This window comes from Ranitomeya variabilis, chromosome 3 (genome assembly GCF_051348905.1).
Source record: "Ranitomeya variabilis isolate aRanVar5 chromosome 3, aRanVar5.hap1, whole genome shotgun sequence".
NCBI classification, from domain to species: Eukaryota; Metazoa; Chordata; class Amphibia; order Anura; family Dendrobatidae; genus Ranitomeya; species Ranitomeya variabilis.
In genome coordinates this window covers 120,024,056-120,525,331 of record NC_135234.1, presented here as the reverse complement: position 1 = coordinate 120,525,331, position 501,276 = coordinate 120,024,056, and the positions used below count along the sequence as shown (strand labels likewise).

The 501,276-nt window shown below is 43.6% G+C and overlaps 3 protein-coding genes and 1 long non-coding RNA gene across 4 annotated transcripts; 2 read left to right on the top strand and 2 right to left on the bottom strand.

The window, feature by feature from the left end:
* Nucleotides 1-80,049: 80,049 nt before the first annotated feature.
* On the top strand, nt 80,050-190,855 carry MBTPS2 (membrane bound transcription factor peptidase, site 2). The gene is made up of 11 exons (XM_077294608.1): nt 80,050-80,214; nt 86,722-86,870; nt 93,531-93,669; nt 110,514-110,617; nt 114,750-114,877; nt 118,897-119,015; nt 157,705-157,885; nt 167,367-167,461; nt 182,274-182,469; nt 187,756-187,831; nt 189,597-190,855. The coding sequence occupies exons 1-11, from the start codon at nt 80,140-80,142 to the stop codon at nt 189,817-189,819; spliced, it is 1,485 nt and encodes a 494-aa protein (XP_077150723.1). The 5' UTR covers nt 80,050-80,139; the 3' UTR covers nt 189,820-190,855.
* Nucleotides 99,826-102,454, bottom strand: LOC143815439 (uncharacterized). The gene is made up of 5 exons (XM_077294607.1): nt 102,420-102,454; nt 102,226-102,312; nt 101,912-102,125; nt 101,659-101,818; nt 99,826-101,547 (listed from the first exon to the last, which is right to left on the bottom strand). The coding sequence occupies exons 1-5, from the start codon at nt 102,441-102,443 to the stop codon at nt 100,530-100,532; spliced, it is 1,503 nt and encodes a 500-aa protein (XP_077150722.1). The 5' UTR covers nt 102,444-102,454; the 3' UTR covers nt 99,826-100,529.
* A 10,338-nt stretch (nt 190,856-201,193) lies between the features above and the next one.
* Nucleotides 201,194-220,410, bottom strand: LOC143815438 (uncharacterized). The gene is made up of 2 exons (XR_013223751.1): nt 220,214-220,410; nt 201,194-201,483 (listed from the first exon to the last, which is right to left on the bottom strand). It is a non-coding gene; the product is annotated as an uncharacterized LOC143815438 (long non-coding RNA).
* SMS (spermine synthase) lies at nt 216,656-432,498 on the top strand. Its single transcript, XM_077294606.1, has 11 exons — nt 216,656-216,812; nt 254,835-254,955; nt 306,748-306,838; nt 320,691-320,755; nt 322,143-322,318; nt 325,797-325,954; nt 332,161-332,247; nt 333,152-333,266; nt 344,520-344,599; nt 416,617-416,732; nt 428,162-432,498. Exons 1-11 carry the CDS (start codon nt 216,764-216,766, stop codon nt 428,199-428,201), a joined length of 1,098 nt encoding a protein of 365 aa, XP_077150721.1. The 5' UTR covers nt 216,656-216,763; the 3' UTR covers nt 428,202-432,498.
* Nucleotides 432,499-501,276: the final 68,778 nt, after the last annotated feature.

Below are 501,276 nucleotides of genomic sequence, written 5' to 3'. Positions count from 1 at the left end.
GAGATTGTCTTGACCATGTCTACATGCCTAAATGCACTGAGTTGCCGCCATGTGATTGGCTGATTAGAAATTAAGTGTTAACAAGAAGTTGGACAGGTGTACCTAATAAAGTGGCCGGTGAGTGTATATACTCACCCCTCCGAGAAGCCTGGCTGTCACTGCTGCAAGCGTCTGCCTCCGTTCCTAAGAATTGCAGAGCATGAAGGACCCTCGATGACGTCGCAGTCCTGTGATTAGTCCGTGACCGCTCATGTGACCGGTCACCTGACCGTGACGTCATCGAAGGTCCTTCACGCTCTGCAATTCTTAGGAACGGAGGCAGACGCTTGCAGCGGTGACAGCCAGGCTTCTCGAAGGGGTGAGTATATACATATTTTTTATTTTTATTCTTTATTTTTTACATGAATATGGATCCCAGGGCCTGAAGGAGAGTTTCCTCTCCTTCAGACCCTGGGAACATCCAGGATCGCTCCCTGCACATGCCGTACCTGGCGTATAAGACGACCCCCGACTTTTGGGACAATTTTTAGGGGTTAAAAAGTCGTCTTATACGCCGGAAAATACGGTAATCAGGGCACTCCAATTATTTTCCCATCTGATAACAATCTAATAGAGTCTATTTGCAAAAATTAAGGAATAGGAGCTTTGTAGCCTTGTGACACTGAGCCACTTCTCATGGACAAGCTGTGAGTCAGGATAGTCAAGGGATCAAGGTCAAGCCAGGAGGGTATGTCATAAATGTAACGCCCCAGGTAACCGGTTGTTATAGTAATGTTGCCTTACTTTCAGGGAGGGTGATGTCATGCTTGGAGGCAAGGGGGATTTCTTTTACCAGGTAAGCACCTACATGCAACACATTCTGAATCCAGGCCAGAAGGGGGAGCACTTAACCCAGATTCAGGGGAGCTTCCCCCAGATATATATATTCTGGTCTGGAGGAGGAGTTAGACAGTTATTCAGAGAAGTGGAAGAGAGAGAGGAGAGAGCAGAGAGTGGGGCTGTGCAGCCACGTGTGAGCTGCAGCTCCAGCAGGAAGATAACCTGAAGGGTTGGAATGTTAGTGAGCATCTGAGGAAAGGAGAAAAGGAGAAGGAAAGGGCTTAGAGGGGAACTGTGACCGGGCACCCTCTGAGCCGAATCACAGAAACCGGGAGCCAGAGGTTGTGTTGAACTCTAGGTCGCACAGCAGAACCGGAGGGCAAATGACTTTATGTAATTTGCCTGCACCCACAGCTGAAGGTGCAGCAGTACAAGAAGAGCCTGGGTCGTGATAGAGACCCTATAAAAAGGCTCACACTGCCCACCATATGGGTAACTGTCCCAGGACAGGAGAGAGGGGATGTTGTCAAGGAGCCACAGGCAGCAAGGACCTCGCATATGAGCGTGAGCAGGAAGGCTTACGGATCTCACCTGGGAGAGGGATCCACCATTGCCTCCATGCCGGCCGGACCACATCACCACCTGTTGCTGGTACCTTGGACTCTGGCCTGATTCAACCAGGAAACCAGGTACAACCCTGTGTCCTCCATTTATTTGCCGGCATCCACCACACCATCTCTGCCCAACACACCGGGAGCCCTGGGGACCCCACTTCACCTGTGGGAAGCGACACCATCTTTGCTGCAGCACCGCCGCCCCCAGATGACCCCTTTCAGCAGCATCTGTCACCACTGGCTGAGATGCACAGGTAGTGTCACAAACTTTTATTGCTTTCAACTCCTTTTAAAAACTATCCCTTTTACTTGGGAGCCCAGGGCCACGGACCGGGTCGCCGCTACCATGACCTCCCCTTTAACAATGACTGGACTCGGTACCGAGTACCCCAGGCCCTGACGGGTGACTCATAAACAAAGGAAAGAAATGAATGCGTAGTCAGGTAAAAGTCTGAGGTCAAAATTCGAGGAAGATAGCAGATTAGAGCAAAAGGGTTAAACAGAAGTAGGGTCAGAACAAGGTCCAAGGCCAAAACACTAGGCACAGAGAAAACCAACCACACTTAGCTGAATTCATGACTGGCAGATGTCTGGGACGACAGCCTAGCTAAGTAGCTGGGCAATCACCTGGGAAAAGGAACACCTGAAGACAGCCCCGCACCTCCCAGTCTCAGATTAGAAGGCTGAGCTGTCAAACAAAACACTGACAGCTCAGCGTGCCCCTACACCAGACTGGATGACTGAGCTGTCAATCAAAGTACTAACAGCTTCAGCATGCCTCTGCACCAGGTTGGATGACTAATCTGTCAGTAACTGCACCCCAGACACACTGAGGGGTGGAATCATGACAGTACTCCCTCTTCTAGGGGGGGCCACTGTACCAACAGATTTCCCAGGAGATTTCAGATGGAAGGCCATGACTAATCATTCGACCTTCACAACTGAAGCTGGGGCCCAGTACCTCTCCTTTGATCCATATCCCTTCAAGTGGATGAGGTATTGGAGGGAATTTTGGATCCTATGTGAATTCACAACCATGTGAACCTCATACTGCAAGCCACCATCGGCTGAAATCGTAGGAGGTGGGGATGAGGGAAACACTGCCAAAGGGATGAACCCCTTTAACAGAGACTTATGGAAAACATAAGGGATGCGAAGGAATGTATGAAGTTTTAATCTGAATGCCACTGGATTGACCACTTCCAAGCTTTCATGTGGACCAATAAACTTTGAACCCAACTTTGCTGATGGCATTTTAAATTTAATATTCCTAAATGACAACCAATCCTTATCTCCAATCTTAAAAACAGGACCCACTGAACATTTTCTATCTGTCTTCCATTTTTTGTCGAATCTGAGCTGGCCCAATATTCTTTTGAACATCCCTCCAAACATCCCCATGTCTCTGAACAGTGATCTCCACCCCAGGACATTCAGAACTAATCCTAGGAAACTCACCAAAATGGGAATTAAAACCATAATTACAGAAAAATGGTGAGGATCCAGTGGACTGAGTTACTTGACTGGTAAAGGGAAACTCAGCAAAAGGTAAAAAGAAAGACCGGTACTCCTGCCCAGCTGCCACAAAGCACCTTAAAATCTGTTTCAAAGATTGATTTCTTATCTCAGTCTGATATTTCGTTTCAGGGTGGTAAACAGATGAAAATGACAAGTCAATCCCCAGTTTACTACAAAACACTTTCCAGAATTTAGAGACAAATTGCACTCCACTATCAGACACAATGTAAAGAGGGATCCCATGTAACCTTACAATATGAAAAACAACAACCTGGAGAGTGTCTCTGCATTAATTTATCCTGATAAAGACACAAAATGAGCTTGTTTGCTGAATCGGTCAACTACCACCCAAATAGTAGTTTTCCCCTAAAATAGAGGCAAATCTATGATTAAATCCATGGACAGATGAGTCATTGGTCTTTCTGGAATTGGAAATGGAGCCAATTTCCCAGACAGACAGTAATGACAGACTTTAACACACGCGCAGACTTCACAGGCGCATACAAAATCTTTAATACCATTATGCACGGATGGCCACCAAAAAGGTCTTGTGTGAAGAAACCAGATTGTGTCTTAATTTCCCAGACAACCATGTGTTTGCAAACCAAAAGAACTGGCTTTTTTTATCTGTATATTGGCTTGTGAATTTAAGTGTTTATGTCTAGTGGGTCAAGAAGACAGACTTGCCAACTGATATACTATCTAACATACTGTGTAAGGGTACCGTCACACAGTGAAATTTCCATCGCTACGACGGTACGATTCGTGACGTTCTAGCGATATCGTTACGATATTGCAGTGTCTGACACGCAGCAGCGATCAGGGACCCTGCTGAGAATCGTACGTCGTAGCACATCGTTTGGAACTTTCTTTCGTCGCTTGATCACCCGCTGACATCGCTGGATCGTTGTGTGTGACAGCGATCCAGCGATGTGTTCGCTTGTAACCAGGGTAAACATCGGGTAACTAAGCGCAGGGCCGCGCTTAGTAACCCGATGTTTACCCTGGTTACAAGCGTAAACGTTAAAAAAACAAACAGTACATACTTACATTCCGGTGTCAGTCCTCTGGCGTCTCAGCTTCTCTGCACTGTGTGAGCGCCTGCCGGCCGGAAAGCGAGCACAGCGGTGACGCGGTGACGTCACCGCTCTGCTTTCCGGCTATGGCGCTTACACAGTGGAGAGAAGCAGAACGCCGGGGACAGACACCGGAATGTGAGTATGTACTGTGTTTTTTTACGTTAACGCTGGTAACCAGGGTAAACATCGGGTTACTAAGCGCGGCCCTGCGCTTAGTAACCCGATGTTTACCCTGGTTACCCAGGGACTTCGGCATCGCTCCAGCGCCGTGATTGCAAAGTGTGACCGCAGTCTACGACGCTGGAGCGATATTCATACGACGCTGCGACGTCACGAATCGTGCCGTCGCAGCGATGGAAATTTCACTGTGTGACGGTACCCTAAGTCTGTAATAGTGACTGTACATAGGGTGTGTTAAGCTTTGTTTATTGATGTGTGCTGATATGCTAATAGTGCTACTTGATCCCATCACCATTGTTTACCTTATCTTGATGTTGGACTGAAGGACCCTGGGTAATTCTAAAAATAGCTTACATGCCTTGGGTATAAAAAGACTCAGAGATCACATCATGGGAGACTGAAGTAGCACAGAGCTACCAGCCGGACATTCTGCAAATCACCCAACAGACAAGAGAAAGGACTGCAGCTAATTCATCATGGCACCATCACGACACTGATCTATGATTCTATAGGAAACAACCTAGGGATTTTCAGCTCCAGTTGGAAGGACACAGATCTGATCCAGTGACCATCTCTGAACCATGGATATGTTTGGAGAAAGCCAGGTTTGGGACCCGCTGGTCGCCTGGTTCCATGGAGATGGTCAGATAAGCCAAGTGGTGACTCTCGTGTCAACTGGCTTTGGACCTTGTATGGACTCTATGGACAGTTCTTGGTCATCTCCCTATGCTTGTCGTTATCTCTTCTCTGTGTGTGTATCACAGGTGGAATAGCGACCCTGGGAGCTCTGACATCATGTCAACTGGCTTTTGACCTTGTATGGACTCTATGGACTGTTCTGTCATTTTCCTATGCTTGTCGATATCTCTTCTCTGTGTGTATATCACAGGTGGAATAGCGACCCTGGGAACTCTAATATAACATCTACCACTATCCTGGCGAGACAACGGAAGAGTAAGACCCTGTCATGTGCACTATATTGGGGTAATTGCTGAGATTGTGATTGACTGTTTGCTATTGTGTGTTGTGGTTCAATAAAGTATTGCCACACTGTTTTACCTTAACCCTGTGTTGTCTGTGTAGTGTATTGCCCACCGGGAGATAGAGCGGGCGTTCAGTGGTATGAGCCCTGGTCCATGCAGTCTTGCTAAAGACAGCCGGGCCAGCGGACGAGAGCACCCACTGACCCCGTTTCTCCACATCTTGCAATGGCTTTCTGTGCAGCAGTAACCTCAGGAGGAGGACTCAAGACGGAATCATGAAACTCCTGTAACAAATCCAATCTTAGGTACACAGGCACAAATAATTTAAATCCTGGCGCAGTGGAAGGAACCAGTGACTGGACCTTACAGATCCCCTCTTGCAACTCCAAGGTTACAATATAAACCACAATACCCTGAGGAAGAATGGAGGATGGAGGTTCTGGCGGAGAAACTGAATCAAGACTGCGCGATAATCTGTCAGCTTTCACATTCTTAGACCCGGCCTGAATGTGATTGAGAAATTAAACCTAGAGAAAAACAAGGACCGTCTGGCCTGTCTGGGGCTAAATAGTTTAGCTGATTCAATATAAGCTAGATTTTTGTGAACAGTGACCACAGTATGCCTCCATTCCTCAAAGGCCAATTTAACAGCAAATAATTCACGATTCCCAACATCATAATTTATTTCCACAGATGAGAACTTTTTAGAAAAAAAGCACATGGATGCAGGTTAGTCAGAATTTTGGGCCCCTGCAATAAAAAGGCTCCTACTCCAACCTCTGAATCATCCACCTCCACAATGAACGGTTCTTGGAGATCAGATTGCATTAGAACAGGAGCAGACATGAAATACCCTTTCAATTTTTCAAAAGCCCTGATAGCATCTGGCGACCAAACCTTGAGATTTGCTCGCTTATGTGTAAAGTCGGTAAGCAGTTTATCAATCTGGGAAAAACCCTTGACAAATTTCCTTTAATAGTTGGACAATCCAAGAAAAGTTGCAAAGCTTTAAGATCATGAGTTTGAACAAAAAGAATTATGGCTGGCACCTTCACAGGGTCCATCTTAGACCCTCCTGCTGACAAAATAAACTGCAAGAATGAAATTTCCTGAACAGAAAAAACACGTCTCTAATTTATCAGTCATAGAGTTCTTTCTTAACCTTTGTAATCCATGTTCTTAGTGAGAGTCTAAATCAGGTGAGAAAATTACAATATCATCCAGGTAAATCACAACAAATCTTCCAACGCAATAAGAGAAAAAATTCATAAAATGTTGAAAAAAAGCAGGTGCATTGGATACCCAAATGGCATGACAAAATTTTCAACACAAGAATTTCAAGTAGACCTTCAAATGTTAAGAACGCCATTTTCCACTCATCACCCAACCGAATGCGTATAAAATTGTAAGTCCCTCTAAAATCAAGTTTTGAAAACCACCTGGCCCCCCGAAGCTAATTATATAAGTCGAAAATGAGTGGAAATGGGTAAGTATTTTTAACCATGATTTTGTTTAGTTCTCAGAAATCGTGGCAAGGACGTAGACCACCATCTGTCTTTTTTACAAAGAAAAATCCACCAGCTACAGGGAAGGAGAAATGACGGATATGACCCTTCCGTAAACTTTCGTTAACATATTCTTTTGTGGCAGTCTGTTCATGCCCAGACAAATTGTAAAGGTGAGCTTTAGGAAATTTGGCATCAAGAACAAGATTTAAAGCACAATCGTGAGGACCATGAGAAGGTACTATGAACACCTCTTTTTTCAAGAACACATCTCTGAAGTCTTTCAGGTACCCTAGTAGACCCTTCAGACTAGCTGAGCATATTTGTACAGGCTTTAGATATTTCTTGTGACAATTAGGGCTCCATTTAACAATTTCCTTCTGATACCAATCAATAACAGGATTGTGAGAAGCAGCCATGGATGCCCAAGTACCAACCAAACAGGTAAATTATCCAACACAAAACAGGAGATGGATTCAGAGTTGAGTGTTGCCTCTTGGAGAGTGAAATCCACCGTTATGCTTTTGACCAAATTCCGGGCTAACAATGTCTTGTCAATGGCAAAAATTTGAATGGATTTTTCCAAACTAACTGTCCCTAAACCTAACTTTAAAACCAGTCCAAAATCAATAAAGTTAGCAGCAGACCTGCAGTCAAAGAACGCCAATGCTGATAACACTTGTTTCTTGAAGGATAACACTGTACTTTATCAGAGGAAGAAAAAGGTACCTGGGAGTCTGGGTGACTTCCTTAGCCGTCACCCAGACTCAGACATTTTCCCACCCGTTTGCTTGCCTGAGGATGAGTTGGGTAATTCTTGAGAAAATGTCCAGAGAGACCACAGTACAGAGTCCAAGATCTTGTCTACATTTTTTCTGCTCTACACGAAGACTCACAACCCTCACCTCAGGTAAATAGACCTGCTATGGGGAATTATAACAGGCAGCCTGCTGTTCACCAGGTCTATCACAGATACTGCTTTTCATTTGTACGGCCTGGGTTATGACCTCCGCCAGAGAACAAGGGGTATCATGAAGAACGAGAGCTTCCTTAAGAGACTCGGAAAGACCTTTGTGGAACTGGCACCTGAGAGCGGCACTGTTCCACAGAACGTCAGAGGACCCTTGCCAAAACTCAGTGCAGTAGCCCTCAGCTGTGCAGCCCCCCTGTGCCAGGTTCAAGATTTTTGCCTCGGCGACCTGGATCCTGTCGGGTTCATCGTAGATCAGACCTAAAGAGTCGAAAAAGGCGTCCACAGAAGAACCTACAGAGCAGCATGGGATTACAGCTGATTCTTTTTGTGAGGCAAAACATTTCCCTGTCTGTTTTTAGCAATGTTTTACCTCAAAGAAAGAATCTTTTGCTTCCTCACTGTCCAGGAGCTGTGGTTGATTAAAATGAACTGTGCTGGTGCGAACATTCTTTATTGATTGATGAAAACAATTGGAGACAGAACTCGGATGCCATCCATGTGCTGTCCATTTTTCACAGATTGTTTTATAGGAGAAGCTTGAGAAACCTCTATGAGTTTTTTTCATTTGTGAAAAGCTCGTGAAACTCTGATTGTAAAAACTGACACTGACCAAACTCTGATGACTTGTTTCGATGTATTTCTAAGATTATATACATTTGCAGGCATACTTTAATAGTCAGCTATTATAAAATGTTATTCTGGTGACAAGGTTTGCACTTCCTATTATAATTTGATTTCGCAAGGTAAATGGCCTTATTATGGCATGTTGAGGCAATGTGCCAGCAGTAGTAAATATCTCCTTGTGGATGTACCTGGGTACCATGTGTTTAGGGAGGTTCATCATATGGTGCAGAAAACACAAAACAAATGAGCGCATATTAAGTCATGTCCCTTGATACTAGTTAACTGTCAGCCAAAGACATATCCAACGCTGATAATGTGGTAGACAATCATACTCCAAGATACAAAGGAAAAATTAATAAGCAGGAATAAGCTCTAAAGTGACACATTTCTTACAGATCCTCACTGTGGGTTTCTCACGAAAAAATCAACAACTGACTACAGCGCATGTCAACATGAGGTTTTCAAATCTCCATAGAAGTCTCATTTAGATATCCATTTTTTCCTCATATATGAGAAAAGACAAATTTTCATTAATGTGCTGGTGTATCAGTGTGTCAATTTTTCCATCAGGGATTTAGAAAAAACTAAAAAAGATTTTTTGCAATGCTTCTCCTATCCATTACAATGGTAAAAATAGACAGGACACAGATTGTATCTGAGTGCTGTCTGTGATTTTCAAGGACCTATAAACTTGCATAAGGTGACTGTGATCTGTGACTTGGAACCAAAAAGGACATGTCTCTGAGTTTTCCAGCTCTGAAAAAACCATAGATATTTTATTTTTTGCAGAAATTTCTGCACCATTTCTGCATCCTTTGGCAGTAAAAATATGCATTTTTGATACTTTTTGGAGCAGATATTTCCCCATTCATTAGTATGAGTGAAATCTGCGGAAAAAATGCTGAAAGAATTGACATATGGCAGATTTAAATTTGCTCCAAATCTGCAAGAAAAAAATAAGCAACGCATGCATGAGACTTCAGGATTCTCATTCACTTTGCTGCAATGAGGAAACCTTTCAGGTATTGTGACAAATCTGCTTAGAGAAAAAAGCGACAAATCTGCAAAGTGTGCACAGTCCCTAATACTCCGAGGACAACATCTGTATGTTCTCCCCGTGTTTCCATGGGTTTCCTCCAGGTACTCCTGTTTCCGCCCACACTCCAAAGACATACTGATAGGGAATCTAGATTGTGGGCCCCAATGGGGACAGAGATTATGATGTCTGTAACACGCTGTGGAATAAATGACACTATATGAGTAAAATAAATAAAATGCATCCTTGTATTTTATTTTATATAGAACTGTGACAATAGCACTGAATCAAAAACCTGAACTCAGCGATTAAAATTTATGTCCCGACTCCCAATACTTGTCCACATAATGTACAGCGTTGGACTGGCCTGCCGGGACACCGAGGAATCCCCAGTGGGCCCTGGGTCCTTGGTGTGCCGAGAGCCCGAGGAGGTCGTGTTGTTCTCCAGGACGCGCAACAGAAGCGGAGGGCATAGGACTGTATGTCAATTGCCTGCATCAAGTCTGAGGTGAAGCAGTAACCTTAGAGCAAGGGTCATGATAGAGACCCTATAAACAGGCTTGAACTGCCTATCGTAAAGACATCTGTCTTAGGACAGGAGAGAGGAGACTTGCACTGAACATCAAGCGGCAGGGACCTAAATAACTAAACAGCGCTAGTAGGAAAGGCTTACGGACCTCACCTGGGAGAGGGATCTCCTATTGCCTCCAAGCCGGCTGGACCACAGCTACCCCGCACTTGGTACCCTGGACTGAGGACTACTACTACCATCAGTAAACCAGGTAAAGACTGCAAACCTGTGTCCTTGTTCTTTGCCATACAATCCACCACACCATCGGTGCCCTACACTTGGGAAGCCCTGGGGACCCCACTTCACCTGTGGGAAGAGTCACCATCTTGCTGCATACCATCATCCCAGAGGACCCCTTTAAGCAGCGTCGGTCCCCACTGACCGAAAACCACAGGTGGCGTCACGAACAATAGACTTTATTCACTAATCCCCTTAAGGACCTTTCCCTTTAATTGGGCGCCCAGGGCCACGGACAGGGTTGCAGCCACCGTGACATCCCCTTTAAGTACAGGACCTGGTACCGAGTACCCCACTGCCCTGGTAGGGCGCTCCAATATGATTCACCAAGTCAGTACAATAATGCAGATATCAAACATATATGGTTTATTTTTTATTTAAATGATGAGAAAAAAATCAGAAATTTGTATGAAAAAGTTTATGCGTTTGACGCAATTTTCCAAGACCCGTAGCATTTTCATTTTTGGGGATCTAGGGCTGGGTGAGGGCTTATGTTTTGCGCCTTGAGCTGACATTTTTATTGATACCACTTTGGGGTAGTTAGGATGTTTTCATTGCCTCTTATTGCATTTTACTGCAATTTTGTTGAGGCCAGAAAAACTTAATTCTGGCATTTTTATTTTTTTCTCGTTATGCTGTTTAACCCCTTCCCGACATGCGCTGTACTAGTACTGCTCTGCGGGAACTGAGTTCACGCAAACCGCAGTACTAGTACGGCAGCACGATCGCGCAGTCTCACAGTGAGCACCGCGGGCCATCGCGTGCGGGTGTCAGCTGTATGTAATTAGTAGAGACAGCGACATAGAGGGGCATTGCGGAGGGACGGGGGCTCCCTGCACTCTCCCACCGGAACAACAAGATGCGATTGCGTTTTTCTGTTGTCCTGGAAGGAGTCCCCGGATCCAAAATGGCCACGGGGCTCTTCCGGGTCCTTCACTGAGGTGGCTTGCTGGCGCCTGCTGAGAGCAGATGCCGGAAAGCCTCCTGCACCGCCTGTCAGATCGCTGATCTGACACAGTGCTATGCAAAGTGTCAGGTCAGCGATCTGATGAAATATAGTTGTAAGTAAAAAAAAAAATAGAATGTATAAAAAAAAAAAATAATCCCCAAATAAAGAAAAAAAAAAAAATAAATATTTTCCAATAAATCCATTTATGTAAATAAAAAAAAACTATAAAAGTACACATATTTGGTATCGCCGCGTCCGTAACAACCCGCTCTATAAAACTATCCCACTAGTTAACCCCTTCAGTGAACACAGCAAAAAAAATAAATAAAAAACGAGGCAAAAAACAATGCTTTATCATCATACTGCCGAACAAAAAGTGCAATAAAATGTGATCAAAAAGACGGATATAAATAACCATGGTACCGCTGAAAACATCATCTTGCCCCACAAAAAAAGCCACCATACAGCATCATCAGCAGAAAAATAAAAAAGTTATAGCTCTCAGAATAAAGCGATGCAAAAACAATAATTTTTTATATAAAATAGTTTTTATTGCGTAAAAGCGCCAAAACATAAAAAAAAGATATAAATGAGGTATCGCTGTAATCGTACTGACCTGAAGAATGAAGCTGCTTTATCAATTTAACCACACGTGGAACGGTATAAACGCCTCCCTAAAAGAAATTCAGGAATTGCTGGTTTTTTTCATTCTGCCTCACAAAAATCGGAATAAAAAGTGATCAAAAAATGTCATGTGCCCAAAAATGCGACCAATAAAAACGTCAACTTGTCCCGCAAAAAACAAGACCTTACATGATCAGTGGGCAAAAATATGGATAAATTATAGCTCTCAAACTGTAGTGATGCAAAAAACTATAAAGCGTCTCTTAGTGTGTGACAGCTGCTAATCATAAAAATCCGCTAAAAAACCCGCTAAAAAAAGTAAATCAAACCCCCCTTAATCATCCCCTTAGTTAGGGAAAAATAATAAAATTAAATTAAACAAATGTATTTATTTCCATTTTCCCATTAGGGTTAGGGTTAGGGTTGGAGCTAACGTTAGGGTTAGGGTTGGGGCTAAAGTTAGGGTTAGGGTTGGGGCTAAAGTTAGGGTTAGGGCTAAAGTTAGGGTTAGGGTTGGGGCTAAAGTTAGGGTTAGGGTTGGGGCTAAAGTTAGGGTTTGGATTATGTTTACAGTTGGGGTTAGGGTTGGAATTAGGGTTAGGGGTGTGTCAGGGTTAGAGGTGTGGTTAGGGTTAAGATTAGGGCTGGTATTAGGGTTAGGGGTGTGTTGGGGTTAGGGGTGTGGTCAGGGTTATGGTTATGGTTGGGATTAGGCTTAGGGGTGCGTTGGGGTTAGGGTTGGAGTTAGAATTGGGAGGGTTTCCACTGTTTAGGCACATCAGGGGCTCTCCAAATGCGACATGGCATCCGATCTCAATTCCAGCAAATTTTGCATTGAAAAGTCAAATGGCGCTCCTTCCCTTCTGAGCGCTGCCATGTGCCCAAACAGTGGTTTACCCCCACATATGGGGTATCGGCGTACTGAGGACAAATTGTACAACGACTTTTGTGGTCCAATTTCTCCCGTTACCCTTGGTAAAATAAAAAAAATTGGATCTGAATTAAAAATGTTGTGAAAAAAAAGTTAAATATTTAATTTTTTTTAAACATTCCAAAAATTCCTGTGAAGCACCTGAAGGGTTAATGAACTTTTTGAATGTGGTTTTGAGTACCTTGAGGGGTGCAGTTTTTAGAATGGCGTCACTTTTGTGCAATTTCTGTCATATAGGCCCCTCAAAGTCACTTCAAGTGTGAAGTGGTCCCTAAAAAAAATGGTTTTGCAAATTTTGTTGTACAAATGAGAAATCGCTATTCAAATTTTGACCCTTATAACTTCCTAACAAAAAAAATTATGTTTCCAAAATTGTGCTAATGTAAAGCAGACATGTGGGTAATGTGATTTATGAGCTATTTTGTATGATATGATTCTCTAATTTAAGGGCATAAAAACAAAAAATTAAAAAATTGCAAAATTTTCAAAATTTTCACCAAATTTCTGCTTTTTTCACGAATAAACGCAAGTCAAATCGAAGAAATTTTACCACTGTCATAAAGTACAATATGTCACGAGAAAACATTCTCAGAATCACCAGGATCCGTTGAAGCGTTTCAGAGTTATGACCTCATAAAGTGACAGTGGTCAGAATTGAAAAAAATTGCCTGGTCAGGAAGTTGAAAACAGGCTTCGGGGTGAAGGGGTTAAAGAACTGATTAATTTACTTAATATTTTGATAGATTGGACATTTCTGAACACAGCAATACCAAATATATTTTCTGTATTTTTTTTTAATTGTTTTATTTTCAGTGAGGCGGAAGATTTTTTTTTTCACTTATTACCTTATTAAACAGTCTCCTTAGGAGACTTGAAGCTTCCAATCGTCTGTGCTATACCTAGCAGGTCATCAGCACAAGGGCATCAATGGGTGGGATTTATGATGCTATTCTGTCTGACACATGTTAAATCCAAGATTGACAGCGAGATTTAACTGGTTAACAGCTGTGTGTGGAGCTCCAATCCACCCGCGGCTGTTAAATGCATATGACAGCTGATCAGGGACACGACATATGATGTTAAAGGGATTACAAATATAAAACTATTTGGGAAACAATTGTACGACAATGAGGCTAGGTGCACACAACCGATTTCACCACATCTAAAAAAAACAGTCAGATTATTCTCATCAAGAGTGTCATCAGTTTTTCTTGGATGTGGAGAAAGTGAGGAAAGGGGTAAAAGTCCAACATGGAATAGAAAAATAGTCCCCCATAGAGAAAATGATAGAGGACAAAATCCCAGATTAAAAATTAAACAAAAAGACAATTTACAATAAACAATCATAATTAATGGGGGAAATTGAAAACAAAGTTGCTCATATTGTTAAGTACATTCTAAAACTGCTGATGGCAAAGAGGCAGAAAGCCAGGAACACAACCTTCCAGATTAAATGAATTGAACATTGGAAAATAACCTTTGAAAACAATACAGCAAAACACTGTGTCTTTGTACTGATTACAAAACACGAGGTATATTAATCCAGATGTATTGTATTTGTGATCATTATAAATGAAAAAATATATATTTTTTCTTGTAGCTTTAAATTGTGCACTGAACATAAGTCATAACTACTTGCAGAGAACATACCATTACCCTGCACAGCTGCAAGCTAAAAATCTTGTAATTGGGTTGTGTGTCCTATGTTGCCTGCTTTCAGTCAAGTGGGCAGCACTAGTTCCAGAATCAATCAAGCTTCCGAGCCTCTAATTACGGGGAATGACTTGATGCCATGCTGCTCTCTGTGCAAATCTCACACAAGCGCATTGACTGTCAGCTCCGTATACTTAGTGGGGGCTCAGGAGGTGCTGGTGGTATAGAGGGTCGCACGCTGCGCCCTCTATTGAGCTGCCAGATGAGGTAAAGTCTGAGGATCACTTCCGCTACCTGAGCATGTACAAGATGGAGAAATAGACGCAGGCCCTGATTCATCATCTACTTTTTTTAAGATACTTTTTTTTTTTGTCTTGTTGCAGCTTTTAGTGCCATATTCATCAAATGGAACATGCAATTTATGTATTTAGTGCGACGTTAAAAAAGGGCTTCCCATCTTGAGCTGCTTTTGGAACTTTTGACACCATAGGTTGTAAAAATTGAACTAAATTTGGGCATACACGGAAATATACCAAGGTGAACTGGAGTGAAGTTGTGCCAAATTTTGTGACTTTAAACTCTTCACGACCTTTGACATAACTTTAGTTTACGATATCTGATGTAAACGTACATTATGGGAACATCGGAAAGACATGGTGATCGAGGCAAGGTGCTTGCTGACTCTGACAGCAGGGCACCTACACCCGTCACCACGTGGGGTTTTGTCGCCCCCCCCCCAAACCATAATTGCTGTGATTGGCTGTGATTCAGCCAATCACAGCTATTTCAATGTTTCACCAAACAAAATTATCTGAAACATTGATGACCAGCTATGATCGATGCTATAACAGCACTCATCACAGTCTGGTGTTAGGAGATCGCAGCATCAGCAAACCCAGCATCCGATCACACCAATCAGTGAGCAGGAGGTCAATTTGACCTCTTGATGACTGCTCTCTACCACCTCATTCCTTGGAGATGAGTTCAGAGTGGTCATTGTAATTGTTCTGCTGCTGATTTGCTGGGATTTGTGGTGCTACAGACTATGTTAACCTGTGCCGCCACTTCTGCTGCTACTTATTGAAGCCTAGAAGGACAGAAGATAGAAGACATTCCTGACCTGTCTATTGCTCCACCCCAGTCCCTCTCTCACCCTCTTGCCACCTCTCTGTAACGAATTGTGCACCTCCCTTTTGTCATTGTGCGCTGATCAGTACTTGATTGCTAAGTGTAATAATTATAGGGGATAACTCAGGAGACTCTTTGCGTGGAACAAGACAACTACAGGACACAGTTTTATAAGTGGTAAAGTCTATATTATCACATGGTGATTCAAACAGGTGCAGAGAGAAACTCAAGTCCACAACACTTGGTGTAAATATAAACGCAGCTTAGCAGTCTATAGGAAACTTCAGAGGAAAATGCAATCAAGCAGAAAGTCTAGGAAGCACAATTATTCTTGAGGATCCTTGACACGAATAAATCCTTGTCTTAGTCCAAACACAGATAGATAAGTTTATAAGGCAGTTCAAATCATATCTTAGCTCAACCAGGGAGGCCTGGTTAATAGTCTCAGGTTTTTGCAGAGCAGAAACAGCTTACATGTCCAGCAAATGCAGATGGAAGTAAACACGAGCAGCAGATGAAGGAGGAATACTGGAAACTGGTGTATGCAGCAGGAAATCAGAGCAGAGTAGCAGGATCACCACACAGGTTCACAGGAGCAGGTATATAGCCAGGGAGTAATCAGAGGTCAGAAAAAAAAAAAAGAATCATTTAAAATAATAACTTAGGTTAATTATTAGGGCTAGATTAGGGACATCGTAATCCATAGCAAAAAAATATACTGTAGTAATTAGCTTATTCTACAGTATTTTTACTAAAATATAATCACAATTACTCATGTCTGTTTAGTAATTGTAGTAAATGTACCGTAGTTTCCGAATTTTAGTAGAAAATTATTGTTTTTTTTCTACTGCATAGAATTATGATTAGAGGAATTTAGTTGCAGGTGCTCAGTAATTGTTTTTACTGTCTCCCTTAGTTAGTTTTTTTATTGTACCAAATTTCCATATTCTATTTTTATTGTATTTTTATCTATTTACGTCTAGATTATTTTCTTCTTTTTTCTTCTGTTTCTTCTATTCCAAATGTAATTAATTAATTAATTACTAGAAGAAAGTTTACACCAAACACACAACTAAATAAAATTTAGTTATCAAAGACAAACACATGTGAAAAGCACAACAGACACACAAACCACCCACGTGAAAAATAAAATGTCCCTCTCTTCCCAAAGACGATATTCAGCTGAGGAGGCATATTGCTTTCTTTGCCTCTGACACTGTTAGTCAGACAGGATTCCACCTTCCTCTACTTTTCCTCCTTCCTCCTACTACTCTTCTTGCTTCAGTGATAATGATCCCTCACTCAGACACCCCAGGACAGCAAATGAGACAACATCCACCATGTGTGAACCCCTGTGGACCTCACCCCTCGAAGATTATGAGCCTCAGATTCCTGATTTTGTGGCCCAATCAGGAATTCAATTTGACACCACTGGTCTCATAGAAATTGACTTTTTCAAAGTTAATTTCTCTGAGCATTTTGTAAAACTCATGGGACCAGATAAATGTATACACCCAATAATTTTTAGCCCAAAACCAAGTAATCATTAGCTAACTTAAACCCCATAGATGCAGTCGAAATTATGAAGTTTTGGGGCCTTGTTCTTCATGTGGGCATAGTGAAGAAGCCATAAAATATTGCAGTGTTGATGTTTTATATAACACGCCAATGTTCCGCATGGTTATGATACAGAAACGCCATTAGCATATTTTTGCATTACAATGATCATGTACAATGTCCTCCCCGAGATGACCCCAACTTTGACTGACTTTTTAAAGTTCGGCAGGTCATTGATCACTTTAGCAACAAGTTTGCTGAGGTGTATATTCCCACAAACGAACATTTCCATAGATGAGTCCCTAATACACTTCAAGGGGAGGCTAAATTCCAGCAATGCCTGCCCGGTAAGAGGACAAGGTACAGAATAAAACTGTACAAACTTTGCGAGAGTTCCTCCGGGTACACCCACAGATTTAGGGTTTATGAAGGGAGTTACACCCGGATTCAACCCTCTGAATGCCATGCTGTCCTGGGAGCAAGTGGGAAAATTGTGTGGGATTTAATGCACCCACTGCTTGGTCGCGGTTATCACCAATACGTAGATGACTGTTATACCAGCATCCCACTCTTCAAATCCCACTCTGTCAGAGCTACCACAGCATGCGGTACTGTGTGCATAAACCAGAGAGGGCTCCCTAGGTTACAAATTGGGCAGCTTCTCAAAAAGGGTGAGAGCAGAGCTCAATGCAGTGACAACATGCTGATGGTCAAGTATAAGAACAAGTGAGATATCATATCCTTTTCGGGGCCACAATACTTGGCAATGCCAGCACTCCCACCGCTGTCACAGGCAGATTCCTTCACTTTCAGTAGGTCGTGATCAAGGCACTAATATTTGGAATTTAGGAAGGAGAAGGCCTCAGTACTTCTAAAGATGCCCGTATTGTACAAGAGCAACATTTCCCAGGTGAGATCCCTCAAACTGCAAGGAAAGGAAGGTCACAAGAAAAAAGTAAAGTGTGTTACAGAAGGGGGATAGGAAAGGACACAATTTTTCAACGCGACATCTGCCCTGACAAACCATGTTTATGCAAAAAAAAGCTGTTTCAAAGTGTACCACGTGTTCATAGATTACTAAATTTATTTCTGATTTACTCTCATTTTTTGTTCGGCTTGATGTACTCTACAAAGCTTACATATGGCAACCTGATGTACTCTACATAGCTTACAGATGCTAGCCTGATGCACTCTTCACAACTCACATATGCTAACTTGATGTCCCGTACACAACTCACATATTTCATAGATCGCTGATTAAGCCGACGCTACTTGCATCACTTGTATGATATTGTCTCAATACATAATGCACGATGCACTTTATTATTATATTGTAGACAGTATATATAGCCGTGCATAACTTCACAAGGTCCATCTTTAAAATAGGGTCTGTTACTTTTTTGGCCACTTTATTACTGTCACTGGCCTTTGTTTTCATTCTCAGCCCTTTTACCTTTTTGAGAAATTTCCATTTGTTACAGATTTTATATAATTTTAATATTTTTTTAATGAAAGATTGAGTTTTAATTGTTTTGCCTATGCCTCTTTGTCCCTGATATTATTATGGGACGTTGTTTATCATAGTTGGATTGAGGTTGGTAGGATACCACAGGTGGACATATGATAATTATACAACTCACATACAGTATGCCAACCTGATGTACTGTACAAAACTCACATATGTCAACCTGATGTACACTGCACAACTCACATATGCCAACCTGATGCACTCTAAACAACTCGTATATGTCAACCTGATTTACTGTACACAAGGGCTCTGCAAATGTGTCATGGTGCCCACAAACAATTCCATATTGGGTCATTTGTGAGGGTTCTCCACTTTTTAGGCACATCAAGGACACTGCAAACACGACATGGCATTTTCTATTGATTCCAGCTAATTTTACGTTTCGAAAGTCCAATGGTTCTCCTTTCCTTCTGAGCCCTGCCGTGTGCCCAAACAGTAGCTTTCTACCACAAATGGGGTATCGATGTACTCAGGAGAAATTGTACAACAAATTTCAGGTTTCATTTTCTCCTGCTACCCTTGTGAAGATGCAAAATTTGGGGCTAAAGCAACATTTTTGTGGAAAAAGTAAAATGTTCACTTTTTCCTTCGTTATTGGTAGTAACTCTAGAATGCTTCAACTAATCCCTCTGCTTTTTTAATGACACATTGTGCTTTATGTTAGTGGTAAATTTAGGTCTATATTTGCTTTTATATGTGAAAATATTGGAATTTAGGAGACAAATTTTGAAAAATTAGCAATTTTCAAACCTTTGATTTTACTATCCTTAAACCAGTTATGCTGTACACAATATTTAATAAATAACATTCCCCGCATGTCTACTTTACATCAGCACAATTATTGAAACATAATTTTTTTGTTAGGAAGTTATAAGGGTTAAAAGCTGACCAGCGATTTCTCATTTTTCCAACAAAATTTTCAAAATCAATGTTTTTAGGGACCACATCACATTTGAAGTGACTTTGAGGGGTCTATATGACAGAAAATACACAAAAGTTACACCATTTTAAAAACTGCACACCTCATGGTGCTCAAAACTACATTCAAGAAGTTTATTAACCCTTCAGGTGCTACATAGACATTTTTGGAATGTGGAAGGAAAAAAGAAACATTTACTTTTCTTTCAGAAAAAAATTCCTTTAGTCCTATTGTTTTTTACTTTTGCAAGGGTAACAGGAGAAAATGGACCATACAATTTGTTGTGCAATTTATCCTGAGCATGCCGATACCCACTATGTGGGGGAAATCCACTGTTTGGGCACACTTTTTGAATGTAAAATTTATTTGCATAATTAGCGGACACCATGTCATGTTTGGAGAGCCTCTGATGTGCCTAAACAGTGGAAACCCCTAACAAGTGACATCATTTTGGAAACTAAACCCCTTAGGGAACTTATCTAGATATGTATCGAGCACCTTGAACCCACAGGTGCTTCACAGAAGTTTCCAACGTTAAGCCGTGAAAATAAAAAAAAAATCACATTCTTCCCCCAAAAATATTTTTTAGCTCCAAATTTTGTATTTTCACAAGGGTAAAAATGACCCCAAAATTAGTTGTGCAATTGCTCATGAGTTCACCGATAGCCCATATGTCCTCGAAAACCACTTTTGAGGCACAGTGCAAAGCTCAGAAGGGAAGAAACGCCATATTACAGTGCAGATTTTGCTGCACATGTTTGAGGGTGCCATGCAACATTGGCAGTGCCCCCGAGGTGCCAGAATAGCAGAAACCCCCATAAACGACCCCTATTTACAAACTAACCCTCTCAATGAATTCAACTTTCTTCCTCTCTATAGCGTTCCGGTTTAAGTTACGGGGCGGCACCAGTCACTGCTCCGTTAATAGAGAGCGGTGGCTGTAACTGCACTCCAGGCACTGACTGACAGCGGCTTAGCATTAGGGCTGACTATAAGCCAATGCTAGGGGCACAGTTACAGCCGCCGCTCGCTATACACAGGGCAGTGACTGAAACCATGCCGGCATAGCCCCCATGACTGAAACCCGAATGCTGACAGGGGGAATAAAGTTAATTTCCTCCTGGCAATGGGGATCTAAGTGCCAACGCTGGTCATGTCCAGAATGCTATTACCCTACAGATTAACCCTATATCTCCAGGTTAGTAGCATTTTTTTTACGTGCCAGGCTCCTTTGAAAGGTCAGGACTGCTCTCTATATTTCTGAAGCCATGGCTCCTTTTTCAGAAAGACTTCTCATCCGATGCTGTTGATGGATAGGCATATAAGTAGGTACATCACACAGCCTTCTTCTTTTAAACAGTCTGACACTGTGCTAGATTCCACATGTCCACGATCAGTGCAAATGTGCTTAGCTGTGGTTCCCATAGTAGTGAATAGAAAGAATTATGGGCATGAGCTGCCACCTCTCCGTTAATTCTTTGCTTCAGCCAGCAGGAAGAAAGCACAGTTCCTCTCAAACACTTTTAGGATCTTCAATTGTAAATTTGAACTTGTCAATATAATGTTGCCCCAAACAGCTATAAATTGCATTATACATGTAAACCTTGTATATTACTCACCTGCCTTATGTATGTGTAATACTAAAAGCTGAATATCGAGAGCACCTGATGGAAACCTCTCCACACACTGCTGTTTGCTTTGTGACATGATTCCGGTTGTCAAGTGCAATGTTTTGTAAGCTGAATATAACTGTGACATGTTAAACGTGCTGTATACTGAGTGTGCTGCAACGCTATATTCAACAAACTATAGCAGCTACACGTCTGGTTACATTGGGCAGTACAGCAGGTTCCTGCAAGTGCCAACACTGTTAGCTACACAAGTCAATCCAAGAGCAAAAAGAAGAGATCTCCTGGCGAACAAAAAATGTCTAAATCAAAAAGAAAAATACAAAAATTTAAGAGTCCTTAGTGGATGATACCTTTTAGTGGCAACAAATAGCAAACTTTCGAGACTACTCAGGTCTCTTCGAATCACATCAGATAGAATGATTTGCTGAAATGGATGTTACTACCTGTTGATTACATGATGCCAACCTATGGACAAAGTTTCCATTTACATAAAATGTTCTCATCTTTTTAAGTTGTAGACCTTTTTTTGTCATCAGCTTTTTATCAACTTAAGGGTACACACTGGCATAGTCTCTCATGTGAGGGAATCGGCTCCATTTTGCTAATGACCCTAAGCTCAAACTCTGGAAGGGACAATTTTCAGATATCCTGTAGCCACAGTGGAAGTGTCTATTCCAGGTGCAACATCTCCTTCAAGGGCTTAACATGGACACAACATCCCATAGAGGTAAAAAACAATCTTCAACAACAGGACTGGCAAGTACTGTCTGAAAACAATCAATGTGAACCACTACCTGGGCCTCACGAGCAAAGAACACTGACTCAAAGATAGCAAAAACATGGAAAAGGCTGTAAATTATTATTGCTGAGACAAGGGGGCTCAGCAGGTGCTCTAGTCCGCTAGTCGAAACCGCATGAACCAGGGCACATCACACCGAACACCCACTCTCCTTTCACCGTGGGCATAACATTACTTAGACAACACAGGGTGAGGGTAAAACAGTATTAACAGTAAAACAGTTTTAATCTGAGACCCTTTCTCTGCCTATAAAGATGGCACCCCGGGTTGCCATCATGTGATAATTAGAATCAAGAGCTTTTTTTAAAATAATGTCAGCAGTTTAGGGGCAAATCTCTTTTTTTAATCCTTCACCCAGGGCCAGCCTTTGGTGGCAGGCAGACTGGGCAGCTGCCTAGGGCCCCCGCTCCCCCAGGGGCTCCCAGCTAGCGGCACATCACGCAGCCGCTATGGGGCCCCTGTGAGGCAGGGGGGCCACCCTGCCGCCAGCGCCGACTCCTCGGCCGCCGCATTGAACTATACAGGCGTCTGCCGGTACAGTTCAAAGCAATGATGGAGGAGAGAGCGTCAGCTGACGCTCCATCTCCCATCATTCCCCACTATGCCTCTGACACTGCAGGTGCGTGATGTTATCGCACACTCACTGTGTGCCAGGCAGTGCAGCCGCTGAGACAGGAGCAGCGTGGGCACAAGGAGAGGTGAGGAGTGTGGTTTTTTTTTTAGCTATAACTGTGAGTACTGGACTGTGGGGCCTTTCTCGGGGGGAGGGGAGATGTGGGCTGTGCTATATACTGTACTATGTGGGCTGTGCTATATACTATGCGAGCTGTGCTATATACTCTGCGGGCTGTGCTATATACTATGTGGGCTGTGCTATATACTATGTGGGCTGTGCTATATACTGTGCGGGCTGTGCTATATACTATGTGGGTTGTGCTATATACTATGCGGGCTGTGCTATATACTATGCGGGCTGTGCTATATACTATGCGGGCTGTGCTATATACTATGTGGGCTGTGCTATATACTATGCGGGCTGTGCTATATACTATGTGGGCTGTGTTATATACTATGTGGGCTGTGCTATATACTATGCGGGCTGTGCTATATATTATGCGGGCTGTGCTATATACTATGCGGGTTGTGCTATATACTATGTGGGCTGTGCTATATACTATGAGGCTGTGCTATATATTATGCGGGCTGTGTTATATACTATGGGGGGTATATTATATTCTATGGGGAGGCTGTGTTATATACTATGTGGCTGTGTTATATACTATTGAGGGGTATATTATATTTTATGGGGGAGGCTGTGTTATATACTATGGGGGTATATTATAGTCTATGGTGGAGGCTGTGTTAGATACTATGTGGCTGTGTTATATACTATGGGGTACATTACACATTATATTCTATGGGGAGGCTGTGTTATATACTATGGGGGTACATTATATTCTATGGTGAAGGCTGTGTTATATACTATGGGGGGCTGCATTATATTCTATGGGGGCTACATGATATACTATGGGGAGGTGGGTTGTATTATATTCTATGGGGGGGCTGTATTAGATTTTATGAGGGAGGATTGCATCATACTCTTTGATGGAGCTACATTATATTCTATGGGGGCTACATGATATACTATGGGGAGGTGGGTTGTATTATATTCTATGGGGGGGCTGTATTAGATTTTATGAGGGAGGATTGCATCATACTCTTTGATGGAGCTACATTATATTCTATGGGGAGGTGAGCTGTATTAGATTTTATTCGGGGCTACATTATATTCTATGGGGGGCTGTATTATATTTATATTCTATGAGGGGTGATTGCATCATACTCTGTGAGGGGGCTACATTATACTATATGAAGGGGGCTGCATTATATTCTATGGGGGGTTAAATTATACTCTGTGGGGTGGCTACATTATACTCTGTGGGGTGGCAGCATTGTACTATATGTGGGCTGCATTATACTGTATCGAGGACTATGGGAAATACATTATACTATATGAAGAACTATGGGGTGCATTATACTATGGGAAGTGAATTGTACTACATGGATGACTATGGAGGTACATTATACTATATGTAGCACTATGAGGAGTGTATTATACTATGTGAAGGACTGAGAAGTGTATTTTAATATATGGAGGACTATGAGGAGTGTATTATACTAAATGGAGGACTATGGGAAGTGTATAATAATATATGGAGGACTGAGGAGTGTATTATACTATATAGTGGACTATGGGGCATATTATGTTATAAGGAGGACTATGGGGTGTGCATTTTACAATATGGAGGACTGTGGTGCACATAATACTATGTGGAGGACTATGCGGTGTATTATACTAAATAAGCAAAATGCTGCATATTCATCAAGTGATTGGATTGTTTATGCCGGAACAAAAATAATTGTTCTCAGCAGCACACTGCCGGTGTAAACTGTAGATATGCTGCTGATAGCATGATACTGTATGGTGATCTGTTAGTGATCTATTAGTGATCATTCTGTCCCCATCATTCTTTCTCAGATGGGGTAAAGAGGCCGGGAAACAAGCGTTGAACGATTTCAATATTGTCGATCACACTCATTTAGTGGCCTGAACTCAGCACAAGTAAATACAACCGAAATGCTTCTGTGTGATGTGCAATATGTTAGCATTTGGGGCCCCATTTTAAACTTTGCCTAGGGCCCCACTTTGCCTAAAACCGGCCCTGCCTCAACCTTTATAACCCTTTATAACTTGTAACTTCATATTTTTATTGCTGAATAAAAGTTAAGTTTTATGACCTGTTAGTGAGACTTACGCAATGGGGTTCTCCCCTTCTGTTTTCAATTAGTAATATATCACTCCCAGGTCATTTGCACCCCCACTAGTTTTTCTCTTTTGAATTCATAACTCATCAATCCCAACAAAGTAAAGAAATTTGGTTAATAGTGAAAAGGGAATTAGAAACGTGGACAGACAAAAGAGAAAACCTTATGAGGTCTCAGCAAGAGGTACTGTATATACTCGTGTATAAGCCGAGATTTTCAGCACATTTTTTTGTGCTGAAAACACCCCTCTTGGCTTATACACGAGTCACTGCCCAGAAAGCCAGTGGGGGAGGGGGAGCGGCAGAGCAGCGGCAGGAGCCGGTGGCTGAGACATCATATTTACCCTCCTCGCTTGGTCGCTGCACGTCCTTGCATCCCTGTTGTCCCAGTGCGGCCGCTCTTCCTGTGCTCAGTGGTCATGTGGTACCGCTCAATAAGGTCATGAATATGCACGTGTCTCCACTCCCATAGGCGTGGAGCGCATATTCTTTACCTTATTGAGTGGTACCACATGACCGCTGAGCACAGGAAGAGTTGGGACAACGAAGATGCAGGGATGTGCGGCGACTGTGCGAGGAGGGTGAGTGTGACGGGGAGGACGCTGAGCCATGCATACAAGGGAGAGGACGGGGGAGGATGCCGAGCCATGCACACAAGGGGGAGGAAGCCAAGCCATGCATACAAGGGGGAGGACACCAAGCCATGCATACAAGGGGGAGGACACCAAGCCATGCATACAAGGGGGAGGACGGGGGAGGACACCGAGCCATGCATACAAGGGGGAGGACGCCAAGCCATGCATACAAGGGGGAGGATGCCGAGCCATGCATACAAGGGGGAGGACGCCGAGCCATGCATACAACTGGGAGACCGGGGGAGCCACACATAGCAGGACAGGGATGAGGGGACAATGCATAACTGGCTTATACTCTAGTCAAAAAACTTACCCAGTTTTCCGTGGCAAAATTAGGTGCCTCGGCTTATACTCGGGTTGGCTTATACATGAGTATATACGGTAATAGAGACCGCATAGATTTGGTAATAAAGTGGGTAAATTGCTGGCTAATCTAGCTAAAGAACGGAGAACTCCCATGCTCATTGCTAACATGGTAGGGGCAAATGGCAACAAAGCAACAGACCCAAAAGAAATTAACAGTATGTTAGGAGAATACTATGAGGATTTATATAACAAAACAGGGGTAGTTTCGAATGATAGGAAGGAATGGTTGCAACAGGTGAAACTACCTTAGAATCATAGAATGTTAGAGTTGGAAGGCACCTCCAGGGTCATCGTGTCCAACCCCCTGCTCAATGCAGGATTCACTAAACCATGTCAGACAGATGTCTGTCCAGACTTTGATTGAAGACTTCCATTGACGGAGAACTCACCACCTCTCATGGTAGCCTGGTCCACTCATTGATCACCCTCACTGTCAAAAAGTTTTTTCTAACATCTAATCTGTATCTTCTCCCTTTCAGTTTAATCCCAATTGCTCAAATTTTCATAAAATCACAGTTTTATCAGTAGAAGATTATCACTAGAGGACTAGTAAACCTGCTGCCACATAGTCCTCCACATTAATAAGCTCTGATTGATCCCGCCCCCCTGATTGGCAACTTTCTGTTTACGCACAGTGGGCACAGAAAGCAGTCAATCAGGGATGTGGGTAGGTTACACAGAGCTCAGAATTCAGATAATTAATAGATCTGCAACAGACAAAATGATTTTATCAAAACTTGTGTAAGCAGCCCAGCAAGGGATATATCACTGGAATCATGGTCTCTGCCCCTATATTATGCTGCTATCAGATGGAATAGCAAAACCTTGGTGACAAATTCCCTTTATATTTGTAGAAGGCATGGTGCCGTCTAACAGCCCAGTATGAACTGAACTAAAGAAGGCTCTATGAGAGAGGAAGAAATAAAAGCAGAGCTGAACTCAGGTCAGACATGTAGGAGCAGCTGCTGGAGACATAAGAGTGACGCTGTACCCACTGTTGTCTGCGCAAGAGCAGAATCTGTGTCTAAAGTTAGAGTAAAAATATGAAAACCATACTGCATAAGAAATAAAGGCTATTCTCACTGGCGTATGTCGGATACGAACAAAGGTAAAGACAAACCGAAATGTGTGGATATCGACTATTTGATATACTGTTAATCATTGCAGAAATAGAATTGTGTATAGTCTGACTACTCGCCTGGTTCCTGTGATTCGTAAATGTGGCATAACGTGATTTTTGCTTTTCAGTTACATCTGACTGTCACTCCCTATTAATCTGAGCAACGCCAAACAAGGGATCAACTGTTTATTAAAACTGTTCTGTTATACAAAGTCCTGGGCGTACTGTACACATTCACATGATTGCAGACTATTTTGTTATGGAAGAACAATAAATTACATTAGTGTATTAGGTAATCTATTAACCGTTTCAGAGAACATTACAGAACATATTTTTTTTTATTTTAGACAGATCTAAATGCAGCACTTTTTTGGATTCCTCAAAAAGATTTTAGGAATGTGTCCAAATAGAAACATGTTTTTTGCCTGAATTTCTGTGAAAATAAACAATGTTTTGGAAGAAACAATAAGAAAAAAATATTTTTAATGCAAAAATCTTTTACATCTAAAAAAAAAAGAACAAGGAAAATATTTTTATATTGCTGTGTCTATAACATACCAAACCAGAAAATTATTGTGGTATTTATCCAATAAGATGAACACTATGAAAAAATGCCAGGATTACAGTTTTTTATTGTTTATCCTAGCTCCCAAAAAATGGAATGAAAAAGTACGGTAATCAAAAATTACAAAAAATAAAAAAAATTAAAAATGTTGTGGATTTCAGAATATAATGACAAACTAACCACCAATTTTTTGCACCTTTTTTTGTGCAAAGGTATTAAAACATAAACTCTATATAAAATTAAATCATACTGACCAACAGGGTAGAGTTAAAGGGAACCTGTCAGATAATGACCGGGCCAATTTTTACAATTCTGACCACTGTCCCTTTATGAGGTTATAACTTTGGAACACTTCCACGGATCCCGGATGTGTGGTGAGCACTTTGACCCACCAAGTGCTTCAAAGAAGTATATAATATAGAGCCGTAAAAATAAAAAATAATATTTTTTCACAAAAATGAAATTTTCGCCCCCAATTTTTTATTTTCCCAAGGGTACCAGAAGAAATTGTACCCCAAAAGTTGTTGTGCAATTTGTCCTGAGTACGCTGATACCCCATATATGGGGGTAAACCACTGTTTGGGCGCATGGGAGAGCTCGGAAGGGAAGGAGCGTCGTTTGACTTTTCAATGCAAAATTGACTGGAATTGAGATGGGACACCATGTTGCGTTTGGAGAGACCCTGATGTGCCTAAACATTGAAACCCCCCACCAATGACCCCATTTTGGACAGTAGACCCCCTAAGGAACTTATCTAGATGAGATGTGAGAGTTTTGAACCCCCAAGTGTTTCACTACAGTTTATAACACAGAGCCGTGAAAATAAAAATTCTTTTTTTTTTCCACAAAAATTACGTTTTAGCTCCCAGTTTTGTAATTTCCCAAGGGTAACAGGAGAAATTGGACACCAAAAGTTGTTGTCCAATTTGTCCTGAGTATGCTGATACCCTATATGTGGGGGGAACCACTGTTTGGGTGCATGGCAGAGCTCGGAAGGGAAAGAGCGCCATTTGGAATGCAGACTTCGATGGATTGCTCTGCAGGCGTCACGTTGCATTTGCAGAGCCCCTGATGTACCTAAACAGTAGAAACCCCCCACAAGTGACCCCATATTGGAAACTAGACCCCCCAAGGAACTTATCTAGATGTGTTGTGAGAACTTTGAACCCCCATGTGTTTCACTACAGTTTATAACGCAGGGCCGTGAAAATAAAAAATCATTTTTTTCCACAAAAATTATTTTTTTAGCCCCAGTTCGTATTTTCCCAAGGGTAACAGGAGAAATTGGACCAAAAAGTTGTTGTACAATTTATCCTGAGTACGCCGATACACCATATGTGGGGGGAACCACCGTTTGGGCACATGGCAGAGCTCGAAACGGAAGGAACAATGTTTTACTCATTCAATGCAGAATTGGCTGGAATTGAGATCGGACGCCATGTCATGCCATGAGCCCTGATGTACCTAAACAGTGGAAACCCCCAATTGTAACTGAAACCCTAACCCAAACACACCCCTAACCCTAACCACACCCCTAACCCCAACCACACCCCTAACCCCAACACACCCCTAACCCTAATACCAACCCTAACCACATCCCTAACTCCAACACACCCCTAACCCTAATCCCAACCATAACCCTAACCACACCTCTAACCCTGACACACCACTAACCCTAATGCCAACCGTAAATGTAATCCAAACCCTAACCCTAACTTTAACCCTAACTGTAGCCATAACCCTAGCCCTAACCCTAGCCCTAACCCTAGCCCTAACCCTAACCCTAGCCCTAACCCTAATGGGAAAATGGAAATAAATACATTTTTTAAATTTTATTATTTTTCCCTAACTAAGGGGGTCATGAGGGGGGTTTGATTTACTTTTAAAGCGGGTTTTTAGCAGATTTTTATGATTGGCAGCTGTCACACACTAACAGACGCTTTTTATTGCAAAAAATAGTTTTTGCGTCTCCACATTTTGAGAGCTATAATTTTTCTATATTTTGGTCCACAGAGTCATGTGAGGTCTTGTTTTTTGCGGGACGAGTTGACGTTTTTATTGGTAACATTTTTGGGCACGTGACATTTTTTGATTTTTTTATTCCGATTTTTGTAAGGCAGAATGACCAAAAAACAGCTATTCATGAATTTCTTTTGTGGGGGGCGTTTATATCGTTCCATGTTTGGTAAAATTGATAAAGCAGTTTTATTCTTCGGGTCAGTACGATTACAGCGATAACTCATTTATATCATTTTTTTATGTTTTGGCGCTTTTATACGATAAAAACTATTTTATAGAAAAAATATTTATTATTTTTGCCTCGCTTTATTCTGAAGACTATAACTTTTTTATTTTCTTGCTGATGATGCTGTATGGCAGCTCGTTTTTTGCGGGACAAGATGGCATTTTCAGCGGTACCATGGTTATTTATATCCGTCTTTTTGATCGCGTGTTATTTCACTTTTTGTTCGGTGGTATGATAATAAAGCGCTGTTTTTTGCCTCGGTTTTTTTTTTCACGGTGTTCACTGAAGGGGTTAACTAGTGGGACAGTTTTATAGGTCGGATCGTTACGGACGCAGCAATACTAAATATGTGTACTTTTATTGTTTTTTTTTAAATTCAGATAAAAATGTATTTATGGGAACAATATATTTTTTTTCTCTATTTAGGAATTTTTTACACATCTAAATATTTTTTTTTTTACATTATCACATTGTCCCAGGGGGGACATCAATATATAGTGACTGTTCGCTGATCTGACACTTTGCAGAGCACTGTGTCAGATCAGCGATCTGACGTGCACTGCTCCAGGCTTACAGGCGCCTGCTCTGAGCAGGCGCTTGTAAGACACCTCCCTGCTGGACCCGGAAGTAGCCCCGCAGCCATTTTGGATCCGGGGCCTGCAGGGAGGAGACGCTCGGTACAAGGTGAGCACATCACCTTGTACCGATCGTCTCAGGGAAGCCCGTAGGGAGCCCCCTCCCTGTGCGATGCTTCCTTATGCCCCGGAACGCTGCGATCATGTTTGATCGCAGTGTTCCAGGGGTTAATGTGCGAGGAGCGATCCATGACACCCGGCCGCGATCGGCCACGCTCCCCCCGTGAGCGCGGCCGACTGCATATGACGTACTATCCTGTCACTGGGAATTAAGTCCCAGGTCACCTCGACGGGATAGTACGTCATATGGGATTAAGGGGTTAACCTGCAGATATAGTTTGACTCTGCAGCTTAACAGCGTTAGGCCACATTCACACGTTCAGTATTTGGTCAGTAATATTTTACATCACTATTTGTAAGCAAAAATCAGCAGTGAAACAATCAGAGGAAAAGTATAATAGAAACACATCACCACTTCTGCATTTATCACCCACTCCTGGTTTTGGTTACAAATACTGATATAAAATACTGACCAAATACTGAGCATGTAAACCTGGCCTTATAATGATGCCCAGCCACTGTACAGTGCAGCACCCAGGAAAAAATTAACTTTATTTCTCCAGAAAGTCACCGGATTTCAGTCATGAAGGCGTGACCAGAGCAATTACAGTCACCGCTCACAAGACTGAGAGCAGCAGTTGTAATCATGCCCTGGTACTGACTGACACAGCTCAGCAGTGCATCAGTGTAACCAGCTGTCATTCAGTGGCAGGGCATGATTACAGCTGTAGCTCTCAGTACTGTGAGCGGTAACTGTAATTGCCCAGTTTACGCAGGCATGACTGAAAGCCGGCCGCTCCTTGGAGGAATAAAGTTAATTTTCTCCCGGGGGCTGCACTTTCAGTACAGCAATTGGGCACGTTCATAATGCTTTTAACATACAGATTACCACTATAACTGTAGGTTAATAGCGCTATTGGAAATTATAGGTTCCCTTTGAGATGTTTTACTGCCTAGTGAATGCCATAAAAATAGAACCTTAACAATAACAGTGGAGAAACATATTCAAAATATTAAAGTTTATTATATGTACCCCAAAATGGCACTGATGCAAAATACAACTCCAACAAAACACAAGCTTTTATACAGCTATGTTGGCAAAAAGTTATTGGTCTTAGAAAGCAACAATGAAATAAAATTGCTGCATGAGGCTAGGATTATACAAATCTTGGCCAAGTCAAACCATTACTTACCTACTGAATCCGCACCTCTGCTCTAGTGGTCCCAGCCAGTCCTATAGTGATGATCTCCTCCAGTACGTCACTTGGGGTAAAAATTATTTGCCATCACTGCAGACCCTTTGCGCACAACTAGGGTGGTGGAGAAGTGGGGGCTTCAAGTGGTAAGTAGAGGTTGTTCACAATCCAGGAAAACCCCATTAACGAGTTCTTATCCTTTATAAGGTCCTGCAAATTAGATGTTTTAAAATACACATTATGCAAATGTATATGAACATGTTTTTGCATATACAACCTTATATGTTTACTAGCTCATTCATGCAGCTTTACATGAACACCCGAGCCTTACACTATGGCTGGTCCAAATAACTAAAGCAATTGTTACCATCCACCTCTCGTGTCTCCCCTTTTCCTCATAGTTTGTAAGCTTGCGAGCAGTGCCCTCATTCCTCCTGGTATCTGTTTTGAACTGTGATTTCTGTTATGCTGTTATGTCTATTGTCTGTACAAGTCCCCTCTATAAGTTGTAAAGCGCTGCGGAATATGTTGGCGCTATATAAATAAAATTATTATTATTAGCTATTATATTAATAGCCCAAAGCAGATGTTATTAAAGAGATATTTCTGTAACTTATGATGTACTGTATACTTTAGCCAAATTGGCTAAAAATATGGATTACTATATTTTGGCCTAGAATTGTGATCATCATTAGAGATGAGCGAATTTGTTAGGAAAACGTTCACCAACTTCAAATTTGGCACAAACGTTGTACATTGGGATTTGTGTTTGGTTTCCAGAGCATTTTTACTCAGTCGGCAAAATTCAGTCACATTTTGGTAAATCAACGCGTTTCTACTAATGCTTTTGCTATTTCTTTGGCCAGGATAATGGTTGTGTATGATTCGCAAGGGGTATGGTGGGACGTGTTTGATGAGAGGAGTGGGTGGGACGTGTTTGATGAGAGGAGTGGGTGTGAAGAGGTTAGAGCAGCGAGCAGGGCCGGCTCCAGGTTTTTGAGGGCCCCGGGCGAAAGAGTCTCAGTGGGCCCCCCCTTTAACACATACCACGATTCATGATCGCATATAACACAGCCATGTAGTATATAACACAGCCCATGTAGTATATAACACAGCCACGTAGCATATAACACAGCCATGTAGTATATAACACAGCCACGTAGCATATAACACAGCCATGTAGTATATAACAGCCCACGTAGCATATAACACAGCCACGTAGTATATAGCACAGCCCACGTAGCATATAACAGCTCATATAGTATATAGCACAGCGACATATTATATAACACACCCACGTAGTATATAGAACAGCCCACGTAGCATATGATATAACAGCCCACGTAGTATATAACACGGCCCACGTAGTATATAGAACAGCCATGTAGTATATAGCACAGACATGTAGTATACAGCACAGCCCCCCTCCCCCAAAAAATGGCCCCATAGTCCAGTACTCACTGTTATAGTTAAAAAAAAAAATACTCCTCACCTCTCAACGTGCCCGCGCTGCTCCCTGCTCCGGTCTCGGCGGCTGCCGCTGCACTGCCTGGCACACAGAGAGTGTGCGATGACGTCATCGCGCACCCGCAGTGTCAGAGGCAGAGCGGGGAATGATGGGAGAGGGAGCGTCAGGTGACGCTCTCTTCTCCATCATTTGCTTAGAACTTTACCGGCAGACGCCGGTATAGTTCAATGCAGCGGGGGAGTCGGCGCTGGCGGCAGGTGGGCCCCCCTGCCTCACACGGGCCCCATAGCAGCTGCGTGATGTGCCACTAGCTGAGGGCCCCTGGGGGAGCGGGGGAACTGGCAGCTGCCTACCCCTAACGCCGGACCTGAATGGGCCCCCCTGTCTCGCTAGGGCCCTGGCAGTTGCCCGGGTACGCCGGGTGCTGACGCCGGCCCTGGCGGCGAGCTCTTAATTTTTTTCCCCTTGTCTTTGTATGTGCTGATTCCGGCTGCCAATCAAACTTTATGACACAAGGTCTTCTGTGATTGGCTACCAAAGTCTCATGTTCCTGGCCATATAAAAAGCAGACATCTTGTTTTGCTGGCAATATTTTCTCAGTGTCACAGTGCAGTGTAGCCGCTCCTGCTAGTGCTGCAAGTGAACTTGTCAGTTAGCTAGATAGGATCCTGCCCTGTGTGAAAACAATCTTTCAGCATCTAACTAGATTGTGAAAAAACTGTGGCAGTCTCAGGAGGCCTCATTTGCTAATCCAAATTGTTTGTGTTAAAACTGTGTTTCAGTGACTAATCATAAGGCAAGATTTCCACTTAAAACTTGTTAGGCCTAATATTGGAGTGCAGCCAGGAGGCCCAATTAGCTATTCCAAATCGTTTATGATAAAACTGTTTCACAGGCAATTCAGAAGGTTAGATTTCCACTTAAAACTTGTTAGGCCTAACATTGGGGTGCAGCAGGGATCCCCAATTAGCTAATCCAAATCGTTTGTGAGTAAACTGGGTTTCAGAGACCAATCAGAAAGCCAGATTTCCACTTAAAAATCATTAGCCCTAATATTGGGGTGCAGCCATGAGGCCTAATTAGCTAATCCAAATCGTTTGTGATAAAACTGTGTTTCAAAGACAAATCAGAAGGCCAGATTTCCACTTATAAATCGTTAGGCCTATATTGGGGTGCAGCCACAAGGCCCAATTAGCTGATCAAAATCATTTGTGATAAAACTGTGTTTCCGTGCCAAATCAGAAGGCCAGATCTCCACTTAAAAATCATTAGGTATAACAGTGTTGTTCAGTCACACTATTTAAGAAAATAAATAGTGATTGTTCATTTATTGACAGGTGACTGACAGCTGTGGACCTAAGCAGGTTACAATAGGGGCATGATACATACAACATGAGTGGGAAAAAGCGAGGTCATGTGAAATGGGGAATAGGCTTAATGTTAGACATGTACATGGGCTAGGTGTTAATATTATCGAAAGTTCAACCGAACAAACACCGTCTTGTCCAAAGACCACTGACAACATCTGTTACTGGACGGGCTACTCGACTGCCTTTCTTTGGCAGCCGCACAGCAGTACGCCTTGTAGAGGAGGCTCAGAATGAGCATGTGCTCCAGTTGATTGCAAGCGCTGCATCAAGTGGCTGCTCCTCCTCTTTCACTGCCTTAACATCACACAGTACAATCCTCAGAGGTGGCACCCCAGTCACTTGTTTACCCCAGTGTCAAAACTTTCCAAACGCTAAACTGACTGTGGGAAACCACCGATGGGCCATTCTACAGAGCTGCAGAACTGTCTGCTCAGAAGAATCACAGAATCCAGAGGAGGAAAGCATCTGCACCGATGCCTGACATTTTTTCATGTTGGATCCAGGGCCGAACAAAGTAGGGTCCGAGCAGAATCCAGACCCTCGTCACCAAATGTTAACCAGTGATGAGCGAATTTGTTCGGAAAATGATCGCCAAACATAAATTTGGCACGAATATGGCACATTCAGAATCGTGATCGGAAATACAGTAAAAGCAAAATTTTATAAAATCTAAAAAAATCAGTAACATTCGGTAAAAAGTGCGGGAAAATATTTGCGTTGTTACAAAAGTATTTTCAGCACTTTAGCAACAATAATGGTGGTGTACCATGAGCATTTGGCACGTGTTTGATGAGGGGAGAGGGTTTGCAGAGCACAGAGGCACGGAGCTCTTGTAAACTTTATGTGTGCACATTGCGGCTAGCCAAACAGGGCGCAGGATACATCCACAATGTCCTGACTCAACGGCTTGTGCTCATGCTGGCACTGTTAACAGCAAGATTTTAGCTGTTGTACATCAGTCAGATAGTGCAGCTAGCTAGTGTCCAGTGTGGCTGTTAAATTTACCTTCCAGCATTTTTTTTTTGCTATTACTGAGGTCCTCAGACAAAGCCAGCAGGGCACATGTCCTACAAGTGTGTTGTGCACTGCTTCTATTGTGCTTCATGCACAAGTATTGCATTCTAAATCTTATTTTTTTCACTAGCTAAATGTGAAACCGCCTGCTGCATCGCACCTTGTCATATAGTGCTGTGGTGATATGAACCTGTCTGCAGACCTAATGCGTATTAAAAAATATATATAATTTTTTCTGTTGCTGAATCTGATACAGACCACAGTATCCCACATTGTCATTTTGTGGCGGTGATATGAACCTGTCTGCAGACCTGATGCGCATTAAAAAAAAATTATAATTTTTTTCTGTTGCTGAATGTGATACAGCCTGCCGTATGCAACATTGTCATTTTGTGTCAGTGATATAAGCCTGTCGGCAGACCTAATGCGCATTAAAAAAATATATATATTGTTTTCTGTTGCTCAATGTGATACAGCCCCCAGTTTCCCACGTTGTCATTTTGTGGCGATGATATAAGCCTGTCTGCAGACCTAATGTGCATTAAAAAAAATTATAATTTTTTTCTGTTGCTGAATGTGATACAGCCCGCTGTATCCCAAGTCGTAATTTTATGGTAGTGATATGAAGCTGTCTGCAGACCTCACGCACATTAAAATATTTATATTTTTCTGTTGATAAATGTGATACAGCCCCCTATGTCCAATATTTTCATTTAGTGGCATTGAAATAGCTCTATGTGCAGAGCTGTTGCACGCAATTAATTAATTTTTTTTTTTTTACAAACATGATATAGCACCCGAGATCTGAGTTTGAAATTATTTTGAGCCTATCTTCTAGATTATGTGCATCTTTGGCATCCAATTTCTCACAGCCATCTTTTATGCCTAGCTTGAGAAGAGTATCTGTTCCACCTATCTTCTGACAGTCAACAAATGCTCTCTGATAATTGGTGTTGGGTAAATGAGTAATTGTTGTAGGCTGGATCCTGGATCTCGTACCTCCCATAGCCACCCTGTTATTGATCCTGTTGTCCGATCCCATGCCCACCATCGTCACGGTGCCTTTCCTGATAAGTTCATGTAAAGAACCCTTGAGAAAGCAGCCTACTATCTAAGCGATACGCGCGTTGGGGGTCCCTATATTCCGGTTCCAGCCTGGTGTCCTGGTCTGCCCACCTCACCTTGCGGTAAGCATGCCTTGCAGTGCCTACTAGTAGTGACTGGAGGTCACTTTACTGCACACACTAGCCATATGGTGTCTTGCTCCTGTATATAGCACTAGTCCGCGGTGCTGTGCAGACTGACTGATTATTTGGGCTCCGTTCACCTAGGGGAAATTCTGCTCTCATCCTTTATGCACCTTGTATGTAGCTTTTATATATGCTCTATATCTTTGTAATTTATGCGTGTATTTATATATTGTATCTAATATATAAAGCTGAATGTGTGTATGTATGTATGTATGTCCGGGATTGGCATCTGAACCGTCGCAGCTACAGTCACAAAATTTTGCACAGTCACACGTCTGGACCCCGAGAGCGTCATAGGCTATATTGTGAGGTGAAATTTTAACCCCGCGCTTTCCAATTCACCAAACAATTTTGCCCCTATCTACATAATGGGGAAAAAGTGAAAGGAAAAGTGTTGGAGGCGTCGCAGCTACAGGCACAAAATTTTGCACAGTCACACGTCTGGACCCTGAGAGCGTCAAAGCTATGTTGTGAGGTGAAATTTTAACCCCGCGCTTTCCAATTCACCAAACAATTTTGCCCCTATCTACATAATGGGGAAAAAATGAAAGGAAAAGTGTTGGAGGCAAATTAACAGCTGCCAGATGTGAACAAGGGGGACTTAAAGAATGAGAGCGATGGCGCCAAAGAGTATATACTGTACAGTTGCTAAGGTGGGGCCCCGACATGGGATAATCACCCCACCACCACGGGGATATGAACACACACACAAAATGCGCCACACACTACCACGTGCTCGAACACATATACCACCCTCAGCGCACATTTCACCACACATACACCAACCTCGCCACATAAAAGTTGAAACACAAAAATCGCCGCTCAAAACTCGCCACGCGCAAAACTCTCCACATGCAAAACTCGCCACACGTGCAAAACTCACCTCATGGAAAACTCGCCACACGCAAAACTTGCACACGTGGAAAAATTGCCACTTGCACAAAAGTTGCAACACATGCAGAAGTTGCCTCACACAAAACTTGCACATACTCAAAAGGCACCACACATAAAACTCGCCACGTGCAAAACTCGCCATGCGCAAAACTTGCTGCACACAACTTGCTACACTAACCTGTCACATGCAACTCGACACACAAAAAGTTGCTACACGCATGTCGCCACACAAAACTCATCTCACAAAAGTCGCTACATGCATGTCGCCACACGCAACTCAACACACACAACTTGACACACGAAACTCGCCCTAAAACACACACAAGTCGGATATTATCCTTCAAAAATAAAAATCTGATTAATAAGCTGACAAACTACAAGAGCAACAAATGTACCATATAGGAATCCGGCAGCTGTCAGTCACATGACCAGTCTATTATGTGTATGTGTGAGCTAATATATACTGCCAGGGGGTGGGCTTACTGTTGGCTGGGGATTTATCAGGCTGCCAATTTAGCTTACAAATACTGAGGTAAAAATACTGACCAAATAACGTGTGAACGAGGTCTAATACAGGAGGAGATGACATACAGATATATACTATATACAGGAGGAGATGACACACAGGTATATACTATTTACAGGGGAGATGACACAGGTATATACTATATGCAGGAGGAGATGACACACAGATATATACTATATACAGGAGAGATGACACACAGGTATATACTATATAGAGGAGGAGATGACATACAGGTACATACTACATACAGCAGGAGATGACATACAGGTATATACTATATACAGAAGGAGATGACACACAGGTATATACTATATACAGGAGCAGATTACCTACAGGTATATAGTATATATAGGAGGAGATGACATACAGGTATATGCTATGTATAGGAGGAGATGACATACAGGTATATACTATATACAGGAGGAGATGACACACAGATATATGCTATATATAGGTGAGATGACACACAGGTATATACTATATACAGGAGCAGATTACCTACAGGTATATAGTATATATAGGAGATGACATACAGGTATATGCTATGTATAGGAGGAGATGACATACAGGTATATACTATATACAGGAGGAGATGACACACAGATATATACTATATATAGGTGAGATGACACACAGGTATATACTATATACAGGAGGAGATTACATACAGGTATATACTATATATAGGAGGAGATGACATACAGGTATATACTATATACAGGGGAGATGACACACAGCAGGTATATACTATATACAGGGGAGATGACATACAGGTATATACTATATACAGGAGATGACATACAGGTGTATACTATATATAAGGGAGATGACAAACATGTATATACTGAGGTGAAAATGAAAAGGTGTGAGTGCAAAATGAGAGGAGTGAGGGAAAATAGTGGAGTGATCGGAAAATGACAGATGTGAGGTCGAAATGACAAGTGTTAGGGGGGAATGAGAGGAGTGAGGGGGAAAATAAGAGGAGTGAGGGGGAAAATGAGAGGTGTGAGGGAGAAAATGAGAGATGTGAGGGGGAAAATGAAAGATGTGATGGGGAAAATGAGAGGCGTGATGGGAAAATAAGAGAAGTGAGGTGCTATTACTAACCACAGATATTTACTATGCCCAGGCAACGCCGGGCTCTTCAGCTAGCTTAGATTTACAATCTCCATGCTTTTCTCATGGTCAACTTTATGTGGCCTGTTCAAGAGTTGGAACAGCCAAAAATCTGTTTGCACCTGAAGGAAAAACTAAGAATGTCGTTTATCAAAAGGCTCTCGAATAAGTAGTAGAAGATTACTTCACATTACTTGGCCAATTTAGTTAAATATGTGTGGAATATCTCTGGTGTTGAAATATATGTTGTAAAATGCTTCTATTATCTTAGTTTTTGCCTTTTAATAATTACATTTCTTTCTATTTGTTTTGTGTTTTTTTTGTGCAGAATAAATTTTTGTTAACACATTCTATTTTGCTAACAGCAGTTATTACCCCGCGGGCGAAGTCAATACCCAGTATACTCCTTTATTCTCTTTGTTCCTATCATGAAAAGACTTGTTGGCAAACCTGCACCTTACCAGCAGCAACTGTAGGAAAGAGGGGGTTCCAAGGCCAAGGATTAGATTTTTTTGATTTTTGCCAGTCTGAAAAAAAGACCCAAGATAGGCAACTGCAAAACCACGACTGCTGCTGTCCACTGCCACAGTTGGGGCTCAGGATGCATTGGTTGTCGTGGTAGCATAACTCTGTGTCTACGTAACCTCTTCGTCTTCCTCCTCTGCTGAGCTACTCAGCTGCATGCCTCTGGGTTTACACCAAGTGTGATCTACTGCCTCATCGTCATTCTCTCTATTCTCACACTCCTCACCCTGAGAGTCACCCTCCACCTCTTCCTACCTTGGCAGCACAGTACAGTCTGCATCCGCCTCAAGTATCTGAGTCTTGTCACGAATGGATCACCTTCACCCAACGGGGTTAACATCTGTTAAAGAGGGTTTGGTTTGTTCTCGGACCCAACTTAATCTGGCCATGGGTCAAACTGAGAAAAAATTTGGCCATCGGTGCAGATGATTCCTCCTCTTTACTCTGTGAATCTTTATAGAGTACACTTCCTATGCCCATGGCATGAAATGTGTGAAGAGATCTGCAGAATCAGCCATATGTGGTTTCCAACAGTCAACTGGGCGCTTAGAGAGTTATGATGTGGGGAAAAAAAGAGTAATAGAAGTTAAGGTGGAGGAAGAGGAGTAGAGGCCACTTGATGCAGTGCTTGCCATTTACTGGAGGTCATGTTCTTTCTGGCCCTCATCTACAAAGTGTACCGCTGTGTGGCTGCCAAAGAAAGGGAACAGAGTTGCCTGTCCAATAACAGAAGTTGTAAAAATGCTGCACAATTGCTCACTGTAGCAAACCAAACCAAATTCTCATCCCTCATATCATACCTGTCTCACAACCCTAAACAGCTTTTCAGTACTTTTAATTCTCTCCTGCATCCACCAGCTCCCCCTCCCTCTCCTCTCGGCTGAAGACTTTGCCTCACTACCTGTGAACTTGACACAATAACATCCTACTTCATTCCAAACTTTACCACAGTCTTCATCACAAGCCTAAACCACCTCTCCAACCTGTCACTAGCAACTGGTGTCTTCCATCCTGATTGAAACATACTTTGATCACACCCATCCTCAAAAAGCCCAACCTTGATCCATCCACTGTGTCTAGCTATCACCCCATATCATTTCTCCACTATGCCTCCAAACTACTGGACCAACACATCCTTTTTGAATTGTCCTCCCACCTCTCTTTTTCCTTCTTTGATCGCTTACAATCTGGCTACATACCACACCATTCCACTGACACTGCCCTGACTAAAGTCATCAGCAACCGCCAAATGAAAGCGACGTGAGTTTGTCCTCCTCCTTCTCCTGGACCTGGCATATGCCTTTGACACAGTGGACCATTCCCTCTTTCTACAGACTTTCTGATCTGTTGACATTACAGACTTGGCCCTTTGTTGGATCTCCTTGTACCTATCAGACAGGACATTCAGTGTCTCCCACTCACACACCACCTCCTCATCTCGCCCACTATGTGTCGGTGTCCACCAAGGTTCAGTTGTAGGACTGGGAACAGTATGCTTAGAGGGCGCATGAGCGCGCTCCCTCCCTCTTAAGGGGACCACCAGCATCAACCTAAAGTATTCCCAGCCTATAGCTGGGTGACACCTTCTATTTAAGGCTTCTCCTCCAATATGGAGGCGCCTAAGCTACGTTGTTAGTTTGCCTTGCATGCTTGCTAGTTGTCAGGTTCTCGAGGTCCACCTGTCTGCTTGTCTACCCTGTACCTGTTTGCTCTTACCTGTTTGTGCCCGTCTGCTTGTACCTGTCTGTGCTCTTCTGTCCATCAGCTGGTCCAGATCACACTTGCCAGTGCCCATCTGTCTAACACTAAGTCCAGCCCGCACCTGCCAGTGCTTTTCTGTTCCTCAACCGGTCCATCTGCCCCTGTGGTTCCAGAGTCCCTAAGGTGCCTTCCTGCATTTTTCATCCCTCCTTCATGCTGTAGCAGCTTACCCGCTGTAGGAGGTCAGCTGCCACCTTCTGTAGGATAGCCATGGAGTAGCACCTAGTGCCAACTCTTTGTCGCTCCTTGGGTCACAGTTTTTGGCTGCTGCCACTTTTCCGAGTAGGGATTTGGTAGGCCATCTAGCTACGCCCCTTCCAGGCTTTTACAGAGATACGTAATAGTGATTCCACCACCTTGCCCCATATAGTCTCCATCTGCTGGGTTGGCTGTAGTGGAAGAGGTGTCGGTCCCCGCTATACTAGTTCTACTCTATTGCAATTGATGCCACTTTGTTGGTGTCTGTCACTAATTTTTGTAAATGTGTAGACTCCTCGTTGGGTCACCTTCATGCATAATGCCTGTAGCAGTAAGCCTCCAGGGCCATCAGGTCTCCACTTCCTTGGAGTCAACTACCCATGTTTCTATCCTTTGATTATTCTGACAATAGTAGTCTACAAAATTTATATAATATTTGTGCCAGCTGAGTGGCTGAATATGAAAGCAGATTAAGCTGTTGCATGTGGTATTAGGGCTCCCTGCACAGGAGGCCTACACCAATCACTCACCCACCTCGTCTTACTATGATGTTCAATTGAAAGCTGTAAATGCTGTGCCAGACCCTGATACCTCATGCCTGGCTGATTGCTGCAGTGCCATGCTACAATTTGTACTGTGGGTGAATTGAGGCCACTTTCCTGGTGTCTGTCCCTCATTTCATGTGTTTTGGCAGCATTTTGGGCCATTATAAGGTTTTGTGCCTCCCATTGACATGACTGGCGTTCGGTTATGTTCGGCGAATGTTCGACAAATTAATTGGCGAATATTGCAAATTCGGTGATCGTAATCCAAATCAAACATTGAAATATTCACTCATCTCTACTCATCATCTCTCGTCTCACCTACTACAACCTCCTGCTCTGTGGCCTTTCTTCTAACACTCTCCCCTCTGTCAATCTCTGCACTGGCTCCCTATTGCCCAGAGAGTCCAGTTCAAAACCATAATTTTGGCATACAAAGCCATCTACAACCTGTCTTCTCCATACATCTGTGACCTATTCTCCCGGTAATTACCTGCAAATCTCACAAGATCTTTCTCTACTCCCCTTTTATCTCCTCTTTCCACAATCACATACTAGATTTCTCCCTCTACGCTGGAACTGTGTACCACAAGATAACATACCCTCGCCTGCCATGGGAACTGTCAAAAGACACCTGTAAAACCACCTCTGACAAGCCTGTAAACTACACTAACCGTACCTCCACCATTCCGCTGCACAAGCAGCTCTAACGTCACCTATTGTATCCTCACCTATCCCTTGTAGATTGTGAGCCCTCATGGACAGGTTCCTCTCTCCTCCAGTACCAGTCTGGGACTTGTATTGTTTAACCCCTTTACCCCCAAGGGTGGTTTGCACGTTAATGACCGGGCCAATTTTTACAATTCTGACCATTGTCCCTTTATGAGGTTATAACTCTGGAACGCTTCAACAGATCTTGGCGATTCTGACATTGTTTTCTCGTGACATATTGTACTTCATGATAGTGGTAAAATTTCTTCGATATATCTTGCGTTTATTTGTGAAAAAAATGGAAATTTGGCGAAAATTTTGAAAATTTTGCAATTTTCCAACTTTGAATTTTTATGCCCTTAAATCACAGAGATATGTCACACAAAATACTTAATAGGTAACATCTCCCACATGTCTACTTTACATCAGCACAATTTAGGAACCAAAATTTTTTTTTGTTCTCATTTTTACAACACCATTTTTTTTAGGGACCATATCTCATTTGAAGTCATTTTGAGGGGGTCTATATGATAGAAAATACCCAAGTGTGACACCATGCTCAAAACCACATTCAAGAAGTTTATTAACCCTTCAGGTGTTTCACAGGAATTTTTGGAATGTTTAAATAAAAATTAACATTTAACTTTTTTTTACACAAAATTTATTTCAGCTCCAATTTGTTTTATTTTACCAAGGGTAACAGGAGAAAATGGACCCCAAAAGTTATTGTACAATTTGTGCTGAGTACGCTGATACCCCATATGTGGGGGTAAACCACTGTTTGGGCGCATGGCAGAGCTCGGAAGGGAAGGAGCGCCATTTGACTTTTCAATGCAAAATTGACTGGAATTGAGATGGGACGCCATGTTGCGTTTGGAGAGCCCCTGATGTGCCTAAACATTGAAACCCCCCACAATTGACACCATTTTGGAAAGTAGACCCCCTAACGAACTTATCTAGATGTGTGGTGAGCACTTTGTCCCACCAAGTGCTTCACAGAAGTTTATAATGCAGAGCCGTAAAAATAAAAAATCATATTTTTTCACAAAAATGATCTTTTCGCCCCCAATATTTTTCATTTTTCCAAGGGTAAGAGAAGAAATTTTTTTTTATAACGCAGAGCTGTGAAAATAAAAATTCTTTTTTTTTTTCACAAAAATGATTTTTTTAGCCCACAGTTTTGTATTTTCACAAGGGTAACAGGATAAATTGGACCCCAAAAGTTGTCCAATTTGTCCTGAGTACGCTGATACCCCATATGTGGGGGTAAACCACTGTTTGGGCGCATGGCAGAGCTCGGGAGGGAAGGAGCGCCATTTGGAATGCAGACTTAGATAGATTGGTCTGCAGGCGTCACGTTGCATTTGCAGAGCCCCTGATGTACCCAAACAGTAGAAACCCCCCACAAGTGACCCCATATTGGAAACTAGACCTCCCAAGGAACTTATCTAGATGTGTTGTGAGAACTTTGAACCCCCAAGTGTTTCACTACAGTTTATAACGCAGAACCGTTAAAATAAAAAATATTTATTTCCACAAAAATGATTTTTTAGCCCCCAGTTTTGTATTTTCCCAAGGGTAACAGGAGAAATTGGACCCCAAAAGTTGTTGTCCAATTTGTTCTGAGTATCCTGATACCTCATATTTGGGAGGGAACCACTGTTTGGGCCCATGGCAGAGCTCGGAAGGGAAGGAGCACCATTTGGAATGCAGACGTAGATGTATTGGTCTGCATGCATCATGTTGCATTTGCAGAGCCCCTGATGTACCCAGACAGTAGAAACCCCCCACAAGTGACACCATATTGGAAACTGGACCTCTCAAGGAACTTATCTAGATGTGTTGTGAGAACTTTGAACCCCCAAGTGTTTCACTACAGTTTATAACGCAGAGCCGTGAAAATAAAAAATTTTTTTTTCCAAAAAAATTAGTTTTTAGCCCCCAGTTTTGTTTTTTTCCCAAGGGTAACAGGAGAAATTGGACCCCAAAAGTTGTTGTCCAATTTGTTCTGAGTATGCTGATACCCCATATGTGGGGGGAACCACTGTTTGGGCACATGGCAGAGCTCGGAAGGGAAGGAGCGCCATTTGCAATTCAGACTTAGATGGATTGGTCTGCAGGTGTCACGTTGAATTTGCAGAGCCCCTGATGTACCCAAACAGTGGAAACCCCCAAAAGTGACCCCATATTGGAAACTAGACCTCCCAAGGAACTTATCTAGATGTGTTGTGAGAACTTTGAACCCCCAAGTGTTTCACTACAGTTTACAACGCAGAGCCGTGAAAATAAAAAATCTTTTTTTCCCACAAAAATGATTTTTAGCCCCCCAAATTTATATTTTCCCAAGGGTAACAAGAGAACTTGGACCCCAAAAGTTGTTGTCCAATTTGTCCCGAGTACGCTGATGCCCCATATGTTGGGGTAAACCCCTGTTTGGGCGCACGGGAAAGCTCGGAAGGTAAGGAGCACTGTTTTACTTTTTCAATGCAGAATTGGCTGGAATTGAGATCGGACGCCATGTCGCATTTGGAGAGCCCCTGATGTGCCTAAACAGTGGAAACTCCCCAATTCTACCTGAAACCCTAATCCAAACACACCCCTAACCCTAATCCCAAGGGTAACCCTAACCACACCCCTAACCCTGACACACCCCTAACTCTAATCCCAACCCTAATCCCAACCGTAAATGTAATCCAAACCCTAACCCTAACTTTAGCCCCAACCCTAACCCTAACTTTAGCCCCAACCCTAACCCTACCTTTAGCTCCAACCCTAGCCCCAACCCTAACCCTAACCCTAACCCCAACCCTAGCCCTAACCCTAGCCCTAACCCTAACCCTAGCCCTAACCATAGCTCTAAGCCTAACCCTAGCCCTAACCCTAGCCCTAACCCTAGCCCTAACCCTAATGGGAAAATGGAAATAAATACATTTTTTTAATATTATTATTTTTCCCTAACTAAGGGGGTGATGAAGGGGGGTTTGATTTACTTTTATAGCATTTTTTATAGCGAATTTTTATGATTGACAGCTGTCACACACTAAAAGACGCTTTTTATAGCAAAAAAGTTTTTGAGTCTCCACATTTTGAGACTTATAATTTTTCCATATTTTGGTCCACAGAGTCATATGAGGTCTTGTTTTTTGTGGGACGAGTTGACGTTTTTATTGGTATCATTTTCAGACACGTGACAGTTTTTGATCGCTTTTTATTCCGATTTTTGTGAGACAGAATGACAAAAAAACAGCTATTCATGAATTTCTTTTGGGGGGGGCGTTTATACCGTTCCACGTTTGGTAAAATTGATAAAGCATTTTTATTCTTCGGTCAGTACGATTACAGCGATACCTCATTTATATCATTTTTTTATGTTTTGGCGCTTTTATACGATAAAAACTATTTTATAGAATAAATAATTATTTTGGCATCGCTTTATTCTGAGGACTATAACTTTTTCATTTTTTCTTTGATGATGCTGTATGGCAGCTCGTTTTTTGCGGGACAAGATGACATTTTCAGCGGTACCATGCATATTTATATCCGTCTTTTTTGATCGTGCGTTATTCCACTTTTTGTTCAGCGGTATGATAATAAAGCGTTGTTTTTTGCCTCGTTTTTTTTTTTTTCCTACGGTGTTCACTGAAGGGGTTAACTAGTGGGACAGTTTTATAGGTTGGGTCGTTACGGACGCGGCGATACTAAATATGTGTACTTTTTTTTTATTATTTAGATAAAGAAATGTATTTATGGGAATAATATATATATATTTTTTCTTTATTTAGGAATTTTTTTTTTTTTTTTTTACACATGTGGAAATTTTTTTTTTTACATTTTTACTTTGTCCCAGGGGGGGACATCACAGATCGCTGATCTGACAGTTTGCACAGCACCCTGTCAGATCGGCGATCTGACTTACAGTGCTGCAGGCTTACCAAGTGTCTGCTCTGAGCAGGCACTTGGTAAGCCACTCCCTGCAGGACCCGGATGCAGCCCCACGGCCATTTTGGATCCAGGGACTGCAGGGAGAGGAGGTAAGAGACCCTCAGAGCAACGCGATCACATCTCTGGGGGTCTCAGGGAAGCGCGCAGGGAGGGGATGCTTCCCTGTACCGCCGGCATACCGCGATCATGTTTGATTGCGGTGTGCTGGGGATTAATGTGCCGGGGGCGGTCCGTGACCGCTCCTGGCACATAGTGCGGATGTCAGCTGCGATGGTCAGCTGACACCCGGCCGCGATCAGCCGCTCTCCCCCCGTGAGCGCGGCCGATCGCGCTGGATGTACTATACCATCGGTGGTCATACGGGCCCACCCCACCTCGACGGGATAGTACGTCCAATGTCAGAAAGAGGTTAAGATTATTTCCTTGTTAATGGAATGAATGGCACTATAAAAATAAATAGTAATAATACCGCTGTGCAGTTGCCAAAGAAAGGGAGTCGAGTAGACTGTACAGTAACAGAATTTTTTTTAAAAAAATGCACAATTATACAATTTCTACTCTGGAGAAATTGAGGACACTTTAGTGGTGTTTGGCTATAATTTGGGGAAATGTTTGTACTCCAAGTTGGGTCTATTTCATGTATGTTGCCTGAATTTGACAGGGTTCCCAGCACAGCAGGCCTACACCAGTCCCTCAATCACTTGTTAATTTCAACCAAATTTCAAAGCTTCTTCCCATTGAATTCAATGGGGTTCATATATATTCTTAGAACCGTTCGGCGAACATAGGGACGTTCGCCGAATCCGAACTGAAGCTTGAAAGGTTCACTTATCTCTACCCATCATACACCTTAACTAAAAGCACTGAGGACTCAATGATGTACAGAACTGTGAAAAAGTTTTAGGCAAGTGTGGAAAAAATGCTGCTTAGCAGAAATGCTTCAAAAATTGAAGTATTAAAACAAACTGAAATCTAAATCAATTGATTATTCGGTGTGGCCACCCTTTGCCTGCAAAACAACATCAAAGCATCAATTTTTCCAGGCACACTTTTACATAGTTTATGAAGAAACTCGTCGTTTGTTCCAAACATCTTGGAGAACTGACCTCAGATCTCATGTATCTTATGTGGATGTAGGCTTGTGCAAATCCTGTTTATACATGTAACGCTAGACAGACTCAATGATATTGGTGTCAGGGCTCTGTGGAGACAATATCATCACTTCCAGGACCACTTGTTCTTCTTTACACTGAAGGTAGTTTTTACATTTTTTTTGGGGGGGGAGTGACTTTATTGTTGCATTCAGATGCCAGAACAGGAAAGATATAGTGATGGCTCAGCACCTGAGCTCACAATAACTACCCGAACCCAAAATGTGCCATACATGTATGGTGGATTTTGGGAAGGGATTAAATTGCTTGTGCCCTGTAAACTGCGGCAGTTTTGTACATTTTGAATTCTATCTTGGTGTATTTTTTTTTATTATTTCTTTGTGCTTTGACCCAGCTGTCTTTTGACCATTCTCACTGATTTCACCTTTGGACTATCTTTTTTATTCCTCTCTCCCTTTTGATTGTAATTAGCTTTTCTTAACTTAGATTCATATTCTACTGATCATATATTTACATCCAGTCTTGTTAATGTTCCTATCTCTCTGGTTCCAACCTAGTTTGACAAGTTTAATCCCTTAGTTTGCTCAGTTGGTCACCAGCTACTCTGCAGACGCAACTCAGAAGCCTGCAATGAAGTCCATATCCATGAGTAGGGTTTAGAGGGTGAAAATGAGGGTTCACTGGACCTAGCTATGCAGAGTGACTGGTGTTAAGTCTTACTTGGAACCCAACTTTGAGATGACAGATTATTATAGGCTATTTTCCAAAATAATGCTACCGTGTGTTATCCTGTATTAAAGGGGTTATTATTATTTATTATTATAGCGCCATTTATTCCATGGCGCTTTACATGTGAGGAGGGGTGTACATAATAAAAACAGGTACAATAATCTTGAACTCTGAGTAGTTGGTAACTACCTGCCTGTTCTGCTCAGCCCGGATCTCTACAGTTATAGACCACTCCTGACAACAATTTTGTGTTTTCTGGAGATGCCAAGTCGACAGAGCAGCTGCTTTTCTTCTCCTTTGCTCTGTAGACAGGGAATGATTGCTGATGCCATGCTCACTGAAAACTGCGGAAAGCCAGCTGTCCATCTGCTTGATGTCGGCAGTCACGGCCTGATGGCATAGAAAGCTGCTCTGTTGATGTGATGTCAAAGTAAGCAGGAGAGTTATCAGTAGGAGCGGTCTGTGAACACTCTGAGCTGGTGCTGGGCACAAAAGGTGGGTAGTTACAGGAGCTTCTCACAAAATTAGGATATCATCAAAAGTTAATTTATTTCAGTTCTTCAATACAAAGAATGAAACTCATATATTATATAGAGTCATTACAAACAGAGTGATCCATTTCAAGTATTTCAGTTAATTTTGATGATTATGGCTTACAGACAATGAAAACCCAAAAGTCATTATCTCAGTAAATTAGAATAACAAAAACACCTGCAAAGGCTTGCTAAGCATTTAAAAAGATCCCTTAGTCTGTTTTAGTAGGCTCCACAATCATGGGGAAGACTACTGACTTGACAGATGTCCAGAAGGCAATCATTGACACACTCCACAAGGAGGGTAAGCCACAAAACATCATTGCTAAAGAAGCTGGCTGTTCACAGAGTGCTGTATCCAAGCATATTAATGGAAGGTTGAGTGGAAGGAAAAATTTGGTAGAAAAAAGTGCACAAGCAACTGGGATAACCGCAGCCTTAAAGGATTGTTAAGAAAAGGCCATTCAAAAATTTGGGGGAGTTTCACAAGCAGTGGACTGCTGCTGGAGTCATTGCTTCAAGAGCCACCACACAGAGACGTATCCAGGACATGGGCTACAAGTGTCGCATTCCTTATGTCAAGCCACTCATGACCAATAGACAACGCCAGAAGCGTCTTACCTGGGCCAAGGAGAAAAATAACTGGACTGTTGCTCAGTGGTCCAAGGTGTTGTTTTCAGGTGAAAGTAAATTTTGCATTTCATTTAGAAATCAAGTTCCCAGAGTCTGGAGGAAGAGAGGAGAGTCCACAATCCAAGCTGCTTGAGGTCTAGTGTAAAGTTTCTACAATCAGTGATGGTTTGGGGAGCCATGTCATCTGCTGGTGTAGGTCCACTGTGTTTTATCAAGACCAAAGTCAGTGCAGCCGTCTACCAGGAAATTTTAGAGCCCTTTATGCGTTCCTCGGCCAACAAGATTTTGGGAGATAGAAATTTCATTCTCCAGCAGGACTTGGCACCTGTCCACACTGCCAAAAATACCAATACCTGGTTGAAAAACAACAGTATCACTGTGCTAGATTGGCCAGCAAACTCGCCTGACCTTAACCCCATAGAGAATCTATTGGGTATTGTCAAGAAGAAGATGACACCTCAGCAGTGCCACAGGCTGATCGCCTCCATGCCACGCCGCATTGATGCAGTAATTGATGCAAAAGGAGCCCCGACCAAGTATTGAATGTATTTACTGAACATACATTTCAGTAGGCCAATATTTAGGATTTTAAATTCATTTTTCAAGCTAGTGTTAAAAAGTATTCTAATTTACTGAGATAATGACTTTTGGGTTTTCATTGGCTGTAAGCCATAATCATCAACATTAACAGAAGTAAACACTTGAAATAGATCACTCTGTAATGACTCTATATAATATACAGTGGATACGGAAAGTATTCAGACCCCTTTAAATTTTTTACTCTATGTTTCATTGCAGCCATTTGGTAAATTCAATAAAGTTTATTTTTTTCACATTAATGTACACTCTGCACCCCATCTTGCTTAAAAAAACAGAAATTTAGAAATGTTTGCAAATTTATTAAAAAAGAAAAACTGAAATATCATATGGTCATAAGTATTCAGACCCTTTGCTCAGACACTCATATTCAAGTCACATGCTGTCCATTTCCTTGCGATCCTCCTTGAGATGGTTCTACTCCTTCATTGGAGTTCAGCTGTCTATATAAGACCTCACAGCTCACAGTGCATGTCAGATCAAATGAAAATCATGAGGTCAAAGGAACTGACCAAGGAGCTCAGAGACAGAATTGTGGCAAGGCACAGATCTGGCCAAGGTTACAACAGCATTTCGGCAGTACTCAAGGAACCTAAGAGCACAGTGGCCTCCATATTCCTTAAATGGAAGAAGTTTGGGACTACCAGCAGTCTTCGTAGACCTGGCCGTCCAGCCAAACTGAGCAATGAGAAGAGCCTTGGTGAGAGAGGTAAAGAAGAACCCCATGATCGCTGTGGCTGAGCTCCAGAGATGCAGTAGGGAGATGGGAGAAAATTCCACAAAGTCAACTATCACTGCAGCCCTCCACCAGTCGGGCCTTTATGGCAGAGTGGCCCGACGGAAGCCTCTCAAGACATATGAAAGCCATCATACAGTTTGATAAAAAACACATGAAGGACTCTCAGACTATGAGAAACAAGATTCTCTGGTCTGATGAGACGAAGAAAGACCTTTTTGGTGCTAATTTTAAGCGGTTTGTGTGGAGAAAACCAGGCACTGCTCATCACCTGCCCAATAAAATCCCAACAGTGAAATGTGGTGGCAGCATCATGCTATGGGGGTGTTTTTCAGCTGCAGGTACAGGACGACTGGTTGTCATTGAAGGAAACATGAATGCAGCCAAGTACAGAGATATCCTGGATGAAAACCTCTTCCAGAGTGCTCTGGACCTCAGACTTGGCTGAAGGTTCACGTTCCAATAAGACAATAACCCTAAGCACACAGCTAAAATAACAAAGTAGTTATCAAGCGCACTGCTGCAGACTTACAGCAGGAGTTGGTGCATGTGTTACAGAAGGACAGAGAGAGAGAGTAAGGAGAGCTGCTGTGAGCTTACCTGCCGGAGCGCAGGGCCTGAAACACATGACCTCCGGTGGAGTGGACGGAGGCGAGGCCAGATGCCGAGTGGCCGCGGTGACCGGCGGACCCGGAGAGTAGTCTGAATGTGCCGAAGTTAAACAGGGAGGTCGATGTAGTGCCAAAAGGGTGAGACGAAAGCCTGGTCGGGACATAGTAAAAGGTCGGGGAGCCGAAGATAGCGGTGCAGTACAAATGGGGCAGACAGGAGGGAAGTTACAGTACCAAGCCAAAGGTCATATCCAGAAAACAGACAATTAACACAGAGTCACAAGGCAAAGCACAGAATGAGAAAACAGACCGAGTCATACACAAGAAAGCAACTGGACAACAGTATGCAAGCACATCAGGGGGTCAGACACACAGCCAAGATGGATGTATCACTGACAAGGATCCCCAGATGAAGGCAGGTAAATATAGCCCTCCCCAAACCAGAAGGAGGCTATACAAATAAACTCAGAGAGGATAGGGAAGGAACCCTGTCCACAACCATGACAGTAGTGGCTTCAGAACAACTCTGTGACTATTCTTGACTGGTTCATCCAGAGCCCTGACCTAAACCCAATTGAGCATCTCTGGAGAGACCTGAAAATGGCTGTCCACCAACGTCCACCATCCAACCTGACGGAACTGGAGAGGATCTGCAAGGAAGACTCGCAGAGGATCCCCAAATCCAGGTGTGTAAAACTTGTTGCATCATTCCCAAAAAGACTCATGGCTGTACTAGCTCAAAAGGGTGCGTCTACTTAATACTGAGCAAATGGACTGAATACTTATGACCATGTCATATTTCAGTTTTTCTTTTTTAATACATTTTAAAAAAAATCTACATCTCTGTTTTTTTTTCAGTTAAGATGGGGTGCATAGTGTATATTAATGAGAAAAAAAAGAACTTTTTTGAATTTACCAAATGGCTGCAATGAAACAAAGTGAAACATTTAAAGGGGTCTGAATACTTTCCATACCCACTATATGAGTTTCACTTTCTGTATTGAAGAACTGAAATAAATTAACTTGTTGTTGATATTCTAATTTTGTGAGAATCACCTGTATTTACCCCCTCTCTGTCACTTCTTAGCAACATGAGAAAAATAAAATACTCCTGGATAACCCCTTTAAGAGGGGTCTGACTGATATATAGTGTTTGATGAATGTTCAGAAATAAGAACTATTTTGTAGCACTATATACACACTACAAAATGTTAGCTAAAAATATTGTTCTGATTTTGTGAGGACTCGAATGATGGCTTCTAAAGTTCATGTGGTTAATAAAGATGTTGTTACACCAAAGAAACCCCTTTTCTTACAATTTAGGCCGTGTTTTATGGTCCGCGGCATGGACCGAGATGCATGGGCTGGTGGTGGGCTTCCGATCCGAATTTGACAGCCTCATAGGCATATATGAGTGTGAACATGTTTGTGTAAAATCGGTCTTAAATGGAGTCAGTCATCAGTTTTTCCACTGAAAATTGTTGAGTGCTGGATAGTTGAGGTGTAGTAATTCAGTACAGGTTTCGGTACACTGACCAAGAAAAAACGCTTTAATCCAGATTGGTGATGAACACTTGCCAAAACAACCCCTTTAATATCTTTCTTATGTTCTATATTTTATGGAGGCTACTGGTCAGTGTTTATCAACTGGTGATTCATTTAACCCCTTAACGACAGCCGATACAAGTTTTAACGGCGGCAGCTAAGGGTACTTAAACCACTGCGGAAAAAGTGTATAGCGCCCCCCCAGAGTCAGATTTTCTCTGGCGTCTCGGTTGCTGTGGGTAGCTGAGACCCCAGAGAACATGATTCGGGTCAGTTTTTACCGACCCCCGAGTTGCGATCGCTGGTAATTAACCGTTTACCGGCGGTCGCAAAAAAAAAAAAAAAGAGATTTGCAATTTAATTTCTCTGTCCTCTGATGTGATCGAACATCAGAGGACAGAGAAATGGGGTCCCCGATCGCCCCCCGATACTCACCCGTCTCCCCCGGTGCTCCTCGTGGTTCTCCATGGGTGCCGCCATCTTCTTCCGGCAAAAAACAATGGCGGGTGCATGCGCAGTGCGCCTGTCGGCCGACACCCGGAAAATCTTTGGGGCTCCTTGTTTTGTGATCGCCGGTAAATAACCGTTTACCGGCAACCGCAAAAAAAAAAATGCGGTGTTTTATTCTCTGTCCTCTGATGTGATCGCCCATCAGGGGACAGAGAAATAGGGGGATCGGGGACCCTGTTATACTTACCGGTGTCCCTGGGTCCTCCTGCTTCCTCTCCTGGCTGCTGGCCTCTTGCTTCGGTAAGAAAATGGTGGGCGCATGCGCAGTGCGCCCGCCATGATCCGGCGGCCAGCAGAGGAAGATTTCTTCCTCTTTTTTATTTTGGTCACTGTGAGATCCTATCACAGTGATCAAAATAAAAAAGATAGCAAAGAACTCCCCCTTTATCACCCCCTTAGTTAGGAAAAAAAATAAAATAAACAAAATGTTTGTATTTCTATTTTCCAGTTAGGGTTAGGGCTAGGGTTAGGGTTGGGGCTAAAGTTAGGGTTAGGGTTGGGGCTAAAGTTAGGGTTGGGGCTAAAGTTAGGGTTAGGGCTAAAGTTAGGGTTAGAGTTGGGATTAGGGTTAGGGATGGGATTAGGGTTTGGATTAGGGTTGGCATTAGGGTTACGTTTAGGATTTGGGTTGGGATTAGGGGTGTATTGGGATTAGAGTTAGGTTTGAGGTTAGGGTTGAGATTAGGATTAGGGGTGTGTTGGGCTTAGGGTTTTGATTAGGGTTATGGTTAGGGTTGGGATTAGGGTTAGGGGTGTTTTGGGGTTAGGGTTGTGATTAGGCTTATGTTTTGGGTTGTGATTAGGATTATGGATCGGGTTGGGATTAGGGTTAGGTGTGTGTTGGGGTTAGGGTTGGAGTTAGAATTAGGGGGTTTCAACTGTTTAGGTACATCAGGGGGTCTCCAAATGAGACAGCCAATGTTGCGCTCAAAAAGTCAAATAGTGCTCCCTCCCTTCTGAGCTCTCCCGTACACCCAGTGGTTTTCCCCCACATATGGGGCATCAGCATACTAAGTACTAGTTGGACAACAACTTTTGGGGTTCAGTTTCTCCTGTTACCCTTGCGGAAATAGAAAAAAAATTGGGGCTAAAAAATCATTTAAAAAAAAATAATGATTTTTTATTTTCACGGCTCTGCGTCAAACTTTTGTGAAGCACTTGGGCGTTCAAAATGCTCACCACACATCTATATAAATTCCTTGGGGGTCTAGTTTCCAAAATGGGGTCACTTGTGGGGGGCTTCTACTGTTTAGGTACATCAGGAGCTCTGCAAATGCTACATGAAGCCCGCAGACCTGTTATGATCCTTAGTGGCTGAGGATCACGAATAGACCAGCAAGTGAACAAACTAAGGACAAGCTCTAGGGAGATGGTAACTGGACTGATCGCAAATCTGAACCTATCAAACACAACTAGAGGTAGCCGGTGAACGTGCCTAAAAAATTCCTAGACGTCTCGAGCCAGCCTGAGGAACTAGCTACCCCTAAAGAGAAAGAAAGACCTCGCTTGCCTCCAGAGAAATAATCCCCAAAGATATAGAAGCCCCCAACAAATATTAACGGTGAAGTAAGAAGAAGGCACATACGTAGGGATGAAATCAGATTCAGCAAAAGAGGCCCACTAGTACTAGAAAGCAGAAAATAGAGCAGGGGTCTATGCGATCAATAAAAAACCCTTACAAAATATCCATCCTGAGATTTCAAGAACCCACGCACCAAGTAATGGTGTGTGGGGAGAAACTCAGTCCACTAGAGCATCCAGCAAGCGAGGGAATCACATTTTAGCAAGCTAGACAAGAAAACATGATAAACACTGCTGATCAAAAAAAATGAGCAAACAAAACTTAGCTTGTCCTGGATGGACTGGGAGCAAGGTAGTCAGAAGGAATCTGAGTAGCACTGATTACATCGACAGCCGGCAACAAGTGAAAGCAAAACAGAGCTATATAGGAACCTCCCAGAGGATAACGAACCAGCTGATAGCCAGAGACCAGCAGGATAACAAACAAAGCCACCAGGGGGAGCCCAAAGCAAAAGTCACACCATACCACCAGTGACCACAAGAGGGAGCCTGAAAACAGAGTTCACAACAGTACCCCCCCTTAAGGAGGGGTCACCGAACCCTCATGAAAACCCCCAGGGCGATCAGGATGAGCCACATGGAAGGCACGAACCAAAAAGGCCGCATGAACATCAGAGGCGACAACCCAAGAATTATCCTCCTGACCATAGCCCTTCCACTTGACCAAATACTGGAGCCTCCGTCTAGAAACATGAGAATCCAAGATCTTCTCCACCACGTATTCCAATTCTCCCTCAACCAGCACCGGGGCAGGAAGCTCAACCGGAGGAACCACAGGTACCACATACCTCCGCAACAACGAGCGATGGAACACATTATGAATAGCAAATGATGCCGGGAGGTCCAGACAGAATGACACAGGGCCAAGGACTTCCAGAATCTTATAAGGACCGATAAACCGAGGCTTGAACTTAGGAGAGGAGACCTTCATAGGAACGAAGCGAGAAGACAACCACACCAAGTCCCCAACGCGAAGTCGGGGACCCACACAGCGACGGTGGTTGGCAAAGAGCTGAGCCTTCTCTTGTGACAACTTCAAATTGTCCACCACATGATTCCAAATCTGATGCAACCTATCCACCACAACATCCACTCCAGGACAGTCAGAAGGCTCCACCTGACCCGAGGAAAAACGAGGATGAAACCCCGAATTGCAAAAAAAAGGAGAAACCAAAGTAGCAGAACTAGCCCGATTATTAAGGGCAAACTCGGCCAACGGCAAAAAAGTAACCCAGTCGTCCTGGTCAGCAGAAACAAAACATCTTAAATAAGTCTCCAAGGTCTGATTAGTTCGCTCGGTTTGGCCATTCGTCTGAGGATGGAAGGCCGACGAAAAAGACAATTCAATGCCCAACTTAGCACAAAAGGTCCGCCAAAACCTAGACACAAACTGGGATCCTCTGTCAGAAACAATGTTCTCAGGAATCCCGTGCAAACGAACCACATTTTGAAAAAACAGTGGAACCAACTCGGAGGAGGAAGGCAACTTAGGCAAGGGCACCAAATGGACCATCTTAGAAAAACGATCACACACCACCCAGATGACAGACATTCTCTGCGAGACAGGGAGATCTGAAATAAAATCCATGGAAATGTGCGTCCAAGGCCTCTTCGGGACAGGCAAAGGCAACAGCAAACCACTGGCACGAGAACAGCAAGGCTTCACCCGAGCACAAATTCCACAAGACTGAACAAAGGAACGCACATCCCGCGACAAGGAAGGCCACCAAAAAGACCTGGCCACCAAGTCTCTGGTACCAAATATTCCAGGATGGCCCGCCAACACCGAAGAATGAACCTTGGAGATGACTCTGCTGGTCCATCTATCCGGGACAAACAGTCTCTCCGGTGGACAGCGGTCAGGTCTATCCGCCTGAAACTCTTGCAGCACACGTCGCAAATCTGGGGAGATGGCAGACAAAATCACCCCTTCTCTAAGGATACCAGCCGGCTCAGAATCTCCAGGAGAGTCAGGCACAAAACTCCTAGAAAGAGCATCAGCCTTCACATTCTTCGAACCCGGCAGGTACGAGACCATGAAATCAAAACGAGAGAAAAACAACGACCAACGAGCCTGTCTGGGATTCAGCCGCTTGGCCGACTCGAGATAAATTAAATTCTTGTGATCAGTCAAGACCACCACACGATGTTTAGCTCCCTCGAGCCAATGTCGCCACTCCTCAAATGCCCACTTCATAGCCAACAGCTCCCGATTACCGACATCATAATTCCGCTCGGCAGGCGAAAACTTTCTTGAAAAGAAAGCACATGGCTTCATCACAGAGCCATCGGGGCTTCTCTGCGACAAAACAGCTCCCGCTCCAATCTCGGAAGCATCAACCTCCACCTGGAAGGGAAGTGAGACATCTGGCTGACACAAGACCGGAGCCGAAGAAAACCGACGCTTCAGCTCCCGAAAGGCCTCCACAGCCGCAGAAGACCAATTAGTCACATCAGAACCCTTCTTGGTCAAATCCGTCAAAGGCTTAACAACGCCAGAAAAATTAGCTATGAAGCGACGGTAAAAATTAGCAAAACCCAAGAACTTCTGAAGACTCTTAACAGATGTAGGCTGCGTCCAGTCATGAATAGCCTGAACCTTGACTGGGTCCATCTCAATAGTAGAAGGAGAAAAAATGAAACCCAAAAAAGAAATCTTCTGGACTCCAAAAAGACATTTTGAGCCCTTCACAAATAAAGCATTGTCACGCAGGACCTGAAAGACCATCCTGACCTGCTTAACATGAGACTCCCAATCATCCGAAAAAACCAAAATATCATCCAGATACACAATCATAAACTTATCCAGATATTCACAGAAGATGTCATGCATAAAGGACTGAAAGACTGAAGGAGCATTAGAAAGTCCAAAAGGCATCACCAAGTACTCAAAATGGCCTTCAGGCGTATTAAATGCAGTTTTCCATTCATCACCCTGTTTTATACGCACAAGGTTATACGCACCACGATAATCTATCTTGGTGAACCAACTAGACCCCCTAATGCGAGCAAACAAATCAGTTAACAATGGCAAAGGATACTGAAATTTGACCGTGATTTTATTCAAAAGGCGATAATCAATACAGGGTCTCAGGGAACCATCCTTTTTAGCCACAAAAAAGAATCCTGCACCAAGAGGGGATGAGGACGGGCGAATATGTCCCTTCTCTAAAGACTCCTTTATATAACTCCGCATGGCAGCATGCTCCGGCACAGATAAATTGAAAAGTCGTCCCTTAGGAAACTTACTACCAGGAATCAAATTTATAGCACAATCACAGTCCCTATGAGGAGGTAGAGAATTGAGTTTGGGCTCCTCAAATACATCCTGGTAGTCTGACAAAAACGTAGGGACATCAGAAGGAGTGGACGAAGCAATTGACACCACAGGAGCGTCACCATGAATTCCCTGACAACCCCAACTTGACACCGACATAGCTTTCCAATCCAGAACTGGATTATGAGTCTGCAATCATGGTAGACCCAACACGATGACATCATGCAAATTATGCAGTACAAGAAAGCGAATCACCTCCTGATGAACAGGAGTCATGCACATGGTCACTTGTGTCCAGTACTGAGGTCTATTCGTAGCCAATGGTGTAGAATCAATTCCCCTTAGTGGAATAGGGAATTTTAAAGGCTCCAAATCAAAACCACAGCGCCTGGCAAATGACCAATCCATCAGACTCAGGGCGGCACCTGAATCTACAAAAGCATTAACCGGGTAAGATGACAGGGAACAAATCAGGGTAACAGACAAAATGAACTTAGGCTGTAAAGTACCAATGGTGACAGATTTATCAACCTTTTTTTTGCGCTTAGAGCATGCTGAGATAACATGAGCTGAGTCACCACAGTAAAAGCACAACCCATTCTGCCGTCTATAATTTTGCCGTTCACTTCTGGTCAGAATTCTGTCACATTGCATAGATTCAGGTGTCTGTTCAGAAGACACCGCCAAATGGTGCACAGGTTTGCGCTCCCGCAAACGCCGATCAATCTGAATGGCCAGAGTCATTGACTCATTCAGACCTGCAGGCGTAGGGAACCCCACCATGACATTCTTAATGGCTTCAGAAAGACCTTCTCTGAAATTTGCAGCCAGGGCACACTCATTCCACTGAGTAAGCACCGACCATTTCCGAAATTTCTGGCAGTACACCTCTGCTTCATCTTGCCCCTGCGAGAGGGCCAATAACGTTTTTTCAGCCTGGTTCTCAAGATTAGGTTCCTCATAGAGCAATCCAAGGGCTAGAAAAAACGCATCTACACTAAGCAATGCAGGATCCCCTGGCGCCAATGCGAAGGCCCAATCTTGAGGGTCACCGCGCAAAAAGGAAATGATAATCTTAACTTGCTGAACGGCATCACCGGAGGAACGAGGTTTCAAAGAAAGAAACAACTTACAATTGTTCCTAAAATTCAGGAACCTAGATCTATCTCCAGAAAACAACTCCGGAATAGGTATTCTAGGCTCTGACATAGGACTGTGAACAACAAAATCCTGAATACTTTGAACCCTAGCAGCAAGATGATCCAGACTGGAAGCCAAGCTCTGGACATCCATGTCAGCAGCTGAACTCAGAGCCACACCAAGATTAAGAGGAGGAGAGAAGCTAGCCACAGCAGCTAGACACACGGCAACACCAAAGAAAAAAAAAAAAATTTCTTAAGGCTTCTTTTCTCCTGCTTCTGCAATGCAATTAACACTTTATGGGCCGGCTGTACTGTTATGATCCTTAGTGGCTGAGGATCACGAATAGACCAGCAAGTGAATAAACTAAGGACAAGCTCTAGGGAGATGGTAACTGGACTGATCGCAAATCTGAACCTATCAAACACAACTAGAGGTAGCCGGTGAACGTGCCTAAAAAATTCCTAGACATCTCGAGCCAGCCTGAGGAACTAGCTACCCCTAAAGAGAAAGAAAGACCTCGCTTGCCTCCAGAGAAATAATCCCCAAAGATATAGAAGCCCCCAACAAATATTAACGGTGAAGTAAGAAGAAGGCACATACGTAGGGATGAAATCAGATTCAGCAAAAGAGGCCCACTAGTACTAGAAAGCAGAAAATAGAGCAGGGGTCTATGCGATCAATAAAAAACCCTTACAAAATATCCATCTTGAGATTTCAAGAACCCACGCACCAACTAATGGTGTGTGGGGAGAAACTCAGTCCACTAGAGCATCCAGCAAGCGAGGGAATCACATTTTAGCAAGCTGGACAAGAAAACATGATAAACACTGCTGATCAAAAAAAATGAGCAAACAAAACTTAGCTTGTCCTGGATGGACTGGGAGCAAGGTAGTCAGAAGGAATCTGAGTAGCACTGATTACATCGACAGCCGGCAACAAGTGAAAGCAAAACAGAGCTATATAGGAACCTCCCAGAGGATAACGAACCAGCTGATAGCCAGAGACCAGCAGGATAACAAACAAAGCCACCAGGGGGAGCCCAAAGCAAAAGTCACACCATACCACCAGTGACCACAAGAGGGAGCCTGAAAATAGAGTTCACAACACAGACCATTCCATCAAAGTCTGCATTTTAAAACGTCACTACTTCCCTTCTGAGCCCGGATGTGTGCACAAACAGTGGTCCCCCTCACACATGAGGTATCAGCGTACTCAGGACAATTGGACAACAACTTTTGGGCTCCAATTTCTCCTGTTACCTTTGGGAAAATAAAAAATTGGGGGCTAAAAAAATAATTTTTGTGGAAAAAAAATATATATTCACGACTCTGCATTATAAACTTCCCTGAAGCACTTGGGCATTCAAAGTGCTCACCAAACATCTAGATAAGTTCCTTGGGGGATCTAGATTCCAAAATGGCATCACTTGTGTGGGGTTTCTACTCTTTAGGTACATCAGGGGCTCTGCAAACGCAACATAACGCCCGCAGACCATTCTATCAAAGTCTGCATTCCAAAACGGCGCTCCTTCCCTTCCGAGCTCTGCCATGCGCCCAAACAGTGGTGCCCCCCCACATATGGGGTATCAGCGTACTCAGGATAAATTGCCCAATACATTTTGTGGTCCAATTTCTCATGTTACAAATGGGAAAATAAATAATTGCGAGCTATAACATCATTTTTGAGGAAAAAAAAAGGATTGTTTATTTTCACGGCTCTACGTTATAAATTTCTGTGAAGCACTTGGGGGTTCAAAGTGCTCACCACACATCTACATAAGTTCCTTAATGGGTCTAGTTTCCAAAATAGGGTCACTTGTGGGGGGTTTCCACTGTTTAGGCACATCAGGGGCTCTCCAAACGCGACATGGCGTCCGATCTCAATTCCAGCCAATTCTGCATTGAAAAAGTCAAACGGAACTCCTTCTCTTCCCAGCTCTGCCATGCGCCCAAACTGTGGTTTACCCTCACATATGGGGTATCGGCGTATTCAGGAGAAATTGCACAACAACTTTCATGGTCTAATTTCTCCTGTTACCCTTGTGAAAATAAAAATTTGGGGGCGAAAATATCATTTTAGTAGAATAAATTTGATTTTTTATTTTCACGGCTCTACGTTATAAACTTCTGTGAAGCACCTGGGGGTTTAAAGTGCTCACCACACATCTAGAACGGTTCCTTAATGGGTCTAGTTTCCAAAATGGGGTCACTTGTGGGGGGTTTCCACTGTTTAAACACATCAGGGGCTCTCCAAACGCGACATGGCGTCCGATCTCAATTCCAGCCAATTCTGCATTGAAAAAGTCAAAAGGCGCTCCTTCTCTTCCAAGCTCTGCCGTGCGCCCAAACAGTGGTTTACACCCACATATAGAGTATCGGCGTATTCAGGAGAAATTGAACAACACATTTTGTGGTTCATTTTCTCTTTTTACACTTGTGAAAATAAAAAAAAGTGGTTCTGAAGTAAAATGTTTGCCAAAAAAAGTTAACTGTCCATTTTTTCCTTCCACATTGTTTCAGTTCCTTTGAAGCACGTAAAGGGTTAATAAACTTCTTGAATGTGGTTTTGAGCACCTTGAGGGGTGTAGTTTTTAGAATGGTGTCAAGTTTGGGTATTTTCTGTCATGTACACGCCTCAAAGTGACTTTAAGGCCGGCGTCACACTAGCGAGTTTTACGGACGTATGAGCGCAGAAAAAACGTCTAGAAAATACGCATTGCACACGGCCCAATGATTCTCTATGGGGCAACTCCTATCTGCCGTATATTACGCATCCGTAATATACGATATGTTATGGGCGTAGAAAATCGCAGCATGCTGCGTTTGTCAGCGTATTGCACAAAAAATACACCAATGAAAGTCTATGGGGGCGAGAAAATTATAGATTACACACGGACCATGTGTGTGGCTTGCGAGAAATACGCAGCGGTGTTCTCTAGAAAAGTCGGTAATTCAGCGCAGTGTACAGTAAAATCACACTGACAGGTTAGAATAGAATAGATAGAATAAATGTCTACACATAGAATAGATATTGTGACAAAACACTTCGGGATCGCCTTTGCTGGGGTCAAAGGTCATGTGGTTTGTGCATTGAATCTGAGGCGTACAGCAAGTTTCTTAGCAGACTGACTTCAGGTCAGATTTATTAAGGTGAAAGCAACATAGATAAAACAAAGCATAAAAATAAATCCTAGCCTGTCCGGCACTAACTAAACAAATACGCTGCTATCTAACAACTGGGGGGGGGCTTCTCCCACCCAGCTAACAACACACAGTGCTTGAGCACAGCTCTCACTCACGTTGGTCTCACACAGACAGGCAATCTGTGTGCCCCAGGCTGACGCCGGAAACCCTCAGCTGGTCATCCTTTATTCCCGCACTCATTAACCCATCATTATCCTGAAGATACTGAGCGGCCTAATTCACATAGGACAAATACCTGGGCGAGATATACCTGCCCCCGACTACCAGACCGACATGATTCTGATTCTTACAATATATATATATATAAATATATATATATATATATATATATATATATATATATATATACACTCACTGGCCACTTTATTAGGTACACCTGTCCAACTTCTTGTTAACACTTAATTTCTAATCAGCCAATCACATGGCGGCAACTCAGTGCATTTAGGCATGTAGACATGGTCAAGACAATCTCCTGCAGTTCAAACCGAGCATCAGTATGGGGAAGAAAGGTGATTTGAGTGCCTTTGAACGTGGCATGGTTGTTGGTGCCAGAAGGGCTGGTCTGAGTATTTCAGAAACTGCTGATCTACTGGGATTTTCACGCACAACCATCTCTAGCGTTTACAGAGAATGGTCCGAAAAAGAAAAAAAATCCAGTGAGCGGCAGTTCTGTGGGCGGAAATGCCTTGTTGATGCCAGAGGTCAGAGGAGAATGGGCAGACTGGTTTGAGCTGATAGAAAGGCAACAGTGACTCAAATCGCCACCCGTTACAACCAAGGTAGGCCTAAGAGCATCTCTGAACGCACAGTGCGTCGAACTTTGAGGCAGATGGGCTACAGCAGCAGAAGACCACACCGGGTACCACTCCTTTCAGCTAAGAACAGGAAACTGAGGCTACAATTTGCACAAGCTCATCGAAATTGGACAGTAGAAGATTGGAAAAACGTTGCTTGGTCTGATGAGTCTCGATTTCTGCTGCGACATTCGGATGGTAGGGTCAGAATTTGGCGTAAACAACATGAAAGCATGGATCCATCCTGCCTTGTATCAACGGTTCAGGCTGGTGGTGGGACAAATCTGCGGCAACTGTGTGATGCCATCATGTCAATATGGACCAAAATCTCTGAGGAATGCTTCCAGCACCTTGTTGAATCTATGCCACGAAGAATTGAGGCAGTTCTGAAGGCAAAAGGGGGTCCAACCCGTTACTAGCATGGTGTACCTAATAAAGTGGCCAGTGAGTGTATATATATATATATATATATATATATATATGTCAGTGAGACACATATATATGTATTTATATTTAATTCAGCGCTAGATAGCAGAAAACCCGGTAATTCAATTGCCGGCTTTTGCTCTCTCCTTCACAATCCCGACAGAATATGAGACATGTTGGATAACAAAAGAATCTGAGTCATAGCTAGTTTATCAAAAATACACGATAATTTTATTTCAACCAAGTAAGACACACCATACAAAAATCCTATAAAAAAGCAACGTATAGAGCAGTCCTAAAAGACTAATAAATATACACTGGGTCAGTGACCACAAACTGCCAAGATGATGGGTGCCAGCTCAAGCGTAATGCACCTAGGGTATGTAAAGTTTATAGAGCCGCCACAGAGATTGTATAGTGACATAAGTAAAATGCAGCAGAAAAAGAGGGAGAGGGAAACAGCAAAGTTAGTAATGGTGCTCTCGTAAGTGCTAGGAGCTACCTCTTAATATACCGGATCCCCCTCATTAGCCTCAAATATTCTGCTTATCCATATCTAAATACCCACAAAATGCTGACGGCACAGAAACACAAGATAAAAGACTGAAATCAGATATCATTACCCGTCATGGCGCAGAGCTAGAGAGCTGGGACCCACTCCCCAACGTACGTTTCAGTACAGATGACCTTCTTCAGGGAGACCTTCTTCTCGCCCCCTGAAGAAGGTCATCTGTACTGAAACGTATGTTAGGGAGTGGGTCCCAGCTCTCTAGCTCTGCGCCATGACGGGTAATGATATCTGATTTCAGTCTTTTTCCTTGTGTTTCTGTGCCGTCAGCATTTTGTGGGTATTTAGATATGGATAAGCAGAATATTTGAGGCTAATGAGGGGGATCCGGTATATTAAGAGGTAGCTCCTAGCACTTACGAGAGCAACATTACTAACTTTGCTGTTTCCCTCTCCCTCTTTTTCTGCTGCATTTTACTTATGTCACTATACAATCTCTGTGGCGGCACTATAAACTTTACATACCCTAGGTGCATTACGCTTGAGCTGGCACCCATCATCTTGGGAGTTTGTGGTCACTGACCCAGTGTATATTTATTAGTCTTTTAGGACTGCTCTATACGTTGCTTTTTTAAAGGATTTTTGTATGGTGTGTCGTTGAAATAAAATTATTGTGTATTTTTGATAAACTACCTATGACTCAGGTTTCTTTTGTTATCCAACATGTATTGTTAGAGTCGCTAATTCCATGATATGCAATCAGCATATAGATGTAACTTTATGCATCACAATATATATGGTAAATAATGACTTGGAGAGGTTATATATTAGAATATGAGACATGGTTTACATACAGTAAACCATCTCATATCCCTTCTTTTATTACTTATTCCTCTTTACTAATGTAACAAGTGTCTGTGTGTAAAATTTTGAAGCTCTAGCTATTAAAGGGTTAAATCCCGGAAAAAATTGGCCTGGGCTCCCGTGCAATTTTCTCCACCAGTGTGGGAAAGCCAGTGACTGAGGGCAGATATTAATAGCCTAGGGAGGTACCATGGTTATAGGACCCCCCCTGGCTAAAAACATCTGCCCCCAGCCACCCCAGAAAAGGCACATCTGTAAGATGCGCCTATTCTGGCACTTAGCCTCTCTCTTCCCACTCCCGTGACATTCAGCAAGGTTAATAATGGAGAGGTGTCAATTATGACACCTATCCATTATTAATCCAATAGTATGAAATGGTTAATAAAACACACACACACATTATTAAAAAGTATTTTAATGAAATAAAGACACAGGGTGTTTTAATATTTTATTATACTCTCAATCCACCTGAAGACCCTTGTCATCTGAAATATAGTTAAACACAACAAACAACAATAATATTCCATACTTTCCGTCGATCAGTCATGTCCCACGCTGTAAATCCATCTGAAGGGGTTAAATCATTTTACACCCAGGAGCTCTGCTAATGCAGCTGTGCTCCTGTCTGTAAAATTTGGTGAATGAATGAAATGCAGGGGAATGTCCTGTAGTTACCTCGAGTCGCGGTGATGTGCCCTCTGCTGGATGAACTCATATGAACTCGAGCCTGGGAACTTTTTAATAATGTGTGTGTGTGTTTTATTAACCATTTCATACTATTGGATTAACAATGGATAGGTGTCATAATTGACGCCTCTCCATTATTAACCTGGCTTAATGTCACCTTACAATAGCAAGGTGACATTAACCCTTCATTACCCCATATCCCACCACTACACGGGAGTGCTAAGAGAGAGGCTAAGTGCCAGAATAGGCGCATGTTACAGATGTGCCTTTTCTGGGGTGGCTGGGGGCAGATGTTTTTAGCCAGGGGGGGTCCTATAACCATGGTTAAATTAAAGGGTTAAATCCTGGAAAAAATTGGCGTGGGCTCCCGCGCAATTTTCTCCGGGATTTAACCCTTTAATTTAAGAGCTAGAGCTTCAAAATTTTACACACAGACACTTGTTACATTTGTAAAGAGGAATATGTAATATAAGAAGGGATATGAGATGGTTTACTGTATGTAAACCATGTCTAATATCCTGTCGGTTTTGTGAAGGAGATAGCAAAAGCCGACAATTGAATTACCGGCTTTTCTGCTATCTTGCGCTGAATTAAATATATATATATATATATATATATATATATATATATATATATATATATATATATATATATATATATATATATATATATATGTCTCTCTCATATATATATATATATATATATATATATATATATATATATATATATATATATATACAGTATATATGTTTTTAGGAATATTTTAGCCGATGGATCCATGATTTGTCCATCTTGCAGGCCTGAGCAAAAAAATCGCCTTACGGAAGCCATACGGATGACAAACAGATACATTTGTCCGTAAAAATCACATCCTCGCACTTAATACGGAACAGTGTTTTGGGACAATTACTGCGTATTACGGCCGTAAAAACGGACCGTATTGTCTTACGCCTAGTGTGACGCCGGGCTAACATGAAGTACAATATGTCACGAAAAAATCTCAGAATCAGCGGGATCCGTTAAAGCGTTCCAGAGTTATAACTTCATAAAGGGACAGTGGTCAGAATTGTAAAAATTGGCTCGGTCATTAACCCCTTAATCCCATATGACGTACTATCCCGTCAAGGTGACCTGGGACTTAATTCCCAGTGACGGGATAGTACGTCATATGCGATCGGCCGCGCTCACGGGGGGAGCGCTGCCGATCGCGGCCGGGTGTCAGCTGACTATCGCAGCTGACATCCGGCACTATGTGCCAGGAGCGGTCACGGACCGCCCCCGGCACATTAACCCCCGGCACACTGCGATCAAACATGATCGCAGTGTACCGGCGGTACAGGGAAGCATCGGAGGGGGCTCCCTGCGTGCTTCCCTGAGACGATCGGTACAAGGCGATGTACTCACCTTGTACCGAGCGTCTCCTCCCTGCAGTCCCCGGATCCAAAATGGCCGCGGGGCTGCATCCGGGTACTGCAGGGAGTACTTCCGGGTCCACAGCAGGCGCTGGTAAGCCTGCAGCGCTGTCAGTCAGATCGCTAATCTGACAGAGTGCTGTGCAAACTGTCAGATCAGTGATCTGTGATGTCCCCCCCTGGGACAAAGTAAAAAAGTAAAAAAAAATTCCACATGTGTAAAAAAAAAATACAAATTCCTAAATAAAGAAAAAAAAATATTCCCATAAATACATTTCTTTGTCTAAAATAAAAAAAAAAACAATAAAAGTACACATATTTAGTATTGCCGCGTCCGTAACGACCCAACCTATAAAACTGTCCCACTAGTTAACCCCTTCAGTGAACACCGTAAGAAAAAAAAAAAAAAACGAGCCAAAAAACAACGCTTTATTATCATACCGCTGAACAAAAAGTGGAATAACACGCGATCAAAAAGATGGATATAAATAATCATGGTACCGCTGAAAACGTCATCTTGTCCCGCAAAGAACAAGCCGCCATACAGCATCATAAGCAAAAAAATATAAAAGTTATAGTCCTCAGAATAAACCGATGCCAAAATAATTATTTTTTCTATAAAATAGCTTTTATCGTATAAAAGCGCCAAAACATAAAAAAATGATATAAATGAGATATCGCTGTAATCGTACTGACCCAACGAATAAAACTGCTTTATCAATTTTACCAAACGTGGAACGGTATAAACGCCTCCCCCAAAAGAAATTCATGAATAGCTGGTTTTTGGTCATTCTGCCTCACAAAAATCGGAATAAATAGCGATCAAAAAATGTCATGTGCCCGAAAATGTTACCAATAAAAACGTCAACTCGTCCCGCAAAAAACAAGACCTCACATGACTCTGTGGACCAAAATATGGAAAAATTATAGGTCTCAAAATGTGGAGACACAAAAACTTTTTTGCTATAAAAAGCGTCTTTTAGTGTGTGACAGCTGCCAAACATAAAAATCAGATATAAACAAACGCTATAAAAGTAAATCAAACCCCCCTTCATCACCCCCTTAGTTAGAGAAAAATAATTAAAATGTATTCATTTCCATTTTCCAATTAGGATTAGGGCTAGGGTTAGGGTTAGGGCTAAGGTTAGGGCTAGGGTTAGGGCTAGCGTTAGGGCTAGGGTTAGGGCTAGGGTTGGAGCTAAAGTTAGGCTTAGGGTTGGGGCTAAAGTTAGGGTTAGGGTTGGGGCTAAAGTTAGGGTTAAGGTTGGGGCTAAAGTTAGGGTTAGAGTTTGGATTACATTTATGGTTGGGATTAGGGTTAGGGGTGTGTCAGGGATAGGGCTGTGGTTAGGGTTACCGTTGGGATTAGGGTTAGGGGTGTGTTTGGATTAGGGTTTCAGGTAGAATTGAGGAGTTTCCACTTTTCAGGCACATCAGGGGGTCTCCAAACGCGACATGGCGTCCGATCTCAATTCCAGCCAATTCTGCGTTGAAAAAGTAAAACAGTGCTCCTTCCTTTCCAAGCTCTCCCGTGCGCCCAAACAGGGGTTTACCCCAACATATGGGGTATCAGCGTACTCGGGACAAATTGGACAACAATTTTGGGGTCCAAGTTCTCTTGTTATCCTTGGGTAAATAAAAATTTGGGGGGCTAAAAATCATTTCTGTGGGAAAAAAAGGATTTTTTATTTTCACGGCTCTGCGTTGTAAACTGTAGTGAAACACTTGGGGGTTCAAAGTTCTCACAACACATCTAGATAAGTTCCTTGGGAGGTCTAGTTTCCAATATGGGGTCACTTGTGGGGGGTTTGTACTGTTTGGGTACATCAGGGGGCTCTGCAAATGCAACATGACACCTGCAGACCAATCCATCTAAGTCTGCATTCCAAATGGCGCTCCTTCCCTTCCGAGCTCTGCCATGCGCCCAAACAGTGGTTCCCCCCCACATATGGGGTATCAGCGTACTCAGGACAAATTGGACAACAACTTTTGGGGTCCAAATTATCCTGTTACCCTTGTGAAAATACAAAACTGGGGGCTAATAAATCATTTTTGTGGAAAAAAAAAGTATTTTTTATTTTCACGGCTCTGCGTTATAAACTGTAGTGAAACACTTGGGGGTTTAAAGTTCTCACAACACATCTAGATAACTTCCTTGGGAGGTCTAGTTTCCAATATGGGGTCACTTCATGGGGTTTCTACTGTTTGGGTACATCAGGGGCTCTGCAAATGCAATGTGACGCCTGCAGACCAACCCATCTAAGTCTAGATTCCAAATGGCGCTCCTTCCCTTCCGAGCTCTGCCATGCGCCCAAACAGTGGTTCCCCCCCACATACGGGGTATCAGCGTACTCAGGACAAATTGGACAACAACTTTTGGGGTCCAATTTCTCCTGTTACCCTTGGGAAAATACAAAACTGGGGGCTAATAAATCATTTTTGTGAAAAGAAAAGGAATTTTTATTTTCACGGCTCTGCGTTATAAACTGTAGTGAAACACTTGGGGGTTCAAATCTCTCAAAACACATCTAGATAAGTTCCTTAGGGGGTCTACTTTCCAAAATGGTGTTACTTGTGCGGGGTTTTAGGGTATGTGCACACGTTGCGGATTTTGCTGCGGATTTTTCCACAGCGGATTTGGAAAATCCGCAGAGCAAAACCACTGCGGTTTTCACTGCGGATTTTCACGCGGTTTCTTCTGCGGATTCCTCTGTGGGTTCTCAACTGCACTTTCCTATTGGTGCAGGTTGAAAACCGCTGCGGAATCCGCAGAAAGAAGTGACATGCTTCTTTTTTCCGCAGCGAATCCGCGCGGAATTTTCCGCAGCATGTGCACTGCGGTTTTTGTTTTCCATAGGTTAACATTGTACTGTACACCGCATGGAAAACTGCTGCGGATCCGCAGCGTCAAATCCGCTGCGGATCCGCAGCAAAAACCGCAACGTGTGCACATAGCCTTAATGTTTAGGCACATCAGGGGCTCTCCAAACGTGACATAGTATCCCATCTCAATTCCAGTCAATTTTGCATTGAAAAGTCAAACGGCGCTCCTTCACTTCCGAGCTCTGCCATGCGCCCAAACAGTCGTTTACCCCACATATGGGGTATCCGCATACTCAGGACAAATTGCACAACAACTTTTGGGGTCCAATTTCTTCTCTTACCTTTGGGAAAATAAAAAATTGGGGGCGAAAAATCATTTTTGTGAAAAAATATGATTTTTTATTTTTACGGCTCTGCATTATAAACTTCTGTGAATCACTTGCTGGGTTAAAGTGCTCACCACACATCTAGATAAGTTCCTTAAGGGGTCTACTTTCCAAAATGGTGTCACTTGTGGGGGGTTTCAATGTTTAGGCACATCAGGGGCTCTCCAAACGCAACATGGCGTCCCATCTCAATTCCAGTCAATTTTGCATTGAAAAGTAAAATGGCGCTCCTTTCCTTCCGAGCTCTGCCATGCGCCAAAACAGTGGTTTACCCCCACATATGGGGTATCAGCGTACTCAGGACAAATTGGACAACAACTTTTGGGGTCCAATTTCTCCTGTTACCCTTGGGAAAATACAAAACTGGGGGCTAATAAATCATTTTTGTGAAAAAAAAGGAATTTTTATTTTCATGGCTCTGCGTTATAAACTGTAGTGAAACACTTGGGGGTTCAAATCTCTCAAAACACATCTAGATAAGTTTCTTAGGGGGTCTACTTTCCAAAATGGTGTTACTTGTGGGGGGTTTTAGGGTATGTGCACACGTTGCGGATTTTGCTGCGGATTTTTCCACAGCGGATTTGGAAAATCCGCAGAGCAAAACCACTGCGGTTTTCACTGTGGATTTTCACGCGGTTTCTTCTGCGGATTCCTCTGTGGGTTCTCAACTGCACTTTCCTATTGGTGCAGGTTGAAAACCGCTGCGGAATCCGCAGAAAGAAGTGACATGCTTCTTTTTTCCGCAGCGAATCCGCGCGGAATTTTCCGCAGCATGTGCACTGCGGTTTTTGTTTTCCATAGGTTAACATTGTACTGTACACCGCATGGAAAACTGCTGCGGATCCGCAGTGTCAAATCCGCTGCGGATCCGCAGCAAAAACCGCAACGTGTGCACATAGCCTTAATGTTTAGGCACATCAGGGGCTCTCCAAATGTGACATGGTGTCCCATCTCAATTCCAGTCAATTTTGCATTGAAAAGTCAAACGGCGCTCCTTCACTTCCGAGCTCTGCCATGCGCCCAAACAGTCGTTTACCCCACATATGGGGTATCCGCATACTCAGGACAAATTGCACAACAACTTTTGGGGTCCAATTTCTTCTCTTACCCTTGGGAAAATAAAAAATTGGGGGCGAAAAATCATTTTTGTGAAAAAATATGATTTTTTATTTTTACGGCTCTGCATTATAAACTTCTGTGAATCACTTGCTGGGTCAAAGTGCTCACCACACATCTAGATAAGTTCCTTAAGGGGTCTACTTTCCAAAATGGTGTCACTTGTGGGGGGTTTCAATGTTTAGGCACATCAGGGGCTCTCCAAACGCAACATGGCGTCCCATCTCAATTCCAGTCAATTTTGCATTGAAAAGTAAAATGGTGCTCCTTTCCTTCCGAGCTCTGCCATGCGCCCAAACAGTGGTTTACCCCCACATATGGGGTATCAGCGTACTCAGGACCCTTGGTAAAATAAGACAAATTGGAGCTGAAATAAATTTTGTGTGAAAAAAAGTTAAATGTTCATTTTTATTTAAACATTCCAAAAATTCCTGTGAAACACCTGAAGGGTTAATAAACTTCTTGAATGTGGTTTTGAGCACCTTGAGGGGTGCAGTTTTTAGAATGGTGTCACACTTGGTTATTTTCTATCATATAGACCCCTCAAAATGACTTTAAATGAGATGTGGTCCCTAAAAAAAAATGGTGTTGTAAAAATGAGAAATTGCTGGTCAACTTTTAACCCTTATAACTCCCTAACAAAAAAAAATTTTGGTTCCAAAATTGTGCTGATGTAAAGTAGACATGTGGGAAATGTTACTTATTAAGTATTTTGTGTGACATATCTCTGGGATTTAAGGGCATAAATATTCAAAGTTGGAAAATTGCAAAATTTTCAAAATTTTCGCCAAATTTCCATTTTTTTTCACAAATTAATGCAAGTTATATCAAATAAATGTTACCACTATCATGAAGTACAATATGTCATGAGAAAACAATGTCAGAATCGCCACGATCCGTTGAAGCGTTCCAGAGTTATAACCTCATAAAAGGACAGTGGTCAGAATTGTAAAAATTGGCCCGGTCATTAACGTGCAAACCACCCTCGGGGCTTAAGGGGTTAAGTACCAAATTGGCTCTGTCACTAAGGGGTTAAATCCCTCTGTAATAAGTCAATCTCATTTGCTGAAATAAATTTATAATCCTTTCAATACATTTTTTCATAACTGCTAAGTAGAACTCTGTAAAGGCTGATAATGGTCGAGAAGTGATTTAATTGCTCTTTTGATAACAAGACAAAGCCTCTGAGAATTAATGAGGGCTAATTAGTTTTCTATTTGGATACACTGTTCATTATAGTGAACCATATCTGTTATATCTCATAGCTATTAAGAGTTTTATTGACACATAATCGAAATATAAATGTCTCAGTGCATGACAGGTTACAAAAGTTTCTTTTCTCTCTTACTTTACATGAATCAATGCTAATAAACTTAAAGACCTTTGTGCCAGACACACACACATGTATATATGTGATACCTTATTGTTATCGAGCCAGACATGTCTGAAAATTCCGGGCTTCATACTCAGATGTGTGGAGTCATCGACTTCATTGTCGGGGAAGGGAACTATCTGCCACTAAAACATGCACTGTCTTACCTGTAAAACGGAAGTACAGCGGCTAGAAAAAGTAAACACACCCCTGTTAAAATGCCAGGTTTTTAACAAAAAAAAAAAAAAATACCAAGAAGAAGGTCAGAACTTTTTCCTAGAATTTATACAATTCAATTGAAAAATAAACTGAAATCTTTTTGGGTAGAAAAATAAAGAACTAAAATAATGTAGTTACATAAATATGGGCGCCCCTAGGCCACGTTCACACTAGCAGGATTTGGTCAGTATTTTACATCAGTATTTGTAAGTCAAAACCAGGAGTGGAACAAATAGAGGAAAAGTATAACAGAAACACATGCACCACTTCTGTATTTATCACCCACTCCTGGTTTTGGTTTACAAATACTGATGTAAAATACTGACCAAATACTGACCAAATACTGATTGCATGAACATGTCCTACAACTAATACTTTGTTGAAGTCTACTTAAAATTTATTACCGCATTCAGTCTTTTTGCCTTGGAGTATATGGCACATCTAAAATTAGCAATCTTTCCACTCTTTCTTAATCTGTCAGACTATGAGGGCATTTCCTGTGCACAGCGCCCTCTTCAGGTCACCCACAGATTTTCTATTGGATTCACATCTGGGCTCTGCCTGGTCCATTTCAAACTGTTGATCTTTTTCTGACAAAGCCATTCTTTTATTCCTTTGGAGGTGTGCTTAGGGTTGTGGTCATGCTGAAAGTAATAATAACAGTAATCATCAAATAAAGAATTCTCTCTTCGAAATCCAATACAGCAAAGTGTGTGAGAGTTGCATTAAAATATAACTTTCAATAAATATATCTGAAATAGAGACAAATAACAGCACAATAAGTAACAAATAGTGTAGGTGAAATACGAGGGGCGATCCAAAAGTAATGATAATCGGTTATTTCTATTGCACACAGAAATTAAAATAAAATGTTTTCTTCTCTCTTAGGTACCCACTAGTCCAGGAAAAAAAAAATCACTTAAATAGACCACGATTCCCGGGAGCTACATTCATTTGAATATGAACTGCCAAGGAGTGAACATCAAAATGGAAAAAAACGAGCTCAGAGCTGTCATCAAATACCTCTGCTTGAAAAAAATGACTACCAAAGACATACACAGCGACTTGGTGGAAACATTGGGGGACTCTTCTCTTCCATATTCCACAGTTGCATGCTGGGCCAAGGAATTTAAGCTGGAAAGAACATCGACGGAACATGAACATCGTGAAGGACGCCCATCCACGTCCCTCAATGAAGGAAACGTGAAAAAAGTTGAAGAAGTTGTATTGGCAGATCGAAGAGTGACTATCAGGCATGTAGCTGAGGTCACAGGGATCTCATATGGCAATATTCAAAGAATCCTTGCAAAAGAATTGCATATGAGAAAGGTCTCCGCGCATTGGGTGCCAAAAATGTTAACCGACGAGCAAAAGAAGAAACGAGTTGACATTTCAATAGCAAATCTCGAAAAGTTCCAAGCAGACAAGGAAAATTTTTTGTCACTTTTTTTGACCATGGATGAGACCTGGATCCACCACTTTGATCCCGAAACTAAACAACAATCGATGACATGGAAACGATCCGACGAACCGACGCCGAAGAAATTCAAAGTGTCAAGCTCAGCAGGGAAGGTTATGGCGTCCGTTTTTTGGGACGCTGAAGGAATTATTATGGTGGACTATTTGGAGAAGGGAGCCACTATTACGGGCTCCTACTATGCAGAACAAATAAGAAGATTGCGGGAGGCTATCAAGGAGAAAAGGCGTGGCAAACTGCAGGCTGGAGTGCTGTTTCACCAAGATAACGCGCCGTCTCACAAAGCTGCAGTTGCCATGGCTACCATTCAAGAAGCGGGCTTTGAACTGGTGGAACACCCCCCCTATTCGCCAGATCTAGCCCCCAGTGACTTCTTTCTCTTTCCTCGGCTCAAGGAACACCTCCGGGGCAAGAAATTTGACGACAATAGCGACGTGATAACCGCTGTTGGGGATTTTTTTGAGGGTCAAGATCAAGAATTTTTTTCAAAGGGAATTCTAAGTTTAGAAAAGAGATGGACTAAATATATTGACTTGTTAGGAGACTATGTAGAAAAATAAAAAAAAATTTGGACTATATTCATTGTGTTTAGCATTGATTATCATTACTTTTGGATCGCCCCTCGTAGATATAGGTGTCACCTACTGCAACACCTATTTTCCTGAAAAGCGATATCAGTAATCAGACAAAAGAGTAGTTCCTATGTCTAAAACAGAATTGTGATAACCTAAGAATCAAAATGTGGGGAAATGACAGTAGAATCCCATACGCAAAAACACTTCTCCTCAATGTGTGTCATCCTACACTAAAACAACACAGAAATGTACTTTACAAAATTCTGTCAGTAGTCAGATATCCAAGTATGAATAACAATCACAATTCTAAGAAAAATTGCTGAACATGGTGTCTGACACGGTACACAAAGGGTTGGACAATAATCCTATAGAATAGTCATCAGCACTAAAAATAATCTGGACTCCCTGATGAAGCCGCAGCGAAACGCACATTGGAGCAAGTTGAAGGGGCTGCGATGTGTGTTTGATGGATAGTATACAGTAATATACATTCTTTTAGCTTTATCAAATTCTAATCTTCTCCTATGAGAGTTATACATTCTCTTACTGTGCAATATTGACAGTTATTTATTATTATTTATAGTTGTGTGAAAGTGTCGGCCTAATTCCTGATTTCCTATTCTTTTCCATGTTTGTCACACTTAAATGTTTCAGATCACCAAACAAATTTAAATATTAGGCAAAGATAACACAAGTAACACAAAATGACATTTTTAAATGAATGTCTTTATTATTAAAGGGAACCTGTCACCCCCCCCCCCCCAGGCGTTTTTAACTAATGCTAGGTTCACATTGCGTTAGTGGGTGATCGCTAACGGACAGCGTTGCACGGCGAAAATGTCGCAATTAACGCCGTGCAACGGGTCCGTTAGCGCACCCATTGACAGCAATGTAAATTTCGCCTGCAGCGCATCACTAGCGCGTGCCTTTTTCGGCTCGCGCTAGTGATGTGCCGTTCTTCTGTGACGCGCCTCGGACGCTGCTTGCAGCGTCCGCGGCGCGCCCGAGGTCCGTTCCCCGCTCTCGCAGATCGGGGATCTGCGAGAGCGGGGACGTTAACGCGACCCCTGAACGCGGCCCCTAAATAAACATTGCGTTGGCGCAATCCGCTAGCGCTAAACGGATTGCCCTAACGCAATGTGAACCTAGCCTAAAAGAGCCACCTTGTGCTGCAGTAATGTTGCATTCTGACAAGGTGGCTCTTTTAGTTCTGGGTGCTGTAACTGCCGAAATAATCAGTTTTGTAATTTGTCCTAAATACCTTTTCTTCAGCCAAGGAGGCAGGCCTTTCCCCCCTGCTTTAGACGCCACACAGCCGTCACTCAAATCTTATTGGCGCTGGACGCCGCCTCCTCACCGCTGTTTTGAAATGAGCTGGCGCCTGTGCTCTTTTCTCCTGCCTTGGGCAGGCGCAGTGAGCGCTGCCCGTCTTTCCTCATATGCAGCCCAGCTGACTGCGCCTGTACGGCCGCCCTGCCTGTGAATCCCAGCCCCGCAGTGACTTCTGATTTATTCACATTGCGGGGCTGGGATTCACAGGCAGGGCGTCCGCACAGGCGCAGTCAGCTAGACTGCATATGAGGACAGACGGGCAGCGCTCACTGCGCCTGCCTAAGGCAGGAGAAAAGAGCGCAGTCGCCGGCTCATTTCAAAACAGCGGTGAGGAGGCGGCGCCCGACGCCAAGAGGATTTGAGTGACGGCTGTGTGTGTGTGTGTGTGTGTGGGGGGGGGGTGACAGGCTCCCTTTAAGGGAAAAAGAAATCCAACTCTGCAGGGCCCTGTGTGAAAAAGTTATTGCCCCACTCCCTTAAAACATAAATTAACTGTGGTTTATTACATCTTTGGGAAACTGAGTTCAAATTCCCTAGCCACACCCAGGCCTGATTACTGTCGCACCTGTTCTCAATCAAAAAATTACTTACCGTAACTAGGACCTGCCTGCAAAGTGAAGTAGACCAAAAGATCCTCAAAAGCTAGTCACAATGTCGTGATCCAAAGAAATTCTGGCACAAATGAGAAACAACGTAATTGAGATCTATCAGTCTGGAAAAGGTTATAAAGCAATTTCTAAAGTTTTGAGACTCCAGCAAACCACAGTGAAAGCCATTTTCCACAAATGAAAACATGGAACAGTGGTGAACCTTCCCAGGAGTGGTAGGCTGACCATAATTACCTCAAGAACACAGCAAAAACTCATTCAAGTGGTCACAAAAGACCCCACAACAACATCCAAAGAACTGCAGGCCTCACTTGCCTCAGTAAAGGTCAGTGTTCATGACTCCACCATAAGAAAGAGTCTGGGCAAAAATGGTCTGCATGGCAGAGTTCCAAGCTGAAAACCACTGCTGAGCAATAAGAACATAAAGGTTCATCTCAGTTTTGCCAGAAAATATCTTGAACATCTTGATGATCCCCAAGACTTTTGGGAGAATACTCGGTGGACCGACAAGACAAAAGTTGAACTTTCCCATTACATCTGACGTAGAAGGAATAGAACATTTCAGAAAAGGAACATCATACCAACAGTAATATATGGTGGTGGTAGTGTGATGGTTTGGGGCTGTTTTGCTGCTTCAGAACCTGGAAGATTTGCTGTGGTAAATGGAACCATGAATTCTGCTGTCTGCCAAAAAATCCTGAAAGAGAATGTCCGGCCATCTGTTCGTGACCTCAAGCTTAAACGCATTTGGGTTACGCAGCAGGACAAGGATCCAAAACACACGAGTGAGTCCACCTCTGAATGGCTTAAGAATAACAAAATTAATACTTTGGAGTGGCCTAGTCAAAGTCCTGATTGAGATGAGGTGGCATGAGCTTAAAAGGCGGTTCATGCTTGGAAACCCTCCAACGTGGCTGAATTATAACAATTCTGTGAAGATGAGTGGGTCAAAATTCCTCCAGAGCGTTGTAAAAGACTCATTGCCAGTTATCACAAACGCTTGATTGCAGTTGTTGCTTCTAAGGGTGGCCCAAAGAGTTATTAGGTTAAGGGACAATCACTTTTTCACACAGGTCCCTGTAGGTCTGGATTTCTTTTTCCCTTAATAATAAAAACATTCATTTAAAAACTGCATTTTGTGATTACTTGTGTTATCTTTGTCGATTAAAGTTGTTTGGTGATCTGAAACATTTAAGTGTGACCAACATGCAAAAGAATGGGAAATCAGGAAGGGGGCAAATACTTTTTCACACCACTGTATTGACTCTAATTATATATTGTCGCACAGTGTGTTTTTTCTTATTGCGTTATATGGTTACATGAAACTATAAATTATATATTTAAATTAATAGTGATTTCCTATATGGTGCTATTTTGTGTTAAGATTTTCGCCTTTTTACTGTCACTTTATTGTATGTGCCATCTATATATCACATGCACACCTTGCACATCCATCCCCCTCCTCCCCTTTGTTATTCTTTGCCACTCATTTTTCCCATTTTATCTTGGTGTGTTCTATGTCTTTAATATGATTAAATGAGTGTAATCTGCACAATTCTCTATCAATAAAGTTTCATCGAAGTCAAATATAGCAGTATTGTAGATTGTAAGCTCTCACGAACAGGGTCGTCTTATTTTGCTTTATTGCTGTATTGTTAACATTGTTACCTATGACTGTTGTTTGAAACTGTTAAACTGTAAAGCGCTGCGGAATATGTTGGCGCTATATAAATAAAGATTATTATTATTATTATCCAAAACAAAGAAGCTTTATTTAAAAGATGACGTAGTAAAAGATTTCGAAAGAGTGCAGCATAAAAAAAAAAACGGGATAAAAACGGATGTAAAAGAAGGCACTAAAAACACAATAAAAAAAAGGAACCTACTTTAGCTGCTTGGTGCAGAAATGTGTAACATAAAAAACTCACCAAATATTGAGATGTAGCCCAACGTAAAATTACTGCCGCACTTACTGCGCTTTTCCTATGAAAAAATGCCATAAAACACTACGTTTGACATAGCCGGCAGTTTTACATGATTTTTTTCTTAAATGTTTACTTTTTTTATAGATTATTTTTTACTTTATGAGTGAAAAGTAAAATATAAATAGGAGTCGCAGACAGAGCTGCTTTTCATTAGTTTGTGTATTGCTTGGCCCCTTGTTTTCCCACAGGCAGCTGCTCTGAGTGCTGTGTGTTCCATGCATTGTCCTGTAGTGAGCACACACGTGTATACACGCAGCAGAGTGAAGCCTCTGAGGCAGTGGTGTGCTGCTGGTCCAGCTCACTATACACACACAGTAAAATTCCGCCTCCACATTACTTCCGCCAGTAGTAAAGATGTCCGCACACCACGCCTACTGTCACCTAGAGGCAGCCAATCACATAAGCGCCTCCAACTGGTCCTTGGACCGGAAGTGTCCGACTGGAAACGTGAATCGCTGCAGCCGTTCCTGTGTTGGTAAGGTTCCGCCGTAACTGATCGCCGGATGGCCGGAGACCTGTCGCTATGATCCCGGTACCGTTGGTCGTGGTGGTGCTTGGCGGATGGTGTGCTATTTATTTGGCTGACACGTTACTGACGGTGAGAGAACAAAGGGATGAGCGTCCGTTACTCTGCATGAAGGGTTTGCTGTCACGTGGTGTATAGTTGCAGGAGCTGCAGTTTTGCTCCAATGTGGACTGCTATCCCCGGGCAGTGGACTCCCCAGTCTGTACTGGTCGGAGGAGCACTGCGTGTGCTGGGAGCAGTGTGCACTGACTGGTGTGCTGCAGTGTGATGTGTCCGGCTGTCACTGCTCCTGACAGCTCCATTATTCCAGACCCCAGAATCAAATAGTAGTGAGGAAACTTTAGTTAGAACTCGACATTTTCACTGCCCCCATAGAAGTGAACAGAGTGGTGTCACACATTACACCACTGCCCCCATAGAAGTAGAGAGCGGGGTCACACATTACACCACTGCCCCCATAGAAGTAGAGAGCGGGGTCACACATTACACCACTGCTCCCATAGAAGTAGAGAGCGGGGTCACACATTACACCACTGCCCCCATAGAAGTAGAGAGAGCGGGGTCACACATTACACCACTGCCCCCATAGAAGTAGAGAGCGGGGTCACACATTACACCACTGCCCCCATAGAAGTAGAGAGCGGGGTCACACATTACACAACTGCTCCCATAGAAGTAGAGAGCGGGGTCACACATTACACCACTGCCCCCATAGAAGTAGAGAGCGGGGTCACACATTACACCACTGCTCCCATAGAAGTAGAGAGCGGGGTCACACATTACACCACTGCCCCCATAGAAGTAGAGAGAGCGGGGTCACACATTACACCACTGCCCCCATAAAAGGAGAGAGCGGGGTCACACATTACACCACTGCCCCCATAGAAGTAGAGAGCGGGGTCACACATTACACAACTGCTCCCATAGAAGTAGAGAGCGGGGTCACACATTACACCACTGCCCCCATAGAAGTAGAGAGCGGGGTCACACATTACACCACTGCTCCCATAGAAGTAGAGAGCGGGGTCACACATTACACCACTGCCCCCATAGAAGTAGAGAGCGGGGTCACACATTACACCACTGCTCCCATAGAAGTAGAGAGCGGGGTCACACATTACACCACTGCCCCCATAGAAGTAGAGAGCGGGGTCACACATTACACCACTGCTCCCATAGAAGTAGAGAGCGGGGTCACACATTACACCACTGCCCCCATAGAAGTAGAGAGCGGGGTCACACATTACACCACTGCTCCCATAGAAGTAGAGAGCGGGGTCACACATTACACCACTGCCCCCATAGAAGTAGAGAGCGGGGTCACACATTACACCACTGCTCCCATAGAAGTAGAGAGCGGGGTCACACATTACACCACTGCCCCCATAGAAGTAGAGAGCGGGGTCACACATTACACCACTGCTCCCATAGAAGTAGAGAGCGGGGTCACACATTACACCACTGCCCCCATAGAAGTAGAGAGCGGGGTCACACATTACACCACTGCTCCCATAGAAGTAGAGAGCGGGGTCACACATTACACCACTGCCCCCATAGAAGTAGAGAGCGGGGTCACACATTACACCACTGCTCCCATAGAAGTAGAGAGCGGGGTCACACATTACACCACTGCCCCCATAGAAGTAGAGAGCGGGGTCACACATTACACCACTGCTCCCATAGAAGTAGAGAGCGGGGTCACACATTACACCACTGCCCCCATAGAAGTAGAGAGAGCGGGGTCACACATTACACCACTGCCCCCATAAAAGGAGAGAGCGGGGTCACACATTACACCACTGCCCCCATAGAAGTAGAGAGCGGGGTCACACATTACACAACTGCTCCCATAGAAGTAGAGAGCGGGGTCACACATTACACCACTGCCCCCATAGAAGTAGAGAGCGGGGTCACACATTACACCACTGCTCCCATAGAAGTAGAGAGCGGGGTCACACATTACACCACTGCCCCCATAGAAGTAGAGAGCGGGGTCACACATTACACCACTGCTCCCATAGAAGTAGAGAGCGGGGTCACACATTACACCACTGCCCCCATAGAAGTAGAGAGCGGGGTCACACATTACACCACTGCTCCCATAGAAGTAGAGAGCGGGGTCACACATTACACCACTGCCCCCATAGAAGTAGAGAGCGGGGTCACACATTACACCACTGCTCCCATAGAAGTAGAGAGCGGGGTCACACATTACACCACTGCCCCCATAGAAGTAGAGAGCGGGGTCACACATTACACCACTGCTCCCATAGAAGTAGAGAGCGGGGTCACACATTACACCACTGCCCCCATAGAAGTAGAGAGCGGGGTCACACATTACACCACTGCTCCCATAGAAGTAGAGAGCGGGGTCACACATTACACCACTGCCCCCATAGAAGTAGAGAGAGCGGGGTCACACATTACACCACTGCCCCCATAAAAGGAGAGAGCGGGGTCACACATTACACCACTGCCCCCATAGAAGTAGAGAGCGGGGTCACACATTACACAACTGCTCCCATAGAAGTAGAGAGCGGGGTCACACATTACACCACTGCCCCCATAGAAGTAGAGAGAGCGGGGTCACACATTACACCACTGCCCCCATAGAAGTAGAGAGCGGGGTTACACATTACACCACTGCCCCCATAGAAGTAGAGAGAGCGGGGTCACACATTACACCACTGCTCCCATAGAAGTAGAGAGCGGGGTCACACATTACACCACTGCCCCCATAGAAGTAGAGAGAGCGGGGTCACACATTACACCACTGCCCCCATAAAAGGAGAGAGCGGGGTCACACATTACACCACTGCCCCCATAGAAGTAGAGAGCGGGGTCACACATTACACCACTGCTCCCATAGAAGTAGAGAGCGGGGTCACACATTACACCACTGCCCCCATAGAAGTAGAGAGAGCGGGGTCACACATTACACCACTGCCCCCATAAAAGGAGAGAGCGGGGTCACACATTACACCACTGCCCCCATAGAAGTAGAGAGCGGGGTCACACATTACACAACTGCTCCCATAGAAGTAGAGAGCGGGGTCACACATTACACCACTGCCCCCATAGAAGTAGAGAGAGCGGGGTCACACATTACACCACTGCCCCCATAGAAGTAGAGAGCGGGGTTACACATTACACCACTGCCCCCATAGAAGTAGAGAGAGCGGGGTCACACATTACACCACTGCCCCCATAGAAGTAGAGAGCGGGGTCACACATTACACCACTGCCCCCATAGAAGTAGAGAGCGGGGTCACACATTACACCACTGCTAACATAGAAGTAGAGAGAGCGGGGTCACACATTACACCACTGCTCCCATAGAAGTAAAGAGAGCGGGGTCACACATTACACCACTGCTCCCATAGAAGTAGAGAGCGGGGTCGCACATTACACCACTGCTCCCATAGAAGTAGAGAGCGGGGTCGCACATTACACCACTGCCCCCATAGAAGTAGAGAGCGGGGTCACACATTACACCACTGCTCCCATAGAAGTAGAGAGAGCGGGGTCACACATTACACCACTGCCCCCATAGAAGTAGAGAGGGGGGTCACACATTACACCACTGCTCCCATAGAAGTAGAGAGCGTGGTCACACATTACACCACTGCTCCTATAGAAGTAGAGAGCGGGGTCACACATTACACCACTGCCCCCATAGAAGTAGAGAGCGTGGTCACACATTACACCACTGCTCCTATAGAAGTAGAGAGCGGGGTCACACATTACACCACTGCTCCCATGGGGTCAAGAGCATATTGCAGTCAAGCTCTCCCCAATGAAGTATAGAAACAATAATATATTGGAGTACTCCAAATACAATTGTCACAACCACAAGCAAAAAAGGAGTAGCGACAAGAAAACATTATGGATAAAAAGTACAAAAGATTTTTATTGTACAATTATATAAAAACAGATCACACAACATCCTTAGAAACAAAATAATTTAGATAAAGGAGCACAAAGAGGTAATTTGAAGTGTGTAAGTGTCGTGCTCAGGCAGGTACCCACCCCCCAAATGCAAATGGAAGCCCCCAATGGCTGATGTAAAAATAAATAAAAAATGATTAAAGTTGTCAATTTAATTTTGTATTAAAAATAATTGATTATATAATAAATAATTATTAATATAAAATTGGAAATGCTGCACCTTCCTTTAATAACTAAACTGACAACTGGGTTTATCCCTATATCCAATAGGATCGGGCTGTGTAGGGACCTACCCCTATGAAAAGAAAATATGGCAGCTCCCAGTTGTTAATGTCTTTATTCATCTGTGGGACTAATAACTGCGGCACAGCGCAGCTCTGTCCTTCTTCACCACACAGCGCAGCTCTGTCCTTCTACACCACACAGCGCAGCTCTGTCCTCCTACACCACACAGCGCAGCTCTGTCCTTCTACACCACACAGCGCAGCTCTGTCCTCCTACACCACACAGCGCAGCTCTGTCCTTCTACACCACACAGCGCAGCTCTGTCCTTCTACACCACACAGCGCAGCTCTGTCCTTCTACACCACACAGCGCAGCTCTGTCCTTCTCCTACACCACACAGCACAGCTCTGTCCTTTTACACCACACAGCGCAGCTCTGTCCTTCTACACCACACAGCACAACTCTGTCCTTCTACACCACACAGCGCAGCTCTGTCCTTCTACACCACACAGCGCAGCTCTGTCCTTCTACACCACACAGCGCAGCTCTGTCCTTCTCCTACACCACACAGCACAGCTCTGTCCTTTTACACCACACAGCGCAGCTCTGTCCTTCTACACCACACAGCACAACTCTGTCCTTCTACACCACACAGCGCAGCTCTGTCCTTCTACACCGCACAGCGCAGCTCTGTCCTTCTACACCACACAGCGCAGCTCTGTCCTTCTCCTACACCACACAGCACAGCTCTGTCCTTTTACACCACACAGCGCAGCTCTGTCCTTCTACACCACACAGCACAACTCTGTCCTTCTACACCACACAGCGCAGCTCTGTCCTTCTACACCACACAGCGCAGCTCTGTCCTTCTACACCACACAGCGCAGCTTCGTCCTTCTCCTACACCACACAGCGCAGCGCTGTTCTTCTACACCACACAGCGCAGCGCTGTTCTTCTACACCACACAGCGCAGCGCTTGCCTTCTACACCACACAGCGCAGCTCCGTCCTTCTCCTACACCACACAACACAGCGCTGTCCTTCTACACCACACAGCACAGCGCTGTCCTTCTACACCACACAGCGCAGTGTCAGGCTATGTTCACACAAGCGTATAAAGCATCATCCACTTTTCTTCTTGAAATACCGCTTGCTTTTTTATCTGTGTTGTTGTCCATGTGGCTTCTGTGTTATACGTCAGTAACAAAGATCAAAAACAGGTTCCCGTGCTAATAACGGCAATGCGTCCGTAATAACCAGATGCTGCACAGATGACCACACGGGTCCTGATTTTTATTTATTGTACCCATAGACCTGAATGGGTGAGTCTCATCCGAAATACAGAAAAGACGAGTACATGCTGCCTGGTGTTTCACAAGGACACTTGGTCCGTATGTAAAAATGGCCATCTGAACAGCCCTATTAAATGCGGACTAAGTGTGGTCTGCGTGAAGTCAGCTTTATCCACAGACCAAAAATAAGGTTGTGTGATCATAGCCGCAAAGTGATGCTTCAGACATTCTCAGTCCTCCCCTAGTGAAAATCCACACGCTCTAGTGCAGTGTTTCTCAACTCCAGTCCTCAAGACCCACCAACAGGCCAAGTTTTCAGGATTTCCTTAGGTGCTGGAGTTAATGCTGAAGCAGGTGATGAAATTATCACCTGTGCAATACTAAGAGATCCTGAAAACTTGACCTGTTGGTGGGTCTTGAGGACCGGAGTTGAGAAACACTGCTCTAGTGTCTGCTCGTCGGGAGTCTTCTCTGGTCCCTTGAAATCCCGTTATAGGGCAGTGGGTTGTCTTCGCCAGAGAACCTTCTTATTGATCCATAGAAATGACAATCTGCACCAGTATAATGTATTGTCAGCTGTCTGGATAATATAAACGTCACTCTCTGCACTCCAAGCCAGCCACTTACACAGGGTAGTGTCGCCATTTACGGGCAGATTAACCCTATAGCTGCTGGTAAGTAGTGTTTTTGGAGATATCAGGCTCCCTCTAATAGGCACGAGCACAGCTGTGCTGTTCTCTACACCGTTTCCATCCATCCAGCAAACAGCTGATTGATGGGGGTGTGGGATCCCCTCTAATCTGATATTGATGACTGATCCTAGGATACTCCATCAGTTTCAAAGACTTCTAAAAACGCTTTAAGGCCGGGATCGCACATACGCGAGATACGTCCGTGTCTCGCAGGTGATAACCGAGCTCTGGCGCCGGCACTCCGGAGTGGAGTGTGCAGCTACACAGCAATACATGGAGCCGCACGCTCCACTCCGGAGTGCTGGCGCCAGAGCTGGGTTTTCACCTGCGAGACTTTGCCGTATCTCGCGTATGTGTGATCCCGGCCTTATACGTGATTCTCTCAGAACAAATCATCTCTGTTGTTTTTTCTCTCCCCATAGTCCTCAAAAACGTACAGGAGCTCATATGAGGAATGGCTTTCTACTCACGGCCTCAGCATTGCACCCTTCCACATCCGCTGGCAAACCACAATTTTTAACCGTCTATTTTATAAGTGGGGAAGATGGAAGCCGTACTTCTTGTATATATGGTAAGTTATAAATATATTGCCATTACTTTACTATTTCCAAGCAAAATCTTCATTTTCCTTTTGAGATCAAGATTACAGGTAACTGACTAAAGGCTTTAGTGTTTTCATTAACCCCATTTTAGTCTGAAGCTAGCCCTGTAACTCAACTTTAGAGATCCCCAGAGGTCATCTGCAGACTGTCACTTATGAGGATGCTGGAGCCGCTCTGGCCAGAGGACAAACACCCTCCTGGGATGTGCGTGCACTCTCATAGGGCAGATGGGAAGGAGTTGTCATACTGAGAATACCACCTTTTAACCTTTAAAGGAGTTTCCCCCAAATCACTTGCTATTCCGTATCCTTGGGATAGAGAATCATTTGCTTATTGCTGGAGGTCTGACTGTTAAGACCTTAAAAACTGGTATCCGCTACTCCATTTGTTTGTAGGACTGTATGAGAAAGCTGAGTACAGCATTCTACTATTTCAGCTAGTCCCATAAACAATGACTGGGGTGCAGGTCAAGCATATGATCCTCTGCTCCATGAAAGTCGGAGCTGCAGAGTCCTGATCGCAGGATCACTGGAAGGCCCCAGTGGTCCAACACCCAGCGATCAGCTAATCGTGATAGTTGTGAAAACTTCTGCCACAAACAGGAATATGTTTTTCCTTTTGTACGAGTGCAAAAATCGCAGCCCATGTTCTACAGTGGCTCTATCCATCAGGATTATGAAGGGATCGAGGGCTACTTTGAAAGCTGTCACCCTTTCATGTAATCCAAAAGGGCTGCCAGGGTGCCACTGCATCAGTAAAAATCCAAGCGTTTATTAGGTAAAATTAGAAATATCTTAATCTCTGTGCACACGCAATAAAAAAATAAATAAAAATATATATCTAATATATAAAGCTGAATGTGTGTGTGTATATGTGTGTATGTATGTGTGTGTGTATGTCCAGGATTGGCATCTGCACCGTTGCAGCTATAGCCACAAAATTTTGCACAGTCACACGTCTGGACCCCGAGAGCATCATAGGCTATGTTGTGAGGCGAAATTTTAACCCCGCGCTTTCCAATTCACCAAACAATTTTGCCCCTATCTACATAATGGGGAAAAAGTGAAAGGAAAAATGTTGGAGGCAAATTAACAGCTGCCAGATGTGAACAAGGGGGACTTAAAGAATGAGAGCGATGGCGCCAAACAGTATATACTGTACATTTGCTAAGGTGGGGCCCCGACATGGCATACTCACCACACACGGGGATATAAACACACACACAAAATGCGCCACACACTACCACGTGCTTGAACACATATACCACCCTCAGCGCACATTTCACTACACATACACCAACCTCGCCACATAAAAGTCGAAACACAAAAGTCGCTGCTCAAAACTGGCACACGCGCAAAACTCGCCACATGCAAAACTCGCCACACGTGCAAAACTCACCTCATGGAAAACTCGCCACACGCAGAACTTGCACACGCGGAAAAATTGCCACATGCACAAAAGTTGCAACACATGCAAAAGTTGCCTCACACAAAACTTGCACATACTCAAAATGCACCACACATAAAACTCGCCATGCGCAAAACTTGCTGCACACAACTTGCTGCACTAACCCTTCACATGCAACTCGACACACAAAAAGTTGCTACACGCATGTCACCACACAAAACTCATCTCACAAAAGTCGCTACATGCATGTCGCCACACGCAACTCAACACACACAACTTGACACATGAAACTCGCCCTAAAACACACACAAGTCTGGTATTATCCTTCAAAAATAAAAATCTGATTAATAAGCAGACAAACTACAAGAGCAACAACTGTACCATATAGGAAATACGGCAGCTGTCAGTCACATGACCGGTCTATTATGTGTATGTGTGAGCTAATATATACTGCCAGGGGGGAGGGCTTCCTGTTGGCTGGGGATTTATCAGGCTGCCGATTTAGCTTACAAATACTGAGGTAAAAATACTGACCAAATAACATGTGAACGAGGTCTAATACAGGAGGAGATGACACACACGTATATACTATATACAGGAGGAGATGACACACAGATATATACTATATACAGGAGCAGATGACACACAGGTATATACTATATACAGGGGAGATGACACACAGGTATATACTATATACAGGAGGAGATGACACACACATACATACTTGATACATGAGGAGATGACATACAGGTACATACAATATACAGGGGAGATGACACACAGATATATACTATATACGGGAGGAGATGACACACAGGTATATACTATATACAGGGGAGATGACACACAGGTATATACTACAGTGCCTACAAGTGGTATTCAACCCCCTGCAGATTTAGCAGGTTTAATAAGATGCAAATAAGTTAGAGCCTTCAAACTTCAAACAATACCAGGATTTATTAACAGATGCATAAATCTTACAAACCAAAAAGTTTTGTTGCTCGGTTAAATTTTTATAAATTTTAAACATAAAAGTGTGGGTCAATTATTATTCAACCCCTAGGTTTAATATTTTGTGGAATAACCTTTGTTTGCAATTACAGCTAATAATCGTCTTTTATAAGACCTGATCAGGCCGGCACAGGTCTCTGGAGTTATCTTGGCCCACTCCTCCATGCAGATCTTCTCCAAGTTATCTAGGTTCTTTGGGTGTCTCATGTGGACTTTAATCTTGAGCTCCTTCCACAAGTTTTCAATTGTGTTAAGGTCAGGAGACTGACCAGGCCACTGCAACACCTTGATTTTTTGCCTCTTGAACCAGGCCTTGGTTTTCTTGGCTGTGTGCTTTGGGTCGTTGTCTTGTTGGAAGATGAAATGACGACCCATCTTAAGATCCTTGATGGAGGAGCGGAGGTTCTTGGCCAAAATCTCCAGGTAGGCCGTGCTATCCATCTTCCCATGGATGCGGACCAGATGGCCAGGCCCCTTGGCTGAGAAACAGCCCCACAGCATGATGCTGCCACCACCATGCTTGACTGTAGGGATGGTATTCTTGGGGTCATATGCAGTGCCATCCAGTCTCCAAACGTCACGTGTGTGGTTGGCACCAAAGATCTCGATCTTGGTCTCATCAGACCAGAGAACCTTGAACCAGTCAGTCTCAGAGTCCTCCAAGTGATCATGAGCAAACTGTAGACGAGCATTGACATGACGCTTTGAAAGTAAAGGTACCTTACGGGCTCGTCTGGAACGGAGACCATTGCGGTGGAGTACGTTACTTATGGTATTGACTGAAACCAATGTCCCCACTGCCATGAGATCTTCCCGGAGCTCCTTCCTTGTTGTCCTTGGGTTAGCCTTGACTCTTCGGACAAGCCTGGCCTCGGCACGGGAGGAAACTTTCAAAGGCTGTCCAGGCCGTGGAAGGCTAACAGTAGTTCCATAAGCCTTCCACTTCCGGATGATGCTCCCAACAGTGGAGACAGGTAGGCCCAACTCCTTGTTAAGGGTTTTGTACCCCTTGCCAGCCTTGTGACCCTCCACGATCTTGTCTCTGATGGCCTTGGAATGCTCCTTTGTCTTTCCCTTGTTGACCATGTTTGAGTGCTGTTCACAAGTTTGGGGAGGGTCTTAAATAGTCAGAAAAGGCTGGAAAAAGAGATAATTAATCCAAACATGTGAAGCTCATTGTTCTTTGTGCCTGAACTACTTCTTAATACTTTAGGGGAACCAAACAGAATTCTGGTGGGTTGAGGGGTTGAATAATAAATGACCCTCTGAAAAAACTTTTCCCAATTTAAAAAAAAAAAATAAACAAAGAAATAACATTCTTTTTTGCTGCAGTGCATTTCACACTTCCAGGCTGATCTACAGTCCAAATGTCACAATGCCAAGTTAATTCCAAATGTGTAAACCTGCTAAATCTGCAGGGGGTTGAATACTACTTGTAGGCACTGTATATATAGGGGAGATTACACACAGGTATATACTATATACAGGAGGAGATGGCATACAGGTATATACTAAATACAGGAGGAGATGACACACACATATATACTATATACAGGGGAGATGACACACAGGTATATACTATATTCAGGAGGAGATGACACACTGGTATATACTATATACAGGGGAGATGACATACAGGTACATACTATATACAGGGGAGATGACACACAGGTATATACTATATACAGGAGGAGATGACAGGTATATACTATATACAGGGGAGATGACACACAGGTATATACTATATACAGGAGGAGATGACACACAGGTATATACTATATACAGGAGGAGATGACATACAGGTACATACTATATACAGGAGTAGATGACATACAGGTACATACTATATACAGGGGAGATGACACAGATATATACTATATACAGGAGGAGATGACACACAGGTATATACTATATACAGCAGGAGATGACACACAGGTATATACTATATACAGGGGAGATGACACACGTATATACTATATACAGGAGGAGATGACACACATATATACTATATACAGGAGCAGATGACACACAGGTATATACTATATACAGGAGGAGATGACATACAAGTATATACTATATACAGGAGGAGATGACATACAGGTACATACTATATACAGGGGAGATGACACACAGATATATACTATATACAGGAGGAGGTGACACAGGTATATACTATATACAGGAGGAGATGACATACAGGTGCATACTATATACAGGAGGAGATGACACACAGGTATATACTATATACAGGAGCAGATGACAAACGTATATACTGAGGGGAAAATGAGAGGTGTGAGGTGAAAATAAGGGGTGTGAGGTGAAAATGAAAAGATGTGAGTGCAAAATGAGAGGAGTGAGGGAAAATAGTGAAATGATCGGAAAATGACAAGTGTTAGGGGGAAATGAGAGGAGTGAGGGGGAAAATGAGAGGTGTAAGGGAGAAAATGAGAGATGTGAGGGGGAAAATAAGAGAAGTGAGGTTCTATAACTAACCATAGATATTTATTATGCCCAGGCAGCGCCGGGCTCTTCAGCTAGTGTGTATATATATATATATATATATATATATATATATATATATATATATATATATATATATATAATCTAAATCTCTCACAATCACACCAAGGCAACACATTTCTAACCGCTGCAGTTTTTAGTTTAAGCCTGATAACTCCTCTAGGGCAGAGATATACATACCTGGTCACCAAATGGACCCGAATGGACTGTAGCATTTCTTTAGTTATATGTTTCATAGTGTAACCAAACAGAAGCATTCTATGGAAACAGGGATCACCATGAATAGAAAATATTTGTATTGAAACATATAGCAAACAATTTTTTAAAAACAATTAAAGTGAAGCATCACATGAAAAAACACTAATAACCCGAAATCAGACTAACTATCCCATGCCTCTCAATCAACCAACCATCTAAAGTCTAATAGATTTAATATCAAATAGAAGACGAAGAGGAAATTTGCATATGTTGTCAGCAAACAATAACTGAAGAAAAAATATCTTGAATGGAGAGAAAATATATGGTAGATATTGTCATAAACTGTCAGTATATATTGATACCAAAATATTTTGATAAAAAGGTCACAAGCACCAACAGTAACCATAGCCTGCCGAAACTTGTGAAATACAAAGTGGTAAACACTCTAGAATGCATGAAAATTTACATATCAAATAAAGTACTAATAGCAATATAACATGTACTGTAGACACCAAATACGTGCACAAAAAGACTGTACAAGCTAATGAAAAGCTGTGAGCTGCATAATGGTGTCAAGAGACAGAAATCAAATAACTTCTGAATTCCATGGTGCAGCAAAATCCTCAATTAGCACACGGATGGCAGAGAGCAACAGGGCATGAGTGCCCAACACAAGCCGCCTAAAAGACTATGGCTTCTTCAGAGGTCTAAGGCTGCCGTCACACTAGCAGTATTTGGTCAGTATTTTCCATCAGTATTTGTAAGCCAAAACCAGGAGTGGGTGATAAATGCAGAAGTGGTGCATAGGTTTCTGTTATACTGTTCCTCTAATTGTTCCACTCCTGGTTTTGGCTTACAAATACTGATGTAAAATACTGACCAAATACTGATAGTGTGACGGCAGCCTAAGGGATGTTTTAAAGTATATGCACAGAGCCATGAAGTTGTATCTAATTGTACCTAACAAAAGCTTGGAGTTTTACTGATGCTGTGGCCTGTTGGTGGTCTCTATGGATTACCCTTGTGCTTTGGAGCGGAGTTATCCTGCACCTGGCAGGTGAGCTGATTGGATTCCTTCTTCACTTGTCTTGCGCAGCTGTCAGTAGAAAAGTAGCTGCACATGCTCTTTTTACTCACAATTACTTATATGGGGGTTCTGAAAATAGGTGAGCAGCAGGCTGAATCCTATCTGGTTCCTGAGATCGATGGCTTTATCCATATGCCATCAGACATTTATGGTATATTCTGTGAGTACACCATTAATGTTTGTTATGGGAATTATTTTTTTTTATTGGCTAGAATTGGAGAATTAAATTTTTAATCTGGGCTTATTTTTTTTCCGTATAAAGTTGGGTGAGAAAGTGTTTGCCCCCTTCCTGATTTCCTATTATTTTGCATATTTTCACACGACTGTAAGAACAGTTTGTTTTAACCAAAAACAATTATACAACTAAGATAGGTGGGCTAATTGCATACATTTCCCCCCACCGCAGGTTCAGCTTGGGTATGGTGTTTGGTATCCTCGCTATGTTCGGATCCATGATTCTCTTGGGGAGAACACTGCTACAGACTTTAAATCAGATGATGACAGATACTCCCGGACCTCAAAATGATCGCATGCTCCAAGTTGTGGTCAGTACTACTTAAATACAGCTAAAGCAGTCATAGCATACTCTGAATGGAACCAGTCATTAAAATGTACTGTCCATAGAGTGGGCAGCATGTTATAGACCAGGAGAAGCTGAGCAGATTGATGTACATGTCTGTAGGAAAAGAGACGCTATCACTCAAAATGTTTTCATTTAAACCTCTGCGCAATTTGGGTTTAGGGACTGACAACTAACTCTGTGCATTGTCATATGGAGAAGGATGTCAGTCATGGAGTAAGACCGCCCACTGGACTCTTAAACCTACACTCTACAGAATAAGCTATTAGTTCTTTTCCATCTATTACCACAAATCAATAACTGCAGAGATGAGTTGTTAGAAATTAAAATATTATTAAAATTGTCTTTTATCTGTGATATTTCTGTAATGTTATTGACATTTCACAAGTTTACTTTTACCATTAGTGTAAAGAAGCTTTCACACTGCAAGATAATGATGAACGAGTGTTGTTAATAATGGTCGTTTCACGATTATCTTATGTAAACAGGCTGCCGATCACCCGAGGAACAAACGAACCGCGATTGTACTTGGTTGGTGCTGACAACGCTATTTAAGTCATTGTCCTCAGAAGGTTATCATCTTAAAATGTGATTTAGAAAGTATTATCGTCTTCTGATTTGAAGTCATGTTATGAATGATGTAAATCAAAGACTCAGGCCATTTGAGCACTGGCAGCGCCCCCGATGTGAGCCATGATTGAAACTACGGTAGCTAATCCCAGGTAGATCCAACCTGTGTGTATAGAGGATCCATCAGCTAGTTGTCCATAACCAGAACGTGGAGCAGATGTTCCTCGCATGCTTCCTTGCTAGCACCTAGGTGCCAAACCAAAGGTGAGAGAAGGTGAATAGCCCCAGCCACTATGGCTCTGAAGAAAACAGTATTTTAATGTTACGTTGATAATAATGAGTTTGTCCCTATCTATGCATATATCCATGATCTGTGGGTAAAAGTGTTGTTAGCTGGTAACCCACAGCAGTGCAACATCTCCACAAATTCTGGATATATATTATATTCATGATTTATGTTGATAGAATTCCTGAAGTATGTTCGATAAGATGACGGCCGTATTCTTTCTCTAGGAGGTTCCTTGGGAAAATTAAGACCCAGAGTAGAAATTAGGGACAAAGCTGAGGTTTAATCGCTCCCAATCAGCCGTCCTCCTCTGACCTCAGCAGAGTGAGGGGTCTAGTAAGACCCTTTATAACAGATCATCTACAGAATATAATTTTCAGACCCCAGGAGAAGCCACATGTATTTCAGATCTGTCCATATTTCATCCGACATTCTCCTCCTACAGAAGCTGACATAAATTCAATTTGTAAGTTCTATCTGTATTTTATACCTTTTGTTTTATACTGTTTTTGCCTCTATGTATTTCCTTTTCTTATTCCATCTGTTGTAATCTTTTTAACAACTGTACTCTTTTTGTATATTAAATCTAAAATGTAATATGTTTGTTCTTTGCTGCTCTAAGCGTACCTACCAGTTCTGAAGGGGGTGAGAATAGCTATGATTTGTTACCCTGTGTATGCCAGAATGCAGGAAAAGTACCTATCAGGTGCACGGGAAAGCTGGGTGGAGTGTGATCCAGGGCAGGCATCTCACTGGTCTGTCAAAACGGCGAGAGGTGGCAGTGAAAAGTGCATGGATGTGAGAACTGGCGATGGGGTACGCTTACCTCATTGGTAGCCTATTTTTGGAAAGCGTAGTCCCCTTTACAGTAGCATCAGAGGCATGTGGGCTGCGAGTGAGAGGTGTTTATGACTTGTCACATAAGGCGTCTATCGGAACAGCTGAAATGGCTAATCCATGGAAGTGCCCCAGACCGTACCCCATGTTCTTCAAGCATGCATGGGTATGCCCTAACAATTAGTACCCAGTCTAATGTACTGGCACATACATACATGGCAGGACATTATCATTCAATAACTAATCTCAATGAAAGATCCCCCTGTGATTAAAAATATAGAACTAAAAAAGTTATGTGTAAAATAAATAAATAAAATAAAAAGCTAAAAAAAAAATCAGAACAACAGAATTTCTTCATTTTACCAAGAGTAAGATTTATCATATAACAGAATTACCCGCCTTTGCACAGGTCTATTTGGTGTGAGTGTTTGTTTTTTTTGAGTGTTGGTAAACACTTCATGTGCCACCATATTGGAGTTATGTGCAGAGGTTTGATGTCCCTCTAGTCACTTTCTTAAGAGACTTGAATAAAAATTTGCTTTTGTATTTATTTATTTTTTTGTAAATATGTTGAGAACGATAGGTCCTAAAGACCTGAAACCGACTATCAAACCTTCGGAAGCACGTTATTTACCCCTGTGCCAGATTTGGTGCAGTCACTTAGCCGTGCATAAAGAACAGACAATAGAAAATCCTTTTTCTATACTGTGTATAACTCAAAGAAACAACATAATAGCCTTATATTTTCTATCGTCTCAATGTAAATACACTTCAAACATCATTTATGATGATCTGTCTATAGCATAAGAAAAAATGTAAAAAAAAATTGAGGAGTTGTGTTTTTTTAGCACATTTTTTTTTTTTTATGAAAATGAATATAAATCCTATACATCATTGGTTAGTCTGCCGTAAGGGGGTAAAATACCCCCAAATCCCACCCAGTGATCATCTACTATATAATTGTCTAAGGGGTACTTGTCCTTCTGTCTGTCACGGATATTCATTGGTCGCGGCCTCTGTCTGTCATGGAATCCAAGTCGCTGATTGGTCTCGCCAGCTGCCTGTCATGGCTGCCGCGACCAATCAGCGACGGCCACAGTCCGATTAGTCCCTCCCTACTCCCCTGCAGTCAGTGCCCGGCGCCCGCTCCATACTCCCCGCAGTCACCGCTCACACAGGATTAATGCCAGCGGTAACGGACCGCGTTATGCCGCGGATAACTCACTCCGTTACCGCCACTATTAACCCTGTGTCACCAAGTTTTTACTATTGAGGCTGCCTATGCAGCGTCAATAGTAAAAACATCTAATGTTAAAAATAATAAAAAAAAAAAAATCATTATATACTCGCGACGCTCCGGTGACCGGTCCATGCAAGCGGCACGTTCCGGTGGCAAGGATGGTCTGCGAGAAAGACCTGCCATGACGTCACGGTCATGTGACCGCGACATGGTCATGTGACCGCGACGTCATCACAGGTCCTGCGCGCGAGAAGGAGGCGACAGAACTACAAGGGGCCTTCGCGGAAGGTGAGTATATGTTTATTTTTAATTTTTTAACCTGTGACATACGTGGCTGGGCAATATACTACGTGGCTCTGCTGTATACTACGTCGCTGTGCAATATACTACGTGGCTCTGTGCTGTATACTACGTCACTGGGCAATATACTACATCACTGGGCAATATACTATGTGACTGGGCAATATACTACGTGGACATGCATATTCTAGAATACCCGATGCGTTAGAATCGGGCCACCATCTAGTAGAGATATAAATACATATACGATTTGACAGCAGAAAAAAGAGGCCCCACACTGATCACATACTAATCCAAGACACTGAAGACATCGGTACCATTTTGTCACGTACGTGTTTAAACGTGGATGTGTGAATGAGGCCTAAGTGTAAATCCAGTCATTAAAGGGGGTCTGTCCACTTCACCAATAAATCAGCACTAGTGTGGGGTAAAGGCTGAGTCACACATAACGATATCGTTAACGATATCGTTGCAATGTCACGCTTTTGGTGACGTAGCAACGATCCCGCTAACGATCTCGTTATGTGTGACAGCGACCAACGATCAGGCCCCTGCTGGGAGATCGTTGGTCGATGGGAATGATCAGGACCTTTTTTTGGTTGCTGATCACCCATTGTCATCGCTGGATCGGCGTGTGTGACTCCGATCCAGCGATGTGTTCACTTGTAACCAGGGTAAATATCGGGTTACTAAGCGCAGGGCCACGCTTAGTAACCCGATATTTACCCTGGTTACCATTGTAAAAGTTTAAAAAAAAAACAGTACATACTCACATTCTGATGTCTGTCACGTCCCCCGGCGTCCATAGGGTTAAAACTGCTTTCGGCAGGAGTGCTGCTAATATGCATGCGCTGCTGCCGAGAGCTTCCCTGCACTGAATGTCTCAGCGCCGGCAGTAAGGCTAGTTTCACACTAGCGTTTACTGCATTACGTCGCAAATCCGTTTTTTTGCCGAAAAAACGGATGCGTCAAAAAATTGAAAAACGGTGACAAACGTATGCCACGCATCCAGCATTTCGACGGATCCGTCGCAAATCCGCTAAACGTTTCCGTCGAAAATACTGGATGCGTTGCATACGTTGTATCCGTTTTACCATCCGTTGTATCCGTTTTTCCGACGGATCCGTTTTTAAAAGGGGAGGCTCCCAAAATTTGATTGGCTACTGGAAAATTTGAAAAACTATATAGTACTGTATTTACAGCCCATCTTTGTGGGTTTTAGTTTTGTGGCAGCGATGGAAGGTGTTCTTGGGAGGATTGCTAGTTTGGTTACCGACGTTATCTTTGAGACAAATCGCCTGGATATCATAGTGCGGGAGAAGGAGGCGGCAGCGGAAAGGCGTAGGATGCTTCTGCAGCAACGGAGACGAAGACGAATGTGGATTCATCCGATTAATCAACTACGGATGACCCGGGGTGTCCAGTCCACTCTGTACCTGGAGTTGCGGCACAATCCACACAAATTCCACAACTACGTGCGGATGAGGATTGAACATTTTGATTTTTTGCTTGCAAAACTGGAGGATGTCATCCGAAGACAGGATACAAGGATGAGGCTTGCCATCACACCGGCGGAGCGGCTGATGGTGACCCTGCGGTAAGCCTCTTTTTTTTATTTCATTGCTGATATTGAATGTTATATTACATGCTGCAGAAAATACTGCGCTGGCATATTGCGCACTATTTTCTGCAGCATGTAGTTTTGGTTTTCTTGGCGGACATTCAACTGCTTTATTTAAATGTCATTGCTGATATTGAATGTTAACAGACTGCAGAAAATACTGTGCTGAAATATTGCGTTGCATTTTCTGCAGTTTTTTTTTTTTTTGGTTTTTTTGGGTTTGATGACATGCAACTGCTTTTTTCCTGTCATTGGTCATTTTGAATGTTATATTACATGCTGCAGACAATACTGCGCTGACATATTGCGCACTATTTTCTGCAGCATGTAGTTTGTGTTTTCTTGGCGGACATTCAACTGCTTTATTTAAATGTCATTGCTCATATTGAATGTTAGATAACAGACTGCAGAAAATACTGCGCTGAAATATTGCGTTGCATTTTCTGCAGTTTTTTTTTGGGGGGGTTTTTTGGGTTTGATGACATGCAACTGCTTTTTTCCTGTCATTGGTCATTTTGAATGTTATATTACATGCTGCAGACAATACTGCGCTGACATATTGCGCACTATTTTCTGCAGCATGTAATTTGGGTTTTCTTGGCGGACATTCCACTGTTTTTTTACACCGGATTCATGCTGGTTTTATTGGGTCTCCTGTCATTTTAAAAAAAATTAACAGTGCCATATTATAAAAAATTGCACAGACAAACAATTTTTAACATTTTTTTTTTTTTTTTTTTTTATAAAGTTTCCTAGCTACGGGTGAATCTATGACTTCGCTCCATTATCAGTTCAGGCTGGGCATTTCAACTATCTCTGGAATAGTGAAGGACACATGTCGGGCTGTTTGGACCACTTTGCAACCAGAGTATATCCCCCAACCATCCACGGAAATCTGGTTGCGAAGTGCTGAAGAGTTTCAGCAAATTTGCAATTTCCCTAATTGTGTGGGTGCAGTTGACGGGAAACACATAAGGATTGCGAAACCGGCAGGAACAGGATCGGAGTATTATAATTATAAGAAGTATTTCTCCATCGTCCTTATGGCTATTGCAGACGCCAACTGCAGGTTCCTTGCCGTGGACATTGGAGCGTATGGACGGTCCAACGATTCGCAAGTGTTTAAAAACTCTCCGATGGGTCGTTGCCTTTATGGAGAGAGCTACGATTTCCCGCCAGCCAGACCACTGCCAGGAACAAATGACCCAGCCCTGGAATATGTCTTTGTAGGTGATGAAGCCTTTCAACTGTCGCTGCACCTACTGAAACCGTACAGTAGCCGGAACTTAAACCATACCAAGCGGGTCTTTAATTACCGGCTTACTAGAGCACGAAGAGTAGTGGAGTGTTCCTTTGGCATATTGACGGCGAAGTGGCGAGTTCTGCTGACGGCTATCAAGCTGAAAACAACAACTATAGACGAGGTAGTTAAAGCCTGTGTGGTGCTCCACAACTTTGTCCTGTCAAAGGAGCCCGTTTCTTTGGATGATGAAGAGTTGGAGACCACCTTGTGGGACTACCGCAGCAGCTCGGTTCGCTCTACAAGTTCAGTTACAAGGATGAGGGACCAGTTTGCCGATTATTTTGTCTCACCTGTCGGGCGGATCCCGTGGCAAGACATGATTGTGTAACCTGTTTCCCATGTGTAACCTGTTTCCCATGTGTTTTGGTTATGTAAAAAAAGTGTTTCTGCCCCCCCCCCAAAAAAAAAGGCCCAAAAGCGTGGTTTTCTTGCTAGTAAAACCATTATGTTATACCCTTTACATGTCTGGTGTTTGTTTTTATTAAACCTTTTTTTATTATATTACCTTAATAAATCCACACACACACAAAGAGTAGAATTGTAATCCGAATTTTATTTTAACTCTTTTTTTTTTTTTTTTTTTTTTGTTTTGCAAAAAAAATATATATATATTTTCCAACATTTTTATAGAAAAATTAGAACATTTTTTAGAATCTTATTTACACACTTTACAAATTTTCAAAGTGTTGGGTGGAGATATGAGAGGAGGATGTGCCGGAAGGTTGGACCACGTCGATAGGTGGGGAAACCCTACTTGTTTGGGGTGCAGTGGAAGTGGGGGTTAAACCAAGAGGCTGACCAGAGGGGGGTGGTGTTGGGGTAGGTGGAAGAGAAAAGTTCAGTAAGGAAAACATTGGGGAAGTAATTTGGTCTAGGGGCCGGGATTGTTGTGGGGACTGGGTCGGGTATTGTGACTGGGTAGGGTAGTGGGAGTGGCGTGGGGTTTGGTAATGGTGCTGGTGTGGGGATTGGAGCTGGGTTTGGTAATGCTGCTGGTGTGGGTATTGGGGCTGGGTTTGGTAATGGGGGGTATGGTGTGGAAATGGGGCCTGGTGTGGAATTGGAGTGGAGGTGCGGTGAGGTGTGTGGGTCGATTCATTAATGGCCTGCAGTGCAGCATTATGGCAGGTATTCATTACCCGCATCTGTTGCTCAAAAGAAAGCTTCTCCATGCTCATGAGCATGGATTGGAAAAAAAGGTTGGCCGGATCGGGACTTACAGCTGAATGCAGCCTATCCAAGCGACTGCTGGTTTCCTGGCTTGTTTCACTGATGCGTGATTGCACCATGTTGAAACCAGCAGTCACTTGCTCTCCCAAAATTTTGAAAGAGCCTTGGAAGGATGCATTCAGGTGTAAGAACTCAGGAGCATAGCTCCTTTCCTGACCCCTCTGGCGCTGCCGCCACGAACCTAATGGTGGTGTCGAGGTGGCAGGATCAGAGGGGTGGGGTAAAGGGAACGCTAACTGTTCAGCATCAGATGCGAGCAATGAAGCCTGCAATAATGCTCCACTGCTTGGGGCGGATGAAGTGGAGGGGACAGAGGGGTCAGAGGAGAGGACAGAGGGGTCAGAGGAGGGGACAGAGGTGTGGGGCCTACCGACGTGGCCCTCAGTGGCGGACTCAGGAGGGATCGCTCCAGAGGGCGCAGAGGAAGATGCAGGCGCCCGGTGGCTGGAGAAGGTGCTGTGAAAGAAAAAACAAATGAAATTAATACATTGGAATGAAAAAGCCCTGACTGAAAGCAAACTAAGTAGACAGGTTAACATGGTTATTAGTGGGCTGTAGAATACTTACACTCTGCTTAGCATTGTTCGCCTCAGGAAGGAGAGGGCCTGGCCATATTTATATTTGCTCCTCTTCCTTCCTGCAGAGCCACTCGGGGCCTTCATCTCATCATTGAATTCCCTCTTAAAGCGATCCCTCAGTGACCGCCACCGCTTCCTAATCTTTCCAACTGTGAAGACAAGAATCAAAAGAAAAAACCAAAAATTGGTAAATGCAATACATTACAGTCAGCTCAAAACATCACTGGAAAGTGAATACTTACCTAGTTTGCTCTGCTGCTGAGGATGAAGGCTCTCCCGCCTTGGAAACAGGTTGCGACACACTTCGTCCCAGAGCCGACGGGTGACACCGGTATCAGCATGCCTGCGGTCAGCCATGTTCCACAGCGGCTCCCGCTCGCGAACCTCCTCGATGAGACAATCGATGTCAATGTCATCATCATCATCCTCCTCTTCTGCGGGAGCACGCTGTGAAGCCTGTGTCAAAAAAAAAAAAAAAAAGGAAAACAAACAAATTAGTACACTGAAATACTAAAGTACCAATAGAATCCCCCTCCCCCCCAAAAAAAAAACTCACTGATGGCCGACCGTGGCGACGAGTCCGCCGACTCTGGGACTGTCTGGGAGAGCCTTCAGCGGCAGCAGCAGGAGCAGCAGCAGCAGCCTGAAATGAAGGAAACAAATTCTCAGTTAAGGTAGGCAGGTGTTTAGTAATCTGTTTTGTGTATGGTGCAGTGTGATGTGCGAAGCAACTGTTTCACCACTACTTACACTTGGTTCCTCCTCCACTTGCATCTCTCCACCCGTCTCGCCCCCTTCTGACAGCTCCTCATCTGATTCAGCTTCCTGTTGAAACATAATGTATGCATGTAGTTATCCATAAAAATTTAATTTAAAGAAATTTAAAAAAAAAAAAAAAATTTGTGTTAACTTACCGATACACGCTGTTGCTGTGGAGGAGGGCTGTCAGAAGAGGACATCGTTTTGTGGTCCTGGTGGGCAGTGGCTGTGTCCTGGTGGGCAGCGGCTGTGTCCTGGTGGGCAGTGGCTGTGTCCTGGTGGGCAGCGGCTGTGTCCTGGTGGGCAGCGGCTGTGTCCTGGTGGGCAGCGGCTGTGTCCTGGTGGTTCTGTAAGTTAAAGACACACTTGCAATCTGCTCGACACATTGAAGTAGCAGATTGGGGTCTTCAAAACTTACTTCTAGCTCTTTAGCTGTGGTCCTGGTGGGCAGCGGCTGTGTCCTGGTGGGCAGTGGCTGTGTCCTGGTGGGCAGCGGCTGTGTCCTGGTGGGCAGCGGCTGTGTCCTGGTGGTTCTGTAAGTTAAAGACACACTTGCAATCTGCTCGACACATTGAAGTAGCAGATTGGGGTCTTCAAAACTTACTTCTAGCTCTTTAGCTGTGGTCCTGGTGGGCAGCGGCTGTGTCCTGGTGGGCAGTGGCTGTGTCCTGGTGGGCAGCGGCTGTGTCCTGGTGGGCAGCGGCTGTGTCCTGGTGGTTCTGTAAGTTAAAGACACACTTGCAATCTGCTCGACACATTGAAGTAGCAGATTGGGGTCTTCAAAACTTACTTCTAGCTCTTTAGCTGTGGTCCTGGTGGGCAGCGGCTGTGTCCTGGTGGGCAGTGGCTGTGTCCTGGTGGGCAGCGGCTGTGTCCTGGTGGGCAGCGGCTGTGTCCTGGTGGTTCTGTAAGTTAAAGACACACTTGCAATCTGCTCGACACATTGAAGTAGCAGATTGGGGTCTTCAAAACTTACTTCTAGCTCTTTAGCTGTGGTCCTGGTGGGCAGCGGCTGTGTCCTGGTGGGCAGTGGCTGTGTCCTGGTGGGCAGCGGCTGTGTCCTGGTGGGCAGCGGCTGTGTCCTGGTGGTTCTGTAAGTTAAAGACACACTTGCAATCTGCTCGACACATTGAAGTAGCAGATTGGGGTCTTCAAAACTTACTTCTAGCTCTTTAGCTGTGGTCCTGGTGGGCAGCGGCTGTGTCCTGGTGGGCAGTGGCTGTGTCCTGGTGGGCAGCGGCTGTGTCCTGGTGGGCAGCGGCTGTGTCCTGGTGGTTCTGTAAGTTAAAGACACACTTGCAATCTGCTCGACACATTGAAGTAGCAGATTGGGGTCTTCAAAACTTACTTCTAGCTCTTTAGCTGTGGTCCTGGTGGGCAGCGGCTGTGTCCTGGTGGGCAGCGGCTGCGGTCCTGGTTTATCTGTTATATGTATAATGGATCTATAGTTAGACCACCCCCTGAACTAGGTAATGTTCAATGATAAACACCCTACTAAAATGATGTCAGAAATGTTCATACAGGTGAACACCAAAACCCCCCCAAAAAGTTGCACGTTATACCATTCATTTCCATGTCCCAAAAAACAAAATTTTTTAATGTTAACACCATGAAAAAATATATTTGACACATTTTATTTAAAATAAATAACCTCTCCCCCCCCCAAAAAAAAAAAAAAAATACTTTACAGGTTAACCTTTATTAAAAAAAATGAGCCCTCAACCAACCCTGTATTGCATGTGTAACCATTGGTACATACACCAGTTTTAAATTTACCTTTATGAAATAATACTACGGACATTTTTTTAATAAACATTTTATTATAATTTTTTTTTTGCACTTTTTTTTTTAAAAATCACAAGGAGCTGACATGCTCTTTATTTTAAATACAAGTACTTCAACTGCAAATGGTTATAACTGTAATAAAAAAAAATTCAACACTTTTATTAAATAGAAAAACCCCACACTCACACATTCAAACCACAAGCTGCACACCGCTAGACTTTTTTAAAAAACACATCAGATTTAAAAAAAAAAAAAAAAAAAAAAAAAAAAATTTAAACCACATGCTGCACAGACCACTATACAGTCAATACATCAGAAAAAGGCAAATAACCTATTACAGCATGGACAAATGCACATGCAATCAACAAGACGTACCCAAAAAACATGCATGGTATGTGTCCACATTCAGGATCGCATCAGAATTTGGGCAGGATTTCCCATCAGTATTTGTAAGCCAAAACCAGGAGTGTAAAAATTAGGTAAAGTATAATACGAAAACAGGCACACTTTTGCTTTTATCACCCACTCCTGGTTTTGGCGTACAAATACTGATGGAAAATCCTGACCACATCCTGATGCAATCCTGCACATGGACACATACCCTCCCACATGAACAGGCATAAAATTGGCAAAGGCATAATATGGTGCAGGCACATGGTACAAAAGCACACAGCCGTCCAAAAATGCACACATACACATGCACGCACATAGCTTTATGCAAATACACATATGTACAACAAAGGCAGAAAGGTGAAACCAATCAGAAGACGCATACACACACACACATACAAAAGGCTGACAATCCTTTGGCTGAAGCAGCAGGTCTTCACAGTGGCTGGCATCATGGTGGATCTGGACTCTAGCATGGCACTGGCTGGTGCAGGACGATGGCAGGCCTCAGGTTCTCTTCAGGTTTTAAGCTCTTGCTGTAGTCAGTAGTACCTCATACACACAGAAATGCACAGGCACACAGATGCACACTAAAATTGCAATACTCACACTGGCTATGGTGGCTGGAGTCTTGTAGCAGGATGTCTGGAGTCTTGTGGCAGGATGGCTGGAGTCTTGTGGCAGGATGGCTGGAGTCTTGTGGCAGGCTGGCTGCAGTCTTGTGACAGGCTGGCTGGGGTCTTGTGCTTGGCTGGGGTCTTGTGGCAGGCTGGCTCTTGCTGGCAGGCTTCTTTGCTTCTCTGTGTCTTGCTGGCATATGTGGGGTTCAAGGCCCAGGCCAGGTTTATATAGATTTGGGGGTGTCTGACCAATTGGCAACAAAATACTTCTTCTGAGCATGCTCAGTGTAAAAAAAACGTATTGCAGCGCTGCATTGCGTCGTACGACGTGTCCCGACGCATCCGTCGCTCATAGGCTTCCATTGCAGCCAACGACGTATGCCGCAGGATGCGTCGCGACACGTTTTTTAGGCGGAGACAAAAAACGTTACAATCTACGTTTTTTTGAGACGACGTGTCGCCAAATTTCGACGCATCCGTCGTAAAACGTACACGACGTATGCCAATCCGTCGCCATACGTCGCCAATACAAGTCTATGGGAAAAAAACGCATCCAGCAAAAAGTTTTGCTGGATGCGTTTTTTCTGAAAAAAGACGTTTTGAAACGTAATGCAGTTAACGCTAGTGTGAAAGTAGCCTAACAGCGGTGACGTCACCGCTGTGCTCTGCTTTACGGCCGGCGCTGAGCAGCATGCATAATAAGATCTATGGGCTCTAAGCTTCACTGTACAGAGCAGCATGCATAATGAGGTCTATATCCTCTAAGCTTCACTGTACAGAGCAGCATGCATAATGAGGTCTACAGACTTTAAGCTTCACTGTACAGAGTAGCGTGCATAATGAGATCTATGGTCTCTAAGCTTTACTGTACAGAGCAGCATGCATAATGAGGTCTACAGCCTCTAAGCTTCACTGTACAGAGCAGCATGCATAATAAGGTCTACAGCGTCTAAGCACCACTATACAGAGCAGCATGCATAATGAGGTCTACGGCCTCTAAGCACCACTGTACAGAGCATCATGCATAATGAGGTCTATGGCCTCTAAGGACCACTGTACAGAGCAGCATGCATGAGGTCTACGGCCTCTAAGCACCACTGTACAGAGCAGCATGCATAACGAGATCTACGGCCTCTAAGCTTCACTGTACAGAGCAGCAGGCATAATGAGGTCTACAGCCTCTAATCTTCACTGTATAGAGCAGCATGCATAATGAGATCTACGGCCTCTAAGCTTCACTGTACAGACCAGCATGCATAATGAGGTCTATGGCCTCTAAGGACCACTGTACAGAGCAGCATGCATAATGAGGTCTACAGCGTCTAAGCTTCACTGTACAGAACAGCATGCATAATGAGGTCTATGGCCTCTAAGCTTCACTGTACAGAGCAGCATGCATAATGAGGTCTACGGCCTCTAAGTTTCACTGTACAGAGCAGCATGCATAATGAGAGCTACGCCTCTAAGCTTCACTGTACAGAGCAGCATGTATAAAGAGATGTACGGCCTCTAAGCTTCACTGTACAGAGCAGCATGCATAACGAGATCTACGGCCTCTAAGCTTCACTGTACAGAGCAGCATGCATAATGAGGTCTACGGCCTCTAAGCTTCACTGTACAGAGCAGCATGCATGAGGTCTACGGCCTCTAAGCACCACTGTACAGAGCAGCATGCATAATGAGGTTTATGGCCTCTAAGCTTCACTGTACAGAGCAGCATGCATAATGAGGTCTACGGCCTCTAAGCTTCACTGTACAGAGCAGCATGTATATGAGGTCTAAGGCCTCTAAGCTCCATTGTATAGAGCAGCATGCATAATGAGGTCTACAGCTCTAAGCACCACTGTACAGAGCAGCATGCATAATAAGATCTATGGGCTCTAAGCTTCACTGTACAGAGCAGCATGCATAATGAGGTCTACAGCTCTAAGCACCACTGTACAGAGCAGCATGCATAATAAGATCTATGGGCTCTAAGCTTCACTGTACAGAGCAGCATGCATAATGAGGTCTACGGCCTCTAAGCTTCACTGTACCGAGCAGCATGTGTATGAGGTCTAAGGCCTCTAAGCTTCACTGTACAGAGCAGCATGCATAATGAGGTCTACAGCTCTAAGCACCACTGTACAGAGTATTATGCATAATGAGGTCTAAGGCCTCTAAGCTTCACTGTACAGAGCAGCATGCATAATGAGGTCTACAGACTCTAAGCTTCACTGTACAGAGCAGCATGCATAATGAGGTCTACGGCCTCTAAGCTTCACTGTACCGAGCAGCATGTGTATGAGGTCTAAGGCCTCTAAGCTTCACTGTACAGAGCAGCATGCATAATGAGGTCTACGGCCTCTAAGCTTCACTGTACAGATCAGCATGCATAATGAGGTCTACAGCGTCTAAGCTTCACTGTACAGAACAGCATGCATAATGAGATCTACGGCCTCTAAGCTTTACTGTACAGAGCAGCATGCATAATGAAGTCTACGGCCTCTAAGCTTCACTGTACAGAGCAGCATGTATATGAGGTCTAAGGCCTCTAAGGACCACTGTACAGAGCAGCATGCATGAGGTTTATGGCCTCTAAGCTTCACTGTACAGAGCAGCATGCATAATGAGGTCTATGGCCTCTAAGCTTCACTGTACAGACTAGCATGCATAATGAGGTCTATGGCCTCTAAGGACCACTGTACAGAGCAGCATGCATAATGAGGTCTACGGCCTCTAAGCACCACTGTACAGAGCAGCATGCATAATGAGGTCTGCAGCCTCTAAGCTTCACTGTACAGAGCAGCATGCATAATGAGGTCTACAGCTCTAAGCACCACTGTACAGAGCAGCATGCATAATGAGATCTACGGCCTCTAAGCTTTACTGTACAGAACAGCATGCATAATGAGGTCTACAGACTCTAAGCTTCACTGTACAGAACAGCATGCATAATGAGGTCTACGGCCTCTAAGCTTCACTGTACAGACCAGCATGCATAATGAGGTCTACAGCCTCTAAGCACCACTATACAGAGCAGCATGCATAATGAGGTCTACGGCCTCTAAGCTTCACTGTACAGAGCAGCATGCATAATGAGGTCTACGGCCTCTAAGCACCACTGTACAGAGCAGCATGCATAATGAGATCTACGGCCTCTAAGCACCACTGTACAGAGCAGCATGCATAATGAGGTCTACGGCCTCTAAGCTTCACTGTACAGAGCAGCATGCATAATGAGGTCTACGGCCTCTAAGCTTCACTGTACAGAGCAGCATGCATAATGAGGTCTACGGCCTCTAAGCTTCACTGTACAGAGCAGCATGCATAATGAGGTCAACGGCCTCTAAGCACCACTGTACAGAGCAGCATGCATAATGAGGTCTACGGCCTCTAAGCACCACTGTACAGAGCAGCCATGCATAATGAGATCTATGGCCTCTAAGCTTCACTGTACAGAGCAGCATGCAGAATGAGATCTAACTTAATGCCTCTTTTAATAAAGAACAATTCACTAAAGAAAAGGACAAAAATCAATTAAAGACATGACAGAAGAAATAGCAGGCATACTTGCAATACCATGTCCAGACACAAATGCACAACAGGATGCAGCAGGACCCCCATAATAAATGTGGAGGCAGCACAAGTGCAAAATAGTAGCAAAACAACCACTTACCAACCCTCCAAACATCAAAATGCACATAGCATTGTATAGCCCCCACTATTACATCAGGTGGGCTGCTAGTACCATATGTGCACCCCCAGGACAGACACCACACGTTACCCAGCCACCACTGAAGGGTGGAAACCTGGACTTCCTCTGCCACAGCTCTCCGGATTTCCATTCGCCTTTAATTTTGTGAGAGGAGTGATAGGCTCCTGTTGCGACAGTTGTCCTCAATGTAAAAACGTGTCTCCTACAAAAAACAAAAAAAAACAAACCTCCATGTGCTATGATTAATCTTACATTTTCGCACTCTAGGATTAATGTTAGTGTGATGAAATACAAGAGGTAATAAACAAATGTACTGTATGTTATGTAGTAATGCAATGTAGATGTTTTAATTTTTTAACATTTTATTTTAGACTTCAGCAAAAAAAAAAAAATCAGAAAAACAATAACCACATGCATGTGCATTAGGGTGTGTAGTTATTTAAAAAAGTTTATTCTGAATTTATGCTATGGCCAACAATATCTTATTGGGCCGTAGCTAAGTTTTGAAAGTAGAATTTCCATCTTCAAGTGGTTATCCAGGAATTCTCTGGCTTCATTTGACAACAAGTTAACAGAGCAGCCCCCTGACTTCTGCTCTGTCGAAGGGGTGACATTGCCGACATCGTGCTCATGGACAGCCGACTCCCCACAGTATGACAGCGGCAGTTATGCCTTGTCGCCAGAGCAGAGTGGAGGCAAAGGAGCTGCTCTACCGACGTGAGGTGACCGGAAGAAGATGAATTGCCTGCAGGAGCGGTCGATTTGGCCATGTGCACACGTTCAGTATTTTACCTCAGTATTTTACCTCAGTATTTGGTCAGTGTTTTGCCTCAGTATGTGTAAGCCAAAAGGAGTGGAACTATCAGAGGAAAAGTATAATAGAAACACGTCACCACTTCTGCATTTATCACCCTCTTCTGGTTTTGGCTGCCAAATACTGAGGTAAAATGCTGACCAAATACTGAACGTGTGAATGTGGCATTACTGCTCTGAGCCGCAGAGATTCGCGCTGGGCAGTACAGCCAGTTAGTTAGCCGCTACTTGCCTGTAAGTTCTTAGCTGAATAAGTAAAAAAAAGAAACAAATCCTGGATAACGCCGTTAAATATAAAATACCGCCATGTGTTTTAGATCACATAATAGCCTAAAAGATTTCACACACCGACATATTTGATATAATTATAATCAGAAAAATACAGGAATACATTTCCAGACATACATAAGGCACATGGAAATTGTACTTATTTATTGATTGTTATGCATGAAATTTAAGAACTTTGTTTGTATGATGTATGGAAAAAAACTCAGAAAAGAATAATTCTATCATACTATATATATTACCAAAAGAAAGCCAAAACAATATCCTAATCATGGGGCTCCGTACAATGGGTGGCAGGGGTTAATGTGGACAGCTGGCCACTGTATTTTTTGTCCAGGCCATGTGTGTATTACTATAGACTGATGCATGTAACATAATCGGCCTCCTACATGAGGGCTGTCTGTGGCCGTCCATTTGTCCATGCAGCTGCCGCGTACTGTATGTTGTGTGTCTATGGAGCTCATGTTTTGTATTTTGTCTCCATGACTTGAACAGGTGCCTGGTGTAAACCTCCCCATCAGCCAGCTGACATACTTCTTCTCCGCGATCCTCATCAGTGGTGTCATACATGAGATTGGGCACGGAGTGGCAGCCGTCAGGTAAGCTGATCATCCTAATTTTATGTCTGGCACTGCCAAAGCTGTATTTTGTATTCACATTAATATTTAAAGGCTATAACTGCCAGCAATATACGAGGTAGAAATATTTATACCTGGCCGTGCCTGGTAAAAGATGTCTCCGATCATCCTCTATTACAGTATTCTAATTGGCTTTTATGTTTAGACATTTTCTGAGAAATGATGAATTAGACTAAGTACACATTAGCGTATTTGTGCGCAGCGTATCATCCTCATGCCAAAACACATGCAAACGCATGGTTACGCTGCGTTTTTTTATCCGCATCAGCTTACACATGACACCAAAAAAAAGCTGCGTGTGCATGCATTTGTATGCGTTTTTGCCTGCGTTTGCGTTGTTTATGCGCATGCGTTCTATATTTCCAGGAGGTGTGTCTCAATGGGTGTGTCTCAGTCAGTTCCTGGACATGCACAGTCCGAAGTGTGCAAGCGCATCGAACGCATGCGTACACATGTCCTTGCGAACCAATGCGTTCCCATAGACAGTAATGCCTTGTTTATACACAATCATCCTCATGCGTATGCCTTCACATATTTGATGCCTCAAAAAATGCAACATGTTGCGTTCACCGGACACCGCAAAAGGACACATGCAGACGCATCCGCATTCTAACTGATGCAAATGCATGTCCCTGCGTACACAATGTTAAAGGGAACCTATCACCCCGTTTTTTTCGGTATGAGATAAAAATACTGTTAAATAGGGCCTGAGCTGTGCATTACAATAGTGTAGTTTGTGGACCCCGATTCCCCACCTATGCTGCCGAAATACATTACCAAAGTAGTCGTTTTCGCTTGTCAATCAGGCTGGTCAGGTCGGATGGGCGTGGTTTCTTCCCCCAGATATTGCGTAGTTTTCCGTTGGTGGCGTAGTGGTGTGCGCATGTCCAAGGTCCCGAATCCTGCACAGGGGTGTGAAAATAGCAGCGATGTCCGTTATTCCATTGGTGATCGGTGGGCGCGGCCATCTTGCTTTGGCCGCGTGTGCGCAGAAGCGGCGCTCTGCTGGCCGCGGCTTCAGGAAAATGGCCGCCGCGATATCCATCTGCGCACGCGCGGCATCCCGCGGCCATTTTCCTGAAGCCGCGGCCAGCAGAGCGCCGCTTCTGCGCACGCGCGGCCAAAGCAAGATGGCCGCGCCCACCGATCACCAATGGAATAACGGACATCGCTGCTATTTTCACACCCCTGTGCAGGATTCGGGACCTTGGACATGCGCACACCACTACGCCTCCAACGGAAAACTACGCAATATCTGGGGGAAGAAACCACGCCCATCCGACCTGACCAGCCTGATTGACAGGCGAAAACGACTACTTTGGTAACGTATTTCGGCAGCATAGGTGGGGAATCGGGGTCCACAAACTACACTATTGTAATGCACAGCTCAGGCCCTATTTAACAGTATTTTTATCTCATACCGAAAAAAACGGGGTGATAGGTTCCCTTTAAAGATAGGTACACAAGACGCATGCAGATCCATACGCAGGCCTACGCTGCGCACAGATACGCTAATGTGAACTCGGCCTAAGAAATATTAATTGAGATTCTAGTTAAAGAGTAACTAAACTTTTATTTATTTTTTAATAATTTTGTTGAGCGTAGAAAGTTTGAAAACTTATCAAATAACTTTATCAGAAGATTTGTCTACATTCCTGTAAAAAATTGCTTGTAAGTTTCTTCCAAACCCCCGCTTTTCCCCTATTTTCCTTGCTTCAGCTGCATTGAAACCAGAATGTACTCATTTGTAGTACAGATGATGACAGTGAAAAGCTCAGCACTGGTCTCCTGCTCTGAGAGTTCTGCTTATTAAAGCAATCTTCTGCAGCAGCTTATCTCCAGAGTTTGTCAGACACAAGTGCTATCCCCTTCACTGCCATCACCTATACTCCTAATGAGCACATTCTGATTTTATTGCAACTCTGAGATTTAAAAGGTGGGGAAACGCAAAAAATGCGGTAAAAGGAACAACATTCACCTGCAGCACCAGTGCCAACACTCAAGTGGTCCATGCCTGTCTTTACTCTCCGGCAGTGATGATGCACAATACATACATGTGACTGCTGCAGCCAAATACTGGCCTAGTGATTCACAAAACCATAGAGGCCAATGATTGGCTGCAGCAGTCACATGTATGTATAGCATAGCATCGCCGCAGGTAAGGAGATGGACTGGCAGAGAGCAGCAGGACATCAATAATCAATCAATCAGTTGGGGATTAATCAAGCAAATATTGGTTATTTTATCACATTTCCTAAGTTACTAAAATCCTGGCTAACCTTTTTAAAGAATAATGAAGCATTTCCCATAGATTTCAGTTCCCATATTTAATCAGAAGGGCAGCCATCTTGCCTAAATTACTACTCTAAGCTGTGAACATCAGTAAACAGATTTGCTTTACAGCATCATTTCAGAAAACACCAAAACAACCCATTAATTTGTATTATTGTTGGTGTGAATTGATTCACAGGATTCAGACCATCAACCACATCAGTAATCTATTGGAAGAAGAGCCACGGATACTGTAAGGTTAGAGGCGGTCCTCAAGGCTCCCAGCCAGTGGCCATAGGTTACTGATGTGGTTGATGGAGCGCGTCCTCAGAATTGATTCATACTATAATTTCTATGTTAGAGTGCCGAGAGCAAGTTCTGTAACCTGTGCGGAAGTCATAATGGAGAGAGGAGTGGTGGTGCCAGTGGTGGTGTGAGAGGCGTCGGTGGTGGTGTGAGGAGTCGGTGGTGGTGTGAGAGGAGTCAGTGGTGGTGTGAGAGGCATCAGTGGTGGTGTGAGAGGCATCAGTGGTGGTGTGAGAGGTGTCTGGTGGTGTGAGAGGCGTCGGTGGTGGTGTGAGAGGAGTCCGTGGTGTGAGAGAAGTCAGTGGTGGTCTGAGAGGAGTCAGTGGTGGTGTGAGAGGTGTCAGTGGTGGTGTGAGAGGAGTCAGTAGTGGTGTGAGAGGTCAGTTGTGGTGTTAGAGGTGTCTGGTGGTGAGAGAGGCGTCGGTGGTGGTGTGAGAGGAGTCGGTGGTGTGAGAGGTGTCAGTGGTGGTGTGAGAGGAGTCAGTGGTGGTGTGAGAGGTGTCTGGTGGTGTGAGAGGCGTCGGTGGTGGTGTGAGAGGAGCCGGTGGTGTGAGAGGCGTCAGTGGTGGTGTGAGAGGAGTCAGTGGTGGTGTGAGAGGAGTCAGTGGTGGTGTGAGAGGTGTCAGCGGTGGTGTGAGAGGTGTCAGTGGTGGTGTGAGAGGAGTCGGTGGTGTGAGAGGCGTCGGTGGTGGTGTGAGAGGCGTCGGTGGTGGTGTGAGAGGCGTCGGTGGTGGTGTGAGAGGCGTCGGTGGTGGTGTGAGAGGAGTCGGTGGTGGTGTGAGAGGAGTCAGTGGTGGTGTGAGAGGAGTCAGTGGTGGTGTGAGAGGAGTCAGTGGTAGTGTGAGAGGTGTCAGTGATCTTCTCAAATCTGCCTCCATCCCTATAATAAAGGTGTTACCTTGTCTAGAATTTGTCTCTTTAGCCAGTTCTGTTCTTTGCCAGCCATCTATAGATGTAGCACTTGTAAAGGTGAATTGTGTGGTTCACTGAAGTTTGTGTAGTGCGGCCTCTCATTTACATCATAGTGTGACGAGCGCACTGCACAGATTATATGTGAGATTTGTGCTTTGCGTTTATTTAAAGAGAATCAGTCTGGAGGTTTTGCTGTGGAATCTGAGAATAGCATGATGTAGGGGCTGAGACCCTGATTCCAGTGATGTGATTACTAGGCTGTGTGTTGCTGTTTCAATAAATCAGTGATTTATCAGCTAGAGATTAACACTGTAGGACTAGGTGTCTGGCGCCTCCTAGTCCTCTCCTCTGTGTAGCCCTTCCCCTACCACCCGCCACTGATCAACAGCTTTCTGTGATTGTACAGTGTAACAATCAGGGATTATTCCAAAATGACAGCATGTAAATCAGTAAGTGATACATCGCGGGAATTCGGATATTAACAATGCTATACGTGTGTACGGCTTATCCACTCTGGCTCCTGGAGGTTTTCAGCTGTACCCCAGTTATCTATGACGTATTACTGTCATTGATCACTGGATTGATGTTACTTTTGTATCCACAGGGAGACCGTGCGCTTTAATGGGTTTGGCATGTTCATATTTGTGGTGTATCCCGGGGCGTTTGTTGATCTTTTTACCACGCACCTCCAGCTGATTTCACCCGTTCAGCAGTTGCGGATATTTTGTGCAGGTAAGTGACCTTCATTCGTCTCTATACGTTATTAATGTCATTGGGGGGATGTCGCATGCTGCTCCTGAGCGTGAGGGGGGGATTTCTGGTTATAATTGGAGGGCACATATTTCAGATTCATGCCGTCCCTCAGAGCCATAACATCTCACAACATAGCAAGTTTCCTAGATGAAAAGAAATTCTTCAGCCCAGCCGCTTCACTTTTTTAAAATAAATTTGGTATGTGGAGTATTTGCCTTTGACTCCGCCATTTGCTTTCCTGTATGCCCAGTATGCATGAAGAACATGTACAAGGACTGTAGGGCACGGCCATCCTACGCTGAGTGCCATGGATGCTGTTAGTGGAGCTTCTGAGAATTTATGAGCCCATATTGTTATGAGGAAGCCATTTTTTCATCTAAAGTAGGCCATACACTCTGGCCATGTACTTGTTCTGCCAACAGCTGCTTGTTCCCACTCCTCCATACACATACAATTGTTCCTAATGGAGAGGAGGAAGAATGTTATGGGAACAAAAGCTTCGCCAATGTCTGACCCTTATTTCCCTCCCAGCGTCTAATATCGGGAAGAGTTAGGACACCCCATATACATTAGACAGTTGGCATGTCCTGAAATTGGCACCTTCTGGATATGGGACCCTAATGTGAAGGTTAACCATTTTGTGACTATGTCCTTCCATCCCTGAAAGCCTAGAGTAAAATGCCGCAGATATATCTGTGTAATCACTATGTATTTTACTCAATTTCCCACACATTATAGTAATCTCATGCATATAAGCCATTCCTTAGAGGTTTTCCAGGAACGTACACAATATCATAGTCATGTCATTAAGGAGAGTGGGAAAGGCTGTTTATAGACACCTGTTTATTTTCTAGGAAAACAGTTAATCGGGCATATTAACATTCTGCAGGGGCCAGCGTTCAGCAGTGGAACTTTTCTTTTAATCAGACAACTTTTTATTGAACATTTTCTAAAGAACAATGCAATTAAACCCCAAACATTACCCACCCTACCTGCCCATCCCACCTCAAAGTCCATATACTGCTGTTTATAGAATATGTAATTGCAAATGTATATTATATATATATAAAGTCAACATTCACTGCTCAAAAAATAAAGGGAACACTTAAACAACACAAGGTAACTCCAAGTCCATGTGAAATCAACCTGTCCAGTTATGAAGTAACACCGGTTGTGAATCAATTTCTCCTGGTGTTGTGCAAATTGAACAGACATTGCTGTCATCCCTAGAGGTACTATACAATAACATGAAGCAGTGTCTACAAACCACAGAAGTTGCTCAGGTAGTGCAGCTCATCCAGGATGGCACATCAATGTGAGCTGTGGCAAGAAGGGTAACTGTCTATCAGCGTAGTGTCCAGAGCATGGAACAGATAATAAGAGACAGGCCAGCACACCAGGAGACGTGGAGGGGGCCGCTACCTCACCTTTATTCAAGGAGGAACAAGGGAGCACTGCTAGAGCCCTGCAAAACGACCTCCAGCAGGCCACTAACATCCATGTGTCTGCTCAAACTGTCAGAAACGGACTCAACGAGGGTGGTATGAGGGCCTGACATCCACAAGTGAGTGTTGTGCTTATAGCCTGACACCGTGCAGGGAGATTGGCATTTGCCAGAGAACACCAACATGGGCAGTTTCAACATCGGTGCCCTGTGCTCTTCAAATTTCTGAAATGTCCCCCTTTTTTGATTCACATATTTCTCAAGGCGTATAGTGTTGTTTAACCCTGTTATTACCTCTCCAACAACTGAAGTGTTAGGATTCTTCCAGTATGAAGCTATACTTCTCCGGACCTGATATAGTACATACACATTTATAGGGAGACAGTGACTTTCCCTCACAGGGATTTGAGCTGTGTAACCAAGAACACAAGGGAAAGGTTCCGGAGGAATCTGACTATCGTACACTGAGTCTATAAGCTCTATCGCGTCCCTCCAGTGCCTCCAAAGACATGGACAGTTCCACATTAGATGTATTAAATCTGCAATTGGGATTTTAATATTTCCAGCATCGTGAATCCGATTTCACACCTATTTTAACTAAAAGAGGTGTCCTATATACCCTATGGACTAAAAACAAGTGGGAGACTCCATGTGACTTGGTAACAGACTCCCTAGGGACATCCTGCTCTATATTCTCCCATATCCCGTCATTTAAGGGGCCAACATCCTTCTGTCACTTCTCTTTTAGGGGACAAGATCTCTTTCTCAGTCTAGATTCCAATAGACATTTATAATATAAAGACATTGCAGCTTTTGTGCCCCCTTAGTCTCCACCATATGTATTGTTGGGGTCAGTGCATTGGATTTGGCTTGCACTGCACAGGCGTGTCTGAGTTGTAAATATTGGAAAAACTTACCGTTTGGTAAATCAGATTCCCGCCTGAGCATCTCAAAGATTTTTAAATACCCCTCACTATATAATTGGGTTATAGTGTATATACCTTTTCTTTTCCAAAGATCAAAGCAGTGGAGCTTTTCAGTGTTGGCATAGCCCAAGAAAAAACCCAAAATGAGCATATATACCCTATAGCAAGTAAATAGGCAAATAGTAATAGTACATGTAAATAACATAGGTACTTAGTTAACACTACTTTAATTAAAAAAAAACAAAAACATAAAAGCCATCCCACCATGACAAGGTGTACTTATTGGGAAGGTCCTAGCCGGTCTCTAATATTAACTCCTTACCATGTGTCAATGTAAATCAGGGTGAAGTCAGTCATAAAATATAGCCGCCATGGCCACAGTGTGAACGTGCTCTTACGCTTTGCACATAAGCGTCTATAATAACTGTGATGGGGTTCTGGCATTTAATTTTGGGTGTCTGGGGGAGTTTCACCCCTTTAGATGGACACACTGATGCCACTACAATAAGCTGATCTCAGACCTGGGAATTATGCTACTTTTCCCTAATTAAGGTCATTACTTTACTATATACAATTAGAAGGAGAAATACCGGCACACTGTGGTCCAGACTTATAGAGGTAGGACCCTCCACACCACAAAAGAAAATGGGACTGGAGGTCTTGCTGCAATGTTCATTTATTTTGATCTGGCAAGGAGTCAAAACCAGATGTGGTCCAACATTTCAACCAGGTGCCATATTTGTCAAGGACATTTGTTGCAGGTGCAGGTAGGGAAAATCTAGTAGAGCAATAATGTAATTCGTAAGATCTTTCATGTCAAGGAGGCCCTGTGTGGAGCAAGAGCCGGCAATCGGGAAATGCGGCAAATATTGCCCCACGGCTTACAGCCTTACAAAGTTTTACATTTGCACTTTTCACACTCTTTGTACAATCTGTTCCACGATGTATTGATAGTGATCACGTTGGCGTATTATATTTTGCCAAACTCTTGTAGGTAATACAATCTTAATAATTTTTAGCGTTGCACTTGGTGGCCACTAGATGGCACACTAAGTTCATGTTGTAAGTGTCATTAGGACTTGGAGACAATTTTGTGGCATTTTAGTAACAATAAAAGTTTTCCTCTGATGCCGGGATAGAAAAACATTTTAGAAAATAATTTGGGATAGTTTCTTTACTTATTTTATTGCACACATGCTGTAACCTACAATTGACCATAGAATTGTTAAGTGGGAAAATCTGCAGCCACTGGTACCTTCATTAAGAAATCTATACCTCGCCCAAATCTATCCCAATAAAAATGACGTATATTGCAAAGTTTCTCAGAGGCACTTATATGGCTAATTTAATACATAGCTATACCTACAGATACGTAGTGTGGTGGATATTATTATCATTATTATTATTTTCCTCAACAATATACGGTAATATTAGATGCACTTTTTTTTAAGCACTTACAGTGGTTGGATGTAACTGTTGTACAGACCCAGAATTTCATGGCTCAATGTGGCCATTCCGGGGTACTATATATGCATAGATGGAGACATATAATACTTGCAGATGAATCCCCTTTTATATAAACCTTTTGTCATCGTTTCTTCATTGTGTACTGTTGTATCTGTCTGTAGGAGTCTGGCACAATTTTATTCTCGGCCTTCTGGGCATCTTGATATTGTTTCCACTCCCTGCCATCCTGTACCCATTTTATTCCACCGGTGTTGGTGCCCTTGTGACTGAAGTCTTTGAGGTAAGTCAGTATTTTCTCTACCAGTAGTGCACACTAGATTCTGAGGCTGCCGATCGGAGCCACGAGTCTCCAGAGCCTTTGGATAGTAGCATCCTGTCACTATGGATGTATTTCTCTGGACATTTTCATTTTCACCATAATTCCTATTCAGATTGCTCCTCTCCCAGCCCCCGTCCCAGCCTTCTGCTTTGCTGGGGGAGGGACACATCTGAAGATTGACAGTTTGCACAGCAGCATGGTCACACCTGTGGTATGAACTGTGCCCTCGCAGGGTATTACATAGCTTTGGCTGCTTTAGTAATCCGATTTTACTAAATATAAGGATTATATTGGATATTAGTGATGAGCGAACGTGCTGGGATAAGGTGTTACCAGATAATGATCGGGTGCTATCTGAGTGTCTTCATCGTGGTCGAATAATATGTTTGAATCCCCTTGACTGCTTGTCTCGTGGATGTTCAACAGCCACAACATATGCAGAGATTGTCTAATGAACAGGCGATCCCTCAGGTGTTGCGACTGTCGAACAACAGCGAGACATGCGATCCCTCAGGTGTTGCGACTGTCGAACAACAGCGAGACATGCAGCCGTGGGGACTCGAACATATTATTCGAGCACGCCAAAGACACTCGGTTAGCACCCGAGCATGCTCTGATAACACCTTATCCTAGCACATTCGCTCATCGCTATTAGATACACTTTGACCTAGAACTCAAGCTTTGTAATGATGTGATTAAGTTTTTCTTGTTGAAATGTTTAATTATCTGATTGATAGTTCCATGGTTTGTACTTCGGTTCTAAAGTTTCTTGAACGTGTCTAGGTGCGACCCTCTTTCCTCCTTACAGATGTACATGTATAGTGATGTAGGGAAACAAAAGAGTCACAAAAGAACAAAATCACACATGCTAATACAAGTGAAATAAGGCACTTAAAGAGTAACTACATTTTTTTTTTCAACAGTCATTTGAAGAAACAGAGCAGCACTCACCCCCATGGGTCCAGGTGTGTCAAGACACCTTAACACACCTGGAACCGTAGAAGCGCCAGACGGGCACAAAACGCCTTAGTCCACAATATCTCCTGCACCCTGCATTCTCCTGTGTACCCTATGGATGTCCCGATGCATTGAAAAATAAAGGACTTTCCTTTGTAAAAAGGAGTGTTGAGTGCTGCTCTTTCTGTTTCTTCAAATGACTGTCGCTTTATACTTGTGAGCTAGCACCACGATCTTTCTTACTTGCTGCAAAAGCTCTAACAAAAGCAAACCGTTATACATGTGTGGCAAGTTGTTGGCTGGTGTCCCAGCTCTCTTGTTTTTATTATATAAACTTTTTTTTTTATCAGTCTCAGCTCATTTTGCTGCTTCTCCAGAATGCCATGATGAAAGTGCTGCTTTAGCTGCCATGTTTACGCACTTTGCTGATTTGAACTGCATCTGCACCGAAAAGCCGCACTCCAGTGTGAGCTTGCCTGCTCCCCTCCTCCATGCTCAAACACCGTTGCAAACCCTCTTCATGTTTGGGGATGGGTGAGAGAAGCATAAATGCTCATACTGGAGTGTGGACTTTTGGCATTCTAAAGGTTCATTTACATGAATCGAACATAGGCTCTAAATGACTTCCGTTCACTTACTTGTTTGCTACTCAGCGGTTTTTTAATAGCCTGATTATATAGGCAGACAAACGGTAAGCAATGTGCACTGCATGATCTGTAACAGATCGTTCAGTGTGTGGAAGCCGGCATTGTTCTTGACAGCGTATGTCCTATTTACACAGGACGTTGTACTGCCTAGAATGCAAGATACTGCAAGATTATCATGAAACAAGTATTCCCAGCAACGCTTATTCATTATCTCACAGTGTAAATACATCTTAGGTGCATGTACAAGGCAGGTAAAACATAGGTGCATGTAGAAGGCAGGTAAAACATAGGTGCATATAGAAGGCAGGTAAAACATAGGTGCATGTAGAAGGCAGGTAAAACATAGGTGCATGTAGAAGGCAGGTAAAACATAGGTGCATATAGAAGGCAGGTAAAACATAGGTGCATGTAGAAGGCAGGTAAAACATGGGTGCATGTACAAGGCAGGTAAAACATAGGTGCATGTACGAGGCAGGTAAAACATGGGTGCATGTACGAGGCAGGTAAAACATAGGTGCATGTAGAAGGCAGGTAAAACATAGGTGCATGTAGAAGGCAGGTAAAACATAGGTGCATGTACAAGGCAGGTAAAACAGGTGCATGTAGAAGGCAGGTAAAACATAGGTGCATGTAGAAGGCAGGTAAAACATAGGTGCATGTACGAGGCAGGTAAAACATAGGTGCATGTACGAGGTAGGTAAAACATGGGTGCATTTACAAGGCAGGTAAAACAGGTGCATGCACGAGGCAGGTAAAACAGGTGCATGTACGAGGCAGGTAAAACAGGTGCATGTACGAGGCAGGTAAAACATAGGTGCATGTACGAGGCAGGTAAAACATGGGTGCATGTACAAGGCAGGTAAAACAGGTGCATGTACGAGGCAGGTAAAACATGGGTGCATGTACGAGGCAGGAAAAAAATATGGGTGCATGTACGAGGCAGGTAAAACATGGGTGCATGTACGAGGCAGGTAAAACATGGGTGCATGTACGAGGCAGGTAAAACATGGGTGCATGTACGAGGCAGGTAAAACATGGGTGCATGTACGAGGCAGGTAAAACATGGGTGCATGTACGAGGCAGGTAAAACATGGGTGCATGTACGAGGCAGGTAAAACATGGGTGCATGTACGAGGCAGGTAACACAGGTGCATGTACGAGGCAGGTAAAACATGGGTGCATGTACGAGGCAGGTAAAACATGGGTGCATGTACGAGGCAGGTAAAACATGGGTGCATGTACGAGGCAGGTAAAACATGGGTGCTTGTACGAGGCAGGTAAAACATGGGTGCATGTACGAGGCAGGTAAAACATAGGTGCATGCACGAGGCAGGTAAAACATGGGTGTATGTACGAGGCAGGTAAAACATAGGTGCATGTACGAGGCAGGTAAAACAGGTGCATGTAGAAGGCAGGTAAAACATAGGTGCATGTATGAGGCAGGTAAAACATAGGTGCATGTACGAGGCAGGTAAAACATGGGTGCATGTACGAGGCAGGAAACAAATATGGGTGCATGTACGAGGCAGGTAAAACATGGGTGCATGTACGAGGCAGGTAAAACATGGGTGCATGTACGAGGCAGGTAAAACATGGGTGCATGTACGAGGCAGGTAAAACGGCACTTTCATTATGGAGTTTGGGCGAAAAGGAAGCAACATATTATAATGGAGTATATTACAAAGATTCATAACTTTGCGCAGACCAATCAATAATTAAATTAAACATATATTAGTTACTGTTTAATCCTGGATGCTATGACTATATATCTAGGCAGCAAAAAAAAAAACTAGATGGTAAAAAGGGTAAATGAAAGTGAAACATAACTGAAGAGTGATGAAATTTTAAAACCAAGACCTGAAATATGAAGTGGTTTTGCTGCATTCAACTGCTCAGAACTATATGTATGTTGGTCTACAGATATATAAACCGTTAGATAATTATGCTTTTTTTTTTTTTTTTTGAGCATATTGGATTGTGTAGCTCTTATCAGCGCTATTATAGTTTCCTTGATGAGTACAGTACAATCATTCATCAGCTGTAACATTAAAATTACCAAAGTAATATTATGTAGGTCCCGATGAGCTACAAAAACTGCTTTGATGACTAGTCGGACAGGCACGGGACTCTGGCAACTTTTCCTTGCTCACTGCTAACTACTGACAGGTCTCTCCCTGTATACGGATGCAGGGAGAGACCTGTCACTCAAGGGGAGCGGTGCAGTGAGACCGTGACCCGCCTTTCCTACTAGTTTCCTGTGCAGGACCATGAACACTGCAGCCGATCGGCAGCATCTAATAGACTGCAGTGCTTAAACCTCCCCCAGATGTCCCAGTTTCATCCATGGGAAGTGGAAGTGCTCACATGGCATAGCAGCAATGACCTATTTGTGCTGGGAAAGCTGGTGCTGCAATCATCCGTATGGCACCAGTGCGAGAGGCGAGTGTGTTACTTTATTTTAAAAAGAGAATACAGTAGTGGAGAGACCATCTAAGTGATGAAACACATAGACATGGACATAGAAACATTTAGATAATATCACTAGGGGTCAGGCTGGGACTTTGACAGCTGGGGCCCCCACCTGTGGCTCTAAAATGCTGCTTTCGATCCCCATAATCTTTGGTCCACACTACCTAAGGAGTGATTCTATGATAATAAGATTCTGAAGGATAACAACTGGCCTCGAAATGCCCTTGCTCAACACAAAAACTTCCTCTAGCAACAACACATTAGACGGACACTTTGTCAATTTAGACAACAATACCCATCTAAATCTAGCTGGTCCTGGTTGGATATGCTGACTAAATTGCCATCTCCGAGACTAAAGATTATCTCCCGTCTATATTCCCGTCTTATCACCCCTTCTTACACACTTAAACCTTCCTTCATTTACTCAAGGGAGTCGGAACTCAATATCATTTTCTCTGAGGAACAAATTTCCAAAATCTTACTTAACGCACAAGGTTTCTCTAGGTGTATCCTCCTCCAGGAAAACTCTTATAAAATCCTAACTAGATGGCATAAGACACCAGCCAAACTTTATCATATGGGCCTATCAGAAACTAGCTCTTGCTGGAGATGTCATACACACATGGGTCACCACACCCACATCTTTTGGGACTGCTCGGTGCTTGGTGGCTTTTGGTCGGATATTGATCGAGACCTTAAAAAATTACAGCTCCTTACTTCTGACCTACAGGCTGTAGAAGCTCTTTTGTTGTGCCCATCCAAAAGTTTTAAACCAGCCTCCTTATTGTCGCATTCGCACTATCATTAATTCTGCTCACCATAATTGACCATATGTCTCTGGCCCTCATATACGTACCTCCTGGTGAATTTGTTAGCTTGGCTCTATGCTACAGTATTCAATTATATGTACCTCCCCTTTTGTTGTTTATAGTTGGTAATTCCCCCCATAAGATACCTTGTTTGATAGAGATAACCCAACCTAACCAATGTTTGTGTACTCCCCCCACCCCTTCCCTATTTTCTTCTTTTCCCCATGATCCCCCCTCCCTTTGCTTAACAACCCACCCGCCAGTTTTCCCTTATCGTCGGTTCGTAATAGGTAACTATTTTCTAACTGTTTGTACTATTTTCCCACATATACCATACTTAAATAAAAGAAAAAAAAAGAGAGAGAAGCCAGCACTGCTAATGGTCAGAACGCAATACAAATGGTGCACATGCACCTACTGAATTCTAACTGTAGTTCAAATATGAGACATTTAGCAAATAATTGATCAATTTTTTGAGCTACCCCGCCACTTCACGGCAATCTCATAATGGGGCAGTCCTACGCTACGTTTTTTATTAACGTTGTGCCATTACGGCCTCCTAGATGTATAAAAAGAGCATAAAAAGAAAGACACCATTACTATACTATGACATGCAAGCTGTACCTGGAAACATTTTCAGAATCACCCCCTTGGTGCCAGGAAGGACAAGCGTAGGTGAAGGCCGATCAAGTCCAGTGCGGACATGTCAGATCTGGCCTCCACGCCTCCAAGCCAGCACCAAGGTTAAAGAGTGAGACAGGTTCAGACACAGCTGCAAAATTAACTAGAGCCTGAGGCAGGGCAGGGCTGCTGTGTGTGTGAACAGCAGCCTATCAATCACAGAGAACACAGAAAGAATGGCGTACGTAACCCAGCGTGCGCGGCAACAGTGGTGGTCAGCCACTTACCAATGTAAAAGACATTTTGAGATTGCCGTGAAGTGGCGGGGTAGCTCAAAGAATTGATCAATTATTTGCTAAATATCTCATATTTGAAATACAGTCAGAATTTATTATGTGCATGTGCACTTTAGATATTGCGTTTTGGCCTTCAGCAGTGCTGGCTTCTCTCTTTTTTTGCTTCTATACTTAAATAAAGAATTAAAAAAAAAAAAAAAAGTAAAATGCTGCTTTCGTTGTCTTAGGATTGGCCAGCGCTCTGAGTAATGCCATTATTGACACAATTATGCTAACTGTTTGGCTTGGTGTTGAGGACTCCACGTATATGTGTCACGAGAGGAATGTGTGCGCATCATCTTATATTGGACATAAGGCCAGGCTGGTGTGGAGTGCTACTACATCTCCTACAAAGTGCCTCTCAGACACCTGCAGTGATATGAAGTTGATCTCACCATGTTGGTGTGTCAGAAATGACATGCCGTACACCGGGCTGACTATGCACAGAGCAAAGCATGAGGGAGGATGGGGCAATTTCAGGGCACGTCGCTGCACTAATACTGTAGAGGGACGGATGGAGGCTTTGCTACGCTCGGCTAGAAAGTGACTGCGACTCAGTAAATTGAGATAGTGTTGGGTTCGTCTCTGAGACTACAGAAAGTAAAGAACAACAAGCCGTGTACAGAACTGGGGACACTGCTGAAATATCAGAGAATGAAACGATATTTGCTGTACTTACTGTAGAGATTGTGGCCCTGATTACTAAAAATTTCCATTTTAGAAACCAGTCCTGATGAATACTGTGTTGGAGTAAGATGCACCAAGTTTGGCACACTATTCAACTCTTGTACCCCACCACGAGAATTGTACTTCAGTAGGGATTGGAGTACAGTTCTGTCGCAATTTACACCACTTTTGAGGCACAAATTAAGTTGATTTATCTGGCTGCGTTTGCCCCCAACCCCTCTCTGCAAAGCTTCAACCCCTTTTCAATTAAATTATAAAAGCTGGCCAATACTTGTGTAAAAATGGCAACTATGTGTTGTGTAAGGCTAGGTTCACATTTCGTTTTTGGGTGATCGCTAACGGACAGCGTTGCACGGCGAAAATGTCGCAATTAACGCCGTGCAACGGGTCCGTTAGCGCACCCATTGACAGCAATGTTCTTTTTGCCTGAAGCGCATCGCTAGCGCGTGCCTTTTTCGGCTCGCGCTAGCGATGTGCCGTTCTTTTGTAGCGCGCCTCGGACGCTGCTTGCAGCGTCCGCGGCGCGCCCGAGGTCCGTTCCCCGCTCTCGCAGATCGGGGATCTGCGAGAGCGGGGACGTTAACGCGAACCCCAAACGCGACCCCTAAAAATACATTGCGTTAGCGCAATCCGCTAGCGCTAAACGGATTGCCCTAACGCAATGTGAACCTAGCCTAACAATGTTGTAATTTATAGAGCTGTTCTAAGCCAGAATTCTGATTAAAACTGTTTAACCCCTTTTTACCATTTGACGTACTATTCCGTCCATGTGACCCGAGCCATACTTCCCATGGACGGAATAGTACGTTATGCCGTTTAATGTGACACTAGGTGATCGCATTAAAATTCCGACGCCATCTTACCTGGAGGAAGATGGTGTCGGCATCCCAGGCTGTGTCCTCCCCCATCCGGCCTCCCGATCACTGTGATTGGCTGTTCAATTCTGAACAGCCAATCGCAGCCTTTCTCATTGTTTCAGTCAATCAGATTGGCTGAAACATTGAGGTCCCAGGCTAGGATCGAGTACCGCCCTTGGATTGGAGCGAACGACGATCACATCGATCGCGCCAATCGTAGATACCGGCCTAGGATCGGTGCTGTAAGAGCACTGATCCTAGGCCGGTGCCTAGGACAGGCCAGGTATGGCCTGCAGCTTCTGATTGGCGAGATAGATGTGATCGTCGATCGCGCCAATCACAGGGTACAGCAGCGGTTCCCTGCTGGTGACCTGCCGGTCACCTGCTAGTGACCTGTGTAGGATCGGAGCTGTGAGCTCCGTTCATAGGCAGGTGCCTAGCAACACCGGTGTCATCAGGGCCACCCCGATCCCACCAATGACAGGTCACAGCAGCGGTATGACCGCTCTGTGACCTGTCTCTAACCTGTCTGTGACCACTCTGCAGGAATCCTCACACTAGCTGAGGATTTCTGCAGAGCGGTCACACTGCTGGATCTCCTACTGTGCTGTGACTTGCGGTGCCACAGTAGCCTGTGACACCACGATTCCTGCTAAAGAAAAAAAAGACAGAAGATAGAAGAGAGACTACAACCGTAAGTGTTTATCCCCGATCCCTGCCCGATCTCTCTTCATTCACCCCAGACCCCCATCCCCCCTTCCCCCTCTTTTTACCCCCCTCCACCCCCCATTTGCGCCACCTCCGTATGCATTTAGCAGCCACCGAGCGTTGATTGGTGATGCAGTTCACTGATCAACACTCGTGCTCGGTTTTCTTTCTCACCCCCCTTGCTCCAACTCTGTATGCACATCCCGCAGCCGCTGAACTTTGATAAGTGACGCAGTTCACTTATTAGAGCTCGTGCCTGTTGTTTTCCATTTTTTTTTCCACCCCCCTTGCGCCACCCCCCGTGCGCACATCCAGCAGCCGCCAATCTTTGATAAGCGACGCAGTTCACTTATCAGAGCTAGGGCCTGCTGTTTTCCGTTTTTTTTTCACCCCTATTGCACCACATGACCCGTGCGCACATCCAGAAGCCGCTGATCTTTGATAAGTGATGCAGTTCACTTATCAGAGCTGGGCCTGCTGTTTTCTGGGGGTTTTTTTTCACACCCCCGTGCGCACATCCAGCAGCCGACGAATTTTGCTAAGTGACGCAGTTCACTTATCAGAGCTAGGGCCTGCTGTTTTAGACTTTTCTTTTCGCAGGCATTTTTTTCTCCCTATTAGCTTTTTTATTTTCGCTTTTTCTTTTCAGACAAGTTTGCACCAATCACTATCCCCCCCCCCACACATACATATACAGTTATAAATAAAGTACACACAAAGCACCATATTCACACAAAAAATGTCCTGCCCGTCACGTTCGTCCCAACAGCACTATTCAGTGGAGGAGGCATATTCTTTCCTTGCCTCCGATATTGATAGCGAGGGAGAGGATCCCACATTTCTTTGCTTTTTGGATTCTTCATTCTCTTCCTCCTCCTCCTCATCTTCCTCCTCGGGTCCTGCAGAACCGCCATGCAGATGTCCCAGGACAGAAGATGAGGCAGCTCCCACTCCTGAAGATGAACCAGCGCACCCTTCTTCGGACCCCGTATGGACCTCGCCCCCCCCCCCCCCGAAAATTAGGAGCCTCTGATTCCTGATTTTGTGGCAGAATCAGGAATCAAGTTTGACACCACCGTCCTCACAGAAATAGACTTTTCAAAGTCTTTTTCTCTGAGGATTTTATTAACTTCATGGTGGAGCAAACTATATGCTCGTCAATTTATGGCACAAAACCCCGGTTCGTCATATTCTAACTGGTCTCCTGTAGACGCAGTTGAAATGATGCAGTTTTGGGGCCTGTTCCTTCATATGGGGCTCCTGAAGAAGCCAGAAATTCGACAATATTGGAGTGTTGATATTTTATACAATACTCCAGTGTTCTGAATGGTTATGGCACGGACGCCTTTTGAGGCCATCCACAAATTCCTGCATTATAACGATAATGCACAGTGTCCCGCACGAGATGACCTGAACTTTGACCATCTGTTCAAAGTTCAGCCGGTCATCGAACACTTAATCAAAAAGTTTGGTGAAGTGTACGTGCTCAAAAGGAACATCTGCGTGGATGAGTGTTAGGTTGAACAATTAATAAATGTTCACTCTCTAGTTGCCTACTCCTGGCCTAATGGATATTGATCAGTTGCGCACCAAAGAAATAAACATATGACAACACACAGTCAGATGTAAACTCTCCTTGATCAATTTATGGCTCAGCTCCAAAGGGTTTTATTCAGTCAGAACACAAGTTTATATATCTCCTGTAAGGGGGCTCGATTAGCTCTAAAATGGGAGTGATCGGATGTATTCCATTGGTTAGTGGGTTGGGCAATGAGCAAGTCCATGGGCGGATCCATGAGGTCATCAGGGTGGGTTGGTCCATGAGGTCATCAGGGTGGGCGTCACTGTGGGTGGATCCATGAGGTCATCATGGTGGGCGTCATCTTGGATATCAGCACATGGTATGCTGATACAGGAAATGGCAGTCATCTTTAGTGTCTCACTTTGATCTGAGAAAACTTTTATGTAAGGTTAAACAATACACGTTATGGGTTGCTTCTCTCAATCTCTTATATCTTGAGGTTAATTAAGTATTTGATCTTATGGCTCTCCTCAACATGATTCCTTGGTTCATTTTAAGGGAAGGCTCAAATTCCGTCAGTACCTGCCCAGCTAGAGGGCCAGGTACGGAATCAAACTCTACAAGCTGTGTGAGAGTACCTCAGGGTACACCTACGGCTTTAGAGTATACGAAGGGAAGGACACCAGGATTGAACCCCCTGAGTGTCCCGCTGTCCTGGGAGCGAGTGAGAAAATTGTGTGGGATTTGGTGCACCCACTGCTGGATAAAGGTTATCACCTCTACACCGATAACTTTTATTCCATCATCCCACTCTTCAAATCCGTCTCTGCGTGAGGTATTGCAGCCTGCGGTACTGTCCGCAAAAATCAGAGAGGCCTCCCCAAGACGCTACTTGGGCAGATGCTCAGAAGGGGTGACAGCAGAGCCCAATGTAGCGACCATCTGCTGTGGTCAAGTACAAGGACAAGAGGGATGTCCTTCTTTTGACCACCATACACGGTGATGGCAGCACCCTCAGCACTGTACAAGGTACCTCTACACAGGTCTGCAACCAGACTGTGTACTGGGGTACAACAAAAACATGGGGGGCGTTGATCTCTCAACTGTACAGTGCTTTGAGAAAGGCCAAGGTGTGGTACAAAAAGCTGGCCGTGCACGTCGTACCGATGGCAATGCTCAGCGCTTTCCTGCTGTCACGATGTGCACGCCACACCGATACGTTGTACTTTCAGTTTCAGGAGGTAGTGGTTAAGGCCCTGATATTTGGCACTCAGGAAGGAGCGGGCTCCAGTACTTCTGGAACTGAAGGTGCTTGTATCGTACCAGGTCAGCATTTCCCGGGGAAGGTCTCGCAAACTGGAAAAAGAGGTAAGTAGGAAAAAAGGTGCCGAGTGTGTTACAAAAGGGGAATACGCAAGGACACCATGTATCAATGCGACACCTGCCCCTAAAAACCTGGCATGTGTATGAAGGATTGCTTCAAATTGTACCACACCTCCATGCACTACTAATTTACTTTACAGGAAACACTAGATTAGTTCCAAAAAGGGGGCACGGGGTTCTAGTTTAAAAAAAAAAAAAATGTCACTTGTGGGTTTTTTTTTTACTGTTTAGGCAAATCAGGGGCTCTGCAAACGGAACATGACGCCCGCAGACCATTCCATCAAAGTCTGCTTTCCAAAACGTCACTACTTCTAATAACCATGTATAAGTATATAAGGGGACAATACAAATATCTCGCTGAGGATCTGTTTATACCAAGGAAGGTGACGGGCACAAGGGGGCATTCTTTGCGTCTGGAGGAGAGAAGGTTTTTCCACCAAAATAGAAGAGAATTCTTTACTGTTAGGGCAGTGAGAAACTGGAATTGCTTGCCTGAGGAGGTGGTGATGGCGAACTCAGTTGAGGGGTTCAAGAGAGGCCTGGATGTCTTCCTGGAGCAGAACAATATTGTATCATACAATTTTTAGGTTCTGTAGAAGGACGTAGATCTGGGGATTTATTATGATGGAATATAGGCTGAACTGGATGGACAAATGTCTTTTTTCGGCCTTACTAACTATGTAACTATGTAACTATATACTTCCCTTCTGAGCCCTGACGTGTGCCCAAACAGTATTTTTTCCCACATATGGGGTACCAGTGTACTCAGGACAAATTGGCCAACAACTTTTGGGGTCCAATTTCTCCTGTTACTCTTGGGAAAATTAAAAATTTTTGTGGTTAAAAAATAGGATTTTTTATTTTCACGCCCGGGCATTATAAACTTTAGTGAAACACTTGGGGCTTCAAAATTCTCACCATACACCTAGATAAGTTCCTTAGGGGGTCTAGTTTCCAAAATGGGGTCACTTGTGGGGGGTTTCTACTGTTTAGGCACATCAGAGGCTCTGCAAACAGAACATGATGCCAACAGACCATTCCAACAAAGTCTGAATTCCAAAATGTCACTACTTCCCTTCCGAGTTCTGCCGTGCACCCAAACAGTAGTTTTCTCCCACATATGGGGTATCAGCATACTCAGGACAAATTGGACAACAACTTTTGGGGTCCAATTTCTAAAGTTACCCTTGGGAAAATTAAAAATTGGGGACTAAAAGATCATTTTTGTGGTTAAAAAATAGGATTTTTTATTTTCACGCCAGGGCGTTATAAACTTTAGTGAAACACTTGGGGGTTCAAAGTGCTCACCAGACATCTAGATACATTCCTTAGGGGGTCTAGTTTCCAAAATGGGGTCACTTGTGGGGGATTTCCACTGTTTAGGCACATCAGGGGCTCGCCAAACGCGACATGGTTTCCGATCTCAATTCCAACCAATTTTGGTTTAAAAAAGTCAAACGTAGCTCCTTCCCTTCCGAGCCCTGCCGTGCACTCAAACAGTGGTCCCCCCACATATGGGGTATCAGCGTACTCAGGACAAATTGGACAACAACTTTTGGGGTCCAATTTCTTCTGTTACCCTTGGGAAAATAAAAAATTGTGGACTAAACCATCATGTTTGTGGAAAATATGATTTTTTTTATCTTCATGCCCGGGCGTTATAAACTTTAGTGAAGCACTTGGGGGTTCAAAGTGCTCACCATACACCTAAAATAAGTTCATTAGGGGGTCTAGTTTCCAAAATAGGGTCACTTGTGGGGGGTTTCCACCGTTTAGGCACATCAGAGGCTTTCCAAACGCAACATGGCGTCTGATCTAAATACCAGCCAATTTTGGTTTGGCAAAGTCAAACGGCACGCCTTCCCTTCCGAGCCCTGCCGTGCGCCAAACAGTGGTTCCCCCCCCACATATGGGGTATCAGCGTACTCAGGACAAATTGGACAACAACTTTTGGGGCCCAATTTCTCCTGTTACCCTTGGGAAGATGAAAAATTGAGGACTAAACGATCATGTTTGTGGAAAAAATATTATTTTTTATTTTTACACCCGGGCGTTATAAACTTCTATGAAGCACTTGGAGATTCAAAGTGCTCACAACACATCTAAATAAGTTCCTTAAGGGTCTAGTTTCCAAAATGGGGTCACTTGTGGGGGGCTTCCACTGTTTAGGCACATCAGGGGCTCGCCAAACGTGACATGGCATCCAATCTCAATTCCAGCCAATTTTACGTTCAAAAAGTCAAACGGCGCTCCTTCCCTTCCAAGCCCTGCCGCGCGCCCAAACAGTGGTTCCCCCCACATATGGGGTATCAGCGTACTCAGGACAAATTGGACAATTTTTACCCTTGGGAAAATAAAAAAAAATTGTTGCTGTAAGATCATTTTTGTGACTAAAAAGATAAAAGTTCATTTTTTCCTTCCACGTTGCTTCTGCTCCTGTGAAACACCTGAAGGGTTAATAAACTTCTTGAATGTGGGTTTGAGTACCTTGAGGGGTGCAGTTTTTAGAATGGTGTCACTTTTGGGTATTTTCTATCATATAGACCCCTCAAAGTGACTTCAAATGTGAGGTGGTCCCTAAAAAAAATGGTTTTGTAAATTTTGTTGTAAAAATGAGAAATCACTGGTTAACTTTTAACCCTTATAACTCCCTAACGAAAAAAAATGTTGGTCCCAAAATTGTGCTGTTGTAAAGTAGACATGCGGGAAATGTTATTTATTAACTGTTTTGTGTGACCTATTTCTCTATTTTAAGGGCATAAAAATTAAAAGTTTGAAAATTGCAAAATTTTCACCAAATTTCCATTTTTTACACAAATGCAAGTAATATCGAAGAAATTTTACCACTAACGTGAAGTACAATATGTCACGAGAAAACAGTCTCAGAATTGCCAAGATCCGTTGATGCGTTCTGGCATCTTTTATTTTTCTCATAGGTCGGACAACCTTTTGAATTAAATTGTAAAAGCTGGCCAATACTTGTGTAAAAATGGCAACTATGCATTGTGCAGCACTGTTGTAATTTATTGAGCCTTTTTAATTCAGAATTCTGGTTAAAACTGTTTAAGGATTAGGGGCCTATATCTACTAGTTGTGGCATCTATTAAGTTCTCATAGCCCGGACAACGCCTTCAATTAAGTACATACCATAGTTCTGTTCATTGAATTTCAGATCGAACTCTGACAGGTCGTTCAATAATCTGGAAGGATGGAGATACTGAGATTAAGAGTCATTTTCCTGGCTACAAACATGTTGCCTCCATCCAGTTTCTTTCAATGAATGTGAGTTATACTCTGCGGTTGGCTTGCAGTGACTTATATTCCACCAGATCTGTATTGATTAAGCTTCCAAAATGCCATCAGTTCTTGACAAATATGTTCTTAATTTCTGCATTTCATCCATCCTATGGCATGGGATTTGCTAGGCACATACAATATAGATAGTTATTGAAAAGGAATGAAGTGACAGATCGTGAGCCCATGAGAAGTTATTTTTCATTTATGCTGATAAGTTGCTGAAACTTTGCCTCAAGTCTGTGCAGAGTTAGGCAGATGTTACCTGAGATGTGAGGGGAAACTGAGCAATCTGAATATATACTAATGACAGGACATTTTCAGACCAAGGGTAAGAAAATACTGTGTCACCTCTCATATAAAAAAAATACTGTATCTCCAGACTTGTGCACCATAAGAACATGGGTAGTGATCTCGATGCAACCACTTGTCCTGAGTATCCTGGTCCCTGGTGCTAATCACTGTGTAGAGAACAACTCCTCCATCTCACATTTTCAGATGTTGGAGAATTTTATTGATAATAGTCCTATAAAAAGGTGAAGTCAAATGAGTTGGCCAAGCAGGAAACCGTCTTCAAAATCTCAGGATATACAGTGACTTGCAAAAGTATTCACACACTCCATCCCATCTTGGCTTTTTACCTATTTTGATATATTGCATCCTGTGTTTAAATATTTTTGTAATCTGATTTGTTTGTGATGCATCAGCACTAAATAGTGAAGTGAAATGAGAAACATATAGGCATAAATTAAATTTATGGGATCAAATAACTAAAAATTGGCATGTGCATATGTATTCACCCCTATTCTCAATAAAGCCACTAAAAATTCTGGTGCAAGCAATTACCTTTAAAAGGCACATGCTCACTGACAAGAAGTCGAACTGTGTGCAATCTCAGTGTCACATTGTCAGTATATACACACCTTTTCTGAAAGACCACAGAGGCTGCAACACCATTAAACAAGAGGCTCCACTAACCAAACACCAGGAGATCTCCAAACAAGTCAGGGCCAAAGTTGTTGAAAAGTACAAGTCATGGTTGGGATGTAAAAAAAAAAAAAAAAAAAAATCCCAATCTCCGATGATCCCCTGGAGCACCATCAAATTCATTGTCATCAAACAGAAAGAACATGGTACCACAAGAAACCTGCCAAGAAAGGGCTGCCCACCAAAACTCCTAGCCCGGGCAAAGAGGGCATTAATCAGCGAGGCAGCACAGAGACCAAAGGTAACCCCGAATGACCTGCAGAGTTCCCAAAAACAGACTGGAGTATCTGTCCATATAACCACAATAAGCCGTACACTCCATAGAGGTGGCCTTTATGGAAGAATGGGCAGAAAAATGCCTTTACTTACCCACAAAAATTGTAATGCTCGTTTTCAGTTTGCCAAAAGACGTGGGAGACTCAACAAATGTATGGAGGATGGTGCTGTGGTCAAATGAGACCAAAATTGAACATTTTGGCCATCAAGGTAAACGCTATGTTTGGCGCCAAACCAATACAGCTCATCACCCTAAGAACACCATCCCCACAGTCAAACATGGTGGCAGCATCATGCTGAGGGGATGTTTTTTGACAGCAGGGACAGGGGAAATGGTCTGAGACAAGGGGAAGAAGAATGGTGTGAAATACAAGGATATTCTTGAGCAAAACTGGTTTCAGTGTGCCAGTGATTTGAGACTGGGACGGAAGTTCACCTTTCAACAAGACAATGACTCAAAGCATACTGCTAAAGCAACACTCAAGTGGGTTAAGAGGAAACGTGTAAATGTTTTAGAGTGGCCTAGCCAAGCCCAGACCTTAATCCAATTGAGAATCTGGGTTCAGACTTGCAGATTACTGTTTACCAGTGGAAACCATCTAACTTGAAGGAACTTTGGGCAGTTTTTCCTTGAGGAATGGGCAAAAATCCCAGTGACAAGATGTGGAAAGCTCATAGAGACTTATCCAAAGTGACTTGCAGCTGTAATTGCCGCAAAAGGAGACTCTACAAAGTACTGACTTTAGGGGGGTGAATAGTTATGCACACTGACGTTTTAAGTTATTTTGTCTTATTTGTTGTTTGCTTCACAATAAAGAGAAAACCATGAGTCAGAGCGTGGTGACGTGATTGCAGCCAAGTATATTTTACCCCGAAGCACAGTTGTGATTCAGAGGAAACATAGTTTGAAAGGTTGCCAGGGGCTATAGGGAGACACCTGACTAGTCTGATGCGTCACCCAGCGAGCTTTTCCCTGCACTGCTGTAGTTAATTGCTACCTCTCTCCCATGTGTGTTTACAAGACATATTTGACTGCAATCACACAGGCAGGATCTGGCTTATGCCCCCCATGGTTCAGGCAACCTGAATCTAATGACAAGTTCCCTTTAAGTGCAGAGATGTCAGTATAATCAATTAGGGGGCATGTTAAAGTGAGTTTATGAAGTCCTTGAAACGTCAGAAAACACCCTCGCTTCCACTTATAACGTGTTTCCAACTTCCCAATAATGTCTTTGATCCCAGAGTAGCTGAGTAAGTACTTGTTATTACTGGAAAAATAAACTTTGTCTTAAGCCAGAACCTGGTTTGGGATGAAAGTCTGCAGTCACTCTATGTAGCTGCAAACTTGTGAATCCTCACAGTGTGTGCTCTCAGGATGCAATATTCATGCTTCTGGACATATTCCGACTAGACGTGTGCAGCCTCGCGTGATTAACTTGTATCGGGCGATGCTGTGCACGACTAGTCCAAATGTGGCCCGGAATATTCATGTTATATACAGTATTTGTGGTCACATTACTGCCCGCTCCTGGCACCGGAGAATCCTGACAGTGCGGATGTGAGGATTCACAAATCTGCAGTCACATAATTACTGGACAACACCTTTAAAAAGCACCTGTGGTTTCATCCAAAACCTGTAGAAAAGCTTGATCATGCTGCCGCCATCCTCACAAGTTATACCTGATTTTGGTGCACATACAGTCTAATATATCTAGGAACTTTCCCAATTCTCATAGTTTGTAACTTGCCGTACATTCTTTGAGTTTTTGAGCACTAAACGTGCTGCAACTTTCTTTCCCTCACTTTTCATCATGCATTGAATCTGTCATTGTCCAATGGCTTGCCTGCCTCAAAAGCCTCTTCTGCATGAAATTGGACAGGAGAAGAGTGGAAAGCCAAATACTTCTCGTCCTCACTTCTGTAATCCTACTTGGTGTTACTGCTTTTTTAGATAACACTTTATAACAGACAGTGGACAACAAGTTAGATGAGGGACGCCTAGTTGCTGGCACTTTAGATTGATTTTTCAGATGCAAGACACCAAAATTGTAATTTGCAGATTGCCTAGAATATAATGATGTAGGAGCAGTCTGAGCAGAGACCCTGATTCCAGCAATGTATCACTTTGCTGCTTAGTGTAGTTTTGATTAAAATCACTGTTTTAGCTGCAGGAGATTATTAGTAGAGGACAACTTGGCCTACTACCAGGGTAGTCCAACCACGCCCCCACCACTGATTGGTAGCTTTCTGTGTACACTGTGCATATGCAGAAAGCTGCCAATCAATGTTGGGGACAGGGTTATACAGAGCCCAGTAGTAAGAGTACTGCTAGATCTTCAGCAGATAAAACAGTTTTTAATCAAACTGCAGTAAAGTCAGTGACACATCACTGGAACCAGGGTTTTGCCCCTTCATCACACTGCTCTCAGATGGGGTAGTAAAAACCTGGTGACAGATTCCCTTTAAATGAGACAGTGAACATTTCAAGTCAGGGTGCTACATCAAGTTGTTGTTCCACAATTAGGCTGCAGTCACACTAGCAGTATTTGGTCAGTATTTTACATCAGTATTTGTAAGCCAAAACCAGGAGTGGGTGATAAATACAGAAGTGGTGCATATGTTTCTATTATACTTTTCCTCTAATTGTTCCACTCCTGGTTTTGGCTTACAAATACTGATGTAAAATACTGACCAAATACTGATAGTGTGACGGCAGCCTTAGATTTAAGGAGATCAACTGTCCGCGTACTGTTCCCACCATAAAAGGAAGGAATAGAGCGACTTTCTGCCATTATTGCTGCCATATTAGAAGTGTAACTCCCACCCCCTATTATATCGAGTTAGTGACTGACTAAAGCAGCCGTTAGAGCCATCCTGGGTTATTAGACTCATCGGGAACCCACCATTGGGTATTGGTGTAAATGTCTCCAGAAAGCCTTTTCTAAATAAAGCTCTTGACGCATATCTCACAATTTTAGCAACTAATTACACATTTATGTCATGGTAAATACATTTGCCATAAAGATTACTCATCAGGATACCCCTTTAACCTTGGATGTGTTACCAGAGGTGTACATTATGTTCTTGTGCTTATTTTTTAATACTGGTATGAAGCCCATCCTTATCGTGACTCTGACTGTAGGCTGCTGACTACATTGGCACATGGTCTGCCCACTTCCAAATTAAAATCTAGTCTGGTAATGATTGATAGAATAAAAAAGTGCTTGACTCCATTACCATACTACAGGAAAGTAGTGAATTCTCCATTATACAGCTCATTATATTTTCATCATGTAAAAAACCTCATGAATGATTTATGCAGTATGTTGAATGGATCGTGGGATTGACCTGCAAATGTTGTATAAGGGATATTATCACATTTCATGTTGTTTGAGTCTCTGACATTATAATTCAGGGCTGAATAAAGACTTGTTTTCCTCCAATGGTCCTTTTGACTAATAAAACTGCTTATCCATCATCCGTTCCTGAGCCAGGAACACTGCCGTTTTGCCTACTGCTACTGGTGCTTAATATCAGTATCTCCAGCATAGCCTACATTATCCCTTTATGGCATCTTGATAGTGTGTGCTCTGTCTCTACGGATGATGTCATAATGCACTGTGTTAGAGCGGCTCACTCAGCTGGACACAGAGGTATAACTGGAACACTGCTTGGTTTATTGAAGACCGCATAAACCAAGCTTGGGAAAGTAAACACGGCCCTCTGGGCAAAACAAATAAAATAAATACCACCTTTTTCAGCGGGGATCAGCCCGTTCACAGCCAGCAATGTCCACAGTTCAGATTTAGCACACACTTTCCTGGAGTGCTCCCTCTACAGGCCCACACTGAAAGCTCTGGCAGTTTAAGCCCAGACCATGTGACTCCTCCATCATGTGATTGATCACTTGATCTTGACATCACACAGGTCCTATCAGGACACTGGAGGTGGAGATACGTAGACATTCTTACTCCTGCTGTATGAATTTCCACTAAAACCAGCCCATAATATAACTTTCAATAAACCATCCCAACACGTAGTGTGCTGGATGAAACTATTCTGGTTGTACCTCACTGACGCCATCATGCACAGTGACACGTATCTCCCCTCCATCACTTCACCAGTGACTGTCACAACACGTACTGCTTGTGGTTTGGACATTGAAATGCCATTTTGCTAATTTTTGAAAGAAAAACTGGAATGACAATAAAGTGCAAATAGGACCTTATCTGAGGTACAGTGGGGAGACCAAAGGCAATGGTATTCACCTGGTGAGGTTGTGCATCATCAACCACTGAAAACCTCAAGGTTGCTGCAGGCCCACTGATTTGAAAAAGGTAAATGGAATGTAAGGGTTAATTTGTCCTGATGAAGAAGTTTGGAACTTTGAAATGCATTGACTAATAAACCGCATTTCTGGATATTGTTCTCCTCTTCCATTCTTCTATGCCGGCAGTGTAGACTAACCATTACATTCCATTTACATTTTGCTAATGTGACTTTAGTTGCTCATGTGATGGTTTCACTTCATAACTATTATTATTGAGGTTTTTGTGCCTTATACATTTACGGTGTATTCTTAGGACAGGATCTCGGTAACTTCAACATGGTTAGCCTATCAGTCCAACCTTGTCTCCTATGTGTGTGGAAGTGATTAGAGGAGGTCCCAGCAGATGGACCTTCTACTGATCAGCATATTCTATAGCTATACTATGAATGGATATGTTGGGGAAACCATTTTTTTTTATTATAAAGGATGAGCTTCACAGTAGCACTTACAAGCTCTATATCAAAGAGCTTGTAAGCCTTGCACTCTTTTGCTGAGACTGGCACTTACTATTATACCACAGAGGTGGTCTGTAACCTAGATAGTGAGCAGTAAGCAAACTTTAAATCAATGTTGTTTGGACATAAAACAACAAAATGCACCCTGGGTTGAATGCTTTTTTTATGTATTGTCTATAAGTTAGCAACAAATATGGAAATCTAAAGAAGACGGTACAGGGGCATAGACATATCTCATTAAAGTGAATCAGTCACCAGGTATTTGCCACCTAATTTGAGAGCAGCATCATGTAGAGGTAGAGACCCTGACTGCAGTGATGTGCTACTTACTGGGCTGCTTTCTGTGTCACGAATCACCGGGAGGATATCTTTATCATCGCCACCTCCCACGCCAATATGTCATGAACCGGGGTTGTTTGGTTGCCCCAGTTCTTTTCTGAAGGGGATTTATCCATATCCCACTTCCCAGTTCCGGTTTGGAACTTGCAGCTCTCTGGGCCCCCCCTTACCTTCAGGTCAGACAGGGTACTGCACCTAGGATAATTAGTCGCCAGACAGGCTGCCTTACTTTGTACTGGTTAATGGACACACTGCAGCGAGGGCGATATAACTACTCCCACTCAGGCGGGAACGATAATTATCAACGCCGTCCTTTGCTACCAGGTTTCCCAAACGCGCATGACAAATCAGCTGCCACCAGCTCCGATTTCTTAATTAATAACGAGTCCGGAGCCAACCCAAATTAGTAGCGTAATTCACTTCAGAGGACGTGACAGTACGTTATAGAGCAAGGAGAAACGAAACTAGTAATTTTATATATTTTACTCCAAAAAGGTAGGCCGTGTCTACAAATGTATAAAAAGATATTAAAAAAGTAGACAAGTATCTACCTCAATACTGCAGTGACTATATATATATATATATATATATATATATATATATATATATATATATACCGGTCTGTTATTGTAAATTTGTTTACTGTTAACGATATCTATAACCCTGTATGTAACCCCTTTTCTTATGTACAGCACCATGGAATTAATGGTGTATATAAATAAGTAATTATATATATATAAGTATATATGGATATATAGTGGCCATATTGGACAAACAACCAGAATGACATACTATTATTACTATCGGAAATGACTTTGGATATATTTCTACCTAATCACTATATAGGAATATATATACACTGCTCAAAAAAATAAAGGGAACACTAAAATCCCACATCCTAGATATCACTGAATGAAATATTAAAGTTGTAAATCTTTATTCATTACATAGTGCAGTGTTTCTCAACTCCGGTCCTCAAGACCCACCAACAGGTCAAGTTTTCAGGATCTCTTAGTATTTCACAGGTGATAATTTCATCACCTGCTTCAGCATTAACTCCGTTACCTATGGAAATCCTGAAAACATGGCCTGTTGTTGGGTCTTGAGGACTGGAGTTGAGAAACACTGACATAGTGGAATGTGTTGAGAACAATAAAACCTAAAAATGATCAACGTAAATCACAATTAATATCCCACGGAGGTCTGGAGATGGAATGATGCTCAAAATCAAAGTTGAAAATGAAGTTACATGCTGATCCAACTTCAGTGGAAATGCCTCAAGACAAGGAAATAATCCTCAGTAGTGTGTGTGGCCTCCACGTGCCTGTATCACCTCCCTACTGTACAATGCCTGGGCATGCTCCTGATGAGGCGGTGGACGGTCTTCTGAGGGATCTCATCCCAGACCTGGACTAAAGCATCCGCCAACTCCTGGACAGTCTGTGGTGCAACATGACGTTGGTGGATGGTGCAAGAAATGATGTCCCAGATGTGTTCAATCGGATTCAGGTCTGGAGAACGGGCGGGCCAGTCCATAGCTTCAATGCTTTCATCTTGCAGGAACTGCTGACACACTCTAGCCACATGAGGTCTGGCATTGTCCTGCATTAGGATGAACCCAGGGACAACCGCACCAGCATATGGTCTCACAAGGGGTCTGAGGATCTCATCTCGGTACCTAATGGCAGTCAGGCTACCTCTGGCGAGCACATGGAGGGCTGTGCGGCCCTCCAAAGAAATGCCACCCCGCACCATTACTGTCCCACTGCCAAAACGGTCATGCTGAAGGATGTTGCAGGCAGCAGATCGCTCTCCACGGCGCCTCCAGACTCTGTCACGTCTGTCATGTGCTCAGTGTTAACCTGCTTTCATCTGTGAAGAGCACAGGGCGCCAGTGGCGACTTTGCCAATCCTGGTGTTCTGTGGCAAATGCCAAGCGTCCTGCACGGTGTTGGGATGTGAGCACAACCTCCATCTGTGGACGTTGGGCACTCAGACCATCCTCATGGAGTTGGTTTCTAACTGTTTGTGCAGACACATGCACATTTGTGGCCTGCTGGAGGACATTTTACAGGGCTCTGGCAGTGCTCCTTCTGTTCCTCCTTGCATAAAGGCTGAGGTAGCGGTCCTGCTGCTCGGTTGTTGCCCTCCATGTCTCCTGGTATACGGGCCTGTCTCCAGGCAGCGCCTCCAGCCTCTGGACACTACGCTGACAGACACAGCAAACCTTGCCACAGCTCGCATTGATGTGCCATCCTGGATGAGCTGCACTACCTGAGCCACTTGTGTGGGTTCTAGAGTCCGTTTCATGCTACCACGAGTGTGAAAGCACAACCAACATTCAAAAGTGACCAAAACATCAGCCAGAAAGCTTTGGTACTGAGATGTGGTCTGTGGTCCCCTCCTGCAGAACCACTCCTTTATTGAGTGTGTCTTGATCATTGCCAATAATTTCCATCTGTTGTCTATTCCATTTGCACAACAGCATGTGAAATTGATTGTCAATCAGTGTTGCTTCCTAAGTGGACAGTTTGATTTCACAGAAGTTTGATTTACTTGGAGTTATATTCTGTTGTTTAAGTGTTCCCTTTATTTTTTTGAGCAGTGTGTGTTAGGTTTTTGGTTGAATACATAGCGTTGAATTTTTTTTCTTCAAAAAAAAAAAAAAAAAGGTCAAAAATATGTATATTGTAGGCCATGTGACAATCACAGCTGATTTTAATGGAAATCTGTCTCCACATATTTGCTAACTAATCTGAAAGCAAAATGTAGGGGCAGAATTCCTGATTCCAGTGATGTCACTTACAGGGCTGTTGGCTGCAGTTTTGGTAAAATCGCTGTTTTATTAGCAGATTAATACTGGAGGACTAGTAAACCTGCTGCCATGTAGTCCTCCATAATCATAAGCTCTGTGTAACCCCAGCACCACCATTGATTGGCTGCTTTCTTTGGCCTCTTTCTGCCTATGCACAGAGGACAATCAGTAGTGTGGGCGAGGTTATACAGAGCTCAGCCTTTAAGTGAATTGGTACATCTGCAGAAGATGTTTTTAATCAAAACTGCATCAATTAGCCCAGTAAGTGACACATAGCTGTGAATCAGGTTCTCTGCACCTACATCATGCTGCTCACAGATGGGGTAACATAAATCTGGTGACAGATTCCCTTATAGAGGTGGGTTTCCAAGTGTTAAACAAGCTGAAAATGAGTTTTTGTATAAAAAAGCGTAAGCCATTGGAGGCTTATGTTCCACCTGCAGAACTTCTTTGATCTAATTTTTGTACATTTTTTTGTGGGATGTAGCCTTTCCACTAGACATTGTTCTTGTGATACTGTGGACCCAAACTACAGATTCTGTCCGTATGTCGGCATCGGCTTAGGCCAGTGAGGAGCAGGGACATCATGTTTTCTTCAGAGTGGACAATAAACAGTTCCCATCTCACAGCTGTGGCTCCTGAGAACTAATCTCAAGGACTACTCATTTTCTCATAGCTTTTGTTCTTTTAAACAACAAATTTAAAGAGAACCTGTCCCATTGAAAGTGCAGTTTAGTCATCATAGCTGAAAACAAAATGAGCTGAGCAGATTAGTACATAACTGTGTAAAGGGATTTATTATAACCAGTAATTCATCTACGTAAACTGCTGTCTGATAACGTAGGAGTCTAGTGGGCGGTCCTACTCACTGATAGTGTTCTTTGCCTGAGTATAGATCTGTCAGTCACTGGTTAGGACCTCCCACTGGACTCCTTAGTACTCTGTGCAAAAGTTTATATAAATGGATAAATTACACGTTCAACAGTATTTTTTTCCACAAATAATATAGCAATCTGTACTGCTCATTTTGCTCTCCAACATTGTGCCTCAGTTTCCACTGTATTTTCAATGTGATGGGTTTCCTATAAGGAATTTCTCCAAGAATTAGATAAAATGACATCCCTAATATAACTCAGACTGCATCCTGTTCTAGTCACCTGTCAGGACAGGCTGCAGACTGAAGACATACAGCTCCCGAGACTTGGGTGTCAGCTGACGAGCTGTATCACAAATACCCCGTGGGCGGCTGGGAGCATGGCTGTGATATGTGAAGAAATATGTTTTAACCCAGGTTTGTTCAGCAAGGAGATCTCCAGCTTCATCCTCCTCCTCCGTCATCAGTTTGATAGCTTTATATCAGTGCACTGATACTGATTGTGGCCAACTGGAAAATGCGTACAGTGGGGCAAAAAAGTATTTAGTCATTCAGCAATAGTGCAAGTTCCACCACTTAAAAAGATGAGAGGCGTCTGTAATTTACATCATAGGTAGACCTCAACTATGGGAGACAAACTGAGAAAAAAAAATCCAGAAAATCACATTGTCTGTTTTTTTATCATTTTATTTGCATATTATGGTGGAAAATAAGTATTTGGTCAGAAACAAAATTTCATCTCAATACTTTGTAATATATCCTTTGTTGGCAATGACAGAGGTCAAACGTTTTCTGTAAGTCTTCACAAGGTTGCCACACACTGTTGTTGGTATGTTGGCCCATTCCTCCATGCAGATCTCCTCTAGAGCAGTGATGTTTTTGGCTTTTCGCTTGGCAACATGGACTTTCAACTCCCTCCAAAGGTTTTCTATAGGGTTGAGATCTGGAGACTGGCTAGGCCACTCCAGGACCTTGAAATGCTTCTTACGAAGCCACTCCTTCGTTGCCCTAGCGGTGTGCTTTGGATCATTGTTATGTTGAAAGACCCAGCCACGTTTCATCTTCAATGCCCTTGCTGATGGAAGGAGGTTTGCACTCAAAATCTCATGATACATGGCCCCATTCATTCTTTCATGTACCCGGATCAGTCGTCCTGGCCCCTTTGCAGAGAAACAGCCCCAAAGCATGATGTTTCCACCACCATGCTTTACAGTAGGTATGGTGTTTGATGGATGCAACTCAGTATTCTTTTTCCTCCAAACACGACAAGTTGTGTTTCTACCAAACAGTTCCAGTTTGGTTTCATCAGACCATAGGACATTCTCCCAAAACTCCTCTGGATCATCCAAATGCTCTCTAGCAAACTTCAGACGGGCCCGGACATGTACTGGCTTAAGCAGTGGGACACATCTGGCACTGCAGGATCTGAGTCCATGGTGGCGTAGTGTGTTACTTATGGTAGGCCTTGTTACATTGGTCCCAGCTCTCTGCAGTTCATTCACTAGGTCCCCCCGCGTGGTTCTGGGATTTTTGCTCACCGTTCTTGTGATTATTCTGACCCCACGGGGTGGGATTTTGCGTGGAGCCCCAGATCGAGGGAGATTATCAGTGGTCTTGAATGTCTTCCATTTTCTAATTATTGCTCCCACTGTTGATTTCTTCACTCCAAGCTGGTTGGCTATTGCAGATTCAGTCTTCCCAGCCTGGTGCAGGGCTACAATTTTGTTTCTGGTGTCCTTTGACAGCTCTTTGGTCTTCACCATAGTGGAGTTTGGAGTCAGACTGTTTGAGGGTGTGCACAGGTGTCTTTTTATACTGATAAGTTTAAACAGGTGCCATTACTACAGGTAATGAGTGGAGGAAAGAGGAGACTCTTAAAGAAGAAGTTACAGGTCTGTGAGAGCCAGAAATCTTGATTGTTTGTTTCTGACCAAATACTTATTTTCCACCATAATATGCAAATAAAATGATAAAAAAACAGACAATGTGATTTTCTGGATTTTTTTTTCTCAGTTTGTCTCCCATAGTTGAGGTCTAACTATGATGTAAATTACAGACGCCTCTCATCTTTTTAAGTGGTGGAACTTGCACTATTGCTGACTGACTAAATACTTTTTTGCCCCACTGTACATTTTGAGAAGGAAGAAGCTGGAGAATAACCCCTTTTGTGCTCAGCGAGGAAAATATATCTTTCTTCACAGGTGGCAGCCATGCTCCTGGCCGCTGACAGGTGTGAGTGATGCAGCTGTTGTCACTTGACATATAGGTCTGGGCATGTGTATGCAAAAACAGCAAGTCTGAATATATCTATTTGGAAAATATCCCAAAAAATCCCACCAATATTAGAGGAACAAAGCTATAGTAGGAATTAAAACATAACCTTTATTATTATATAAGGTAAAAAATACACACCAAAAAACAAAACAAATAGTGTCACCCCAAGAGAGGTACTCAATGATATAACCTGTATGGTAAAGTACCATTAATGAATAGTACCGATAGATTATAGTAGGAACAGTCGTTATACACACCAGGTGTGCTGTCCCAAACTGTCAAGATACCTCTAGTTTGTAACAAAAGCACACATAAGTGCGAAATTGCTATACCAGGTAATCTTGTTTATATAGGTATCAGCAGGTATCAAAGGCAGAAAATATACAGGCGGGATGAAGTAAAGCAAAATAAGGTAGACATCATATAAAATGTTTAAAACAGGAATGATCTCACCAATTGCCGTAGACCAGGTAAGTGAAGCCCACAATTCGCTGGAGCGGAGAAATCCATAGATCAGCGATGTCGGGAGACAATACCCTGTCAATCCCTAAGGGGCTATCAGTAAACCTAGGTCCCAAGCTCCCGCCCTTACAAGGGCAGTCCACAGCTACCCCTGGTATGCTGTCAGCATAACAAGGAGGGCGGCAGGTCCTTATGTCCTTTTGTTTAGCACTCGTGCACTTTATCTCCCAGGCAGGCAAGTCCCCTGATGATTAGGCCTGCAAAGAAACGCGTCGGGACACTTCAATAGGGAGAGTGCAGGGCATGATATTGCTCAGGGGTAGCTGTGGACTGCCCTTGTAAGGGCGGGAGCTTGGGACCTAGGTTTACTGATAGCCCCTTAGGGATTGACAGGGTATTGTCTCCCGACATCGCTGATCTATGGATTTCTCCGCTCCAGCGAATTGTGGGCTTCACTTACCTGGTCTACGGCAATTGGTGAGATCATTCCTGTTTTAAACATTTTATATGATGTCTACCTTATTTTGCTTTACTTCATCCCGCCTGTATATTATCTGCCTTTGATACCTGCTGATTAGTGTTGAGCGATACCGTCCGATACTTGAAAGTATCGGTATCGGAAAGTATCGGCCGATACCGGCAAAGTATCGGATCTAATCCGATACCGATACCCGATACCAATACAAGTCAATGGGACTCAAGTATCGGATGGTATCCCTGATGGTTCCCAGGGTCTGAAGGAGAGGAAACTCTCCTTCAGGCCCTGGGATCCATATTACTGTGTAAAATAAAGAATTAAAATAAAAAATATTGCTATACTCACCTCTCCGACGCAGCCTGGACCTTACCGAGGGAACCGGGAGCCTTCTTTGCTTAAAATGCGTGCGTTTACTGCCTTCCGTGACGTCACGGCTTCTGATTGGTCGCGTGCCGCCCATGTGACGGCGACGCGACCAATCACAACAAGCCGTGACGTAATTTCAGGTCCTGAATGCCTAATTCTAGGCATTCAGGATTTGAAAATTACGTCACGGCTTGTGATTGGTCGCGTCGCGGTCACATGGGCGGCACACGACCAATCACAAGCCGTGACGTAATTTTCAAATCCTGAATGCCTAGAATTAGGCATTCAGGACCTGAAATTACGTCACGGCTTGTTGTGATTGGTCGCGTCGCCGTCACATGGGCGGCACGCGACCATTCACAAGCCATGATGTAATTTTCAAATCCTGAATGCCTAGAATTAGGCATTCAGGACCTGAAATTACGTCACGGCTTGTTGTGATTGGTCGCGTCGCCGTCACATGGGCGGCACGCGACCAATCAGAAGCCGTGACGTCACGGAAGGCAGTAAACGCGCGCATTTTAAGCAAAGAAGGCTCCCGGTTCCCTCGGTAAGGTGCAGGCTGCGTCGGAGAGGTGAGTATAGCAATATTTTTTATTTTAATTCTTTATTTTACACATTGATATTAATCCCGATACCGATTCCCGATATCACAAAAGTATCGGATCTCGGTATCGGAATTCCGATACCCGCAAGTATCGGCCGATACCCGATACTTGCGGTATCGGAATGCTCAACACTACTGCTGATACCTATATAAACAAGATTACCTGGTATAGCAATTTCGCACTTATGTGTGCTTTTGTTACAAACTAGAGGTATCTTGACAGTTTGGGACAGCACACCTGGTGTGTATAACGACTGTTCCTACTATAATCTATCGGTACTATTCATTAATGGTACTTTACCATACAGGTTATATAATTGAGTACCTCTCTTGGGGTGACACTATTTGTTGTGTTTTTTGGTGTGTATTTTTTATCTGGGCATGTGTATGCCTTCAGTCTGCAACCTGTACTGACACATGACGAGGATGGGTCGCTGTTTGAATTATGTCAGTGACACAATTTTATCTTATTCTCCGATAAACCCTGTTAATTCAATCAATAAGAGGTAAAGAAACCATTTTTAGCCCAGAGCCTCTATTCTCCATGTTGTATTTGGGATTCTTCAGTCCTTGACTGTATAATGATGGCTCAGTGCTCATCACTTAAAGGGAACCTGTCACATCATTTTTAGCAGCTAAACTTTCCCCAGTGTGTATCACTAACACGTTCTTTTGAACCAAAACGGCGCCGTAATCATCTCCAAAAATAACTGTGTATATAGTTACATAGTGCCTTCTCTTTCTTTCAGTCATAGGGGTGGCACTTCATTTTCTTTCAGTCACAGGCTCGTCATATTGTCGATGCCCACACACTCTGAATGATGTGCCGGAGTGTGCTGACATCACGGGAATCTGCTCTAAAAGCCCGCGCTTGCACAGTGATGAGCGGCACCCTGCACATGTGCAAAGATGAGCGGCACCCTACACATGCGCAGTGATGAGTGGCACCCTGCACATGTGCAATGATGAGCGGCACCCTGCACATGTGCAATGATGAGCGGCACCCTGCACATGTGCAATGATGAGCGGCACCCTGCACATGTGCAATGATGAGCGGCACCCTGCACATGCGCAGTGATGATTAGCTCCCCGTGCTTGCGCAGTGACGAGGGGCACCCTGCACATGCGCAGTGATGAGTGGCACCCTGCACATGCGCAATAATGAGCGGCACCCTGCACATGCGCAGTGATGATTAGCTCCCCGTGCTTGCGCAGTGATGAGCTTCACCCTGCACATGCGCAATAATGAGTGGCACCCTGCACATGCGCAGTGATAATTAGCTCCCTGTGCTTGCGCAGTGATGAGTGGCACCCTGCACATGCGCAATAATGAGTGGCACCCTGCACATGCGCAGTGATAATTAGCTCCCTGTGCTTGCGCAGTGACGAGCGGCACCCTACTCATGCGCAGTGAGGGTTAGCTTCCCGTGCTTGCGCAGTGACGAGCGGCACCCTGCACATGCGCAATGTTCAGCAGATCCCCGCGCTTGCGCAGTGCAAGCAGATTAAAAATGTAAGTGAAAATAGTGTAAAGAAAAAATAATTTATTTTTATTTACTTGAATGAGCTGACTGTTTATACTCACAACTTGTAAGCTGTACTTTATCATTGTGGTTTGTCCTGATGAAGAAGTAGGTTTACTTTGAAACGTGTTGACGAATAAAAAAGCATTTAAACCTTTTTGGTCTCCTACTACGTTCTGGACTATTGGCAGCACGGATTTATATCCACTTCCAGTCCTACAAGTAAAAACTAGGCACAAAACTAACCAAAAAAGGTATAAAAGCAATCATGAATCGTCCCCTTAAGATACTATTTCTAAATTGGCTATATGAGCTGAAGTTGCATTTTTTCCTTTAGAGCAGGGAGGGGATTGCATCTCTAGAGTTGGATTGCTGCATTTACCTTCTCCATTGGAGATTTTGTAGAAGAATACATAATATGTAATGTCATAGTCCTTGCTTTGCACAAATACAACCTGATTTTCAGAAATCCTTAAGCCGCTGGCCTACAGTTATGTCAATGTAATTATCACGACTGACATTTTTCAAGTATTAATCAATAAGAGACCAATTCTGCTGATTCAGCTCCCATTCATTTAATTCACTTTCTTGCCCTCAGGAATTACTGCTGACAGTTTCCCTTTGGGAATACATTCAGAAATGACCGATGTTAATAGGAAAGGAAGGAATTTCTTTTCATTATTTTTATTGTAAAGTTATTTACAACGTATCACTGCAGTTTGGCATCTTGCTCCTGGAGAATGGGCTTTATAGCAAGCAACCTATTTCAGCAATTTGCATATTATATTTCCCAGAGGAGCATTGCACGGCGAATAAGCCTCCTTACCTTGACAAGCCAGAGCTGGCATGTCACTCTCCACAAGGAGAAACGTTACCCCTTAGACCCCAGTCCAGAGCCTCTCACCTAGCCAAATCAGTTCCCATGCATTGCACTGACGAGGGCCAACAGCCCGAAACACCGTGTCTGCGAACTGAGATACTGATTTGGCTTTTATTTTAAGTCATATTGCACGACTCGCTAAAGGGTTGATTGTGACTTGTAGGATTGCTACTTCCAACAGGTGGCGCTATAGAGTTAAGTCCTCTTTTTCTCAGAAGAGGCAATTTGCATATAGTATTAGACTAGAACATTATAAATAGTTGTCTAATGTGTTTCTAATATCACCAGAAGGAATGACTTGGATCCATAGCTTGCTTTATTAAGAACTTATCAGTAACGTTACCCCTGCACAAGCAGAGGTAGTGCAGGATTGGGCTGTTTAAAACATTATGAAATATACATATTCTGGCATTATCCTTGGTTCACTTGCTTAAATATTCAGCTTTTATTGAAATGCACTGTTAAAGGGAACCTGTCACCCCCAAAATCAAAGATGAGCTAAGCCCACCAGCATCAGGGGCTTATCTACAGCATTCTGTAATGCATTCTATAATGCTGTAGATAAGCCCCCGATGTATCCTGAAAGGTGAGAAAAAGAGGTTAGATTATACTAACGCGGGCGGTCCGATCCGATGGGCGTCGCGGTCCGGGGCCTCCCATCTTCATAGGATGACATCCTCTTCTTGTATTCACGCTGCGGCTCCGGCGCAGGCGTACCTTGTCTGCCCTGTTGAGGACAGATCAAAGTACTGCAGTGCGCAGGCACTGGGCCTCTCTGACCTTTCCCGGCGCCTCCACACTGCAGTACTTTGCTCTGTCCTCAACAGGGCAGACAAAGTACGCCTGCGCCGGAGCCGCAGCGTGAAGACAAGAAGAGGACGTCATCGTAACAAGATGGGAAGCCCCGGACTGCGACGCCCACCGGAGCAGGACCTCCCCTGGGTGAGTATAATCTAACCTCTTTTTCTCATCTTTCAGGATACATCGGGGGCTTATCTATAGCATTACAGAATGCTGTAGATAAGCCCCTGATGCCGGTGGGCTTAGCTCATCTTCGATTTTGGGGGTGACAGGTTCCCTTTAAAGACTAGGTAAATAAAAAGCTATATAAATGCACACTTGTAAACCTCATTGTCATCAGGGAGATAATTACGTTATCAAGGAGCTGACGTCCACAGAAAGACGAAATGTTCTCTGCGTATTTTCTCATTATCAAAGCGATCCTGACAAAAAGTTAAAGAGAATTGCTACTAATGTAGGCTGGCCGTCTCCAACCCAGACAAGAGACTGCAGACTGGCACAATAAAAATGTAACATTTCAGTGGCATTTCTACAGTAATCTGATTTCAACACAATCCATTTTATACCGTCAGGTCCAGAAATATTTGGACGTTCACCCAAGTTTTAGTTTTTGGCTCGAGAGTGAAACATAGTACATCCGGTTCTCGTTAAGCTATTTAGTCGGAGTCCTGTGGTGTGGGTGTGGTTCACCTATTCTGCCCAAGGAAGCCAGATAAGTTGAAGTGCTGTCTGTATTTAACATTGCAACATACAGTACAGACCAAAAGTTTGGACACACCTTCTCATTTAAAGATTTTTCTGTATTTTCATGACTATGAAAATTGTACATTCACACTGAAGGCATCAAAACTATGAATTAACACATGTGGAATTATATACTTAACAAAAAAGTGTGAAACAACTGAAATTATGTCTTATATTCTAGGTTCTTCAACTTAGCCACCTTTTGCTTTAATGACTGCTTTGCACACTCTTGGCATTCTCTTGATGAGCTTCAAGAGATAGTCACCAGGAATGATCTTCCAACAATCTTGAAGGAGTTCCCAGAGATGCTTAGCACTTGTTGGCCCTTTTGCCTTCACTCTGCAGTCCAGCTCACCCCAAACCATCTCGATTGGGTTCAGGTCTGGTGACTGTGGAGGCAGGTCATCTGGCGTAGCACCCCATCACTCTCCTTCTTGGTCAGATAGTCCTTACACAACCTGGCGGTGTGTTTGGGGTAATTTTCCTGTTGAAAAATAAATGATGGTCCAACTAAACGCAAACCGGATGGAATAGCATGCCCCTGCAAGATGCTGTGGTAGCCATGCTGGTTCAGTATGCCTTCAATTTTGAATAAATCCCCAACAGTGTCACCAGCAAAGCACCCCCACACCATCACACCTCCTCCATGCTTCATTGTGGGAACCAGGAGTCCATCCGTTCACCTTTTTTGCATCGCACAAAGACACCGTGGTTGGAACCAAAGATCTCAAATTTAGACTCATCAGACCAAAGCACAGATTTCCACTGGCCTAATGTCCATTCCTTGTGTTCTTTAGCCCAAACAAGTCTCTTCTGCTTGTTGCCTGTCCTTAGCAGTGGTTTCCTAGCAGCTATTTTACCATGAAGGCCTGCTGCACAAAGTCTCCTCTTAACAGTTGTTGTAGAGATGTGTCTGCTGCTAGAACTCTGTGTGACATTGACCTGGTCTCTAATCTGATTTGCTGTTAACCAGCGATTTCTGAGGCTGGTGACTCGGATAAACTTATCCTCAGAAGCAGAGGTGACTCTTGGTCTTCTTTCCTGGGGCGGTCCTCATGTGAGCCAGTTTCTTTGTAGTGCTTGATGGTTTTTGCAACTGCACTTGGGGACACTTTCAAAGTTTTCCCAATTTTTCGGACTGACTGACCTTCATTTCTTAAAGTAATGATGGCCACTCGTTTTTCTTTACTTAGCTGCTTTTTTCTTGCCATAATACAAATTTTAACAGTCTATTCAGTAGGACTATCAGCTGTGTATCCACCAGACTTCTGCACAACACAACTGATGGTCCCAACCCCATTTATAAGGCAAGAAATCCCACTTATTAAACCTGACAGGGCACACCTGTGAAGTGAAAACCATTCCCGGTGACTACCTCTTGAAACTCATCAAGAGAATGCCAAGAGTGTGCAAAGCAGTCATCAAAGCAAAAGGTGGCTACTTTGTAGAACCTAGAATATAAGACATAATTTCAGTTGTTTCACACTTTTTTGTTAAATATATAATTCCACATGTGTTAATTCATAGTTTTGATGCCTTCAGTGTAAATGTACAATTTTCATAGTCATTAAAATACAGAAAAATCTTTAAATGAGAAGGTGTGTCCAAACTTTTGGTCTGTACTGTATAGTAGAAGCTTTGTGATTTATTTATTTATCCATCCTTGAAAAACCCTGATGACACACTTTTGGCAAACTGGCAAATGGACCAAACAATATGACAAACGGATCTAAAACACTGATGAAACCGACACCATTTTTGGGCTAGTTGAAAAACAGACACCTGAGAGAGGCCTTAAATCAGGGGTAGGGAACTTCAGGCCCGCGGACCACCTTGATTACCTTTTGTCCAGCCCAAGGACAGATTCCCGGGCATCACAGTGCTTGGGCCAGCAGCTGTATCTTAAGGCCTGGTGGACCATTAACTACTTCTTACTCTGTTAGCACATGTACAAAGTGTTCACTACTGAATGCTGAGGCACAATGAAAGATTACGTCCTGACCCCAGTGCCAGGGTCAGGACGTACTTTTTGTGTGGAGTTAGCGTGCAATTTGTATAGCCCTTGAAGGATGGAATAAATATCCAAACGGGACCTAGCAGAAAAAAAATTCCCCACCCTTGCCTTAAACGGATGCTAACAAAAGATGCCATGTAAGTAGCATCCATTTTTCACCATAGGATTCCAGTGTAAGCGGATACCTTTAACACTTTCCAAAATGGTGTGTGAACGTAGCCTAATTAGTTCTGCATCTGTGTGTCCATCACAAAATTGGAACAGATCATTCTCGTCACGGGTTTACAATGACAGAGGGTAGCCAGAACACCGCAGCATCTGATTTCTCCTACCCCTGCACTGATTAGAAGCACTTCACGTCATATTAAGCAGTATAAATTTATTTTGGCAGTGCAGGGGTTAATCTTTGTAGAGAGCTCTTGGAGCATTAAGGCTCTCAGCTGTGTACTGGTAGCCACTCCCATCTCCTATATAATCTGGGCCCTGGCTAGCATTCATTGTCAGAGTAGCTTGTGCTGCATGGCTGGAGGTTGTTGGTTATTGTAGGAGAAGGAGTTTGGTGGGTTTATCTGTGACAATTCCCTTTCTTCTCCTACATTGATTTAACCCCATCCTCCACTCCCTGGTGCATTCCTGGTGTGTATATTTTTATATTGGTATTTTCCTTTCCCTGTTTGTCTTACCTTGTTAGTCTGATTGGTGTATTATGGTACACTACTACTCCCCACTTCCCTGGGTGAGAGAAGGGTACAGACTGAGGGAGGATTCAGGAGTTAAGGCAAGGTATGTGGCCCCGGCATCTTCACCATCAGAAGTAATTCCGGGGAGAAGGGCGAGCTAGGGTGCCCCCTAGCCTTAGGGACAGGGAAGGAGCCACTGGTACCGGGACACCTGAAAACAGTCCTGACAATTCTTCTCTGGAAAAACAATGCTGAGTGACTGCAAGCAGATATCTTGAAAACCTTGAAAAAAAGTTTTCTGTCATATAGGCTCCTCACAAAGTTACTTCAAATGTGATGTGGTCACTAAAAAAATGGTTTTTGTAAATTTTGTTGGAAAATGCAGAATTGCTGGTGAGCTTTTAACCCTTATAATTTTCTAACAAAAAAAAAATATGAATCAAAAATTGTGCTGATGTAAAGTATGACATGTGGGAAATGTTATTTATTAACTGTTTTGTCTGACATAACTCTGATTTAAGGGCATAAAAATTAAAAGTTTGAAAATTGCTAAATTTTCAAAATTTTCACCAAATTTCAGTTTTTTTCACAAACAAACGCAAGTTATATTGAACAATTGTTACCATTATCATGAAGTACAATATGTCACACACAAAAAAGCAATCCAGAATCAGTGGGATTCGTTGAAGCGTTCCAGAGTTATTACCTCATAAAGTGACACTGGTCAGAATTGTAAAAATTGGCACGGTCAGGAAGGTGAAAACAGGCTTGGAGTTAAAACCGCACCAGTCAACAAATTAAAATCTGCTGCCGGGTAGTTTATTAACCCTTCAGGTGCTTTTCAGGAATGAATGCAAAGTGGTATGACAAGATTGAACAATTGTATTTTTACCACCTAAATGTTGCTACCTTTTGAACAGGTCACTATAGCCTCCAGACTCTTAAGGCCGGTATTTGGCCATGAATTGTCATGGAAATTATCAGTCCCACACAATCATGATCTCAGGGTGCCAATGGGGTTAAAGAGGCCATCTAGTTAACTTTTCTCTTTTGTTTAAATTGAAAATGTTAACTAATTAATAGAAGTGCAAACCAACCACTGTACCCACATATGGATGGTCCTGATCGCTTGTATTTGGGCACCAGTACATTCATTTAATACTAAATTTTGTTGGGGGCTGTGGACCCCTCCAGGGCTCAGCATCATTGTCTACCTGTCTTTCCAAGCTTTCTGGGCTTAGCCCAGAGAGGTAAGTGCTAGGGACCATCCATTTAATAGGTACACCTTGATTTGATAGTGTGGCGTTTGCACATTTCATCAAAAAACGTTAGCTATGTACCTCATGTTTAACACTTACAGTGTGGTGATAGACACTGTGTGTTTGTGTATTGGCCACATAGTGCGTTTTGTACACCGGTACTTATTACTATGTGTGTTTACTTTCTGTTTTCCTTTTTTTGTGTACAGTTCTTCATTATACAGTGGACAGACTAGTATATCTTCATACCTGTTCCCTTTCCTTGAGAGACAAGGTCTACTTTGACACGCTGTAATATTAAGTCCTGTTTGGCATGTGGACAGATCCTCCTCGTTCCTGCACACAGAATAATTAGGCAGTACTTGACTGTAGATCGCTCATTCGTCAATATTCGAGCCAGCCACCACCTTTAAAGGGAACCTGTCTCCAGTTTTGTCATATAACAACTAGAACGATCACCTTATTCAGCGCCTGTGCTGTATTCCATGAATGCTTATTTAACGCCTTGACTCCCCCCGTATACATCTCAAAAAAGCTTTTTAAGTACTCCAACTCTGTATGGTAATCCTGTCGGTCCGGGCCGCTGGGTGTGGATTTGGGCCTCTCCATCCCTGCCCTCGGCTGTCGCTCGCCATCATCCTTCTATAATTGACATGGATGATGCCTCACGTTATCCACATTGCTGGGTGAAATCATTCGCCTGCGCACAGAAATCGAAGCGCGTTCCTGCACACTATGGTTTGCCCTACTGCAGAAAAACACCATTGGAGGAAAACCTCCACTAAACTCAAAAAAAACACCAGAACACAGGCATGCTTACCTGTTCAAGGCCTCCAACAATTGCACTACCCAGGGTGCACCAGGCCCAAGTAAAGATAGCAAACAACACAGGTGCAAATAATACCGATGCAGCCAACCTACAATCAGGAATTGGCTGCTTGGAGCACCCATGCAAAAAAATAGTCTGTATGTGGCATGTTCACACAGGACTGCAAAGTATATGGTGAAAAGCCTATTAATGACGCCATAAATATAGCGGGCTAACCATGATGCATCCTGTGTGAACAGAGGCCACAGTGTACAGAGCCATCTAGGGCCCAGGCGCACCCTGGAAAAATGTACAGTGCACCAAAAACATAACAATGTATGCAAGGTATTGGTTGATATTATGGCCACAATATTGAAGCTGCCAACCCACGTCAAGGGTCCTTGTATCTTGGCAGTCCTAATCTAAAAAAACACCATTGGAGGAAAACCTCCACTAAACTCAAAAAAAACACCAGAACACAGGCATGCTTACCTGTTCAAGGCCTCCAACAATGGGCCCTAGATGGCTCTGTACACTGTGGCCTCTGTTCACACAGGATGCATCATGGTTAGCCCGCTATATTTATGGCGTCATTAATAGGCTTTTCACCATATACTTTGCAGTCCTGTGTGAACATGCCACATACAGACTATTTTTTTGCATGGGTGCTCCAAGCAGCCAATTCCTGATTGTAGGTTGTCTGCATCAGTATTATTTGCACCTGTGTTGTTTGCTATCTTTACTTGGGCCTGGTGCACCCTGGGTAGTGCAATTGTTGGAGGCCTTGAACAGGTAAGCATGCCTGTGTTCTGGTGTTTTTTTTGCCCTACTGCAGGCAGAGCGGAAAACATAAGTGCGCATGCGCCTGTGGTAGGTCAAAGCATAGTGTGCAGACGCTAACCGCGAATTCTGTGCGCAGGTGCAAGATTTCGCCCAGCAATTTGGATGATGTGAGGGGTCATCCTCATCAATTTAAGAAGAAGGATGGCGAGCAGCAGCCTGGGGAAAGGATGGAGAGGCCCAAAACCACACACCGACTGACATAGCGGGAGAACTTAAAAAGGTTTTTGGGTGGTATAGAGGGGAAGTCAGGGTTATATAGGCATTTATGGAATGAGCTGAATAAAGTGCTAGTTTTAGTTGATATATGATAAAACTGATGACAGTTGCCCTTTAATGTGGCTCCTGATCCTTCAAAGCTTCAGCGTCCTATACCACGTAGGGCTACTGTAAATTCATGTCTGCTTTAGAGTTCACTAAAAGGATGATAGTTTTGTCTTTTAGTTCTTTGATCCGTAACAAAAGAAAAATGTTGTAGGCCATACAGACATGTATTCATAACTGTCTTCATTGAATGATTTTTTTTCAATGCCATTTTTTCCTTTAAAGGAATCTCCAGCAAGTGGACCAAGAGGTTTGTTTGTCCGAGACATCATAACTCACATTCAAGACTGTCCAGTGAGAAGTGTGGATGATTGGCATAAATGTCTATCTGACGTCTCCTTAAAGCCCCAATCCGGCTTCTGCGTCACCACTGCAAGTCTCCAGCAGCTGCATTTCCCTAGCAGAGGTAGAATAACAAGTGCCAAAGCATCAGTCATTAAGAAAAACACTGTGTTAAAATTGTCCGAGGGACAAAACCTTTGTGAGTGTTCCTGATAGATTTTGTCATGCTGATTTCAGAAATGACTTCTGATTTCTCCTATCACGTAAGTTTTTGAGAAATGATACGAAACATTATAACTCTGACAGCAGCATTTAAATGCACTTCCGGACTCCGGTCCAGAAATACGCACACTGCTGACCCCCGTCACGTGATCGGGGGTCATCGCTGCATTACCATCACACCCAGAGGTCTCCTCGAGACCTCTATGGTTGTTGATGGCAGATTGCTATGAGCGCCACCCTGTGATCAGCGCTCATAGCAAACCTGTAATTCAGCTGCATAGAGGTGATCTGAGCATCGTCTCTATGTAGCAGAGGCGATCGGGCTATGGCAGCTTCTAGCATCCTATGGAGGCTATTGAAGCATGCCAAAAGTAAAATAGAAAAAAAAAGTGTTTAAAAATACAAAAACATAAAAGTTCAAATCACCCCCCTTTCACCCCAATCAAAATAAAAGAAAAAATCAAACCTACACATATTTGGTATCTCCGTGTTCAGAATCGCCCAATCTATCAATAAAAAAAAAATTAACCTGATCGCTAAACGGCATAGCAATAAAAAGAAAAAAAACAAAACACCAGGATTACATTTGTTTGGTTGCCTCGACATTGCATTAAAATGCAATAACGGGCAATTAAAAGAACATATCTGCACAAAAGTGGTATCATTAAAAACGTCAGCTCGGCGTGCAAAAAATAAGCCCTCACCCGACCCCAGATCACGAAAAATGGAGTCGCTACGAGTCTCGGAAAATTGTGCTTTTTTTTTTTTTTTTTTTTTTTTTTTTTTTAGCAAAGTTTGGAATTTTTTTCACCAGTTAGACAAAAGAGAACCTAGACATGTTTGGTGTCTATGAACTAGTAATGACCTGAAGAATCATAATGGCAGGTCAATTTTGGCATTTACTGAACTTAGCAAAAAAGCCAAACAAAAAAAACATGTGTGATTGCACTTTTTTTGCAATTTGACCGCATTTGGAATTTTTTTCCCATTTTCAAGTACACTACATGGTAAAACCAATGGAGTCGTTCAAAAGTACAACTTGTCCCTCAGAATATAAGCTCTCAAATGGCCAAATTAACCAAAAAATAAAAACGTTATGGCTCTGGAAAGAAGAAGAGCGGAAAATGAAAAATCGAAAAAAGCTTCTGTCATGAAGGTGTTAAAAACCTTACGTGATACAGACTTTTGGAGCACATATTCGTGTTCAGCATATCAAAATCTTTAAGATACAATAAAATTTTCTCAGGGGACAAGAACTTCCCTGAAATTTGTTTCACAGTGTTATTTGTTTTTTCGCATTTCTATTTTGAGGTGTACTTGTCACATCTTTGTTTTCTCCTTCGCCTCATTGGGGGACACAGGACTCTGGGTGTATGCTACTGCCGCCAGGAGGCTGACACTAAGTAAACATAAAAAAAGGTTTAGCTCCTCCTCCGTCGTATACACCCTGACACTGGCCGAAGGCGATCCCAGTTTATGCTTAGCTTCTGAAGGAGGCACAAGTCTGGTTTCCAGACTCTCCATATTTTTCCTCTTTACATTGGAAATGAGATAGGGGTCCGATCTCCCTAAACCAATAACGGGCGAGCACGTGGAGGCGACAACGTGGGACCTCTTGCCGGACTCAACCCTGACCACCCTAAGGTAACGAAACCCTAGGCTGTACAGGTGCATATGGACTGTCCGTGCGGCCTCCACTGCATCACCAATGCTCAGACAGCGGTGATGGATGGAGGTGGACGGTCCCTCTCCTCATCCCCTGAAGGGAAGATGGAGTTAGGGTGCCTGCACCGTCCATTGAAATAGCCCCCCTCTGACCTTACGCTCCATCGCGTGGGGGGGGGGGGGCTGGGAGGGTTCCTGCAGCAGCAAACATCCCTGGAACAGCGGGAGCTGCGTTTTTGTTCTGCCGTTGTCAGCGTCATTCCGCGGGGATCCCGGCGCCTGGTCCGCCCCCTTCATCCTTGTGCAGGTCCCGGGTAATTTTTTGCTCCCGGTGTCTGCCGTGCCAGGCCGTGGGCGTAAGTCCCGCCCCTTCCGGTCACGTCATTGGCCGACGGGTCCCACCTCCCTCTCCCTGGGCGAACGCTGGAGGGGAGAAAAATCTAGGCCCCGGCTTCTCCCGTGTTAGGCCGCTGGCGGAAGCCCCGCCCCTTCCAGCCGTGTCATCGGCTGCAGGCCCCACCTTCCGCATCCCGGGAGTGAACGTGGGGAAAAATTTAGGCCTCGGCTTCTGCTCCCCATAGGCCGTGGACTGGAAACTCCGCCATTTCCGGCGGGACCACCCACCAAGGAAGCGCTCCTTTTTAAAGGAACAGCACGGTTGCGTCGCCCTGTGATAGGTTCCACAGGACGGACGGGGACACAAGACTGGGGTAAGTGCTACTCCCTTCAGCCTGACATCTGCCAATCTAAAACGCTGTTTATAGCATCAGCAGGATCACCATGTCTAGAGGGATCAAGTCTCACACGGTTTTATATACCGCATGTGTAGCCTGTCGGTCCGCTTTTCCCAGAGTAATCATCTCTGTGAGGCCTGCGATTTCGGACGCGCTCAGGAACCCTCCCCTGCGACTCAGGTAGAAACTGTAGTTTCTCCCCCGGAATGGGTCATGTCCTTGTCGCAATCTATGGCATCCCTAACCAAGGCAATCGAGTCCCTTCAAACCCTGGCTGGGGCCAGGGACAGTGGTTCCTCTACATTGGAGAGGTCTTCCGACTTGCTGGAGCCTCCGGCCTGCAGGGGCCGCGCTCTCACTAGGCAAACGCGGGGGAAGCAAACCCACACAGCGTCTTCCGGTCCATCAGGTGCATCTACATCCTTGAGTTCCGCCTCTCGTTCACCCTCACCAGCGGAGATTAGTGAACATGGTTCAGACTACAATTCTGAAGGGTCCCTCAATTTTGAGGCACCTGATTATCTGGAGTCAGTAGACAGCCTAATTGAGGCCATCAACCAAACCCTGGGTATAGAGGACGAATCTACCTTGGCCTCGGGTCATAAGGTATCGTTCAAGAGGATCAAGCAGCCTCATAGGGTGTATTCCACTCACCCTGAGTTTGAGGACTTAGTCCAACATCACAGCGAGCATTCGGATAGGCGTTTCTTGGGACAAAAGCTCTAAATACAAGATCCCCTTTTCGCCCCTGAGCTGCGTAAGAAGTGGGCAGAATCCCCGTCAGTAGATCCACCGGTTTCTCGTTTGGCCTCTAACACGCTGTTATCTCTTCCCAACGGCTCCTCTATTAGGGATCCAACTGATCGGCTCATAGAAAGTTTGGCCCGTTCAGTTTTCGAGGCTTCAGGTTCAGCCCTCTCGCCCTCTTTTGCGGTGACTTGGGTAGCTAAGGCCATGATATCTTGGTCAGAATCTTTAACTAAGGCTCTATAGGAGAGGGACCTACTAGCGGTATTGACGGAGATGTCAAATCAGATAGCTCTAGCTGCCGCAAACGCAATTGCCATTCGATGGGCTCTTTGATTGAGAACATGGCAGGCGGATTCTACCTTGAAAAAATCCCTTACAACTCTCCCATATAAGGGTGGTCGATTATTTGGGGAAAAACTGGATCAGCTCATTTCTGATACCACAGGGGGAAAAGCAATTTTCTCCCACAGCAAAAGATTAAACAACCCTTTTGTTGCCAGTTTCAGGCTCGTGTCAAATCCTTTCGTAACTCCAGGTGGACTCCAGCGTCAAACCCTGCTGGCCCAGGTCGACCTAATCAGGACAGAGATCATCAGATCTCCTACAGGGCCATCCTGTTGGGAAGAATGCGGTCCCAGCTGCCAAGGTCAAGGGGATCTAGGTCCCATAGGTTTTCGGCCAAATGACTGGAGGCGTTCTCCGATCGCCACCGACAGAGTAGGCGGCCGTCTACTCTTGTTTCATCAGTCCTGCTCACGGTGGTTCACGACAGGTGGGTAAGAGAACTAGTGTCCTCATGGTACAAGATAGTTTGTCAGTCATCCCCCATGCCGGTTCTGTCCCTCCCATCTGCAGTTCAGAATCCCGGGTACAAGCCCTGTTCAAAACTGTAGAATCCCTTCGGCTCCGCGGGGTCATCACTCCAGTCCCGAAGGAAGAGAGATTTCAGGGGTTCTATTCCAACCTGTTTATAGTTCCCAAAAAAAACGGAACTGTAAGGCCCATTCTGGACCTGAAATGTTTAAACAGGTTCGTCAACATTCGTCACTTTCGAATGGAATCTCTCCGGTCGGTCATTGCGGCAATGGAAAAGGGAAAATTCTTAGCTTCAATAGATATTCAAGATGCTTATCTTCACATTCCCATATTTCCTTCGCATCAAAAATTTCTATGTTTTGCCGTAGGCAGCCTACATTTCCAGTTCACAGCCTTACCTTTCGGGCTGGCCACCACACCCAGGGTATTCACAAAGGTCATGGCAGCAGTGGTGTCCATCCTGTATTCCCGGGGCATACTCTTTTGCCATATCTAGACAAACTCCTTATCAAGGGGCCGTCTTTTCGGGCCTGCAAGGAAATTGTCAGCATTACTTTGGATACTCTGTCTCGCCTAGGGTGGCAGGTGAATCTAAAGAAATCGTCCCTTGTACCATCTCGGAAAATCGCTTTTTTAGGGATGATCTTCAACACCTCACAAGGGTTGACAATCCTACCCTGGTACAAGGTCCTGATCCTCCGGCAAGAGGTGAAGGTCCTTTGCCGGCCGATCTACCATACAATCCGGTTCTGCATGGGGGTCTTAGGAAGGATGGTGGCGGCAATAGAGGCAGTGCCATTTGCACAATTCCATCTCCTTCCTCTCCAACATGCACTTTTGGCAGCATGGGATAAGAATCCGTGCTCTCTCAACCTCAGGTGCCGTCTGTCTCTCCAAGTCAGACAGTCTCTCGCATGGTGGTCAACGAGTCCTTCTCTACGACAGGGGAAGCCCTTTCCCCCAGCCCATTGGCTGGTAGTCATGACAGACGCCAGTCTTCTCGGTTGGGGAGCAGTGTTTTGCCACCACACAGCCCAGGGACGCTGGTCCTTGCGGGAGTCAACCCTCTCGATCAATCTGTTGGAGATTTGGGCAATTCGGCTGGCGCTGCAGCATTTTCATCATCTTCTAGCAGGCCGCCCTGTCCGGATTCAATCGGACAATGCCACAACGGTGGCCTACATAAATCATCAAGGGGGTGCCCGCAGCAGGGCGGCCATGCACGAGGTAACACAGGTCCTCTACTGGGCCGAGAAGAACCACTCTGTGATTTCGGCAGTCCACATCCCGGTTGAGGAAAACTGGGCTGCGGATTTTCTCAGTCGTCAGGGCCTTGCATCCGGGGAGTGGTCTCTCCATCCCGAAGTTTTTCGGCAAATATGTCATCGCTGGGGACCGGATGGCTTCCGGAATGAATGCCAAAGTACCAAGGTTTGTCGCCCGGTATCGAGATCCACAGGCAATCGCCGTTAGTTAGTACTACCTTGGAACTAGTTTCGTCTCCCATATCTGTTTCCCCCTCTGGCACTGCTCCCGAAGGTAGTCAGGAAGATCAAGACAGAGGGAGTCCCAGCAATCCTGGTTGCCCCAGATTGGCCTCGTCGGTCATGGTACGCAGACCTAGTGCAGCTGCTCGCTGAGGTTCCTTGGCGGCTTCCAGAAAGCCCAGATCTACTGTCTCAGGGCCCGATCTACCACCAGAACTTAGGGGCCCTGGGTTTAACGGCCTGGCCATTGAATCTTGGATTCTGACGCAGGCCGGGTTCTCCCAAAAGGTTGCCGCTACCATGATTAGCGCCCGTAAATCCGTTTCAGCACGTATTTATCATCACACCTGGAAGGTTTTCCTTTCATGGTGCTGAAAGCGTGGGCTTTCCCCTCTACGCTTCTCCATCCCTAACATTGTTGCTTTTCTCCAAGCCGGCATGGATTCGGGGCTTGCACCAAGTACTCTCAGAAGACAGATATCATCCTTGTTGGTTCTTTTTCAGCGCAGGATCGCTGTCAATTTACAGGTGAAAACTTTTCTACAGGGAGTCGCTCACATGGTACCACCTTATGCTACTTTCACACTAGCGTCGTGCACTGCACGTCGCTATGCGTCGTTTTGTAGAAAAAACGCATCCTGCAAAAGTGCTTGCAGGATACGTTTTTTCTCCATTGACTTGCATTGCGTCGTGTTGCGTCGGACCGTCGCCACCCAAAAACGTAACGTTTTTTGGTGCGTCGTTCCCATCTTTTCCGACCGCGCATGCGTGGCCGGAACTCCGCCCCCTCCTCCCCGCACCTCACAATGGGGCAGCGGATGCGTTGGAAAAACAGCATCCGCTGCCCCCCGTTGTGCGGCGCATTAACTGCTAGCGTCGGTTTGTCGCAACGACGCAATTCGTCGTGCGTCGTCCGACGCTAGTGTGAAAGTAGCCTTACAGGGCCCCCCTGGATGCTTGGGACCATAAACTGCTCTTAAGTGCCTTGCAGGAAGCTCCTTTTGAGCCTCTTCAGGACGTCTCTTTGACCTACCTTTCCTGGAAAGTCGTGTTCTTGGTGGCCATAACTTCCATTAGGCGGGTATCAGAGCTGGCGGCTCTATTCTGCCGGGCTCCGTTTCTACGGTTCCATCAGGATAAGGTTGTGCTCAGGCCAGCACCCTCTTTTTTGCCAAAGGTGGTTTCCTCGTTTCACATTAATGAGGACATTGTCTTACCTTCTTTTTGCCCGGTGCCAACGCACCGTGTGGAAAAAGCTCTCCATACTCTAGACCTAGTGAGAGTACTTAGGAGGTACATTTCACGGACGGTACCTTGTCGGCAGACGGATGCGCTGTTTGTCCTCCCTGAGGGTCGCAGGAAGGGACTCGCTGCTTCAAGATCCACCATGGCCAGGTGGATACGATCGGCTATTCATTAGGCCTACCGCGTCAAGGGCATGGTCGTTCCGGCCGGAATCAGAGCACACTCCACTCGGGCAGTGGGGGCTTCCTGGGCGCTTCGGCACCAGGCTTCGGCAGAACAGATTTGCAAGGCAGCAACCTGGTCCAGTTTGCATACCTTTTCCAAACACTATAATGTCCATACGCAGACTTCTGCAGATGCAAGTCAGGGTAGAAGGATTCTTCAGGCAGCGGTAGCGCACCTATAGGCGGCAGATGCCTGGATATTACTCCAGTGAGTCAATTTCCCACCCAGGGACTGCTTTAGGACATCCCACAGTCCTGTGTCCCCCAGTGAGGCGAAAGAGAAATAGGGATTTTTGTGTTACTCACGGTAAAATCCTTTTCTCCGAGATGCTCATTGGGGAACACAGCTCCCTCCCTGTTAGCCAGTGGCTCTTTTTGATATATGACTTTACCAGTCGGTGGGGTCGTTGCTAGACATGTTGTCTCTGTGTTAATGCTGACTTTTTTGTTTGTTCTCCTACTGCTTTTTACCCCAAACTGGGTTTGCCTTCGGCCAGTGTCAGGGTGTATACGACGGAGGAGGAGCTAAACCTTTTTTTATGTTTACTTAGTGTCAGCCTCCTGGCGACACAAAAATCCCTATTTTATCAGCATAATGTCTCATTCACACTGGAGTTTTCTAGAAAACTAGTGAAATACTTATGTGTAGATCATAATACTAGGATGTTAATAGGGAAAGTGTTTGCAGAAAAACAAATCACATACTGTGTATGTATAGTCGTTGTGACACAGAATTGGATACACACACACTTTACACGTTGTGACAGTATGTGTGTAATATATACACATACAAAACACACACATGTACATTCTCATGCAGAAAAATAATGGTTACCAGCTCCAATTGAAGAAAAATTGATCCCTTATTGAAAAATTTGGATAAAAATACCAACTTCATGATGGTGGTAAAACAAAACATGGTTAAATGTGAACAGGCATGTGGCAGGTACGCGTTTCAGATGCACTCCAGCGTCCTTTGTCAAAGCTAATGAAGCCAAAATGAAAGAGAGGGTATGTGCACACGTTGTGGATTCTACTGTGGATTTTTCTGCAGAATTTCCTGCGTTTTACCTGCGGATTCCCTGCAGGTTCTCTGCGGATTTTGTGCGGATTTTGTGTGGATTTCGCTTGCGGTTTTACACCTGCGGATTCCTATAATGGAATAGGTGTAAAACGCTGCGGAATATGCACAAAGAATTGACATGCTGCGGAAAATAAACCTCAGCGTTTCTGCGCAGAATTTTCCGCAGCATGGGTCAGCGGATTTGGTTTTCCATAGGTTTACATGGTACTGTACACTGCATGGAAAACTGCTGTGGATCCGCAGAGCCAAATCCGCTGCGGATCCACAGCCAAATCCACAAAATGTGCACATACCCTAAGCTCTCACCAAACTGGAAACAGATGAACATAAAAAAAAAACACACCGCACATTCAGCCGAGGAAATCTGCATAATGGGTGTGAAATGCATATAGAGAATAAAGTGCAGTATAAAAACAATTAACTAGAAAATTATTAAAAACAATTAAATTATACATATAGCAGCCTGTCTTGAATTAATAGTGGAACATAATTTCCTTACACATGTTAAGACCATCTGGGACCCTAGTACCTAGGTTGTAAATCCAAAAGGCTTTTCTGGTCAGTAAATCTCCTGTGATCACCTCCCCTGCTAGATCTTTTAACTCTCTATATACCAGAAACCTGAAGGGATGATGTTTGTCTATGGTGGTGAGTAATGAAATGATTAGAAGCATGTGAAACCACACAGTTGGTAGTAGTGCTAGAAATGATATCAGTGATATTCTCAGAGATATACATACTTTTAAGAGCCCTGGACAAATTTACTGTCTCGCATCGGCAAGTCAAGCTGATATAAATGGCAAATAAATATTCATCCTTTTCTCGCACATAATCTCAAACACCCTCTGCACTGATTCAGTAAGACTGCAATATTTTCGAGGATCATATCCAAATCTTTGGACTGGCGTCTGCTCTCCTAACCTGAGAGTGACAGCTTCATAGAAATACATGCCGTCATTCTAAGGTCAGTAGAGCTGATGGCAAGTCAGAGGATTACGATGAGATCCTCGAGCAAGTAACTCAAACTCAGCAGTCTGACTGTATCAACGACGCAGGCTCGGAGGGATGGGCGGGATTATGGGCAAGGGAAGAAGTGAATATTCGTTTGCAATTTACATATTCTTGACTTGTTGTCACAAGACAATAAATTTGTTCGGAGCTTACAGTAACCCACAGGAATACATGGAGAAATAAAAGTTACATATCCCGAAAGGGCTGCCCAAGTCCTATTTCAGGATACTATTATTATACTACACAAAAATCACCTGACAGATTCCCTTTAAGACAGAGGAGCTGGGAAGATGTAAGGAAGGTATGGCTTACCAGCATACGTGTTCTGGGAAATAGTAGTCATTAACAATGATTACCTGCATTTCAGTGTACAGACGGCTGGATGGATCCGTGGAGTGCTGCAGTAACAATAGTCTTTCTGACATATGCTTCTCCTACAGTAGTAGTGGTTACAGTCAGCAGGTAAGCCTTTACTACACCGGTCAATAAGGTATGGTCTAAATATATTGTTTAAAGGGGGTTTCCAGAACTTGGTTAGTTTCAGAATCAGATCACTCGGGGTCCCACACACCTGCTGTTCTTGCTGCTTAAAAAAAAAAACAGTGTACAAAACTGGAGCCCCACCAGCTCTATAGACTGTCTAGTGGTCATTTTAAAGTACTGCAGTACACAACCAGTACTTGACAGAATTTCCTGCAGCTTCTTTAATGTTGTAGGTCTCTTGGCAGCCGCCCAAACCAGTTTGCTTCTTGTCTTTTTATCAAATTTTGAGGAACAGCTACTTCTAGGTATTATCACTGTTGTGCCAAATTAAGCTATTTCTTGATTCACAGTTTTCCATGGCATATCTAATGTAAATGTTTTTGTAATCGTCTCCTGACAGAAAACTTTTAACAGTGAGATCCCTTTGCTATGTTGTAAGCTGTTTTTGGACCATTACTTTTTCTGTACAATGCAACTAAGAAAATGTCAGGAACATCCAACTAGAACAGGTGAACTCTATATGGGATAAATTGGAATCCTTTTAAATGGCGACAGCTGTGTACTGATACTATGTAACATGAGTGTAAATGTGATTGGCTAATTCTAAACACAACCCCTTCCCCAATTATAAGAGGGTGTTCACACTTATGCAGGCACATTAGTATAGTTTTCTTATTCTTATATACCCCTTCAAAATGATTTCAGTATACCGTATTTTTCGGACTATAAGACACACTTTTTTTCCCCAAAAAATTTTTTGGGAAAATGGGGGTACATCTTACAAATACTGTGGCGGCAGCAGGAGTCATCCGATTCGGCGGCGGTCCCTGTCCAACGATCACACTCCCTTCCCAGGCTGGTTCGGCATTGGTGCTCTGTGGTACGGGGGGGCTGCGCCGGCATTTTGTGAAATCCCTGAGGCCCCCGCACATTCATTCTTGCGATGCGGTGACCCCCAGTAAACTGGCTGCCGGGGGGCGGTGCATGCTCAGATTGAGATCTCGGCAACGAGATCTCGTTGCTGAGATCTCAATCTGCTGCGATGCGGTGGCCCCCAGGAAAATGGCCGCCGGGGGCGGCACATTCTCAGATTGAGATTTCGTCCCTAGATCTCGGGAGACAATATCTCGAAATGAGATCTTGTTGCCGAGATCTCAATCTGAGCATGCTCCGCCCCCCACCGCCATTTTCCCGGAGGCCACCGCATTGCAGCAATGGATTTGTGGGGGCCTCCGGGCTTTCACAAAATGCCGGTGGAGCCCCCCACACCACCACCGCCGAACCAGATGCACCAGCCCGGGATGGGATTTCCCGGAGGCCATCGCACCTGCTGTACCAGCCTGGGACCACCGAACACCCCCTGTGACAACGCTCCACCAGCGCTGCCGATTCCACCCGGTAAGCTGAATTCGGACATTAAGCTGGACCCCCATTTGACACATAATTTTTTTCCCTATTTTCCTTCTGAAAATTTGGGGTGCGTCTTATTGTCCGGTGCGTCTTATAGTCCGAAAAATACAGTACTTCTCAATGGATTTGTACATATTATGGATGACATTAAGGGTGGAAAAAGTTTTCAAATTCTTGTTCTTGGTAGGATTATTTTTTACTTTACAAAGAAATGGCACTGCTCATAAACATAGAGGGAATTCTTAAACATAATGTAACTCCCAATCAATCACACTTCTGTGAAATCAACCTGTCCAGTTATGAAGTAACACTGATTGTGAATCAATTTCTCCTGCTGTTGTGCAAATGAAACAGACAACAGGTACAAATGATAGGCAACTAGCAAGACCACCCCTTCAGAGAAGTGGATCTGCAGGTGGTAACCACAGATCATTTCTCTGTTCTCATCCTTTTTGGTGGTTGTTTTGATCACTTTTGCATTTTGTCATTGCTGTCACCCCTAGAAGTACTGTACAGTAGTATAACATGATGTCTACAACCCACAGAAGCTGTTCAGGTAGTGCAGCTCATCCAGGATGGCACATCAATGCGAGCTGTGGCAAGAATGGTAGCTGTGTCTGTCAGCACAGTGTCCAGAGCATTGAGCAGATACCAGGAAACAGTCCAGTACACCAGGATATGTTGAGAGGGCCTTTTGAGAGCAACAACCCACCAGCAGGACCGCTACCTCCTCCTTTGTGCAAGGAGGATCAAGAGGAACAGTGCCAGAACCCTACAAAATGACCTCCAGCAGGCCACTAACATCCATGTGTCTTCTCAAACTGACAGAAACAGACTCTTATGAGGGTGGTATGAGGGCCCAACATTCACAATTGGGTGCTGTGCTTACAGCCCAACACCATGCAGGCCGATTGGCATTTGCCAGAGAACACCAAGATTGGCAGATTCGACATTGGCGCCCTGTGCTGTTCATGTATAACAGCAGGTTCACACTGAGCACATGTGACAGACGTGACAGAGTCTGGAGACGCCGTGGAAAACATTATGCTGCCTGTAACATCCTCCAGCATGATCTTTTTGGCAGTGGGTCAGTAATGGTGTGAGGAGGCATTTCTTTTGAGAGCTGCACAGCCCTCCATGTGCTCGCCAGTGGTACCCTGAGTGCCATTAGGTACAGGAATGAGATCCTCAGACCCCTTGTGAGACCATATGAAGGTGCACTGTGCCCTGGGTATCTTATGATGCATGACAATGCCAGGCCTCATGTGGCTGAAGTGTGTCAGCATTTCCTGCATAATAAAGGCATTGATGCTATGGACTGGCCCGCCCATTCCACACACCTGAGTCCAATCGAACACATCTGGGACATCATGTCTCGCACCATCCACCAACGTCACGTTGCACCACAGACTGTCCAGGAGTTGGCGGTTGCTTTAGTCCAGGTCAAGGAGGAGATCCCTCAGGAGACCATCCGCCGCCTCATCAGGAGCATGCCCAGGCATTGCAGGGAGGTCATACAGGCACGTGGATGTCACACACACTACTGAGCATCATTTCCTTGTCTTCAGGCATTTCCACTGAAGTTGGATCAGCCTGTAATTTGATTTTCCATTTTGACTTTGAGTATCATGCCAAATCCAGACCTCCGTGGGATATTAATTTTGATTTACATTGATCATTTTTATGTTTTTATTGTTATCAACGCAGTCCGCTATGTAATGAATAAAGATTTGCAAGCTCAATATTTAATTTGATGGTATCTAGTATGTGGTATTTTAATGTTCCTTTTATTTTTTTGCTTGTGTGTATACATATACATATATACACATATATATATATATATATATATATATATATATATATATATATATATATATACACATATATATATGTATGTATATATATATATATATATATATATATATATATATATATATATATATATACACACATATATATATATATATATATATATATATATATATATATATATATATATATATATATATATACACACACTCACCGGCCACTTTATTAGGTACACCTGTCCAACTTCTTGTTAACACTTAATTTCTAATCAGCCAATCACATGGCGGCAACTCAGTGCATTTAGGCATGTAGACATGGTCAAGACAATCTCCTGCAGTTCAAACCGAGCATCAGTATGGGGAAGAAAGGTGATTTGAGTGCCTTTGAACGTGGCATGGTTGTTGGTGCCAGAAGGGCTGGTCTGAGTATTTCAGAAACTGCTGATCTACTGGGATTTTCACGCACAACCATCTCTAGGGTTTACAGAGAATGGTCCGAAAAAGAAAAAAAATCCAGTGAGCGGCAGTTCTGTGGGCGGAAATGCCTTGTTGATGCCAGAGGTCAGAGGAGAATGGGCAGACTGGTTCGAGCTGATAGAAAGGCAACAGTGACTCAAATCGCCACCCGTTACAACCAAGGTAGGCCTAAGAGCATCTCTGAACGCACAGTGCGTCGAACTTTGAGGCAGATGGGCTACAGCAGCAGAAGACCACACCGGGTACCACTCCTTTCAGCTAAGAACAGGAAACTGAGGCTACAATTTGTACAAGCTCATCGAAATTGGACAGTAGAAGATTGGAAAAACATTGCTTGGTCTGATGAGTCTCGATTTCTGCTGCGACATTCGGATGGTAGGGTCAGAATTTGGCGTAAACAACATGAAAGCATGGATCCATCCTGCCTTGTATGGAGCATCTTTGGGATGTGCAGCCGACAAATCTGCGGCAACTGTGTGATGCCATCATGTCAATATGGACCAAAATCTCTGAGGAATGCTTCCAGCACCTTGTTGAATCTATGCCACGAAGAATTGAGGCAGTTCTGAAGGCAAAAGGGGGTCCAACCCGTTACTAGCATGGTGTACCTAATAAAGTGGCCGGTGAGTGTATATATATATATATATATATATATATATATACTAGCTGTTTCCAGCCAGCTAACACTCGGCACGCTCATTGCTATCTAATTAACGCTGCTAGTGATTAAACTAAAGTAAATAATGACAACATTCAATAGCGCTTACGCAGGTGGTAAATTAACTTAAAATGAAGTTAATAACAATAATAATCATTAAAAATCTGAATAATACTAATAATACATTTTATTCACAGTGTAAAATCAAAAACAAAGTGGATTCAGTAAGATGTGCAATTTTTATTCATACCAGCATCTAAACAAATTCATAACGAAACATAAATTAAGTTAAAATTTCTCTGTAGACACAATTAAATGTATAGTCATTTTCGTCATTTTCAAAGATCTTTCCTTGACTTCTAACAGGTACAATTTGAACTGAAAGACCTTTGGCGGGAATATGTGTGGTAATGTGGTGGGGGGGCGGAATTATGTGTGGTAATGTGGAGGGGGCGGGATTATCTGTGGTAATGTGGTGGGGGGCGGGATTATGTGTGGTAATGTGGTGGGGGCGGGATTATCTGTGGTAATGTGGTGGGGGGGCGGGATTATCTGTGGTAATGTGGTGGGGGGGCGGGATTATGTGTGGTAATGTGGAGGGGGCGGAATTATCTGTGGTAATGTGGTGGGGGGCAGGATTATGTGTGGTAATGGGGTGGGGGGCGGGATTATGTGTGGTAATGGGGTGGGGGGCGGGATTATGTGTGGTAATGGGTTGGGGGCGGGATTATGTGTGGTGATGTGAGGGGCGGGATTATGTGTGGTGATGTGGTGGGCGTGCGGGCTTTATGTGTGGAAGTGGGGTGGGGGCGGGATTGTGTGTGGTAATGTGGGGGGCGGGATTGTGTGTGGTAATGTGGTGGTAATGTGGTGAGGGGTGGGATTATGTGTGGTAATGTGGTGGGGGGCGGGATTGTGTGTGGTAATGTGGTGGGGGCGGGATTGTGTGTGGTAATGTGGGGGGGGGCGGGATTGTGTGTGGTAATGTGGTGGGGGGCGGGATTGTGTGTGGTAATGTGGTAATGTGGTGGGGGGCGGGATTGTGTGTGGTAATGTGGTGGTAATGTGGTGGGGGGTGGGATTATGTGTGGTAATGTGGTGGGGGGCGGGATTGTGTGTGGTAATGTGGGGGGCGGGATTGTGTGTGGTAATGTGGTAATGTGGTGGGATTGTGTGTGGTAATGTGATGGGGGGCGGGATTGTGTGTGGTAATGTGGGGGGCGGGATTGTGTGTGGTAATGTGGGGGGGTGGGGTTGTGTGTGGTAATGTGGTGGGGGGCGGGATTGTGTGTGGTAATGTGGTGCTAATGTGGTGGGGGGTGGGATTATGTGTGGTAATGTGGTGGGGGGCGGGATTGTGTGTGGTAATGTGGGGGGGCGGGATTGTGTGTGGTAATGTGGTGGGGGGCGGGATTGTGTGTGGTAATGTGGTGGTAATGTGGTGGGGGGCGGGATTGTGTGTGGTAATGTGGTAATGTGGTGGGGGGTGGGATTGTGTGTGGTAATGTGGTGGGGGGCGGGATTGTGTGTGGTAATGTGGTGGGGGGCGGGATTGTGTGTGGTAATGTGGGGGGGGCGGGATTGTGTGTGGTAATGTGGTGGGGGGCGGGATTGTGTGTGGTAATGTGGTGGTAATGTGGTGGGGGGCGGGATTGTGTGTGGTAATGTGGTGGTAATGTGGTGGGGGGTGAGATTATGTGTAGTAATGTGGTGGGGGGAGGGATTGTGTGGGGGGAGGGATTGTGTGTGGTAATGTGGTGGGGGGCGGGATTGTGTGTGGTAATGTGGGGGGGCGGGATTGTGTGTGGTAATGTGGGGGGCGGGATTGTGTGTGGTAATGTGGGGGGGCGGGATTGTGTGTGGTAATGTGGTAATGTGGTGGGGGCGGGATTGTGTGTGGTAATGTGGGGGGCGGGATTGTGTGTGGTAATGTGGTGAGGGGGTGGGATTGTGTGTGGTAATGTGGGGGGGCGGGATTGTGTGTGGTAATGTGGTGGGGGGCGGGATTGTGTGTGGTAATGTGGTGGGGGGCGGGATTGTGTGTGGTAATGTGGGGGGCGGGATTGTGTGTGGTAATGTGGTGGGGGGCGGGATTGTGTGTGGTAATGTGGGGGGCGGGATTGTGTGTGGTAATGTGGTGGGGGGCGGGATTGTGTGTGGTAATGTGGTGGGGGGCGGGATTGTGTGTGGTAATGTGGTGGGGGCGGGATTGTGTGTGGTAATGTGGTGGTAATGTGGGGGGCTGGATTATGTGTGGTAATGTGTGGTGCGGACTGCGTGTGGTAATGTGGTGGGGGGCTGGATTGTGTGGTAATATGGTGTGATGCGGACTGCGTGTGGTAATGTGGTGGGGGGCGGGATTGTGTGTGGTAATGTGGGGGGGCGGGGTTGTGTGTGGTAATGTGGGGGGCGGGATTGTGTGTGGTAATGTGGTAATGTGGTGGGGGGCGGGATTGTGTGTGGTAATGTGGTGGGGGGCAGGATTGTGTGTGGTAATGTGGTGGGGGGCGGGATTGTGTGTGGTAATGTGGTGAGGGGGTGGGATTGTGTGTGGTAATGTGGTGGGGGGCGGGATTGTGTGTGGTAATGTGGTGGGGGGCGGGATTGTGTGTGGTAATGTGGTGGGGGGCGGGATTGTGTGTGGTAATGTGGTGGGGGGCGGGATTGTGTGTGGTAATGTGGGGGGCGGGATTGTGTGTGGTAATGTGGTAATGTGGTGGGGGGCGGGATTGTGTGTGGTAATGTGGTGGGGGGCGGGATTGTGTGTGGTAATGTGGTGGGGGCGGGATTGTGTGTGGTAATGTGGTGGTAATGTGGGGGGCTGGATTATGTGTGGTAATGTGTGGTGCGGACTGCGTGTGGTAATGTGGTGGGGGGCTGGATTGTGTGGTAATATGGTGTGATGCGGACTGCGTGTGGTAATGTGGTGGGGGGCGGGATTGTGTGTGGTAATGTGGGGGGGCGGGGTTGTGTGTGGTAATGTGGGGGGCGGGATTGTGTGTGGTAATGTGGTAATGTGGTGGGGGGTGGGATTGTGTGTGGTAATGTGGTAATGTGGTGGGGGGCAGGATTGTGTGTGGTAATGTGGTGGGGGGCGGGATTGTGTGTGGTAATGTGGTGAGGGGGTGGGATTGTGTGTGGTAATGTGGTGGGGGGCGGGATTGTGTGTGGTAATGTGGTGGGGGGCGGGATTGTGTGTGGTAATGTGGTGGGGGGCGGGATTGTGTGTGGTAATGTGGTGGGGGGCGGGATTGTGTGTGGTAATGTGGTGGGGGCGGGATTGTGTGTGGTAATGTGGTGGGGGCGGGATTGTGTGTGGTAATGTGGTGGTAATGTGGTGGGGGGCGGGATTGTGTGTGGTAATATGGTGGGGGGCGGGATTGTGTGTGGTAATGTGGGGGGCGGGATTGTGTGTGGTAATGTGGTGGTAATGTGGTGGGGGGCGGGATTATGTGTGGTAATGTGGTGGGGGCGGGATTATGTGTGGTAATGTGGTGGGGGCGGGATTATGTGTGGTAATGTGGTGTGGTGCGGACTGCGTGTGGTAATGTGGTGGGGGGCGGGATTGTGTTGTAATGTGGTGGGGGCGGGATTATGTGTGGTGATGTGGGGGCGGAGCTACTGTGCAGGGGCCGGGATTAGCGAGTAATCACGATGCCTCTTATATATATAGATACACATATATGTACACACCCTATATCATATAAACATACAAAGGTTTATTGAATAACAAGACACAACATTAAAAACATTTAAAACCAACCAATGGTACATAAAACACCCAGAAGCAACAATATATATTACATATTGTTGTTTCTGGGTGTTTTATGTACCATTGATTGGTTTTAAATGTTTTTAATGAAGTGTCTTGTTATTCAATAAACCTTTGTACGTTTATATGATATCGGGTGTGTACATCTTTATGTAGTGTCTTCCCTCGTTTTTCTTATATTCTCTTTTAACAGTAACTTACCTTGCAGGCTGCAGTAGTGGAGTGGGGTCACAGGAAGCAAGGTCTCCTCCCGAGATCTCGGTCTGCGCATGCATCGCCTCCGGTGGCCATTTTCCCAAAGCCCACCGCAGTGATATCATTGGGACAAAAGACTCCACTCACCGGCCCGACACTTTCTTTGATCCCGGGCACCACAGCATTGGCGTGCTTCAGTTGCCAGCCTCCTGAAGCAGCAGCCCTGCCTCCTGTGTCCTCCTCCACCGCCCCTTTTAAGCTCACTCCGGATTATAAGACGCACCCACATTTTCCTCCCAAATTTGGAGGAAAAAAGTGCATTTTATAATCTGAAAAATAAGGTAGATACTTGTCTGTTAGGGTATGTTTCCATGGTCAAGAATGGCTCAGTATTTTCTCAGGATTTGACGCAGGTAAAATCTGCATCTGAGGTCACTGGCAGGTCACATGCGTTTTTGATGCTTTTTTTCATTACATGCATTTTTTTGTCACTTGAAATAAAGCTTATTGAAAGTTGGCTTCTGGGAAGGAAAAAAAGTGATTTCCTGTTTGCAGTTAGGGTACGTGCACACAGTCAGTAAACGCTGCAGGTTGGACGCTGTGTACATCTGCAGCGTCCAACCCGCAGCGGCCAGATGTTACAGCATAGTGGATGGGATTTCATGAAATCCCATCTCCACTATGCGTACAAAGACGCAGTCGGCAGACCTGCGTATACACACATGCCGCGCGTCTTAATAGACCGCAGCATGTTTATTTACGATACGGAGACGCTCAGTCTCCGCAGCGTAAATTTCCCATAGACTATCATTACATGCAGTAAAACCGCATTTAATTATTAGTGACATGCGTGATAACTGAAGGAGATGTGTACTAATTTACATATATTGAATCTTGTGTTACATCCGGAAGAACGTGAGTGTCTTTGATCAACACCTGGCCGCCGGCACTCGGACTGACGTGTGCGGCTGCATACAAAAACATGTAATGTAATATCCTTTCCTTTTTTTTTTTTTTTTTACTAAATAAATAATAATATAAAAAAATGGTTCCCACGCAATTTTCCAAACCAGCAGAGGGAAAGCCAATGACTGGGGCCGATGTTTATAGCCTGGGAAGGGGTTAATACCCATGGGTCTTCCCAGGCTATGAATATCAGCCCTCAGCTGTATACTTAGCCTTTACTGGCTATTAAAATAGGGGGCCTCCCCCCAAAAAAATGACGTGGGGTCCCCCTATAACTAATAACCAGCAGACAGCTGCAGGCTGATATTAATAGCCTAGGAAGGAACCAAACACCAGCTCACAGCCGCCCTAGAAATGGCGCATCTCCAAGATGCGCCAATTCCGGCACTTAGCCTCGCTCTTCCCACTTGCTCTATAGCGGTGGCAAGTGGGGTGATAGTTTGGGGGTTAATGTCACCTTTGTATTGTAAGGTGACATAAAGCCCATTAGTAATGGAGAGGTGTCATCTGGACGCTGCGGGTTTAACGCTGCGGCTGTATGTAACGTCAAACTCGCAGTGTTTCCTGACTGTAGAAACATACCCTTTTAATTGGCATGGGAATCCTTGACCCTGGAGTATCTGCAGTTCGTGCCGCCTCGTGATGACATACAGGTCCTTCTCAAAAAATTAGCATATAGTGTTAAATTTCATTATTTACCATAATGTAATGATTACAATTAAACTTTCATATATTATAGATTCATTATCCACCAACTGAAATTTGTCAGGTCTTTTATTGTTTTAATACTGATGATTTTGGCATACAACTCCTGAAAACCCAAAAAACCTGTCTCAATAAATTAGCATATTTCACCCGTCCAATCAAATAAAAGTGTTTTTTAATAACAAACAAAAAAACCATCAAATAATAATGTTCAGTTATGCACTCAATACTTGGTCGGGAATCCTTTGGCAGAAATGACTGCTTCAATGCGGCGTGGCATGGAGGCAATCAGCCTGTGACACTGCTGAGATGTTATGGAGTCCCAGGATGCTTCAATAGCGGCCTTAAGCTCATCCAGAGTGTTGGGTCTTGCGTCTCTCAACTTTCTCTTCACAATATCCCACAGATTCTCTATGGGGTTCAGGTCAGGAGAGTTGGCAGGCCAATTGAGCACAGTAATACCATGGTCAGTAAACCATTTACCAGTGGTTTTGGCACTGTGAGCAGGTGCCAGGAAGCATGAAGTGCTCCAAAATCTCCTGATAGCTAGCTGCATTGACCCTGCCCTTGATGAAACACAGTGGACCAACACCAGCAGCTGACATGGCACCCCACACCATCACTGACTGGGTACTTGACACTGGACTTCAGGCATTTTGGCATTTCCTTCTCCCCAGTCTTCCTCCAGACTCTGGCACCTTGATTTCCGAATGACATGCAAAATTTGCTTTCATCAGAAAAAAGTACTTGGGACCACTTAGCAACAGTCCAGTGCTGCTTCTCTGTAGCCCAGTTCAGGCGCTTCTGCTGCTGTTTATGGTTCAAAAGTGGCTTTACCTGGGGAATGCGGCACCTGTAGCCCATTTCCTGCACACGCCTGTGCACGGTGGCTCTGGATGTTTCCACACCAGACTCAGTCCACTGCTTCCTCAGGTTCCCCAAGGTCTGGAATCGGTCCTTCTCCACAATCTTCCTCAGGGTCCGGTCACCTCTTCTCGTTGTACAGCGTTTTCTGCCACATTGTTTCCTTCCAACAGACTTACCATTGAGGTGCCTTGATACAGCACTCTGGGAACAGCCTATTTGTTGAGAAATTTCTTTCTGGGTCTTACCCTCTTGCTTGAGGGTGTCAATGATGGCCTTCTTGACATCTGTCAGGTCGCTAGTCTTACCCATGATGGGGGTTTTGAGTAATGAACCAGGCAGGGAGTTTTTAAAAGCCTCAGGTATCTTTTGCATGTGTTTAGAGTTAATTAGTTGATTCAGAAGATTAGGGTAATAGGTCGTTTAGAGAACCTTTTCTTGATATGCTAATTTATTGAGACAGGTTTTTGGGGTTTTCAGGAGTTGTATGCCAAAATCATCAGTATTAAAACAATAAAAGACCTGACAAATTTCAGTTGGTGGATAATGAATCTATAATATATGAAAGTTTAATTGTAATCATTACATTATGGTAAATAATGAAATTTAACACTATATGCTAATTTTTTGAGAAGGACCTGTAGTTAGAGTGCTAGAGTCTTGTATTGTGTACTGCTATCTAGGTATTAGATATTAGTATTATTAGATGGCTCTGGTATATGAGTCCTAGACTTAGGGCCCCTTCACACTGTGCAATCAAAGTCTGAACGAGCGTTCGATTTGTGACGTTTATCCGTCCTCGTTCCGAGGTTGCAAAGTGTGACATGGCGTTACGATTTGCGACGCAGCCCAGCATCGTACGATGTGAAAGAAAGAGCAGAACTTTCTTTCGTCGTAAATGTCCCGCTGTGGCGGTCGAAATCGTAGTATGTGACGGCGGTCATACGAGCTCGTAATGCGACTACGTGGGTTGGGCTTCCGCATACCTGTCTCCTGATTGGGCGTGACGTTTTAGCACGCCCATGCTGGTAATACGTCACGCTCGGAGTCGTAGGACTATGGCGGTGTGAAGGGTAGCGTACGATTGCGACGCGTGACGTTCACATCGCAACTACGTCAGAAAAAGCGTTAACATCGTAGAGTGTGACCGCTGGCTGCGAGCTCGTACTGCGATGTCGAATATGACGCAAATGCGTCGTAATCGTAGCAGAATCGACCAGTGTGAAGGTACCCTTACAGCAGGTGAAATAAGTATTGAACAAATCACCAATTTTTTAAGTGAACATATTTCTAAAGGAAAGGTGCTATTGACATGAAAAAATGATCACCAGATATTGGTAACAACCCATCCAATCCACACAGGAATATACCGTAAATCAAACCATAGATGTCTATAAATTAAGTTATGTCTAATAATGAGAAATTACACAGAGAAAAAGTTTTGAACCCGTTTACTGAAATGTAATTAATACTTTGCACAAAAGCCTTTGTTAGTAATGGCAACTTCAAGCCTCCTGTATGGAGAAGCTAGTCGCATGCATTGCTCATTCACACAAACACTCTTCACATCCTGAAGCTTACGTGGGCTTCTGTGAACTTTATATTGGATTCAGGTCAGGTGATTGGCTGGGCCATTTTAGTAGCTTTATTTTCTTTTTGTGAAACCAATTGAGAGTTTCCTTGGCTGTGTGTTTGGGATCATTGTCTTGCTGAAATGTCCACCCTCGTTTCATCTTCATCATCCTGGTAGATGGCAGCTTTTTTTTAAGAATGTCTCAGTACATTTAAAACAAAAATAGACTGACAGCACTCACTGTTAAGTAGAGCACTCGTTCCACATCCAGGGAACCATCCTGGATACAGCAGACCAGAAAATATATTGAACAGCGCTCAATCCAGGTGTAGAAAGTCTTTAAAAACGAACTTTATTCAAGCCATGGTTCCATGCGACGTTTCGACCATAACATGGTCTTTATCAAGCTTGATAAAGACCATGTTATGGTCGAAACGTCGCATGGAACCATGGCTTGAATAAAGTTCGTTTTTAAAGTCTGTCTCAGTACATTTGTCCATTCATCTTTCCTTCCATCATATGAAGTTTTTCAGTGCCGTATGCTGATTAACAGCCCTACGCCATGAAGTTTCCACCTCCAAATTTAATTGTTGGTATGTTGTTTTTGGGGTGATATGCAGTGCATTTCTGCCTCCAAACATGGTGTCTATTATGGCATCCAAAGAGTTCAATTTTGATCTCATCTGAACAGATTATATTCTACCAGTATTTCACAGACTTGTCTTTAAACTCGTTTCAACATGCTTTTTGTTCAGCAATGGAGACTTGCTTAGTGAGCGTGCATACAGGCCACTGAGGTTGAGTGCATTACTTATAGTTTTCTTTGAAACAATTGTACCTGCGGATTTCAGGTCTTTCTAGCTCTCCACAGGTGGTCATTGGCTCTTGAACAACCCTTCTGATAATTCTTTTCACTCCTCTGTCTGAACCAGTAGCACCTGGTCGTGGCCAGTTTATGATGACATTATGTTCTTTTCACTTCTACTTTCACTTATGGCCCCAAAAGTCCTTACTGGAGCTTTCCATAGTTTAGAAACTCTTCTGTAACCAATGCCATCAGTAAGTTTCGCAACAATAAGGTTGAAAAGGTCTTGAGACAGCTCACTGATTTATCCATCATGAGACGTTTCTTGTGTGGCACCTGTCAAAGTCAGCTGTCTTTAATTCAGGTAATGAGATGATTAGGAGCATCTAACTGGTCTGTAGGAGCCAGAACTCTTAATGGTCGGTAGGGGATCAAATACATATTTCTGCAAAATGCAAATAAATTTACATAATTTATATAATGTGATTTTCTGGATTTTATTTCTGATATTCTGTCACTCAATGTTAAAATTAACTTACCCTTATAATTATAAACTGTCCATGTCTGTTAGTGGGCAAACTTACAAAATCAGCAAGTGATCAAATACTCATTTCCCCCACAGTACGTCCCGGAGGGGGGGTGGGGGGGTGACAGATTCCCTTTAATTTATGGACATTTATGGTTTGATTTCTTTGCCTGTGAAGATTAGTTGGGTTGTTACCGACATCTAGAGAGAATTAAATATTTCAATAGCACCTTTAGAAAATATTTACTTAGAAAACTGTTGGTGCTCAATACTTGTTTCCTCTGCCGTAGATGCAAAGTGTCTGTGTATAGGAGAATCAGAATATGGAAACACAGTGACATATAATGTCGGAGAGTTAATACAAGAAGGAAAAGTGGAGTCCAGTTTGTTTAAGATGCGGCTCATCAGCAGTAGACACGCGTGTTTGTATCTGACTATTTCTATGTATATACTGAGAGCATTGATACTGTATATGTCTACCATTATATCTGTGTTTGCAGGTTAGTTATTATAGCCGTGCTATATTTCAGATACTTTTGGAAAACATCTGTATGTTGATAAGCATAAAAATGCTGATAAAAAGTGATGTTATCTGTCTGTGATCATTGTGCTGGAATAGACTATCACGTGTCTATGTGTCTGTGGATTCATATTGGATATGTACCATGGTCGCTGACCTTTACACTTAGCACCAACACTGATTGTACAGTAGTGCGGAGTCAACAGAAACACAGGGAATGTAATATGTCAGCATATCTGCACGATGAGCAGTTATTAAAGCCACGTATAATATGCACACATACTGTGCTTGATTATACCCCACCAATGGTTTTACACATTTCCTGACATCACAAGGGTTTCACAAAATCTGTTTCCCAGCACTGACGTGAATCTGCATATTGTCAGAATCGATGTTATTGCACACAAGTGCTAACTCTGACATATGTATGTACTTAAAAGGTTCGTGTTTTTCCACTTGCTTAAAAAATGTAATAACCTGTGATGTTCATTTTGTCATTTTTCCATCTACAGTATGCTTGTCTGGCTGCAAGGAAAGCAATACAGTCAAGTCCACAATGCCAGTCTAATGCAGACTGTCAGAAATCATCTGCTGCCAGTGTCTGTGCCATCCCATCAATAGAGAATCAGACTCGGCTGATCAGAGTAAAGCACCCTCCTCAGCTAGATATGCTATTTATTGGATATCCTGCACACCTGGAATATGGAGGTGAGAAAATGTGAGACTGAAATGGGAGCTGTCCTTTCAGCAAACTTTGCATAAATTAATAGGACAAGTGAATATAAGAAACTGTGTTATAAATCTTATCAGAGAATTCTTCTTTTTTTCCTCTAAATATGAGCTACTCCCCCCAACTCCTAAACTCACATTCACTACGAAAACTACTTAAGTCTTTCTTCTTCAAATAAAGACAAAATGAGTTGTCAGCTTACACTTCCTATTATACTCTATGGGCAGCGGTAAGGCGTAAGGAGCAGAGAGAAAACAAGGAGAGGGAGACACAAAAAGATTGTGCTGAGCTTTCTAACAAGACTTTTACCTCACTTCAGAGCTGGATTCACATCCACACAGCTGAGTACTACTGATTATAGTCCTCCGTGCCTGGCTGTGTACAATCTAGGAAATGAGGAGCAGGAATCTATATCTGTGTATCGTGCGGTCTATGGGAAGAAATATAGCAGCTCTTTTCTTCCCACCAGCTCATTCAGTTAAGAGATACAGCCTAAAGAGGGAACAACTGGTGAATACAAGCTATATAAGGGGCAGACATAGTGTTATACCTCATGTACAAACAGGACTGCTTATTCTGCAAAGTTTCTTGAAAGTACAGTTATGCTTTTAAGTAGCACTGGGACAGATATATTGTCTGCTCAGTTTAGAAATAACAACGTTCCCATCCCTGTTTTGCCCATCAGGCATCATAAGCCATACCGGGCGGACATATTTATTTCTGTGAGGAAAAGAGTGATAAGCCGCTACCTGATGCTTCTCTCCATCAGGAACAAGGGATCGGGCATGTTGAAATTCAAAGTTCCCAACACCTTTTCCCTCAGCATTTGCTGACATGGGCCAGTGTGAAGGTCCCCTTACTCGTAAGATCACTTATCTAATGTGTATGACCAGTTTTCTTCACAGTGACATGCTAAACAGCAAATGGGTTTCATGCCAAGTACTGCAGTGTGATTGTGAAGCTGCAGCACCCAGCAAATCTGCTTTTTTCCTTGGCACTGAACTGCTGAGCAATTTAGTATGTGTGTTAATTTTAATTACATTTTTTAAGGCATTATGGTACTGTACCTGACGCTGCTTAATTAAAATGCCTTTACCATGGAAAGCTTAGTTGCTATACATGAGTAGCTTTATATTACACAGGACAACTCTGGTACACATTAACCACATTAATCGAAAGTGGTGCAGTATTATGCTACGCATGTACTGTCAGTTCATTTTAGGAACTGAATGGCCGTGCACTTGTCAGGATGCCAGTTATATGCATGGTTGGATTATTGGCATGGTGTCTTTATGGGTTGTCCACTACTCGGACAATCTCTTCTCAATTACTATACTCCTCCATATAAAATAAACCCCGTCTGTAGTCCCCTCCATTGCTGACGCCGGGTTTCCCGATGCTTGTATGACATATTGTCATATGACCCATGTAGCCAATAATTGGCCACTTACTTGCTTCGGAGGAAACTGACATCCGTAGGAAGTCAGAACTGCGGCTGCTCTTATGTTTCCTGGATGTCCATTTCATCTGAGGGAAGTGAGAGTGAAGCTGCTCATTAGTGGATGCTGATTTACTGCAGAGCTCACATTTTATGTCACGTGAGGCCCAATACCAGCACTGTTAGAACGGCAGCGGTACTGGAGGCGAATATAAGCTTTTTTAAAATTTTAAACAATGGAATTTAGTAACTGAGAAGGGGTTGTCCGAGTAGTGGACAATCAATTCAAGAGAATCTGTCACATTGGAAAACATAACATTCTAACCTGCAGGCACCATATCTAAGTAAAAGTTTCAGTCAAACTGGTAATTTATTCAGTTAGCCGTCTGCCAATTTTAAAGGTTAGGAGTCCAGTGGGCAGCCCACATCAGTGATTGACAGCCTTCCCTGTGCATAGAGAGAGGAGACAAATACGCAGTCCTACTCAGTGACTACATACAGAGGAGGCTGTCAATCACTGAGTAGTGACCACCCACTAGACTTATAAGCCTTCAATAATCAAAAGTTTAAAGGGAACCTATAACCAGAAAAATCACTTTTAACCTGCAGATATGGGTTTAATCTGCAGGTTATTAACCTACCCAGCGTCTGCACTTAGCCGAACACTGCTGGAAGAAAATGAGTTGTATTCTCCCTGGCAGCATTCTGATTGAGAGCCGGCCAGTGTCAGTCAGGCCCAGGGGCGCTGTTACAGCTTCTGCGCTGTATTCTCAGAGCAGTGACTGAACCAGTGCTGACGCCGCCACTGTGACTGAAACCATAACAGGGTAATCAAGTTCATTTTCCCCCCGCAGCGTTGTGGTAAGTGGCGTTGGGGCAGGTTAGTAACACTATTAGGCCGGGATCACACTACCGTAGAATACGGACGAGTGCTATGCAAGAAAACATTGCATAGCACTCGGAGCCAGGTTTATCTATGGGGAAGCTCACATCACCGTTTATTTACCCGAGCGTATTCAGTGTGCGTGTAAAATCGCAGCATGATGCAATTGTCACCGAAACTCGCCCGAGACTCGCCAATGCAAGCCTATGGGTGCAAGAAAAAAAATCACACAGCACTCGGACCACCATGCGAGTGCTGCCTGATCTTTACGCACCGTGTCCTTTGAAAAGCCGGCAATTCATGTGTCGCATACAGTAAAATCACACTGACAGGTTAGAATAGATATATACACATAGAATACATAGGTGTATAAATGTCGGTGACACTCACACATACATATATATTGCATAGATACATAGAAGAAAAGCCGGCAATTCATCTGCCATGTTCTGTAAAATCACTGCAGGAGCCGACAGGATAGAAAAGATGGATTATATACAGTAAATACAAATAACATAGGTAGATATACAGATGTCAGTGACATATACAATTAGTACAGTGTGTCTGCAGCTTACTGTACATGTATATAATTAATAAAAGATTATTTTTCGGAAAAAAATTGCATGGGCTCCCACTCAATTTTCGTAACCAGCAGAGGGAAAGCTAACGGCTGGAGACCGATGTTTATAGCCTGGGAAGGGGTAATACCCATGGAGCTTTCCAGGCTATTAATATCAGCTCCCAGCTGTATAATTAGCCTTTACTGGCTATTAAATGGGGACCCCCCCAAAAAAAATAAAAATGTGAGGTCCCCCTATAATTAATAACAGCTAAGGTTATGCAGACAGCTGCGGGCTGATATTAATAGCCTAGGAAGGGGCCATAGATACTGCCCATCCAGGCTAAAAACATCAGCTCTCAGCTGCCCCAGAAAAGACGCATCTCTAAGATGCACCAATTCTGGCACTTAGCCTCACTCTTCCTATTACTAACCCCATAGTCACATTGTAAGAAAACACAGACACCCAGAAAAAAGTCCTTTCATTGAAAGAAAGACATAGACTGCTTTAATATTCTTAATTAAACCATACTTACGACCACGCCTATTCTCCCGATGCCCTCGTCATCTGCAAAAGAGGTAAAAAAAACCAAAACAGTATTCCTCACCTTTCCGCAGAGATGCTTTTAATCCATTTGTCCCACGACGGGTCCAGCTCTGCTACATCTAGATGGCAGGCTGCATGGATGCATGATGGGTCCATACAGCCTGTCATACAGTCAACACTGAGCACCATGTGCTCAGTGTCTCCCTGTCAACTGCTGTTCCCTGTCTGAGTGCACTGCGAGCCTGAGAAAGTTCTCCTGCTTGTGGTGCCGTCTGACAGGTCCTGCGAGTTCACGGCCAATGAACTCACTTCACCTTTCTGACGTCAGTACGAGCGCCGTGGTTTTCCCATGGCGCTCGTGCCGACGTCACATAGGTGAAGTGAGTTCATTGGCCGTGAACTTCTATTTTTTGTCTGACGGCACCACGAGCAGGAGAACTTTCTCACGCTCGTGGTGCCCTCAGACAGGGAATAGAAGTTCACAGAGAGACACTGAGCACATGGTGCTCAGTGTATCTTCTGGATGACAGACTGCATGGTCCCATCAATCAGCCTGCCATCTAGATGTAGCAGAGCTGGACCCATCGTGGGACAAATGAATTAAAAGCATCTCTGCGGAATGGTGAGGAATACTGTTGTTTGGGGTTTTTTGCCTCTTTTGTTGATGATGTGGGCATCGGGAGAATAGGCGAGGTCATAAGTATGGTTTAATTAAAAATATTAAAGGAGTCTGTATCTTTCTTTCAAATAACCCCCCCCCCCAACAATCACCCCACTTGCCACCGCTACAGGGCAAGTGGGAAGAGCGAGGCTAAGTGACAGAATTGGCGCATCTTAGATATGCGCATTTTCTGGGGCGGCTGAGAGCTGATGTTTTTAGCCTGGGGGGGGTCAGTATCCATGTCCCCTTCCTAGGCTATTAATATCAGCCTGCAGCTGTCTGCATAGCCTTTGCTGGTTATTATAGGGGGACCCCACGTCATTTTTTTTGGGGGGTCCCCCATTTTAATAGCCATTTAAGGCTAATTATACAGCTGTGAGCTGATATTAATAGCCTGGGAAGCTCCTTTGGTACTAGCTACCTCCTTTCCAGGCTATAAACATCTGCCCCCAGCCGCCGGCTTTCCCTCTGCTGGTTATGAAAATTGCGTGGGAGCCCACGCCATTTTTTTCCGATTTTACTGCAGATTAATTGACAGTTTTTTATTCTATTCATTATATATATATATATATATATATATATATATATATATATATATATATATATATATATATATATATATATATATATATATATAGATATATATAATGTGTGTGTGTTTTGAAGAATATTTCCTTTGAAAATGATGTGTAAATGACAGAGAATTGCTGTATGTAAAATCTCATGTTAAAACCACATTGCAGTAGTATAGCAATTGCACTGCACTCGGATGTAAATCAGATGCTAGGTGTGAGAAATCGTTTTTCATACATTAAGTGTGACCCCAGCCTTAACCCCATATCTGCAGGTTAATAGTGTTTTTTTTTTTCCTTGGGGCAGATTCCCTTTCTTGAATGATTTACTATTTTTACTGAATCTTTTCCCAAAGATATGGAAATCAATCTATTCAGCTTTTTGTGCTTTACATCATGGTTCCTGCAGATCGGACTGTTTTTTTTAAATGAGACATAGGTTCAATTTGTACATGTAGTAAACTCTGTGGAAACCTCCTTAGGGTATATTCGTTGATGAAAGACTGATAACAGTTAATAGGTACAGGTATACTGTATATCAGCGAAGTGTTATGCCTAAAATATCACTTGCCTAGAATAATGACTATGTCCCTTCTTTTTACAGTAAGTCTGAGCAGTTTCATTCCTCGATACAAGTTTCTCAGTATCGACCTCCCAGTGGTAATAGAGACCTTCTGCAAGTATCCTTTACAGTATTTTATTAATCACCGAGCAGGACATATACACACGTGGTCAACATTGTTGGTACCCCTCATTTAATGATAGAAAAACCCACAATGGTCACAGAAATAACTTGAATCTGACAAAAGTAATAATAAATAAAAAATCTATCATTAAATGAGGGGTATCAACAATTTTGACCACGTGTAAATAAAAAGTAATGACTTTAGTTTATTTGGTAGCTATCCGATTTCCTTAGTATTCCGGCATTCTCATAAATTTGGTTTGGAAGACTTCATTAATTTGCTGTGGTGTCAGATCTATATAATATTTTATTGCACTAAAGGACTTGAGCACTCAAATCTTTATTTCTACTTTATATTCTGTAGACATTTGCTCCATGGGCAATGCTGCCGCAGAAAGGAGACCTTTTATTCCCAGACCTATATAGCACTTTATTTGACATGGTACACTAATATCACACTGTGTTATTTCTACTTCTACCATGTGGACATTGTTATGTGTTTACATCACTGGCATGAGAACTGGTCTTGAGGACATTTAGTCACATTCATTTATAAATTTTAAAGGGGTTGTCCAAACAAAATAAAATTTTGCCAAAGAGACGGCATATATAAAAAATGACAAATCGGCCATACTTGCCTACTGGCCCATTACAGCAGCACAGGCCACTCCATGGTCTACACAAAGATAAGATGCAGTGATGCCCATTTCATTGATCGCTGGATGACTGTGACCAGTGATTGGCTGCAGCAGTCAGGTGACTTTGAACATTGTGTCATAAAACATCCAATGATGCAATGCTCAAGTCAGCTGACCACGGCAGCCAATTAGAGGCCAACAGCTGTCTGAAAGCCAGTGGAACGGATCGGTGATATCACAACTTCCTGTCTTGGCAAACCATGGACGACCTGTGCTGGATCCAGGTGGGTACTAGCCAGGCGAGTATGGCTTAGTTTGTTTTCTTTTTTCATATTCCTTTCTCTGGACAAAGTTTTATTTTGCCAAGATAGCCCCTTTAAGTACTTTCTGCGCTGAGTTAGCTAAGATTGATTATAAAACCATTATATTTGCATTAGGTTTATTTTTGTGAAGGTATCTGGAAAAAAACTAGTGATATAACTTAAATTTTGGTGCCAATTCCACTCTGGTGATCCTCTGCCACCTCACTATGAGGGCATAGCCATCCGCTGGTGACATGGCACTAGTAACTGGATAACACTTCTTAGAAGTCCTGCTGCATCTCTGTAGAGAGGAGAAGCTATGATCTAAGCCCACTTAGATGATAATATCGGGGAATCGCACAGATTGTAGTTCCTATGGGACGTGCTCCTATTGAAGGTCTCCATACACTATAGAGCAAAGTCGTCTAAGCCTGCCAGTATTTTACATATAGGGGGGACCTCTTCACTTTACACCAAAAGATGATGTTTGGGAAAAGATGGATCAGGCATGTTAATCTTAACCCCTTATTTTATTGTTCTCAGAGGAGATAAGCTGCCGTCAGAGGTTACTGGTATCTGCTTACCCCTAGCTCTTCATTTTTTCACATACACATGTCTGGCCAAAGTGAGCATACATGTGCATGGGGTGGTCAGGAGGAATAGTAGTCACTCTATAGCTATCAGAGGTGTATTGGCACTTTTAGAATTAAGAATAATCTGAATAGGAAGGTGCTATAGTGCTGTGCCCTTTTTAGGTCTTATGCATTTATATGTAACAATCTAACATATTATCTGGTTGGGTTTCCTAAATTGCACTAAGATATGTGATTTCCTTGTCTGGGGCGCTGGCGGTAATCAATGCAGTTCCCTGCTTTGCACTGGATGGACAGTGGATACTGAACTCTTTCCTGGAAGCTTCACTGAGTTCTCTTATAGTAGAGAAGGAGAACAGAGAACTTTTGGGCTTTTTCATTCTTCTAGTCGGCAGCATTCTGTTAACTGCTAATGTGGCATTGGGACTTTGGATGGTGACAGCCCGGTAGCCACATTTCCTTTTTGGTTACAGATTCATTCTTAATGAACTTGACTTCCAAATCCATGCACTATCCTTTAGTTCCTTTTCTTCTTAAACGCTGCATATATGACCAAAACGGCCTGATCCTCTGATGAGAACTGTTCAATGAATGACAAGTGTGGACCTTCTCTCTTTTGTGGTCTATAGGAATTCGACATAATCAGATCAATCCGAGGCTGGAGGTCGAGAATGGAGACAAATACTGTGCAACACAAAATCCAAAGGAATGGCTTTTATAGACTAATACCACCATCATACTAGTGTATATATATTTGTTTTTGAGCATGGTTTCATTGTTGAGGACACAAGGGAGATTTTTGTCATGGAAGCGACAAGCTTTCCTTCAGTCTGTATTGTTGCAGCATTCAGCCTACCTGCCTGTTCACTGTTAAATTTTTTGTAAGGTCCCGTGTTTTACTGACTCTTTATTCTACATTTGTGTTACAGTGTATCTGTCATTTAAGGTCTACTATTATGCATCAGCTACTATGTGGGTATCTATAGGATTAGCACTGTTTCTGTTAATTGTAAGACTTCTATAGGTATCCTAGGTCATGTGGTTAGGCTCGCTAAAGGGTCAGACATTGACTTGTAGGGTGTCTACCTCCAATATGGTGCACCAGAAATAAAGATTTATGCTGCTGGCACCATCTCTAATTACTACTTGTCCCTAAACTCAAGAATAGACACTGTTAGATGCCCCCATACACTGCATACAGAGAAGGGGAGATACAGCCCTCCTGTATTTCTGTTGCACATCTTGTGACACACTTGCAATAAGGAGGGTATTAAACAGCAATACTAAGTAGTGTAGCTGTGAATCCAACACTGTTGTGATAGAAAACAATGACTAAAACCTTCAGCAACATTTCTATGTGTCTGTATTTGTCTGAATAGATTTTATTCGTACATTGAAAAAAAAACACCACTGGCTAGATGTGGAGAATTGACTTAAAAGTGAAGATATACATTTTTTCTCTAATAAAATATATTGCAGCAAAGTTTCCCATGTTTGCCTCATGAAAACTCTTTTTCCAGAAGCCCGGACTCTTCTCTTAATTGGTCACAGTCATTTCAACCATCATTAGAAATACAATCAATCGAATAAGGCTTTGATTGTGCTGATATTACGCAACTTTGTGCACACTTTTTTTAAGCGGGTTTCCACTTTCACATTTCCCATTACAAAGCCTTACAAATTTTGTGCATATATACATGAGAGAGCAAACTATATCTAAAACAATTAACTTTTTTCTTATGCTTTTGATACTTTTTCAATTTGATTAGCACTTCAGCTAATGCTGTTTGCCTAAATAGTGAATCCATAAATAATAATGTAGAAGTTTTGTGTATGCCTGCAAGTTGCTGTAGCATTTCTGGTTTGTATTCAGTCTTGATTCCTCCTTCCTTTCTGATATGGAGCCCTTAAACCAGACTACAATTTTAATGATGCTTTTTGGCTTTGCATAGGAGGTAGTCTTATTTTCTCTGAGTCCTATCTAATGGCAGCGATAGATCATTTATATAAATCTGCTGTCCCATGACTCATTTTGCAATCTTAGTGTATTCTTGTGTGATACAGTTTAGCTTGATCTCCCCTGACTACTGTATGTGATAAGTTCCTCCCTGTCAGCTTTTATAAAAAAGGAGGCTGAGGAGACAGGCAGAAGCTACATCAAATAGAAATAACCTGGAGATTCTACCGCCACTTAGTGCAAGTCTTCCATTGTAGATTGACATAAATTATATCTATAACTGGATGGTGAATATATGGAGGACCAAGAAGGGTGGAGCTTGGCTGGGAAGAGAAGTGGCTGAACTCTAACAGCCGCCAGGACACTCTCCTCTATATGATGTCATCCTATAGGTGGCAGGAGGTTCGAGAACGATCTTCTGTCTGCTGAGAACTGTATGTAGGGAACTGGTAATTAGACTGGAGATCACGTCACAGAAGCCCATAATAAAAGGGTTTAAAATGTATGGATTGTAGGTAAGTTATCGTACAATAGCAGTCAAAAGTTTGAACACACATGTTCATGCAATGGTTTTCCTTGTTCTTATTGTAATGTGTACATTGTAGGTTAACACTGACCGGGAGTAAAGAAACATTGTTCAACAAGCCAGAATATGTGAAAGCATGTAAAAGAAAAGGCGCACCAGGTACTACTAAATTACAAATACTTTATTGAAACACATGACAAAAATTAAATAAAACCAATAAAAAAGCAAGTAAGCCAGTATGCTCGGTAGTGAGCTAAAAAAATGTGGCACCACAGCCTAACAGGAAAACTTATTGTAATGGCAGCATGCAAAATATATTATATGATAGATAAGCAACACGCCAAGATATCATAATCCAAGTGTAAACATGCTGATGGTAATTAACCCCATCATGACCACCAATTTTTACTGACTTCTGATATAAGACACTAGCATCCCCCGACAGGTGACAATCCAGCAGCTCTGAGCTGTACGCTATAGATGCACCCCAAATTTTAAGGAGAAAAATAGGAAAAAAGTTTTCTTAATAAAATGGTGGTGCTTCTTCTAATCCATGCGTCTTATTGCTTACCGAGGGTGGTGGCTGCGGTGAAGCGGGGTCCCAGGGTCACTGCCATAGGAGGCAAGAATGGAGCGTTGCTGCAGGCCGCAAGCTGGGATGAGGGAGTGTTCTGCTGTGGGTGGTGTCCACAGCTACGGGGTGCTCTGCCAACATTTTGTAAAAGGCCAGAGCCCCCGCAGTTCCATGTTTCCATCTGCGCATGCGCCCTTCCCCGGCAGCCACCGCACAGGAAACCATGGAACTGCGGGGACTCTGGCCTTTCACAAAATATCAGCAGAGTGCCCCGCAGCAGTGGACACCATGCGCAGCACCGGACCCCATCCGCAGCACCGCACCGCACATCCTAACACACCCTACGGCCTGCAGCAACGCTCCACTTTTTACTCCTCCAGCCACGACCCTGGGACCCTGATCCACTGCGTCTGGTAAGGTATATCTGCATTATAAGACACACCCCCATTTCCCCCCCAAATTTGGGGGGAAAGTGTGTCTTATAATCCGAAAAAATATGGTAATAATTTTTTTCACCACTGCCCAATGGTATTAAATTCTGTAACCCACCTGTGGTGTCAATATGATCACTGCACCCCTAGATGAATTCATTAAGAGAGGTAGTTTATAAAATGGTCTCTCTTATGAGATGTTCTGCTGTTCTGGCACCTCAATCTGAACTCCAATATGGGCCCTCTTACATTTTGAGCTCTGCACTGTACCTCAAAAGTAGTTTTGGACCACATATGGGGTATCTGCGTACTCAGGAGAAATTGCACAACAAATTTTCGGTTCCATTTTCTAGAGTTTTGCTTGTGAAAAAAAAACATTTGGGGCTAAAATTAAATTTTTGTGGGTAAAATATGATTTTTGATTTATTTTTTTTACTGCTCTACATTATAAACTTCTGTGAAGCACCTGGCACTTGGGTGTTCAAGGTTCTTAACACACATCTAGATACATTCCTTGAGGGGCCTAGTTTCAAAAAGGGGGTCACTTGCGGAGGGTTTCCTCTGTTTAGGCACATCAGGGGCTCTCCAAACGTGATATACATGCAGACCATTCCCTCAAAAGCTGCATTCCAAAACGACACTCCTCTCCTCTCTCTCTCTCTGAGCCCTGCCGTGCGCCCAAACAGAAGTTTTTCTCCACATATGGAGTATTTGTGTACTCGGTAGATATTGCACAACAAATTTTGGGGGTCATTTTCTCCTCTTTCCTTGTGAAAATAAAAAAATTGGGACTAAAATACATTTTTTGTGTGAAAAATGTTATTATTTATTTACTTTTTTACAGCTCAATGTTATAATAGTCTGTGAAGCACCTGGTATTTCAGGTGCTCACCACAAGTCTAGATAAGTTCCCTGAGGGGTCTTGTTTCCAAAATGGTGTCACTTGCGGCAGGTTTCCACTGTTTAGGCATATCAGGGGCTCTCCAAACGTGACTTGGCATCTGCTAATTATTCCAACAAATTTTGCATTCAAAAAGTCAAATGGAGCTCCTTTCCTTCCGAGCCCTGCCATGCGCCCAAACAGTGGCTTTCCCCCTCATATGGGGTATCTGCATGCTCAGGAGAAATTGCACAACAAATTTTGTGGTCCATCTTTTCCTGTTACCCTTGTGAAAACAAAAAAAAATTGGGTCTAAAGTAAAATTTTTGTGAAAAAAAGTTAAATGTTAATTTTTTCTTGACACATTTTAAAAGTTTCTGTGAAGCATCAGAAGGCTTAATAAAGTTCTTGAATGTGGTTTCAGCACCTTGAGGAGTGCAGTTTTTAGAATGGTGTCACGTTTTGGGTGTTTTCTGTCATATAGACTACCCAAAGTCACTTTAAATGTAATGTGATTCTTAAAACAAATGGTTTCCTAAATTTTTAAATTGATGTAAAGTAGACATGTGGGAAATGTTATTTATTATTTTGTAAAGAAAAAAAAATGGGATAAAAAGGTGGATTAACTTCGCGCTGCCTGAAAGATAGAAGTCCAAATGGATATTCAGATGAAAAGTGGCTTTATTCAATGCGTTTCGGAGTACTATGACTCCTTCATCAGGAAACCACAAAAGTATATACATAGGCACATGTTTGACAGTTCTTAAATAAGTCCCAAACTAAAAAAAATGGGGCCAATAGCATCACATGACATGTCAAAGTTAAAAAAAAAAAAAAAAAAGTCCAATATCATACAGACTTATTTGGTTACAAATTATTCATTTCTAACATCTTTATTACATCTTTTGTAAGAATAAAAAAAATCAGAAAGAAACCAAAAGAACAAAGAAATGCCGCCGAGAAAAGAAAAAAATTATGCACAAGGGGACGAGAACCCACAGACAAAAAACAACTCTCAAGAGTGGACTCTCCCATCCACACAACATCATCAGACACGCCACCAACCCCATGGATTCATGTTAAATCAAAAGGAGATGTAATAAAAACAACTTTATTAAAATATACTATAAATAAAAAATAGAGCGTTACACACTTAACAAGCAATGTAAAACAACTGAAAACAGTAAATATCCCATATAGATGTATGCTGGAGAATATTACAAAGCTTGCTGAGGAAAGAATGGCAGACCATTCGGCAATAGAGGAATAGCAGAGGAGAAAACACCCCGAACTAAGAGGTCAAATCAATAACACAAATGTATAGTACAAAAATAGTTTATTAATGATATGAACAAACAAAGGAAAAGAAATTGGCAATGCGGTACTAGTCACACACAGCGTGTATCCGCCTAAAACCCACGAACCAACATGCAAAAAATGAACAACTAGACACAATAATGTATAAACAAGTCTATGCAAAAGATGGAGAAAACTTGTCACAGAGAATGCACTAGATACAATGATATATGAACAAGTCTGTGCAAAAGATGAAGAAAACTTGTCACAAAGAATGCACAATATAACAGGTGTCAAAATAACTATGTGCTATGTAGAAAATAATAACTCAATGAATGTGCACTATGTACCAAAAAAATGAATGTCCTGTGCATAAAACATATATCCAACACCCACCAATAGATAACTTGCAACACTGGCACAAAGCACCTAAGATAAAGATATAGAGCACCAAAGATATAAGTACCCATCAACTGACGATATCAGGTGCACTATAGGGCAAATAGATATATTGAAGAACAAGTTTACATAGTAAAATTGTAGTACCTGGAATAAGAAGGTATGTATAATGTATATGTATCATGTGTGACAGTTTGTTCAGTAAAAAAGCATGTGCTAAATAGTTAAAGACAGGCAACCAATAAGGTCATAGTAACAACTGGGAAAAAGGAATAATATAATAATGTAGCAAAAATGTTAAAGGTAGTGGCTTGAAGAACTGGGAGCAAAAAATAGTATTATACTGTAGCAAGAATGTTAAAAGTAGTGGCTTAAACGTGTAGTAAATAGCGCTACAATCAATCCCAGAATTGTCCTAAACACTACCCGAAGCAGCTCGAGCGTCAGGCAGGAGCATTATGCCGATGTGGCCGCTACATTGCAAAGTAACATAAGTGCAAAAGAATATATAGCAAATAGCCCAGTGACCACCTGATACATGATTACCTGTGTGGCTCGGTGAATGTAGGCAGACACGCGCCCCGATACGCGTTTCAGAACAAAGTCCTTCGTCGGGGAGTGGCGTCCCATGAGGGTTTAAAAAGGACGATGCGGCCAATGAGGGCAGACTGTTTGACAAATGACGCATGCGCCGTCAGGAGGAACCCGGCGTCGTGAGCACCAGCGTCACGTCAGACGCGATGACCGAGCAGAGTCATGTGATCCGTCACCACGGCAACGTAAAGACGCCAGAACCCGCCGGTGCTCGGGACGCAGGCGGCGCATGCTTACCGAAAAAATTGGCCATCATGTATGTATATAAGAAGATTCAAAACATTGAACAGGAGGATGTAGGTTGCGAAAAGAGTGTGCAAGGCAAAAAAATGTGAAAATAAAAGGAAAATATGATAAAACATGTATGTGAATGAAAATAGATGAAGAAAAAAGAGGGGAGAGGAAAGGAAAAAATATTATAATAATAATAATAATAATATACAAAAACAGGGGGGAAAAGGATGGTATAAATGGATGAAAGTGAAAAACAATGAAAAATGGTGAATAAAACATAATAATGGAGATCAACATAATAAAAGCATAAACAATGGTAAGTATAAGTGGCAAGTGCACAGTATATATGGCCATATAAAAAGATTTGATATACACATAATTGGCCATACAAAAGTGAATACACATATATTAAAGAATGTGCACAACATAATAATGATAAAACTATGCATATATATATATATATATATATATATATATATATATATATATATATATATACCATGCCATGATATATAAAGTGACTAGTGCCTAATAAAGCTTCCCATGGGATAAGTGTATAGATATTGGGTAAGTTCCCAATCGACATGTGACAGTGGATAAATAAAGATAAAAACAATAATAGAATAGATGCATGCAGAAACAACTACACACCTACATAAACATAAATATAAACATATAAATACATAAATATACATGTAACATAAAAATAATGAACAATTGCAACTAACAGACTCCAATTGTGAGTAGAGATGACAATGTTGCACAACCAAGATGGAATTGTAATCATCAGTCATGATGTCGATGCTGTATAACCAAGGTGGATTTATAGTCAACAAGACCAGATGAAAAGAAGAAAAACCACATCAGTCGGAATGACTAAAAGCAAAATGAATAAAAATTATTAAAAACAAGAATATAAAATTGCACAAATACTATGCAAAATAAGATGGACCCAAATAGTTTACAGAAAAGGAACAAAGCTGAGGTGTTCATTTAGGCCGAGGGGTTGTATTGTCCTTAATGTCCAGGTCCACCTCACCTCAAGTCTTGCTAAGGGTTTGGTGATGGGACCACCTCTGATGTTGGGTTGGATCATATCTATGCCCCTGACTAGTAGTACCGAAGCATCACAATTGTGGTGAGCCCAGAAGTGGCGTGGTAATGTTTTAAGGAGGGAGAGATCCTCAACCTTTCTTGGCAGCTATAATGCCTAATACGTGCTCCCGCACTCGAACTTTTAAGGGACGAGTGGTCAGGCCGACGTAAATTAATGAACAAGGGCAGGTGGCATAATATGACTGCCTTGGAGTTACATGTAATGGTGTGCTTGATGTTATAAGATGTCTGTCCATCTGAGCTGGAAAAAGATTGAGCCCGGATGATGTTAGGACAGGCCACACAATTACTGTACCACATGGTCGGCAGCCATGGATTGGTTTAGAGTTTGAAAGAAAAGAAGATGGTTCATTAACATAATGGCTCCTGACCAAGGAATCACCCAAATTTCTAGATCTGCTGAATGTAATCCGAGGTCTAGGTCCCAAACATTTAGAGAGGATTGGATCGGAAAGTAAGATTGGCCATGACTTTTCGAAATAATGACGCACCAACCCAGTATTTCCATGATGTTGCGTGATAAACCGAATCTCATTACTAGAATTCTTTTTTTGTAGAAGAATAGAGTGCAACACCTCTAGGAGTATGTCTTGCTCTGTTGAAAGCCCTTTTGATACAGCGACGACTGTATCCCCCGTATCCAAGAACCTCTTCTTGAGGTCTTCAGCTTGTGTGCAGAAATCAATGTCACTTGAACAAATTCGCCGAAGCCGTAAAAATTTGCCCACAGGAATCGAGCGAATCATGAAAGGGGGATGTGATGACTCGGCCAAAAGTAAAGAATTAACCGAAGTCGATTAACGAAAGACATCTGTCTGTAGGACATTCTGATTATCACGTTTGATCTTGACATCCAAGAAATCGATCGAATCCCTATCATACTGATAGGTTAGATGGATGTTGAGCTCATTGTGATTTAGAGTAGACCTAAAATCATGAAGAGAGTCAACCGACCCCTGCCAGATCAAAAACACGTCGTCTGTGTACTGCGCCCAAAAAAGAACGCAGTCCATAGACACATGTTGATCTGACAGGAAGAGGTCCCTCTCCCACAGCCCTGGGAACAGATTGGCGTACGATGGTGCAAATGACGCCCCCATGGCTGTACCCTGGAGCTGCAGGAAGAATGACCCCTTAAATAAAAAGAAATTGTGCGACAAAGTAAATTGGAGCAAATCGATCAAAAAAGTGGCCAGAGATGATGCAACCTGCGACGATTGCAAGAAAAAACTAGTTGCACGGATTCCATCGGCATGTCAGATATTGGTATATAATGATTCTACGTCACAGGTTACAAGTAATGTCCCTGTACCAATAAAGAGACCATTAATCTTTTTAAGAAATTCGCTAGTATCCTTTGTAAAGGATGGTAGAGCTTCAACCAGAGGGTGCAGGAAGGAGTCAATGTATTTGTTCACATTTTCTAAGTAGTTACCCCTCCCTGAGACAATAGGTCTACCAGGGGGTTTAGAACAATTTTTGTGAATCTTTGGTAATAAAGGGTGGGAATGGATGGTTCGCCAATTTGAAGGGCAGTGTGGACCTCTTTAGTAATAATCCCATTGTCTCTAGCTGACTGTAGAATGGACTTTAATTCAAGCTGGAATTTAGTCAGGGCATTAAAGGTCATCTTTTTGTAGCATTTAGTGTCCCTCAGTTGGCGAAAAGCCTCCGCCTCATACATGATTTTGGGGCAAACCACCACATCCCCACCCTTATCTGCTGGTTTGAAGACCACATCCTGCAAACTCTGAAGGTTCTTAAGACTCATACGTTCCTCACGTGTAAGATTATTATAAGTAGAATACTTGGGGATGTTCAAAAAATCATTACTAACCATCCTGACAAAAATATCAATAGGTGGACAGGATGAAAGAGGAGGAAATTTTTGAGATTTTTTTTTAAGGGAAGATGGTATCTTACCCCTTTGTGAACTGTTGTGTTCTGCTGCCAGTTCCCCCAATGCTGCTAGCGCCTCTTGTTCCGTCTCTGTGGGAAACAATTGTGCAATTTGATCATTATGAAAATACCGTTTAAATAAAATTTTTCTGGCAAAAAAATGTAGATCCTTTATGGCATTAAAACGATCAAAATTGGATGTTGGACAGAACAAAAGACCTTTTGTGAGCAATGTAATTTCAATAGATGTAAAATTGTGAGAACTTAGGTTAATTACCTTCAAGCTATGGTTATTTTCAGGTGAATAACCATAATATCGTTTATTGGGAAGGTAACGTAAGTTGTGTTTCCGTTTAGGGGTATGAATAGTAGACACAGACCGAAAAAGAGGCTTCTGAAAGGTCGCTGCCCGAAGGATTGGCGGAAATGGAGGGAGCACGTTTTCTGTCCTTTGTTGATGTAACTGAGGTCCTCCATCTATATACACGACCCATAGAGAAATCCAGTTGTTCCCTATTGAGTTTGGTCATTTGGTTGCCTTGAATGTCCTTGACCCAAGAATCAATATTTTTGTTCATTAATTCATCAATTGCCCTTAAGTGTTCAGTGGTCAGCTCAGTTTTAGCTTTTTTATATGTCACCTCAAGATTTTTGTCTATCATAGTTATCAATTTCTGGTTGAACTGAATCAATAATTCCATAAATTTGTTAGCGGCTTCATTCCAAATACTTTCCCAATCCTTAAAGGAATTTCTCATCATCAATTGTAAAAGATGGTATCACCCGTATCCGTAGGCCTCTGGGTATCAGGTGTTTGAGAATATAATTCTCTAGGAACGCCTTGTTCCACCAAAGCTTCGTTCTCTTAAATAAAAGATTTTTGATAGTATTAGACACAGAATCCATCTGTAGACCAGTCTCGACACTGGTGTAGTAGCACCTTCATTACCAAAAACCTACATGATTTGTCCCTGCCAAGAGAGTTCCTTGGCTTTATAATCCATATCCAAAGTGTGGCAAGCCTGTGTAGAACACAGCAAATCGATATAGAGAGTTACACACTTAACAAGCAAAGTAAAGCAACTGAAAATAGTAAATATCCCATATAGATGTATGCTGGAGTATATTACAAAGCTTGCTGAGGAAAGAATGGCAGACCATTCGGCAATAGAGGAATAGCAGAGAGAAAACACACCAAACTAAGAGGTCAAATCAATAACACAAATGTATAGTACAAAAAAACGTTTATTAATGATATGAACAAACAAAGGAAAAGAAATTGGCAATGCGGTACTAGTCACACACAGTGTGTATCTGCCTAAAACCCACGAACCAACATGCAAAAAATGAACAACTAGACACAATAATGTATAAACAAGTCTATGCAAAAGATGGAGAAAACTTGTCACAGAGAATGCACTAGATACAATGATATATGAGCAAGTCTGTGCAAAAGATGAAGAAAACTTGTCACAAAGAATGCACAATATAACAGGTGTCAAAATAACTATGTGCTATGTAGAAAATAATAACTCAATGAATGTGCACTATGTACCAAAAAAATGAATGTCCTGTGCATAAAACATATATCCAACACCCACCAATAGATAACTTGCAACACTGGCACAATGCACCTAAGATAAAGATATAGAGCACCAAAGATATAAGTACGCATCAACTGACGATGTCAGGTGCACTATAGGGCAAATAGATATACTGAAGAACAAGTTTACATAGTAAAATGGTAGTACCTGGAATAAGAAGGTATGTAGAATGTATATGTATCATGTGTGACAGTTTGTTCAGTAAAAAAGCATGTGCTAAATAGTTAGACAGGCAACCGATAAGATCATAGTAACAACTGATATTAAAAGAGAAATGAGTGTTCTTATGTTGTGTGTAAAAACATATATCAAGATATTTTTATAATATATGTTTTTACACACAGCATAAGAACACTTGTTTCTCTTAATATATATTTTTTATTTATAGTATATTTTATTTTAAAGTTGTTTTTATTACATCTCCTTTGATTTAACGTGAATCCATAGGGTTGGTGGCGTGTCTGATGATGACGTGTGGATGGGTGAGTCCACTCTTGAGAGGGGTTGTTATTTGTCTGTGGGTTCTCGTCCCCTTTGTGCATATTTTTTTTTTTCTCAGTGGCATTTCTTTGTTCTTTTGGTTTCTTTCAGATTTTTCTTATTTCTACAAAATATGTAATAAAGATTATATTACAAATGGATGATTTGTAAGTAAATAAGTCTGTATGATATTGGACTTCTTTTTTTTTTTTGAACTTTGACATGTCATGTGATGCTATTGGCCACATTTTTTTGCGTTTGGGACTTATTTAACCCCTTTACCCCCAAGGGTGGTTTGCACGTTAATGACCGGGCCAATTTTTACAATTCTGACCACTGTCCCTTTATGAGGTTATAACTCTGGAACGCTTCAACGGATCTTGGCGATTCTGACACTGTTTTCTCGTGACATATTGTACTTCATGTTAGTGGTAAAATTTCTTCGATATAACTTGCGTTTACTTGTGAAAAAAAACAGAAATTTGGCGAAAATTTAGAAAATTTTGCAATTTTCCAACTTTGAATTTTTATGCCCTTAAATCACAGAGATATGTCACACAAAATACTTAATAGGTAACAGTTCCCACATGTCTACTTTACATCAGCACAATTTAGGAACCAAAATTTTTTTTTGTTAGGGAGTTATAAGGGTTAAAAGTTGACCAGCAATTTCTCATTTTTACAACACCATTTTTTTTTAGGGACCACATCTCATTTGAAGTCATTTTGAGGGGTTTATATGATAAAAAATACCCAAGTGTGACACCATTCTAAAAACTGCACCCCTCAAGGTGCTCAAAAGCACATTCAAGAAATTTATTAACCCTTCAGGTGTTTCACAGGAATTTTTGGAATGTTTAAATAGAAATTAACATTTAAATTTTTTTTTACACAAAATTTATTTTAGCTCAAATTTGTTTTATTTTACCAAGGGTAACAGGAGAAAATGGACCCCAAAAGTTGTTGTACAATTTGTGCTGAGTACGCTGATACACCATATGTGGGGGTAAACCACTGTTTGGGCGCACCTCAGAGCTCGGAAGGGAAGGAGCGCCATTTGACTTTTCAATGCAAAATTGACTGGAATTGAGATGGAACGCCATGTTGCGTTTGGAGAGCCACTGATGTGCCTAAACATTGAAACCCCCAACAAGTGACACCATTTTGGAAAGTAGACCCCCTAAGGAACTTATCTAGATGTGTGGTGAGCACTTTGACCCACCAAGTGTTTCATAGAAGTTTATAATGCAGAGCCGTAAAAATAAAAAATCATATTTTTTCACAAAAATTATCTTTTCGCCCCCAATTTTTTATTTTCCCAAGGGTAAGAGAAGAAATTAGACCACAAAAGTTGTAGTGCAATTTGTCCTGAGTACGCCGATACCACATATATGGGGGTAAACCACTGTTTGGGCGCATAGCAGAGCTCGGAAGGGAATGTTGCGTTTGGAGAGCCCCTGCTGTGCCTAAACATGGAAACCCCCCACAAGTGACACCATTTTGGAAAGTAGACCCCTTAAGGAACTTATCTAGATGTGTTTTGAGAGCTTTGATCCCCCAAGTGTTTCACTACAGTTTATAACGCAGAGCCGTGAAAATACAAAATATTTTGTTTTCCACAAAAATTATTTTTTAGCCCCCAGTTTTGTATTTTCCCAAAGGTAACAGGAGAAATTGGACGCCAAAAGTTGTTGTCTAATTTGTCCTGAGTATGCTGATACCCCATATGTGGGGGGGAACCACTGTTTGGGCGCATGGCAGAGCTCGGAAGGGAAGGAACGCCATTTGGAATGCAGACTTAGATGGATTGGTCTGCAGGTGTCACGTTGCATTTGCAGAGCCCCTGATGTACCCAAACAGTAGAAACCCCCCACAAGTGACCCCATATTGGAAACGACCTCCCAAGGAACTTATCTAGATGTGTTGTGAGAACTTTGAACCCCCAAGTGTTTCACTACAGTTTATAACGCAGAGCCGTGAAAATAAAAAATATTTTTTTTTTCCACAAAAATGATTTTTAGCCCCCCAAATTTATATTTTCCCAAGGGTAACAAGAGAACTTGGTCCCCAAAAGTTGTCCAATTTGTCCTGAGTATGCTGATGCCCCATATGTTGGGGTAAACCCCTGTTTGGGCACACGGGAAAGCTCGGAAGGGAAGGAGCACTGTTTTACTTTTTCAATGCAGAATTGGCTGGAATTGAGATCGGACGCCATGTCGCGTTTGGAGAGCCCCTGATGTGCCTAAACAGTGGAAACTCCCCAATTCTAACTGAAACCCTAATCCAAACACACCCCTAACCCTAATCCCAATGGTAACCCTAACCACACCCCTAACCCTGACACACCCCTAACTCTAATCCCAACCCTAATCCAACCGTAAATGTAATCCTAACCCTAACTTTAGCCCCAACCCCAACCCTAACTTTAGCTCCAACCCTAGCCCCAGCCCTAACCCTAGCCCTAACCCTAGCCCTAACCCTAGCCCTAAACCTAACCCTAACCCTAATGGGAAAATGGAAATAAATTCCTTTTTTTTAAATTTTATTATTTTTCCCTAACTAAGGGGGTGATGAAGGGGGGTTTGATTTACTTTTATAGCATTTTTTATAGCGGATTTTTATGATTGGCAGCCGTCACACACTAAAAGACGCTTTTTATAGCAAAAAAGTTTTTGCGTCTCCACATTTTGAGACCTATAATTTTTCCATATTTTGGTCCACAGAGTCATGTGAGGTCATGTTTTTTGCGGGACGAGTTGACGTTTTTATTGGTAACATTTTCGGACACATGACAGTTTTTGATCGCTTTTTATTCCGATTTTTGTGAGGCAGAATGACAAAAAAGCAGCTATTCATGAATTTCTTTTGGGGGAGGCGTTTATACCGTTCCACGTTTGGTAAAATTGATAAAGCAGTTTCATTCTTCTGGTCAGTACGATTACAGTGATACCTCATTTATATCATTTTTTTATGTTTTGGCGCTTTTATACGATAAAAACTATTTTATAGAATAAATAATTATTTTGGTATCGCTTTATTCTGAGGACTATAACTTTTTTATTTTTTCTGTGATTACGCTGTATGGCAGCTCGTTTTTTGCGGGACAAGATGACGTTTTCAGCGGTACCATGGTTATTTATATCCGTCTTTTTGATCGCGTGTTATTCCACTTTTTGTTCGGCGGTATGATAATAAAGCGTTGTTTTTTGCCTCGTTTTTTTTTTTTCCTACGGTGTTCACTGAAGGGGTTAACTAGTGATAGTTTTATAGGAGGGGTCGTTACAGACGCGGCGTTACTAAATATGTGTACTTTTATTGTTTTTTTTTTTTTATTTAGATAAAGAAATGTATTTATGGGAATAATATACACTCACCGGCCACTTTATTAGGTACACCATGCTAGTAACGGGTTGGACCCCTTTTGCCTTCAGAACTGCCTCAATTCTTCGTGGCATAGATTCAACAAGGTGCTGGAAGCATTCCTCAGAGATTTTGGTCCATATTGACATGATGGCATCACACAGTTGCCGCAGATTTGTCGGCTGCACATCCCAAAGATGCTCCATACAAGGCAGGATGGATCCATGCTTTCATGTTGTTTACGCCAAATTCTGACCCTACCATCCGAATGTCGCAGCAGAAATCGAGACTCATCAGACCAAGCAACGTTTTTCCAATCTTCTACTGTCCAATTTCGATGAGCTTGTGCAAATTGTAGCCTCAGTTTCCTGTTCTTAGCTGAAAGGAGTGGTACCCGGTGTGGTCTTCTGCTGCTGTAGCCCATCTGCCTCAAAGTTCGACGCACTGTGCGTTCAGAGATGCTCTTAGGCCTACCTTGGTTGTAACGGGTGGCGATTTGAGTCACTGTTGCCTTTCTATCAGCTCGAACCAGTCTGCCCATTCTCCTCTGACCTCTGGCATCAACAAGGCATTTCCGCCCACAGAACTGCCGCTCACTGGATTTTTTTTTCTTTTTCGGGCCATTCTCTGTAAACCCTAGAGATGGTTGTGCGTGAAAATCCCAGTAGATCAGCAGTTTCTGAAATACTCAGACCAGCCCTTCTGGCACCAACAACCATGCCACGTTCAAAGGCACTCAAATCACCTTTCTTCCCCATACTGATGCTCGGTTTGAACTGCAGGAGATTGTCTTGACCATGTCTACATGCCTAAATGCACTGAGTTGCCGCCATGTGATTGGCTGATTAGAAATTAAGTGTTAACAAGAAGTTGGACAGGTGTACCTAATAAAGTGGCCAGTGAGTGTATATATTTTTTTTCTTTATTTAGGAATTTTTTTTTTTTTTTTTTCTTTTACACATATGGAAATTTTTTTTTTTTACTTTATCCCAGGGGGGGGACATCACAGATCGCTGATCTGACAGTTTGCACAGCACTCTGTCAGATCACCGATCTGACTTACAGCACTGCAGGCTTACCAAGCGCCTGCTCTGAGCAGGCACTCGGTAAGCCACCTCCCTCCCTGCAGGACCCGGATGCCGCGGCCATCTTGGATCTGGGCACCTGCAGCGAGGAGGAGGTAAGAGACCCTCGCAGCAACGCGATCACATCGTGTTGCTCCGGGGGTCTCAGGGAAGCACGCAGGGAGCCCCCTCCCTGCGCGATGCTTCCCTGTACTGCCGGCACACCGCGATCATGTTTGATCGCGGTGTGCCGGGGGTTAATGTGCCGGAGGCGGTCTGTGACCGCTCCTGGCACATAGTGCCGGATGTCAGCTGTGATAATCAGCTGACACCCGGCCGCGATCGGCCGCGCTCCCCCCGTGAGCGCCGCCGATCGCGCTGGACGTACTATCCCGTCGGTGGTCATACGGGCCCACCCCACCTCGACGGGATAGTACGTCCAATGTCAGAAAGGGGTTAAAGGGCCACTATCACCCCCTCCAGCCATTATAAACTAAAAGAGCCACCTTGTGCAGCAGTAATGCTGCATTCTAACAAGGTGGCTCTTTTAGTTTTTGGTTCAAGACCTTGAGACCTCTATGGTTACTAATCCCGGCTAGCTGTGAGCGCCACCCTGTGGTCGGCGCTCATAGCAAGCCTGTTATTAAGCTACATAGCAGCGATCTGCTGATCGTGGCTATGTAGCAGAGCCGATCGAGTTGTGCCAGCTTCTAGCCTCCCATGGAGGCTATAGAAGCATGGCAAAAGTAAAAAAAAAAAACGTTAAAAAAAGTGAAAAAAATTAAAAAATATAAAAGTTTAATTCACCCCCCTTTCGCCCCATTCAAAATAAATCTATAAAAAAAAAAAAATCAAACCTACACATTTTTGGTATCGCCGCGTTCAGAATCGCCCGATCAATAAAAAAAAAAAGGATTAACCTGATCGCTAAATGGCATAGCGAGAAAAAAATTCGAAACGCCAGAATTACGTTTTTTGGGTCGCCGCAACATTGCATTAAAATGCAATGATGGGCGATAAAAAGAAACGTATCTGCACCAAAATGCTATCATTAAAAATGCCAGCCCGGCACGCAAAAAATAAGCCCTCAACCGACCCCACATCATGAAAATGGAGACGCTACGGGTATCGGAAAATGGCGCAAGTTTGTTTTTATTTTTAGCAAAGTTTGTAATTTTTTTTCACCACTTAGATAATAGAGAACCTAGACATGTTTGGTGTCTATGAACTCGTAATGACCTCGAAAATCATAGTGGCAGGTCAGTTTTAGCATTTAGTGAACCTATTAAAAAAAAGCCAAACAAAAAACAAGTGTGAGATTACACTTTTTTTTTGCAATTTCACCGCACTTGGATTTTTTTTCCCGTTTTCTAGGACACAACATGCTAAAACCATGTTTCGCAAAAAATAAGCCCTCACATGGCCATATTGAAGGAAAAATAAAAAAAAGTTATGGCTCTGGGAAGGAGGGAAGCGAAAAACGAACACGGAAAAACGGAAAATCCCAAGGTCATGAAGGGGTTAAAGATTTTTCTGTATTTTCATGACTATGAAAATTGTCCATTCACACTGAAGGCATCAAAACTATGAATTAACACATGTGGAATTATATACTTAACAAAAAAGTGTGAAACAACTGAAATTATGTCTTATATTCTAGATTCTTTAAAGTAGCCACCCTTTGATTTGATGACTGCTTTGCACACTCTTGGCATTCTCTTGATGAGCTTCAAGAGGTAGTCACCGGGAATGGTTTTCACTACACAGGTGTGCCCTGTCAGGTTTATTAAGTGGGATTTCTTGCCTTATAAATGGGGTTGAGACAATCAGTTGTGTTGAGCAGAAGTCTGGTGGATACACAGCTGATAGTCCTACTGAATAGACTGTTAGAATTTGTATTATGGCAAGAAAAAAGCAGCTAAGTAAAGAAAAACGAGTGGCCATCATTACTTTAAGAAATGAAGGTCAGTAAGTCCAAAAAATTGGGGAAACTTTGAAAGTGTCCCCAAGTGCAGTGGCAAAAACCATCAAGCGCTACAAAGAAACTGGCTCACAGGACCGCCCCAGGAAAGGAAGACCAAGAGTCACCTCTGCTTCTGAGGAATAGTTTATCCGAGTCACCAGCCTCAGAAATCGCAGGTTAACAGCAGCTCAGATTAGAGAGCAGGTCAATGCCACACAGAGTTCTAGTAGCAGACACATCTACAACAACTGTTAAGAGGAGACTTTGTGCAGCAGGTCTTCATGGTAAAATAGCTGCTAGGAAACCACTGCTAAGGACGGGCAACAAGCAGAAGAGACTTGTTTGGGCTAAAGAACACAAGGAATGGACATTAGACCAGTGGAAATCTGTGCTTTGGTCTGATGAGTCCAAATTTGAGATCTTTGGTTACAACCACTGTATCTTAGTGCGATGCAGAAAAGGTGAACGGATGGACTCTACATGCCTGGTTCCCACCGTGAAGCATGGAGGAGGAGGTGTGATGGTGCTTTGCTGGTGACACTGTTGGGGATTTATTCAAAATTGAAGGCATACTGAACCAGCATGGTAACCACAGCATCTTGCAGCGGGATGCTATTCCATCCTGTTTGCATTTAGTTGGACCATCATTTATTTTTCAACAGGACAGTGACCCCAAACACACCTCCAGGCTGTGTAAGGGCTGTTTGACCAAGAAGGAAAGTGATGGGGTGCAACGCCAGATGACCTGGCCTCCACAGTCACCATACCTGAACCCAATCGAGATGGTTTGGGGTGAGCTGTACCGCAGAGTGAAGGCAAAAGGGCCAACAAGTGCTAAGCATCTCTGGGAACTCCTTCAAGATTGTTGGAAGACCATTCCCGGTGACAACCTCTTAAAGTTCATCAAGAGAATGCCAAGAGTGTGCAAAGCAGTCATCAAAGCAAAAGGTGGCTACTTTGAAGAACCTAGAATATAAGACATATTTTCAGTTGTTTCACACTTTTTTGTTAAGCATATAATTCCACATGTGTTAATTCATAGTTTTGATACCTTTAGTGTGAATGTACAATTTTCATAGTCTTTAAAATACAGAAAAATCTTTAAATGAGAAGGTGTGTCCAAACTTTTGGTCTTTACTGTATATACTTTTGTGGTTTCCTGATGAAAGAGTCATAGTACTCCGAAACGCGTTGAATGAAGCCACTTTTCATCTGAATATCCATTTGGACTTCTATCTTTCAAGCAGCGCGGAGTTAATCCACCTTTTTATCCCTTTTTTTTTCCTTTTTTACTCTGGCTGGTCACGAGGAGACAGGTGGATCTGCAGCAGCTAATATTTCTATAAGCCTGTGTTTGGGCTCTATCTGGTGAGTAAAATCTGATTAGAGGTATCTCTTAATACCCAGATAAGACACTATTGCGCTTTTACTTTCCTTCCAGCTTTTTATTGATTTATTATTTTGTGTGGCATAACTCTTTGATTTAAAGGCATAAAAACTAAAAGTTTTAAAATTGCTAAATTTTTTGCCAAATTTCCATTTTTTTTCTACAAATAAATGCAAGTCATATCGAATACATTTTACCACTATCATTAAGTACAGTATGTCATGAAAAAATCTTGGAATCAGTGGGATCCGTTGAACCGTTCCAGAGTTATTACCACATAAAGTGACACTGGTCAGAATTGTAAAATTTGGCCTGGTCAGGAAGGTGCAAATAGCCTTGGGAGGGTATGGGGGGAAGTTAAAGGGGTTAAATTAACCTTTACCAATAAGGAGAGGTATGGAGTACTTTGTCAATAGGACATGGCCCGTGCACCAATCGCCCGACCTCAACCCAGTTGAGATGGTGTGAATAAGCTGGACAGCAGTGTGAATGCAAAGCAGCCAACAAGAGTTCAGCACCTCGGGGAACTTATTTAAGACTGTTGGATAACCATTCCAGGAGACTACCTCATGATGCTGTTTGAGAGAATGCCAAACGTGCGTAAAGCTGACATCAGAGTAAAAGGGGGCCAGATTTGTGCAGTGTACGACTGATTGTTGTCCTATGGACAGACTGTCCCACCTCAGCTGTAGATCTCTGCAGTTCATCCAGAGTGATCATGGGCATCGTGGCTGCATCTCTGATCAGTCTTCTCCTTGTTTGAGATGAAAGTTTAGAGGTATGGCCAGGTCTTGGTAGATTTGCAGTGGTATGATACTCCTTCCATTTCAATATGATCGCTTGCACAGTGCTCTTTGGGATATTTAAAGTTTTGGAAATCATTTTGTATCCAAATCCGGCTTTAAACTTATCACGGACCTGCCTGTTGTGCTCCTTGGTCTTCATGATGCTCTCTGTGCTTCAAACAGAACCCTGAGACTATCACAGAGCAGGTGCATTTATACGGAGACTTGATTACACACAGGTGGATTATATTTATCATCATTAGGCACTTAGGACAACATTGGATCATTCAGAGATCCACAATGAACTTCTGGAGTGAGTTTGCTGCACTGAAAGTAAAGGGGCCGAATAATATTGCACGCCCCATTTTTCAGTTTTTGAATTTCCAAAGAAATTTAAAATAACCAATAAATATTGTTCAACTTCACAATTGTGCTCCGCTTGTTGTTGATTCTTCACCAAAAATTTACATTTGGTATCCTTATGTTTGAAGCATGTGGGAAAGGGTCCAAAAGTTCCAGGGAGCCGAATACTTTTGCAAGGCACTGTATATACCGCAGCCCCAGCATCTCCTGTGATGTTTATACCGCAGTCCCAGTGTCTCCTGTTGATGACAATACCGTAGCCCCATGTCTCCTGTGATGTATATACCGCAGCCCCACGTCTCCTGTTGATAACTATATTGTAGCCCCATGTATCCTGTGATGTTTATACCGCAACCCCATGTCTCCTGTGATGTATACGCTGCATCGCACATTTCTCGTGTGATGTATGTACGCCAGACACAGTGTATTGTATTGATGTATATAACCCAGTGATGAAATTCCCCTTGTGAGGAGACCTGCAGTGTAATATACATCTGTGTTCTGTACGACTTACTGATGTGAGTTCTTTACTAAACTTATTAGCACAAAGAGTTGCTTGCTCTCCAGACTGACGCAAATCTGGAAAAATAGTTATGAGTGGCAACATCATCCATACCACCTAAAATCACATCCGCACCAAAGAGGTATGATCCCTGAGGGATAGTCTAAATATCAAAATGGCCCTTGTCAGAAAAAAGGTTCTTCACCCCTGGTCTAGGTCAACATAACAAATTTGGTAAAGAGCTCTTTAACAGGGAGCCAAAAACTGAATTCAGTCATTGACATATGTTACCAATATCTTTGCATTGTGTAGGTTTTATTTATTGTATATACAGTCATGGCCAAATATATTAACACCCCTGCAATTCTGTCAGATAATACTCAGTTTCTTCCTGAAAATGATTGCAAACACATTCTTTGGTATTATTATCTTCATTTAATTTGTCTTAAACGAAAAAACACAAAAAGAATTGTCCTAAAGCCAAATTGGATATAATTCCACACCAAACATAAAAAAGGGGTGGACAAAAGTATTGGCACTGTTCGAAATATCATGTGATGCTTCTCTAATTTGTGTAATTAACAGCACCTGTAACTTACCTGTGGCACCTAACAGGTGTTGGCAATAACTAAATCACACATGCAGCCAGTTGACATGGATTAAAGTTGACTCAACCTCTGTCCTGTGTCCTTGTGTGTACCACATTGAGCATGGAGAAAAGAAAGAAGACCAAAGAACTGTCTGAGGACTTGAGAAACTAAATTGTGAGGAAGCATGAGGAATCTCAAGGCTACAAGTCCATCTCCAAAGACCTGAATGTTCCTGTGTCTGCCGTGCGCAGTGTCATCAAGAAGTTTAAAGCCCATGGCACTGTGGCTAACCTCCCTAGATGTGGACGGAAAAGAAAAATTGACAAGAGATTTCAACGCAAGATTGTGCGGATGTTGGATAAAGAACCTCGACTAACATCCAAACAAGTTCAAGCTGCCCTGCAGTCCGAGGGTACAACAGTGTCAACCTGTACTATCCGTCGGCATCTGAATGAAAAGGGACTGTATGGTAGGAGACCCAGGAAGACCCCACTTCTTAGCCCGAGACATAAAAAAGCCAGGCTGGAGTTTGCCAAAACTTACCTGAAAAAGCCTAAAACGTTTTGGAAGAATGTTCTCTGGTCAGATGAGTCAAAAGTAGAGCCTTTTGGGCAAAGGCATCAATATAGAATTTACATGAGAAAAAAAGAGGCATTCAAAGAAAAGAACACGGTCCCTACAGTCAAACATGGCGGAGGTTCCCTGATGTTTTGGGGTTGCTTTGCTGCCTCTGGCACTGGACTGTTTGAACGTGTGCATGGCATTATGAAGTCTGAAGACTACCAACAAATTTTGCAGCATAATGTAGGGCCCAGTGTGAGAAAGCTCGGTCTCCCTCAGAGGTCATGGGTCTTCCAGCAGGACAATGACCCAAAACACACTTCAAAAAGCACTAGAAAATGGTTTAAGAGAAAGCACTAGAGACTTCTAAGGTGGCCAGCAATGAGTCCAGACCTGAATCCCATAGAACACCTGTGGAGAGATCTAAAAATGGCAGTTTGGAGAAGGCACCCTTCAAATATCAGGGACCTGGAGCAGTTAGCCAAAGAAGAATGGTCTAAAATTCCAGCAGAGCATTGTAAGAAACTCATTGATGGTTACCGGAAGCGGTTGGTCGCAGTTATTTTGGCTAAAGGTTGTGCAACCAAGTATTAGGCTGAGGGTGCCAATACTTTTCTCTGGCCCATTTTTGGAGTTTTGTGTGAAATGATCAATGTTTTGCTTTTTGCTTCATTCTCTTTTGTGTTTTTTAATTTAAGACAAATTAAATGAAGATAATAATACCAAAGAATTTGTGTTTGCAATCATTTTCAGGAAGAAACTGAGTATTATCTGACAGAAATGCAGGGGTGTCAATACTTTTGGCCATGACTGTATGTGCATGCTCCTTTTTGCACATTACAAGCTTGTGGTCCAGGAGTGGATAAGGTGTTGAGACAGGCTTTACCGGTCTCAGGTGCATGTAGGGGAGGGGAGAGGGACATTTTGGGGTCAGGTTTTCCTTGCCTTCTAGCTATGTAACTGAGGAAAACAGGTGGCTGGTATTAGAAAAAGACTTCATCTTGCCTCCACTACTTTTCAGCTAATGGGCGCTGGTTGACCTTTTACTTTTTTTTTTACTTTTTTACTTACACTTTAGGAAGTTAAATGTAGCAAGAAAAGTTAATCTGTCCAGTGATTCATGCTGCCTAAACTGTGGGCAGCATGCATCACCTGCCAACCTCCCCAAGCTACTGTACAAAGTAGATTTGGAAGCCAATCCAACAAATTGAACTCATCATGTTTTATTAACCAATTTTTGCAATGTGGCAGGGCAAATACTAAAAGAGGAAGCCGACATTAAGAAATACCTCTAGTCCCACATGGGGAAAAAAACATTATAGTGTATCCAGTGAAAAAGAAAGTTAGGCCCCTTTCACACATCAGTTTTTTGCTATCAATCGCAATCCGTCAAATTTTTTTTCTCATAGACTTGTATTAGCGACGGATGGCCTCAAGTTTCATCTGTCGTTCGCCAGATCCGTCGAAAATTGTTTGGTGGCACTCACCATTGTCCATAATTATTTCAAATCTTCCTTAAAACCATCTCTGTGGCAGAGGGGAAAGGAGGAGAGGGGCAGGTGCAGCAGAGCAGACAACGTCCGTTTCGTGCTGGAGTCAGCTTCAACGGAGATGACGTGGATACCTTCTTTAAGATTTCATGATTAAATTTATCCTATGTTATAGTTTTTTTGTATACAATTAATTTTTTATAGATTAGAAGCAAAAAGTATTTACTTAAAGTGTGACTCATCCCCTTCTTGCTACTATAAAATGAAAACTATGATATACAATTTCAGCAATAAATGTATGGTTTAATTTTTTATTATGGTCTTTTTTTTATATATTTTTTTTAATGCACTTTAAATATGATATTGTTAGATCCTCAAGTGATCTTATGGATCCTGGTGAAAAAGGTTATTTGGACCTTACTGGCGGGTCTTATTGTCCATTATTGGATGAGGTTGAGTATTGTATCCCTGACAGGATGCCTAACTCCCCAGTACCCTACCATCATAGGAGGTACACCAGCCCTTGCTTTTGGGGAGGGGGTTTCTTTTGACAATTTGAACTTGGCCAAATCTGGCCTATGGTACGTTTACCTATAATAAGAGCTCTTCTATATTGCCAGTATATTACCCCTCACTTATAAAGGCATTCCCATTCTCTGCTCTTTAGGTGCACAAGTGCAAGTTATGTGATCTAATTGGAGGCAATTGGCTCAATGGGACTTCCAAAAATGATGCTGAGCGCATGTGTGATATGCTCAGACTGACTTGTTTGCAAACATGGCGCCAGTCATCTAGATATGGAGCGTGCACAGAGAGCGCTTATTCTTTCTTAGTCTTGGGCACATGTGCTAACATATGTCATGGGATTGACCAGATGGTGCAGGTGACTTTTTATGTAGAGAGCCTGCGCATGGAGTCAGTTCCTGTTTTCTAGAACTAACATGCACAATTGAATCTGCCACACGCCAAAATAGGTGCATCTTATAAATGCATAATGGGGAGTCCATTTTCAAATTAGATACACCCATTATTACTAATTAATATTTTTATATGCATGATTATGATTAATTCCCTATGAAGCACTTTCTTACTGTATTTCTCAGCAGTGGAATAATTGTACTAATTTGATAGTGATTGTATTATTGTATGGCTCTTTATTTCTAATAAGGATATGTAATGAATGCACCTATAAGAAGTCTGCTTCTACGCTGCTTGAAAAAGGGTCTCAGTTGAACAGAAACATTGTTGAGCCCCAATGAGCTATTAAACCATTTTTCTAATTTGTCTTGGTGTGCTGCCTTTGTTTTTTTTTTAACTATTTGGAGGACTGGTGATTGCTTGGAAGGTTTTGGCACTCAGATTAATCATAGCTGTTGGCTAGTGCTGCTTCCTTTTTTCTTTTGCAGTCAAATAGAGTGACTGCAGACTTTCATCACTAATCTGGACAAGGGGGTTTCCTCCCACGAACAAAAGTTCATTTTAAGCAATAGATCTTGGAATAATATTTTCCACAATTGGATGTGTTACAATAAAATGTTCCTGTGCTGAGATAATCTTATACATGTGCCCCTGCTGTGTACTGTGTAATGTCTGTGTCTGACCGTACAGGAGCATGGTCTGATCATACCACAGCTCCTGGCCAGGGGAGGAAGCAAAAGAGAATACAGACAGGACAACATGGGATCGAAGCTGATTCTTTGAGGTACAACATTGCTTAAAAACAGGCTGGGAAATTTTACCTCACAAAAAGACTCAGCTGCAATCATCTGCTGATTTTGAGTCCATCTTCAACCTGAAGAGGTCCAACTAGCTCAGGTTTAATAATACCAGTCCATATTATTACCCCACCCTCCACCTTGCTGGTGTCCGAGTTGAAGTGGAGGTCTGTGCCTGTTACTTATCTGGCCATAGACCCATCCATCTGGTCCGTCAAGAGTCACGTTCATCTCATCAGTCCATAAAACCTTTGAAAAATTTCTCTTCAGATATATCTTGTCCCAGTCTTGATGTTTCCACTTCTTCTTTCTTTGGTGGTCGGGTTTCAGTTCTCCCTACCTCGGCCATGACTCTGAGCACCTTGTACTTCTGGGCCTCCAGAGAGGTTGCAGTTCTGGAATATGACAGCACTGGAGCGTAATGGACTCCTGGTCGCTTCTCGTTGGGTTCTTCAATCTTTGGCAGTCTTTTTCTCAACAAGTTTTAGCAACCCTGATGACTAAAACATTTTTGAGGATTCTGTGATCACACACAATATCTTAGCAATTTCAGGAGTGGAGCATCTCTCTGTACAACATAACAATTCAATTATACAACTTGGAGCCAGTTAAATCTCATTGTTGGTCCCTTCTCCCTGAGAACAAGATGCCTAATAAGGCTGTTGTAGTCGCACCCCCCTCATTACACAAAGACTCTTCACTTGCCTCATAATTCTGCTCAGTGTGTGTGGGAACATATATATATTTTTTCTTTACTGGATGTGATTGTAGATGCAGTTCCGGGCCCATTTGGCGGTACACTGGCCAGACAGAGGCCAAAAGACACTTTCTTGGCTTTGTTATTCTACATTCAGTGTCTGTGGCAGAAGCGGACCCCAAACGTCAGCCCTCGTACCAATGCTATAGAATAGCGCTGGTCACATGACTGGTTTTTCTCATGGACCGACTACATGAAAGAATCGGGGCGCGCAGCAGTCTTTCCTGTGCGTTGGATGAGAGTCGCCCAATCAGGGCTGTGGGTGCACAAAAAACAATCGGATCCCATAGGACAGGGGTGTCAAACTGCATTCCTCAAGGGCTGCAAACAGGTCATGTTTTCAGGATTTAATTGTATTGCACAGGTGATCATTTAATCACCTGCACAGAATGATTCCAGCACCTTGTGCAATGAGAAGGAAATCTGGAAAACACGCATGGTTTGAGGCCCTCGAGGAATGCAGTTTGACACCCCTGCCATAGGAGTCCACCGTATAGCACTCAACTAAAGAACCATTGGTTCTTGTAAATGTAATCACTGCCGGTGGATAAAAACGGATGTTACACGGATGACAATACAGAGACTGGAACTTTTTCCACCCGCCCTCGTGCAGGGTACATGGCCCTTTCGGCCTCCTGTGACCCTGCGGACATGTCTGGCAGGAGCCTCCCCAGCGCACATCGTCTGATCCCGGCCACACAGTCCTGTGCCCAGTGATGCCAGCCCCATGTGCTGCGGGCAGGGACCAGTGAGCAGCGCAGCTCCTCTCCTGCTCCTCCCCAGCTCTCAGGCTGCAGATCCTCCCTCAGGTCTATAAGACCGGGCCGGCGCACTCTCCAGTCTGTCAGGCATGGCACAGGGCTCACTATGGCAGGAGTACGACATAACACCCTCGACTTCCAGCTCGGTGGCACAGGTAACATGCACGGCCGGGTGACAGCGGGGAGGGGGCTCTGTCTACTAATGAGGGGCGGGCGGCTTCCATCCCCCTCTATGAGCGCCGACTCATTCTGATGCCGGGCACAGCGCCTGGCCCCTGAAGGTGACAAGTGGGCGCACAGGAAGCGGTAATGTGCCCCGCTGTATCCGCCGGTGCAGCCGTGTAGCGCTGTGTGCTCGGGCGCTGCTCCTCCTGTACGTCTCCAGGGTTTATTACATGGTTCACGAATATCAGAGGTGGTTCGGGCGGGCATGTTCTATTACTGGGCCCCACCGCCGGCTTGTACCGAGCCGCTATATGCGCGGCTTGTTTGTGGCTTCACCGTCGGTGTACGGACACACGTTATGTACAAACGTGGAAGAAGCACGCCGGGCCTACACGGGGTTTTACGGTTGGATTATGCTGTTTAGTCTCCACGCACGCGTGACCTTTGTGTGTGCTGGTATAGCACGGGGCTGGCCTGACAGCGGTGGGTACAGGTGCATTGTGCGCTCTGGGGGGCACAGCGGTGGGTACAGGTGCATTGTGTGCTTTGGGGGGCACAGCGGTGGGTACAGGTGCATTGTGTGCTCTGGGGGGCACAGCGGTGGGTACAGGTGCATTGTGTGCTCTGGGGGGCACAGCGGTGGGTACAGGTGCATTGTGTGCTCGGGGGCACAGCGGTGGGTACAGGTGCATTGTGTGCTCTGGGGGGCACAGCGGTGGGTACAGGTGCATTGTGTGCTCTGGGGGGCACAGCGGTGGGTACAGGTGCATTGTGTGCTCTGGGGGGCACAGCGGTGGGTACAGGTGCATTGTGCGCTCTGGGGGGCACAGCGGTGGGTACAGGTGCATTGTGCGCTCTGGGGGGCACAGCGGTGGGTACAGGTGCATTGTGTGCTCTGGGGGGCACAGCGGTGGGTACAGGTGCATTGTGTGCTCTGGGGGGCACAGCGGTGGGTACAGGTGCATTGTGTGCTCTGGAGGGCACAGTGGTGGGTACAGGTGCATTGTGTGCTTTGGGGGCACAGCGGTGGGTACAGGTGCATTGTGTGCTCTGGGGGGCACAGTGGTGGGTACAGGTGCATTGTGTGCTCTGGGGGGCACAGCGGTGGGTACAGGTGCATTGTGTGCTCTGGGGGGCACAGCACTAGGCTGCACTGACAGCGGTGGGTACAGGTGCATTGTGCGCTCTGGGGGGCACAGCGGTGGGTACAGGTGCATTGTGTGCTCTGGGGGGCACAGCGGTGGGTACAGGTGCATTGTGTGCTCTGGGGGGCACAGTGGTGGGTACAGGTGCATTGTGTGCTCTGGGGGGGCACAGCGGTGGGTACAGGTGCATTGTGTGCTTTGGGGGGCACAACGGTGGGTACAGGTGCATTGTGTGCTCTGGGGGGCACAGCAGTGGGTACAGGTGCATTGTGTGCTCTGGGGGGCACAGCGGTGGGTACAGGTGCATTGTGTGCTCTGGAGGGCACAGTGGTGGGTACAGGTGCATTGTGCGCTCTGGGGGGCACAGCACTAGGCTGCACTGACAGCGGTGGGTACAGGTGCATTGTGCGCTCTGGGGGGCACAGCGGTGGGTACAGGTGCATTGTGTGCTCTGGGGGGCACAGCGGTGGGTACAGGTGCATTGTGCGCTCTGGGGGGCACAGCACTAGGCTGCACTGACAACGGTGGGTACAGGTGCATTGTGCGCTCTGGGGGGCACAGCGGTGGGTACAGGTGCATTGTGTGCTCTGGGGGGCACAGCGGTGGGTACAGGTGCATTGTGCGCTCTGAGGGGCACAGCACTGGGCTGCACTGACAGCGGTGGGTACAGATGCATTGTCTGCTCTGGGGGCACAGTGGTGGGTACTGGTGCATTTTCTGCTCTGGGGGGCGCAGCCAACCATATCTGCATCTAGATTTGTGTGGGTTAAATAAAAAATCTAAATAAGAGTTTGGCCCCTATTTTTTCTGTACTCTTGCTATCTGTACGTAATGCCTGTGTGCCACCCCAAGAAAACCACGGCCACATGAGCATGTTGTGAGAAAATATATATATATATATATATATATATATATATATATATATATATATATATATATATATATTCAAAACTGCAGTGCGGCCATGGAGCTTCAGATTATCAGCATGATTTCAAAGATAATAATGGGTCACAATAGCATTAAGGCCGAATTTAGATGTTCAAGTACGGAGCGCGGTGCCAGGGCCTGACGGGGTCTCCTGGGCTGAACTCAGCAGCCTCGTTGACATATTAGATCACACAGTTCAGTCAGGAGATGACCGGCTGCTCTGTACTCAGACCGTGCCTGATAGACGTCTGAATTTGGCCTAAATGGCAGAGGCACCAATTCTATAGAACCCCACACTCACTTGAGACACGAGGACAGGGACACCTGACTGTCCCCATTGTGAAGCCCCTTTGATACGGACCGATAATCAGCTGAATGCTCATGTATAGTCATTGGCCTATGTAAATGTAATAGATCTGCCATCAAACAAGCTCGTTGGTTGATCAGAACCAAAAATTGTGCTCGATAAGATGTTATCTGAACATGCCTGTGTGCTGACCGAGTACCTTCGGCGTGCTTGAATTATATGTCAGAGCCAGCGTTGCCCGCAACACATGGAGCGTTTGCCTAAAATACAATAAATCCCCTGTATGTGTTGGCGCCGTAGAACAGTCGTGAGACATGCAGGCGCCGAGACTGGAATATAGTCGAGCACGCCGAAGATACGAGCATGTTCGGATAACACTTTATCAGAGCAAGTTTGCTCATTACCATTCAGAAGTAAATTTTTTACCACATAGGTTAAAAATAAAAAGCTTACATCAGTGTTTTGTATCAAATTTTCCTCAATTTGGTCAGTGTGCACTGTGACCTATAGACTTGTAGGGATAATTTTGATATGTGACTCGGATCGAAAGCGGACATGTCGCTGCAATTTTTTTGCTGTCTCACTGTTGCAAACTGTCATGTGAATAGTACCATACAGAAAAACTCAGCAGGGTTGTGCACTCACCCTTAGGCTACGGTCCCACAATGAGCTTTTGGTGCGTTTTTGATGTTGTTTTCTGCACCCATCAAGTAAAATGGGTTACATGCATTTTGTAAAAAATATGCAGTGTAAAAACTGAGCAAAAACTCATTGTGGGAATGTAGACTTTGGGTATTTTCACACAAACAAGGATCCACATAAAACAATCCACTTATTCTGATTGTGCTTCCTATTGAACCCTGGAGGGTTGAACCATAACTCCCAAGCAGCATGCCCGCTGTCTTGGGATCATATTCGACACCAAACTTTCCTTTACGCCCTATATCCGATCACTCACTCGCTCTTGTCACCTGCATCTTAAAAACATCTCCAGAATCCGAACTTTTCTCACCGTTGAAACTGCAAAGACTCTTACTGTCGCTCTTATTCATTCCCATCTGGACTACTGCAATTCTCTTCTGATCGGTCTCCCTCTTACCAAACTTTCTCCTCTCCAATCCATCTTGAATGCGGCAGCCAGGGTCATATTTCTGTCCAGCCGCTTCACCGATGCCTCCTTCTTGTGCCATTCATTACACTGGCTACCCATTCGCTACAGGGTCCAGTATAAATTCATCTCTCTCACCAGCAATGTTTTACAATGGTAACCAGGGTAAATATCGGGTTACTAAGCGCAGGGCCGCGCTTAGTAACCCGATGTTTACCCTGGTTACCATTGTAAATGTAAAAAAAAAAACAGTACATACTCATCTTCTGATGTCCGTCAGGTCCCTGGCCGTCTGCTTTCCGCACTGACTGAGCTCCGGCCGTAAAGTAAAAGCAGAGCACAGCGGTGACGTCACCGCTGTGCTGTGCTTTACGGCCGGCCGGAGCTCACAGTCAGTGCGGGAAGCAGACGGCCAGGGACCTGACGGACATCAGAAGATGAGTATGTACTGTTTTTTTTTTTTACATTTACAATGGTAACCAGGGTAAACATCGGGTTACTAAGCGCGGCCCTGCGCTTAGTAACCCGATATTTACCCTGGTTACCATTGTAAAACATTGCTGGCATCGTTGCTTTTGCTGTCAAACACGACGATACACGCCGATCTGACAACCAAATAAAGTTCTGGACTTTCAGCAACGACCAGCGATATCACAGCAGGATCCAGATCGCTGCTGCGTGTCAAACACAATATCGCTATCCAGGACGCTGCAACGTCACGGATCGCTATCGTTATCGTTGCAAAGTCGTTTAGTGTGAAGGTACCTTAAGGGGTACTTCGTCTGTCTGTCGGCAACTTCCGTCACGGAAATCCCGTGTCGCTGATTGGTCTCGCTAGCTGCCTGGTCGTGGCAGCCATGACAATCAGCGACTGGCAGAGTCCGATTAGTCCCATCCCTACTCCCCTGCAGTCAGTGCCCGGCGCCCGCTCGCTCCATAATCCCCTTCTGTCACCGCTCACACAGAGTTAATGCCAGCGGTGACGGACCGCGTTATGCCGCGGGTTACGCACTCCGTTACCGCTATTAACCCTGTGTGCCCCCAACGTTTTACTATTGATGATGCCTATGCCTCCGTAGTCCGAGGATGTGCTCGCGCCTTCCGCCAGCTTCCGGTCCCAGAGATGCATTGCGAAATTACCCAGAAGACTTTGCGGTCTCGCGAGACCGCTAAGTCTTCTGGGTAATTTCGCAATGCATCCTGTTTCTCAGCCAAGGGGCCTGGCCATCTGGTCCGCATCCATGGAAAGATGGATAGCACGGCCTACCTGGAGATTTTGGCCAAGAACCTCCGCTCCTCCATCAAGGATCTTAAGATGGGTCGTCATTTCATCTTCCAACAACACAACGACCCAAAGCACACAACCAAGAAAACCAAGGCCTGGTTCAAGAGGCAAAAAATCAAGGTGTTGCAGTGGCCTAGTCAGTCTTCTGACCTTAACCCAATTGAAAACGTGTGGAAGGAGCTCAAGATTAAAGTCCACATGAGACACCCAAAGAACCTAGATAACTTGGAGAAGATCTGCATGGAGGAGTGGGCCAAGATAACTCCAGAGACCTGTGCCGGCCTGATCAGGTCTTATAAAAGACGATTATTAGCTGTAATTGCAAACAAAGGTTATTCCACAAAATATTAAACCTTGGGGTTGAATAATAATTGACCCACACTTTTATGTTTAAAATTTATAAAAATTTTAACTGAGCAACAAAACTTTTTGGTTTGTAAGATTTATGCATCTGTTAATAAATCCTGCTCTTGTTTGAAGGCTCTAACTTATTTGCATCTTATTAAACCTGCTAAATCTGCAGGGGGTTGAATACTACTTTTAGGCACTGTATACTATGTGGCTGCTATATACATACATACATATTCTAGAATACCCGATGCGTTGGAATCGGGCCACCATCTACCGTATTTTCCGGCGTATAAGACGACTGGGCGTATAAGACGACCCCCCAACTTTACCAGTTAAAAAATAAAATCTTCTTAAAAGTTGGGGGTCTTCTTATACACCGTATGTCGTCTTATAGGGCCGGTGAATATGTGCCTTTTGGGGGGGGGGGGAGTGATCCTGATGAGGACGAGGGGGCGTCTCACAGGAAAGTGAGTATCCCCCATTACCTTATCATAGCGCTGCAGCGTGGGGTCACTGTGCTGGGAGCGGCGGCTGCTGTGCTGTGCTGTGGCGGCTCCTCTTCTGCAGTGTGGGGCCTCTGGTGCTGTGGGGCAGTGGCGGCGGCGTATCTTCATGCAGTCGGGGCTCCTCCGGCATCTCAGCCTGGAAGCCCCGCCGGCAACTCCATCGGTACAATGCGGTCAGGTGGCCTCCGGGAAAATGGCCGCTGCTCAGATTCAGATCTCGTCCCGAGATCTCGGGAGACGAGATCTGAATCTGAGCAGCGGCCATTTTCCCGGAGGCAGCTCAATAGGTGCGATGCGGTGGCCCGGCCGCTGGGGGCTGTGCATGCTCAGATTCAGATCTCGTCCCGAAATCTCGGGACACGAGATCTGAATCTAAGCAGCGGCCATTTTCCCGGAGGCCAGCGCATTACACCGATGGAGTTGCCGGCGGGGCTTCTAGGCTTTGAGATGCCGGAGGAGCCCCGACTGCATGAAGATACGCCACCGCCCCACAGCACCAGAGGCCCCACACTGCAGAAGAGGAGCCGCCGCATCACAGCACAGCAGAGCAGCCGCCGCTCCCAGCACAGAGACCCCACGCTGCAGCGCTATGATAAGGTAATGGGGGATACTCACTTTCCTGTGAGACGCCCCCTCGTCGTCATCAGGATCACTCCCCCCCCCCCCCCCCCCCACCCACCATATACACCCGGCGTACAAGGCGATTCCCGGCGTACAAGACGACCCCCGACTTTTAAGAAGATTTTCAGGGGTTAAAAAGTCGTCTTGTACGCCGGAAAATACGGTAGTTTATTATAATTGCCAGACCTGAAATAACAATCACTTTTTACCTATTGTGTCCCCCCCCATTTCCTTGTAGATTGGAAGCTTGCGAGCAGGGACCTCACTCCTAATGTCACTGTTTAAATTGTCTTAACTCGTACCGAATTTATTGTTTGTACATGTCCCCGCTTAATTGTAAAGTGCTGCGGAATATGTTGGGGCTATATAAATGAAAATTATTATTATCCTATTGATCTCAGTGGTAAAACATTCCTATAGTGCACATGATGCTGCTTTTGCCATGTTTATTCTTGAGGCATTTCTGCTGGGAAAAACAACACTTCCAATTTTTTTTTTCTTTTACATGGTTTTTGGACTTCGATTTTTCAGCCAGAAAAATCCACAACAAAAGACATGTGAACACACACTTTAGGATACGTTCACACTGATGCTTTTTCTCTGCATCCCAAACAATGTGGCATCAGGTTTAGGAGCCTTGTTCTGCCCATAATGAGGAGTGGCATTAACAATAAGTCCAACCTTCAATGTGCCAGTGGTGTAAGCGGGTACTTCCATCTGATGGAAATTGCCCCATAGTTTTTTTTTTTTTTTTTTTTTTTCCTGCTGATGGTCACCATTATTGCTATGATTGTAGGGTGTACATGGTTACCTGATATGATGCATGATTAGTAATGGTGTGCTATATTCAGGGCTGTGGAGTCGGTAAGCCAAACCTCCGACTCCTCAATTTCCCTGACACCATCTCCACCAAAATGGGCTCCGACTCCACAGCCCTGACTATATCACCATCGTTTGCCACTTAGCACCACTTAGTACAAGTGGAGACTGTAGAGCTGATCATGGCCCAGTCTTCAGCATTTAGTAGAATAAGCCCCCCCATCACGCACGTGTGATACCACCTACCATAAGTATGCCACAGCAGTATTTGGATGGCACAAGCAGGAGAGGACTTTGGAAGAGTTGAAAAGCTTCTGTTAAAGGGAACTTGTCACCCCCAAAATCGAAGGTGAGCTAAGCCCACCGGCATCAGGGGCTTATCTACAGCATTCTGTAATGCTGTAGATAAGCCCCCGGTGTATCCTGAAAGATGAGCAAAAGAGATTAGATTATACTCACCCAGGGGCGGTCCTGCTGCGGTCGCGGTCCGGTCCGGGGCCTCCCATCTTCTTACAATGACGTCCTCTTCTTGTCTTCAAGCTGCGGCTTCGGTGCAGGCTTACTTTGTCTGCCCTGTTGAGGGCAGAGCAAAGTACTGCAGTGCGCAGGCGCCGGGAAAGGTCAGAGGAGCCGCGGCAGGAAGACAAGAAGAGGACGTCATCGCATGAAGATGGAAGGCCCCGGACCGGATCGTGACGCCCCATCGGATCGTGACGCCCCATCGGATCGTGACGCCCCATCGGATCGTGACGCCCCATCGGATCGTGACGCCCCATCGGATCGTGACGCCCCATCGGATCGTGACGCCCCATCGGATCGTGACGCCCCATCGGATCGTGACGCCCCATCGGATCGTGACGCCCCACCCAGGTGAGTATAATCTAACCTCTTTTTCTCATCTTTCAGGTTACAATGCAGTAGATGAGCCCCTGATGCTGGTGGGCTTAGCTCACCTTCGATTTTGGGGGTGACAGGTTCCCTTTAAACATTTTTTTTTTCCTCCTGATTATAGCTTATGTGAAAGTGACATTAGTCTCCAATTGGTCTTTGCCCAATGGGGATGTCGATACATTTGCAGATTCACTAAGAACTGATTTAGCAGTCTGGATGGTGAGGGGATCACTTTCATCACACAGTAATACGTTGGAGGTAATTGATCTCCCTTTTTTATTTCCATATATCTGCTGAACTGTACGTAACCCAGATTTCAGATGGTAAGGCTGTAAATAGATGTACTCCCCGGAGGGCTGGTAATTTACACTCCTACATGAATGCATAATGTAGTGGCCATGACAGTACAAACAGGAAAAATACTCATCCAGCTTTCTCTGAACATTACATTTTGAGGTGATGTACAATATCAGGGTTTGTAATTTCTTAGTCCCAGGGCTCCATTTTTACTTTTTCCTTTGTATACTGCTCTGAATACTCATGAGAGGCAGATGATGGCTGTAGCCATTTACTGTCGGCAGCTTAGTAACATCTGCTCAGTTAAAATGCATAGTAATTATCCTTTAAGATGACAGAAGGGCCTATTTTACTGTAAAAGACCGGTCTATAAAATCTAGGTATTGCTTAATGGCAGGGGTGCACAACCTTTTCTGGTCTTAGTGCACCATTATCTTATTGATTAACTTCCAAGAACCTCAATAAAAGTCATAGGGGTATTACCAACTGAGACATTTTTGGCAAATCAGAATTACAGTGTATTGCAAAAGTATTCAACCCCGCCTTTGTTTTTTTTTTTTTTTTTACCTATTTTGTTATTATAACATGTTTAAATATGTTTGTAATCCGATTTGTGTGTGATGCATCAGCACTAAATATAAATAGCCTAAGATGGTGAAGTGAGAAAAATATTTGCATAAATTTAAATTTATGAGATCAAATAACTAAAAATTGACATTTGCATATGTATTCACCCCTTTTGCTATGAAGCCCCTAAAAATTTCTGGTGCAAGCAATTATCTTCATAAGTCACATTCTTAGTAAAAGGAAGTCCACCTATAATATTATTATTATTTATTTATATAGCACCATTAATTCCATGGTGCTGTACATGGGAAAGGGGTTACATAAAGAGTTATAGACACAGTTTACAGGAAACAAATTTACAATGACAGACTGGTACAGAGGAGAGAGGACCCTGTCCTTGCGGACTTACATTCTATGGGTAATCTATATGCAATCTAAGGCTATGTGCTCACTGTTCTTTTTTGCAGCGGTTTTCTGCGCGGAAATGGGCCAAAAACGCTATGGGAATATGCAAGCTAATTCAATGACAATCCTGAAGTGTTGTGAACATGATCAGTAAATTTCCTTTGAGTACTTGCAGCAGTGCGGATTTTTTCTGCAGCATGTCCAATTCTTTATGCGGATTTTTATCATTTTCCACACAACGGGAGTCAGTCAAATCCGCAGCAAAAACGCAGGTATAAAAATGTTTGCTGATTTGCTGAGTTTTTTTTGTGTTTTTTGCCGACTTCCTATGGTGTTTCCCACACTGTCATCTCTGTGATGGTGTGGGAAACATCGGCCTTGTGGTTCTTCTCGGCGGTGACGTTACCACCGGTAAGACTGTCGGTCAGAGCGCTGCGGGGTCATGCTGTCAAATGTCCGCATGGCTCCACAGCTGTGACTGTGACCCGCAGTAAAACACTTACCACAGGTCATTAGGCGTGAGCTAATGAGACTACTACTCCCATCAGCCTACGTCTGCTGTCACTGTTAGCAGTGATGTCAGGAGCCGCTGATGGGAGACATACATATTGAAATAAAGAAAAAAAAATTACACTCGCCTAACACCAAATCCCCGATGCCCTCGTTTCCTAGAAAACATTTAAAAGAACATATACTCGCCTTAATGTCCAATGCCCATGTCCCCTATAATAAACCACCATATACTCACCTGTCTGCCGTAGTCCACATAATCCTGAGTTTCCCATGGCGAACAGTCACATCTGGGGCAACTGAGAGCTGATGTTTTAGTCTGGGAGGTGGCCAATATCGATGGCCCCTTCCTAAGCTATTAATATCAGCCCGCAGCTGTCTGGTTAGGTTTTTTTTTTTTTAGGGGGACCCTGTGTCAATTTTTTTTTTCTTGGATCCCCATGTAAACAAGCCAGTAAAGGCTAAGGCCGGCCTCACACTGGGCGTAAGACAATACGCCACGTATTATACGTCCGTACTACGGCCGTAATACGGAGAAATGTTCCCAAAATATTGATCCGTAGTCAGGGTGTGTCAGCGTATTTTGCGCATGGCATCCTCCGTATGTAATCCGTATGGCATCCGTACTGCGAGATTTTCGCGCAGGCTTGCAAAACCGACATCTAATGGATTTATGTGCTGAAATGTTCGGGAAAACATATATACAGTGTATGTATATATATATATATATATATATATATATATATATATATATATATATATATATATGCTATTGAGACACATATATATATATATATTCTGTATTTAGATTTCATTCAGCGCGATATGTGTTAAAAGCCGGTAATTCAATTGCCGGCTTCTCATTTCTCCTGCACAAACCCGACAGGATATGAGACATGGTTTACATACAGTAAACCATCTCATATCCCCTTTTTTTTGCATATTCCACACTACTATTGTTAGTAGTGTGTATGTGCAAAATTTCAGCGCTGTAGCTGCTGAAATAAAGGGTTAAATGGCGGAAAAAATTGGCGTGGGCTCCCGCGCAATTTTCTCCGCCAGAATGGTAAAGCCAGTGACCGAGGGCAGATATTAATAGCCAGGAGAGGGTCCATGGTTATTGGCCCCCCCCGTGGCTAAAAACATCTGCCCCCAGCCACCCCAGAAAAGGCACATCTGGAAGATGCGCCTATTCTGGCACTTGGCCACTCTCTTCCCACTCCCTGTAGCGGTGGGATATGGGGTAATGAAGGGTTAATGCCACCTTGCTATTGTAAGGTGACATTAAGCCAGATTAATAATGGAGAGGCGTCAATTATGTCACCTATCCATTATTAATCCAATAGTACGAAAGGGTTAAAAAACACACACACACATGATTTAAAAGTATTTTAATGAAATAAACACAGCGGTTGTTGTAATAATTTATTGTTCTCTCAATCCATCAGGAACACCCTCGCTTGGAAAAATAATAAACGCACAAGATACATACCTTCTGGTGAACCGTCTCGTCCCACGAAGTAATCCATCTGAAGGGGTTAACTAATATTACAGGCAGGAGCCCTGCTAAATGCAGCTGTGCTCCGTGCTTGTAATTCCCCAGCGAATGAATGAAATGTAGGTCATTGACCTACATTTCCTTCAGTCGCGGTGATGCGCCCCCTGGTGGATGTCCTCATATGACCTGGAGCGTGGGAAAAAGTTCCCAGGCTGCAGTTCATGAGGACATCCACCAGAGGGCGCCTCACCGCGACTGAAGGAAATGTAGGTCAATGACCTACATTTCATTCATTCGCTGGGGAATTACAAGCACGGAGCACAGCTGCATTTAGCAGGGCTCCTGCCTGTAATATTAGTTAACCCCTTCAGATGGATTACTTCGTGGGACGAGACGGTTCACCAGAAGGTATGTATCTTGTGCGTTTATTATTTTTCCAAGCGAGGGTGTTCCTGATGGATTGAGAGAACAATAAATTATTACAACAACCGCTGTGTTTATTTCATTAAAATACTTTTAAATCATGTGTGTGTGTGTGTTTTTTAACCCTTTCGTACTATTGGATTAATAATGGATAGGTGACATAATTGACGCCTCTCCATTATTAATCTGGCTTAATGTCACCTTCCAATAGCAAGGTGGCATTAACCCTTCATTACCCCATATCCCACCGCTACAGGGAGTGGGAAGAGAGTGGCCAAGTGCCAGAATAGGCGCATCTTCCAGATGTGCCTTTTCTGGGGTGGCTGGGGGCAGATGTTTTTAGCCACGGGGGGGGCCAATAACCATGGACCCTCTCCTGGCTATTAATATCTGCCCTCGGTCACTGGCTTTACCATTCTGGCGGAGAAAATTGCGCGGGAGCCCACGCCAATTTTTTCCGCCATTTAACCCTTTATTTCAGCAGCTACTGCGCTGAAATTTTGCACATACACACTACTAACATTAGTAGTGTGGAATATGCAAAAAAAAAAGGGATATGAGATGGTTTACTGTATGTAAACCATGTCTTATATCCTGTCGGGTTTGGGAAGGAGAAATGAAAAGCCGGCAATTGAATTACCGACTTTTCACTAACACCGCTGCGTATTTCTCGCAAGTCACACTGCTGGTCAGTGTGGAATCCGTATTTTTCTCGCCCCCATAGACTTTCATTGGCGATTTTTTTTTTTTGCGCAATACGGTGACAAACGCAGCATGCTGCGATTTTGTACGGCCGTAGAAAGCCGTATAATACTGAACCGTAATATACGGCTAATAGGAGCAGCCCCATTGAGAATAATTGTGCCGTTTATTTTGCGAGTTTTACAGACGTAGTTTATGCGCTCATACGTCCGTAAAACTCGCTAGTGTGAGGCCGGCCTTAGCCGAATGCTGTGAGCTGATAATAATAGCCTGGGAACCTTTATGGCTATTGACTCCTTCCCAGAAAATGTAACATCAACCATCGGCTTATCCTTTGCTGGCTATGAAAATTACATGGGAGCCCACGCAGGTTTTTTTTATTTAACCCCTTCACGACATGCACCTTACATGTAATGTGCATGCCATGTCCCTCCCTTTGATATGGGCTCTGGCACTCAGCCCACATCTTTCCCAGCACATGTCAGCTGTTTTGAACAGCTGACACGTGCCCCTATGAGTCGCGGGTGGAAACGTGATCCACCCCGGCTCTTTACCTGTTAAATGCTGCTGTCAATCTCTAAATATGGTAAAAAAATAAATAAAAAATAGTTGTGGAATTCCACTTTTTTTGCAATTTCATTGCACGTGGAATTTTTTTTTTTTCCCATTTTCGAGTACACGATATGGTAAAACCAATGGTGTAATTCAAAAGTAAAACACGTCCCACAAAAAAATAGCCCTCACATGGTCATATTGATGGAAAAATAAAAACGTTATGACTCTGGGAAGAAGGGGAGCGAATAACAAATGCAAAAATGAAAAAGGACTGCAGCGTGAAGGGGTTAAACATCTGTGGAGAGATTTTAAAATTGCTGTTGGCACCCTTCAAATATCAGAAACCTTGAATATTTTGCAAAAGAGGAGTGGTCCAAAATTCCATTTGATTGGTGCAAGAAGCTTGTTGATGGTTATAGGAAGCGATTGCAGTTATCTATTCCAAAGGGTATGCAACCAAGTATTAAGATGAGGGTGCCAACAATGTTGTCTGGACCATTTTTGGGGTATTATGTGAAATGATGTCCATGTTGCCTTTTTTTCTCAGGTTTATGTGTTGTTCCAATACATACAATAGAAATAAACGTGTATAGAAAAACAATTGTAATTGAAATAATTTTATAGGAGAAAAATTTTCGGCCATGACTGTATATATACACGTTAACATTTCCATTCGCCCCATAGAAGACCTAATTTCATTACCTGGTCAAAACTAGCATGCACTCCCCACCCTCCATTCCTGCATATCATTTTACATTGAATTTTTATGCTGAAAGAATTCCTTTCCTTCCTATGTATCAAAAAATGCAGTTGCCCATTGATACCCTTGAACTGCTTGGTGAATTACTTGGGGGTGTGTTTCCACGGTCAGGAATGGCTCAGGATTTGACGCAAGTGAAATCTGCACCTGAGGTCACTGGCAGGTCACCTTCGTTTTTGATACGTTTTTTACTTGTGCTTTTGATTAGCTTTATTTCAAGAAAAAAAAATCTAATTGAAAGTTGGCTTCTGGGAAGGGGGGGAAAGAAAAAAATGACTTCCTATTTGGAGATATATTGGGGGTATGTTCCCATGGTCCGTAAACGCTGCGGGTTGGACGCTGTATACATCTGCAGCGTCTAACCCGCAGCGGCCAGATGTTACAGCATAGTGGATGGGCTTTCAAAAAATCCCATGCCCACTATGCATGCACCGATGCCCCTGGCTCACCCGCAGAGACGGACATGTGATGCATCTTTCCAGACTGCAGTATGTCAATTTATGTAGTGGAGACGCTTCGTCTCCACTGCGTAAATTACCCATATACTTTCATTAGATGTGGTAAAACTGCATTATCTTCCTAATAACATGGGTATTAAGTGCGGTAACGCAGCTTACTGTGCATGTGCGTTAATTTAAATAAAGGTGAATATTGTGACACAGCAGGAAGTACATGAGACAGGAAGTGGAAGAAAGCACAGAGAGAGGTCCCCTCATTTTTTAATAAATAATAATAAAAAAAAAAAAAATAGCGTGGGGTCCCCCAATATTTGTTAACCAGCCAGAGTAAAGCAGACTACTGGGACTGGTATTTCAGGCTGGTAAGGATCCAATATCCATGAATCTTACCAGCCTGATAATACCAGGCCACAGCAGTCTGCTTACTTACCTTGGATGGCTAGCAAAAACAGTGGAATCCCCTCCAAAAAAAAGCAGCGTGGGGTCCCCTTATTTTTGTTAGCCAGCCAAGGAAAAAGCAGACAGCTGCGGCCTGGTATTCTCAGGCTGGAGAGGCCTATGGATTTTGGCCCTCAACAGCCTAAAATAGCAGCCCGCAGCCGCCCCACAATCTCACATCCAAAGATGCGCCAATTGTGGCACTTTACCTGGCTCTTCCCACTTGCTCTGTAGCGGTGGAAAGTGGGGTAATATTTGTGGGGTTGATGTCACCTTTGTATTGTCTGGTGACATCAAGCCCACGGATTAGTAATGGAGAGTCGTCTATAAGTCACTTATCCATTACTAATCCTATAGTTTTATGGTCAATAAAGACAAACCCAGAATAAAGTCCTTTATTAGAAATAATCACACAGACTCCTTTAATATTCTTAGCTAAACCATACTTGCTGCATCGCCCATTCCACCGAAGCCCTTGATCTCCTGTAAGAGAAATAAAATAAGAAAGGAACAGTATACCATACCTGTCCGCCGAGATGATAATCTACAATGTGCCACGACGAGTCCAGCTCTGTAAGCCAAAAAGAGAAAAGAGACATACCAAAATTAGGGGAACACCCTAGATATAATAATATATAGAAAAAAGATATTTTTTATTAATTCCAATCCAAACAACACATACCGTATAAACAATAGTTACATAAAAACATGAGTATTAAAAACATCTATAGAAAAGACCACCTTAAGAGAAAGGAGGGAGGTGTGAAAAAAACCCCAGTCCAAGGGCAAGGTGCACACGAATGCTCAATATCATTAGATAACTATACTTAATGCAGAAAATACAAAAATTACACTCAATACGTAAGATTATTGTAGGACATGACAGAACATACTGAGAACACTGGCATACACGGTAAAAAATTCCATGCCCACAAGAAAAGTGGGAGACGGTGCCCTGATAAACTAGTTCTAATCAGGAATATAATACCACTATATACCTATATGTAGAAGGTCCACTGAATTAGATGGACCCTATGTGACCAGCCAAACTTCATAATAACAATGTGGTGTATATATATAACAATAGGCCACAGGCTGGCTTGTCCAGCACCCAGTATCAATAATGACCGAATATATAACGCCTGCGTGTGGCTAATAGGCACATGACATATGTGGCCGGGCCCCTCAGCTTAACCAAATGACAGAAAAATACCCGATGCAGTAGGATATGATAAGTCGAGCAGGCATAGAGAACAGGTACAAGTACCCACCGTAAACATCCACAAATAAGTATGCTGTTCTATGCATACAGCATTAACCAAATATGCAGCTAAAAGGCTAAGATACAAATACATGGGGGGAAGGTGGATACATGACCTGAAAAAGCAAGACGGAGCAGTCAATTCTAGCTGAGACCTCTGCCAACCTAGATAGCCACACCGCAGATCCCATTAAGCATGTCCATGAGATAAGTGTGCACAGCCCCGGAAAAGGTCCAGGGGGGATTAAGAACGAGTCCAGCTCTGCTACATCTGGATGTCAGGCTGAATGGTGGCATTTTGCCATCACTCAGCCTGTCATCCAGACACAGTGGAGCTTGTAGATGACCACCGGAGATAACTCTGTCTCTGGTCACCTGCACTGCAGTTCTCACGATCAGCTGCCCATGAGAACTTGGCAAGTGACCGGAGGTAACCCCGGCGGTCATGTGAACGGCAGTTCTCGCGGTCAGCTCTTCTCATCGAGAGAACTGCAGTGGACGCGAACTTCCGGCTGTGGCACAAGATAAGACATTATTTAAATTAGTTCACATGCGTAGCAAGCTGCGTTTTCGCACTTAATATGCATGTAACTCTAAAGATAATGCGGTACCGCATCTAATGATAATGAATGGGAAATTTATGCTACGGAGCGTCTCCTCATCGTAAATCGACATGCTGCGGTCTGGAAAGATGCACCGCATGTCCGTTTACGCAGGGAGGCCCCTGACGTCTTTTAACGCATAGTGGAGATGGGATTTCTCGAAATCCTACCCACTATGCTGTAACATCTGGCCGCTGCGGGTTTGACGCTGCTGATGATGCAGCGTCAAACCCGCAGCGTTTACTGACCGTGGAAACATACCCTTATAAAACTTGTTTGTGTTAATAGTATGGATTCAGTGTGATACCAGTTATCAGCTCTATTATTAGCAAGTGCAATTGCCTTCACTCAATCGGCATCCAAGGCATACATATTAAACTTTCTCAAATTCCTCCGCAGGAGAATCGTTAGTACGTACTATGTGCAGGTTTTTTGCGTAACGATGCTGTTTTTACAGGCCAAACCCCATTAGTACCCCTGAATGTGATTCTGGATGCCATTGCTCAGTAGAATGGTGACATATACCAATCACACACACAAAGTCAGATTTCTGGGAGGTTCCAGGAGACTTTGTGGAGCATGGGACAACTCTTCCGAAGACTCCCAGACACATTTCTGGAGAGTTGGAAATTATGCCACAAACTCTACACTTGCTCGCTACACAGCTGCCAATGTGGCAAACAGAGGCTTGAAAAGAGAGAAGTTCCTGTTTCTGTGCAGTTATTTGACACATCACATGATCCCCCACAGCCAGTTAGAATGTCTAGAAAACCAGTCCTTGGTTCTTTGTTAGTGGAACCATTTTTGGTCCTTGTATCAGATTTTACAATCCTTGTTGTATCAGTTTTTCTCGTATGGAGAAAAAAAAAATGTTTTAGTTTCTCCTCCAACCCACTAAACTGTAATATAAGGACAACACTTGGATGCTATTTATGCGCTGTTATTTTTCACGGGGCCAGTGACTTGCATTGATGAGTTTGATCCACAACAAGGATCAAAGTAAGACGTCTCCATTTTTTTTCCCCAGACAATCAGTCTCTAATAAAAGACACGTGAAAATAGATATTCATAGTAATCAGTCTTTGACCTATACATAAAATATTGGATAGCATATGTACCAAAAAACTGCCTTTGTACTTATATAAAATATTTGTCCTGATATAATCCTATACCCATATATTTTTTGAAAGCATACACCCGGCTCATGAAATGAAAATTCTACACGGCACTTTCAACTCGTGGCGCTGTCCTTCAATTTTGCAACAGCGTGTAATGTTTTTAACAAATGCATAAAAATGTACTGTATGTTTGTGATTAAAAGTCTGGGCAAGTTTGAGGTTCAGAAATCCTACAAACCTTCACATAGTCACCAGAACAAAAGAAACTAAAAATCCTTCTGGTGGTTGAAGGAGGTTTGATTTATATGTAGAACTGCTCATGTTCTCCTCTGCCGACGTTTTCTCTCTTGTAAAGGTATGTTCTCATAAACCTATTTTCTGTCCGAGTGCTGTCTCGCAAGGAAAACCGACCGCTTCAATTTTAGAGTATAGTTATGTTCACATAAATGATTTTTAAGACCGGTGTGACTACTAGTGAAGTGTTTGGAGAGGAGATCACTGCGCATGACGACATCAGTGATGTAGAACCAGAGTAGTTTCCTCCAGCACACTACCTGTTTGGAGGATTAAAGGAAAGTTGTTATGGCCTGGTTTTAGTGGACATTCATAGTGGGTGGGAGGATGTTTACCTCATCTCCACTCGCAGAGTCCTGACAGGACCTGTGTGATGTCAAGATCATGTTATCAGTCACATGATGGAGGAGTCACATGGTCTGGGCTTAAATGGCTGATTGCCAGAGCTTTCAGTGTTCAGTGTGTGCCTGGAGCGGGAGCATTCCAGGAAGGTGTGTTAAACCTGAACCGCTCTAAAAACTGACACATCACAGAATCCAGGTGAAGTTCTGTATCATGTGATTTCTCTTCTGTTCTAAAAACTGACACATATTGGAACCCAGATGGACCCCACAATAATCAGTGGGGTTCTGTACAACCTTCTTACAAATCATTGTCCCACGCCACCACTTGGTCTTCTAGTAAGCTCTTAAAGCTGTGCATGATGTCCACATGACACCAGAAGTAGAAATACAGTATGTGGGCAGCACACTCGCATGGGATGTGTTTTGAATGGATGCACATTCCTTATTTGCAGACCACTTATTGGCTTATCCAGTGAAATATATCAAAACAGTCTGTAGGAGCCACACACCACTTTGCACTGAATATGCTTCAATTAGTTTTTTATTTATGTAGTTCAAAGTTCATACCAGTTGTACATGCGTTAAAAGGTGAAGGTGCAGTAGCATGTATTTTAGCATAAGAAAGTTGTCAGAGAAGAAAAGTAGTTGACATTTTGAGTTCCTAAAGAGGATCAGTTGGGCACTTGTATCTTCTTTGGCAATGTCACGGGGTTACTGCGTCGGAGCGGAGCCAGAAGACCGCAGCGTCTGGTTGCTCTTTCTCCGGCGCTGAGAAAAAGCACTTCTGTCTTATTAAACGTGTTTGTTTCTTCAGGCAGAACAGGGTTATTTTGGAAATCCCTGTCCTCAGCTGTGCTCGGTTAGTCACTCCTTTTCCCTATATAATCTTGGCTCTATTACTAATCCTTGTCAGAGCTAGCTTTTGCTGCATGGCTGAAGGAGGGAGAGAAATTGGTATGAGAAGGATTGCTGGAGGAGTTATAAGCGACTGTTGTCTGGTTTATACGCTTGGTAATTCCTTATCCTTCCCTATTTTAGTTTCTCCCCCTTCCTACACACCCCGGTAGATTCCTCTGCTCTATGTGAGTGAATATTTTGTATATGTGGAATTGTCAGTTACCCCTTGTCTTTGTTGCCCTGTTTGTCGGGTTGGTGTACTGCGGTGTACAGTAGCGCCCCCTCTTCCCTGGGTGGGGGAAGAGAACAGATGGAAGACAAACTTAGGGGATAAGGCCAGGGTGGAGGCCATCTGAAGTATACCGTGGAGCAGGCTGAGCTGGGGTGCCCCCTAGTGTTAGAGCCAGTAAAGCAGCCGGGTCACTCGACAGCTGTGTTGTGATAGGCAAGTTGTGGAATGACCCTGCCACTATGTTGCTTTCTCCATTTTCACTCAATGCCTCTAGACCAGACCTGGGCAAAGTGCGGGCCGCATCTGTCCCTCTGGCTGTCTCGGTTCGGCCCGCAGAACGAGACAGTACATGGGGAGGCTGTGTGGGGCTCATGCCGTATATAAGGGGCTGTGGGGGGGTTCAAAGATATATAGTGGGGTGTCAGCATAATTAATTATGCTCAATATTAAGTGATACAATTAATATTAATAAATTAATATTGAGTAGAATTATTTTCAAGCTATTAGTTCAGCCCTCCACAACAGTCATGATCTCTCATGTGGCACTCGGGGAAAATTAATTGCCCGCCCCTGCTCTGGACACATGAGCTCTGGCTCCCTCCACAACAACCTGGTTATTGCAAGAGCTGTTATCCACAAGCAAATACCAGAACAATGGAGGGTTAAGCTCAAAGCCTCTGAAGCAGTCGCTGGATGCACAGAGAAAAGTTTCCTCCATGTGTGTGTTTCTTGCAGATTTTGCAGGCGATTGTGCTGCACATTCGCCTCAGTTTTCTCCTTGTACATTGAAAGTGAAATACGAAGATTGCTGGATCCAGTCAGCTTCAGTGCTCCCTGCGCTCTTCTGATGCTTCAGTGCTCCCTGCGCTCTTCTGATGCTTCAGTGCTCCCTTCGCTCTTCTGATGCTTCAGTGCTCCCTGCGCTCTTCTGATGCTTCAGTGCTCCCTGCGCTCTTCTGATGCTTCAGTGCTCCCTGCGCTCTTCTGATGCTTCAGTGCTCCCTGCGCTCTTCTGATGCTTCAGTGCTCCCTGCGCTCTTCTGATGCTTCAGTGCTCCCTGCGCTCTTCTGATGCTTCAGTGCTCCCTGCATAGGTAAAGATGCCTCTGCTTGCAGCTTGGAGAGTTAGTAATTTGGGATGGTGGCTCAGACATGCTGCCGTCTCAAACTGTTAGTCTTCAAGTATTCCCCATATCGCCACAATCAAGAAGAGGGGAGGCAAGGGAGCAATGCCCTCTTGTAGATACACTTCAGATAACCCCTTTAAAAATATATATATATATATATACATATTTATTATTATTATTATTATTATTTATTGAAAAGCAAAATTCAGCAGGAAATTGGGGGTGTAGTGCAGCAGGGCTGGTGCAGTGCGACAGATAGGTAGGGACCACATAAGTTCAAAGGAAATGTCTTTAATGTCCAAAAGAAACTCACAAATGGAAAGCAAAAGGTATACTCCGGATCGCAGCTGAGTCGTCAAGACAGTCCATATCTGAGACCGGTTGCCGTGGGTGACTGCACCGTTGTGTCACACTGAGGGGTGCCATGTATTTTTTTGCTTCCTTTGGCTCCGTGTTGCTTCACACAAGCTGGGAGTTGCAGAGCCACCTGCTCTGCAGTTTGCAAACCAAGACTGACACACCCAACCCTTTGCTGCAGGGTCTTTAAACGGAATCTGTGGCCATGGGCCACTTGTAAGACCCGGCTGGAGGGAGCGAACTGCTCCACTACCATCCTGTAGTTTGCTCCAAAAATAAAAATAAAAGCCCATACCGGGTTTCCCTAAATCTGCATTGGGCAAATAGCTTGTCCAAGACCAACTTACTTTTATTCTGCATTACAACCACAGTTATACCTGCGACTGCAATGCACTCCAGTGGCCTTAACACCTTAATGACCGCCAATACGTCTTTTAACTGACCTGAGATATGAGACTTGCATCCCTATACAGGTGACCATCCAGCAGCTGTCGGCTGTGCACTGTAGCTGACAACTTGCTGCATTATACATGATCAGTGTTTGCACCATCCAAATCTGTTTAACTGCTTAGATGCTGCTGTCAATAGTGACTACATCATATATGGTTAACAGAGTGTGGGGGCTTCCTCTTCCAATTGGTGCCCTCAGATCATGATTGTGTGGTCCTGATGTTTGCCATGGCAATTCATGAACAACTAGCGGCCTTGGAGTCTGACGGCTGTTGTAACCTGTTCAGAAGTTCAGTATTTAGGTGGTAAAAATACACATTTTCATTTGTTATGCCACTTTGCATTAACCCCTTAATCCCGTATGACGTACTATCCCGTCAAGGTGACCTGGGACTTAATTCCCGGTGACGGGATAGTACGTCATACGCGATCGGCCGCGCTCACGGGGGGAGCGCGGCCGATCGCGGCCGGGTGTCGGCTGCATATCGCAGCTGACATCCGGCACTATGTGCCAGGAGCGGTCACGGACCACCCCCGGCACATTAACCCCCGGCACACCGCGATCAAACATGATCGCGGTGTACCGGCGGTACAGGGAAGCATCGCGCAGGGAGGGGGCTCCCTGCGGGCTTCCCTGAGACGATCGGTACAAGGTGATGTACTCACCTCGTACCGAACGTCTTCTCCCTGCAGGCCCCGGATCCAAAATGGCTGAGGGGCTGTATCCGGGTCCTGCAGGGAGCACTTCCGGGTCGGAGCAGGCTGCAGATGAAAGCTGCAGCCTGCTCCGATGAAAGTATGATCGCGGATCTGATAGAGTGCTGTGCACACTATCACATCTGCGATCTGTGATGTCCCCCCCTGGGACAAAGTAAAAAAGTAAAAAAAAAAATTTCCACATGTGTAAAAAAAAAAAAAATTCCTAAATAAATAATAATAAAAAAAAAAATATTATTCCCATAAATACATTTCTTTATCTAAAAAAAACAAACAAAAACAATAAAAGTACACATATTTAGTATCGCCGCGTCCGTAACGACCCAACCTATAAAACTGGCCCACTAGTTAACCCCTTCAGTAAACACCGTAAGAAAAAAAAAAAAAAACGAGGCAAAAAACAACGCTTTATTACCATACCGCCGGACAAAAAGTGGAATAACACGCGATCAAAAAGACGGATATACATAACCATGTTACCGCTGAAAACGTCATCTTGTCCCGCAAAAAACGAGCCGCCATACAGCATCATCAGCAAAAAAATAAAAAAGTTATAGTCCTCAGAATAAAGCGATGCCAAAATAATTATTTTTTCTATAAAATAGTTTTTATCGTATAAAAGCGTCAAAACATAAAAAAATGATATAAATGAGGTATCGCTGTAATCGTACTGACCCGACGAATAAAACTGCTTTATCAATTTTACCAAGCGCAGAACGGTATAAACGCCTCCCCCAAAAGAAATTCATGAATAGCTGGTTTTTGGTTATTCTGCCTCACAAAAATCGGAATAAAAAGTGATAAAAAATGGTCACGTGTCCGAAAATGTTACCAATAAAAACGTCAACTCGTCCCGCAAAAAACAAGACCTCACATGACTCTGTGGACCAAAATGTGGAAAAATTATAGGTCTCAAAATGTGGAGACGCAAAAACTTTTTTGCTATAAAAAGCGTCTTTTAGTCTGGTTTCACACTTGCGTTTTTATCTGCATGCGTTTTGTAAAAAAACCGCATGTGTGAAAAAATGCATGTAAACGCGGTAAAACGCATGCGTTTTTATAGAAAAACACAAGAAAACAAGAAAAAAACAAAAAACCCTAACCCTACCCCTAACCCTACCCCTAACCTGAAATACGTGGCACTGAAATACGTGGCACTGAAATATACGTTTATATACGTATATAAGTGCCACGATATTTCAGTGGCCACGTATTTAAGTGCCACGTATTTAAGTGCCACGTATTTAAGTGCCACGTATTTAAGTGCCACGTATTTAAGTGCCACGTATTTAAGTGCCACGTATTTAAGTGCCACGTATTTAAGTGCCACGTATTTAAGTGCCACGTATTTAAGTGCCACGTATTTAAGTGCCACGTATTTAAGTGCCACGTATTTAAGTGCCACGTATTTAAGTGCCACGTATTTAAGTGCCACGTATTTACCAGTGCCTGAAATACGTGGCACTGAAATACGTGGCACTGAAATATCGTGGCACTGAAGTATTTACGTGCCACGTATTTTTCAGTGCCTGAAATACGTGGCACTGAAATACGTGGCACTGAAATATCGTGGCACTGAAATATCGTGGCACTGAAATATCGTGGCACTGAAATATCGTGGCTCTTAAATACGTGGCTCTTAAATACGTGGCTCTTAAGTACGTGGCTCTTAAGTACGTGGCACTTATATACGTGGCACTTATATACGTGGCACTTATATACGTGGCACTTATATACGTGGCACTTATATACGTGGCACTTATATACGTGGCACTTATATACGTGGCACTTATATACGTGGCACTTATATACGTGGCACTTATATACGTGGCACTTATATACGTGGCACTTATATACGTGGCACTTATATACGTGGCACTTATATACGTGGCACTTATATACGTGGCACTTATATACGTGGCACTTATATACGTGGCACTTATATACGTGGCACTTATATACGTGGCACTTATATACGTGGCACTTATATACGTGGCACTTATATACGTGGCACTTATATACGTGGCACTTATATACGTGGCACTTATATACGTGGCACTTATGACTGTCAGAAAATGTTCAGTAAACGGTTAGGGGTGAGGTTAGGGGTAGGGTTTCAGGTAGAATTGGGGAGTTTCCACTGTTCAGGCACATCAGGGGCTCTCCAAACGCGACATGGCGTCCAATCTCAATTCCAGCCAATTCTGCGTTGAAAAAGTAAAACAGTGCTCCTTCCCTTCCGAGCTCTCCCGTGCGTCCAAAAAGGGGTTTACCCCAACATATGGGGTATCAGCGTACTAGGGACAAATTGAACAACAACTTCTGGGGTCCAAGTTCTCTTGTTATCCTTGGGAAAATAAAAATTTGGGGGGCTAAAAATCATTTTTGTGGGAAAAAAATATGTTTTATTTTCACGGCTCTGCGTTGTAAACTGTAGTGAAACACTTGGGGGTTCAAAGTTCTCACAACACATCTAGATAAGTTCCTTGGGAGGTCTAGTTTCCAATATGGGGTCACTTGTGGGGGGTTTGTACTATTTGGGTACATCAGGGGCTCTGCAAATGCAACGTGATGCCTGCAGACCAATCCATTTAAGTCTGCAGTCCAAATGGCGCTCCTTCCCTTCCGAGCTCTGTCATGCGCCCAAACAGTGGTCCCTCCCCACAAATGGGGTATCAGCGTACTCCAGACAAATTGGACAACAACTTTTGGGGTCCAATTTATCCTGATACCCTTGTGAAAATACAAAACTGGGGGCTAAAAAATCATTTTTGTGAAAAAAAAAAATAATTTTTATTTTCACGGCTCTGCGTTATAAACTGTAGTGAAACACTTGGGGGTTCAAAGCTCTCAAAACACATCTAGATAAGTTCCTTAGGGGGTCTACTTTCCAAAATGGTGTCACTTGTGGGGGGTTTTAATGTTTAGGCACATCAGGGGCTCTCCAAATGCAACATGGCATCCCATCTTAATTCCAGTCAATTTTGCATTGAAAAGTCAAATAGCGCTCCTTCCCTTCCGAGCTCTGCTATGCACCCAAACAGTGGTTTACCCCCACATATGGGGTATCGTCGTACTCAGGACAAATTGCACAACAACTTTTGTGGTCTAATTTCTTCTCTTACCCTTGGGGAAATAAAAAAATGGGGGTGAAAAGATCATTTTTGTGAAAAAATATGATTTTTTATTTTTACGGCTCTGCATTATAAACTTCTGTGAAGCACTTGTTGGGTCAAAGTGCTCACCACACATCTAGATAAGTTCCTTAAGGGGTCTACTTTCCAAAATGGTGTCACTCGTGGGGGGTTTCAATGTTTAGGCACATTAGGGGCTCTCCAAACGCAACATGGCGTCCCATCTCAATTCCAGTCAATTTTGCATTGAAAAGTCAAATGGCGCTCCTTCCCTTCTGAGCTCTGCCCTGCGCCCAAACAATGGTTTACACCCACATATGGGGTATCAGTGTACTCAGAACAAACTGCACAACAATTTTTGGGGTCCAATTTCTTCTCTTACCCTTGGGAAAATAAAAAATTGGGGGTGAAAAGATCATTTTTGTGAAAAAATATGATTTTTTATTTTTACGGCTCTGCATTATAAACTTCTGTAAAGCACTTGTTGGGTCAAAGTGCTCACCACACATCTAGATAAGTTCCTTAGGGGGTCTACTTTCCAAAATGGTGTCACTTGTTAGGGGTTTCAATGTTTAGGCACATCAAGGGCTCTCTAAATGCAACATGGCGTCCCATCTCAATTCCAGTCAATTTTGCATTGAAAAGTCAAATGGCGCTCCTTTGCTTCCAAGCTCTGCCATGCGCCCAAACTGTGGTTTACCCCCACATATGGGGTATCAGCGTACTCAGGACAAATTGCACAACAACTTTTGGGGTCTATTTTCTCCTGTTACCCTTGGTAAAATAAAACAAATTGGAGCTGAAATAAATTTTGTGTGAAAAAAAGTTAAATGTTCATTTTTATTTAAACATTCCAAAAATTCCTGTGAAACACCTGAAGGGTTAATAAACTTCTTGAAAGTGGTTTTGAGTACCTTGAGGGGTGCAGTTTTTAGAATGGTGTCACACTTGGGTATTTTCTATCATATAGACCCGTCAAAATGACTTCAAATGAGATGTGGTCCCTAAAAAAAAATGGTGTTGTAAAAATGAGAAATTGCTGGTCAACTTTTAACCCTTATAACTCCGTCACAAAAAAAAATTTTGGTTCCAAAATTGTGCTGATGTAAAGTAGACATGTGGGAAATGTTATTTATTAAGCATTTTGTGTGACATATGTCTGTGATTTAAGGGCATAAAAATTCAAAGTTGGAAAATTGCGAAATTTTCAAAATTTTCGCCAAATATTCGTTTTTTTCACAAATAAACGCAAGTTATATCGAAGAAATTTTACCACTAACATGAAGTACAATATGGCACAAGAAAACAATGTCAGAATCGCCAAGATCCGTTGAAGCGTTCCAGAGTTATAACCTCATAAAGGGACAGTGGTCAGAATTGTAAAAATTGGCCCGGTCATTAACGTGCAAACCACCCTCGGGGCTTAAGGGGTTAATTTCTGAAAATCACCTGAAGGGTTAATAAACTACCTGACAGCAGTTTTCAATATGTCAGGGGGTGCTGTTTTTTAAAATGTTATAACTTTTGGCGTTTTCCCAATATATGGCACCCTCTAAAGTCACTTCAAACATGGATAGGTCCCTAAAAAAATAAATTTTGTAAAATTACTGCTACATTTTTAAACCTCCTAAAATGCTAACAAAATAAAATAACATTTTACAAATGGTGCTGATGTAAAGCAGATATGGAAATGTTATTTATTAATGTTTGCTATGGTATGACTATCTGGATTAAAGGAATGCCATTCAAAGTTTAAAAATTGCTATTTTTTTTTTTTTTTTTACATTTTTCTCAAATTTCTGATATTTTTTATAAATAAACACAAAACATATCGACCTAAATTTACCATTATCATAAAGTATAATGTGTCACGGAAAAACAGTCTCCATGTCACTGGGATTTGTTGAAGCGTTCCAGATTTATTACCACATAAAGTAACACTGGTCAGATTTTAAAAAATTGGCTCCGTCCCTAAGGAGTTAATCTGCTTCTATGCGCACCCTGGGGGTACATACTGTCCCTCACATATGATCCCCCTCACTGCCTCACAGGGGGTAATCGCTACCACCCAGCAATCTTTGATGGCATCTCACAATTGTTAATTTATATGCACAGATTACTCATAAATGAATTAAAGTAGAAAGAAGTTTAACCAAATTAAATTTATCACAGGAACACGATCAATCACTCGTTCTCTTTAGAGAAAATAATTTTCACTTTTCAGCAGTCATCACAAGCAGGATTCCCGTGAAGGTTAAAACAATCTGATTTCACAGCCGGAGGCACATATTATTATTATTATTATTATTATTATTATTATTATTCATCATTCATAATGCATGAAGGTGATGGTCACAGCTCACCTCCTCCTCCTCCCTGCTCAATCACCATTGTATGCTTAGAAAGCTCTTATATAGAAGTCAATGAGTTTCCGCCACAATCTTGTTTCCTATGGTCCATGTGTCTGCTGTAAAATATATCTTGCTGGTAATCTTGACATCCGAGATGGCCACCCGCAAAATCGCTCTGCATTTTAAATAAAAAATGTCTAATCAAAAATGACCAAATACATTTTGAAAAAAACAAAACAAAAACAAAACAAAAACATTTTTTCACTATCTTTTTTTAAATGAGTTCCCTTCTTTCCCCATTAAAGAGGGTAATCCAGTTTACAGGATAGGCAATAAATGTGTGATCAGTCACCACTCACTAGAATTGGGTGACCCCGTTCTAACTCATTGGTAAATCCGATCAGACAACTTTGCCTTTAAATTTCGGATCTGTAATTGGTAGTATATTTTATTAGTTAGTTCAGGTAACCTTTGTAATTTTAGTGGTGAAGATTTTGAATCTGAACCTGAGAATACATTAGGAAACTGCAAGAACTGGCAACTGAATGAATGCGCTTATTTTCTAGCTTCTTGTGAGACATCCATTCAAAACCTAATTAAGTTCAGGGCTTGGCAGTAGAATTCCTTTTTTTTTTTTTTTTTTTTTAAGGAACAACTTGTATCTCGCAGTTTTGTTGGAGACTTTTCAAGACCAACAGTACAAAAAAATGCAGAGAACCCTTTTCTGTACATGCAAAAATTGGAATTGATTTGCATGATCATTTATATTCCTGACCATTTGTGCATTTGTATATAGGCGCAGTTCTACCGTACAAAAAAAATATATATAAAGTCCCATTTCATGGACCCATTCTAAATTGTGTGTGTACTCGTGCTTGAGTAGCTTGTACTTTTGTAAATTTGTCCGTTGTTTCACAATTGAAAGGGTGGTCCGAAATAAATAAAACTTAATTTTCATCATAAATCCCTATCTGATGCCATTATCTAAGACAGAGGTGTCAAACTGCATTCCTCAAGGGCTGCAAACAGGTCATGTTTTCAGGATTTCCTTGTATTGCACAGGTGATCATTTAATCACCTGCACAGAATGATTCCAGCACCTTGTGCAATGAGAAGGAAATCTTGAAAACACGCATGGTTTGAGGCCCTCGAGGAATGCAGTTTGACACCCCTGAATTCTAAGATACTTTCTAATGTACTTGAATAAAATATTCCCTATCCTTCCCTAACTACACTATGTATCTGCTTTTCCTTTTTTTTTTTTTTTTTTTAACAACTTCCTTTTTGATGACGCTTCATTTCATAATCACAGAGCATGCTGGGATACTCAAATGATGCGTCATCAGTGGGATCGGGCAGCGTTCACTGCCGCAGCCCCTGCCACCTCCAAGAAACGAAACGTCATCCGTGACGCTCGTTTCAGGGGCTGGGCTAGTCCCCGCTCGCTATGTACAAAGACAGTATACTATCTCGTCTGCTCAGATCAGTAGTAACGAACCGACAATAAAGCGCACTGTTAGTGTGTTATATGACTGCCCAGTGTGCGGAGATCAGCCCCAGTTCCCACAAGTGACGTTTTTGTGCACATTGCGCATGGACTAGCCCAGCTCCTGAAACAAGTGTCACTGTTCACGCTTTGTTTCAGGGACAGGGCAGAGGCTGCAGCAGTGACCGCAGCTTCTGCCCCATGATGACACTTTAGGCAAAAAAATTACCGTATATGCTTGAGTATAAGCCGACCCCCCCCTAGTTTTGCAACAAAAAACTGGGAAAACTTATTGACTCGAGTATAAGCCTAGGGTGGGAAATGCAGCAGCTACCGGTATATGTCAAAAATAAAAATAGATACCAATAAAAGTAAAATTAATTGACACATCAGTAGGCTAAGTGTTTTTGAATATCCATATTGAATCAGGAGCCCCATATAATGCTCCATACAGTTCATTATGGCCCCATAAGGTGCTCCATACAAAATAGCCCCCATATAATGCTCCATGCAGTTATGGCCCCATATAATGCTCCATGCAGTTCTTTATGGCCCCATAGATGCTCCATATAATGTTCCATGCAGTTCTTTATTGCCACATATAATGCTCTATACAGTTATGGCCCCATAGATGCTCCATGCAGTTATGGCCCCATAGATGCCCCATATAATGCTCCATGCAGTTATGGCCCCATATAATGCTCCATGCAGTTCTTTATGGCCCCATAGATGCTCCATATAGCATTGTGCCACATGTAATGCTGCTGCACTAAAAAAAAATAAAAATGACATACTCACCTCGTCGCTGCTCCTCAGCGTCCCGTCTCTCCACACTGACTGTTCAGGCAGAGGGCGGCGCGCACAGTAATACGTCATCGCGCCCTCTGACCTGAACAATCACTGCAGAGGATGCAGAAGACGGAACGTCGGTGAAACGCGGAAAGGTGAATATGACATACTCACCTGCTCCTGATGCGGTCCCTGCATGTCCCACGTCTCCGAGAGCGGCAGCTTCTTCCTGTAGTGAGCGGTCATGTGGCACCGCTCATTACAGTAATGAATATGCGGCTCCACCCCTATGGTGAGCAATACCAGTGACCGGAAGAAGCTGCCGTGCCCGAAGACCGTGGGACATGCGGGGACCGCGCCTGGAGTGCTGGAAGCAGGTGAGTATTTCACAGGCGTCGCTCCCCCTCACCCGACGACCCCCCCCCCCCCCCCGCCTTCCGGGACTCGAGTATAAGCCGAGAGGGGCACTTTCAGCTCATTTTTTTGGGGGGCTGAAAATCTCGGCTTATACTTGAGTATATACGGTGCTTGGCACTCAGTATTTGAAAAAAATGATTCCTTCTTTATTGTACATCCTGACCAAATAGATTAAACGTTTTCGGTCCGTCATAGGACCTTCATCAGAATATCCTTATTGGAGAAAACTGGATGTCATATGAAATTATGGGAATAAAGGCGGCTGTATGCGGTCTGGTGATGGTAATGCCAACTGGACCTGGTGGGGCTATTCACATAACAGGAGAGGAACAGCGCTACTTGAATATGCAAAGGACTTGCGACAGGATTGGCGCTGAGTGCCTCGGTAAGACATATGGCAGGCCCGCCCTTCAGTAGGAACGCCCAGGAGGGGGAAAGCTAATGTGACCCTGTGGGGCTGTGACGTGGTAAGAGACAAGCAGCACTCCAGTACCTGGCAGGAAACTTGCAAAGGGGATGAGCTTATTACCCAGGTCCGTCATGTGGCGATACCACCCGTGAGTGGGAGGGCTATGGAGGAAGGCTGCTACTCCATGCTTTGTATAAATCTCGCCTCTTTCTCCTCCTGCCAATGACTTACACATTGCTCCTCTCTGTGACCTGCTCCCCAACCTGAGATTTTGCGCAGGCTCTGTCATTCCTGGGGGGCGACACATGCACAGATCGATGGTCCAGCTCTCACAAAGATTTTACTGTGCATTCTCTGCTTCCAGGAAAGACGCTGCCTGCGCAGAACTCGGGCTGGGGAGCAGGTCCCAGGGAAGAGTGACCTGTACGTAACAGTGATCTGTAGGGTATGTGCACACGTGGAGTATTTGTAGCAGATATTTCTGCACCATAACGGAGATTTCTGAAGTCTCATAGACACGTTGCTTATTTTTCCTTGTAGATATGAAACCGTTTCAAATCTTCCGTGTGTCAATTCTTTCAGCGTTTTTCACTTGTTTAAATCAATATAATGCAAAAAAAAGTGTAAAATATGCAGCATGATCGCTGCCAATGATTGGGAAAGAGAGTTGTTACAAATGCTTGCGTGGCCGATTATTGGCTCTTCTAAGGGGCTTAACTATCAGCAAAAACATTCAACGTAAAAGGCTCTTTTTTTTATTTTATTTTTTTAAATTTTTACAAATTGGTCTGTTGGGTAAATAAGTGTCTAAGGCTGGTTTCACATTTGCGTTTTTTGCCGCTGCATTTTACCGCAAAAAAAGCATGCATTTTTTTTTCCTATACTTAACATTAAAAACGCATGCTTTTTTTTTGCATGCATTTTGCCGCGTTTGACAATGCATGCGTTTTTTCCATGCTTGCGTTTTGTTGCGGAAATGCAACATGTAGTAATTTCTAGAGGCGTTTTTTTGCCGCAAAAAAACGCATGCGTTTCTTTTGCGGCAAAAAACGTATTGCTGTCTATGTAAACGCATGCGTTTTTAAGCACATGCGTTTGTTTGCGTTAAAAACACATGCGTTTTTATAGAAAAAAACAAGAATACACACTGAAAAGCCACCCCCCACCATCAAGGTGATAAAGGGATCCAAACCCCAACCCTACCCCTAACCCTAACCCTAAAGCCGGTAATTCAATTGCCGGCTTTTCATTTCTCCTGCCTAAACCCGACATATGAGACATGGTTTACATACAGTAAACCATCTCATATCCCCCTTTTTTTTTTGCATATTCCACACTACTAATGTTAGTAGTGTGTATGTGCAAAATTTCGGCGCTGTAGCTATTAATTTTAAGGGTTAAATCGCGGAAAAAATTGGCGTGGGCTCCCGCGCAATTTTCTCCGCCAGAGTGGTAAAGCCAGTGACTGAGGGCAGATATTAATAGCCTAGAGAGGGTCCATGGTTATTGCCCCCCCCCCCCCCCCCCCTGGCTAAAAACATCTGCCCCCAGCCACCCCAGAAAAGGCGCATCTGGAAGATGCGCCTATTCTGGCACTTGGCCACTCTTCCCATTCCCGTGTAGCGGTGGGATATGGGGTAATGAAGGGTTAATGTCACCTTGCTATTGTGAGGTGACATTAAGCCAGATTAATATTGGAGGCGTCAATTATGACACCTATCCATTATTAATCCAATTGTATGAAATGGTTAAAAAAAACACACACACAATATTGCAAAGTATTTTAATGAAATAAACACACAGGTTGTTGTAATATTTTATTGCTCTCTCAATCCACCTGAAGACCCTCGTTCTGTAACAAATTAAAAATAATAAACCGACAATATACATACCTTCCGTAGATCTGTAACGTCCCACGATGTAAATCCATCTGAAGGGGTTAAAATATTTTACAGACAGGAGCTCTGCTATAATGCAGCTGTGCTCCTGCCTGTAAACCCCGGGGAATGAAGGTAATGTAGGTCAATGACCTATAGTTACCTTCAGTCGCGGTGATGCGCCCCCTGCTGGATGTCCTCATATGACCTCGAGCCTGGGAACTTTTTCTTATCTTATATTTGTGTTTTATGCGTTTATTATATAATTTTAGCTTTTTTATTTTTTTTTTGTCTTTTATGCTCAAACATACATTGTTACAGACATTTAGTAAATTCCGAACCTTTTGCGGTCTGAGGTTACAGAGCTTGTCTTCAGTGTAATCTTAGTGTAATTTGTAGCTTTAAGCAATATAATTGTATTATAACTTGATTATGCCACTTATGCTACATAAACACAGACATTCTTTTTCATTTTAGGCTGTGTGTGTTTATTTGTTACCATGTTTGGTTGGCTGATGATATGAAATGTAATGTATTCCTTGTTAGTTCCTCCTGATGGAAAGCAGCCAAGGTGTTTAGATAGAACAATGCTGGCATGAACTTATCATTCGCTGCTGCTATAAATGTTGCTAGTTCATTGCTGACATTCTTGTCTGAATCTCTTCCCACACTTGTTTGGGTATGATGTATGCTAGAATCTAAAACGTTCTCAAAGGTGCCCTGAAGTGGTCTGGCGAACTGCTCAATAGTCACATGTTGTAATAAGTGTTCAAAATGGGTGTCTAAGACTTTTACATTGATGGCCTGTCCTTAGGATAAATCATCAGTATCTTATTGTGGCGGTGCGACACCCGGCAGCACAACCAATCTCAACTTTTTCCCGGTGCCGACTGCGACCGGATGTGATCAGTTGTGGAGCGGCACAGCAGAGCTCCGTCAACTGTGTAGTGGCTGCGGGCGGTGTAAGAAAACAGAAAGCTTAAACTTGCACTCGCCTCTTGGACAGGGGCAGCTTCTCTGCAATCCGTATGGTGTCCCTGGCATCAAAATCTGGTGATCACGTGATCGGTGCAGCCCTGATAATTTGTCTAAACTGGAAGAAAGTGTTCAGACAGACTGCACATGGCATCCTCTGATGGATGGTGAAGAGTAGAGGATGGCCTTCTCTGAGTTTTCACATGTGACCTTTAGACATTTTTTATTAAATGGTCTTAGAGTACAAGAAACTGTAAGAAAGTTTTACAATGTATCTTATTAGAGAAATATACTTCTTTCTCCACTGTGCCTTCTTAATTCCCTGCCTCCTGAGCTCATGCACTATGAAAAACAGCTAAAATCCCTCTTGGGCAAGACAGACTGCCAGCTGACTGGTGGATCAGACTAAAGATGTACTGTATCTTGAAGTCTATGGAGAAGGTGCGAGGTGTAGAATGAGAGTTACATAGTAAGAAGTACGATTGCTCTGCTGCTTTCTCATAAGTGTTTTATCACACTAGAGATGGATTCACAACTACACTGCTCGATACTGCTGTATAATTGTATATTGATTTCCGTGCTGCTGCTTTTTTACATTTGCTGCATAAACACATGAGGGTAAGAATCCTTCATGTCTCGGTGTGCTGTCTATGCAAAACTGCAAAACATCACACAGCCCGTCAGGGGGTGAAAAATATTGTTATTCCTTATGTATCAAAGTAGCCAAAATGCAAATATTAAAATGCATGAAACAGGAGTGTCTGCCTCCCATTTATGATTCTACCCAGGTGAGACCATGGGTCTATGCACCCAAATGGCGCAAAATCCTGACAAAAACCACTGGTCTGGTCACGTAAACTATCAGCAGCTCAGGTCCTGTTCGTTCGGGTGATGACTTGGGTAGAGGGAATGGAATATCCTACCATAATATGGGTACAAAAATGAGTATATATAAATATCTGTCCTAGGACCCAGGAAGTAATATGTAACAGCCTGTAATTAGTGTCATTTTTGTGAATGTCATAAACTGGCAATGGGCATTCTAGATAAATCCACATTGATGTAGTGATCAGAATATGTACCCGGACTTGTTTGCAGGTCCCATACATTCAGCAGATGGATACTATTCGCTGCCAAATTCTGTGTCCAGTTACATGTGAGTCCTTCTGGCAGATGTGGGCACAGACGCCTCCTGCTGGGCGGAGGGAGTACAGAAGACAGCTGTGTATGCTACCCCTGAGGTGGCTGCAGGAACATATGTTGCATTCCTCTGGAAAAGCCACATATTACCTACTAGATGGAGGCCAGATTCTAACGCATCGGGTATCCTAGAATATGTATGTAGCTTATTTATGAAGATTTCACAATGATGCAATTTATACACAGGATTCGGCCGGCCGCGACCAATTAGCAAAGCCAGGGCCGGCTCCAGGTTTTTGAGGGCCCTGGGCAAAAGAGTCTCAGTGGGCCCCCCTCTTTAACACATACCATGATTCATGATGCACAGATACAGCAGAGAAATATAGCACAGCCAAGTAGCGTATAACACAGCCCGCGTAGCATATAGCACAGCCCACGTAGTATATAGCACAGCCACGTAGTATATAGCACAGAGACGTAGTATATAACACAGCCCATGCAGTATATAACCCAGGCCACGTAGTATAGAGCACAGCAATGTAGTATATTGCCCAGCCACTTAATATATACCACAGCCACGTAGTATATAGCACAGAGATTATAACACAACCCACGTAGTATATAGCAATGTCGGCACCATATCCCTGTTAAAAAAAAATAATTAAAATAAAAAATAGTTATACTCACCCTCCGTCGGCCCCCCCGGATCCAGCCAGCGTTTAACGATGCTCCTCGCGACGCTCCGGTCCCAAGAGTGCATTGCAGTCTCGCGAGATGATGACGTGGCGGTCTCTCGAGACCGCTACGTCATCATCTCGCGAGACCACAATGCATGGACCGGACCGTCGCGAGGAGCGGGAAAGGCGCCGGAAGGTGAGTATATAATGATTTTTTTATTATTTGTAACATTAGATCTTTTTACTATTGATGCTGCATAGGCAGCATCAATAGTAAAAAGTTTGTCACACAGGGAATAGCAGCGTTAATGGAATGTGTTACACCGCTGCATAACGCGGTCCGTTAACCCTGTGTGAGCGCTGACTGGAGGTGAGTATGGAGCGGGCACTGACGGCAGGGGAGTAGGGAGCGGCCATTTCGCGGCCGGACTGTGCCTGTCGCTGATTGGTCGTGGCCGTTTGACTGCGACCAATCAGTGACTTGGGATTTCCGTGACAGACAGACAGACGGAAGCGACCCTTAGACAATTATATAGTAGATGCTTACTAATTACCATGTTTTACTTACTACTGTCTTATATTCTGATATTCTAACCCTGCGCAGATTTTTATACTGCTGTAGTATTGGTATTGAAAGGTTTGCAGAAGGTATAAGCTATGCACTGTACACTATGTGCTGCAGCTCATTGCATCTTTTTTTTTTTTTTTTATACCTATTGTGCTAGTTGAGGATATTATTTTAGTCTCATAATTTTTGTGAGGTTTCTTGGCTGTTTACAACTTTTGCAGATTATTAATAACTTCTCGGAAAATTCCCTATTAAACTAAGTAGTCCCCTTTACAAAAGAAACAAAGCATATTTTCACCTCCTGCATCCGCGCCATTCTAGCAATGTTGGCACCGGGTGTCCCAGGGCTTGCGCGACTTTGATATGCTACATGAGCCCTGCAGCTAATCTGCGGCCGCTATTTTGGCTGCTGTGCTCTCACTTCTGCGTGTCCGAGGTTCATCCAAAGGAAGTGAGAGCGCAGCGGCCTAATAGCAGCCTCTGATTGGCAGCAGGGCTCACACGAGTCTGAGTCTTAGCACCGACATCTCTGAAACCGGCCCGGTGAGGAAGATGAGTATCTATTATTTTTATTTTACAAATGGGACTTTAAACAGGAATTTTTCAGATAGGGGACAACCCTGTAAGTTCATGACTCCAATGTTGTTGAGTTTCCTATGGATCCACCCCGAAGTGACAAGACTGACCAGTGTGAGTCTACCATAGATCCACAACCTGGGTCTTTGGTGAGCCTAGGTTTATATATTAAAACAGGTTTTACCCTTTCAACTTAATATAATGCTGTAGATAAGCCCCTGATGTAACCTGAAAGATAAGAAAAACAAGCTAGATTATACTCAGGTGGTCCCGGTGCGGTCCGATGGGCGGCGCGGTCTGGGTCCGACACCCCCCATCTTCATACAATGACGTCCTCTTCCTTGCTTCTTATTGTGGCTCCTGCGCAGGCGTACTTTATCTGCCCTGTTGAGGGCAGAGCAACGTACTGCAGAGCGCAGGCGCTGGGAAAGGTCAGAGAGGCCCGGCACCTGCGCACTGCAGTACTTTGTTCTGCCCTCAACAGGGCAGATAAAGTGAGCTGGAGCCGCGGCAGGAAGAAAAGAAGAGGACGTCATCGCATGAAGATGGGAGGCCCCAGACCGCCCCGAGTATAATCTAAAGGCCCCGTCACACATAGCGATTTACCAACGATCACGACCAGCGATACGACCTGGCCGTGATCGTTGGTAAGTCGCTGGGGAGCTGTCACACAGACCGCTCTCTCCAGCGACCAACGATCAGGGGAACGACTTCGGCATCGTTGAAACTGTCTTCAACGATGCCGAAGTCCCCCTGCAGCACCCGGGTAACCAGGGTAAACATCGGGTTACTAAGCGCAGGGCCGCGCTTAGTAACCCAATGTTTACCCTGGTTACCCAAAAAAACAAACAGTACATACTCACCATCTGATGTCCGTCAGGTCCCTTGCCGTCTGCTTCCTGCTCTGACTGAGTGCCGCCGTACAGTGAGAGCAGAGCGCAGCGGTGACGTCACTGCTGTGCTGTGCTCTCAATGTACGGCGGCACTCAGTCAGAGCAGGAAGCAGACGGCAAGGGACCTGACGGACATCAGATGGTGAGTATGTACTGTTTGTTTTTTTTTTTACATTTACGCTGGTAACCAGGGTAAACATCGGGTTACTAAGCGCGGCCCTGCGCTTAGTAACCCGATGTTTACCCTGGTTACTAGTGAAGACATTGCTGGATCGGTGTCACACACACCGATTCAGCGATGTCAGCGGGACCTCAACGACCAAAAAACGGCCCAGGCCATTCCGACACGACCAGCGATCTCGCAGCAGGGGCCTGATCGCTGGTACGTGTCACACATAGCGAGATCGCTACTGAGGTCGCTGTTGCGTCACAAAACTTGTGACTCAGCAGCGATCTCGCTAGCGATCTCGCTATGTGAGACGGGGCCTTATTGTGTTTCTTATCTTTCAGGTTACATGGGGGCTTATCTACAGCAATACAGAATACTGCAGATAAGCCCTTGATGGCGGTGGCCGCAGCTCATATACCAAAAAGTAGGTGACAGATTCCCTTTAATTGAATACCACCTGTAATTTAATACCACCTGTAAAATGACAGCAATCTAAAAACGGTGATAACATTTGGGTTTTCTGCGTGTGTGGGGTTTACTTTCAGAAATGTTTAATTGCTCTCATCTTACTATTTCTAGCTGACGGAAGCGCCATTATCAAAGAGCTGCAACCCTTGTTTCAAAGGCATGGAATGACAGAGACTGTTCACAGCTGGGAAGACCATGGCTACCTGGCCACATACACGGCAAAGGACGGGAGGTAAGAGGGCATACATGTAATAGAGTATCGTTGCTGTACATAACTGTGTGTTCTCCAAAGCTTGAAGACTGAGTGCAGATTGTGACCCACCTGGCAGTGTTAGTATTAATCAAATGCCATCCCTTTCTTAAAGGGAAGGTACCATTAAAAACATTTTCTTTCCTGCAATTGAAAAAATGTAAAGAATTAATATTTACATTTTCTTAAAAAAATATTATTTGTTTATAATTTAGTAAAATAAGAAAAATAATGTTGAAAGGTTTGGCATTTCCACTTTTAAACACTAGGAGGAGCAGCTACTGAAATTTGACAAAAAACTAGTGTACAACTAACTCACATTACAGCACTGCAGTAATTATGGGCGGAGTCTGCTGACGTGTGTGATGTCTCCTCTCCTCCCCTCCTGGGTGTTTGCTGAGGGATAAGAGAGGATGAGATTTAGGAACACATTGAGCAGCCATTTTGTTGGTGACTGCAGGGTTATACTGACAAACAGTCACAGAGGATGGCAGGCAGCAAGGATTCTGGGAGATATATGGTGGAGGGAGCAGGGTGACAGCAGCACAGAGTATTTCAGGAGAACAGGGTGCAGGTCTATGGGGGGCACCCTGTTCGGTGCGCGGAGCCGCCAGGGATTTACATAGAGCGATGTCTTTTATACACATTGATAGACCGTCTGCTCCACAAAAATCCAGGAAACGTTTCTACTGATTGATGGCCTGTTCTGATCCAGACATTGCATGCCAAGCCCCCATTCCCCTCAGATCCTGCCCTGGCGATGTTTGAAAGCGAGGTGACAGGCACAGTACGGGGTGACGCTGGGAGGCAGACGGGGGGGGGGAAATGTAGCCATATAGTAACAATAAAAATGAGACCCTTCTATTCAGCTGCCTCAGGTGCTCAGCCAGAACCACCCTAGAATGGGTCCCCTTTCTGAAGAAAATACCGCCATATAGATCTCACATACCACCATATAGATCACACATAATGCCGCCATAGTGTTCTCACATACCACCATATGTGTCTCACATAATAAATGTGATCCCTATGGCATTGTGCTGGTCTAGGGAGGTCACAGAGAGATGTATGGTGGAAAGAGCAGGGTGACAGGAGCACAGAGTATTTCAGGAGAGCAGTGTACTGGTCTATGGGGGGGGGGAGTGTGCTCACACTCACACAACTGTATACTTAGCCTTTACTGGCTAATAAAATGGGGGACACCCCCCAAAAAAAGACGGTGGGTCCCCCTATAATTAATAACTAGCAAATGCTATGCAGACAGCTGTAGGCTGACATTAATAGCCTAGGAAGGGGCCATGGATATCGTCCCACCCCAAGCTAAAAACATCAGCTCTTCCGCCTGTTAGATTCGCCTTTTCTGGCGCTTTGCCTGGCAATTCCCACTTGCCCGGTAGCAAGTGGGGTTCATATTTGGGGGGTTGATGTCACCTTTATATTGTCTGGTGACATCAAGCCCACGGCTTAGTAATGGAGAGGCGTCTATAAGACACCTATCCGTTACTAATCCTATACTTGTATGGTAAATAAAGACACAGCCAGAATAAAGTCCTTTATTAATCTTTAATAAACCATACTTACCGAACACATAATCCCCGACTCCCTCGTCTCCTCCAACAAAAATAATAAACCACAATGGGGAAAGACATGCAGGGGAGAGAGGAGTGCATAGTAGAGGATTAGATACTGACTGCTGAGCTGTGTATCTAATCCTACCCTGTGTGATACTACTGAGCTGTGTGATAATGAGTGCTGAGCTGTGTATCTATGGTAATTCTGTCCTGTGTGATACTGTCTGCTACACAGGACATGATTAGATACACAGACAGGATTAGATACACAGGGCAGGGGTAGCAGTGGTAGGTGGTATATAGAGGCAGGTAGCAGTGGGGTATATAGAGGCAGGTAGCAGTGGTAGGTGGTATATAGAGGCAGGTAGCAGTGGTAGGTGGTATATAGAGGCAGGTAGCAGTGGTAGGTGGTATATAGAGGCAGATAGCAGTGGTAGGTGGTATATAGAGGCAGGTAGCAGTGGGGTATATAGAGGCAGGTAGCAGTGGTAGTTGGTATATAGAGGCAGGTAGCATTGGTAGGTGGTATATAGAGGCAGGTAGCAGTGGTATATAGAGGCAGGTAGCAGTAGTATATAGAGGTAGGTGGTATATAGGGGCAGGTAGCAGTGGTAGGTGGTATATAGGGGCAGGTAGCAGTGGTATATAGGGGCAGGTAGCAGTAGTATATAGAGGTAGGTGGTATATAGGGGCAGGTAGCAGTGGTAGGTGGTATATAGGGGCAGGTAGCAGTGGTATATAGAGGCAGGTAGCAGTGGTAGATGCATAAGAAAAAAAAACAAACCCTGTACTTACCTTCCCTCCTCTCCCAGGAAGTGCTGCACCACCAATGAAAGTCTATGGGGGCGAGAAAAATACGGATTACACACAGACCATGCGTGTGACTTGCGAGAAATACGCACCGGTGTTCTATAGAAAAGCCGGCAATTCAGTGCGGTGTACAGTAAAATCACACTGACAGGTTAGAAAAGAATAGATCAAATAAATGTGTGCACATAGAACAGATATATACTAGATGGTGGCCCGATTCTAACGCATCGGGTATTCTAGAATATGCATGTCCACGTAGTATATTGCCCAGCCACGTAGTATATTGCCCAGCTACGTAGTATATTGCCCAGCAACGTATGTCACAGGTTAAAAAATAAACCTACTCGCCTTCCGATCCGAGGGCGCCTTGCTGTTCTGTCGCCTGTGCGTGGTGCAGGCGGCAGCTTCCGGTCCCAGGGTGTGATGACGTCATGGTCACATGACCGTGACGTCATGGCAGGTCCTCCTCCCATACCATCGTTGGCACCGGAACCTGCCACTTGCATGGAGGGGTGACCGGAGCGTCGCGAGGAGCGGGAAAGGTGAGTATATAATAATTTTTAATTTTTGTTATTATTTTTAACATTAGATCCTTTTACTATTGACGCTGCATAGGCAGCATCAATAGTAAAAACTTGGTCACACAGGGTTAATAGCGGTGGTAACGGAGTGATTTACCCGCGGCATAACGCGGTCCGTTACCGCTGGCATTAACCCTGTATGAGTGGTGACTGCGGGGAGTATGGAGCGGGCGCCGGGCACTGACTGCAGGGGAGTAGGGAGGGACTAATCGGACTGTGGCCGTCGCTGATTGGTCGCGGCAGCCATGACAGGTAGCTGGCGAGACCAATCAGCGAATGAATATCTGTGAACAGACAGACGGAAGTGACCCTTAGACAATTATATAGTAGATATGTCCGTGAGTTATAGATGTAGATATAGATATAGATAGATATATATATAGATATATAGATATATATATATATATAGATATAGATATAGATATCGGAATTATATCATCACCTTAAATCAAAAACAGCCACACTGAACGATTCCGGGTGCAAATCCATAGAAAAATAGGTACGTTCCATGTGATGAAAAAGAAGAAAAAACGGAATGCACTCGCCAATCTTCAAAAAAAATCAGCTTTATTAAATCTTCATCGATAAAACTTCATGCATACAGACCCTTTGAAGGGCCAGCACTGCGCGAAACGGCCGTCGTCTCCTCCTGCTCGCCTGAGCTCCACTCCTCCCCTCCCGCCCATGAAGTTTTATCGATGAAGATTTAATAAAGCTGATTTTTTGGAAGATTGGTGAGCGCATTCCGATATATATATATATATATATATATATATATATATATATATATATATATATATATATATTTTATTATACATATATATATTTTATTATACATCAGCGCTAGATTGCAGAAAAGCCGGTAATTCAATTGCCGGCTTTTGCTATCTCCTTCACAAACCCGACAGGATATGAGACATGGTTTACATACAGTGAACCTTCTCATATCCCTTCTTTTATTACATATTCCTCTTTATTAATGTAAGAAGTGTCTCTGTGTAAAATTTGGGGTCTCTAGCTATTAAATTAAAGGGTTAAATCCCGGAAAAAATTGGCGTGGGCTCCCGCGCAATTTTCTCTGCCAGAGTGGGAAAGCCAGTGACTGAGGGCAGATATTAATAGCCTAGAGAGGGACCATGGTTATTGGCCCTCCCTGGCTAAAAACATCTGCCCCCAGCCACCCCAGAAAAGGCACATCTGGAAGATGCGCCTATGCTGGCACTTAGCCTCTCTCTTCCCACTCCCGTGTAGCGGTGGGATATGGGGTAATGAATGGTTAATGTCACCTTGCTATTGTAAGGTGACATTAAGCCAGGTTAATAATGGAGAGGCGTCAATTATGACACCTATCATTTATTAATCCAATAGTACGAAATGGTTAATGAAACACACACATTATTAAAAAGTATTTTAATGAAATAAAGACACAAGGTGTTTTAATATTTTATTATACTCTTAATCCACCTGAAGCCCCTTGTCACCTGAAATAGTTAAAAAAAAAAAAAACAACAATATTCCATACCTTGTCGTTCAGTCTTGTCCCACGCTGTAAATCCATCTGAAGGGGTTAAATCATTTTACACCCAGGAGCTCTGCTAATGCAGCTGTGCTCCTGCCTGTAAAACTTTAGTGAATGAATGGAATGCAGGGGAATGTACTGTAGTTGCCTCCAGTTGCAGTGATGCGCCCTCTGCTGGATGAACTCGTATGAACTCGAGCCTGGGAACTTTTCAGAATATTTTCTCACGCTCGAGTTTATATATACACACACACACGCGCACACGCACACACACTGTTTTTTAAGAATATTTGAGCCGATGGATCCATGATATGTTCATTTTGCAAGCCTGCGAGAAAAAATCGCCATACGGATGACACACGGATAAATTTGTGCGTAAAAATCGCATCCTCGCATTGAATACGGAACAGTGTAGTGTTTTGGGACAATTTCTGCATATTACGGCCGCAAAAACCGGACCGTATTTTCATACGTCTAGTGTGACGCTGGCCTAATACGAAGTACAGGCTGCAATCACAGCTCCTCGCTGCAGATACTTACCCTGGACCCTCACTTCCCAGCAGCTTCTCCCCGGCAGCTCCTGCCATCGCACGCACTGAGATGTGTGTGCAATAACAGAGGAAAATGAAGTCCACAGCTGTGGGCTACGACAAAATAGCCGCGATCTCCTCCCACAGCTGCGACCTAGCAGCCCAGTGGGCGTGCCCAGGTCACAGCTGAGAGGCAGGAGGAGCGGCCTCAATGTAAGGGATGCTTTCGGAGTCCAACCACAGTCTCTTATGCCCATGGCTGCCGTAAGTGAGGTGTGCAAGTGTCGTGCCCAGACACTTACGCCCACACTTCCGAAAATGGCAGCCTCCAGTGGCAAAAATAAAAGGGAATAAATAAAAAAAACTATGAAAGTAGTTAATTTAATTTTGTATTAAAAATAATTGATTATATAATCAATAATTATTAATACAAAAACTAAAATCACAGCACCTTCTCTTTTTAAAGGGAATTTGTCAGTAGATTTTTGTTACCCTATCTGGGAGCTGCATGATTTAAGAGTAGGGAGACTAATTCCAGTGATGTCACTTGCTGCCGAGCTTACTGCCATTTTGAGAAAACCTTGTTTTATTTGCTGCAGATCTAGCAGTTCTCTAAACCCCAGGGTTCTATAACCCCACCCACGCCACTGATTGGCAGATTTCTGTGCATAGGCAGAAAGCTGGCAATTAGTGGTGGGGGTTATATAGAGCTCATGAATATGGAGAATGACGTGGTAGCAGGTTTACTAGTCTTCTAATGATAATATCCTGCTAATAAAACAGATATTTTGTCAAAATTACAGTAAGTAAGCAAACCAGAAGGTGACACATTGCTGTAATCAGGGTTTCTGCCCCTATATCATGCTTCTCTCAGATGAGGTAGCAAAAGCCTGGTGACAGATTCCCTTGAAAGACTATATGTACACAGGATTGATGTGACAAAATCTATCGGAGAATATGGTCATCATGAAGGAAATAGACTGATAGAATTATAGTTATTAAAGGGAAGGTACCGCGTTTGTAGATCATTAATTATAGTGCTTTGGAACAAAGCACTATACTGTTATTCCACCGTGGTAAACTTCTTCTTATTCTTATTATTCAGTCCGCACGTAATGCGGCCCGAACCGCTAAACTCACAGACTCCAGTGAGGTGTCATTTCGAAGCCAGCGTTCCTGAGAGGTGTGCTAAGTATTTTTCGTGTCGATCGGATTTGTAGTTTTTGCGCAATTTGTGTTTGAAAAAAGTCTTTCAATGCGTTTCAATGGAGAAATTTTCCTATACGTTTATAATGGGCTGGTTTCTGAGGCAATTTCTAAAAATAACTGCCACCTGGCTGATTAGCTCATTGATATGCGCAGTCAGACACAGTTACTATGCCAACTCCTATGAAATCTACATCAGCTCACCAGGTCACAAGTTTTGTCAGATAATATCAGCTCTTAAAGTGACAGTACAGCACAATTCCAAACCACTATCCGTAGTCTTATGATTATTAGACTGTGGCCCGATTCTAACTCATCGGGTATTCTAGAATATGCATGTCCACGTAGTATATTGCACAGCCACGCAGTATACAGCGCAGAGCCGCGCAGTACACAGCGCAGAGCCGCGCAGTACACAGCGCAGAGCCGCGCAGTACACAGCGCAGAGCCGCGCAGTATAAAGCGCAGAGCCGCGCAGTACACAGCGCAGAGCCGCGCAGTACACAGCGCAGAGCCGCGCAGTACACAGCGCAGAGCCGCGCAGTACACAGCGCAGAGCCGCGCAGTACACAGCGCAGAGCCGCGCAGTACACAGCGCAGAGCCGCGCAGTACACAGCGCAGAGCCCCGCAGTATACAGTGCAGAGCCCCGCAGTATACAGCGCAGACACGCGCAGTACACAGCACGGACACGCGCAGTACACAGCGCAGAGCCGCGCAGTACACAGCGCAGAGCCGCGTAGTATACAGCGAAGAGCCACGCAGTATATAGCGCAGAACCGCGCAGTACAAAGCGCAGAGCTGCGCAGAGCTGCGCAGTATACAGCGCAGAGCCGCGCAGTATGCAGCGCAGAACGCGCAGTACACAGTGCAGAGCCGCGCAGTACACAGCGCAGAGCCGTGCAGTACACAGCGCAGAGCCGCGCAGTACACAGCGCAGAGCCACGCAGTATACAGCGCAGAGCCACGCAGTATACAGCACAGAGCCACGCAGTATACAGCGCAGAGCCACGTAGTTATACTGCCCAGTCACGTAGTATATTGTCCAGTCACATAGTATACTGCATATCCCTGTTAAAAAAAAAAAAGAATTAAAATAAAAAAGTTACATACTCACCTCCTGTAGCGGCCGGTATCTGATGGTTGTTGCACCTCCTAGAGCGGCCGGTACACGATGCTTGTTGCACCTGGAGTGGCCGGTACCCGATGCTTGTTGCGCGCTCCGGTCCCAAGAGTGCATTGCGGTCTCACGAGATGATGACGTAGCGGTGTTGTGAGACAGAAAGACGGAAGTGCCCTTAGATAATTAGATAGTAGATTACCCCGCTCACCAATTCGGAACCCGAGAGGCCCGGCCCACCAAATCGGACCCCGAGGGGCCCGGCCCACCAAATCGGACCCAGAGTGACCCCGCCCCCTAAATCAGACCCAGAGTGACCCCGCCCACCAAATCGGACCCAGAGTGGCTCCGCCCACCAAATCGGACCCAGAGTGACCCCTTCCACCAAATCAGACCCAGAGTGACCCCTTCCACCAAATCGGACCCAGAGTGACCCCTTCCACCAAATCGGGCCCAGAGTGACCCCGCCCACCAAATCGGACCCAGAGTGACCCCACCCACCAAATCGGACCCTGAGGTGCCCAGCCCACCAAATCAGACCCTGAGGTGCCCAGCCCACCAAATCGGACCGAGTGACCCCACCCACCAAATTGGTCCCTAAGGTGCCCCGCCCACCAAATCGGACCCAGAGTGGCTCCGCCCACCGAATCGGACCCAGAGTGGCCGCGCCCACAGAATCGGACCAAAAGTGACCCCGCCCACCGAATCGGACCTAGATTTACCCCGCCCACAAAATCAGACCCAGATTGACCCAACCCACCAAATCGGACCGCCTGAGGGGCACCCAAGTGTGAAAGTCTTGCAGGGGCAGCCCGGGCACCATTCCAAAGCACTATCTGTAGTTCCTTCAGGAAATACCCATCTAGTTAATCAATGTAATGTAGCATAACATGCTGCTGTAACCAAGATTTGAATGCATGTAAAACAGATTTTGTGTGTTATATGAGTGGAAAGAAGGAACTGGGGGCTGACATCTTGTGTTCACAGCAGTAGCACGACACTAACAGTGTCAGAATACGGCACCCCATGGACATAGGGTCAGCGCCGGTCTATTATCTCCTATCTCCAACATTGGAGCAGCATTAGCAGTTTTTTCCACCGGATCCGTTTTTTTTCCCGCCGGATCCGGTTTTTTTAATCTGATGCTGCTGCTCTCCACGGGAGATCGTCGTGGGACACTCATGGATTTCTGCGGACAGGGAGTATATTGCTTGTTTGTTTTTCATATTTTTTTACAGATGACACTGGCTGCGGGGAACAAAGTGACAAGTAACGGTGAGTATATACTCTGTTATATGTACTGTATGTCTATATGTATGTCATGTATGTAATGTATGTAGTATGTATGTATGGAGTATGAATGTAGTATGTATGTATGTATGTAGCATGTATGGAGTAATTTTTTTTTTTTTTTTTATATTCAACACATTAGCCGGATGATGGGACTACTACTGTCCCATCGTTGGCTAATGTGTCAATCACTGTCAGTGTAGCAAGTCCCATCGGACGATGCCTGCACAGACACAAAGACTCCCGGCAGGCCGTACAGACCCCCCGGCAGGCACGCACAGACCACCCACGGTCCCACACAGACCCCGCCCGCACAGAGACACGCAGTCTCCGCCCACGCACCGCCCACACTCCATTATAGTGTATTTTTGCACTGTGGGAACTTCCGATTTCCGATATCGCAAAAATATCGGAACTCGGTATCGAAATTCCGATACAGCGAATATCGGCCGATACCCGATATTTGCAGTATCGGAATGCTCAACACTAGTTATTAATTATAGGGGGACCCCACATAGTTTTTTGGGGGGTCCCCCTATTTTAATAGCCAGTAAAGGCTAAATATACAGCTGCAGGCTGATATTCATAGCCTGGGAAGATCCATGGGTATTAACCCCTTCCTAGCCTTCCTAGGCTATAAACATCATATAGTTCTCACATAATACTGCCATATAGATCACACATAATGGCGCCATATAGTTCTCATATAATACCATCATATAGATCACACATACCGCCATAGTGTTCTCATATAATCTCGCCATAGTGTTCTCATATAATACCGCCATATACTTCTCACATAATACCGCCATATAGATCACACATAATACCGTTATATAGATCACACACAACACCATGTAGATCACACATAAAACCACCATATAATTGTCACATAATAATGCCACATAGATCACACATAATCCCACAATATAGTTATCATATAATAGTCATATATTTTTTACATTATTCCACCATACTGATCAAACATAATACCACCATATAGATCACACATAATGCCATAATACAGATCACACATACTTGTCCGCATCAAGTGTAGTCTATATGACAGTACTATGTAAAAAATATATATGGTGGCATCATGTGTGATCTATATGGCAGTATTAAGTAATAAATATATATGGCGGTATAATGTGTGGTTTTTATGGGAGTATTATGTGATAAAGATATGGCAGCATTATGCGTGATCCATATGGCAGTGTGCTGGTCTATGGGGGGGGGGGTCACTCCCCATCACTCTCCATGTCTCACCCCTGCTGTTCCATATGTATCTCCCCATCACGCTCCATGTGTCTCACCCCTGCTGTTCCATGTGTATCTCTCTCCCCATCACGCTCCATGTGTCTCACCCCTGCTGTTCCATGTGTATCTCTTTCCCCATCACGCTCCATGTGTCTCACTCATCATACTACAGGTCTCTCTCCCCATCACGCTCCGTGTCTCACCCCTGCTGTTCCATGTGTATCTCTCTCCCCATCATGCTCCATGTGTCTCACTCATCATACTACAGGTCTCTCTCCCCATCACGCTCCGTGTCTCACCCCTGCTGTTCCATGTGTATCTCTCTCCCCATCACGCTCCATGTGTCTCACCCCTGCTGTTCCATGTGTATCTCTCTCCCCATCACGCTCCATGTGTCTCACCCCTGCTGTTCCATGTGTATCTCTCTCCCCATCACGCTCCATGTGTCTCACTCATCATACTACAGGTCTCTCTCCCCATCACGCTCCGTGTCTCACCCCTGCTGTTCCATGTGTATCTCTCTCCCCATCATGCTCCATGTGTCTCACCCCTGCTGTTCCATGTGTATCTCTCTCCCCATCACGCTCCATGTGTCTCACTCATCATACTACAGGTCTCTCTCCCCATCACGCTCCGTGTCTCACCCCTGCTGTTCCATGTGTATCTCTCTCCCCATCATGCTCCATGTGTCTCACCCCTGCTGTTCCATGTGTATCTCTCTCCCCATCATGCTCCATGTGTCTCACCCCTGCTGTTACATGTGTATCTCTCTCCCCATCACGCTCCATATGTGTCTCACTCATCATTCTACATGTCTCTCTCCCCCATCAGTCTCTCTCTGCCATACCAATGTATCTCTCCCCTCCCTCCACAATGCCTGGCCATTCACTGCAGACCTGGAGCTCCTTCTTATCTTACTGATGGATGAGTCACAGACAGCTCGGCTCAGATAACGCTGCTCCATACACACACACCACTTCACTCTTCCTCCAGCCCACCATGCTACTGAGCCCACTCTCTTCTGCTCTTCTGTAAACTCTATAGCTGTGTTTCTGATGCAGTAACTGCTGGTGATAGCAGATCACAGGGCAGTCACACACAAAATGGCTCTGCCCTGTGATGCTGCTCTTCATTCTGCCCCAGGGATATTAGACCACCCAAAAGGGGAGGGAAATGCTGATGTCAGCAGTTACTGCCCCAATTTTCCAGCTAACAGTAAAGCTGGTAAGTCTCACTATAGCTGCTTGAGGTCTAAAATGGAAAATGCTCCCCCTAGTGGTAAATATATATATTTGTAAGAAAATATATAATATTTTTCATATAGAAATGTTTGCAAACAGTGCAAACATTGCATTAGTACATTTTATTTACTATTTTAAGCTTAATTTCACAAAAAAAAAAAAACTACAAGAAAACTGGTGGCCCCTTTTCTTTAAGGTTGAAGGAAGACTTTAAGTCCATCTAGTTCAACCCATAGCCTAACGCAGTGTTCCCCAACTCCAGTCCTCAAGAGCCACCAACAGGTCATGTTTTCAGGATTTCCTTAGTATTGCACAGGTAATAATTGCATCACCTTTGCAATAGTAAGGAAATACTGAAAACATGACCTGTTGGTGGCTCTTGAGGACCGGAGTTGGGGAACACTGGCCTAACCTAACATGCCCTAACATGTTGATCCAGAGGAAGGCAAAAAAAAACCATGTGGCAAATGGTAAGCTCCACATTGGGGAAAAAAATTCCTTCCCGACTCCACATACGGCAATCAGACTAGTTCCCTGGATCAACGCCTTATCAAGGAATCTAGTATATATACCCTGTAACATTATACTTTTCCAGAAAGGCATCCAGTCCCCTCTTAAATTTAAGTAATGAATCACTCATTACAACATCATACGGCAGAGAGTTCCATAGTCTCACTGCTCTTACAGTAAAGAATCCGCGTCTGTTATTATGCTTAAACCTTCTTTCCTCCAGACGTAGAGGATGCCCCTTTGTCCCTGTCTCAGGTCTATGATTAAAAAGATCATCAGAAAGGTCTTTGTACTGTCCCCTCATATATTTATACATTAAAGGGAACCTGTCACCACGTTTTTGGAAGATGGGATAAAAATAGCGTTAAATAGGGGCAGAGGTGGGCGTTACATTAGTGTGTTTGTTATGCGTTTATTACCCACCTAAGTTGCCGAAATACCTTTGCAAAGTCTCCGTTTTCGCCTGTCAATCAGGCTGGTCTGGTCAAAAGGGCGTGTTGTCTTCCCCCAGATTTTGCGTAGTTTTCCGTTGGTGGCGTAGTGGTGTGCGCATGCCCAAGGTCCCGAATCCTCTGCCAGGGGATTTAAAAGAGCGCGCTGTTCGTTATTTCATTGGTGATCGGTGGGCGCGGCCATCTTCCTTTGGCCGCGCGTGCGCAGAAGCGGCGCTCTGCTGGCCGCGGCTTCAGGAAAATGGCCGCCGCGATATCCATCTGCGCACGCGCGGCATCCCCCATATGTGGGGGTAAACCACTGTTTGTGCGCATGACCGAGCTCGGAAGCGAAGGAGCGCCATTTGACTTTTCAATGCAAAATTGACTGGAATTGAGATGGGACGCCATGTTGCGTTTGGAGAGCCACTGATGTGCCTAAACATTGAAACCCCCCACAAGTGACACCATTTTGTAAAGTAGACCCCCTAAGGAACTTATCTAGATGTGTTTTGAGCGCTTTGACCCAACAAGGGCTTCACAGAAGTTAATAATGCAGAGCCGTAAAAATAAAACAAAAATTTTTTCCCACAAAAATTATTTTTTTAGCCCCCAGTTTTGTTTTTTCCCGAGGGTAGCAGGAGAAATTGGACCCCAAAATTTGTTGTCCAAGTTGTCCTGAGTGCGATGATACACCATATGTGGGGAGAACCACTGTTTGGGCGCATGGGAGGGCTCGGAAAGGAAGGCGTGCCATTTGGAATGCAGACTTAGATGGAATGGTCTGCAGGCGTCACATTGCGTTTGCAGAGCCCCTAATGTACCTAAACAGTAGAAGCCCCGCACAAGTGACCCCATTTTGGAAACTAGACCCCCCAAGGAACTTATCTAGATGTGTTGTAAGAACTTTGAACCCCCAAGTGTTTCACTACAGTTTATAACGCAGAGCCGTGAAAATAAAAAATATTTTTTTTTTCCCACAAAAATTATTTTTTAGCCCCCGGTTTTGTATTTTCCCAGGGGTAACAGGAGAAATTGGACCCCAAAGGTTGTTGTCCTATTTGTCCCGAGTACGCTGCTACCCCATATGTTGGGGTAAACCCCTGTTTGGGCACACGGGAAAGCTCGGAAGGGAAGGAGCACTGTTTTACTTTTTCAACGCAGAATTGGCTGGAATTGAGATCGGACGCCATGTCGCGTTTGGAGAGCCCCTGATGTGCCGAAACAGTGGAAACCCCCCAATTATAACTGAAACCCTAATCCAAACACACCCCTAACTTTAATCCCAACAGTAACCCTAACCACACCTCTAACCCTGACACACCCCTAACCCTAATCCCAACCCTATTCCCAACCGTAAATGTAATCTAAACCCTAACCGTAACTTTAGCCCCAACCCTAACCCTAACTTTAGCCCCAACCCTAACTGTAGCCTTAACCCTAGCTCCAACCCTAGCCCTAATGGGAAAATGGAAATAAATACATTTTTTTTTTTTTTTCCCTAACTAAGGGGGTGATGAAGGGGGGTTTGATTTACTTTTATAGCGAGTTTTTTAGCGGATTTTTATGATTGGCAGCCGTCACACACTGAAAGACGCTTTTCATTGCAAAAAATATTTTTTGCGTTACCACATTTTGAGAGCTATAAATTTTCCATATTTTGGTCCACAGAGTCATGTGAGGTCTTGTTTTTTGCGGGACGAGTTGACGTTTTTATTGGTAACATTTTCGGACATGTGACAGTTTTTGATCGCTTTTTATTCCGATTTTTGTGAGGCAGAATGACCAAAAACCAGCTATTCATGAATTTCTTTTGGGGGAGGCGTTTATACCGTTCCGCGTTTGGTAAAATTGATAAGCAGTTTTATTCTTCGGGTCAGTACGATTACAGTGATACCTCATTTATATTATTTTTTTATGTTTTGGCGCTTTTATATGATAAAAACTATTTTATGGAAAAAATAATTATTTTTGCATCGCTTTATTCTCAGGACTATAACTTTTTTATTTTTTTGCTGATCATGCTGTATGGCGGCTCGTTATTTGCGGGACAAGATGACGCTTTCAGCGGTACCATGGTTATTTATATCTGACTTTTTGTTCGGCGGTATGATAATAAAGCGTTGTTTTTTGCCGCGTTTTTTTTTTTTTTTTCTTACGGTGTTTACTGAAGGGGTTAACTAGTGGGCCAGTTTTATAGGTCGGGCCGTTACGGACGCGGCGATTCTAAATACGTGTACTTTTATTGTTTTTTTTATTTTATTTAGATAAAGAAATGTATTTATGGGAATAATATTTTATTTTTTTTTTCATTATTTTGGAATATATATATATATTTTTTTTTTTACACATTTGGAAATTTTTTTTTTAACTTTTTTACTTTGCCCCAGGGGGGGACAATACAGATCGGTGATCTGCCAGTTTGCATAGCACTCTGACAGATCACCGATCTGAGAGAAGTGCAGGCTGCTTCACAGTGCCTGCTCTGAGCAGGCGTCTGTGAAGCCACCTCCCTCCCTGCAGGACCCGGATCCGCGGCCATCTTGGATCCGGGTCTGGAGCAGGCAGGGAGGGAGGTAAGACCCTCGCAGCAACGCGATCACATCGCGTTGCTGCGGGGGGCTCAGGGAAGCCCGCAGGGAGCCCCCTCCCTGCGCGATGCTTCCCTGCACCGCCGGCACATCGCGATCATGTTTGATCGCGGTGTGCCGGGGGTTAATGTGCCGGGAGCGGTCCGTGACCGCTCCTGGCACATAGTGCCGGATGTCAGCTGCGATAGGCAGCTGACACCCGGCCGCGATCGGCCGCGCTCCCCCCGTAAGGGGTTAAAGCTCATTTGCCATTTATCAGCCCAAGCTTCTAGTTTACATAAATCATCCTGTAATATAAAATTGTCCTCCCCTGTATTGATTACCCTGCAGAGTTTAGTGTCATCTGCAAATATTGAAATTCTACTCTGTATGCCCCCTACAAGGTCATTAATAAATATGTTAAAAAGAAGAGGGCCCAATACTGACCCCTGTGGTACCCCACTGCTAACCGCGACCCAGTCAGAGTGTGCTCCATTAATAACCAGATGGTCAGATAGAAGTCCAAGTCCACACCTAAAAGAGGTGTATCGGTGCTCACACACGACAATTCATGCGGAGAAAGCAAGGGTGTATACATAGCCCTGGGGCAAGTTAATAGGACACATGAGCGAGCTCTGCCCCTGATCCTTATACGCCATTTGCTCTCGTACCCACTCTTTATCCTGCAGCCTGGGTGCTAGTAGATATAGTCTCTTCTCATCTTCACCATCATTTCAGGACCTGAGCATGGATTATCTCATATGTCCTATTACCTTGCCCCAGGGCTATGTATACACCCTTCCTTTCTCAGCATGAATTGTCATGTGTGAGCACTGATACACCTCATTTAGGTGTGGACTTGGACTTGCACGTGACCATCTATGGGTATTCTATATTTCATTAGTATTCTGTGTTGTATGCATTTCCCATGATTTACTGTGTTGTACTATTATAATCTCCATGTTGTATGGTTACATCCTTGTCTATTTCAGCCTATTGTCATATGGGTATAGGGCTCGGGGGTTTCTTTGTATTGGATTTAAATGATTTTAACTGTTTGTGTACCCCCGTCCTTTTCTCGTGTTAATACATTTTGAGTAATATGTCATAAGTGGTGCGTATCACTATGTACCTCTTTCTTCTCCCTTTTTCCCATCATACATTTGTTTTCCAGTCATTTGTCCAATATGAACTCTTCTATAGAATGACCCTGCGGTGATGGACTGATTTTTCAGGCCAGCTTTCATTTAAAAAGGTTTTATTTTTACGAGACCGCTCCTTTATGGACAATTAAGAGTTGATAACTGCTTATAATGTTATTATGGCTTTACTCTAACAAGCAGTGAAATAGACATTTCTCTGTTAGTGCTGGTTTTACATCTAGAACTTTTTATTTACTTATTTGGCATTACTTGCATTTCACTTTGTGAGAAAGTGTGTCTTCTGTATCACAGCTTTACTTTTTTTTTTTCTTTATTTCAACTAGATGGTGGTCCGATTCTAACGCATCGGGTATTCTAGAATATTCTAACTGAGAGAACGTGTTCAGTGAACGTGACTGAACTACGGCTGGACTGCGCCTGTTGCTGATTGGTCGCGGGTGGCTGGCGCAATCAATCAGCGTCGCGGGATTTCCATTAAAGACAAACAGACAGAATTAGACGATTATATAGTAGACTAGATGTTGGCCCAATTCTAACTCCTCAGGTATTCTAGAATATGTATGTAGTTTATTTATGAAGATTTCAGAATAATGCAATGAATACACAGGATTCGGCTGGCCGGGCGCGACCAATTAGCGAAGCGTCGTTCAAATCCCGCGCCAATTCGCGTCCGGACTGCGTCTGTCGCTGATTGGACGCGACCAATCAGTGAAGCCAGCCAGTCACGTAGTATATAGCACAGCCCACGTAGTATATAGCACAGCCCACGTAGTATATAGCACAGCCCACGTGGTATATAGCAGCCACGCAGTATATAACACAGCCCACGTAGTATACAGCAGTGTGGGCACCATATCTATGTTAAAAAAAAAAGAATTAAAATAAAAAATAGTTATATACTCACCCTCCGTCGTCCACCGAAGTTGTCAGGACTCTGAACATTATTTATTTCCTTTTTGTGCATTACTGCCCTTTTCCAAGATGGCGTCTTTGGTCTCATGTGCACTGTGTCTTCCTGCTATAAAACTCCACCCCAGCCTTCAGTCTGTGCTAGAGTATTCTGCCTTGCATCCAGCTCCTGACCTCTGATTACTCCCTGGCTATACACCTGCTCCTGTGAACCTGTGGGGTTATCCTGCTACTCTGCTCTGAGTTCCTGCTGCATACACCAGTTCCAGTAATCCTCCTTCATCTGCTGCTCGTGTTTGCTTAGATCTGCATTTGCTGGACATGTAAGCTGTTTCTGCTCTGCAAGAACCTGAGACTATTACGCAGACCTCCCTGGTTGAGCTAAGATATTATTTGAACTGCCTTATAAGCATATCTATCTGTGTTGTGGTCTAAGCAAGGACTTATTCGTGTCAAGTATCCTCAAGAATAACTGTGCTTCATAGACTTTCTGCATGATTGCATTTTCCTCTGAAGTTTCCTATAGACTGCTGAGTTGCATTTAATATTTGCACCAAGTGTTGTGGACTTGAGTTTCTCTCTGCACCTGTTTGAATCACCGTGTGATAATATAGACTTTACCACTTATAAAACTGTGTCCTGTAGTTGTCTTGTTCCACGCAGAGAGTCTCCTGAGTTATCCCCTATAATTATTACAGAAGTTGTCCCGATGCGTGCGAGGCTGCCGCCAGCTTCCTTTCCCAGTGATGCATCGTGAAATTACCCAGATGAGTTAGCGGTCTCACGAGACCGCTAACTGATCTGGGTAGTTTTGCAATGCATCTCTGGGAACGGAAGCTGGCGGCAGCCTCGCCGCTCCCGTGCATCGGTGGATGGCGGAAGGTGAGAATAGCACCCTTTTTTTTATTTTTAATTATTTTTAACATTATATATTTTTACTATTGATCCTGCATAGGCAGCATCAATAGTAAAAAGTTGGTCACACAGTGTTAATAGCGGCGTTAACAGACTGCGTTACACCGCGTTATGCCGCGGTGTAACGCAGTCGGTTTAACTGACTGTTAAAACGCTATGTGGGCAGCGGTGTTATGACCCCAATGGCAGAGGGTCTCAGAAGTAATTACCAAGTCTGCAAACACAAAAAACCAGCTCATAGGACAGTGGTAACTGGGCTGACCGTATAACTAATCCTAGCACCACAAATAGCAGCAGCCGGGGAACGTGCCTACGTTGGTTCTAGACGTCTCGCGCCAGCCGGAGAACTAACTAACCCTAGAAGGGAAAAGATAGACCTTTCTTGCCTCCAGAGAAAAGACCCCAAAAGTTGGATACAAGCCCCCAACAAATAATAACGGTGAGGTAAGAAGAAAAGACAAACGTAAGAATGAACTAGATATTTAGCAAAGAGAGGCCCACTGACTAATAGCAGAATATAGTAAGATGACTTATACGGTCAGCAAAAACCCTATCAAAATTTCCACGCTGGATATACAAGAACCCCCGAACCGTCTAACGGCCCGGGGGGAGGATACCAGCCCCCTAGAGCTTCCAGCAAAATCAGGAATCACATTTAGTACAAGCTGGACAAATAAATAAAAGCAATGCAAATAACCAAAAAACAAGGAAGCAGGACTTAGCTTAATTTTGCAAGAACCACGACCAGCAGACAGGAGCAAACAGAAAGGAACTGATTACAACGATGCCAGGCACCAGACTGAGAATTCAAGAAGTTTATATAGCAACACCCCTGGACTAACGACCCAGGTGGGTGCCAAACTAGGGAAAGACAATCCCAGAGTCATATCACTAGTGACCACAAGAGGGAGCCAAAAAAGTCTAATTCACAACAGTACCCCCCCTTTAAGGAGGGGTCACCGAACCCTCACCAAGACCACCAGGGCGATCAGGATGAGCAGCGTGAAAGGCACGAACTAAATCGGCTGCATGCACATCAGAGGCAACCACCCAGGAATTATCCTCCTGACCATAGCCCTTCCACTTGACCAGATACTGAAGCCTCCGCCTGGAGAGACGAGAATCCAAGATCTTCTCCACCACATACTCCAACTCGCCCTCAACCAACACCGGAGCAGGAGGCTCAACAGAAGGAACCACAGGTACAACGTACCGCCGCAACAAAGACCTATGGAACACGTTGTGAATGGCAAACGACACAGGAAGATCCAAGCGAAAGGACACGGGATTAAGGATTTCCAATATCTTGTAAGGACCGATGAAGCGAGGCTTAAATTTAGGAGAGGAGACCTTCATAGGAACAAATCGAGAAGACAGCCATACCAAATCCCCAACACGAAGTCGGGGACCCACACCGCGGCGGCGGTTGGCAAAACGCTGAGCCTTCTCCTGTGACAACTTTAAGTTGTCCACCACATGATTCCAAATCTGCTGCAACCTATCCACCACAGAATCTACCCCAGGACAGTCAGAAGGCTCCACATGTCCCGAGGAAAAACGAGGATGGAAACCAGAGTTGCAGAAAAATGGCGAAACCAAAGTAGCGGAACTAACCCGATTATTAAGGGCAAACTCAGCCAACGGCAAGAAGGTCACCCAATCATCCTGATCTGCAGAAACAAAACACTTCAAATAAGCCTCCAGAGTCTGATTAGTTCGCTCCGTTTGTCCATTAGTCTGAGGATGAAAGGCAGACGAAAACGACAAATCAATGCCCATCTTAGCACAGAAGGATCGCCAGAACCTGGAAACAAACTGGGATCCTCTGTCAGACACGATATTCTCAGGAATGCCGTGTAAACGAACCACATTCTGAAAGAACAAAGGAACCAGATCGGAAGAGGAAGGCAGCTTAGGCAAAGATACCAAATGGACCATCTTAGAAAAGCGATCACATACCACCCAGATGACAGACATGCCCTGAGACACCGGAAGATCTGAAATGAAATCCATGGAAATGTGTGTCCAAGGCCTCTTCGGGACAGGCAAGGGCAAGAGCAACCCGCTGGCACGAGAACAGCAAGGCTTAGCTCGAGCACAAGTCCCACAGGACTGCACAAATGACCGCACATCCCGTGACAAAGAAGGCCACCAAAAGGACCTAGCCACCAGATCTCTGGTGCCAAAAATTCCCGGATGCCCTGCCAACACCGAGGAATGAACCTCGGAAATGACTCTGCTGGTCCACTTATCAGGAACAAACAGTCTGTCAGGTGGACAAGAGTCAGGTCTACCAGCCTGAAATCTCTGCAACACACGTCGCAAATCCGGAGAAATGGCTGACAAGATTACTCCCTCTTTAAGAATACCAACAGGTTCTGCGACTCCAGGAGAGTCAGGCACAAAGCTCCTTAAAAGAGCATCAGCCTTCACATTCTTTGAACCTGGTAAATACGAGACCACAAAGTCAAAACGGGAGAAAAACAATGACCAACGGGCCTGTCTAGGATTCAGGCGTTTAGCAGACTCGAGATACATCAGATTTTTGTGATCAGTCAAGACCACCACACGATGCTTAGCACCCTCGAGCCAATGACACCACTCCTCAAATGCCCACTTCATGGCCAACAACTCCCGATTGCCAACATCATAATTCCGCTCAGCGGGCGAAAACTTCCTAGAGAAAAAAGCGCATGGTCTCATTACAGAGCAACCAGGGCCTCTCTGCGACAAAACGGCCCCTGCCCCAATCTCAGAAGCATCCACTTCAACCTGAAAGGGAAGTGAGACATCAGGCTGGCACAAAACAGGCGCTGAAGTAAACCGGCGCTTCAACTCTTGGAAAGCTTCCACGGCTGCAGGAGCCCAGTTAGCAACATCAGAACCTTTCTTGGTCATATCCGTCAAAGGTTTAACAACGCTAGAAAAATTAGCGATAAAACGACGGTAGAAGTTAGCAAAACCCAAGAACTTCTGAAGACTCTTAACTGACGTGGGTTGAGTCCAATCATGAATAGCTCGGACCTTGACTGGGTCCATCTCCACCGCAGAAGGGGAAAAAATAAAACCCAAAAAGGGAACCTTCTGTACTCCAAAGAGACACTTTGAGCCCTTAACAAACAAAGCATTCTCACGCAAAACCTGAAACACCATCCTGACCTGCTCTACATGCGAGTCCCAATCATCAGAAAAAAACAGAATATCATCCAGATAAACAATCATAAATTTATCCAGATACTTCCTGAAAATATCATGCATAAAGGACTGAAACACTGAAGGAGCATTAGAGAGCCCAAAAGGCATCACCAAGTACTCAAAATGACCTTCGGGCGTATTAAATGCAGTTTTCCATTCATCTCCTTGCTTAATGCGCACAAGGTTGTACGCACCACGAAGATCTATCTTGGTGAACCACTTGGCACCTTTAATCCGGGCAAACAAGTCCGACAACAGAGGCAAAGGATACTGAAATTTAACAGTGATTTTATTCAGAAGCCGATAGTCAATACAAGGTCTCAAAGATCCGTCCTTCTTGGCCACAAAAAAGAATCCCGCACCAAGAGGGGAAGAGGATGGACGGATATGCCCCTTCTCCAGAGATTCCTTGATATACGAACGCATTGCGGTATGCTCAGGTACAGACAGATTAAATAATCTTCCCTTAGGAAATGTACTACCTGGAATCGAATCTATAGCGCAGTCACAGTCCCTATGAGGAGGGAGAGCACTGGACCTGGACTCTCTGAATACATCCTGATAATCAGACAAATACTCAGGAACTTCCGAAGGAGTAGAGGAAGCAATAGACACCGGGGGGGAATCACCATGAATTCCCTGACAGCCCCAACTTGACACAGACATTGCCTTCCAATCCAAGACTGGATTATGGGTCTGTAACCATGGCAGACCCAAAACGACCAAATCATGCATTTTATGCAGCGCAAGAAAACGAATCACCTCCCGATGTTCAGGAGTCATGCACATGGTTACCTGTGTCCAAAACTGCGGTTTATTTTCCGCCAATGCCGTAGCATCAATACCTCTAAGAGGGATAGAATTTACCAACGGCTCAAGAACAAAACCACAGCGCTTGCAAATGACAGATCCATAAGACTCAGGGCAGCACCTGAATCCACAAATGCCATAACAGGGTAGGAGGACAATGAGCAAATTAAAGTCACAGACAAAATAAATTTAGGTTGCAAATTACCAATGGCGACAGGACTAACAACCCTTGTTAGGTGTTTAGAGCATGCTGATATAACATGTGTAGAATCACCACAGTAAAAACACAACCCATTCTGACGTCTGATTTTTCCGTTCATTTCTAGTCTGAATTCTACCACATTGCATTAAATCAGGTGTTTGTTCAGACAACACCACCAGAGGATTAGCGGCTTTGCGCTCCCGCAAACGCCGGTCAATTTGAATAGCCAGCGCCATGGAATCATTCAGACTTGTAGGAATAGAGAAACCCACCATCACATTCTTAATGGCTTCTGAAAGGCCATTTCTGAAATTAGCGGCCAGAGCACACTCATTCCACTGAGTAAGCACGGACCATTTCCGAAATTTTTGGCAATACACTTCAGCTTCATCCTGGCCCTGAGAAATAGCCAGCAAGGCTTTTTCTGCCTGAATTTCAAGATTGGGTTCCTCGTAAAGCAATCCGAGCGCCAGAAAAAACGCATCAATATTTGCCAATGCCGGATCTCCTGGCGCTAGCGAGAAAGCCCAATCCTGAGGGTCGCCCCGCAAAAAAGAGATAACAATTTTAACTTGCTGAGCTGAGTCTCCAGATGAACGGGGTCTCAGAGACAGAAACAATTTACAATTATTCCTGAAGTTCCTAAACTTAAATCGGTCTCCAGAGAACAGTTCAGGAATAGGTATTTTAGGTTCAGACATAGGACTACTAGTAACAAAATCTTGTATGCCCTGCACACGAGCAGCAAGCTGATCTACACTTGTAATCAAGGTCTGGACATTCATGTCTGCAGCAAGCACAAGCCACTCAGAGGTAAAGGGGAGGAAGAGAAAAAAAAAAAAAAAAACTCAGAATTTCCTTTCTTATTATCCCACTTCTGCAATGCATTAAACATTCAACTTTGGCCTGTCATACTGTTATGACCCCAATGGCAGAGGGTCTCAGAAGTAATTACCAAGTCTGCAAACACAATAAACCAGCTCATAGGACAGTGGTAACTGGGCTGACCGTATAACTAATCCTAGCACCACAAATAGCAGCAGCCGGGGAACGTGCCTACGTTGGTTCTAGACGTCTCGCGCCAGCCGGAGAACTAACTAACCCTAGAAGGGAAAAGATAGACCTTTCTTGCCTCCAGAGAAAAGACCCCAAAAGTTGGATACAAGCCCCCAACAAATAATAACGGTGAGGTAAGAAGAAAAGACAAACGTAAGAATGAACTAGATATTTAGCAAAGAGAGGCCCACTGACTAATAGCAGAATATAGTAAGATGACTTATACGGTCAGCAAAAACCCTATCAAAATTTCCACGCTGGATATACAAGAACCCCCGAACCGTCTTAACGGCCCGGGGGGAGGATACCAGCCCCCTAGAGCTTCCAGCAAAATCAGGAATCACATTTAGTACAAGCTGGACAAATAAATAAAAGCAATGCAAATAACCAAAAAACAAGGAAGCAGGACTTAGCTTAATTTTGCAAGAACCACGACCAGCAGACAGGAGCAAACAGAAAGGAACTGATTACAACGATGCCAGGCACCAGACTGAGAATTCAAGAAGTATATATAGCAACACCCCTGGACTAACGACCCAGGTGGGTGCCAAACTAGGGAAAGACAATCCCAGAGTCATATCACTAGTGACCACAAGAGGGAGCCAAAAAAGTCTAATTCACAACACAGCGGGCACTGACTGGGGGGGGGGGTGAGTATGGAGGGGGCACTGACTGCAGGGCAGTAGGGAGCGGCCATTTCGCGGCCAGACTGAGCCCGTCGCTGATTGGTCGCGCCCAGCCGGCCGCGACCAATCAGCGACTTGGGATTTCCGTGACCGACAGACAAATAGATGGAAGTACCCCTTAGACGAGTTTATTTATGAAGTTTTCAGAATAATGCAATTTATACACAGGATTCAGCCGGCCGGCCGCGACCAATTAGCGAAGCGTGGTTCAAATTCCGTGCCAATTCGCGGGCGGACTGCGCCTGTCGCTGATTGTTCGCGGCCAATCAGTGAAGCCAGGGCCGGCTCCAGGTTTTTGAAGGCCCAGGGCGAAAGAAGTCTCTTTAACATATACCACGATTCATGATGCACAGATACAGCAGAGAAATATAGCACAGCCCACGTAGTGTATAGCACAGCCCACGTAGTGTATAGCACAGCCCACGTAGTATATAGCACAGCCCACGTAGTATATTGCCCAGCCACATAGTATATTGCCCAGCCACGTGGTATATAGCAAAGACAGGAAGATATGTTTGTGCAGGTAGCTATTACTGTGCAGAATTATTAGGCAACGTAATTAAAACCAAATATATTGGTTTACCTGGTGAAAATAAGCAAGTGAGATGTTAATATAACTGCACAAAATATAGAAATAAACACTTCTGACATGCAAAAACAAAATCCCCAAAAAATTAGTGACCAATGTAGCCACCTTTCTTTATGATGACACTCAACAGCCTTCCATCCATTGATTGTCAGTTGCTTGATCTGTTTACGATCAACATTGCATGCAGCAGCCACCACAGCCTCCCAGACACTGTTCCAAGAGGTGTACTGTTTTCCCTCCCTGTAGATCTCACATTTTATGAGGCACCACAGGTTCTCTATGGGGTTCAGATCAGGTGAACGAGGGGGCCATGTCATTTTTTTTTTTTTCTTCTTTGAGACCTTTACTGGCCAGCCACGCTGTGGAGTAGTTGTAGGCATGTGATGGAGCATTGTCCTGCATGAAAATCATGTCTTTCTTGAATGATACCGACATCTTCCTGTACCACTGCTTGAAGAAGTTGTCTTCCAGAAACTTGGCAGTGGGTCTGGGAGTTGAGCTTCACTCCATCCTCAACCCGAAAAGGTCCCACAAGTTCATCTTTGATACCAGCCCATACCAGTACCCCACCTCCACCTTGCTGGTGTCTGAGTCGGAGTGGAGCTCTCTGCCCTTTACTGATCCAGCCTCTGGCCCATCAAGAGTCACACTCATTTCATCAGTCCATAAAACCTTTGAAAAGTCAGTCTTAAGATATTTCTTGGCCCATTCTTGACGTTTTATCTTATGTTTCTTGTTCACAGGTGGTCGTTTTTCATCCTTCCTTACCTTGGCCATGTCCCTGAGTATCGCACACCTTGTGCTTTTTGATACTCCAGTAAGGTTGCAGCTATGAAATATGGCAAAACTGGTGGCAAATGGCATCTTGGCAGCTTCACGCTTGATTTTCCTCAATTCATGGGCAGTTATTTTGCGCCTTTTTTTGCCCAACATGCTTCTTGTGACCCTGTTGGCTATTGGCCATGAAAAGCTTGATTGTTCGGTGATCAAGCTTCAAAAGTTTGGCAATTTCAAGACTGCTGCATCCCTCTGCAAGACATCTCACAATTTTGGACTGTTCAGAGCCCGTCAAATCTCTTCTGACCCATTTTGCCAAAGGAAAGGAAGTTGCCTAATAATTAAGCACACCTTATATAGAGTGTTGATGTCATTAGACAACACCCCTCCTCATTACAGAGATGCACATCATCTGATTTACTTAATTTGTAGTTGACTCTCAAGCCTGAACAGCTCGGAGTAGGACATGTATAAAAAGTATCATGTGATCAAAAATGCAACTTGCCTAATAATTCTGCACGCGGTGTGTAGCCCAGCCACGTAGTGTGTAGCCAGGCCACGTAGTGTGTAGCCCAGCCACGTAGTGTGTAGCCCAGGCCACGTAGAGTGTAGCCCAGGCCACGTAGAGTGTAGCCCAGGCCACGTAGTGTGTAGCCCAGGCCACGTAGTGTGTAGCCCAGGCCACGTAGTGTGTAGCCCAGGCCACGTAGTGTGTAGCCCAGGCCACGTAGTGTATGTAGTATATAACACAGCCCATGCAGTATATAGCAATGTGGGCACCATATCCCTGTTAAAAAAAAAAGAATTAAAATAAAAAATGGTTATATACTCACTCACCCTCCGTCGGCCCCCCGGATCCAGCCAGCGTTTACCGATGCTCCTCGCGACGCTCCGGTTCCACAAGTGCATTGCGGTCTCACGAGATGATGACGCAGCGGTCTCGTGAGACCGCTACGTCATCATCTCGCGAGACTGCAATGCGTGGACCGGTCACCGGAGCGTCGCGAGGAGCGGGAAAGGCCTGGGTTGGATCCGGAAGGTGAGAATATAATTTTTTATTTTTAACATTAGATCTTTTTACTATTGATGCTACATAGGCAGCATCATTAGTAAAAAGTTGGTCACACAGGGTTAATAGCAGCGTTAACGGACTGCGTTATACCGCGGCATGATGCGGTCCGTTAACGCTGCCATTAACTTTGTGTGAGCGCTGACTGGAGGGGAGTATGGAGCGGGCACTGACAGCAGGGGAGTAGGGAGCGGCCACTTCGCCGCCGGTCTGTGCCCGTCGCTGATTGGTCGTGGCCACAACCAATCAGCGACTTGGGATTTCCGAGACAGACAGAAAGATGGAAGTGACCCTTAGACAATTATATAGTAGATATAGATTTACATTTTATCTCGTACAGAAAAAAACCTCTTGCTGTGCTGTAGTTTATAAAAATCTAAATGAACAGGGCCTTTTACTTATTGTATTGTTGTAAAAAATGCAAATGTTTTCACACTATCCTTTCCACACTCATTGGCACCACTATATGCAAGATCTGTAACTGAGATCACAGAGATAACGAGCCGTAATACTCTACTTATGTGGCCCATTGGCGCCAGGGCCTGGGTTTGTCGGTAACGGCTGTGCGCTTATAGTGGGGTCACTGTTTGCTGGTGTTGACATACTAGCTGCTTCGGTGTAGACATGCAGTCCGGGTCCAAGCTTCTGCCTAATGCAAATCTGCATATCTGGGGGGCTGAAAGTTCCAGCGGCCTTTATATGTTTGGGTACACAGATATGTAAGATGAAAGTGTAGATCACAAAAGTCAGAAAGCGTGCACTGGTAAGGCTATTCTCCCACATAGTCTTTGTCGGCTGGTGGTGCCATGTTTTCCTAAGTGAAGCCGCCTCAGGAAAGTGCCAGCGGTCTTTTTAGTGAAGCATCTTCACTGGCAGCTTTGTTGTTGTTGTTTTGTTTTTTTTGTATTATAAAGTAGTGTAAAATAAAATGGCATGTTACTCCTTTTAGCTGCTTACTCATTAAAAGCAGATAAAATGACATAAAAATTGACATAAGATGGAACACGTGTACAGCCCATTACTGTGCATTATGTTCATTTCTTGCAGCAGTTATGCTGCGTTTTTTCAGGCAGATTCCAGACAACCATTACGTTGCTGCTGTCTTAAACAGCATTTAAATGGAGTGGTTGTTATGAGTGCGTGTTCCAGTTCCCATCGACATCCCCCGAGATTGTACTCATAGGCTGCCATTGCAGCTGGGGGCCGACTAAAGAGCCCCCTGACTGCCATTTTGGCACTCCTGTGAAGCTCAGCCACAGTCTGAGTTGCGAGGGATACCATGATTTTTCCTACATACTGCAATACTGTGGTAAACTATAAAAATTCAGCTCAACCCTCTTTACCTGATAAAAATTGAGGAACAAAAACATATTTGGAATTGCCGCGTCTGTAAATCTGTGATTTACCAATGAGTTACCACGTATAGTAAACACTGTTAAGGGAAAAATTCAAACACTAACATTTTTGGTCCCAATTCATCAAACTGTGAAAACCCTTTGAGAAATTGCAACTTTTCTTTTTCCACACCACTTTTGGTAACACCCACCCAACAAACTCATCACAGTGCTGATGTTCCTTTCCCCAGAAATGGTACTCCAGAGCCTGACTGGAGTAATATTACGGGCGAGGTGACGTGCAACTCTTAATGCATTTGGGGCATGCCCCTCATTGAGATTGGCATACAAAATGTCAGTCTTAACGAATGAGGGCCTTTTGTTTTTTAGCACCTCACCAACCCCTAAAAGGAATGCAATGGAAAGCAATCAAAATGCCGTATACACCCCAAATTGGCATCAGAAAAAATATTGCCTAGCCGTACAAAAAATAAGTCCTCCCTCGACTCCATTAACAGAAAAATAAAACGGTTATTAATCTTGGAATAATGGTGACACAAAGCAAAAACATTTTCTTCACACAATGAACTCTCTAGAATTGAAAAACAATGGCAGAATTACATTTTTTTGCAACACTTCATACCACTTGGAAATGTTTGCCCGTTTTTCAGCACATTATATGGCAAAATGAATGGTGTTATACAAAACTGACTCCTCTTTCACGAAATAAGCCCTGAAACGGCTATGTGGATATATGGCCAGAAAAATAAAAAAGTTATGGGTCTTGGAAGAAGATGAGGGAAAAAAGTGCCATCACAGTGTGGTCAATGTAAATTTTTGCCATCAGAGATTGGTTAGTTTCATCATTTTTTTTTTTTTTTTTTTGATGATAAAAAATACTGATGGTGGTTTCTCAAGCTTCTTTCAAGCAGTCCGTGAAAAACGACAGCACACAGATGGCATCCGAGAGCTGTATGATTTCTTCCACGAACCTGTAGACTTGCATTGGAAAATTTCATTTGAGACTGAATTTGAAAATTCAACATGTCTTTGTGATTTTTGTGCGGACAACCCTGTCTGCGACAATACATGGACATGTGAACACCCCCATAGACTATAACACCACGTGCACATGTTGAGTATTTGGTGATATTTTTTACCTCCATATTTGGCAGCCAAAATCAGGAGTGGGGGGAAAAATACAAAAGTGGTGACATGTTTCTATTATACTTTTCCTCTGATTGTTCCACTCCTGGATTTTGCTTACAAATACTGAGGTAAAAAACTCACCAAATACTGAATGTGTGTATCACGATAATGTAAAAAATGCCATGTTCGGAGTAATTTTTCAGACGGTGCCATGGTTCCAGGCACATGCTGTGGGCTTGACCTCCCTCTGAGTCTTCTCTCTGCCTGCTAGCACAGTGAAATTCTAGGCCACTTGTTTCCCCCTCCCTCAGGAATGTCTTTGCCACTATGAAGCTGAAAGTAAAGAGGAGCAAAGCATAGTCGGGGGGGCATTCCCTTTGTTTTCTTAAACTGATACATAATTGCGCAGCTTAGGTCTGGAAGCAGGACAAATACATGTTGGTCTCTGCATCGGCCGGGCCATCACCCAGTGCGCTTTCTAGGCGCAGCGCCTAGTGGAGACGGGGAAACGGATTGCTGCTTAACAGGGGCTCATAACCACGTTGTGTTTGGGCTCAAATTAACGCCCAGCTCATGCCGGGAAGAATGGTTGTTCCGTGATCTCTATACAAGGTTGCATTCTGGAGCTACGGGGGAAATGAATGTTCCATAACTCTGAGTCCTTCTGAAACAGTAGGAGTGCATTCCATAGCTCTGCCCACTCGGTGATGTCACGACCAAGAGGTATAAGAGAGCCCTGAGAGCTCAGTTTTCATTAGCCTTTGACCAGGAAGCTAGCTGAGAGAAGCTCTGTAATGCATCTTGATGTATCGCCCCTCCTCCGAGCCACATGGTCTGCCATGAGCTGAAATGATATGAGAGAACTGTAAGTGTTTATTTTTTCTTTAATCCCTTTTTATTTGTAATTGTCTGTACATACGATACTTGTCTACTTTTATAATATCTTTTCATACTTTTGTAAACACAGCTTACCTTTTTGGAGTAAAATATATAAAATTGCTAGCTTCGTTTCTCCTTGCTCTATAACGTACAGTTACATTCTCTGAAGTGAATTGCGCTACTAATTTGGGTTGGCTCCGGACCCGTAATTAATTAATAAATCGGAGCTGGCGGCAGCGGATTTGTCCTGTACATTTGGGAGGCTTTGTAGCGATGGACGGCGTTGATAATTATTGTTCCCGCCTGAGTGGGAGTAGTTATATCGCCCTCGCTGCAGTGTGTCCCTTAGCCAGTACAAAGTAAGGCAGCCTTTCTGGCGACTAATTATCCCATGTGCAGTACCCTGTCTGACCTGAGGGTAAGGGGGTGCCAGAGAGCTGCAAGGTCCAAACCGGAAGTGGGATATAGATAAATCCCCTTCAGAAAGCACTGGGGCAACCAAACAACCCCCGGTTCATGACCTATTAGTGAGAGCAGTGGCGATGATAAAGATATCCTCCCTGGGATCCGTGACAGTGTGCATGTGGCCAAACAGGTGAAAAACACGGCTATACACACGTGATCAACATTTTTGGTACCCTCGTTTAATGACAGAAAAATCCACAATGTTCACAGAAATAACTTGAATCTGACAAAAGTATTAATAATAATTAAAAGATCTGTGAAAATGAAAGTCAGACATTGCTTCTCAACCATGCTTCCACAGAATTAAAAAAAAAAAAAAAAAAATGAATTCATAAAATAGGTGTCACCTTCAGCTGCAGCCACCGATGCGGCCCAGCTTATAGACGCCCCCAAGCCGACCAACCTCAGAAGGCATGGGGCACGCGTCCCCCGGGGATGCAATACTGACCCTTTATACCGCCGAGGGGGACCCGGGCCTACCCAAACTAGGGGAGGGCAGAGACCGGGGTTCTGTGGTAGCTGAGCATGTGGACAAGGAAAGAGACACGTAGGACTTTATTACACCGCGCAACTTCGGGTATAGAGAAAGTAAAGTTTACTAAAGTAAAGTCACACAGTACATAAGCAAAACATAATGATGTCAGGCTCCCGATTCCACACCTCCAGAAGGGTACCACCCAGTTTACCCCAAGACACCAACGGATCACCGAGGCACATATAGACGGGACATCAGGGTAAACAAGGTAATCAGGACGCAGGCAAGACGTCAGGGTACAGACAGGACATCAGGACACAGGCAGGGCATCAGGAATACCGGATAGACATCTGGGACACTGGCGTGGCAGCCCAGGTAATCGGCTGGGTCACTGTCTTGGCAGCCCAGGGCATCAGTTACATCAGGACAAAGGGCACAGGAAGGACATCAGGATACAGGCAGGGCAAAGACCTAACCACCCATGTACGGCTGCGCAGCAGAGCAGGGAACGGAGAAGGCTCCATACAGGTAACAGCCAACAGTATCCCAGCTCAAATTAGAGGGAAAGGAGCAAAGGGTTAAAGCAAAGACATGCATTGTCATGCCTAAAACCAGATACAGACAGAACGGCGTGACAATAGGACTGGATAGAAGTGATGGTACCCTTAACTTAATAATTTATTGCACTACCTTTTGAGGCAATCGCTGCAATCAAACGATTTCTGTAACTGTCAATGAGACTTCCGCACCTCTCGACAGGTATTTTGGCCCACGCCTCAAGAGCAAACTGCTTCGGTTGTTTCATGTTTGAAGGTTGCCTTTTCCAGACGGCATGTTTCAGCTCTTTCCAAAGATGCTCAATAGGATTTGGGTCAGTGCTCATAGAAGGCCACTTCAGAATAGTCTGTTTTCCTCTTTGGGTCATTATCCTGTTGCAATACCCATGACCTGTGACTGAGACCAAGCTTTCTGACATTGGGCATCACATTTCTCTCTAGAATCCCTTGATAGTCTTGAGATTTCATTGTACTCTGCACAGATTCTAGACACCCTTTGCCAGATGCAGCTAAGCGGCCCCAGAACATGACGGAGCCTCCTACATGTTTCACAGTAGGGACAGTGTTCTTTTCTTGATATACTTCATTTTTCCGTCTGTGAACATAGAGCTGATGTGCCTTGCCAAAAAGTTTCATTTTTTGTCTCATCTGTCCATAGGACCTTCACCCAGAAGCTTTGTGGCTTGTCAACATGTAGTTTGGCAAATTCCAGTCTGGCTTTTCTATGATTTTTTATCAACAATGGTGTCCTCCTTGGTCATCTCCCATGAAGTCCACTTTGGCTCATACAACGACAGATGGTGCGATCTGACACTGATGTTACTTGAGCTTGAAGTTCACCTTTAATCTGTTTAGAAGTTTTTCTGGGCTCTTCTGTTACCATTTGTATTATACGTCTCTTTGATTTTCCTCCTGCGGCCACGTCCATTGAGTTTGGCTGCAGTCCCATGGATCTTAAATTTCTGAATAATATGTGCAACTGTAGTCACAGGAACATCAAGCTGCTTGGAGATGGTCTTATAGCGTTTACCTTTTTAACATGGTTTTTCTATAATTTTCTTTCTAATCTCCTGAGACAACTCTTTCCTTCGCTTCCTCTGGTCCATGTTGAGTGTGATACACAACATGTCACCAAACAGCGCAGTGAGTATCTGTAGCCCTATATACAGGCCCACTCACTGATTCCAAGATTGTAGACACCTGTGATGCTAGTTATTGCACATACCTAAATTTAACATGTCCTTTTTGTCACATTATTTTCAGGGGTACCATCATTTCTATCCAGGCCTATTTCATGAGTTTAATTTTTTTTTTTTTTTTTTTTAAGTTCTGTGGAAACATGGTTGAAAAGCAATGTCTGACTTTCATTTGTTCATTATCATAGATTTTTTTTTTATTTATTATTGCTTTTGTCAGATTCAAATTATTTCTGTGACCATTGTGGGATTTCTGTCATTAAATGAGGGGCACCAACAATTTTGACCACGTGTGTAACTCGTACGAGGAAAAACTGATGTGTGAATGAGCCTTTTCACTGCCTGATCAGTGCTACCAGTAATCGAAGGTGTCGAACACACAACTTACCCAAGGCGAATGGTTGCACCCAGTTGTCAATTTATTCATATATTTCTAAGGATGCTTTCACATTGTGTTTTGGCCACCTGTTCGTTGGTCCCATCGGGGCTTATGTCAGAATCTGCCGCGAAACGGGATTCGGGCGTAGGCGACGACTGAACATAAACTATAATCGTGCCGAGAGTGTGATCGTGTGCTGTCGTGCATCATTTTCAGGCTTGTACGCCTACTGGGGACGGATACCCAGACGTAGTAGACAGAAAAAAATGAAATTACAGTTAGAATGCTGCGAAAAGACATGTAATTGGCTAAGGCAGGAGTGGTAAGTGGGTATAGGAATGTTGTGACCTAACGAGAAGTTGACATGTTGTGTTGGTAATGTCACTTGTCATTTTCTAGTGCTGTTCATCATAATAGAATAGACTGAGAGGCGCATTAATGAATTAATGAAATGAATGGCACCATAATGTTTTGCTTTTCCCCCTTCATTTCCCTTTAACGATTCCTCCAGCATATGATTGTGCTCCTTGATTTGCGTATGGTTTAGAAATAATGAAGGGATTAACAAGCTCTAATGAATGTGTTCGTTTATTGCTTTCCTGTGCACTGTCCCGAGGATGGTCGTGATCTGCTTACTAGGTCATGGAAAGCTCTAGGGTATTTTCTCACTTTGGTTGTTTTTCATTTTTAAATATTTCCCTGAATGCATCTTTCAATGAACCATTGAGCAGATTGTATTTTACATCCCCGCAGCAGACTAATGCTCTACATGCGAAAGAGAATTTGGGGGACAATTGGCTTTTTCAATATACAGTAGCTAGAATTGGCTCTGGGAGATGTATGTCCTGCTTGTAAATCACACAGGGCAAACATAAAAGATCCCTACATAAGAAATAATCAAAGAGGCACGAGGGGCATTTCATTCATATGTTATCTCAAGGTCCGCAAGGACAGGGCCTTCCAACAAAACACAGAAGAGTAAGGCTGAAAATTAGCTTTAGTATACTCTTCTGTGTATGTATATATGTATGTATTTACACTGCTCAAAAAAAATAAAGGGAACACTTAAACAACAGAATACAACTCCAAGTAAATCAAACTTCTGTGAAATCAAACTGTCCACTTAGGAAGCAACACTGATTGACAATCAGTTTCACATGCTGTTGTGCAAATGGAATAGACAACAGATGAAAATTATTGGCAATTATCAAGACACCCTCAATAAAAGAGTGGTTCTGCAGGTGGTGACCACAGACGACCTCTCAGTACCAAAGCTTTCTGGCTGATATTTTGGTCACTTTTTTGAACGTTGGTTATGCTTTCACACTCGTGATAGCATGAGACGGACTCTACAAGCCACACAAGTGGCTCAGGTAGTGCAGCTCATCTAGGATGGCACATCAATGCGAGCTGTGGCAAGAAGGTTTGCTGTATCTATCAGCCTAGTGTCCAGAGGCTGGAGGCCCTTCCAGGAGATAGGCCAGTACACCAGGAGATGTGGAGGGAGCCGTAGGAGGGCAACAACCCAGCAGCAGGACCGCTACATCTGCTTTCGTGCAAGGAGGAACAGGAGGAGCACTGCCAGAGTCCTTCTAAATGACCTCCAGCAGGCCAGAAATGTGCATGTGTCTGCACAAACACTTAGAAACCGACTCCATGAGGATGGTCTGAGTGCCCGACGTCCACAGATGGGGGGGTTGTGCTCACAGCTCAACACAGTGCAGGATGCTTGGCATTTGCCACAGAACACCAGGATTGGCAAATTTGCCATTGACGCCCTGTGCTCTTCACAGATGAAAGCAGGTTCGCACTGAGCACATGTGACAGAGTCTGGAGACACCGTGGAGAGCGATCTGCTGCCTGCAACATTCTTCAGCATGACCGGTTTGGCAGTGGGTCAGTAATAGTTTGGGGTGGCATTTCTTTGGAGGGCCACACAGCCCTCCATGTGCTCGCCAGAGGTAGCCTGACTGCTATTAGGTACCGAGATGAGATCCTCAGACCCCTTGCGAGACCATATGCTGGTGCGGTTGGCCCTGGGTTCCTCCTAATGCAGGATAATGCCAGACCTGGCTGGAGTGTCAGCAGTTCCTGCAAGATGAAGGCATTGAAGCTATGGACTGGCCTGCCCGTTCCCCAGACCTGAATCCGATTGAGCACATCTGGGACATCATGTCTCGCTCCATCCACCAACGTCACGTTGCACCACAGACTGTCCAGGAGTTGGCGGATGCTTAAGTCCCGGTCTGGTGGGAGATCCCTCAGGAGATCATCCGCCACCTCATCAGGAGCATGCCCAGGCATTATACAGTAGGGAGGTCATACAGGCACGTGGAGGTCCCACACAATACTGAGCATATTTTCCTTGTCATGAGGCATTTCCACTGAAGTTGGATCAGCCTGTAATTTGATTTTCCACTTTGATTTTGGCCATCATTCCAAATCCAGACCTCCATCGGATATTTATTTTGATTTACGGTACATTGATAATTATGTTTTATTGTTCTGAACTCATTCCGCTATGCATTGAATAAAAATTTGCAACTGGAATATTTCCTGCAGTGATATCTAGGATGTGGTATTTTAGTTTTCCCTTTATTTTTTTGAGCAGTGTACATACAAACAGTACATACTACATTATATTATATCTATTTTTCATATACGGTAGACGCACACATACTCCTCAACATTGAAATTGCAACACCAAGAAGGAAAATTCATGAAATTGTCATGAAATTATGAAAGTCGCAGGATCGATAGACATGTTGTCTATTGATCCTGTGATTATTTGTTATTATATTTCCCAACTTTTCTTTCATGGTGTTGCAACTTCAATGTTGATGAGTTTGTGTGTAGGAATCGCTCTCCAAATAAAAATCAGAGAGTACTCTGACCAATGTAACTAATTGGACTGTTTAGGTGGCAGTGCATCCGTTGGAAGAGAATAGTGCATAATGCAATTTTTTTTTCAGAGTCTCAGCAGAGATTTTCCCATTAAAGGTAAACTGTCACCAGGTTTTTCCCATATAACTTAAGCCACCATCTTTCAGCCCTGACTTACAGCATTCTGGAATGCTGCATATAAGTCTCCAAGCCGCCCTTTAAAGAAAAAAAAACAGGGACCTTTATTATACTCTCCTATGGGGCGGTCCTGTCCAATGGGCGTCATTGGTTCAGCACCACCTCTCTTCTTACTATGCCGTCCTCCTTAAAATATTTTTTATTCACCCATAGAATTTAAAGGGAACCTGTCGCCGGGATTTTCATATCATCTACAGCCACCACTTTTCAGCCGTGTGTTACAGCATTCTAGAATGCTGACTGCAAGCCAGCATTTTATTATACAGTACTTATGCGCTCTGGTCTGATGGGCGCTGCTGTCTTGGTCAGGCACCTCCCTTCTTCTTGTGATGCTGGCCTCCTTTTCTGCTTCATGTGAAGCAGCATCAGTGTCTGACCTCCCAAATACTCATTTAGCATCAAACGCACAACAAAATCTTGTGGACAGCCTTCCCAGATGATCAGAGGTTATTCTACTTACAGATGATGGCCCAGCTTCATGGCTTTAGAAAGGGAAGTCCATCATGCACCTATATCTGTAACGGTCAAGTGTCCGCATACACTATGGATGTATAAAGAAAATGGTAAATGCTATTTGGGGCTAGTATTTGTTGCATGTTTTTATGCTCAAACCTACAACGTGACCTTGAATTGATTTGCGGATTAGATTGCATCTTCCTGTTAGCGTGTCATAAAATAGCAGCTGATTGTCTTGAGCTAAGGAAAGCTAATCTCCAAGGATATCATTTGTGCTGCTCCTTCCATGCTTGCTCCATTTTCACTTTGCAGTAATAACGGATATATTTGTACAAACCAGGGTTAAAGACATCCATATAGGGAACTGATTTTTTTTTTTTTTTTTTTTACCCCAAAACTTGACTAGGTAATGTCTTCATTCACGCAATTTTAGATGATAGTGCTGTGTGATATTAACCTATTAGCCCACGTTTATTCTCATACAATTTGTATAAACTTTGTTTCAGAAAGTTCCCACATCTTTTTCCCCTTATTTACCATACTTATTTCTTATCAAAATTTGCTTAAACAACACTATGTTCCAAATTATTATGCAAATTACATTTTTATCGGATTTTCCTAAATGGTTGGTGCAAATGACAGTAAGTCTAATAAAAGTAATCACCCATTAGAGTATACATCGAATTTTATTGAAGAAACCTCCCAATGATAAGAGTATAATCTCCAAAATGAATAAAAACTCAAAATGCACTGTTCCAAATTATTAGGCACAGTAGAATTTCTAAACATTTGATATGTTTTAAAGAATTGAAAATGCTCATTTGTGGAATTTGCAGCATTAGGAGGTCACATTCACTGAACAAAAAAGCTACTTAACGCCAAAACATCCTAACAGGCCAAGTTACATGTTAACATAGGACCCTTCTTTGATATCACCTTCACAATTCTTGCATCCATTGAACTTGTGAGTTTTTGGAGAGTTTCTGTTTGTATTTCTTTGCATGAAGTCAGAATAGCCTCCCAGAGCTGCTGTTTTGATGTGAACTGCCTCCCACCCTCATAGATCTTTTGCTTGATGATACTCCAAAGGTTCTCTATAGGGTTAAGGTCAGGGGAAGATGGTGACCACACCATGAGTTTATCTCCTTTTATTCCCATAGCAGCCAATGACTCCGAGGTATTCTTTGCAGCATGAGATGGTGCATTGTCAGCATGAAGATGATTTTGCTCCTGAAGGCACATTTCTGCTTTTTATACCATGGAGGAAAGTTGTCAGTCAGAAACTCTATATACTTTGCAGAGGTCATTTTCACACCTTCAGGAACCTTAAAGGGCCCCACCCGCTGTTTCTCCATGATTCTGGCCCAAAACATGACTCCTCCACCTCCTTGCTGACGTCGTAGCCTTGTTGGGACATGGTGGCCATACACCAACCATCCACTACTCCATCCATCTGGACCATCCAGGGTTGCTCAACACTTATCAGTAAACAAGACTGTTTGGAAATTAGTCTTCATGTACGTGTGGGCCCAATACAACCATTTCTGCTTGTGAACACTGTTTAGGGGTGGCCGAATAGTAGGTTTATGCACCACTGCAAGCCTTTGAAGGAGCCTACACCTTGAGGTTCGAGGGACTCCAGAGGCACCAGCAGCTTCAAATATCTGTTTGTTGCTTTGTAATGGCTTTTTAGCAGCTGCTCTCTTAATCCGATGAACTTGCCTGGCAGAAACCTTCCTCATTATGCCTTTATCAGCACAAACACATTTGTGCTCAGATACAGCCACAAATCTCTTAACAGTACGATGATCACGCTTAAGTTTTCGGGAAATTTCTAATGTTTTCATCCCTTCACCAAGGCATTGCACTATTTGATGCTTTTCAGCAGCAGAGAGATCCTTTTTCTTTCCCATGTTACTTGAAAACTGTGACCTGCTTAATAATGTGGAACATCATTTTTAAGTAGTTTTCCTTTAATTAGAATCACCTGGAAAACCAATTATCACATGTGTTTAAGATTGATTTCAGTGATCCATTGAGCCCTGAGACACAATACCATCCATGAGTTTATTTGAAAAACAAAACGATTAAATCTTTGACACTTTTATATCTAATTTGCATAATAACTTGGAACACAGTGTAGGATGAATCTAAAGTATGTGACATACATAAACCCAACAAACAACCTAATGCCTTTCATTAAGATGCATACACTTAATACCCCTGTGAGCTGCTATGTCTCGTAACCTCCCAATACGCATGCATGATCATTTTGGCTGAGCGTGTATTTGTTTTGGTTGGGGGCTAAATAGTTTTCAACCAGGACGGTGCCAAGATGTGACCATCCCTGCTGAAAACCCACTGGTGAATGAGTTGCAGAGAGCGCAACATCATTCACCAGCGGTGACATCATCACAGTCTTTTTCCCACGGTCCAGAGGTCACCTCGGTTTAGCCCGGCCGTATTGATGTCACCGCTGGTGAATGATGCTGCGCTCTCTGCACCTTCATGGTTGAAAACTATTTAGCCCCCAGACTTGGACTACAGCGTGGGACACAACGACGGATGGTATGGTATATTGTTGGTTTATTATTTTACTTTTATTACAGGAGATCGAGGGCGTCTGGGAATTCGGTGCTACAATAAGTATGGTTTAATTTAGAACATTTAAGGTGTCTGTAATTTTTTCAAATAAAAGACTTTATTATGGCTATGTCTTTATTTAACATTACAATTATAGGATTAGTAATGAATAGGTGTCTTAATTAAAAAAAACAGCATGGGGGACCCCTCTATTCTTGATGACCAACCTTGCAGAAGCTGACAGCTGGGGGTTGCAGCCCCAGCTGTGAATTTTGTCTGCTTGGTTAATAAAATAGGGGGGAACTCACGTCGGATTTTTCATTAATTTATTTCCAAACGATCTCAGCTGGCGCTTGTCTGTGCTGACGGCAAAAAACGGACACGGTCCGTGGAAACGCACTGACATGTGCACGTGTCTGTGGTACGTGTGAAAACTGTCCCCACACGTACCGGAGACACGGATGTGTGAAAGGGGCCTTAGAAGAAGGTTCCACATAGATCGTTCCCTTGGTGCAAACTGATCATTTCTAAACATCTTCAGGAATTGTTTTCCCTATTTGTGATGTTTCTCTAGGCTTCATGTGAAGGAGTATATCAAACGTTCAGTCTTTACTGTCACTCCAGTAATCAGGATAGGAATGGGTGGCAAGGACAAAGCTGTTGTATCAAGTAAATCTGCCTTCTGTCATAACTACACCACCCCACCGATTTGCGCGGCTTGATCCCAGATTCATTTGGATTACAAAGTAGATTAGATTATAGCTATACGGTGCTTTCATAAATTAGAAAATGGGAGGCTGTGCATGCATATGTAAAGAGATAAGGAGTCTAGGCAGTCTTAACTTGTTTTTGCTGGACAAGCCCTTTATCGCCTATCCAAAGGATTGGCAAAAACTCATTGATCGGTAAGTTCCTGAATACTGGGACTCAATCGTCAGAATGGTGAATATTATTATTATTGCTACAAAATGGAATGTTATTTCAGACACTCGAACGCGACTCCATTTATTCCTTATGGGGCTGCCAGAAAGAGCAGAGTGCAACACTTGACATTCTGATAGGTAATGAATGTAGCGTAGGTCAAGCATGAGCTCTTCTGTCCCACTCCATCTGAGATAAAAGTTGCTTGTTTTGCTGATCGGTGCCGATTCCAGCAGTCAGACGGGAGACCAAAAGTGTGTCATTAATTTATTGTACAGAAGAGTGCAGAAGACTCTGCCATGAGAAGTGGACTAAGCCGACATGCTTGCTTCTTGTTGTAAGATGCTTGGAGAATTCTGCTCCGCAGCTCTTGCCACCTAGATGCAGTGGCCAGCAGGGCCCAGGGCTCTCTGTAAATGCAGCGGTCATGTTATTGGACTTAGTCTTTATTAGGCTATACAGTCATGGCCAAAAGTTTTGAGAATGACACCAAAATTATATTTTCACATGATCTGCTGCCCTCTGGTTTTTATTAGTGTTTGTCTGATGTTTATATCACATACAGAAATATAATTGCAATCATATTATGAGTACCAATAGGTTATATTGACAGTTAGAATGAGTTAATGCAGCAAGTCAATATTTGCAGTGTTGACCCCTCTTCTTCAAGACCTCTGCAATTCTCCCTGGCATGCTCTCAATCAACTTCTGGACCAAATCCTGACTGATAGCAGTCCATTCGTGCATAATCAATGCTTGCATATTGCCAGAATTTGTTGGTTTTTGTTTGTCCACCCGTCTCTTGATGATTGACCACAAGTTCTCAATGGGATTAAAATCTGGGGAGTTTTCAGGCCATGGACCCAAAATCTCTATGTTTTGTTCCATGAGCCATTTAGTTATCACCTTTGCTTTATGGCAAGGTGCTCCATCATGCTGGAAAAGGCATTGTTGGGCGCCAAACTGCTCTTGGACGGTTGGGAGAAGTTGCTCTTGGAGGACATTCTGGTACCATTCTTTATTCATGGCTGTGTTTTTAGGCAAGACTGTGAGTGAGCCTATTCCCTTGGCTGAGAAGCAACCCCACACATGAATGGTTTCAGGATGCTTTACAGTTGGCATGAGACAAGACTGGTGGTAGCGCTCACATCTTCTTCTCCGAATAAGCTGTTTTCCAGATGTCCCAAACAATCGAAAAGGGGATTCATCAGAGAAAATGACTTTGCCCCAGTCCTCAGCAGTCCACTCCCTGTACCTTTTGCAGAATATCAGTCGGTCCCTGATGTTTTTTCTGGAGAGAAGTGGCTTCTTTGCTGCCCTCCTTGAAACCAGGCCTTGCTCAAAGTGTCTCCGCCTCACAGTGCGTGCAGAAGCACTCACACCAGCCTGCTGCCATTCCTGAGCAAGCTCTGCACTGCTGGTAGTCCGATCCCGCAGCTGAAACAGTTTTAAGATACGGTCCTGGTGCTTGCTGGTCTTTCTTGGGCGCCCTGGAGCCTTTTTGACAACAATGGAATCTCTCTCCTTGAAGTTCTTGATGATGCGATAGATTGTTGACTGAGGTGCAATCTTTGTAGCTGCGATACTCTTCCCTGTTAGGCCATTTTTGTGCAGTGCAATGATGGCTGCACGTGTTTCTTTAGAGATAACCATGGTTAACTGAAGAGAAACAATGATACCAAGCACCAGCCTCCTTTTAAAGTGTCCAGTGATGTCATTCTTACTTAATCATGACTGATTGATCGCCAGCCCTGTCCTCATGAACACTCACACCTGTGTTAATGGATCAATCACTAAAACGATGTTAGCTGCTCCTTTTAAGGCAGGACTGCAATGATGTTGAAATGTGTTTTGGGGGTTAAAGTTCATTTTCTGGGCAAATATTGACTTTGCAAGTACAGTAATTGCTGTTAAGCTGATCACTCTCACATTCAGGAGTATATGCAAATTGCCATTAGAAAAAATGAAGCAGTAGACTCTGGAAAAATTAAGATTTGTCTCATTCTCAAAATTTTTGGCCATGACTGTATGCACACATCAGGATTCCTTGCAGAAATTTCCTGAACAAAGCCGGACATTTTCTGCAAGAAATCCGCATGCGGTTTTTCCGCGTTTTTTGCGTTTTTTCCCAGACGTTCCCAATGCAATAATATAGTGGGAAATCCGCTAAAAATCAGCAAAATTAATGAACATGCTGTGTGTTTTTCCCGCTATGCGTTTTTTCGCGGAAAAAAACGCAACATATGCACAAAAATTGCGGACTGCATTAGAAATGATGGGATGCATATGTATGCGTTTTTATTGCGTTTTTATAGCGAAAAAGCCGCAAAAAAACCTGAACGTGTGCACACAGCCTTAAACCTCTCTGTGGCAAAAAAGTAAAAAATGAGAGGAATGCGATTTAACATGCACATTGTCATCATAACAGAAGGGAAACTTGAATGAGACTGGACTGCATGATGTAAAATAATATCATTTACCCAAATAATGGTTCTGGAATTGATCGATGACAAAATTATGTGTGAAATCATTAATTTGCTCTGCTCTGAATATCTCTTGGACCAACCTGCTATGAGGCCACATTTTCCAGTCTCACCATTTTACTAAAAATATATACGGTATTTTCAGAAAACAAAAAGATAAAAAAAAATTCCTTGTTTTGAAAGGATAATAGAATGCACTGAATTGTTAATATTCGATATTTGTATAATTCATAATATTTTTTTTTTTTTTTTTTTTTTAGATTTTTTAATATAAAGAAGCACTCTCAAGAATTTTTTTTTCTGTCCTAAACTTGTGTAGTTTAAGGGCAGGTGCAGACTACCATTTTCTCCACATTTGAGAAAGTCAGTCCGATTATGCTAGTTACACTCCGTTCAGCGTGTGATCCAATTTTCTTGGAGGTGGAGAGAAAAAGAAACGTTTCTCCACTTTCTCTATAATGTCAGTCCATGAAAATAGGACCGTACTCTGTCTTCTGAGTACTGTCTGTCGTTTGTTGTTTGGTTTTTTTTGTCGGCAAGCATTTTTACTTGTGCTTTATTTGCATTTGCATGGATGAAAAATGCTTTAAAAATGCTTGAAAGAATTGACATGCTGCAGATTTGAAAAAATGCTTGGATGGTTCATATCTGCAAAGAAAGAATAAGTAAGGCTGCTTCACACTAGCGTCGGTACGGGGCCGTCGCGCTGCGTCGGCCCGACGTACCGACGCATACTGTGAAAAAAATGCCCGACGTGGGCAGCGGAAGCAGTCTTGGGACACTTCCGCTGCCCCATTGCAAGGTCCGGGGAGGAGGGGGCGGAGTGTCGGCCGCGCATGCGCGGTCGAAAATGGCGGTCTCGACGCACAAAAAAGTTATATGTAAAGTTTTTTTGTGGCGGCGGTCCGCCAAAACACGACGCAACCGTCGCACGACAGTTGCGACGTGTGGCACTGCGTCGCAATGCGTCGCTAATAAAAGTCTATGCAGAAAAAACGCATCCTGCGGGCAACTTTGCAGGATGCGTTTTTTCTCCACGACGACGCATTGCGACGTGCAGTGCCCGACGCTAGTGTGAAAGGAGCCTAACCTGTGTGAGATGTCAGAAATCTCATTCACTTTGCTGTTACTACAAAGCACTAAATTTTTTTTTCCACTGCAAACACACGCAGTAAAATAAAATACGCAGTGTGTTAACAAACCCTTTTTTTTTAACCACTTACCGAACTCCGCTGTACTATTACTGCGGAGGTCGGATCCCCTGCTTTGATGTGAGCCCGCATCAAAGCCGGGACATGTCAGCTGTTTTGTACAGCTGACATGTGCCCGCAATAGCGGCGGGTGAAATCATGATCCACCTGCCGCTATTAACTAGTTAAATGCCGCTGTAAAACGCTGACAGCGGCATTTAACCGGCGATTCCAGCCGCGCGGCCGGAAATGCTCGCATCGCTGACCCCCATGATGTGATCGGGGTCAGCGATGCGTCGGCATAGCAACCAGAGGTCTCCTTAAGACCTCTACGGTTACTGATGCCGGCCTGCTGTGAGCGCCACCCTGTGGTCGACGCTGATAGCAAGCCTGCAATTCAGCTACATAGGAGCGATCTGATGATCGCTGCAATGTAGCAGAGCCAATCAGGCTATGCCAGCTTCTAGCCTCCCATGGAGGCTATTGTAGCATGGCAAAAGTAAAAAAAAATAATATATATATATATATTTATTATTTTTGTGTGTGTTTACATCACCCCCCTTTCGCCCCATTCAAAATAATACAATGAAAGAAATTCAAATCTACACATATTTGGTATCGCTGCGTTCAGAAGAAGCATTAACCTGATCGCTAAACAGCCTAGTGAGAAAAAAATTTGAAATCCAGAATTACTTTTTTTTGGTCGCCGCGACATTGCATTAAAATGCAATAACAGGCAATCAAAAGGACGTATCTGAACCAAAATGGTATCATTAAAAACGTCAGCTCGGCATGCAAAAAATAAGGCCTCACCCGACCCAAGATCACGAAAAATGGAGAAGTTACGGGTATTGGAAAATTGGAAAAAAAAAAAATATTTTTAGCAAAGTTTGGAATTTTTTTTTACCACTTACATAAAACGTAACCTAGACATGTTTGGTGTCTATGAACTCGAAAGGACCTGGAAAATCATAATGCCAGGTGAGTTTTAGCATTTAGCAAACCTAGCAAAAAAGCCAAACAAAAAAACAAGTGTGGGATTTCACTTTTTTGCAATTTCACCGCACTTGGAATTTTTTTCCCGTTTTGTAGTACATGACATGCTAAAACCAATGATGTCTTTCAAAAGTGCAGCTTGTCCTGCAAAAAACAAGCCCTCACATGGCTGTATTGACGGAAAAATAAAAAAGTTATGGCTCTGGGAAGGAGGGGCGCGAAAAAACGAGAACGGAAAAGGGCAAGGTCTTGAAGGGGTTAAAATTGCTATTAAAACTGTTACACACGTGGTCAATATTGTTGGTGCCCCTCGTTTAATGACAGAAAACCGCACAATGGTCACAGAAATAACTTGAATCTGACAAAAGTAATAATAAATAAAAAAATCTATGAAAATGAACAAATAAAAGTCAGACATTGCTTTTCAACCATGCTTCCACAGAATAAAAAAATAAATACAACTCATGAAATAGGCCTGGACAGAAATTATGGTACCCTTAACTTAATATTTTGTTGCACAACCTTTTGAGGCAATCACTGCAATTAAATGATTCCTGTAACTGGCAATGAGACTTCTGCACCTCTCGACAGGTATTTTGGCCCACTCCTCAAGAGAAAACTGCTCCATTTGTCTTGTGCTTTAAGGTTGCCTTTTCCATACGACATGTTTCAGCTCTTTCCAAAGATGCTCAATAGGATTTAGGTCAGGGTTCATAGAAGGCCACTTCAGAATAGTCCAATGCTTTCCTCTTAGCCATTCTCGGGAGTTTTTAGCTGTGTGTTTTGGGTCATTATCCTTTTGCAAGACCCATGACCTGTGACTGAGACCAAGCTTTCTGACACTAGGCAGCACATTTTTCTCTAGAATCCCTTGATAGTCTTGAGATTTCATTGTACCCTGCACAGATTCTAGACACCCTGTGCCAGATGCAGCAAAGCAGCCCCAGAACATGACAGAGCCTCCTACGTGTTTCACAATAGTGACAGTGTTCGTCTCTTGATATGCTTCATTTTTCCATCTGTGAACAAAGAGCTGATGTGCCTTGCCAGAAAGTTCCATTTTTGTCTCCTCTGTCCATAGGACATTCTCCCAGAAACTTTGTGGCTTGTCAACATGTAGTTTGGTAAATTCCAGTCTGGCTTTTTTATGATTTTTTTTTTTTTTTCAACAATGGTGTCCTCCTTGATCATCTCCCATGAAGTCCACTTTGGCTCATACAACGACGGATGGTGCGATCTGACACTGATTGTTCCTTGAGCTTGAAGTTAACCTTTAATCTGTTTAGATGTTTTTCTGGGCTCTTTTGTTACCATTCCTATTATCCGTCTCTATGATTGGTCATCAATTTTCCTCCTGCGGCCACGTCCAGGGAGGTTGGCTACAGTCCCATGGATCTTACATTTCTGAACTACATATGCAACTGTAGTCACAGGAACATCTTATAACTCTTACCTTATAACATGTTTGTCTATAATTTTCTTTCTAATCTCCTGAGACAACTTTCCTTCGCTTCCTCTGGTCCATGTTGAGAGTGATACACACCATGTCACCAAACAGCGCAGTGAGTATCTATAGCCCTATATACAGGCCCACTCACTGATTCCAAGATTGTAGGCACCTGTGATGCTAGTTATTGCACATACCTTAATTTAACATGTCCCTTTTGTCACATTATTTTCAGGGGTACCATCATTTCTGTCCAGGCCTATTTCATGAGTTTTATTTATTTATTTGTTAAATCCTGTGGAAGCATGGTTGAAAAGCAATGTCTGACTTTCATTTGTTCATTTTCATAGATCTTTTATTTATTATTACCTTGGTCAGATTCAAGTTATTTCTGTGACCATTGTGGGTTTTTCTGTCAATAAATGAGGGGTACCAACAATTTTGACCGCGTGTGTATTTAATCAGAAAAAAAACAAGCCCACACTAAACTGACCGGAAAAATAAAAAGTTGACTGGTCTCAGAAACTGCCGACGCACAATGACATTTATTTCTACAAACTTAAATTTTTTTCCAGATTCAAATAAACAAGTAATCAAATTTGGTATCGCCGTAATTGTACTAATCCATAGAATCGTGTTACTAGGTCATTTGTACTATACAATAACCACTGGAAACATTTTAAAAAACAATGGCAGAATTTTTTATTTTTTTCTTCTACCATTTCACCTCACTTGGAATAATTTTTTCTGTTTACAACTCGTCTGTCAAAAAAATGAGCTATCATAAAGCTTTGTGGATGGAAAAATAATCAAAAATGGTGGCTTTTGGAAGAAGAGGAGGATAAAATAGAAATTTAGAAAAGAAATTGTCTGCAGAGGCAAGGGGCTAAAGGAAGTATTCTATTTTATGAAATTGCGCTTTATGATGGACTAGTGATTTTGGCAATGAAGCACACTGGTGCAGCGCTATGCCACCTTCTTTTTTTTTTTTTTAAACTGGTGTATAATGGTGTTCTGCTCACCCGCGGTGCTGGACTAGTTCACTGCACAGACAAGTGGCCGCCAGCACCGCTGTGCTCCGAAAGCTTAGAAGGGTGTAGCATCATGTAGTAATTTCTGCAGTTTCTCCACTATCAGGATCACAGGGGTCTGAGACAATGAGCCCCTCCCTAGCAGGATTAACCCTTTATCTCATATGTCTGGCTCTCCCCTTTGATATTTACATTTATTTTTCATCATAGGAATTGCATTGTTGCCTATTGTTTGATTGTTCCTGTCCAGCTGAAAATAGTTTGGGATTTTGGAGAATTAAATAGATGAAAATGATACAAGTTACACTTTTTTTTTTTTTTTTTTTAAAGGGCATTTATTTTTGGAAACAATATATTTATTTCTTGAACTCTCAGATGCACTTCATGATAAGACGCACCCATGTTTAAGTGGAAGGAAAGCCGAAAACAATCCACACCTCGCTCCGGCTGCTAGACACACAAATATGTCAGCTTGAGTACAAAGTAGTCCAAGAAATACAGTGTAAGAAAATGCAACTGGTGTCGGCTAATTCTAGTGGAAGCTGTGGCGCATTCCTGGAGAATGCCAACCCATGAGCAATTACAGTTTGTTTGTTTTTTTTATTAGACTTTAATCTTTTTTATTAGGTATTTTTATTCATTTTATTACACTAAAAATTAGAGTTGAGCGACTTTTTACTTTTTTCGGATCGAGTCGGGTTTCGCGAAACCCGACTTCGTCAAAAGTCGGGTGAAATCGGCCTATTATTGCGAAAAGTCGGGGGCCGACTGAAACACGAAACCCATTGTAAGTCAATGGGGAATCAAAGTCGGCAGTGAGTGGAGGACAGGAAAACACCTACAGTGCCTATTTTAATGCTCAAAACATCAATTCTTATTAAGCTTGTCAATCTTAATTTACTTTATAATAATAGTTAGGCATTGAAAACTGGGGGTCATTTGGCTAAAGTTGTGGGGGTGGGGTAGGGCTGGCTCACGATTTTCGTGGGCCCAGGAAACGCGGAATACGTCACGGCGGTGGAGCAGGGAGAGGTAAGTATTTCAACTTTGCAAGTGATGTGATCCTGAGCAAGCGGGGTGTGGGCCCACTCGTTGGCACTGGCACAGGGCCCCTCATAGTACGGCGGTGTGTTTGACGGCGGGTGGCGCCTCCCACCGGCAGCGACACTTTTGCGTACTATGAGGGGCCCTGTGCCAGTGACGTCGCCAACGAGTATGCCCCCCCCCCCCCCACACCTGATGAAGGAACCTGCACTTTCATCTGCACCTTCCTCTTTGTCCCTGTGTAAGGTGGTATAGTATGCAGGAAGGGGAACCTGACTTTCAGCAGGGTCAGATTCTGGCTGTGCAGAGTGCAAGGGGAATGTAGTGGTCTGGGTCAATGTACCAGCAGACTCCTCTACAAGTGGCTGGGCAATGGGCAGGATGAGGAGGAAACACAGATATAGGCCCAAATAATAAAGTGGGCTAAATGCAGTTCAAAATTGGTAACAGGACTAAACTGGCGGCATTGCTTTGTTCAGTGGAGGAAAACTGTAATGAGCGGCAGACACAGTTAGTAGGCCCAAATAATAAAGTGGGCTAAATGTCTGGCAAAAAATTGTTCATAAATAAACAGGTGGCATAGCTAGGTACAGGGGTGGGCTCCTCTGCTGAGTAGCAGACAGTGGTAGTAGGCGCAAAGTATTAACTGGTCTAAATGGAGGCCAGGGCCCCTGTATATTTTAACTATCATCTATCATTTCAACAAATTTGTATTGGCAGTGCCATTGAAGGATTTAACAGCACAGACTACACAGTGGTGGAGCAGGGAGAGGTAAGTATTGCAAGTGGTAGAGCACTGTTCGAGCTGGGGGGGACACTCTCTCGTGGGCGACGGTACTGGCACAGGGCCCCTCATATTATGATGGTGTGTGTCTGACGTTGGTTGTGCACCACCATCATCAGAGACACTTCATTTTACTATGAGGGACCCTGTGCCAGTGCCGTCGCCCAAGAGTGGGCCCACCCACCTGTCCAGGCAAACGGCACTCGCACGGGTGCTTGCGCCAGGTGGCGACCACGGCCCTGTGAGGGGAGTCAGCCCATTTAGGGACGTATAAAAATGGCCTATGGTGGACATTCAGCAGCTGCAAATGGAGAAATTGGAGAAGTCAGTAAGAGGAGTGCTTTTGCCACTACCACCAGATGCACCACCACCATCAGTACCAGCTGGCAACCACCGCCCACGGGCTCTTCCACCAGACTTCCTCATTTTTTGGATAATCTAACCAAAATAACAACCGTTATATGGTACTGTAAAACATGGTAGAAGGTGTATATAAACTTGTTGAGAATTTAAATCTCCCTTTTTTTGGGGGGGAGACTAAACCAAAACTTAGGCCCTGTGCATAAAACAACACAATGTAAGTGGCAGAAAGTGGCTGGAAGATACCGTATATGAAAAAATCCAAGGACTGTAGTACAATTTCAATCTCCCTACAATGATCTCAGGACAAGTATGGCAGCAATAAAATGGACTGCTGCACACAAAAGTGTGGACAAATAAACAAGATAACTGTGCAGAAAGGAGCAACAGGATTTTTGCTTTTAAAAAAGCAGTTGGTTTGCACCGCAGTGTGCAAACAGCAATGCAGCTATCAGGGAGCCTTATAAGGCAGCCTAATAAGCTACAGAGCTGATGCACAAAACTATAGCCTCCACTGTCCCTGCAAAAAAAAGGTGGTGTTGGACAGTGGAAATCGCTACAGCACAAGCGGTTTGGGGGTTAGGCCATGTTCACACTTTGCGGGTTTTACCGCGGATCCGTGACGATTTTGATGCTGCGGGTCCGCAGCAGTTTCCATAGTGTTTACATTTACATGCTGTGCACATGCTGCGGGAAAAACTGCGCAGAAACGCAGCGGTTTACAACCCGCAGCATGTCACTTCTTTGTGCAGAATCGCAGCGATTCTGCACACATAGAAATGCATTGATCCGCTAACTTCCCGCATGGGGCTGTGCCCAAGATGCGGGAAGTAAGCGAATAATGTGCGGTTGCTACCCGGGGTGGAGGAGAGGAAACTCTCCTCCAGGCCCTGGGAACCATATTTGTGTAAAAAAAAAATTAAAAAAAATAATGCTATACTCACCTCTCAGCGCTGCACGCGGCCGTGCGGTCTCAGGGTTGCTGTGCGAGCAGGACCTACGGTGACGTCGCGGTCACATGACCGTGACGTCACGAAGGTCCTTCTCGCACAGCATCTTTGGAAACGGACCGCCGCGTGCAGCGCCGAGGAGATCGGGACGTCAGAGGGGGTGAGTATAAACCATTTTTTTTTTATTTTTAACATTACTATTGATGCTGCATATGCAGCATCAATAGTAAAACCAAAGCCCGCAGCGGAAACCGCAAGACAAAACGTGATAAATCTGCAGGGATAACCGCAGCGGTTTTGCCCTGCAGATTTATCAAATCCGCTGCGGGAGAACCCGCAGGGACCCGAACCTACGTGTGCACATGGCCTTAATCTTCCCTCCCTAACTATATTCCTTCTTCTGATGAAGCTGCAGCAACCTCTCCCTATGCTAAGATCGGCAGAAGTAAGATGGCGGTCGGCGTGCATGCCCCTTTATAGCCCCTGTGACGCCGCAGAAAGCAACCCAATCTCTGTCATGCCCTTCTCTAAGATGGTGGGGACCGAGACCTGTGTCATCACTCTGCCCACACTCTGCGTCCTCCTTCATTGGCTGAGAAATGGCGTTGAACGTGTCATGCAAAACGCGACACTTGCGTGCAGATCGCCGACCTCATGGCCGATCCCACACTAGGGTCGGGTTTCATGAAACCCGACTTTGCCGAAAGTTGGCGATTTTTTGAATTTGTCCGATCCGTTTCGCTCAGCCCTACTAAAAATATAGCCTATGATCTATTAACAGACTACTAGTTGCTGTAAATTACGAACTACCCCCAAGTTATTCTTGCTGTGTGCCTTATTAAATACCTGGGAATAATTAGAATACCTTTATTTTTGGAGAATTGATGATTCTGAAAAGCAATACTCTGCATTCTACCAATGAGGTGTGTGAGCAGTAGGCTTATTGTTAGCCACTGACAAGATTGTATGGCCCCGATGTGTCAAGACGGGCGTTATGTGCTGGAGTAAGATGCGGCAAATTCATTAAGTAGCTCCTCTGAATGAATCTGTTGTATCTTTTAGCTGCTATTTTCCACGGCAAGGAATGTACTGAAGTCACGAACCGGAGTACATTTCTGTTGTAATTTACCTAATTTTAGTGGTGTGAATTATGATTAATTTGTTAGATATACTTGGCCATGCTTCCTCTTAGCTGAGTTCCTCCCAATTTTCCAAACTGTGTTGGAGCTGGCCGAGCCTCGAATAAAATATCCAAAAGTTGCATAAAAATTTAGGAACATTTCAAGGAGAAAACTGTTAAAAACTGCTTGATGAATTGCATTTGCAAAACACATGCTTAAAATGTCACATCATTTTGATGCAACTCAAGGCTGCACTAAAATTGTGACTTTTAGTGTATTCAAGCCATTTTCACCCAGCTCCGATAAAGTGGATGGGGCCACGACGACCACCGCTCATCAAATTCATGACGAGTGCCGGTGTTCACAAGTCTTAGTTTAGTAAGATTTGTTACGTGGCACACACCGAGGGATACACCACTTGTCCGTGAATCAGAAGTATCTGACTCCAGTACACCTCCTCATTAAAACCAACATGAACTCCAGTCTTGATGAATCAGGCCCATAGTCTATAGTGCAGTCACAAGGCTGGGAATCTTTCACAACGTGCGAGTATTGTGATGTTTTAACTGGATTAATTTTTGTTTTTACTAAACAAATTTTCTTAATATCTAATAGTCATGTGACATTGGCCTCCAGTAGAATTACACAGAGGTTTGAAATGCACAGAAGAAAAAAGCATTGTGCTTTGTCAGCAGCCTGCTGGCATTGAGTAATTGTAACCAAAGCCTAGAAAATATTGTAGACTTTACAGCCATTGCTCTGTCTCTTTTTAGAGTCTGCTTTGATATTACCATTGTGCTAAAGGGTCGTAGGATGGCGCGTTGTGTTAAACACAATATCTGTGACTAATGCTGCCATATATTTCTCTGTATTTTCTCTTTCAGTTTTGCTACTGTGAGAATCTATCCTCATGGCTTAGTGCTTTTTGATCTGCAAAGCCTTGATGAGCCGGACAAAAATGATTCTGTTCAGAATGTGAGTATATACCGTAAAATCCCCATGTATATGGTATTTTCTGTGTAGCACATCTTCCTACCTCAAGGTTAACTAATACATAGTGTAACAAAACACTCCGGGATCGCCTTTGCTGGGGTCAAAGGTCACGTGGTTTGTGCATTAAACTCTGAGGCGACAGCAGGTTTCCAAGTAGACTGACCTCAGGTCAGGTTTATTAAAGTGAAAGCAAATACAGAAAACAAAACATAAAAATAAATCCTTGCCTGTCCGGCGCTAACTATACAAATACGTTCCTATCTAACAACTGGGGGGCTTCTCCCACCCAGCTAACATTACACAGGTCACGAGCACAGCTCTCACTCACGGTTGTCTCACACAGACCGGCATTCTGTGTGCCCCAGGCTGACACCTGAAACCTCCAGCTGGTCAGCCTTTATTCCTGCACTTATTAACCCCTCGGTATCCTGAAGATACTGAGCGGCTTAATTCACATAGGACAAATACCTGGGCGAGATATACCTGCCCCCGACTACCAGACCGACATGACTCTTACATATCCTCCCCCCCTGCTCAGACCACTCAGGTCGAGCAAGAATACTCTCGAAACAGTGTACTCGGGACAGGGCATCAGCGTTCCCCATCTGCACCCCGGGGCGGTGCTCCACCGTGAACGAGTAAGCCTGCAGAGCAAGGAACCACCGGGTTACCCGACTATTACGGTCCTTGTGGAGATGCATCCACTTGAGAGGGGCATGGTCCGTGACCAGCCTAAACTTCCTACCTGCCAGGTAATATTTGAGGGAGTCGAGAGCCCATTTGATGGCTAGGCACTCTTTTTCAATCACGGCATACCTCTGCTCATGTATATTCAGTTTCCGACTGAGGTAGAGGACCGGGTGTTCGACTCCGTCCCTTACCTGGGAAAGTACAGCTCCGATACCAGTATCAGAAGCATCCGTTTGCACCACAAACTCGCTGCTGAAATCAGGAGTCACTAGTATGGGCTGAGAGCACAAAGCCCGTTTCAGACTGTGGAAGGCCTCTTCAGCCGCTGAGGTCCATTTTACCATGACGGAATCCCTCCCTTTGGTAAGATCCGTCAAGGGGGTAGCCATGGCCGCAAAGTTGGGTATGAACCGGCGATAATAGCCGGCAATGCCCAGGAAAGCTTGAACTTGTTTCTTGTTCACTGGTTGCGGCCAGCCCTGAATTGCCTGTATTTTGTCGATCTGGGGTTTAACCACTCCTCTGCCAATCACGTAGCCCAAGTATCGGGCTTCTTCAAGGCCGATGTGACATTTCTTAGGATTCGCTGTTAAGCCTGCGTCTCTCAGGTCATCAATCACCGCCTGTACCTTCCGGAGGTGAGCTTCCCAGTCCAGGCTGTAAATTATGATGTCGTCTAGGTAGGCAGAGGCGTACTGCCTGTGGGGCCTCAAGACTCGATCCATCAATCTCTGGAACGTTGCTGGGGCTCCGGGAAGTCCAAACGGCATATAGATATACTGGAACAGTCCTTCCGGTGTAGCAAATGCTGTCTTCTCTCTGGCCGCCTCGGCCAGAGGGATCTGCCAGTACCCCTTTGTTAGATCCAGGGTCGTAATATATCGGGCTTTACCCAGCCGATCGATCAACTCATCGACCCGGGGCATAGGGTAGGCATCAAATTTAGAAACCGCATTCAGTTTCCGAAAGTCATTGCAAAACCGTATAGAGCCATCCGGCTTAGGTATCAACACGATTGGACTGGACCAGGCGCTGTGCGACTCTTCAATGACTCCTAAGTCCAACATGGCCTTCACCTCCCGGGAGACGGCTTCACGGCATGCTTCCGGAATCCGGTACGGCTTCACATGAACTGTGACACCAGGCTCTGTGACAATCTCATGTTTCACTAGCCTAGTCTGGCCAGGTTTTTCCGAGAAAAACTGTTGGTTCTGTAACAAAAACTGCTTAACCTCAGATTTTTGTCGTTCAGAGAGAGTCTCGGCAATCTGCACCTCCGGTATGGTAGGTGAGCAAACTGGACGGGGCAGATCCGTTGTTAGGGCAGCGCGGTCTTTCCAGGGTTTTATCAGATTCACATGATAAATCTGCTCTGATTTTCTCTTACCAGGCTGGTGCACTTTATAGTTCACTTCTCCAACTCGTTCCATGACCTCAAAGGGGCCCTGCCATTTTGCCAGAAATTTACTATCCACCGTAGGGATTAGGACCAACACCCTATCCCCGGGTGCAAACGTACGGACCTTGGCGCCTCTATCATAACTTTGCCTCTGGGCTCCCTGGGCCTGTAACATATGTTCCCTAACAAGGGGCATGACAGCAGCAATCCGGTCCTGCATTTGCGTTACATGGTCTATCACCGTTTTAAAGGGAGTGACTTGACCTTCCCAGGTTTCTTTTGCGACGTCCAACAGTCCACGGGGACGACGGGCATATAATAGCTCGAAAGGCGAGAATCCTGTGGAAGACTGGGGAACTTCCCTAATGGCAAACAGCAAATAGGGTAACAAGTAATCCCAGTTCTTCCCATCTTTGTCTATCGCCTTCCGGAGCATCTGTTTTAAGGTTTTATTGAACCGCTCAACCAGGCCGTCTGTTTGAGGGTGATAGACAGACGTACGCAACTGGTCTATTTGTAAGAGCCTGCAGAGCTCCTTCATCACCCTTGACATAAAGGGAGTCCCCTGGTCGGTGAGTATCTGTTTTGGAATTCCCACCCGACTAAACACTTGTACCAACTCTTTGGCGATCGTTTTGGTAGCAGTGTTACGCAAAGGGATGGCTTCCGGGTAGCGAGTGGCATAGTCCATGATGACGAGGATATGTTGATGCCCACGTGCGGACCGGGGAAGGGGCCCAACCAAATCCATCTCAATTCTCTCAAACGGGACCCCAATAATAGGGAGGGGAAACAAAGGGCTACAGAACCGAGGTTTAGGTGCCGAGATTTGGCACTCTGGACAGGACTCACAATAGTTACGCACATCATTGTGTATTCCGGGCCACACAAAACAATGCAATATCCTTTCTGTGGTTTTTTGTACCCCCAGATGTCCCCCCATTATATGTCTGTGGGCCAGGTCCAGTACCTTCCGCCGATAAGGTTTGGGTACCACTAACTGTTGCACAGTGTCTTCCCCTTTTTTCTCTACCTGGTAGAGTAAATCATTCTCAAGAACCATGTACGGGTACGCTAGCCTAGTGTCAGGTTCTACGGGTACGCTATCTATCACTTTTACATTTTTCCTAGCCTGAGTCAGGGTAGGATCTTTCATTTGTTCGCTGTGGAAGTCATCCAACTGAACTCCCAAATCGGGTAGGCAGGGTGCTGGATGACTGTCTGCCTCCGCCTCTCGCTGAGTTTCCTCAGTTTCCTCAGTTTCCCCCGCCATAACTGAGAAGGGGAACTGAAGGTTAGATTCAATAACCTCCCCAGCAACATCTTCCTGTGGGGTCTCGTCTAGGAACTCGGGACCTCCAGATGGCATGGGGGAAGATTCACGGTTACAGCTACCGTGAAGGAGCAACTGATTCTCCCACAACTGCCAGAAATGAGGAAAATCCCTGCCCAGGATTATATCATGTAACAATGCGGGAACGAGTCCCACTTTGTGTTGCACAGACCCATAGGGAGTTGAGATACATATGACCGCTGTAGGATATGAGCAGGTGTCACCATGCACACACGTTACAGAAAATTTATCAGACGGACCAGATGGAAGTGCCACCAGACTGGCTTTCACCAGAGTCACCACACTTCCAGAGTCTAGCAATGCCACAACATGTTTCCCATCTACAGACAATTCACGCAGGTGTTTCGCTGTATCATTTTGACCCGCATTCACACTTACTAGCTGTGTAACCAAAGACATGCGTTTTTTAGAGTCCGTAACGTCGCACTGCATGGGTTCAGTGGTAACAGGACAGTTTGCAGAAACATGGCCCTTCTCATGACAACGGAAACACCTAACAGGCCCCCTATTGAAACCAGAGTCCGACACCCTTGATCTCGGGGTGCGAGCAGTCCCGTGTTCCTCCCCCACAGTTTTTGGCAATTTTCCTTCCCCCGCAGTCCCTGGAACAGTCTTACCGGTTCCACGAGGAGGAGGTACAGTTCGGGTAGTAGCGGTATCATCAGGAAATCCTTCCGCCACGGAATAACGCTCCACCAAGTCCACCAATTGATCCGCTGTCGCGGGATTTCCTTGGCTCACCCACTTTTTCAGCGCCGGTGGTAGTACTCTCAGGTACTTGTCCAGAACGATCCGCTGGATTATCTCCGGAGTTGTCAGTACCTCGGGTTGCAGCCATTTCTTTATCAAGTAGATCAGGTCGAACATCTGCGATCGCGGCGGTTTATCTGGCTGATAGGTCCACTGGTGTACCCTCTGTGCACGGACAGCCGTCGTCACACCGAGCCGGGCCAGGACCTCAGCTTTTAGCCTCTCAAAGTCCTGAGCGGGTCCAAGTCATGGTAAGCTTTTTGGGCCTCACCGGAGAGAAACGGAGCAATTAGATCGGCCCATCGTTCCTTCGGCCACTTCTCTCTCAACGCTGTCCGCTCAAACGTTGTCAGGTACGCCTCGACGTCATCTTCTGCGGTCAGCTTTTGCCAGTACCGACTCACATGGATTCTCCTGGACTCTGCTTCCGGGTTAGCCTCAGGCATGCTCACCAAGCGCTGCGCCACCTGTTGGAGAAGCTGGCGGTCTGCAGTCGTCACGTCCACCAACTCCTTCAGCTGTGCGGCCATCAAGCGGTTAGCTTCCTGCTGTACGGCAGCGGACTGTACTAGGGCTTTCACCACGTCTTCCATACTGTCGCCTGTGCCACGTGTTGCCCGCGTTCTCCACCACAATGTAATAAAACACTCCGGGATTGCCTTTGCTGGGGTCAAAGGTCACGTGGTTTGTGCATTAAACTCTGAGGCGACAGCAGGTTTCCAAGTAGACTGACCTCAGGTCAGGTTTATTAAAGTGAAAGCAAATACAGAAAACAAAACATAAAAATAAATCCTTGCCTGTCCGGCGCTAACTATACAAATACGTTCCTATCTAACAACTGGGGGGCTTCTCCAACCCAGCTAACATTACACAGGTCACGAGCACAGCTCTCACTCACGGTTGTCTCACACAGACCGGCATTCTGTGTGCCCCAGGCTGACACCTGAAACCTCCAGCTGGTCAGCCTTTATTCCTGCACTTATTAACCCCTCGGTATCCTGAAGATACTGAGCGGCTTAATTCACATAGGACAAATACCTGGGCGAGATATACCTGCCCCCGACTACCAGACCGACATGACTCTTACAATAGCCACATAGTACAATTAGTTTTGATAATATTGTGCCAAATAGTTTCCAAACTCTTAATTTAAATTGAAGCAACATTCTAGATTTGTAAATTTCCAGTTGACGATTTTTTGAGTACCATTTTGGGGAACAAAACAATTTTCGATTGATTTTCTTTCTTAGTTTGTCAGGTAGAATGAGCAAGAATAGCAATTCATGAATTGTTTTTATTTTATTTTTTTTATGCCGTTCAATGTGTGTTTAGTCTTTTGGTTCAGTACCATTACAGTGATAACAGATTTATGTAGGATTTTTTAATGTTTTGCTTATTTTGCACACTAATAACACATTTGTCCTTCACCTCATTGGGGGACACAGTGATATGATAGAATAAATTATACTACTGAAAGAGTCAACTTGTTTAGCAAAAAAACAAGACCTCACTTGTCTCTGTTGATGGAAAAATAAAAAGTAGTATCATTCAGAATATGGAGAAAATAAGTCATTTTTGTAAAATAGGGATTTTTGTGTACTCACCGTAAAATCCTTTTCTCCGAGCCATTCATTGGGGGACACAGACCGTGGGTGTATGCTGCTGCCAATAGGAGGCTGACACTAAGTGATACAAAAAAAGTTAGCTCCTCCTCTGCAGTATACACCTTCCTGCTGGCTCTCTGCTATCCAGTTCTTGCTTAGTGTCTGTAGGAGGCACTTGGGTCTGGTTCAGACCCCATCGTTTTTATTTTATTTTTTACTTTTCTGTAAATTTTAATTTTTTTAAGTTTAATTTTTATTAACTGAGTGAAGGGGGCGACGGATCCTTTCAAGGTTCCGATCTCCTCCGAACCATCAACAGGCGAGAACACGGAGTGTCGCCTCTCCGTACCATCTCCTGCGACGTGGGAAGCCATGCCTGAGCTCACTTTAGGGGCGACGGTTCCTTCGGGTCCCGATCTCTCCACACCAGCAACGAGCGAGCACATGGAGTGTCGCCTCTATGTATCCTCTCCTGGAGCCAGGCCTATTGCTGGACAACTTGCCCAGTCCACCCGGGTGCTTGAACTCCGTGGATGTACAGAGGCTCCTTCTTTTTGGCGTCCGAGCAGCCCCCACTGTACCACCACTGTTAAAGAGGATGCCACAAGGAGGCGGACGGTTTCTCTCCACCTCCCTAACAAGGGTATGGTGGATTGAGGGTTATCGCTTTATCCCTGCACCTTACACGCTGCAATACTTAACCTGCAGCAGAACAGCACAGTGCGCACTTTCCTCGGCGCTGAAACCCAGTCATCCGTGGTCGGCTCCATGCCGGGACGCGCATCAATGATGAGTGGATCCAGTCGGCGATGGGCCCCTGCAGTAAGATATTAACATGGCTTCCCTGTGGCCCACCTCCATAAGGTAACGCTCCGGCCGGCTGCAAAAATTTAGCCCCCGGCTTCGGCCGATGTGTAGGCCGCATCCCGGAAGTCGAACCCGCACTATGGCGCGCTAAGGTGGCTCCGCCCATCCTTTCTGGCGTTTTCTGTCTGGCACGGGAGCGTTCGCTTTTCCCGGCCCAATGCCCCTCTACTCTACCCCTGGTATTGCTCCCGCTGGCTGCAGAAATTTAGGCCCCAGCTTGGGCCAATTTTGGAAGTTGTGAGGCTCCGCCCATATCGTGTCTGTGGCTCCGCCCCCGAAATGGCTCCTCTCTCTGCGAGACTTTATCACCTCTGCAACTCCAGGTGGCCATCCTGGTCCACTCGGCCGGCAGAGGCGATAGTTTTTTGCATTAAAGGGGCTCAACGACTCTGCAGCCGGGTAAGGAAGTACTGCCCTCTTACCTCTTGTACTTACATGAATGACCCATATTAGTCCCCGGTTTTAGAGGCACATGACCAGTATTCCCTGGTTTTAAAGGCACATGATCAAGATTCCCTGGTCTAAAAGGCACATTTCCTGGTCTTAAAGGCATTTGACTAGCATTCCCTGGTCTTAAAGGCACATGACCAGTATTCCCTTGTCTTTAAAGGCACATGACCAGTCCGAAGCCAGTCACCCTAAATGAACTCGGGAACCCTCCGCCACCGATCCCAGCTTATCCCAGAGTACCTAGTTCCCCTGAGTGGGATTCATCACTGCCATATCCCATGGCTTCTCTGATCAAGAGATTGAAGCCCTCCGTGAACCCTCTGTGGCTCGGAGTGCTCGCAGGAGTGATATATATGGTTCCTCTCCTACATGGGAGCTGTCGGCTAGCAGGGGCCGCAAGTATTCTAGAAACGTACAGGCGTCTAGAAAATGGAAGCTTCATTTCCTGATCTCCCTCACCAATGATTGCTGAGAACAAGACTCTGAATATGGATTGGATATTGCCTTGGATCTGGACTCGCCAGAGCTTCAGAAGAGGATGGATTCACCTATTTATATCATCAACAAATCTCTGTAGATCAGAGGTTCCCAACGTTTCTGACCTGAGAGCCACACTCAGCTCTGAGAGAGGGTCGGGAGCCACATCCAGCCTTGAGAGAGGGTCGGGAGCCACATACAGCTCCCGCCCCCCTCACTATAGTGGCAACCAAAGCCCCCATTACTGGCATAATGGTTAACCAAAACTTTTCCACAAAAATCAAGCCAAAGCAGTATTCTAAGATCCAGGGGTTCCCACAATACCCCCATTCAGTATTCTCCTATAAAGCACTCCCAAGACACTGTCACATCCAGCTTCAAACATCTCCTCTGACAGGTGGTATCATCTTCTCACCAGCGTACCATACTTAAATCATCTCAAAACCCCTAAGACCAGTATATGTGCGTCCAGATTTGCTCTTCTGTGCAGAGCTGCTCACAAAATTCACCATTTTCAGATTTGCTCTTCATACCTGTTTGCTAGAACTGGAGCTAATGCACCAAGCTGACAGACAGCCGTGAGCCACAATTCATGGGACCGCGAGCCACATGTGGCTCCCGAGCTACAGGTTGGTGACCCCTGCTGTAGATTGATGAGGGCTACGGTTCCACTCTAGATCACGCAGTGTCCCTCATAAGGAGACTAAACTCCCTTGCAGAGCATTTGTCATTCACCCGGACAGGGAGCGTCCAGATAGTAATATGCAAACACGTGGGGTGTCCCCTCCACGTATACCACCCTACAACGGAGGGATGCCATGCTTGGTTTGTTTCTTAGGGGCGATGGGTCCTTTTAAAGGGCACCGATCTCCCCACACCATCAATAGACGAGCACATGGAGTGTCGTCTCCATGTATACTCTTCTGCAGCCAGGCCTAACACCGGAACCAACCCTGTCCACCCGGTGACCTGAACTCTGTGGATGTAGTGTGTCACCCTTTTGGGCGTCCGAGCACCCCTCTCTGCATCTCCACTATTTAGCGGATGATGCAAGAAGGTGGACAATCCCTCTCCACTTCCCTGTTAAGAGGGTGGTGGATCGAGGGTTCATCATTTTTAACTCCGCACTGTCAAAAGAGAGCGGAGGTAGCAAGAGACGGCTTTTATTGATCTGGATGCAGCCGTGCATTCTGCCACTTGGCAGATTATCCGGGTAGAATCTCCTGTGGTTTGTCTACCAGTATTCCTGCCCGATGGGTCATCAATTAAAATTACAACGGACTGTCAGATAGCAAATCTGGTTCATTTCGTCTTGCAGCCTCTGGTTGAGTGCTCTACCCTTCCTTAGCCACCGCATGGGTTGCTAGAGCAATGGTCTCCTGGTCGGAGACCTTAACTACTTTGATTCACATCAGTACCCTTTTCCCGAAGACAGTACAGCTAGTCAATCAAATTTCTTGAGCGGGAGACTAGCTGGTTTACGCCTCTTGGATGCAGCTAGTTGAGCGGCGCTGTCAGCAGCAAATGCCATTACACCCAGAAGGGCTTTATAGCTCAGAGTATGGAAGCGTACTCTGCATTCAAAAAGCCTCTGACATCACTCCCTAGGATCGCATTTTTCCTATAGACCCAACCAGCAGTGGAAGAATTGTCCAGGACAGTCTAGATCTAAGGGATCTTGGTTCCAAAAGGGGGGGCCGAAAAGTAATACCGATCCTGGACCTCAAACTTTTACCAAGCTGGACAAGGTCCTCCTTCGGATGGAGTTCCTCCGCTCAGCCATTACTTCAGTGGAAAAAGGGTGGAGTTTCTTGCATCCACCGACATTCGGGATGCTTACCTTCACATTCCTATTTCCCCTCTTCAAAAATTCCTTCGCTTTTCCTTTCGCAAACAGCATTTTCAAGTCACGACCTTGTCCTTCGGTCTTGCTACCGCACCCTGAGTGTTCGCAAGGGTCATGGCGACCATTATGTTCCTCTTGCACCCCAGAGGCGTGGTCGTCCTGCACTATACGGTCGACTTTCTAGCCGCTCTTCCAGGAATACGCTGAGTCGTCTAGATCAATTGCTATACCCCCGCTCTCCTGGGCTGGCAGCTTCATCTAGACAGGTTTTTTTCCTCTTTTCCAGCCCAGCAGATATCTTTTTTGAGGATGATCCTGAACACTTCCAGAGGGTTGGTATTTCTCCCTTGAGACAAGGCCGTGGCCCTTCAACTCAGAACTCACTTACTTGATCACTCATTCCATTCGATTTTGCTGGGAGGGTCATGAGGAAAAATGGTGACAGCAATGGAAGCTGTTTCCTTCGCTCCACTCGTTTTCTGTAGGTCAATCAGGCTTTCGGAGGGTAGTCTCTGAGCTTCTTCCTCATCCAGGGGAGTTCCTTCCAGTTTAATGATTTAGTGACTACCGATGCCAGCCTTCTTCTCCCGATCTTTATTCTGGGGATCCGAACGATATGGTTAGTCCTACAGCAGGTCCTCTGCCTTCTGGCGGGTTACCCCATCCGAATTCAATTGGATAATGCCACGGCTGTGCCATGCGTCAATCATCTAGCAGGTACCCACGGTCAGACATCATGGATGAGGTACCTCTCATTCTCTGATGGGCCGAGATCTGTCATTCGGTGATCTCGGCAGTACACATCCCAGGAGTAGATCTCAGGGCAGTAGACTTCTTCAGCCATCAGGGTCCCGCCTCAAGTGTGTGGGAACTTCACCCAGAAGTTTTCCATCAGATCTGCCTTCACTGGGGCACTCAAGATGTAGATCGGATGGCGTCCAGACTGAACGCCAATATACTCGTGTTCATGGTTCCGCCTCAAGATCCAAAAGCCATTGCAGTAAATGCTCTGGTTCTTCTGGGGTACCAGTTTCCATAACCCCCCTTTCCCTAATTCCGAGAGTCGTTTGGAAGCAGGGAGGGCCCCAGTGGTCCTGGGAGATCCGCACGGACCACGTTTGGTTTTATGTTTGCGGAGCTAGTACTTTTCCGTCTTATTGCAACAAAACTGCAAGTAGGGACTTTCTCGCAGGGAGTTTTCACATGTGATCCTTCCCTTTCACACACCATTAGAACTTTGGGGCTTTAAAAGGAACCTGTCATCCCCCCCAGGCATTTTTAACTGTAGGAGCCACCTTGTGCTGCGCTAATGCTGCACTTTGTCAAGGTGGCTCTTTTAGTTGGTGTCCCTGCCAACGCTGAAATAATCGTTTTTATTACTTGTCCCTTAAACCTCTAATTTATCAGGGGGCATGTCTTTCCCCCCCTGACACAAATGCCTCTGTGCTCCGCCTCCATTTCCTTCATGAACGTCCCCGGCACCTGCGCTGTAAGTTCAAAGGGCAGCGCAAACTGCGCATGCCCGAAAGAGAAGAAAAAAAAATGATCCTGGGAGTCTTGCAGTAGACTCCTTTTTGATCCGGACAGACTTTACTATCAGGGAAGGTCGCCCCTTTTTTTTTCTCTGTGATCTCGTCATCCTGACAAGTCTTTGGAGCTAGACGCTCTGTTCTTTCAGACTTTTTTCCTTTTTACCATCAAGGCAAGGTTGTCCTCAGGCCATCCCCATCCCTTGTTACCATGGTGGTATTGTATTCCCAATGTTACGAGGGCATCGTTCTTCCCTCATCTTTTTCAGCACCAGTCCACAAAACTGGATGGGTTCTCCATATTCTGGACGAAGTGAGTGCTCTGAGTAGGTACGTATCATGCACGGCGTCCTTCCGAAGGTTGGACACCTTATTTGGACTTCCTGACGGTCAGAGGAAGGCTTCCTGATGGTTACAGGAAGGGTTTAGCCATTTCATCGGCCATGTTAGCCTGGTGGATTCGTTACACCATCCAGGAGTCCTTCCGGGTTAGACGTCAGCCTAACTCCACTCCACTCTGTCGATTGAGGTTTTCTTGGGCTCTAGGTACCAGGCGTCGATAGAGCACGCCTGCAAGCTTGCAGGTTCGTCCAGTCCGCATGCAGTCTTGAAGCACTATAATTCCCAGACTTCTGCAGATGTGCGTCTGGACAGGCGTTCTCTGCAGACCGCGGTAGCGCTCTTGTAAGTAGCGGTTACACAGGGCCTGATCTGATGTTGTACCCACCCAGGGACTGCTTTGGGATGTCCCACGGTCTGTGTCCCCCAATGAGGTGAAGGAGAAATAGGGATTTTTGTGTACTCACCATAAAATCCTTTTCTCCGAGCCATTCATTGGAGGACACTGCTCCCACCCTGTTATTAGCTTGTGCTTGTTTTATAGTTTGACATGCTATACTTTATGTTGTTATTGATCTCCTACTGCTTTGGCACCGAACTGGTTAGCTGAGAGCCAGCAGGAAGGTGTATACTGCTGAGGAGGAGCTAACTTTTTTTGTATCACTTAGTGTCAGCCTCTTATTGGCAGCAGCATATACCCGCGGTCTGTGTCCCCCAATGAATGGCTCGGAGAAAAGGATTTTACGGTGAGTACACAAAAATCCCTATTTTTCAAAAATCACTTATTTTCTCTATATTCTGAATGATACTACTTTTTTTTTATTTTTCCATCAACAGAGACAAGTGAGGTCTTGTTTTTTTGCTAGACAAGTTGACTCTTTCAGTGGTATAATTTATTCTATCATATCATTTTATTTACATATACCGTAACTTTTTAATCTCCTTTTAGTTACTCGTTTTCTGTAGCAGTAAGATGAAAAAACAGCATTTTTGCTGTGTTGTCTGTTTTGTTTACGGTGTTCACTGGAGTGGTTAAATCGGTTCTCCAAGAATGTAATAAAGTTTTCCTTGTAACGTAATACAAACAGCAGCCCGTCCTAGTCTTAGGTCAGGATGGGCTACAGTCTGAAGAAACACAGTTCTCAATGCCTTTGTCTAAACTGACAGAAGACAAGTATCATAAGCACACATACTGCCGTGAGCCAAGGAGAAGGTCTGTGACATCAGGAGAAATATATTTTCTCCTCGGCTGATTGAGCACAAATAATTTTTTTCTCCAGTCTCCGTCCTCATTGCACAGTTTGCAGAGGAGAAGATTTATTTCTTCAGTCACATCTCCGCCAGCTCTGATGAGTCAACTAACAATACAGCTCCTTTGTCAGTTGAGACACAGGTCTCGGAAGCACCGTTTCTTCCAACTGCAGTCCATCCTGACACGCGTCTAGGACGTACTACCGCTTGAATTACGTGACGTGGAGCTATCCTAGTCACCTGACTTTTGCAGCCAATCCCAGGCTTCCGCTATGCTAACTTCTGAACAGAACAGACCTGCAGAGCAGCCTGCCCTGGATCCCTTAGACTGGATGAGTATGTCTTCATTTATTGTTTTAAAACATCCATTACTGAAAAAGTTTTCATATCAGTCAGACAACTATTTTAACAGCAAACGTGTTGGTAAACCCGCTCGTAATTTTTGTTTTTTGTTACTTTGTAGATTTCTTTTTTTTTGACCCGGTAAATTAACATCCGTTTTGTATCTACAATAATACAGAATTCTTTTTTTCTTCAAACTTTCATATTACTCCGTTGTACTTATTTATTATGATCGGTTGTATATCGCCATCATATTCATCAGCGCTTTACATACTCTTCCAATTGGGACTCACAATGTAGATTTCCTACCAACATGTCTTTGGAGTGTGTAAGGAATTTGGAGCACCCGGAGGAAACCCACACAAAGATGGGGAGAACATACAAACTCCTTGCAGATGTTGTCCTTGGTGGGATGTGAACCCAGGACTCCAGTGCTGAAAAGTAACAGTGCTAACCACTAAGTCGCCCTCTGAAAGGCTGTGTCCCTAATCTGCCCTATTGGTTTGTCCCGGCTCCATCAAGCTCACAATATGTTTCCCAAGGAGTTGATGGCAAGCTGCATGCCGTACTGGTTTTACTGTGACAGAAATGCCTTCTTTGCAATTCTTTTGGCTCCTTTTTCCCCACCCATACATGAGTAGTTGTCCCACAAACATATAGGATCATTAGTAACGATTTATATATTGATGTCACATTATGGGACACTACAGTTTTTTTTTTTTCTTTGTTAAAAAATGGGTTTTGATTTTCATCCACTTATCAGAATGGAATAAAAAAAATTGTGCCCTGTATTGTCAGTTTCCCGCAGGCTGGGCATTGTCGGCATTACAACTATCCACAGAACTTGATTATATCAGGTGGAAATGGCATATTTTATTTAAATGAATATAATGTTTTCGTATATACGTTACTGATATAACCCTTGTCTTTCTTCAGCTACTTGATGAGGTTGAGGAGAAGATGAAAGAAATTTTGCACAATGGTATCTCACAAGTGAAAAGGTAATTGTGTGATCCTGAGGTGGTTCTGTAGCGGCACCGAAGCCATAAGGAGTGGGGATCATTGCATTGCGACCGGACAAATGTTGGGATTTGCTGCCCTCAAGGGGCAGTTTTGGAGATTACATTCCAAGCTCTTTCCCGTGCTATCAGCTTCATATTTTTCAGTAATGTTGAAAGGAAATAAAATCGTTTCACAACAATCCTTTAACACTTCCCTTTGATCACTTGGCCTCTCCATACCACCCCATAATGTGGCTCGTGATCTTCCGAATTGGTTGGTGGGAATGCACTCGGTGACTGCCAGGCAGTGGCACACACAGGTCCACACACTGTATGTCTTACTACATAGGTGTGTTTTACTATAAAAGGCATCGATCAGTATCTGCAATCCTTCTCTGTTCAGCATGCACATACACTCCTCAATATTGAAAATGCAACTATAAGAAGGAACAGTCGTGGAATTATGGAATCACAGATTGGAGACAAGTCTGGAGACCCTGCAGGCCATGGTAGCACGTTTAGGCTCTCAGGAGAACCAGAAATATCGCAACTGTATTGAAACACAATATATATATATTTAAAAATTGTTTTGCATTTCTTATGTGACCCATTGACAAAAGTGGATAAATAGAGCATTTATTTCTTTTATACATTTCTGTTTGGGACACATAAGCGTGGTCCACTGCATTTGTCTGAGTGCACCCTATCTCCCTACCCCCCCCCCCCCCAAAAAAAAAAGAAGAATTCAAATGCTGTGCATTAAGAAGGAGCGTGAGGTGCAGGAGGAATAAGGTCCCTCAACTGCCGCCGTTATGTCGTATCGGCAGTCGTCAAAGGGTTAATATTGTGTTAAAAAAAACACAAAAAACTTTGGTTTCAACAAAGAGTTATGTGCAATATAATCATTATAATTTGTTATCACTAACTACACTTAGTTACTATACCTGGGCAACGCCGGGCTCTTCAGCTAGCCCACTATAAAGGTGACATTAGTTCGTATAGGTGCCAGACAACCCTAAACTATGCACATTTATTGAGAGCTGTGTCGCTTTTTCTAGCTGATTTTCCTACACTACCTAGCCCAGAGCCACAGGGATTTTATCAAAATGCCAGTCAGCAGATCTGTGACACATCGCTGGAAAGCAAGTTTCTGCCCTTACATTACATTAACCCCACCAGGAAATATGAACTTCCTTTTCTACAACAGACCACCACATAAATAACCCATTCACCGCCATGATCATTTTGATTAGTTTGAAATATTTTCTTTCTTTCTTATGTTCGAAATTTGGGTGCATCTTAGAGTCCATTATATCTCGCTTTCTTCATGTGCTCGTTATTTCGTTGTTCCTTTATTAAACCAATGATTATTCTTTTTCTACTTTAGATTACCAGCCATTGTTCGGGGAGCAAAGGTTGACAGATACTGGCCCACGGCTGAAGGGCGCTTAGTGGAGTACGACATAGACGAAATGGTTTATAGTAAAGATTCACCGTATCAGAATATCAAAATTCTCCACTCCGTTCAGTTTGGCAACATTCTGATCCTCAATGGAGATGTTAGTAAGTGGAACAGTGCTATGTTATCTGCTTTATAAGGGCTGAGTAGCAGATTAGGCGAGGGGATAAAACTCCGCACAGTCTGGTGACCGCTATTCTATTTTTCATGAAGAACCATGAGGTTGCCACAATCTTTCCCTCATACTGGTTAAACATTTTTAACTAAAGATAACCAGCCTCTTCCATTGTTATAAGTATCAAATGGACGTTTAGACCATAGCAGCTAATGTACCCTAATGCCCATCCACCAACTTTGTAATATTGTTGCATTAAGGTTTATGCAGACAGGGCGATAATCGGGGAACGAATGTTTGTAGGAATGCTCTTTCCCAATTGTTACCCTGTGTAAACATGTCGACAATCCCCACCATCTAAGCCGTCTTATAAATCATTTTTATCAGCAGCACATTTTCCTCGGTATAGCGGAAATGTGCTGCTGATAACTTGACATTCTATAGTCGCAGAACAATCGAACTAATGATTGTTCTGTGCGCGTTGAACATTTGTCGGCCAGTGTAAATAGCCAATAAATGTCTGCTGATCGGCTTGCATGTAGGTGATCAATGATCTTTTAACAACTGCTGTTGGTTCTTATAAATGTGCCATTAGTTGAGGGCCCCAAGCTTGAGGTATTCCTAATGAACATGTGGCCAAGGTAACAATATTCATCTCTGGCTTTGATGACCTCCTACTGGCGTGGTCTTGGTAGAAACTACTCCGCAAATCCATAGCAAATTGGCTGTGGCGGAACATGGCCATCATAGTATAGATAGGGGGAAAGCACAGAAGAAGGGAGTAGGAGTCACACAGCTGGTATGTAGGGTGAAATCACACACTCTCCAGCATCAGTGTCTGTCAGCACAGGGGAGAGGAGATTCCTCGTATGCTAAATGAACGCTTCATCTAAAGCCTATGTACCTGGGAGGAACTTGCCCACAATTAAAGGGATTTTTCTGGCTTGAGCTATATTTCTCCTTGTGCACGCTGTAAGTATTCCCCTCAATTGCTAGATCTAGCCGGCAGACATGTATCCTCCAGAATGTCAGTTGCATATTGGTGGTCAAGTGCCCACTATATACTCATTTGCTTCTCTCAATCAATTTCACATACTAACTAGATTCTCATCAACTTCTCTCAATACATGTCACATGCCAACTAGATTCTCATCCTCTTCTCTGAATGCATGTCACATGCCAACTAGATTCTCATCCACTTCTCTCAATGCAGATCACATGCCAACTAGATTCTCATCAACTTCTCTCAATGCAGGTCACATGCCAGCTAGATTCTCATCAACTTCTCTCAATGCATGTCACATGCCAACTAGATTCTCATCAACTTCTCTCAATGCATGTCACATGCCAATTAGATTCTCATCCTCTTCTCTGAATGCATGTCACATGCCAACTAGATTCTCATCCACTTTTCTCAATGCAGATCACATGCCAACTAGATTCTCATCAACTTCTCTCAATGCAGGTCACATGCCAACTAGATTCTCATCAACTTCTCTCAATGCAGGTCACATGCCATCTAGATTCTCATCAACTTCTCTCAATGCATGTCACATGCCAACTAGATTCTCATCAACTTCTCTCAATGCAGGTCACATGCCAGCTAGATTCTCATCAACTTCTCTCAATGCATGTCACATGCCAACTAGATTCTCATCAACTTCTCTCAATGCATGTCACATGCCAACTAGATTCTCATTCACTTCTCTCAATGCAGGTCACATGCCAGCTAGATTCTCATCAACTTCTCTCAATGCATGGCACATGCCAACTAGATTCTCATCAACTTCTCTCAATGCATGTCACATGCCAACTAGATTCTCATCAACTTCTCTCAATGCATGTCACATGCCAGCTAGATTCTCATCAACTTCTCTCAATGCATGTCACATGCCAACTAGATTCTCATTCACTTCTCTCAATGCAGGTCACATGCCAGCTAGATTCTCATCAACTTCTCTCAATGCAGGTCACATGCCAGCTAGATTCTCATCAACTTCTCTCAATGCATGTCACATGCCAACTAGATTCTCATCAACTTCTCTCAATGCATGTCACATGCCAGCTAGATTCTCATCAACTTCTCTCAATGCATGTCACATGCCAACTAGATTCTCATTCACTTCTCTCAATGCATGTCACATGCCAACTAGATTTTCATCAACTTCTCTCAATGCATGTCACATGCCAACTAGATTCTCATCAACTTCTCTCAATGCATGTCACATGCCAACTAGATTCTCATCAACTTCTCTCAATGCATGTCACATGCCAACTAGATTCTCATTTACTTCTCTCAATGCATGTCACATGCCAACTAGATTCTCATCAACTTCTCTCAATGCATGTCACATGCCAACTAGATTCTCATCAACTTCTCTCAATGCATGTCACATGCCAGCTAGATTCTCATCAACTTCTCTCAATGCATGTCACATGCCAACTAGATTCTCATCAACTTCTCTCAATGCATGTCACATGCCAACTAGATTCTCATCAACTTCTCTCAATGCATGGCACATGCCAACTAGATTCTCATCCACTTCTCTCAATGCAGATCACATGCCAACTAGATTCTCATCAACTTCTCTCAATGCATGTGACATGCCAACTAGATTCTCATCCACTTCTCTCAATGCAGATCACATGCCAACTAGATTCTCATCAACTTCTCTCAATGCATGTCACATGCCAACTAAATTCTCATCCTCTTCTCTGAATGCATGTCACATGCCAGCTAGATTCTCATCAACTTCTCTCAATGCATGTCACATGCCAACTAGATTCTCATCAACTTCTCTCAATGCATGGCACATGCCAACTAGATTCTCATCCACTTCTCTCAATGCAGGTCACATGCCAACTAGATTCTCATCAACTTCTCTCAATGCATGTCACATGCCAACTAGATTCTCATCAACTTCTCTCAATGCATGTCACATGCCAACTAAATTCTCATCCTCTTCTCTGAATGCATGTCACATGCCAACTAGATTCTCATCATCTTCTCTCAATGCATGGCACATGCCAACTAGATTCTCATCCACTTCTCTCAATGCAGATCACATGCCAACTAGATTCTCATCAACTTCTCTCAATGCATGTCACATGCCAACTAGATTCTCATCAACTTCTCTCAATCTAGATCACGTGCAAACTAGAGTTTCATCTGCTTGCCACGTGATCGCCAGTATGCAGACCACATACTGCCAGTCTTTACTGCCCGTCTGGTCAGGCAGTTGAGGAGAATACCAATGTGTAATGCACGCTGTCAGAATTCATCAATCTGCAGTCAGTCTTGCATAAATTAAGCTGAAGCCCCGAAAATGTTTTTAATAATGCATGTCATAAGGGAGTGTTGATGAATTTCTAATAAATGATTCCATTTTTGTTTTTCTTGTTGCTGAATTTCTAATAAATCCATTTTTGTTTCCTTCTTCACTATGTACGATATTTTCTTCTTCCAGACTTGGCAGAAAGTGATCTAGCGTACACCAATGCCATTATGGGCAGTGGCAAGGAAGATTACTGTGGAAAAGAAGTATTAATTCTTGGAGGAGGCGATGGTGGCATCCTGTACGAGCTCGTCAAACTGAAACCAAAGATGGTTACCATGGTGGAGATATCCTTTTCTGTCTTGTGCTGATGTCAGGGGACTATATTGCATTAGTTATTCTAGGAGTACTCTGCGTATGGTGTTCCTTTAAAACCTTTCTAAAGAGAAATGATTAAATTTTCTGTGTTTAATTACAGGGTTTCTTTAGGATTTGCATAAATATTTTATTACAGTGCTCAATCCTGAGCACTCCACTGGTTGTGCTGCACATAGTGTATTCACAGATTAGGTATGTCTACATAGGGATGCGTCTTCTTTTATCCGGCTATGTATTGGCTGGAGCTGGCCCTCGCAGGCTGCTAGCCTTGGCTGCCCCCCGGCAGGCACTCTACACTACTGCTAGTTATGCTGGGAGATGTCTGCACCATCTTAGCTTCCTTCTCCTGAATTTGGACAGAACGTTATGTAATGTCAGTGTAAGAGGCTTCCTTTTGACAGTTTCAGGTGTACAGTCCAGTTATTACATAAGAGTAACAATATAATGTACAGGGCAGCTTGGAAGTGAAAGAATTGACACCATTTGTGAATTCGATGCCCCTATTAGGTCCATTTAGCTAATTAGGACTATTATTAATTTTATAGGATACCTTTGGCATGGAATAAAATAATTAAATTAGTGGTTAGTTTTAAATAATAAAATTGCACTGCAATTCTGTCTGAAATCTGCATTCCTTCTTCCATTTTCAGACACCCCTGATATGCAGTCTACAGCCTGATCCAAGTTTACATTTTTTTTTCTCTTGTGGGAGTGTCTCTTTCTGTAATACATGCTGGGTGAGGTCTGTGTCCAGCCTGTCACTGTATTCAATATTTCAACACAGCCTTTATCCTGCACTTATTTTTCCTTTTTATGTGCTTTTCACATTATCCACAACCTATTTTTTTTTCTGCCCTCCCTGAGACTGAGGATGGCTTTTCCCCTTTCCACAATGTGAAGATCTGTGTATAACCTCCTCCTCTATATCTAATACTGTGAGAAGGGAGGGGAAGAGCAGATAGATTTGTCAAGAGTAGAGATGAGAGAATCAATTTGCAGGACTCTGGTTCATCAGACCGTTCGGTAATCTGTGACCGCAGGATGGGATGCCTGCTATTCTCCCTACCTACTGGCCTTCCTGAACCTTCTTTTGAATAGTTGTCTTGTGCGACACCATACTCCATATGGTAGCCGCCTGACTAATCAAAAGAAGAGCTAGGAAGGTTGGGAGGTTAGCAAATTGGCAGGCCTCCCGTCCCGTGATCACAGGTCACAGACCTGGCCGATGGAACGGAGTCCTGTGTTTCGATTCTGTAGTCAGGAGCTGAGATATTTATTTTGCAGGTGCTGTAATTAAATAAAGGACTTAAAAAGACTGCAGCTACAGAATGGGAGAGAAGTTTTAATGAAAGCAATTTAGAAAGTTGCTTAATTTTGCATTTAGGAAGAAAATGGGCCATAAAATTATCTGCAGAGGTTTTCTTAGCCTTAAAGCAATACATATAGATTGTGAGGTATGAATTGCAGTCCTGGGTCAGGATGTGAAGTACCTGGTGGATGTTAAGCATTTATAAGAAGGGTGTTAGCATAGGAAATAATCCTAACATCCCGCTATGGTACGTCTTTTACTGCCGCTTTGAAGAAACTGCCCACAGGCTTTGCTTGAGAAGCTTGGCTAAGTGCTACTTTTAAGTAAAGCTGTGGCAATGGATTGGATTTCCGTCTAGGTCTGTGAATTTTTACTGCAAAAGCCCCAAAGTTCTGCTCACGTAACCATAATCAGATTATTTGTGTGGCTTTCTCCATCATTCAGATGTAAGAGGAGCCTGTGTTCTCTTCACTCTGCATGTGAAATGTGGTCGTGTTCTCTGTCAGGTTCACTTACTGGAAGTAGCAATAAGTGGTGGGAAATCCAGACTGTCTGCCTCATTTCACTACGACATGAATGGAACGTTATGTCTGTTTTCACATTCAGTCTATTGAATCGTGTATTATTAACATTACCTTGGGGAGGGGACCTATTGTAGATGGTGTCCTGTAACTAGCTGGCTGCGTTTCTATTGTGCAGACAGACGGCCATATAGCTCGTGCGATGCATGGACTGGCCCGGCATCTCTCCTGACCAGAGCGAGACGGCGTGATGTATTCCTAAGCTCGGGTCAGGATAGCAGATGGCCAGTACGAGGAGGATTGTGATGCGATCCTCTCACCAGTTATATGGCCGTCTGTCTGTGACCCTTCCCTCGGTTTAAGGCCATTTTCAACCCACCCTGAGATTTTTTCAGTGAGTGTTCCACCCATGAGATGATTGGACTCCATGGGTTGCCTGGCTCACGAATCTTGGGAAGCATACAGAAAATTCCTCTCGTCGGACTCCCGAAGGTTTGTGGAATCTGTGCGCTGTCCCTGGTGACTCTTTTCAACTCCCTCCATATATTTTGGGTCATCGCCCAGTTTGGCGTAGTACTGCAGTCTGTCCGCTGTCTATGTGCTTCCTTAATGTAGTCTCTTGTATTCTTCAGGGCTATGACGCCATCTTTATCCGCATTAGCTTATACCTTGCCTGATGAAGAGACCTTAGTAGTCTTGAAATTTTGCTTTGTAACATCACTATTTTATTAGCCTTTATAAGGTATGACATCTACAAGATTATATTATTTTGTTTCTCTCACTGAGAACAATCTATTTTCAACTGGCGGACACGGTACCAAAACCCTTTTGTTTTGTTTTTTTCCTTTTGCCTGAAATGATCCGGCGTTGTTTTCAGTGATTGAGGTAATAGAGGTGACTGCAGGGCCATCCTCCTGTGACGTCCCATCTGAGACTCCACTCAAACAAAACGTCATTAAAATTTATGGTATAAAACCACTGATTTAGAAAGAAGGCAAGTAACCCGGGAAACTCATGGCCTTACGCGTTTCAAAGCGTCTGGTTCTTAATCATAGTTCAAAGTGTTTTAAGTAATTTTTCACCGATGGCTGTGTTGCTGGATACCTGTCCTTCTTTGATTCTGCTCGTTTGCTGCTAACACGAACTTCTTTCTGTGCACGGCCATTGGATTCTACTACGGAGAGCTGGATTTTTTTCTACAAAGTTTTTTTTTTTTTCAAACAAAACGTCACAGGAGGTAAAGAATAAAAATGACAGATATAAGGATTAGCAGGATAAGGAGAATGGTAAGGAATATTATAATAAAGCAAATTACAAAACTGGTTAGGGCTTAAAGATAGATATTTATAAAGGACACTAGATGGTGGCCCGATTCTAACGCATTGGGTATTCTAGAATATGTATGTATGTATGTATGTACGTCACGCTTAGCACAGCCACGTAGTTTATAGCACAGCCACGTAGTTTATAGCACAGCCACGTAGTTTATAGCACAGCCACGTAGTTTATAGCACAGCCATGTAGTTTATAACACAGCCGCGTAGTATATAGCACAGCCGCGTAGTATATAGCTCAGCCCACGCAGTATATCACTCAGCCCACGCAGTATATCACTCAGCCCACGCAGTATGTAGCAGCCATTTAGTATATAACACAACCCATGTAATATATAGCACAGCCCACACAGTATATAGCAGCCCGGCAGTATATAACACAGGCCACATAGTATATAGCACAGCCCACGCAGTATATAACAGCCCACGTAGTATATAACACAAAAATAGCTCTATACTCACCCTCCGGCGTCCAGCGAAGCTATGCCGATGCGCGCGATGCTGCCGCCAGCTTCTGTTCCCAGTGATGCATTGCGAAATTACCCAGATGAACTAGCGGTCTTGCGGAAATATATATATATACTAGCTGAAGAGCCCGGCGTTGCCTGGGCATAGTAAATATCTGTGGTTAGTTATAGCACCTCACTTCTCTTATTTTCCCATCACGCCTCTCATTTTCCCCATCACATCTGTCATTTTCCCCCTCACATCTCTCATTTTCTCCCTCACACCTCTCATTTTCCCCCTCACTCCTCTTATTTTCCCCCTCACTCCTCTCATTTCCCCCTAACACTTGTCATTTCGAACTCACATCTGTCATTTTCCGATCACTCCACTATTTTCCCTCACTCCTCTCATTTTGCACTCACACCTTTTCATTTTCACCTCACACCTCTCATTTTCACCTCAGTATATACATGTTTGTCATCTCCCTTATATATAGTATACACCTGTATGTCATCTCCTGTATATAGTATGTACCTGTATGTCATCTCCCCTGTATATAGTATATACCTGCTGTGTCATCTCCCCTGTATATAGTATATACCTGTATGTCATCTCCTATATATAGTATATACCTGTATGTAATCTCCTCCTGTATATAGTATATACCTGTGTCATCTCACCTATATATAGTATATATCTGTGTGTCATCTCCTCCTGTATATAGCATATACCTGTATGTCATCTCCTCCTATACATAGCATATACCTGTATCTCATCTCCTCCTGTATATACTATATACCTGTAGGTAATCTGCTCCTCTATATAGTATATACCTGTGTGTCATCTCCTCCTGTATATAGTATATACCTGTGTGTCATCTCCCCTGTAAATAGTATATATCTGTATGTCATCTCCTCCTGTATTAGACCTCGTTCACACGTTATTTGGTCAGTATTTTTACCTCAGTATTTGTAAGCTAAATTGGCAGCCTGATAAATCCCCAGCCAACAGCAAGCCCACCCCCTGGCAGTATATATTAGCTCACACATACACATAATAGACAGGTCATGTGACTGACAGCTGCCGGATTCCTATATGGTACATTTGTTGCTCTTGTAGTTTGTCTGCTTATTAATCAGATTTTTATTTTTGAAGGCTAATACCAGACTTGTGTGTGTTTTAGGGCGAGTTTCGTGTGTCAAGTTCTGTGTGTTGAGTTGCGTGTGGCGACATGCATGTAGCGACTTTTGTGAGATGAGTTTTGTGTGGCGACATGCGTGTAGCAACTTTTTGTGTGTCGAGTTGCATGTGACCGGTTAGTGTAGCAAGTTGTGTGCAGCAAGTTTTGCGCTTGGCGAGTTTTGAGCGTGGCGAGTTTTATGTGTGGTGCCTTTTGAGTATGTGCAAGTTTTGTGTGAGGCAACTTTTGCATGTGTTGCAACTTTTGTGCATGTGGCAATTTTTCCGCGTGTGCAAGTTTTGCGTGTGGCGAGTTTTCCATGAGGTGAGTTTTGCACGTGTGGCGAGTTTTGCATGTGGAGAGTTTTGCGCGTGGCGAGTTTTGAGCGGCAACTTTTGTGTTTTGACTTTTATGTGGCGAGGTTGGTGTATGTGTGGTGAAATGTGCGCTGAGGGTGGTATATGTGTTCGAGCACGTGGTAGTGTGTGGCGCATTTTGTGTGTGTGTTCATATCCCCGTGGTGGTGTGGTGATTATCCCATGTCGGGGCCCCACCTTAGCAACTGTACAGTATATACTCTTTGGCGCCATCGCTCTCATTCTTTAAGTCCCCCTTGTTCACATCTGGCAGCTGTTAATTTGCCTCCAACACTTTTCCTTTCATTTTTCCCCATTATGTAGATAGGGGCAAAATTGTTTGGTGAATTGGAAAGCACAGGGTTAAAATTTCACCTCACAACATAGCCTATGACGCTCTCGGGGTCCAGACGTGTGACTGTGCAAAATTTTGTGGCTGTAGCTGCTACGGTTCAGATGCCAATCCCGGACATACACACATACATACATACATACACACACACACACATTCAGCTTTATATATTAGATATATATCTGTATCGGACAACCCCCTTAACTGATTTTGTGCCATTTGGGCTAATAGTGCTGCAGACATCATTAAACTGGACTGTGTAGTATGTTGACAGATCCTCTTTAAAAAGCAAAAAAAAACATTCTACCAGCGTTTGGTTTGTTTGTTTTTTTTGCTAAAGGTTTACGCTTTACACCTTGTACTACAATATACATGGTTTCTGAATAGAAAGAATGAGAACAGATATTGGTATCGGCTGTGGACCATAAGATCTTCTGTATCCAGCACTGGTGAGTTGTCTGATCACCAATACCAGCGTCCAGAGAGAACACGAGGGTGGTGACTGACGGATTGAGTTTCCGTATCAATAAAACCACTCTTCTTTGTCATTCATCTTACATTTGATTTCCATACCATACCTGTGAATCATGAACTATATTACATTTATTTCTGTCAACGCTGCCAGGACCCTTTCTATTGTCAAAAACACATGATCACACCTTAACACACTACATACATAGACCAAATGGTGATCGACGGATGTAGACAACATATGCGAAAAACATGTGGCGATGTGTTAGACAATCTAAAAGGCGACTGTTATCAGGTAAGTGTATATGTTGTTATGTATTATCCAGGGACACTAATTGCTCTTGGCTCCCATGAAACACAATAAGCATCCACTGATATTAATGCGTGCCCGTAGTCCCCATTGCTCATTTTTATGTTGTGGAACTCCACCTCATGCTAACATTTTTATTTCTCCATGTCGTTTTATATTAAACTGTATCTTAGTTCCCAGCAGATGCCCACTCTTCCACACCTTCTTATATTCTAAATCGTGCTATTTTCACACCAGCATTGGATTCTCTGTTAGGAGCCTCCATCACATATTCAGTAAAAATAGTGAAAAACTGTTACGGAAACCAAATGAAACCCATAAAATTCAAAGGTTATTTTTGTGTTCATAGAATAGAAAGGTAGATGTGAACAGAGCCCAAGACTGGTATTTCCTTTTCTGTGGAGATGACTTTCAGTAGGCATCTCATTGTCCTAACAGGCTTATAATTACAGGTGTCCCCAGTATGACAATAGGTGATGATCACAGCTCACCTCCTACCTCTCCCTGCACAGTGACCACTGCACAGGTGGTCTGACACTTACCGTTTTGTGGTGAGGACTTTTCAGTAGTCCTCTCTTTATCCTTACATGTAATTGTAATCTTCCCTGTATCACCTACATGACAAGTACAAAGAAAATTATCACCTACGCAACAATTGTTGATAGTCACAATTCACCATTTCCGCCTCTCTGAACAGTGACTTCTGCAGGTCACAGATCATACCTAGAACACTCTTATTGAGACAGATCCTGACTATTGTAGGGTCTTGTGGCCGCTGTAAACAATTTTTATCTATTTCCACCTGAAAGTGTATGTTTCTGACCCTTGTCAGTAATTGTACTAATTCTGTTTCTTTTTTGTATTGTTTTATGACTATTTATGTGGAAAGATTTTGGTTGAAGATTGCGTCCCCGTGCTGAAGAGGTATGCCAAAGAAGGGCAAACATTTGATTATGTGATTAACGACCTTACTGCTGTTCCCATCTCAACATCTCCAGAAAAAGGTGCTTCTTAATACATTAGCATTTCTGTGTTACATCATTAAAGGGAATGTCCACTACGAGGCGACCCCTTGATAATGGATCGCAGGAAGTGAAAAACAAAAACCTACTTGCCTCCTGTAAGTGGCACTGCTCCTTTAATATTTTTGCTCAGCACTGAATCCACGCTGGTCTCTTGGGGCCTCACATCAGCACTGCAGACAATCAGCGGTTGCTGATCATCTGTAGAGTCCACATTTTGTCCGAACAGAAGAAAAACTTTTGATCCAAGGAGACTGGCAGGGACGCAGTTCTGTGCATGGAGGAGCAGCGATCTGTGTGTATGTATATATGTATGTGTATATATATATATATATATATATATATATATATATATATATATATATATATATATATATATATATATATATTATTTTTTTTTTTTTTTTGCGCCCATTAATATGTTTTCTTTCACTAGTGGACAACCCTTTAGAGGGAATCTGTCAACAGGTCTTTGCCACCTAAGCAGCATAAGGTAGAGACAGAGACCATGATTCTAGCGATGTATCACTGCTTATTGTAGATGTTTTATCAGTTGGAGATAATTACTAGAGGACTAGTAATCATGCTGCCATATAAGTATACATATTCATAAGCTCTGTATGACCCCCCCCCCATTGATTGGCAGCTTTCTGCCTATGCACAGTGTACACAGAAAGCTACCAATCAATGGTGTGGGCGGGATTATACAGAGCTCAGCATTCCGAGTACTGATGATCATCAGAGAAAACAGGGATTTTATCAAAGCTGCAGCAAACAGCTGAGAAAGTGATACATTGCTGGAATCAGGGTCTCTGTCCCTACATTATATTGCTCTCAGATGGGGTAGCAAATATCTGGTGACAGATTCCCTATAAGTTACGTTATTACATATGTTACATAGCACATTCTATAAATGTTTTCTAGTTGTAAGCTCCGTTACTTTGATATTGTGCTCTGATTGTTCTTCCTGCGTAGTACTTGGCATGTAATTTATTTCAGCCTTAATTACTTTGGACGGTCCTGCTTAAAAGAACTGCCTCAAGGAATAGATGGTACATGTCCAGAAAAATAGTACAAAAACATTCTTGTAACCGTATATTAAGAGCATGTAACCTGCCAACATTAGTAATTGATGCAAAGTCAGAACATGTGTGCTTATCCCAAGGAACAGGAATTATTGTTGAACACTATGTTCATGTAAGATAGTCTTTGCGGATGTTTTCCATCAGTGAAAATGGTGCAGATTTTTTCAGTCATACATCATATACAGGTGCTTCTCACAAAATTAGAACATCATCAAAAAGTTAATTTATTACAGTTCAATACAAAAAGTGAAACTTGTATATTATATAGTCATTACAAACAGATTGTTCTATTTCAAGTGTTTATTTCTGTTAATGTTGATGATTGTGGCTTACTGCCAATAAAAACTTGATTGTGGAACCTACTGAAACAGACTAAGGGTACTGTCACACAGTGAAATTTTGATCGCTACGACGGCACGATCCGTGACGTCGCAGCGATCATATGATTATCGCTCCAGCGTCGTAGACTGCGGTCACGCGTTGCAATCACGGCGCTGGAGCGATGCCGAAGTCCCCGGGTAACCAGGGTAAACATCGGGTAACTAAGCGCAGGGCCGCGCTTAGTAACCCGATGTTTACCCTGGTTACCAGCGTAAACGTAAAAAAAACAAACAGTACATACTCACATTCCGGTGTCTGTCCCCCGGCGTTCTGCTTCTCTGCACTGTGTAAGCGCCATAGCCGGAAAGCACAGCGGTGACGTCAGACGTCACCGCTGTGCTCGCTTTCTGGCTGGCCGGCGCTCACACTGCAGAGAAGCTGAGACGCCGGAGGACAGACACCGGAATGTAAGTATGTACTGTTTGTTTTTTTTTACTTTTACGCTGGTAACCAGGGTAAACATCGGGTTACTAAGCGCGGCCCTGCGCTTAGTTACCCGATGTTTACCCTGGTTACAAGCGAACACATCGCTGGATCGCTGTCACACACAACGATCCAGCGATGTCAGCGGGATATCCAGCGACGAAAGAAAGTTCCAAACGATCTGCTACGACGTACGATTCTCAGCAGGATCCCTGATCGCTGCTGCGTGTCAGACACTGCGATATCGTAACGATATCGCTAGAACGTCACGAATCGTACCGTCGTAGCGATCAAAATTTCACTGTGTGACAGTACCCTAAAAGCTTAGGAAGCCTTTTCAGATTTTTTTTTGTTAATTATTCTAATTTACTGAGATAATGACTTTTGGGTTTTCATTGGCTGTAAGCGATAATCATCAACATTAACAGAAATAAACACTTGAAATAGATCACTCTGTTTGTAATGACTCTATGTAATATATGAGATTCACTTTTTGTATTGAAGAACCGAAATAAATTGTAACTTTTTGATAATATTTAGTGTTTATCGAATAGCTTTGCATAAGTGCTTATCCGAATAGCTGCATCGGTAACCTGGATCACTCCTGATAATCAGCTGTTTGGCTCCGCAGCTGCATGTGTCACGGCTGTGTGTCAGTCACAACACATGCGTGGAGAACCCGACACACAGGCTCTCCATGCATGTGTTGTACCTGTCACACAGCCACGACACATGCAGCAGCGGTGCCGAACAGCTGATTATCAGGAGTGATCCAGGTTACCGATGCAGCTATTCGGATAAGCACTTATCCAAAGCTATTCGATCAACACTAATGACATTCTAATTTTCAAATCAGAGGTTATGTAGGGTCAAGGACTGATAAGGAAAAAGAGATGTTTAATCAGAACACAGAATCGCAGTCCTTGACCCTGCATAACCTCTGATTTGACCTACATCTACACAAAGCAACTTGCGCATTACCTTCACCAAACAGGTAAACAAATGCTGTTAGTGTTTGTCTAATGCTCTTTATTCCACAGCGCAGGTATATATATTTATTTCTTTGTAGTCATTTATTCCCCTATGTGGTTCGGGACTTTACCTGCAGCTGTCTCCATATACATACACTAGTGCCGCTACCTCTTTAGTCCCTAATTCATACTTGTCGGTGCAACACACAGTATGTACTTATCAGCACATAACTAAAATGTTACAAAATTGATGAAATGTTGCTTTCTATCATTTTTGTCTGTTTAATGTAGTAGAGGAGTAATCACCAGTGCACCGAAATACACTCATAGCTTATAGATAAGACCTGTGCAAATGTAGTCCGAATGCCTTAAAGGATTCTTGGCATTAAGCATCATTTTCCAAGTATTACAGTTTTTCAGTGATCATTGGGGATCTCGGTACCCAGTCCCTCACTGATCAGCAACACCTTTCTGCTTGTATAATATTTGAAAAATCATGCTAAATTATATAAGTATTGTTAACTCCTTGACGATCTTGCGATTTTCTGTTTTTTGTGCTTTTGGTTTTTGCTCCCCTTCTTCCCAGAGCCATAACTGTTACATTTTTCTGTCAGTATGGCCGTATGCGGGCTTGTTTTATGCAGGACGAGATGTACTTTTGAATGACACCATTGATTTTACCATAATAGTGTATTGGAAAATGGGAGCAAAAATCCAAGTATGTTGAAATTACAAAAAAAAAGTGCAATTACACAATTGTTTGTATTTTATTTACAATGTATAGGTTCTTTTTTATGTAAGTGGTGAAAAAAAAAATAATGATTGTAAGAAAATAAGAAAAAAAATTTGCTTATCACCATTTTTTGTAGCATCTCCATTTTTGGGTTCTGGGGCTGTGTGAGGGCTTCTTTTTTGTGCACCGAGCTGACTTTTTTTTATTGATACTAATTTGGGGTAGATGCAATGTTTTGATCCCCTGTTATTGCATTTTATCGCAATGTTGCTGCGGCCAAAAAAATGTAATCCTGGCGGTTTGATTTTTTTTTTCAGTACGCAGTTTACCTATCTGACTAATTTACTTTTTATATTTTGCTAGATCAGACACTTCAACCCCTTCACCCCCATCCTATTTTCACCTTCATGACTGGAACAAATTTTACAATTCTGACCAGTATCACTTTATATGGTAATAACTCTGGAACATTTCAACGTATCCCACTGATTCTGAGACTAGTTTTTCGTTCCATGTTGTACTTTATGGTAGTAGTAAAATTTCTTTGATATGACTTGCATTTATTTGTGAAATAGAAACGGAAATTTTGCAAAAATTTAGCATTTTTCAAACTTTTAATTCGTATGCCCTTAAATCAAAGAGAGATAACACACAACATAGTTAATAAATAAGATATTTCCCACATTTTGTACTTTACATCTGCACAATTTTTTAAACATTATTATTATTTTTTGGTTAGGAAGTTATAAGGGTTAAAAATTGACTGGTGAGTTCTCATTTTTTTCTCAAAATTTACAAACCCATTTTTTAGGGACCGCATCACATTGTGGTGAGCATCTTGAAACCCCAGGTGATTCACAAAAGTTTATGACATTGAACTGTGAAAATAAAAAAAAATGTTTTTCCCACAAAAATAATAAGCCCCTATTTTTTTTTTTTATTTTCACAAGGACAGCAGGAGAATATCGCCCCAAAATTTGTTGTGAAATTTCTCCTGAGTATGCAGATACCCCATATTGGGGTAAGCAACTTTAGTCTCACGGCATGGCTCAGAAAAGGAGTGACATTTTGTAACAGACTTTGATGGAATGATCTGGTGGTGTCATGTCTCATTTTGAGCCCCTGATGTGCTTAAACAGTGGAAAACCACCACAAGTGACACCATTTTTTTAAACTAGACCCCTCGAGGAATGCATCTAGATATGTGGTGAGCACCGTGAACCCCAACTGCTTCACAGAAGTTTATAACGTAGAGTAGTGAAAATTAGAAAAAAATATTTTTTTTTCCCACAAAAATGCTATTTTAGCCCCATTTTTTTTTATTTTTCACAAGGATAACAGGGGAAAATGGACTCCAAAATTTTGGTGTCCAATTTCTCCTGAGTACACCGATATCCGATATGTGGTTGAAAACAACTATTGAGGCACAGTGCAAAGCTCAGAAGGGAAGAAGTGCCATATTGGAAATGGGTAAAAATTACACCAAAATTTGTCCCAAAATTTCTGCTGACTGTAGAAATACCCCACATGTGGCTGTAGAGTAGTACTGCTTGGCCATACAGCGAGCCTCAGGAGTACTGGCTAAGCAGTACTGTTATACAGGAGGTATCCTGGAGTGCAGAATTTTCTAGAATAATTTGCAGACTCCATATACAGAGCCCCTAAGTGCTAGAAGTGACCCCATTTTGGAAATTATACCCCTTTGGGAATTTATGTACAGGTGTAATGACTATTTTGACTCCACGAGTGTTTTCCAGAAAGAAGCAGCAGTGGATGTTGCTAAGTGAAAATTGCAAACTGCCATTGTAGCGCCCGTACATTGTGCCCAACTCATGTACCTGTAAATTAGGCGGGCTCTCATTGCTACAGAAATTCTAAACATGTGGCCATCTACTGCGGTTTAGGCACACTGGGTCTCAGAAGGGAGGGGGCATTTTGATTTGGGAGCACAGAATTTGCGAATTTCTTTTGGAGGGGCAAGGGCCATTTTGCTTTTCCAGAGCCTTTGTGCTACTAGTAGCGTGGAAACCCTCTTTATTTCCATTGACAGATGATGGACCTGAGGGGGGACTTGCTTTTTTTGTGGATTGAGTTGAAGCTTTTAGGAACATTTTACATAACATTTTGAATCACATTTATCCGGCGCTCTATGCTGAGCACTCACATCTGGGTTTCTCTTTAAATGTGACATAATTCAGATGAAACCCCAAGGGATCCATTCATTATATTGAGACAGTAGAGTTACTGTGCACCCCGTCTGGTCTCTGTTCAGCGTTGTCCTTTTTTTCAGAGGTGCACAAAACTGGGTGATGGCACTTGTATGCACGCCTAATAAAAAGACATACACCGCTGGATAGTAGGCCAGATTGCGTTCATAGTGCCTCCATCTACCTCATTATAGGGAATCTTCTGCCGAAGGTTCCGTCTGAATCGCTTATTTCAGAGATTTACACGGAAACCTCGGTGTAAGCACTCAGCGCAGAGCCCAGGATAAATGTGAGCCGAGCCTTATGCGATATTTGGGAGGCAGAACGAAAAAATGAACAGTAGATGAAGAATTAGTTTTATTTATTTTTACACCGTTCCTTGTGCGGTATAAGTGATTAGACTTTTCTTCCGGTCAGCGATTCCTGATATATAATTTTTTTTTTTTTTTTGGCTACTCTCACACTAACAGACGCTTGTTTTTCAAAAACAAGTTTTTGCATCCCCATATTTTGAAAGCTATAATTTTTCCATATCCCCGCCATCAGCTTGTTTTTTGCGGGACGAGTTGATGTTTTTATTGGTACCATTTTCAGGCTCATGACATTTTTTGATTGCTTTCTATTCCGATTTTTGGGAGGCGGAGGAAACAAAAACCAGCAATTCAGGATTTTTTTTTCTTTTTATGCCGTTCCGTTTGTGGTAAAATGAATAAGGCAGCTTTAGTCTTCGGGTCAGTATAATTACAGTGATACCCCATTTATATTTTTTTTTTATGTTTTGGTGCTTTTACACAACTAAAACTATTTTGTAGAGAACAATTATTTTTGCATCGCTTTATTAGAGCTATAACTTTTTTTTTTTTTTTTTCGGCTGATGGAGCTGTTGCGGCTTCTTGTTTTTTGCGGGACAAGATGATTTTTTTCAACCATACTATTTTTAATTACATTCGTCTTTTTAATCTCGTTTTATTCCACTTTTTGTTTCGTGGTTTGATGATAAAGCCATTTTTTGCCTCGTTTTTTATTTTTACGGTATTTAAAGGGGTTAACTAGTGAAATGGTTATATAGGTCGTGTCGTTACAGACTCGGCAATACCAAATATGTGTGCTTTTACTTTTTTAGAATAATATTTATTTATGGGTCCAATATACACTACTCAAAAAAAATAAAGGGAAAAAAATAAAGGGAACACTGAAATACCACATCCATCAGGCTACCTCTGGCGAACACATGGAGGGCTGTGCGGCCCTCCAAAAAAATGCCACCCCACATCATTACTGACCCACTGCCAAACCGGTCATGCTGAAGGATGTTGCAGGCAGCAGATCGCTTTCCACGGTGTCTCCAGACTCTGTCACATGTGCTCAGTGTGAATCTGCTTTCATCTGTGAAGAGCACAGGGAGTCAGTGGCAAATTTGCCAATCCTGGTGTTCTGTGACAAATGCCAAGCATCCTGCACGGTGTTGGGCTGTGAGTACACCCCCCATCTGTGGACGTCGGGCACTCAGACCATCCTCATGGAGTCGGTTTCTAAGTGTTTGTGCAGACACATGCACATTTGTGGCCTGCTGGAGGTCATTTTGAAGGACTCTGGCAGTACTCCTCCTGTTCCTCCTTGCACAAAGGCGGATGTAGCGGTCCTGCTGCTGGGTTGTTGCCCTCCTACGGATCCCTCCACGTCTCCTGGTGTACTGGCCTGTCTCCTGGTAGCGCCTCCAGCCTCTGCACAGTACGCTGAAAGACACAGCAAACCTTCCTGCCACAGCTCGCATTGATGTGCCATCCTGGATGAGCTGCACTACCTGAGCCACTTGTGTGCAAAAAATTAATTAGCAAGTTTTTGAAGGTCTTGCCTCCTAATTTTGTTCCTTTTTGGTCATAAAATATCTATCATTTTCTTTTTTTAAGATTAGTTATCATTTACTGGTTGCTCAATGGCACATCATATTGCAGTTTTAAATGTAAACACAATATAAATTATAAGTTGTAAACACAACTGATGGTCTGCAATGCTGTAATCGCTGCAAAGGGAGCATTCTTTGACGAAAACAAAGTTTGAAAGAGAAAATTATTATTTCAAATAACAATCTTTTTTCCGAACCTTGTCAATGTCTGGACTAGATTTTCAATTCATTTGGCAACTCATTTGATTAATAAAAAGTATGATTTTTCATGGAAAACACAAAATTGTCTTGACAGTAAACTTTTGAACGGTAGTATATATATATATATATATATATATATATATATATATATATAATATATATATATATATATATATATATATATATATATATATATATATACTGAAATGATGTCTTATATTCTAGATTCTTCAAAGTAGCCACCTTTTGCTTTGAGTTCTTTGCACACTCTTGGCATTCTCTTGATGAGCTTCAAGAGGTAGTCACCGGGAATGGTTTTCACTTCACAGGTGTGCCCTGTCAGGTTTAATGAGTGGGATTTCTTGACTTATAAATGGGGTTGGGACCATCAGTTGTGTTGTGCAGAAGTCTGGTGGATACACAGCTGATAGTCCTACTGAATAGACTGTTAGGATTTGTATTATGGCAAGAAAAAAGTAAAGAAAAACGAGTGGCCATCATTACTTTAAGAAATGACGGTCAGTCAGTCCGAAAAATTGGGCAGACTTTGAAAGTGTCCCCAAGTGCAGTGGCAAAAACCATCAAGCGCTACAAAGAAACTGGCTCACATGAGGACCGCCCCAGGAAAGGAAGACCAAGAGTCACCTCTGCTTCTAAGGATAAGTTTATCCGAGTCACCAGCCTCAGAAATCGCAGGTTAACAGCAGCTCAGATTAGAGACCAGGTCAATGCCACACAGAGTTCTAGCAGCAGACACATTTCTACAACAACTGTTAAGAGGAGACTTTGTGCAGCAGGCCTTCATGGTAAAATAGCTGCTAGGAAACCACTGCTAAGGACAGGCAACACGCAGAAGAGACTTGTTTGGGCTAAAGAACACAAGGAATGGACATTAGACCAGTGGAAATCTGTTCTTTGGTCTGATGAGTCCAAATTTGAGATCTTTGGTTCCAACCACCGTGTCTTTGTGCGACGCAGAAAAGGTGAACAGATGGACTCTACATGCCTGGTTCCCACCGTGAAGCATGGAGGAGGTGTGATGGTGTGGGGGTGCTTTTCTGGTGACACTGTTGGGGTTTTATTAAAAATTGAAGACATACTGAACCAGCATGGCTGCCACAGCATCTTGCAGCGGCATGCTATTCCATCTGGTTTGCGTTTAGTTGGACCATCATTTATTTTTCAATAGAACAATGACCCCAAACACACCTCCAGGCTGTGTAAGGGCTATTTGACCAAGAAGGAGAGTGATGGGTGCTACGCCAGATGACCTGGCCTCCACAGTCACCAGACCTGAACCCAATCGAGATGGTTTGGGGTGAGCTGGACCGCAGAGTGAAGGCAAAAGGGCCAACAAGTGCTAAGCATCTCTGGGAACTCCTTCAAGATTGTTGAAGACCATTCCCGGTGACTACCTCTTGAAGCTCATCAAGAGAATGCCAAGAGTGTGCAAAGCAGTCATCAAAGCAAAAGGTGGCTACTTTGAAGAACCTAGACTATAAGACATAATTTCAGTTGTTTCACACTTTTTTGTTAAGTATATAATTCCACATGTGTTAATTCATAGTTTTGATGCCTTCAATGTGAATGTACAATTTTCATAGTCATGAAAATACAGAAAAATCTTTACATGAAAAGGTGTGTCCAAACTTCTGGTCTGTACTGTATAGATAGATATATTTTACTGCAATTGTCGGGAAGGGGTTAAAGACACATGACTACATTTATGCATGTCTTATCTTTATGCTATAAGGGTATTTTGGCGTGCTAGTGACTTCTCCGAAAGAGCAATTACCAGTAGCTGTGAACACAACAGACTCTAGTGTTACTCTTTCTGGATAGGCAATGCAGAGGCATTACGTTAAGAGGTGACAGTGCAATGAGCTGAGGAGAGCTGATAGAAGGGTTTATCATGTGACTCAGCTAAACTCAGCTGTGCTGCCTCTCTCCTAAAACAAGAAACTTATCCGAAAAGTGTTAGTCATCTGTACTCTACTCCCATCACTTTCTAATCATGCACCAGGTTAGACCAGGAGATAAAAACTGTTTCATTACATCTCACACACTGGGAAACTTTTACTCTAAGGTATTGTGGGGGATTTTCTCCTGATTATTGCTTCCTGCTTATTATTGGTCAACATCATAAAGGAAGAAGTACAGGCTCCCAGTGAAAACTCTCTGATAACACAAACTTTGATTAACTCATTAGGTGCAAAATACTTTGATTCGATATCTCCCCAACAGAGATGCATAATTAAAAAAAGACAAAAATGTTTTATTCTGCTTTGCAGCCAGTTTTACTGCCTGTGTCCAGTTCAACATGAAAAAATTGGTGAAAGGTCCTCTTTACGTTTTGGTATATTTGCAATATAAATGGGACAATACACATAGGTTGAAAAATGGACCTAGGTCGATAACGTTCAACCTTTCTCCACCAATTATACATTTTGTCACTAAATTAACTATAACCCACAATGTTATGTGTATTGAGGTAATCATCCAGCCTTTTTTTAAAAGCTGTTATAGTTATGGCCATTACTATCTCTTGTGGTCGGGCATTCCACAGTCTGACTGTTCGAACTGTAAGGAACCTTTTCCTATTTAGCTGCCGGAATCACCTTTGTTTCACCCATAATAAGTGCCCCCTTGTCCTTTAGTATGGTCTTTGGAAGGAATAAGTCATGCGCCAGTCCTTTGTACTGACTACACAAATGGTTCTACATTTAAATGAGATATCCTCGGAGTTGTCTTTTTTCTAAGCTAAAGAAGCCCAACTTTTCCAACCTCTCACCATACGAGAGGCCTTTCATTCCTTGTAATGATCTAGTTTCCCACCTTTGACCTGACTCTAACTTCTTTATATCTTTTTTAAAATGTATAGGCAAAAAAATCATCCCATATGCTAAGGTTGCCTCACAAGTGATTTATAAATGGGTAACAATACATTGGGATCTCAGGATTTTATCTTTTTATACACCCTAAAATTTTGTTTGCTTTTGCCGCTGCTGCTTGACATTGAGTACACACACTTATTATTATTATTATTATTATTATTATTATTATTATTATTAGCGTTTTTTATCATTGTGGAATTTAGATTTTTGGAAATGTCTTAATCTTAGCTGAGGTGAAGAACTCCCAACTTGAAAGTGACTTAATTTTGCTTATGAATTCTAAATCCTCTGATCTAATTTTTCTTTGAGTATATCAGGATGTTAAATGGGAAAAATAAAACATGTATGAGAAACGATGACTGTTTTGTAAAGCTTTTAAAAATCCTTTGTTGTCAATCCAATTACTATTGTTCCTTTTACCTTTTATGATTTAGATTCTACTTGGGAATTTTTTAGGCTGATTTTGGATCTTTGCATGAAGGTATTGAAACAAGACGGGAAATACTTCACTCAGGTAAGTAGTAACCAAACTGAAGTTCTACCCAAATGTGAAATACATTTATCAGAGCACTGTAAAACACCCAGAATTGGTGTATGCTGAACCTCCCCAATTTTGCCAGTCCAGAAAATAGTGATTGCTGGCAAAATGAAATCAATACAAATTAAACCTATGCATTCTTTATCAATGGGTTTCAATGGTGATTGACGCCACTGTATGACTTTTTTGGAAGCATCCATATAATTTATAGCTCCTGGTAAATATACAAAACAGATGCCTACAGTGGCATGTCAGTTTGGACACCCCTGGTCAAAATTGTGATTGTGAACAGTTAAGCAAGTTGAAGTTTAATTGATCTCTAAAAGGCCTAAAGTTAAAGATGACACATTTCATTTGTATTTTAGACAAAAGTATATATATATTTTAAAATCTTTTACATTTTTAAAAAATACAAAAAAGAAAACTGGCCAATGGTAAAGTATGGGCACCCTGCATAGTTAGTTCTTAGTAGCGACCCCTTTATAAAGCATTACAGCTTGCAAACTATTTTTGAAGCCAAACAAGAGTTTTTTCGATTCTTGTTGAGGGATTTTCATCCATTCTTCTTAGGAATTCTTCCAGTTCTGTAAGATTTCTGGGTCGTCTTGCATGCACTGCTATTTTGAGATCTAGCCACAGATTTTCATTGATTTTTCAGATCATGGGATTGTTGGGGCCATTGTAAAACCTTCAGCTTGCGCCTTTTGATGTGGTCTATTGTATGTGTTGACTTTTAGGATCATTATCCATTTGTTGAAGCCATCCTCTTTTCATCTTAAGCTTTTTTACAGAAGTGGTTATGTTTGCATCAAGACTTTGTTGAAATTTCATTGAATCTCTTCTTCCCTCTACTCGTGAAATGTTCCCTGTGCCATTGGCTGCAACACAACCGCAAAGCATGATTGATCCACCCCCTTGCTTAATGGTTGACAAGATGTTATTTTCCTGAAATTCTGTGCCCTTTTTTCTACACACATACCTTTGATCATTGTGGCCAAAACTATTTTAACCTCATCGTTCCAGAGAACTTGTTCCAAAAGCATCAGGCTTGTTTAGATGTTCTTTTGCATACTTCTGATTCTGAATTTTACTCTGAGTACACAGGAGAGGTTTTCTTATGATGACTCTCTAATGACGATCATATTTGTGCAGGTACCTCTGAACAGTAGAATAATGTACTACAACTCCAGAGTTTCTAAATCTTTCTGAAGGTCTTTTGCAGTCAAGCGGGGGTCCTGATTTTCCTCTCTAGAAATCCCACGAGCAGCTATCACTGAAATTTTCTTGGTCTTCTAGACTTTATTTTGACCTAAACTGTTCCTGTTAACTGCCATTTTTTAATTACATTTCAAAATGAGGAAAGGGCAACTTGAAAATGCTTTACTATCTTCTTAAAACCTTCTCCTGCTTTTGTGGGCTTCCACCATTTTCATTTTCAGAGTGCTAGGCAGCTGCTTAGAAGAACCCATGGCTGCTGTTTTTTTGGCACAAGGTTAGAAGAGGCTAGAGTTTTATACAGGTGGGAAATTTGCTTAACCTAGCCCTTCCTAACAATGATGGTAAAAACGAGCCATAACCCTAACAGACTAATTGGTGTCTGAAACCTTGGTAAAAGTTATCTGAGCACAGAAAGCATCAGCCCATTTTTCTTTTTGTAATTTCTAAAATGTTAAAAATTACATTAAATTTTTTGCCTAAAATACAAAGGAAATGTGTCATCTTTAATTTTAGGCCTTTTAGAGATCATTTCATCTTCAACTTGCTTAACTGTTCACAAAAACAGTAATTTTGACCAGGGGTGCACAAACCTTAACATGCCACTGTAGATGCAATGTAAACATAGTCTAATAGAAGCATACCATATATTTTTAAATACTTAATCTTTAGTTAAAGGGGTTGTCTGGTCAAAAATAAAAGTTCAGGGGGGTTTGTATGTCACCCTTAATTCACCTGACCACTGCAGCCAATCAGCAGTTCTGCTGCTCTTGGAATGATTACATTTCCTTTTCCTGTGTCAGTGAAGACCACAGCGAGGATTGCGCAGGATCTAGCTGGCTGCCGGTAGGTGAATATCTCTTATTTTATTTTTTCACTGCTTCAGTCCCCTAGGGAAAACTTTTTTTTTTTTTGCCAGGACACCACCTTTAGCTGTTTTAACATTGAGACTATTCAGAAATCACAAATTTTTATGTTGTCTAGTGGCCAAAGAATACAGTATTCATATCTAATTCAGACATAGTGTTTGACAAGTGTGACCAGCTTTTTACTATTAATGCTGCCTATGCAGCATCAATAGTAAAAAGATCTAATGTTCAAAATAATTAAAAAAAATTTAAAAAAAGATTATTCTCACCTTCTGACGGCCCCCGATCTCCTCAGCGGTGCATGCGGTGGCTTCCGTTCCCAGGGATGCTGTGTGCGAAGGACCTGGGATGACGTCACGGTCACGTGACCGTGATGTCATCCCAGGTCCTTCGCACACAGCATCCCTGGGAACAGAAGCTGCCGCGTGCACCGCTGAGAGGCGGGAGGACTCCGGGGGCCATCGGAAGGTGAGTATATCACAATTTTGTATTTTAATTCCTTTTTTTTTTTTTTTTTTGCAGTGATATGGTGCCCAGTCCGTGGAGGAGAGTCTCCTCTCCTCCACCCTGGGTACCAACCGCACATGATCTGCTTACTTCCCGCATGGTGGGCATAGCCCCATGCGGGAAGTAAGTGGATCAATGCATTCCTGTGTGTGCGGAATCCCCGCGATTCCACAAATTAATGAACATGCTACGTCTTTTTCCAGAATGCGGTTCCGCTCAGGAAAAAAACGCAGCATGTGCATACAAAATGCGGATTGCATTCTTTTAATAGGATGCTTAATGTGAGTGTTTTTTTCGCGGTTTTATCGCGTTTTTATAGCGATAAAATCCGGAACGTGTGCACACAGCCTGAAGGATTAGATAGATTGGGAGAAATGGTAGGGTATTGTATAATTGAGTAAATTAGAAAATACATTTTATGTGCTGGACCACCCCTTGATGCTAAGCCTTTTTTTGCGAAACCGTGCCCATATTCTAGACACTGTCTAGCTAGAGAAAAAAGTGTTTGCAAGACATTGTTTGGCACATACATAGCCAGAATTGTGGTGCAGCCTGGGCACATTCAGTTTAGTTTTGTAGTTTTCTCACCTTTTTGTATTGCTCAGGAATATTACCTCATTGTTTACCTCTAGAATGTTCTTTTTGCTGTAGCGAGAGGTGCTCAGTGCCTCCTATAGTAGTTTTTTCCAGGCTATGTGGAGCCAGTGCACTATGCTTTTCACTGTTGAATAGTTTCCATAATAGTGCCTCAAAACAGGGATGCATGGCTTTAATGAAACCTAGGCCTGGGAGATGTAATTCCAAACTTTCATCTGTGGGCTGTTCCTTATTTTAAGGCAGGGACGTGTCATTGTCAGGTTCTAATTATGGAACTTTCAGTCTTTGCTGTTACAATTAGCGTAAATTACTCTTCCTAATGATAATAGGTATAAGTACAGTAAAATTGCTTTAATAAGGCCTTACCGTTACATGACAGCTGTTAAATTATCAAACATTAGAAATGATCAGACGGACCCAGGGAAATACTGTAAATGCCCTGAAGCCAAGAAAACTAATTATGCATACATTATGCAGCTACATTTTCATTAATTAGAAGAGCCGACTAATTGGCAATTGCGAAATCTCCACTGCTGCATTCTGGGTTATAAAGAAGTTCTGTGCAGGAAGCTAGTGCCAGGATTTCAGATGCTGGACTTGTGAAAAGTTCCTTTAGGTTGTCTGTAGTCCTGCTGGGCTTTGGGATGAAGAACATAAGGGAAAGCTTCATTCTGTCACCTTAAGAAAATGTATCGTCTGAAAATGAGCAATGATTTAAATTAAGATTTTTTTATTTTCTTTTTACATTATGTGACTGCGTGTGTTTTATCATGTTAAACACTGTAGAATATGCAGTATGGTAGTTCCTATTCTCTGCACGTCAATTTTCAGCTTCGCTGTGTAGACTAGGGCAGTGTCAGTAGTGTAATCTCATCATTGGAGGGCATGGAGTATAATGACAGATGACCTCTCTATTCGTTAGTCACTTTATAATGTAATGTTACGTATTTTTGTAATAAACTTTATCACATCCAAACGGATTGGCAGCACTCCGTGCTGGTAATATAGCAGTCAGTCCCCTTTTCTGGCATAGTTCCCAATCACCAGGCCTACATAATACATGTGAGTTTCCCTGGGCTTTTCTCCAAGAGTATATGTCATTATACAAAGGCATATAAAAGTTTGGGCACCCCTGGTAAAAATTACTGTTATTGTGAACAGTTAAGCAAGATGAAGATCTCTAAAAGGCCTAAAGTTAAAGAAGACACATTTCCTTTGTATTTCAGGCAAAAAATATATATATTTTCATCATTTACATTTTGCAAATTACAAACGGGAAAATGTGCCAGTGCAAAAGTTTTGGCATCTTTGGAGTTTTGTTTGCTCTGATAACTTTGACCAAGGTTTCCGACCTTAATTGGCTTGTTAGGAAAGGCCAGGTGATGCCAAATTCTTAGCTTTATAAAAACCCAGCCTCCTCTAACATTGTGCAAAAAAACAGCAGCCATGGGTTCTTCAAAGCAGCTGCGTAGCACTCTGAAAATGGTGGAGGCCCACAAAGCCAGAGAAGGCTATAAAAAGATGGAAAAATGTTTTCAAGTTGCCCCTTCCTCAGTTTGAAATGTGTTTAAAAAATGGCAGCTAGCAGGAACAGTGGAGGTCAAGATAAGATCTGGAAGACTAAGCAAAATTTCAGGGAGAGCTGCTCGTGGAATTGCTAGAGTGCCAAATCAGAACCCCCGCTTGACTGCAAAAGACCTTCAGAAAGATTTAGCAGGCTCTGGAGTTATGGTACATTGTTCTACTGTTCATTGACACTGGCATAGAAGAGTCCTCAGAATAAAACCTCTGAATGCTATGGCTAACCATTGTCCCCATACCTTCTCACACTTTTATAAGCACACCTCCTATACGTATAGAAGGGTTAATATAATGGAATATATTTATTGACTAATTGCAGCCACTGGAGCATACAAGGGACTTCCGTGGATTTAGCTGCCATTATAATTATTTTTCTAGCACAGACAATCGGAAATCTAAGAAATAGTTTATCATGGGATACTTCAATAAGTTCATGTGTAATACTCAGCAGGCACACTGTAGAGGACAGCACCCCAGGGAACTAAAAGTGTTCATGAAGATATAGAAGCAGCTCAGACCAGAATGGATGAATTTTCAGACAGGACCAAATCAAGTGCAGAAAGGAGGCCACAACTGCTTGGCAATGAAAACGCAAATCATCCAGATCATCACAGACCTCCTCAACCTTTCCAGGGTATAGTAAACACTGTTTAGACATTTTCTCTGGATCAAACATTCCTTAGCACTCGCCACTGAGGAATAAAATGTATCTTCCACTCCTCCACCATCAAGTCTTATTTCCAACATCATTGCTCTCAACCCCATAGCAAGTCCAGGTAGTTTATGTCTTTTATTTCAAGCACACCGCATGCAACAAATACAGGTCGTTGTTAATTGCATTAGGTATGCATGACACAATACCTAATGTGTAGATGGCTGCTCTTTAAATCATTTTATTCGGGGGATTGAATAATTCTAAGACTGCAGTAGTCAATGAAAGTGGCATTTTACGTTGAATTTGGAGAAACTGTTTGGCTAATTTGCAATGGGGAGTCAATAATTTTGATTGCAAGTCTGCCTAAAGATTATTAGTTTACTGTCATTTTTTGCCCATCAAACTCCCATTGATTGCAGCTGCCAATAAAGGAAAGTTTGGTGCTGATTTATTTATACTGGTATTTTAATAAAGGGCTCTCTGGAGTACAATGCAGCAAATTTATTAAGAGGTCTACCTAATGAATTTGGTACATCTTTTCTGTGGCGTGGGCCACCTGCCCGAAGTGCTACCCCAGTCAGCACTTTTAGTAAACTTGACAGGTGGCATAGCCATGCCCCATCCCTCCCTGTTTCCTCCCTGACTCTGCCCATTTTTCTGTAGCTGAGCTGTGCAAAAATTCTGCGACTTTTAGAAGTGCTTAAGGGTATGTTCACACTGGGCGTTTTTGCTGCGTTTTTTATGCAAATTTTCAGCTGCTTTTGTCATCAAGATTTTGTGCTTTGCTGCTTTTTTTGGACATGGAGCTTGTCGCTTCTGTCAGCGTTTTTGCAGCGTTTTTCATCCATTGGCTTGAATGGGTGTTGAAAAAACGCAGCAAAAAGCTGGAAATAATGATACCTGCATTTTTTTTTTCTGCAGAAAAGTCATGGACATTAGCATGGACAAAGAGACACAAGTTAGCCCCAAAAACGCACCAAACACGCACCTAATAAACCTGTGTTTTTGCTGCGGCTTCTTTCCTGCCAAGAAATCAGGTTTTGCTGCAGGTAAAAACGCCCAGTGTGAACTTACCCTAACTACGTTTTTTGTCGAAAACACTTTGAATAGTGGTGAAGCTTTACAGCTTTTATCTGCAGCTAAAATCATTCATCATCAATAGACATGTTTTTCCTTTTTACGTTTCTGTCCTTCACTTGTCTAGCAGAGGACAATGGGAAGGGTTCACTGAGGTTCTGCATCAGATAATGTGGTGATATCAGGGTAAATGTAATCTTTTTTTTGTCTCATCCAATAGAATGGTTATAAACAGCAGACTTCTCAGGGTAATGGCTTCCTACGAGCTATACAAGCTTGGAAATGAAAGGTCACCTTCTTTTTCTGTATAAAAGGAGAACATCACTCCACATTAACCCGGGCAATGTCCTAGCCTTGGGATAGATGGAAATGGAAGAATTCATGGTGATAGCTTTGTACATTTCACTGGAAATGTTTGTATGAGGAATAATGCCAAGGTTAAATATACAGCCGCATTTAGATATATCAATCCTACCGGGTCACAGAAAATGAGACCTTTCCGACCTCTACTTGCAGACATCTTTTGACAAAACTTTCGCAGTCCGGAGTCTCTATTTTTCTTCAGTATTTCTTGCTGTTTTCTCAGTCTACGAAGCTTTTAGGATTGGTCTTCTGCTGGTGTGGTCTCTTTGGGTCTATCAGACAGGGCTTTGGATCCAACTGGATCAGTTCAAGTAACGTGTTTTAGAACTTCATTCATAGTCCGTTAGAAACATTTAGCCTGGCCATGATTTCATGCTGAGTTAGTCCTACTTTGCTTAGATGTACAAATTTACTTCTAATGCTTTTATTCATTTTTGGGACTCCCGACTTGAATTCCCAGCGATCAGCTGTAATCCGTAGCGAAATCTGGTAATAACTGTTCAGTTCACCTGCAGCACCACCACAGGGGAAACTAAGCATTGCAGTCTGCTCCTCCAAATCACCGGCTTAGCCGTGTAATGCAGTACAGGACAGGTCCTCCAGAGAGATGCTGTTGGTACCTAGTCTCCACTTTGGCCAAGACAAGAGGATGCTGACCAGAATTTCATCCTCTCTTTGTATTTAGGGTATATAAATATAGGTTTTGTAAGACTAGGTTCACATTTGCTTCATTTTTACGGGAAGAAAATATGCCGCATGCTGTGCTCTGCTATTTTTTTTTTACCAAACAGCCCTTTCTATAGTCGAGGGCCGTTTTTGTCTTTCGTACGATGGATTTGTTTCTTGCACAAGTTAAACCATTCACTTAAAGAGAACCTGTCAGTACGATTTTGATTGTAATGTAAAGGCACGGCCATAATGGCGCTGTTATACAGAATAAATACATACCTGTAGTGAAGAAATCCGCATCCTGGTGGTTGTTTAATCAGTATTGGACTTTTGGGTGAAATAAGCTTTTGGTGCATAGGGCAGGACCGTGAGTAGGGTCTTCAGCTCCTGCGCCGGCCCCTCCACTTGCCTTTGGCGTGTGTATCTTCCTTCTTTTCTAAAGTTTGTGCCAGCACCATTATTGAGCAGATGAATCTTCTGGAAATTATCAGCAAAATGGCGCTGGTGTTGGCACATGAACAGATTTGGATCTCTGCTCAATGACCAGCCATCTGGCCATACAGTCCGCTAAGCTGACGGGTACGATCACCCGCTAAGCTGACACATAATGCTGACCTCCACCTGCAGGTGCACAGAAAACATGTACAATTTTGCCGCTAATACTTCTGTGTTCCTGCGCACTTCTGCACTGATTCATCACTGCAGGTCGTGTGGCTTTTGACACTTGTGCCAGATCAGCGTATCATTTATGCTTTTAGAAGATCTTGGTATCAATTATGCCGTAGTCCAAGGTTTCAACAGCCGCCATTAGATGCTGATTACAGTAGACATAAGTCATCCCAATTTGCACATACACAATCAGATATTTGTCAAACAGATAAGAGATCACACAACTTTCCGATGACCTAGCATTTATTAGTTTCTTACAGGAATGCTTGAAGATAACATAGGTCAACAAAAAAAAATTTTTTTTCTGGTGTCCAAAATATTTTAATGAATTTGGGGTATTTTTGGGGTGCTGATTCTGAATATGCTATCAGTTTTGCCAGATTGGCTCAAGTTTTTGAGATTTTTGGTATCTTATTTATAGCACTTGTTGGTAAATGCGACGCATCATCTCATTAATTTCTTTGGATTAGTACTTGAAGATCTGAGCAGTTCTCAATATAGTTTTGTGTTAATTAGTGTTCTAAAAGTTTGTTCATAGCTTGATTTTTGCACTAACTTTATGTTGTTGTCTGTTTTCCAGTGAAAAGCATGAACTCATCAAGAAGAAGTTGTCTTAACGATCCAGACTCATTCTGTTACATTTGTGGTGAATACACACTGCCAAAACATAGAAGAAACATAACAGACTTCGTAAAAAAAGTGTATTTTGCCTATTTTGGGGTTATGCTTGGGGACCAAGACAAGTTTTGGGCACCACACATAGTGTGCAAAGCATGTATCGAATTATTACGAAAATGGAGCAAAGGACAAAGAAAAAGCTTCAAATTTGGTGTTCCAATGGTGTGGAGAGAGCCAAAAAATCATCATGATGGCTGTTATTTCTGTGCAGTGCAAGTGCAAGGATTCATTAAGCATAAGAAATGAAAATGGGAGTAACATGGAATCTGCAAGAAGGCCTGTCCCTCATTGTGAAGATGTGCCTGTACCTGTGTTTACCATAAATAACAGTCATCATGATGATTTTTTGGCTCTCTCCACACCATTGGAACACCAAATTTGAAGCTTTTTCTTTGTCCTTTGCTCCATTTTCGTAATAATTCGATACATGCTTTGCACACTATGTGTGGTGCCCAAAACTTGTCTTGGTCCCCAAGCATAACCCCAAAATAGGCAAAATACACTTTTTTTACGAAGTCTGTTATGTTTCTTCTATGTTTTGGCAGTGTGTATTCACCACAAATGTAACAGAATGAGTCTGGATCGTTAAGACAACTTCTTCTTGATGAGTTCATGCTTTTCACTGGAAAACAGACAACAACATAAAGTTAGTGCAAAAATCAAGCTATGAACAAACTTTTAGAACACTAATTAACACAAAACTATATTGAGAACTGCTCAGTTCAAGTACTAATCCAAAGAAATTAATGAGATGATGCGTCGCATTTACCAACAAGTGCTATAAATAAGATACCAAAAATCTCAAAAACTTGAGCCAATCTGGCAAAACTGATGACATATTCAGAATCAGCACCCCAAAAATACCCTAAATTCGATGAAATATCTTTGGCACCAAAAATGCTGTTGACCAGTGTAAGTTGCTTTCACACAGGTTTTGAGTTGCCCTTATGTGTAATGTCATTATTCGATGTCACCCCTTATATGCAACGATATAATTAATCAACTGTTGTCTGATCATTTCTCAGTTTGACAAATGTTCTTTGAATAGTGACCTAGAAATTGTACCGAACCTCCTATGTCTTCATTTTGTACAATTTTTTTTTTCCGTTAATTGGATGACTTATCGAATAGGTCATTTCCGCTCCACAGGTTTTAGGTGGTTGCAGATTTGGCGTTTCAGGTTCTGCAGGCTGAGATATCACATTTCTGTAAAGCAGTTGTATTATATTTTGCTCTTTATCTCGTGCTCTGCACTCGGTCTTCTCTGGAAACCTCCTGCATTGATGGTGTGTCATTACCACGTGTCACCAGGGCACCAATACATCAGCAATGAGATTCTGTGGTGCGTGCCAGAACACGGAGATCCCATGTAGACATTCGCTGACTGCACACCTGATGCAAAGGAGGATTTCTGGACCCTGCCTATCAATAGTCACATATGGAGTAGACTGACATTTTAAGAGAATGTATTATTATCAGAAAATGACCTCTTGCTTAAGTCTTTCTTTTATTGTTTGTTTTGACAATGTTTTTTTTATCTCTTGAGGTTACAATCTTTATTAACCCCTTAACGACCAAGTGTATTTCAGTTTTTGCGCTTTCGTTTTTTGCTCCCCTCCTTCTCAGAGCCATAACTTTTTTTATTTTTTGGTCAATATGGCCATGTGATGGCTTGTTTTTTGCAGGACAAGATGTATCTTTGAACTACACCATTAGTTTTAACATATTATGTACTGGAAAACAGGAAACAAAAATTCAAAGTGTGGTGAAATTGCAAAAAAAAAAAAAGTGCAACTGCACAGTTGTGGTTTTTTTGTTTGTTTTTTTTTTATACCATGTTCACTATATGGTAAAACGGAATATGTGTATATATATTTTTATTATTATTATTTTGTTTTGAATGGGGCGAAGGGGGTGATTATAATTTTTTTTTTTTTTTTTTTACTTTTTGCATGATTCAATAGTCTCCATTGGAGACTAGAAGCTGCAGTTGTCTGACCGCTTGTGCTACATCCAGGTGATGATCAGATCGCCTGTGTGTAGCAGAAATGCTCACTTGTTATGAGTGCCGACCACCTGACGATGCTCATAGCAATCTGGCTATGGCAACCATAGAGGTCTGCTGGAGACCTCTGGTTGCCATGCTGACCTGCGATCATGTGATGGGGTCACTGATTAGTGGGATAAAGGATGCGCTTCTGGTAAGCGCGAGTTAAATACCGCTGTCGGAGATTGACAGCGGCATTTAACTAGTTAACAGCCGCAGGTGGATTGCGATTCCACCCATGGCTGTTGCGGGCACATGTCAGCTGTATAGATCAGCTGGGGCAATTTTAGACTCCCACTTCCAGAAGATATTTCTGAAGTCTCGTTATTATTACAAGCAGGATCACAATGACAGGTGAAAGCTCATCTATACACAGCAGGTAACACTGGGTTCACCATAGGTGTTGTCACAGATTCCCTCATAATCTCATTTGCACATGCTGATTAGCTGCTTCAGTAGAAAAGATAGCCTTTGTAAAGGTACCTTCACACTAAACGATATCGCTAGCGATCCGTGACGTTGCAGCGTCCTGGCTAGCGATATCGTTTAGTTTGACACGCAGCAGCGATCAGGATCCTGCTGTGATATCGCTGGTCGTTGAACAAAGTTCAGAACTTTATTTGGTCGTCAGACCGGCGTGTATCGTCGTGTTTGACACCAAAAGCAACGATACAAGCGATGTTTTACACTGGTAACTAGGGTAAACATCGGGTTACTAAGCGCAGGGCCGCGCTTAGTAACCCGATGTTTACCCTGGTTACCAGTGTAAAATGTAAAAAAAAACAAACAGTACATACTCACCCTCGCGTCCCCCGGCGTCCGCTTCCCACACTGACTGAGCGCCGTAAAGTGAAAGTACAGCACAGCGGTGACGTCACCGCTCTGCTGTTAGGGCCGGCGCTCAGTCAGTGCAGGAAGCGGACGCCGGGGGACGCGAAGGTGAGTATGTAGTGTTTGGTTTTTTTACATTTTACGCTGGTAACCAGGGTAAACATCGGGTTACTAAGCGCGGCCCTGCGCTTAGTAACCCGATGTTTACCCTGGTTACCCGGGGACCACGGCATCGTTGGTCGCTGGAGAGCGGTCTGTGTGACAGCTCTCCAGCGATCAAACAGCGACGCTGCAGCGATCGGCATCGTTGTCGCTATCGCTGCAGCGTCGCTTAATGTGAAGGTACCTTAAGTCTGTTGCTGCTAATGTACATGTGAATTTCCTGCACAAGAAGGATGAGTCTACAGTAACTCCAGTGGCCAATGCGAACACTGCTAAATTCCATTTGATTTCAATACAGATCGTGATATTAAAATTAATATACATTTTTTAATGTACATTTAAGATATAATAACCTTTTGTCATTTTCTGATGACAAATTGCTTTTAAAACCAGGATTGCTCCAACTTTGCCCTGGTTCTTGTTAGAAATCCATCCCTGCGTTTAGTAAGCTGTTACTGCATATCCCAGTCTCCTGTGCACAGTACATTGAGCTGTGTACATAATGTGTCCATTAATGCCTTGACGTTTCTAGCGTTCAGACACATAATGCAGGTTTAAAAGCTGAGACGGCTGTATAGAACGGGGTGCATGGAGGACATCTGCTGGAAAAGAGTTCAGAGTGGCTTTTATTGCATTTTTGTGCAGTAAACCGACTGTAAACAGCTAGAAAACTGTGCTTTTAACTACTGCAGTGACATGATAAAGTCAAATATTGCAATCTCAATGTGTCCACTAGGGGTCAGTATAAGTATAGGAGACTGTCATTCTCTAAATAGGGACTAGGGTGCCTTCACCTCTTCGTGGAACATTAGGTTATTTAGTTTTCACATTTTACAGATTCTATTATTATATATAGTTGGTTCTATACATCAGCCATCTCACTGATCAATTTTCTGTCATATTGGCATGTTTGAGTGGAGCAAAATGGGTGTCTTTACTACTCTTAATCAATTACGCGCTATACATCTTGTGCATTTTGTCATGGGTTTAATGGAAATCTTTGTCTGAGAGCGTATCATTTACATTGGTGTGTTTGTCATCATGTAATCACCAAGTGTTTATGGAAAGACGTCTGCAGAGCCTGGATACCGGATTGTTAGTCTGTCCGTTTCCAGGCTGCAGAGGGTTTACTGTTGTGTATTCTGTACATTTACCGAAAATCCGATATCCTCAGGAAAAACACTTTTTCCGGGAATGAATGTATGTAAAATGCTGATGTTATAAACTTGCAGTCCGCTTCATAGTAATGGAAAAAAAACAGTGAGAAGAAGGATTTGTGCACAGATATGAGGACATTATTATCCTCTGTATAGTGGGCATCGGTCTCGTCAGACATGGCTGAATCCACACCTAGAATGTGTGACCGCTTCTAATATATATGGTAGGTTCTGTGAAAACTCAACTAAACACTGCAGATTCTGCACACAGCTGCTATGTTGCAGGATTTTCACTGGGGATTTTGCTGCTGTGCGGATTCTGTCTGAACCCATCCTTACGATCAACTTTTACCCGTTAATAAATGTGGCTGAACACATTTAGCACATGGAGTGCAGAAAGAGGATGTTTTAGAGCGATCTTACTTTTTGCTTTTTTTTTTTTGTTGTTAAATATTGACATAATGTGTAGCCATTTATTAGCCCTAAATCCATGGCTGGCTACTTTCACACTAGCGTCGGTACGGGGCCATCGCGCTGCGTCGGCCCGACGTACTGACTCATACTGTGGAAGCTCCGCACAACGGGGGCAGCGGATGCTGTTTTTCCACGCATCCGCTGCCCCATTGAGAGGTGCGGGGAGGTGGGGGCGGAGTTCCGGCCGCGCTTGCGCGTCCGGAAATGGCGGACCGTCGGCACAAAAAACATTACATGTAACGTTTTTTGCTGCCGGCGGTCTGCCACAACACGACGCAACCGTTGCACGACGGTTGCGACGTGTGTCAATACGTCACAATGCGTCGCTAATGTTAGTCTATGGGGAAAAAACGCATCCTGCAGACGATTTGCAGGATGCGTTTTTTTGCCAAAAGGACGCATTGCGACGTATGCAAAAAAACGCTAGTGTGAAGGTAGCCTTACACACGTACTGCAATTAGAAGGATTTTCCACTTCCACAAAAATAGACATCAAATGCTTGAAAATAACAAACAAAGCAGGTATCCACCTTCGGCGGGTCAAGCGCCAGCTCCCTGTGACTGTGATGACTAATCATAGAGCTCAGTGATTGGCTGCAGTGGTGATATGCACTGCTGATGTGGCGTCTACGCTGCAGCTAAAGCACTGACACCGGAGCAAGGCATGGGATGTCTGCACTTGGCCTGGGATGGGGGAGCACCTGCTTTGTTGGATACTTTAGGTATTTTTGAGTGTTTGGAGTCCATTTTCCTAAAAATGGAAACCCCCTTTAAGCAGAAGAAATTAAAATACTATTTCCGACACCTCTGGCATAACTTATCTCCAGAGGGAAAAAATGATCAACTAGGAAAAATATTAGAAAAGGCCTCATAGACCCATTTGTGAACACTGGTTACGTTGCCTATAGCAAACTATCAGAACACAACCATTTATTTCTATACCTGTGCTGGCAAAATGAAAGCTGTGCTGTGAATGGTTGCTTATAGACAGGTTTCATAAATCTTCCCCAATCTATGTGGCCATATTTATCCATGTTTTATCTTTGCCATGTACTATGCCTATAGGAATTGACTTGTATCTTGTGCTTATGGCTTAAATATGCTGAGTCCTATTGCGAGAACCATATCAGCGCCATTAGAAGTACTGGTGTCCTCTTATGTGGCAAAGTGACCTCTCTAGGCACAGCATCTAAGGTGGCACTGAAACTTACCAACTCCATATGGCCATACCATTACTGTGCTAAAACTATATTTCCTTAAAGCGAGCCTGTCTGTAGCATTTTGTTCAGTAAACTACAGACAGCGTCAGGTTGGCACCGTTATACTGCATAAAATGATACCTGGGTTGATGAAATTTGTCTTGTGGTTGTTGTGTTATCTTTATTTGTAGTTTTCAGGTAATGAGATTCTCGTGCTTTGGGGTGGCCTGTAGGGTGGTCTTTGTTTTGCTCTGCTAACATATTCATCTGTATGGCTTATGACAGGACACTGATCCATAAGTGACCTGCCCCTATTTTAAATACTGCATAGATTGTTTGGGGGGGAAAAAAAGGAATTCATCAAAATGGCGCTGGTGGCGGTGTCTGCGCAGTAGCATCTATCGCGTTCCAGAATGTCAGCATTAGAAAAGATAAGTACTGGCCATACTGGCTCTCTTAGTGAATAGAACATACTGATCCATGGGACGAGTACATGACTCTTGCTGAAAGGACTGTAGTGTTGAGCTGGGTTGTGGTGAAGTAGTGAGAAACAGCGGAAATAGAAGAAAAGTAGAAATAGGAAAGGTAACGATAGAGAACAATAGAGAGAAGAAAGAAGGAAACTGTGGAAAATGCTGCTAGTTGTAAAGGAAACGTACATAAGACTGTGTACTCGCTGTCTCTTGTATATATTCCCTACCAAGATACCGTTGAGTAAAAAGTTTATTTTTAAATGGTGGTCTCCCTCATTGAATTGTTCAACACCTGGCCTGGGAAACCAGCAACATCGGTTACATGTGGCTTTAACCGGTGTAGCGCCCTCACAGCACAAGTCTACCCGCTCAGCCAGGACTCCCACCTTAATGTAGCGTGCAGGGGCGTAAGACACAAGTACCTCACCCACGGCTACTGGCCCACGCCACGTTACCCCGGCAAAGTGAATGGGATTTCTTAAATCTCATGCACATGCTGCCTATTTTTTCCCTTCCCCATGACAGCACTTATACATGAGAGATGGTCCCAGCCCCCAGGAACAGGAAACCTGCAGAGGAGATAAAAGATGGGGGCGGCACCTCTCTCCTCAGATTGGTTTCCTGTTCCTGCGGGGAGCCTGCGATGCCGGAGGGATCTCTCTCGGTTCGTGCCGGTCTGGAGACTGAGGTCCGCAGCGGGAACAGCTGGTCGGCGCACAGGGGGAGCGATGTGCGGCATTACTCACGGCACGCATGGCTGTTGGATGGCGTCCGTCCCGCTGCGGGCTCCCCGGCGTTCGCTCCTGGCCGGAGGCTGGGCCAGGGTAGGGGGCGTGCCCATCACTAAGCTGATGCCGAAGTGAATGGGATGGCTTCCGGTTCAGACCGGAAGTGGCGTCGCACGCCGGGGGGAGCGGTGTGCTGACACTCCCAGGGGGAGAATGTTCAGGGACGCTCACACCGCTCTCACCCTATAATATTTAAAGAAGCACAGCGCAAGTAACGGTGGCATTAGCTTCTCTGACAATGGCGGATCCGACTGCGGAATCACCGGTTCCGGTGGACATCCCACAGACTCCCGTGGTACTGAGGTTCTGGTGGGTGAGTGCCTTTTGTAAGGCAAAACACGTGAGTAACAGTGTCTTTCTGTATCATGTTATGCAAGGAAAGAAAGCTATGGCCAAACAGAAAAACAAAGTGTGTGCACTCTGTGATAAAGCTCTCCCCAGAACTTATGAGAAGCGGATTTGCCGGCTATGTATAGATAAAACCGTGCCTGAGGAATCCTCATCATTGCTCCAAAACATAAAAGCTGTCGTTAGGGATGAAGTTTAAAATCACAGTAAAAGAGCAGATGAAACAGCATGGGTTACATAGCTATGAAAATCCACCCCCTAGACCTGCCCAAAACTCTGACGTGGAATCAGAAGGTGAACCGGGGGAATTACCACCTGGTGATGACTCAGATTTAGACTCTTCAGACGAAGAGTGTGGTCAGCCGTAAGTATTATCTGAAGACGTGGGGAAACTACTAAAACTAGTTAGATCCACTTTGCGGGTTGAATCGCCAAAAGAACATAAAACAACCCAAGACTCTATGTTTAGTAATCTAGAGGGGAAAAAAACGGAGAGTTTTCCCTTTCCACGAGAATGTATTGAATCTAATTAAAAGAGAGTGGAAAAAAAAACAAATAAAAAAATGTCAGTCCCTCAGGCCCTTATGCAAAAATATCCATTTGATGTTGAAATTTGTGATAAATGGGGAAAAAGCACCTAAACTTGACTCTGCAATTGCGAGTACCTCAAAAGGCATAGCACTTCCCTTCGAGGACATGGGAGTGTTAAAAGATCCTCTTGACAAAAAGGCAGACGCCTTCTTAAAATCGGCATGGGAAGCATCGACATGGGCATTTAAACCAGGGGTGGCCGCTACTTGTATGGCTCGGGCCATGATAAAATGGTTAAAGGAACTGAGCGACCAAATAAGAGACAAATGTCCAAGGGACAGACTCTAGGAAGTAATACCCTCATTACAAAATGCGGTAGGTTTCCTGGTGGATGCCGCCATTGACTCGGTACGGTTTTCTGCCCGTGCATGTGCTCTCTCCAACTCCGGTAGAAGAGCATTGTGGTTAAAAAATTGGACTTCTGACTTTCAGTCAAACTGTGTGCAGCCTTGTGAAGGGCAATATTTATTTGGGAAAGCACTAGATGAAATTCTAGAAAAAGCAGCAGATAAGAAAAAAACACTTCCCTCCTCCCCCTTCTCAAGACGCCGTTGGAATGATACCCGGCGTTCCTTTCGGGGTTCTGGAAAAGTGGGCCAGGGTCGGCCAGGGGATAAGTTCACACGAGGGAAGGCCTGGAATGAGAGAAAATAAAGAGGATATCTCTTTAATAAACCCCCTCAAAAACCAGACCCCAAACAACAATGACGCCGACATCCGGGTGGTGGGGAAGGCTTCGGTTCTTTGTCCATCAGTGGGATAAGTTACAAGTCTCACAATGGGTAATCACCCTATTATCCGAAGGCCTACGGCTGAACTTCACCTTCCTCCCTCCCTCCTCATTGAGTAAAAATCACCCATGTGGCAAAAAGAAACCAGGTGATGCTAGAAAGGGAAGTTCATCTCCTCATGGAAAAACAAGTCCTTATAAAAGTACCTGCACAAGAGATAGGGAAAGGGTTTTACAGTACCCTGTTTCTCACACCAAACCCGGATGGTTCACTAAGAACTATCTTCAACTTAAAATCCCAAAATCAATATATCCGAGTAGAAAAATTCAAAATGGAGATGTTAAAAACAACAGTAAAACTGCTATATCCAGGCTGTTACATGGCAGTTATAGACCTCACAGATACCTACTATCATGTTCCCATTTGTGTAGAACATCAACAATTTTTAAGGTTGGTAGTAGAAATAAATCAAATTCCCACTCCTCTACAGTACCAGTGTCTCCCTTTTGGGGTATCGGTAGCCCCCCGAATTTTTACAAAAATTATCTCAGATAGCATCGTTGGTAAGGAAGGAAAACCTCTTACTAGTACCCTATCTAGACAATTTTCTCCTTATAGCAGACAGCCAGGAAGACTGCATAGAGGCAGTCATAAAAGTACGGAACCTACTGTCCAAACTAGGATGGTTAATAAATTTAAAAAAATCAAAACTGATTCCAGTCCAGATACAGGAATTCCTGAGAATTCAGCTGTACTCAATCAAACAAGTTTGTGTCCTTCCGAACAGGAAAATCGAAGCCATAAAACAAACCCAATCGGCCCGGTCCATCTCGATAAAAGAAGCCATGGCCCTTCTAGGGATGTTGACAGCCACAATTCCGGCGGTTCAATGGGCTCAACTGCATTCAAGAGAGTTACAGTGGTAAATCCTGACCGAGCAGGCAAAGAACCCCTACAATTTAAATCAGAAAATCGCCCTATGGCCACAAGTTCAGGACTCTTTAAATTGATGGCTAAAATTAGAGAATTTAAAAAAGGGGGTGCCATGGTCGATCCCCAATCCGGTGGTACTAACCACGGATGCGAGCCCTCTCGGCTGGGGGGCCCACTTAAAAGATCAGATTCTGCAAGGCAGATGGGATCCTCAAATGGAGTCGGCATCCTCCAACCTAAAGGAACTAACAGCAGTAAGGCAAGCAGTTCTACAAATAAAAGAGACTATCAAAGGAAAACACTAATAATACTGATCGCACCCTTCTGGCCGAAGAGGGCATGGTTCACCTGGCTCAGGCGTATGTCCATATCGGACCCATGGATCCTTCCAGATGTTCCAAATCTACTACAGCAGGGTCCAGTATCCCATCCTCAAGTACACAGCCTACATCTCACTGCCCGGAACTTGAGGGCTTCTGCTAGTAAAGGGATTTTCATCTCCTTTAATTACTACTCTGCTATCCAGCTGGAAAAAAATTACATCCGACAAATATCAGAAAATCTGGGAAAAATTTCTAGAGTTTTCAGGACGACGCCTGTCAAGTACCACTCAAAGTCCCAATAAGTGAAGTCTTGGGGTTCCTCCAAAAAGGGTTGGAACGGGATTTATCTACCAGCGCCCTAAAGGTGCAAGTTTCGGCGCTTGGCGCCTTATTTGATCAAAGATTGGCTAATCACCCCTGGGTGTATAGGTTCATCCGAGCCTCCTTTACAGCCAGACCATTTAAACCTCGGCCAAAGGTAGCTCCCTGGAATCTAAATTTAGTGCTCCAGGCCATAACCTCTCCTCCTTTTGAGCCTCTTAACTCCATCGCAGAAAAAACTCTAACCTTAAAAAAAAGGTTTTCCTGGTTGACCTTACGTCGGCTCGACGCATTAGTGAGATTCAAGCTATCTCTATTGATCCTCCATACACTACCTTTTTGGAGGACAGAATAATAATTAAAACTGACCCGGCCTTCTTACCAAAGGTCAATTCAAAATTCTATAGGGACCAGGAGATAGTTTTACCCTCATTTTGTGCCAACCCAAAATCCCAGGGAGAACAAACCTTTCATTGCCTTGATGTCAGACGCTGCCTAATTCAATACCTAGAAGTGACAAAACCATGGCGACAGTCTTCGGCCCTTTTTGTCTCCTTTCAGGGAGCAAACAAGGGAAAGAAGGCCACAAAATCTACTATTGCACGGTGGCTCCGCATGGCTATTGCACTCTCCTACTCCTCCTCAGGGCAATGCCCTCCACTAGGAGTAACGGCACACTCCACAAGAGCTATCGCCACATCCTGGGTGGAAAGGGCAAATGCGTCGATAGAGCAAATTTGTAATGCGGCAGTATGGTTTTCACCCTCTACCTTCTTTCGCCACTATAGATTGAACCTGGGGCTTTCAAGTCTTGCCTTTGGGAGGAAAGTCTCATCGGCTGTTGTCCCACCCTAGGAGTCGTCTTCTATTTTTTTCCTCTCATGTATAGGTGCTGTCATGGGGAAGGGGAAAAATAATTGCTTACCGGTAATTTGATTTTCCAGATCCATGACAGCACCGCACTAATTCACACCCTATCTTGGTGGTGGTTGTATTTAAAAAAAAAAAAAAAAAAGTGTGTGTGTATATATATGTATGTGTGTGTGTGTGTGTGTGTGTGTGTGTGTGTGTGTGTATATGTATATATATATATATATATATATATATATATATATATATATATATATATATACACTGATGAGGATATGTAACTAATATCAAGTGACAGCCTATAAGAATAGATGTAATATGCATAAAACTTGAACTAACAAAGCGGTTACCTTGCATACTTTGTAAACAAACTGGGGAGAGAGGTGCCGCCCCCATCTTTTATCTCCTCTGCAGGTTTCCTGTTCCTGGGGTCTGGGACCATCTCTCATGTATAGGTGCTGTCATGGATCTGGAAAATCAAATTACCGGTAAGTAATTATCATTTTTTCCTTGCCGACTTGAACCATCAAAACGTTTTATTTGTTTTTTTATCTGCAGCATATCATTCAAATGAATGGGAAAATAAATGCCTGTAAAAATGCGCCAAAACATGTAAAAAACACATTGATTTGGTGGCTCAGTGGTTAGCACTGCAGCCTTGCAGCGCTGGGGTCTTGGGTTTATATCCCACCAAGGTCAACATCTGCAAGGAGTTTGTATGTTCTCCCCCTGTTTGTGTGGGTTTCCTCCATGTTCTCCGGTTTCCTCCCTCACTCCAAAGACATACTGATAGGGAATCTAGATTGTGGGCCCCATTGGGGACAGTTCTGATAATGTCTGTAAAGCGCTATGGAATTAACGGCACTATATGTGAGTATAATAAATAAAGATAAATAAATGGATTTTACGCAACATTTTTCCTGTCATCATCCAGCTCCACCCTCTTTTCAACTCCTGACCTATCTGCGCCTTCCCCTCTTCAGAAATTATGCAGTGATGTAGAATTGTAGTTCCAGTGCTGACTTATGCAGGGAAAAGAGACTTTCCTCATTCTACATAGAGCTTAGAAGGATTCAGCCTAGTCTGTTTTTAATCACGTGATGTCATAGACCTAATGGAAAAGAGAATAATTATCTGGCTAGAAAGTTAAAATGAGCAATTGTAAGTGCACGGTGCCGTATAATATGATGACTGCAATATATTTAAGGGGATACAAATTTTGATGGGCTTTCTTCTTTAGGCAAGCGGTGAAGCCTTCACATGTATTAGCTCAACCTGTCAATTTTTCTTGAATAATCCACTATATAATGTGTGTGGGGGAGGAAGGGAAAGCCGAGCGTTTTACTCTTCTTTCTCCATCAGGCCTAAAGACAATGAATGAGTTCAGGTCGAGCATAGGTACTTTCTGTCCATACAAATCGGGCCTCTGTAGGCCTTGGCTCTAGGCTTCCACAGCCCCGTTTGTAGGATCACTGGTGATTCCTGTGGTCAGACAACCAGCGCTCAGTAAGTTGTCCCTTCTCCTATGGATGGGGGAATAACTTATGATTTTGTTAAGAACTAGTGATGAGCGAATATACTCGTTACTCGAGATTTCTCGAGCACGCTCGGGGGTCCTCCGAGTATTTTTTAGTGCTCGGAGATTTAGTTTTTCTTGCCGTAGCTGAATGATTAACATCTGTTAGCCAGATTGATTACATGTGGGGGTTCCATAGCAACCAGGCAACCCCCACATGTACTTATGCTGGCTAACAGATGTAAATCATTCAGCTGCGGCAAGAAAAACTAAATCTCCGAGCCCTAAAAAATACTCGGAGGACCCCTGAGTGTGCTCGGGAAATCTCGAGTAACGAGTATATTCGCTCATCACTATTAAGAACCCTATAGATGTAGTAGGTTAGATTAGGTTTATACAGACAGAACTAATGTGCTGCCCTAGTTTGAGCAAGTGTAAGACTATGTGCACACGTTCAGCATTTTTCGCTTTTTTTTTTGCGTTTTTTCAGCTTAAAAAATTCATACTTAAGCATCCCATCATTTTTAATGCATTCTGCAATTTTTGTGCACATGATGCGGTTTTTTTCCGTGAAAAAAACGCATCGCGGTAAAAAAAACGCATTATGTTCATAAATTTTGCGGATTTTTCACGTTTTTGCCGCTATTTTATGCATTGAGAAGCTCCTGAAAAAACGCACAAAAAACGCAAAAAAAAAAACGCATGCAGATTTCCTGCAGAAAAAGTTTGGTTTTGTTCAGGAAAATTCTACAGAAAATCCTGACGTGTGCACATAGCCTTAAAATTATTGAAAACTACTTGGCCCGTGCGAAATTTTTGCACATTGGTATATTATATATACCATACATGTATATATCTCGCCATACGGATGTCATAAGGATGTTACATGCGAGAAAATCGCATCCTCGCACTGCACACGGATGACATACGGATCACTGTTCAGGGAACATTTCTGCGATTCTCGTCCTTGTAAAACGGACCAATTTTTTTTTTCTTTATACATGGTGTGTGACTCTAGCCTAAAGGAGATCCCCCAACATTAAACATAATGGTATTTTACTTACTGATCAGAAGGGGTCTGATTGTCAGGACCTTGCAAAAGAACATGGGCAGCAGCATTTTGTCCCCTCCACAGCAGCACTGCCATCTATCTGCAGTGTAGGGAAGTGCAACACAGCCCTATGTATGCGAACAGAGCAGCTCCCTGTACAGCAGTGCCTCTTTGACAGTAAAAATGATGGAGAATTGACCCAATAAATGAGCGTATTTACACCATTGTATTATAATTGAGAATATTCCTTAAAAAAAAAAAAGTAATATCTGCAGATTATTTTACCTTTTTTTTTTTTTTTGTCCCTACGGTTGGATTTTTTTTTTCTATTTTTGCAAGGTCTTCTCCACCAATCTCTCCCGTCGGGAAACAATGTACAGTCAGAGTTATGTCAACGCTGCAGTTTTTTACTTGGAACCAGAGGCGACTCCAGCTCACCAATAAGCTGCAACCTTAGAAGGAAGATAGACTTTTCAATGACTGTCCAATAATACAGAAAATCTGATGGTTCAGAACCTGTCCTGTCCCTTTTAGGCTGCATTAATTTATATCTTCAGTTTTAAAGCTGAAGTCTTAAAAAGGTTAAATTTTACTTTTATTCTACTTCCACATATGTAGCATATATTTTATATGTACCTGCCTGAAATCGGCTGAGCAAGGAGTTCGGCAAGCTGGAAAGCCCTCAAGGCAAATGTTAGGATTTGTTTCAGCTTTGTGTTAAAGGGAACCTGTCAGCTGAATTTGGCGGGACCGGTTTTCGGTCATATGGGCGGGGTTTTCGGGTGTTTAATTCACCCTTTCCTTACCCGCTGGCTGCATGCTGGCCGCAATATTTGATTGAAGTATGCTTTGCCCATCTGCGGGCAAAGCTGAAAAGCATTAGTGCGCATGCGCTGGCGCACTATGTCCTGGAAGTATTTCGCTGTGTTCCGGGACATAGTGCGCCGACGCATGTGCACTAATGCTTTTCGACTTTGCCCGCAGTTGGGCAAAGCATACTGCGCATGCACAAGGCAAGATTGCTTTGCGCAGGCATGTACTACGGAGGACAGAGCATGAACTTCAATGAAATATTGCGGCCAGCATGCAACCAGCGGGTAAGGAAAGGGTGAATCAAACACCCGAAAACCAGTCCAGCCAAATTCAGCTGACAGGTTCCCTTTAATATGCTTTGGGGTAGTGTGGTGCCACCTGCAGGTCATTTTTCCTTACTGCAGTTTTCTGAATTAATGTTTAAAATGTATTTTGTGATCAGATTGTGGATGTGTGGCTTGTTTGGCCATCTTCTTGCTGAAGGGGGCAAGTTTACCTTTCAAGTGGTCTATCGTTTGTGTGTGGGTGCAGTATGAACGGAGATGCAAAGTGATCACCGAAAAAGAGTGTTTTGAAATAATATAGAAGGATACTTCTTTTAGATATTTCATAGTTTGTAGGTGTAGGGGTGGGATACGCAGGAGTTCTGTCCTATAGCTCCCATATGTGAACAGGTCCTTTTGTCTCTAGAGACTGTATTATGGGGTTGCTGGCTGTGTATCTCTACATTCTGTTACAAGCATGTATTTCCGGAAAGTTACAGTAAGTGCTATTGTGTTAAGGAGACCTTTACAATATATCCAGCACAGGTCTGTTATACAGCAGTATAACATTTCTTTATAAGCTGTTTTCTGGGCTCCGTTATACAGACAATATTGCCGATCCCAGATATCTAAACTGCAATGACCGCTTCCATGCAGATTCCTTAATTTTCTGCGAAGGATTCCCCACTGTGTGCACCCATTGCTCACATGACAAATGGTTCATTTGTACTTTGCCTTCGCTGACATTTACTTGGCAGTTTCTCTCATCAAACCCCTAATCAAAACGGAAAAGGAAGAGTTGAAATCCAGACTCCCTTGTCCTGGGGTTTATTGTGTCTGCTTTGTTTTACTGGGTTGGATTTAGTATTGATTTGCTCAGGAAATAGAAATCACAATGGGCTTTATACTGTGATTATGATTATAAAAGTAGAAGAATTAAAGGGATCCTGTCACTGGATTCATGTTGCCTGAACCATGGGTGCCAAGAATCATAGTCCAGCGGCACCATTGCAGCAAGGTATGTTTCACTCTGAAACGTTGTAGCATTTCAGAGAACACATGAGTTGAAAAGCCAGCCATGGACCACAGGCAGTAACGTGACTGGTCCAGAGCAGACAATGGATGGGCTTCTACCTGCCTGGTCTCTATCTGTGTAGATAGGGAGTCCTGTTAATCACCTAGAGCAGGGCAAGGACAAGGCAGTCGGAGGCTGCATCGGACTAGTCTCGTTTCTCCCTAAAGCTCCCAGCTAGCCTTTCAAAGTGTATTTTATCTGATATGCCACAGTGCTTCAGAGTAAAACATACCTGGCAGAAATTGTGTAGCCACGCTATGATTCTTGCTGCATGTGGTTCGGGCAACCTGAATCTAATGACTCTTCAATGTGAAACTGAATAGTGACAATACATTGTTGACATTGATCACCCTACTTGGTGGCCTCTGTTTTCCTCCCACTACCTCTTCCACTCAGATCTGCATTCCAGTCCTTCGGCATCCTTGATGGTCACCGTGGTGATAAGTCTAGACCACACCTCCAAAGCGCAGGCAAGGAAGGCATGGTGCAAACTTACTGCTGTACTCCCCATGCTACAGCAGTGGACATCTTGGATGCAGGTAGACAAAGGGGGGATTGAGAGTAAAACGGAGGGGCACCAGGTAGGGTCAATATTCCTAACAAAACAGTCCATTTTCAAAGCCAGGGTGAATCAGCTCTTTAACTTATTGCAACACTAGTCACTACTCATGAACAAACTGTGAAGTGGGGAAGTCTGAGGGTTAAAAGCCAAGAGTGTACATCATAAACAAAGAGATGAGGCAAACGTGGTCAAATAACAGTCTGGGGTTAGAATCCCTAGAAGATCAGAATACTAGAACTCAAAGCACAGAGTAATACACACCACTTGAGCAAAGCTGCAACTAGCAGAGATCAGAGTCAGACAACCAGCTAAATAGGCTGGGAATTATTCAGAACAGGAGACCCCTGTAGGAAACCCAGCACTCCCCGGTACTGATTGAGCAACTAAGCTGTCACTCGCCACACTGACAGCTCTGCACACCCAAGCCTCAGATGGGACGGCTGAGCTGTCTATCAGGATAATGACAGCTCAGCATGCCCCTGCCCCAGATTGCACAGCTGAGTTTCCATTTGCCACTCTGAGTGGATGAATTGTGGCAATTATAGTCCATATTGTGTTAGCACTAAGGTGACACAGAAGAGAGGGGCACTTGTGGTATTGGCACTTCCCGAGTCAGTCTGTCCCTTCAAAATGTGGAGCCATTTCTTGGTACCTACCAGTTGAACCATAAATCAATTTGAAGTAAAGTGTCCCAAATTCATTAGTAAGATAAACTAAAGCTAGGCTCATATTTGAACGTCTACAGATATATGGCGTATGCTTTCGACGTGTTCTCTAAAATAAAAGCTTATGTAAACATGTTCCATGTGTCTACCCAAGTCTGCATATACTTTGACATAATACAAATAGCTTATGTAATACAGCTATCTGTCTGCATACATATTTTTTTTTTCATCTTTTTCAACAAGTTTTTACTGATGTAGCAACCTATGGAGTCAACTCTCTGGGGAAGTCCAAAGAGTAGGTCTAGAGGAGTAAACCTTTTTTTCTCCACCATATTAATTTAAAAGCTATAAATTGGATGTACTAAAAATGAACTGCTTTTAATACATCTCAACTTTTTGCATTCCTTTTTGCGGTCGGCGGGCACGTCAAAGCGCCGCATGTGGACGCATCTGCATACAACGCATGTCCAATGTTAAAGATACGCCAAACGCTCAGTAAAGGGTCATATCTTGACTGTGAGAGAGCAAACTGCATACATGGGTCTCCTAGATTTTATTATAGAGTTTGATTATGCACAAAAGGTTATTTTTCCTGAGCTGTTCTACTATTTTCTACTCATTTTCTCGAACAGTGACATATCCGGCAGCACTGTAACCACTGACGTGAGACTGTAACCGCTCGCGTCAGTCCGTGTCTCCACTGGGGCTCCCAGTCTAATTTCCCAGCTCTGTCACAAATGCACATAAGGTAATGCTAGTATTATGCATCATTTATACGACACAGAAGTGAGTGCGGAGAATATATCCATTTGCTTACTCTTTCTCCCCAGCAGAACTTTAAGTGTGTAGTTGCCCACTCGAGACCCACACGCTGCCATTCAGGCTCCATGTACGCTCATTGCCTTTATGACCCCTTACTGACTGAATGCGATTTGTGACTTGGTAAACAAGCTGCAGTCTAGGCTGCAGGGGAAAAAGTAATAGCATAGCCAATTCAATTTAGTATTACAAGCAGTGACTAAATAATGCATTTTATTTTTGCCACATGGCTCTGAGATTTGTGCAATGTGTAAACCAGACTATTATTTTTACATTCACATTTCATCAGGTTCTTCCCAACTCTCCTTGCCTCTTCTGTGTTAAATAGAGTTCCTCCATATAGCTGGTTCACTTGGTCCTACGTATTTCTGCAGAATCTCTTATTTCTCTCGTACCACCGCTTTTCATGTATATAGCAGATTGTGGTTCCAGAGACAGCATTTAAATAAATCTAGCTACCTTGTCACAGGAGGTTTTAGCTACTTGCTACCCAAGAGGCTCCCGCGGCTACATTTGCACTTTTATGGATTTTTTTTCCAATATAAAATGACTAAACAAATTCATGACATTTTTCTTGTTTGTTTTTTTGGGGGCAAACAAATATGCTTTTGTTTTAAAAGCTACAGCTATTCTTTAATTTATGTTAATGTAGCCATATTCCCAGGTTGGGAAGTATTTCCTGAATTTGGACATATGGATACATCCAGGCGATTTTGCATGTGTAGAAGCTTTGTTAAGTTGACACCCAGCACTGGCTGCCAAGAGCAGTGCCCCTCCGCTCCCGGCAGTTTAACCCTCCAAATGCTGCGATCGATATCATCATCACGAGGGGCCGATAGTTGCCATGGTGACCAAATGTCATTGTGACGACATCCAGGTCACCAGGGCTACCAAGCTAGTAAGATCATGATCCTCGCATGATCTAACTAACTTGTGTCAGTGCAGCACTAACAGTTATAAAGCCTAGCAATGCAGGAGCGTTGCTATACTTTATAACAGCGATCAGAGAACTTAAAGTGAAACTACTGTATCATAGTGGGACGAAGTAAAAAGTAATAAAAATATTAAAAAAAACACAAAATAATGGAAATAAAAATATATTGTACCCATAAATAAATATTTTTTATAAAAACAAAAAAAGTAGTTTGGTATCGCCGCGTCCAAAACGACCCGACTCCTAAAACTGTCCTAGTTAACCCCTTCAGTGAGCACCGTAAAAAAAAAAATGAAAGCAAAAAAAATTTTTTTTTATCATGCCGCCGAACAAAAAGTGGAATACAACGCGATAAAAAAACTAATGTAAATAAAAATGGTATAGCTGAAAATGTCATCTCATACCGCAGAAAACAAGCCACCATACAGCTCCATCAGCAGAAGAATAAAAAAGTTATAATACTCAGAATAAAGTGATGCGGAAATATTTTTTTTCTATAAAATAGTATTTAACGTGTAAAAGAGCCAAAACATAAAAAATATATACATTTGCTATCGCTGTAATTATACTGACGCGAAGAATTAAGCTTCTTATAAATTTTACCGCATGTGGAACGGCATAAAAAAAATAATAATTTCTGAATTGTTGGCTTTCGTTCAGTTTGCTTTACAAAAATAGGAATGGAAAGCGATCAAAAAATGTCATGTGCCCGAAAATGGTACCAATAAAAGCGACAAATCATCCCGCAAAAAAATGAGCCCTCACATGACCCGATATAAATCTGGTATTGCTTTAATCACACCGACCCGAAGAATAAAGAAGTCACTTATAGCGCATGATAAATGACTTAAAAAATAGATAAAACCAATCCTTCACCTGCTGTTGATTTGCTCATTCTGCCTCCCAAATATTGCAGTAAGGCTTGGCTCACAATTATCCTGTGCTGAGCGCTTACACCACAGTTTCCGTGTAAGTCTCTGAAATACGTGATTCACACGGAACCCCCTGCGGGAAGATTCCCTATAATGAGGCAGATGGAGGCATTGTGGATGCCTTATGTCATATGATCTGGCAGTGTCCGTCTTTTCAGATGTACATAAAAGTGCCGTCGGCCACAGTTTTGTGCACCTCTGAAAAGGACACCACTGAACAGAGGACAGACGGAGCCCAGGGTAACTCTGCTGCCTTAGGCTACTTTCACACTAGCGTCGTACGACGCACGACGCAATGCGTCGTGACAACGTACCGATGCATGCTGTGAAAAAAAAGCACAACGGGGGCAGCGGATGCAGTTTTTCAACACATCCGCTGCCCCATTGTGATGTCCAGGGAGGAGGGGGTGGAGTTCCGGCCGCACATGCGCAGTCGGAAATGGTGGACACGACGCACAAAAAAACGTTACATGTAACTTTTTTTTTGTGCCGACGGTCCGCTAAAACACGACGCAATGTGTCGCTAATGCAACCCTATGGAGAAAAAACGCATCCAGCGGGCAACTTTGCAGGATGCATTTTTTCTCCAAAACGACGCATTGCGACGTGCGTCGTACAACGCTAGTGTGAAAGCACGCTAATTCTAGTGAATGGATCCCTTGGGAGTTTCATCTGAATCACGTCATTTGGAGATTTAGAAATAAACCCTGATGTGAGTTCCTAGCGTAGAGCCATACCTCCCAACTTTTGAAGATGGCCTAAAATTAAACTTTGTCCCTCTTTCCCATGTCTCTGACCACACCCATTCATAATTAGTCACACCCATATCCACGTCCCAACCACACCCATTTAGCACTGCTGATCACACTGTTTCATATACAATAATTATAAACAAAAAAATATGGCCACACAGTGCTCCATACTGTATAATGACCACACATGATGCTCAATACTGTATAATGGCCCCACATGATTCTCCATACTGTATAATGACTGCACATGATTCTCCATACTGTATAGTGACTGCACATGATGCTCCATACTGTATAATGACCGCACATGATGCTCCATACTGTATAATGACCGCACATGATGCTCCATACTGTATAATGACCGCACATGATGCTCTATACTGTATAATGACTGCACATGATGCTCCATACTGTATACTGGCTGCACATGATGCTCCATACTGTATAATGGCTGCACATGATGCTCCATACTGTATAATGGCCCCACATGATGCTCCATACTGTATAATGGCCCCACATGATGCTCCATACTGTATAATGGCCCCACATGATGCTCCATACTGTATAATGGCCCCACATGATGCTCCATACTGTATAATGGCCCCACATGATGCTCAATACTGTATAATGACCGCACATGATGCTCAATACTGTATAATGGCCCTACATGATGCTCCATTCTGTATATTAGCCGCACATGATACTTCGTACCATATGATGGCCACACATAGCTACTCCTACACACGCGGCTGCGCTCCGTACACTTTGCACACACGGCTCCGCTCCGTACACGCGCTCCACTCCATACACCTCGTACACACGCGGCTCTGCTCCGTACACCTCGTACACATTTAGCTCCGCTCCGTACACCCCATACACCTCATACACACACGGCTCTGCTCCATACACCTCGTACACATTCAGCTCCGCTCCATACACCTCATACACATTTAGCTCCGCTCCATACACCTCATACACACACGGCTCCGCTCCATACACCTCATACACACACGGTTCCGCTCCATACACCTCGTACACATTCAGCTCCGCTCCATACACCTCGTACACATTCAGCTCCGCTCCATACACCTCATACACACACACACACGGCTCCGCTCCATACACCTCGTACACACACACGGCTCTGCTCCATACACCTCACACATTCAGCTCCGCTCCATACACCTCGTACACACGCGGCTCCGCTCCATACACCTCGTACACACGCGGCTCCGCTCCATACACCTCATACACACACGGCTCCGCTCCATACACCTCATACACACATGGCTCTGCTACATCCACACTGTACACCTCCTGACCCCACACAAAGCATTACCTCATCCTGCAGCACCATGTGGCAAGTTGGCAACCAGCACAGCAGAATCCTCAGTCCTGCAATCCACGGAGGTCCCGATCATGTGACCCCTGACTCCTCCCCTCCTGTGACCTCATCACAGGTCCTGTGCGCAGAAAGCAGGCAGCCATACGGAAGGGGAAGGGATCGGGGCATGGCTTAACACAAGGGGGCGTGTCGGTCCTGCTGTCTGCGAGAAGCAGAGCGTCCCGTGCTGGACAGCGGGGCAAAGGCTCAAAACCGGGACAGTCCCGCACAATGAGGGATGGTTTGGAGCTATGGTAGAGCGTTGGATAAATGTAATGCCAAACTTTATGTAAAATGTTCCCAATTAAAGCTTCAACTCAATCCACAAAAAAGCAAGTCCCCACTTAGGTCCGTCATCTGTAAATGGAAGTATAGGGGCTTCCACGTTACTGGTAGTACGAAGGTTCTGGAAAAGCACTATGGCTCCTTGACCCCAAAAGAAATCCAGCAAACTCTTGCACTCTCATATCCAAATGCCCCCCTTGCTTTCGGGAGCCCTACAGTGTGTTTCAACCACATATAGCGTCCACACGTTTGGCATTTCTTTAGCAATGAGCCTGCTTAATTTACTTATGTATGTGTTCATATACGAGCTGGGCATAATATACCAAACACTACAATGTATTGGCACTACAACAGCAGGTTTGCAATTTTCACTCGGCAACATTCACTGCTGCTTGTTTCTGGAAAATACCCATCTAGTCAAAAACCGCACCACAACTGTAGATTAATTCCCAAAGGGTTATAATTTTCAAAATGGGTCACTTTGAGGGGGTGTTGTGCTCTTCTATCACTTAGGGGCTCTGTATGTAGAGTCTACAAACTATTCTAGGAAAATCTGCGCCCAGGAGGCAAATAGCAGTCCGTCCGTCCCTCCCGAGTTTTCCAGAGGGCTAAGCAGTACTGTACACCCACCTATAGGGTATTTTCACTTTCAGAATAAATTGTGTAACAAATTTTTGTGACATTTTTACCCATTTGCCTTTGTGACCATGTAGAATCTGGGGCTAAAACAGAATTTTTGTGGTAAAATTTAATTATTTTTCTTCACGGTCCAATGGTATAAAATTCAGTGACACACACCCCTAGTATCAATATGATCACTGCACCCTTAGATTAATTCGTTGAAAGATGTAGTTTGTAAAATGGGGTCATATATGGGGAGTTGTTCTGTTCTGGCACCTCGGGCTCTCCCAGTGGGTCATGGCACCCTCAAACCATAACAGTAAAATCTGCAGTATAATCTGGCACTCCTTCCCTTCTGAGCTTTCAACTGTGCCTCAAAAGTGGTTCTTGAAATCTTTTTCTGCTAAGGGCCATCCATCAGGGGCCATACAAATTGCTTGCTAACTCCGCCTTCAAAGCCTGACTCTGGCACTGGTGTTAGGTCTTAATCTTTCAATGCACGCTTGAAAGTGCTGGGTAGTGAACACTGTGTGCGCGTGCTCACAGGGCAAGAAGAAATTAAAGGGCCAGCGAATATCAAAATACAGCTGCCGACCCCATCGGTGTGGTCCCTGGGAATCTGCCCTGGGGGCTGGATAAAAGGTAATTGAGGGCTATAAACTGCTCTCGGGCCTGAGGTTTCCAACCCCTGCTGTAGAGTACTGGCGTACTCAGGAAAAAATGGACCTCTCAGTTTGTTGTGCAATTTCTCCTATTAACCCTTATAAAAATTTTAAAGTTTGGATCTAAAACAATATTTAGGTGGTAAAAATGTAATTATTCTTTCTTCACCTCCCAATGGTATACATTTTTGTGAGGCACATTTGGTGTCAACATGCTCACTGCACTCCTAGATAAAATCATTGAGAGGTGTAGTTTATAAAATGTCACATCTGGGGGTTACTGCTGCTCTGGCACCTCAGAGGCTCTGCCAATGTAACATGGCACCCTCAAACCTTTCCGGCAAAATCTGAACTCCAATATGGCGCTTCTTCCCTTCTGAGCTTTGCACAATGCCTCAGTAGTTTTTAATCACATATAGGGTATCTGTGTACTCAGGACGAATTGCACAACAGATTTTATGGTGCGATTTCTCCTGTTACTATTGTGAAAGTAAAGAAATTTGGGCTAAAAGAACATTTTTGTTGGAAAAATTTAATTTTTTAATTTTTTATTTTCACAGCTCAATGTTATAAACTTCTGTGAAGTACCTGGGAGTTGAAGGTGCTCACCACACATCTAGATACATGCCTTGAGTGGTCTAGTATCCAAAATTGGGTCACTTGTGGGAGGTTTCCAGTGTTTAGGCACATCAGGGGCTCTGCAAATGCAACATGGCGTCCATTAAAGATTCTGGCAAATTTTGCGTTCAGAAAGTTATATGGCGCTCCTTCCCTTCCGAGCCCTGTCGTGCGCCTAAACAGTATTTTTCCCCCACATATGGGTTGTCTGCTTACTCAGGAGAAATTGCACAACACTTTTTGGGGTCCATTTTCTCCTTTTACCTTTATGAAAATAAAATAAAAAATGGGGCTAAAAGAACTTTGTGTTGGAAAAATGTAATTTTTTAATTTTCATGACTTTATATTTTAAACTTTTGTGAAGCACCTGGGGTAAAAAATAAAAATAAAATTCTTGCTAGAGAAAAAAAATGTCTTCCTCCAAGATGGCGCCGCCGGCTCATGTGCAGTATCAGCTATCGGATCACCTCTATATACACCAATTAGCTGCCACTGTGCAGGCCTTTTTCAAATGTGTTTTGGGTTTTTTTTGTTTGTTTTTTAAATATCAGGATAGCTTCAACCATAATAATTATATGCACACACATGGTGGCCTGATTCTAACGCATCGGGTATTCTAGAATATATATGTAGTTTATTTATGAAGATTTAAGAATAATGCAATGAATATACAGGATTTTCCAGGTAAAATATATACATTATCATTAAATTTTATTGTTCATAGAAATTAATACAACTGAACGAAATTATTAAACAGATCATCAAAATATATAAACCGTTACATGAATGTCTAACTGTATTTAAATAAATCATCGGACGAAAGAAGTACTGTGTCGCCCTGTGACTGACAGAACTTGTTCAGTGAACTATGTGGCGACCAATCGGTGACGCGGAATTTCCGTTACAGACAAACAGACAGAATTAGACGATTCTATAGCAGATTACACATGTGATTATGCTGCAGCGCATGTACCATGGCTGACAGGCAGAAGTTTGTTTTTGTTTTTTTAGTATTATTAATCGTATGAACATATATTTAAACATATAAGAATACATAAATGATAAACCGTGATTGAAAAGAACAAAGGAGCAGAAATCCGAGTCGGATATCGAGATTTTCTATGTATGCAATAACATTGTCATTTCCAGTATAGAAATCATTCTTATCATCAGTATAAGCTCTGAGGGGACATTCCTCGACAATGTGCTGAATTTTTTGATGGTCCGCTCCACAGTCACAGGCAGGAGAGTCAGATTTTCCCCACTTATGCATAAGATCTGCACAGACACCAAAGTTTGTTCTGATACGATTCAAAGTGACCCAGGTTTTCCTTGGCTGATTGAAGCCTGGTGGTGGATTTTGAAAGTGAGGAAACGCTTGAGGCTCACCGTCTACTGCACTGACCCAAAGTTCACCCTAAAGTTTTTTTTTAGTATGTATATATAATGCTTATTATGTAAACTAGGGGACAGGTCAGTGAGGGATCAGTGACCTGCCAGCAGTCTGCATTATGAATAGCTAATCAGAGCACCACATGAAGACACCCCCCCCCCCAAGGCTGCCCCAAAGCACAAGCATATCATTAACTCAGAACCGAAAATAAAGATTAAACAACACCCACAAGACTGATTTCATCAACCAAAGCTTCATTTTAATCAGTATAACGGCGCCGACCTGACACTGTCTGTAGGTTACTGTGCACAATCCTGCTGACTGGTTCCCTTTAGGGTATGTGCACACGTCAGGATTTCTTGCAGAAATTTCCTGAAGAAAACCGGAAATTTTCTGCAAGAAATCCGCATTTTTTTTTTTTTGCGTTTTTTCCCGTTTTTTTTTTTTTCGCGTTTTTTTTTTTAGCATTTTGCAAGCGAAATTAGCTTGCAGAATGCTAAAGTTTTCCAAGCGATCTGTAGCATCACTTGGACAACTGACTGACAGGTTGGTCACACTTGTCAAACATAGTGTTTGACAAGTGTGACCAACTTTTTACTATAGATGCTGCCTATGCAGCATCAATAGTAAAAGATAGAATGTTTAAAAATAATAAAAAAAAAATAAAAAAAATGGTTATACTCACCTGCAGACAGCCGATCTCCTCAGCGGCGTCCGTTCCTATAGATGGTGTGTGCAGGACCTTCGATGACGTCGCGGTCACGTGAGCGGTCACATGAGCGGTCATGCGACCAATCACAAGACCGCGACGTCATCGCAGGTCCTTCACCACACCATCGATAGGAACTGAAGCGGCAGCATGCACCTGAGAGGCGGGAAGACTCCGGGGGCCATCGAAGGTGAGTATATCACTATTTTTTATTTTAATTCTTTTTTTTTTTTTACCAATTATATGGTGCCCAGTCCGTGGAGGAGAGTCTCCTCTCCTCCACCCTGGGTACCAACCGCACATAATCTGCTTACTTCCCGCATGGTGTGCACAGCCCCGTGCGGGAAGTAAGCAGATCAATGCACTCCTAGGTGTGCGGAATCCCCGCAATTCCGCAAATTTAATGAACATGTTGCTTTTTTTTCCGCGATGCGATTTTTTTCGCGGAAAAAAATGCAACATTTGCACAAAAAATGCGGAATACCCTGAAAATAATGGGAGGCATATGTTAGCGTTTTTTTCGCGTTTTTATCACATTTTTATAGCGAAAAAACGCGAAAACGCGAAAAATACTGAACGTGTGCACATGGCCTAAATGACTGCTATTTTATTCACTGTTTTATGGAGTCAGCACAATAAAGCAGGTGATTCCTGTTTTCTACCATTTACTTGTGTGGATTGAGACAGATTAGCTATGTAATCTCATCAGTAGGTGGCCGAGATAAGGATAGCTATATTGTACTAGTTTTCACACTCGTCTATAGTGGCGACGCCATATGCTGAGGAATGCTGTTTTGTAAAGTTTACTTACATATTTGGACAGGATGAGCAGAGGTATCTCCCCTTTAGAGTAGAAGAGTTAAATGAAAGCTATTATGTAATAGTTTTCACACTTGTCTAAATGGAGGAGACACCATATCCTAATGGTTCAATTTTTTAAAGCTTGCATGTATAGTTGGGACAGAATAAGCAGAGTTTTCATAATTAGAAGGTGGGCAAGTTAAAGCGGTATTCCCATCTCCAAGATCCTATCCCAGTATGTAGTGCGCGTAATAATATTAGCAAATGCCTCCAATTAGAAATGTTGTATAGTTCTTCTGATTCACTATATCTCTTTCCTCATGTGCAGGCATTGCAGGACCTTAGGTATCCATGCTTATAACCACTGATATGACAGCTAGTTGCTTGTGGTCGTAACCATGGATACCTAAGGTCTTGCAGTGCCTGCACATGAGAAAAGAGATATAGCGAATCAGAAGAACTATACAACATTTCTAATAGGTATTTGCTAATATTATTATTACACCTACTACATATTGGGATAGGATCTTGGAGATAGAGCTTACTTTAAGAGGTTATCCTATTGTACTGCAGGTGTCCTCTTCTTTACTATTCTCGGAGTGACGGTCTTTTACTTCATCATATCCTAGAGAATGTAATAGTAATTTTTCCCTCAGTTGTGCAGTTTAGCTGTCACTAAGCTCATACACTTTACTGTACTATATATACAGGCAATGCAGAAAATGCTTGTCTCTAATCCTGCCACCTCCTGGAGAGGTTTACAGAAATACATTGGACGGTAGTTATTAGTTCATAGCTTGTCTTTTGCATCATGGTTCACTGTTTTCACTCAGTACTGCTCATGTTTATAGACACTGCCCAGACCACTAGATTCTTTAGGGATTCTGGGTTTGGTTCAGTGCTATAACTCTGTACTGAAATATTAATTTGATCTTCCACTGTAGCAGCATAATACACCCAGATTTCATGTGCAAAGCTTGATTAATTGTGATGCGGGGTTAGCCCAACATCAACCATGAAATACAGTAAATTATTTGAGAAGTTTTATCGAAATTTTTCTTGGCAAAACTAAAACCAATAGATTAAGAGTTTTTTGTGCTCAACATAAAATAGAGTAGCGTGACTGCAGGTTGCTGAATGTTGACAGTGCGCATAATGCACACAGTCAAGATTCCACTTCTTCCGACTAGCTTTTCATCTGCTTCTCTACATAGCACGTTGAAAAAAGCAGATGAGAAGATAGGGAAAGTAAGGGATTGTGGAGAGATCTGGAGCCCACACAAGAGCAGAAATATTAAAGGGAACCTGTCACCCCCAAAATCGAGGGTGAGCTAAGCCCACCAGCATCAGGGGCTTATCTACAGCATTCTGGAATGCTGTAGATAAGCCCCTGATGTATCCTAAAAGATGAGAAAAAGAGGTTAGATTATACTCACCCAGGGGCGGTCCCGGTCCGATGGGCATCGCGGTCCGGTCCGGGGTCTCCCATCTTACGATGACGTCCTCTTCTTGCCTTCACGCTGCGGCTCCTGCGCAGGCGTACTTTGTCTGCACTGTTGAGGGCACAGCAAAGTACTGCAGTGCGCAGGCGCCGGGAAAGGTCAGAGAGGCCCTGCGCACTGCAGTACTTTGCTCTGCCCTCAACAGGGCAGACAAAGTACGCCTGCGCCGGAGCTGCAGCGTGAAGACCAGAAGAGGACGTCATCTGATGAAGATGGGAGGCCCCAGACCGGACCGCGACACCCATCGGACCGGACTGGGACCGCCCCTGGGTGAGTGTAATATAACCTCTTTTTCTTATCTTTTAGGATACATCGGGGGGCTTATCTACAGAATGCTGTAGATAAGCCCCTGATGCTGGTGGGCTTAGCTCACCTTCGATTTTGGGGGTGACAGGTTCCCTTTAATAGTAGATAGAGGTGTAGTGGTTCCTAAAAACAAAATAGAGCATTACACAAACAAGGGAGCACTGACCAAGTGAGAGGGGAGGTAAGCATTGGGCAACATTAGATCACCATGGTGCAATAAGTTGAGGATGACTAGTAAGTGGTGCAGTGCCCAAAAGCGCTGTAAAGATGGTCATCTCCATCACACGTGATTTCAAGGTGCCACCAACAAAAATCAGATACAAAAAGATGCCACCCATTAAGGCGTGCAGGGTTTTGACACAATTTTAATAGGCACTTGTAGCTGGCTGTGTGGGCTTGTCGCAGTCGTCTCCATGTGGGAGAAATAGAAACCTTGCACCTGTAGGGACTCTGAATTGCTCACCTAGTTCAGCCTCCCAGGCCCCACATACAATACATTCTTTACACATATAAATTATGCAACTCAGCTATCCTGGGTCTATAGTGAAAGTAAAAATTACAACTGAAACCCACAATAACCACAATAGGAAGCGGCTTTGGCAAAGGCAGAATAACAGCATTTTTGTTTACAACCAGCAATAAGCATTCCACAATAATCAGTATTGTTGGCAGAAAGTGGCCACTTTCTCTCTCTGCTTAGTTACAGTACACTTGCTTTAATACTTGTCAACAGTTTTGACCAAACCAAGCTGCTAATACAGCTAAAGAGGTCCAGCAATTCTAAAGTAATCATACCGATGTTGATAACTTCAAGGATAACCGTGAAAGCAACTTTTTAATGGGTCAGATGCCTTATTGTAGTAGGTAGGTAGTGTCTACTTGGCGTTCCAAAACTGTGTACATGCTCCTGATACTCTAACCTAAATGCGCTCAACCCCTCCCTCTTATGCTTATGATTGACATCTCAAGCAGTGTCCTGCATCATGCAACAGCCTAACCAGCAGGAGATCGCACAAGCTTGTAATCAAAAGCAGTGGGGAAGGTATGGGAAGCATTTCTGTTCCAGAAGTCAGGACATCTCCCTGGTGGACACTTTGTAACGCTTTAAGGCAAGTCAGTGATTAAAATATTGTTTTCTCTCTAACCTTTTAGTTTGATTGGGATCTTAGGAATCATTCAAGTTCATTGCTTTGGGCCTATTTAGTGGTGCTTGATGACCCAACTTGCCTATTTTAATGAATGCGTCTGCAAAAATAAAAAGTAGAAAATGCCATCAGTGTTGTATTAGTGAATTGACGACATTGTTGATTCGGGATGTGTATAAGGCCTGTTATTAAAATAAATCATCTTACTGTTTTTATTAGACTAGCTGAAAGGTAAGTCTACAGTACTCTACAAAGGTTTTAGTTGTGGAAAAAAGTTGCAAAATTAGAATGCTTTCATAATAGAATAATAGAAGAGTTAATAGTTTGTATCAATTAACAAATTGCAAAGTGAGTGAATGAATAAGAAATCAAATCAATATTTGGCGTGAACACCTTTTGTCTTCAAAACGGCATCAATTCATCTAGGTAGAATTCGACACAATTTTTGAAGGAACTGATCAGGGAGGTTGTTCTAGACATAGTGGAGAACGAATCGCAGAACTCTTTATATTTGTCTGTTTCTTCATGAAACAGGCACACTCAATGATTTTGAGATCCGAGAGCTATGTGGGAACCAGAGCATCACTTGCAGGACTCCTTGTTCTTCTCGACACTGAAGATAGTTCTTAATTACATTGGCTGTGTGTTTGGGGTCATTATAATGCTGCTCAATAAATTTGGAGCCAATCAGACTCCTCCCTGATGGTATTTCATGGTAGATTATTATCTACCTGTATTTCTCAGCATTGAAGATTTCATTAATCCTGACCAAATCCGCAACCCCATTTGCTCAAATGTATCCCCAGACTTGCATAGTACCTCCGCCATGCTTCACTGTTTCATGCAGACTCTCATTGTACCACTCTCCAACACTACATTGAACAAACTGTCTTCTGTTAGACACATTTTCCACATTTTTATTCATCAGTCTAGAGCATCTGCTGAACTCGTCACCATAACAAAGGTGTGGATTTTTGGCCACAATTCATTCATGAAAAACCACTTCCCATGAGATTTCTCTACAGACAAGATTGCTGTAGCTGCATCAGACCAGTTGCTGCCAGTTCTGAGCTGACGGCATTGCTGGACATCTTCTAGTTTTGAAAAGAAGGAAGCATGATGTGTCTTTAGTTTACTGCACTAAGTTTCCTTCGCCTGCCACTATGTCTTTAGTCCTCAAAGTTACCCATTTCTTGGTGCTTCTATAAAATAGCTTGAACTGCATATCTTGTAATCTCTGCTTTGAAATCTTTACCTGGGCGAGATCTTGCTGATGCACTATAACTACCTTGTGTCTTGTTGCTGTTCTCAATCTTGTCATGGTGTATGGCCAGTGACATGAAAGAACAACAAAGTCCTGGAAGTGTTGAATCCTCATCTCCACATCATCGAGTCTGTGTTGGATTACATGAGGATACAGAAGGATTTGTGCAAACCTACATGCATAGAATATCGTGGTTAGTTCAAGATATTTGGAACAGCCTGTCTGTTGACTTGCAAGTGATGTTGTATTGAAGTTAGAGGTTGGTCACACCAGATTTCTCTTTTATTCATTCACTTAATCTATTTTATCAACTAACAAGATACTATCACCATTCTTACTTTGCAGTATTTCTATCCACACATGCCTAAGATGTTTGCACAGTATTTTATATAAGTAGTCATATTTCTTTAGGTAATTTTATACATGGCAAAAGAATGCCTTATGGCAGGAAAGAATCAACAGGTTTTCCACACTTGATGTGGCTTTTGCTATGCTTATTGAAGTACTCCCAAAGGCCTTAATTAAGTAGAAATGTAAAAATGGTATTAGTCTCTGTTCACATCTGCTTCAGAGCCTCTGTTGCAGATTTCAGCAAATGCATGCAGTGATATTCTTTCTTTTTTTCGGAAAGATAGAACCCAACAGACTGCATTATAGCTTCCACTGTAAATGGAGATCACAACATAAAAATGAGCAGAGCTTTAGAAAGTTGAACTTAAATGTGAATTTTGTAGGCAGGAAGGACGATTTTATTTCATAGCGCACATGCCCCATACTGTATCCTGACGGAGTTTTCCAAGATAAACACTTCTTTCGCCTATAGTATTAAAAATATTTTTTTAATTGAAACCGGTTGAGCCTCCGGTGGCCTTGTGCTGAGGGTATAGCACGCTGAGGGGTGATGGTGCGCTATACCCTCCGCACAAGGCACTAAGCACTTTGTAAGTACATACAATAATAGTTTTTGGTTTGTTTTATCTCCTTACCATTTCCCTATTAAAAGGAGCACCAAAATGGATATGCTATTTCCACAGGATGTAAAGTTGGATAAATTGGTGACTCTGGTAAAACTAGTACACCCACTATCTATACCTGCTAACATTGTCCTGACCTCTAGTCTAAAGGTACCGTTACACTAAGCGACTTACCAACGATCACGACCAGCGATCGTGATCGTTGGTAAGTCGTTGTGTGGTCGCTGGGGAGCTGTCACACAGACAGCTCTCTCCAGCGACCAACGATCAGGGGAAAGACTTCGGCATCGTTGAAACTGTCTTCAACGATGCCGAAGTCCCCCTGCAGCACCCGGGTAACCAGGGTAAACATCGGGTTACTAAGCGCAGGGCCGCGCTTAGTAACCCGATATTTACCCTGGTTACCATTGTAAAAGTAAAAAAAAAAAAACACTACATACTCACCTTCTGAAGTCTGTCACGTCCCCCGGCGTCCACGCGCTGCTGCAGAGAGCTTTCCCTGCACTGAATGTGTCAGCGGCGACGGCAGTAACAGCGGTGACGTCACCGCTGTGCTCTGCTTTACGGCCGGCCGGCGCTCACACAGTCAGTGCAGGGAAAGCTCCCTGCAGCAGCGCGTGGACGCCGGGGGATGTGACAGACATCAGAAGGTGAGTATGTAGTGTTTTTTTACAATGGTAACCAGGGTAAATATCGGGTTACTAAGCGCGGCCCTGCGCTTAGTAACCCGATGTTTACCCTGGTTACAAGTGAACACATCGCTGGATCGGTGTCACACACACCGATCCAGCAATGACAGCGGGTGAGCAGCGACAAAATAAAGTTCTGGGCTTCTAGCTCCGACCAGCGATATCACAGCGGGATCCAGATCGCTGCTGCGTGTCAAACACAACGATATCGCTATCCAGGACGCTGCAACGTCACGGATCGTTGTCGTTCTCGTTGGAAAGTTGTTCAGTGTGAAGGTACCTTCACACTGAACAACTTTCCAACGAGAACGACAACGATCCGTGACGTTGCAGCGTCCTGGATAGCGATATCGTTGTGTTTGACACGCAGCAGCGATCTGGATCCCGCTGTGATATCGCTGGTCGGAGCTAGAAGCCCAGAACTTTATTTTGTCGCTGCTCACCCGCTGTCATTGCTGGATCGGTGTGTGTGACACCGATCCAGCGATGTGTTCACTTGTAACCAGGGTAAACATCGGGTTACTAAGCGCAGGGCCGCGCTTAGTAACCCGATATTTACCCTGGTTACCATTGTAAAAAAACACTACATACTCACCTTCTGATGTCTGTCACATCCCCCGGCGTCCACGCGCTGCTGCAGGGAGCTTTCCCTGCACTGACTGTGTGAGCGCCGGCCGGCCGTAAAGCAGAGCACAGCGGTGACGTCACCGCTGTTACTGCCGTCGCCGCTGACACATTCAGTGCAGGGAAAGCTCTCTGCAGCAGCGCGTGGACGCCGGGGGACGTGACAGACTTCAGAAGGTGAGTATGTAGTGTTTTTTTTTTTTACTTTTACAATGGTAACCAGGGTAAATATCAGGTTACTAAGCGCGGCCCTGCGCTTAGTAACCCAATGTTTACCCTGGTTACCCGGGTGCTGCAGGGGGACTTCGGCATCGTTGAAGACAGTTTCAACGATGCCGAAGTTTTTCCCCTGATCGTTGGTCGCTGGAGAGAGCTGTCTGTGTGACAGCTCCCCAGCGACCACACAACGACTTACCAACGATCACGATCGCTGGTCGTGATCGTTGGTAAGTCGCTTAGTGTAACGGTACCTTAAGGCATGCTAGGGGGAGCACTGTGCCTGCTAATGTAAGGCACCTACCACCCACCCCCCCCCCCCGAAAATGAGGCATACCTTGTTCTGTGCATGGGGCATGCAGTTATGTCTCGCTCCCGCTGTCCGGTGCCCGCCACTGCAGCCACGCTGTTCGCAGGAGTTAATTACAGCCTCGGAGCTGTGTGCCGATCTCTGCCCATGAGCCCTGCGCCAATCACAGTGCAGGAACCATGGGCCAGCTGACGTCATCCATAGCCTCTGATTGGCCCAGGGCTTCTGCGCTCTGATTGGCCCAGGGCTCCTGCTCTCTGATTGGACCGGGGATCCTGCACCACCAAAGCACTGAAAGCAGCACCGTGGAGGAAACCAGTAAGAAAGTGAAAGTGTGTGTATGGGTGTGTGTCTCTGTGTAAGGGGGTGTGAGTGTGTCTAAGGGTTTGTGTACGGTACACACATGGGAAGCTGCAGTGGGATACCGGGATGATGGGAGGCTGCAGTGGGATGATGGGAGACTGCAATACTGTACTGTAGAATGATGTGGCTGTAATGGAATGATGGGGGTGCTGTATTGGGGACTGTAAAGGGATGATGAGAGCTGCAATGGGATGATGGGAATATTTGGGGCTGCAAAATAAGACACCATAACCCCCCCAGAAATAATACATGGTGCAACTTTCGGAGCAAAAATTAATATAAGATGGTGTCTTATTTTCGGGGAAACGGGGTAGAAGCCTTCATGACTTCACTTATACTTCTCCACATTGACAGTCCCATTGACTGTCCTTTTAGATGGATGGGTTGGTAGCGCAGTCTAGTGAATGGATGGTCCAATGTTGTGGATGTCAATTAGCATCTTTCATTTTCCTATTTCGCTCTGAAACCCGAGGGTGAAACTAAGTCGTGAAGACCCATCACATGCAGACACCCCCACTCCCTCCACCCCACCATCTCTGCTGTGTCCTGTGGTCTTTAGTAAATTTAAATGCAACACAAAAAGTTGATGCATCTCCAGCATCTAGTGTAGAACTTTAATTCGTTTACTCAATCATGGTTAAAACACATGTAGCCATGTGCCGCCATGATGAACAGAACCTATGCGTTTTGGGAGTGTTTGCCCTTAATGATAGCTATTATCAAGTTTTTGGACTCATTACTATTCGTGATGAGCGAGCATGCTCGGATAAGGTGTTATCCGAGCATGCTTGTGTGCTAACCGATAATCTTCGGCGTGCTCGAATACTATGTTGAAGTTGTCATGGCTGCATATCTCGCGGCTGTTCGACAGTCGCAACACATGCAGGGACTGCCTGTGTATTATTCAAACCTTGCTTGTATTTCGGCTGTTAAGCAGGCGCTAGGCATGCAGCCACGGTGACTCGAACATACGGTAGTATTCAAGCATGCCAAAGATACTTTATTAGCACATGAGCTTGCTTGGATATCAGGAGCTTCCCTGCGCCTGATACATTACTCCAGGCCCTCCAATATATAAGCAGCTAGAGTAGTGAGCTGTACTTCCCTCTTTTTTTACCCAACTCAACCAGAAAGCGACATAAAGGCAGATTTTTGGTTTGTCATTTCAATACCCAAAAGACAATGGCAAAAGATGTCTCTTACCTCGCAAAAAAAAACAAGAAATAAAATATTAACAATAGGTATAATATATACACTGCTCAAAAAAATAAAGGGAACACTAAAATCCCACATCCTAGATATCACTGAATAAAGTATTCCAGTTGTAAATCTTTATTCATTACATAGTGGGACACGTTGAGAACAATAAAACATACAAATAATCAATCAAAATTAATATTCCACCGAGGTCTGGATTGAAAAAGATATTCAAAATCAAAGTGGAAAATCAAATTGCAGGCTGATCCAACTTGAGTGAAATGCCTCAAGTCAAGGAAATGATGCTCAGTATTATGTGTGTCCTCCACTTGCCTGTGTGACCTCCCTGCAACACCTGGGCATGCTTCTGATGAGGCAGCAGATGTTCTCCTGAGTGATCTCATTCAAGACCTGGATTAAAGCATCAGTCACTCTTGGATAGTCTGTGGTGTAATGTACAGTTGGTGGATGGAGCGAGACATGATGTCCCACATGTGCTCGATTGGATTCAGGTCTTGCAAATGGGCAGGCCAGTCTATAGCATCAATACCTTCATCATGCAGGAACTGCTGACACATTTCAGCCACATGATGCCTAGCATTGTCATGCATCAGAAGGAACCCAGGGCCAACCGCACCTGCATATAGTCTCACAATGGGTCTGAGGATCTCATCCCGGTACCTAATGGCAGTCAGCATATCTCTGGCTAGCACTTGAGGGCTGTGCGGCCCTCCAAAGAAATTCCTTCCTACACCATTACTAACCCAATGCCAAACCGGTCATGCTGGAGGATTTTTACTGGCTGCAAAATGTTCTCGACAGCGTCTCCAGACTGTCACATGTGCTCAGTGTGAAGGTGCTCTCATCTGTGAAGAGTACAGGGCACCAATGTCGAATGTGGCAATCTTGGTGTTCTCTGACAAATGCCAATCGCACTGCACAATGTTGGGCTGTACACAACACACCACTAACACCACCCACGTGGAGTATGTATCTGACAGTTTGAGCAGACACATGGATGTTAGTGGCCTGCCGGAGGTAATTTTGCAGGACTCTAGCACTGCTCCTCTTGTTCCTCTTTTCACAAAGAAGGACGTAGTGGTTCTGCTGCTGGTTTGTTGCCCTCCTATGGCCCACTCCACATCTCCTGGTGTGCTGACCTGTCTCGTGGTATCTGCTCCATGCTCTTGATGCTGCTGACACACAGCTACCCTTCTTGCAACAGCTCGCATTGATGTGCCATCCTGGATGAGCTGCACTACCTGGGCAACTTCTGTGGGTTGTTGACACCGCCTCCTGCTACTCTATTGTACATCGAGGGGTGATAGCAATGACAAAATGCAAAAGTGACCAAAACAACAGCCAAAAGGGATGCGAACAGAGAAATGGTCTGTGCTGCTCACCCTCTGAAGAAACACTCATTTTATAGGGGTTATTTTGCAAATTTCCTATCGTTTCTACCTGTTGTCTGTGAATCCGTTTCTACTGCTGTTGTGCAAATGTTACAATCAGTGTTGCTTCATAACTGGACGGGTTGATTTCACATTGACTTCGGGTTACATTGTGTTGTTTGTGTTCCCTTTATTTTTTTTAGCAATTCATCTGAGTGATGGCATCTTAAAATACAATTTGTCCCGCATGCCATTATAATTCTATGCCAATGGAAAAATTAAAAAGCTTTTAAAATGTGAAGACGAAAAACAGAAAGTAAACAGCATCACTGAGCACAGCGTCCTTATAAGATGTGATACCATCATTTGTCTGATCATGATGGCTTACCTTAGATCAAAGCTGAGGACAAACACATGTTAATGTACCCTGAACTGGTTGAGGCAAACGAGGTCACATGTGAAAACGCCGAGATGCACATTCTTACTTTTAGTGCATTTATCATCCGTTAATGAATCTGGCAATAATTTTCAGTGTAACATGAACATATTTAACCTATAAAGGGATCAGATATTTCCCTTGTCCTGGATTTACGACTCTTGTGGGGAATTCTTTGGTTAATCACTTTCTCTGCTCTATCATTGACAAGGCTGTTTTTGTCCACATGGAAGGTTCTTCTGGTTTTAACATTTTGTTACAAAATCAAGAAAGAACATCATAAGTTGTTATTATCAGCCAATAAAACTGTATTCTTAGCTCCGTGCTCAAAATACCTCTCCTTTACCGAAGAATCGCTGCATATTCTCCATATTCTTATTATATATCAACCATTCTGAGGGTAGTTTGAGGACCACTGAATTAAAAGTACACCTTTTCATGCGTTTTTCTATGCCATTATAAGAACACAAAGTTAAAGCAACGTTTTTACCTGCCTTCTTGTGAATTGGGTGCTGTTTAAATTTATGCATTTTTCCATATGGTTTTATATTTAATGTTACCACTCATATTTGATGATTACATTTAGTGTAAATCCTTGCTAGATTACATTGTCTTTGTGATTGTAGGTATCAGTGTTGCCTTGTGGCTAGATTTAGTGTATGTGCTGTTTGCTTTCCTACCATATAGCACAGCCTCCTCTGTCTTGTGCGGTACACTTCAGCATCACCATTGAGGGCAGCGTTTGGCTGCAGTGGTCACTTGTGTAGACTGTTAAAAATCACTACAGAAAAATAATCAGTTGGGGTGGCTTAACAGGTGACTACCGATTCTTTTGCTGTTTTATACCATTTCCTTCTTTTGGACAACTTTTTGCGATCTCTGAAAACCCCCTTAATAGAATGATTGCTGCTAATTTTCTTCATGACATTATATGTACTGGTCCATCCTTTATCAGTTGGCCTTGTATAGCTGAGCCCACTCCACGCAAGGTGCATGCCATTGACCTTGTACCCAGGTGCCCGCTGAAAGCCCCATGGCTGCCATGTTTGTACTTCTGTGAAGCCCAGCCATGAGCTAAGTTTCATATGAGATTGTTGGTTTCCCTCTACAATACAATACTATGATTGCAGGCCCCTTATGGGGACTTAAAGAAACAAAGAAAAAAAGTTTTTACAAATGTAACACAATAATTTTTTTATTTTATTTTAATCACTACACTTTTCACAGTTTTAAATTAAGAAATAGAAAAGCAATATTTAAAAAAAAAAAAATGTAAAATTATTTAACCTGTACAGTAATTGTCATAAAGCTAAAAAGAATCGAAACCCTAAAAAATCTGCTTTTTAGTCGCTGCACCTCCTCCCCAAAACGGCAATAAAAGCTATCAAAATGAAAAATAAATACATAAATACTGACCTGGAGAATCGTGTTGCCAGGTCATTTTTATCGTGCAATGAGTACAGTAAAACCTGTCTGTGCCTGATACTACTTGAGGATAAGCTGCACTAAGGACAAGCCACAGTATCAGACATGCGCCATGGACATACATGAGGCCTGTTTCACACGTCAGTGGCTCCGGTACGTGTGATGAGTTTTCTCACGTACCGGAGACACTGACTCACATAGACACATTAAAATCAATGTGTCTCTGCATATGTCAGCATAGGGGTGGAGCCGCATATTCATCAGTGTAATGAGCGGTACCACGTGACCGCTCATACAGGACAAGCTGCGGCGTTGAGAGGAAGCATCGCGGGAGCTGGGTGAGTATGCCAGCGGGTGGGCGCACAGGGGGTGGGAGGCGGCAGGTGACAAGGATCTTTATTTTACACACAAAAATAATAAAAAAACATTGATTTTTCATTCCTTCTCTCCAGCAAACGCTGCTGGGGAGAAGAAATGAATGGCGGCTTCAGCACCACACGCTGGGGACAGCGCTTACTGTAGTGCTGTCTCCTGCACCGTCCATGTGGTACTCAGTCGGCACACGGCTGCCGCACTTGTGCCACACTGATGTGCCACGTGAGCTCACGGACACGGATAACTCCGGTACCGATTTTTCCAGTACCGGAATTATCTGGACGTGTGAGACTGGCCTGACACTGATTTAAAAAAAATAAAATAAAAACAGGACTCTCTTCTCAATCTATGATTCAGAATGAGTGTACATGGCCATCTGATGCTCCATCTTTGTAAGACTGCAGAATGCTGAAGAAGACCATTCAAAGGCTATGGTCACATATTGCGTTTTTTTTTTTTTTTTTTTGTTTTTTGTTTTCTTGCAGGCAAAACCTGCTGTCTTGGCAGTAAAGAAGCTGCTGGTTTTGCTGTGTTTTTTTGCTTCGTATTTGCCCGCGTTTTTATCAGGTACATTTGTCTATTGTGCATACTCCTAAAGATGAGTGCCCCCCCAAAAAAACAATGCAACTTCCTGAGTTTTCTGCACGAGAAATGCAGCAAAACCTGATACCTGCGTTTTTGTTTTTTTTGATGCGTTTTTGCAATTATTGCTTTCTATGGGTGAAAAAAATTCTGAGAGAAGTGACATGCTGCAGTTTTCCAATTCAGTCAAGAAAAAAAAACAGTGTGTGTGCATGAGATTTCTGAAATCTCATAGTTTTTTATGGTACTTTAAAACGGCTATAAATTTGCATAGAAAAGCAGCAAAAACGCAACGTGTGAACATAGACTAACACACATAAGCATGGCTTACACACTAGTAGAAATGATGCCACGAGGACTTTCAAAATGGGACAATTTAAAAATTCCCATAGATCACATGTTCCTTTTTATACATCACTTGCTCAGAAGAATACTAACTTATGAATAGCTGGTAACACAAAGGCCTTTTCTATTATGTATAGTCAATAAATAGAACAATCTCCCTTTATTTATTTTTGTACTTGATTGCTTCAGTACTCCCCACCAAGATAATTACCGACATTTCTTGGCTATGGCCAAGTAATGACTCCTGCGGTCTGGGGGAACTTGTACCCAGCTTTATAGATCACACCCGTAATTCAGTTTAATAAAATTTATGACCTAATGGCAGCCAGGAAACAATGCAATCTCTCGGGAGTTTTAATAGCTATACTATAGCACGCAACAGTATTTAATCAATTGCATCATAAGAGAAGTCACTTTAATCGCTTTGGCAATTTTGTATGTGACTGTGACTGCGAAGGCTTTGGGATTTACTGCCATGTTGTGGCAGACAGAGGTTTCTTTACTGCCAGAACATACATTTAGGCTTCTAGGATGACAGCAATGTCAGTATACCTGGGGAAACAAAATGGAGCTGTATTTCATGCCTTGGCTTAGCAAGCCTATGTACAATCCTTTTCATATAGAAGAAGTCTGAAAATGGATTTTATTTGCTAAATTGCCTTACCATCTATTTACTAAAATGTTAAATTATTGTCTTCTCTCGAGTTTGAGATTCTCTATACAAACCATATTAGAGGGCTAGTACAATTTCTGAAACCCTATCCCAATATGTAGTAGGTGTAATAATAATATTAATATTAGCAAATACCTCCACTTAGAAATGTAGTATAGTTCTTCTGATTTGCTATGTCGGGCATTGCAGTAGTTTAGGGATCCATGGTTACGACTAATGATGAGCGAGTACTCGTTGCTCGGGTGGTCTCCGAGTATTTGTGAGTGCTCTGAGATTTAGTTTTCGTCGCCGCAGCTGCATGATTTACAGCTACTAGACAGCCTGAATACATGTGGGGGTTACCTGTTTGTTAGGGAATTCCCACATGTACTCAGCCTGTCTAGTAGCTGTAAATCATGCAGCTGCAGCAACGAAAACTAAATCGTCGGTGCTCTGGAAAACCCGAGTAACGAGTATACTCGCTCATCACTAGTTATGACCACTAAGAGCTGTCTAACTAACTGTCACTATATGAGTGGTCGTAACCATGGACACCTAAGCTACTACAATGCTCTGCACATGGGGAAAGCGACATAGCGCATCTGAAGAACTATGCTGCATTTCTAATTGGAGGTATTTGTTAATATTATTATTATTACTACGTCTACTGAGTACTGGAATAGTATCTTGGAGATTGTAACACCCCTTTAAGTTTGGGTATGCAGGAAAACACTCGTCCGATTAAAACAGTCTAACAATAGCAACGAAGGTAAATGATTTCTGCACATGAGCCATATACCAACATCACATAAGCTGTAGACAGACACCATGTAATAAAACGGATCTGAGTAGATGACTGCTCAGGGGCCACCACTGGACACAAGCCCAACGCTGGTACCAGACTGTGTGATTGTACCAGCTGATTAGTTGTGTGCTGTCAGCAGAATAGTCCCTGGGCAATAGCAGGTGATGCCTGGAGTGATGGCCCATCAGTGTTTATTATTGTAAGGCAATCAGCACCATGGACCTCGCATGCTGGGAAACCTCACCGACGTGATGGTTGCTATCAAATGGATAAAATATGGAGGAGTGCAGCAAGGCTCGTCATGGGCTATAGTCAATATGTGTTGTCCACATCATGCAAGTTTACATAAGGTGAATACACTTTGCTGTGTTAATTTGATGAAATTTACTTTTTCCAGCTTCAGTGGATGTCAGTGGTAGTAATAAAATATTGGATGATTAAACAGCATCAAGAACCCTTTGTAGAAAAATGTTAATTTGACCTAAAATAAGCTGATTTATGATTTTTTTTTTCTGATTCATTTTTATTATTTGATAGAACCATAGTTCATAGTTTAGAATGGGGCCTGGGAAAAGGCGACTAATTGTGGAGGTATGCCCACTTTGGCTTCTATCCCGCCTGAGTTTAGGGAGAAGCCCGTCAATCTAGCTAAGTGGGCAGAAACTAAACTCTGCAACTAGACACCCCATTACCTGTTTTTGATTGTTTTTTTTTTTCTGAAACGCCTCATTATTTAAGTGGAATACAAGTTAATGTAGAAACCAGGCTCTGATCCTTGATACCCGGTTAGTGTGAATCATGTGACCAGTTCCCTTTAAATATATCTATACAGGGGATTAGAACTAAAAAAAACTGCTTCTTGTTGCCTATAAAAGTATATTAACAAATGAATCAGCACATAATAGTAGACCTAGAAATGACATTACGATAAATGATGGGGTTTCACATCAAGTATTAGGGTGCACTTACACTGACCAATTATTCCTAGGAACACTGGTCCCTGATTATCAACCAGGGAAAATAATGCTGCCAGTCACCCAATAAATGAGCAAAATTTTCATCTGTCATCATAATCCAGCATTTTTCTTTTCACCAGCTGCCGATCTGTTATCGGCGTCGCTCTGGTTGTGACCTGCCAGATCGCTCCAGTGTTTGCTGGGCAAGCAAGAGGTGACTGCTCAATGTAAGTCTACAAGAGCCAGAACAAGGGTTCTTACAGACTTCCATTGAAAGCTTGTGACCATTAGAAGTTGCGGTCACAAGGTGGCAGATCAGGACCAGAGCGGCGCCGGGAAGAGCTGAAGAAAACCGCTAATAAGTATAATACTAAGGTTGGAGACCTTACATTAATGGCACCAATCCACCACTGAAATAGAAAAAAAAATGCTGGACTGGTGCTTTAACTTTGCTTGAAAATCATCTTTCTTGGCAGTACATCATAATGTGTTTAAAAAAAAATGTGCTGCCGAGAACAATAGCAGCCTATGCACATGTAACAATCCCGCAGATGGAATGTGCGCACAGGCTATCAAACGACCGCCGATCGGTTTACATCTTGCCCATCGGCTGTCATTTAATCACCATCAGTTAGTGTGAACGCGCCCTAAAAAATCTGCATGGTTTGCTTGCTGGTCTGAATGGATTATTCAGAATGTAATGAAGCTGTCCGTGTTTGTCCACTGTAAACAGGATTTTACATCCACCTTCAGCTCTGCTGTACCGTAGTGACATTATCCCGAAATTATTTATCAGTGGCCCCACACCTCCGAAGAAACTCTCCAAACAAGGGATGTTTTGCTTCAGTATAAAATTCCCCAGTCAGCTTTTTTTTCCCCACCATAACCTCAATAAACATGAGGCAGCAGAGATTACAGGTATGGCCAGGAAGTTCAGTTAATAGAGTAAGTAAAACATTCTTAGTAAGTGGTCCATGTGTTTAGCCGGCTGTAATTGGAACAGTATGTGCCACCACCACATAACAGAACGTACAAAATCTATTACATTTCTAAAGATACAGAGATCGAATATCTGCAGATCACATGTTGGGATACCAGCCGGGTCTCCAGACCCTACAGCGGGAAATCGGAAAGTAAAGCTCCACGCTATATATGTTCTATTATCATGAAATTATGTTCAAATGCTTACTCATCAGGAGCAAACCTTTCTAGCCTATGTTTCTACATCGTCACACTTGTGTCATAACTGGAATTAAACCCCTGCTGATACCATGATTTACCTACTCACAATGCCATCAGAAAGGAAGCGTAAACCTCTGAGATACAACATTGGAGAGAGACATTTCACAGCATTTTCTATCAAGTAAATGGTATATCAAGCCCCAATATCTTACCAATCAGTGTTCCCTCTAAGCAAAGTGATATGGAAAGAAAGGAGTTACGCTTTGTTCACACTCAGTATTATTTTGCCTCTCTTGGAAGTAAAAATGCTGCTTTTAAAACACCAGTCTTTGAGTGTTTTCTCAGCATCTTTTGACACTTTTCCAACATTTTTTGGGTGTGGATTATGTTTAATAAAGTTACTTTTATTCACCAAAAATGCATCAAGGAGACCATGGCAAAAAAACGTGTTTTTTTTTTTTTTTTTGCACTTTCCATTTAAAAACTCGCTGCAAAAACGCTGAAAGAATTCACATTCTGCAGATTTCCAAAACGCTGCGGTTCTTAAATTCAGTTAGGATTAATAACAAGCTGGTAGCTTTTGCTGGTACTGTAAAAAGCGGCTTTTAATTTGCATTAAAAAAGTGTGAATATAGCCTCTTGGAGCGTTTTTTCAGTACAACCAAAGTTTTTTTGCTGCAATTCGAAAAAAAATGTGATGCTGAGGCAGCATGAATCTTTTTGCTTAACTGTTATTTAAAAAGCTCCTAGCTGCTCATCGATGGGTGCCCTACTTATTTAATAAAACAGTGAGCACCCTGGTGAGTGCTCTAAATATAATCCAGTACCAAATCATTGTAGTAGCCTTATTGTTCCCCAAAAGGGCCCAAACTTCCGATCCCACAACTTTCCGCAACCCCTCCCGCAATGAAATACCGAAATCTCTCTTTGTTCAGTAACTCAGCGCTGCTGTGTACTCTCTTACACTGTTACCAAACGGTAACATTATTACAGCGGTTGCAGTTCAAGCCTGACTTTCAAAGGCCGTTATGGCTACTTCCACGAGGTTTTGGTACTAGATTGTATTTAGGAAAATCACCAATCTGGGTGTTCCCACTGTTTTTATTAAATAAAAAAGAGCAGCCCCAGATTGGAGATAGGCACTCTTTAAAGAGTATCTAGACTTTTAGCAGTTTAATTTGTATTTTTCAGGCACTTTAACTGCCTGCATACCAGTGGGGATCCTGGTCCTGAGACCCCCATGAATTGCTCAAAACTCTTCCGTATAGTGCGCATTTCATCACACAGAAGTGCACAGGAAATATATATGAATATATATATATATATATATATATATATATATATATATATATATATATATACACATACATACTAGCTATTGAACCCGTTCTACGCCCGGGTGGTGAGCATTTATATTGGTATATGGTCTCCATCCTGGTATCCTGGCAATTGTTACCATCCACCTCTCGTGTCTCCCTTTTCCTCATAGTTTGTAAGCTTGCGAGCAGGGCCCTCATTCCTCCTGGTATCTATTTTGAACTGTGATTTCTGTTATGCTGTAATGTCTATTGTCTGTACAATTCCCCTCTATAATTTGTAAAGCGCTGCGGAATATGTTGGCGCTATATAAATAAAATTATTATTATTATTATGTGCTGCTCCCATCTTGATCTCCCATCCTGTCATGTGCTGCTCCATCCTGCGCCCCCATCCTGTCATGTGCTGCTCCATCCTGCATCCCCATCCTGTCATGTGCTGCTCCATCCTGCGCCCCCATCCTATCATGTGCTCCCATCCTGCGCCCCCATCCTGTCATGTGTGCGCCCCCATTCTGTCATGTGCTGCTCCCATCCTGTGCCCCCATTCTGTTATGTGCTGCACCCATTCTGCCTGTTCCTATTTCCATTCTGCCATATGTTGCTCCCATCTTTCTCTCTCCGGCTCTACTGCCCAAGTGCGGCTGTGCTGAGTGCGGGCGGCTGTGTGTGGCTGTGCGCGGCTGTGCTGAGTGCGGGCGGCTGTGCGCGGCTGTGCTGAGTGCGGGCGGCTGTGCGCGGCTGTGCTGAGTGCGGGCAGCTGTGCGCGGGCATCTGTGCGCGGCTGTGCTGAGTGCGGGCGGCTGTGCTGAGTGCGGGCGGCTGTGCGTGGCTGTGCTGAGTGCGATCGGCTGTACTTACTGCCTGAGTGCGGCGCTGGCTATAATGGATACAGCACCCCTGCAGCCAGCACAGCGAGGGCTGACTCCGCCCACTCGCGTCACTGGTCACATGCGGGTGGTGACATCATCGAAGGTCCTGGAGCTCCGCTGGGCTCTACAGCTAACCTGACTGGAGCTGCAGAGCATGGAGCCCCCATGGCCGGTATATTAGGGGGATACAGGTGTGTGTGGAGCCCCCATGGCTGCTATATTATGGGGATACGCGGGTGTGTGGAGCCCCCATGGTCGGTATATTGGGGGGGGGGGAATAAGTAAGTTCGCCTGCGTCACTCTGGTCCAGACTGCGCAGGTGCGGTGCATCGCGCTTGCGCAGTCTATAAAGGCTTCAGACAGAGTGACGCTCCCACCGTTATATTATAGATGATAGAGAATATATATATATATATATATATATATATATATATATATATATATATATATATATATATATATATATATATATATATATATATATATATATATATATATTTTAACTCTTGTTAGACATTTTGCTTGCTTCAATAGTCTCCAATTGCCTTCAGAAGTCACATTATTAGTAAATTGAGTCTACGTGTGTGTACTGTATTCTCATCATAATTACAAATATGTCAGGGATAAAGTTGTAGAAAAGAGTAAAGTAGGGTTGGGTTATAAAAAAACAAAAAAAAAAACAAGCTCGAAACATCTCACGGAGCACTATTCAATCATCCAAAAATGCACTTCAATCCATCATCCAAAAATGGAAGGGGTATGGCAAACCTACCAAGACCATGGTCATCCATCTACACTGACATCCCAAGCAAGGAGAGCACGAATTACAGAAGCAGCCAAGAAGCTCATTCTCACTGTGGAGGAGCTGCGGAGATCCACAGGAGGGATAATCTGTCCACAGGACAACTGTCGGTCGTATACTCCACAAATCTGGCTTCTGTGAATGAGTTGCAAGAAGAAAGACATTTTTTTTAAAGCAAGCCATAAGAAATCCCATTTTTAGTTTGCAAAAAGCCATGTAGTGGTCACAGCTAGCATATGGAAGATGGCATTCTGGTCAGATGAGACCAAAGTAGATCTTTTTGGGCTAAATGCAAAACACTGTGTGGCGTAAAACTAATAGTGCACATCACCCTGAAAACATAACCCCCTTTGTCAAACACTGTGGTGGCAGCATCACATCCTGTCTGGATGCTTTTCTTCAGCAGGGACAGGGAAGCTAGGTAAAGTTGATGGGAGGATGGAGGGAGCTAAATACAGTGCAATCCTGGATGAAAACCTGTTACAGGCTGCAAAAGACTAGATACTGGGGTGTAGGTTCACCTTCCAGCATGACAACGACCCTAAACATACTGCCAGAGTTACAATGGAATGGAATGGAATAGATCAAAGTGTATTCATGTGCTTCAATGGCCAAAAGTCCAGACCTAAATCTCATTGAGAATCTGTAACAAGACTTGAAAATTGCTGTTCACAGACGCCTCCATCCAATCTCACTGAGCAAAGAAGAATGGGCAAACATTTCAGCCTTTAGATGTGCAAAGCTGGTAGTGACATCCCCTAAAACAGTGATTTTTCAACCAGTGTGCCGCAACACATGGTCGGGTGTGCCGCGGGGAAAGTTCCCCAAACTATGGTGCCCCCTCCTTTCTGCCCCGATCTCCTGTCCGCTCCCCTCCTCCCTCCTGTCCGCTCCCTTGGTCCTCCTGTCCGCTCCCCCGGTCCTCCGATCCCCCCCCCGTGTTCCGATCCCACCCCCCCATACTTACCTAGCTCCGATGTCCCTCTGGTGTCCGGCTGTCTTCTCCATGGGCGCCGCCATCTTGGAAAATGGCGGGCGCATGCGCAGTGCGCCCGCCGAATCTGCCGGCTGGCAGATTCGTTCCTATACATTTTGGTCGCTGTGATAAGTTCTATCACAGCGATCAAAATAAAAAAAATAGTAAATAAACCCCCCCCCTTTATCACCCCCATAGGTAGGGACAATAATAAAATACAGAAAATATAATTATTTTTGTTTTTCCATTAGCGTTAGGGGTAGGGTTAGGGGTAGGGTTAGGGTTAGGGGTAGGGTTAGGGTTGCACTTAGGGTTGCGGTTAGGGTTGCACTTAAAGCTAGGGTTGCACTTAGGGTTGCACTTAGGGCTAGGGTTGCACTTAGGGCTAGGGTTGCACTTAGGGCTAGGGTTGCACTTAGGGTTGCACTTAGGGCTAGGGTTGAACTTAGGGCTAGGGTTGAACTTAGGGCTAGGGTTGCACTTAGGGCTAGGGTTAGAATTAGGGTTAGGGTTAGAATTAGGGTTGCGGTTAGGGTTGGAATTAGGGTTAGAATTAGGCTATGTGCACACGGTGCGGATTTGGCTGCGGATCCGCAGCGGATTGGTCGCTGCGGATTCGTATCCGTTTTCCATCACGTTTACAGTACCACGTAAATCTATGGAAAACCAAATCCGCTGTGAACATGGTGCGGAAAATACAGCACGGAAACGCTGTATATTCACACTGAGTGAGTATAAATACTGTCATGATCTCAATGGCAAGAGATCATAGCATAAGCATAAATAGGAACTAGCTCTTGGAAGATGGGAACTGAGCTGACCATGAACTAAACCTAACACACAACTAGCAGTGGCCGGGTAGCATGCCTACGTTGATTCTAGATGCCCAGCACCAGCCGGAGGACTAAATAATGCTAGCAGAGGAAAATATTAGTCCTAGCTCACCTCTAGAGAAATACCCCAAAAGGAGACAGAGGCCCCCCACATGTATTGGCGGTGAATTAAGATGAAATAACAAACGTAGTATGAAAATAGGTTTAGCAAATTTGAGGTCCACTTACTACATAGCAGAAGACAGAAAGGACACTTTCATGGTCAGCTGAAAACCCTAATCAAAAACACCATCCAGAAATTACTTTAAAACTCTGGCATTAACTCATAACACCAGAGTAGCAATTCCTGTTCACAAGAGCTTTCCAGACACAGTAACGAAACTACAGCTGTGAACTGGAACCAAAATGCAAAAACAAACATGGACAAGAGTCCAACTTATCTAGTAGTTGTCTAGGAGCAGGAACAAGCACAGAGAGGCTTCTGATAACATTGTTGACCGGCAAGCAACTAACAGAGCAGCAAGGTTATATAGCGACTCCCACATCTTGATGGGAACAGGTGAACAGAGAAGATGAAGACACCAGTTCAATTCCACCAGTAGCCACCGGGGGAGCCCAGAATCCAAATTCACAACAAAATACATTTAGAATCTATATTATTAACTATATGTAGAATATGTACTGTTTTAGTGTCATTTTGTGCCATTTTGGTTGGTGGTGTGCCCCGGGATTTTTTAAGCATAAAAAGTGTGCCGCGGCTCAAAAAAGGTTGAAAATCACTGCCCTAAAAGACTTACAGCGAAAGGTGGTCCTGTAAAGTATAGACTCGGAGAGGGCTAAATACAAATGCACGTCACAATTTTTAGATTTATATTTTTTAATATTTGGAAAAACATGTACACTTCCTTTACTATTTTAAGTTGGTATATTACGGTACATATAAATTCCCAATAAAGTACATTTAACTTTCTGGCTAAAACATGAAATCCGTGGCAAAGTTCATGGGGTGGGGGGGGGGTGAATACTTTTCCAAGACACTGTGTATATTATTTCTTGATTACATATGTTTACAAGGGGAGTTCCATACATCATAGTTTTACAGCAGTGTTAATGGATTTACTCATATACATCCCGTAACCTTTAAAATGGCTGTAATTAGATTTTCAAAATATTTACACAATGTTCTGGGTAAATATTTACGTTTGTGAATATTGAGGATTATATTGATATTACCGTTTAAAAGGCCAATTATAAATATAACAGAAGTGAGCCGTCTATTTATCAATGAGATTTTAATTAAGAAATATAATTGCAGCTTTCCACATGGATTAAGGCCGGAGTCACACTACAGCGAGATACGGCCAAGTCTCGCAGGTTAAAAACAATCTCTGGCACCAATACTCTGGAGCGGAGCACGCAGCTGCATGTATTGCTATGCGACCGCACGCTCCGCTCTGGAGTGCCGGTGCCAGAGCTTGATTTTAACCTGCGAGACTCGGCCGTATCTCGCTGTGTGTGATCCTGGCCTAATAGTGATGAAATTTACCAGGACACAATTTTCTGATATTTTGTAATTATATACATATGTGGTTTAGTTTAGGCATATAAACTTGACCATACAATGAAATAACATTTAAAGTAAAGGAAAAAATGAAAACAATTCTGAATATAATATCATCTTATTTGATTTTGCTCGGCCTGGAGGGGGGGTCTTCATGTGGTGCTTTGACTAGATATTCATAATGCAGAATGCGGACAGGTCACTGATCCGGCTGGCACCTGCCTGCAGAATTTTAAATTTATTTTTTTTTTGCAGTATGTACATATATTCATTGTTAAATAGGGGACAGGTCATTGTGGGATACCTGTCAGAAGCCACACAGATGAATACCTAATCAAAGCATCACATAGAGACCATAGGCCGCCCCGAAGCACAAACATATCATTAATTGAAAACTGACAATAAAGATTAAAAAAGAACCACAAGACTGATTTCATCAACCAAGGTATCATTGTAATCAATATAACGGCACAAACCTGACACTGTCTGTAGGTTACTGGGCACTATCCTGCTGACGGGTTCCCTTTAACCCCTTTCTGACATCAGACGTACTATCCCGTCGAGGTGGGGTGGGCCCGTATGACCACCGACGGGATAGTACGTCATACGCGATCGGCCGCGTTCACGGGGGGAGCGCGGCCGATCGCGGCCGGGTGTCAGCTGCATATCGCAGCTGACATCCGGCACTATGTGCCAGGAGCGGTCACGGACCGCCCCCGGCACATTAACCCCCGGCACACCGCGATCAAACATGATCGCGGTGTACCGGCGGTATAGGGAAGCATCGCGCAGGGAGGGGGCTCCCTGCGGGCTTCCCTGAGACCCCCGGAGCAACGCGATGTGATCGCGTTGCTCCGAGGGTCTCCTACCTCCCTCCTCGCCGCAGGTCCCGGATCCAAGATGGCCGCGGCATCCGGGTCCTGCAGGGAGGGAGGTGGCTTACCGAGTGCCTGCTCAGAGCAGACACTTGGTAAGCCTGCAGCCCTGCACAGCAGATCGTCGATCTGACAGAGTGCTGTGCACACTGTCAGATCAATGATCTGTAATGTCCCCCCCTGAGACAAAGTAAAAAAGTAAAAAAAAAATTCCCCACGTGTGTAAAAAAAAAAAAAAAAAAATCCCCATACATTTCTTTAGCTAAATAAAATAAAAAAACAATAAAAGTACACAAATTTAGTATCGCCGCGTCCATAACGACCCAACTTATAAAACTGCCCCACTAGTTAACCCCTTCAGTAAACACCGTAAGAAAAAAAAAAAAAAGAGGCAAAAAACAACGCTTTATTACCATACCGCCGAACAAAAAGTGGAATAACACGCGATCAAAAAGACGGATATAAATAACCATGGTACCGCTGAAAATGTCATCTTGTCCCGCAAAAAACGAGCTGCCATCCAGCATCATCAGCAAAAAAATAAAAAAGTTATAGTCCTGAGAATAAAGCGATACCAAAATAATTATTTTTTCTATAAAAGTTTTTATCGTATAAAAGCGCCAAAACATAAAAAAATTATATAAATGAGATATCGCTGTAATCGTACTGACCCGACGAATAAAACTGCTTTATCAATTTTACCAAACGCGGAATGGTATAAACGCCTCCCCCAAAAGAAATTAATGAATAGCTGGTTTTTGATCACTCTGCCTCACAAAAATCGGAATAAAAAGCGATCAAAAAATGTCACGTGTCCGAAAATGTTACCAATAAAAACGTCAACTCGTCCCGCAAAAAACAAGATCTCACATGACTCTGTGGACTCAAATATGGAAAAATTACAGCTCTCAAAATGTGGTAACGCAAAAAATATTTTTTGCAATGAAAAGTGTCTTTCAGTGTGTGACGGCTGCCAATCATAAAAATCCGCTAAAAAACCCGCTATAAAAGTAAATCAAACCCCCCTTCATCACCCCCTTAGTTAGGGAAAAATAAAAAAATTAAAAAATGTATTTATTTCCATTTTCCCATTAGGGTTAGGGCTAGAGTTAGGGCTAGAGTTAGGACTAGAGTTAGGGTTAGGGCTAGGGTTGGGGCTAGGGTTAGGGCTAGGGTTAGGGTTGGGGCTAGGGTTAGGGCTAGGGTTGGGGCTAGGGTTGGGGCTAGGGTTGGGGCTAGGGTTAGGGCTAGGGTTAGGGCTAGGGTTAGGGCTAGTGTTACGGCTAGTGATAGGGCTAGGGTTATTGCTAGGGTTAGGGCTAGGGTTAGGGTTGGGGCTAGGGTTGGGGCTACAGTTAGGGTTGGGGCTAAAGATAGGGTTAGGGTTTGGATTACATTTACGGTTGGGAATAGGGTTGGGTGTGTCTGGGTTAGAGGAGTGGTTAGGGTTACTGTTGGGATTAGGGTAAGGGGTGTGTTTGGATTAGGGTTTCAGTTATAATTGGGGGGTTTCCACTGTTTAGGCACATCAGGGGCTCTCCAAACAGGACATGGCATCCGATCTGAATTCCAGCCAATTCTGCGTTGAAAAAGGAAAACAGTGCTCCTTCCCTTCAGAGCTCTCCCGTGTGCCCAAACAGGGGTTTACCCCAACATATGGGGTATCAGCGTACTCAGGACAAATTGGACATCATCTTTTGGGGTCCAAGTTCTCCTGCTACCCTTGGGAAAATACAAAACTGGGGGCCAAAAAATAAGTTTTGTGGGAAAATAAAGATTTTTTATTTTCACGGCTCTGCGTTGTAAACTGTAGTGAAACACTTGGGGGTTCAAAGTTCTCACAACACATCTAGATACGTTCCTTGGGGGGTCTAGTTTCCGATATGGGGTCACTTGTGGGGGGTTTGTACTGTTTGGGTACATCAGGGGCTCTGCAAATGCAACGTGACGCCTGCAGACCAATCCATTTAAGTCTGCATTCCAAATGGCGCTCCTTCCCTTCCGAGCTCTGTCATGCGCCCAAACAGTGGTTCCCCCCCACATATGGGGTATCAGCGTACTCAGGACAAATTGGACAACAACGTTTGGGGTCCAATTTATCCTGATACCCTTGTGAAAATACAAAACTGGGGGCTAAAAAATCATTTTTGTGGGAAAAAAAAAGAATTTTTATTTTCACCGCTCTGCATTATAAACTGTAGTGAAACACTTGGGGGTTCAAAGCTCTCAAAACACATCTAGATAAGTTCCTTAGGGGGTCTACTTTCCAAAATGGTGTCACTTGTGCGGGTTTTTAATGTTTAGGCACATCAAGGGCTCTCCAAACGCAACATGGCATCCCATCTTAATTCCAGTCAATTTTGCATTGAAAAGTCAAATGGCGCTCCTTCCCTTCCGAGCTCTGCCCTGCGCCCAAACAATGGTTTACACCCACATATGGGGTATCAGCGTACTCAGGACAAATTGCACAACAATTTTTGGGGTCCAATTTCTTCTCTTACCCTTGGGAAAATAAAAAATTGGGGGCGAAAAGATCATTTTTGTGAAAAAATATGATTTTTTTATTTTTACGGCTCTGCATTATAAACTTCTGTGAAGCACTTGTTGGGTCAAAGTGCTCACCACACATCTAGATAAGATCCTTAGGGGGTCTACTTTCCAAAATGGTGTCACTTGTGGGGGGTTTCAATGTTTAGACACATCAGGGGCTCTCCAAATGCAACATGGCGTCCCATCTCAATTCAAGTCAATTTTGCATTGAAAAGTCAAATGGCGCTCCTTTCCTTCCGAGCTCTGCCATGCGCCCAAACAGTGGTTTACCCCCACATATGGGGTATCACCGTACTCAGGACAAATTGTACAACAAATTTTGGCGTCTATTTTCTCCTGTTACCCTTGGTAAAATAAAACAAATTGGAGCTGAAATAAATTTTGTGTGAAAAAAAGTTAAATGTTTATTTTTATTTAAACATTCCAAAAATTCCTGTTAAACACCTGAAGGGTTAATGAACTTCTTGAAAGTGGTTTTGAGTACCTTGAGGGGTGCAGTTTTTAGAATGGTGTCACACTTGGGTATTTTCTATCATATAGCCCCTCAAAATGACTTCAAATGAGATGTGGTCCCTAAAAAAAAAATGGTGTTGTAAAAATGAGAAATTGCTGGTCAACTTTTAACCCTTATAACTCCGTCACAAAAAAAAATTTTGGTTCCAAAATTGTGCTGATGTAAAGTAGACATGTGGGAAATGTTACTTATTAAGTATTTTGCGTGACATATGTCTGTGATTTAAGGGCATAAAAATTCAAAGTTGGAAAATTGCGAAATTTTCAAAATTTTCACCAAATATTCGTTTTTTTCACAAATAAACGCAAGTTATATCGAAGAAATTTTACCACTATCATGAAGTACAATATGTCACGAGAAAACAATGTCAGAATCGCCAAGATCCGTTGAAGCGTTCCAGAGTTATAACCTCATAAAGGGACAGTGGTCAGAATTGTAAAAATTGGCCCGGTCATTAACGTGCAAACGTGGGGGTGAAGGGGTTAATGATCATGAGAAAACCCTTTTAACATTGTCAGGGATAGTACAGACTGCTTAGTCATTGTTTGGGTAATGGAAATCCACTTACCTAATTAGATTGTGATAACATATACTCTACACTACTTGCATGTAGAAAATCTAAGGGTACTGTCACACACTGCCATTTTGATCGCTATGACGGTACGATTCGTGACGTTCTAGCGATATCGTTACGATATCGCAGTGTCTGACACGCAGCAGCGATCAGGGATCCTGCTGAGAATCGTACGTCGTAGCAGATCGTATGGAACTTTCTTTCGTCGCTTGATCACCCGCTGACATCGCTGGATCGTTGTGTGTGACAGCGATCCAGCGATGTGTTCGCTTGTAACCAGGGTACACATCGGGTAACTAAGCGCAGGGCCGCGCTTAGTAACCCGATGTTTACCGTGGTTACCAGCGTAAACGTAAAAAAAAACAAACAGTACATACTTACATTCCGGTGTCTGTCCTCCGGCGTCTCTGCAGTGTGAGCGCCGGCCAGCCAGAAAGCGAGCACAGCGGTGACGTCTGACGTCACCGCTCTGCTTTCCGGCTATGGCGCTTACACAGTGCAGAGAAGCAGAACGCCGGGGGACAGACACCGGAATGTAAGTATGTACTGTTTGTTTTTTTTTACGTTTACGCTGGTAACCACGGTAAACATCGGGCGGCCCTGCGCTTAGTTACCCGATGTTTACCCTGGTTACCAGGGACTTCGGCATCGCTCCAGCGCCGTGATTGCAACGTGTGACCGCAGTCTACGATGCTGGAGCGATAATCATACGATCGCTGCGACGTCACGGATCGTGCCGTCGTAGCGATTAAAATGGTACTGTGTGACAGTACCCTAAGATTCTGGTTGTCCCCAGGAGGTAGCTTGCTACAACAGACATCTACCTAACAGCTTGGGTACGTGGCCTTCTAAACTATGCCGACTCCAACCTTAGTCGCCAGACAAAGTTGAGAAATTTGGAGAAATGTTCATTTCCTGCCAGAATTCTTCTCATGCCCACATGCTAAACAATCCCTTGTTTTCTCGCATCAATCCAAAGTATTGTATAACTTGTGGTAAACTAAAGGAGAACAGCTTTTGCAAAATGAATGCAGAATATCTAATCCAAAAAGGCACAATGTTGAATGGCTGCGTCTGACTGTGTCCTGGCTAATGGCTTGTTTGTTTTGCTATAACCTTTTTATAGAAAAATACCTGGGTAAACATCATGCCTCATCCGGGACCGGTAGCGTCCTACAGAAAATGTTAACCACTTTGATGCGTCATTTTTCTACGTTTAACACTGGAGCTATATTAAGTTGTACAACAAAAACAAACACTCCAGAAATAAAACACTGCTGAAATAGGGCACATTACTGTCAGCGAAAACGACGCCAAGATTGTGGTGTTGGTGTTTTGTGGTTTTCAGGAAGCTGCACTGTAGCCATTTATTCCTATTGAGTAAGATTAACTACAGTTTAGGTGAAATATTTAAAGGGTTTTTCTGAAGTTTAATCGTGACGACGTACTGTATGTTTGCCTGGTCGGTACCAAGAGACACATCACTCGTTAGTCGTCACACCAATATGTCTGCCATAGTAGCACAATTTGTATTGGAGAGATGTGCTATGGATGTCAGTGGACGGTGCCACTAAATGTCATCATATTCTCATCAGTGCGGAATCAGATCAGTATTTCTGTACAATTAATGGAGTCAGCAGAATTCCAGGTAGCATGACCAGTTACATTTCCAGAACGATAATAATGTAATGGCTTTAATGACATTTGGGGATCATTTTGGAAGCTGTGACAATATATTGAAGATCTTTCTGGTGGAGCCACGCTGGGTCCAGCTTTATTGAAATTCACATGTTTCATATTGGGGCGCACACATCTGGTTTACTGAAAATAATTCTCTTGTCTTGTGTCCCTGCAGACCTTCCTTTCTTAGAAATATTAACCTTGTATATGATTATATGGGAAATTCCTCCCATAGCACATGATTTCCAGCATGTAATTATCCCAGGCAGAATCCAGTGCTGTAATTAGGCCTAATCCAGAATAATGACGTGTATGGATCTTGCGTTTGCACAATAAGCACCATTATAAAACACCACATAATATTAAGTGTGGCCTCACATGCTGTAACAGGCAATGAGTATATGGTTAGATTTTGTGTATGATGTTTACAGATATCGTTTTCCTCTTATACGCCGTGTGGGTCAAGCTGAGCAAATAACAAGTCGGGGGACAATTTTGAGAGAATTAATCGGCAAATTTGAAGCTGAGCGCAAACATAAAAAGTGTTTGGCCATTTCTATATTTGTGCTGTAAAACAAAATGAAATATGTAAAGAGAGACAAACACCATGTCTAAGGGACAGAAGGTTTCACCATCAATATTGAACCTTTTTTTTTTTTTACTTTTAAGAGCAATGACGCCATGGAATGATCTGCCTCAGCCGGGTGTGAGGGCTCATTTATTTAAGGATTTTAAAAGGGATATGGATGCCTTTCTGGAAAGATGTAATATAATAAGTTACATATAGTAAATTGTTTAAAATGGGTCGTTGATCCTGGGATTTCTTCTGCTTTCCTTAAAGAAGGTTGCAGGGGATGTTTTTTGTTTTTTTTAATTTATCTGATCAACATTGATGTTGATGCAGCTATTGTGCAAATGGATCCTCACTAACACATATAACAAGTTTGTATTATTCCATGTTTCCTGTACAATAGCCATTACACTTAATTGGTGAATTTTCAGCCATGCCCTGCTAATTTCATGTCCATGCCATGACGGTAACTTTGCGAACAGGTTGTGACTTGGCTGCTTGTTGTCTCTGGCGCTTTCGCTTGTGTGCATTCTCAATGTGCTTTAAGAGGATCTGTCATCAGGCCAAAAATGGACAGTTTTTGCTCGTATTCCCACTGCTCCCCTGAGTAATACATGTTGTTTTTTAAACTGCCATACGGTTGCTTAGATGTGGGACATTTTATTCTATACTAACTTTTGGGATCTTTTCCAAGTGGGTGTGGCTTTCAGGATAATAATGCAGAGAGGCTTATAGACATGCCCCAGAGAATCATGTGAGCACTAAATAAAAAGGTCCATACCTTTGGAACCCTGCTCTGAATTTAAAAAGGGGAAAAAAGTGAATACCCTGTAGGGCAGCAGGAATAAAATAAGAGCAAAACCTGGCCACTTTTTGACCTGGTCACAGTTCCTCTTTTAGCTTATTGAGAGGTGGCTGGATAGTTATATCTAGAAGCAAATTGTAAATAATAGAATGCTAGAGAGGAAGGGACCTCCAGGCTCATCGTGTCCAACCCCTGCTCAATGCAGGATTCACTAAACCATCTCAGACAGATGTCTGTCCAGCCTCTGTTTGATGACTTCCATTGAAGGAGAACTCACTGTCAAAACGTTTTTTCTAATATCTAATCTGTATCTTCTTCCTTTCAGTTTAATTCCATTGCTTCTTGTGTTTCCATGTGCAAATGAGAATAAGGATAATCCCTCTACAGTGTGACATCCCTTCAGATATTTGTAGACAACTATTAAAGGGAACCTGTCAGCAGGATTGTGCTCAGCAACCTACAGACCGTGTCAGTTCAGCGACGTTATACTGATTAAAATGATACCTTGGTTGATGAACTCTGTCTTGTGGTTGTTGATTAATCTTCATTTGTAGTTTTCAGTTAATGAGATTCTCGTGCTCTGGGGCGGCCTGTAGGGTGGTCTTTATGTGGTGCTCTGCTTACATGTGCATGTTGATGGGCTTATGACAAGTCACTGATCCTTTACTGACCTGCCACCTATTTTACGGAAAAAAAATAACATTCATCAGGCAGGCGTGGGGAGAGGAAAAAATTATCTTGATCAAAACTTTGCCGGCGACAGCGCCCATTGCGTTCCAATAGATTCTACTGCACAGGCGTTGTCAGTGCCATCTTTATGGAACCAAAATTTTTTTTCTCCAGCAAAATGGTACAAGTGACATCTCGATGGAGCCAAATTGTTTTTTTCCTAGCAAAATGGCACCGTCGGCAGCGCCAATGCAGTAGCATCCAACGGAACGCGATAGATGCTACTGCGCAGGCACAGCTGCCAGTGCCATTTTGATCAAGATATTTTTTTTTTCCTCTCCTCACAATACTATATGGCTAAATCATAAATGAATGTATGCATATTATCCATTGTATCATGCTACAACGCAGGCGCCTGTGTGATGAATGTAATTTTATTTGCCGCGCACTATTCTATGCAGTATGTACAATAGGGGACAGGTCAGTGAAGGATCAATGACCTGTCATAAGCCCATCAACATGCATATGTAAGCAGAGCACCACATAAAGACCACCCTACAGACCGCCCCAGAGCACGAGAATCTCATTAACTGAAAACTGCAAATAGAGATTAAACAACAACCACAAGACAGATTTCATCAACCAAGGTATCAGTATAACAGTGTCTCTAGTTTACTGAGAACAATCCTGCTGACAGGTTCACTGTAAGTCTCCTCTTAGCCTTTTTTTTTGCAAGCTAAACATTCCCAGAGCCTTTAATCTTTCCTCATAGGACACCTTTGATATGAGATTATAATTAACTAGATGGTGGCCCGATTCTAACGCATCGGGTATTCTAGAATATGCATGTCCACGTAGTATATTGCCCAGTGACGTAGTATATTGCCCAGTGATGTAGTATACAGCACAGAGCCACGTAGTATATTGCCCAGTTACGTAGTATACAGAACAGAGCCACGTAGTATATTGCACAGCGACGTAGTATACAGCACAGAGCCACGTAGTATATTGCCCAGTGAAGTAGTATATTGCACAGCCACGTAGTATATTGCCCAGTTACATAGTATATTGCCCAGTGACGTAGTATATTGCCCAGTTACGTAGTATATTGCCCAGTTACGTAGTATATTGCCCTGTGACGTAGCATATTGCCCAGTGACGTAGTATATTGCACAGCCACGTAGTATATTGCCCAGTTACGTAGTATATTGCACAGCCACGTAGTATATTGCCCAGTTACGAAGTATATTGCCCAGTTACGTAGTATACAGCACATAGCCACGTAGTATATTGCACAGCGACGTAGTATACAGCACAGAGCCACGTAGTATATTGCCCAGTGAAGTAGTATATTGCACAGCCACGTAGTATATTGCCCAGTTACATAGTATATTGCCCAGTGACGTAGTATATTGCCCAGTTACGTAGTATATTGCCCAGTTACGTAGTATATTGCCCAGTTACGTAGTATATTGCCCAGTTACGTAGTATATTGCCCAGCCACGTAGTATATTGCCCAGTTACGTAGTATATTGCCCAGTGACGTAGTATATTGCCCAGTTACGTAGTATACGGCACAGAGCCACGTAGTATATTGCCCAGTTACGTAGTATACAGCACAGAGCCACGTAGTATATTGCCCAGTTACATAGTATACAGCACAGAGCCACGTAGTATATTGCACAGCGACGTAGTATACAGCACAGAGCCACGTAGTATATTGCCCAGTTACGTAGTATATTGCCCAGTTACGTAGTATACAGCACAGAGCCACGTAGTATATTGCACAGCGACATAGTATACAGCACAGAGCCACATAGTATATTGCCCAGTGACGTAGTATATTGCCCAGCTACGTAGTATATTGCCCAGCTACGTAGTATATTGCCTAGTGACGTAGTATATTGCCCAGTGACGTAGTATACAGCACAGAGCCACGTAGTATATTGCCCAGCCACGTAGTATATTGGCCAGTCACGTAGTATATTGCCCAGCCACGTAGTATATTGCCCAGCTACGTATGTCACAGATTAAAAAATAAACATATACTCACCTTCCGAGGGGCCCCTTGTAGTTCTGTCGCCTGTGTACGGTTCAGGCGGCAGCTTCCGGTCCGAGGGTGTGATGACGTCGCGGTCACATGACCGTGAAGTCACAGAAGGTCCTTCTCGCACAGGTGCACAGGGCCTGCGATGACGTCGCGGTCACATGACTGTGACATCATGGCAGGTCCTTCTCGCGCAGGGCCTGTGATGACATCGTGGTCACATGACCATGACATCATGGCAGGTCCTTGTCACACACCAACCTTAGCACCGGAATCTGCCGCTTGCATGGACCGGTCACCGGAGCATCGGAAAGGCGGCGGAAGGTGAGTATATAATGATTTGTTATTTTTTTTTTAATTATTTTTAACATTAGGTGTTTTTACTATTGAGGCTGCATAGGCAGCCTCAATAGTAAAAACTTGGTCACACAGGGTTAATAGCGGCGGTAACGGAGTGAGTTTCCCGCGGCATAACGCGGTCTGTTACCGCTGGCATTAACCCTGTGTGAGCCGTGACTGCGGGGAGTATGGAGCGGGCGCCGGGCAGTGCAGGGGAGTAGGGAGGGACTAATTGGACTGTGCCCGTCGCTGATTGGTCGCGGCAGCCATGACAGGCAGCTGGCGAGACCGAATATCCGTGACGGAAGTTGCCAGCAGAAAGACGGAAGTGCCCCTTAGACAATTTTATTTATATATATATATATATACATATATATATATATATATATATATATATATATATATACATTTATCACTGTTAACTTTTAATGTTAAAATGTTATAAATATAACCTTTTTATAATGGGAAAAAAAAGTCCTATTTAGTCATAAGTTCTGAAGAATAATTTGTGTTCCAATAGCTTGATGTGGTAACAAAGACCAAAGCTACATTAGTTTTCTTTAAGTAAAATAAAACGTTAGTCAAATTGGCCGTGAGCTATTGCCCCTCTCATGGAGCTAAATTATTCCTTTAAATGGGTTTTCCCACACCAATGTTCTTTTTAATCAATAGATCTTAAAATGATAATACGTTCCACAACTGGAAAGTGTTAAAAAAAAAAAAAAGTTCCTGTGCTGAGATAATCTTATAAATTTGTCTCTGCTGTGTACTGGGCAGGGGAGGATGCAAAAGAGAGTATACAGACAGGACAGTACTGGATCACAGTCAATTCTTTCTTTGCTTAAAGACAGGCAGTGAAATGTTTTGCCTCACAGAAAGCAGCAGCTTCGATCCCATGCTGTCAGTCTGTATACTCTCTTGCTCCCCCCTCCCCTGCCCAGGAGCTGTGGTACGATCAGACACAGCCATTACACAGTACACAGCAGGGGCACATGTATAAGATTATCTCAGCACAGGAACATTTTTTTCAGCACATCTAATTGTGGAACTTATTATTATTCCAAGATCTATCAAATAAAATGTACGGTACTTTCTGTTCATGGGAAAACCTCTTTGAGGCCTAGTTACATGTACTGGTAACTGTTAAACATGTGTTCCTGAAAACGCTCATTCACAATCCTCTGTACATGTAAAAATGCTGATGATCAGCCAACGAACAATTGCAAAATGCTCATTCACTGGCTGATTGCATTGTTTGAATAGGGCATGTGCTGCAGACATGAAAGCTGTATGGGGGCAGAACATTCACATTAATGATCATCCCCATACAGTTTTATCAGCAGTAAACGAATGTCGATTAATATGTACATGATCATTTGGTGCTCGTTTATGGACAGATGTTGGACCATTTCAATATACTTATGACGCAACAGTATAATGCTAAGATTACGTGGAGCCGTAATACGGAGTTCTATGTGGCTCTTGGTTTTTTTCTTCATACAGGCTCCATGCAGTTTTATACTGGATGCATCTGCATTGAGTACACTACTTCATATATATTTGCCGACACATACTTTTCTCGTCAAAGGCATTCTAAAAAAAAACGATGACTCTGCTGTGACACACGTCTCTCAATAATGTATCACTCCCTTCCCAAGAGTATTGTCCGTCTCAGTGGTGCTCTACTTCTGAAAGATGCACATTAAGTTTTCTTCAATAAGACGTAGGTAAAAAGTGATGTATTCAAAATTCTGTATCCATTGTAGTTGGACATGAGATGGAAGCCTTACGCCTTGTGTCTCTGTATTCCATCTCATGTCCAAGTGCAACGAATAAATAATTTTGGATCTGTCAACCGCACTCTTTTTACCAAAGTCTTATTGAAGAAAACGTGCTCCCTGATGATGGTGTTCTGTCAGTCTTGGCATACATTATGCTAAATTCGGCATATGCGCTGGTAATAATATGAAACCGCGTGAGCGTGGTCTTTGATACTACTCAACCAATGATGGACAAGTCAAGTATTTTAGAGCTGCCCAAGTAATTAAATAATTACACAATCTTGTACATCAGAAAGTTTTCTGCCTAAGTAATCGAAAGGTTGTTTCCTAAATCTTCATGGGTTAACTGAACTCAGGTTTAATGCTTAGTGCAGACTTCCAGACAGTTCCTATGATAAATGGCAAGTTCCTATTTTCCTTTAGAAGTCTTCACAAGGTCATCATTTATAATGCTTGTCAATAAGCTTATAATTCACCTTTACTTTCCTCTTCTTCTTCCTCCCACAGGGAAACTGTGTAAACCTGACTGAGGCTCTGGCACTCTATGAAGAACAGCTGAACAAGCTTTATTGCCCCGTGGAATTCTCTAAGGAGACAGTGTGCGTTCCCTCCTACATGGAGCTGTATCCTTTGTAAATTACGTTAATACTGCTGCTGGGGAAGAAAGGCTGTTCTGAAAAAAAACATCGCAGTCCATTGTGATAGTACAGAAATTCTTTGTTACTTATGTTTTATTAGTCATATTACTAAGGTAATCAGGATACTTCTGTATCTACTTCATGTATTCCAATTTTATATACTCCGAGGTCAACCCAGATCATGGACTATCTATCCTCCCTGATATTACCAAATGGTGACGAGGATGCACTTTAAGATGTTTATTAAAAGCTATAGTATTTAAGATATGTATACTGCTTACAAGACCAATCTCCATGACCTCTACATGCTGTACGAAGCATATTGACAGTGTTTAAAGAACACCTTTCACCAGGTCAAAAGTGATCAGTTTTTGCTCTTATTTGTTACTGATGTTCCTCCTGAGTATTTCGGTTTTGTTTTCTAAAAATCATACCATATAGTTCCAGAAACATGAACATTTTTATTTAGTGCCAATTCTTATGGTCTTCACCAAGGGGGCAGGGTTCACGGGATTCTCTGGGGTGGAGTGTTTTTAGGCTGCTCTGCATTACCACCCTGTGAGCTATGCCCCCTTGGTAAACACAATACAAATCAGATTGAAAGAAATTTTGGGATACTCAGAAGAGCAGCAAGAATATTATAAGTGTGGAAACTGTCCACTTTTCACCTGGTAACAAGTCCTCCTTAAAAAATTAAAGGGCCATCCATATACCCCTTTACACTTTCTCTAACACCTCCCTATGCCCTACTGTCCTAAGGATATATGGATAAGGGTTAATTAAAGCAGACAACTGTTTGGGAGAACTTTCGTATTGCAGTATTTTAACACTGGAGCAGAGGAATATATTTAAGGAGGAAGCCTCTTAATTATCATGGCGCATCTTTAGATGGTGTGTAGATTTGTGATACCTATTTAGTCCAATTTCTGATGTATATTATGGTAAATTGGTTGCATTATGTCCCATGCCCTATTTTGCTTAGCCCCGCCCACTTGTTGGAAAAGAAACCAGGCTAAGGCAAAAAGACAAAAATACCCTCACACCAAATTTTGAGACTTTTGGCATAGAGCAGAGGGCCCCAACCTTTCTTACATTGGGAGCGATATTCAACGTTCGTGAGTCATATCCAGAGTCCCAAGAGTAGTTGAATCTAGCTCCTGCTTTCCCTCACAGTAGTGACACACTGAGCCCCCATTACTGGTATAAGGACAGCCAAAGCTTCTCTATAGAAATCACACCATACTTAATGCTAAGGCCAGTATACAGTTGGGAAAATAAGTATTTGATACACTGCCGATTTTGCAAGTTTTCCCACCTACAAAGAATGGAGAGTTCTGTAATTTTTTTTTTGTAGGTACACTGCAACTGAGAGAGACAGGATCTTAAAAAAAAAAAAAAATAATAATAATCCAGAACATCACATCATATGATTGTTACATAATTAATTTGCATTTTATAGCACAAAATAAGTATTTGATATAATAGTAAAACAGAACTTAAGATTTTCTATTGGATTCAGGTCTGGAGACTGTCTAGGCCACTTCAGGACCTTGAAATGCTTCTTATGGAGCCACTCCTTAGCTGCGCTGTTTGTGTGTTTGGGGTCATTGTCATGCTGAAAGACCGATCCACGACCCATCTTCAATGCTTTTACTGAGGGAGGATGGTTGTTGGCCAAAATCTCGCTATACATGACCCCAGCTATCCTCACTTCAATACGTTGCAGTTGTCCTGACCCCTCTGCAGAAAAGCATCCACAAAATATGGTGTTTCCCCCATTATGCTTGATGGTTGGGACGGTGTTCTTGGGGTGGTACTCATCCCTCTTCTTCCAAACACAGCAAGTGGAGTTGATGCCAAAAAGTTCTATTTTGGTCTCATGACATTGGCGAACTTCAAACGGGCCTGGACATGTGCTCGCTCAAGTTATGTTTGAGAAAGTGGTCCCAGTTCTCTTCAGGTCATTGACCAGGTCCTCCTTGTAGTTATCTGAATCTGGACCTTTCTAAGAATCATCCTTACCCAACGAGGCGCGATCTTGCATGGAGCTTAGATCGAGGAAGATTGACAGTCATCTTATGTTTTTTCCATTTCCAATAATTGTGCCAACAGTTGTTGCCGATTGTCCTGTAGCCCATCCCAGCCTTGTGCAGGTCTACAATTTTGTCCCTGGTGTCCTTGGACAGCACTTTTGTCATGGCCATGGTGGAGAGGTTTGAGTGTTATTGAGTGTGTGGACCTGTGTCTTTTATACAGGTAACGAGTTCAAAAAGGTGCAATTAATAGAGGTAATGAGTGCAGAGTAGGAGGACTTCATAAAGAAAAACAGGTCTGTGAGAGCCAGAATTCTTGCTGGTTGGTAGGTGATCAAATACTTATTTAATGCACTAAAATGCAATTTAATTATGTAAAAGCACACAATGTAATTTTCTGGTTTTTATTTTTAGTTTCTGTTTCTCACAGTTGAAGTGTACCTACGATAAAAATTACAGACCTATCCATTCTTTGTAGGTAGGAAAACTTGCAATATTGGAAGTGTATCAAATACTTACTTTCCCACTGTATACACATCCAGGTCTTCTCACAAAAGTCACCACATGGAGACCTTCTCTTCATAGCTGTTTTCTAGACCTGATGCCAATGTACCAAACTGGCAGACAGCAACGACTCGCACATCATGGCCCCACATGTCACATGTGGCTCCTGACACACAGGTTGGGGACCCCCGGAGTAAGAATTATAAGTTCCCTGTTCTGAGTGTTGATATACAGTATGTGCTTGAGAAGCAAACATACTTCGCTTCAAGCAAATGATATCATCTCTTTTTTTTTTTCTATAAAGTCTGTGTTGATTTTGCCAAGAATGTTTCCTGAAACTGTGAAGTTTATCAAACTACCACTGACCTAGAAAGTGCAGAAGCAGAACATCTGGTGAACATGTGCCTGGCTGAGCATCTCTGCAACAGACCAGAGAAATCATGTAACATACATGCATGCTCATAAGTTTTCTTTGCCCTCAGTTGTTATCATTGTGCTTTTTATAGTCCTTGTTTTTGTAGTTTTGAGTAATGTCTTGCCCTCTGTATGTTTTTGGAGACTCTAGGGCACTCATCTGTCATTTTATGGGCCATAAACTCGCTCAATCATGGTTACAATAGGCAAGGAGCACCTAAAGTTCATAAGCTTAGGTTACGTTCATAGCAGCATTTCAGTGTTACATTATATATATATATATATATATATATATATAATGTTTATTTTATAAATATACAGGGATTGCCAGATCCTACTCAAAGGTTTGTAATGGAATTTTTGCCTTCAGTTTCCATCTGCTGCTGCATTTTCATCGCAGTAAATAAAATAAGCGACTTGTAAAATCCATTTATCATCCGTTTCCTATAGACGATAGCTTGAGTCAGGATTAGTCTTAAGGATGCAGCTATTTCATTTGGATGCACAGGATGGCACGGAAGTTTACAGACAGGGTGCCAATGAGAGCATGTCTGAAGCAAAGGAAGCCCATTTGGGTATTTCTGCGGAGCTGAAATGTTTTAAATGTATCAGGTAACTCCTGTCTCGGAAGTTTAAGTCAGTTTAATCCTCTGCAATTTCTTATAGGATGAATGAATGATCACTGCGGTGCAGAACTCCCAGGAATATTTGGCATTTGTCTATGGAATACAGACCATTAACATAGCTCAAGAAGCATATAAAATGCCACCCTCCAAATACCTCAGACATGATTTAACTGGAAGCTTCGAATGATCCAGCTTAACGGGGTAAAAATGATTCCAAGCTTTCTTAGAACAAATATAAAATCCACCTGAGCAATAGAAAGCAGCAGTAGAATCCATAATCATCGCCTATGATTAAGGACCCTAGGGACGTCTGAGGCGCGGAAGCTGGATGGTTTCTGTTGTTCTATTTCCTAATTGTCCAATAAAGCCTGAAATAACTTTTACCTTAGTCTGGATCGATTGATGCTTCCATTTTTTTTATTGCAAAGCTTTAACAATCTTTACTCTGCATCATTGCACAGATTTTTTTTCTAGGCATACATTTTCATTTTTCCTATAAGAAATTAGTTTGGTCATTTCTTAAGGCTACTTTCACACTAGCGTCGGGAAACCCGTCGCTGTGCGTCGGGCCGCCGTTCCCGACGCTAGCGTGCTCTCCGCCGCACAACGGGGGCAGCGGATGCATTTTTCCCACGCATCCGCTGCCCCATTGTGATGTGCGGGGAAGTGGGGGCGGAGTTCCGGCCGCGCATGCGCGGTCGGAAAAAGCGGACCGTCGGGAGCAAAAAACGTTACATGTAACGTTTTTTTCTCCCGACGGTCCGCTACCACACGCCCAAGCGTCACAAAACGGACGCGACGTTTTGCAATGCGTCGCAAATGCGTCGCTAATGTTAGTCTATGACGAAAAAACGTATCCAGCAAGAACTTTTGCTGGATGCGTATTTTCGGCAAAACGACGCATTTGCGACGTATTGCAGTTAACGCTAGTGTGAAACTAGCCTTAGTCTTTGAGCTGCCGTAATTTACAATTGGTAGAATAGAGAAATCAGGCCACATACTATAGATTGGTTAAGGGACTATTTCCATTGCAGCATTTCATAACTGCTTTTAGGTGCCGGCCAACAGGAATAGGACTAGATGGGTATGTGCACATGTTGCGGATTTGCCTGTGGAATTTTCTGTGCGGATTCTGCATCTCTTGGCAGAAAACGCAGGTCAAAATCTGTCTTTTTGTTGCAGATTCTGTGCGGATTTCATGCGTTTTACCCCTGCGTATTTCTATTATGGAATGGGTGATGCAGAAACGCTGACGCCGCAGATCCGCACAAAGAATTGACATGGTCCTTTTTTAATCCAGTGCGTTTTCCATGCGGAATTTTCTGCACCATTAGCACAGCATTTTTTTTTTTGCCATTGATTTACATTGTACTGTAAATCACTTGCGGATCTGCTGTGTTTCTGCGTGGGAAAAACGCTGCGGATCTGCAGTAAATCTGCAACTTGTGCACATAGCCGATAAATAGCCGAGCACAGCTACTCTACACTGTATACATAACTTCCATAAAAATGAATGGAAGTTTCAGAAACCACAGAGCTAGCGAAGTTGTGTCACTTCTCGGAAGTTACGTTAATAGCATAGCTATCTTTGCTACATTGTTTCTGTAACTCCCATTCATTTCTATAGGCATCACGTAAACAGTATGGCGTAGCTGTACACAGTTATTTTTGGATAACTGCCTCTGATGGCCGCCACCTTGAAGCAGTTGACCATCAGGTGGGAATAATCCTTCAAGGGCTCCAATTTGCCATAATACAGATTCCATACTAGAACACTTTTTTTTTTTTTTTTGTTTACGGACCACCGCACATTTGAAGTGACTTTGTGGGGTCAATATGACAAAAAATACCCAAAAGTGACACCATTCTAAAAATTGCACCCCTCAAGGTGCGCAAAACCACATTAAAGAAGTTTATTAAGAAAACAGAAAAGGATAATGCCAGCTCACCGTTGAACTTTATAGGAGTCCAGCGTGCATGGAACCACGAGCCAACCACTCGAGTATCAATTGCAAAAATAAATTTAAAAAAATGTTCCAGCTTCTGGTATGATTTTCAGAGTAATCTGTATTCCATCAAAGAACAATTAAAAAAATATGTTGAACAGGAGCAAGTGACGCATTTCGAACATGATTCTTGGTTCTTTATCAAGCTTGATCTAAAGAACCGTGTTTGAAACAAGTCGCTTGTTCCTGTCCACCATATTTTTTTTTATTGTTTTCTGATGGAATAAAGATGACTCTGAAAATCTTACCAGAGGCTAGAACATTTTTTTTTTTTTTTTTTTGTAAGAAGTTTATTAACCCTTCAGGTGCTTCACGAGAACTAAGGCAATGTGGAAGGAAAAAATTACCATTTTAACTTTTCGCAATAAAATTGCTTTAGACCCAAAATTCTTTATTTTTACAAGGGTATCAGGAGAAAATGAAATGAACCACAAAATTTGTTTTACAATTTTTATCCTGAGTACACCGATACCTGGTATGTGGGAGGGGGAAGCCACTGTTTGGGGGCATGGCAGGGCTCAGAAGGGAGGGAGCGAACAAAAATTTACTGGAATCTATGGCGGACGCCATGTTGCGTTTGGAGACCCCCTGTTGTGCCTAAACAGAGGAAACCCCCCAATTCTAACTCCAACCCTAATACAGCCCTAACCCCAACACACCCCTAACCCTAATTCCAACCATAACCCCAACGCAACCATAACCACAACCCTAACCCCAAGACCACCCTAACACAACCATAACCCCAACACAACTATAACTCCAAGCCCAACACAACCCTACCCCAACCCTAACCCTAACTGCAAAGAATGGAAAAAAATATATATATTTGTTTAATTTTATTATTTTTACCTAACTAAGGGGGTGACGAGAGGGTTTGATTTTTTTTTCTCTTTTTATTTTGATCACTCTGATAGGGTCTATCACTGTGATCAAAATGAACCAACAGGGTGGCCAAGTACCAGTCGCAGGATCTCAGCGGGCGCACTGCGCATGCGCCCACCATTTTCTTCCAGGAAGATGACTCGGAGGACCAGGGGACGGGGCATGAGGGTCTGGGGATGGCAGAGGTATCGGAGGGCTCTGGGGACCCCATTTCTCTCTGATGCGCTAGATCATATCAGAGGAGACAGAAATGAATTGAAAATCTGACTTTTTTTTTTTTTTGCCGATTGTCGTTATTCGGTGAATAACAGCGATCACAAGACTGGGAGCAGTAAAAACCAGACCGAATCATGTTCTCCGGGGCCTCAGCTACCCCCCGGTAGCTGAGACCCCAGAGATTTTCTGATGCTGGGTGGCGCTGTACACTTATTTCTCAGAGCCGTTAAAAAGCGGCGCTGACGAATAGGTACCCTTAACTGCCGCTGTTAAAAGGCATATAGGTGGTCTTTAAGAAGTGGAATTGCATTTTTGGTTATACTCTTCCCAATAAAGAGTTGATAAGTTTGTCTTTTAGTTATATGTGCAGTTGTGGCCAAAAGATTTGAAACAAAGTCATAGTTTGGTTTTCGCAAAGTTTCCTGCTTCAGTATTTTTCATTCTTTTAGTCAGATGTTTTTATAGTTACTGAAGTAGTTATAAGTGTTTAATAAGATTTTAGACTTTTTTTGACAGGTTTATGCAGTGACTCAATATTTACAGTATTGACGCTTATTTTTCAAGACTTCTGCTTCTGGGCCAGATACCAGCTTCTGGGCCCACATGCTTTTTGGGGATTGACTACAGATTCTCAATGGGATTGAGATTATGGAAGTTTCCTGTCTATGATCCCAAAATGTTTTGTTCATCGATCCAGTTATCACTTTTTCTTTGTGATATGGTGCTCCATCATGGTGCAATAACCATTGTTCATCATCAAATTTCTCCTAGATTGTTGGGAGAAGTTACTCTTGAAGGATGTTTAGATACCATTCTTTATTCATGGCACTGTTCTTAGGCAAAATTGTGAGCGAAACCATTCTTTTGGATGAAGGGCAACCCCATACATGTATGGTCTCCGCATGTGTGGGGTTGCCCTTTTCTTCTCTGGACAATCTTTCAGTTGTCCCAAACAGTTTATAGGGGGCTTCAGCAGAGAAAATAATTTTTACCCTTGTCCCTGCAGTCCAATCTCTGTACTTCTTGCATAAAGTCAGCCTGTCCTTGATGTTTTTCTTGGAGATAAGTGGCTTATTTGCTGCACTTCTTGACACCAGATCAGCCTCTAAAAGCCTTTGCCTCACTGTACATACAGATGTAGTGACACTTGCCTGCTACCATTCCTGTGCAAGCTCTGCACTGTTGCTGAACCGATCCTGAATCCTCTTTAGGATACACTCCTAGCTGGTTCTGGGTTCTCTTGGGTACCCTAAAGCATTCTTCATGGCAATTGAATATCTCATTTTGAAGTTCTTGATACATCTGATAAATGCTTAATTTACATTAACAACTACTATAATACTCTTCATAATGATCTAGTTAATGAAAATTGCCACAATAAAAACTGAAGCAGCTAACGTGAAAACCAACGTTTATGTCATTCCCAACACACCTGAATGATTCCACTGGCACACAGCAGTATTCCGGAAAAAAACATGCCCTCTTAATCACTGTCGCCAAAAAAATATTAAAGCTAAGCCTCCTGGTACGAGACAATAAAAAAGTAAATAAACAATGGTCTTTTATAAGGTCAAAACTGGCTGTAACACCAAGGGGTTAAAGAAGTATATTTTCTTTCTCATTTTTAGGTTCATTTGAACATAAAATAATAAAGACCATGAAGTAAAATTCCACCGAGAAATTAAGTTTGCTAGCATCAAGGCTAGGTTTCAAATTTGCAGTTACCTTGCAGTTGAGGCAAAAAAAAGCAGAAAAGAACTATAAAGTGTGATTAGAGTTGTCACAAACATCTAGGTGAATTGCTTACACAGAATATTGATATATACCCTCTGCTGGGTTAGTGCCAGAATTCTAAGTATCGTTTGTAGTTTGTTCTGCCTGCGTGGTTAGGACAGCGCTCTACAACGGTTATTGGTAATACTTTTTGCCTTGGCAGAAATAAATATCTTGTTTGTTTTTTTCTTCCTCTCCTTGGTCTGTCTCAATTTGTTTATTGTCGAAGGACTAACCTAGTGTTAAAAATTCCAGCATTAGTCTAAATATGGTTCAGTATGAGAACAAATGACCGTGACTAGGCGATGATAAGTATGACAGAGTGACAGCAAAGTAGGTAGTATTGAATAATCTGGATGTAGGCCGTTCATCATGTCCATTTTGTTGTGATTGCGACAGACATGAGCCCTTCGCCTTAGCTAAAACCTTGTTCATTCATTCATGTTCTGTCCTCAACACATTATTTATGGACTGTCCACTCTCAAGGATGTCTGAACACCACTTGGCCATGGAAAAATTGATTTTACTAGCATTGTTATTTTCTAAGTACAATAGTACCACGTAGAAAGTCCAGTATTTAGTCGATCCTGGGAATTAAAAGAATGAGAATAATCAGTATGTACGGTAATAAAAGCCTCTAGTAAAGGAGTTCTCTGGCTTTATAGAAATAGTGTCACTCATTCTAAAACTAGAGTCGGAGGGCAGATGACTCAACCTTTTAATGACCAGTCCTGAAATGGTCTTAATGACCTGCCAATCTTTTTTTTATTTTTGCCTCTCCACGTTTCAGCAGCCATAACTTTTTTTTTTTTCCTACTCCATCAATGATGAGAATGTATGAGTCCTTGTTTTATGCAGGAGAAATTGTATTATCTTTTGGTGCTATCTTGGTGTGCATACAAATTGCCAAATTTCTAAACAGTAATTGTTTATTTCTAAACTGTTTTTTTGTTTTTTTTTTTGGAGAGGGGGTATTTTTTGTAAGAAAAAAAAAAAAATTCACCTTATTTACTGGAAAAATAGCATTGTACAGTGACATAAGTCACTGCGGAGGTGGGCAGTCACTCTGCAATCATGTGATCACTGGATTCAGTATATGCAAGAAAGAAGCGGTGAGGAACCACTTTCTGTTTTCCCAGATTTCCCAGCTGTGTCTGAGGGCAGGCAATTTTATTTGCTCCTGCTGGAATGCTATAGCTCTAATTCTGCACTAAACAATGTACAGTGCTATTGGATTAAAGTCCACGACCAAGCACAATACATTTATGGTGTTTGATGGTAATGGGGTATAAAATATTATAGAAACTTTTGATTAAAAGGGTTATCCCACAATTGCAAGTAATCATCTGCCCAAAGAATCAATGTCTGATTGTTGGGTTTCATCACTGACTGTGGCCTACGGATATTGTGAGTGACAGCCCAGCCACCCTTTGTTATCTGGAGTGTAGTGGATTGTCTGTTTTGTGAGACAGTCTAGTCATCCAATCTGATCTTGAGGCGTGCTGGGCTGTCAGCATTTTGATTGAGCTGCAGGGCTGTCAATCTGGTCTAGTCTGTGGGGGTTTCATCAAGTGCTTACCATCCTCAATAATTTTAATATACACACCTATGTGTATGTAGTATACAGCTCTGGCAAAAATTAAGCGACCACTGCAAAATGTTCAGTTTTTCTGATTTTGCTCTTTCTAGATATATTTTTGAGTAAAGTGTAAATGTTCATTTATTCTATAAACTTCTGACAACATGTCTCCGAATTTCCAAGCAATAAATTTTGTATTTTTTTTTTTCTGAAAAGGAGAAATGGTCAAAATAAAAATAAAAAAATAAAAAAGTGCTTTCAGACCTCAAATAATACAAAGAAAACAAGTTCCTAATCATTTAGAAACAACAATACTAATGTTTTTACTCGGGATGAGTTCAGAAATCAATATTTTGTGGAATAATCATGATTTTTAATCACAGCTTTCATGCGTCTTGGCATGCTTTCCACCAGTCTATCACACTGCTTCTGGCACAAAAATGTAAGCAGTTCTTCTTTGTTTGATGCTTGTGACTATCCATCATCATCTTGATTACATTCCAGAGGTTTTCAATGGGGTTCAGGTCTGGAGATTAGGCTGTCCATGACAGGGTTTTGATAGGGTGGTCTCTTAATTTTTGTCAGAGCTGATACGTGTATATAGTGTAGTGTGCGTGTGTTAATATACTCACTGACCTTCGTCTGTGCTCTGCGCTGTGACGTCACTGAGAGGAGGACTGGAACAACGCTGGATTAATAAGACGGTGGTAGGTAATTATATTAATACAGACTATAACACTACATAAACATATGCACAGATTTAGAGAAAAAAACCTAACGCGAGAGCTTCTATTGTAATTGTTGGGTATAGAGCTCCCAGAACTCCTACAGCATTTATGCAATAAGAGAAAACGCCCCTCCATACAGTCTAAAAATGATTTACTTTATTCATGTGCAAATACAAGACAGGCAGTAATAAAATAGAATACACACATACACAGATAAAAATGAATTGTGCGCACACTGTGTATGTCTATTGTATTTTATTATCTTGTGTATTGTACTTGCATATGAATACAGTAAATATTTTTTATAGTATATGGAGGGATGTTTTCTCTTATTGTACAGGAGTTGCTGATAATAGAATTAGGACGACTAGGCATGGGTCTGCTTTCCATCACTTACTGTCCAGGGTTTATGCTCTCCGGTGATATCACAATGAGCTTAATTCATTGGTCTGTACATGTACGGATGTGAAGAACACAATGTGAATGCGTTTGTTATTTCTCTATAATATTAGATGAGTAGGCAATATCCTTTCAGCACTAAGTAAAATATCTTTTTCCCATTGGAATGTCCTGGTGTTCTAAGAATATGACCCTGTACACGTTGTCTGTCTGCTCAATATCATCCTCTGTTCTCCTTAATGGATCTTCTCCAGATGGGTGTTTTACACTATATGGAAGAAAAGCAATTCCTGAGCGTTGTGTAGATCAAACTCTTCCACGCTGCATGGAGCATAGTCGGCTTAGCACCTGCTGCATGCGGCATTGTGAAAACCTGAAATTATACTTTGTAGATAATCTTAAGAAGGATTAGTACAAGTATATGTGGCAATTTAAGATACTATTTAAGTTTGACAAAGAGTGACTTTAAAATTAATTTTTATATGAACTGGTATGATGTTACTTTAATCTTGTATTGTGTTTTGTGTTTTTCTTTTTTCCTTTCTTTTTATTGAAAAGTCAACTTGGAGATTGTCAGCAAGCTGTAAGCTGCTTAATGCACTGAACCTAAAGAATGTGACTTTTTTTTTTTTTTTTTTTTTTTAAGATTTGTGTTCCCCAGTATTTTCGGCAGGTCTTTAGTAATGTCATTGTGTCTACATTATCTTTTATATATGGAGTCCCCAATATTACTTATGGTAACTAAGAGCTGGGATTATAGCATTGTCGGGCAACTGATTCAACTCCACGTGGTCTGACACTGGTTTATTTCAGCTTTATAACCATCCAATCTTACCAGGTGGGTTTTTATTTTGGCCACATTCACAGTATGGTATCAACTGCATCATTTATATTTTTAAAGGGACTTGCTTCTTCTAACATATATATTGATTTCTGCAATAAAAATGTTAAAACCAGAAATATACTCTCTCTATATATATATAAGTATATTTTTGGTATAGTCAACCCTTGAGAATCTCCAGCAGAATTACTAAGGGAGTTGGTGTAGTATTTTGCAGGGTAAGTTAGCCCTCAGACCAGATGCATATTGGATACGTCCCTTTTTGACAACAACACGGTGAGCTTCTGGCCTTGTGTAACAGAAGGTCACCAATGCTATTTTTCCTATATATTTATTTTAATGTGTTGTTTTTGGCTATGTTTTACAAGCTTAGTATTGCACACTTTTTACAAGTTGATCAAGTGGTGCTTCCATTTGAGGTCATTTCCTAATGACGTACTGACATGTTGAGTTTTAGCTGAAAGCCACAGAGATCCAGATAAATCAGTACAATTCTGTATTACTAATACTGTCACACTTAAAGGCAACATATCGGGACTCATTTCTACCTGAGACTAGATGTATGGCTCTATATTTGTTGTTACCCGATGTGAATTGATATATTTGTTGTAGAAGTCGGCCCTGCCATTGCTGAGAGATTTGTAGCTGCAAGTGCATTAGGGTGTATTTGTCAGGGCGGATTTCTACAAGAAAGGTACTGATAAGTGATGAATGAGTGTGAGCGGATAAGATGTTATCAGAGCATGCTCAGTTACGGTGTGCTCGAAAAATATGTTTGAGTCCCTGCGGCTGGATGTCTCGCGGCCCTTAAACAGCCGCAACACATGCAGGGATTGCCTAACAAACAGGTAATCCCTGCATGTGTTGAGGCTGTCTAACATATTATTGGAGCATGCCAAAGACACTCTGTTAGCACCCGAGCATGCTCAGATAACACCATATCCCAGCACGTACGCTCATCACTAGTACTGATTTGCTCAGGATAACAGCACCTATACAACCATACCTTTATTAATAAGTAGAAATGTCTCCTGACAGATTGCCTTTAGTTTTAGGCCTCATGCACATGATTGCTATGGGCCCATACTGAACATAAAGTCCTTTGCATTTTGCTTGGAATAATATCACCATATTCTATATGAATCCACACATGAAAAAAAGTGTTGTGATATATCCCATGCCCGGTCTTATAAATATTCTTCCCTACAGGCATATGTTCTAAGAGAATACAGTGTCAAGCACCATGTATACTGTTGATTGCCTATCCTGTAGCTTCATAGTTTATTTCTGAGATGGTGACAAGGACAAGCGGCCGATATACTGCTGGACGTCTTTTGCCTTTAGACTGTTAGATGATTATAACTTGCTTTCTCCATTCTGTACACCGATAGCTAATTCTTATCTGCATCAATTACATGTACAATGTGGTAGAATCTACAAGTCTTAGATCTCATGGTTTAGAAAATGATTGTTTTCTCATGTAGGACGTGCGTGCGCCAGTCTCAGAACACAAAAACAAAAAAGCAGCAAAGCAAAAAAAAAAAAGATATATATATATATATATACTAAAAAATGCAGTTTCACAGGACTTCCTGGACTTCAACTATTATTGTGTGTGACCATGCGGACAATGTAGTGTAGAGATGAAGATGCTTTGAACAAAAACGCAGCACATTGACTTTATTTAGCGTTGTTTTGCACTAAATGCTTTGAATTTGAACATGACCATGTACTGATGGTTTTAAGTAATATACAAAATTTTTTTTTTTTTTTTGGAAATAGATTTTTGAGTACAATATTTGCCTTTTATGCCAGATATGGGTTCTAAACTACTGGTGAGGAAAGCACACTGGAGTTCTTTTATTTTAGTCACAGATGTGAATGATTTTAGTTGAAAAAAAAAAAAAAAAGATACTTTCCCAAATTTCTGTCTATGGATTTTATTTAACACGTATAACTAATAGATTTCCTCTTTATTTTACTGATGTCTGTGGATCAAGCTATTATTTTGCAAGATCTGTGAAAAAAAGTTAAGGCCATGTCGATCTCCCCATCTTGTTCCTATTAGTATAATGTTGAACATCAGCTGAGCAGCACTCATTTCTATGGTCTGCATGCATGTGCATTGGTCCAAGGATGATAAATAGTGGATCTGAAATTAATGTACGTCTCTAGCCATAAAATGTGGCAACATCACAATGTATATTTTCTTAAAGGGAATCTGTCAGTAGGTTTTTGCTGTGTAATCTAACAGCAGCATGATGTAGGGGAAGAGCCCCTGATTCCAACAATGTATCACTTAGTTTACTGGGTGCAGCAGCTATAATAAACTCACAGTATTGTCTGTTCTAGATTTAGCAGAGCTCAGAGTGTTGTAATGCAATCCACACCACCGATTAGCAGCTTTCTGTGGACATCGTATAGTGAAAAAGCTGCTAATCAATGGTGGGGGCATAGTTGGACTAGCAGACACGAGATTGTGTCCTGTAATGATAATCTCCTGCTGAAAAAACACTGATTGTATTGTAGCAGCAAAACACAGTCACATTGTGGGAATAAGGCTCTCTGCTCCTACATTATGCTGCTTTCAGATTGCATAGCAAGACCTGCTGTCAGATTCTGTTTTAAATAATTTGTATGTAAATTACGTCTTCTGGAGGAAGAAGAAAACCTATCTCTAGAACGCCAGATCTGAGTTTTCGCCACTCATCTTTGCAGTGGAGGGTGCCAGTTTGCTGTACGAGGTGCCTTAGATGCACAAAGTTCCAAAAACATATTATAAATAGGTCTGTCTTTCTTCTGGTGTCTCCGGTTGACTTGTAAGACACAGCTTACTTCTTCCTGCAGATGAAGTTATTTTCATACCTTTTTGTCCCATGGTGCACTGCCTAAAAGAAGCCTCCATACTAGGCTATGTCTCTACCTACAGACAATGGAAGTTCAGTAGCTTGATTAAAGGTGTTGTGGCATATTAGTAAAGATGGTGCTATGTAAAACTGGAAGGCACTCCCTTAGGAACCAATAATAATCTAACATCAGAATAAAGACCTAAAACAAACTCTATAAGCCTATTGTTTCCTATGGGCCTGATAAGTATAGCCATGTCAGCCGTGTGGTGTATTTTCTTGCATTTCCAAGCTTTTATGTGCATGTTTGTGTTATTTTACTCAGTTGTGTTACTTTGCTTATATAAAATGGTTTTATTGAACAATGTTCCACAGAACTTGTAGATGACTAGAAGAACTAATACATTGTGTAACTGGTCCAGACATGGAGTCCTTCTTAGAGTTCTAGTCTCGGTGTGTTTGTATTGTAAGAAGTTATTCCTTCAGTAGGATGTCGGATCTCCGGAGTAGTCACTGCAGCGGAGAAGACTCTTGGATAAGAAGGTTGTCCTTTGTTGGTGCTGACGATTTAGTATGGTTTCAGATGCCACGGAAATTTGCTTTTAAAACCCATTTAGACTGAGATCTATTGATAACTCTTGTTGATCTGTTTGGCAAGGTGCGCTGCACATGCGTTCACCATGGGTACAAACAGATGTAATATACTGGTTGATATGCTTTTTTTTTTTCTTTTTCTTTTTTTTTTTTTTTTGATTGTTTGCACTACAAACTTGCTTCCATCTGGAAATGTGATGCATAAAAAAACTTGGATTGTTAATGATTTGACTTTTGCAAGATGATTTGCTTGCCTTGCATCTGCTGCACCATGTAGTACCTGTGTTTAAATAAAGGTACAGTCTGATTACCTGGTCTCTGTGTTGAAATTCAATATAAAATTATTTAACAAGGTATAGCCACTAGTGATGAGGGAACCTTTCAAGATTCAGTTCGGTGAACATCCTGGTGAACCCCATTGAATTCAATGGGAGTATAAACCAAACACATAGACAACAGCTTAAGGGGGGCCACAAAGCTTCTCAAACAACTCCAGTTGGGGGCTGACACCAGGAAAAATGGCATCATTTGACTCAGAGTAGAAATTTGATAATGACACAGCAGCAATCAGCCATGGGCCATACATGAGGTATCAGGGTCTGGGCCAGCATTTACTGCTTTGAATTGAAGTTTCAAATAAGACTATGTGGGTGAGGCAGCGGTGTAAGCCTGCTGATACCTCATAAAACAGCTCAAACTGTTTTTTTTCTTCAGGCACACTCAGGTGTCACAAATATCAGCTTGGAAGAGCAATAATGTAAGGATAGTAACACAGGTAGTTGACTGACCGATTGACCCACAGTAAACATTTTATAATGGAACAGAAGCAGTCAGCCATGGTCCATCCATGAGGTATTGTCTGGACCAGCATTTACAGCTTTGATTTGAAGTTTCAATGCAACAACTCAAACTGCTTTTTTGCTAAGCCACACTCAGATGGCACAAATATCAGCTTGTTAGACCACAAATGTTATAATTATTTAAGGATCGTAACACAGGTAGTTGATTGAAAGTAAGGCAGGCCTGCCGGTCTGGGAGCCCTAATAGTACAGGCAACACACATGAAGGAGACCCAATTTGGACAGCAAACATGTAAAAAATTGTTACACACCACTAACATGGCATAAATTTCCCCAGAGAAGAAATAGTATAATGAGGCGCTGACACCCCTTCCACTACAGGCAACCCACCAGATGGAGATCCAACTTGGAGTCTCCACATTTCAAAATATTTTTGGCACACACCACTAAAGTGGCATCAATTTCCCCAGAGTAGAATTAGTATAATTGCGCAGCATTTTGACAACTTCTATTACTGGACGGGCTACTCGACTCCCTTTTTTTGGCAGCCGCACAGCGGTATTTTTATTGTTATAGCGCCATTTATTCCATGGCGCTTTACATGTGAAAAGTGGTATACATAATAAAAACAAGTACAATACTCTTAAACAATAAGTCACCGACTGGCACTCCAGGAGAGGGCTCACAGTCTGCAAGGCCTGGGTGAGGATACAATAGGTGAGGGTATGGTAGAATGATGGTTACTGTAGATTGAAGGCTTGTCGGAAGAGGTGGTTCTTCAGGTTCCTTTTGAATGCTCCCATGGTAGGTGACAGTGTCATGTGTTGGGATAGAGTGCTCCAGAGTAGAGGGGCTGTACGGGAGCGATTGTGTGAAGAGGAGATAACAAGGGAGTAGAGAAGGACGTCTTGTGAGGATTGGAGGTTGTGTGAAGGTAAATACCGGGTGTTACAGAACCCCCCAGCACCCAGAATATGTTATGCAGTTATTTGTATGTATAATAGATTCCATGTGAGATATATGTCCCTAATGCATCAGCCCACAGGCTGCGCCCCTGGTCAGAGGAGACAAGATATCCCCCTTCTGACCTCCCCCCCCCCTTTGTAATTCCCACAGTAAATATCAGCAGGCTCCGGCCCCCTGCGGCTATTGTAATGTATGTCTGCCTGCCGCTTTTGAATGGACCTGCCCTCTGTATCTGTTGTTACATATATTCTGTGTTCTGTGAATAAAGTGTTGTGAGACTGGAAGTACGTGGAGAAGCAGTCAGCTTTTATATGCTCTCATGTAATCAAGGAATTCCAGCCAGCGTCCTTCATTCAGACTCCAGCCAATGCAAAGTGGACCTCCTGAAACACGGGGTGGTACTGAAAGAGGTACCCCAGCTTGGTAGACCCTGTTACACTGGTGGCAGACAGTGGGATCTGATACCCCTTCTACAGGAGGAAAGGAATGGAAAACAACTACCAGAAGTTAAAGAGGACTACATTAAAAGATCTGGTGGAAGCCTGAGGGTTAATCGCCAGCAACAAAACAAAAGCGGATTTGATAGCAGCCATCATGGAACACGACGGTGCAGCGCCCCCAATGTGAACGTGGAGGAGACTGAATTCCAGAGGGAGGTAAAGAACAGACTGGCGTTATATGGCCTAAACCCTGCAGTAGAGATCATACGAGAGGTGATGGCTGATGTGCGTACTGATCTGAGGGAAAAGATGGCCAAGCGGACCAGGATAGAGCTAACCAAGATGGAGATGGCAGAGCGGACCAAAGTGGAGCTGGCCAAGATGGAGATGGCAGAGCGGAGAGAGGAGAGTCAGCGAGCAGGGGGAGCTCTCGCCTCCTACCAGGTACCTTAAACAGTAAGGCTACTTTCACACTAGCGTCGGTACGGGGCTGTCGCGCTGCGTCGGCCCGACGTACCGACGCATACTGTGCAAGCGCCGCACAACGGGGGCAGCGGATGCTGTTTTTCCACGCATCCGCTGCCCCATTGTGACGTGCGGGGAGGTGGGGACGGAGTTCCGGCCGCGCATGCGCGGTCGGAAATGGCGGACCGTCGGCACAAAAAAAGTTACATGTAACGTTTTTTGCGGCCGGCGGTCCGCCACAACACGATGGTTGCGACGTGTCAATACGTCGCAATGCGTCGCTAATGTTAGTCTATGGGGAAAAAACGCATCCTGCAGACGACTTTGCAGGATGCGTTTTTTCGCCAAAACGACGCATTGCGACGTATCCAAAAAAACGCTAGTGTGAAAGTAGCCTTAGCCACAAAAAGATCCAGTATAATGCCTTCCGACAGTTGGGGGAGGCAGAGAAAGGTATTGATGGCTTTCTGCAGGAATTTTAGCAGCAGTGTGCCCTTCATCAAGTGAAGCCGGAGGAACGGGTTCAGATTCTGGCCAGCAAGCTGACCGGCCGGGCAGCGGATGCCTATCGCACGGTATCTGATGAGGACTGTATGGACTATGAGCGGATCAAAGAAGTGATCTTGGCCCGGTATGTGCTGACACCAGAGGCATACCGCCAAAAGTTCCGCGGACTTATAAAACGAGTAACCGATACCCACGCTGAATGGGCCTGTAAATTACGGCGGTCACTGCTACAGTGGGTACAAGGGAGCCAAGCAACCACTAAGGAGGACGTCCTCCAGCTCTTCTTGTTAGAACGATTCTTTAATGGCCCACCCCACGCACTAAAACCCAGGTCATGGCGTTTCTAGGGACAGCGAGGTATTACAGGAAATTCGTCCCCAATTACAGCAGCGTAGCCAAGCCCCTCACTGATCTGACCCGTAAGAACCAACCCCGCCAGGTAACCTGGACCCCAGAGTGTGAGGAAGCCTTCCGCCAGCTAAAGGACGCCCTCACCAATACCCCTGTACTGGCCACACCCGATCCAACTAAATGTTTCCTGGTTCACACAGACGCTTCTATGTTTGGATTGGGGGCAGTACTGAGCCAAGTCGGGCCGGACGGCCAAGAACACCCGGTAGCTTACCTGAGTCAGAAACTACTGCCCCGTGAAGTAAGCTATGCGGCCATTGAGGAGTGCCTGGCAGTAGTATAGGCACTCAAAAAGTTACAACCATATTTGTATGGACAACAGTTTTCCCTCCTAATGGACCATAATCCCCTAGTCTGGCTTAATCGGGTCTCCGGAGACAACGCCAGATTACTGCGGTGGAGTTTAGCCCTACAACCTCTGGACTTCACCATCCACTACAGACCCAGCAAACAAAACGGTAATGCCGATGGACTAAGTCGACAAACGGAACTTGTACCAACTCCATAAACTTCGGTCATCCCCAAACCGATCCGTTAAGGATCAGACTGTGTATGCCGATTGCGTCGCTGAAAGGGGGAGCCGTGTTACAGAACCCCCCAGCACCCAGAATATGTTATGCAGTTATTTGTATATATAATAGATTCCATGTGAGATATGTCCCTAATGCATCAGCCCACAGGCTGCGCCCCTGGTCAGAGGAGACAAGATATCCCCCTTCTGACCTCCTCCACCTTTGTAATTCCCACAGTAAATATCAGCAGGCTCCGGCCCCCTGCGGCTATTGTAATGTATGTCTGGCCTGCCGCTTTTGAATGGACCTGCCCTGTGTATCTGTTGTTACATGTATTCTGTGTTCTGTGAATAAAGTGTTGTGAGACTGGAAATACGTGGAGAAGCAGTCAGCTTTTATATGCTCTCATGTAATCAAGGAATTCCAGCCAGCGTCCTTCATTCAGACTCCAGCCAATGCAAAGTGGACCTCCTGAAACACGTGGTGGTACTGAAAGAGGTACCCCAGCTTGGTAGACCCCGTTACACCGGGAGATTAGGTCATAGATGTACGGAGGACACGGCTTGTTGAAGGCTTTGCTTGCCATAGTTAGGGTTTTGAACTAGAGTCGCTGGGTAATTGGGAGCCAGTGAAGGGATTGACAGAGGGAACAGGCCAGGAAATAGCAGGAGGATAGGTGGATTAGTCGGGCAGCAGAGTTTGATAGATTGGAGGGATGCGAGACTCTTAGAAGGAAGGGCACAAAACAGGAGTTTGCAGTAGTTGAGGCAGGAAATAAGCACGTGGACTAGAGTTTTTGCAGATTCCTGATTAAGGGATATTGGGATCAGTGAAATATTTTGGAGTTGTAGTCAGCAGAAAGTGGAAATGGCTTGGATATGTGTTTTGAAGGAGAAATCAGAGTTCGGGGTTACCCCGTGGCAGAGCGCTTGCAGGATGCCCTCATCTATGCCTTGCAGATGAGGGCCAAAAATAACATCTGCTCCAGTGTATGGCAAGCACTCCATCAAGTGGTCTCTCCTCTTCCTCCACCTTAACATCACACCATACAATCCTCAGAGGTGGCATCCCAATTACCGTTGTTTCGCCCTGCGTCACAACTCTCCAACCACCTAACTGACTGTGGGGAACCACGGATGTGCTATTCAAGTCTGCAGAGCTGTTGACATATTCTATTCCATGGGCATCAGCATTCTGCTCCAAAGATTCAAAGACTCAAGAGGAGGAAAGCATCTGCATCAATGTCCAAAAATTTTTTCAGTTGGATTCGGGGCTAGACAAAGTAGGTTCGGATCAGAATCCAGATCTCGTCTCCAGACGTTAACCCTCCCGGGGAATGAACGTGATCCTGTTGAGACTGATACCTGAGGCGCACGTAGACTGTAATGTGCTATCAGGGCAGGAAGAGGAGGGGTGACTCTTAGAGTGAGAAATGAGAGTACAGACTATGAGGTTGTAGATCCCACTTGTGAACCCAGAAGCACACAGCTGAGTAGCCCAGCAGAAGAGGTGGAGGAGGAGAAAGACGAGTAGGTTACGAGGCGGATTGCCACACAGACATTGAGTGATGTAACCACGAGAAGCTCTATATCTACAATGGTTGCCTTTGAGCCCAAAAAAGGTGACCCAACTCAAGTTATCTGACAACATTGTAAAAAAAAAAGACTCCGTAGAGGCAGAAATTGCAATAATTTGATGACTATATGCAGGAACTGGCACATGAGTGATCAACATGCATTAGTCCGGGAATCTCACTGCTCTAAAACGTGGCCTGGGGGCCACGTCAACCACCGGCCACCTCAGCAACCGCACTTGCTGCTTCTTCCTCCTCTGTCACTGTGGCAAGTGTTGTGACAAATCTCCGGCCACAGAATCTCCTCTTGTTTACGCACTACAGTCGGGGTGAGTGACAGCCCGTTAGCTGTTATGGAAGAGGAGATGCCTGCTGTTTTTGACAGATTTCAGACACCAAGCACATCACATCTTCCTCAATTCACCATAACATTTCCACCTGCACCTCATCCACAGTCCAGAGGTTTGTCGTGTTCACCCTACTCCACCCTCTCAGCACAGCTGCCAGCCCTCTGTGCCGCAGTTGTCACGTAAATGACTGCCCATTCGCCTTATGTAAGAAAGCTGTGCTTGTGCTACATTAGCATGTTGCAGACATCACCCGTTCCTTGAAAAAAATCAATGTCTGCCAGGCTGCATTTCTCCACTGACACCTGGATGAGCAAGCATGTCCAGGGGCGTTATGTCTCGTTGACTGGGCACTGCTTGACTGTGGGGGCAGGCAGGGAAGGGGCTGCTCCAAAGTCTTTGAATCCTCAAGGCTTGCGGGACAAACCTATATCCAACATTTCCTCTGCTACTTCTGCCTCCTCTAGGGCCTCCATCTGCGCCATTAGCCTCTCCCTTAATGAGACATGCGTTCCCCCAGTGTAGAGAGAATCCCCCCTACCTCCATACTGTGCAGCCAGAGCTCATTGCAGTGTTTAATATGCCTTGGAGATCACAGTCACACAGCTGAAGTGTTGTGGACAGCTATCCAGGCCAAGTTTGAGCAATGGTAGTTTCCACAGAACTTGGATGCAGGGAAGGGTGTGTGCGATAACGGTGTGAACCTGTTGCCGACCCTACGCTGGAGCAACCTCACACACTTACCTTGCATGTCTCACGTCCTCAACCCGATGGTACAGCAATTTCTCCGCCACTATCCCGACCTGGATACACTTGCAGAAAGCATGGTTGCTGTGTGTTAACTTCCGCCATTAGCACCCTGCGGGTCATCGACTTGCATCACCTCAGAGGTCTTTGGGGCTACCGGTTAACTGATCGATGTGCTCACAGAGGGGACATACAGTGGGTACGGATTGTATTTAGACCCCTTTAAATTTTTCACTCTTTGTTTCATTGCAGCCATTTGGTAAATTCAAAAAGTTTTTTTTTTTTTTCACATTAATGTACACTCTGCACCCCATCTTGACTGAAAAAAACCAAATGTAGAAATGTTTGCAAATTTAATAAAGAAAAACTAAAATATCACATGGTCATAAGCATTCAGACCCTTTGTTCAGGCACTCCTATTTAAGTCACATGCTGTCCCATTTCCTTGTGATCCTCCTTGAGATGGTTCTACTCCTACATTGTAATCCAGCTGTGTTTAATTAAACTAATAGGACTTGATTTGGAAAGGCACATACCTGTCTATATAAGACCTCACAGCTCACAGTGCATGTCCGACTAAATGAGAATCACGAGGTCAAAGGAACTGGCCAAGGAGCTCAGAGACAGAATTGTGGCAAGGTACAGATCTGGCCAAGGTTAGAACAGAATTTCTGCAGTACTCAAGGTACCTAAGAGCACAGTGGCCTCCATAATCCTTAAATGAAAGAATTTTGGGACCACCAGAAGTCTTCCTAGACCTGGCTGTCCAGCCAAACTGAGCAATAGTGGGAGAGGAGCCTTGGTGAGAGAGGTAAAGAAGAACCCCAAGATCACTGTGGCTGAGCTCCAGAGATGCAGTAGGAAGATGGGAGAAAGTTGACTTTGTGGAACTATCACTGCAGCCCTCCACCAGTTGGGCCTTTGTGGCAGAGTGGCCTGACGGAAGCCTGTCAGTGCAAGACATACAAAAGCCCGAATAGAGTTGGCTAAAAAACACATGAAGGACTCCCAGACTATGAGAAAAAACATTCCCTGGTCTGATGAGACGAAGATAGACCTTTTTGGTGATAATTCTAAGGGGTATGTGTGGAGAAAGCCAGGCACTGCTCATCACCTGCCCAAACAGTGAAATGTGGTGGCAGCATCATGCTATGGGGGTGTTTTTCAGCTGCAGGGACAGGACAACTGGTTGTCATTGAAGGAAACCTGAATGCAGCCAAGTACAGAGATATCCTGGATGAAAACCTCTTCCAGAGTGCTCTGGATCTCAGACTTGGCCAAAGGTTCACCTTCCAACAAGATAGGCCCTGACCCATGCATCCATGCTGCATAATTATACGATTCATACTCTGGGTCAATGTTAAGGTAGAACAACATGGCACTCATAATAATATATAGAGTAGGTGCTCAAGTAAGTATCCTGCCCAAAAGGATCCAAATCAGAAAAAAAACAAATACTTGGTACTCTGGATGAGTTATCATATGCAGAAAAAAGTTTATTGATGTGCATCCATACATGCAAGTTGAATGTTTTCGGTCCACATCCGGACCTTCATCAGAACAAATATACTGGTGCAGGGAGAAACATATATCCTGTCTCTATAGGTTCCAATAGTCGTAGGGTAGCCAGAGTGAGCGGAGAGGTAGGTATACGTGTCATTTTTGTTGGAGACAGGAGAAGATACTGAAATTGGCGGTGAGCAGGGAGAGGAGGCGGGCAGTGTGAGGACTCAGAGGAAGCTGCAGAGGGAAATGAGAATCGTTGAACTTCACCCCGTTTCACTATACCTACCTCTCCGCTCACTCTGGCTACCCTACCACTATTGGAACCTATAGAGACAGGATATACGTTTCTCCCTGCACCAGTATATTTGTTCTGATGAAGGTCCGGATGTGGACTGAAAACTTTCAACTTGCCTGCATGGATGCACATCAATAAAATTTTTTCTGCATATGATAATAAGTGCCATGTTTTTTTTCTCATACTCTGGGTCAGTTGGGCGATTGGAGAGTTGTGACCCAGGAAGAAACTAGGATAATTCTTGCGCCTCTTCTGAGAACTATGTGTGATGTTAAGGAGGAGAGGCCACTTGATGCAATGCTTGCCACTCACTGGAGTAATACTATTTCTGGCCCTTATCTGCAAGGCGTACAGTGGTGCAGTTGCCAAATAGTCCAGTAACCCATCCAGTAACACAAGTTGTCAATTCTCTATGGATATGATTAGCCGATGTCTGTTTAGGAGAGCTTCCAGTAACATTACCACCTACTCTACATACACCTCAAACACCAAGCCTATTCCCGCTTCCACCACAAACTTGCTTTTTCCCATTAATGGATGTACCCTTCCCCTCTTTTAACAAGCTGTTTCAAAACCCTAGGCACAGACCTGTCAGTCACCTGTCACTAAATTAATAATCAGTATGTATTGGCTGATATAATGTGGCTAGACACGCAGACCTAGCACAAAAGATTAATATGTTGAAATGTGGACTGGTAGCTAGACCAAATAATTAGCACAAATTATTTAGATGCTGAAATGTGGACTGGTGGTGGAGCCACAGAATTAGCACAAAAGATTTTGATTATGAAATGAGGCCTGGTGCCTGCACCAGAGTATTATCCCAATCTATTTGGAGTATGAAGTTGCACCTGGTACCTGCACCAGAGTATTATCCAAAACTATTTGTATTATGAAATGAGGTCTGGTGTCTGCAGCATACTATCATCCCAAACGACTTGGGTTATGAAATGAGGTTCGGTGCCTGCACCAGAGTATTATCCCAAACAATTTTGATTATGAAATGAGGTCTGATGCCTGCACCTGAGTATTAGGCCAACCAATTTGGATTATGAAATGAGGTCTGGTGCTTCCACCAGACTATTATCTGAAACAATTTCAATTATGAAATGATGCCTCGTGCCTACAACACATTAGCACAAAGAATTAATATTATGAAATGAGGGCTGGTGCCTGCACCAGAGTATTAGTTCAAATGATTTGTATTATGAAATGTGGTTTGGATCTTGCACCAGAGTATTAGGCCAAACGATTTGGATTATGAAATGAGACCTGGTGCTTGCAACACATTATTCACACAAAGCATTTATATTATGAAATGAGGTCTTGTGCCTGCAACACTATTAGTTTAGCACAAAGGATTTACATTATGAAATGATGTCTGGTGCCTGCACCAGAGTATTATCCAAAACAATTTGTATTATGAAATGAAGTCTGGAGCATACACCAGAGTATTAGGCCAAACGATTTGGATTGTGAAATGAGGCCTGGTGCCTGCAACATATTAGCACAAAGGATTTGGATTATGAAATGAGGTCTGGTGCCTGCACCAGAGTGTTATCCCAAATGATTTTGATTGTGAAATTAGGTTTGGTGCTTGCACCTGAGTTCTAGGCCAAAAGATTTGGCTTAGGAAATTGGGCCTGATGCCTCTACCCCACTATGATCTGTAATGATTTTGATTAGCAAATGTGACATCCCGAGTCCTGACTGCAGCACAGTTTTAGCCCAAATGATTTTAAGTAGGAAATGTGGACTCCTGCCTGCACAACACTATTAACACAGGTCGATTTCACACAGGACACAATCATATCTAGGTATATGACAAGTTAACTTGCAGCAGGAGCAGCCTCTCAGCGCTGTTGCACTGAGAAAATGGCATCAGCAAAACAACATGTCCACTTTTTATATGAAGACGGACATGTGACTTAGGAAGCCAATGACAGAAGCCATTGTGTCTGGACGATGTGGATGATTTCTGCACCCTGATTGGCTGCCGTAATCTACACACGTTAAGTTAATAAAAAAAAAATACAATCTGCCGCCACTCTGACCTCTCCCTAGTTCCCACCCCCTTCCTTCATCAAACACTTCCTCCCCGCTCATCATACAGCACCATTATCCTAGCCAAAGATTACACTGGTCAACAGCATTTTTGGTGCCAAAGATATTACGAAAATGGAGCAAAGGACAAAGAAAAAGCTTCAAATTTGGTGTTCCAATGGTGTGTAGAGAGCCAAAAAATCATCATGATGACTGTTATTTATGGTAAACACAGGTACAGGCACATCTTCACAATGAGGGACAGGCCTTCTTGCAGATTCCATGTTACTCCCATTTTCGTTTCTTATGCTTTTTGAATCCTTGCACTTACACTGCACATAAATAACAGTCATCATGATGATTTTTTGGCTCTCTCCACACCATTGGAACACCAAATTTGAAGCTTTTTCTTTGCCCTTTGCTCCATTTTCGTAATAATTCGATACATGCTTTGCACACTATGTGTGGTGCCCAAAACTTGTCTTGGTCCCCAAGCATAACCCCAAAATAGGCAAAATACACTTTTTTTACGAAGTCTGTTATGTTTCTTCTATGTTTTGGCAGTGTGTATTCACCACAAATGTAACAGAATGAGTCTGGATCGTTAAGACAACTTCTTCTTGATGAGTTCATGCTTTTCACTGGAAAACAGACAACAACATAAAGTTAGTGCAAAAATCAAGCTATGAACAAACTTTTAGAACACTAATTAACACAAAACTATATTGAGAACTGCTCAGTTCAAGTACTAATCCAAAGAAATTAATGAGATGATGCGTCGCATTTACCAACAAGTGCTATAAATAAGATACCAAAAATCTCAAAAACTTGAGCCAATCTGGCAAAACTGATAGCATATTCAGAATCAGCACCCCAAAAATACCCCAAATTCATTAAAATATTTTGGACACCAGAAAAAAAAATTTTTTTTGTTGACCTGTGTTATTTACCAAACTGTGACCAATCTTTGCCGACTTTGAGGAAAAATGCTTGGGAAACCGAACACGAATCCGAATGTGTTACATTTTTTGCCTAATTTGAGGTTAATAAATGTTTTCCGAACAAGATCACTCATCTCTAATAGCCACTTGACTGTATTAGGCATTGCCATAGACAATAAGTGGAGCAATGGCATGCTTGCAGGACCATGGCTTTATTCAAATCTTTATTCAAAGCCACGCCGATACCATTGTGGGTAGGGGGATACATTAAAAGCGCCACTCCTGTGCTGAAAAAAAAATGCTGGAGTGGTGCTTTAAGTAAGTGTTCGTGTTGAACTTTTTGTGCTGTAGATTTACGGCAAAATCTATGTTTTTACATGCAGATAATTTAAGCCAAATTATTAAAAGTGGTTGAATCTGCAGCAAAAAAGGTGTTTGGAAATTCCCTAACAATTTCATATTTTCTTGCAAACTTTAACTAAAGGGTGATATTTATATTCCTTATAGTCATACCATGAGGCACCTTTTGTATTATTTGAGCAATGGAATCTTAAAGGGGTATTCTCAAATTGCTTCATTTAGACAACTTGAAAATACGCTAGTTTGCAACTGACTTGCTTTCTCTGTTTATTTTCATTCTCCTTAAATGACAGACTTTGGCCAAGAGTACACAGTAGTTACATTCTGTAATGGACTGGGTGTGCCAAAGCCCAAGGAAGACCTGAAGGAGCGTGACTAGGAGCCTCACCCAATCTGACCACAGACACGCAGCAGCTAATGACAGCGTGGTCTGTGGAGAGACAAGGGAGGTGCTACTCCAGGACTGACCTTGGGTAGATGGTGCTGACCCCTAGGAATGGATAGCTGGAATGGACGGGGGAGAATGTCCAACAGATGCAGGCAGACCGAGAAGATGACAGAACTGCAGGTGCAGACCAGACAGTCTGACGAAGACATGAGCACTGGTGGGTGCAGCTGGTTCGACTGCCGTTGAGGCGAGCGCTGGCAGGTGCAGCTGGCTTGGCTGCCATTGAGGTTGAGCGCTGGCAGGTGCAGCTGGCTTTCCTGCCGATGAGGTGAGCACTAGTGGGTGCAGCTGGCTCAGCTGTCGTTGAGGAAAGCACTGGCAGGTGCAGCAGACTCGGCTACCATTGAAGGAAGCAATGGCTGGTGCAGCAGACTCTTCTACCATTGAAGAAAGCATTGGTGGGTGCAGCAGGCTGAGATACAAGTATAGGGACCTGAGAACTAACAAGCGTATTAGGAACAAACTCCCGACATTGCACAGGCACCTCCATGTTGGAGGAGGCGGTTTAACAGTTTGGTACCATGAGCCCCCTTGATCACTGTAATCCACCTTCCCATAGCATATTGTTATCGCTTCCGCATTGTCCTCTGCTTCCACCTCTTCCTCTGAGCCCGCCATCTCCTCATGCTGACTATTCAAAGTATTCCAGCATGTAGATGACTGGAATAGTGATGCTGATGATGGCACCGTCAGTGCTATCTTAGTAGCTATTTCAAAAGAGTGCTGAAGTCCTTCATCTGAGCCCACGCCTGTTGTGAATTTGCGTTTTGCTCCCTCTAGTGGTCATTAGTGATTTGACACTGGAGCTTCTGTCTTCTCCTATATGTTCACCTGGGCCGTTAGTTCAGGGGCGTTGCTATATAAGCTCTCTGGACCTTCAGTTCAATGCCTGGCATCGTTGAAATCAGAGCTAATCTGTTGTGCTCTTGTGTACTTATCCTGGTTCCTGCTTGTTAAAGCTAAGTCTCTTCCTTGCTTTTTGCTTTTGTTTTGTTTTGTATTTTTGTCCAGCTTGTTCCAATCTGTATCCTGACCTTTGCTGGAAGCTCTAGGGGGCTGGTGTTCTCCCCCCGGACCGTTAGACGGTTCGGGGGTTCTTGAATCTCCAGCGTGGATTTTTATAGGGTTTTTGTTGACCAAATAAGTTATCTTGCTTTATTCTGCTATTAGTAAGCTGGCCTCTCTTTGCTGAACCTGGTTCATTTCTGTGTTTGTCATTTCCTCTTACCTCACCGTTATTATTTGTGGGGGGCTTGTATCTTGCTTTGGGGTCCCTTTCTCTGGAGGCAAGAGAGGTCTTTGTTTTCTTCTCCTAGGGGTAGTTAGATTCTCCGGCTGGCGCGAGTCATCTAGCGATCACCGTAGGCATGATCCCCGGCTACTTCTAGTGTTGGTGTTAGGAGTAGATATTTGGTCAACCCAGTTACCACTGCCCTATGAGCTGGATTTTTGTATCTCGCAGACTTAAACGTACCTCTGAGACCCTGTCCACTGGGGTCATAACAGTATGCCAGGCCTGTATTGAATGTTTGATGCATTGCAGAAGTGGGATTATAAGAAAGAAAATTTTGAGGTTTTTTTTTTCCCTCTCTCATTTTTTTTTTTTTTTTCTTTTCCCCTTTACCTCAGAGTGGCTTAAGCTTGCTGCAGACATGAATGTCCAGACCTTGATTACAAGTGTGGACCAGCTTGCTGCTCGTGTGCAGGGTATACAAGATTATGTTATCAGAAATCCTAGGTCTGAACCCAAGATACCGATTCCTGAACCGTTTTCAGGAGACCGATTTAAGTTTAGGAATTTCAGGGATAATTGTAAATTGTTTTTGTCCCTGAGACCCTGTTCGTCTGGAGACTCTGCTCAACAAGTAAAAATTGTTATTTCATTCTTACGGGGTGACCCTCAAGATTGGGCTTTTTCGTTGGCGCCAGGAGATCCGGCATTGGCTGATATTGATGCGTTTTTTCTGGCGCTCGGTTTACTTTATGAGGAACCCAATCTTGAGATTCAGGCAGAAAAAGCCTTGCTGGCTATGTCTCGGGGCCAGGACGAGGCTGAAGTGTATTGCCAAAAATTTCGGAAATGGTCCGTGCTGACACATTGGAACGAGTGTGCACTGGCTGCTAATTTTAGAAATGGCCTTTCTGAAGCCATTAAGAATGTTATGGTGGGTTTTCCTATTCCCACAGGTCTGAATGATACCATGGCCCTGGCTATTCAAATTGACCGGCGGTTGCGGGAGCGCAAAATCGCAAATTCCCTCATGGTGTTGTCTGAACGGACACCTGATTTGATGCAATGTGATAGAAAAACCGCAAATTCCCTCATGGTGTTGTCTGAACGGACACCTGATTTGATGCAATGTGATAGAATCCTGACTAGAAATGAGAGGAAAATTCATAGACGCCGGAATGGCTTGTGCTACTACTGTGGTGATTCTACACATGTTATCTCAGCATGCTCTAAACGTATAACTAAGGTTGTTAGTCCTGTCACCGTTGGTAATTTGCATCCTAAGTTTATTCTGTCTGTAACTTTGATTTGCTCACTGTCATCTTATCCTGTCATGGCGTTTGTAGATTCAGGTGCTGCCCTGAGTCTTATGGATCTCTCATTTGCTAAGCGCTGTGGTTTTATTCTTGAACCATTAGAAAATCCTATACCTCTTAGGGGTATTGATGCTACGCCATTAGCAGAAAATAAACCGCAGTATTGGACACAGGTTACCATGTGCATGACTCCTGAACACCGCGAGGTGATACGTTTTCTTGTTTTGCATAAAATGCATGATGTGGTTGTTTTGGGGCTGCCATGGTTACAGACCCATAATCCAGTCCTGGACTGGAAGGCTGTGTCAGTGTCAAGTTGGGGCTGTCGTGGTATTCATGAGAATTCCCTGCCTGTGTCTATTGCTTCTTCTACGCCTTCGGAAGTTCCGGAGTATTTGTCTGATTATCAGGATGTCTTTAGCGAGTCCAGGTCCAGTGCATTGCCTCCTCATAGGGAATGTGACTGTGCAATAGACTTGATTCCAGGCAGTAAATTTCCTAAGGGAAGACTGTTTAATCTGTCGGTACCTGAACATACCGCTATGCGTTCATATATCAAGGAGTCTCTGGAGAAAGGACACATCCGTCCGTCTTCTTCCCCTCTTGGTGCGGGATTCTTTTTTGTGGCTAAAAAGGACGGATCTTTGAGGCCTTGTATTGACTATCGGCTTTTAAATAAGATCACTGTCAAATTTCAGTATCCTTTGCCGCTGTTGTCTGACTTGTTTGCCCGGATTAAAGGTGCCAAGTGGTTCACCAAGATAGACCTTCGTGGTGCGTACAACCTTGTGCGCATTAAGCAAGGTGATGAATGGAAAACCGCATTCAATACGCCCGAAGGTCATTTTGAGTACTTGGTGATGCCTTTTGGGCTCTCTAATGCCCCTTCAGTTTTTCAGTCCTTTATGCATGACATTTTTCGGAACTATCTGGATAAATTTTTGATCATTTATCTGGATGATATTCTGTTTTTTTCTGATAATTGGGACTCGCATGTGGAGCAGGTCAGGATGGTCTTTAAAATTTTGCGTGAAAATTCTTTGTTTGTCAAGGGCTCAAAGTGTCTTTTTGGTGTACAGAAGGTTCCCTTTTTGGGGTTCATTTTTTCCCCTTCTGCTGTGGAGATGGACCCAGTCAAGGTCCGAGCTATTCTTGATTGGACTCAGCCCTCGTCAGTTAAGAGTCTTCAGAAGTTCTTAGGTTTCGCTAACTTCTACCGTCGTTTTATCGCTAATTTTTCTAGCATTGTGAAACCTTTGACGGATATGACCAAGAAGGGCTCCGATGTGGCTAATTGGGCTCCTGCTGCCGTGGAGGCTTTCCAGGAGTTGAAACGTCGGTTTACTTCGGCGCCTGTTTTGTGCCAGCCTGATGTCTCGCTTCCCTTTCAGGTTGAGGTGGATGCTTCAGAGATTGGAGCAGGGGCCGTTTTGTCGCAGAGAGGCCCGGGTTGCTCTGTTATGAGACCTTGCGCCTTTTTCTCTAGGAAGTTTTCGCCTGCTGAGCGAAATTATGATGTGGGCAATCGGGAGTTGTTGGCCATGAAATGGGCATTTGAGGAGTGGCGTCATTGGCTCGAGGGTGCTAAGCATCGTGTGGTGGTCTTGACTGATCACAAAAATCTGATGTATCTCGAGTCTGCTAAACGCCTGAATCCTAGACAGGCCCGCTGGTCATTGTTTTTCTCCCGTTTTGACTTCGTTGTCTCGTATTTACCAGGTTCAAAGAATGTGAAGGCCGATGCTCTTTCCAGGAGCTTTGTGCCTGATGCTCCTGGAGTCGCTGAACCTGTTGGTATTCTTAAGGATGGAGTTATTTTGTCAGCTATTTCTCCAGATCTGCGACGTGTGTTGCAGAGATTTCAGGCTGATAGGCCTGATTCTTGTCCACCTGACCGACTGTTTGTGCCTGATAAGTGGACCAGCAGAGTCATTTCCGAGGTTCATTCCTCGGTGTTGGCAGGTCACCCAGGAATTTTTGGCACCAGAGATCTGGTGGCCAGATCCTTTTGGTGGCCTTCCTTGTCAAGGGATGTGCGGTCATTTGTACAGTCCTGTGGGACTTGTGCTCGAGCTAAGCCTTGCTGTTCTCGTGCCAGCGGGTTGCTCTTGCCCTTGCCTGTCCCTAAGAGACCTTGGACACATATCTCCATGGATTTCATTTCTGATCTTCCGGTGTCTCAAGGCATGTCTGTTATCTGGGTGATATGTGATCGCTTCTCCAAGATGGTCCATTTGGTTCCTTTGCCTAAGCTGCCTTCCTCTTCCGATCTGGTTCCTGTGTTTTTCCAGAACGTGGTTCGTTTGCACGGCATCCCTGAGAATATTGTGTCAGACAGAGGATCCCAGTTCGTTTCCAGATTCTGGCGATCCTTTTGTAGTAGGATGGGCATTGATTTGTCGTTTTCGTCTGCTTTCCATCCTCAGACTAATGGACAGACGGAGCGAACTAATCAGACTTTGGAGGCTTATTTGAGGTGTTTTGTCTCTGCTGATCAGGACGATTGGGTGACCTTCTTGCCGTTGGCTGAGTTTGCCCTTAATAATCGGGCTAGTTCCGCCACTTTGGTTTCGCCGTTTTTCTGCAACTCTGGTTTCCACCCTCGTTTTTCTTCGGGTCATGTGGAACCTTCTGACTGTCCTGGGGTGGATTCTGTGGTGGATAGGTTGCAGCGGATCTGGAATCTTGTGGTGGACAACTTGAAGTTGTCACAGGAGAGGGCTCAGCGCTTTGCCAACCGCCGCCGCGGTGTGGGTCCCCGACTACTTGTTGGGGATTTGGTGTGGCTTTCTTCCCGCTTTGTTCCTATGAAGGTTTCCTCTCCCAAATTTAAACCTCGTTTTATTGGTCCTTACAAGATATTGGAAATCCTTAATCCTGTATCCTTTCATCTGGATCTTCCTGTGTCGTTTGCTATCCACAACGTGTTTCATAGGTCCTTGTTGCGGCGGTACGTTGTGCCTGTAGTTCCTTCTGCTGAGGCTCCTGCTCCGGTGTTGGTTGAGGGCGAGTTGGCGTACGTGGTGGAGAAGATCTTGGATTCTCGTCTCTCCAGGCGGAGGCTTCAGTACCTGGTCAAGTGGAAGGGCTATGGTCAGGAAGATAATCCCTGGGTGGTCGCCTCTGATGTTCATGCGGCCGATTTAGTTCGTGCCTTTCACGCCGCTCATCCTGATCGCCCTGGTGGTCGTGGTGAGGGTTCGGTGACCCCTCACTAAGGGGGGGGTACTGTTGTGAATTTGCGTTTTGCTCCCTCTAGTGGTCATTAGTGATTTGACACTGGAGCTTCTGTCTTCTCCTATATGTTCACCTGGGCCGTTAGTTCAGGGGCGTTGCTATATAAGCTCTCTGGACCTTCAGTTCAATGCCTGGCATCGTTGAAATCAGAGCTAATCTGTTGTGCTCTTGTGTACTTATCCTGGTTCCTGCTTGTTAAAGCTAAGTCTCTTCCTTGCTTTTTGCTTTTGTTTTGTTTTGTATTTTTGTCCAGCTTGTTCCAATCTGTATCCTGACCTTTGCTGGAAGCTCTAGGGGGCTGGTGTTCTCCCCCCGGACCGTTAGACGGTTCGGGGGTTCTTGAATCTCCAGCGTGGATTTTTATAGGGTTTTTGTTGACCAAATAAGTTATCTTGCTTTATTCTGCTATTAGTAAGCTGGCCTCTCTTTGCTGAACCTGGTTCATTTCTGTGTTTGTCATTTCCTCTTACCTCACCGTTATTATTTGTGGGGGGCTTGTATCTTGCTTTGGGGTCCCTTTCTCTGGAGGCAAGAGAGGTCTTTGTTTTCTTCTCCTAGGGGTAGTTAGATTCTCCGGCTGGCGCGAGTCATCTAGCGATCACCGTAGGCATGATCCCCGGCTACTTCTAGTGTTGGTGTTAGGAGTAGATATTTGGTCAACCCAGTTACCACTGCCCTATGAGCTGGATTTTTGTATCTCGCAGACTTACACGTACCTCTGAGACCCTGTCCACTGGGGTCATAACACACGCCTAAGCGTGATTTTCACTTAGTACGTACTGCGTTGGCCCAAGACGTGCAACAGGACATACTGCACCAGGGCTCATCTCTGCTGCCACAGTCGTTGCAACATGTGCAGAGTGGAATTTCACCATGTCAGAACATTGCAAATAAAACAACTGGTTGGCCAAAAGACGGCTGTAGCGATGCGGGGTGCGATCGATGGAAGTGATCACACAGCAACCATGCTTTCTACAGCAGTGCATCCAGGCCGGGATAGTGGCAGAGAAATAGCTGCACCACCAGGTTGAGGACATGAGCCATGCAAGGCACATGTGTGAAGCTGCCTCGGCGTAGGGCCGCCACCATGTTTGCACCGTTATTGCACATGGCCTTCCCTGGCTTCAGGTTCAGTGGAGACAGACATTGCTTTAACTCAGCCTGGATAGCTGTCCTCAACTCGTGATCTCCAAGGCATAATAATTGTAACACTGCCTAATTGCCGTGATTCATCTCTGCGCAGTACAGAGGTGGGAGGGGTTTTATCTGCACTGTTGGAACGCGTATCTAATTAAGGGAGAGGTTGAGGGCACAGATGGAGGTCCTAGAGAAGGTGGAGGAGCCAGAAGCAGTGGAGGAAGTGTTAGATACAGAGGTTTGACCTGCAAGCCTTGGGGATTCAAAGATTTGTGGAGCTGCCCTTTGACTGCCTGCCCCCACAGCCACCAGAGTCATCCCGTGCCCAGTCAGCAAGATGTAACACACCTGCCTATGCTTGCTCATCCAGTTGTCAGTGGATTCATGCACCCTGGCAGGCATAGATTTTTTCAGAGAATGGGTGATGTTGCCTGTGACATGCTGTTGTAGCGCAGGCCCAGCTTTCTTAGAGAAGTAATGGCAACTGGTACTGGGGAACTGCGACGGCCATCAACTTTTGGAAACTGTCTGTATCCACCAGGCGGAAAGGCAGCATTTCCGTGGCCAACAGATTGGAGATGTTGGAGTTCAAGCTCTTAGCTTTGGTATGTGTAAGAGGAAACATTCTTTTATGTGACCACAACTGCGGAACCAATGGCTGGCTGCTGTGCTGAGAGAGAGTAGAGTGAACAGGATAAACTGTTGTGCTGTGAGGTGAGGTGCAGGCGGAGATGTTATGGTGGATTGAGAAAGATGTGTTGTGCTAGTCAACAAACATCAGACATGTCCACTTCCATAACAGCTGACGGGCTTTCACCCCAACTGTAGAGGGTAAACAAGTGTATTTACTGCGGCCAGAGACCTGTGAAAACACTTGACTCGGTGACGAGGGAGGAAGAGGCAACAGATGTGGTTGATGGGACTGCTGGTAGTTGGCGAGGTCCACTAGTCGGCATTTTGGTGCAGTGAGCTTCCGGCATGTCAATCGTGCATGTGGCCGTTCATGCATGTTTTTTGTCAAATTATTGCAGTTTTTGCCTCTACTGAGTTTTTCTTTTTTTTGCAAATTTGGCTGATAACTTGAGTTGAGTCATCCTTTGCGATCTCAAAAAAAGGCCCAGGCTAGGCAACCCTTGTAGCCCCTGTGACCTGAACACTTGCGATCGGTGCTGGACACAGCCAGAGTTGGGGCTGAGGATGCAGTGCTTGTTGTAGTTGCATTATTTTTTATCTGTTCGGGAAGCCGCAACATATCCTCTTCGTCTTCCTCCTCCACCTCCTTTGCGGAACTACCCCTCTGCATACCTCTAGGTTCACACCAAGTGGGATCTGCAACCTCATCGTCATCCTCTGTTCTCACACTCCTCACCCTGAGGGTCACCCTCCTCCTCTTCCTGCCTTGACACTACAGTACAGTCCACATGTGCCTCTGGTATCTGAGTCTCATCAGGATCACCTCCACCCTTGGTGGTTAACATTCTGGTGATGAGGGTCTGGATTCTGCTTGGCCCCGGATCCAACATGAAAAAATTTTGGGCATTGGTGCAGATGCTTTCCTCCTCTTGATTCTGTGAATCTTTGGAGCAGTCCTCTGATGCCCATGGAATAGAACGTGTGAAAAGCTCTGCAGAATGGTCCATGTGTGGTTCCCCTCAATAAGTTGGGTGTTTGGAAATTTGTGATCCAGGGGCAAACAAGGGTGATTGGGGTCACCTCTGAGGATTGTACTGTGTGGGATGTTAAGGTGAAGGAAGAGGAGGAGAGGCTACTTGATGCAGCACTTTCTGTCTGCTGGAGCACATGCTCTTTCTGAGCACAGTCTACAAGGCGAACCGCAGTGCGGCTGCCAAAGAAAGGGACTGAAGTAGCTTGTCCAGTAACAGATGATGTCAGTGGTCTTTGGATAGGATGAGATGGTGTTTGTTCAGTTGAGCTTTCATTAACATTCGTAGCAGAAAAAAAAGAATATCCTCCAGCAATAGCCAAAAATATAAATAATTTAGTTTTATGAAATCACTTTATAAACTGTAGTAGCAGGCCACCAAAAGAGATCCTTAGACATAGGAGAAACAGACCAACTAGTTTCAACCTAACGCCTTAATCATGGTAACATTAACACCTAACCCACGTACTCGTTGAACACCAATCCTATTCCTCTTTCTACCATGACCTCACTTTTTCCCACTCATGTTGTATGTACCCTTCCCCTCTTTTTAACTGTTGTTTCACAATCCTAGACCCAGACCTGTCAGTCACCTGTCACTAAATTAATAATCACTATTTATTGGCTGATATAGTGTGATTAGACACAGAATTAGCACAAAAGATTTTTATTATGAAATGAGGTTTGGTGCCTTCATCAGAGTGTTAGCCCAAACAATTTTGATTAGGAAATGTGGCTTTCTATTTGAGTCCTCATGTCAACACAGTTTTATCCCAAATGATGTGGATTAGCAAACTGGGCCTCCTGGCTGAAGCACAATATTAGATGTAACGATTTTTAAGTGGAAATGTGGCATTCTGATTTCTTATTGCAATACAGTTTTAACACAAATGATTTAGATTAGCAAATTGGGCCTCCTGGCTGAACAACAATATTGGGCCTAATGATTTTTAAGTGCACATATGGCTTTTTGATTTCTCACTTCAGCACAATTTTTGCCCACATGATCTGGATTAGCAAATGGGGCCTCCTGAGATGGCAACACAGTTTCAGCACAATCTAGTTAGATGCCGGAAGATAGAGTTCACACTGGACAGGATCCTACCTAGCTAAGGCTTCTTTCACACTAGCGTCGGGCTCGGTCCGTCGCAGTGCGTCGGGCCGAGGACCCCGACGCTAGCGTTGTCTCCGCCGCACAACGGGGGCAGCAGATGCATTTTTCCAGCGCATCCACTGCCCCATTGTGAGGTGCGGGGAAGTGCGTGGAGGTGGGGGCGGAGTTCCGGCCGCGCATGCGCGGTCGGAAAAAGCGGACCGTCGGGAGCAAAAAACGCCACAACACGGCGCAACCGTCGCACGACGGTTGCAACGTGTGGCAATGCGTCGCAAATGCGTCGCTAATGTAAGTCAATGCAAAAAAAACGCATCCTGCAAGCACTTTTGCAGGATGCGTTTTTTCGGCAAAACGACGCATTGCGACGTATTGCAGAAAACGCCAGTGTGAAAGTAGCCTAATTGACAAGTTCACATTCTGCAGCAGCACTAGCAGGAGCAGCCTCTCTGCACTGTGACACTGAGAAAATGACACCAGCAAAACAAGATGTGCTCTTTTTAAATGGACAGGGCCATGTGACTTCAGCAGCCAATCACAGAAGACCTTGTGTCATGATGTTGTGGCTCATTTCTGCTTCCTGATTGGCTGCCGGAATGTACAAACATTAAGTTATTAAAGGTAGAAAAAATTACACTACACAGCTCCTTTGACTTAGGCACACCCCCTCCCCTCATCAAGCACATCCCCCAGATTTCCAATGGTTGACTGAATTTTGCCAACTTTGATTAAAAATGCTTGGGAAACCGAACAAGAATCCGAATGAGATAACCGAATTTACAATTGGCGAATGTTTTCCGAATGAGTTTGCTCATCTCTACTCTGGACTGGACTCATAATTTAGAAATTTTTGGCTGTGATAGAGGCTGAAAATTTCACCTAATGGAGTTTGGGATTTGATCAAGATAATTGTCTTGAGAAATTTAGGCAGATACTTATCCATCATGCAATACCATCAGGATGGTGTCTGATTAGCTCCAAGTTTATTATGCAGCCGGACAATGACCCCAAAAATACAGACAATCTACTATATAATTGTCTAAGGTCTACTTCCATCTTTCTTTCTTTCTGTCACGGAAATCCCAAGTCGCTGATTGGTCGCCGCAAAACGGCCACGACCAATCAGCGACGGGCACAGTCCGGCGGCAAAATGGCCGCTCCTTTTCTCCCCGCAGTCAGTGCCCACTCCATAATCCCCTCCAGTCAGCCCTCACACAGGGTTAATGGCAGCGTTAACGGGCCGCTGTGTAACGCACTCCGTTAACGCAGCTATTAACCCTGTGTGACCAACTTTTTACTATTGATGCTGCGTATGCAGCATCAATAGTAAAAAGATCTAATGTTACAAATATTAATAATAAAAAAAGGTTATTCTCACCTTCCGACGTCGCGCGCTGTCCTCGGCAGTGCAATCGGCAGGTTCCGGAGCCAAGGATGCTATGCGAGAAGGACCTGCCATGACATCAGTCATGTGACCGCAACGTCATCACAGGTCCTGCGCTCATACCAACCCTGGGACTGGAAGCTGCCGCGTGCAACGCACACAGGCGCCAGGATTTCAAGGGGCCTTCAAAAGGTGAGTATATGTTTATTTTTTATTTTAAGTCTTTTTTAACCACGCATATAGTGCCCACATTGCTATATACTACGTGGGCTGTGTTAAATACTGCGTGGGCTCTGTTATATACTACATCTCTGGGCTATATACTATGTAGGTGGGCAATATACAATGTGACTGCAATATACAATGTGCTCTGTGTTATATACTACGTAGCTGTGCAATATACTGTGTGGCTGTTTCGGTTCTGTTATATACTACATCAACTGTGCAATATACTACGTTGCTATGCAATATACTACGTGCCTCTACAATATACTACGTGGCTATGTTATATTCTTTGTGGCTCTGCTATATACTTCGTCGCTGACCAATATACTACATAGCTGTGCAATACACTACGTAGCTGTGCAATACACAACGTGACTGTGCTATATACTACATGGCTGTGCAATATACTACGTGCCGGTGCAATATACTATGTGGCTGTGTCGGTTCTGTTATATACTACATCGACTGTGCAATATACTACGTAGCTATGCAATATACTACGTGGCTCTACAATATACTACGTGGCTATGTTATATACTACGTGGCTCTGCTATATACTACGTAGCTGACCAATACACTACGTGCCTGTGCAATACACTACGTGCCTGTGCAATGCACTACGTAGCTGTGCAATACACTACGTGGCTGTTATATACTACGTGGCTATGTTATATACTACGTGAGCTGTGTTACATACTGCGTGGGCTCTGTTATATACTACATCTCTGTGCTATATACTATATATATACTATGTAGCTGGGCAATATACAACGTGACTGTGCAATATACAATGTGACTGTCCAATATACTACGTGGCTGTGCAATATACTACATGCTCTGTTATATGCTACGTAGCTGTGCAATATACTATGTGGCTGTGTCGGTTCTGTTATATACTACGTCGACTGTGCAATATACTACATAGCTATGCAATATACTACGTGCCTCTACAATATACTACGTGGCTATGTTATATTCTTTGTGGCTCTGCTATATACTTCGTCGCTGACCAATATACTACATAGCTGTGCAATACACTATGTAGCTGTGCAATACACTACGTGACTGTGTTATATACTACGTGGCTGTGTTATATACTACGTAGCTCTGCTATATATTACGTACGCTGTGTTACATACTACTTAGCTCTGTTATATACTACGTTGGTTGTGTTATATACTACGTCACTGTTCAATATAGTACGTAGCCTGTGCTATATACTATCTACATATTCTAGAATACCCGATACGTTAGAATCGGGCCACCATCTAGTATCATTATAAACATCTTCAACTTTACAAAGAACAAAGAGTCCTGGTAGTGATATGTCCTCCCAGTGAGCTCAAAATCATCACGCCTATTTGGTGTTTAAAAACAAGAGGATTTGCCCTACCTACATCCACAGACTATCTACGTTACCTTTATAAGAAGTCTGATATAACCTCCCTGCTGTGATCCTTCTAAAACTGTGAAAGTGTATCTAGAAGAATTGATGCGGTTTTGAAGGCAAAAAGTCATCACGCCAAATATTGAATTGATCTATGTTCACTCAATTAGCATTTTTTTAATTGATAAAAAATAAACTATTATCAACTCTAGATTTTTAAAAAATCATTCTTACTTCGTAGCATTTTTGTACACCTGTCCAAAACTTTTGCACAGAACTATCTATATGTACAGTATACCTTTATATACATATACTCCTTCATTTTAGAATTGCAACACCAAAAAGGAAAAGTCACAGAATTATGGTAATGACAGGCTCTGTAGAAATGGTAATGATTTGCAAATGATGAAAAAAAATTAAAAGAACATTTTCAAAACATATCTATCCAGTATCAAGAGCAAGTGCCACTCACAGAAATCCCCATACTTACACACTTTAGCATGCTATCAATGAGGTTTTTAATTGTCATCTAAGGAATGGTCTGCCACGCTGAATGCTCTTGAGAACACAAATAATCAAAATCTCCCTGTGCAATTGACGATCAATGATATCCCAGATGTGCTCGATGGGAGACAAGTTGAGAGATGGTGCTAGTCATGGTAGCACGTTTAGGCCACGCACGCTGCCCATTTGGGACAGCGTATTTATGGCCACTATAGCACCTGAATATTCAGGCATTATATGCTAGGTCACAGCTGTTTTAATCTTTCTATTCATAAGGTGGATGCCAGTTTTTGTACTTACTTGCAGCTATTAGTACGCTGCTTTATGTGACTGAATGGTCAATATAGCTGCACTATGCACTTTAATTAGTCAGACTTTAATAAAAACATTTTTAGATTATACAGGTCCTTCTCAAAAAATTAGCATATAGTGTTAAATTTCATTATTTACCATAATGTAATGATTACAATTAAACTTTCATATATTATAGATTCATTATCCACCAACTGAAATTTGTCAGGTCTTTTATTGTTTGAATACTGATGATTTTGGCATACAACTCCTGATAAACCTGTCTCAATAAATTAGCATATTTCACCCGTCCAATCAAATAAAAGTGTTTTTTAATAACAAACAAAAAAACCATCAAATAATAATGTTCAGTTATGCACTCAATACTTGGTCGGGAATCCTTTGGCAGAAATGACTGCTTCAATGCGGCGTGGCATGGAGGCAAGCAGCCTGTGACACTGCTGAGATGTTATGGAGGCCCAGGATGCTTCAATAGCGGCCTTAAGCTCATCCAGAGTGATGGGTCTTGCGTCTCTCAACTTCCTCTTCACAATATCCCACAGATTCTCTATGGGGTTCAGGTCAGGAGAGTTGGCAGGCCAATTGAGCACAGTAATACCATGGTCAGTAAACCATTTACCAGTGGTTTTGGCACTGTGAGCAGGTGCCAGGTCGTGCTGAAAAATGAAATCTTCATCTCCATAAAGCATTTCAGCCGATGGAAGCATGAAGTGCTCCAAAATCTCCTGATAGCTAGCTGCTTTGACCCTGCCCTTGATGAAACACAGTGGACCAACACCAGCAGCTGACATGGCACCCCACACCATCACTGACTGTGGGTACTTGACACTGGACTTCAGGCATTTTGGCATTTCCTTCTCCCCAGTCTTCCTCCAGACTCTGGCACCTTGATTTCCGAATGACATGCAAAATTAGCTTTCATCAGAAAAAAGTACTTGGGACCACTTAGCAACAGTCCAGTGCTGCTTCTCTGTAGCCCAGGTCAGGCGCTTCTGCCGCTGTTTATGGTTCAAAAGTGGCTTTACCTGGGGAATGCGGCACCTGTAGCCCATTTCCTGCACACGCCTGTGCACGGTGGCTCTGGATGTTTCCACACCAGACTCAGTCCACTGCTTCCTCAGGTTCCCCAAGGTCTGGAATCGGTCCTTCTCCACAATCTTCCTCAGGGTCCGGTCACCTCTTCTCGTTGTACAGCGTTTTCTGCCACATTGTTTCCTTCCAACAGACTTACCATTGAGGTGCCTTGATACAGCACTCTGGGAACAGCCTATTTGTTGAGAAATTTCTTTCTGGGTCTTACCCTCTTGCTTGAGGGTGTCAATGATGGCCTTCTTGACATCTGTCAGGTCGCTAGTCTTACCCATGATGGGGGTTTTGAGTAATGAACCAGGCAGGGAGTTTTTAAAAGCCTCAGGTATCTTTTGCATGTGTTTAGAGTTAATTAGTTGATTCAGAAGATTAGGGTAATAGGTCGTTTAGAGAACCTTTTCTTGATATGCTAATTTATTGAGACAGGTTTTTTGGGTTATCAGGAGTTGTATGCCAAAATCATCAGTATTCAAACAATAAAAGACCTGACAAATTTCAGTTGGTGGATAATGAATCTATAATATATGAAAGTTTAATTGTAATCATTACATTATGGTAAATAATGAAATTTAACACTATATGCTAATTTTTTGAGAAGGACCTGTACTCTTTTGAGTCGTTAGTGCTCTATTCATTGTGGTAATATATTCTGTGTTTTGAGTTAAGCTCATCCTTGTGCATATTTATGTGGGCACTTGAGTAACATTCGGCAACACAGAATCGTAAATAGGTAAAATTTTCGGTTACTGATCGCAAGTCAATGCATTGCCATAGACTTCAATGCAAGTAGCACGTGATGTGCGATTTGTCTGCAACTTGGCTGTTTTATTTACAGCAAAATCAGAGCTATACATTTTTCAAGCAACAGCAAGTCACAGGCAAGTAGAATAAATGTTCTTATCTCAAGACTTTTCAGAGAACTGCTGTCGTGTGACACTTCATCCTGTAGCCCCAACCTTAAAGAGTTTGTCTGGCCTCAGGCGGCAACCCTGTAGTTACTCTGTCACTGTAGACTTGTGAATCCTCACAGTGTACGCACATGACCATAAGTATGTGATTCGCATAAAAATGGTCACATGCCGACTAGACTTGCACAGCCTCGCTCAATGCAATTGTATTGAGCAAGGCTGGACACGTCTAGTCGGAATGTGGCCGGAAGTATACATATAACATATTTGAGGTCACATTACCACTCACTCCTGACACCGGAACCAGAGAATCCTCACAACACAAGACCCAGCTGATCCTAATGTTCAGTAGCTGATTAATCAATTTTTTTAGATCATGTAGATTTTAATATAAATTTACGTATATTCACAGATTTATGCAGCAAACACAGGTGACCACATCACTTCTAATGGAAGTGCTGAGAAAATAAAAGGTAAAGCACTCCAAACTAATTACCTATTGTAACCTATTTTGCCTAATTACTAACTGTAATAATAAGTAGCCAATAGTAAGAATAATTACTCTACAGAAAACATTACTCTGGTTTGTAGTTTTATAGTGTACTGTTTTGTGATGGAAACTTAGATGACTCCATCGTGTTCTGGCATGCATCATTTAACTCTTCCAATTGCCTGCACCATAGTGACGCAGCAGAAAGATGTACAGCCAGTAATGGTATAACAACTTTTAACACTATTAATAAAACTTAAGTCCTAATGTATCCATCTTCACGGCCCTGTAGTGATTTGTTGATTGTTGTGAAGACAAAGTAGGAACCAATTTTACACTTAGTGATTTATATCAGGTACACAAGATGGAAAAAATTCAGATTACGGAATGTCATTGTTTTTATTCATCCGCAGCAGATTTTTGGCATTTAATTTGGGCATGCCCATTCATATCTTCCTTTTGGGTCAACACATTTTTTTATACTTGCCCTGCTATGAATTTCCTTGATGTGACCCTAATGTGACTCTGTTAGGCGCATTAAATGAAGTACAATGGCAACATCACACATTTTCTGTTAGAAATTTTATTTCTTGCTCGTAAAACAGTTCCTTTATGTTGGATGGCTGACAACTTGTGAATACCAATATACTATGTGATAAAGCCAATCTGATCAACAGACATTGTCTTGCTGAGTTGTAAAAAATGTATGGTCCATGTTTAGATCCTCATCTACTCTGTGCTTCTGCCATTTAGTAGTAAAGGGGTACTATACTTACAAAAAATTAATGAACAGAAATTGTGGGAAAATTTTACACACTGAGCTTTTATATAGCCCAATTCACAATTTTTTTTTAAGGTGATGTCTGCACCTGCTACTTAAGTACTATTCCGTACTGCTACTCTAGTCCAAAAGTGAAAACTAAGGCACTAATTAATCAAAAGTGTTTATGCCATAAAACTGGAATAACACCTTTTGAGAAGTCCCCAAATTTTTGCGCAGTGCGACGATTGCATAAAAGTTACCAACTTTTGATGTTTTCACACAAGTTTCTGGCAGCTTTGCCAAAATGGGCAGAGCAGAGAAGGAGCTGCGGCAGGCCAAGGTGTCCCTACACCCACCTATAAAAATCTTCAAAATTGGTGGAGTATCTTACTAAGAAGTGTTAATCCAATTCTTTCCTTGGGTAACATTTCTGGTGAGGCGCATGCCACTGACAAGAGCTACCAAACTCGTTAAGTGGCACACAACTCTTTATGAATTAGGCACATTGTGTTCCTGATCGCCAATTTTTAAGACTAGACTACGCTATGAATTATGAATTTAGGCAAAAAAAATTAACGCTACAAAAAAATACCCCTATAGCTCTGACCCTATGCCCAATTAAGTCATGTAATCATTGAGGAGAATAAACTTCCTGATGGGCATGATGATAATACATAATAATGGATCTACAGAGAACTATGTTGCCACAACAATGCTTCATACAGACCAAATGGACCAAGATTTGTAACATTTTGTAAAAATTACCCGGCACTCAGACCATGTGAGTGCCTTCTGGTTTTTACCCACCCATATCTTTGAAAACCTGACATTTCATCTGCTGTGTAAAGTAAAATCACAGCGTGACCCATAAGAATAGATATATACACATAGAATAGATAGATAAAAAAATATATAATTAACATATAATTATTACAGTGCGTTACTAGCGTCAGAGAGGTGAAAGGAGTCTATTGGATATGAACTCCTCTCACCTTTTTCTAATCACCACGAGGAACTGACTAGCGCAAGCAGTGTCTCATCTGCCTGACATTCTGAACGCTCACATCATGCCAGTGTTCAGGATGGCAAGTAGATGTAACAGAGCTAGAGTCGTCTGTGGACAAAATGAATTATCTTCTAGTCAGAGAGGTGATAAATATGGTTGTTGTTTGTATTTAAATCTTTTACAGGGGACATGGGTATTGAAGGATTATCTTCACGTCGGGGAAAGGTGAGGGATATGGTTGTTTATTATTTTAATTCTTTTACAGGGGACATTGGCTTCAGTGGATTGGGCGTAAAGGTGAGTATAAGTTTTTTTAAATTTTTAAATAAACAGATGTTATTGTCTTTATTTCAAATAAAGAACTTTATTCAGGGTGTTTTTTATTTACAATACGACTATGGGGTTAGTAATGGGGGTGTCTTATAGATGCCTCTCCATTACTAACCCATGGACTTGATGTCAGCTGTCAATAAAAGTGATAAGTGATAAGTTGGAAGAATGAGGCTAAGAGCCAGAATTGGCGGCTGAGAGCTGATGCTTTTAGTCTGGGATGGGGGTCAATATGCATGGCCATTTCCTAGGCTATTAATATCAGCCTATACTGGTTATTAATTATAGGGGGACACTGTCATTTTTTTGGGGGGGTTCCACCATTTTAATAACCAGCAAAGGCTTAGTAGATAGCTGTGAGCTAATATTAATTGCATGGGATCCAAAACACACCAGCAGATCCACTTCTGAATGACTAAAGAAAAATAAAATTAAGACTTTAGAGTGGCCTATTCAAAGTCTGTTCTTAAAAAAATGGTTCATGCTTGGAAACCCTCCAATGTGGCTGAATTACAACAACTCTGCAAAGAAGAGTGGGCTAAAATTCCTCCAGAGCATTGGAAAAGACTCATTGCCAGTTATCGCATACACTTGATTGCAGTTGTTGCTTCTAAGTTTGGCCCAACCAGTTATTAGGTTTAGGGGGCAATCATTTTTACACACAGGGCCCTGTAGGTTTGGATTTCTTTTTCCCTTATTTATAAAGACCTTCATTTATAAACTGCATTTTGTGATTACTTGTGTCATCTTTGTCTAATATTTAAATTTGTTAGGTTCCCTTTAAATGTTTCAGATCACCAATCACCCCCCTCAGGCGTTTGTAACTAAAAGAACCACCTTGTGCAGCACTAATGCTGCATTCTGACAAGGTGGCTCTTTTAGTTATGTTCCCTGCACACGCTGAAATAAACGCTTATAAAATGTGCCCCCTCATACCGTGAAATCGTCCCGGGGTGGGTCTTTCCCCCCTAAACAGATGCAGCACAGCAGTCACTCCGGGCCTGCGCGCGCCGGGCGCCGCCGCCTCTTGCTTCAGTAGCGTCCCTGGCTCCTGCGCTGTAAGTATTTTTTTCTGGGCATGCGTAGTTGCGCTGCCCTTCGAACTGACAACGCAAGCGCCCGGAACACTAATGAAGCAAGAGGAGGCGGCGCCCGGCGCGCACAGGCCCGGAGTGACTGCTGTGCTGCGTCTGATTAGGGGGGAAAGACCTGCCCCGGGACGATTTCACATTATGAGGGGGCACATTTTATAAGCGTTTATTTCAGCGTGTGCAGGAAACATAACTAAAAGAGCCACCTTGTCAGAATGCTGCATTAGTGCTGCACAAGGTGGTTCTTTTAGTTACAAACGCCTGAGGGGGGTGACAGGTTCCCTTTAAGTGTGACAAACATGCAAAAGTATAGGAAATCAGGAAGGGGGCAAACCCTTTTTCACACAAATGTATATATAGGAGCCTCTTAAGGTATGCTCACCTCACACTCTGCGTTTTTGCAAAGTTTTTCTTTGCACAAATAGCCAGAGTGGTGACGCTTTTCATCCGCTAATTACACATTGTAAAAATGGACGTATCACTGGTTCCATGACTAAGTCAATGTGACGCTGAGCTGTTATTTCCTCAAGAAGGCCTGTTCATGACGTTGCTGACATTGTCTCTAGACCAATCTTCATATATCATTGTATCTAAAAACAAAAACAGAATTCATTGTTGAAGAGGATAGACCTCCATTCCAGCCTCAATTTCTGACTTGTTCCACACCATTATAGCATTTGATAGCTGTTGCGTGAAGTAAATGGAACATCTGTAGCTGGACGACTGTCCCCAATTTGCAAATGCCTCCTGTTGATTTGTGTAGGAACTATTTGATCCATTCTGTACTGCAAGTGAAATTGGAAGTCACATACCAAACTTAAGGCATCGATTGTGAAAACAATAGGTTTGGCTATCTGCAGGAGCTGCTTTTCAACATGATTTTCCCAGTGGCACAGTGGGACCATAGCTTAACAGTGTGCTCACACTGAGTTTTTTTCTGCTGCGTTTTTGGAGCAGAAACTTCCAAGGGTGTGTTCACACAGATACCTTTTGCTTTTAGAGCAGAAACTCAAATCACCTCAATAACTCACAAATGCTTAAATATTTTACTTTCTGCTCAGTTTCTACTCTCAAAAAAAAGTTACAAAAAGCCTAAGACCCCGATTCATCAAATTGTTTTTGCTTGTGTTTTTATAAGATTTGTAAAACGTGGCTGCTTTCTAGACTGCACTATTTAAGTAATTTGGGGATGATATTCTTTACTACAGACACTGCCAATACACACAAATGTATCTGTTTTTGGACCAAAGCAGCTAAGTTTTTCTAATCTCATATAACGATCTTAAACAAAATAGTGAAAAATTGATAAAAGCAGTTCCAAGTTTCAATTTCAGTTGCTTCTAAAACAATAAAACACCCAACTATACTCAATTTTAGAATAATACGTGCTGCTGAGTAATAGGTAATTTACAAACTAGGAAACAAAAAAAATGAAGATGAGTCGAGATGGGTTCCAATTTAATTAATGGGAAACTGTCAGGTCTGATAAGACTATTAGGGCTTGTTTCCACTTGTGATTAAATTGGACGAATACAAGCCGACTAAAAATCGGATTGCATTCGTACCAATTTTTCCTATGCCTCTGCTCTCACAGCCGTTTTTTTTTTCCTGCTTAAATTGGATCATGACTGGACAGGAAAAAATGCAGCATGCTGCGATGGCATGCCAAATTCGGGTTGCACGCACCCATATAAGTCTATGGATGCGTGTGAAACATTGCAGTGAAACTCGGATATCACCCAAGTGCAGTGCAATTCCCGTCGACGCTGGCAGCAAAGGAGATGGACAGATTAATTTCTCCACCTTCTCCTACAGTCTGCTCACGCTCGCAGCAGAGAAGGAGCGGAGTGTCATTAGCATATCACATGGGATGTGATACTGATATGGAAATTTGGATTGGATAAATCTATCCCTGTGTGTGCTGTGGCCGTTGCCAATAAGACTGAGTATTTTGAGCGCTCAAGGAATGAGACTGCACACCATTGTGTCAGAAAAGCATTCCATCAATACTGATAGTTTATTGTACATACATAGTTTTATAATTGCATATAGAAAGGAGTGGTTAGGGGTGGTTAGTTAATTACCATATTGTCTAGCTCCTCTGTCATTGGTTATCTAAACATATATGGAATATTATGATTAAGGCTACTTTCACACTAGCGTTAACTGCAATCCGTCACAATGCGTCGTTTTGCAGAAAAAACGCATCCTGCAAAAGTGCTTGCAGGATGCGTTTTTTCTCCATTGACTAACATTAGCGACGCATTGCGACGGATTGCCACACGTCGTTACATGTAGCGTTTTTTGCTCTCGAAGGTCCGCTTTTTCCGACCGCGCATGCGCGGCCGGAACTCCGCCCCCACCTCCCCGCACTTCCCCGCACCTCACAATGGGGCAGCGGATGCGCTGGAAAAATGCATCCGCTGCCCCCGTTGTGCGGCGGAGACAACGCTGGCGTCGGTGACCTCGGCCCGACACACTGCGACGGGCCGAGCCCGACGCTAGTGTGAAAGTAGCCTTATGCACATATGGATGCTGATTAAGCAAGCAACTAAAATGTAGCTCTGCCTCTAGGACAAAGTTGAGACATCTGATCAGCACTTAATACATCTGGCGTTGTTCCGCTTTTGAGATGGAAAACCCCATACAATCTGTCTGGCTTATATCAGTTTATGTCAGCCATTTTAAGCCATTGATTATAATGTATATATTAGCTGTGAGTATATGAGTATATATGATTATAGAGCAGTATACATGCAAGTGAGATCTACATGATATATTTATTTCTATCACAAGCCCCCCTTAGATATCACTTGCCCTATTCCTAGCCTCCTGTCCCAAAGTGCTGCAACTCTTTTGTGCTGCCGGTGAACTGACACAAGCCTAATGCCTGCGCCCCACTCCGTACAGACGTTTCGCAAATGGGCGGTCAGGAGATCTGTCCCTAACGGGGGTTTGTTGCAATCAGTCTCTTAGTCAATAGCATGTGTAGTGTATTCTTTATCAGGTAGGTCATCTATTCGGTCAGGCAGGGCATCCACAACATCATTCTGGCTTGGGTGTCATCTTCTGGTAGGGGAGCTTTCTTGCAATGCGATGAGTGGATCCGAGTGGGTCTTCCCTCCAGTTTCACAGAGGTTGGTGTCATCAGCAGCACTTGAACAGGACCATCAAATCTGGGATCGAGTGGTGTTCTCCTTACAAACTTTTTCACCAACACCCAGTCTCCTGGCTTCAAGGAGTGCGTACCGGACACTGAATCTGGATCTGGCAATGAAGAAAAAAACTCGAGAATGGATGTTAGCAAGTTTCTTGGTGAGTTCAATTACATAAGCAGACAAAGTATCATATTACATAGTCAGCTGCTAAGGGAAAGGATACCCCTAACCTGGGACTAGACACAAACAAAATTTCATATGGTGACAGCTTTTCTGGGCCTCTGGAAGTATGCCTTACACTAAGTAGTGTGATTGGGAGTGTGTAGGCCTAAGTCTGACCCTACTGCTGACCATATCTCCCGTGTGAGATTTGCTGTGAATGCGGGTCCCTGGTCACTCTCTATCACTTCTGGGACCCCATAGCTGCATATCTCATCTCTGAGAGTAGCTTCTTTGCAGTAGTCTCTGCTGACTGGTTCCTCACTCACTGGGAAAGCTTCTAACCATCCTGAGAACACGTCCACGACCACAAGGGCATATTCGAATCCTCCACTTGGCGGCATTTGGATGTGGTCTATCTGGATCCTCTGGAAGGGGTACAGTGGTCTGGCAAGATGATGAGTGGGAACTTTCTCTATTCTTCCAGGGTTGCATTTGGCGCAGGTCAAACAGCTGCTAGTGAACTTGGCTGTTAGGGTGGGGATCACTGGAGCGAACCAGTAAGCACCAATCGGATCATTCATCTGTGTCTTTAATCTGTGTGTGGGCCCATGTGCCCACTGGACCACCATAGGGTGCATGCTTCGGGGTAAACAGGGTTTGTAGTCCATTGAGTATACCCTTCCTTCTTCATGTGTTGCTCACTTCTGCATCCAGCATTCCTTCTTGTCCTTTGGGGCTTGCTCTTGCAGCTTTTTTGAGCAGATCCCAGGATGTCATCTTGTCAGGTTTCCTGTCTTCAGCCGTCCTGTAGTAGCCGTCCGGCTCTACGACCTCTTCCACTTTTCCATATTGCCTTCCTTTGACTGCTTCTTTGGCTGCCATATCCTCCATGTTGTTGCCTCGTGCCTCTACTGTGTTTAGTTTTCCATGCGCTTTGACTTTTAGTACTGCCACCACTTTTGGAAGTTGAAGTGCATTCAGCAGGTCCTTAATGGCTCCATGATGCTTCACGGTTGTTCCGCTTGCTGTGATGAAGTCCCTTGCAACCCAGATGGGCCCAAAGTCGTGCTATGCCATGCGAGTACCTCGAATCGGTATACATTTTCGCAGTCTTGTCTTCTGCCATCTGGTAGGCCTTCGTCAGCGCTATCAGTTCTGCTTACTGGGCTGACGGACTAGGCAGCAGACTTCTGGACCACAGGATCTCTTGATTTCTGGTCACTGCACATCCCGTGTGGAATCCTTCTTCATCATCTGCAAATCTGGAGCCACTGACCAACTCTGGGTTGGTCAGTGGCTCTTCTGCCACCTTGGGTACTGCTGTTTCCTGTCCGGAAGGTATCATGCAGATTTTGATCAGAATTTTTATCTGAGGGTCCATATCTGTATCCCCCCTTGGGAGTGGGAGTAGAGTGGACGGGTTGAGGATTGCTGAGATGTCATGCGGAGCCAGGATTTTCAATGGATATCTAAGAATGATGTCAGCAGTCTTGTCCAGGAGGGCGTGTGCTGCAACTGCTGCTCTCATGCAGGAGGAAGAGGCTCCCCTTGCAACTGGATCCAGGCGAGCTGAAAAGTAGTCCAAAAGTCTCTGCTTTCCCCCCTGAAGCTGCGTCAGGACTCCAGTAGCAAGGCCTTCTTTTCTCATCAAGTAGAGATGGAATGGCTTCTCGTAGTCAGGTAGGCCTAGTGCTGGCACTGAGACTACAGAGCCTTTTAACTTATTGAACGAGCTGAAAGCTTCATCTGTCAGGAGGAACGGGGTCACACTGACGTAATCACACCAAGGCTTCATTAGGACTCAGGCATCAGGGATCCAGGCTCTGCAATACGAAACTAGACCAAGGAAGGCCTGTAGCACCTTTGGAGTTGTTGGAGGAACCATCTTCTCCACTGTGGTCATCTGTCAGGCATTTCGCCTGGTGAGCAATACAGTGTCTCTGGAACGTAACTTGCTTCAGACACCACTGGACTTTGTTCTTTGAGACTTTGCAATGCTGCTCCGCCAGGTAGAGTAGGAGATACAAGGAATGGGCTTTACACGTGTCAAAGTCAATTGCACAAAGGAGTAGATTGTCCATGTATTGTAGCAGGGTTACTTCTGCATGTTCTGTGACCCAGTTGGTGAGGACTGTGGACATTGCTTTGGTGAACTGTGGAGGGCTGTTCTGGGCCCACTGTGGCATCACTGTTCATGTGTGGTGTCCCCCCTGGTGCATTAAGGCAAACAGGAACTAGTCTTCCGGATGAAGGGGAACACTGGAGAAAACATTAGCCAGGTCGGTCACTGTGAACACTTTTGCTGTGGCAGGCACATTTGAGAGCAGAGTGTGCGGATTCGGCACAATTGGAGTTTTAAACACTGTGACGTCATTCACAGCTCTCGGGTCATGTACCATTCTGAACTTGGCTGGCTCTCCTTTTACAGTCTTTTTCTTGACCGGGAAAAGCGGGGTATTGCAAGGTGATGTGCAAGGAACAATGATTCCTATTTCCAGGTGGACCTTCAGTTGGTAAGAGGCAGCTTGACTCTAGGCCTGGCCTGGGTCTTACGAGGGTACGGGGTACCTGGTTTGAGTGACACCCGTACTGGGGCAACTTGAGGTTTTCTCACGTCCTAGGGTCCCTTAGACCATAGACTTTTTGGTACTACATCCAGTACCTCCTTGGGTAGTCCTTATCGGTTGTTTAATGTTCTTGTAGGGCCACCAGCATGACTTCTTGGGTCAGGGATGAAGAAAGTGTCACTGTCCCATCTTCCTGGAACACTGTGGTTGCCTTCAGCTTCTGCAGTAGGTTGAGTGGAAGGTCCTTGACACAACAAACAGAGACAGGATAGAGTGTCCTGGCTGAGTGCACACGCTCAGTGACTTTGTAAGCTGAGAATGTCTGACTTGACCATCAATGCCCATGCGAGACACAGAGGATTCTGATAGGCAGGTGGGATCAGTGAGTTCCACAGGTCTCATCACACTTTTGGCTGCACCAGTGTGCAGAAGAAGAGATCTGACAACACCATCCACTTTCAGGGTGCTTTGAGGTATTGGTCCTGCAGATGAGGTTTTACATGTCAGGAGCATAGTGTCTTGCGGACCTGGCTTGCTTGCCTCTGCCCTATGGATGGAGTACTTCACTGCTTTCTGCACTTCTTCCTTGACCTCTTTCTCTGGACCTACTCTTGGGTTGCATGGCTCCAGTCTCTTCGGGGGCGTGGGTGCTTTGCACTGGTTCTGGAAATGGCCAAACTTGCCACAGATGTAACACTTGACACTTCTTCTGTCTTTGTAGGGTGGTTGCGCTTCCAGGTTAGTGATCACCATGAGAGGGGCCGTCTTCTGCACCCCTGGTTGGGACTTAATCCCTTTGGCTACTGTGGACAACGGCATGATGCGTACTGTAGCGGCAGCGGGGTCCGTCCTGCCGATTGAAGCTACGGTGGTAAGATGGGGCCTGCAGGTGCGTCAGTGACGAGGCCCAGGGGTGCCATGAGACCGGCGGCTGCATCCAACCCAAAGTTTTGGGGCATTACAGGGGCTGCGGCTGCATCTGCCATCACTTCTTACCCCTGGTCTGACATAGCTTCTCCCCTTTGCTAACCTTATTGAGGTCGGTGTCTCCTCTCCGGAGTCTGCAGCGGTTCTTCCGGTGTGTCGCTCAGCACTTTGCAGCGTCTTCTCCTCTGGCTCCCCTTCTGGCGTTCTCAACAGCACGGCACCCGTTTCCTTCTTTGCGCTCTTTGTGGTGCTATAATGGCGGCAGTTTTGGTGACAATCGGCAATAAACAGTCTTCTAGGCGCACATAAACCATTTTGCTGGGTCAGTCCACTGTTATTGACCTGTTCTCAGGCCTAGCCACTATCAGTGGTTTCCTGATTGGCTGTCTCAGTCCATGCACAAAGGCCTGTGCCAACATTTGCCTGTGTATCTGGTCATGAATGGTGAAGCCCAAGTCTTGGAATACTTGCATTACTCTGCCATGAAACTTCTTTACAGACTCTGTCTTGTCTTGGCTCATGTCATGTAAGCTGAGGGCTTGTCCTGCCAATCTGCCTTTGGCCCACTCTCTGAGCTGTTCACTTAGCTGTGGCCCTGACTCCCAAGCGTGTACATCTAATTCTGCTGGAAGTCTGAATTGTTCCTTCATGATTGGCCAGAGTGCATCACCTGCTTATATTTCCATTTATGGCCCAGAGATCATTCCAGGTGGCTGCATATGTTCGCTGGTTCTGTTTCATTCTTTGGTAAAATGGCATGGGATGCATCCCTGGGTCTGGACGATTGTCACCTGACTTGAAGTGCAGTGCACATAGTGTCATGGTGGTGCCTCTATCTGCCCCTGCATTCTTGGTGCCTGTGGGTTTCTTTTCCTAGTACTGGGCAGCATGTTTGATGTTCCATCTTCATCAGAGGAATAGTTGTGATAGCATGTACTGGGGTCACACACTGGCTGATATTGGACTTAGAAGTTTCCCTTTTTTGTGTGAGGATGTCTCCCCCCTTGCTGAAGCTGTGATGGATTAGGCTTATAATTCTATGTTGGTGTGAATGTAGGCAGCTCTGACCGGTGCTGAAATTGTACATTATCAGCAGATGTATATGATGATGTCACTACTCCCCCCTCTGCACCCAGGGCGGAGCTTGTTGTGAATTCCATTCTGGAGCTCCCTCCTGTGGTTGCTAATGGTATTTTTGTGAGTTCTGCCCTTGGGCTCCCTCTGGTGGTTTCGAGTGGAACTGCTGCTCCTTTAGGTAGCTGTAGCAGCTGCCATCACTGATCGCCTTGCCTGGGTTTGTTATTTAAACCTGCTCTGGGCTTTAGTTCATGCCAGCTGTCAATGTCTTAGGTTGGATTTGGTTCTCTCCTTGGATTTCTCATATGGCCTGTCCTTGTCAGCAAAAGATAAGTTCTGCTAGTTCTTGTTTGTCCATTTGCTTTGGACATTATTGCTTTGCAAATATGTCTCTTTTTTGTCCAGCTTGTCACTATGTCATATTCAGGCTAGCTGGCAGCTCTGGGAAGCAGATTTGCCCCTCCACACCGTGAGGCGATGTGGAGTTCATTTTTGTAAACTCTGCGTGGATTTTTGTAGTTTAATACTGACCGCACAGTATCCTTTTCTCTCTGTCTATCAAGTTTAGTATTGGCCTCCTTTGCTGAAGACTGATTCTGCTCATGCTATTTCTGATTGCCCTAAGCGTACTAAGAGGGTCCCTGGGTCTGTTACCATTAGTACTGTACAGCCTAAATTTATTTTGTCTGTTACCCTGATTTGCTCATTGTCATCCTTTTCTGTTATGGCATTTGTGGATTCTGGCGCTGCCCTGAACTTAATGGACTTAGAATTTGCCAAGCGCTGTGGTTTTTCCTTGGAGCCTTTGCGGAGCCCTATTCCCTTAAGGGGGATTGATGCTACGCCATTGGCCAAGAATAAACCCCAGTACTGGACACAGTTGACCATGTACATGGCTCCAGCACATCAGGAAAATATTCGCTTTTTGGTGTTGCATAATTTGCATGATGTTGTTGTGCTGGGTTTTCCATGGTTACAGGTACATAATCCAGTGCTGGATTGGAGATCTATGTCTGTAACTGGTTGGGGTTGTCAGGGTATACATAGTGATATTCCTTTGATGTCCATTTCCTCGTCCCCTTCTTCTGATGTTCCTGAGTTTTTGTCGGATTTCCAGGATATATTTGATGAGCCCAAGTCCAGTTCCCTGCCTCCTCATAGGGACTGCGATTGTGCCATTAATTTGATTCCTGGCTGTAAGTTCCCTAAGGGCCGACTTTTCAATCTGTCTGTGCCAGAGCATGCCGCTATGCGGAGTTATGTAAAGGAGTCCTTGGAGAAGGGGCATATTCGCCCGTCTTCGTCACCATTGGGAGCGGGATTTTTTTTTGTTGCCAAGAAGGATGGTTCCTTGAGACCCTGTATAGATTATCGCCTTCTCAATAAGATCACGGTCAAATTCCAGTACCCTTCACCTTTGCTTTCTGATTTGTTTGCTCGGATTAAGGGTGCCAGTTGGTTTACTAAAATCGACCTTCGAGGGGCGTATAATCTCGTGCGTATTAAACAAGGTGATGAATGGAAAACAGCATTTAATACGCCCGAAGGCCATGTTGAATATCTTGTGATGCCATTCGGGCTCTCTAATGCTCCATTGGTATTTCAGTCCTTTATGCATGATATCTTCCGGAATTATCTGGATAAATTCATGATTGTGTATTTGGATGATATTTTGTTTTTTTCCGATGATTGGGAGTCTCATGTGAAGCAGGTTAGGATGGTATTTCAGGTCCTTCGTGCTAATGCGTTGTTTGTGAAAGGGTCTAAGTGCCTCTTTGGAGTTCAGAAAGTTTATTTTTGGGGTTTCATTTTTTCTCCCTCGGCTATTGAAATGGACCCTGTTAAAGTCCAGGCCATTCATGATTGGACTCAACCCACATCTGTAAAGAGCCTTCAAAAATTTTTGGGCTTTGCTAATTTTTATCGCCGCTTTATTGCTAATTTTTCTAGTGTGGTGAAGCCTCTGACCAATTTGACGAAGAAAGGCGCTGATGTGATGAATTGGTCCTCTGGGGCTGTTGAGGCCTTTCAGGAGCTTAAACGTCGTTTTACTTCTGCTCCTGTGTTGCGTCAGCCAGATGTTTCTCTCCCTTTTCAGGTTGAGGTTGATGCTTCTGAGATTGGGGCAGGGGCCATTTTGTCTCAGAGAAATTCTGATGGCTCTTTGATGAAACCATGTGCTTTCTTCTCCAGAAAGTTTTCGCCTGCTGAGCGTAATTATGATGTCGGCAATCGGGAGTTGTTGGCTATGAAGTGGGCATTTGAGGAGTGGTGACATTGGCTTGAGGGAGCCAAGCATCGCGTGGTGGTCTTGACTGATCATAAAAATTTGATTTACCTCGAGTCTGCTAAGCGGTTGAATCCTTGACAAGCTCGGTGGTCTCTGTTTTTCTCCCGTTTTGATTTTGTGGTCTCGTATATTCCGGGATCTAAGAATGTGAAGGCTGATGCCCTTTCTAGGAGTTTTTTGCCTGATTCTCCGGGAGTTCTTGAGCCGGCTGGGATTCTCAAGGAGGGGGTGATTCTTTCTGCCATCTCCCCTGATTTGCGGCGGGTACTTCAGGAGTTTCAGGCTGATAGACCTGACCGCTGTCCAGTGGGGAAACTGTTTGTTCCTGATAGATGGACTAGCAGAGTAATTTCTGAGGTTCATTGTTCGGTGTTGGCTGGTCACCCTGGGATTTTCGGTACCAGAGATTTGGTGGCTAGGTCCTTTTGGTGGCCTTCCTTGTTGCGGGATGTGCGTTCGTTTGTGCAGTCCTGTGAGACCTGTGCTCGGGCTAAGCCTTGCTGTTGCCGTGCCAGTGGGTTGATTTTGCCTTTGCCTATTCCTGAGAGGCCCTGGATGCATATTTCCATGGATTTTATTTCTGATCTTCCTGTTTCTCAGAAGATGTCTGTCATCTGGGTGGTTTGTGACCGGTTTTCTAAGATGGTCCATTTGGTACCTTTGCCTAAGTTGCCTTCCTCCTCTGATTTGGTTCCATTATTTTTTCAGCATGTGGTTCGTTTGCATGGTATTCCGGAGAATATTGTGTCTGACAGAGGTTCCCAGTTCGTTTCTAGGTTTTGGCGGTCCTTTTGTGATAGAATGGGCATTGATTTGTCTTTTTCTTCAGCATTCCATCCTCAGACAAATGGCCAAACAGAGCGAACCAATCAGACCTTGGAAACCTATTTGAGATGCTTCGTGTCTGCTGATCAGGATGATTGGGTGACCTTTTTGCCATTTGCCGAGTTTGCCCTTAACCCCTTCCCGACATGTGACGGTATAGTACGTCACATGTCGGGACCCCCGCTTTGATGTGCGCTCCGGCGGTGAGCGCACATCAAAGTCGCGACATGTCAGCTGTTTTTTACAGCTGACATGTGCGCGCAATAGCGGCGGGTGAAATCGCGATCACCCGCCGCTATTAACTAGTTAAATGCCGCTGTCAAGCGCAGACAGCGGCATTTAACTACCGCATCCGGCCGTGCGGCCGGATATGAGCGCATCGCCGACCCCTGTCACATGATCGGGGGTCGGCGATGCTCCTCCATTGTAACCATAGAGGTCCTTGAGACCTCTATGGTTACTGATTGCCGGTGGCTGTGAGCGCCCCCCTGTGGTCGGCGCTCACAGCACACCTGCATTTTAGCTACATAACAGCGATCTGATGATCGCTGTTATGTAGCAGAGCCGATCGGGCTGTGCCTGCTTCTAGCCTCCCATGGAGGCTATAGAAGCATGGCAAAAGTAAAAAAAAAAAGTTTTTAAAAATGTGAAAAAAATAAAAAAAACATAAAAGTTTAAATCACCCCCCTTTCGCCCCAATCAAAATAAATCAATAAAAAAAACCAAAAGCCTACACATATTTGGTATCGCCGCGTTCAGAATCGCCCGATCTATCAATTAAAAAAAAGCATTAACCTGATCGCTAAATGGCGTAATGAGAAAAAAATTCGAAACGCCAGATTTACGTTTTTTTGGTCGCCACGACATTGCATTAAAATGCAATAACGGGCGATCAAAAGAACGTATCTACACCAAAATGCTATCATTAAAAACGCCAGCTCGGCACGCAAAAAATAAGCCCTCACCTGACCCCAGATCACGAAAAATGGAGACGCTACGAGTATCGGAAAATGGCGCAATTTTGTTTTGTTTTGTTTTTTGCAAAGTTTGGAATTTTTTTTCACCACTTAGGTGAAAAATAACCTAGTCATGTTAGGTGTCTATGAACTCGTAGTGACCTGGAGAATCATAATGGCAGGTCAGTTTTAGCATTTAGTGAACCTAGCAAAATAGGCAAGCAAAAAACAAGTGTGGGATTGCACTTTTTTTGCAATTTCACTGCACTTGGAATTTTTTTCCCGTTTTGTAGTACACGACATGCTAAAACCAATGATGTCGTTCAAAAGTACAACTCGTCCCGCAAAAAATAAGCCCTCACATGGCCAAATTGACGGAAAAATAAAAAAGTTATGGCTCTGGGAAGGAGGGGAGCGAAAAACGAAAACGGAAAAACGGAAAAAGCTCCGGGGGTGAAGGGGTTAATAATCGGGCTAGTTCTGCTACCTTGGTTTCGCCTTTTTTTTGTAACTTTGGTTTTCATCCTCGTTTTTCTTCAGGGCAGCTTGAGCCTTCTGACTGTCCTGGTGTGGATTCTGTGGTGGACAGGTTGCAGCAAATTTGGACTCATGTGGTGGACAATTTGACGTTGTCTCAGCAAAAGGCTCAACATTTTGCTAACCGTCGTCGGTGTGTTGGTCCCCGGCTTCGTGTGGGGGATTTGGTCTGGTTGTCTTCTCGTCATGTGTTGTGAATTTGCTTTTTGCTCCCTCTAGTGGTTACTAGTTTTTTGACTCTGGTTTTTCTGTCATTCCTTTTATCCGCACCTGGGTCGTTAGTTAGGGGTGTTGCTATATAAGCTCCCTGGACCTTCAGTTCAATGCCTGGCAACGTAGTTATCAGAGCTAGTCTGCTGTGCTCTTGTCTACTGATCCTGGTTCCAGTTATATCAGCTAAGTCTGCCTTTTGCTTTTTGCTATTTGTTTTGGTTTTGTATTTTTGTCCAGCTTGTTCCAAATCTATATCCTGACCTTTGCTGGAAGCTCTAGGGGGCTGGTGTTCTCCCCCCGGACCGTTAGACGGTTCGGGGGTTCTTGAATTTCCAGTGTGGATTTTGATAGGGTTTTTGTTGACCATATAAGTTACCTTTCTTTATTCTGCTATCAGTAAGCGGGCCTCTCTGTGCTAAACCTGGTTCATTTCTGTGTTTGTCATTTCCTCTTACCTCACCGTCATTATTTGTGGGGGGCTTCTATCCAGCTTTGGGGTCCCCTTCTCTGGAGGCAAGAAAGGTCTTTGTTTTCCTCTACTAGGGGTAGCTAGATTCTCCGGCTGGCGCGTGTCATCTAGAATCAACGTAGGAATGATCCCCGGCTACTTCTAGTGTTGGCGTTAGGAGTAGATATATGGTCAACCCAGTTACCACTGCCCTATGAGCTGGATTTTTGTATTCTGCAGACTTCCACGTTCCTCTGAGACCCTCGAGCCATTGGGGTCATAACAGTTTGCCAGGCCCGTATTAAATGTTTAATGCATTGCAGAAGAGGGATTATAAGAAAGAAGATTCTGAGTTTTTTTTTTCTTCTTCCCCTTTACCTCAGAGTGGCTATGCTTGCTGCAGACATGAATGTCCAGACCTTGATTACAAGTGTGGACCAGCTGGCTACTCGTGTGCAGGGCATACAAGACTATGTTATCAGAAATCCTAGGTCAGAACCTAAAATACCGATTCCTGAACTGTTTTCCGGAGACAGGTTTAAGTTTAGGAATTTCGTGAATAATTGTAAATTGTTTTTGTCCCTGAGACCCTGTTCATCTGGAGATTCTGCTCAGCAAGTAAAAATTGTTATTTCGTTCTTACGGGGCGACCCTCAGGATTGGGCTTTTTCGCTGGCGCCAGGAGATCCGGCATTGGCTGATCTTGATGCGTTTTTTCTGGCGCTCGGTTTACTTTATGAGGAACCCAATCTTGAGATTCAGGCAGAAAAGGCCTTGCTGGCTATGTCTCAGGGGCAGGACGAGGCTGAAGTGTATTGCCAAAAATTTCGGAAATGGTCCGTGCTGACACATTGGAACGAGTGTGCACTGGCCGCTAATTTTAGAAATGGCCTTTCTGAAGCCATTAAGAATGTTATGGTGGGTTTTCCCATTCCCACAGGTCTGAATGATACTATGGCACTGGCTATTCAAATTGACCGGCGGTTGCGGGAGCGCAAAACCGCAAATTCCCTCATGGTGTTGTCTGAACAGACACCTAATTCGGTGCAATGTGATAGAAAAACCGCAAATTCCCTCATGGTGTTGTCTGAACAGACACCTGATTTAATGCAATGTGATAGAATCCTGACTAGAAATGAGCGGAAAATTCATAGACGCCGGAATGGCTTGTGCTACTACTGTGGTGATTCTACACATGTTATCTCAGCATGCTCTAAACGTATAGCTAAGGTTGTTAGTCCTGTCACCGTTGGTAATTTGCAACCTAAATTTATTCTGTCTGTAACTTTGATTTGCTCACTGTCATCTTATCCTGTCATGGCGTTTGTAGATTCAGGTGCTGCCCTGAGTCTCATGGATCTCTCATTTGCTAAGCGCTGTGGTTTTACTCTTGAACCATTAGAAAATCCTATTCCTCTTAGGGGTATTGATGCTACGCCATTGGCAGCAAATAAACCGCAGTATTGGACACAGGTTACCATGTGCATGACTCCTGAACACCGCGAGGTGATACGTTTCCTGGTTTTACATAAAATGCATGATTTGGTTGTTTTAGGGCTGCCATGGTTACAGACCCATAATCCAGTCCTGGACTGGAAGGCTATGTCAGTCTCAAGTTGGGGCTGTCGTGGTATTCATGGGGATTCCCTGCCTGCGTCTATTGCTTCTTCTACGCCTTCGGAAGTTCCGGAGTATTTGTCTGATTATCAGGATGTCTTCAGTGAGTCTGAGTCCAGTGCACTGCCTCCTCATAGGGACTGTGACTGTGCTATAGATTTGATCCCAGGCAGTAAATTTCCTAAGGGAAGACTGTTTAATCTGTCGGTACCTGAACATACCGCTATGCGTTCATATATCAAGGAGTCTCTGGAGAAAGGACATATTCGTCCGTCTTCTTCCCCTCTTGGTGCGGGATTCTTTTTTGTGGCAAAAAAGGACGGATCTTTGAGACCGTGTATTGATTATCGGCTTTTAAATAAGATCACTGTCAAATTTCAGTATCCTTTACCGCTGTTGTCTGACTTGTTTGCCCGGATTAAGGCTGCCAAGTGGTTCACCAAGATAGACCTTCGTGGTGCGTACAACCTTGTGCGCATTAAGCAAGGTGATGAATGGAAAACCGCATTCAATACGCCCGAAGGTCATTTTGAGTACTTGGTGATGCCTTTTGGGCTCTCCAATGCGCCTTCAGTTTTTCAGTCCTTTATGCATGACATTTTCCGGAAGTATCTGGATAAATTTTTGATTGTTTATCTGGATGATATTTTGGTTTTTTCTGATAATTGGGATTCGCATGTGGAGCAGGTCAGGTTGGTCTTTAAAATTTTGCGTGAAAATTCTTTGTTTGTCAAGGGCTCAAAGTGTCTCTTTGGTGTACAGAAGGTTCCCTTTTTGGGGTTCATTTTTTCCCCTTCTGCTGTGGAGATGGACCCAGTCAAGGTCCGAGCTATTCTTGATTGGACTCAGCCCTCGTCAGTTAAGAGTCTTCAGAAGTTCTTGGGCTTCGCTAACTTCTACCGTCGTTTTATCGCTAATTTTTCTAGCATTGTGAAACCTTTGACGGATATGACCAAGAAGGGCTCCGATGTAGCTAACTGGGCTCCTGCTGCCGTGGAGGCTTTCCAGGAGTTGAAACGCCGGTTTACTTCGGCGCCTGTTTTGTGCCAGCCTGACGTCTCACTTCCCTTTCAGGTTGAGGTGGATGCTTCGGAGATTGGGGCAGGGGCCGTTTTGTCGCAGAGAGGCCCTGGTTGCTCTGTTATGAAACCTTGTGCCTTTTTCTCTAGGAAGTTTTCGCCTGCCGAGCGAAATTATGATGTGGGCAATCGGGAGTTGTTGGCCATGAAATGGGCATTTGAGGAGTGGCGTCATTGGCTCGAGGGTGCTAAGCATCGTGTGGTGGTCTTGACTGATCACAAAAATCTGATGTATCTCGAGTCTGCTAAACGCCTTAATCCGAGACAGGCCCGCTGGTCATTGTTTTTCTCCCGCTTTGATTTTGTTGTCTCGTATTTACCAGGTTCAAAGAATGTGAAGGCCGATGCTCTTTCTAGGAGCTTTGTGCCTGATGCTCCTGGAGTCGCTGATCCTGTTGGTATTCTTAAAGATGGAGTTATCTTGTCAGCTATTTCTCCGGATCTGCGACGTGTGTTGCAGAGATTTCAGGCTGATAGGCCTGAGTCTTGTCCACCTGACAGACTGTTTGTCCCGGATAAGTGGACCAGCAGAGTCATTTCCGAGGTTCATTCCTCGGTGTTGGCAGGTCACCCGGGAATTTTTGGCACCAGAGATCTGGTGGCCAGGTCCTTTTGGTGGCCTTCCTTGTCAAGGGATGTGCGGTCATTTGTGCAGTCCTGTGGGACTTGTGCTCGAGCTAAGCCTTGCTGTTCTCGTGCCAGCGGTTTGCTCTTGCCCTTGCCTGTCCCGAAGAGACCTTGGACACATATCTCCATGGATTTCATTTCTGATCTTCCGCTATCTCAGGGCATGTCCGTTATCTGGGTGATATGTGATCGCTTCTCCAAGATGGTCCATTTGGTTCCTTTGCCTAAGCTGCCTTCCTCTTCCGATCTGGTTCCTGTGTTTTTCCAGAACGTGGTTCGTTTGCACGGCATCCCTGAGAATATTGTGTCAGACAGAGGATCCCAGTTCGTTTCCAGGTTCTGGCGATCCTTTTGTAGTAGGATGGGCATTGATTTGTCGTTTTCGTCTGCTTTCCATCCTCAGACTAATGGACAGACGGAGCGAACCAATCAGACTTTGGAGGCTTATTTGAGGTGTTTTGTCTCTGCTGATCAGGACGATTGGGTGACATTCTTGCCGTTGGCTGAGTTTGCCCTTAATAATCGGGCTAGTTCCGCCACCTTGGTTTCGCCTTTTTTCTGCAACTCCGGTTTCCATCCTCGCTTTTCTTCGGGTCATGTGGAGCCTTCTGACTGTCCTGGGGTGGATTCTGTGGTGGATAGGTTGCAGCAGATCTGGAATCATGTGGTGGACAACTTGAAGTTGTCACAGGAGAAGGCTCAGCGCTTTGCCAACCGCCGCCGCGGTGTGGGTCCCCGACTACGCGTTGGGGATTTGGTATGGCTTTCTTCCCGCTTTGTTCCTATGAAGGTCTCCTCTCCCAAATTTAAACCTCGTTTTATTGGGCCTTACAAGATATTGGAAATCCTTAATCCTGTATCTTTTCGTCTGGATCTTCCTGTGTCGTTTGCTATTCACAATGTATTTCATAGGTCCTTGTTGCGGCGGTACATTGTGCCTGTAGTTCCTTCTGCTGAGCCTCCTGCTCCGGTGTTGGTTGAGGGCGAGTTGGAGTACGTGGTGGAGAAGATCTTGGATTCTCGCCTCTCCAGGCGGAGGCTTCAGTACCTGGTCAAGTGGAAGGGCTATGGTCAGGAGGATAATTCCTGGGTGGTCGCCTCTGATGTTCATGCGGCCGATTTAGTTCGTGCCTTTCATGCCGCTCATCCTGATCGCCCTGGTGGTCGTGGTGAGGGTTCGGTGACCCCTCACTAAGGGGGGGGTACTGTTGTGAATTTGCTTTTTGCTCCCTCTAGTGGTTACTAGTTTTTTGACTCTGGTTTTTCTGTCATTCCTTTTATCCGCACCTGGGTCGTTAGTTAGGGGTGTTGCTATATAAGCTCCCTGGACCTTCAGTTCAATGCCTGGCAACGTAGTTATCAGAGCTAGTCTGCTGTGCTCTTGTCTACTGATCCTGGTTCCAGTTATATCAGCTAAGTCTGCCTTTTGCTTTTTGCTATTTGTTTTGGTTTTGTATTTTTGTCCAGCTTGTTCCAAATCTATATCCTGACCTTTGCTGGAAGCTCTAGGGGGCTGGTGTTCTCCCCCCGGACCGTTAGACGGTTCGGGGGTTCTTGAATTTCCAGTGTGGATTTTGATAGGGTTTTTGTTGACCATATAAGTTACCTTTCTTTATTCTGCTATCAGTAAGCGGGCCTCTCTGTGCTAAACCTGGTTCATTTCTGTGTTTGTCATTTCCTCTTACCTCACCGTCATTATTTGTGGGGGGCTTCTATCCAGCTTTGGGGTCCCCTTCTCTGGAGGCAAGAAAGGTCTTTGTTTTCCTCTACTAGGGGTAGCTAGATTCTCCGGCTGGCGCGTGTCATCTAGAATCAACGTAGGAATGATCCCCGGCTACTTCTAGTGTTGGCGTTAGGAGTAGATATATGGTCAACCCAGTTACCACTGCCCTATGAGCTGGATTTTTGTATTCTGCAGACTTCCACGTTCCTCTGAGACCCTCGCCATTGGGGTCATAACAGTCATGTTCCTATGAAGGTTTCCTCCCCTAAGTTCAAGCCTCGCTTTATTGGGCCTTATAAGATTTCTGAAATTATCAATCCGGTGTCTTTTCGTTTGGCCCTTCCAGCTTCTTTTTCCATTCATAATGTGTTCCATAGATCCTTGTTGCGGAGATATGTGGTACCTATGGTTCCTTCCGTTGATCCTCCTGCTCCGGTGTTGGTTGAGGGGGAATTGGAATATGTGGTGGAGAAGATTTTGGATTCTCGTTTTTCGAGACGGAAGCTTCAGTATCTGGTCAAGTGGAAGGGTTATGGCCAGGAGGATAATTCTTAGGTTGTTGCCTCCGATGTTCATGCTGATTTGGTTCGTGCTTTCCATTTGGCTCGTCCTGATCGGCCTGGGAGCTCTGGTGAGGGTTCGGTGACCCCTCCTCAAGGGGGGGGTACTGTTGTGAATTCCGTTCTGGAGCTCCCTCCTGTGGTTGCTAATGGTATTTTTGTGAGTTCTGCCCTTGGGCTCCCTCTGGTGGTTTCGAGTGGAACTGCTGCTCCTTTAGGTAGCTGTAGCAGCTGCCATCACTGATCGCCTTGCCTGGGTTTGTTATTTAAACCTGCTCTGGGCTTTAGTTCATGCCAGCTGTCAATGTCTTAGGTTGGATTTGGTTATCTCCTTGGATTTCTCATATGGCCTGTCCTTGTCAGCAAAAGATAAGTTCTGCTAGTTCTTGTTTGTCCATTTGCTTTGGACATTATTGCTTTGCAAATATGTCTCTTTTTGTCCACCTTGTCACTATGTCATATTCAGGCTAGCTGGAAGCTCTGGGAAGCAGATTTGCCCCTCCACACCGTGAGTCGGTGTGGAGTTCATTTTTGTAAACTCTGCGTGGATTTTTGTAGTTTTTAATACTGACCGCACAGTATCCTTTTCTCTCTGTCTATCAAGTTTAGTATTGGCCTCCTTTGCTGAAGACTGATTTCATTTCTGTGTATGTCATTTCCCTCTCCACTCACAGCCAATATTTGTGGGGGGCTATCTTTCCTTTTGGGGTTTTCTGAGGCAAGATAGCTCATTTCCTTCTTTAGGGGTAGTTAATTCTTAGGCTGTGAAGAGGTGTCTAGGGAGAGTCAGGAACATCCCACGGCTATTACTAGTGTTGTTGTTAGGATTAGGGACTGCAGTCAGTAGAGATACCACCTCCTCAGAGCTCATCCATGTTGCGTTTTAGCCACCAGGTCATATCGGTGTGGCCTCTTAACCACCAGGTCATAACAGGAGCTGTCTGCTATGTCTGGGGGCTGCTCACTGCATTGTGTGTAGGGGGATTTTCATCTTCTTTCCCTGATATCACAACTGGCAATGGCTGGATTGTGCCAGGGACATAGAAGGGGAACCTTGTGCTGTAAGCACCACATTGTTTGAATTGGGCGTTGGGCCAGCCGGCAACGAAGAGGAAGAAAGAGGAAGAAGAAGAAGAAGGGGTTGATTGAAGAAGGAGGAAAGAGGTGTGGAGAAGGAGAATGAGGAGATAGAGAGAGAGATAGAAAGGTGTGGTAAAGAGAAACGGGGAGAATCAGGGTGTGCAGAAGGAGGTGGAGAGAGAGAGAGAGTGAGGTGAAGTGTTGTGAATTCTGCTCTTGGGCTCCCTCCGGTGGTTGTTGGTGGTAGTGCAGTTGTCTTGGGGTTGTAATCTGGGCAGGTGTTTCTGCTGATTGCAGCTCTATTAGGTATTTAGGTGTGCAGGCTCCATGAGTCAGTGCCAGTTGTCCATTGTACTTGGAGGGATTGCATCTCTCTCTGGCTCCTCATGCCATGCTGCCAATTCAGATAAGATAAGTGTCTGTTTTTTTGTCTCTGTGCACACTTGCAGTGTGCTTTGCAATTCAGTGCAATTTATTGTGTTTTTGTCCAGCTTAGACTTTGTTTGGATTTTTCAATTTTTCAGTCATGCTGGATTCTCAGGAGTTGCAGATATACTTTCTATGTCTTTAGTTAGATGTGGAATATTTGTATTATCTGCTGTGGATATTTTTAGGATTTTAATACTGACCGCTTAGAATTCTGTCCTATCCTTTCTATTTAGCTAGAAGTGCCTCTTTTGCTAAATCCTGTTTTTTCTGCCTGCGTGTGTCTTTCCTCTTATACTCACAGTCAATATTTGTGGGGGGCTGCCTATCCTTTGGGGTTCTGCTCTGAGGCAAGATAGAATTCCCATTTCTATCTATAGGGGTATTTAGTTCTCCGGCTGTGTCGAGGTGTCTAGGACGTGTTAGGTACATCCCACGGCTACTTCTAGCTGCGGTGATAGTTTAGGGTTTGCGGTCAGTACAGGTACCACCTACTCCTGAGAAAGTCTCTCATGCGGCTCCAAGGTTACCAGATCATAACAGTACAACTGGCCAACAATAAGTTAAATGCATCTCAGAAGAAGGGAAGAAAGAGCCATTTTTATCTGTAGCCTGCTCTGTCTTTTCTTCCCTCTTTTCCTCTGGGTGACTGAGGAGTCTTGTGCTAGCATGGATGTTCAGGGATTAGTTTCTCATGTAGACCAGCTTGCTGCTAGGGTACAAGGTATTTCTGATTATATTGCTCAGACTCCGCTTTTAGAGCCTAGGATTCATACTCCTGATTTGTTTTTTGGGGACAGGTCCAAATTTTTGAGTTTTAAAAACAACTGTAAATTGTTTTTTGCTCTGAAGCCTCGTTCCTCTGGTGATCCCATTCAGCAGATTAAAATTGTCATCTCTGTGCTGCGTGGCGACCCTCAGGATTGGGCATTTTCCCTGGAATCTGGGAATCCGGCCTTGCTTAATGTAGATGCATTTTTTCAGGCTCTAGGATTATTATATGATGAACCAAATTCTGTGCATCAAGCGGAGAAGACCTTGTTGGCCCTGTCTCAGGGTCAAGAAGCGGCAGAATTGTATTGTCAGAAATTTAGAAAATGGTCTGTGCTTACTAAATGGAATGAGGATGCTTTGGCGGCAATTTTCAGAAAGGGTCTCTCTGAATCTGTTAAAGATGTTATGGTGGGGTTTCCCACGCCTGTTGGTCTGAGTGATTCTATGTCTCTGGCCATTCAGATCGATCGGCGCTTGCGGGAGCGCAGAACTGTGCGCGCTGTGGCGTTGTCCTCAGACCAGATGCCTGAGCCTATGCAGTGTGATAGGATTCTGTCTAGAACGGAACAACAAGGATTCAGACGTCAGAATAGGTTGTGTTTTTATTGTGGCGATGCTTCTCATGTCATTTCAGTCTGCCCTAAGCGTACAAAGAGAATCGCTAGTTCGGTTACCATCGGAACTGTACAACCTAAATTTCTGTTATCTGTGACCTTGATCTGCTCATTGTCAACATTTTCTGTCATGGCGTTTGTGGATTCAGGCGCCGCTTTGAACTTAATGGACTTTGAATTTGCCAGGCATTGTGGTTTCCCCTTGCAGTCTTTGCAGAACCCTATTCCTTTAAGAGGCATTGATGCTACACCTTTGTCTAAAAATAAACCCCAGTTTTGGACACAGGTGACCATGTGCATGGCGCCAGCCCATCAGGAAGATTGTCGTTTTCTGGTGCTGCATAATTTGCATGATGCTATTGTGCTGGGTTTTCCATGGTTACAGATACATAATCCTGTGCTGGATTGGAAGTCTATGTCTGTGACTAGTTGGGGTTGTCAGGGGGTTCATAATCACGTTCCTGTGATGTCAATCTCCTCTTCCTCCTCTTCTGAAATTCCAGAGTTTTTGTCTGATTTTCAGGATGTATTCGATGAGCCCAAGTCCAGTTCCCTTCCACCGCATAGGGACTGTGATTGTGCTATTGACTTGATTCCAGGCTGTAAGTTTCCTAAGGGCCGACTTTTCAACCTGTCTGTGCCGGAACATACCGCCATGCGGAGTTATGTTAAGGAGTCTTTGGAGAAAGGCCATATTCGGCCATCTTCTTCACCGTTGGGAGCGGGATTTTTTTTTGTTGCTAAGAAGGATGGCTCCTTGAGACCCTGTATTGATTATCGCCTCTTGAATAAGATCACGGTCAAGTTTCAATACCCTTTGCCTTTGCTTTCGATTTGTTTGCCAGGATTAAGGGGGCTAGTTGGTTTACTAAAATTGACCTTCGGGGGGCATATAATCTTGTTTGTATTAAGCAGGGTGACGAATGGAAAACTGTTTTTAATACGCCCGAAGGCCATTTTGAATACCTTGTGATGCCATTCGGGCTCTCTAATGCTCCATCTGTTTTTCAGTCCTACATGCATGATATCTTCCGGAATTATCTTGATAAATTCATGATTGTATATTTGGAAGACATCTTAATTTTTTCCGATGATTGGGAGTCTCATGTGAAACAGGTCAGGATGGTATTTCAGATCCTTCGTGATAATGCTTTGTTTGTCAAGGGGTCTAAGTGTCTCTTTGGAGTGCAGAAGGTTTCTTTTTTGGGCTTCATTTTTTCTCCTTCTTCTATAGAGATGGATCCGGTTAAGGTTCAGGCCATTCATGATTGGATTCAGCCCACATCCATGAAGAGCCTTCAGAAATTTTTGGGCTTTGCTAATTTTTATCGCCGTTTCATTGCTAACTTCTCCAGTGTGGTTAAACCCCTGACCGATTTGACGAAGAAAGGCGCTGATGTAACGAATTGGTCCCCTGTGGCTGTCTCTGCCTTTCAGGAGCTTAAACGCCGATTTACTTCTGCCCCGGTGTTGCGTCAGCCAGATGTTTCTCTTCCGTTTCAGGTTGAGGTTGACGCTTCTGAGATTGGGGCAGGGGCCATTTTGTCTCAGAGGAATTCTGATGGTTCCTTGATGAAACCGTGTGCTTTCTTTTCCCGTAAGTTTTCGCCTGCTGAACGCAATTATGATGTCGGCAATCGGGAGTTGTTGGCTATAAAGTGGGCGTTTGAGGAATGGCGACATTGGCTTGAGGGAGCCAAGCACCGTATTGTGGTCTTGACTGATCATAAAAATCTGATTTACCTCGAATCTGCCAAACGGCTGAATCCTAGACAGGCTCGATGGTCCTTGTTTTTCTCCCGTTTTGATTTCGTGGTTTCGTATCTTCCGGGTTCTAAGAATATTAAGGCTGATGCCCTCTCTAGGAGTTTTTTTGCCTGATTCTCCTGAGGTACTTGAGCCGGTCGGCATTCTGAAGGAAGGGGTGGTCCTTTCTGCCATTTCCCCTGATTTCCGACGGGTTCTGCAGGAATTTCAGGCTGACAAACCTGACCGCTGTCCAGTGGGGAAACTCTTTGTTCCTGATAGATGGACTAGTAGAGTGATTTCTGAGGTTCATTGTTCTGTGTTGGCTGGCCATCCTGGTATTTTTGGTACCAGAGATTTGGTTGGTAGGTCCTTTTGGTGGCCTTCTTTGTCGCGTGATGTGCGTTCTTTTGTGCAGTCCTGTGGGACTTGTGCGCGGGCCAAGCCTTGTTGTTCCCGTGCTAGTGGGTTGCTTTTGCCTTTGCCAGTTCCTGAGAGGCCCTGGACGCATATTTCTATGGATTTTATTTCAGATCTTCCAGTTTCCCAGAGGATGTCGGTTACCTGGGTGGTTTGTGACCGGTTTTCTAAGATGGTTCATTTGGTGCCTTTGCCTAAATTGCCTTCCTCTTCTGATTTGGTTCCATTGTTTTTTCAGCATGTGGTTCGTTTGCATGGTATTCCGGAGAATATTGTGTCTGACAGAGGCTCCCAGTTTGTTTCTAGGTTTTGGCGGGCCTTTTGTGCTAGGCTGGGCATTGATTTGTCTTTTTCTTCCGCATTTCATCCTCAGACAAATGGCCAGACCGAGCGAACTAATCAGACTTTGGAAACTTATTTGAGATGCTTTGTGTCTGCAGATTAGGATGATTGGGTGGCTTTTTTGCCATTGGCCGAGTTTGCCCTTAATAATCGGGCTAGTTCGGCTACATTGGTTTCGCCCTTCTTTTGTAATTTTGGTTTTCATCCTCGTTTTTCTTCAGGGCAAGTTGAACCTTCTGATTGTCCTGGTGTGGATTCTGTGGTTGACAGGTTGCAGCAGATTTGGGCTCATGTGGTGGACAATTTGGTGTTGTCTCAGGAGGAGGCTCAGCGTTTTGCTAACCGTCGTCGGTGTGTTGGTTCTCGGCTTCGGGTTGGGGTTTTGTCTGGTTGTCTTCCCATCATGTTCCTATGAAGGTTTCTTCCCCTAAGTTTAAGCCTCGGTTTATTGGTCCTTATAGGATTTCTGAGATTATCAATCCGGTGTCTTTTCGTTTGGCCCTTCCGGCCTCTTTTTTCCATCCATAATGTTTTCCATAGATCTTTATTGCGGAAATATGTGGTGCCCGTTGTTCCCTCTGTTGATCCTCCTGCTCCCATGTTGGTTGATGGGGAGTTGGAGTATGTGGTTGAGAAGATTTTGGATTCTCGCTTTTCGAGGCGGAAGCTTCAGTACCTTGTCAAATGGAAGGGTTATGGCCAGGAGGATAATTCTTGGGTTTTTGCCTCTGATGTCCATGCTGCTGATTTGGTCCGTGCCTTTCATCTGGCTCGTCCTGATCGGCCTGGGGGCTCTGGTGAGGGTTCGGTGACCCCTCCTCAAGGGGAGGGTACTGTTGTGAATTCTGCTCTTGGGCTCCCTCCGGTGGTTGTTGGTGGTAGTGCAGTTGTCTTGGGGTTGTAATCTGGGCAGGTGTTTCTGCTGATTGCAGCTCTATTAGGTATTTAGGTGTGCAGGCTCCATGAGTCAGTGTCAGTTGTCCATTGTACTTGGAGGGATTGCATCTCTCTCTGGCTCCTCATGCCATGCTGCCAATTCAGATAAGTGTCTGTTTTTTTGTCTCTGTGCACACTTGCAGTGTGCTTTGCAATTCAGTGCAATTTATTGTGTTTTTGTCCAGCTTAGACTTTGTTTGGATTTTTCAGTCATGCTGGATTCTCAGGAGTTGCAGATATACTTTCTATGTCTTTAGTTAGATGTGGAATATTTGTATTATCTGCTGTGGATATTTTTAGGATTTTAATACTGACCGCTTAGAATTCTGTCCTATCCTTTCTATTTAGCTAGAAGTGCCTCTTTTGCTAAATCCTGTTTTTTCTGCCTGCGTGTGTCTTTCCTCTTATACTCACAGTCAATATTTGTGGGGGGCTGCCTATCCTTTGGGGTTCTGCTCTGAGGCAAGATAGAATTCCCATTTCTATCTATAGGGGTATTTAGTTCTCCGGCTGTGTCGAGGTGTCTAGGACGTGTTAGGTACATCCCACGGCTACTTCTAGCTGCGGTGATAGTTTAGGGTTTGCGGTCAGTACAGGTACCACCTACTCCTGAGAAAGTCTCTCATGCGGCTCCAAGGTTACCAGATCATAACAGAAGAGGGAGGAGAGATGGGTGTGGAGAAGGAAGAGAAGGAGGAGATAGGTGTGGTGGGGGAGTGGAGAAGGAGGAGAGAGAGAGTGAGGAGAAGAGGGAGGAGAAGATGGAAGGTGCGGAGGAGAGAGATAGAGAGAGGGAGAGAGAGAAGAGAAAAGTGTGGAGAAAGAGGAGAGGAAAGGAGAGTGAGAGAGAAGAATGAGGAGAGAAAGAGTGACAGAGAAAAAGTAGGATATAGAAGAACGAGAACAATAGAGAGGAGCAATGATGCCTTCTCCTGTAGGGAGAGACGGGGCACACCACAAGCTGTGCAAAAAAAAAACTCCCTATACCATGGATTCTGCTGAGAGCAGACTGCGCAGATCCAATATCTCCCGTCTTATACACACAAAAAATCACTTCCTGGTTTGCTCACATATCTTTCTGTACCACCTAAACGATGTAAGCTCTGCTGCCACTTCATACCATGTATTAGCATTCAGCAATCTAACATCAGCTAACTTCCCTTATTTTCCTTTCTACATCATGCCATTCCGCAGCTTGAAGTCTGCCATTCTTATGAATTTCACATACTTTATACCTTCCAAAATTCTTCACATACTTAACACCTTCGTGTTGTGCCACTATCTGGGGGGCTGTTTTCTCATCAGGAAGTAAAAGACCCTCCTGCTGCTGGGCCACCTTATACCCCGTGGCAAAAACCAAAATAGAAAACAAAAAAGGAAAAAAAAAACAGCAAACGATAAAACCGTCAAAAACTTAGTTCACAACCAAAAACTCAAAATTTTGATACAAAAGGAAAAAAAACTTTTTTCTTAAAAAAGTAAAAGGTAAAGAGATTGAAAGAAACTTAATAAAAAAAGCTTAAAAACTTTAAAATGGAAAAAAAAGATAGAAGGAATACCTTCAAATGAGTAAAAAGTTAAAACAGCTTCTTTTTTTTTTCAAAACTCTTTGCGTTCAACGCAGTCAGAGACACACACTTCCCCTTTTCTTATGCTATTGTATCCAATGTCACTAAAATCACGTATCTGAAAACGCGTATGTCGCAGCAAAAATGATAGATACTATTTAGTTTCACTTCTAATAAATGCTATACCATAGCCAGCATTGCAGAAACAGCCAGAAAAAAGCAGATGTGACAGTGTGATTTACAATGCATATAGCTCTGCTTGCAGCATGGAAAAGAGGAAGTTCAGGAGAGAGAGAAAAAAAACAAAAACTTTCTTTTACAATTGTATGCTCTTAAAGCAGCGATACATGAATCGAACCAAACAGAAACAGATACAGATAGACGTCCGGGAGATGCCCCTTTAATTGTTCTGTGTTCTGTGTTGCGCTGGGAACAGACTACTGCCAATCGCACTGGGCACACCTGTGCCCGGGCCGCCTGAGTGAGAAGCACAACAAGCGGGAAATCTACCACCCCGGTCCGGTCGTCCTAACTGGATTGCCGGCACTACGGGAATCTGCAGTAGCCCTCTAAGTTATCACTACCCATGCCTGGAGCCTGGGACTACCTGCCCCGGGACTCTACCTGTCCCTCCTATGCACGGGAATCCTGCAATAACTTATCGAACGATTTGACCTCCTGCGGTCTGTTACCCAGTCACCACAAAACAGTCACTGTTCCTTTCTTCTCCCGGATTTTACACGGCACACAGAACACATACACGGCACACAGCAGACACCTTGACTTATATCCCAGGGTTTGTTGGATACAGGCTTTGGACTTTTTACACTACCTGGGAATGCGGTGGTGACCACACCTGACCGGCAAGAGGTATAGACCCGGACTGGGCACAGGGGACTTTCAGGTAAGATGATAACATTTCAGAGAAAAATATCGCTTGCTGCATTTGTGCAGTCAAAATCTGATTCATGCTGCTGGGCAGCATAAATAAGGTGACTAGTTACCTTTAAATATGCAAATAGCCTATTTAGAGAGGAGGAATACCCCCAAACACGTCATCAAATGGCTAAATCATGCAACAAGTCCCTATAAAGGATATGGTGTTTTAGGATTCCTATCTCCAACAGGTGGCGATGGAGTTCCTGTACTCTTCCTTTATGACATCATTTGCATTTTAAAGGCAATATGTCACAGGTTCCCTGTAAATATGCAAATAGCCTTTTCAGGGAGTGTCACGAATCACAGGGGGATATTTTTATCATCCCACCGCTGCTACCAATATGTCATGAACCGGGGTTGGGGGTTGTTTTGTTGGCCCCAGTTCTTTTCTGAGGGGAGTTATCTATATCCCACCTCCCAGTTCCGGTTTGGAACTTGCAGCTGTCTGGCGCCCCCCTTACCCTCAGGTCAGACAGGGTACTGCACCTAGGATAATTAGTCGCCAGAAAGGCTGCCTTACTATGTGCTGGCTAATGGGCACACTGCAGCGAGGACGATATAACTACTCACACTCAGGCTGGAACAATAATTAAAAAGACACCTAATTATATCCCCGATAGGGCCATGAAGAGAAAATACATAAATGAAAACCAAACAACAATCCTTCACATAAGGCCAAAGTATATAAAAAAAATTGTCTTTATTGAAATGCATATAGCCATAAAAAACAGGGCAATAACCACAAGTACAGGAGAAAGAATAATGGTAGGACACCCACGAAGACGCCCCCAAAAGAACAGACAGAGTATATAATAAAATACAATGACAAGTAACGTGTCAAATGTGGTAATGTTACAAAAAACACATAGGACAATTTGTCTTCGAAGAATATACGTATATCACTAAACAAACACATTTTTCTCGTAACAAAGGTTTATCAGAGTGTAAAATAAGCCCGCATTGTGATTGATTAGATAGGTAATGGGAAACACAAGCAATAATATAATCCATTGTGCAATAAATAAAATCAGCATAAACTACATACAGACATTGTGCTAAAACTGAGACTGAGCTGCCTAATATTTCTACAATCTTTCGAACTAATAGCATTCTTGGCAATGCTACCAACGCTATAAAAGTCTGTCCTTTCACCAATGTCCACCTTAGTGTAGACTTTTTGCTCATAATAGAAACTAGATGATAGATTTATTATAAAGCTTGTATTTGGAAATTTCATAAGAACTGAAGGATAAAAAGGTTCAAATATTTCACAATAATTGCTCCATTTTCACACATCCACATCCACAATACTTAGGAACTTTAATAGATCCTTATCAAAACATTTTTCTGACGCCAACCAACCATTCACAGTGAAGACATTAACACGTTATCATTTGTGACAACTTTGAGCAGACAATGTCCATGTATGAGTAAATTTTTGTACAATTTTCTAAATCATTTATTTAAAAATAAAAAAATCTTGGAATTTGCACACTGTTCTCTAAGGTGATTTTTCTATATCCTCTACAGCTCTGTTGTTGGATGTCCCAGGATCAGGGTCTCTTCCCTGTCTCTAACGCTAGAAGCGCCCTAGCTCACCCTGTTCCATGCATTACTTCTGATGGTGAAGATGCCGGGGCCACTTACTTAAGCTGCTGAATACGCCCTTAGTCTGTACCCTTCCCCCACCCAAGGAAGAGGAGAGTAGTAGTGTACCGTAGTAAACCAACCAGACTAACAAGGTAATACGAACAAGGGTAACAAAAATTACCAATCATACAAATATACACACATAAACAACAGACGAAAACACCAGGGAGTGGAGGATGGGGAGAAGCAGGAAACCCCAGCCGTAGTCAAGCTGGATAATAACAAGGACACGTACACACAGGACAGACAGGATAGGGTACACACTAGACAAAAACCGGGACAGGTGCGAGCAGGACAGAAAGGACCAGATTCACACAGGTACTTAAAATGAAATAGCAAATGTACACCAAGATCACTAACGTTATGCAGAGACAACAGAATAGAGATAGGTGCTTGTTCATATACTGCAGGTTTTTAAAGAAGTCTCAGTACAGACACCACAGGTCTTTAGAGATAGAAGCAGGATCAGACTCTGCAAGCTTAAAGGGACTCTGTCACCTGAATTTGGAGGGAACAATTTTCAGTCATATGGGCGGGGTTTTCGGGTGTTTGATTCACCCTTTCCTTACCCGCTGGCTGCATGCTGGCTGCAATATTGGATTGAAGTTCATTCTCTGTCCTCCGTAATACACGCCTGCGTAAGGCAAGATTGCCTTGTGCAGGCATGTACTACGGAGGACAGAGAATGAACTTCAATCCAATATTGCAGCCAGCATGCAGCCAGCGGGTAAGGAAAGGGTGAAACAAACACCTGAAAACCCCGCCCATATGACTGAAAATTGTTCCCTCCAAATTCTGGTGACAGAGTCCCTTTAAGGAATAGGGACAAGGGTAGACACAACAGGTTAGGGAAGGATCCAGACAAAGATCCAGATAGCTCCTAATTCAGACAAGGACAGAATCAGGGTTCAGGCTTGGGTACACAGCCCCCAGGGTGACAGAAACGGAAACAGGCAAGAACAGAGACAGGACAGGACTCGCAACTCAGCAGTTGCACACAGACTGAAAGAAAATGTTACTCATGCATCTTCCCATTTGTGGAGATGCCTTAAGTACCAAGAATCAGGCCCTAAACATGCAGCCAGGAAGTATACAAGCAGCAAGTAGAGGCAACAGACTTACAGCATACAGCAAGCAGAGGACAGAACTCACTGCATGGCCTGGAGTAGTGAGTAATTTGGTGTACCTGCATGTTGGGGGCTGGGAAGCCTTGCGGTGATCCTGGCAGGGATATTACAGTACCCCCCTTACGCCCCCTTTTCTTCAAGCCCACAAGGATCAACTGCAGAAGAAGTGAAGCTCAACTCTCCTCAGGACCACCGCTTACCTTTCTCTGGAAACGTCAACATCATGACTCGACAACCAGCAGACTAGGTGGAGAAGATGGTGACACTGCTGAATGAACTTGACATATGGGGACCAGACCACTCTTGTGATTTGATTGTCCTCAATGAAGCACCACACTGGGCTTCCAGACCAGAATGGGTAGTAGAGTTCTCAGCTCTGGATGACCTATGTACATACCAGACAGCATGAGGAAGGCAATCTTCTCCATGTATACTGTTCCGACTTGGAGTTGTAGTTGTTCCTTTAAAACTAGACTCTTTTTGGGTAGGGCTCGTCCTTCTGCAGACAACACCCTTACCAGATTCTGGAGCTGTTGAGCGGAAATCACACTCCGCACGTGATTGCAGCTTGAACACACCGCTGAATCAAAGCTCCAACAAGGCATGGAAACAGTCATAGACTTTAGTGGAAAGGAAGTACTTTCGCCAAGGGCAGCCTCACTGTTATGATCCGGTGACCTTGGAGCCGCACAAAAACTTTCTCTGGAGTCGGTGGAACCTGTACTGACCGCAAATCCTGAACTAACACCGCAACTAGAAGTAGCCTTGGGGTGTGCCTAACAAACCCTAGACACCTCGACACAGCCGGAGGACTAAATACCCCTATAGATGGAAATAGGAATACTACCTTGCCTCAGAGCAGACCCCCAAAGGATAGGCAGCCCCCCACGAATAATGACTGTGAGTAGGAGAAGAATAGACACACGCAGGTAGAAAACAGGATTTAGCAAAAGAGGCCACTCTAGCTAAATAGGAAAGGATAGGACAGATTACTAGGCAGTCAGTATTAAAACCCTTCCAAAAATATCCACAACAGATAATGCAAAAAGTTCCACAATCTAACTAAAGACATGGAATGTATATCTGCCACTCCAGAGAATCCAGAAAGACTGAGAAAATACTGACACAATCTAAGCTGGACAAGAAAACACAAAGAATAGCACTGAATTGTGAAGCACACAGCATGTGTGCCACAGGAAAAAAAACCAGACACTTATCTTTGCTGATTTGGCAGAAAGACAGGAGGAACCAGGAGAGGTCCAACACCTCCCAACAACAATTGACAACTGGCAAGGACTAATGAATCCTGCACCCCTAAATACCCCAGTGAGAACTGCAATCAGCAGACACACCTGACCAGGACTGCGACCCAGGGACAACTGCATTACCACCTACTACCAACGGAGGGAACCCAAAAGCAGAATTCACAACACCTCACCTACTGGCCCATGGTTTTGGAGTTTCTTAAGCTTTTCAGGGCAGAGACCATCAGGATGTTCCACACAACCGCCCCCACATAGCACTCCAAACTGTATACTGTCTCACACACAGCCCTCCAAATAGTATAGTGGCCCATACACAGCCCTGAAAACTGTGTTATTGTCCCCTCAAAGTCCTCAAATTAGTATAATGGCTCCCACGTAGTCCTCCAAATAGTATAATAGCCCCCACATAGCCTAACAAACAGTGTTTTGGTCCCCACGTAGTCCACCAAACAGTATAATGGCCCTCACATAGCCCTGCAAACTGTATAATGTCCCCTACATAGTCCTACACACAGTATAATGCCCCTAGATAGTCCTTCAAACAGTTTAATGGCCACTACACAGCTCTCCTAACAGTATAATGGCCTACATAGCCATGCAAACTGTATTATCACCCCCGCATAGCACTACAAACTGTATAATGGCCCATATATAACCCTCCAAATAGTATAGTGGCAACCACATAGTCCTACAAATAGTATAATGACTCTCACATAGCTCTGCAAACGGTGTAATGCCCCCCACATCGCCCTCAAAACCGCCCCCCACATCGCCCTCAAAACCATGTAAGGGCCCCCACATAGCCCAGCAAATTGCTTTAGGGCCTTCACACTGCTCTATAAACAGTATAATGGCCCTCCATTTATTGAAACAAAGAAAAACACCTCTCGTCATTTCCCCGCTGCTCCAGTCTCTGAAGCGTGTGTTCTGAACACTCTGCATGGTAGGATCGTGACAACCCTGTTACATCATTGCTTTCAACTGTATAAACATCCAGGATGCCGATACAGTTAAAAGTGCAATGCCAAGTGACTGCAATGCAGCGCTTGCATCAGCCCCTCCAACTCACAGGTTCCATCACGTGTGTGTAGTCTGCCACTGTTTGCGTTAAGCCACTGACTCACAAGCAATGTAGATGGGCATCATTCTCATTTGTAAAGCTCTAATTATAAGCAACACCCCAGAGCATGACAATATCTAGAGTGCTAACAACTAAGGCCTCTTTCACACTTCCGTTTTTACAATCTGCACAGGATCCGTCAAAATGTTGAAAAGATGGATCCTATGCTGACTGTAAAAAATGGATGCACTGAAGCCGTTATTTTGACGGTTCCAGTGCACCCTAGAAGGCTATGTGCACATGTTGTGTATGCATCTTCGCCGCCTTTTTTTGCTGCAAAAACGCATACACAACACAACCCATGATAAAAATAATAAAAAAAAATTAAAAAATAGTGATACTCTTACCTTCCAGCGTCCCGCGCGGCCCCTGCAGCCTCCCCGATGCTCGTGATGCTGCCGGCAGCTCCGGTTCCCAGTGATGCATAGCGAGACAATGACCTGTGATGATGTAGCGGTCATAGCCATTTTGCTATGCATCACTGGGAACCGGAGCTGCCGAGAGGTAAGAATATCACGATTTTTTATTTTTTAAAATTATTTTTAACATTATATCTTTTTACTATTGATGCTGCATAGGCAGCATCAACAGTAAAAAGAGAGAGAGAGAGCGAGAGAGAATTTCCCTGATGGGAAATTCTTCCGCGCATGCTAAGTTTGAAAAGACTGCATCCGTCGCTGGATTCCTGCTTTTCACAGTTAGCGATGGATCCTGCGCCCATAGGCTTCCATTATAGCTAACGACGGGCAGCGCAGGATCCATTGCTGAGCAATTTTCCGACATGCAGAAAAACGTTCCTTTGTACGTTTTCTCCTCCCAACGGGCAGCAATTTTACGACGGATCCAGCGGACGACGGATGAAACGTGAGGCCATCCGTCACAATCCGTCGCTAATACAAGTCTATGAGAAAAAAATGGATCCAGCAGCACCATTTGCTGGATCCGTTTTTTTCACAAAATGACGGATTGTGACGGAAAAAGACAGATGTGTGAAAGAGGCCTAAGATACACCCAATGCAATAAAGACAAAAAAAAAGCCATATGGTGCACTAAAGTCTCATAATACTATATTTTTTGTTGAAATTATTAAAATAGGGTAAAGATAAAACAGCAGAGTAGCAAAATGGATGACCACATATATAGCATGGATAGTCATTGTAATATTTATTATTTATTAAAGTATGCTTTTCCAATCACTATGAATTATATATAGCAGATGCTAGTCGGTGCCTATAGATGATTCCACAGTAGAGGCATAAGTGTTCAAAATAAACAATAGCAAAGCACTTACATTCTATGATGGAAAAGACTGATATGACGTGGTCCTGGTGCTCCAACGTGTGTTTCACCCAAGCTTCATCAGGTGAATCAGAAGAACTATACTACATTTCTAATTGGAAGTATTTGACATTATTATTATTACACCTACTACATATTGCGAATGGATCTTGGAAATGGGAATACCCCTTTAGGAGCAAAAGGATTGTGTATGTTCTTCAACATGTTGGATGTTTTGATCTCCCCAAGGTCATTCATCCTTATGTTTATAGTCTTTTCACTAGGCACTGCTCCTAATAGCCAGTTTCCTACTCCACACTGATGAGGGGCAAATACCCCGAAACAGCTGTCTGTGGATGGATACCATGTTTTGGCATAGGTGGTTTTCCTTTATTGGATGCTGCCCTTCCCGTGGTTGTTCTTTCCCGGTGAAAGACCTGGCTATTTATTGCTTGCGTTGAGAAACATGTGATGGTGTCTCCGCGGCTTTTCTAGATGTTCTTCAACATCTGTCATAGAGTCGGGATTAATGTTGTTGAAACCCAACAATTTTGTCGGGAGCAGCTATTTCATATACAGCTCTGGCAAAAATTAAGAGACCACTGCAAAATTTTCAGTTTCTCTGCTTTTGCTCTTTATAGATATATTTTTGAGTAAAACGTAAATTGTTCTTTTATTCTATAAACTTCTGACAACGTCTCCAAATTTCCAAGCAATGAACTTTGTATTTTTTTCTGAAAAGGAGAAATGGTCAAAATTAATAATAAAAAAAAGCAGTGCTTTCAGACCTCAAATAATGCAAAGAAAACAGGTTCATAATCATTTAGAAACAGCAATACTAATGTTTTAACTCAGGAAGAGTTGAGAAATCAATATTTTGTGGAATAACCATGATTTTTAATCACAGCTTTCATGCGTCTTGGCATGCTTTCCACCAGTCTTTAATGCTGCTTCTGGTGCAAAAATTTAAGCAGTTCTTCTTTGTTTGATGGCTTGTGACTATCCATCATCCTCTTGATTACATTCCAGAGGTTTTCAATGGGGTTCAGGTCTGAAGATTGGGCTGCCAATGACAGGGTTTTGATGTGGTGGTCTCTTAATTTTTGCTAGAGCTGTATATGGGTTATACATATGAAATAGCTGCTCCCGACAAAATTGTTGGGTTTGGACAACTTTAAGGCTATGTTCCCACAATTAGTGTAAAATTGGTATTTTACAGCAGTATTTGTAAGCCAAAGTCAGGAATGGAACAGAGGAAAAGTATAATAGAAACACGTCCCCACTTCTGCATTTTTCACCCACTCCTGGTTCTGGCTGCCAAATACTGATGTAAAATACTGACCAAATACTGAACATGTTAATGTTGCTTTTAAGTCCTAGGGGCACAATACTAGATTCCATAGAAAAATTAGCATCAAGATTCAGGTGCTTCAAGTTATTTTGGAAAGATCTGTGTTTCTATCATGCGTGCGCGTCTTGGGTTTCTTCAAAATTCAAGATTTTGCATCCTGCTCCTGTTGCTTTCTTTCTCTACTGAAACTGTCAACTTAGAACGTGATCTAAAACTTCTTAACCTTGACAGGCATATTATATCTTATTTACTTAGAGAAAGAAACGTTCAGGTTGTGAAGTTAAGGTTAGGAGGAGGGAAACAACATAGTAATTTGGTTTACTGAAATCATTATATTTAGTACTTTAATTATATGTCCCTCTGTCTAGAGTTGAGAAAGGCAAACATTTGGTCTCAATTATACAACACTGCAGGACTTTTGGTGGTTTTCCGTGTGTAGGGTATATGTGGGCTCCCCACATCGAAAGAACCTCAGCGATTAGGTGGGATTAAAATTGCCAGGCAGTGTTTTTGTTCTAAACCTGTCATATTTTTTTTAGATTAAAACGGAAGACATCAGCCAAGTGTTAGCAGGCTATGAATACAAAAGCATGAAATGGTGTAGAATCACACACATATTTCCGAAGGATGTGCACATTTGGAGATCCAAGGGCGTAGCAAACAACACTGTATGAGGTGGCTGCTATGGAGCCAAATGACGATAAGAGGATAAGAAAATCTACTGTTTGTGCCACACAAATGGAAGGATCTCATATCCTGTGGATTTAGACAAGAATGTACTCATTAATACACTAGTGGTCCTTGAGTTCTAGTCTGGCTGTGGCGGTTATTGCCGTATTTGCCATATTGGAGGCCATGACAATACTGACACCAATGTAAGCAGAGCCTTATCTCTCTGATCTTACATGTAGAAAAATATGTTCATAAAAGATTTAAAGTACAGAAAAATCTAACATGTGAGAATAAATCTTTAACAGCAAAGTTGAACATAATGTCAGAATGATAAAGAAAGTACCTTGGAAAACTCATCAATTATGCAAATCAAGTACAATGAAACCTCTTTGCCTCTTTGCTATGCAAGTTTTTGATGTAGCAACATTTCTTACAGCATTTCTGCACCTATTAAGTTTTTTATCATGTGTTTTTATGTCATGTTTTAAATAAAGCTGCTTTGTTTTTTATACTTCCTGATATTTGTCTGTGACAAAACTTTATTGAAATACTCAAGAGTGGATTACATGTGTTTATGATGAGTTTCCGCCACTGAAACGCCCAAAAAATGCATGCACATTTTTTACCTGCAGATTTTCCACACGTAATTTAAGTCTGATGGGAGAATCTTCCCATAAAACTTGTGTACCCCAAGAGAAATTGAAATTGTTGATTTAAAACACTTGGGGAGGCTATGGGGGTGACATGCTGCACATGGGGAGGCTATGGGGATGTCATGCTGCACATGGGGAGCCTATGGGTGTGACATGCTGCACATGGGGATGCTGTGAGGGTGACATGCTGCACATGGGGAGGCTATGGGGGGTGACATGCTGCACATGGGGAGGCTATTGGGGTGTCGTGCTGCACATGGGGAGGCTATGGGAGTGACAGGCTGCACAAGGGGAGGCTATGGGGGCCTCATACAGTATATGGGGAGGCTGTGTGGGGCTCATGCAGTATATGGGCAGGCTATGAGGGCCTCATGCAGTATATGGGGAGGCTTTGTGGGGCTCATGCTGTATTTGGGAAGGTTGTGTTGGGCTCATGCTATATATGGGGAGGCTGTGTGAGCCTCATGCTGTATATACGGAGGCTGTGTGGGGCTCATGCAGTATATATATAGGAAGGCTGTGTGGGGCTCATGTAATATATATAGGGAGGCTGTGTGGGGCTCATGCAATATATATAGGGAGGCTGTGTGGGGCTCATGCAGTATATGGGGAGGTTGTGTGGGGCTCATGCAGTATAGTGGGAGGCTGTGGGGTTCATGCAGTATATGGGGAGGCTGTGGAGGTCTAATGCAGTATATGGGGAGACTGTGTGGGGCTCATGCAGTATGTGGGGAGGCTGTGTGGGGCCTCATGCAGGATATAGGAAGACTGTGGGCCTCATGCAGTATATAGGGAGGCTGTGTGGGCCCACGTCAG

Bases quoted from the DNA above. Each gene is read 5' to 3' on its own strand.
- MBTPS2 (XM_077294608.1), top strand. From the start codon at position 80,140: ATGATCCCGGTACCGTTGGTCGTGGTGGTGCTTGGCGGATGGTGTGCT. The intron at 157,886-167,366 runs GTAGAATAACAA...CCTGCATTTCAG, and splicing joins GCTGCATTTCCCTAGCAGAG to TGTACAGACGGCTGGATGGA. The intron at 167,462-182,273 runs GTAAGCCTTTAC...TTCCATCTACAG, and splicing joins GTAGTGGTTACAGTCAGCAG to TATGCTTGTCTGGCTGCAAG.
- LOC143815439 (XM_077294607.1), bottom strand. From the start codon at position 102,443: ATGCAAGTGGAGGAGGAACCAAGT. The intron at 102,313-102,419 runs GTAAGTAGTGGT...CCTTCATTTCAG, and splicing joins AAGTGGAGGAGGAACCAAGT to GCTGCTGCTGCTGCTCCTGC. The intron at 102,126-102,225 runs GTGAGTTTTTTT...TTTTTGACACAG, and splicing joins GTCGCCACGGTCGGCCATCA to GCTTCACAGCGTGCTCCCGC.
- SMS (XM_077294606.1), top strand. From the start codon at position 216,764: ATGGCAGGAGTACGACATAACACCCTCGACTTCCAGCTCGGTGGCACA. The intron at 325,955-332,160 runs TCCTTTTCTGTC...ACTACATACATA, and splicing joins TGGTTACCATGGTGGAGATA to GACCAAATGGTGATCGACGG. The intron at 416,733-428,161 runs GTATCCTTTGTA...GATCTTCTCCAG, and splicing joins GTTCCCTCCTACATGGAGCT to ATGGGTGTTTTACACTATAT.